We start from the raw sequence: 538,518 nt of genomic DNA, 5'->3' as shown, positions 1-538,518 counted from the left end.
GGGTTTCCTTATAGAGCATGGATGAGGAGTTACAGAGGGTGAACAACCTGAAACAGCTGCACCACCAGAAAGCCTAGCCTCAGCATGGACAGTGACATCCCGGAGCTGCATAGATGGAGTCCTCCCCTCCGTTAACCCTGCCCAGTCTATCATTCCCCCACCCCAACTCCGCACTTTGTGTCACCTCTCAACAACATAGACAGAGTAGAGTTACATACATATGGCCGGGCAGTGCAGTGGGAGGTGTGGGAATTTCAGATGAGGGCCCAGTGGCCTATCCAACCCTTTTCTTCTGAGGGAATATTAACAATCAATAAGCCTGATTTCAGGGGATCTCTTTCAAGTAGTCACAGCTGTTCTGATGCAGATACTGGCTTTTTGGCTTAGAGGACAGTATTCTACAACACACATTCTTTATCCATGTTTCACCTTTGTTAACATAGCTTCATGCTTTAGGTGTGAATTTAGCATAGCATTATCTTGAGAAAGTTGAGTCCCCTGTCACTTCTCCCCCACCCCACCCCCAGTCTTCTCACTGTTCCCATTTCTCTCCAGTATAAAAGCCCTACCAATGACAAGGGACTTACTTAAATGACAGAAGCAGGGTTGTTTCATGTGGCTAGCTGTGATCATAAATACAGAAATACATAATGTCAGAAGGTCAACAATAACCTGATGCTCTATCACAATGCCTGCGTCATCCCCCGACTCCATCTCATCAGATGGGCATTACAGCATCTCATGCCCTCTTAAGAAATCTGAAAGGCTATAGACATGTAAGTGCAGGAAAATACACTCATGCATACACACATGGCACTTTAGTAGCTTCGGGTAATTACTTGAATTATTGTCTTCCAAGGTAAAGGTACTCCAGTAGGTTAGGATTATTTTAAACCTCTCATGTATTTTTCCTTTACAATGCTGTAGACTAGACGCAGAGTGTGGTCCATGCTAGGCATTCATCCCATCACTGGGTTTCTGGTCTTCATGCTTCTTTTATGCAATTGGGAGGAAAAGCTGAATAAGGATGGCCTAAGAGAACAAATCTGACATGTCCTTTAAATCTTTTTAAACTGCCTCCAGGAAGCTTTCCTGCATCATCCCCTATGCATAATCATTCTCTCCTCTCACAACATTTAAAAATCCCTATAGCTGGATGTGTTCGTGACTGCTCAGAAGATTAGGAAATATTGTGTTTGGACTCAGGTGCTCTGCATGTGAATGTCAGTCAGAGTGAGACAGTTGTCCTACTGTAAGTGAATATCCTTTGACTCTGCTACTCCGTTACCCAAAAACAAGCGTTTCCAAAGAAGGAAAAATCAAACATAATATAATGTGTCCTTTTGTCAGTTAGTAAGATGCAGATATAGAAGGGAATTAGTAGCATTTACTCTTAGTTATATAGTTTCTTAAGTTTTATTTTATTGTTTTTGCTCTTTTTTTACTTATACTTTATTAATACAATTAGGAGAGGAAAAAAATCATTAAAAACAGTATTTGTGGACTTTTTATGAGTTTTTTTGGTTTTTTTTTTTTTTTTTTTTTTTTTTGCTGTTTGGGGGGACTCCAAAAACAACTCTAAAATCTGAGATACTTCATATTTTTTAAAATAGGAGTTTCATTTATTAAGTAAAAATTAAAGTTGTCATTTTCATTCAGAGTGGAGTCTTTCTTAACCAGTAAATATAACTTGTAATGGTAAAGCATGATTTTGTAAATATATACCTTTAAGACTTGGAACCAGGTTTGATGGCCCACACCTAAAATCCCAGCACTGGGGAGTCTGAAGCAGAAGGATTGCTATGAGTTTGAGGCCATCCGGGACTGTGTAGTGAGTTCTAGGCCAGCCTGGGCTACAAAGGAGACCTTGTTTAGGCCAAAAAAAAAAAAATTAGGACTTGAGTTCAGTTTTGTTAGGTTAGAAATAATAAATTTTGGAAAATTGTGTTTCCATGTATGTCAGAATCTCATTACTAAATTCTATAGATTTTAATGTTATGTCTGTTCATAGATCAAACTCCTCCTCATCACCCTGGTTTGACTAGATTTAAACTGGCACACGTGAGTAGCATAGAATATATTTCTTGCTCAGAGCACAAACAGCTAGCTAGGCTCTGAGTATATTATCAGGCCAGTTCTTTCAGAAACGTATTGCTAAAGAAGCTTAACATTAATTATTGTAACTTTGGGAAGATTACATCCACACTAGCCTTGTAAGAAGCAGCATACACTTCTTGACCTCCGATGCTAGAGCTTTAAGACACAAGAATGGCATTTTACCAACTTTAATGGGATAAACCAGTATAATCTTGCAGCAGTAAGGAAAGGGAAAGTGTTTAGAGTATAATACCTTCTGATTCTAGTAGAGGCTGCTGTTGTGTGTGTTGCAATCATAATTCATTTGCTCCTTTTGTTTTGGTTCTGTTTTAATTATTTAAGGGGAAAAGTGTCAATATAAAAAGCAAAAAACTAGCAGGTTGCATATTGACCTTTTATCTCAGCTGGTACTTCTGTTTGTAAGCCTGCGTGTATGTGAAATACCTAGCACTATTTTGAGAGCTCTGAAACATATGTGCAGAGATGTGGTGTAAATTTGGACATGCCTTTTTAGTGTGGTTTCTTATTTCCCAGTTATAAGCCCGTCAGTGCCGTGAGCAGTATGAGGGCCAGCAGCAGCAGCAGCAGCAGCATACGCCTCCAGCGTCTCCGTACTTTGTATTGTGCCTGTGAATACCAGTCATTTACCCAAATAAATATAAAGTGTATGTTATGTTTCCTCCATATGTTCTTAATTTAAAAGCATATTGATTTTTTTAGAACTATTCATTCTAAAATAGAGAAATTCAGCATGTCTCCATTGATTTAATTCAGTACATGAGATCGTTAGATTATGATTCATTTTAATAGCTACATTAAAAAATACATCTAACATTCTTAATTAGAATAATCTCCAAAGCCAGTTAAATGTTTTAGAAGACAAACAGTTTAATTAGCTATCCTCAAAGATTCCCTTCCCCCATATGTGCAGTGGTCATAAGCTTGGTGTGAGCCTTTCAAGCCTTCTTCAACAATTGGATGAAAAGGGATTTTAGGCAGATTAGAGGGGTGAGGCTTTATACGTTGTTCCTAATCATGAGATATGCAGCATCTACAAAGTTTCACAAAGAAATGAAAATTTAAATAAATTTTCCTTTGACAAAGTAGTTAGCTGAATTACAAACCAACGCATCTAGTGATAAGACGACTTAATAAATGTATTCTTTTTGTTGTGGACAGAAGCAAAACCAGTGTGTGCTGGGTGGAGGAGCAAGTGATATGGCAGATTAACATTCTAACTAGGGTCAGCTCTCTCTCCCAGAAATCACGTCTTTGTTGTGCTTGCCCATGGAGCCAGTAAATTTCTGGAAATTCAGAAAGTTGAAACAGAACTGTTGATTTCAGTCTTAACTTTTTTTTTTTTTTTTTTTTTTTTTTTGCTTTGTTTCTTGTTCTTATTTACTGTATTCCTTCTCAAAGCAAGAAATTCTAATGGTATGAATGTGAGTTTTTTTTCCTTTGACTTTTACACAGTATCTTCAGAATATGAGGCTTTGCTGTATAGAGGAGATACAATTTCACTGTTTAGCCAGGAAGGTCCCCCTCCCCTTGGTTGGCTTTCTGCTGTTTAGCTTTTAGTTTGCCCCCCCCCAAATAAATAGTATTAGTAGATTTATTATTTTTGATTTTAATTGCATGGCAGTTATTAAATAAACCAGAAACAAAATATAAAAGGTTAACTGGAAAGAGTAAGTTCACAACTACATGTTAGCTATAGTATTTAATAAGTTGTGTGAAATTCTGAGCACTATTACAATAGTAAACTCTTAAAACTAAAACATTAATTTTCACCAAGTGTATAAAATCCATGGTAAGGTAGTATTTGAAATTCAGAAGCTTAATTGAATTTGAAGGGGGAAAGGTCGTTTAATTGGTCTATTGAAATGTTAACAGAAACTGATATGCCATCAAGTAGACTTTAGGACAGCGGGGTTGCAGTAGTGTGCAGTAGTGTCTGTATTCACTTGCAAAATTGTTAATTAGGGCACTTTGGTAGTTCATTTGCCATGTATTGATATGCTTCATCCAATGAGGAAATCAATTTTATTCAGGACATTTACAAGATTTGCTCTGGGTCCCAAGATTATTTTTAATTCTCAAGTGAATGGTATGATACTGTAAACCCCACATACATTTTTCAGTTGGAAACCTTTCTGTTTCTCTTCTGGGTAGGGTGTCTTGTACCCCCCCCTTCTGGGATTATACTATGGCCTTGCACGTACTAGGCAAGTATTCTCTCATCCAGACGCACCCCCAGCTGACATCAGCTTTTCACTGCCCTGTTTCATAACATCTTGACAAAATTATCATGTCCCATCAAACATCTGCATTTTGAGTTGATATGAAACATCGCTTAGTTCAGTCTGCCTAAGACACCACTGTCGTTTCTAAGTAAAACAAACTAAAGGGGAAAGGGAAGTGTAAAGGCCTGCTGGGCGATGTGCTGCTCAGCTTAAACACTGCATCAACTGTGGACCACTGCTAGAGACTTTGAAGAAATTTCAAGATTATTCACTAAATCTTTTCAGATTCATATCAAAGTTCTAGCACTAAATTTTGGCACTATGAATTCTGTGTGTGTGTGTGTATGTGTGTGTGTGTGTGATGTGATTATACTAATTACTTCCTAGAGTAGTTTCTTGTGCAATAAGGAATCTTAAGTATCAACTTTTAAACACAGATTTCTATTACACATAGTTTTGTTCATATTACTACCATAAAATTTAAATGTTTACAAATACATAGAGTCTTACTGGTCATCTAGTCCAGGCCGTTTATGGGTAAAAACACTGCAGTTGGAGGAAGAAGTTTGCCCAGAGCTGTAGGGTGAGAGCTTAGTCTTCTATTCTAGAACACGGTTTTTAAAAAGAAAAGAAAATCTCGATCCCTAAATACTTCAGGGGGAAAAAAAAAAAAAAAAAAAAAACAGTCCAGAGTTTGAAATCTGTCTTAAAGTTGTCTAAAGATACACTGCAGCTGGATGTGTAGCTCTGGAAAATGCTTGCCCAGTCTGTCTGAGCGCTGAGCTTGTTTCTCAGTCAAGAGAGAAGTGTATATGTGTGTTGATGAGTATATGTTGAATTATCTGCTATCATGCATTACAACTAGATGAATTCCTAATTTGAATCTCCTAAATTCATATTCTAACTCACATAAAATAAACATTTTGCAGTTTACTCTAAATGTTCAAGAATGTAAAATATTGTATGCATGGAGATACATATTTACTACCATTTTATATATAATATGGTAGTAAATTTCTTAGGTTCCAGTGGTTTCTGCTTTTAAGTAGATATCCATGTATATCAACATTTATGGAAAGACATTGTGAGTTTTATACCATGAAAATCCTAAGCACATTGTAATATGCTTTTAAGTCTTCAGTAAGATTTTATGTATCTTCATTCTTTCCACATTTCAAGCCACATATGTACATGGTCCCTATTTAGCTTGCTAGAATAATCAAAATTCTAGAACATTTTATTGTGCTAGTATGCAAATGTATTTACATAGCAATAAGTCTAGGTTTGCTTAAAGAAGAAAACAAAACTGAAAACTGAGACTTAACAAATCAATGAAAGTTTCTCTAAATCCACTGAATAATAGAGGCAGTGTTAAGGCTAACCGTAGTGTTGAACTAAACAGAGGGATTACTCCTAGGTTTTGCATCCGTTGTTGTGCTGGGTGGCCTCACTTGTCAAAAAAAAGAAAAAAGAGGGAGACAGAGAAGTTTAACAGACAAACATTCACATGGCCACATGAAGAAAAGAAGTATTCTTAATTCCATCAAAGCTTAAAATAATCAATCATTAATTTATTCTCACTTCAGCTCTTGGTCATTTGTGAAAAACATCTGGTCTTTAAATTCTAAGAACCTAAATACCCATGTAGGAAGAGCTGCTGTGAAGAAACCTGGGTCTGATGTGATGTGAAAAGTTGTGTCCACATGTGTATCCTAACATGTACTACATGTATGAAGAAGTGCTGGGTCTGATGTGATAAGAAAAACTATGTCGTTGTGTGTATCCTAACATACACTACATGTATGAAGAAGTGCCGAGTATGATGTGACTGAAAAGCTATATCTGTGTGTGTATCCTGTCTAACATATATCACATGTGTTCACTTACAATGCTTTACCCACTTTCCATTTGTGCTTTTAAAACTAGAAGTTTTAAAGACTGCTTTTTAAAGTCGTAATTTTCATGTCTGACCAAAGTTGTTTAACAAAATAATACCTCATTATTAGAAGCCAAGGTGCTCTGTAGTAAAATCTAAATCAAGATTGAAAATACATTTTTACAATAGTTTCAGGAAAAGCATCCTATTTTCTACACAGCTAAGTACTTGTTAAAAATTTTTTCTTAAAGCTAGACTTGGAAAACAAAACAAAAAATACAGGGCTTAGCTATTCTGTTTTTAATTTGGTATAGCTAGTCTGAAGGATTTTACTTAAGAAACTTTGGTAGAGAAATGCATTTTTGAAGACAATTTTGTAGCAATAGTCACATTGCAAAGTACAGAACTGAGTCACTATGATAGTAATAATAACATCTTTAAAATTTAAAGCTAGCAGTAAAAGCTTAATGTTGGAATACATTTAAATGTACTGTTTAAGTTAGTAAATTTTAAGTACTAACCTCATACATGTAAGTTACATTGTAGCAAATCAAAAAATGGTACATTGCAGCTCTTTTGTGGTTTTGATATTCTAATACTAGCACTCGGGAGGCTGAGGAGAAGGATTGGTGAGGCTAGCCTGAACTACATAGTAAGTTCCAATTCAGCCCTGGGCTCCAGCCAGGAATACAAACATCTTGAGACACACCAAAATGAATGAACTTTCAAATTATAGAAGAAAACCTAACTCAAACTGTAAGTGATGTAGAGCTTAACTTAGTACCATTAAAAAAAAAAGAAAAAGAAAAGAAAAGGAAAAACAAAACTTAACTACATGTGCTAATATGCTATTTAATATATAAAAGTTATCCATCCATATGCCAACATATTGCCTACATAGACCAATTTAGGATTTTTATGTTATAACCCAATGCTGTCTGCCAAAAGCTTTGTATAGAAATGCTCCATTCTCTTCATTTTTCCCTGTGTGTGTTGCTTGTGGTGCTGAGGACCAAGCCCAGACCCTCCTCCGCCACTGCCCCCACCTGGCCCTCCTCAGCTGCTTAGCTCAGATTGCTCATCTACCGTGTTTTGTTTCCTCCTGCTCTGTCATCCTCTGGGCTTTTAATAATCACAAATAGTAAAGAGAGCCTAAAAATAAAGACTTGACTTGATTTTTAAGCTTTTACGTGAAGCACTTCTTTTTTACAATGATAAAAAGCTACTTCTTAGACATTTCACTTCTGCCATAAACACGTTATTGTAACAAGGCCGTGTTTCTAAAATATACATTGACAGTAAATCTAAAATGTATGTGCCATATGTAGAATTCACTTGTAAAACTTTGTTTAGCCCTCGTTTCAGAGGCACTGATGTCCAAAGAACTGTTAGGATGCTAGAGATGAAAGGAAAATCCCTTCAACAGCTTGTGAAATATAACGTTTGAAAATGGCTCTTTGAGAAAGTACAAAATATGGCTTGTATGGGGTCTCCTAACTCTGGGAAAATGAGCTGTTGACATTCTTTTGGGTCATCATCCAAGATAGAAGGGCAACCACAAGGATTTAGCAGATAAATTCATCCCTGAAGATCTTTATCCATCTCATTTCAATGTAGAAACATTAGTATTGAATAGTAGCACTAATGTAGCCCATTTAGCATTAAAATGAGCCTTACCTTTAAATTGGTAGAGGAGGAAAACCAGGTAGAGATGCCTTAGTTTTCTAAGAGTTTGTCATTATTTGCATACTTTAAGCACAAGACATTCTCCCCTCTATATTATTTTCAGAAATAGAATTGGGCTCTTAGATGCTGAGCAATCAGCTTTTGAATCTTAACTAAATAAACCAACCCTTGGTGGTACTTATTAATTGTGAATCACAAAATCCGAATGTTTGTTCTGAAAAATGACTGGCAACATTTTAGGTTCTTTCTTGCTTTAGACTAAATGACTCATGCAAAAGGGAAAGACAAGCTTTGATAAATTCATTAAGGGTATAACTAAGATTCACTCACATACCCTTTCTTATAAATGATGAAAAAACTTTTTGACTCACACTGGAATGATACTATCTAGGGCTGACTGTGCAGGAAAGGTTCCCACAATGCATTGTACAGACCTAAGCCTAACAAATACCCTGCTGCTTTGCCCCCCCCCCACCCCAAAGACAAAGGCACAATGAAATAGAAAGCTTACCACCGGTAGCTTTCATAGCTTTCAAAACGACAAACTAGGCAAACTCTACATCTCCACCACTCCAATTTTGTCAGAATGCTAATGAGGTTGCTCTGATCTTTACTCGGCTTCCCGTGTTTTCTACATCTTCAAGGACCACATGGTGCTAGCAAAATAAAGACAACTAAATGAGAATTTCGAATGCTTTTTGTGTTAGGACCTGGTGCTTTTCAGTGGACGCACTCGTTGAATATTCTCAACTTAAAAGAGTACAACAGGGGGTTGGGTATGAACTTTTTAGCAGGAGGAAATTTGAACAAAAGTAAATTAGTGAGATGAAGAAAATATGAGAAAAATTTCTGATTAATTTCCACTCCATAATATCAATGACACCTTTAGTCCCACTCATAGTCTTCTAACAAGAGATGCTGATAAAAGATGAATGATTGTGTGTTGTTCACAGTGAATGTTTAGTGGTTTTTAATAGCAGCATTCTACATAAAAGGCATCAGGAAGTACTCGGCATTAGCAGCTGAGATCACTAGTTAATAGGATGATGTCTTTCAGCTTTTGTCACAAGGTTATTAGAAAGGATGGGTTCTCTTCTCATCCTTGCCTAGTTCGGAGTGCCTGTTGAGCACAAGTGCTAAAATACAGGTTTCTTGGTATTGTTTCACATGTAAAGCAAAAAACCTTTTAAAGCAACACCTTTTTCCTTTTCTACCAGGTGATGTTGTTATTGATCTTTAATCTTCCCCTTTAGCTGTATTAAATGCTTCAAGTGCTCCACTTTTCATTGTAGCCTTGATGCTGGCTATTTGTGCTGATAAATTCATTAATATTAAACAGGATGTAGAGAGAGCAGGAGGGTCTGGGATTCAGAAAACAGCTACTTGGGCAGTTTTTGGATTTAAGGTATAGATAGCAGCATACAGTTGAGATTGATTGCTGAAGTAAATACTGTAGGCTTATGTCTAATTATATACCTGTTGTAAAGAACACACCTTTCAGGCTCCCTGTCCTCTGTAATCACTATACATTTACTAGGAGAATGAAGATAGTCTGCTCCCATCTCTCACTGCACCCATATTTAGAAAGGAAAAACAGAAAAACCAATACTGGCATCATTTTTACATGGTAAGATATCTGACCTTGGGGTTAAACTGATTCTGGACAACTAATAAGTACCTGAGAAAGGGCATTTGATGATTCTAAAACAGTTACAGATTTTGGTGGAGACTTTTTTTGTCTAGTGTTTTTCATATTTAACACATAAATTTGTTATTTCTATGTAGTGTTGTTTTGAATGTTCTTATATCCTATACATTATATTTGTTTGTTGTAGTTCTATTAACATTGCTTTAACTATTGCCTAAGATACTGTCATTTATTCCCACTTCTAACATAATGAAAGAAAAACAAATCCCACAATAATAGGAATAACGTGAGCAAGCATAGTTAACAGAGTCAGGAGAAACTAGAAACAATATTCAAGTGTTTCATAATTTGCAAATCCCATATTTACTATCATTTATTTTGACATTTCTGTCTATTAAATATGGGTGATAATTAAGATTCATTAAGATAAATGTCTTCATTTGGTTCTTTACAACAGACATGCAATCTATTCCCATACTAGTTGCAGTGAGGAAAGGTTTGTCTCTTAAGGTGTACATTAAATGAAGTCAGACTTGTTTGGTCATTTAGTTAACAAAGATAAAAAAAAAATTAAAACTATACATTTAACAAATAATCTTTTCTAATTGGCATGCTATAATGAAATAGTAAATGATACTTAAGAAGCATCATTTTTTATTTGATCTTGATATACACAGCATGTCAAATGGACAGGGAAGGTTATAATGTCTCTGCGAAGGACTTTTCTCAAGAAGGAACCACCCTCCCTGTGGAGTGGGGGGAATGAGATGGGAGGGGGTTAGGGTGCCTGGGAGGGAGGGAGAGAGAGGGAACTGGGATCATTATGTAAAATAAGAAAAAATAATTTAAAAATGTTTAATCATAAAAAAGAAAATAAGAGAATTTATTGTGAAGATGGTCTAAGGTTCTGATATTATACAGTTAGCTGTAATGAGTAATTACTGCATTGACTCTGTATAACAAAAAAACAATTTTTAAAGAAAATATTTTATATCTGAAATTTTTCTGCAAAGTAAGTTCTATCAGTTTCACGAGGCTGTGTGCTATACAGTTTGGCAGACTCTAAGAGTTGCTAGGATTGCCTTTTGGGGAGTAAAATTATAACACATTTTTTAGTAATTTGGTGTTAGATATCTTCTTTGTATATCTTTGTTTTTAATTGTGTAAAGATGTTAATTATTGTATCCATATACAATATTTCCTCATTATATTTTTGGTTGTGAGCTTAGCCTTTAATGGCTGAGCCATCTCTCCAGCCCTATTGTATCCAAATACAATATTTCCTCATTATTTCTCATAAGAGGCTATAATTTCGTGCAGTTAGTTCATTATGTAGAAATGTAAGAGAGAAGTATAATAGAACGTGTCAAATAGTTGAATTCTGTCAGTATCCTTGATTAGCTGACTCTGAGCCAGAGCCCAGCTTTCCAGTGCTTCCTTTTGTTTTTGTTTTTGAGTGTTGGGAATTGAACCTGGGTCTCCATATGCTTGACAAGCACTCTGCCATAGATTAATGCTCCTAAACCCTTCCAAGGCTTCTCTATGAGCTTCTCTTCGGAGTTCCTAAGTGTAAGGTTCCAAGACCCACCCAGCTTCCACTGATGCTAGGGTAACTTTAGGGGAGGCTTTTCTCCAGTATTTAACCAGATGGACACCTTCATCTAAGAACAGAGTCGGCTTTGCTGCTGGGACTTAGAACCCTAGCTGGGAAGGACCAGAGCCTGGATCCCTCTCTAGTGTTTTCTATTTTCATTCCTACTGTTACAAGCTCACCTTGTAGCTGTGGGCCTCAGTTTCCACAGTAACCGTGAACATCCATCTGAAGCTTGAGGGCAGAGGCCAGTGGCACAGCACTTACCAAGAGTTCTGGAGGCTCTGTGATCTCTGGCACTATGTAGTTGATAATCTGCGTCATCTGTCCTGTCCTCCTGTGTCACCCCAACCCTCACCAAATCCTTAAATTCTCTTCATTCTTCTTTGTTCTTTCTATTCTTTAATACACATGGAGGGGGGGAGACGAGAGAGAGAGAGAGAGAGAGAGAGAGAGAGAGAGAGAGAGAGAGAGAGAGAGAGAATATGCTTTCCAGTTTTCTTTGCTGGCCATTTGTTCAACATCTCTTTCTACCTGATCATCATTTGGGCTCTTTAAGGAGAAAAAACCTGTAAATTGTATCAGGGATCATCTCTATAGTTTGTAAATTATATCTGGATGGAACTCTCAGTAGTTAACTCATTCTAATTTATACACAAAGTATTGGAGCATGGGTTTCTATAAGAAATATAACCTCTGATTTAGAAACATAAGGAGATCCTGAAGGCAGGCTCTCAGGGAGGTTCTCAGGGCAGGCACGAGTCTCTGCTGTCCCTGGCTCTCATTATATAACCAGCATTTTCTCCAGTCTTAAGTGTGCTGACTCATGTTTATTCGTTTATCCAGAAAAACAAATGGTATTTTCCATGCCTAGAAACTTTGAATTGAAAATATAAAATGTAATTTTGAACCTAAGGCATGATTGTTTGAAACATGTTATTGCCTGATGTGGGATGCATACTTATTCAAGACTGCAATGAATTTTTTTAACATTTAAGAAACTAGGCATTCCAGGAAAATGTTTCTCTTTTTCTCAGCAACTATCTATGACATAAAATTCAGGCATTTGAACTGATTTGGCAGCAATATTTTTTTTCCTGAATGTGAAATTAGATTTGTATAATGCCATGCCAATGCTAAAACAACATGTCGTACATAGAATATCACCCTTTTTTCTTTTAGGAAGGATTAATCTCAGTGATTTCTTTGTGAAAAGACCAAGACAGTGGTTCTTAAACTTACATATCAATAAAAAACAAAGCAAACAAACAAAAACAACCTCAGTATGGTAGTGGTACAACCCTGCAATCAGCACTCAGTGGGCTGAGCCAGGAAAAGGGATGAGTTGGATTCCAGCCTGAACTGTAAAGTGAATTCCAAGCCAACCTGAGCTATATGGCAGGACCCCGAATCAAAAGCAAAAAAACAAGGAGACACCCCAAGTAGTTGTTAAATATACAGCTTCCTATGCCCTGCTTCAAAGAACACCATCCAGTGAGTCCCAGTGTCTCCTAGGCACTTTGAGTGGGGATTAGCCATATACTATGTTGGAGAGTCTTGACAAACACGCCATGTAGATTTAAGAGCATGGACTTTTAAATAATAAGATCCTCACTGAAATAGGAGGTGGTCTTGGGCAAGTGCTTTAACCTTTCTGAGTCTCTTTGTCCTCGGCTGTTTAAAAAAGGAAAAAGGAGCTGATAATACCTGCTTCAGGAGGGTATAGGAAAACCACAGAGACTTGGTAAAAGGCGAATGAGTACTCGATACAGAAACAGCTGCTGCCATCAATATTTCCATTGTCTATCATTGTTTTTACCTTTGCTTTAACTGTTACCTCCTCGATTTCTCGATTTCTAATGATTCCCTTGTCCCCGCACTCCTCCCCACCCCTCCCAACAGTGCCAGAGTGTGTTTGGGAATTTAGCCTAATACTGAAACCTGTTTTAATTATTGGTGGTTTTTAAACTCTGGGCTATATATAAAAGTAACTTTGAATATCTATATGGATATCACAATTTTTCCTATAAAATAAATAACTAGGAGAAAGAAGCCTTAGTATCATTTTATTTATTTGCTACTAATGGGGATTGAAAATAGGACCCTATGTGTTATGGCCAATACCACTGAGCTGTGTACCCCAGCGATTGGTTTTTTGTTGTTTGCTCGTTTATTTTGGGGTTTTTTTTTTCATACTTAGTAAATTTAGGAGTCATATATGAGAACAAACTGGCTTGTGTATTGTATTTTGAGAGATTTTCTGTAGTACTTCATATAGAAGTCAGGTTTTCATGTGTGCTTTCCCTCCTCTGTCTTCATCCTAGTGTGTTAGTAGAAGCTAAGCATGGTGGCACACATCTTTAATCCCAGCACTTCGGGAGCTGAAGCAGACAGATCTCTGAGTCCAGGGCAGCCAGAGTTAGGCGATGTATGTGTGAGTTGCTTGCTATCGGGACACAAAATCAAAGTATTTTATGGAAGGATGAAAGCTCTGCTCTGACCCCATTCCCCTAGTTACCCAAAATGGAATTAAATAAATAAATAAACCAGGTAAGTGCCAGCTGGTGGTAGCACTCCCCTTACTCCCCTTGAATAATAGCACTTGGGAGACAGAGGCATATGGAGCTCTACTTCAAGGTCAACCTGGCCTACAGAGCTAGTTCCAGGATAGCCAGGGCTATACAGAGAAACCCTGTCTTGGAAAACCATAAAAAACAAAACAAAAAACAGATAATGTGTAAAGACAGCAGGGTGACTACTGACTCTCAGTAGGGCCTTTTGCTTATAGGATTATCCAATTCTGGGTTTATGAATCGTTTTTGTTATCCAGGCCTCTAAGAGTTCTCCTTTTGTATCAAATCAGTCTTGTTCTCTTGTGGAGACTCTCTTCTTTTTCTAGTGGACATTAAATCATAATCTTTCTTTTAGTTGGTAGTTATGTTTTTTTAATAATTTTCATAGACCTCTAAGTTCCTGACACATGAAAATTATACATAGTCACTGTATCTTCTTCTTCTTCCCATGTATCATTTCCGAGCTGGAGTATTAAAGGCATTTATACACTGAAAGGAGCTACTACCTCAGGAAAATTTTGTAATAGAAGGGGGGGAGGAAGAGTGAAAGTTTAGTCTAGGGATGATTCCTCAGGAGCTATTCACTTGTTGAGGTAATGTCTCTCACTGAGTCCTGGAGCTTGTCAGCTATGCTAAACTATTTGGCCATTGAGATGTAGAGGTCTGTCTGTCTCCAGGTCTCCATCACTGGGATTATAAGTAGTACATGCCACCACACCTGGCTTTGTAAATGCTTGCTGAGATTTGAACTTAGCTCTTCACGTGTGTACATGCACATTACAAAGGGAGATATCTCCTCATGTCTAATAATTTATTAGATGGTTTAAGTGCTTCATGTAGCAAATTTTTAATGTGTGTGGATTTTTTGTTTTTGTTTTATTTTTAGTCTATAAAGATACTCAGTTTGGGGTTTAATAGTATAAAGGAATTTGTAGAAAAATAGATATTAATAGACTAAAGTCGATATATATACACACACACATATAGGTAACAGACATATATGTGTATATTTATCACTCAGTTATTTTCCCAACCAAGTCAGTCTCATATGCCTACAGGCCTATCTACTTGAGAGGTTGAGGCAGGAGGATCACTTGAACACATGAGACCAGAAGTTCAAGATCAAACTAAGGAAATATCAAGACCCTATGAAAAACAAAATGCAAAAAGAAAAGAAAGAAGAAAGGAATGTTGTTTCCTATGTGGTCAATGCCATCACTAAGAATATAAAAAGTTTCTCTTTTGTTTTTAAGATAGTAGCACTGGGTGGGAGATGCCATGTAAGTTCACAAGTATTGAGTTCCAGACACCTCACCTGTAGTGTCCGTTGTGTTCCGTCTTTCCAACCTTTGCCTCTCCAAAGTTACAAAGCCAACAGCCTCTATGTACTTTCACTCAGAATTCAGAATTACAAGTATCACTTGGGGACCAAAGATAAGAACTGCAACGCCACCCAGCATTTCCTGGGTGGAAATGGATAGAGATGGAATTGGATAGACCAACTTATGGTCTTAGTTATTGAAGGTTCTAGTTTTGTATGGAAGGTTAAAGATGTAAGACAAGAGAGACATTTAGGTTGATAAAACTTTGTTTAACGAATTTAATTTTTATGCCCCTAAAATTAAATTTTTGTGCAATGTGAATTTATATAGACTTATTTGCATTATTTTTGAAATTAAAAATTGTATTTCAAGCATAAATAATTTTCTAGAGAAATGAATTTTCTCTTTTTCTGCTCTCAGTACTGGGGAATCAAGCCCAGAGCCTCATGCATGCTAGGCAAGTGTTACACCAATGAACTCTATCTCCAGATGAGAAATGAATTATTATTAAAGTACTCATAAATAATTTAATTTTTCATGAGGATAAAATTAAAGGATGCCAACACTTAACATTATCATACCATTTGTTTTGAATTGAGTGCTTATTTTATGTTACTATTATTGTATGTTTGCAATAGCATCTTACTGTGTTGCTTAGGATGTCTTCAACTTCATGGACTCAAGCTTCCTCCAACTTTCACTTGTCAGAAACAAAAGACATACACCATTACACTTGGCCCATTCAAGTACTTATTTCAAATCAAAGCAAAAAAATTAAGTCATTGAAATGTTATCAACTATCCCATTTTGAGTAGAATTCTGTTCTAGAAAAAAAAAACAAAAAAAAAAAAGTTTGGTTTGAGATAGCAGAATTGTATTAAAATATTTTTTTCTCATAGAAGACACTTTTATGTTTTGTTTTGTGTGGTACTAGGCAGGAATCAAACCCAGAACTTGATACATGCTAAGTACATGTGTTATGGCTGGATTACATCTTGGTTCTCTCCAATGCTTTTAAATTATCCTGAAATTTATCAGTGTAAACTATCTTGCTAAATTTGATGGTAACGAGTGTGAGAAATAAGTAATAACTGGTGGGTTATGAAGAACCATCAGATTTGCAGTTGATGCTTAACTGTGGATAGGATTGTTTGCTCCTTTTTAAGGAGGCCACAGCCATGAAGAAACACAGCATGAGGCCACATGACTGAATGTTACCGATTACCTCGTGACATTTAGGATCTGAAGTGGACTTTTGGGATATCATGATATTCTTCAGATTAAGAGACATAAAGTTTTGGGACCCCATGAAAAAGTTTTGGGCTTAGAGGTTAGGAGCATTGACTGTTCCTCCAGAGGTCCTGAGTTCAATTCCCAGCAACCACGTGGCAGCTCACAACCATCTGTAATGAGATCTGGTGCCCTCTTCTAGTCTGCAGACAGGACACTGTATGCATAACAGAGAAATCATTTTTTATAAAAGATAAAGTTTTATGCCATGTTGAAGGTGCAAGTGTAGTATCTCCTGAGGGCCGGAAGAGGGTTAAAGATAACTATTGTTGGGAATTCTTGAGATTCTAGAAGTTAAATGTGTGAACTTCCATGAATTTCTGTCTGAAGAGACTGCTCGTAGCAAGAGGACCTTTGAACTATGCTGAATAGGATATGCACAACCTTGAAAAGAGGAATTTCCCACAGAAACTTGTATCCCAGTAGCTCTTGTAAGAAGAGAGGAAGCAGCATGCAGCCAGGTGTAGAGTGAGGACCTGTAATCTCAGAGTCCAAGTGGCTGAGTTAAGAGGATCACAGTCCCACATCTTTGGGTCTGCAGGACCTGCCCCTTCATGTGCTCCAGCAGATCACAGATGTGGGTGCTGGGCTAGGCCAACCCATAAACCTGAGCCTGGGCCTCGGTATTCCAGGGTTGGGCAGCCACCAGCTCTCCCCTGTCCTCACCACCAGGGTGAGCTCTACAGCATTGCTCCTGATAGGGCAACAATAGGGTATCCCAAGAAACCTCATCCCAGTATGGCCCAGTATAAATAGTGTAGCAGAAACCAGAGGCCTCAAACCAGACCAGTGACTCTGCAGTGAACACTTGCAAGTAGAGATGTATGGATAAAGGGTTCGTTTGGTGACTCACTGTATCACACTACAGCTTCTATGATGAGATTTTTCCTTAAATTTTATTTTATTTTATTGAGAGGGGAGGGTGTGCAAAGGCAGAGAGCAGATAGGAAGGGACTGGGAAATTAATGGGATGGAGTTACATGATGTGAAAGACAAAAAGAAAAAGTAAAAAGAAAGTTAAAAAAAAAATCAAAATTCAAGATCAGACTGGCTACCTATCAGGCCCCTCCCTGTCTAAAAAGGGAAAATGGGGTGGGAATTCAGCTCTTTGAAGAGTGCTTCCCTAGCATGCATGGAACCCTGGGTTCTCTTCCTAGCACCGTGTCAACCAAGCATGGGGCTCACTGCTGTGACCCCGTCACTTGGAAGGTAGGTAGAGGCAAGAGAACCCGGAGGCTCTACATCGTCCTAGGCTCACTTCAAGTTTGAAGCCGGTCTGAATTATATAAACCCTGTCTTGGGGGGAGGGGGAAAGAAAGAGGAATGGGACATGGCTGAGTGGGTAAAAGATTTTCTGCCAAGACTGAGAATCTGAGCGCAAAGTCCCATGACTGTTGTTACAGAGAAAAAGAAAGGGGCTTAGGGGGGCTGGGAGCCCAGGCCGTGGGTCTAAGTTTGGTCCTAAGAAGAAAGTCTTTGGGGTTTCAGCTATTATTGTCAGATAAGGGGCTCAGCTAAAAACGTAGTCACCTAAAAACTGCACTGAACAAAGCCCATAGTGGATACAGAGTCAAGGTGACTGGTTTAGCCAGCTACAGGAAACACACAGTATATGTAACAATACATTATACTTGGTGGGTAAGGAAGGGGGGGCCGGTTCCTAAGGGGAATTAGGGGAGGAGGAAAACATGACCAAAAATGGTATGAAAAAAATAGATTAAAAAGTAATTGAACTAGAAATTTATCTTTTTAAAAACAAACTATTATTTTTACATATTTGTTTGTGTACATGGGTAGATGTGAGCATGCTATAGCAAGCATGTGAATTGAAGATCAAAGGTTAAATTTCTACCTTGTGGGTTCCAGACATTGAATTCAGGTCTTTGGGCTTATCTGAAAGTACCTTTGAACACTGAGCCACCTCTCTGGCCCAGAATTTATAGTATTATGCATAAATTCTCAAAATTAATGCAAGTAATTGCTAATATAATATACTCTGTTTACAAGATGTCTTTAAAGCTATGAATAGTAGATTCCTGTAAAATACTATAAGTTACAGTTTGGTTCCAGTGCCATCCATGTTGACCCAAATGTTCTTTTTTTAAAAAATAGAGTTGGATGGGCAAGGATGTGGAGGACTCTAAGAGAAGTTGGGGAAGGAGAAAACATGATTAAAATTTGTATGAGAAAAATGGCTAAGCCAGTAAAGGCACTTGCCACCAAGCCTGAGGACCTGAGTTTGAGACCCAGGACCCACTTGGTAGAAGGAAAAAATAACCATTAAAGTTGTCCTCTGGTCTGCATACACATGCACCTGCATACACATACATACACACAAAAAATAAATGTAGTAATTTTTAAATGTGGGATCCTTATGAAAAGACACCTCCAGAAATTTTGACATACCTAAATACATTAAAGTTTATAAATTCCGATTGTAACATGTATGTATAATTTTGTTCAGCTCTTCCTGCTCATCTTGACATTAAAACCTCTGCTATGTCATTTTTATGTCAGGACTGTGAGAGAGATTTAAGACAGAGGAACTGTCCGGCCATGACCAGAAAAGAGGGGCAAGCTGGCAGGGTGCTCTCCATCTGTAGAGGCAGCTCATGACTCAAGTGTCCTTACTCTGAGCACCTAATTGATTTTCCGAGTAGACCACGATCTGCTCTGTGGAATGATGTCTAGAAGAGTAACTCACTGTGTTTCATCCCTTTGCAAATATATTCAGTGAACCTTAAAGTAAATGTACCTGTGATGTGAGCATTTTATCTTTAGCCAAATGCCTATCTGTCAGTAGTTAGGGCTGTTACATATGACCTGAAATATGAATGCCTTTAGGGGCTCTTAGCAATGTGGACTGAGGTGCGGGTCCATTATGGAGTGCCAGCTTATCATGCATGAGACCCACAGTTTGAATCCTATCACTGCAGTAGAAATAAAACAAATTCATATTTTGAACCTCACTCCTTTATTTTAAAACCTCGAAAACACTGCTTCTGAAGAGAATAAGGAAAACCACAAATTGTTGGGTGAGTGAATGAATTCTTGAAAGAAATCCTGTCTTAACTTTTAATCTTCTGTGAGTTGGAATATAAAAGTGGTTGCTATTCTTAACTACACGATTAAACATTTACAGTGTTCCTACTGCTGGGCTTCACGTGCAGCTGTCTGGGAAGTGACTTTTATTACCTTCTAGAGAGAGAATGATAGGAAGTCTCATTTACACACAATTATTTTTTCTGCTCTTGTCCCCAGTTATTTAGTGTTTTTTACAGCTCATACTCCAGCTACAGTAACTGATTTAAAAAAAAAAAAAAAAGTCACATTCCTACAGGAAGAATAATGCAGACCTCCTTAAGGAGATAATGCTTGGAAAGTGTGCACTTTACATGTCTGTTACTAGAGATTATAATAATTCTAAGGTGAAAACTACTATTTTGGAGGATGGTCTTATTGGTAATACTTAGTCATTTTAGTAAATGTTTACTTAACTTTTAATCCATATCTTTTTTAGTCATATCTTATTTCTGAGTGGCTGTCAGTAGTTTAAGTCATGAATTTTTCAGGTTATGAAACTAAAAAAGAATTTAGGATTTACGGAAGTATTTGTCTCTACAGTGATGAAAATGTAGTCATCATTACAAATTTAAAATAATTTTGAAAGAGGTAGTTAGAAGGTAAGGTTAAACAAGATTAAATGATTTATGGGCATTTTATAAAGCAGTCCTCACTTTAAGCCACAGTGTAAAGTGTGTTATTGTGAGATCAGGCACTGGGGGGCTAGAACTGCTTTTCTATGACAGTGGCAGAACACAACCTCTTTTTCTCTCTGCACTAACAACACTGCTTCGCCACCACAGCCCACTCTAAGTAATTAAATCAGGCCTTTGTACTCACCGTATTCTCCTCTAGTGACGGTACTAGATCTGATTATATGCTTCATGCATATTCAAAGTACCGCACTGACAGCTCTTTAATGAGCTCTTACTTAATCAGTATGAACAATGTTCATCTTGTTCTTTTTTTCCGCGTGCATTAGAGCTAGGAACAGTTGGGAAAAATGAAACATCCAGCATTCATTTGAAAAATATATTGTACTTTGAAAAGTGTCTAAGCTGAGGAAGTTGCATTCTGCCCTTTAAAAGTCTGATGGACAAATTGGATTACTAGTATTGGATTAAATAACAAATGGTTGGAGGAGAAATGAGTAAAGCTCACTGTGATCAGGGGCTTTAATATTTTTTGTTGCTTATAAAGCTAAAGGGGTCTTTAACCAGTTATTAAAGTCAGGATTAATTTGTAATGGTTCAACTTGCTGGCTTTTAAAAGCTTTTAAATTTAAAAATTTTAAATCCCTATAAACAATAGTGTAGGGATATGTTAAAAGAAACTTTAATTTTTTTATTATTGGGCTGACTATAGATTTCCATCACTATATACTACCTCAGATAAGGATTAGTGATATGGAATTGATTTATGTTTTTTTCAGTGAATAGAAATAAGCTGTGTTGCAATCTATAAGTGTGTCTTTAAATATTTGCTAGGCCTATCTCCTTTTGAAACATGAGGTTCTTTTATTAATTATTCACTAATAATTATGGGAATATCTTTGATTTTTACCTAGAAATACAGACATGAATTAAAGAGAAAATAACACAGCTCCACATTAATATTGTTAAACTCAGGAAGCGGTGTTCCATTGACAGAGATGATGCAAATGTAAGAGAAAGCTGCCTGCTTCTAATATTGCCTGAAAGCCTCAGTGATAAGTTAAGCTAGACTCAAAGCAAAGTTTTAATATGTCTGTCTCTATAGAAGCCACCTGAGTTATGAACACAAGAACTGGGTCTTTTATCAGAAAATGAGATATCATAAAATCTACACCTATTAATATTGCACACATGTGTTATTCGCTGATCAAAACGCTTTCACTGGGGTACAATTGGCCTTTTTCCAAACTGCGAGCTTTTTCTCAGCTTTTTCTTTTTACTCTTTCTTCTTTTGTTGCTACCCAGGGATTTGTGCCTATCGCAGCCTGTATCACATGACCAGTGTCAAGACATCACATGGCCCAAAGTGAATACAAAACCAGCTACCCTAAAGGAGAGATTAAAAATACTGTAAAACAATAAAGACTTTTGTTCAGACTCTGAAAGAATCTATCTTAAGTCGGCGTCACACATTGAGTTTTAACAACATGTAATGATGGTGTACCCCCTCACTGTCCTCCCTAATGACTGGCAGCGGGCTCTCAAGTTGATGCAGTCTTATGCACAGATCTATCTTTAGTATTTTAAAACATTCTTCAAATTTGTATTAATGTGGAATAGTCTAATTATGGCATTTCCAAGGTTTATAAAGTAAATATTTAGACATGATAAGAGACACAATGGGTTATTATATAATATCACTTCACTGAAGTAAAAGAAGTGTGTCTGTAGAAAAAGCGTGGATGTGTTTGATGGACTCGGCAGTGTGTGGTTCAGAAGAGCGTATGTCTGTGACAGTGCCTGCTCCTGGAGAAAAGGAATTCCAAAGTGAGGAGGGTGGAGTGCTTAAAGAAGACTTTTTAAATAGTTATTGTTGAGAATTCTAAAGTAGACGTGATGTCTTCCATTTTTTAAATTGTACTATTATACTTCAAAAGCAGATGCACAGAACAGTCTTCACAGGGATACTTAGTTCTTACTAGGTCTTTAAGTTTATCCTGTGAATGTTCTGCAGAAATTGAACTGCTAGTATTAAATAATGGGTTAGCAAAGTAATAAAACAACCATGGATGGAACTCTGGGGAGAAAAAAAAAAAAAAAAGGTTAAAGGATTACAAACTTGACTTGGTATTATTTAAAAGGAGAGAAAAAGGAAATATAGCAAAAAATAAAAAGTCTTTTTCTTCAGTACAGTTGGGACCTGCACATTGCTGTCTGTGTCAATGTCAAGGATGTGCCATAATGTATGACAGTACTGTGTGGGAGGGGCAGTGACAGAGATGACTGAGTGGTGTGCGTGAATGTAACATATCTCTGTGCTGGAGCTACTTCACAGTCCAAATGTTAGAGTGTGCCTTTAATTAAAGGGGTTGTTTTTCAAATATTCAATGTAACCGTTTTTTTTTTTTTTTTTCCCCTACAGAGAGCTCTAGGTCTTTCTTGTAGTCTTGTTATTTACAATGCACTTAATAACTTATAAGTAGTTCACCTTGTTAGAGTCAACAAATTCTACTTGGTATATACACATATATTTTACTTTGCATGAGGAAAATAAGAAAGTGAGTTAAAGGGAAGCTTCCACAGGATACCTGGTCTTCTCTGGTCTCCCTGGTAATCTTACGAGTCTCATAACAATTTTTTAGTCTTAAAAAAAAATCTTGAGCATGTGTCTGTCAGCATCCTAAGTTCCTCATTGAAATATAATAGCAAGTCAGCCTCTGGGGAGGATTTAAAAGGTGGAGCATTTTGTTGACGGTACTTAGTGTTAATATGATCTACAGGTGAGTTCAGGGAACTAAAATATACTATGAACAAGTAGCAGCCTCTTAGTTAGTAAATGCTAATACTGTGTTTATACCTTGGACTTGAGTCTTATAAGCTATGCACTATGCCGTATTGGAGCACCTAAAAGATTTTTCAAGCTAAAAAGTTGTGCTAATGTGTTATTTGGCTTTTGGGTGTCACATAACCTACTCTTTCTGGTCTGTAGGAAGGAACACAGAAGAAGAGGAGGCCATGATGCAGGAATGGTTCATGCTAGTTAATAAGAAAAATGCCCTAATAAGAAGGATGAACCAGCTCTCCCTGCTGTGAGTACTTGGCCATACACTGGCCATCTCGGGCTTTCTGTGAGTGAGTGCCTTCTTACTGAGCTTAATCTTTGTTTCCTTCCTTAAAAAGCTAGCATATAAAAGCATTAATCTGAACAGTAAGAATTTGCAAATGAACTGATAAGACACTGGGGGAAAACATGTTTTTTAAAGTCAAGGAATAACAATTTTGTTTATAAAGCATTTTAAAATTTTTATTCATTCTTGTGTGTGCATGTGTCTGTGTGTATATTTATGTGTATGTACATGAGTGTACAAACTATAGTGAGTGTGGAGTCAGTCTCTTCTTCCACTTTCTGTGGGTTAGGGTTGTCAACCTTGTTTACCTGCAGTGCTATTTTATCAGCCCCAATTACTGTGTTAAGAAATAAATCCTTAGCATAGGAGAGGATTAGCTTTCTCTTGGGGCTATAAGAGAAGCCTCCAGAAAAGCAAAAGCAAAGTTGTTTTTTTAAGTTCTAAGTTAAAAAAAAATTCTTTTTAAGGTAAAAAATACATTTATTATCTATAGGTGATGTTAATATAAACTTTGGGATAAGAAGTGAATTACCTAAAGTGACTACTGAAGTTCAATGGAGACTAGGCTAAATACAGACATCTGAGTCTTTAGCAGGCCCTTATAGAAATGCATTCCTTTCTGCTCATTAGCTAGCAGTGTTCCTAGAGTATGCCAATATTATGGGCTAGCTTAGGGTGTTTTTATTGGAATATACAACCCTAATTTTTGTAATTTCTGCCTTGCCTGAACCTGGAAAGTACGATGAAAACTTTGACATGTCTGTGTACTCTGCTCTGTCTGTATGCTTTGTCTCTTCTTTCCACACCAAGTTTTCAGTACCAGTATGTATTGTGCACTGTGAGTGTTTTGCAGTAGACCCTTATCAAGAAGCTGTGAGAGTGAGACTGCTCACCTTTAAAGTGTATCTCTGTGCCATTCAGAACTGAAGGGAGAAAAATCACACTAGGAAGCAGTCAACTGAGGAAGGTTTTGAGTCTGTATATCATTTGTCTAGAGAGGCTCACAGTTAAATAGAAAAGTCAGTTATGACTCCTAAAATCAATGTAAACTCAAGTTCTTTTAAGTGTTTAATGATTTAGTAATTAGCATATTGATGAACTTTTTGCAACTTGCCTAGGGAAAAAGAACATGACTTAGAACGAAGATATGAGCTGCTGAACCGGGAACTTCGGGCGATGCTAGCCATTGAAGGTAAGAGCTGAGGTGAGGGCTGTGAGGTGTCAGCTGTCATTGGAATGTCATGAGTGCTATTCACATCTGCTTTGAGTAGGGCAGTTCTAATAGTTACCCATGGGAATTGCACATGCGCCTTTGAAGACAGGAAACAGTATCAAAAAAAATAAATAAATAAAAACCACACACACACATAAAAATTAATTTAAAAGCTAATCATTATGTTTGCTCTTAACAGAATGTAACTTTTGAGTCAGTAAGAATAAATTTTTGTAAAACATAAAATGTATGAGCTAGGCCAGCTGTGGTGGCACACTCCCTTAATCCCAGCACTTGGGAGGCAAAGACAGGAGGATCTCTGTGAGTTCAAGGCCAGCCTGATCTATAAAGCAAGTTCCAGGACAGACTCCAAAGCTACAGAGAAACTCCCCATCTCAAAAAACAAACAAACAAAAAAGAGATAGTTGCTTTTAGCTACATTTTATTCATAATCATTTTAAAGTTGTTTCCATTGGGGGAGTTTTAGTGAAGAGTTGTTGTTTTGATGATTTGTCATTAGGGTACTCTTGTTCTAGTTTGTTTTCTTCTATTTGTTTTTAGACAGGGTCTCAGTCATTATCCTGGCTTGACCTGCAGCCTGCCATAGAATTCAGTGTGTAGCTCAGGTTGGTCTCCATCTCATGGACGTCCTCCTGCCTCAGCTTCCAAGTGCTGGGATTACATGTGTGAGCCACCACCTCCAGCCCTGTTCTGCTTCTTAACATTTCACTCCTGTTAAGTAAATATTTGGGCAATGCTTGGTGTAAGAGAAAATGAAGTCCTTACCCACTTTGTAAGCCACTGAGCTAGAAGGTACGGACATCTGTGCACAGGTCACGGTGTGGATGAGCCACAGCCAACTCAGGGTTAGCATTTACTACGTATTGTTTTAAGTTCTGAAGTGTTTTATAATGCTCTTCTTATATCTCTCAGTTAAGAACGCCTTATAGTTCAAAGATTTTTCCTTAAAAGCTAATCCTTTGGGCTCTGTAAAATAGATCTTTTGTCTAATCAATGCAAATTGATTTTCCTGTTCTATATTGACCTCTTAACCCATTGACTGTCCGTGGTAATTCCGTTTTCACCTGATAAGGTACCTGATCCATAAGTCAATTCTAATTAGTTCAGAAACTAGAAATTTAAGTTTGTAAGTGAAAGCCTAGTGAGGACTTATATTCTTAAAATATTTTAAAATATATTACTCTAAAATAAGGCCTATTTATCAGTGACCTTGTATGTTATAGAAGCTTTACTTTAATTACTTTTATATCTATAATCTCATTTGATAATATCACTGATAACATTTGTATGTATTCATTTAAAAACTCAATTTACTTTGCTTTTAAAAGCTTTTCATAGCTTCTCATTTCTTTCAAATGGCTAGATGCATCAAATACCATTGATAACTATTAAATATTTTAAGTTATTTTAGAATTTTTGTGAAATTTGACACTGCAATAAAATACCCAAATACACCAAATGGTATTTTTCCTTTAGACATAATTTTTCTAGTTATAGTATGGTTTTAAAAGAGATCAGAAAGTTAAATAGCTTAAAAGTACATGCAGCAGTTACTCTATAAGTAGGATACATGTATAATGTATCTGTATATAATACATAACTCATTATACAGTATATTCTTCATAGATTCATTATACATTACACTCAATGTAAAGTAGTCTTAATTTGTTTTTATACCCATCCTCTTCTGTATAGAAGATAAATTGTCCTTAAAATACAGCTTTATACAGTATAATTGGCTTTTAGGGCAGAGCTGAAATACTGTTTTTATTCCCCAAGCCAGTATTATTACTAAATATGCATCTTATAACACCCTTACAAATGGACAATATCCCAGTTTCGTTTGCCATCTGTATGTATAGGCTTAGAATCTACCGTTTTTTTCTGCCCAAGGTTCTCACACATACAGAGGAGCAGTAAAAGCTGTCTTTTAAAAAACTTTAAATGTAACTATTAGTCTTTTGATTCTCCAACCCTATCTCTCCTTCTTTCCTTCCTTTCTTCCTTTCCTCTCTAATACAGGAGCATTTTAAATTGTGCTTTCTTGTATGTGACTGTACCTCAAATCTCTGTGTCAGGGAGTGTGTTGAGGGAAAGACCAGCCTGTTGATTAATAATAGAGACACTCAGAGATGCCTATCTCAGTAGTCTGAGCAGGACATCAGCAGGGTAACCCTCAGCATGGACACTTGTGTGCTTCAGCAGCCTTTTCAGACCCCAGAGCAAGACATGGGAGTAGGCAGCAATAGTGTTGTGTTGATTTCCTTTATTAAAATTCTCTCCTTCTTCTAGCATCTTCTCCTTAGCCATACTTCTAAATTAAACACTGTCCAATTGACTTCTTGTGTTCAGGACATGCACCAGCAGAGAGTGGAGAATAGCCACAGTAATAGTGCGCTGAAAGATACATTCACCATATGGTTTGAGAGTAAAATATTTTAATAGTAATAGCAACACTCAATTCATCCATCCTTCTGAGAACCCATAGTCACTCTAACCCTGTTCTCCCTCTTTCCTGCGGGGTCATAGCCAGGAGTTTCCACTCCACTGAGCTCAATGGTAGGCTCCTTCAAGGTAACAAACGTCTTCCAGAGACTTCCATAGTTTTTGTAGCTGTTGTTTCAGATTCTTTAATGCCCCCTCGGGAAAGACAAATTCACTTCTGCACACATTGGGGTGGGCTTTTTAGAGAGGCCATGTTCATTTTCTGCACAAGAAATGGATTCTTCTCTAGGATTCGTACATCTTGATTTGTTCTTGGCGTAGAGTTTGAAGTGGGTGCTCTTCTAAAGGGATTTATGCATAGGTTCACTATTTTTGTAGTTATGGTTTATATGATAAGCTTTTTATATTTAAAATCAATATGTAATCCTGTGGAGGAGCTTATCCCCTAAAACCCCATTTGTAAATCTATTTTAGCTTTGTTACACAGCACAGCCACAGTCTCCCATGGATTGATTAGGCTCCCCAGTAGAATCCTGTCAATGGCCTGTTCTGATGATGAGGCAGACTCCTTTAGGATTGCTAGTTGACTGGAACTAAAGATAAGACTTGACTGCAATTCCCCCAATGTGCTCTTTACAAAACTAGTGTTAATTTTCATCAAAGTGCCAGGCTTACCTACAGTGGCAAGTCTGAAGTTTTACCAGAACTTTAAGGTGTTACAGTGTTTAGTTCTTTTGCCTTTTTCCCCCACAGTAATTATCAACTTCAGCAAATAAATGAAATCAGGGCCTGAATAATTGGCCCTATATATGATAAAGAATGTTTTTCAAATTAACAAACAGCTCAGTTGAGATGAGCATAACAGCATCTCTTTACTTCAACTCTTTGGCTCAAATGCAGCATCAAAACTTAATCCTGTTTGTTGAGAGTGGCTGTGGCTTCTGTGGCAAGAGCACACTGGAATCTTTAAATCGGTCAGAGCCCACATTGTAGTTTGTCCAAGCTGAAGTCCATGCAGCTAAACAGTTAACTGTTCAGAAACGACATGTGACATACCCAGGTGAAACTATTTAAAGGGTTTTTAAAACTCAAGCTTGCACGAACCTATTACTCTTGATCAGTTTTTAATGTAATGATTTTTAATGGTTAAAATAGCTTACTAATTTGTCAGTTAGCATTCTGATATATATGTTAGTATGTAAGTATATACATGCATATATAATATAATTCGTTCCTACTGTGGAAAAGAATATAATGTAAAGCTAATATAAAGCCTATTTATTGCACATATATTAAACACGGTAATAACAGTTATCAGCAAAAAAAAATCTTTGAATTTTATGTTTCAATATTTTAAATGTTGATACCAGTTAAATTCAACTCTCTAAATGTTAAAAAATTACCTAAAGATTTTCAGTTTTAAATGTTTTTTCAATAATGAAAAATGTTATTGAGATAGGAAAAAATTGAGATCAAACATTTCAATATTTCACAAATTATAGAACTTTCATATGTTTATATTTTTAAAATTTTATTTTTCATTGTTAATGAAATCCTGGCATTTAAAATAATTAAAGCATTTTTAAGTAGTCAAGTTCAGAGGAGTAATTTAATAAGAATTAGTATTTGTTGTTAAATCATTTTCTTGGTTTAAATTGAAATTTTTTATTACACATTTTTGTGTGTGGAAAAAAAATGTGCTTCCTAGTTATAAACATATCAAAATATTTTAAAGCCAAGAGTTATGAATCTTACATCTGAAATCAGAATTTCTTATCCAATTAAAACTACTAATTTAACAGATTTAACTTTAATAAATAAACTTTAGTCCTAATTTCAGGATCTTTTCCTGAGTTAATATTTCAAGAACTACAAGTATGTAAAATTAGACTAAAATTGTCTATCTTAAGGATCCTTCCAGTCAGAAAAGTCTGTTATTTCACTTGCTCTGGAGAGTAAGAGCGGCTTAAGAGCAAGAAGAGATTAGAAATATTTCCAACATTCCTGTGTCCTTCCTTGCATGGGTGCGGAGAGTAAGACTGTAATAGATGTGGCTTCTCTGCATTTCACTGATTGTTAAAATTCAGACGTAGATTTCCTTAAGTTTCAGCCTCTTTAAATGAGACCATAGTCAAAATCAGTCACTGAATGAGTTTCTATTTGTGATGTTTTATATGGAATGTGGATAATTAGCATGGTATATTTAATATATGTGTTTTATGTTTGAGTTTATGGAATGAACAGTGATAAAATTGAGTGAACTAGCTTTTCTCAGTTTTGCTAACCTTTATTGCACGGTGATGCATCTAATTTTTAATTTGCAAATACAAGACAGCATTCGCTGTGGCACCATTTGCTTTCATAGAGCTGCTGAGCAGTTTGCTGTCTTGAATAAATTTTGCTTTAGAGAGGGGGAGGGATTTGAACCAGCACATTCTTGTGTGGTTTGTGAAGATTCACATGGTAACCAGCGTAAGCATTGTTAGGTTTATCTGAATAAGCACCAACCATGTGAGTTTTAACATGATTGCCCAGGGCAATGGAGAGAGAAGAGAGAGCCCCTGAAGGATTGCACTTCTCTCATTTTTTGGAAAGTGTATTTGCTGGGGGAGGGGGCTGTAAGAGTCAGTGGCCAAGGGGTGCCTTTCTCCCCCTTAAAGCCGGTGTCCTGTTTCCCTCCAGGTCCTCATTTGTCCTGCTATCTCCTCATCATCTACTTCTTCTTTTCATTGTTTACCTTCCTAATGAGGGAGGCGGGGTAGACTGGGGCTTGATTGACAGCTACAAGCCCTTACAGTCTGGCCAAAGAGCAGTTGGCTTTGGTTTCAAAAGTGTTTTAAATGTTAGATTGTGGTCCTGTTTTTATCAAGTGAAACTGCTGCTCATCTTAAGGAAATTATCAAGGCTGAAAGGTTTAGGTTATGGTATACCACTGGGTACTAAACCTGGCATAAAAATGGCCACCCACCCATAGAAAAAGCACTGCCCAGCGCATTTTCCGACCTTTCACATGGAGTTTCAAAAAGAAATATGTGATTTTTTCCCCCCCCTTTACAAAAGTGCTTCGATTTGAAACCACCCAGCAAATGTCTCCAAAAGAAAACTGGCTGGGATGCGACCGAGAGCTGCAGTGTAATGCTGCAGAGCAAATTTATTTTTTTACTTCAAAGAAAAATGCTAATTAGCCGATTCACTACTTTTAAAGTTATTGTGAAGCATATGGCGCCCAGTGTGAGATACATCCAACTGCTAAAATAGAGCGGGGAGGAAATTAGCGAAGAATGGGCTGTTTGGGGTGAGAGGGGGGTGGGGAGGAGAGTAGGTTCTCAGGCAGATTCTCCAGCCCTTTCAGAAGGATTTTATCGCCCTTCTCGGCTTCCCCGCCTCCTCGTTTACCCACTCCCCCTGCCCCAAGCCCTGGGCCAACCTCCTCTGGACTCCAGCTCCCCTCCCCCACTTCGCCTGAATTCAGGTGCCTGTCTCCTGCCTGGCCACCGACTCACACCTGGTTTCTAGCGGGCTAATAACCTGCGGAACCAATCCTCAATTAAGTATTTACAAAGTAGGGTTTGGGGCGTGAAACCCTGACCACCTCGGCCCAATTCCCGCAGCAAACACTTACTAGTGGCCGGGTTAGCGAGGTTTGCTGAGATTTTAGGAAACTGAATTAGGCGGGAAGGGGAGGGCCCGAGCCCCTGCGGGTGGTAACTGGCCTCCCGCCCCCTCCCGCCCCCTGCAGACTGGCAGAAGACCGAGGCCCAGAAGCGACGGGAACAACTCCTGCTGGACGAGCTAGTGGCCCTGGTGGACAAACGCGACGCCCTCGTCAGGGACCTGGACGCCCAGGAGAAACAGTGAGTGGGACTGTGGGGTGTGGTCCAGGGGACCGGTAACAGGAAGTTTAAGAGAAGTTCATTTCAGGAGTCTGGGTGGACAGGTGCCTTTGTGCCCCCATTGCTGCCCGGGCTCCACGTAGCTCGAGTGCAGGGCATGCTGCTTTCCCCTTCAGGAGGAAATATAATGTGTCTTTCCTGTTTGTCTAACATCCAGGGCGGAAGAAGAAGATGAGCATTTGGAGCGAACTCTGGAACAAAACAAAGGCAAGATGGCCAAGAAGGAGGAGAAGTGCGCTCTTCAGTAGCCTGCAGACCAGACCCCTCCAGGCAGCTTAGCCTTAGGTCCCCAGCCCAGCAACAGACTGCTTGATTTAAAACTTTCTAACATTTTGTTTGACTGGATTGTACTTCTGGACCACCACCCCCTTTTCCTCCTCTCCAGATAATATACAGAACTCCAGATAGCTATAAGGTTCTTTGTGAGTTAATCATGAAATCATTTTTGCAATCATGTGAAGTAGATTTGCACAGACACCTTGTGAATGATCGGTGATGGAGATGCTCTCAAGAAACTGTCCAAAAGGGGGAGAGAGGCTTCCCTCCTTTCCCTTCTGTTTTGGATGGATGAAAATTTGAAACATGTTTGTTGTAGTGTTGTTGGTAATAGCATAATGACAGTGGGTGGGGGGCAAAGGGAAAAAAGAAACTGTCATGAATGATTTTTTTTCCAATTCTGCCGTATGCAACACTGTTACCAGAATCTCATAGTTAGATCATATTCTGTGTATTGACAAAACTGTGTCCCATTTGCCATTGGGGTTTTCTGCAGTTGTTTGCATTTCACATAAAAATAATAAAGTTCCTCTCTGCTCTCCTCGGAGGATGGCCCTTTAAGGTAGCCTGAGATAAACCCTGTGGTTTGAAGGTGAACTGTGAGAGGCTCTAATAGATGAGCAGCAGTTTACAAAGACAGTTGTATCATCTGATGATGTGCCATCCTTTTCTCTGAATAATTATTTATTACATCTTGCTTGGTTCCTACTTTTTGTTGGGGCTCAACATTGGCTCAAGAATGCTGTTAATATTTATTTCTGTTGTATTGATAAGTCTGTCTTGGCACTACAAGTAAATCTCCGATTGCATCTCTAGCATAGCACTGTGTTTTGTGAAAATGGTTGTGTTTATTTATTACAATACTGAGTCTCATATAAATTTTCAATAAAAGCAGAAACTTTCTTACCTTAACCTCTGCTGCCCTTTTTCCCCCCTTGCAATGAAAACTTAACATGAAATTTGTGTATCAATAAGATTCACCATGTGGAGTGCAGCACTGCCCTGTTTGGAACTGACCCAGGTCCAGAAGAACTCTCACACAGAATACAAATTGCCAAGCCAGTAGTCACATTCTTGGGGAGCTGAAACTATCCTGTCCTTTGGAAAGGGTCTTCTCTCTGAAACAGTGCAGGAAATTTATGGCTCTGCACCACTGGGGAGGGGGGATATGCATCGTGATGAATTCTCCAGTACTACTTTTAATTGCTATGGAGTCCTATGTGGAACTGTGTCATATCATAACCAGCAAGTCTGTACGTACTGAAATGAAAGGGAGAGGACTGTGCTTGGGGGGAGGGGTTACACAGATATGTGTGTTGGACATGGAAGAAAGAAGGTAACAATTTCTATTCGATGGGTAAAAGTGGGCTCTTCTACCCTGGGTGTGGGAACAAAGAAAGTCCCTTCAACAAGTCCGGAAGTTAGGGGAAACACTGGCCTGTTCTCTCTCTCTCTCTCTCTCTCTCTCTCTCTCTCTCTCTCTCTCTCTCTCTCTCTCTCTCTCTCTCTCTCTTTCCCCCCCCGTGTGGGGGGAGGGGTGTCTTCTATCTCTCTCGTTCTCACTTCACTGGAAAAGTATGCTGCCATTTCCAAAATACTGGTCTTTCAAAACGGTAAAAACTTGCCACAGAATCCCTTGATGGCAAAGAATTCTGTTTCTTTCTGGTGAAAAGATACAAGAACTAAGTGAAATTTGGTCTTTGTCCTCTTTGAGAGAGCAGAGCAGCAAGTTGTGCTCTGGGGTAAATTCAGAATCCTATCCAATTTAACCCAGGTAAACCGGCACTCAGAAACCCACTGCCCAGAGCATCCTAGGGCTCTGATTAGGGTGGATTCCAGAACCCTTCCCTTTTCCCGGGGCCTCTCAGGAAGGCACTTTGCCCTTCCCCCAAGCCGCCCCAGATCTGCGAGGTGACAAAACTACCCTAGTCCTAGATTTGCCAGTGAGAGGGGATGGGGGGAGCTTCTGCTTGGTTGCCAGTCTGGTGGGGTTTCCTTTCTCCGCAGCGCCCGAACGCCCCTCAGCGGCGGCGGAGCACGGACTGGAACCGCCGGGTCGGGCCGCAGCCCGGGAGGCGCTTTGGAGGAGCTCCACGCAGTGCCTGGTGGCAGGCTCCCTAAGGCAGGCAGGAACCCGGCCCGCCAAGGGACTGAGACCCTGAAAACCCCGCTCGGTGTGTAGAGACAATGGGAGTGGGGGTGGCGGGGGCTATGGAAGCGGTTGTGGCGAGCCAGTGCAGACCTGCCCCCCCCCCCGCCCCGTGCCTGGTCCACTCTACAGTGGGCACGAGGTCACTTGGAAGCTGCATGCAGGCTTGGGGCCCGCTCCTGGCTGGTGGGCCTTAAACTGAGACAGCTTCCCTCTTCCTCTAAGGATGTTCCTACTTTGCCCTGGCTGCACAGCTACCCTTTGAGGGAACCGTCGAAGCTTCTGGACCAGCGTCCCCTACCCAGACATTTGGCAATCTTCTGCACCGAATTAAAAACAAAAAACAAAAACTTTCATCTTGGTTTTACTCTCCCTCCTCTCCTCTCCTCTCCTCGACTGTTCTGTTTTGTTCTGTCCTGTTCTCTCTTCTTCTTTACCCTCCCCTCTCTCTCTCTCTCTCTCTCTCTCTCTCTCTCTCTCTCTCTCTCTCTCTCTCTCTCTCTCTCTCTCTCCTCCCCACCTCCCCCTCCTCCTCTCTTTTCTCCTTAATCCCAAGGTTTTACAGGATGAGCATTAAGGAAATTCGCCTGCAATTTGGGATTAGATAAATACTCTCATGGGGGAGGGGGTTCCTTGCCACCCAATACCTCCCACTTGCCCGAGAATGGAAGGGGACAGCATCAGAAACCAAGAGCGACCAGCTCCTGAGCGGTGGGCCTTGGGGACCGCGAAGGCACATTCCAATGCGCACAGCCGCCCCAATTCGGTCAATCTGACCTAGGCTAGGTTCTGCGGCTGCCATCGAACCCGGCCTGAGGAGGCCAGAGTCCCGGAGAGAACCAGCCAGAGCGTGAGCCCAGGGCCCCAGAAGGCCAACCCAGGCTCACAGCGGGGAGGCCCGGACAGGGGTGCCGCCAGCGTACACCCAGGACGTCGACATTCTCGCGCCCGCCAACTAGTGCGCCCCAGCTTGCGCCATTCCCCGGAGCCTGGCACGAGTGTATTTCGTTTCTTTCTTTAAACCTCAGCGCGGTCCCCGTGGCTCTCAGCCCGACCGCCCGCCTTTGGGGCTACTCCTGGTGGGGACCCGGAGCCTAAGGTGTGTGCTGGCTCTGCCGGCGCTGTGCTCTGCGCTGCGCTTTTCCGCCTGCAGGTTTTATCTCTCTCCCTCTCTCTTCCCCCCTTTCCTAGCGTTCTTTTATTCTGCTTTCTCTTTCTCTCGCTTTTGTGAATGGGCCGCGGTGTCTTTGTTCTGCGGAGAAGCGCCCGTGTCGCTGACTTTTGTGAACCAGAGAAGGATCTTGTAAAACCTCCTTTTCTCCTCCGTGGTCCCCCGCTCACACCCCTCCTTCCCTGCCCCTTTGATTAGATGTTCCCTCATCGTTCAAAAAAAAAAAAATGTAATTTCGTTAGTCTGGCGGCCACTTTCTTTGAACATTAGCTCGCTTTCAGCTCCAACTTCAATTAGAAGGAGTTGATTTTGAGAGATCAACAAAAGAACCGACCAAAGCCTTATTAAAGGTCCTAAGAAGATCTCTCGGTCCTTTGAGAAGCAGTTAAGGAAACAGTGTGCCCTCCATCATATTCTGTTACCGTATTTTATTCGGACTCCAAAGAAAAGTGTCGCTTGGGGGAGGGGAGAAGCACTTTGATGAGCGGCAGCCGCGGCCCCTTTTCACTCAGCGGGCTCCCCCTTCCTTTGGGTCGCCCCGCGCTCGTTCAGCGATCGGTGGGGACCGCGCGGCCTGGCCATCGCCGTGCTCCGGTCTACAGTGCTCTTGGCGAATCCCGAACTCACCCACGCACATACTCTGGCTCAAACTTTTTACCCGCCTGCTGGAGTGAGAATGGGAGATGGGGAGGAAAGACTAGCGAAGGGCGTAGACGTGGTCCCTTGTCTTCAGTAGGAGATGCCATTTAAAAGAATTGCCTTGCTCGGGGTTGGGCCGGGAAACATTTTTTTCTTTTTTTCCTCTCTCGCGTTGGAAAAGTCCACACAGGTAGACAGACGTCTTAGCAAGTTATTCGGCTGGGAACTGGGGTCTTCCAGTACGAACTATCCGGGGAAATTATTTCTAGGAGGCTCCTCCCGGAATATGTAGAAAACGAACTGAGGGGTCGGGGGTCTGTGGCCACATTTTCTACCAGACTGTCCCTGGTAGGTGGAGACGTCAAAGGACAGACCTAGTGTGAAAAAGAAAGTTTTCTATCAAAACCTCGCGCCTAAGAAAGTGTGTGTGTGTGTGTGTGTGTGTGTGTGTGTGTGTGTGTGTGTATGTGGTGGGGGGGTCTGAGTTCCGACGGTTCCGAAGAAGCTTTTAGAACTTGCGAACACCTTTGGTGGGGACCGGGAGCACCTGGAGACGCGGGCGCTGGTAAGTGGCGGCGCCTCCCCTGCGGGTGCTGCCCCAGTGCGCGGGAGTCCGGGGCGCCGCGGCGTGCCGGGCGCGCCTAGAATTGCTCCCGAGCTCGGATCGGGGGCCCGCGCCCGCAGGAGGCGCCCGCAGGTGGGGGGCGCGGAGGGAGGAGGCTCCGGGGCGCCCCAAGGCGAGCGAGCCAGGGGCCGGCGAGCCTTATCCGCCGCCGGGGAAGCCTCGCGCCCACACCCCGGCTGCGGAGCCCGGCGGCGCGCGCGCGACCAGAAACCGGTTACCCAGCACCTTTCTGCCACTCCTCCGCGGCGCAGCCGGGGCGAGAGGAGGGCGGGGGCCCCCAGGCGTGCCTCGGGACCCGGGGCCCCTCTGCTCCCGCGACTCCAGCGCTGCCTTCACCCTCCTAGACTTGCTCTGAGCGGAATTTGCCACCCGAGCCCCAGAGTTAGCGCGCGACCGGGGCGGGGCTGGCGCGCGGGGAGGGCGAGGGGTGGGGGCGGGGGAGGGCGGGGGCGCGCGGAGGTAACCCCGGCTCGCGCTGCCATTGCCCGGCTCCCTGTCACTCAGCCCGCTCTGGGCCCCCTATTGGCGGCCTTGCCCCGTTACGCACTTGCCTCGCGTTCACATACCCGGGGAGGGCAGTAGAAAGGTGATCAATCTTCATCAGGCTACATTTCCAATCACCTAAACAACCGAGCAAGACAAGCCACTCCGACAAGGTAAATTGCTTGATTTATTTAGTTCGCCAAGTGACTACGCAGGGTTTCTCCAGTCCCTACCGCCTCCATGTTGCACCGGGAGTGCAGCGGCCACCGCGAGCCACCTCCTAACTCTGTCCCTCGAACACCGCCCCCCCACCCGTCCCGGCTGAGGGCAGGTCTTGGGAGGAGAAGCATGTGCGACTTTGCAAAAAAAAAAAAAAGTATTTGTGCAATAAAGTGAAACCTGGAGGAAACACGCACGGAGCTCCTGGAAAAAGCAGGAGCCGGGAGAGGGGAGTTGGGGAAAGAAGGAATGCGGGGTCCTCCACCCGCCGCCGGGGTAAAACCAGTGCAGCTCTGTTTTGCAGGTTGGCTGCCCCGAGGGCCTTGCTGAGGGCACGAGGTAGATGGTGAACAGCCCAGGCGGCGGAGGGCAGGTAAGGAGGGAGCCGCGGGGTCGCGCCGCACGGGAGCCTCGGTGGCTCCCCTCGCCTCCCCTTCCTCGCGTCGACCCCCGCTCCCCAGATCGCGGGCAGGTGGGCGGGGCTGGGGTTGAGGGGCCTGGCACCCCCTTGACTGCGCCGGGGACCCTAGGCCTGTCCTGAGCCGGCCCCTCCCCCGCCTCCTCCGAAGCTGCGGAGCTGGGGTGCTAAGTTAGATCAAAGTACTCGAAAACTCACGCCGCACCTTCGCAGAGCCGCGGTGCCGGGCGGCCTGCGGCCCCACCGCTTCCCTCGCGGCCCCGTCCCCCTGCTGTGCCAGCTGGCCTCCCTCAGTCCGGGCCCCCGGACCCCAGGACCGAAGCGGGGGTTGGAGTTGGAATGGGAAAGCTCCTTAAGTCCTGCCTCCTTTCTCTCTGAGCTCCCTACCCAGGGCTCCTGGTAAAGCGGCTGTAGCTAGAGCCCCCCCCCCCCGCGAGTCCCAGCCCTACTCGCCCCAACCCCCTCTTCCTCTGGCGGAGGGCGCCAGGGGCTCGCGGTGTCTGCGGCCGAGCCTGGCGCTCCCAGCTCGGGTGTGCGGGAGCTTTCCCACTTGAGGCCTAGTTCTCTGCTCTCCACCGGGTTCAGGAGAGTTCGGCGAGGAGCCCAGGCGATCCGGGGTGCTCTGCTTCCTGAACTCCCCAGCACGCTCGGAGCCGCTGGGTTGGTCATCCTTTATCAGACCCTGGTGGGACTCGGTGTGCTCTCCCGGACTTGGTAGAAAGAAGGCCAGGCCTGCGTGGGCTTAGGAGAGCGGGTGACCGCCTCTGAGGCACCCCTGACCTTGGGCGGCTTCTAGAAACCGCCACATCTATGGTGGCGCCTTTGGCATCGTCTTGCCGCCTCACCCGGGCCTGGGCCACATCTGCCCTGGGGGTGCGGTGGGACTCTGGGTCACCCATCTCTTAGTGTCAGGGGCCCAGAGAGGTCAGCTAGAATGGTGGTTGCAGGCTCTGGGTGAGGGGGCGGCCCTGGAGCTCTCCGAAGGAATGGTGTGTCCAAAATGGCCAGTCGCCTGGGTGAACCAAGGTGTGCTAACCTTAGGCCTCTGTACTGCCGGCGGTTTTGTCCCTCTTTCAAAAACATTTGAAACTTAAAGGAAACAACCCCGTATGCTCTGCCGGCCTGCCATCCCGGCGCCAAGTGAACATTTGCTTGAGCAAATTGCTTCCGCCGCACTTAAAAAAAAATGACTACACTTGGGATTTTGCACCCTCCCTGGTCCCAGCTCTCACCTCCTCGGCCTGATCGCGCTTTTAAGTTTTCTTTCCTGTTGACACTCGAGGAGTGTCTTTGGCCCTTGTCAAGCCTTAAACGGGGAAGAACGATGTGGGGAAGTTCACTTTTCTAAGAAGCTTGCTGAGTTTGGAGGAGAAATGTCTTGGGTAGCCTGCCCTGTGAAGTTCCTGGCTCGCCCCCTCCCCATTCGAGGATTATAGGAACTGAAAGCCAAAGTGGCTGCAGCTGGGCTGACGGTTTCCCTGTGTCTCCTGTCTCCTTAGGCCAGGCCCCCAGAAGCAACAGCTTGAAGGACTTCGGAAGTGGGGGCCCTGAACTGCTCCTGGCCCCAGGCCCCCTGGATCCGTCGGGGCGCCTCCACCCGGCTGTTAGCATGATGTCTTACCTCAAACAACCCCCATACGGCATGAACGGGCTGGGCCTAGCTGGCCCTGCCATGGACCTCCTGCACCCCTCTGTGGGCTATCCTGGTGAGCAGTGGCCCTCTGTCCCCACCCCCAAGCCTCTGCAAATATTGGAGGACTCCAGCCTTTAACGTTTGAGCCCACACTGTCCCCAAACAGGCCTGGGGATATGGTCATCTCTGTGCCTGTTGCCTAGAGCTGCTCCAGGCTCACGGGGCTGAGTTTAGAAACTAAGACTTTGGAGCTTGAGGTGCCTGCCGCCCGGCTCCTGGTGTGGCCCCACATGCTAGAGGGAGCAAGTTTGTCCACCGATGTATTTGCCACCGGTTGCTTTTTTAAAAAATAAAAAAATAAAGCCTCGCCCACCCAAACATTTCACGAGGAATCTGGACTTACAGGCCCTAACAGAAACAGACAAATTTTCCTTATGTCTAGCTGCCTTGAGGAGCAGAGCTCTTTCTCCCTAGTCAGAGAGCCCTAGAGACCAGGGATCTGACCCAGCTCTTCTGTGGCGGTAGCCGACTCCATCTGAACCCCGGGTTTATTTTTTGGAGCCTACTTCTTTGCTTGAATTTATTCTCTTGGAAAGCTTTTCCAGGGCCTGTTTCTACCCACCTCTGTTCAACTTCGTATCTTTCAGCCAGAAGTGTGTGGGCTTAGGGAGAAGAGGAGGGGATGGCTTTGTTTTTAATCTGAGAGGCACGGAGGGCAGAGGCCCTTGTGTTTCTTTTCAGACGGGAGCCTCTAGCCCAACACATACACTGTCCCACCTGTGGGCAGGGAAGTTTGCTTTCGCTCGGAGTTCGGCCCTTTCTTTCCAAGGCGGGGTTCTGGACCTACCAGAGGACCTGAGCGTGGCCTTTAGTGCCAGTCCCCGTGGTCCACCGCTGACTCCAGGTGGCCTTGCATGTCCCCACAGCCACTCCGCGGAAGCAGCGACGGGAACGCACCACCTTCACGCGTTCACAGCTGGACGTGCTGGAGGCCCTTTTCGCAAAGACTCGCTACCCGGACATCTTCATGCGAGAGGAGGTAGCGCTCAAGATCAACTTGCCGGAGTCCAGAGTCCAGGTGCGCGGGCCTGAGGCTCTAGGGTTAGGGTAGGGGCGCTAGGACCGGTCGGGGAAGATCCGGCCTGGGCGGTCTGTGTTGGGGCCCATTTACTGACTGGACAGTCCCTCTCTAACTCCCCCTAGTGCTGAGCTTCAGTCAGCTAAAGGGGGTAACATTAAAAAGTAATGGCTTAGAGCCCAGTGTCTCTTTAGCCCTTGTCCCTGGGGCGCTTTCATTGTTGAAAGTCCGTTTTTGGATTTTTGGGAAGGCCAGCCGTGTCCCCGGGTTGTAACTGTGTCAGAAGGTTAGATAATGCCCCCCTGCTTTCTAACTACAACAGAATCTGGCTTTTTTCTATTGAGCCTTAGCTGTGCATCCGCTCTTGTCTTTCGTACCCTTCCCCTGCGTCCTGGGGATTCTAAAATGCAAGATGGAACTTGGCCTCAGCCTGGGCAATCTTCCTTGGAGTGTGCTCTGCGGGTGGAGTCGGCCTGGTTTGGAGTTTTCTCCAGCCAAGTGGAGGCCGAGTGCAAAATCCAAATGCTGGGTTTACCGTTTCTAAAATGAAACGGTCCAGAAAATAGAGTTCTGAGTTAGTCTAAAACTCTTCCTCGAGGGTCTTTTGTCTCAACTTCTCTCCCCGAAGGCTCGAGGAGGGACTGGGAATGCAATGCCTTGTGTCCGGTCTCCCTCCAAAAGGAGTGAGAACTTATGACTTATCGTTCCATTTGGTACCCCACCTGGAGCCCAAAGGCCCAAGGAAACCTCACCCAGGCTTCCTTCACGAGAGCCCCAGTCCTGGAGTACTACCGCTTCCATCAGCCTCCAGCCTTTGCTTCTGTTCCCACCCAAATATTTGCCCTGCCCAACTCCAGTCTCCAGGAGCCGACTCGCTGAAACCCCTCGGGCCCCAGACTTGGTGACTGCCCTACACTCCGATGTTCTGTGCCCTCCGCTGTTTCCTGAGCTCTGTTCATGGAAAACAGGGCCTCCAAACTAAAACGGGGCTGCGGGGAAGCAGCCAACTGCAACAGCTTAGAGATGGCTGAACTTCTGGCTGGACAGACGCAAACCTTCCGCCCTCGGGCAGAGTTGCGCTGGGCTTGGGGAGGTGCGCATCCCTCCTGCGGAGGCGGCTGACTGGGGGCTTTGCGCTGAAGGATGGGGGGAGGGAGCCAGAGCTGGGGACCTAGCACGTGCGGGGGAGGGGACAGGGTCTGGCAGGGCCAGAGACTGGGAGGGGTAGAGGCTGGGATTGAGAGGTCCCCGAGATCCTGGGCGGGGTGTGAGTCCGAGGGGCGGAGGAGCTGTGAGCTCCTCTAGCCAGCCCCCTGATCCCCTCTCCTTCACTCTGCTCACTGCAGGTTTGGTTCAAGAACCGCCGCGCCAAGTGCCGCCAGCAGCAGCAGAGCGGGAACGGAACGAAAAGCCGGCCGGTCAAGAAGAAGTCGTCCCCAGTGCGTGAGAGCTCGGGCTCGGAGAGTAGCGGCCAGTTCACGCCGCCTGCCGTGTCTAGCTCTGCCTCTTCGTCTAGCTCAGCGTCCAGTGCCTCCGCCAATCCCGCGGCTGCTGCGGCCGCGGGCCTGGGTGGGAACCCGGTGGCAGCCGCGTCCTCTCTGAGTACACCTACTGCTTCGTCCATCTGGAGCCCGGCCTCCATCTCGCCAGGCTCGGCAGCGCCATCCGTGTCCGTGCCAGAGCCACTGGGCGCGCCGAGCAACGCCTCCTGTATGCAGCGCTCGGTAGCCGCAGGTGCCGCCACTGCGGCGGCCTCCTACCCCATGTCTTATGGCCAGGGCGGAAGCTACGGCCAGGGCTACCCCGCGCACTCTTCCTCTTACTTTGGCGGTGTAGACTGCAGCTCCTACCTAGCGCCCATGCACTCTCATCACCACCCGCACCAGCTTAGCCCTATGGCACCCTCCTCCATGGCTGGCCATCACCACCACCACCCGCACGCACACCACCCACTGAGCCAATCTTCAGGCCACCACCACCACCATCACCACCACCACCACCACCAAGGTTATGGAGGCTCTGGGCTCGCCTTCAACTCCGCCGACTGCTTGGATTATAAGGAGCCTGCTGCCGCCGCTGCTTCCTCTGCCTGGAAACTCAACTTCAACTCTCCCGACTGTCTGGACTATAAGGACCAGGCCTCTTGGCGGTTCCAGGTCTTGTGAGCCCAGGAATGAGAGGAAGTGGAGGAGAAACGCAACTACCTGCGCCCGCCGTGGTCCCCATCCCGTTGCTGCTGCCGCACCGCTCGCCTTTGCCTTGGCTTTTCCAAAACTGAAGTTTCACTCCCCCAAGACGTCCATTGCCTGCACTGCCGCTCCCAGCTCCGTACCACTTGCTTGGGGGAGGGTAGACCCTCTCCCCTTTGGAGATGGGGCCCGGTGCTTCTGCTTGGCCCTCAGTCTCTTCACGGGATGGCAATGTGCTCTCCCTCTCAACTCGTGAGTCACCCCTCAAGTCTTTCTGGACAGCTTTCGTGCACCCGGAGCCTCCTGGGGCTCTTCGTTCGCTCTGACCCTCTGTTTTGAGCTCAACAGTTTTATTTATTCTTTCTGGACACTGAAGTCACTAGCTGGCATTAGCTACCGTTTGGAGTGCACCCATACACACTCCTCTGAATCAAACCCACGGTCTCTCCACGCAGACTGTCCCCCTTCAGCTGCCCTTGATCTAGCTCGCCATCCGCAGGCCAGAGCTTCCGGTTTGTCCACCTCCCCAGTGGTGAGCCCTGAGCCAGGCCTTCGGGAGGAGAGTGCCCCAGCCCCCGCGCCCTGCCCTCCCCTCCCCTGCCCTGCCCCGCCCTGCTCTGCTGGACTGATTCAAGCTTCCGCCTAGGCGGGAATGCTGTACATAGTCGGGTCCGTTCCAGGGACCACTTAAACTTTTTAGTTGCTGTTGGCTGAACTGAGCATCTCTCTTGTTTTAGTGTCCAGGAAACAGAACTTTAAAATATATACATCGCATATATATACATATATATATATACACACACATATATATATAACAAAAGCAAAAAGTATTTCCCCTTGTTCCCGTTCCTCTTTCTCAAACTATGGCGGTTCTTATTTTTCAGTTGTTACAAGCTGTCCTGCCCCTCTTCACATCTCCCTTTGTGTATTTATTAAAGAAACCCGCTTGGTTCCAGAAAGCTGGGAGCTGGAGGATCAGAAGTGAAGGAAACAGCTAAGTCGGGGTACAGGGTGGGGTAGACTGGGCCTGGCGCAGGACTGAGCCCACAATCGAACTTTCAGCTTAGAAACAAACAAAAGAGGTGAAATTACAACATTGTGAAAGGAAACAGAGTCCCAGGTCCAGGTCCTCTGTGGGTGTCTCACCCTTTCAAACACCCCCCCACACCCTGTCTGTTGAGTGAGTTTTTAGTGAGCCTTCACTCTCCGAATTCTGCGGAGAGCACCTGTGTGTCTACCAGTTTTGGTTTGGGCCGCTTGGTCCAGTAGGTGGGAAAGTAATTTGTAAATTTGATTTGTTCGATGTGAAGATCACAAATTACTTGTTGAGATGTAAGGCAGTCCGTCTCCTCTTCCTCTTTATCTACATTATTTCCCGAAAATAAAAGCAAATTAATGAATGGCTTGTCAGCGCTGCTCTTCTAATTCCAGTTCGGGCCTCGGTCTCAGGGGATTAAAAGGGAGACAAACTGTGTTAATAACCCGCGTGTTAATGACCTGCGCGAAGCTGGGGGCTGAAGAATAAGGCGGGAAGTCATGTCAAGAGGAGCGCCCCAAAACGTTCTTTTAGGGAGTGTTCTCCCCACCCTGGCCCCACTCCGCAGCAGCCCGGCCTCTCCCTCTCCAGGGTTTTGACCCCGCACCTCCTTGCCATCAAGGACAGACACAGGTGTCAGGACTCAATTCCAGAAACAGCTCCTTTCTCTTAAGAGGCAGAAGCCTGGCACTGATTTCTTCACCCTAATTGCCTGCACCAGAAAGAAGAGGGGGGAAGGGAAGAGAGTCGGGAGGCGGGAAAGGATACTGCTGAGCTGGGCCAAAAGGGAAAACAAAACGAAAAAAAAGAAAAGAAAAAAAAAATCTGTGTCCTGCACGTTGGCAGCAGGGGAATGTCCTTTCTCTGAGCTGTCCCGGGTGGCCTCGTGGTGGCTGTGGGAGACTAGATTGCAACCGCCTGCTAAGGAGTCTTTCTAAACAATTAGTTCGCACCACAAGTTGTCAAGTCACAAACTATCTTTCCTACAGGTCCTCTAAAACAGATACACACGAATTGACCTCCGAGGAGGAAGATGCCAGGCCTGCAGCCCTGAGGGCAGTTCGCCTTCGGTGTAGGGGAGACCGGGGCTTGTCAGTTACCCTTCCCAGCCCAGCCTCCTATATAAATAACGACGGGTGCTCAAGAAAACCCAGGGCCCACAAGTGTCCAGATTGTTCCACCTGATGGCTTCTGAGTGTAAGGCCAAAGAGCGGTGACCGCGGGCGCCAGGGAATACCGAGACAACGAAAAGTTGCAGGCGGAGTCAGCCGCATCCCCTATTCCTTCTCTTTCGCGAGACACGCGCGAGGCCCGGGGTCATGGCCGCGAGGTGGCAGGCCTTGGCGCCCCGGCTGTAGGGGAGCCTTCCCACCCACGGTGCGCTGCGGGGGTCCGGCCCAGTCCCCAGCTGCGCCTCTCAGGGCGGACGCGGAGCCTTCGGCTGGCTGCGCGGGACCCTGGGGGCGAGCGGCCACCGCGAAGGCCGCTCCGGACGCCGGCCCTGGGCGCCAGCCCCTCCCCGCCTCGTGCGCGCGGGCCCCTGGCGGGCCGGCCCGGGCCGTTCGCGGGAAGCGGGGCTGGAGGCCCAGGCTGAGGGCCGGGGAGGCCGGCCTGGCTGCCCCACAGGTCCCGCCGCAGGCGGCCAGGCACCGCGCAGCCGCGCAGCGGAGGCCCGGGGGGACCGAGGCGGGAGAGCGGGCCCGGCGAGGCCTCCGGAGCAAGGTGGGCGGGCCGCGGGCCTCGGGTCCGTCTGCCGTCCGTCTGCCGTCCGTCGGCCAGGCCGGCCCGGGCGGTTCGAGAAGCTCCCTGAGGGTCGACCTGGGTGGAGGCGCCGGGGCGACCGAGGCCCGGACTCCCCGGCGCCCCGGCTCGCGGCCCGGCCGCAGTTCCCGCCTGCAGCACAGCACGAGGCTTCGCGGAGCGGCGGCCACGTGCTTCTCCCTGGCCCGGGCGGGAGCCGGGGGAGGGCGTCCGCGGCGGCCGGGTGCGGGCCCGGGGCGGCCGGGCCACAGTCCCGGGCGTCCGGGCAGCGGCCACCTGTTCGCGCGCGCGGTCTGGGAAGCGTCCTGGGGCCACGGCTCTCGGGACTCCCGAGGTCTGCCTGGGGCCGCGACACCGGTAGAACCGAGCGGGCCTGGGCACCGGAGCCCTGGGCGCCGGGCGGCAGGAGCACGTCTGGGGAGCTCAACGAAATCTCCGGGCGCTCGCTCGGTTCGCAGCCGCGCTCTGACCTCTCGCTCTGCCCGGGAAGGCCTGCCCCGAGCCGGCCACGTGTGAGGGCCTGCGGGGCAGAGGCGGCCAGGCCCACAGCCATCTGCAGAGCATTGCCGGGATTTGTGGTCGAAGCTCGGAGATTCCGTGGAAAGGGGCACGCTGGCTGGTTGGGGCGCTTTTCGGCTCTGGTACTGGTCCCGAGGGTTTGTGAAGAACGTGGGCTTTCTAGATTGTGAGTGTGTGCGCGGGTGCGTGTTTGTTTGTCTGTTGTCTGTTTTTGTTCATTTTGAGAAAATCCTGTAAGCAAACCAGGGATGTCTGATTGAGAGAATAAAACAGGTGAAAATCCTTAATGAGTGTCAGGAGATTCACACCTGCTGCTATAGTCCAGAGACCAAAACTGCACCAAACCAAAACACCAAGTTTTTGTTTTAAAATAAAATTAATGCCCAACACACACACACACACACACACACACACACACCATGTAATTTGTGGAAAACATCAGCCTCCACGGCTATTATGATTTTTTTCAACTTTAAGAATAAAAGATAAATTCATTACTAACTGGAAGAATTAATTATAATGTTACTGACGTTAAGTGTGTCTGTTGACAAGGTTTGTGTTTAAAGGTGGGGAAATAAAAAGTATCTGATATATAACTATAGCTAATATATACATTATTGGTAAAAGAGAGTCTGCATGAATACTATTCAAGACCAGAAAATTACTTGCCTTTTGATGCAGAATTAATTTAAGAATGGCAATAAGATATCTTTCTAAACTTCTCTAATTAGCCAGGTGTGGTGATACAGACATATAATCCCAGCTCTCCAGACTAGGCAGGAGGACACAGGAAGATCAGGAGTTTAGGGTCACCCTCACCTACATAGTAAGTGAAAAATCTGCCCGGGCTACAGAAGATCCTACCTGGAAAAGCAAAAACAATCCCTCCAATTGCTCCCACAAAGAAAGAAAAAGCTTAGTAAAGTTACAAGCGGTTCTGTGATTTCCATGCTTTATCTCTCTCCAAAAGTTTCAGCATTTCATATGATGCTGACAAAGACTCAGTATCAACAACAATGAAAATCACCATCAACTAAAGTATAATTTGCATAACAGTGAGTTTCCTATTTGACAACAGGAAGTTCCTTCAGTTATTTTAAAGAAATAATGTGTTTAAATAAATGTTGGGGGTGCTAAATTATACTTTTTGAAAACTGGAGTTCCCCCACCTGTTTTTAGTAGATGGTTGTTGTGTTGAGAAAGCAATTCAATCGTTGTGTTGATATTTACAGGTATCTGAAAAGAAAGTGTGTGTGGGGTGTAGGAGAGGCACATTCCATTTTGATCCGGTGTTTTATTTAATTGTGTTTTTAAAAGGAGTTGGATTTTAGCTAAAACACATAGGGGCAGCCCTTCAGGAGCAGAACCCTGGCCAGCAGTCCAGTCATCTCGGTGAAATGGCAGTCATGCAGGACAGCCTGAATTCAGAATGCTTTTAAATACATCTACTTTGGAAACTGAGTGCTGTTGTAGTGTACGAAACTTCACAACTGTCTCTAGTCTTCTGCTTGAGTGACTGAACACCCTGAACATTGTGCTTCATCAAGATTTGCAGAAGTGAATTTGGGCTCCTCTATCAATGATGAAGCATCAGTATAGAGCTATTGAAAATCTATTGTTTCTAAAAAATCGTACCTCTCTTAGTGACAGATATTAAAGACACAAGATTGCATTACATTCCCAGGTCACAATACATTTTTAAAAAGGTTAATCTTTAGTGAGCTGCTTATGAAAACTATTTGGAATTTTTAGAAATTCTTTTAAAGTAGATTGTAAAATTATGATTTAAGGAACGTGAGTCCAAATTTTTGGAGGGATTGAAGTGGAATATAAATAAATCATAACTAATTTGATACTTGGGGGTAAGAACTAAAATGTAAGAGTGAACGGTCTCTGATTCCACAGCGTGGTGTCTAAAGAGCTTATAAAATATTTTTAGTGTACAAATATTCTTATGTATGTTTAAAGCTCTGAATGCTTCTAAGATATACCATCATCTGTCACAGCTACTTCAAATAGGAATCATATTTTCTTTTTAAAATTTATTTTAAATTTTTTTCCTGTGAAATATACATATGAAAGAAATTATAAAACAGATTTTTACACTTTAAAAAATAATGAAATATACATGGTGTTACAAGTTTTTTAACAAATGCTTTGAAAAGTAGATTTACAGTTGGTTACAATTCAGTATTTAAACTTGATGTTAAATAAAATACATCTATGTTTTAGATACTTGGTTAAATACATTAGCAACTGGATATCTTTTAAGCGCTATAATACTTTAAAGAGATAAAAAGTCTGCAGGCCTTTGTAAAAGCATAGGATTTCTTGGTGGCACTTCATGTGGATGTGTCCTTAATGAAAGGGCAGCAAGGGAAGATACTGTGTCCCCAGTGTTTATTTCAAAGGATAGCTTCGGATCTTAATTTCAGTGCTGGCAACCCCACATTTCTAGCTAAACCCTCCCTTTTTTGAGTATGTATTTATTCTGCATACTCGGAAGAGACCACGGGGCTTTAGAACTTAGGTGTCAATGCTACATTCTTCTCTTCTTCCTCCTGACTCTGTACCAAGGATTTTGCTTCAAAACAGTTGGGGAAACAGGGGAAGAAGTAAGGGGGCTAGGGGCAGCTAAAAGCTTGATTCTAGCACTCGAGAGGCTGAGACAGGAGTTTGAGGAGGAGTTGCTATGAGTTTGAGGCCAGCCTGGGCTACATAGCAAGACAGAGAATCTGAGTTGGGAGTGGGTATTGAGGACAAATAAATAAACAAGACCCTCATTTTAGTCTTTGTTGTTTGAGGCTGAGGGAGATTTCATATGATTCATTTTAGTTTTGTACATTTAAGGGATTTTTTTTTTTTTTTTTTTGATACTTCAAATAAAGGGCTAGGAATGAGTTTAGTGGTGAAGATTAAGTTCATCCTTGGCACGGGGGAGGGGGGTAAAGCTATTTAATTATTTGCAGGAAATATTTTCAGGGGGCTCTGGAATTTCCCATGCTTTGGCCTACACACTATTATTCACACATACTGTTTTTGTTAAATCTGCTTAAAGCTTGAGAGGCTGGTGATAGCTGAGACTCATGTGTCTTGGCTACTTATTCCAGGTTCTATAGTGGTATTATACTAAGCAGGGCTTGGCTCTCAGTGTCAGAGCCCATGTTATTTGCTCTAGGAGCTGCCATTTTACTTTGTAGTATTGCAGCAAACATTCATTCAAGGAAGGTACATCCTATAATTTGAGAATCAGTTACCAGATCAAGGCCAACTCTGTTTGTTTATTGCGCTTGTTTTATCAACTAGACACTAGACACTAACAAGGGACTCTGGGAAGAATCACCCTCATCTGAGGAATTGTCACCATCAGATTAGCCTGTGGGCAGGTCTGAGAGGCATTGTGTTAATTGCTAATTGATGTAGAAGGACTGAGCCCACTGTGGGCAAGTCCCATTCCTGGGCAGGTGGTCCTGGGCAGTGTGAAAGTGGGTGAACAAACTGGGACGTGGTGGTGCCCACCTTTAATCCCAGCACTTGGGAGGCAGAGGCAGGCAGATCTCTGTGAGTTCAAGACCAGCCTGGTTTACAAGAGCTAGTTCCAGGAGAGGCTCCATAGCCACAGAGAAACCCTGTCTCGAAAAAACAAAAAACAAAACAAAACAACAAAACAAACAAACAAACAAACGTGGGCGAACCAACCAGAATGAATAAACCAGTAAATAGCAGCCCTCCAAGGCTTCTGCTTCCCTTCCTATCTCTGGATTCCTGCACTGAGGTCCTGCTCCTGCTTCCCTTGATGATGGCCTGTGACATGTAGCCCTTTTCTTTCCCAAGTTCCCTTTGGTCAATAGAAAGCAAACTAGAAAGTTTGTTTATTCTTTTCTGTGCTGGAGGTTAAACCCAGGGCCTTAAGCATTCTGCGTAGGTGTCTTCCACTGAGCAAACAACTTCAGCCCAAAGCTGTAAAGTTTGAGTTTGGGCAACTGAAATTATTGTGTGAGAAGTTCTTAACTTTTTTTCTTTCTGGCTATCACTTACTTCTCATTTTAATGGTTTTCAGAGAGCTAGTAATAGAATATTAGTGAGCAGACTAGTATGACACTAGACGTCTTCCTATGTTTCCCTTTAATTCCTTACTAATTTTAATGTCTAAGTGATTTAAACATTCCTTACTGGTTGGTTCATGTTTATGAATAGTGTTTTCTGTTCTCGGCTGAGACCTTTCCACTCTTTATGACAGTGCTTTGCTGCAATTATGGAACTCCTGATCCAGGGAAGGCTTGTACACCGGATAGGAAACTGAGAGCAGCTTAACGGGCTCTGTGCAGGCTTAGTTTGCTGATAAAGAAACATTCAGGGTTTTGTTCTCACTGACCAACTTGGCAAGTTCTTTTTCATTTTGATGCTTGTGGTTTGTGTTGTTTGTTTGTTTGTATCTCAACCATGGCAAACTCTTGTCTTTTTAGATGAATTTCATTTTGCAAAATTAAGTCTGAAATGTTTAAGATGATTTAGCCAGTTGGTAAGAGAGACCAATTGCTTACAGAGTAGAGGTCTTGGTTTTTCCTTCTTAAGTTTTTAAAACCCTCAAGGGTCTATTTCTTCTACTGACTTCTTCAATCTTTCTTTTATGTGTAAGACAAATACACACACACACACACACACACACACACACACACACACACACTCTGTTTGGAGAATAAAACAGCCAAGATCTTGTTTTTCCTTGCACTTTCTCAATTGGGTCACACATTTCAGCATCTACTCAGTCATCACCTTATCATGTTTAAATCTTTTATTTGAACTTTTAAAATTAGAAACTAAATTTTTTTGCTTTTCTTTTCTTTTCTTTTTTGGATATGCTTGCCCAGCCTTCTTAGTAGTTTTCCCTCATCTCTAAAATCAAGACCTTTTGATCACTATCACATCTTCTTGCAAAATTTAAATAAGAGCTTTTCAAAATTTGGGCCATGAAAATGTTAGTTAGTATATGTGTTTTTAAAAGTTCATAAAGTTTATGTGCACATTAAATCATTGGTGATCAATGCCACCCAGGCTAAGGAATAGCATATTACCACTAAAGAATTTCCCTGAGTATCCCTTGGTGGTCACCTCTGCCTCCTCAGAGGGAACCATTACTTCATGCCCCTGGCCATGGCTTTCTTGTATTTCTTCTCTAATTCAACTACTTGTTCATGCATTCCTAAGCAATATAGCTTCTCTTTCCATGTTCAGAACTGTGTGTGAATAGAATTACATTGTTTTATTTTGTTAACTCCTTTGCATCCTGTTTATAATTACATATCCATAGATACATTGGTGGTGTTTTATAGTAATTCTCAGTGTGACTATGTTACAATTTATCTATTATTCTGTTGAGAAACTTTTGGGTTGTTTCCTCTTTGGTAGAGTTGAGACAATGTAACTCTAAACACCCTTCTGTGTATATAATGGTACATATAAAGACCCAAATTTGTAAGGTGTATTTTAGGAGTGAGATTTCTGAGCCCTAGGGGATTGTATGTTTTCACTTTAGCTAGATACTGTCATAATCATCAACATTTGCTGAGTCAATTTACATTTCTAAATAGTAAATAGGAATTCTAGTTTCTCTCTCTTTCTCTCCCTCCCCCCTCCCTCCCGCTCTCTTGCCTGAAGCTTAGTATTATCAGACATTTCAAACTTTGACACGTTAGGTGTATAGTACTGTTTCATTCTGGATTTATTACATTTTCTTGATTATTTAAAAGATTGAGCTCCTTGTTTTTCTTGTCTATTTGGTTTTCTTTTGGCATGGCACTTTTTGTTTGTTTTGTTTTAAGACAGGATTCCTCTGTGTAACAGCTCTGCTGTCCTGGAACTAACTCTGTTTGTGGACCAGGCTATTGCCTGGCTTTTTAATTTTCCCCATTAGATAGTCTCTCTGCCTCATCCCTGATTTGTGAGAGTTCCTTATAGATGCTACATGTCAGTTTTTCTTCAGTTGTATGTGTTGAACATACACTTTCTATTCTGTGAATTGTTTATAATTCTTTGAATTATGTTTTCTTTTACATGAGTACAGATGCTTCCAGAAGCCTGAAGAAAGCATCCCCTGCAGCTAGAGTTACAGGTGGTTATGAGCTAGCTGCCTGAAACTGAGCTCCAACCCCTGCAAGAACATCAAGTGCTTTTAACTGCTAAACCATCTCTCTAGCTCCCGTGTGTGTGTGTGTGTGTGTGTGTGTGTGTGTGTGTGTGTGTGTTCGCACATGGGCAAGAACATGGCACAGGTGTGGAGGTCAGAGGACAACTTTCAGGTATCATTTCTCTCCTACTACCTGAGTTCCAGAGATCAAAATCAGGCCTTTGGCTTAGTGGCAAGCCCCTACCAGCTGAGCCATCTCATCAGCCCCTTGGAGATGTTAAAGCAGCTGAATTAATAAAGCTTTTTCTTTTTGGTAACTTTTTATATCTCATGAAAACTGTTTCTTTTTGGTCATCGAGTTATCCTTTTACATTTTCTTATGAAAGATTGCTTACAAGTTTTTCTTTAAATATTTATCATTTGATCCCCTGCTGTGGGGCTTGCCCTTAAGGCTGAGCTGTCTCCTTTCTCCTGTCTTGTGTGGTGTATAGTACCTGACAGTCCTTCCCTTCCTCTTTGAGGCTTGCTCTGCTCACATCAATACAGATACCATCTTTAGGTGCTAAGTCCATGCCTTTAATTTGAGGTTGTCTGTAAGACTCTCATATTTAGTTGTCCTTTGAATCACCACAGCCACTCCAATGCTTTGAAAGTGTTTGCTACTCAGGAGTAATTGTTGTTGCTCTGTGAGTGTGCCTGTGTGTGTGTGTGTGTGTGTGTGTGTGTGTGTGTGTGTGTGTGTGGTGTTAGCTCACGGCACATGAGTTGATCAGAGGATAGTGTTTAGGAATTTTTTCTCTCCTTCCAGTGGGGAGTGAACTCAGGTTGTTAGGTTTGTATAGCTAGCCCTTGCACCTTCTCACCAGCACTGAAGTCATTTTTAGCCTGTTATTTGCTACATAGATTAAGTCATCGTCATCATGTAAGCCAAATGCCTGGTGGGATCTTTGCCTCTCTCAGTTAAGTAGTCTTGTGCAGGTGATTTCATGTCTGAAATGCATTGTACCCCATTCATCCCCATCTCTCTAGTCCACAATCACTACTCAGGCTCTGCCTGCCCTGGCACCCACCGGTAGCTTTCTAATTGATTTTCCTTCTATCCTGCCCCTGTCAGTCTTTCACACCACCACAGCCTTTCCTTTCTGAGACAGCAATTGTATCTCCTTCCTGCTTTTACAGCCTTTTATTGCTTCTGTTCTAACAAAAAGTGTAGGCCTTTCACGTGACTTCTGCCACCACTCTGCAGGAATCTCACTGTTCACCACACATACAACTTATTATTTCCCAAAGAGGCTGTGTAGCTTGTGCTTTTTCCTTGTTCTCTTTGCTTGGAGTAGCCCTGCTTCTCTCTGTACCAGTGGGGGAAAGCCCTTCTCCCCCTACCCTGTTTCCAGACAAAATTAACCCTTCCGTCTCTGAGCCGCTTCTTTCAGTCCTTTATCAAAGAGCGCTTGTGTGTGCAGCTATCCCCTACACTAGCAAGGAAGGCTTTACAGATGGAGCACTCAGCTCCCAGAGTACTCAAGTTTAAGAATTGTACTCGCTTTAATGGGGCAGAAAGGTTATATTTGCATTAATAAAAAACAAATCTTGTAATAAAAAAATGTAGTTGACAGAATACAACACATCGCAAATAAAGCCAACTGCACTTGAACAGGCTTAGACAAGGTTAAATTTGTTTAAAGAAATTCTCAGTGTTGCTGAAGACATTCTTTTTCAGAGACTCCACCAAGCATGTTCTACCCTGTTGTACTTTCTCTGTCACTGATCCGATAGAGCTTGTTAACTTACAGGGTGGTTCATCAGAACAGTGATGGGCCACCAGTTACTGCAGACTCCCGGAAGAGACAACACAGTGTGATCAAGGGCAGATCTTTTTCTGGAGCTCAAACAGCACACAGAAGCCACTACTGGGTTCTACTAGGTTACTGTTTGGAACATGCTGACGTTTCCCTTTATTGTGTTCTCATTACTGCTTTATTGTATATATAGAGGCATTCCAAATACGAAGGTTCTGGGAGAAAGTAATCTTCATTAAGATACATACAGACAGGGTTTTTCTTTTTCAGATGTTTAGGTCCACCTGGAACTTGTGATGTTACTGCAGCACCAACTTCCTGCATGATGAGGTTCAAGACAAACCAGCAAGTCCTTCTTAGCTGTTTCTGTGTGAAAGTCTTACTGAACTACCCCTAAAGAAGCTTGAGAAATATATTTGCTCCAGTATCTGTGGATGAATTACCATCGGTTATGTCTGCAGAGTTTAATAAACCAGCCTAGAATTCTAAAAGCAACTTCTAGAAAAACAGTTGATGAATATGTATGCTTATTTCTAACCCCATTTTGAAAATAAAATGAAAGTTAAAGAATGAAAAGGAAGAACTCTGAGAACAAAGGAACATGGTTTGGAAGCTGTAACGCTGATGAATAGCTGGTAACTTAGACAAGCTGAGTACCAGCCTGGAGAGGCCTTCAACCTGCCACAGCTAGCTAGCTGTGGCAGTGACTGTGTAAGCACTGCTGGTTCTCGGCAAACAACCAGCTTGCTTTCTGTAGGAAATGAAAACTCTGTCGTAGGTTGAAGTTATGCAGTCATGTGCTTTGACTTTATACTTTTGAGCCTGGACATACAACATACATCAAGTATGTTGTACCTTAGGGATGTCTAGGATTGTTCCCCCTTCTTCATCTTATAAAGCTTATTTAGAAAGTAGGAATTGAAGCCAGGCAGTGGTTGTGCAAGCCTTTAATCCCAGCCCTCAGGAGGCAGAGGTAGGTGGATCTGTGTGAGTTCAAGGCCAGCCTGGTCTACAAAGCAAGTTCCAAGTCAGTCAGAGCTACACAGAGAAACCCTGTCTCAAGAAACAAAACCAACCAAACAACAACAAAAAAGTAGAAATTCTAAATGGAGATGTCTGCCATACCCTGAAGGCCTTTAAGCTGTACCAAGTGTACCCAATATATACCTCTGGCAAACTACAACACTAATGCAGCAGAAGCCTTGCTAAAAATCGGTCATTTTCTACCACTAACCCTGTTTTGATAGGGTCTCACTATGTAATCCTGATTGGCTTGGGACTTGCTATGTAGACTAGGCTGGCTTTGAACTCACAGAGATCTACCTGCCTCTGCCACCAGAATGCTGGGAATAAAGGTGTGCACTACTTTGTCAAGCCATAAAGTTTGTAGTTTTCTTCTTCCCACATGCCCTTTGAGCACAAGGACCTGTAGGACTCTCTTCTCTACATAATGACTGATGAGGAAGAGGGAATAAAATACACAGCTAAGTTACTGAATACACCAGAGTCACAGTTACCAGCTTGACCTTAGGTTCACAAGCTTTCCAGCAATCTCTGTTTTTGTTTGTTTGTTTGGTTTTAGGGTGAGGAGATGATTTATTTAAACTTATACTTCCAGGGCATAGCCCACCATCGAGGGAAACAAGAACAGGGTCATGAGGGGGAGGAAGGGATCACCAAGACAGGCTGTTTACTGGCTTGTCACCTGACTTCTGCCCATCTGACCCATCTGCCTAGAAAAGGTGCTTCCACAGTGGGCTAGGTCTTCACATACAACCAAGACAGCTCCTACAGATGCCACCAGAGGCCAATCTTATCTGGGTAATGAGTCTGTAGAGGTTCCCTCTTCCCTTCTCTCATCTTTTTGAAGTCTTCATTGGGATTCTTCATGAGCCTCCAGGAATGGCTGCTCCTATGTCTTCCTCATCGCCTTTCTTATTTATTTGCTGCAGTGACTGCTATACTCCTGGCACTGCTTTTTCCAAGTCACTAATGATGTGCCTATCATCCCAAGGGACAAGTTCCAGGCTTAGTCATCTTTAATCTCTTTATAATGCTTGATTCAAGTAGCCTTGTGCGTGTGATGTTAATAACCCAGGGAAGCCCTCTTCTCACGGCACTGCTCTTTCTGGTCACTCATGAAGTTTGGGTGTGTGGCGCCTGTTGAGTACTTTTTTCCCTCATTGTCTATGCCCATTTCTTCCCATGCTTTCAGGTACTCTGAGTTCTCATCTTCCCTGAAGATGTGATCTGCCTGCTGTCAACACCACATCTCAGTGAACAACTGCATCCTTAACCCTACGAAGGAAACGAGAGTCATCTACAGTCCTCATTTCTCTTTCTGGATACCAGGTTCAGTTGAAATCTTTACTCAGTATCTTAACACTATCTGCCCCTTTGCATTTCAGGTATAATAAAGAATGTTACTACAGGCTCTGATCTCATCCATTCCTGTAACCTAACACCTCTTCCCAAGCCTTGCCTATGTGTGTATAAATCCCGTATAGCTAGTTTGCAAAGATGGTCTCCAATGGATGGCCTCTCTCAGGATTTACACCCTGCTGTAACCCCTCTCTTAGTGAACTGGAGTGACCCTGCACTCTAAGGATTGTGAAATGGGGCAGGGTGATGCTGTGCCGACTCCAGGCCTCCTCTACCAAATGTTGGGCTGCCTCACTCCTGCGCCTTGACAGTCACACCTGCTGGAGGACCATTGGAGAGAAAGACCCAGGCATCCCGAATCCAACAAACCATCTTTTACATTTCCATCAAGATGCCACCATCCCTGTGGTTGAGTGTAAGCATTGCATACCTGAGGCCCCCAAACCCCACAAAGCTACAAAAGCTCCTGCTGAACCTGATCAACTCAGACTAATTTGAGGTAACAAGAGCTGTTTTTCTGAAGCTGTTAAACGTTGTGGTGGTATATTTCACAACAGGCAGCCAAAACAAAGCCTCCCTCCCTCTGTCCCTTACTGCTCCAGGGTCTGGCAACTTGCTCCTTCACTAGCCTGCTTAAAGTCCCTGAAAGTTCTCTGCTGTTTATTTTCTCTTCTGTTGTTAAGAACACTTTAGTTTTTAAACTGTAACCACCATTACTACCATATTCCTACTCAACTTTTGTGTCTTTGCTTAGACATGACTAAACCTGGATAACTAGTTTAATGGTATCGATGTCCTTCAGTAATGGCAGACTCACTGGCAGAATACGGGTTGAGAACTTTCCATGAGCGGCAGTGTTAATAATATTACCAATTGTCTCATAAGTTTGTTGAGATCATGTAAGACCAATCAAAAGATATGATTATTAGTGTTAACAAACTTTATCATGAGTGATGTTTCATCACTGTATACTAGAATCCTAAAGTGCTAACAGGAAATGACTGATGAAATTCAGAGAAGTTGGGTTTGTATTGATTGAAATAAAGACACAATTTCAAACCTAATTTTTATTGAGAGATGCAACCTTCCCATCTTCACCATTTTTAACTGTAGAATTAGATGGCATTGGTTATTCCCACAATGCTGTGCAACTGTCACAACTATTTCCAATAATTTTCAACAGTCCAGGGCCTGTCTCTTTCAACAATGAGTTTTCATTTCCTCCTTTTTGTAGTCTTATAATCATTAAATTACATTCTGTGTAAATTTGCCTATTTTAGATCAACATTAAGTGGGATCATAAGGTGTTTATCTTTTTTGTATGACTTATTTTGCTTAGCCCCATTTTGTTGAAGTTGGTTCATGTAGCATTCATCAGCATCTCCCTCGTCAAGGCTAAATGTTAGTGACCTGCACACACAGTATATTAGTGACCGCCCACCCACAAGGAACACTTGAGTTGTTTTCATTTTTTGGCTCCTATGGTCGTTGATGTTATGACATGAATATTGGAACTTCCATGCTTGAGTTATTTTGGAGTCTAACAGAAGTGGGATGTTCTATCATATGGAAGTATGAATGTTTTAAGTAGCCACCATATTATTTCTCATAGAGGCTGTTGTCTTCCATTTCCTCCTGCAGAGCACAAGCATTGCCACTCTCTATGTTCTAACAAGATATCTTCCAGTGTTTTCCTTTTAAAATAGTGACCCTGAAGTATAGAAGCAGATTTACAGCTCCCAGACATCTTTTCACATACCTGTTGGTTCTTTGTATTTTCCTTTATTGAAATTTATGTTTAAATTCTGTGCCCACTTTAAAATCTGCTTTTTCCTTTTGTTTTGCTGTTGAATTTATGAATCCTTTATATATTTTAGATATTAGGTCTGTATCAGATACTTGATTTGTACACATTTTTTCAACTCCAGTGATTGTCTTTTCATCCCGGTGATACTGTTTTTTGGCATACTAAAGTTTTTAATTTCATAAAGTACAGTGTGTCTGTGTGTATGTGTTTGGTTCCCCCCCCCCCCCCGTGTGTCTGTGTGTGTCTGTGTGTGTGTGCCTGTGTGTGTGTGTGTGTGTTTGGTTGATTGTGCTTTTGTATCATATCCAATAAATCATTCCTAAGTTCAATACCATCATGGTTTCTCCTTTCCCCGTGAGTGCTTTGCAGTGTTGGTGTCTACACTTCCGCCTCTGGTGTTCCTGCACACGTGGTGATAAAGCAAGGGCGGGCTCCCTCGCTCTGCAGGTGTACATGCAACTTATCCACCAGTGTTAGGTATAAATCACCTTTTACAATGAGGTGTTTGGTCCCCTTGCTCAAAGTCACCTGACCAAACTGTTTGTGGGCTCCCTGTGGTCCCAGTCTGTGTCTGTTTTTATGCCAACACTATTGCCTTTTGTTTGTTTTGTTTTTTTACTTGCAGTTTTTACTTTTCTTTTAAAAATATTTTGTTTTGTTTTGTTTGGGTGGGCTAGGGAGATGGTTCAATTAGCAAAGCTCTTGCCTCCCAAGGATGAGGATACCCAGAACCCATGTGAAAATCCAGATGTGGTGGTGAAGTGGAAGGTAGTGGTGGGCAGATCTCTGGAAGGCTGCCTGTTCTCCTTAGCCAGGTTCCAGGCCATTCAGAGACCCTGTCTCAAACACAAGGCAGAAGGACCTGACACACACACACACACACACACACACACACACACACACATTCACTTGAGCATCTGCACACACATATGCACCATACATGAATGTGTAATCAATCATATACACACATTGACCTATGGATAATTGTATATTTTGTGTGTATGTATAGTTTGTTTACTTATTACCCCACATACCTTTTTTTGTGCTGATTTGTCTGGAATGCCTTGAAGGCTCATTTTCTATTGAGCTAAGTTTAGCATTTCTGAGTTTCTTTCACTAGTTCTCAAATAAAAATCTTTTATTTCTGGAAATTAAGCCAAAATACAGTGTTTTAGGTGATTGCTCTTATCATTTCCTTCTTGATTATTCTACTTTAGTATTCTCATGCTTTTTCAACCAGTCAATTTCTTTAAAGAATTTAAATTGATGCATGATTGTGCATATGAGGTGCAGTGTGATGATTTCCTAGATGTAGATAATATGCAAGGGTCTCATCATAACAGTTACTTTTCTTTCTCCAGCATTTATCATTTCTATCTATTGGGAACCTCCAGATTCCTGTTTTAGTCCTATGGCTTTTCTTTCTATGTATTTATATTTATGTATGTGATTTTCTTTGAGGCAGGATCTCTCTATGTAACTTAACACAGGTGAGGAACTTGCTGTATAGACCAGGATGACCTCAAACATATAGAGATCCACCTGCCTCTACCTCCCCAGTGCTGACATTAAAGACATGTTATGTCACCATGCCTGGCTCTTGTAGCTTCTTAAAAGATAAACTTTATTATGTACACTTAAGGTATATCTGTGACTTTCCTAGTAAATTCCCCCCCCCCATCTCTCTCTCTTTCTCTCTGGATCTTACTGTATAGCCCAGGCTGGCCTTGAACTCACCATTTTCTGGCCTCAGCTGGCTCTGTTCTGGACCACTCCTTGGTGTCTCTTGAAATTTCATGTGAGTTTTCTCTTCCTTCCTCCCTTTCCCCCTCTCCACCTATTTTCTTTTGAAACAAGATCTCAATCTATAACTCTGGCTGGCCTAGAACTTGCTATGTAATTAGTAGGATCAAAACATTCACTATGCTTGTTTCTTTCTTCCCTTTTTTTGAAATAGGATCTTACAATGTTACCTAGGCTGTCTTCAAATTCAGAGGTGTGACTGATGTCTCCTTCTCCTGTGTAGCATCATTCTGGGCTCCAGATCTTCCTATTTAAAAAAAAACTACCTGGGGCCAGGTGGTGGTGGCACACACCTTTAATCCCAGCATCCAGGAGGCAGAGGCAGCAAACAAACAACAACAACAACAACAACAACAAAACAAAAAACAAAACAAAGAAACAAGGAAACTCTCTTGGGCTGAGAAGCTGGAGAGCACTTCCTGGTCTTCCAGGGCATCCATGTTTGTGTCTCCGCAGTCAGGGTGGTGGCTCATACCTGTCCGTAACTCTAGTCCTGGGAGTCCACGTGCCCTCTTCTCGCCTCCACTGATGCTTTAACACACTTAGCATCGATCTCTCTCTCTCTCTAACACACACACACACAGGAAAAATGTGCTTGAAACATTGACTCTGTATATTACTTTGTGCAGTATTGTCATCTTAACTACATTAAATCTTGAAATCCCGGGATGTAAGATGCTATTCCCATTTTATTTTATTGCTTTCACAATGTATCATCATTTCCAATGTACAAACCTGATATTCAGCAGTACTTATTCTTTAATGTTTTATTCTTTTGAAACCACGACAAAATGCAAATAACTGTTACCATCTTATCCAGTTTTTAGTATTCAGTTAGTATCGCTAAGTGCATTCACACTGTGGTCTAGTCAATCTTTAGCACCTAAGCTAGCTGAAGCATGTTTCCATTTACTCCCTTCCCTGGGTCTGTGGGAACTACTCTCTCACTTTCTGTCTATATATGTGGCGCAGTGGGGCACTCACATGAACGGTAGCCTAGAATACTTTCTCTTTGTGGATGCCATATTTCATCTGGCATGTGTCTTAAGAATTCATTGATGTTTTAACATGTTAGAAGGTCATGTTCCATATTTTGTTTATCTTTTTACTGCAAATCAGATCTGCTGACTATTACGGTTAATCCTGCTCTAAACTTGAGTGTACAGCATATTAAGGTGCTAGGGCTGCTGTAACTAAACTTAGGACTGGTTGGATTAAATGATAGTAATTGATTTTCTCTTAGTTGTAGAGGCTAGATATTCAAGAAAGACCAAGATTTGGCAGAGCTGGTTTCTCCCTTTCTGTATAACTTGTAGATGGTTTAATTTTTTCTCTTTCTCTTCTTTTTATTTTTATTTCTCCCTTCTTCTCTCTTCTCCTCCCCTTCTCTCCCACATCTTCTTTCCAAGAAAGGATTTTGTAGGGTACCAAACTGGCTTGTTATATGGATTAGTATGACTTTAAATGTCTAGTTTTCTGTCTCTACCACCCAAGGGACAGAATTACCACCACACAGAAGTTTGGATGGTGGCTTTTTGAGACAAGGTCTCACTGTGTAGTATTGACTGGCTTAGAATTCACTGTGTGGATCAGGCTAGCCTTGAACTTACCATATCTACCTGCCTTTGCATTCCTAGTGCTAAGAGTAAATCAGTGTACAACCATGAATGGCCACATGGGTTTTATTTGGTGCAGGGGATCACTATCTGGGCTTCATGTGTGCTAGGTAAACACTCTACCAACTGAGCCACACCCCCGTCCTCTATTCCTTCTCCTCCTAAAAATATATCAGTCATATTAAACTAAGTTCTACCCATACCACCCCATTTAATGTATCATCTCAAAGAAACAGACTCTAAAAATAGGGGGAAGTGTGGGATGGAAAGAGGAGGATTTAGCAGGTAGGTAGGCATGGCAGAACATCACCACCGGCATTGATTAAAACTGTAGGGTAGAATTTCCACATTAGCAAACTGGGGATGAGCATGGCATGCTTCAGTCATAACAACAAATGTCTGTCTGCATTAACAACAAATGTCTGTCTGCAACCCTGATCCTAATTCTTTTGTGTTCATCTCCAGAATGGGGTCACTGGGTCATCTGGAAGTTAGATTTAAAACATCTTAAGGACCCACTATAGAAGTGCAATGTTTCTTTATTCTACTGTGAACAGTACTTAAGTATTCCAATTTCTCTATATTCTCCCCAATATATATTTTCTATTTGCATAAGTATGCATGTTCTTGTTTGTTATTGCTTATGTGCTTACATGATGCATGTGGAGGGCGTTTGTACCACAGTGCACATGTGGGAAGTTGCAGCCAGCTTTGTGGAGTTGGAGCTTTTCATTCACCTTCCTGAGGGTTCTTGGGATGGAACTAAGGGGCTTATTCCGCAGTGGGTTCACCTCATGAGCCACCTCACTGGTCTGAAACATGCATTTCTTGTTTTTCTTTAATAATGGCCACCCAAATAGATGTAATTTTTTTTCAAGACAGGGTTTCTCTGTGTAGCTCTGGCTGTCTTGAAACTTGATCTGTAGACCAGGCTGGCCTTCAACGATCTTGCTGCCTCTGCCTCCCAAGTGCTGGGATTAAAGGTGGGCACCACCACTGTCCAGCTTAATTTATTCTTTTTATGCTGTTGTAAATGAATTTTTAAAAATTTCTTTTTCAGATTGTTCACTGTCAATCTACAGAAATAAACATTGTGCACATGTATGCAGGTGTAGGCACGCCTGTGTCTGTGCACATGTATGCAGGTGTAGGCACGCCTGTGTCTGTGCACATGTATGCAGGTGTAGGCACGCCTGTGTCTGTGCACATGTATGCAGGTGTAGGCACGCCTGTGTCTGTGCACATGTAAGCAGGTGTAGGCACGCCTGTGTCTGTGCACATGTATGCAGGTGTAGGCATGCCGGTGTCTGCACAGAAGCCATAAAGGATGTCATGTGTTCTGCCCTATTGCTGACTTACTCCCTGAGATAGGGTCTTTTACTGAAGTTTAAGATCACCATTTTTCAGGGAGACTATATGGCTAGCAGTCTCCACCAAATCTTCTGCTTTTACCACCACACAAATGCTGAGGCACAGGCACACAAGACCGTGCCCAGCCCTTATATGGATGCCAGGAATCCATGTACACATTCTAATGCTTGCACTGCAAGCTCTCTTCCCTATGGTGCTAGCTCCCCACACAAAATATAACTTTGTAATACTGTCTTGTACCTGTAACCTCTGTTCTTTAGATGGAGTTGTGTAGCCATGGTTGCCTATGTGACTTCAGTGTTGCCCATGCTGAGCTTGTGTCTTTCTCCAGAGTCCTGACACCGTAGGCGTGCACTGGCTCCCATCTCTTCAGCTGTGCTGAATGGGCAAGCTTCTGTCACTAGAGATCATTTTACTTCTTTCATTCCATCTTGACTCCCTTTCATTTTGTCTCTGATTGCTCCTTCTACAGCCCCAGTGCAATGCTGACTAGATGGTGGAGCAGAAGTGGGCATGTTCAACTAAGTGGACGAGGAAAACCAGGCAGCTGTGGGTTTTGGTTTTGGTTTGACTGTAAAGCAAAGTATTCTTTAGATGGGGTGTATACTTACCTACGAGGACACACTTGGCACCAGTTTAGTTTGAATGCAAAACATGGGAGCTTGTTAAATTCGAGAAGGAATCATATGGGACGGAAAGGGAAGTGGAGTGTAGTAAGAGGGCATCTTCAGACAAGACTTTAAACAAAGGCGTGCTCAGGGGCAGCGGAGGCCACCCCACCACTAGGAGGCAGTCCCTAGCTGTTTCAGGGCTAGACTGAATGTGTAAGCAGGCTGCTACATATTACTAACAACTATAACAAATGTGACGGGAACTTTTGAACTTTAGGAATGGATGTGAAGGGGAACGGAATAGGGTAAGATGGGTGTTTCCTGTGGTGTTTGCCTTCACTGGTGTGTCCACGTGACTTTATCATTCATAGAAATGAAAAAGAAAGCCACTCATGGTCCTCCCTGAGGAGCAGACTGGGGCAAGGTCACCCTACTCCCACACCCCATTCATAAATGGCAAATGTATTTGCATTTAAAATTGAGAATATTTAGTCATTATGGCATTTTGGTTAATTTCTGCAGAGTTAAGTGCTAAAAAAAATCTATAGATGGGTTCTTAAGGTTGAAAACTCAATGTAAATAAACAGTGTTTGCATGAGCATAGCCGTAGTCTTCACTATTGCACACAACTAAATCTGTGCATTAGGTTAGACTGGCCTGTAGGCAGCTTATTAGGATGACTCAGAGTAATCTTAAAGTGAGGCAACATTCAGTGATGACTGATGAGCCCATAGTTCACTTCTGCTTCCTGCTATTTCTGACTTTCTAGCAGCAGCTGGGATCACTTGGCAGGTGAGCTCCTGTAACCATCATGTCCTCTGGTAGAGCCACCTCTCACACAGAAAGGTGTGGATGGTTCTGCTACAGGTCTATCCGCCCCGATGCTAACCGAAACTGCTGGGAAATTCTGTCATAACATGCTAATGAACTCTCATGACTCTGGCCCATACCCTTCTTAAACTTTAAGTAATTGGTTTATATTTTAGCATCTGCCACTCACCTGGCCAGAGAAAACTTCATAGTTTTACCATCTAAAGGTGAAGTAACATTCATACTCTTTGGCTGCTTTGCTAGCTCTTGGCCTTCTAACTTGTGGGTGTTGCCTAAGGCCTCAACTACCCCCTCTTATTCCCTCTATATTCATTTTCCCCATGACATCATTCCTTTTGGTGGTGAGAGATTCAGCAATTACTTTTATATTGACTTTCAAAGTTATCTATTCAGATTGTACTTTTATATTGACTTTCAAAAAAAAGTTATCTATTCAGATTGATCACCTCAATTAATCAAATCTGAAACTTAATTTCTATGTCAAACTAACGCCCCTAATCAAAAAGAAGTCATTTATATCTGTCTGTCTTCTCTGTAAGTCAGAAGTCATAGTGTGATTGCCAGTCTTTATTGTTACTACTTTCTCTGGGAGACTGTGGGCTCTGTTTTTCCCATTACTTTAAGTTCAAGCTCTTGTGCCCTTCAAGAATTGTCATCATTCCATTGTGCCTTCTCTTTCTGGCTTCCTCCAATATCTAACTCATACTTTCTTAGTCAGTCATCTTTGTCATGGTGAACACAGCTTGCTGATGCTATTCAACTATGACAAACACAACTGAAGGTGAACAATCTGGACCCTTGCCTTACCACCCAAGGATCCTAGGATTATTGCCTAATTATGAAGATTTTTCCCCCCACAAATGGTAAAAGATAACTGTTTTTGCATGGTTCTTTAGTTGTTTTTAACCATTGCTTTGTTTTCTTTGCTGAAAATTCCCTTGAAAACAGATAGATTATACCTCCTTCTGTTTTAGCATAATCAAATGCTAAGAACATCCTAAAATATAACTGAAAGTTATTTTTCTTTAAAACTTTTATTTAAAAAATATTATCTATGTATGTGTGTGTGTTGGTGTAAGTTTTTTATGTGCATGAAGGTACCCACAGGAGGCAGATGGCACTCGACCCCCTGGAACTTGAGTTAGTCAGTTGTGAGCCCTCTAGTGTAGGAGTTTTGGGACCCTAACCCAGGTCCTCTGCAAGAGCAGTAACCAATTTTTAGCTCTCAGAATCTCTCCAGCCCTGAGTTATTTTGCCTTAGTCATGGTGTGTTTTCAATATTTACTGTAATTACACTGTTCTTTAAGATACTAAAGATAAAATTTTTATTCGTGTGTGTGCGTGCGTGTACACGCGCAAGTGAAGGTATGTGCATATGAATGCATCACATCACCTTGGAGCTGGAGTCACAGATGTTTGTGAGCTACCTGACATGGGTGCTGGGAATTACATTTGTAACTTATGCAAGAGTAGCAAGCACTTAATCACTGAGCTACTACTCCAACCCAACAATGCTGGGTTTTTGTTTTTGATGTTTTCATTTAATTGCGGTTTTGGCCAATCATGTTACACTAAATGAAATACTTATTTTTAAGGAACCAAAGTTTGTAGGACAATAGTCCTTCATGTTATTGAACTGAACCCCTTACTTTCCTTTTAATTGAAATTAGATTTTTTTTCATATGAGATATTCTTTTTGTTTTTGGTTTTTCAAGACAGAATTACACTGTGTTGCCTTGGTTGTTCTGATATTTACTTTCTGGACCAGGCTGGCCTCTGCCTTCCAGTGCTGGGATTAAAGACGTGCCACCAATGCCTGGCTTATATGATGTATTCTGGTCATGGTTCCTCCTCTTTCATCTTCCAGATCCTCCTTACCTCCCCACCCTTCCAACTCTATCCCTTCTTTCTCTTTAGAAAATAAACAGGAAAAACAAAAACAGAACAGAATAAAACAAAGAAAAAACCAACAACAACAACAAAAAGCATGAGAAGCACATACACACAGAAAACCTATCAAAACACAAAATCAGAAACCATAATGTATAAGCAAAAAGTGGGATGTGAAAAAGGGCATGCCTTTAATCTTAGCACTCTGGAGGCAGAGACAGATGTATCTCTATGAATTCAAGGCCACCCTAGTCTTCATAGCAAATTTCAGGACAGCCACAGCTACATAGTAGAGAAACTCTGTGTCACAAACACTGAAAAGATTATATATGCAAGCTCTGAATATATATTATATATTATAAGTGTGTGTGTGTGTGTGTGTGTGTGTGTGTGTGTGTGTGTGTGTGTGTATTCTCACATGTTATGGAGTGGCCTTAAATCCAATCAGATAATCAGATAGTGGTTGGTGACTCCCACAACTTTTGTGCCGCTATTGCTCAACGTATCATGTAAGCAGGTCACCTTTGTAGATGGAAAGGTTTATACCTGGGTTGGTATTTACCTTTCTCCTCTGGTAACATGTGTAGTACCTTAGAAGGTTTCGTGAATACTTAATAGTCCATAGGGGTGAAGGCTCTAGGTAGACACCAGTTTGACTTCTCCATGTTCAATGAGATGTGTAGATATTGTCTTCATCAATAGGGCCTTACCATCAGTTTGTGAAGAGTCACCTAAATAACCTTGGCAATAACCTGAGTGTTTACATGGGGTCCCTTTGGCCAAGAATTCAATTAGATATGACCAATTCTCAGCCCTGGAGGTTTAATTTTATGACAAGAGATGTCTAGTTGGAACTTTATGTCCCCATTAGTTGGTGATCCCATCCATCCATCCATCCATCCATCCATCTTCATTTCAAGAAATGTCTACTGTAGTAGATTTGTATATGATCCCTCAGATGGCCCTTAGTTTTAGCTGTTCCTTCCCATATACCCTCCTTTTCCATCCCCTGTTTTGTTTACTTTTCCAGTTCCAGCCCCCTTCCCTCACCTATTTATAACTATCTATCCTATTTCCCCTTCCTAGGGAGATCCATCCCACTCATCCACAGTCCCTTATTCTGTATCTAACCTCTGTGGTTATATGGATTGTGACATGCCTATCAAAGGCTTAATAGCTAACTGATATCTATATATAAGCACATATATACCATATTTGTCTTTTTGGATCTGAGTTACTTTACTCAGGATGATTTTTTTCTAACCCCATCCATTTACCTTGAATTTCATTTTTTTAAATGTTGAGTAATATTCTACAGTGTAAATGTACCACATTTTCATTTTCCATTCATCTGTTGACAGACATCTAGGCTGTTTTCAATTTCTGATTATTGTGATAGAGCAGCAACGAACATGGATGAGCAGGGTCTCTATAGTAGAGTGTAGAGCCTTTGGGTATATGCCCAAGAGTGGTATAGCTGGATCCTGAGGTAGAACTATTCCCAGCTTCCTGGGGAACGGCCACAGTGATTTCCATAATGACTGTTCACACTCCCACCAGCATGGAGGAGTGTTCTCCTTACCCCACATCCTTGCCAGCATGAGCTATCACTTGCTTTATTGATCTTGGCCATTCTGACTGGTGTAGGATGAAATTTCAAAGGGGTTTTGATTTGCACTTCACTGATGAATAAGGATGTTGAACTTTTAAAATCGCTTCTCAGCTATTTGTGCCTCATATTTTGAGAAGTCTCTATTTAGATCTGTACCCCATTTTTAATTGGGTTATTTGTTTTCTTGGCTTTTCTTAGTTCTTTTTATATATTAGATATTAGTCGTCTGTCAGATGTGGGGTTGGTAAAGATCAAATGTTGGCGTGCTTCACTGTTCAGAAGCTTCTCGGCTCTGTACAGTCCCATCTATTAGTTATTGTTCTAAGTGCCTACTCTAGCGACAGTCCAGGAAGTTGTCTCCTGTGCCAGTGAGTTAAGACTATTTTCTCTTCTGTCAGGGATAGTGTATGTGGTTCTTTGTTGTAGTCTTTGGTCCATTTAGAGTTGAGTTTTGTGCAGGGTGATAAGTATAGCTATATTTGCATTTTCCCTCATGCCAACATCCAGTTTAATTAGTGCAATTTGATGAAGACACAGTCTTTTCCCCAATGTGTATTTCTGGCTTCATTGTCAAACTCATTTAAAAAAAAAGTACTTAAAATAAATAAATACTTTGTAGCATTTACTTTCAATTCTAAAAATATAACTTATTTATACATCTAATATAAAAATGGCATAATGCCTTTATCATGAGATTGTATTAGTTTCTTTTCATCTCTGTCACAAAAAATACCTGTCAAAAACAACTTCAAAGGAAGATTTTTGCTTTTTGTTTTCTGAGACAGGGTCTCACCAGGAGATCTGCCTGTCCCTGAGGTGCTGAGATCAAAAGTGTGCACCATCACACCCGGCTAAAGGAGGATTCGGTATATCAGGGTGTGAAGGCCATGGCAGAGCACAATCATTCACATTGTGATGACCAAGAAGCCAACACAGGGTACTGGTGCCGGTGCCGGTGATGGTGCCGGTGATGGTGCTGGGTAGTCTTCCTCTTTTTTATTCTGTTCAAGTTTCAGTTCGTGGGATGGCACTGTCTACAAGGCCGGTCTCTTGAAACATCCTCACAGAAAAGCTGAGAGCTGTGTCTCACCTAACCTAGATGCTTCTAAAGCCAACCAAGTGAAAAATAAGTGAGAAAAACAACTATCTTAGCAATTTATTCCTTTAGGAAACTGACTTAATAAACACATCATTGGATTTTTTTGCATGTACATATGGCTATAGTATACTTATGTGTATGTGTGTTTGCATGTGGCTACACTGTATATGTATTGCATGGAGGATGACAGCTGTTTTCAATTGCATATATATACATATACATACATACATACATACATACTTATTTCAACCCAGAGCTTGCCTAGTTGGCTAGACTCAGTAGCCAACTGGCTCCGGGGATCCTTCATCTCTATTTCCCAAGTACTAGGATTATAGGTGTCTGTCTGTCCATGCATGTGTGTGGGAATCTAAACTTCTGTCCTCATGATTGATAGCAACTATCTACCTGCTGAGCCATATGCCAGAACCAGCATCCAGTATTTCAAGAAGGAAGAGCTGAGTCAGGGCTATATGTGAAACTTTTAAAATAACCAGATGTGAACAGATCAGTAAGTAAAGAGCAGCAGGGGCACAAGGCACCAGAATATCCAAGCTGTAATAAAAAATGGGAAGTGCTATTTCTTTTTCAGTAGTACAATTTTCTGAAATGCTGAAAAATTCTTGGCAAAATTCCAAACTGTATTTCTCCAAAACTCAGCACAAATCACAGCTCTGCAAGATGATGCTGTCCTTAGATGTGATGTGGAGTTAGAATGTAGGCTTATGTAATTATGAACATGGTTTCCCCTCATGTGACTATACATGAGGGATTGAACATGACGGAGACAATTCTTCCTTCAATGTAATTGTCCCACTGCCTGTCTACTTGTTTCCTGTCCATCAACTATCTTGTAATTATCAATTCCCCCACCAAATTTCAAACACAATTAAAAATATCTAGGAGGTGGTGTACATACCACCTAGAACTCAGGATTAAGAGATGGATGGATCTCTGTGAGTCCAAGGCCACCTAGATCTACACAAGATTGATCCAGTCCTAAAGAGAAACTCACACTAAGATGATCCCAAGCCTTTAACCCCAGCATTAGGGAGGTGTGTAAGACAGGAGCAAGTCTCAGTATCAGGCATTCATTCTCCAGCCACACTGAGGACAGGAGGACATTCAGTCTCAGGATTCTCCAGCCATGCTGCTGAGGACATTCAGTCTCAGGATTCTCCAGCCACACTGAGGACATTCAGTCTCAGGATTCTCCAGCCACACTGAGGACATTCAGTGTCAGGATTCTCCAGCCACACTGAGGACGGGGGGGGGGGGGGGGGGACATTCAGTCTCAGGATTCTCCAGCTGTGCTGAGGGCATTCAGTCTCAGGATTCTCCAGCCATGCTGCTGAGGACTTTCAGTCTCAGGATTCTCCAGTTGTGCTGAGGACATTCAGTCTCAGGATTCTCCAGCTGTGCTGAGGGCATTCAGTCTCAGGATTCTCCAGCTGTGCTGAGGACATTCAGTCTCAGGATTCTCCAGCCATGCTGCTGAGGGCATTCAGTCTCAGGATTCTCCAGCCGCACTGAGGACAGGCAGCAGGGTCAGCCCATTCAGCCTGAGGTAGTGGTAAGAGCTAGTGGCCCCATACTTTGCGTTTTTGATCTTGAGCTTGAAGTTTGAACTCCAGTATCTGTCTCTGGGTATTTTATTTATCATGTTACATGGCTGGGTGAAGCGAGGAAGTGATAAGGTGTGAGGGGACAGGAGCTCAGCCTCTTTTCAGCTGTCAGGTTGAGTAGGTGAGGTGGCTGAGGTTTTGCTCCTTCATCTCTGATCTCTCAGCATTTCCCCTATATCTGGTTCTGGGCTTTTATTATTGAGACCAATTGGAACATTGAAAGTCATGTGGAAAAGTCAAAGAGTGTGAAATAAGCAAAGCACACAAATAAACCATACATGTTGAAGTGTTCAGCAGATGGGAAGTCCAGCACCCTCTGAAGGACCATGCAGAAGCACTAACAGAACAGCAAGTCTGGCTTCTCCTTGATAAATACCGTAGCTTTGTAAATTACATATTGCCCCCCACACACATTATGCAGAACTACTTTATTTCAAACTGCCTGTATAGGTTAGCTAGTAATTATGCTTAAAGATAGAAAATATGATAGAAGAAATGAAGAATTTGGGTTTTACTCAATAGCTGAAAACCCTTTCTTCATCAGTAATAGAAACACGATTGAACCAAAAGTAAATGGCACTTTCATCTAACCTACTCCTGTTTTAAAAAATACCAGTAGTTTGGCTGGCATATGGCTCAGTCAGTAAAGTACTTTCTTAGGTGCACAAAGCCATGGCTTCAATTCCTATCACACATAGGCATGGTGATGCATATCTTTAAACCCAGAGGTTGGGAGGGAGGCAGAGGGACTAGAAGTTCATTGTTAACCTCAGTTGCACAGTAAGTTTGGGGCTAGCCTGGGATTCATGAGACTCTATCTAAAAGTGTTCCTAGCTCTGTTACCAAGACAAAACAATTTCCTCCTCTCCTCTCCTCTCCTCTTCTCTTTTCTCTTCATTCTTCCTTTCCTTTCTTTCCTTTCATTTTCCCTCTTCCCTCCCTCCCTCTCTCCCTTCTCTCTCCCTCCCTCTCTCCCTCCCTCTCTCCCTCCTTCCCTCCTTCCCTCCATCTCTCCCTCCCTCCCTCTTTCCCTCCCTCTCTCCCTCCCTCCTCTCTCCCTCTCTCTCTCCCTTACTCCCTCCTTCCCTCCCTCCCTCCCTCCCTCCCTCCCTTTTTTTTTTGAAAGAGATCTTGCTCTATAGCCTGCCCTGGTCAGTCTCGGCAATCCAGGTATCTGGTATTATAGACATTTGCCATCATGATCAGCTGAATGATTGGTTGATACATTTTCAAGCATAAGAACAGCTCTATAAGGGTGAGAAAAGATAATGGGCAGATATTTTGAGTGACCCAACTAAGACTTGGTGTCCGTGGTAACTGGACTGAACCCGAGGAAGAAGACAGAAATGAGCCCATGGAAATGTCATGATCATAGTACTAATACCTAAAGGGAAATGTTGGCTGACTCTAACACCAGAGAAAATAGAGATTGCCTGGGAAGAAAGTGAAAAGCTCCCTGCTTGTCACCAGTGGGAAAACCAGCATGGGGCGTGTACCTGGGAAGAGCAAGGGCATGATTCTCCCTGAGGAATAGGGAACATTTGAGGGAAAGCAGATGCAGTTGAAATAAATATGCTTTGTCCAGATTAGGAGTCGCCCCTCAAGATATGTAGGTCTTGGCTAGAAACACAGCTTAGCAGTTAAGAACACTTGCTGTTTTTACAAAGGACCCAAGTTCAGTTCTTATCACCTATGTTAGGTGGCTGACAACTACCTATGACTACAGCTCCAAGGGATCTGAAATTCTCTTCTGGCCTCCAAGGTACCCACACTCCCATGCACAGACATACACATATACATAAAACAGTAAAAACCAAAAACTTTCCGGTTTCCTCTTCCTCCCATTTCCTCCTTCCCTTCTCTCTTTCTCCTCTTCCCATCTCTTCCTTTTTAATGACGTGGTGAGAAAAAGAGAGGGATGGGAGAGAACTTGAAGATCTAATGCAGGAAAAGTAATCCACTTGAGGCTTTTAGCAAGCTGGGACTGTGTAGCAAGACCCTATCTAAACCACCACCAACAAAAACAAACAGATAAAAGAACTCAACCCACTCACCTTTCGCCTTTCGCCTTTCATATAATTGGCCTTTTATAGAAAGTGAAAAAAAAAAGATTTGTTTCTAGGATAGTTGGACTCAGGGTACCACTTAATATTGTCCCCAAATTGGACTTTTGTTACTATTACTATTACCAGGTTGGACTCAAGGGAGCCTGTGAGTAGCTAGGGCACAGCATATGTCACTAAGCTCCTTTTCCAGTATGCTCATCTTACAGTACCTATTCTGCTCAGAAAATGTAGGTTTTAAGTGCTGACTAGGAAATTTGGAAACATATTATTTTTAAAAAGAGTTTTTTGACAGACAAACCAGCCTCTCTGCCAGTTTTGCATCATTATTTTTGGCAAGATAATTTGCTGTAATGCCAAGACTGAGATACATGGTAGCTGGAGTTAGAGATGATCCAAAAATCCCTTCTCAAATTGTGATAAAGCCCACACTCACAGGAAGTAGAGTGTATATCACAAGTAACTAGGTGTGTACATGGCATGAAAACTGCCCTAATAAATCTGAGAGCTTCTAATAAGGAGACAGAATAGACAGAATCTTTGGTGTTCTGTCAGGTTCCAGTGGTAGATAATAAACACAAGGAAAAGCAGATTGTGGACAGTTTCTCATAGCTACATGTTTTATCCCTAAAATGTATTAGAAGCTACAGGAAAAAAGGCAGGGGTGGTAAGGTTGCCAGAAAAACAACCTCATTTTTACTTTAAAATTTTTTTTTACTTAACTTCCTTTGTTCATTTTAGAAAGGATCTCTCCATGTAGCCTTGGCTGACCTGGAACTTGCTATGTTGACCAGCCTGGCCTCAAACTCACAGAGATCCATCTGTGTTGACCTTCCAAGTGCTGGATTAAAGGCATGCACCATCATGCCTGGCTGTTGGCAAGACCGTTTTAAACGATAGTATGTAAGGTGTTGGATGAGGAGCACTTGGAGATGTGCTAAGCTCAGGTCATATTGCAGAGACTGTGTTCCTATCTGAGATGCCTTTTCTTACACAGCACAGCTAGCTCAGAGAGTGGTTGGAGGCTCAGGTGAGTAGAGGTCAAAAGCGATGTTCGTTTTGTAGTGAAAATACCGAACCAGAGATGAAAATCTGAACAGTGACCCTTTCAAATACTTCTTCAGCACCTTATTCAGTATAGGAAAAATTCTTCAGAAAAATTGTATTCTTCTTTATGTTTATAATACAAGATTGACTGTAATCATGAATGTCACTTGCGTAGCATTTTAACATTATGCATTAGAAATCCATTGTTCTTTTGTCGCATAGAATTAAGTAGAGTTATTTACTTGCATTCATTAAGGACTGAGTTGGTGGCCCACATTTGATCTCTGCCTCTCCCTGTCTTTGGTTATTATATTTCAGCCACAGGCTGTTTGCTTGCTTTGTGATTTTTCTTTTTCTTTTCAAGTGCCAGGCTTGTTGCCTGAACTTCAAATGTTGCTAGTGTCTCTGCCATGCATCCCCATGATAGTCTGTATCTTGTGGAGCTTCCCTTCAGTCTCCTCTTGTAGTAACAGTCTTTCAAACCCCAATCTAGATCCTATCATGCTGTTCTTGCTTTTAGTCCTTGGTACTGTGTAAGTCAGTAGGTAAGTAGGTGGTACTCTCACTTATATGTTCAGTGTCTATCTCTCCCCCAAGAGCAAGTAGCTTTGTCACTGCATCTTTGGAAGAGAGAGGGTACAACATCATTGTCACTCAATAATATTAGAGTGAGAACGAGTTGCTCAAAACATACCCTAAAGTGTTTTTTTTTTTTTTTTTTTTATGTCAGCAGCACTCTGTTTTCCTTTTCTATACTGATTTTTAATCACTTTCTTTGTACTGTTTCCTGAATCAGACACTTTCCTGTGAGGCATATTAAAGGTTTGGAATCTAGATTTAAAATAAATAAATAAACAAATTACTCACCCAGTGAGTAGCACCATGCTGTTCATGCCTTATCATCAACTTTTCTTCAGACTGTGGCTGTCAGTTTCAAATTTCTATAATCATCTGGATCAGGCTTGTTTGTGTAACCCTCAGGGCACAGTGCAATCCAATAAATTGATGCTATTTGCAAAATGCTTTATTAAGATAAGTTGGTGCAGATGCATTTCAACTGTAGGGTTTCAGGGATCAATGCATATTGCCTTATTGTAGCAGTTTGAAAGAAAATGGCCCCCAAAGGGAGTGGCATTATTATGTGTGGCTTTGTTGAAGTAGGTGTGGCCTTGCTGGAGGAAGAGTGTCACTGTGGGGGTGGGCTTTGAGGTTTCTTTTGCTCAAGCTTCCCTCAGTGTAACTGGCAGTCAACTTCCTGTTGCCTTCTGCTCAAGATATAAGGACTTTCAGCTACTCCAGCTCCACATCTGCCTGCATGCTCCCATGCTCTCCACCATGATGATAATGGATAGAACCTCTGAAAGTGTGAGTGAGCCCCAGTTAAATGTTTTCTTTGTAAGAGTTGCTGTAGCCACTATGTTTCTTCACAGCAATAAAAGCCCTAACTAAGACACTTGTTATCAATAATTTTCTTATAGTGCCTTTTGAGTGGAACAGTCATTTGATCAGGTGATCCTTAATTCCTGTCCTGGGAAGTGGGTAGATGTGGGTACAAGTTGCTTTACGTGTGATAGCAAGGGGAGATAGCTCAGCTGGCAAAGTGCTCACCACACAAGCATGACCTGAGTTCAGAATTCCAGCACACACATGAAAGTTGAGCGTAGCAGTATGTGTGTATAACCTTAGTCCTGGTGGGAGGGAGCATGCAGAGAGACAGACAAGTCCCTATATCGGGTAGTCCAGGCATTCTAGCCGAATGGCTGAGCTCCAGATTCAATGAGACCCTGGCTCAAACTGGTGTGTAGAGCAACCAGGAAAAGCATGCAGTGTTGAACTCTGCTTCCATGCACGCATGTGCACAGTGATAGTAAGATTTACCAAATACACACTAGAGGTACTAGCCTGCTGATTGGTGTGAACAACTGGAATGGTAAGTGCTGAAATAAGTAGAGTTTCTTTTTTCTTTTTTCTTTTTTTTTTTTTTTTGGTTCTTTAGTGTTTGATGAACAGCAGTATCTTATCCTTGGGTTTTCAGTGTGTGTAGGTTTACTTTAAATAAACACTAACTACAGATAGAGGGAACATGAAAAGGACCTGTACATTAATGTTTCTGTATTTCACTTGAATTGTTACAGTAGACTTATAAGAAGAGTATAAAAAGATAAGTATATATTCTAACACCTAGATCAACAACTAAAAGAACACAAAAGATAACAGTATTAATCCAACAGACAAGTTAAGACACTAAGATAGTCAGACAATTAAAAATGTGGAAAATAAGAGTGAAAACTAACAGATAATACATTAATTCTAAATCTCTATATATTTTTATATCAAATGTAAATGCTTTAAATATGATCATTAAAATATAACCATCATAAAATTTAATAATAATGACCTCACTATATGTCAGAAATCCACTTCAAACATACTGGTATAAGCAAGTTAAAAGAAGCTAGGGAGAATATATTATGGAAACAGTAATTGTGGTGGTCTGAATGAAAACGGCCCACAGATGCTCGATAGTTGACTGCTTGCTGGAATTGTTTGGGAAGGGTTAGGAGGTGTGGCCTTGTTGGGGGAGGTGTGTCACAGTGGGCAGGCTTTGAGTTTTCAAAAGCCCATGCCAAGCCTGTCTCTCTCTCTCTCTCTCTCTCTCTCTCTCTCTCTCTCTCTCTCTCTCTCTCTCTCTCTCTCTCTCTGCTTCCTGATCATAGACCAGGATTGTAAGCTCTCAGCTACTGCTCCACAACCATGTCTGCCCATGTCTGCCTACCTGCAGGCCACAGACTCAGCCTCTGAAACTGTAAGGAAGCCCCCAGGGAAATGATCCCTTTTACTTGTGATGTGTCTCTTCACAATAATAGAACAGTAACTAAAATTCTAATAAAAATGTTTGGAAAAGAAAATTGCCAGGGGACACTATATTATAATAATAATAATTAGAGGTTCTATTCATGTAGAATGCTGATTTTACTTTTTACATTTTTATATAATGAGGACTAATGGAAAGCATTAAGATTAAAGTAAAGATGAAATATGAAATAAGGAATATCCTTAAATGTAAAATTTATGAAGTAAAAATATTTAAGATGATAAATAATATTTAAAGTGGTAAAATATCCAAAAGAAGAAAATAACAATCAGTGTAAACCAGAGGTAATCTTTACCAGAGGTAAAGATTAAATAACATATGCTTTAAGTAATAAAGATTAGACAATAAATTTTCCTCAAATGACACAGTGAATAAAATACCTGAAGATGATGAATTGTGAACTGAAAATGTTTTTAGCTGGAAAAAGAGATGAACTAGGTATTTAAATGTGAAAGTTAAGGTCCTGAATAAAACAGGAACATGAGGATTTTCTTGTGAGGGAGTTTCTATCTTGATAGCCTCGTTGAAGGCTCAAGGGGCAAAGGTGGAGTCTGTTTAAAAGGCATCATCTTCCTTCTGCTCATGTGGACTAAAACACAGCAGTTTTACATACTCGAGAATTTGATAGTCCCTAGTTGGTGTTTTTATTCTGTAATTTTTTTCATGATTTCCTGGTTTATTTTGTGAAACTATGAAATGTTTGATTGTAAAAGCAAAACCATTAAAAGATTCTGTGGTATGAAGGATGGCAGAGTAATGTTTTAAAAGGTATTCCATTATACTCAGTGGTTGATAGTCTTACAGAAACAACTTCTGGAACCAGCTGGTTTATTGACATTTTTTTCCAGGTTTGATTCTTTTCATTCATTCATTATAAAGTGAATTCCCTATATATACATGACCTTGTCCTTGGTCACCTTATCGTGATAGCCTGGGAGTAACCAGACTCTACGTGACTCTGCCTTTTGTACCCACAATTACATGTCCTTGCTCTTAATTCCTAATCTTCAGGAGACAATTTCTAATTGCTTCTGGGGGTGGGATATGTGTGAAGGGGATGGTTGATCAAATAGCACGATTCCAGGGCTATGAGCCAGGCATGCTCCCAAAGTAGAAACCCTGGTGCCAATGGTACACATGATAACTTTTATTTTTTGTGTATTTTCTGAGTAAAGCAGGGAATTTTTAGTCTTCTACTGTACTTGTGAATTATGTAAGCCCATCTCTCAAGCTGAGGACATACTGACATCCAGATAGAGTGCCTTTAAATGGACCTTTCATTGTAAGATTTCATTTTTATGTAAAATTGAATCAAATGATGACTTCAATTCTACCCCTTAAAATCAGATGAGTGTTGTATTTCGTCTTTTAAAGTAAGTTCATTCATACTGTGTAAATATTAAAACCCAATATTTTAGGAACGTCTCTCTTGTCCTATGCCCCTTCCTAGCATTGTATCCTGTTTAATTTTAAAATCTGATGTCCTCCCAGTGTGCAGAGTGAATTATAATATGCTGGGGAATTAAGCCTCACTGTTTTGTATCAGGCTAACCCTTCACTTATCCATCATCACTTGACCTGACAGAGAGATGGCTGTAATTCAGGAGGAAAAAAATCTTCTGTGGGTAAGTAGCAGTTCCATTATTTTATGTGGGATGAACCCTGTGCCTCTTGAGAGGTATCCATGCAGTTCCAATTCAAATTTAAAAGACTCCATGAACACATTTTCTTCAGGTTTTATGGGGAGCCATGAAAAGGCATCTCAGTTATGTGACAGAATGGGACAGTGGGCCATGTCTGCACAGACACTCACTTTATTGAAGAAACTCAAGTCCTTAGGAGTTGTGCTATTTTCTATTTTCATGAGAAAGTTTTAACATCAGTTTAAGCTTTAATTTTCTTATGTAACTTAGGGTGTTTCCGTTTAAACACAATTGTAAGAACGTTTCTTTACCTGCTCATATTTTCAAGTCAACCAGGTAAAATTACATGCTTGTAGGTGAATATTCAGATTGGTTGCAGGAATGGAGATGACTGCTGTAGTCTGGGGACTAATGTATATTTGAGTAACAGTCAAAGAAATTTAAATAAAGCATAGAGTTATTGTTTTTCTAACAGAAGGTTGTATGAAAGGACTTAATTATCATTTTAGAGAGAGTGTTCAGTGGCTGAGGAGAAATAGTGACTCTAAATATTTTAATAAAAAGAAATAAAAGAGTTTTGGGCAAGATGGCTGTGCCCAGCGGAGGTTTCCAACCTCGGCCTGAACAGTGGGGTTTTTGTTTTGGTTTTTAAGTTTTTTCCTCCCCTTTTTAAATTTAAATTTGAAACAAGCTTGTTTTACCTATCAATCCCAGTTCCCGCACCCTCCTGTCCTCTCCTGTTCCCCCCACCAAACCCCATCCCATCCCCTTTCTGCTCCGCAGAGAGGGAGAGGCCTTCCATGGGGAGTCTTCAAAGTCTGTCATATCATTTGGAGCAGGGCCCAGGCCCTCCCCGTGTGTCTAGGCTGAGGGAGTATCCCTGTATGTGGGATGGGCTCCCAAAGTCCATTCATATACTAGGGATAAATTCTGATCCACCATCAGAGGCCCCATAGACTGTTGCAGTGCAGGAGCAGGACTGGGATAATGCACCACCTAAGAGGCCCCGGCTCTTAGGAAGTAAGTAGGAAGTAAGAGCTGAGGTCCATAGGCTCACTGTGGTGCTGGAAGGGGCCAGTGTGGAGGCAGTCAAGGTAGGGAAGATTTTTGAACTACTCAACTGTGACAAGCACAAGTCCATGTTGATGAAGAATGGACAGGATCCAGGGGAAGTCAGACCAGACATCACCTACCAGCGCTTACTGACGCTGATGGACAGCCCTGAACCGAGCTGGCTTGCTACAGGTGTATATCCATACACAGAAGAAGGTGCTGATTGAAGTGAACCCCCAGACTCGAATTCCTACAACTTTTGTGGCCTCATGGTTCAGCTTTTACACAGACTCAGGGTCTGAGCAGCTGATGGCCCTTGGAAGCTTCTGAAGGTGATTAAGAATCCAGAGTACGGCCCCTTCCCAGTAGGCTGTGTGAAAATTGGCACTTCCTTTGCCATGGCAGATGTCAGTGTCGTGCGAGACCTGGTGCCCAGCAGTGACCCAATTGTTTTCGTGGTTGGAACCTTTGCCCAGCGCAAGTACAGTCTGAGCTCAGTTCTTAGGTTATTCATGGAGCTGAAGCTCAGCGCAGGGTACCATGAGCAGTTAGCATATTAAACACCCCTGTTCTCACAAATCAGGAAGTACAGGGTATGAACAGAAATAAATAAATAAATAAATAAATAAATAAATAAATAAATAAATAAATAAATAAAAGAGTTTTGTTGTTGCTCATTTGTTTTTGGAGCCAGGGTCCGATTCTCTAGCCTTTTCTGGATTGAACTCTGAGCAATCCTCTTGCGTCAGCTTTCTGAGCATTTGAATCAAAGGCACGAGCCACTGCGCTTGGTTTAAAAGTTCCTTTCTGTATTTAAGACAATGTATGTATTGTCTTTCATTATGTAGCTCAGACTATCCTTGAGTTCGAGTCCTTCCAGTCTCTCCCAGCAGATACAGAAATTTCCATACTTAAGTAATGCATGAAAAGTATTTTAAGTATCTAATATGTTATGTAATATAACATAATACAGTATAGTATAATAGATAATATATTATAATATATAAATACATATTTAGCATGCCCGTGTGGAGAATTTAGAGGAGATGGGCATGTTCATGGTGGTATAGCTGTAGACTAAAGGAGAGTTTAGAATTGCAATGTTGCAGTAGATTGTAGGCAGTGTAAACTTAAAATCTGGATTTTAAAAAATGGTTGCATTTCAGTCTCTGTTTTGTTTTTTAAAAGTCAGACTTTAAAGATTTGTTTGTGTTTATGTGTATGAAGAGACTGGAAACGGGCATCAGATGCCCTGGAGTTATAGGAAGTTGTGAGAGCTCCAGCTTGAGTGCTGGGAACCAAATGCTGGTTCTCTTAAGAAGTAGTACATGCTGTTAAACTCTGAGCCACTTTTCCAGCCCCAGGGATGTATTTTTGTTTTCTTTAGAGTGTGGTACAGAGATCCTCCTGTCTCTGCGGTCCATGTTTCCCAGCATCAAGGTCTGTTAACTACAGTTGATGGCCTTACATTGAAACATTACTACCTCAACGGCAAAGTTGATTGTAGGGTTCATGCTCAGTGTTTTGTGTCCAATGGGTTTTGACAATGTACAATGACACTAATCTATCACACCATTAGACAGAATGGCTTTTTAAATTTATTTTTATTATTTTTTACAAGCACAATCAGAGTTCTTCTTCTTCCTTCTGTTCCTCCCAGTCCCTCTTCCCCCATCCACTCCTCTGTTTCTCTTCAGAAAAGGGCAGGCCTCCCATGGATATTAGCCAACTATGGCATGGCATATCAAGTTGCAGTAAGACTAGGCATCTACAGGCAGAGTTTTCTGCCCCACCTGCCAGCTCCCAAATAACCACATGGAGACTTCTTAATAATTATAAAAGCTCAGCCAATAGCTTAGGCTTATTTCTAACTAGCTCTTACAACTTACATTAATCCATGTTCTACCATGTGGTTTTTACCTCTATCCCATTCTGTGTGTCTGACTTGTTCTGTGTCTGGCTGACTCCTCTGCCTTCTCCTCCCCACCATCCTGTGTGCCTGGAAATCCTGCTTAGCTATTGATGTCCAGCTTTTTATTAAACCAATTAGAATGACACATCTTCACAGTGTTCAAAATGATTATTATACAACAGGCATCTCTTCTCCTATAGAAGCTGGACAATGCAACCCAGTGGGAGGAAGAGTCCCAAAAGCAGGTAACAGAGTCAGGGACAGCCCCTGCTCCTACTGTTGAGAGTCCTACAAGAAGACCAAGCTATACAACTTTAATGTAAGTGCAGGGGGCCTGTGTCAGTCCTGTGTCAGCTCTCTGGTAGGCCGTTCAGTTCCTGTGAGTCCCTATAAGCCCAGGTCAGTTGACTGTGTGTTTTTCCATGGTGTCCTTAGCACCCGCTGGCTCTCACAATCCTTCCTCCCCCTTTTCCACAGATCCCCAGGGGTCTGCCTAAGGTGTGTCTATGAGTCTCTGCATCTGTTTCCATCTGTGGCCAAGTGAAGCCTCTTCTGATGGCAGTTGGGCTAGGCAACAATCTATGAGTATAGCAGAATGTCATTAAGAACTATTTCATTAACAGAATTAGAAAAGATCATCCTGTGAGAGATAACTCACTTGTAAGTGGATATTTGCTGTAAAGGAAAGGATAACCAAGCTACAATCCACAGACCCAGAGAAGCTAAGTAACCAGGAGGGCTCAGTGGGGACATATAACCTCACTGTGAAGGGGAGATAGAACAGTCCTCACAGGTGGATGGGGGAGGGGTTTGAATGAGGGGTGAGCAGGGGAACAGGAGGGATCAGGTTGGGGGGTGGAGAGAGTACTTAGAGAGACAACTGGAATCGGGGAGCACTGGGCAGCAGGTGATACAACATTTGGACCAGGCATTTCCTATAACCAGATAAGATTTTCAGTGGAGGGAATGGGACCCCAATCCAGTTAAAAAACCTTTGACCTACAATTTGCCCTGATTACAAGATATGCTGGAGTAAAGGTGCACAGAAATTATGGGAATGACTGTTCTAACTTGAGACCCATGCCATGAGAGGGAACCCACCCATGGAACTGTCTGGAGGGCCAGGGATCAGAGGCTGGCCACCCAGAGACCTAGGATAGAGCCAAACATGACGGCAAACAAACAACAAACAGACCAGTTTAACTGCCCAAAGAACCCTCTGTGTCCTGCCTGCTCCCCTCTTATTCCCATAGCCCCGGTGCCCCCATCTCCTTCTGCCTTTTCTGGGATAGCATATAGACGGAACTGTTTAGTAGTTGTTCACTTCTTCAGAGTAACTTGATGGTTCATTTAGTTTTAGTGCTGAATATCATTCCGTGAATTTTATGTAGCAGTTTGCCCACTCATCTACTGAAGGTCATCTAATTGCTTCCAGTTCTGGGCAGGTGTGCATAAAACTACTGGACTTTATGTGGATTTGTTTTCAGCTTCTTTTGGGCCAATAGCAAGGAGCTCAATTGCTGGATTATCCCTTCCAAATAGCTGCACAATACTGTGTGCAAGGAATGAGCACACAACTACACACACACACAAGCAACAACTACACACACACACACACACACACACACACACACACACACACGATTGCACAGGTGACTAGAATTCTTTGAGTATATTCTCCAGAGGAGTATAGCTGGCTGGGTCATGTGATGGTTCTTTTTTTTTAGTTTTTGGGAACACCAAACTGATTTCATTGTGGCTGGACCAATTTGCATTTTAACAGAGTATAAGAGTTTTATTTTTTTGAGACAGGATTTCACTATGTAACCCTGGCTGGTCTGGAACTTGATCTGTAGACCAATCTGCCCTAAACTCTCAGAGATTTGCCTGCCTCTGGTTTCTGAGTGCTACTATACCAGGCTCTAATAGATATCCAATTAATTATCATTATCTACCTCTAGCTCTTGAAATTTTCAGCCCTCTCTACCACGACCCCTTGGGAGCAGAGGGTATGATACAGATACTCCACTTAGGGGTTAGCATTCTGCAGCCTCTCATTCACTTTGCCTTGACTAACTGGGGGGTCTCTGCTAATTCAAACAAGCTTCTATGATGAAGGTTGAGAGACATACTTGTATATGGCTATAATGATAAGTGATTAGGAATCAGTTTGATACTGTGCCTATTTAGCAAAATAATAGTAGTAGGTTCTCCTCCAGGACCTATGACCTGTCTAGCCACAGGTTCTTGGCCCTGATAACAGGGCCAGATACCGGTCTCAACTTGTGGAACAGGCTTTGAATCCAATCAAAAGGTGGTTGGTTACACCCATGACATCCACCCCAGTATTGCATCAGTGGGCAGGTCTTGCCAGGCCAGTCGTAGCTTGCAGGGTTCATAGCTGGGTAAGATGATAATTACTTTTCTTCTCTAGTGCATGCATAGCACCTTCCAGCACTATGAAACCAGCCATTAATGACAAGGCTTCCAAGTGAGGACCAGCTTGGTTCCTGTGTTCTATGACTCATGTGTGTGGTGTCATCAGCGAAGCACCCAGTTCTGGAGGGTAACCAAGAACAGGGGCAATAGCCTGAAATGTTTAGGGGGCAACAAGTCTAAAAGAGATGCCGCTTTCCTAGCAAGGGGATTTCTATTGGTTAGTCCGCAGTGTCTCGGGTGCTGTTGCTCTAATGTAGGCAATTGCATCTAAACTGTTAAAAATATTTATATGTATATATTTTAAGAAATTGTTACATGATAGGTTTCCATATAACTTAAAAAAATGTCCTCAATGTTAGCTGTCCCTTCTGGGAAACTTTTATTTTTATTTGTTTGGATATTAGAATGTATTTGGATTAAACCCACCTACATTCTCTTCTTTGAGTGCCTCCCAACCCCATCCTATTTCTCCCTAAGTTCATGCATGTCAGTTCTATCTATCTATCTATCTATCTATCTATCTATCTATCTATCTATCTATCCATCGATCTATCTGTAGCCAACTGAATCCAGTTAGTCCTGCCTATGTGCTCATGGACACGGGAGGGCTAGCCGTGGCCAGCCTGTATCAGAAATGACTCTCCCTCCCTGAGCAGCCATCAACTAGGTAGGGGTGGAGCTGCTTAGGTAGGGGTGGAGCCCTGGGATCCCTTCTCAGTCTACACTGGAATAAAACAAAAAATATTTAATTTTTTAAGTTTACGTATGCATGTATATGCCCATGTGAATTTATATGTACCTCATGTTTGCAGGTGTTGGCAGAGTCCAAAGGGTGGATGCCCTGAAACTGGGCTTACAGGTGGTCATGAGTAGTCTGATGTAGATGCTGGGAACTGAACCCAAGAGAAGTAAGAGCTCTTAATCACAGAATCACCAGTCTCTACCCACACACTATAATTTAGACTTTTTAAAAACAATTATATACAGGAGTGTTTTGCCTGTATGTATATCTGGACCACATGTGCTAGTGCCAGGGTGTCAGGCATGGCAGCCTTCACCCACTGAGCCATCTTGCTGTCCCCAGGAGAGTGCACCATGTTCTTTCACAAGCTTCCTTAATCCATTTAGCCACTCCCTTCTGGAGTTTGGGATGTTTGGACCCTTTCACTACACAGCTGTCTCCGTAGTCTGCCCAGTTTGTGGTCTCTTGTTCCCATTTGGATCCTGTGCGCTGACTTTAGGGTCCCAATAGTGAAGGTGAGGGATGATATTCATTCCAGATGTCTCACATTCTGGGTCTCCTCCTCCTGCTCTGGATCTGTGTCTGTGGCCTGTCCTCTGACAGTGGGCTCAGGCAGGCTGGGCTCATTTTCTGTGGAGGTCTTGTGGTCCCACAGTCTAATTGCTTGCACTCCTAGGTAATGGTAGAGAAGGGAATTGAGGGCTTGGAAATGTCTTTATTTCAAACTTCCTTACCCTGTTTCTACTGTGATTCTGCCATTTGCTATGACTGTTGAATTCAGACTTCAGCTTGGGTTTCTGGTAGAGACAAACTGTCTCTCCTTGGTTCTTTTTTAAATTGTAAGTGTGTGTGTGTGTGTGTGTGTGTGTGTGTGTGTGTGTGTGTGTGTGTGTGTGTGATTTCTGTGGGTGCCCTCATAGCTAAGCTGCTATGGCTTCTGAAAACAAGCAAGAAGAGCAAATGCTCTCAGCTGCTCAGCCACCTTCCCAGCTCCCTGTCCATAGCTCCTGATCAGCCAGGTGCCGAGTCCCTCAGGGTACTTCCCTGGCGTAATTCAGGTCCTATCTCTCCACCAGTGAGGTAGTCTTTGTCTTTTGATTTGGGAATTAAAGTTGAATAAGTTAATTCAGATTGGTATTGAAAGGTGCATATTTATTCCTGTCATTTCATTTCTCTGTTGTTATTTGATACTTTTGTAATCCTCATTCACTCAATTGCTGTTTCACTAAGTTTTTCTCCCTTGCAGCTTCAATATGTTTATCTTTCTCTTCTGTGTACAGGATGCCATGGAGGGATGGCTTAATGGTCATGAATTCTTTAGTTTGAGTATTTACCATGGCAAGTTTCTCTTTCTCCCTTAATTGCAATGGGCGTCTTTCCTGGAAATAGTAATGTGGGTCAAATATTTGTCTTTTCAGACTTGAAATACATAGTTGTAGCTGCCTCCCAGTGCCCTGCTGGGTGAAGCACCCTGAGGACTGGGGACACCAGGAAATAATCAATTTGAGGGCTGAAATCAATAAAGTAAAAACTAGGGAAACAGTACAAAGAATCAATGTAACAAAGAGTTGGTTCTTCAAGAAAATCAACAAGATAGACAAACCTTTATTCAAACTAACCAAAAGACAGAGAGAGAACATGCAAATTAACGAAATCAGAAATGAAAAGGGGGACATAACAACAGACACTGAGGAAATCCAGAGAATCATCAGGTCATACCTTGAAAATCTGTACTCCACAAAATGCAAAATTTAATAGGAATGGACATCCACATTTCTGGATAGATATCACTTACTAAAATTAAATCAAGAACAGATAAGCAATTTAAATAGACCTATAACCCCTAATGAAATAGAAGCACTCATCAAAAGCCTCCCAACCAAAAAAAAAAAAAAAAAAAAATCCCAGATGGCTTCAGTGCAGAATTCTACCAGAAATTCAAAGAACAGCTAATACTAATACTCCTCAAATTGTTCCACACAATAGAAGCATAAGGGTCATTGCCAAACTCTTTTGGTATCCAACCCACACAAACACAAAACTAAGAAAGAGAACTATAGACCTACATCCATCATGAAAATTGATGCAAAAATACTCAGTAAAATACTGGCAAATCGAATCCAACAGCATATCAGAGAAATCATCCACCATGACCAGAAAGGTTTCATCCCAGGGATGCAGGGATGGTTTAACATACAAAAATCTATCAATGTGATCCACCATTATAAATAAACTGAAAGAGAAAAACCAGATGATCATCTTACTAGATGCTGAAAAAGCCTTTGACAAAATTCAACGCCACTTCATGATAAGGCCTTGGAGAGATCAGGGATGACAGGAATATACCTAAACATAATAAAAGCAATATACAGTAAACCAATAGCCAACATTAAACTGAATGGAGAGAAGCTTAAGGTGATTCCTCTAAAATCAGGAACAAGAAAAGGCTGCCCTCTCTCTATATATCTCTTCAATATTGTACTTGAAGTACTAGCTTGAGCATTAAGACAACAAAAGGAGATCAAGGGGATATAAGTTGGAAAAGAAGTCAAACTTTCTCTATTTGAAGATGATATGACAGTTTACATAAGCGACCCAAAAAACTCTACCAGAGAACTCCTACAGCTGATAAACACCTTCAGCAAAGTGGTAGAATACAAGATTAACTAAAAAAAAATCAGTGGCCCTACTATATACAGATGAAAAAGGGGCTAAGAAAGAAATCAGAAAAACATCACTCTTTACAATAGCCACAAACAACGTAAAGTATCTTGGGATAATATTAACTAAACAATGAAAGACCTATATGTAATAAGAAATTTGAGTCCTTAAAGAAAGAAATTAAAGAAGATATCAGAAAATGGAAAGATCTCCCATGCTCTTGGATAGGTAGGATAAACATAATAAAAATGGCAATCTTGCCAAAAGTAATCTAAAGATTCAATGCAATCCTCATCAAAATTCCAGCACAATTCTTCACTGACCTTGAAAGGATAATACTCAACTTTATATGAAAAAAAAAAGACCCAGGATAGCCAAAATAACCATGTACAACAAAGGAACTTCCATAGGCATCACCATCCCTGACTTCAAGCTCTATTACAGAACTATAGTCCTGAAAACAGCTTGGTATTGGCACAAAAATAAACAAGTAGACCAATGGAATCAAATAGAAGATCCTGATATTATCCCACCTGGTTATCCATTGATAAAATTATACAATGGAAAAAAGAAAGCATCTTCAACAAATGGTGCTGGCACAACTGGATGATCGTGTGTAGAAGACTGCAGATAGACCCATGTCTATTTCCATGTGTAATACTTAAGCCCAAATGGATCAAAGGCTCTCAACATAAATCCAGCCACACTGAATGTCTTATTAGAGAAAGTAGGAGTTACCCTTGAAAAAATTGGTACAGGAAACCTCTTTGGGAACATAACTCCAGTACAACAGACACTGAGATCAACAATTAATAAATGGGACCTCCTGAAGTTGAAAAGCTTCTGTAAGGCAAAGGACACAGTCAATAAAACAAAATGGCAACCCAAAGAATGAAAAAAGATCTTCACCAACCCCACGTCTGACAGAGGGCTGGTCTCCAAAATATACAAAGAACTCAAGAAGCTAGTCGCCAAAATACCAAATATTCCAATATAAAAAGTAGGGTACAAACTAAATAGAAAATTTTTCAATAGCAGAATCCAAAATGGATGAAAGACACTTTGGAAAGTGTTCAACATCCTTAGCCATCAGGGAAAAGCAAGTCAATACAACTCTGAGATACCATCTTACTCATCTTACTTTAGAATGGCTAAAATAAAAAACACCAAAGACAGTTTATGCTGGAGAGGATGTGGAGAAAGGGGAACACTCCTCCACAGCTGCTGGGAGTGAAAACTTGTACAGCTACTTTGGAAATCAGTATGGTGGTTCCTCAGGAAAATGGGAATCAGCCTACCTCAAGATCCAGTAATACCACACTTTTTAAAAAATTTTTATTTTACCTATCGATCCCAGTTCCCTCTCCCTCCCTTCTTCCTTCCCTCCCTCCCTCTTTCCCTCTCTCCCATCCTCCCATACCCCCCGACCACCCTACCTTCCCATCTCCCCCCACTCCACATGTAGGATGATGCCTTCCAGGAGCGTCATCTAAATCTGTCAAGTCATTTGGAGTAGGGACTAGGCCTTCTCTCCTGCATCTAGGTTAAGGGAGTATCCCTCCATGGGGAATGTGCTCCCAAAGTCCTTTTGTGCACCAGGGATACATCCTGGTTCCACTGTCAGAGGTCCCTTAGACTGTCCAGGCCTTCTAGCTGAGACCCACGTTCAGGGGGTCTGAGTCAGTCCCATGCTGGATTCCCAGCTATCAGTCTGGGGGCCCATTAGCTCCTCTTTGTTCAGGTCAGCTGTCTCTATGTGTTTCTGTAGCCTGGTCTTATCCTCCCTCTCTGCATCTGGATTCCAGTTCAGCTGTGGGTGTCTACTTCTGTTTCCATGAGCTACTAGATGAGGGCTCTATGATGGTAGGTAAGTTAGTCATCAATCTCATTATCAGGGAAGGGCATTTAAGGTTGCCTTTCCACTGTTGCTCAGATTGTTAGTTGGGGTCAGTCTTGTAGGTCTCTGGACATTATCTAGATTCAGTTTTCTCTTCAAACCTATAATTTCTCCCTCTTTTATGGTCTCTCTCCATTTCTCTCTCTCTCCAACTCTCTCTTTCTTTCTCTCTCTCTTCTCTTGTCTACTCCTCCCCTGACTCAATCTTCCTAGTCCCACATGCTTTGCTCTTCTCCCCTTCTCTTTCTCCTCCACTCACTACCCCCACACTCCCAATATGCACAGGAGATCTTGTCCCTTCCTCCTTCTGTAAGGAACTTTATATGAGTCTCTTAGAATCCTCCTTGTATTCTAGTTCCTGGCGGTGTGAATTATAGGCTGGTGATCCTTTGCTCTGTGTCTAAAATCTATATATTTGAGCAAGTACATACCATGTTCCTCATTTTGTGACTGTGTTACCTCACTCAGGATGGTTTCTTCAAGTTCCATCCATTTGCCTGTGAATTTCAAGATTCCATTGTTTTTTTTTTGTTCCCCACCCCCCACAGAGTAGTATTCGATTGTGTAAATGTGCCATATCTTCTTTATCTAATTCTTCAGTTGAGAAGCATCTAGGTTGCTTCCAGGTTCTTGCTATTACAAATAGTGCTGCTAAGAACATAGTTAAACACATGTCTTTGTTTGCATGGATGTGGATCATTTGAGTATATGCCTAAGAGGGGGATTGCTGGGTCCTGTGGTAGACTGATTCCTATTTTCCTGAAGAACCACCATACTGATCTCCAAAATGGCTGTACAAGTTTGCACAGCCCTTTCTCCACATCCTCTCCAGCATAAGTTGTCATTGGTGTTTCTAATTGTAGCCATTTTGGCAGGGGTAAGATGGTATCTCAGAGTTGTTTTGATTCGCATTTCCCTGATAGCTAAGGATGTTGGGCACTTTCTTAAGTGTCTTTCAGTCTTTGATTTCCTCTATTGAGAGTTCTCTATTCAGTTCTGTACCCCAGTTTTAAATAGGGTTATTTGGTGTTTTGTTGACTAGTTTCTTGAGTTCTTTGTATGTTTTGGAGATCAGCCCTCTGTAGGATTGGTGAAGATCTTTTCCCAGTCTATGGGCTGCCCATTGGTCTTGTCAACTATGTCCTTTGCCTTACAGAAGCTTCTCACTTTGAGGAAGTCCCATTCATTAATTGTGCATCTCAATGTCTGTGCTACTAGAGTTATGTTCAGGAAGTGGTCTCCTGCACCAATTTGTTCAAAGTTACCTCCTACTTTCTCTTCTAAGAGGTTCAGTGTGGCTGGATTTATGTTGAGGACTTTGGTACATTTGGACTTGAGTTTTGTGCATAGCAATAGACATGGGTCTTCTACATACCATCATTCAGTTGTGCCAGCACCATTTGTTGAAGATGCTTTCTTTTTTCTAGTGTATAATTTTTGCTGTTTAGTCAAAAATCAGATGTTCATAGGTGTGTGGGTTAATGTTAGGATTTTCAATTCTATTTCATTGGTCTACCTGTCTATTTTTGTGCCAATACTAAGCTGTTTTCAGGACTATAGCTCTGTTGTAGAGCTTAAAGTCAAGTGTGGTGATGCCTCCTGAAGTTCCTTTATTGTACAGGGTTATTTTGGCTATCCATATAAAGTTGAGTATTATCCTTTCAAGGTCAGTGAAGAATTGTGCTGGGATTTTAATGGGGACTGCATTGACTCTGTAGATTGCTTTCAACAAGATTACCATTTTTACTATGGTTATCCTACCTATCCCAGAACATGGGAGATCTTCCCATTTTCTGGTACCTTCTTTAATTTATTTCTTTAAAGACACAAAGTTCTTATTATATAGGTCTTTCACTTGTTTGGTAATCATTACATCAAGATACTTTATGTTGTTTGAGGCTATTGTAAAGGGTGATGTTTCTCTGATTTCTTTCTCAGCCCCTTTGTCGTCTGTATATAGTAGGGCTACTTTTTTTTTTGTTTTGTTAATCTTGTATCCTGCCACTTTGCTGAAGGTGTTTATCAGCTGTAGGAGTTCCCTAGTAGAGTTTTTTGGGTCGCTTATGTAAACTATCATATCATCTGCAAATAGAGATAGTTTGACTTCTTCCTTTCCAATTTGGATCCCCTTGATCTCCTTTTGTTGTCTTATAGCTTTAGCTAGAACTTCCAGTATGATATAGAAGAGATATGGAGAGAGAGGGCAGCCTTTTCTTGTTCCTGATTTTAGAGGAATTGGCTTAAGTTTCTCTCCATTCAGTTTGATGTTGGCTATTGGTTTACTGTATATTGCTTTTATTATGTTTAGGTATGTCCCTGATCTCTCCAAGACGGTTATCATGAAAGGGTGTTGAATTTTGTCAAAGGCTTTTTCAGCATCTAGTGAGATGATCATGTGGCTTTTCTTTTTCAGTTTATTTATATGGTGGATCACATTGATAGATTTTTCATATGTGAAACCATCTCTGCAACCCAGGGATGAAGCCTACTGGTCATGGTGGATGATTTCTCTGATATGCTGTTGGATTCGATTTGCCAGTATTTTATTGAGTATTTTTGCATCAATGTTCATGAGGTATATTGGTCTGTAGTTTTCTTTCTTAGTTGTGTCTTTGTGTGGCTTGGGTACCAAAGTGATTGTGGCTTCACAAAAAGAGCTTGGTAATGAACTTTCTGTTTCTACTGTGTGGAACAATTTGAGGAGTATCTCAATTTCTCAATTTCTCTGCACTGAAGCCATCTGGCCCTGGGCTCTTTTTCTTTTTTTCTTTTTCTTTTTTTTTTTTTTTTAACTTGGGAGGATTTTGATGAGTGCTTCTATTTCATTAGGGGTTATAGGTCTATTTAAGTTGTTTATCCGTTCTTGATTTAATTTTGGTAAGTGATAGGTATCCAGAAATTTGTTCATTTCCTTTGAATTTTCAAATTTTGTGGAGTATAGGTTTTCAAAGTATGACCTGAAAATTGTCTGGGTTTCCTCAGTGTTCATTGTTATATCCCCCTTTTCATTTCTGATTTTGTTAATTTGCATGTTCTCCCTCTGCTTTTTGGTTAGTTTGGACAGAGGCTTGTCTATCTTGTTGATTTTCTCAAAAAACCAATTCTTTGTTGCATTGATTTTTTTGTATTGCTTTCCTGGTTTCTACTTTATTGATTTCAGCCCTCAAATTGATTATTTCCTGGCATCTACTCCTCTGGGATAAGTTTGCTTCTTTTTGTTCTAAGACTTTCAGTTGTGCTGTTAATTCTCTAATGTGAATATCCTCTTATTCACATGGGCTCTTAGTGCAATGAACTTCCCTCATAAGCACTGCTTTCAAGGTGTCCCATAATTTTTGGGTATGTTATGTCTTCATTCTCGTTGAATTTTAGAAAGTCCTTAATTTCTTTCTTTATTTCTTGTTTGACCCAGGTATTGTGCAATTGCAAATTGTTCAGTTTCCATGAGTTTGTAGGGTTTCTGCAATTTGTGTTGTTGTTGAATTCCAACTTTAAAGCATGGTGGTCTGATAAGATACAGGCGACTATTCCAATTTTTTTTTTTTTTTTTTTTTTTTTTTTTTTTTTGTATCTGTTGAGGTTTGTTATGTTGCCGAGTATGTGGTCGATTTTAGAGAAGATTCCATGTGGAGCTGAGAAGAAGGTATATCCTTTTCTATTTGGATGGAATGTTCTATAGATGCCTTTTAAAACCAATTGAGACATAACTTCTGTTAGTTCTTTTGTTTCTTTGTTAAGTTTCTGTCTAGCTGTTTCTGTCTAGTGGTGAGAGTGGGGTGTTGAATTCTTCCACTATAAATGTGTGAGGTTTTATGTGAGCTTTGAGTTTTAGTAGCATTTCTTTTATGAATGTGGGTGCATTATGTATTTGGGGCATAGATGTTCAGAATTGAGACTTTGTGCTGATGGATTTATTTCCCCTGTGATGAATATGAAATGATCATCTTCATCTATTTTGATTGATTTTGGTTTGAAGTCTAACTTGTTAGATATTAGGATAGTCACACCTGCTTGCTTCTTGGGTCCATTTGATTGGAAGATCTTTTTCCAACCCTTAACTGTGAAGTAATGTCTGTCTTTGAAGCTTAGATGTGTTTCTTGTGTGTAGCAGGATGGATCCTGTCTTCCTATTCATCCTCTTAGCCTGTGTCTTTTTATAGGCGAGTTAAGATCATTAATGTTGAGGGAAAGTAAGGATCATTGATCGTTAATGCTTGTTTGTTTTAGATTTGTTGTTGTTGGTGGTATTTGAATATATTTACCCTGCCTTACTCTTGGGTTCTGGTGATGTGTGAGTATCTATTGCCTATGTCTTTGTGAGCGTGGTTAACTTCCTTGGGTTGGAGTTTTCCTTCCAGAACTTTCTGTAGGTCTGGATTTGTAGATAGGTATTGTAAAAATCTGGCTTTGTTCTTAAATACCTTGTTTTCTCCAACTATAGTGATTGAGAGTTTTGCTGGGTATAGTAGCCTGGGCTGGCATCCTTGGACTCTTAGTACTTGTATCCAGGACTTTCTGGACTTGAGAGTTTCCATGGAGAAGTCAGGTGTAATTTTGATAGGTTTGCCTTTATATATATACCTGGCCTTTTTCCTTCACTGCTCTTAACATTCTTTCTTTATTCTGTATGTTAGGTGTTTTGATTATTATGTGTCAAGGGGTCTTTTCTCTTTGGTCTAGTCTATTTGGTGTTCAGTATGATTCTTGTACTTTCATGGGCATGTCCTTCTTCAGATTGGGAACGTTTTCTTCAATTATTTTGTTGAATATGTTTTCTGCACTTTTGAGCTGGACTTCTTTACCTTCTTCTATGTCTATTATTCTTAGGTTTGGCCTTTTCACGGTGTCCCACATTTCCTGGATATTTTGTATTAAGGATTTGTTGGATTCTTTGGTTGATGAATCTATTTCCTCTTGTTTGTCTTCAGTGCCCAAGATTCTCTCTTCCATCTCTTGTATTCTGTTGGTTATGCTTGTGACTGTAGTTCCCAACTGTTTGCCCAGTTTCTCTATTTCCAGCATTCCTTCAGTTTGTGTTTTCTTTATTGTCTCTATTTCAGTTTTCAAGTCTTGAACTATTTCTTTCACCTGCTTAATTGTTTTTTCTTGGCTTTCCTTACTTTCCTTAAGAGTTTTGTTCATTTCTTCCAATTTTTTTGTTTGCTTTCTCCTATTTCTTTAAGGGATGTTCTCATATCATCCTTGAAGGCCTCTATCATTTTTATGAAGATATTTTTTAAGTCGTTCTCTTCTGCTTCATCTGCTTTGGGGTGTTCAGGTCTAGTTGGTGTAGAGTCCCTAGATTCTGGTGGTATTAGGCTTGTTTTTCTATTGTTAGGTGTTTTCTTGTATTGCCGTCTACCCATTGCTTCTTCCAGTTGGTGCAGTTGGAGTCTCTCTCTCTCTCTCTTTACTTTCCCGGTGGGCATAGGTGTGTTAGGAGTTCGATATCTGTAACTCTGGATGATCCAAGCTCTCTTGGAGGTCTCTCCTCTGGCAGAGTGCCGTTGGCATGGGGTCCAAAGATCTGGCTCCAGCAGAGGCCAGGCGATGGGGGTCAAAGATCCAGCAGGCTGGGACTCAGATTGGTCCCTCAGGGATAGGCAGATCTCTGGCTGGGGCCCAGAGCTATGGCAGAGGACCGGCGGTGGGGGTCAGAGATCAGGCAGGCAGGGACTCAGGGTGGTCCTGCGTGGATAGGCGGATCTCTGGCCAGGGCTGGAGCTTTGGCAGAGGACTGGCCCAGTAATTCCACTCTTAGGCATATTCCTCAAAGTTGCACATTCATACAACAAGGACATATGTTCAACTATGTTCATAACAGCATTTTTTTTGTAATAGCTAGAACCTGGAAGCAACCTAAATACCCTTCAACTGAAGAAGGGATGGAGAAAATGTGGCACTTTTACACAATGGAGTACTAAGCAGAAAACAAAACAAAACAAAAAACAAAATAAAAAAAATTGGATCTTGAAATTCACAGGCAAATGGATGAAACTAAAAGAAACCATCCTGAGTGAGGTAACCCAGTCACATAAAGACAAACATGGTATGTACTCACTCATATATGGATTTTAGACACAGAGCAAAGTATTTCCAGCCTACAGTCCACACTACTAGAAAAGCTAGGAAAAAAGGAGGACCCTAAGAGAGACATACATGGTCCTCCTGTGAAGGAGAAAGGGACAAGATCTCCTGAGCAAATTGGGAGCATGGGGGGATGGAGAGGGCGTTAGGAGGAAGAGAAGGGGAGAAGAGGAGGGGAGAGGTGGGCATGAGGGAGCAGGAAGATTGAGTCAGGGAAAAGAGATACCATAATAGAGGGAGCCATTATAGGTTGTAAGAGAAATCTGGCACTAGGGAAATGTCCAGAGATCTGCAAGGATGACCCCAGCTAACAATCTAAGCAATAGTGGAGAGGCTACCTTAAATGCCCTTCCCCGATAATGAGATTGATGACTACCTTATATGCTATCCTAGAGCTTGCATCTAGTAACGTATGGAAACAGAAGCAGACACCCACAGCTAAACAGTGAGCCGAACTCCTGGAACTCAGTTGCAGAGAGGGAGGAGTGATGAGCAAAGGGGTCAAGACCCGGCTGGAGAAACCCACAGAAACTGCTGACCTGAACAAGTAGGAGCTCATGGACTCCAGTCTGATAGCTGGGAAACCAGTATAGGACAGAACCAGGCCCCCTGAACATGGGTGTTAGTTAGGAGGACTGGGAAGTCTATGGGGCCTCTGGTAGTGGATCAGTATTTATCCCTAGTATACACATGAACTTTGGGAGCCCATCCCACATAGAGGGATACTCTCTTAGCCTAGACACATGGGGAAGGACCTAGGCCCTGCTCCAAATGATATGACAGACTTTGATGACTCCCCATGAAAGGCCTCACCCTCTCTCGGGAGCAGAAAGGGATGGGATAGGAGTTGCTGGGGTCACAGGGGAGGACAGGAGGGTACTGGAACTGGGATTGACAGGTAAAACAAGCTTGTTTCAAATTTAACTAAAAGAATTATCAAAAAAAAAAAAAAAAAAAAGGAGAAATACATAGTTCCACCCCCTCCTGAATTTTAGAGTTTTAGAGGTTTTTTTTTTTTTTTTTTTTTTTTTTTTTTTTTTTGTTTTGTTTTTGTTTTTAACAAATATGCTTCATTCTGATTGATTTGCCTTTATGCGTATTGTCTTAGGGTTTCTATTGCTAATGCATGACTAATGACTAATGCAACTTGGGAAGGATAAGGGTTTATTTAACTTATGCTCCCATATCACTGTTCATCATTGAAGGAAGCCAGGACAGGAACTTAAACAAGGCAGGAATCTGGAGGCAGGAGCTGATGCAGAGGCCATGGAGGGGAGCTTCTTACTGGCTTGCTTCTCATGGCTTGCTTGGCCTTTCTTATAGAGCCAGGATCAGCCCAGGGATGGTCCCAGCTATAATGGGCTGAGCCCTCCCACATCAGTCACTAGTTAAGAAAATGAACAACAGGCTTGCCTACAGCCTGAACTTATGGAAGAATTTTCTTAATTGATGTTCCCTCATCTCAGATGACTTTTGTCAAAATATGACATAAAACCATCCAGGACAGTATGTATCTATAAAGAGTTTTAGAACCCACAAATAAGAGACTGTTTCTGTGCTGGTACCATACTGTTTTTATTACTATAGTTCTGTAATATATCCTGAGGTTTGGAATGATAATCTATACAACAATATTCTTTTTCTTCAGGATTGCATTGTTTATTTGTTTCTTTTCTATTGTGCTAAAACACCATGACCAAGGCAGTTCATAGAAAAAAGAGAGTATATCTCAGCTTACAGTTCCAGAGGAATAAGATTTCATCTTCATCATATTGAGAGAAGGGTGGTAGCTGGCAGAGAAAGCAAATTGGGGATGGTGTGGGTCTCTAAACTCCCACAGCCTGCCTGTAGTGGCATACTTCCTCCAACAAGACCACATCTCTTGAACAGCTTCTGAGACTGGGGACATCTCATTCAAACCACCATAGTTTGGTTGTTCCATTAAAGTTTTAGGGTGTTTTTTGTTTGTTTGTTTTACATTTCTATGAGGAATATCATGTAAATTGTTCTTGGTAGAATGGTCATTTGCCAATCTATGGCAATGTGAGGTCTTCCTGGCTTCTAGTGCAGTGGTTCTTATCCTGTAGGTAGCAAACACCATGGGGTTCAAAGACCCTTTTACATGGATCTCCTAAGACCACCTAGCAAAAGAGGCATTTCACTTCCTTGGTTAGATTAATCCCTGGCTATTTTATGTACTTATTTATTATTTGAAGCTGTTTGAATCAGAATGTTCGATCTCTTTCTAAGCCTGTTGCTGAAAGGCTGCTGACTTGAGTTGATTGTGTTCCTTAGAGCTGAAATTAACCATTTCTTGATGTTGTCTGGTGGATTTTTTAGAATCTCTTATACATAATATCATCTGCAAGTTTGGATAATCTAACTTTTCCTATTTACCTTTTAATTTCTTTTATTGATTTAGCTAGTGTTTCAAGTGTTATATTGAAAAGAAATGGTGATAGTGCTTGTCTTGTTCCTAATTTAATGGGATTGCTTTGAGTGTTTCTCCACTCAGGGTAATATTGCCTGTGGGTTTGTCATGTATAGCCTTTATTATGTTGAAGTATGTTCCCTCTAGTCCTACTTGCTCCAGGACTCTTCTAATGGAGGAATGTTGGATTTTATCAAAGAACTTTTCTTGTGTGTTTTTTAAAAAGTACATTTATATTATAATAGTTATTAACTTATGTATGTGAAACCATTCCAAGATCTCTGAGATAAAGCCAACTTGATCATGGTAAAATGATTTTTAAATATTTTGTTTATATTTGGCTTGCAAATATTTTATTGAGGGCTTTTTATCTGTTCATCAGGGGTATTGATCTATTATTATCTTTTTGTTGTGTCTTTATCTGGTTTGGGTATTAGCTTAATGTTGTTGGCTTTGTAGATGGAGTTTGAGAGTGTTCCTTCTGTTTCTAATTTTTTGAATAATTTAAGAAATATTGGCTGCAGATCTTTGAAAATCTGGTAGAATTCTACTGTGAATCCATCTGGGTCTGAGCATTTTTTAGTTGGAAGGTTTTATCAGTTTCACTCCCCTTATTTGTTACTGGTCTGTTTAAGCTGTTGCTCTCTTCTTAACTTTGGTGGTTTGGATGAACCTAGAAATTAGGTTTGCTAACCAAATGGATTATGGTTTTTAAAAGTATTCCTTAACAATATTCTGAAATTTTTTGGTGTCTGTTGAAATATTTCCCTGTTAATTTCTGATTCTGTCAAATTTTGGTAATTTCTTCCTTTCTTTTGGTTGGCTGGGCCAAGGATCTGTCATGCTTGTTCATCGTCTCAAAGAGCCAGCTCTTAGATTCCTCTATCCTCGGGCTGTGTTCTTTATCCCATTTCATCAATTTAACCACTTGTTTTTATTATTTCTTGCTGTCTATTGGATTTGGTTTGTTATTGTTTTTCCAATCCAGTAGTTGTTCAGTCCACTAGGTTGGGTGCCTCAGCTGTCTTCAGTAGACACTGGAACCCTGAGGAAGTGGGCTCCAATGCCAGTGAAGGAGTGGACTTGCTAGTAAGGGCAAGAGCAAGCAGGCAGAGAGCAAGAGGGTTGGGAGGAGAGAGAGAGAGAGGGAGGAAGACAGAGAGAGAGATTGCTTGCTTCCTTCTTCTATGTCCTTATTTAGGCTTCAAGCAGAAGGCCTGGTCTAGCATAGATGTGGATTAAAGGTGTTCCCACCTCAGATAAGAAACAAGTAACTGGCCAAGAGTATAATATCAAATACAGAGTCTCTGTGCGTTAATTGGGGCTGGCGCGGTGGTGGGACAAAACCACCAGCGGTGGGAGGAAAAACCTTACTCCTTACATATGGCGCCCACGTGGCTAATAAGAACTTCCACTAAAAATTTAACAAAAGCTTATAAAAGGGTTTTTAGAAACAAAACAACAGAGACAAGCAAGGTTTCTTGGTAGCAGCATTTTTCTTGGTTGGATTCTGCTTTGAGAAAGACAAGCAGATAATTGCGCGGCTCCTTTAAGGGAGGATTCCTAACTCAGCATAAGTGGCAAAAACCCCACTAGGCTTTAAAAAAGCACTGCTAACAATTTATTGGTGTGTATGAGAGCTGGCAATGGCAGTGACCACGTCTCCAAGCCGGCAGCATGCTTGCTGGATGGCAGCGCAGACTAAGGCAGTGAGCACAGCTTTCAGTGCTGGCGGTAAAAGTACCCGCCGCCATCTTTGATAAACCGCGGCTGACACAGCTATGACTTTCGTTTTAACAATGTTGTTTTCCAGATAAAAGATTCGTGGCCAGAAAAAGATAAACATTTATAATAAAGACAGATTCATATAAAGAAAAACCTCTAAAGGTTTACAGTGTATTTTAAAATATACGTAGACATGGGAAGAAAAAAAAAGAATAAGATGATTTTAAAAAGACAAAGAGGAACTGGGTGTGGTGGCACACGCCTTTAATCCCAGCACTCTAGAGACAGAGGCAAGCAGATCTCTTGTGATTTCAAAGTAAACCTGGTATGCAGAGTGAATTCCAGGACGGATAGAAGTTACACAGAGAAACCCTGTCTCAAAAAACAAAAAAATAAAAAGTAAAAGAAAGAGAGTAATAATAAAGCCACGTAAAGATGGAAAACTCAGAGAGAATCTGGATACTGTACGGTATTATAATATTGTCTTTGTATTGTTTGACTGCTGAGGAAATAACAACTGTTAAAACAAATGCTGCTAGATCAATCCAATTTATATATTTTAAAAATGCTTTGACTCCAAAATTTAAGTCTAAGGACAAGTTACTGGGGAAAAGGATTTCTATTTTTGTTTCCACAGAAAATAAAAAGCTGTGGATTCCTTCCAGACTAATGTGGTTTGAGCAAACCAGACCCCCTGAAACAGAGTACAGGAGATCCTACATTCAAAACAGCTGAAGAAGCCAGCCTTGCAGACTACAGCCAGGATTTCTGCATCTTCTTAGGATCCCCATGACAGCGCCCCTTACCAGCAGGAAGTACTTTGGAAAGAACAATGCCCAAATTCCCAAATATTGTTTATAAATGTTTGTTTTCATTTAAATGGATTTGGTTATAAATGGTTAATGATCACAACCAATATGTTTTTAAAGGTAAAAAGGGAATTCTGGTATAGATATCAATACTTTGTGTTGGAATGGATTTTCATTTATTGATACATTTTAAGGTCAATTTTGTGATATGTATATTTCTCCTTTTGTTTAGGTAATGTGTTTATATCTCATTTAGAAATGTAATGTATAATTCAATACATAGATAGTACCTATGATAGTAAAATCTTATAGTTAAGTTAGTTAAGATTTTTAGATATACAGACATGTATTTGAGATAAATAGGCATTCTTCAAACCTTTCAAAGACCTACAGAATATGGTATTTAACATGGTTTAGGATTTTTCTTGACAGTGAGACATAAATGCTACTGGCAACACCACCTGCGTCAGAAAGGAAGATGGACACTGAAGAAACTTGTTATGGAGTTTACTTCCAATATGGCAAGACTAGCCATTTAGACAAGATATTGCTCTTGTCTGGACTGTTTGACTTTATGCTGTATAAACTGGACATGCAGGACCCACAGAAAAGTGACTGCTGATTCAAAATGGACATTGTTACAGAATTCCTGCTTCATGGAAGAGTCTACCAGACATTCTGCAGGACACAGAGAAAAATGACTGACAAACTGCCAATACAAGAAGACAGTTTAAAGTTTCCTCCTTTGCTGCAGAGTCTGCTAGACACACTATAGCCTATGAGCTGAAGATGGAAGATTACAGAAGAACTTCAGGTGACTGAGAAGGCAAGATGTCTCTGTCATTTCTAGAGTTTATATACTATCCTGTGGTCTTTCAAGGAGTTGAAGACAGATAGTTATGGTAATAGTTTTCCTTAGTTAAGCTTAAAGATAAGTTACATATAGGACTTTAAACTCACAAATATAGGATAGATGATAGCATAGTTTCTTTTAATCTTGATAAATGTTAATGGACTAAATATTGTTAACTGTAATTCTTATTTGATAACTGTTGTGTTATATATTTTGCTATGTTAAAGTTAAAACCCTTCTTTTTATTTAGACAGAAAAGAGGAGATGATGGGAAATGCCATTATGTATATATGTTTTTCATACTGGTTAATGAATAAAGCACTCCTGGCCAATAGGAAAGGAAGATAGGAGGGACTAGGAGACAAGGAGGAAAGAGGAAGTAGGAAGGAGGAGTCAAGATGGAGAGTCTGGAGAGAACAGAACCGCCATTCCTCCGCTCTCGGTAAGACCACGTGGAAATACATAGAAATGGGTTAATACTTAAGACAGAGCTAGCCGATAAGAAACAAGTAACTGGCCAACAGCATAATATCAAATACAGAGTCTCTGTGCATTATTTGGGGCTGGCGCGGCGGCGGGACAAGACTGGCGGGAGGAAAAACCTTACTCCTTACAAGATCCAGATTAGAAGTGGATAATCCTACTTCAAATTAAGCAAAAGTCCCTCACAGATGTGCTATATTTAGGGCTTTTAGTTAATTTCAGATGGATGTAGTCAAGTTGACAACCAAGAATAGCCATCACAAGTCCCTTGTCAACTTGACACACAATCATATTTTCTTATGCCATAATTATTTCCAAGTGAAAAAATAACCAGATCATAATAATACCCAAACACCCTAGCCCTCCATGCTGCTGCCACCTAATTGGTATTGCTATTGTGTTTTCAAAAGGCTATTCTATCTTTCTGGCAGGCCAGTTGCTTCAGGATAGTGAGTAACAATAAAACCAGTGAATTCCACGATCATGGTTCCACTGTAGGCACTTCTCTGCCTGTGAAGCAGACTGTTTGTAATACCTTGATGGTAGCTAAGGCATTCTGAAGTTCACTGATGGTGGTTTTGTCAAAAGCACTACAAATAAGAAAAGCAAATCCATGACCAGAGTGTCTACTCTAGTATGGACAAAGCATTGTCTTATCCATGGAAGATGTGGTCCAGTGTAGTTAATCTGCCACCAGGTTGCTAACTGGTTACCCCAGGTAATGGTGCCATATATAGGACTCAGTGTTGGTCTCTGCTGTTGGTATATCTGTTAATCAGCAGTATCTCTATCCAGGTCAGCCTTGGTGAGTGATGCTCATGTTGTCAAGCCCATGCATAACCCCAATTTCTGCCACCATGGACACCTTGGTCATGGGCCCATTGGGCAATAACAGGGATGGCTGGGAAAAGAGTCTGACTGTCCATGGAATGGGTAATTGTATACACTTGATTATTATTGAAAACTCCTTGGCTGAAGTCACCTTTTGATGAGCATTTATGTGGGAGACAGGTATTGACACCCTTCACCCATTTAGAGATATTTATTCACATGTTTCTTCCACAGATGTTTCTTTCACTAATTCTCTCAACTTCCAGCCAATTCATTGGCTACAGTACATCAATCAGTGAACAATTGAAATATGACCATTTCTCCTTCTAAACAAAATGTATGTCTACTGCCTAAAGTTCTGCCTTCTGTGAAGACACCTCACAGGTGTCTTTCAGGGTTGTCCCATAAAGGTGTTGTAATGCTGCAGCTGTCCACTTCTGGGTGGTGCCTGCATAACATGTAGAACCATCAGTAAAACAGGTCATAGGGCACTCCCCATGAGGCTATAAGCACATGCTTGGCAGCAGACAGCATTGTAACAGGAGTAGAGACCATAGGCATTTGAGCTACTTCCTTATGTAACTTGCTTGTGTCTTCAGGCTCAATCATGTATATACCACTCCCATTTGGTAATAGACTGCTGCTGTGAAAATCCTACTTAATGATTTGGTGGGTCAGATAACACCCAGCTCATGATGGGCAGTTCAGGTCACATGGTAACTTGGTGGCCCATTGCCAAATGTTCAGTTTCCACTAAGGCCCAACAGCAGGCCAAGACCTGTCATTCAAAGGAGGAATAGTTGTCTGCACATGATGGTAGAGCACTTGCTCCAAAATCACGAAGGTCTTTTCTGTGATTCACCTAAGCGGCCTGCCAAAGGCTCCAAGCAACATCCCTGTCTGTCTGCCACTGACACCTCAAGTTCCATCTGGTCTGCTGGATCACATGTTCTGAATGGTAGAGTGGCATGGACAACAGCCTGGGCCTGTTGCAGAGTCTTCTGTTCATGCCCACTCAAAGCTAGCAGCTTTCTGAGTCCCTTGGTATATTGGCTGGAGTAACACACCCAAGTGAGGAATATGCTGTCTCCAGAATCCAAATAGGCTCACTCAATACCCTGCTTCTTTCTGTGAGTTTATGATAGTGGGTGTTCCAGGTGGTAGGGTAAGTATGTGACAGTATATCATTCTGAGTGTGTATGTTCAGTATCATAATGTCTTCTTCATGGTCACGTCTCTTAATCAGTGTGAAGTGAATGTCTTCATCTTTTTTCATTGTTTTTAGTTTGAAGTCTATTTTGTCAGAACAATTAGGTTCCTTCCTCAGGGGAACCTAGCCACCCCTCCATTCAAGGAGTTCTGGGTCTGCAAACTGGTTCAAGTCTGGAAATTGGTTTACGAGCTGAGATTCCCTTTTGCCATGGTCCAACAGAGCCTTTCTTTCATTTGTATGAGTTTTTTTTTCCTCTGATGTGGCTGAATGGAGAGAGGAATGTAGGGCAGGAGGAGACAAGAGGAGAGAGACTGTCTGAAGAGCAGTGCAGTTTGAGGAGGCAATCTGAGGGTGCAGTCTGAGGACAGGATAGCTGCTTTGGTCTGGGCATTGGTAGAGGTGAGAACTCTCTAATGGCTGGCTGCTTTGCTTCTCTGATCTTCAGCATTAACCCCAATATCTGACTCTGGGTTTTTATTATTAAGAACAATTAGAATCTGTGCTATACCCACTTCAAAAGATATGTATTAAAGGTTGGCCTTCTTACTTCAAATGGTTTAATTAGGAAAAATCCCTCAAGGTGTGCCAGACACTTGGGTTTTTGTTAATTCCAGAAATAGTGTATTGAAAACCAAGAATAGCCATTGCATATGGCATATCACCTGGTATCTGAGTCCTCTCTTGTTTTCTATGGACCTGTATGTCTGTTTTGTGACAGTACCATATTTTTTGTTTGTTTATATATACATATATATGTATACTTATTTTTTTATTACTATGCCTGTAGAGTAACCTGAAATCAGCCACACTGATATCTCCAGCCATATTCTCTTTGCTCAAGATTGCTTTGCCTACCTGGGGTCTTTTGTGCTTCCATATGAATTTGAGGTTGTTTTTTTGGGGACTGGACAGATGTTTCAGCAGTTAAGAGCGATGGATGTTCTCCAGGTGACCCAGTCTCAATCTCCAGCACCCACGAGACCGCTCACAATCATCTATAACTCCAGGTCTGAGATATGATGCCCTGTTCTGGCTTCTGTGGACACCAGGCATGCATGTGGTACACAGACATACATGCAAGCAAAACGCTCATACAATAAGATGATAGGATTTTGACTGGAATTGCGTTTGGTAGGGTGGCCACATTCACAATATTGATTCTTCAATCCTTGAGCACGTTTATATCATTTAGATATAATTTCTTTACTCAGGGTTTAAAGTTTCAGCATAGAGATCTTTCACATTCACATTATCTGTACTCCAAGTATTTTTGAGACCATTGTGAATGGGGTTATTTCTTGATAATGTTCCTTTCTTCTATTATGAGTAGCTTGAGAAGCATTGGTATTAATTCTTATTTGCAATTCTGACAAAATTCAGTAATGAATTCTTCTGGACTGGGCTTTCTTCAGCTGGAAGATTTTAAATTATTGTTCCAACCTCACTGCTTTTTACCAATATGTTTAAATTGTCTCACCTTAGTTTAATTTTGGGACATCATATGCATCTAGGAATTCATTCAGTTTAGATCCTCTGATATAGAGGAATATATGTTTTTATGGTAAGACCTAATGATTTCCTTTTTTTGCATTTTACTGGTTATCCATGTGATGATCCCTTTTTACCTCTCATCTCTCCCTTTCTTTGTTTAGTTTGGTCTAGGGTTTGCCAGTCTTGTATGTGTTTTCTAAGAACCAATGCTTTGTTTAATTTATTATTTGTATTGTTTATTCCCATTCCATTAATTCTACCCTGATCTCTATGCTTTCTTTCATTCACTGGGTTTTGGTTTGGAGTTTTCTTTTTTCCAGATCCTTAAGGTGAATAATTAAGTTATTTGAGGTTGTTCAAGGTAGATACTTAGGGCTTTAAATCTTCCTCTTTGAGCAGCTTCCCTTGTATCTCATAGATTTTTGGTAAGTTGAACTTTCACTTTCATTTGGTTTTAGCAATTTTTTAATTGATTTCTTTAAGAACCCATTCATCAGTCAATAGTGGGTAGTTGTCAGATGTGATGACCCATTTCTTTAATGCTAGCACTTAGGAGGCAGAGATACAGGAATCTCTGAGTTTAAGGCCTTTGTGGTCTACATAGCAAATTCCAAGCCAACCAGAGATACATAATGAGATCTTATCTCAAATAAATTGGATTATCTAATATCCCTGAGTTTATGTATATTCTAAGTTTTTTGTTTGTTTGTTTGTTTTTACAGGGGTTTTTGTTTTGTTTTTGCTATTGATGTGCAATCTTATTCCATTGTGATCAGGTAGAATATAAGGTATTATTTAAAATTTCTTGTGTTTGTTGAGACTTGTTTTGTGTCCTAATAAATGATCTAGAGAAAGTTCTTGGGCTGATGAAAAAATGTGTATTCTGCTGTGTTTGGATGGAATGTTCTGTAGATGTTATGCCCATTTTATCTATAATGTCATTAACTCATGTGTTTATTTTTTGGCCAAGAAGATCTGTCAGTTTGTGAGAGTGGGGTGTTCCAGTGACCCGGTGCTATTGGTGCTAAGGTAAATATGTGACCTTACAGCATTCAGAATGTATATGTTCAGTATCATAATGTCCTCTGCATGGACAGGTCTCATAATCAATGTGAAGCGAACATCGCCATCTTTTTCATTATTTTTAGTTTGAAGTTTATTTTATCAGGCATTAGAACAATGATGCCTGCATATTTCCTAGGTCTGTTTGGTTGAAATACGCCCTGCCTCCATTCACCCTAAGATGAGTGTTTGTATTTTCCACTGGCATGCCTTTCTTGCAGATAACAGGAAGGTGGTTCCTATTTCTTAATACAATTGACTAGTCTGTGCCTTTTGATTAGGAAATTCAGACCACTAATATACAGTGTTATTAGTGAAAGGTGTGTGTTGATTCCTGTCATTTGTTAATTCTGTAGTATTTGGGTTTTACTCTCCTCCTTTCTTGGTTGTTACTCTAGTGTGGTTTATTCTTTCCCATGGCCCAGTGGATGGATTGTTTTTATCTTTTACTAACTCTGGGAAATTCTAGATTATACTTCTTGAAAAATGTTTCATATACCTTAAGAACAAGATTCTTCTCCTGTGAATATGGATCCATATGATTGTGGATTTAGTCTTTTCAGAGTGTTGTAGACATCTCAGAATTCCAACTGGTATCTTCTTATTTTATCTTTGTTATTATTGGATTGTCTTATTACTTTGTCTTGTCTACAAGCTTGGCTATTCTGTCCTCTCCTTGATCCATGCTATTGGTGAAACTGTTCACAGAGCTTTTGATTTGACAATGTTTTTATTTCTAACATTTCAGTATTTTTCTTCAGTATTTCTCTTTGTTGAATTATTCTTTCAGATATTCCATTCCCTTTCTTATTTTATTTAGCTGTTTATGTTCTTGATTGGATTGTTTTCCTCTTTGATTCCTTTGAACATATTTATAATAATTCATCTAACTTTCAGTAGGTACAATTATTGTAGAATTAGAAATTTTTTAGAGGAGTTATATGGACTGATTCATGCTTGTCATATTTACGCATCTGGATTTACTTTGTTAATTGGAATTTTAAAGAAATCAGCTACATTCTTTCAGTGAAAACATTTGTAATGTTCAACTGGGACTTTGATGTGGTGGAGTTGAGTGTGTAGGTCAAAATACAATTTCTTAGCCCAGGAAGTCAGGGTGATGGCATGAACTCTACATTTTGCCCCGAGTAGAATATTAATTTTAAGAACAACCACAGCCTCTGGGTGCAACTGTCAAATTATTTTTATTATTTTATATGTATGGGTGTTTTGCCTGTGTGTATGTCTGTGCATCTGGTGCATTCCTAGTGGCAGAGGCCAAAAGGAGGTGTCAGCTCCCCTGAGATAGGGATTTCAGAAGGTTTTGAGCCTCCATGTAGGTGTTGAGAATCACACTCTGTAAGGAGAGCCAGTGTTCTTAACCTCTGAACCATCTCTCAGTCTCCCACTGTGCAAATATTGTACTACACAACTAACAATAATGGACCCTTTGGCACTAATGACTGTTAGAGAATAAACAAGCAAGGATAATATGGAGCATACTCAGATTTTAGATAAGATTATGACTGGGAGGGAAGGAGGATGGGTGACGATAGGAATGAAAACAGGATGGAGTGGTGGCTAACCCTGGTTGGAACTTGGCTGCATCTGGAATCAACTGAAACATGAGTCTCTGGGCATTCCTGTGACAGATGTTTTTGACCAGATTGTTTGAAGTATGGACACCCACCCTAAGTCTTCTACTATCAGTGCAGATAAAAGGGTGTGAAAGAAGGAAACTGCTTTTGCCTGCTTGCCCTCACTCTCTCTCACAAGTTCATCTGTCACATTTCTGAAGCCTTCTTTTGCTGGAATTAAAACCTAATTCTTTGGGGTTTCACATAGAATGGAGATAAGCAGCTCCCAGAAATCCTCGAGGACTAGCACCAGACTGGGACTACTGGATTCTCAGAGGCTGTTATTGTTGTACTGCCCGAACCAGGTCCTGTAAGTCAATCCATTAACCTCCCTTTATATGTACATATTCATTCTATTGGTTCTGTTCCTTTACAGAGATGCTAACATACAATGAACACTGAAAATAATAAACTGGGGTGAGGCAAGTAGTTGGGACAGGAGAGTATTGATACCATTATAGTGCTCAGATGAGAGAGGTCACAAATCTTATAGAAGGTTATGAGTAAAAAGAGGACAAGAAAGGAAAGACCAGTTAGAACAAGAGGGGAGGTATAAAAGATGAATGAAATGTACAGTTAAGAGTGCCTTAGAGTACCCTGGGTGAAGAAATATACACAGCAATCACAACCTAACAGCAATCTATAGACAAAACAATCACTCCTGCAGAGAGATTGGTGTCCTTTATTGCTTGAATTAAGGAACATTCTGCTCCTGGGAAATGACAAAAAATTAACATGACACATCTATGCAAGAGTACAGAGTAAATAGTAAAATATAAGAAATGAGTATGGTTGGTCAGTGGTGGCGCACACCTTTGATCCCAGCACTTGGGAGACAGAGGCAGGTGGATCTCTGTGAATTTGAGGGTAGCCTGGTCTACAGAGTAAGTTCCATAACATCCAGGGCTGTTAACACAGAGAACCCCTGTCTCAAAAAAAAAAAAAAAAAAGGAAAGGGAAGGAAAGGAAAGGAAAAAGAATACTTACGGGTTACATGCTGGCCCAGCACCTTGAGCTGATAGGTGAGGGTCTTAGAGCCCATCTGGTTTAGCAGGCTGAACTTGGAGGCTGTCTTGGTCTTTGCAGCATCTTGTTCCGCGTATCATGGCATGTGAAGAAGTCCTTTTCTGGCAGCTCCCTTGGACTCCAGATTTCTCTCCTGGTTCTTCAGGTCCAGATCTGGTGTGTGTGAAGAGGGGTACTTTACTGGTTTTAAAAACTTTGACTTTTTTATTGTTTTATCTCATATTATCATAGCAGGGAAGTCACAGCAGAAGCCTGAAGCCATTGGTTATAGTCAGGAGAAAAGAGCAGTGACAGCCTGATGATTCTCAGTTCCCCTTCTCCACTTACACAGCTCAGGATCCCAGCCAGGGAATGGGCCACCCACAGTGGGTGGGTCTTTCTCCCTCAGTAATAAGATCAAGGTTAACCCTCATAGGTGTGCCCATTACTCAGAGACTGAACAACAAATGATAGAGATATCTCTCCAAAGACTTGAGAATTAACTCAAACTTTTCTTTTTGGGATCCCTTAAAAATATTGTCACCCCAAGACAGCAGGAATTAACTTTAAGAACATGCTACCCACATTCCCAAGAGGTGGGGTGGGTGGTTATTTTATTTTATTTTTTGTCTTTAATTGGGTTATGGATATTAGTCATTGTTTAGGGGAATTGGTTACAAGTTATTGTTAGTAATGATCAGGAAAAAAGATAAAGGAGATTAGATCCAGGGTTCTTGCTCAAAAAAAGGGGAGCTACAGATATGATATGATAAAAGGGTAAATTATTGAATCTACTCTGAAAAGAAAACAAGGAAGCTGTAGATATGATAAGATAAAAAGATAGATTACTGTATCTACTTTTAAAAAGCAAATACTAGTTTTAAATATTTTATATTAGATTGAATTTTTGTATATTTTATACAAATTTTGTATATTGATACAAATTTGAGATACATTTTGTCAAAAAGCACTGAACATACATTTCTAATCTTGTTTTAGGTATTATACCTATACAGCTCACTTAACAATGTAATGCAAATTTCTAGTTCTTGAGAGTTATTAATACCAACTATATAGAATAATTAGGAAATGCAGGTTAGTAATTAGTCACCTATTATAATTGAAAACAGTAGGTAATGTCTTTAAGATCAAACAGATATATTAGGAAGACAGGTCATGTTCAAACACTTCAGGAATCTACAGAATATGACATTTAAGGTGTTTTAAAAACATAGGTTCTTTTTTATGACAGTGAGATGTGTCTGCTCCTGGCAACACCAATCTACTTCAGAGAAGATGATGGACATTGAAGAAACTCCACAAGGAATTTACTTTCTTTGTGGCAAAAGTTAGCCACTGGGCAAGAAACTCCTCACCTCGACTGCTGACAGTTGCTGTCCAAATTGGACAATCAGGACACAAAAGAGAGTGACTGCAAACCTTGCCAAGACAAGGCAGGACAATCCTTCAAAAGTCCTTCCTCACAGTAAAGTCTGTTAGATATTCTAGACCTGGAGGCCAAAGATGGATGCCTTAATGTTTCAGAGGAACATTTGGTGACTGTCCAGGCAGCCAGCTTCTCATATCTCTTATCTTTTTGCCTTAGGTCTTGTACAGCTAGGATTTGATCACTGGTTGGGTTAAAAAATAATACATTTTTAGTGGAAGTATTTGTAATGATCAGATAAGGCTGAATTATAGTAGGTTGAGGTGCTTTTTCATTTGTCTAGGCTGAGGTGACAGCCTATGAGAGTAGCTTCCAGGGCTGCACCAGGGCTGTGGAAGGAAGCTTTCAGATCAGTGGGGACTGCGGGAAACTTCCTGCCTATCTGAGAGGAAAAGACTCACATCACCATCTGAGGACCATGTCCTTTTTATTTTCAGCTCTCGTTCTCCAGTTTCAATTCTCTCTTGCTTCTTTGTTCGCCTATCTTACCTATACACATTTAACAACAAAAGCTACTTCTTTGGGGGTAACCATGGAAATGCCCAGCTTCAAGGTTCCTGGTGTACAGGCTGTGACCCGAGGCTAGGGCCATAGTGCCTGTCCAGACAAGCTGCTGAGGAATTTGCGAAGGGAGTAGATCTTTATCAGCCAGACTAGGCAAGAGAAGCCTAGTATTTTAGGTTGCCTTGTGCTAATAACCTTGGTTAGACACCTGTAATTCTGTCCTTACACACATCTGTGAAGTTTTTAACTTATGATCTGATTACAGAGACACTCAGTCTAATTTCAAACTGTTCTGAGGTTTTTAAATCAGCTAAATGTATATCCTTATCTTAAACTAGGGAGAAATTGTTTTCTTATATTAGTTTGAGTAAAGGAACAAAATAGGCTTCTAAATGTCTTACAGTCCTTGTGAAACATTAGCTCTAGTTATGAAGCATATCCCAGTATATTTCTGTTCAGCAAAAATTATACAGATTAATGAGGCATCCTCTTCCTATTATCCACAAAAATATGTGCCCACAAGGTTGAGATGTAGTCATGAGATTACATGTACAGATTACATAAAAATACGTAGTGATGGGGGGAATCCCACAGCTATTTTTGTAGGCAGAAGTAGCCAGTGTCCATAGTGTGTGGTCTTGCTTGAATGTCAGAGAATTCTTCATCTGGTGGGTTGACATATGAATTATCAATTGCCATCTGCCTCATTTGTGTTATGGCCTGCAACAGCTTGTGACGTGACCCTCAGCTCACATGCACAGGGCATCATGTTCAATCCCTGTACGTCCAAGACTAGATACTAACTGCAGAAGCAACCATCGTTGACACTTTACTATGGAAACGCTGTTATACCCATTTTAAAATAATTGCCTTTCAACTCCAGTGTTCTTTGTGAAGTAAAGAAACATGTGTAGTACCGTGTACACTAAATAAAGTATGAATATGGATAAACAGCAATACTTGTGGTTAGGATTAGGGACGAGAAAAAAAAAAAAAAAAACCAGGAGGGAAAAGTAAATACAAGAGAACTGAAAGCAAGGAGATGTCATAAAGTGAACATATATTGCAAAGAAGAAGAGATAAAGAAATACAGTAGACTAACCTAAAACAATCCTTCCATCAGCAGCGGCAGGAAAAGGAAAGAAGAGAGTGAGCAGGGAGAGACAGGGAGAGAGAACAAGAGAGGAGAGAAGAGGGAAGGAAAGAAAGCAAGAGAAGAAAGAGAGGGAGGAAGGGAAGAGAGAAAGAGGGAGGGAGAGGGAGAGTGCCAAGCAGGACAAAGTTCCTCCAGTAAACCGACATTAGACGTTAATAAAGGTGGTACCAGTGTGAAGGGAAGAGCTGTAACAGGGCGCAGCATCAGTGCTGTCTCTGCCTGGTAAGTCACAGATGCACAGATTCTGCATGGTCCATTGAGGGGCTTTTATGTGTGTGTGTGTGGGGGGGGTGGGGGACTGGGTCGTGGGAACCGGTTCCATCTCTGGGTGCTGCTTTGGTGAGTGGTTCCGGATGTGGAGACTATGGCAATGGGTCCACTCTGTCTGGACCTCAGTTCACACAGGACTTGTACTTCGAACATTAAGTGTTTTGGTGGAAATCGTCCTGCTCCACCAGTCGGCAGGCTGTTTTAGACTAGAGTCCTGTGATTTCCAGAGCATGGACTCTGGCCTCTAGGCTTGACCATGGGCTCAACAGAGCTCTTTTAAAAACGGCTTCTTGCCACTATTCTGTTGGAATAGCAACTCTAGGGGAAGAGATTTTCCCAACCTTCCTCCTCCTCTCCTTTTGTTTCCTCCCACCTGTCCTGTTACTGAAATACAATGCACATTTGTCTGGTTCTTTGTTTTAAGCTGTGTTTCCAGCACTCTCCAGTCGAAGCGGACTCCTTTCCTGGGAGGAGAGCATCACCAAATGGGGCTAACTACTCTGAGGCTAACTACTCTTCCTCCTTCTGTTTTACACTAAGAACTTTCCTATTTTACTTTGCTACTAAAACTAGTATGTTCACCATCACCCACCTCTTAGGATAGCCATACTCCAGAAACCCCAGATTATCCCCACAGATTGTAGCAGTCTGTGGGTGGGTGTCGTCCACCATCTTCTGGAAGCTTGGCTTGTGTGTTAATGCTTTTTATAGTGTCTATTTCAGAATATACTAATTTAATTTTAATGAAATACAGCTTGTCAGTTCTTTCTTTCATGAATCTTGCCCTTGGTGTCATATTTAAAACATGACTATCAAACCCAAGGCCATTTACATTTTCTCCAACATTATCTTTTTAGGAACTTTTCCCTCTAAATGCTAGTCTTTATTATCTCATGATCTTTCCTTCTTTTTTAAAAATGTATTTTACTTACCAAACACAGTTTCCCCTCCCTCCTCTCTTCCTGCCTCCCCCCACCTCCCTCCTACCTCTCCCCACTAATCCACTCCTCCTCTGTCTCCATTCAGAGGGGGTAAGGCCTCCCATGGGAGTCAACAAAGCCTAGCATATCAAGTTGAGGCAGGACCAAACTCCTGCCTCTTGCATCAAGGCTGAATAAGGCATCCCACCATAGGGAATAGGTCCCGAAGAGCCAGCTTGTGCATCAGGGACAGGTTCTGGTTCACTGCTCGGGGCCTCACAAAAGACCAAGCTACACAACTGTTACCCACATTCAGAGGGCCTAGGTCTGTCCCACCCTGGCTCCTTAGCTGAAGGTCCAAAGTCCATGAGCTCTCACAAGCTCAGGTCAGCTCTCTCTGTGGTTTCCCCATCATGATATTCATCCCTCTTGCTCATATAATCCTTCCTCCCTCTCTTCAACTGAACTCCCAGAGCTCCGCCCAGTGCTTGGTGGTGGATCTCTGCATCTGCTTCCATCAGATACTGGATAAAGGCTCTATGATGACAATCAGGGTAGGCACCAATCTGATTACAGGGGAAGGTCAGTTCAGACACCCTCTCCACTACTGCTCAGAGTCTTAGCTGGGGTTATCCTTGTGGGTTTTTGGGAGTTTCCCTGGTACCAGGTTTCTCCCTAACCCTATAATTGCGACTTCTATTAAGATATCTCTTTTATTACTATCTCCCCAGTCTTGCCCCCAACTCAACCATCCTGAGTCCTCATGTTCCAATCCCCCATCTCCTCCCTCCTATCCCCACCAAGGGATTTTACTACAATTCCACAAGCACTCAGAACCCAGTGGTGAGTGTTGTCTCTTCCTCATCTGATCTCCACCTTTTGTCTTGAGACAGTGGAGAGAGTTCAATCTCTCAGAGAACCTGAAGCTAGTTGATTCATGTAGACTGGTTGGCTATTTCTCCATCTCAATTAAGCACAGGCTCTGGGATCTAAGGTCCTCGTACTTATGCAGCAAACATATTACCAACTGGCCCAGCTACTTCCATGTCTATTTGAGGAATTTTATAGCTTTGAATTTATGTGTATATCCGTTTGTTCCCAATCATCTTTGAAGTGTCTTTCATTTTGTTCACTGTATTACCTTTGACCCTTTGTCAAAGGAATATTGACTATATATAAAATAAGTATTTCTGTTTCATTGATCTATTTGCCTTTTCCTTCACCAGTACCAGGTTGTTTTCAATATGGGGGCTTTATGGTGGGTTTAAGTTTGAGTAGTGGTGGTCTCAGCTTCTTCTATTGAATACTGTGTTGACCAGGCCATTCCTTTTGCCTCTCCATAGAAACATTAGAATCAGTTGTTGATCTTTATAATTTGTGAGGTTTGGTTGGGATTGAATGAATCCACAGCTTAAGTTAGGAAGGACTGACCTCTGAAGAGTATTGGCTTGCTAATCACAAACACAAAATATTTTTATATGTATTTGGTTCTTTCATAAGAATCTTATACTTTTTATTGGAAAGATCTTACTGATTGCTAGAATTACACGTAAGTATTTTATTTTGGGAAGTTTTGGATTGTGTCCACATATGTGGGCATCATTGAGGATTGACTAAGGCCTTTTCATGCTGGACAAGCACTATTTAACCATATTCCTAACATTAAGGATTGTGTTCTTAAATTCAGACTCTATTTGTTTTGTGTTGGAATACAGGAAACTGAACGATTTTCACTAACTTTGCATTATGAAATCTCGATTAGTTGTTTATCTCAATGTAGTTGCTTATTAGTCACGGGTATTTTCTTGTTAATTCTTTCTGTAAGTCTTCCATGATTTTTTTTCTCAAGATAGGGTTTCTCTGTGTATCCCTGGCTGTGCTGGAACTCGCTCTGTAGACCAGGCTGACTTTGAACTCTGAGATCCATCTGCCTCTGCCTCCCAAGTGCTAGTGTTAAAGGGGTACACCACCACTGCCCAGTTCCATGAATTTTGAAAAGTGCAAATTGATAATTATAAAATGCAGGTTGTAATTCTAAGTTGTTAAAGTACAAAATTTTGCCTTAGCAAAATCTTGCTCTTCATGTTTTTGGAGTTACTTCAAGAGAAAGTAGATCTCAATGGATTTATTTCAGAGTCTTCAAAATCATCACCACAATTGCATATTTTAAAATTGTGGTAAATTAAATATAACATACAATTTACAATCTTGATGCTAAGTGTGTAGTTCAGTAGTTTAAGTATATTCAACTTGTTATGAAACCAATTTGTACAATGTTTCAGTCATGAAACACCAAATCTCTATATGCACTTAACAAATAGGTCCTGGTTCTCCTGTTCCTTCACTGATGCCAACAACAGACCTACTTGCCATGTTTATGAATCTGACTCCTCTTGGTACCTCCTATCAATGGAATGATATACTTGTCTTTTTGTGACTGGTGCATTTCCCTTAGCACCACGTCTTCAACGTCCATCCATCTGTGTTGTAGCATATGTCGGGACTGCTTTCCTTTTGAAGCTGAACATCCCAATGTGTATGTGTATACACCACATTTTATTTATCCATTCATCTGTTGGTGGACAGTTGGACATTCCTACCTTTTCACTGTTATGAATAATACTGCTTTTGACGTGGAAGTGTAAATAGTTCTTGGGCATGCACAGACAGTAGTAATGATGGATCATATAGTAACTCTGTTGGAAGTGTTTTTGAGGAGCTACCATTGTTTTCAAGTTTCCAGGAATAGTGTAAATGGTTAATCCATCATGACAATGTATTTTTTATTTTGTTTTGTTTTATTTGCTTGTTTATTTGCTTTTTTTTTTTAATGAAGCATGGTTTCTCTGTGTAGCTCTGGGTGTCCTGAAACTAGCACTGTAGACCTAGTTTTTGAAACAAGCTTGTTTCTTTTTTTTTTTTAATTAATTAATTATTTTTTTTTTAAAATTTTACATGTTGATCCCAGTTCCATCTTCCTCCCTTCCTCTTACCCTCTCTACCCCTTCACATTCACCCTGACCACCCTCCCACCCCACTCCACATATAGGGCTATGCCATCCAGGTGGGGTCATGTAAATCTGACAAGTCATTTGAAGTAGGGACTAGGACTTCTCTCCTGTCTCTAGGTTAAGGGACTATCCCTCCATGGGGGATGTGTCTGCAAGGTCCTTTTGTGCACCAGGGATACATCCTGGTTCCACTGTCTGAGGTCCCTTAGACTCCTCAGTCCTTTAGCTGAGACACATGTTCAGGGGGTTTGAGTCACTCCCATGCTGGATTCCCAGCTATCAGTCTGGGGGCCTGTTAGCTCCTCCTTGTTCAGGTCAGCTGTCTCTATGTGTTTCTGCAACCTGGTCTTGTCCTCTCCATCTGCATCTGGATTCTAGTTCAACTCAGTGTTTAGTTGTGGGTATTCGCTTCTGATTCCAACAGGTACTAGATGAGGGCTCCATGATGGTGGGTAAGTTAGTTGTTGATCTCATTATCAGGGAGGGGCATTTATGGTAGCCTTTCCACTGTTGCTCAAATTGTTAGTTGGAATCAGTCTTGTAGGTCTCTAGACTTTAGGTTCAGTTTTCTCTTCAAACCAATAATGGCTCAATGGCTCCTTCTTTTATGTTCTCTCTCTCTTTCTCTCTCTCTCTCTCTCTCTCTCTCTCTCTCTCTCTCTCTGTCTGTCTTTCTCTCTCTCTCTCTGTCTGTCTGTCTCTCCTGCCTTCTCTTCCTCCCCTGACTCAATCTTCCTAGTCCCTTGTGCTTTCCTCTCCTCCCCTTCTCTTTCTCCTAGTTCCCTCTCCACTCATTGCCCTCCCCCACTCCACATGTGCTCTGGAGAACTTGTCACTTCCACCTTCTGTGAAGGACCTTCTATGAATCTCTTAGAGTCCTCCTTGTATCCTAGTCCTCTGGTGGTGTGAATTATAGGCTGGTGATCCTTTGTTCTAGGTCTAAAATCCATATATGAGTGAGGAGTACATACCATGATCTTCTTTTTTGCGACTAGGCTACCTCATTCAGGATGGTTTCTTCAAGTTCCATCCACTTGCCTGTGATTTTCAAGATTCCATTATTTTTTTTTCTACAGAGTAGTATTCCATTGTGTAGATAGATGTGCCACATTTTCTTTATCCATTCTTCAGTTGAGGGGCATCTAGGTTGCTTCCAGGTTGTTCCATTTTCTTGCTATTACCAATAATGCTGCTACGAACATAGTTGAGCACATGTCTTTGTTGCATGGATGTGGATCATTTGGGTATATGCCTAAGAGGGGGATTGCTGGGTCCTGTGGTAAACTGATTCCAATTTTCCTGAGGAACTGCCATATTGATCTCCAAAATGGCTGTACGAGTTTGCATTCCCACCAGCAGTGGAGGAGTGTCCCCTTTCTCCACATCCTCTCCAACATAAGTTGTCATTGGTGTTTCTAATTTTATCCATTCTGACAGGAGTAAGATGGTATCTCAAAGTTATTTTGATTTGCATTTCCCTGATAGCTAAGGATGTTGAGCACTTTCTTAAGTGTCTTTCAGCCTTTTTGATTTCCTCTACTGAGAATTCTCTCTTCAGTTCTGTACCCAATTTTTAAATAGGGTTATTTGGTGTTTCAGTGACTAGTTTCTTGAGTTCTTTGTATATTTTGGAGATCAGCCCTTTGTCGGATGTAGGATTGGTGAAAATCTGTTCCCAGTCTGTGGGCTGCCGTTTGGTCTTGTCCACTGTGTCCTTTGCCTTAGAGAAGCTTCTAAGTTTGAGGAGGTCCCATTTATTAATTGTCCATCTCAGCATCTGTGCTATTGGAGTTATGTTTAGGAAGTGGTCTTCTGTACCAATTTGTTCAAGGGTACCTCCTACTTTCTCTTCTAAGAGGTTCAGTGTGGCTGGATTTATGTTGAGGTCTTTGAACCATTTGGACTTGAGTTTTGTGTGCGGCTATAGACATGGGTCTACCTGCAGTCTTCTACACACCATCATCCAATTGTGCCAGCACCATTTTGTAAGGAGTAAGGTTTTTCCTCCTGCTGCTGGTCTTGTCCCGCTGCCGTACCAGCCCCAATTAACACACCAAGACTCTGTTTTTGATATAATGCTGTTGGCCAGGTACTAGTTTTTTATCAGCTAGCTCTGTCTTAAGTATTAACCCATCTCTGTTAATCTATGTATTTCCACGTGGTCTCTTCTTACCGGAGAGCTGGCTGGTGTGCTGCTCTCTCCAGACTCTCCATCTTGACTCCTCCTTACTACTTCCTCTTTCCTCCTTGTCTTGTAGTCCCACCTATCTTGCTTTCCTATTGGCCAACAGTGCTTTATTCATTAACCAGTATGAGCAACATATTTACAGAATGACATCTCCCATCACCATTTTTTGAAGATGCTTTCCTCTCCCCATTGTATACTTTTATCTGTTTTGTCAAAAATCAGGTGTTCGTAGGTGTGTGGGTTAATATCAGGGTTTTCGATCCGATTCCATTGGTCTACCTGTCTATAGCTCTGTAGTAGAGCTCAAAGTTGGGGATGGTGATGCCCCTGAAGTTCTTTTATTGTACAGGGTTGTTTTGGCTATCCTGGGTCTTTTGTTTTCCCATATAAAGTTCATTATTATCCTTTCAAGGTCAGTGAAGAATTGTGCTGGGATTTTAATGGGACTGCATTGAATCTGTAGATTGTTGTCAGCAAGATTGCCATTTTTACTATGTTTATCCTACTTATCCAAGAGTATGGGAGATCTTTCCATTTTCTGGTATCTTCTTTAATTTCTTTCTTTAAAGACACAAAGTTCTTATTATATAGGTCTTTCACTTGTTTGGTAATCATTACCCCAAGATACTTTATGTTGTTCGTGGCTATTATAAAGGGTGATCTTTATCTGATTTCTTTCTCAGCCCCTTTGTCGTCTGAATAAAGTAGGGTTACTGATTTTTTTGAGTTTATCTTGTATTCTGCTATTTTGCTGAAGGTGTTTATCATCTGTAGGAGTTCCCTGGTAGAGTTTTTTTTGGGTTGCTTATGTAAACTATCATATCATCTGCAAATAGAGACAGTTTGACTTCTTCCTTTCCAATTTGGATCCCCTTGATCTCCTTTTGCTGTCTTATAGCTTTAGCTAGAACTTCCAGTATGATATTGAAGAGATATGGAGAGAGAGGGCAACATTTTCTTGTTCCTGATTTTAGAGGAATTGGCTTAAGTTTCTCTCCATTCAGTTTGATGTCGGCTATTGGTTTACTGTATATTGCTTTTATTATGTTTAAGTATGTTCCTGTTATCCCTGATCTCTCCAAGACGGTTATCATGAAGTGGTGTTGAATTTTGTCAAAGGCTTTTTCAGCATCTAGGGAGATAATCATGTGGCTTTTCTTGTTCAGTTTGTTAATATGGTGAATCACGTTGATAGATTTTCGTATGTGAAACCATCTCTGCAACCCAGGGATGAAGCCTACTGGTCATGGTGGATGATTTCTCTGATATGCTGTTGGATTTGATTTGCCAGTATTTTATTGAGTATTTTTGCATCAATGTCCATGAGGTATATTGGTCTGTAGTTTTCTTTCTTAGTTGTGTCTTTGTGTGGCTTGGGTACCAAGCTGATGAAACAAGCTTGTTTTACATGTTAACCCCAGTTCTCTCACCCTGTTCCTCCTAGCAATCCCCATCCCATCCCCTTTCTGCTCCCCAGGACAATGATGCCTTCCATGGGGAGTCTTCAAAGTCTGCCATATTATTTGGAGCCGGGCCCAGGCCCTCCTCTAGGGTAAAATACTAATCCATTACTAGAGGCCCCATAGACTGTCTCATCCTCCTAACTAACACCCATATTCAGGGGGTCTGGGTCATCCTATGCTGGTTTCCCAGCTGTCAGACTGCAGTCCATCAAGTCCCCTTTGTTCAGGTCAGTTGATTCTGTGGGTTTCTCCAGCCTGGTCTTGACCTCTTTGCTCATCACTCCTCCCTACTCTTCCCTCTCTGTAACTGGTTTCCAGGAGTTCAGCTAATGTTTAGCAGTGTTTGTAGCATTTTAAAAACAATTTTATTCAGCTATAAAGACATGAAATTTACAAAATGGGATCTGTAAAATATTTTTCCTTTGATTGAAAATAGATTATTTTCTCACACAATATATCCTGACTCTAGTTTCCTTTCCCTAGACTCCTGCCATTTCCTCCCACTTCCTTCCCCTTCAGATTCACTTCCTATTGTTTTTTTTGGTTTTTTTTTTTTTTTTTTTTGTTTCTTTTTTTGTCTCTCATTAGGAAAAAACAATAGGCTTCTAGGAGACAATAACCAACCATGACAAAATATAATAAGATGAGACAAAAACTATCATATCAAATTTAAACATGGCATTCTAACAGGAGGAAAAGAGTCCCAAGAGCAGTCACCAGAGTCAGAGACTCACAATGAAAAAAAGTTCCATAAAAAATATTAAGCTAATAGCTATTATATAATACATACATACATACATGCATACATACATACATGGGGAGGAGCTGGTGCAGACCCTTGTAGGCCCTTTGCTTCCTGCTTTAGTCTCTGTGAATTCTCTTGCTTAGTTGACTCATAGGACCTTGTTCTTCTAGTGTCCTCCACCCTCTCTGTCTGTTATATTCTTTTTTTTTATGCATATAGAGTATTTTTTATTTAATTTTATATAACAAAGTCCAATTAAATGAAAACAAACATTTATACACAATATTTGGGAATTTGGGCGTCGTTCTTTCCAAACTACTTCCTGCTGGTAAGGGGCGCTGTCTTGGGGGATTCGAAGAAGATTCAGATATCCTAGCTGTAGTCTGTAGGGCTGTTTTGTCCAGCTGTTTGGAATGTAGGATCAGCTTGTACTCTGTTTCAGGCGGTCTGGTGTGATCAAACCACATTAGAAGAAAAAAAAAAAAAAAAATTTTTTAATTTAAAAAAAAAAAAAAATTAAAATTTTTTTAAAAAAAAAAAATTAAATATATTTAAATAAAAATTTAAGAGTTAAATTTTTTTTTTTTTTTTTTTTTTTTTTTTTTTTTTTGCCCCCCCCCCCCCCCCCCCCCCCCTCCCTCCCTCCCCCAAGCCCTCCCTCCCTCCTTCCCTCCCTTTTGCCCTCTCTACCCTCTCCCATGCACTCTAAACACCCTCCCCTCCCAACCCCCCACCACAATACAATATGTAGGGGAATGCCATCCAGTTGGGGTCATGTAGATCTGACAGGTCCTGTGAAGTAGGGACTAGGGCTTCTCTCCTATCTCTAGAATAAGGCAGTTATCCCTCCATGGGGGATATGTTTGCAAAGTCCTTTTGTGCACCAGGGATACATCCTGGCTCCACTGTCTGAGGTCTCTTAGACTGCTCAGACCTTCTGTCTGAGACCCATATTCAGGGGGGTCCGAGTCAGACCCCTGTTGGCTTCCCAGCTATCAGTCTAGTGGCCCTTAGCTCCTCCTTGTTCAGGTAAGCTGTCTCTATGTACTTCTACCGCATGGTCTTGTCCTCTCCATCTGCTTCTGGGTTCTAGTTTGACTCAGTGTTTATGTATGGGTGTTTGCTCCTGTTTTCAACAGGCATTAGTTGAGGACTCCATGGAGAAGTTAGTTGTTGATCTCACTCTCCGGGAAGGGCATTTATGATAGCCTTTCCACGGAAGCTGAGATTGTTAGTTGGGAGCAGTCTTGTAGTTCCCTCGACCTTTCTTTGTGTTCAACTTTATCTTCAAACCAATATTGGCTCCCTCTTTTATGTTCTCTCTCTCTGTCTCTGTCTCTCTCTTTCCTATTTTCCATTCCTAACCAGGCTCAATCCTCCTGGTCGCACATGCCTTCCTCTCCTCCCTCTCATTTTCTCCTACTTCTCTCTCCATTAGCTGTCCTCCCCCACTATACCTGAGGTCTGGGGGACTTGTCCCTTCCCAGTTCTGTGAGGGACTTTATATGAATCTCTTAGAATACAACTTGTATCCTAGTTCCTCTGGTGCTGTGAATTATAGACTGGTGATCATTTGATCTAGGTCTAAAATCCATATATGAGTGAGTACATACTGTGTTCCTCTTTTTGTGACTGGGTTACCTCATTCAGGATGGTTTCTTCAAGTGCCATCCACTTGCCTGCGAATTTCAAGATACCATTATTTTTTTCTGCAGAGTAGTATTCCATTGTGTAGATGTGCCACATCTTCATTAACCATTCTTCAATTGAAGGGCATCTAGGTTGCTTCCAGGTTCTTGCTATTACAAATAGTGCTGCTATGAACATAGTTGAACAGATGTCTTTGTTGCATTGATGTGAATCCTTTGGGTATATGCCTAAGAGGGGGATTGCCGGGTCCTGTGGTAAACTAATTCCCATTTTCCTGAGGAACCGCCATACTGATCTCCAAAGTGGCTGTATGAGTTTGCACTCCCACCAGCAGTGGAGGAGTGTTCCACTTTCTCCACATCCTCTCCAACATAAGTCATCACTGGTGTTTCTAATTTTAGCCATTCTGGCAGGGGTAAGATGGTATCTCAAAGTTGTTTTGATTTGCATTTCCCTGATAGCTAAGGATGTGGAGCATTTTCTTAAGTGTCTTTCAGCCTTTTTGATTTCCTCCATTGAGAATTCTTTCATCAGCTCTGTACCCCATTTTTTTAATAGGGTTATTTGGTGTTTTGTTGACTAGTTTCTTGAGTTCTTTGTATATTTTGGAGATCAGCCCTTTGTCGGATATAGGATTAGTGAAAATCTTTTCCCAGTCAGTGGGCTGCCGTTTGGTCTTGTCAACTGTGTCCTTTGCCTTACAGAAGCTTCTAAGTTTGAAGAGGTCCCATTTATTAATTGTTTCTTTCAGTGTCTGTGCCCCTGGAGTTATGTTCAAGAAGCGGTCTCCTATACCAATTTGTTCAAGGGTACCTCCTACTTTCTCTTCTAAGAGGTTCAATGTGGCTGGATTGATGTTGAGGTCTTTGATCCATTTGGACTTGAGTTTTGTGCATGGCGACAGACATGGGTCTATCTGCAGTCTTCTACACACCCTCATCCAATTGTGCCAGCACCATTGTTTGAAGATGCTGTCTTTGCCCCATTGTATAATTTTAGCTGTTTTGTCGAAAATCAGGTGTTCATAGGTGCGTGGATTAATATCAGGATTTTCAATTCGATTCCATTGGTCTACCTGTCTATTTTTATGCCAATACCAGGCTGTTTTCAGAACTATAGCTCTGTAGTAGAGCTTAAAGTCAGGAATGGTGATGCCTCCTGATGTTCTTTTATTGTATAGGGTTGTTTTGGCTATCCTGGGTCTTTTGTTTTTCCATATAAAGTTGATTATTATCCTTTCAAGGTCGGTGAAGAATTGTGGTGGGATTTTAATGGGGATTGCATTGAATCTGTAGATTGCTTTTGGTAAGATTGCCATTTTTACTATGTTTATCCTACCTATCCAAGAGCATGGGAGGTCTTTCCATTTTCTGGTATCTTCTTTAATTTCTTTCTTTAGAGTCACAAAGTTCTTATTATATAGATCTTTTACTTGTTTGGTAAGCGTTACACCAAGATACTTTATGTTGCTTGTGGCTATTGTAAAGGGTGATGTTTCTCTGATTTCTTTCTCTGCCTCTTTGTCGTCTGGAAAAAAATAGGGCTACTGATTTTTTTGAGTTTATCTTGTATCCTGCTAGTTTGCTGAAGGTGTTTATCAGCTGTAGGAGTTCCCTGGTAGAGTTTATTGGGTCGCTTATATAAACTATCATATCATCTGCAAATAGAGACAGTTTGACTTCTTCCTTTCCAATTTGGATGCCCTTGATCTCCTTTTGTTGTCTTATAGCATTAGCTAGAACTTCTAGTACGATATTGAAGAGATATGGAGAGAGAGGACAGCCTTGTCTTGTTCCTGATTTTAGAGGAATTGGCTTAAGTTTCTCTCCATTCAGTTTGATGTTGGCAGTTGGTTTGCTGTATATTGCTCTTATTATGTTTAGGTATGTTCCTGTTATCCCTGACCTCTCTAATACCTTTATCATGAAAGGGTGTTGAATTTTATCGAAGGCTTTTTCTGCATCTAGGGAGATAATCATATGGTTTTTCTTTTTCAGTTTGTTTATATGGTGGATCACGTTGATAGATTTTCATATGTTAAACCATCCCTGCAATCCAGGTATGAAGCCTACTTGATCATGGTGGATGATTTCTCTGATGTATTTTTGAATTCGGTTTGCCATTATTTTATTGAGTATTTTTGCATCGATGTTCATCAGGGATATTGGTCTGTAGTTTTTTTTCTTAGTTGTGTCTTTGTGAGGTTTGGGTACCAAAGTTATTGTGGCCTCATAAAAAGAGATTGGCAATAAACCTTCTGTTTCTATCTTGTGGAACAGTTTGAGGAGTAGTGGTATTAGTTCTTCCTTGAATGTCTGGTAGAATTCTGCACTGAATCCATCTGGCCCTGGACTTTTTTTTGTTGGAAGGCTTTCGATGACTGCTTCTATTTCATTTCGGGTTATAGGTCTATTTAAGTTGTTTGTCTGTTCTTGATTTAATTTTGGTAAGTGATAGTTATCCAGAAACTTGTCCATTTCCTTTGAATTTTCAATTTTTGTGGAATACAGATTTTCGAAGTATGACCTGAAAATTGTCTGGATTTCCTCTGTGTCTGTTGTTATGTTCCCCTTTTCGTTTCTGATTTTGTTAATTTGCATGTTCTGTCTCTGCTTTTTCGTTAATTTGGATAAAGGTTTATCAATCTTGTTGATTTTCTCAAAAAACCAACTCTTTGTTGCATTGATTTTTTGTATTGTTTTCCTGGTTTCTATTTTGTTGATTTCAGCCCTCAAGTTGATTATTTCCTGGCGTCTGCTCCTGCGGGTGAATTCGCTTCTCTCTGTTCTAAGGTTTTCAGTTGCGCTGTTAATTCATTTATGTGACTATCCTCTGTTTTCTTCATATGGGCACTTAGTGCAATGAACTTCCCTCGTAGCACTGCTTTCAAGGTGTCCCATAAGTTCGGGTATGTTGTATCCTCATTCTCGTTGAATATTAGAAAGTCTTTAATTTCTTTCTTTATTTCTTCTTTGACCCAGGAGTGGTGCAATTGCACATTGTTAAGTTTCCATGAGTTTGCAGGTTTTCTGCGATTTGTATTGTTGTTGAATTCCAATTTTAAAGCATGGTGGTCCGATAAGATACAGGGGACTATTTCTATTCTCTTGTATCTGTTGAGGTTTGTTATGTCTCCTAGTATGTGGTCGATTTTAGAGAAGGTTCCATGTGGAGCAGAGAAGAAGGTATATTCTTTTGTCTTTGGATGGAATGTTCTATAGATGTCTGTTAAACCCATTTGAGACATAACTTCTGTTAATTCTTTTGTTTCTTTGTTGAGTTTCTGATTTGTGGTCCTGTCTAGTGTTGAGAGTGGTGTATTGAAGTCTCCCACTATAAGTGTGTGAGGTTTTATATGAGCTTTGAGTTTTAGTAGTGTTTCTTTTACGAATGTGGGTGGCTTTGTATTAGTGGCATAGATGTTCAGAATTGAGACTTTGTGTTGATGGATTTCTCCTGAGATGAATATGAAATGACCGTCTTCATCTCTTTTGACTAGTTTTGGTTTGAAGTCTAGCTTGTTAGATATTAGGATAGCTACGCCTGCTTGCTTCTTATTTCCATTTGATTGGAAAATCTTTTCCCAACCCTTTACCCTGAGGTAATGTCTATCTTTGGAGCTAAGATGTGTTTCTTGTATGCAGCAGAAGGATGAATTCTGTCTTCGTATCCATTCTGTTAATCTGTGTCTTTTTATAGGTGAGTTAAGACCATTAATGTTGAGGGTGAGTAAGGACCATTGATTGTTGATGGTTGTTTGATTTAGGTTTGTTGTTGGCAGTGGTATTGTGAATATATTTGTTCTGCTTCACCCTAGGTTTCTGGTGTAGTTGGATTATCTGTTGCCTACATTTTTGTGCGCGTAGTTACCTTCCTTGGGTTGGAATTTTCCTTCCAATACTTTCTGTAGGGCTGGATTTGTAGATACATATTGGGAAAATCTGGTTTTGTCATTGAATATCTTGTTCTCTCCATCTATATTGACTGAGAGTTTTGCTGGATATAGTAGCCTAGGCTGGCATCGTGTTCTCTTAATACTTTTAGAACATCTATCCAGGACCTTCTGGCCTTGAGGGTTTCCATGGAGAAGTCAGGTGTAATTTTGATAGGTCTGCCTTTATATGTTACCTGTCCTTTTTCCTTCGCTGCTCTTAATATTTTTTCTTTATTCTGTATGCTAGGTGTTTTGATTATTATATGTCGAGGGGTCTTTTTTCTTTGGTCCAGCCTATTTGGGGTTCGGTATGCTTCTTGTACTTTCATGGGCATGTCCTTCTTCAGATTTGGAAAGTTTTCCTCGATGATTTTGTTGAATATGTTTTCAGCACCTTTGAGCTGGGCTTCCTCACCTTCCTCTATGCCTATTATTCTTAGGTTTGGCCTTTTCATGGTGTCCCACATTTCCTGGATATTGTGTGTTAAGGATTTGTTGGATTTATGGTTTTCTTTGGTCGATGAATCTATTTCTTCTAGTTTATCTTCTGCGCCTGAGATTCTCTCTTCCATCTCTTGAATTCTATTGGTTATGCTTGTGTCCGTGGTTTCCGATTTTTTGCCCAGCTCTTTTTTTTTTTTTTTTTTTTTTTTTTTTTTTTTTTTTTTTTTTTTTTTTTTTTTTTTTAATTTTTTTTTTTTTTTTTTTTTTTTTTTTTTTTTTTTTTTTTTCCTTAAAGTATTTTTTTTTTTTTTTTTTTTTTTTTTTTTTTTTTTTTTTTTTTTTTTGGGGTTTTTTTTTTTTTTTTTTTGGGGGCCTCTGGGGGGGGGTGTCATTCTGTATTTTTTTCTCAAACTGGTTAATAATAAAGCACTGTTGGCCAATAGGAAAGGAAGATAGGAGGGACTAGGAGACAAGGAGGAAATAGGAAGTAGTAAGGAGGAGTCAAGATGGAGAGTCTGGAGAGAGCTGGACGCCAGCCGCCTCCCCGGTAAGAGAAGGCCATGTGAAGATACATAGAAATGGGTTAATAATTAAAGGCAGAGCTAGCCGATAAGTAACAAGTAACCGGGCCAACAGTATTGTATCAAATACAGAGTCTCTGTGTATTATTTGGGGCTGGCGCAGCGGCAGGACAAGACCAGAGGCAGCAGGTGGCGGGCAGAAAAACCGTACTGGTTACAAATGGCGCCCAACGTGGCTAGTAAGAACTGACACTTAAAATTTAACAAAAGGCTAAAAAAAGGGTTGTAGAAACAAAAGAACAGAGACAATCAAGGTTTCTTGGTAATAGCATTTTTCTCGGTTGGACTCTGACTTGCTAGAGACAAGCAGATATTCGCGCGGCTCCTTTAAGGGAAGGTTCCTGACTCAGCATAAACAGCAAAAAACCGCACAGCTTTTAAATAACTCTGCTAACAATTTATTGGTGTGTATGAGAGATGGCAATGGTAGTGACCACATCTCCAAGCCGGCAGCATGCTTTCTGGGTGGCAGCGCAGACCAAGGCAGTGAGCACAGCTTTCCGTGCTGGCGGTAAAAGTACCTGCCACCCTCTTTGGTAAACCGCGGCTGACACAGCTATGACTTTCATTTTAGCAATGTTGTTGTTTACCAGATAAAAGACTTGTGGCCAGACGAAGATAAAGATTTACAGTAAAGACAGACTCATATTTAAAAAAACCTCTAAAGGTTTACAGTATGTTTTAAAATATACGTAGACATGAAAAAAAAAAATGGTTTTAAAGAGACAAAGAGGAACTGGGTGTGGTGGCACACGCCTTTAATCCCAGCACTCAGGAGACAGAGGCAAGCAGATCTCTGTGATTTGCAAAGTAAACCTGGTATGCAGAGTGAATTCCAGGACAGATAAGAGTTACACAGAGAAACCCTGTCTCAAAAAATAAAAAGTAATATAAACAGAGTAATAATAAAGCCACGTAAAGATGAAAAGCTCAGAGAGAATCTGGTTACTGTATGGCATTACATTGTCTTTATATCATTTGACTGCTGAGGAAACAACAACTGTTGAAGGAAATACTGCTGGATTAATTCAATTTATATATTTTAAAAATGCTTTGACTCCAACATTTAAGTTCAAGGACAAGTTACTGGGGAAAAGGATTTCTATTTTTGTTTCTACAGAAAATGAAAAGCTGTGGATTCCTTCCAGACTAATGTGGTTTGATCAAGCCAGGCCCCCTGAAACAGAGTCGCTGGTGATTCAACATTCAAAACAGCTTGGACATAGCAGCCTCACAGACTACAGCCAAGATTTCTACAACTTCTTAGGATCCCCATGACAGCGCCCCCTATCAGCAGGAAGTAGTTTGGAAAGAACGACGCCCAAATTCCCAAATATTGTTTATAAATGTTTGGTTTCATTTAAATGGACTTGGTTATAAATGGGTAATGATCACAACCAATATTCTTTATAAAGGTAAAAAGGGAATTATGGTATAGATATGAATACTTTGTTTTGGAATGGATTTTCATTTATTGATACAATTTAAGGTCAATTTTGTGATGTGTATATTTCTCCTTTTGTTTAGGCATTGTGTTTATATAGTTCATTCAGAAACATATTGTATAATTTAGTACAGATTTTAGATAGTTACCTATAATAGTCAAAACATAGCTAGGTGAGTTAGGTTTTCTAGATATGCAGATGTATTTGAGATAGATAGATATTCTTCAAATCTTTCAAAGACCTACAGAATATGGCATTTAAAATGGTTTAGGGTTTTTCTTGACAATGAGACATAATTGTTCCTGGCAACACCACCTGCGTCAAAAAGAAAGATGAAGATGGACATTGAAGAAACTCATTATGGAGTTTACTTCCAATATGACAAGACTAGCCATTTGGACAAGATACTGCTCTTGTCTGGACTGTTTGACTTTATGCTGTATATACTGGACATGCAGGACCCACAGAAAAGTGACTGCTGATTCAAGATGGACATTGCTACAGAGATCCTGCTTCATGGAAGAGTCTTCGAGACAGTATACAGGACACAGAGAAAAGTGACTGACAAACTGCCAATACAAGAAGACAGTTTAAAGTTTCCTGTGTTGCTAAAGAGTCTGCCAGACACACTATGGCCTATGGGCTAAAGATGGAAGATTACAAAAAAACTTCGGGTGACCAGACAGTGAGTTGTCCCTGTCATTTCTAGAGTTTATACTATCCTTCTGTGGTCTTTGAGGGACTTAAAGACAGAGAGTTATGGTTACAGTTTTCCTTAGTATTAAAGATAAGTTACTTAGACTTTAGACACACAAAGATATGATAGATGATGGAATATTTTCTTCAAATCTTACTAAATGTTAATGGACTAAATAGTGTTAACTGTGATTCTTATTTGATAACTGTTATGTGATATATTTTGCTATGTTAAGGTTAAAACCCTTCTTTTTATTTAGACAGAAAAGAGGAGATGATGGGAGATGTCATTCTGTATATGTTTCTCATACTGGTTAATAATAAAGCACTGTTGGCCAATAGGAAAGGAAGATAGGAGGGACTAGGAGACAAGGAGGAAATAGGAAGTAGTAAGGAGGAGTCAAGATGGAGAGTCTGGAGAGAGCTGGACGCCAGCCGCCTCCCGGTAAGAGAAGGCCATGTGAAGATACATAGAAATGGGTTAATAATTAAAGGCAGAGCTAGCCGATAAGTAACAAGTAACCGGGCCAACAGTATTGTATCAAATACAGAGTCTCTGTGTGTTATTTGGGGCTGGCGCGGCAGCGGGACAATACCAGGCGGTGGGCAGAAAAACCGAACTCCTTACAGGCCTCTATCATTTTTATGATGGTGATTTTTAAGTCGTACCCTTCTGCTTCCTCTGCTTTGTTGTTGTGTTCCATTCTAGTTGGTGTAGATTCCCTAGATTCTGGTGGTGTCATGTTTGTCTTTCTGTTGTTAGGTGTTCTCTTGTATTGCCTTCTTCCCATAGTTTCTTCCTGTAGGTGTTGGTGGTGTCTCTTCCCTCTCTCTATGGTCCTTCCCAGATGGGCTTATGTGGATCAAAGATTCAATGTCTGTATCTCTGTGTGGTCCAAGCTCTCTAGGAGGCTTCTCTCTGGCCAATAGCCGGCAGAAGAGGACGAGGGCTGGACTGGAACTTGAGAAGGTTTTGCAGGGTAGTGGGATCTCACTGGAAACTGGCGCTCTCCAGCTGAGACCTCGTTCTTTGGCAGGGGCCCGGATTTGTGGGTCAAGGATCTTGCCTGCAGGAACTCCAAGTGGACCCGCAGAGATAGGCGGATCTCTGGGAGGGGCCTGGGACTCCAGCAGAGGACTGGAGGCGGGGTCAGGGACCAAGCCGGTGGAAATTACAGGTGGTCCCACGTGGATAGTCAGGTCTCCTTTGTTCGGAGTTGCTCGGAGAGGTCTCCGAGTAGGGTGGACTGTTGGCTCCACCCTCTGTCCCAGTGCTCAACCAGAGCGGCAGGACCGTAGGTGGGGTAGGGCACAGGGTAGGGGGGGGTAGGCTGGAGGTTGGGATGGGTGGGGGTGTATCAGAGCTCCAAGGGTGCTCTCAGAGGGGACCGGAGACAGGAGCAGCAGGATCAGGGGCCAATCCAGGGAGTTCAGGCGGGGGAGGGGGGAAAAGAGGTTGAAGGGGACAGGCAGCCCCGATTGGGCCCAGACTCACCTCTGGCCAATAGCCGGCAGAAGAGGACGAGGGCTGGGCTGGAACTTGAGAAGGTTTTGCAGGGTAGTGGGATCTCACTGGAAACTGGTGCTCTCCAGCTGAGACCTCATTCTTTGGCAGGGGCCCGGATTTGGGGGTCAAGGATCTTGCCTGCAGGAACTCCCCTGTTATATTCTTTCTGTCTCCTCCTCTGCAAGATTTCTTGAGCTCTGAGAGGAGATCTTTGATGGAGACCACCAACTTAGACTCTCTCCTCATGATGTCTTTCTGTAGGTCTTTGAATCCATTTCCATCTGCTGCAGGAGGCAGCCTCCTGATGATGACTGGAAAAGGCACTGATTGGTGAGTAGAGTACAATAATTTTAGGTATCATTTTATTGATACTTTTGTTGTAGACCAGTAGTGTTTGGTTTTACCCTAGGTCTCTGGGACATCTGATCTCTGGATGTGGGTTCTGTGATAGTTTAAATAATCTCATAGGGAATGACACTATTAGGAGGTATGGTTTTGTTGGAGTTGGTATGGTCTTGTTGGAGGAAGTGTAGTCACTGTAGGGGCAGCTTTGAGGTTTCCTACACTTGGAATACAACCCAGTGCCTCAGTTGACTTCCTGTTGCCTGCAAGATGTAGGACTCTCAGCTACTCCTCCAGCACCCTGTCTGCCTGCATGTGCTATGTTCCCCATCATGATGATAATGGACTGAACCTCTGAAACTGTAAGTGACCCTAATTTAATGTTTTCTTTATAAGAGTTGCTTTGGTCATGGTGTCTTCACAGCAAGACAAACCCAACCTAAGAAGTTTGGGCTAGCTGTGAGAGCCAAAGTTACATTTTAAGTTTTAATTACTATGCCTTAAAGATTAATGAAACAAGAAATGCCTCTGTTCTGCAAGCTCCTTGCCCAGAGACAGCTATTTCCTGAAATGCTGGGACTATTGTTTATGGGAGATAACAAGTCACATGTTTTAACTCCCCAAACAAGTTTCTTTGATCTAGTTGCACCAGATGTGCTTGGTCAAATGTGGGCAGGAGATATGTAGGCTGTAAATTCATTAGGATATATGCTTGCCCCTAATTGGACCTAATGGGAAAATGCCCTTGCAAAACTTGATTCTAGGCCATTTCCTATGAACCTGGGTATGAACCTGGCCAGGGCACATCTACCTGGCCATTATTTAATTAAAACTTGCTTCAAAATTGGCTTTAAAATGTGGTAGTGGTCTTGTTCTCAACCACAGGGATCATCTGGGGACTGGAGCATTGCTGTAATAGGCCTGACCATGTTTTCATTTGGTAATGTGGATTTTAGGAGATTGGGTTAGAAAAATAGTGGAATGCTTTAAGCACTGCTTATTGGGGGTATTAGTAGGAGCATGAATCGGCTGAATGTGTTTAGATGAACTGTGGGAATCAAGGTGGTTTCAGAGGAGAAGAATGTTAATGTGCGGCCTAGAGATTGTTCTTGTGTTATTTTGGTGAAGAAAGTGACTTATTTTTGCCCTTGTCCAAAGAGTCTGCCTGAGGCTAAAGTGAAGTGATTTGGATTAATTCCATTGGCGGAAGAAATGTTGAAACAGCCCAGTATAGACTCTATCATGTGGATATTAGTGGTAACTGTATTTAAGGTTTATAATGAAAAGAAGCAAGCTGAGCAGAGTAAATTACAAGATGTAAATTTTGAGGAGGAAAAGGGCATTAGGAAGTGGAATGGAACTAAGTCCAGTGTTCAAGGAGAAAAACAGATTAAGAAATGGAACAAAGGGAGTGATGACCTCAGGGAAAGATCCCACCCACCTGGCTAAATTTCCAACTAATGGAAAGAAACTAAAGGAATATTAGAGCTGGGTGTGGTGGGGCACACCTTTAATCCCAGCACTAGGTTGTCAGAGGCTGACAGAATTCTGAGTTTGAGGCCAGCCTGGTCTAGAGATCCTTTTTTAGGATGGCCAAGCTTAGGCAGTGAAGGACAGAAAGATGCTGAAGATATAATTGAACAAGGGACTATTTTCTAGTCCTAGTAAGCAGAAGAACTTGGCAGCCACATGGTTCTGGAGTTAAGGATAGAAGAAAGGGGCTATGGAATTTGCCCCTAGAGTAAGCCACTGAGGTCAGGCATGTGTCAGGGGTGTCCCTATGTGGAGGCCTATGGAGGCCATTGTGTGAAGTTGTGAAGGAGAAGCCTGGATTGCCTTGTAGACTCCAAGATGTTAGTGATGCCAGAGTCGTGTGATACCTCCCAAAGTAAGCTGCTAACAGGGAATGGAACCAGTTCAAGAGAAAGAAGTATGTTGGAGATCTGGAGTGTTTTGACATCAGATATGAAGATACAGAGTTTGGACTTTACCCAGCTGGTTTTTGGTCTTGCTTTGGTCTAGTATTTCCTCACTATGCTCCCTTCCCTACATTTTGGAATGGCAATTTATATCCTGTGTCATTATATTTTGGAAGTATATGAGCTGGTTTTATTATTTTTGATTTTATAGGTGATTATAATTAAGCAATTGCATGACTCTTTGAAGACTTTGAACTTCAAAACATTGTTAAAACAGTGATAGACTCTGGGGACTTTTGAAGTTGAACTAAATGAATTTTGCATTATGGTATTGCTACAGCTTATGGGGCCAGGGAGTGAGATGTGGTGGTTTGAATGCAATTGGCTCCCATAATCTCATAGGGCATGGCTTTGTTGGAGTGTGTATATTCTTGTTGGAGAAAGTGTGTCACTGTGGGGGCAGCTTTGAGGTTTTCTACACTTGGGATACAACCCAGTGCCTCAGTTGACTTCCTGTTGCCTGCAATACGTAGGACCGTGTCTGCCTACATGCCACCATGCTCCCAGCCATGATGATAATGGACTGAACCTCTGAAACTAAGTGATCCACCCTAATTTAATGTTTTCTTTATGAGTTGCTTTGGCCATGGTGTCTCTTCACAGCAAGAGAAACCCAAACCCAAAGGTTCCTTCTTTGGAGGGGGCTATTCCCACATGTTCTGTGTCACCATTGCACAGCAGATTATAGGTCAAAGTTTTTGTGCCTGGGTTGGTTTTCACATTTCTCTTTTGATAGCCTGCAGAGGACCTTCCTTCACTAAAGAGACTAGAACATAGGGGTAAAGGCTCCATGTAGGCACCAGCTCGACTTCTCCATGTTCAGCGAGTTCTGTAGGTGTTGTCCTCAACAATGACGACCCCACTGCCAGTTTGCAGACAGCAACTTAGCAATAGCTTGAGTTGCTTGGGGATTTCCAAAGGGCCCCTTTGCCAACAACACAATTGAATGCAACCCAGTCCTGCAACTGGAAGCCTCATCTGGTGACAAGAAATGGCTTGTTGAGACTCCATATCCCCCATTACTAAGAGTCCTCATTCAGATCACCTTCATAGATTCAAGGAAATTTCCACTGCACTAGGTTTCTACTCCGTCTCCCAAAGCCCCCCCCCAATCCAGCTGTCTTCCCCCCACATTATTTTCCACCCATCCCCCTCATCTGACTCTCCACTCTCATTCCCACCACCTCCAGTCTGTCCCCAAATTCTCTTCTATTTGCCCCATCCAGGAAGATGCATGTGCCCACCCCTAACTCCTCCTCTTTAGCTAATCTCTCTGAGTCTATGCATTGTAGCTTGGTTATTATTTACTCAATTGCTAATATCCACTTATAAGTGAACACGTGCCATATTTATCTAAATTTGTGTTACCTCATTCAGGATGATTTTTTTTCTAGTTCCATCCATTTTCCTGCAATTTTTTCCTCTTTTTAATTAAAAAAATATTTTTTCATTTTACATGGCAATGCCAGTTCCTCCTCCCACCTCTTCTTCCACTCTTCCATCCTCTATTCACTCCTCAAAGGGGTAAGGCCTTCCTTGGGGAGTCAACTTGACTGCAAATTTCATGATGTCAAGTTTTTAAACAGCTGAATAATAGTCTCTTATGTATATATGCAACACTTTATCCATTCTTCTGTCGATGAACACCTAGTTTGTTTCTGGTTTCTGGCTATTATGAATAAAGCTGCAATGAACATGCTTGAGCAAGTGTCCTTGTGGTAGTATGGAGTCCTTTGGGTATATATCCTAAGAATAGTATAGTTGGATCTTGAGGTAGATTAATTCCCAACTGTCTGAGAAGCCATAATATTGATTACCATTGTGTCTGTACAAGTTTGCACTCCAACCAGCAATGGAGGAGTGTTCCCCTTGCTCTACTTCCTCACCAGCATGAGCTGTTACTTGTGTTTTTGATTTTAGTCATTCAGACAAGTGTAAGATAGGATCTCAAAGTAGTTTTGAATTGTATTTCCCTGATGGCTAAGGCTGTTAAACATTCTTTAAGTGTTTCTCAGCTATTTGAGTTTTTTTTTTTCCTCCTGTTGAGAATTCTGTTTAGATCAGTACTCCATTTTTTAATTGGATTATTTTTTTGATATCTAGTTCCTTGAGTTCTTTATATATTTTGAATATTAGTCTTCTATTGGATGTGGAGTTGCTAAAATTATGGAGTGAGTGGAAAACCTTGTTTTATTCCTGATTTTAGTGGAATTGTTTTGAGTTTCTCTCCATTTAATTTGATGTTGGTTATAGGCTTGATGTAAATTGCCTTTACTATGTTGAGGTATGTCTTTTGTATCCCTGATCTCTTTAGAACTTTTATCATGAAGGGGTATTAGACTTTGTCTAAGATATTTTCTGTGTCCATTGAGATAGTAATGTGGTTTTTTTTCTTTGTTTATGTGGTGGGTAACATTTACTGATTTTCATAAAATAAACCATCCATGCATCTCTGGGATGAAGCCTAATTGATTGTGGTGGATGATCTTTTTGATGTGTCCTTGAATTCAGTTTTCAAGTATTTTATTTACTAGTTTTACATCTATGTTCATGAGGGAAATTATTCTATAATTCTTTCTTGGATCTTTATGTGGTTTGTGTATTTGAGTAACTGTGGCCTAAAACTAATATGGTAATGTTCCTTTTGTTTCTATTTTGTGGAGTAATGTGAGGAGTATTTGTATGAACTCTTCTTTGAAAGTCCAATAGAATTCTGTGCTAAAACCATCTGGCCCTGGGGAGTTGTTTTTGGTTGGGAGAGTTTAATGACTGCTACTATTTCACTAGGGTCTTTGGTCTATTTAAATTGTTTATCTGACCTTGATTTAACTTTGGTAAGTGGCATCTATGGAGAAAATTATCCATTTCTCTTAGATTTTTCAATTTGGTGGAATACAGGTTTTTAAACTATATTGTCATGATTCTCTGGATTTTTTCAGTGTCTGTTGTTATGTCCCCTTTTCATTTCAGATTATGTTAATTTGGGTATTCTCTCTCAAGTTAGTCTGTCTAAAGTTTTGTCTATTTTGGTGATTTCCTCAAAGAACCAACTCTTTGTTGTATTGATTCTTTGTATTTTCTCTTTGTTTCTGTTTTACTGATTCCAGCCCTGTTTATTTCTTACTCTCTACTCCTCTTGGGTATGATTACTTCTTTAAGTTCTCATCCTTCCTAATGCTGTGATCCTTTAATACTGTTCCTCATGTTGTGGGGACCACAGCCATACATTATTTTTGTTGCTACTTCATAATTCTAATTTTTCTATGCCCCCCCAAATACCTTTAACTCACTCCATATGCCAGCCTGGTCTAATTCTAACTTCTTTACTAACATTTAAAATCACAATAAAAGAAAGTTTTGGCTACTTGGTTTTTCAATAAACAACAAAAAACATTTGGAATTTGTTATTCCCAACTCAGTTTATTTATGTGTGCTAGGAATTCAACTCAGGTTGTCTACAGGAGCCACAGGATCTTTCAACCACGGAGTCACCTCTCCAGCCCTCACACTAGATTCTTGTAAATTTAGTTGTATGTTTGAGTTAATTGTCCCAGAGACATGGGAAGTTGGTGTCCTGATTGGCTTTTTGTTTTCTTTCAACTTAACACAAGCTAGAGTTATTTGAGAAGAGGAACTCCAATTGAGGAACACATCCCTCAGATGGCCTTTAGGCAGGTCAGTGGGGCATTTTCTTGATTAATGACTGGTGTGGAATGGTATGTCACCCCTGGGCAGGTGGTCCTGAGTTGTATAAGAGAAGACTGAGAAGCACTCCTCCAGGGCCTCTGCTTATTTCCAGTCTCCAGGCTCTTGCCTTGAGTTCCTGCCTTTACAGGATAATGAGTGATAGAGTGGGACCTGAGAACTGTAAGAGGAAATAAACCCTTTCCTTCGCAAGTTACTTTTGGTCATGGTGTTTATCACAGCAATAGAAAAAACCTAATATAGTTGGAAAGATGGGAAAGTTTTGTTTGATTTTCATGTAGGTAACTGGCAGACTGTCCCATTGCTAATAATCTTCATGGACCTTAAAGCATACAATATTTTAGCAGAGTTTGGGCTGTCTATCAGGGAAGCTAGAGCAGGTACTAAACTCTACCATTTTCTCACATAGCTGCAGAAGGCAGGGCTTAGATAAGCAGAAGGATATGTGGCTTGAAGCTGTGGGAATGACAGCTAGAATATTATCAGGGAATGACTCCATCCTAACAAAATCATATATACAACTTCTCTTCTTTAAAAATTAGTAAACTTGAGGGCTGGAGAGATGGCTCAGTGGTTAAGATCACTGCCTGATCTTCCAGAGGATCCAGGTTCAATTCCAAGCACCCACATGGCAGCTCAAGACTGTTTGCAACTCCATTTCCAGGGAATCTAACACCCTCACACAGACATACATGCAGGCTAAACACCAATGCACATAAAAAATACATAAATGAACTTTAAAAAATTAACCTAACATGTTTTTAGGACGGCACAAACATTATAAACTCAAAACTTTTCAGGCCATTAGCAAACTGAAAACTGTGAGTTCCATCTCCTTTCTACCATTATCTTCTGGCAAAGCTGAATAGGAGGTACAAGACTCAGCTTGACAGTTTAACTCATGTTATCATAGACATCTATAAAATACGTATCAACTGATGATGATGGTATCACAGCTTACGGAGCTGTCACTTTATAGTCGCTGAGAGAAGACAGGTGGGACTTGGGGGTCAGTGACAAAGGACAGCACGTTGCAGCCACAGCAAACATCATCAGTATGCCCTCTCCACTGTGTTCACTGAGTCACATTTCCATATCCCACATGGCACTGTGGGAAGAAAGGGCCAGGTGCCATCTGCACTCTCTTTGTGATGTTTGAGAGGAAGCCTGACCTCACGGAGACCAAATCTGCACCAAGCAGCAGCCTCCATGGGAGACATTGGGCTGTGGCAAGGGTACCCCCAGTTTGTCATTGCACGAATCAGCAATGAAGATGTCTGGACAGAAACTTTTGCTTAATAAACATTTTATTAGTAATGTAAATAAGACCAGGAGAAGACATTTTTTTGTAAAGATTTATTTTAATATACATGTATGGGTGTTTTACTCATACCACATGTGTGTGCTTGGTGTCCGAGGAGGTCAGAAGAAGGCACTGGATTCCCTGAAGCTGGACTTATGGAAGGCCATAAGCCACCATGTGGGTGCTGGGAACTGAATCTGGATCTTCTGCAAGAATGAGTGCTCTGACTTGTTGAGCCATCTCTCTAGCCTCCAAAGGAGGGAAAATTTAAAGATGAGGGAGAACAAGATGTAGGTGTTCTACCTCTGATGCTGATGCATGAGAAATATACACACTATGAACATTAGTGGTTAAGGACTTTTATTTGGGGTCACATTGCTATTGTTATGTTTGCTGCATGCACCTTCTTTCCTTCTATTAAATCCATACATGGAGATTTGTATTGAATCAGGGCAATATAAAAGATATGAAAGGACAGATTTCTTTTTGGAGTTTCTAATAATTTATACCAAGCCAAAATGAATCATTTTGAGAGAACCAACATCTCCAATGCCCTGTAAGTAAACAAATAAAAACAATTAAACCATGTTCAAACAGAGTAAAACATAAACTTAACATTTATATCTTGATGGGGATGAATAAAACACTGATTGGGCAGTAGCCAGGCAGGAATTATAGGCAAGGCTATGAGATCAGGAGAGTTCTGGGGAGAGGATACAGAGAGAGGCCACGAGGAGATGCCATGTAGCATTCTGGAGCATTCTCTGGTAAGTTAAGACCATGTGGAAATACTTAGATTAATAAAACTACTTAGATTAATAATAATTAAGAGAGAGCTAGCCAGTAAGAAGCCTGAGCTATTGGCCAGTTTATAATTATTATACGTCTTTTGTGTGTTTATTTGGGGCAAAGTGGCTGTGGGACCAGGTGGGACAGAAACCCTGTCTATAAGATCATTATTATTTTTAAATATTTCAAAACAGTGAAATGAAATAAAAATGTGTTATGCTTATGTAAATGGACCTTCATATTTATCTTACTCAGTGACTACAATTTTCATAGCTATGTATAAAAATCAATCCAGAACTAATGCATGAGACAGTAAAGGGTGGCGGCGAAGGATCAGGGTGAGACTGCAGAGCATCCATCCGCAGCCTCCAGCAGCAGACATCATCTGTACCCTGCTTCAGTGTGCTTGCAAGGGTCCTAGAACATGTACTTCTTATTCTCTTCAGTGTATGTGTGTGCGGTGTGTGTACATGGTGTGCACACACGTGTGCATGTGCATGAGGAGGTCTGAGTTGACAGCAGATGCTTTTCCCTAATGCTGCCCACTTCCACTTTCACTGACCTCACAGCTTGCCAAATCTGGCTGATGTAGTTGTCCATCTTGCCCTGGAATCATCTCATTGCCTCCCAAGTGGTGGGATTGTACGTGAGCATCACCCCTGCCTGACTTATGTGTGTCTCTGGGGATCTGAACTCAGGTCATTGTGTCTGCTGGTCAAGTGCTTTGTCCACTGAGCCATCTCCCCAGGCCTGACATGTCCTTACAAAGCTTGCCTTTATTTTAACTGTACATTTAATTGTGACTTTTAAAGTAATAGGCCACAAAACAGTTAAGGCCATATGCCTTTTAGTTTTATGAAGAAATACCATGAGAATCTCATCTTTCTCCCATTTGTTTTCTTTCCTGACTCCCCTCCAACCTTGTTAACCACAGAGCAACAAGATCTTGGGACAGAATTCTGAAATCAAAGGTTCTTGGAGGTAAGACAAGGATGGGTAATTGTACTTGAAAATAAACAGTGGGAGTATTTTTTGAAAAACATAAGCTACTTGATATTAAAATGACAAAGACATTATCTTAAAATCCAGGTGAAACAGTTTATTTTAAAATAGCATGGTAGTAGAATGCTGGCTTAGCATGTGCTAGGAGCACCACGGGTGGGAAGCAGTCACATTCAGTGTTACAGTCTTCTCACTAGAAGCTTTTCATAGACTTCACATTTACACTTGGTTCCTGGGAGGCCAGGCTGCTTCCCTAAGAAGTTCTGTGTGCTCTAGCTGTTTCTGTCATCCTCCCCTTTCCTTTCTTTGTCTCTATTTCCTTCCTTCCTCTCTCTGATCCCCTGGCTCCCCTCCTCCACCCCCTTCTCTTTCCCTCCACTGATGCCAGGGCTTCCTTAAAAAAAATTTTTCCCCCTCTTTCTGAAATTCTTAATTTAGATCCATCTGGTTCTTAAAAGCTTTGCTCTGGGACAGTGGATCCCAGCCTTCCTCCTGCAGTGACCCTTTAATACAGTTCCTGGCTACTCCATAACTATAATTTTGCTACTGTTATGAACTGTAATGTAAATATCTGTTTTTCAGTGGTCTTAAATGATGCCTGTGAAAGGGTTGTCCAAGTCCCAAGGGGTTGAAACCCACAGGTTGAGAACCACTGCCTTATGACATTAATTGGTACCTGATTTACCTTAGGTAGATGTATTGAAGATTAAAAAAAATAAGATATTTTATATTTGATAATTTAAAATTATTAAAAGTAAATAATACTCATTAAATACAATTTGATTTTAATGTTTGAGTTTTATTCTATTACATACTATTGCTTAACCACCTCCCTTTCTTTCTTTATTTATTTTGGTTTTTCGAGACAGGGTTTCTCTGTATTGCTTTGGAGCTGGTGTGGAATTAGCTCTGTAGACCAGGCTGGCCTTGAACTCACAGAGATCCACCTGCCTCTGCCTCCCAAATGTTGGAACTAAAGGCATGTGCTACCACTGCCCAGCTTAATCATTCCTTTTAAGTTAAACTTATGTGGTTTCTGATTTCTCCTTTTTATAAATAACCCTGTGATGGATGTTCTTGGGCAATGGAAGCTTCCTGTGTTTACTTTTACTTCTTACTCTGGAAACCCCCAGTGGAAGGAGGACTACTGGCTTATAACAACTGGAGACTGGGTGGTTTTGCTTGCTGTCTTCCTTTTCTGGTTCTAGAATTGCAGTCACAGCAGGGCTGGCCCCCACTTTATTGTGTGCTGCACCTACTGATCCTTGACTGAATGAAAGTGCATGCTAATTCTTGTAGTAATTTACGGAAACAAAGGGGTGTACCGGGTTCCTCAGCTGACCGACATGTGATCGAGCACCCGCCAAGCACTATGGCTGTCTCCCAGTGTGGGAGACCAGTCACTTTCCCTTCCAGACTTCGCTAAGTAGATTCAACAGCAAGTTAAGGGCGCATTGCTACAGCTGGGTTTGGGCCTTCTGTCACTTGGTGCCGTGGTTCTCCTCCAATGATACTGTCATTTTATGTAGGTTTCCTCTGTGTTGACAATGGTGTTTCATCACCCTTCTCATTTAACAAGCCCCACTTTGCAGGAGGAGCAAGTTTGCAGCCCAAGGATGAAATGAGAAGCGTGGTTTGGACACGTGTTACATCCAGGATATTATCTAGTCAGAGTTATGCATTCTCCTTATTGCACCTACATTAGCTGGTTGGGAAACACTAAGTGATTTCGTGCCTGTTACAGCTTTGTATGCAGGAACCCTCCTATAGTCCACACTGGGCTTAAACTCACTCACTATACAGCCAAGGCTGGTCTTGAACTTCTGCACCTTACCTCTAACTCCCAAGTGCTAGGATTACAGGTGTTCACTACCACACCAGGCAGTTAGACATTACAACAAGAAATGCATTTTTGAGCTAAGAGGACAACCTGAAGGGTCAGCTCTCTCTGCTTTCACTATGTGGGTCCCAGGGACTGAACTCTGGCTTGGTGACAAGTGTCTTAACCCACTGAGCCATCTTGCCAGCCAAGCTACAAGCTCTTAAAGATTCACTTTATTTTGAGACCTGTGCTATTATGTAGCCCAGGTTGGCTTTAAACTCATGGCAATCCTCCTGCTTCACTTTTCTGAACCTGGGTTTGGCAAATTTATGGCTAATGATGCACATCTAATCTACCTTCCATAATTGCAAGGCCTGTAAGTTAAAAAGATAAGATATCCAAGTCCCCTCACAACAGAATTTTTGTACTTCAAAATGGTTTACAAAAATATCAAAGTATATTTTATAACAACTGTGTGAAATTTATGTTTTTATGATAATTAAATTCTATTGGAACATAAGGACCCTCAAGAATAGACAGGCTGTTTTTTGGTGTGACATCAGAGGCAGCTATAACACTGTAGTCCACAAAGCCTAAATATTTTCTACCTGGCCCTTCATGGGAAGTGTTTGATGATTAGTTTAAACACCAATAAATAACCATTTTCCTTCTTTTTATAAGATTCCGGTCAGAGAAACCAATTTGCTGAGGAGGGAAGCCATTCACAATTCTTGTCATTTGAAAGAGTATAATTAGTAATACATATTAATTACATAAACTAATGGGACTTGCGGTAGGATATGCATGCCTGAATACTGAGTTCATCATGTCCGCCCACCTTCCTTCTGCTCGCATACCCTTCCTGGTACCCAGCTATCCTCCTATTTCCAGGTCATCTTTTTATTTATTTTTATTAACCAATGGAGAGTGGTTTGGCTCAAAATGACATAAGTGCCAAGGTTGAGGAACCCCAGGCTAGAGCTGCAGCATTGTGTTCAGCTTTATTCTTTACGAGCTAGGCAAGGATGGGAATTGCTTAATCCCGGTTATTTCCATGGCACTAAAAAACAGCCTTCCCCACAGAGCACCTGTGGGAGCTAGATCTTCACCCAAAGCACTAAGACTAGAGATAGCCATGAAAAGCACCTGAAAAATGTAATGATTACTATGATTTTATTTTTTGTTAGATACATCCAATTGAAGTTGGAAAGAGGGGATGTAAATGTGGAAAAATTGCTATTCCTATGGTTTGGAGGTTGATTTACTGAAAGCCTTAGCAGGCTATAGGACCTTTAAGTTTAAGGCTCAGTGAAGGTGATAAGCCATCGGAGCTGCTCTCCACAGGCCCTCATGCTGGACTTACAGAGTGGACTGTTGTGAAGGAGCCAGCCTGACCCCAACCTCTCTTGTCTGTCTGTCTGTCTGTCTGTGTCCTGCCATTGAGATGCTTGTTCCATGAAGCCCTTGCAAGAGCTGAACTGATGGGGCTATCCAATCATATTTTCAGCTTCCATACTGTAGCTTAAAGTATAAAGTACACAGCCTTAAGCATTTTGCTACAGTGAAAGAATATAGTCTGTTATGTTACAAGAAAATATGCATGTTTATTGAAGTACTATTTAGAATAGCCAAGTTAGGCAATCAGCTGGGTGCTCATTCAGAGAGAGACAGATAAGTAAGTGTGGTATAGACACATAATGGGGTTTTAGTAAGCCATAAAAAGAATGAAATTATGTAATTAATAGAGAAATGGATGGAACAGAAGATCATCAGCACATAACCATGTTCTCTCAAGAGTGGACTCTAGGTCATATATAGATGTATATGTGTAAACATGTATATTTGTGGTTGTATGTTACATATGATATGGAAGTAGAGGACTAGTTGGAGGGGAGGAGAGAAGAGGGAATAAATATGGCCAAAATATACCAAACAGCAAGTGAAAATACCTTTACAAAACAACAAGTAAACTCTAGTCAAATACACACACACACACACACACACACACACACACACACACACACACACACTAAATCAAGCTAGACGGTTCAGTGCATAAAGGTACGTGCTGTCAAGTTTGATGACCTGAGTTTGATCCCTAGAATCTGCACAATGTAATGAGAGAGCAATCTCACAAACTACCCTCTGATGTCCACATGCACACTGAGGCAATGCATGCCAATGTCTATACCCTCCCCATCCCGCCCCCACAAAAACAAAAATATAAAGCTCCATTTTGAAAAGAAATTGCGAAGGAATATCTAAAATTCATTTATAAACAAAATTGATCAGCTTCTCTAAATTTTAGTAAACTTAATGTAGATTATTCATACACATTCATTGTACTATAGACTGCTTTCCTCCTAATTAAAATCCAGATTAGAAAATAATGTCAATAAAGGTATGACTATAAAGAGGTTGGTTGAGCCAAGTCCTTGTAATTGAAGCACTTGGGAAGATGAGGAAGGAGAATTGCCCAGAGTTTGAGGCTGGTCTGGACTACCAAGTGATCTCCACTGATCCTGGGCTACAGAATGACTTTAAAAATTAAAAAACAAATTATAACAAAAAAATGCAAAAACATAGACTGAAGTAATGGTGTTGATAATTGCTAATATTAGGACAGTTATATACAATTAACAAACTTTACCACACTCATTCAGAAAATAACTTTATGACAATCCTATGCAGCATGTTTTACAAATGAATTTTAGACTTAAAGAGATGATAATGACTTGTTTAAAATGATGCCATTACTGTAGCTGTCATTCATACTGATGCCTTACAATGAATCCGTTCACATGGCCATTTGCATACTACTCATAATACTATGAGGTATGTTTACTTTTGACAATTTTTGGAGTTTATGAACTTAGATAGGATGTCAGAGATAGAATACAGAGAGGGACTTAGGACCACTTGTCAGAAATGACACTTTATAAGCATTTCTTATAAAATTATATGGAATAAAAAGTAGTAGATACATTTGCTCAGCTAAGTCTTTTTAAGTCTTCAGAATAATTTCAACCATGTGACATGCAAAGACACACATAGAAACACAGGTACAGACTGCCCCAAGCCTATTTAATTTCCGACTATTGATGACTTTAGAGGAAGTTTTACTAAAAATCAAAAGTTAAATAGTTGTCTAGGAGCTGTTAATGTGGTCTGGTAATGTAGGCCAACAGACAGCATGCAGCAGACAGCATGCAGCAGACAGCATGCAGCAGACAGCATGCAGCAGACAGCATGCAGCAGACAGCATGCAGCAGACAGCATGCAGGGTTAAGTGGCTTCTCACAGACTTTACCTGTCCTCTGCACTCTTCTTTCAGCTCCCCTAAAATGAGATCACAATAGGAATGACTGAAAATCTAATGAATAATCACAAATAAGTTAAAATGTTTCAAACATTAGAGAAAACAATAGCCAGATCTTAGCTAGCCTAAAAGTGCCAATGACAAGAGAATGCTTAGCTTTCTGGACTTGGAAGACTTTCAATGTCCAGTCTCGATTAACTGGAGGATGCCCACATGGTTCCTTTCTAAAAATATGTTTTTGAGACAGGGTCTCACTGTGTGGCCCTGGCTGTCCTGGAGCTCATTATGTAGATAGGCTGGCCTTGAAGTCGCAGAGATCCGTCTGCCCAGCTTATTCATTTCTTACAGGGTATCTTCACAGTAAGGCAGGTGAGTTTCAGTGACACGCGCAGGCTCTGGTTGGGCAGTGAATGTCTCTGCACACCTATGCACACAGGCTTCTTTCTGTATAGACACAGTGCTGCTCCTGAAGCCCCCAGATCTTATACTCTCCTCTCGACCTGTGATCTCAGTAGACTCCCTTTCCTTGTAAGGCACAGTTGTGCACATCTTCCTCTTGTAGTGCAGTGGAGCGAGAGACAGAGTAGATGGTCAAGGTGGAGTCATCTTCACGGGACGAGGTGAGAGAGCACACAGAGCACATGCGCACCACAGTCTTCCTCCCCCATGGTGTCTGCAGCATTGTGCTGCATGTTGAAATGCTGCTGCTTTCCAAGAGCTGCTCAGCTGACCATGCTGGCTGCCAGGGATTGATCGCTGTCACTTTGTCACTTTTTGTTTTGTTTTGTTTTGTTTTGTTTTTGAGACAGGTTTTTTCTGTGTAACAGCCCTGGCTGTCCTGAAACTCACTCTGTAAATCAGGCTGGCCTCAAACTCACAGACATCTGCCTGCCTCTGCCTCTGCCTCCTGAGTGCTGGGATCAAAGGTGAGCGCCACCACCACTCTTTTAGAGAGCCTCATATGGTTGTTCTTGTTACCTGTTTACTATGTGCATATGTTTACTGCTGTCCTGCTAAACTGGACAAGAGCCAAAGCTCTTTCCCAGAGATCCAGAGAGTGAGACAATTTGAGTGTAAGCTCCAGGCTCTCCACGTATGTGTCACATGAGTTTGCTAGCAATATGGGTCCTACCCTAGACCTGCTGAATTAGAGTCAACATTTTAACAGGTCTTCAAATGTACCTGTATCTATTCATATCATCTTTGATGTCTACCTTTGTTTTTTATCAGATATTCATCATTTTCTATTCTATCAGCCATAAGCAGTCTTTCCCTCTCTAGAAATGCCTAGGGTTTCTCATCACTAGTCTACAGGAACTCCTGATATGAGCACACCACTCCCATCGTCCTCTGTGGGACCTGAGTTCCATTACCTTCCGCACCTGAGGTGGTGGTCACTGAAGAGTCAGTGCAGGCCTTCCCCTCCTGCTCACTCCTTTCAATTGTCTGTCTGTCAGTGGAAGGAAAAAAAAAGGGATTAAGAAAAAAATTATATGGATAGGTATGTTACAGAAGAAACTCTATACTCTAATGTTTAGTATAGTGAGCATGTAAAATATTTTCAAGGTTCTGAATATTTGAAAAACATACATTTACAAAATTTCCTTGAAACATTTCAACAATTATCATTATGTTATAAAATATTATCATTATTTTTTAACAAGATCTCACTGTGTGGTCCTGACTAGCCTACAACCCACTCCATAGACCAGGCTGGCCTTGAACACAATGAGCTCCACTTGCCTCTGTTGGCATTAAAGGCATGAGCCACCATACCCAGCCAAAATCTTATTTTTAATGAGCTACCTTTGCAACTCCAGGAATCAAGGCCAGCATGCAGTGCTCACAGGTGATGTCCTAACTCCTAGGTACCCCTCACTATTTTTTTATTCTTGGATATTGGCAACATTCAATCCCCAGTTGCATTCTCTTGTTCCTCCTCCCTCTTACAGACCTTTCCTCTTTACAAATAGCCCCCATCTACTTTCATATTTTGCTTTTGTTTTTTTAAAAAATATTTTAATTACATTTATTTATTTATTTATTTATTTATTTATTTATTTATTTATTTGGGATGGCATGTAGAGATCAGAGGACAACTTGGAGAAATCGTTTCTTTTCTTCACTATTGTTCCTAGGGATGGTATCCAGGATGCCATGGCTTTGTGGACACTGTCCTTACACAGGGCCATCACAGTATGCTTTCTCCTGTTGTCAATAACGCTCTTTTTTTCTTTGATCATTTCTTTCTTTTTTTGTGTGTTTCTCAGTTTTCTTTTATTGAAAATTCATGCAATATATTCTGATCACAGTTTACCTTCCCACATTTCTCCCAGATCCTCTATACCTCTCCACCCATCCAACTCTAGGCCTCCTTGCTCTTTCTTTAGAAAACAAGCAAAAAGAAATAATTAAAAGAACAATGAAAAAGCACAACACACATATACAGACAAAACCCCTCCCCTCCTCTGTCTCTCTCTGTTCCTCTTTTTTTCTTGTTCCCTCCCCACTATCTCAATAGCATGAAGCATATAGAGATAAAACTTGGAAAAATACTGAATAAACCAGAGTAAAAAATTAAAAAAGTATTTACATGTAAAATTTTAATGTTTTTCCTGTGCAAAGATTAAACTGACTATCTTGAATTGTGTGCTTCTTAGAGCTAAATGCTGATGGCGTGAATATTAATAACACATTATTAAATGATGAACACTCAACAAAATGCATAGTGCAGACAGAAAAACACGTGAGCATTAGCACATCATAGCAAGTGCTATTAGAGAAACCTTTTTACACTGCATTGGAGCTTGAAGACAATAGGTAGTGTTTTTTTTCCTTTATTCTGTATGTTAGGTGTTTTGATTATTCCTGGTGCACAAAAGGACCTTGCGGACACATCCCCCATGGAGGGATAACTACCTTAACTTAGAGACAGAAGAGAAGTCCTAGTCCCTACTTCAAATGACTTGACAGATCTACATGATCCCACCTGGATAGCAGAGCCCTACATGTGGAATGGGGGTGAGGGGATGGGAGGGGAGGGTGGTCAGGGTGTATGTGAGGGGTGAGAGAGTAAGAAGGAGGGAGGAAGGGAGGGAGGGAGGGAGAGGGAACTGGGATCGACATGTAAAATAAAAAAATAATTAAATAAATTAAAAAAAAATGATAGAGGCCCTCAAAGATGATGTGAGAAAAATCCCTTAAAGAAATGGAAGAGAAAACAAACAAAAAATTGGAAGAAATGAACAAATCTCTTAAAGAAAGTAAGGAAAGCCAAGAAAAAAACAAACAGGTGAAGGAAACAGTTCAAGACTTGAAAACTGAAATAAAGACAATAAAGAAAACACAAACCTAAGGAATGCTGGAAATAGAAAAACTGGGCAAATGATCGGGAACTACAGACACAAGCATAACCAACAAAAGACTCAGAGATGGAAGAGAGGATATCAGGCCCGGAAGATAAACTAGAGGAAATAGATTCATCAACCAAAGAAAATCGTAAATCCAACAAATCCTTAACACAGAACATCCAGGAAATGTGGGACACCGTGAAAAGGCCAAACCTAAGAATAATAGGCATAGAGGAAGGCGAAGAAGCCCAGCTCAAAGGTGCAGAAAACGTATTCAACAAAATCATTGAGGAAAACTTTCCCAATTTGAATAATGACATGCCCATGAAAGTACAAGAAGCACACCGAACACCAAATAGACCAGTCCAAAGAAAAAAAGACCCCTCAACACATAATAATCAAAACACCTAACATACAGAATAAAGAAAAACAAAAACAAAACAAACAATAACAACAACAACAACAAAAAAAAAAAACCCACTACCTATTGTCTTCAAACTTTTTTTTTTTAAAATCTAGGTTTCACATGAAATATTTGCTTTTCTAAGCCTGGCATTTATCAGTAAAGATTATGATGTGCCATTTTCTTGTAAATGACATGATTTCATCCTTTATGATGAAGCCATTTTGAATTATTCTGCAATTAAATATTGATATCACTTGTATCCTGCTATTCCTGAACCCACCACAGTTCTTTACTTCCTGGTTTCTGCTATCTACTCTGGGTTATACTTGAATCTGAAAACATGGAGCTAGGAACCACAGATGAGAGAGAATGTGTAGTAGCATTTGTCTTTCGGAGTTTGGATTATGTCACTCAACATGATTTTATCTGGTTGTGTCCATTTGCCTTCATGTTTCATGCTTTCACTGTCCATTTGATAGCTGAAGGACACTTAGGTTGTTTGCATTCGATAGGTATTGTGAACAGAGCCAACAGTGAGGATGGCTGAGCGAGTGTCTCTGGAGCAGGGGGTCAAGTCCTTTAGGTATTTGTCAAGGAGTATTAGAGCTGGGTCATATGGTGACTTATTTTTAGTCCATATTGATTTCCAGAGTGGCATTTCCACTAACAGTGAATGAAGGTTCCCTTTCCTCTGCCTGTTCCTCCAGCATTTGTTGTCAGTTGTTTTGTTGATCTTAGCTGTTCTGACTGGAGTAAGATGAGGTCTGTTATTTAGATTTGCCTTTCCCTAATTGCTAAGGATGATGAACAGCATTTGAACATTTTTGTGTCTTTATCTGAGAGCTCTCTTTTCAGATCTATAGCCTCCTGTTTGAATTTTTTTTTTTTTTTTGCCTCTTGAGTTCTTTATATATCCTGGGTACTAATCCTCTATCAGATGAATAACCAGAAAAGATTCTCTCCCATTCTCCTCAATGATTATTTTCATAGCTGTAAAAGAAGCCTTTTAGTTTTAGGAGGCCCTATTTGTCAATTGTTGGCCTTGATTTCTGGACAAATAGAGTCCTATTCAGAAAGTCCTTTCCTATCACTATATCATATAGGGCACTGCCTGTTTTCTTCTAGCAATCTCAGTGTTTCAGGTTTCACATTGAGGTCTTCATCTTGTTGCAGTGAGTTTTGTGCAAGGTGACTAATGGCAGGTCCAACTTCATTCTTCTGAAAGTGGATCCCTAGCACCTTTTGTTGAAGATGCTGCCTCTTCTCTAGTAAATGTTTTGGCATCTCTGTCACATATCAGATACCTGGAGTCATGTGTAGTCATGCCTGAGTATTTGTATTTTGTTTCAGTGGTTGACATGTCTTCTGTGCCAGTACCATATTTTTATTACTATGGCTCTGTAATATATCTTGAAATCTGGAATGGTAATCCCTCCTCTATTTTTCTGCTTTGGCTACATTGGGTCCTTTCTGGTTCCAAGTAAATTTTAGGATTTGTTTTTCTTTCTATTTTTGTGGGAATGAGAGAGACATTTTGACTATGCTTACATTGCATCTGCAAATGACTTCTGGTAGAATGGCCATTTTTACAATATTAATTCTACCAACCTATGATTACAGGTCTTTCCATCTTCTAGTGTCTTCCTCAATATCTTTCTTCAGAGATTTAAGATTTTTCATTGTAGAGGTCTTTTACCTCCTTGGTTGGGTTTATTCCTACTTTATTTATTTATTTATTTATTTATTTATTTATTTATTGAGGCTATTGTGAATAATAGTGTATCCATGATCTCTTTCTTAGCATGTTTGTTGTTGGTGTATAGAAAAGCTACTGCTTCTTCTAAGTTGAGTCTGTACACTGCTACATTGCTGAAAATTGTTCATTGTTTCTAGAAGTGTTCTGGTGGGGTGTACGGATCTCTTAGGGATAACAGCATATCATCTGCAAATGGATAGTTTGACTTATTTTCCCACTTGTATATCTTTAATTTCCTTGTGCTATTGCAATAGCTTGTGCTTCAAGCACTGTCTTGAAAAGAAATGGGACACTGAACAGACCAGTCTCATTCCTGACTTTAGTGGGATCACTTTGTGTTTTTTTTTTTTTCCCACTTAGGATAATGTTGGCCATGTATGTCCAGACTTTTCTGTTGGAGCATATTTCCTCCAGTCTTACTTTCTTTAGAGCTTTTATTGTAAAGCTTTGTTGCATTTTGCCAAATGCTTTTTCTGTATCCATTAAGTCTATTTGAATGACTTTTCACATTTATTGACTTATTTTGAACCTGAATTTTTGGGATAAAGTCAACTTGGGATAAAGTCCCATCAGGTCCTACTGCTTCAGCCTCAAATGAACACTAAGACACTTATATTAGTAAACTGTTGGCCAATGGCTAGGGGTTCTTACTAGCTAGCTCTGTCTTAATTATTAACTCATTTCTATTTATCTAAGTATTTCTATATGGTATTATTTTACCAGAGAAGGGTCCAGACCTGTTACTCCTTCCTCCATTACATGGTGTCTCTCGCAGTCGCTCTCTGCCTACCTTTTCCAGAATTCTCCTCATCACCTAGTCCTACCTATCTTCCTGCCTCCATTGGCCAAACTGTTTTATTCATCAACCAATAAGAGAAACATATATACAGAATGGCATCCCCCATCAGATCATGGTAGATGATCTTTTTGATATGTGCCTGTATATGGTTTGCAAGTATTTCATTGAGGATTTCTGCATCTGTGTCTTATTGTCGTGATAAAACACCATGACCAAACACCCCTTTCTTCTACCTTCCATGACCATGGGCCAAGGGAGGGTCCTGCCCACAGTAAGCTGGGCCCTCCTATATCACTCATCAATCAAGAAAATGCATCAGAGGCTTTGCCCACAGGCCAATCTGGTGGTGGGTACTTTCTCAACGGAGGTTCTTTCTTTCCAAATGACTTTGGCCTTGTGTCAATTGACATACAAACTAGCTATTACATATATTCATCAGGGATAGTCACTTTCTTTTGGTTCATTGGGCCAAGGATCTGTCATTCTTGTTTATATTCTTAAGAGTCAGCGTTTATATTTGTTGATTATTTGAATTGTTTCTATTTCATTATCTTTTCCTCTTATTTTTATTATCTTTTGCTAGTTACTGGGTTTGGATTTGGTTTGTTCTTGTTTTTCCAAATTCTCGAGTTACATCAAAAATCATTTATTTGTGCTCTTTTTGATTTTTTTTTAATGAAGGCCCTTAAGAGTTATAAATTTACCACACAGGACTTCTTTTATTATATCACAAAGTTTTTGTTGTGTGGCATGTAAATTTCTTTTATTTCCAGGATTAAAAAAAAAATCTCTCTGGATTTCTTCTTTGAGACATTCATTATTCAATAATGAGCTATTCAGTCCCCATCAGTTTGTGACTTATTAGAGATGTGCTTCCTTTTGATTTTAAGTTTTATTGCATATGGTCAAATAGGATACATAAAGTTATTTCTATTTTTCTGTTAAGATTTTTGTGTCCTAGGATCTGATCTGTTAATATGTTTCTCTTTTTGGTTAAATGAATAAAGCACCTTTGGCCAATAGGAAAGCAAGATAGGCGGGGCTAGGAGACAAAGAGAAGAGAGGAAGTAGTAGGGAGGAGTTCCAAGATGGAAGACGGAGAGAGCAGAACACCAGCCTCTCTCTCCAGTAAGATAAGACCACGTGGAAGTACTTAGATGAATAGAAACGGGTTAATATTTAAGACAGAGCTAGCCATTAAAAAACTAGTAACTGAGCAACAGAATTGTATCTAATACAGAGTCTCTGTGTATTATTTGGGGCTGGTGCAGCTGTGGGTCCAGGCAGGCTGGCGGAAAAACAACTTCTAACATGATGGCGTCCAACGTGGACCAAAGAACTTCCACTTAAAACTTAACAAAAGCTTAAAAAAACGGTCATTAGAAATAAAGAACAGAGACAAGCAAGGCTTTTTGGTTAACAGCATGTTTCTCAGTTAGATTCTGTTTTGCTAGAAACAAGCAGAGATTTGTGCAGCTCCTTTAAGGGAGGTTTCCTGACTCCGCATAAGCGGCAAAAAAACGAAAGGTTTTTAAAGAACCCTGCTAACATCTGAATGGTGTGTACGAGAACTGGCAATGGCAGTGACCACATCTCCAAGCCGGCAGCATGATGCTGGATGGCAGCGCAGACCAAGACAGTGAACACAGCTCTCAGTTCTGGAGGTAAAAGTACCTGCCACCATCTTGGATAGACTGTGGCTAATATAGCTATGGCTTTCATTTTAGCAATGTTGCTGTTTACTGGATAAAAGACTGGTGGCCAGAAAAAGATAAAAATTTACAATAAAGACAGATTCACATTAAGGAAAACTGCTAAAGGTTTACAGTGTGTTTTAAAATATACGTAGGCTTGGGAGAGAAAAAAAAATAAAATGGTTTAAAAAAGACAGAGAGTAACTGGGTGTGGTGGCACATGCCTTTAATTCCAGCACTCGGAGACAGAGGCAAGCAGATCTCTGTGATTTCAAAGTAAATCTGGTATACAGAGTTAATTCCAGGGCAGATACAAGTTACACAGAGAAATCCTGTCTCAAAAAGTGAAAAAATAGAAGTAGAAGAAATAGAGTAATTAAAAAAAAAAAAAAAGCTGTGTAAAGATGGAAAGCACAGAGAAACTTTGGATACTATATGCTAGTTTGTTATCTTTAAATTGTTTTACTGCTGAGGAAATAGCAACAATGAAAAGAAATGCTGCTGGATTAATTCAATTTATATATTTTAAAAATGCTTTGACTTAAGTCCCAGGACAGGTTACTGGGGAAAGGATTTCTATTTTTGTTTCTACAGAAAATGAAAAGCTGTGGATTCCTTCCAGACTAACATGGTTTGATCAAGCCAGACCCCCTGAAACAGCGTCCCAGGTGATCCAACATTTAAAACAGTTAGGACAAGGCAGACTTGCAGACCACTGCAGCCAGGATTTCTGCATCTTCTTAGGATTCCCCCATGCTAGCGCCCCCTACCAGCAGGAAGCAATTTGGAAAGAATGACACCCAAATTCCCAAATACTGTTTATAAATGTTTATTCTTATTTAAATGGGGTAGTTATAAATGGTTAATGACCACAACCAATCTTTTTAAAGGTAAAAAGGGAATTATGGTATAGATATGAATACTTTGTGTTGGAATGGATTTTCATTTATTGATACAAATTTAAGGTCAATTTTGTGATATGTATATTTCTCCTCTTGTTTATGTATTGTGTTTATAAAGCTCATTTAGAAATGTAATGTATAAATAAGTACAGGTTATAGATAGTTACCTATGATAGTCAAAACTTAGAGTTAAGTTACTTAGGTTTTCAAGATGTATTTGAGATGGATAGGCATTCTTCAAACCTTTCAAAGACCTACAGAATATGGCATTTAAAATGGTTTAGGGTTTTTCTTAATATGATGCACAACTGCTCCTGGCAACACCACCTATGTCAGAAAGAAGGATGAACATTAAAGAAACACATTATAGAGTTTGCCTCTAATATGGCAAGACTAGCCATTTGGGCAAGAACTGCTCTTGTCTGGACTGTTTGACTTTATGCTGTGTAAACTGGACATTCAGGACCCACAGAAAAGTGACTGCTGATTCAAGATGGACATTGCTACAGAGTTCCTGCTTCATGGAAGAGCCTGCCAGACAGTCTGCAGGACACAGAGAAAAATGACTGACAAATTGCCAATACAAGAAGACCGTTTAAAGTTTCCTCCTTTGGTGAAGAGTCCGCTAGACACACTATGGCCTATGGGCTGAAGATTGAAGATTACAGAAGAACTTCAGGTGACTGACCAGTCAGTGAGTTGTCTCTGTCATTTCTAGAGTTTATATATTATCCTTCAGTGGTCTTTGATGGAGTTGAAGACAGATAGTTATGGTTATAATTTTCCTTAGTTAGGATTAAAGATAAGTTACATATGAGAATTTAGACTCACAAAGATAGGATAGATGATGGAATATTTTCTTTAAATCTTGCTAAATGTTAATGGACTATGTTAACTGTGGTTCTTATTTGATAACTATTTTGTTATATATTTTACTATGTTAAAGTTAAAACCCTTCTTTTTTATTTTAGACAGAAAAGAGATGATGGGAGATGTCATTCTGTAAATATGTTTCTCTTTTTGGTTAATATCTAAAGCACTGTTGGCCAATAGGAAAGCAAGATAGGTGGGGCTAGGAGACTAGGAGGAGAGAGGAAGTAGTAGGGAGGAGTTCCAAGATGGAAGATGGAGAGAGCAGAACACCAGCCCCTCTCTCCAGTAAGATAAGACCACGTGGAAGTACCTAGATGAATAGAAATGGGTTAATATTTAAGACAGAGCTAGCCATTAAGAAACTAGTAACTGTGCAACAGAATCTAATACAGAGTCTCTGTGTATTATTTGGGGCTGGCATGGCAGTGGGTTCAGACCGGCGGAGAAAAAAACTACTCGTAACAGTTCTTTGGTCTCCTGTTCGTACATATAATCTTTGTTGTTTGGGTGGAATACTCTGTGGGTATTTATTAAGTCCTTTTGATGTGTGATGTCAGTTAATTCTGATACTTCTGCTTTATGTATTTACTTTTTTTTCTAGATGACCTATTAGAGGAAATAGTATACTGAAGTCACCTACTACCATTAAGTTTGTGTTAATCTATGACTTTAATGCCAGTCGTACCCTTAGAGTAGAGTTGGGTGTAGCAGTTTGGTGCATACATGCATAAGACAAGGTCTTCCTGATTCCTCATTTCCTGAGGATGGAATATCCTTTATCTCTTTTGATTAGTTTTTGTTTGAAGCTTATTTTTGTCAGATTATTAGGACAGTAATGCCTGTTTGCTTTCTATCCTTTCACACACACACACACATACACACACACACACACACACACACACACAAACACACACACACTGCAGTTTCCCCTCCTTCCTCTCCTCCCAGTCTCTTTCATACCCCAATCCATTCCTCCTCCTGTGTTTCTCTTCACAAAAGGGCAGGTCTTGCATGGATATCAGCCAGTCATGGCATATAAAGTTGCAGTGAGACTAGGTACCTCCTTTCCTATTAAGGCTGGAAGAAGCAATCCAGTAGAAGGAAAGGGTCCCAGAAACAGGTAGCATTGTTAGGAGTTTCACAAACTACATGACTGTAACATGTATTTTAGAGGTTCCCGGTTATCCCATATGTTAGAAACAGAAAGATGGATTTCATTTCTTAATCCATTGTGTTAGCCTATGTCTTTTGATGGAAGAGTTGAAACCATTAATATGTAAAATCATTATTGAGAAGTGTGTGTTGATTGTAGTTATTTTATTGTTCGTTTTGCTGTTGTATTCCAGTAATTATAGCCTTATTTGTTTTCTTTCTAGGGTTTTTGGCTATGTCCATTTCCAATCTTCAGTTTTAAGTTCCAGTATTCTCTGTAAGGGCTGATCTTGTGGAAAGGAATATTTTTAGCCTATCTGTGTCATAGAAAGTTTTTCTCTGTCAACTATGGCATCTTTTTGTGGGGAACAATAGTCAACAATAGGTTGGCAGTTGTGGACTTGTGTAACCTGCCCCACCTTCTGTTTTCCAAAGTTTCTACTGAGAAATCGGTAGTTACTGATGGGTTTTCCATTATATGTGACCTGTAGTTTTTCTCTTGTAGCTTCCAATAGACTTTCTTTGTTCAGCAATTTTAGTGTTATGTCCTGTGGGGAGTTTCTTTTCTTGTTTTGTTTATTTGGTGTTCTGTGTGCCTTTATCTGTATGGGCGTGCCTTGCCTTAGTTTTGGGAAACCTTCTGCTATGGTCCTACTGAAGATCTCATCCATGTCTTTGATCTGGGATTCTTCTCCTTCACTTATGTCTATAGTCCAAAGTTTCCATCTGTCCCCACATTCCTGCATGCTCTTTTTGTCTTTTAAAATTTTCATATTCTTTGCATGTGTGTTCTAATCCTCTGCTTTATCTTCAAGTCCAGATACTGCCTTCTACTTGATTCAGTCTATTTGAAAGGCTTCTCCTGAGTTTTTAAAAATTGCATCACCATGATTTTCTGTTCCATGTTAACTTCATCCAGTAAGTTTATATCCCTTTGTTGAATCTGGTTTTAAAATCTTTGATTTTGAGGGGGGCACTAACAGAATAAAATTCAGCTGTATATGTGTTTTCCTGGGCACCACTCAGGAAAAAGAACACTACTATTCTTTTTAAGTTAATGGAATCATTTGGTTTTATCTCCTTTACATTTCCTGAATTCTTTGATGAAATTTATAATTGTTTTTGGAGTTCTGTGGTCTGGGAGTCATCTAGGCAGTTCTGACAGAAGAGAATTTATACAGAGCTGGTGGATTTGGAGGGTTAGAGTATACCGTCTTCATACTATTTGTGTTTTTATGATGAGCTCTAAGCATGTGGACTTCTTGTTTGGCTATTTGTCTAACGTAAGAACCTACATTGCCTCAGGCTAGACCAAGTTGGGAGAAGGTTGAAAAAATGGGAATGGGCTGGGAGGAGGTGCTTAGGCTTCCTCAGAACTTGGGAGAGCTTGGGTCCCTGCATTATGTGATGGCCAGAGGGGGCCCTGGAAGAGAACACATCTGTGTGGGTGCTTGTGTTTTTATCTGTCATCTGTGAAATCTGCTAATTTTGACACTAAAAATTTTGGGATCTGGGAATATTTTAGAGTTTGAGTTTTGAGTTAGTAATGTTTTACCTAACTGTTAATCTGCTATTGCTGATTTTTGCCTAAACAGTTATGAGAGACTATCCTGTAGTGTTACATTTCCATACTCTTTGTTTTGGCAATGGAACCCCAGCAGGTAAGTTAGGACAGGTTTCTTTGTTTTGTAGTTTCTGAAAGAGATTGTATATAATGAGTTTTGTTTTTGTTTTTCCTGAATGCTAGGTAGAATTGACAAATGATACTGTCTGTTTCTGGACATACCTTTTTTAAAGTTTTTATTTTGTTTTTAGTTTTACTTTGTTTCTGAATAGATTCTTATACTCACAGCTTGAACTGGCTATCCTTCTGTCTCAGACTCCCTTAATGCTGGGATTTCAGATGGGCATTAACAATTTAGCTTGATGCATGCTCTTATTATCATCATTTCCTTACTTATATTTGCCTCCAGTTTAATTTTCTTTTCTTTCTGTGTTTTTCATTTAGAAAATTCAGTTTGTTGATGAAGACTTTTTAAATAGGCATTTAATAGAATAAAGTTTTTTTTTAATGCAGTATTTAAGGCATATCACCTACAAGTTTGTATAGTGTGCCTCTGACTTATAGATTATCTAGAAGTATGTCTTTAAATTTGTAAAGGTTTGGAGACTTTGTCTATTTCTTTCTCTTATTTATCCCCATTTTAATTCTATTACAATCAGGGAACATACTGTGTCTTTTTTTTTCAGTTTGCCTGTGACATTGGATGTGGGCTGTCTTATTGAATGCTTATGTGAATTTAAAAGCAAATAATTAGTTTTGGTGGATGGGACACCTTTTTTATGTAAACTCACACAGGTTTAGAAATATTTAAATTCTAATTTATTTTTATAAATCCACTGGCCATTATTCATATTTTGGGGTTCTCATACAAGTGTTACAATGTATCCTGTTTGAAATTTTCATATGTTTTCAAGGAGAGGAGGCATGGAATGTGCTTACTCCATTTCACCTAGAACCATGAGCTAAAGACCATGATTTTAAGTGGCTATATGGTATCTAGTATTTGGATACATCATAATTTATTCTGAGATTCACTAAAAATACTTTTCAATTTTATGCTAACAATGTGATGGGCATTTCTACTTAGACATTACAAAAATGAAATTTAAAGCTATCACATTTTCAGGCTACCCTGATTTTCAAACATTGAGCATAGAACTAAAGGACAGAAGTGAACTCCTCCCCATCTATTCTCCCCAGTAGTGGTCATGCTGGAGAGGTGACCCCTTGAAACTGAGGAACCACAGAGCACTGACCCTCTTGGGTGACTGTCATTGGATAAGGAAACTTGTTCTTCATGCAGTCTAGCTTTCAGATATAAGAAGGATGACAATTACAAAGTCACCATCTTACAATCTCTGACAAAATACTATCTAAGAAAGGTTGACCAATGTTGTCAAAACATGAGGTTAAAAGAAGCAGACAGGGTACTTTCTAATGGAAAAAGCCAGGGGTCAGTCTTAGCCCAGACACAGACCACCAGCTGCTGTGAACTTTCATGGATAGGAAGCATTCTCTACTTGTCCTGTGTGCACAGTGTGTCTGCTAAGAAACACACAAGGCCTGTCTACACAGACCAGTAGATAACATGTAAGGCCCCTGAGAAAAGGTATCACATGACAGTGACAGGCTATCTCTGGCTCCATTTAGGGAGGTTACAGTATACATACTTACATATGTACAAAATATATATAGCACATGCACGCATGTGATATTTTAGTACTCTTCTTCAGTTGTTAGCTGTACATGAAAAAGCAAAACCACAAACTCTGAACTTTTATGCATGTATATGAGCAGAGCTATCTGAAGTTGTTTTCAAATTTCTATAGTCTCTCTCCAGAAGTCTAATTTCTTAAGCTATGGTGGAAAGAAAAAAAAGCTGATTTATTTAGTGATTCTTGACAATCATTACAGCCACAAAGGGTAACTCCCTTTCATAATAGATTTTAGTGGGTCAGAAAAAGAATGAAGAAAATATTCCAGATCAGGCTGGGTGGAAAAACAGAAATATTCATTTCCACGATCTTGCTTACATTGTTCTTTACTTTTAAATGATAATAACATTTATTATTTGAGTGTGTGTGCACGTGAGCTTGAGCATGCGTGCCAAGGTATGTATGGGGAAGTCAGGAACAACTTTGTGTTCCCTCATTGCAGCCTGTGGATCTGAGCGACTGAATTAGGCTTGGTGGCGGCGCCTTACTCTCTGAGCCACCTTCCTGGCCTCAGGCTTGACTCCTTGTGCCTCTGCCTCTCAGATGTTGGACTGCCCATTACCATACTGGGCTTTCCACAATCTCTTGTGCAGCTTTAAAAACTGCTGCCTTAGATTAGTCAAAATCTGTAAATATCTTTTGGTTGCAATAAATTGATGACATATTTTCACATTTCTGTTTTAAAGGGGCTTATGATTGACTATATTTTTGGGAACATGTTTAAAATTGGCTAGATTTAGTCATAAACCAAAGTTAGAAAAATATATTTCCTAAGAATTTCTAGTTTTATAGGCAGCACCTATAAAGTACCTAGAGGGCAGACTATGAATGTAACCAGGTCTGCCTGATATACTTATGAGCTCAGTTACAGGAAATCTCAACATGTTCTACATTTATTTTGGTTTAAGATGCAAAAATGGACTTTGTAGACATATGCCATATGTTCATCTTTCATGCCAAGTAAGCAAGAATGAAGACTGAGATGAGCAAACAAGGTCACCTTAGGCCGAGCCAGATTAGACAACGGAATAGCTGTCAGGTTTGCTGTTGGCAGGGACAGATTGTTGAGAGCCAATCTTCATGAATTATAGGCTGTAATTTTTTTTCCTGGTAAGTCCATTGGCAGACGTTCTGCTGACAATTTCTTTGTTTTGTAAACACTGACATTTCCCTCAGTTATATTGTTTCCAGGCACACAGCAGATTCTGAATAAATGGGTATTTTTGTTTGTTCCAACTTTAAGGAAACTTGCATAGATATGAATCAATAAACATCAGTGGGGCCAAATTTAACTTTTAATTAGGTAGCATTTCATTTGAAATTTCTCAGGCTTCAGATATAATAAATAGAAATAAACTAACCAGCAGTAAACTGAATTTATGACTATAAATATCAGGGTGGACAAATTTTCTGAGGCAATTAGAGAAATTGACTTAGTTCAATTCTAACAAGTCTAGATAGCACCAGAGCGAAGACAATTATTTTCATTAGCCTGCCTTCTCACCCTGCAGTGTTTCCTTCTAAATTGAGCTTCAAGTTACGTATTTTAGTGGCCAAGTCATAACTATGAAAGAGAAACTGAATAATGACATGTAATGGCTAAAGTCCCAGCCAGATCAGAAAAAATAACTATTTGAATATCATTATTATGAGTATAAAAGTTGACCCGTGGTCCTACTTGGCCCACTGCTCTGTTCTGGGTGAGTATTGGGCCATAGTGCGGATCCGACAACCCCTCAGCCTCCATGGAACTTCCTGGGCCTGCTCTGAGCATACTGGGCCTGCCAATCTATGTGGGACCACCCTGAGGCCGCACTTGCCTGATCTTTGAACCCCCTCACTGGCCCACTGCCTGAGGTGAGTCTGGGACCAGTTCAGGCTAAATCACCCCCACATCCATCCCTGGGAACACCCTGGGTTAGTTCCCCATCCCGCTCCCGCTCTGTATCCTGGCCTTGGATAGTACAGTCCTGGAACTCTGCTCAATACACCACCCAGAGCCTGCCTTCCCCCAATCCTTTGTCCTGCTGGCCTGCTGGTCTGGGTGAGCATTGGGCCAGAGTGCAGGTCCAACAACCCCTCCACCTCAGTGGAACTTCCTGGGTCTACTCTGAGCACACTGGATCCACCTATCCACTGGGTCTACTCTGAGCACACTGGATCCGCCTATCCATCCGGGACCACCTTGAGGCTGCACTCTCCTCATCTTTGGACCCCATCACTGACGGCCCTCTGTCAGAGGAGAGATCCCCCAAGAGAGCTTGCATCACCCAGAGTTACAGACATTGAACTCCTGACACACCTACACCCACTGGGGAAGTAGATAGAGATAGATAGAGAGAGACTCCACCTGCACCCACTGGAAGAAGCGACGGGGAGACAGCATTACAAGAAAATACCCAAAATAGAAAGACACCACCAGAATCTAGGGACTCTACACCAACTAGACCGAACACATCAAAGCAGACGAAGCAGAAGAGAACAACTTAAAAAATATCTTCATAAAAATGATAGAGGCCTTCAAAGATGATGTGAGAAAATCCTGTAATGAAATGGCAGATAAAACAAACAAAAAATTGGAAGAAATGAACAAATCTCTTAAAGAAAGTACAGAAAGACAAGAAAAAACAATTAAGCAGGTGAAGGAAACAGTTCAAGACTTGAAAACTGAAATAAAGACAATAAAGAAAACACAAACTGAAGGAATGATGGAAATAGAAAAACTGGGCAAACGATCCGGAACTACAGTCACAAGCATAACCAACAGAATACAAGAGATGGAAGAGAGAATCTATCAATGTGATCCCCCATATAAACAAACTAAAAAAGAAAAACCACATGATCACCTCACTAGATGCTGAAAAAGCTTTTGACAAAATCCAACACCCCTTCATGATAAAGGTCTTGGAGAGATCAGGGATAACAGGAACATACTTAAACATAATAAAAACAATATATGGTAAACCAACAGCCAACATCAAATGAATGAAAGCTTAAGGCAATTCCTCTCAAATAAGGATCAAGACAAGGCTGCCCACTCTCTTCATATCTCTTCAATATTGTACTTGAAGTTCTAGCTAAAGCAATAAGACAACAAAAGGAGATTAAGGGGATACAAATTGGAAAGGAAGAAGTCAAATTGTCACTATTTGCAGATGATATGACAGTTTATATAAGTGACCCAAAAAACTCTACCAGGGAACTCCTACAGCTAATAACCACATTCAGCAAATTAGCAGGATACAAGATTAACACACACACACACACACACACACACACACACACACACACACACACACACACAAAATCAGTAGCCCTACTATATACAAACGATAAAGGGGCTGAGAAAGTAATCAGAGAAACATTACCCCTTATAATAACCACAAAGTTATCTTGGGGTAATGCTTACCAAACAAGTGAAAGATCTATGTAGCATGAACTTTTTATCTTTAAAGAAAGAAATTAAAGAAGATAACAGAAAATGGAAAGATCTCCCATGCTCTGGGATAGGTAGGATAAACATAGTAAAAATGGCAATCTTGTTGAAAGCAATCTGTAGATTAAATGCAATCCCCATCAAAATCCCAGCACAATTCTTCACAGAACTTGAAAGGATAATAAAATACTCAACTTTATATGGGAAAACAAAAGACCCAGGATAGCCAAAACAACCCTGTACAATAAAGGAACTTCAGAAGGCATCTTCATCCCTGACTTTAAGCTCTACTATAGAGATACAGTCCTGAAAACAGCTTGGTATTGGCACAAAAATAACACATAGACCAATGGAATTGAACAGAAAATCCTGATATTAACCCACACAACTACGAACACTTGATTTTTGACAAAACAGCTAAAATTATACAATGGAAGGAGGGAAGCCATCTCCAACAAATGCTGCTGACACAAATGTATGATGGTGTGCAGAAGACGGCAAATCGTGGACCCATGTCCATCACCATGCACAAAAAACCAAGTCCAAATGAATCAAAGACCTCAACATAAATCCAGCCACACTGAACCTCTTAGAAGAGAAAGTGGGAGGTACCCTTGAACAAATTGGTGCAAGAGACCACTTCCTGAACCAGTAGCACAGACACTGAGATCGACAATAAATGGGACCTCCTCAAACTGAGAAGCTTCTGTAAGGCTGAGATCACAGTAGAGAAGACCAAATGGCAGCCCACAGACTGGGAAAAGATCTTAACTACCCCACATCTGACAACATCTGACAGAGGGCTGATCTCCAAAATATACAAAGAACTCAAGAAACTAGTCAACAAAACACCAAATAACGCTATTAAAAAATGGGACACAGAACTGAATAGAGAATTCTCAATAGAGGAATCCAAAATGGCTCAAAGACAGATAAGAAAATGCTCAACATCCTTAGTCATCAGGGAAATGTAAATCAAACAATTCTGAGATACCATTTCACTCCTGTCAGAATGGCTAAAATTAGAAACACCAATGACAGCTTATGCTGGAGAGGATGTGAGGAAATGGGAACACTTCTCCACTGTGGTGGGAGTGCAAACTCATACAGCCATTTTGGAGATCAGTATGGTGGTTCCTCAGGAAAATGGGAATCAGTCTACCACAGGACCTGGCAATTCCATTCTTAGGAGGGGGGTGGGAGGGCATGGGAAGGAGGGAGAGGGAACTGGGATAGATATGTAAATAAGAAAAAATAAATATATATAAAATAAAAAGAAAAAAAAATAAGTATAAAAGTTTTCAGGCTGGAGAGATGGCTCCGCAGCACCAGCTGCTATCCAGAGGACCTGGGTTTGATTCCTAGCACACACATGGCAGCTTATCTTCTAAAAACATCTATAGCTCCAGTCTCAGTGAACCAATGACATCTTCAGGCTTCTGCAGGCACTACACACATGATACACAGACATACATTCAAGTAAAACATCCATACACATAAACAAAAATAAAAACTAGCTGGGCTCAGTTGGTACACACCTGTCTGTAATCCCAGAGACTGGTGGGCCTCTGAGTTTGAGGCCAACCCTGGCCTAGACAGTGAGTTCAGGGGCAGCCAGGGGCCATGTCACCAAAAAGAAAGGTATAAAAGTCTCCCCAAAAGTGCAATCAACTCCCACAATGCCAATTTACAGGGGAAACTCATTTATAAGTGGTTGCTTTCACCTGGGAGCTTCTCATTAAGTTGTCTGGCTAATGCTTACTGAAAGGCATGTTGGGGCTCCTAGATAAAGCCTGTTGTGCTGGCTAGTTTTAACAGCCAACTTGACCCCTATAATACCTGGGGACAGAGTCTCAAATGATGGATTTCTAGATGAGGCTGACCTATGGGCAGACCTGTGGGGGGACTGTGTGGATTATGCTGACTGATGTGGGTGGCACCGGCAGAGATTACAAGCTGGTCAGTAAGCATTCGCGCCTTCTCTTTGCTTGTGACTGGATTTGAACAGCGGCTTCACGTCCTTGCGTCTACTTCCCCACATTGACAGACTGTGGTCAGGAACTGTAAAGCAAAGAAACCTTTTCTTAAGTTGCCTTTATGTTGTTGCTGATGTCAGTGGGAATGCTTTTGGTTTCTCCCATCACGTGTAATGTTGGCCATCTTTGTGGTCTGTAACCTGTATGCTAAGATCTGTCTCTTTTATTCTTGGTTGCTTCAGCAAGTCTTTCATGAAGGGCTTTTGAATTCTGTTGAATCTTTCCTGTCTCTTTTGAGAAATATGATTTCTTTTTGCCCTTGAGTCTGTTTGTGTGATGTAGTATGTTGAACCATCACTGAATACTAGAATGAAGCTCATTTATTTATGTATTGTGTATCTATGTGTGATCATGCCACAGTGTGCATGAGGAAGTCACAGGACAACCTGGGGTAGTTGATTCTCTTCTTCTACCATGTGGGCCCTGTGGATCAAACTTAGACCATTAAGTGATCCAATGAGAAAAGTGTCTTTTCTCATCCAGCCATCAATCTCTCTGGCACTCTCCTCTCTATTCTAAAGATTCTCATTTCCAGACAAGATTTCACAGAGACCAAACTCACTGTACAGCTGAGGGTGACCTTGACCTTCTGACCCTCTTGCTTGGGCCTCCCAAGCGCTTGCCTCCCACAATTGGTACACGCAGCTCTGGGGATCAAGCCTAGGTTTTCATGCATGCCAAGCATAGACTATTAACCAAGCTGCATCCCCAGCCCTGAATTATCATTCTGGTATATTCTTTTTAATGTCCTTATTTATTTTTATGCATACAAGGGTTTTACACACATTTATCTAAGTGCACTGGTGGAGGCCAGAAAAGGGTGTGGGAATTGCTGGAGCTAGAGTCACAAATGGTTGTGAGCTGCCATGCTGGTGATGGGAATTGCACCTGGGCCCAACTAAGCAGCAACCACTCTACCGCTGAGCTGCCCCGCCAGCTCCTTGATGCCTGGGCGCTTATGAGGGAGCTTGGCCTGTAGTTTCCTTTGTCTTATTGTATCTTTTTCTGCTTTTGTTATCACCATAATGGTGTGTAAAGAGTCTGAGCATATTCCCTCCTACTGTATTTTCCAGAATCCTTTGGGGGATTACTGGTGCTCTTTCCTCAGTGATCTGCTGGAATCCAGCAGTGAACCTGTCTGGGCCTGAACATTTTCAATGGGAGATTTTGTATTAACTCCTTCAACATCATTGCTTACAGTAAATCTGCTTAATATATTTATTTCAGATTTCTTTTCTTGATAAGTCCTAAGTCTCTAGAAATTCATCCTTTATAACTGTCCTCTTTATTTTCTGATTTTTGTTGGTATCTTTTGTAATCTCTCTATTTTCATCTCTAATTTTCTTAATTTGGATTGTAGCTATCTTAGTTACTTTAGCTACAAATTTATTAATTTTTTTTCAAAGAATCAACTGTTTTATTGATTTTTCTCATGGTTTTTTGGTTTTGTGTCCATTTCTATCTAGATGTTATTTCTTTCCATCGCCTAACTTGTTCTTGATTTCCCAAGACCCTAAGATTGATCATTTGGTTATTTACTTAAGATTGCTTTGATTTTTCCCCCCTCTCAAGACAGTTTCACTGTGTAGCCCTGGCTATCCTGGAAGTTACTCTGTAGATCAGGCTGGCCTTGAACTCACAGAGATCCACCTGCCTCTGCCTCCTCAGCAAGGACTAAAGGCCTGTGTCACCCCCTGGCCTGAGTTTACATGGAAATATGTAAATATAGCTATACATTTCTCAGGTGTCTTCTCATTGTATCTACAGGCTTTTGTATATGTTTTCACTTTCATTAGAGTCTAGAAATATTTTAATGTTTTCAGTGTTTCTCAATCTCCATGAATTTGTGTGTATACTCCATAATTTTTCCTTTTTACTTCTATTTTCATTTCACTGTGGTCATATAGAATAGAAGAAAATATTTTCTTTAGGACTTGTTTTGTATCCTGTTACATGATCTATTTTATGTAATATCCCATGGGCTGTTGAGAAGACTGTGCCTTCTGTAGTATTGGGATTTATGTAGAGGTCTAAACCCATTTAATCTATGATGTCATTAGCTCAGATATTTTTCTTTATTGTTAGGTCAACCTGTGTATTGATGAGAATACAGTACTGGAGCCGCCCATTCTTACTGTGTTGGAGTTAACTTATGTTGTTATACCTAATAGTTTAATGGAACTGGGTATACTATGCATGTCTATTTGGAGTCATAATGTTCTCTTAATGGATTATGCCCTTATTCAGTTTGAAGTGACAATTTAATCTGACTTATTTTGGTTCAAAGTTTTGTTTTTTAGTTATTGTGACACCTATTTGTTTTCTCATTCCACTCACTTGGAATTCCTCTTTCTGTGATCTCTCCTAAGATTCTGTTTGGGGGCACTGGAGAGATGGCTCAGAGGCTAAGAGCATTGGCTGCTCTTCCAGAGGTCCTGAGTTCAATTCCCAGCACCCACATGGAAGCTCAAAACTGTCTGTAACTCCAAGATCTGACACACTCACACAGGCATACATACAGGCAAAATACCAATGCAGATAAAATAAAAGTTAATAAATTAAACAAGCAAAAAAAAAAAAAAATCCTGCTTGAATGTCTTTCTATCTTAAGACTGAGTCTGTCTTTAGTGATGAGGTACAAATAGAATAAAAATCAAAACAACAGAATCTATGCCTCACTTTTCCAGGCAGGGTCTCACTGTGTAGTCCTGGCTAGCCTGGAACTCACTCTGTAGATCAGGCTGCCTCAAACTCCCAGAGATCTACATCCCTTTGCTGGGATTAAGGGTATGTATTACCATAGCTGGATGATTCTGCTTTTTGATCTGAACTCCTAGCTTGTGCCTTTTCACTGGAGAAATCTATACCTGTAATATTCAAAGAGTGGCTTAGTATGAAAATGTAATAGTGAAATACAAAAAGACCAGCCTTTGCTTTCCAGTCACTTAAAGTAATAGAATACTGATAATACAGTATTCACATACTAGTTATTCTGGGAGTCAATATGTGTAAGGGAGAGGGCAAGAGCTAAGAATACCGACTAGTATCACACTGATAGAGGCAAACAATAGAGACAAGGAGAGGGAGGCAAAGCAGCTCTGCATAAAGTAAAATGAGAGAGGAAAAGGAATGGAATCTGATAACCTAAAGCCACCACAGCTCTTAGCAGGCTTAGATTCACAGCCCCTACCCCAGACCAGGTCAGAGAATATACTTTGGGGAAGTCTATCGAACAGAAAGAGTAAAAGGAAATAATAGAGAAAGAACGGGAATGGCATGAGGCACACGGACAGAGCAGAGCAGAACAGACCTGGCTTGAAATAGACATTGGGTAAAGTGAAGGAAAATGATACATGGAGAGAGCTGAAAGGCAGCCGAATGGCTGTCGCCTGGTGCTACGTCCAGCTTTGACCCTCGGTTCCCTCCCAGGCTCCCAGACACCAGGACAACGCTGGGACACCCTGTCACTGGGCACGTCTTCTTGGGTCTCAGTACAGATGCTGATTTTGTTCTCAAGGTGTGGTTGAAAAGCTGGCCCTCCACACTCCCTATGTCCAGTGCACACTCTTGGAAACTATCCACATTCCACATAGACTCTGGCTGCAACCATGTTTCCCCTCTCAGACCGCTTCATGCAGTTCTGCTGCTAGAGGAAGTCGGTCAGTAAGTCCCATGACAATTGCTCTGGTTTGCCAGAGTGTGGCTCACAGAAGGTCTGGGGCCACGGGCTGCCAATCCAGCAGGAATATGTTTTTAAATGGCCTCCAGGATATCTAAAGAGATGGCTCAGCTCTTGAGAGCACAAGCTGCTCTTGCCTCACCATTTGGTTCCTAGCACCCACATGGTGGCTCACAACCTTCTGTAACCTCAGTTCCAATAGACCCAACGTCCTCTTCTGGCCTCTGTGGTTACCAGGCACACACACGGTACACTTATATACACACAGGCAAAACACGTACACATCAAGTAAGTAAAAAGTAAATGGCTGCCTGAATTGGGAATATAGCTTAGTTGCTAATGTTCCTAGTTTAACCCTAGTCTTCCTGGGTTCAATTCCAGCCTCTAACTCCAGCACTCAGGGAGGCTGGGCAGGATAAGAATCAGGAAGTGTTCCCATCAGCTCTTCTCCCTCTGCCACTAAAGTGCAATGCCTGTCTCCTTTGTCCCTCTCGGAATAACCACCATTTAAATTATCTACTGAGGGTACAGGGTACAATGTGGACTTTCCAAGGCTCTTTGTCTTACAACCTGGCTCTGGTGTTCCTCTAATAGGGAGGGGAACACTCCCAGTCCCTCTGGACTAGATTCTCAATTCTTCCTGTTCTCCTTTGTATAAACTCACATTTTATTTTGCTATTAAATCGAGATTTTCAGCTTCTGGTAGCTATTATTTAACTTTTCCCAGTTTATTCCCAGGAAATTTTTGCAGGCCTGCTCAGTGTATCATATACCATCTTTCAAGAAACTTCAGAACTAAAACAACAGTAATTTTTGAGAGAAAGAGGAAATCCACTATGGAATTTCTAAAAGCAATTATAATGAAACATTGCATATTCAAATAGATGGATTGTTTAAAAAAGAATTCATTAATAATTTTATCAATAAAAGAATACATGGAGCATCCCTAATTCACAAATTCTAAAAGATGAGTAAACAAAATATGAAATAAAACTAAATTAAATCACAGGGAAGAATGAAGGTTAAAGCAATTAAATTAACAGGACAGCCAGTGCCAGCAAGCTTTCTCCAAAAGGGTACATGTATACATTTAGATTTGTGGAGCATGTGTTCAACATTTTAACTACTCAGCTCTGTGTGTTGTAGCACAAACTCTGTCACTACAATGGATGTATGTGGCTTTGGTCCAATAAAACTTTATTTACAAAGGAAGATGGTGGCTGCCACCCAAGTAGTCCCCCAGGCTTCTGAGAGTAATCCAGAGAAAATTGATTAAATGATAGCAGAGGTGGATGATTTCTACCTGCAGTAACAATAGAAACAAAATTTCACAGACCTGGCTCAGTTTTGGGAGTGCTGGAGACTCAGGACATCTGCATGGTCCCTTTGTAACAGGCACTTTAAAGAGCAGAGAAAAGGGATCCAGATAAGGGGAAGAGAGCAGCATTAGCTAGTGAAGACTATTTTCACTGGGCCTGCAATAGTGTGGGCCATCATTTAAAAAAGGCCTGCTAAGTGGTAGCACTATATACAGCCTATGAAAACAGCTCTGTGAACTGTAAGACGAAACTCAAGGAAAGGGATATGGGAATGAGTATGTGTGGACCTGACCAGCACAATTCTGACAGACTGTATGACAAAGCTTTGTGTCTGCACTGATGGAGGTAGCAACTGGGTCTGAGCCAAAAGCTCAGGGACTCTGAAACACCCTCGAGGCAGCGCACTAGACAACACAAGGATTGCACAGGGGCAGGGCCAGAGTAGCAACTGGATAACTTCATACCTCAAGGACCAACCAGAGGTGTGACCAGCATCTGAGGAAAAGTTCATCTTAGCAGTACTGCCTACTGCCCAGGTCCTGTGTAACCCATTCTAGCAAAGGAAGGCCTGCAGGTAAGAACAGTTGGTCCTGGGCATAACTAGACCTCTGAGAGCCAGAGATGGATCTCTCAGACACTAAGAAGACTCCAGCAAGGTGACAGACTGGATTACTGTCATACTCTGTACCAGCTCTCTGTACCAGCCACATAACAGTGTTTTATTCATCAGCCAATAACAGAAACATATATACAGAAGAACATCCTTCTGTGGTCTTTGAAGGAGTTAAAGACAGATAGTTGTGGTTATAGTTTTCCTTAGGATAAGATAAGGTGCATATAGGACTTTAGACTCAATAAGATAGAATAGATGATAGAGTATGTTCTTAAATCTTACTAAATGTTAATGGACTATATAGTGTTAACTATGATTCTTATTTGGTAACTGTTATGTGATATATTTTGCTATGTTAAGGTTAAAACCCTTCTTTTTCTTTAGACAGAAAAGAGGAGATGATGGGAGATGTCATTCTGTATATGTTTCTGAATAAAGCACTGTTGGCCAATAGGAAAGGAAGATAGGAGGGACTAAGAGACAAGGAGGAAAGAGGAAGTAGTAAGGAGGGGCCAAGATGGAGAGTCGGGAGAAAGCAGTATGCTGCTGGCTCCCCGGTAAGAGAAATACATAGATCAGCAGAAATGGGTTAATAATTAAGGCAGAGCTAGCCGATAAGAAACAAGTAACCGGGCCAACAAAATTATATCTAATACAGAGTCTCAGTGTGTTAATTGGGGCTGGCGCGGCGGCGGGACAAGACCAGGCGGCAGGTGGAAAAACTGTACGCATTACATAAAAGAAATAGAGTAATAAAAAAGCCACGTAAAGATGGAAAATACACAGTCTGGATACTGTTTGTTATTGTGTTGTCTTTGAATTGTTTGATTGCTGAGGAAGGAGCAACAGCTGCTAAAAGACATTATAAAAGCTAGATTAATCCATTTATATATTTTGAAAATGCCTTAAATCCCAAATTTAAGTCTAAGGACATGTTGTTTTGGAAAAGAGATTTTTTGTTTCCACAGATGATGAAAAGCTGTGGGTTCCTTTGAGCCTAATATGGTTTGAACAACCTACATGCTCTGGAGCAATGTCCCAGGATGCTATTGATAGCAGCATCCAAAACAGCTGCGACAATGTAGCCTCAGACTACTATAGCTGGGATTTGGCCAGGTTTCTGGATTTTCTGAGGATTCCCATGGATTGACAGTGCCCCCAAAGAGTAGGAAGCAATTTGGAGAAAATGACACCCAAATTCCCAAATATTGTTTATAATTTTTTTCATTTAAACTGGGTTGATTATAAATGGTGAATGATCTATAAAAGAGGGGGGATATGATATAGAAATAAATACATTGGTGTGGATTTTGATTATTGATACAAATTTAGGGTCAATTTTTGTTGTATTATATTTCTTCTCTTGTTTGAGTATTGTGTTTATATAGCTCATTTAAAATGTAATGTATAATTAAATACAGGTTATAAATAGTCACCTATGATAGACAAAATGTAAAGTTGTATTAGTTAGATTTTTCTAGATATACAGAGATATATTACAAATGGATATTCTTTAAATCTTTCAAAGACCTACAGAATATAGCATTTAAAATGGTTTAGGGTTTTCATGACAGTGAGACTCAACTGTTCCTGGCAAAACCAATTATGTCAGAAAGTAAGATGGGCACTGAAGAAACCCAATATGGAGTTGCTTTCAATATGATGACAAGACTCGCCATTTGGGCAAGAAACTGCTCTTGCCTGGACTGTTTGATTGTATGCTGTATAAACTGGACATGCAGAACCCACAGGAAAGTGACTGGGAACAGTCCCTTCAGGGTTTCTGCTTCATGGAAGAGTCTGCCAGACATTCTGCAGGACACAGGGAAAAAAAGATTGACAAACTGCCAATACAGGTGGGACAGTTCACTGAGAAGTCTGCCAGACACATTATGGTCAATGGGCTGAAGATGGATGCTCCAATGTTACAGAGGAACTTTGAGTTACTGTCCTGGCAGTGATTTGTCTCTGTCAATTCTAGAGTTTATATATAATTATGGATATGGTTTTCCTTAGTTATGATAAAAGGTAAGTTACATATAAGACTTTAGACTCACAAAGATAGAAGATAGAATATTTTCTATAAATTTTGCCAAATGTTAATGGACTAAATATTGTTAATTGTAGTTATTGCTTGATAGCTGTTTTGTTATATATAATTTTACTATGTTAAAGTTAAAATCCCTCTTTTTATTTAGACAGAAAAGAGATGATGGGGGATGTCCTTCTGTATATATGTTTGTTTCTCCTATTGGTTGATGAATAAAACACTGTTTGGCCAGTAGAGGCAGGAATCTAGGTGGGACTAGGAGATGAGGAGAATTCTGGGAAAGGTAGGCACTACAAAGAGACGCCATGCAAACAGCAGGATGATAGGACGCACCAGGTGCTTTTGGGTAAGATAAGGCCATGTAGGAATACATAGATTAGTAGTTATGGTTTAATAATTAAGAGAGAGCTAGCCATTAAGAAGCCCTAGCCATTGGCCAAAGTTTAATAATTAATGTAATTCTTTGTGTGCTTATCTGGGGCTGAACTGTTGGTTGGTGGGACCTGGCAGGAGAGGAAAAGTCAATCAGCATTCATGTAGCCATTATTTAATATTCATGCCAAATTAGCAGGCCAGCTCTGTTGCCCTGTCCACTCTTCCCCTGTCTGCCCTTTCCTTTTCCATTTGTTTCCATCAGAGAACACAGTCTGGCCAGGACTGCAGGATCTCTAGCTCAGTTCCCTAAAAGCTGGGTTATATAATGTCACAATTACCTTACCTCCCAGCCCTTTGTCTCTACCATTCCATCTTCTACATACATCTTCCTATTATTCTCCTGATACTAACTGTTGTGTAATACTTTGTTTGTGTTCTGACTTATACTGTAGGCCTACCCATTGATAGTGTTGGGACAATTCCACTTAAAAGGGGCTAATGGGAGGGGGGCAGAGCATGGCCCCTCACTCACTACCAGTCTAGCAGAAAAAAACCAATACAGTAGCCCTTTATCAATCTAGTCTCTCTTGAGCAGTGCAAATGTCTCTTCTGACAGAATAAGTCTCATTTCAAAGGAACAAGTGAAAACATATTTAAAAAAAATTAAAACACAAGTAACATAAAACCCGAAGCAACAAAACAACTCCAAAATTACTAACCCACAGTGATGACCTCCAGTGTGAGCACATCAAATCTCAGACAAACAAACCACCCTACCTCAAAAGAATAGGCATAAATAAGTTCAAAACAGTCAAAGAAGACACAACAGCTGAATGAAAGATGCCAGTCTCAACACATGATATGAGCGAGAAATTCAGTAAAGGGATGAAAGGACATGGATGCTGAAACAAGCAAAAAACCAAACTAAAATACAAGGAAACTAAAATAATTCTTCCCAATGGGAGGGGCCAGGGAAGGGACTGAATATCAAGCTTGGAGACAGATGAAAGAATTTATTCAAACAAGGAAGAAAGAATGATGGCTAATTCCAAGATGCATGGGGCACAATGAAAACACCAACTCTAAGATTCTTGGACATAAGGAAAAATTTCATTCTGAAGGCACAGTAAACGTTAAGAAAATCATAGCAGAAACTTTTCCTAGACTTATGGAGATTCTGGTCCATATTCAGGAAGCATTTAGAATGCAAACAGCTGAGATCAGAAAAGAACCTCACTATGTCATATTATATTTAAAATACATTAATTCAGAACAAAGTAAGTAGAAAAAAGCACCAAGTCACATTTAAGAGCAAATTTCTCAATAGGAACTAAAAACTCCAGGAGGGTCTGGATAATAAACACTTTCAACAAAGAAACAAGATAAAAAAGTAACATAGAAAATTAAATAGACTTCCTATACATCATAATAAACACAATGATGAAGAAATCAGGCAAACAATCCAATTTATAGTCTCTCTCTCCTCTCTCTCCTCTCTTTCTCTCTCTCCTCTTTGGAATAACCTTAGCCAAGGGAATGAAAGACCCCTGTAATGAAAATGTTAAGCCACTTGAGAGAAACTGAAGAACACCCAACAGATGCAAAGATCTCTCATGTTAATAGATTGGAAGAATTAATATTGTAAAAATGGCTATCTTATAAAAAGCAAACAAATCAAAGTTCTAACACCATTCTTCACAGAAATAGAAAAAAGTCTGAAAATTCATTTGGAAGTACAAAAGTCCTTAGATATAGTCAAAACAACCCTGAGTTAAATACACACACACACACACACACACACACACACACACACACATTCAAGTTATGTTACAAAATCAGTCTGGGAGCTGGGAATAGAGCTTCATTGGTAGAGTTCTTTGCAGGCAAGCATAAGGTCCTGAGTTCAGACCAGAACCATGAAGAAAGCCAGGTTTGGTGGTACATGCTTGCAATTCCAGCTCTGGAGAGGTGGAGACAAGCTGAGCTATGAAGACTGCTGGATGGCCAGCATAGCCTAATCAATTACCCATACTGAGAGATACCATCCCAACAAAACAAGGTGGTGGCTTGCAAGGAATGACATTTGAGACTGACCACAGCCTCCACAAACACATCCACATACCCACACACATGTGCAAGCCACCCATGTGCATACAAACAAAAGACCAAACATCATGGTAAGATGGCACTGAGACATGGAATAGAAATGATGACCCAGATAAGGCTCACATAACCATGTGATTTTTGATAGATGCCAGAAATATTCACTGGAAAAAAACCATCTCATCAAAAAATGGTGTTAAGACAACTGGATATCTATATATAAAAGAATGAAACTGGATCCATGCACAAAACAACTATAAATGTATGAAGCTGGAAAAAGGTGACCAAGACACAAAAAGGAAACTATGTTGTCTTTCACATGTGAATCTGAAGCTTTGAATATTTAGCTGTGTGTGTTTAGCATGAGGTACTGGTGGAAGCTAGGAAATGAGAATGAGGCAATGGACAGAGGGTGGAATCTGCTAAGGGAGGGGTAATGTAGTACAATGAAAGTAGAGGAGAGCAGGGAGGAGAGAGAAGGGAAGGGCTCATCCTCATATCTGGTATAAGAAAAGACATATGTAAGTCTAATGTTTTTCAAGACAGGGTTTCTCTGTGTAGCTTTGGAGGCTGTCCTAGAACTTGCTCAATAGACCTCGCTGGCCTTGAACTCACAGAGATCTGCCTGCCTCTGCCTCCAAAGGGCTGGAATTAAAGGCGTGCACCACCACCACCCAGTAACATGTAACACAACTAAGTAATTTGTATGGAGAGAGGAGGCCTGACAGAGGTGGGGAATTAAAAAAGAACTATCACATGAGACAGATATACCTGGGTGTATATGCAGAATATGTCATGCTGTATCACACAGATACATTTTTGTTTATTGCTGCTCTGTTCACAATAGCAAGGAAAGCAAGCATAAATGGCCATCAGGTGATGAACTAATAATGAAACACTTTATGTGAAAGTGAGTGTACATAGAACCAGGAAATTAGAAAGGGGCCAACAAGAATAGGGAAGAGGCTTTAAGAGAACAGGGAGTTGATTACTTCCAGATGACAGTAGAAGGGTAAACACTGGACATAGAATGCTTCAGCAGGGATGGGGGAAAGAAACATGGAGGATGGAAAGCATATCAGACAAGCTAGAAGAAAAGCTACTGTTTTGTAGGCTAATTAAAGAATAAAAGTTTGGAAAGAAGTACCATGTGCAAGGAGATAAGCCTACTCCCAGGAAGCATAAAGTCATTAACTAAAAACCTTGGCATCAGGGATTGGCTCCCAAGTCCCCAAAACAATAAAGGCTATGGAGGTTGATGGTGGCCAACAGCAGAAGACTGTAAGACTCTTGCTGAAGACGCCATATGTTTTGGTCTTAAGATACGGTGAAATAAATCTGAAACCAAGCAGGAGGGTCCCTCTCACAGTGCCCTTAAAGTGCCAGAAGGGACCGTATAGGCTGGCATGAGAAAGCTGTCACCGATCCTACTTGGTTGTGGACCAACTACCCTGAGTGCTAATCTAATGGCCTGCTAGGTAAGCTGTGTCTACAGGTGCAAAGGTGGCATATGTTTGTGCAGGTAACCAGTGGCTGTTTGATGAGATTTCAGGGTTCTTCACATGAAGTCTATACACCTTGCCAATGACTGACTGTAGTGAGGGAGATCCTAATGTTGTTTTGATAACTGACAGGACATGCCTGTTGAATTGCTTTCTAAATACTGATATTTATGCTCACAGAGTAGTCCTGCTGTCAACTTTGGTCGGTCAGAGAAGCTTCGCTTTGCAGTGGGCTGAGGTTACCGCAGAGACTCAAAGTGGATGTCCACGTGCTGAAAGTGCAGTTGTGACATTCTCAGCCATAGGTGGGACATCTCTAGCACTTCCTTCCAGGCTCAGGGAGCATCATGCAAGCGCGCAGTGGGATAAATGTAGAGTGGGAGGAAAGGGTACCGTGTTGTGGAGTACTGGTTCCTGGATGCTGCTCCACGTGAACTCCAGCTATGGTTACCTGCACAAGACTTCTGTAAGACTGAGTCTGGAAGCATTCTGTCATAGAAGAGGGAATCATGAGGAGGTCATGCCCCTTCTTGAGGACTTACATATTTATTACATGAGTTAAAAATAAAATGTTTTTAGATTTTTAAGTTTACACATATGTGTATGTGCCTGCATGAGTGTGTGTGCATTGCATGCATGCAGGTACTGGAGGAAACCAGACACAGGCAATTAAACAATTGCTGGGAAGGGAGAGAAGAGACACTTTCTTCTGTGCTTTAGCCACTTTGATAAGTTACCCACACTCCTATAAATAACCTCTTACCCATATTCTTGTAAGTAAACCTAATTAAATTCATTTGTTCATGCACACACAAAAAACTCTTCCAAATTAAATTCAATAAACACATTAAGATTATACATCATGATTAAGTTGTTTTCATCCCAAGAATGCAAGGCTGATTCAATATATGCTAACCAAGAAATGTAATACATATTACATAAAACACCAATGCAAATTACATAATCATCCCTGTATGTTCAGGATAGACAGCTGACAGTTCAATATGCCTGTATGAAGGTCCTGAAGAAACTAGGTATAGAGGAAACACATCTCATATAATGAAGTCTGTATAATGTTAAATCTATAAACAAAATGATACTCATTAAAAAATACTTTAGGCCATTTACTCTACAATCTAGAATGTGACAAGGGTTCTCCCTCTCTCTCCTCTTATTCAATATTAAGACTGGAGTCTTCAACATAGCAACAAGACAACAGAAATAAATTAAAGCGATATAAGTAAGAAAGCATGACAAATTATCCCTGCTTGCAGAAGACATGTTACAAAATGATCCAATGGAGTCCACTAGGAGACTCTTGGATGTGATAAAAATCTTTTCAGCAAAGTGGCAGGATACAAAGTCAACATACAGAAATCGGTTGCATGGTTGCATTTTAAGTGTTGAATGTCAACTATTTCCTTATATAGTAAACTCTCAATTTAATATAGTTTACCTGTTAGAAGGGCCATTTGGTACTTTCTGTTGAATAGCATGCCTGTGCTTGGAGCCAACGGAAGGAAGAAGATCTGGAAATGTGTCTTCTTCTTCAGGTGTTAAAGCTGGGCCAGCAAAAGCTTCATTTAGCATGTCTCTTCTGTCCAAGGGGCCCAGGAGTTCTGTTTTATAAACAATGAATAAGATGTGAGAAAAATGCAAATACAGTCTCTGCTGACTAGTTTGTGACTAAGAATCGTGTGCCCAGTGCAGCTCTGTCCTTTGTTATCTGCTATGTGGAATGTTGCAGGTGGGCTGGGGGGTTCAGGGGGTGGGGCTGACAGTTCCTGTCTCTTATGAGTACTGTCATTCTACTTATTTCAGCTAGGGCCACCAACATGATTCTTCTCGAGATCAAATTTAAAAATTCTTTTATATTTTGCCTCTTCATAGTGCTTTTGTTAACATAATTAATCATCTAACCTTTTCTTAATGTTCCTCAATTGTCATGCTGTTTTATTATTTTGGACAACTATAAGGAGTTTGTCAAATATACAGTACATATCTTTAAAAGAAAAGTCATTTTTAGATATTTTATATGTGTATATGTGCTTACATGATTTTATGTGCACCACATGCATGCAGGTGTCAGAGAAGGCAAGACAGTGTCAGATTCCCTAGACCTGGATTTACAGGCAGTTGTCAGGCCCAAGTGCTCTGCGAGAACAAGGACATACTCTTAACTGCTGAACCATCTCCCCAGGCCTCTAGGACATTTAAATTTTTTTCTCTAGATAAGTATTATTTTAAAATTTTAAGGTAATTAAAACCCATGTGCATGTGCACATATGTGTGTGTGAACAAGTGTGGCATGCATGTGAAGGGAGGTCAACATCTGGGAATGGACTCTCTCCTTCTAACAGGCCCCAAGGATCAAACTCAGGTCCTCAGGCTCAGTGGTAAGCATTTTGCTCTCCAAGCTATTTTGAGAGCCTCTGTTTTTGTATTTTTGTTTATTTATTTTTGGTGGTGAGGGGAATCAAAACCAGGACCTCACACATGCTACCAAAGTGCTCTACTACTCCTCAGCCTCCAGTTTGAATTTTAAAAGTCTCAGGAAGACACATGTCTCCATGTCACAGGCATGTAAAGAGGTACAGACAAATCTCTGCGCCTCCCAGGACATTGTTTAGCAAGCTGAAATATAATGAGGGTATGAGAAGTGGGTTAGTAATGAGAAACACAAGCCTTGTGAGAAAATAGAGCCAGTGTCACAGTGTCACTCTGTCACAGCGTCATAGTGTCACTCTGTCACAGTGTCACAGTGTCTGTCACAGTGTCACAGTGTCACAGTGTCTGTCACAGTGTCACAGTGTCTGTCACAGTGTCTGTCACAGTGTCACAGTGTCACAGCGTCACAGTGTCTGTCAGTGTCACAGTGTCTGTCACAGTGTCACAGCGTCACAGTGTCTGTCACAGCGTCACAGTGTCCGTCACAGTGTGTCACAGTGTCACAGTGTCTGTCACAGTGTCACAGTGTCTGTCACAGTGTCACAGTGTCCGTCACAGTGTGTCACAGTGTCACAGTGTCTGTCACAGCGTCACAGTGTCCGTCACAGTGTGTCACAGTGTCACAGTGTCTGTCACAGTGTCTGTCACAGCATCACAGTGTCACAGCATCACAGTGTCTGTCACAGTGTCACAGCGTCACTCTGTCACAGTGTCACAGTGTCTGTCACAGTGTCACAGTGTCACAGTGTCTGTCACAGTGTCACAGTGTCTGTCAGTGTCACAGTGTCTGTCACAGTGTCACAGTGTCAGTGTCTGTCACAGTGTCACAGTGTCTGTCATAGTGTCACAGTGTCTGTCAGTGTCACAGTGTCTGTCACAGTGTCACAGCGTCACAGTGTCTGTCACAGCGTCACAGTGTCTGTCACAGTGTCTGTCACAGTGTCTGTCACAGTGTCACAGTGTCTGTCACAGTGTCACAGTGTCTGTCAGTGTCACAGTGTCTGCCACAGCGTCACAGTGTCTGTCACAGTGTCACAGTGTCTGTCACAGCGTCACAGTGTCACAGCATCACAGTGTCTGTCACAGCGTCACAGTGTCTGTCACAGTGTCTGTCACAGTGTCACAGTGTCTGTCACAGTGTCACAGTGTCTGTCACAGTGTCTGTCACAGTGTCACAGTGTCTGTCACAGTGTCACAGCATCACAGTGTCTGTCACAGTGTCACAGCGTCACAGTGTCTGTCACAGTGTCTGTCACAGTGTCACAGTGTCTGTCACAGCGTCACAGTGTCACAGTGTCACAGCATCACAGTGTCTGTCACAGTGTCACAGCGTCACAGTGTCTGTCACAGTGTCACAGCGTCACAGTGTCTGTCACAGTGTCACAGTGTATGTCAGTGTCACAGTGTCTGTCACAGCGTCACAGTGTCACAGTGTCACAGCGTCACAGTGTCTGTCACAGTGTCACAGTGTCTGTCACAGCATCACAGCGTCATCACAGTGTCATAGTGTCTGTCACAGTGTCTGTCACAGCATCACAGTGTCACAGTGAGGCCAATCTCCTTGTTTTCCTCTAGCAGTTTTGTAGTTCTTGGGCTTACATTTAATCTTTCATTATTCTGAGTTACTTTTTGTACAAGATATAAGGTAATGGCATAGTTCACGGTTTTGCAAATGAATATGGTTTTCTGGGTACAACTAACAACTTATTGAAAAGACACTGCCTTTTCCATTAGTAGTCCCAACATTCTTGTTGAAAACAGTTTGACCATGTATCCAAAAGTTTATGTTTGGGGTTTCCTTTCCATTTGGGGTTCATCAGTCTATATTAAGTATCACAGTTTTGATTACTCTACGGTTGAGAGCCAGAAGTGTAACACTGTCCTTCAGGTTTCCTTCACTATTCAGCATCTTTTGAACTTTCGTACGAACTTTTAATGGAGGGCAGTCAAGACGGCACAGTAGGTGAAGGTGCTCAGTTCTGAGACTGAAGGCCTGTGTCTGATCCCCCAAGCCCACAGGATGGAGGCAGAAAACTGACTCCTGGAGGCTGTCCTGACTTCCACATGCACACTATGCCTCATGCACACAGATGTAAAAGGATAAATATGAACAAAAATTAAGATCCATCTTTGTAGTTTAAAAAAAAAATCATCACTGCACTTGGATAGGACTGGCACTGACTAGCCAATCGCCTTTGTGGTATTGCTATTTGTCAACGTTTGTCTTCTAGTTCATGAATATGAGATGTCTTTCAGTATCTATCTGGTTTTTTTTCTTTGAGAAATGAGTCTATACCTGTTGTTTAGGCTGGATTTGAACCACTGGAGTCAAGGGGCTTCCCATTCCAGTCTCCAGCTTTTGGGACTACAGGCGTGTGCTACCACACCTGCTCTGCTCTCCACTCCCTTTCAGCGACGTTCCACCCCACCAAGGTACATGTCTTTCGCCTCCCTGGTAAGGCCCTTTTCTTCTTTTAGCAACTAGTGTGGATATAACCGCGTTCATCATCATTTCTAAGGTCACTCCCTTGGAGCATGATGACATGTTGATTTGTCTCCTGTCACTTTATTGGACTTGCTTATCTATTTTTTCAGTAGAATTTAAAATTTTAGAGTTTTTATTTTTATATAATAAGAACATGTAATTAGCAAACTGGTCATTTATTTGTTTCTTTAAGATTTTGATTGTTTTTGTTTTTTCTTTTAAATCTCTTTGGCATACTTAACCTGGCTAAGGAATTCTAGCACCTTATTAAATATAAATGTAAAGAACAGAAATCTTGGTTTATTTTCTTTGTCCTTCAGAAACAGCTTTCAGCCCTTCAAAACTGCATGTATTTATGTGGGCTCTGCGGCCAGAAGCCAGGTTGACAGGCTTGGTGACACAGCTTTTATTTGCTGGCCACCTTGTGAGCTCAGACTGTCAGTTTTCACCAATAAGTCTGTTATAAGCTGCAAGTGTGTCATATGTAGCCATTCTTGTGTTAAGGTAATTTCCCCTTTCTCTGCTTTGCTGAGTGTTGTCTATCATGCAAAGGGTTGAATTTGCCACATGCCAAACTAGTATTGAGAAGATCCTTAAGCTTTCGTCCCTCGTTCTGTTAATGTGACAGAACACCGTGACTTTCATTTGTTGAACCATTCTAGCTTTACAGACATTAAGTCCTGCTTGGTCACTGTGTCTAAATCTTGCTTTGTATAGCTGAATTTGTTTTGCTGGCATTTTGTCAAGGACTTTTCCATCAGTACTAATCAGATACATTGGTCAACAGTTTTCCTTGCTTTTGTATGACGTTAGCATTAGAATAATACTACCTTTTTAAAAAATGGTTCTGGTAAGGTCCCTCCTCATTTTTTTGGGAAGAGCTTGAAGAAGATGTTAGGAATGTCTCTTTAATTGTTTGGTAGAATTCTCCAGGGACGCCAGCAAGTCCTGGGCTTTTCTTTGTTGGGAGGTTTGGTTACTAATCCAGTTCTCTTACTACTTGTATGCCTGTCCTATTTATGATCTAGTTTTGGTAGGTCGGCATGAACTCACGTAATGCTGGATAAACTCCCTCATCTGATGATGTACTGGGTGTGACTCCCCAGAGGCATTTCTGATCCTCGCAGAGCTGCTCTTTGTTGTGGTCTGTCAAGTTTGTTGTTGAGTTTTTGAAAGCTGCATCTTAAGTGTCATTAATTTTTTTCTTTTGTTAGTTCCTATTTATTATTTTCTGTTTTAATCTTAGTTCCTTCTGCTTCCTTTGGTTTTCTCAAGAAGTTTTAGAATTTTCTTTGTGATTCCCTTTTTGTCTCATTGTATGTGTACTGCTTTATTTTTAAATATGGATTTTCCAGTTTTACTTCTGTTGCTAAGTTTTTGTTTAATTCTACTATGGCCAGAAGATGCTTTATATGATACATATTTTATTAAAACCTTACTTAAGGATTAGAGGTTATCTCAGTGGAGGAGCACTTGCCTACTATGCCCGAAACCCTGGTTTTGATACTCAGCACAACAAAGTTAAAAAAAAAAAAAAGACTTATTTTATGGCCTTAATTTGACTAGTCTTGGAGAATGTTCCAGGGCATTTGATAAGAATGTATATTCTAGTTGTATGAATAGTCTGTATATATCTGTTAAGCCTACATTTTTTGGCATTACTGAATTCTTTATCCCCTATTAAAATACAAAAGAAACTAAGAATTACTTAGAATTTTGTTTTAGTTTTTTTTCCCCCGAGAACAAATATTTAAGTTTATAGTTCATATAAACCAGATTCAGTTTAAAGATGTTTACTCCATAGTATTTAAAAGTTATTTTCAGTTAATTGTCAACAATGGAAATTGGTAGATTTTTTTTCTTTAAAATTTCAAATTAATAGAAAGATGATATATTTTTAGATGTGAAGAGTCTATAAAATTCAAATTTCAGTGTCTAAATGAAGTCTTACTGGGGCATAGCCACCTTTGTTTATAATACAAAATGTTAACAGTGTTCACTTGAATAGTGTAATTGAGTCTAACATACTTTCTGATTCTTGTTGAAGTCCTTGAACTCTGCTGTGGCTCAAAATATTTTAATTCTTTCTGCTTCCTCTTTTGTCTTTTGCACTGTTTTTACTCTCTCATATCTTACACATGCACCAAGGATAGAAGGATGGCGGTAGAAATTCAGGAGACCAGGGCATGATCCCTGCTCTTAGCAGCCACCTTACTCATCTCTCAGCTACCCTTTCCTCAATGTTTGCCAGAAGTGCTAAATTAGCCTTGAGTTGCGGCACACATCTGTCATGTCATCACTGGGAGGCAGAGACAGGAGGATTGGGAGTTCATGTCTAGCTTGGGCCACATAGACTCTCTCCAGGACTAACAGTTCCTGAAATGTTGGTATAAAGCGTGTGCTTTCAACAACTGTTTGACTCAAGAGACCCGGGTGCGAGTGCACATTTGTTCCCTGACTGGATCTCATATACCAGTCTTAAATCTTTCCATTCTGTTGGCTCTGGCTCTTCAAAGGGGATACCTTCCCAGTCCCCAGCATCCAGACGACTTTCAGGGTAAAATGCATTTCAACACATGGAAGAATGAAAATCTTTTATAACCCTGCCTGTTAAACTGACAGCTCTACCCAACAGAAGCCATTAAAGTATTTACAAAGTAGCAGCTGCTCTGGCTAGAAACACAGCTTCAGGGGAGAAGAATAAACAAGCTGCTAAGTGCAAGGTAAGCCACCAGTTCTGTGCATACATGGAAAAACATTTAGAAAACTCTCATGTTTGCAGAGCAATCACACTGTATATTCTCAAGTTAAAAGGACACAGACCCAGTATGAGCTGAACTGTTCACAAGAATTCTTCGTAGTGATCTTTTAAACAATTTAGGAAATCCCCAAACATAATCTTTTAAGAAGTGTTAGCTTCTTGGTATGTGCTATTTTGTACTTAGAAGGTAGTTGTAAGTGAATGAGGAGATCAGTTGAGTCCTGTGCTGTCATTTTATACATTAATCTACTGATTTTATATTTTATATATGTGGCAAAGATTTGTATTTTCCAAAACTTTCATGGGATTCAATATTGTTCACTGTAAATTACTGAAGAATGAAGATTAGGGTGGTATGTACCTTTACCATACACATTATGAAGAGAAAAAATCTTGACATTACATAAAACATAGGTACTTGTTAATAACAAACCTGCTCATTTTATTGAAAAACTTTTACTTATTGGTAAGAACATTATACTGGAAGGCAAAGCTTCTGGTAGTTATTTTTAAGTATTATATACTAAGAAAGAGCTTGGAAAAAACCCACACAATTTCATTAATGGATTTTTGTGGAAAGGCTAGAATTATCCCAAGCCTTTAAACATTTTGGCATCATTATTACTCTTATCTACTTACAGGCTCATCCTCGAATTAGTTTCTTTACTGCTCTGTGATTAAATATCCCACAATAGCACCTTAAGGAAGGAAAGCTTTGCTCTGGCTCACACTTCAAGTTCCCATCCATCATGGCAGGGATCAAAGTGGCAGGAGCCTGAAGCAGCTGCTCATGTGACATCACAGTCCACAGACTACCACAATGAATGCCAGCACTTAGTTAGCATTCTCCCTATAAAATCCAGGGAAGGTTCTGAGCACCTGCAGGGTGTGACTCCCCACCTCACCTAGGCTAAACAAGATAGGCATGGCCAGAAGCTGACCAACTGCAGAGTATCCTCACATTCTCAGGGCGATTCCAGATCTGTGAAGAATCAGGATCAACCATCACAAACCCTCTCACTGTATTCTGAGTCTGGGGTCTCGCTATGTTTCTCAAGCATTGATTAAAGATGTATACCACTGTGCTTCATCTACTTCTAATATTTCTCAAATATAGTTGTTTCTATGCTACTGATAAGATATATTTAGAACTGGGAAAAGTCAGACTAAGGATGATGATGGTGATGAAGTAAGTATGAGGATGTTCAGAGAGTAAGAAAGGAAAATGGTAGCGTAATGTCTTCCTAAGAGGTGTGCATGGCAACTGTCTCTTAGGGTAACCTTGTAAGGTTGTGTAGTGCTGGCCTCAGCTACTTCATAGTGGTCTATATGAAAGCCACACCATCCAATACAAAAATAACATCATACATTCAACTGATAGCTTCATTTAGATATGTTTAACAAACTATGCATATAATATTTCTTTGGGGGCAGAGTTTTTAAAAAAGTGAGGCAGTATGTAGCCAAGGCCAACTATAAACTGTTTCTTCTACTTCAATCTCCCCAGAATTTTGATTCATAGGCATGTTTTACCATGCCTTTTGTGTAATAACAGATTTTAATGAACAAAAGTTTGTCTTCAACATTGAGCTTCCCCTATCATCTCAGAAATCTGACAAGTTGATAAGCCTAAATGGAAAGGAAATGGGGGGTATAAATATATTAATATCTAAGTCTGTCTATCTGCCTGTCTGTTTTACATAGATAGTGACATACTACACAGCCCAGGCTGGGCTTGAACTCATAATCCTCCTCTTAAGGGCCAGGGTTATTTACTAACACTCCTGGATGGAGGGTAAAGTACATTATAAGAATTTTATTTTCTGTTATCATGGCTATGCTTTAATTGATCTGTTAATATTTTGGTTTCATATGCCAAGGAAGGACAAGAGAGAGGGAGGAGAGAGGAAAGGAAGAAAGAAAGGTAGGCAGGCAAGCAGCAGCAGCAGCCAGCAAGTGTTTGGGCCAGTCTATTCCAACAGTAACCAGGTAAGAAAAGAAATTCAATAAGCAATCAGCTGTTATTTCTTAATATCTGTCCTGGTCAGAAAATATAATGCAAGTCCAGAATTGCAAAATCTATTTATTTGTTTCCAGTGGTGTCACTGGGGAAGTTCTTGGGGGACAGAGGTAGGTGGACCTCTGTGAGTTTGAGGCCAGGCTATTGTAGTGAGTACCAGGAAAGAAGCCTATTCAGAAACAAAACAATAAACAAAATAGTTGTAAGTTATCATAATTTCACTTCTGTATTTTATATAAAATATATGGTAATTTTATAAGTAGCAAATGAAAGGATTAGGAATATAAAGATGAAGGTTTGTTTCAATGACTTCATAATAGTCTTTTAATTTCAAGATTTTCTTTTTCTGGGGATTGAACCCAAAGTCTTGAACATGCGAGGCACTGGAGCTGCCTACCCAACCATTTGAGGATTTCTTAAGACTCTTATTGTTGAGTTAATATCAACAGAAAGTTCATTTAGGGGATTTACATTCATTATTTAACCTCAGTGCATAACTCAGGAGAGTTTACCTCTTCACTTGAGTACACTGTGCTTAGTCACGGGTAACCCAGTGAGGGCCATTCTAGGTTCTGCTTATGATTTCAAAGCAGGCCATTCAACTTCTCAGATGGCTGATAAGGGTATTGAGAAATTTATTATTGACTACCAACATTTTAAAAAGGGCATTTATTTCACTATCCATAAAAATAAAATATTTATGCTCTAGTTTGCAAAGTCTACATCTTAAATTTTACTCTGTAAAACATTAATATAATAGGTATGGTGGTTTAAATAAAAATGGTCTCTAATGGCTCATAAGGAGTGAGTGGTACTATTAGGAGGTGTGGCCTTGTTGGAGGAAGTGTGTCTTGGTCTCTGCCTGCTGCCTGTGGACCCAGATGTAGAACTCACAGCTCCTTTTCCAGCACCATGTCTGCAAGCCGTCATGCTCCTCGACATGATGACAATGGACTAAACCTCTCACCTGTAAGCAATTCCCAATTAAATGTTTTCCTTTATAAGAGTTGCCTCTCCCTAGCTAAGACAACATGGAAAAGTTATTTATGCAGATTTGTGAATATACATACACAAACATACTCATTACAATTCCATATCTGAAACTCTGAGAATGACAGCATCTAGCTGCCTGTCATCTGCCTTCAAGCTGGCAATTTATGTCCAGTCTTGCTTCTGCTCAGCCAACCTGCTCAACATCCTGGAACATCTGGATTATTGGGGACTGAGAAAGATCATTACTTGAAATATTTTGTTGTTGTTTTGTTTTCCGAGACAGGGTTTCTCCGTAGCTTTGGAGCATATCCTGGGACTGACTCTGTTCATCTCTTTAAAAACTTAGGGCTTCAAAAATGAGGCCCCTTTCCTTTGCTAGCTGTCACCAGAGGTGTTTTTGCCTCCCAGTCAGTTGTATTCCCTTTCATACTTCTATGTGGACATCTGTAGCAACAACAGGTCAAGTCTCTCTCAACTTCATTTCCTATACATAGCCATGTCTGGCTCTGGTTCAATGGTTATTTTAGGTCCACTTGGATAATGCAGGTGATTTCCTGTAATCTTAATTAAATTTGAAAGGTTTACTTTGCCATGTAACTACACATTCACAGGTTCCAGAGATAGGATATAGCCATATGGTGGAATTTGCCTCCTACTCATTTTTAGAGAAGTTCCCTCCACTTCAAGGTTCTACTAGATTTCACCTAATTTTATTTCTGTGCATATACTGTAAGTTTTAAAGTGTAATGTCTTCATTGTAACTTGTAGCTTTTAACATAATTGGAACTTTTGTCTCTCTCATTGTCTGAAACATTCTCTTTTCTATTTTTAATATTTCTGAATCCTTTCTTTCTGAGTTTCTTCATAGCCATTTGTCTATCTGCATCCCTTATATTCATCACACATTTGGACTCTGCTTTGTCACCTTTTCTTTAATGAAAGTCTGTGGTCTTTTTCTTGCAGTTCCTATAGTCACTTAGGTACTTGTCATTGCTATGACTGCACTGTCTGTTGGTTTTCAAATATGAGCAGTATGGGAACTAGCTAGCAAATATTTTTGGCTCTATTGTTCTTTTTGTCAATGTTAGATATTAAATAATAGTAGAGTTTTATACTTCCTACTAGATCCTGTAAGGCAAGAAGTATTTATTCTTGTCATTTTAATTGTCTTACTGTGTTTTGCTTGTCTTATACCTGTTAGGCGAAACATATCCTCAGGGCTTTTTTTTCCCCACAATACTAACTCTACTAATGAAACTTTGCTTCCCTCTCTATCCTTCCTGTAAATCCTTGATAACAAACTCTTTATCTTCTTTTTCTGTGATTCTGGCCTACTTAAACCATTTTATGAATGAAATCATGCAGTGTTTTGTCACTAGCTTCATTTGTTTACATTGTATTAATGTATATATTACAAACTAAAGGCTCCATGCTTGTATTTTAAGGAAGTATAAATACTATGATCATCTGACCCTCACTGCACTCTTGCTCTGCCTTTTCAGTATTCCTCTTAATATTCTTTCTCATTTCATTTCTTTCTGTTTTTATAGCTGTATATGAGAGAAAACAGGCAATAATCGCCTCTCTGAGTTTGAATTATCTTCCTTATAATGATTATTTTTCCAACCATTTTCCCTATAAAATGATAAGAATTTTGATAGCTATATTTATTAATCCAGCACACATTTTAATTCCTGTTGTGTAAAATAAATTTACAAAAATTTAAAAGGGGCTAGGAAAGTGCTTGGTGGTCAGCCTTGAGCACCTAGGTTCAGTCCCCAGGACACAGGCACAGCAGAATGTGTCTCTAATTCTGTCCTAGGGAGGCAAAGATGGAAGAGTCCTTGGAACTCACAGGTCAGCCAGCCTAGCCATTCAGCAAGTTCTGGGTCCAGTGAGAGAACATCTCAAAAAGTAAAGTGGAGAGGAGACGGAGGAAGACACCCAGCATTGACCTATAGCTTTCATACACACATAGTGGCTTAAGCAGTTTCATACACACACACACACACACACACACACACACACACACACACCCAACAAAATTATACCCAGGGTATGGCTCATGAGTATAGGGAGTCCCACAGCTCAGAACTACCTAGTTCCATACCTAGTTCCGTAACAGCAGAAACTGTGGACTAGAGTGGAGACTAGAGCTGACCTAGGTGTCAGGCACACAGGGACACAGAATTCAGGGCAGGTCAGAGAGGCTACAGAAGTAGCAATCAGGCCAGAGCTATTCGTACAGATGAAGGTGGGGATGAGGCATGGGTGTACTGTAGAATAATGTTTTTGTACACTGTGAAAATGTGTCACACAACTGGTTTATCAAAGCTGAACAGCCAATAGCTAGACAGATTTATAGGCAGAGAGTATTCTGGGAAGAAGGTGGAGATGCCAGAAGACACAGAGCAAGCAGGATGGGCACTACGGAGATGAGGCCATGAGACAGAAAGTAAATTAGTATAAATGGGTTAATTTAAGTTATAAGAGCCAGTTAGAAACAAGCCTAAGCCGTTGGCCAAGCTTTCATATTTATAAGCCTCCACGTCATTTTTTTTGTGAGCTGGTGGCCTAAAGGAAAGACCAATTACAAATGGTTCCCCTTGGATAGTGACTGTTATTTCAGACACTAGTTGACCCTCAGAGAAAGACAGGCAGAGCCTGAAGCCCTGAGTACCAATCATTGAGGAAAATTAAACTTCATCCCTATTATAACCTATTTGTCTCAATTACATTGCAAATGTCTCCACTGAAAGAAAAGTGACTTGAACTAAAAAGAAAAAAAAAAAAAAAAAAGCTCAACTAGCAAACTACAGAGGTATACATTCAAGCACAGAAACAACAACAACAACAACACACACACACACACACACACACACACACACACACCAAGACAACATGTCGGCTCCAAAATTACAAATTCCATACTAATGGCTCCCAATGAGAACAACTTGGGAGAACTTTCCAGAAAAGAATATAAAATAATAGTTATGATTATATTCAAACAACATAAGGAAGGCATGAATACATTCCAAAAGAACAAAAGCACAGAGCCAAATTGTTAGTATTCAGGCATCTGTACTGGCTTGCCCTTGGGATTCAGACAGGATATGCCCTCAGCACATTCACTATATTCCCTCCCATCTCTCTCTCTCTTCCACCACTCTTGTCCCCAGAGAGTCTCTGCTCCACTCTTGTCCCTTTTCTCCCATTTTCCAATAAGCCTCTTAGGTGAGTCCTGATGTATGTCATGGCGTTTTTTAAAATTACAACACAAATGCAATAAGGAAGTTAATTCAAGATATTGAAATAAAGCAATAATTACTTAAGGAAAACAAAAGTGAAATGATGCTGGAAATGAAAAACTCAAAAGCCAAACAACAACTGCAGTGAAGGGGATGAAGAGGTGGCTCAATGCTGGTTGCCCTCCAGAGGATCCAGGGTTGGTTTCTCAGCATACAAATATGGAGGCTCACAGCCATAATTCCAATTCCAGGGGATCCAAGGCTCTCTTTTCTCTGAAGGTACTAGGTATGCACATGGTACACAGACATATATGCAGGTATATATGAAGGGGAAAAAGCCCACAAACAGAATGGAGCATGTGGAAAACAAAACATCACTTCTTGAAAAACAAGGAGAAGGGATTATATTATTCAGGAAAGGTCAAAAATAAAATTAAATTAATAGGATAATGAAGACAACTGGACACCATGCAAAGAGCAAATCTTCAAAGTTTAGCATTGAATAAGGAAAAACACACTAAAATCATAGAAAATATTTTCAACAAAATCATAGAAGAAAGTTTTTCAAACAAAGCGAAAGAGGTATCCATCAAGGTACAAATGACCTACAGAATATCAAGTCTTAGTTAGGTTTTGAATTGCTGTGAAGACATACCATGACCATGGCAACTCCTATAAAGGAAAATCTTAATTGGGTGGTATACAGTTTAGAGGTTCGGTCCACTTTCATCATGGTGGGTCATGGCAGTGTGCTGCCAGGCATGGTGCTGGAGTGGTAGTTGAGAGTTTTACACCTTGCACAGGCAACAGGAAGTGGCCTGAGTCACTGGATAGTATCTTAATATGAGACCTCAAAGCCCACCTCCACAGTTGCCCTCTTCCAACAAGGCCACACCTCCTAATGGTGCCACTCCTTTGGGGGGCTATTTTCTTTCAAACCCCCACAAACCAGAAGAAATATTCATGACATAATTAAAACACCAAAAATAGAAACTAAGAAGGGCGAAGTCACTCATAAAGGCAAGCCTATAAGAATAACAACTGATTATTTGATTAAAGTCTTTTAAAACCTGAAGTATTGGGAGCCCTGTTGATTAGTTTTGAACCAAAATATGAGTGTTTGTTCAGATGAGGCAAAAGCCCATGAGGACAGTATCACTCAGCAAGGACCGGTGGACTTCAGGGCAGTGCAGAACACTGCTGGGACCGGGTAGCTTATGATCTCCCTTCTCTCCAGTAATATTGATTCTCTTGGAGGTTTCAGTGTCATTTTGTCAATCATGCATGGGACAAATGTGATCATTCCCAGAAACTCAAATTTTTCCTTGAATATTTTACCTTAAAATTTTCCTGATTCTCCTCAGGTTTCTTGTCTGGTGATGCCAGCTGTCACTTCAGATCCCAGGATCTGTTCTGATTCAGGCTGACAGGACTGGAGGCAGATCACCCTCTTTCTTTCTTTCTTTCTTTCTTTCTTTCTTTCTTTCTTTCTTTCTTCCTTCCTTCCTTTCTTTCTTTTTTAAATTCACCTTTTTAAAATTTATTTTACATGCCAACCACAGTTTCCCCTCCTTCCTCTCCTCCTGTGTCTTCCACCCACCTCTTTTCTACCCACCTCCCATTCACTCCTCCTCCATCTCCATTCAGATGGAGTAAGGCCTCCCATGAGAATCAACAAAGCAAAGCACATCAGGCTAAGGCAGGAACCAAGCCTGCATCAAGGCTGAACAAGGCATCCCACCATAGAGAATAGTTTCCAAAGACCCAGGGACCTGTCATGGTCCCACTGCTAGGGCCCCACAAAAGACCAAGCTACACACTGTCACTCAGATGTAGAGGGCCTAGGTTGGTCCCATGCAGCTCACTAGCTATCTATCCAGAGTCCGTGAGCTCCCACAAGCTCAGGTCCACTGTCTCTGTGGTTTCCCCATCATGATCTTGACCCCCCACCCCAACCCCTTGTTCATATGATCCTCCCATTCTCTCTTCAATTGGACTCTAAGAGCTCAGCCCAGTTCTTCGCTGAGATCTCTGCATCTGCTTCCATCAGATACTGGATAAAGGCTCTATGATGACAATTATGGTAGGCACTAATCTGATTACAGGGGAAGGTCAGTTCAGACACCCTCTCCAGTATTGCTAAGAATCTTAGCTGGGTACCTCTATTTCTGTAAGTAAGTTTTGAATGGGATTTTTATCCTTGAAAATGTGTGCCTATGTCAATTACCTTTCAGTTTTGTAAAGACAGGATGTACCTGGCTCAGTATTTGGCCAAGCTAGCAAAATGATAAGAGTTGATTTTGGTTTAAAGATGTTTTGATGTAAATGTTGGGAAAAATATATTTAACAAACTTTGTTTTTGCTGGAGGTTATCATTGGAAGATGGGAAAAATGTGTTTGTTAGTAGGGAAAAGCATGCTTGTTTTTGATGTATAAATAAAGTTGGCTGGAATGATCCAGGGTCAGCTACTTGTGTGAAATTCATCTGCCTGTTGGACAGTTAATTTCTTTGAGCTGACCCTCCTGGCTCCGTCTCAGGACCCAAACCCAGGCTGTGGTGGGACCATAGCACAGAAGGGCCTGAAAAGATATATTTGAAGCTCTGAAAGACAACAACAGCCAAACCACACTATTATACCCAACAAAACTATGTATTATAATTGTAGATTAAAAACAGACTAAAGGAAGACCACTAAGTGAGATCAATAGAGGAGAGTAGAAGGAATACTTTTAGACTGGAGAGATATATAATACAACCACAAGGCCATAGGGTATGAAAAAAACAATACCAGGACAATTAATCAAAAAGAAAACACCACAAAATCAATAAAGTGAAAGAAATTAATGGACATTTTAATAGTAACTGAATATGAATGGTTCCAATTCTGAAATCCAAAGAAACAGACCAGCTGGTTGGATTAAATAATCTTTTTTTTTTTTTTTTTTTTTTTTTTGCTGCCTCCATCAAAGACAGAAATCACCTTCAAGTAAAACGTTGGAAAAAGTATTCCAAGTAAATGGAACTAAGATATAAAGAGGTGCAGCTATTCTAATACTTGACAAAATAAACTTCAGACAGAAACTAATCAGAAGAGACAAAAGTCACTCCATACTCACTACAGCAATAAGTCATCAAGAAGGTATTAGAATTTTTAAAACACATGTGCACCAAACACAGGTACACCCAACTCATAAAACAAATTCAAGTCACAGATAGGTCATCCAAACAAAGTATGGAAAAACAATAGAGTTAAATGACACCATAACCAAATGGAACTAATAGAATACACTAAAGAATACACATTCTTCCTAGCAGCCCATGGGACTTTCTCTAAAACTGATCACAAAATACGATACAAAGTAAGTCTTTAAAAATGTAAGAAAATTGAAATAATACATCCAGTATTCTGACCATTATAGAATAAAGCTGGTTGTCAACAGCAATAAAAAATACAGTATTGAATGATGAATGGACATTGAAGAAATCAGGAAGGAAAATCATTGTAGAGTTGAATAAAAATGTCAAAATCTAGGGGACACAACAAAGGCAATCCTATTATAGTGTTAAGTGCTTACATTAAAAAAAAAAAATCATAGGTGTTCCACCCTATAACAACCTGGCTTCATCCCTCTTTTGTCAATCCAACTAGGCACAAGCTGTCTCCATGAGTCTTGTACTGAGTTCAAGACTGGTGAGTCTGCCTGGTCCTACCCTCTACACACACTCAACCTATCCTGATTCCTGGCCCCAGTTCCACATCTAATGAATGCCCTGGTCTAGTCTTGTCAGACCAACCTGCACTACCCACAATCTCCTGGCTTTGAACAGAATGGATCCCCTTCTACCATCTGATTTCATCTCTTCTAAGCCACATCCAAACTCCAGGACCAGCTGGGCCCAAACATCTTGCTCCTTGGGGTCTGGCTTGGTGAGTCTGCCTGCTCCTAACATCTGGTCACCCTTTCCACTTCCCAGATATAGCTTGGGTTCCGCATCAATTGTACCAGCCCAGTCTGGCCAGCAGAACCCTTGCCATGCTTGGACCAGGATGCATATCCTGTTGTGGTCACCAGATTTCATTCCATCCAAGGCATACCCAACTTTCAGGCCCATCTTGTGCCCTGTCCTAGCCCTCTATATCCACATCAAACTCACAACCAATACAAAAGCCCACTTGTTCAGTCTCATCATAAAACCACAACCAACATGAAATGTCAAAGCAGTACCCGCCTCACTCACAGATTCAACAATACTACAGAAATGTTCTCAACCAGGAATCCTCTAGATGAACTCTTGGACACAGACCTAAAAGAACAGCCTTGCACTTTATCAAAGAATTCAAGGAGATTAAAGAAGATGCAAAGAGATAAATAAAGGGAATGACCTTAAAGACAGTAAACATGCAAGTTGTACTTACAAAAACACAAATAAAATGAAGGAAATCCAGGGTTTGAAAGCTGAATCTGATAAAGAGAAACTCTGAATTCTTTGAAGTCAAGATAGAATTGAATAACTCAACAACCCAATTATAAAACTCAGGGGAAAGTTGTTCAAGTTGAATTGTAGATTAAGTAGAAAACTGGATATCAGGTCTAGAAGACAAAGTAGAGGAATTGGACTGCACAAGCAAAGAATATTGAAAAATAAATAAATAAAAACACAGAGAAGGTACGTGCAGAAACTTCAGGAAAACATGAAAAGATAAAGTCTTTGGATTCTAAGTATAGCTGAAGGAGAAGAATCCCAGTCAGTGGCAGATTTTCAACAGGATTATTGAAGAAAAATTCTTCAAACTAAGAAAACATACAACTATACATATTCAAGAAGCACACAGAACAACAAATAGACAAGAAAAGAAACTCCCTACAGCATATCAGTTAAATCACTAAATATACAAAACAGAGCACTGAAAACTCAATAGAAAAGAAAGAAAAAGTCACATATAATCACAGCTGATTTCTCAATGGAAGCTTAGAAAGCCAGAAGTTATACTGTATGAATGCTCAAAGAATATTTTCTCAAAAATTAAGTCATGCAAATTAACTTAATATAAAATTAAAAGTCATTTACAATGGGTAAGTTAGAAAATGGACAAATGTAGTGAGAGGGTGAAACTAGAAAATCAAAAGGTCCAGATTAGCCTGGGCTGCAAATGAGAGCCTGCGGCAATACATTTCTTCTGAAAATGTATGTGAAAAGCTAAAGCATGGGAAGTAGTTTTTTAAAGATTTTTTTTTTTTCTTGCAATGGAGTCTAATGAGCACACTTTGGCCTTGACCTCCCTTTGTCCCTAAGGATAACTTTGAGTGGAACCTGCTGACACCTCTCAGGTGCTAGGATTACGGTACAACTGCCCGGTCCACGTGCGAAGAAAAGTTTATATGGGGTAGATGGAATCAAAGATTCTACACCGAGTACAAATATTTTCCATGAGGACTGCAATAAAATTATTGTGGGACAAAGGCCAGGGTTATGTAAGCAGTATTTTATTGGCATAATTTCCTCTTATTCCCAGCAATGGATAGCATTTTTGAACCTACAAAATGCTTTAAACAAAATTAAAAAAAAAATAAAAACAGTATCTTAGTAACATTTTCCCTATGAAGCACAGATCCATAACACAGAAAAAGCAAAATAACATAGGAGAACAGGGATTGTTGAAATGAGCTCAGGACAGATACAGCTTTTACTGGCTGTTTCTCCATGACTTGTGAGTGAAGAACAAATTATTTGTTTTTAATGATTGGAAAACAGCAAAGGAAGTGTATAGTGATATGTCAACATTATATGAAGTTGATGCTAATATTTATGTCCATAGAGTTTTGATGAAACTCATCCTTGGTGTTTCCATTTACATTGTGCAGTTGAGCACAAGAACAAAAGCAAAGATAAGGCAGAAAATGTTTGACCTGCAAACTGAAGGTATTAACCAGTTTTTACAGAAATTGCCATATTTTACAGTACTTCCTTAACCCAGAATAGGTTGGTCAATGGCAATCATACCTTCTAAATCTTCCCCAATTTTATTTTAGTTCTAATAAAGAAATTATCAGTTTGTTCCTCAATTAGTCAACTTTTTTATTTTCATTTAAAGCAGGTAAATTCTTGAGACTAACAATAAAATATTTGAAATAGCTTTCTTTCTCTTGAACTAAATCTCACAGCTGTCACCTTGGAGTAAAAAGGAAGACTAACATATCATTTTGTGCTGGACCACATAATTAATGGACCAGTGCACACATTGATGGGTTTAGATGTAAAGTGATTGAAATTTGAACCACTAGCTTTCCCTTTCTTGTTACTTCAAAACTAGCTTGAGCTTTAAACATCAACTTACAGGTGTTTGTCTTTTCTTATTTGTCAGAAAAGACTTTTCTCAAGACATAGTTTTGTGGTTTAGCCCACCTCAAAAATAAGCTCCCAGAACCTCATGATTAAACCTACAAAAAAAGCAAGGCTATGCTGTGTTCCTTAGGAATCTCAGTGAACATTTCCTTCCAAAATAAAAATGAGAAGTGGCTCTGAGAACAAATCTAAGACTGAAGTCCATGCAGGATGCTCTACTGAAAGTGAGGGCTGAGCAATTCGTTCACATATGGTAAAAGGGCTAAAACCTTTAATATCTAAAAGCTGACACCTAAACTACCACCTTATGAAACCTAGAAAATATTCTTCTGCAAGTATGTTTTATGTTCATGGAAAGAGAAGGGGGTGATGTAATATTTTGATTGACTATATTATATCTCTGTGCAGTTTGAATTTTATGATCAAATATATTTTTAAATGGAGTTGCAATATATGCTAAAAGGGGTTTTAAAAGAATAAAGATCAAATTAAGGAAGAAGTTGTATAGTTGCTGTCAAAAGTATGACAGGAATATATATTTGTTTCTATATTCAATAAGATAATTGGTTATTTCTCATTGCCTGCTTTAAAAGACAAATTGTTCTATAATTATCTATAAAATAATAAAGATCTCTGTGAAGCTTTTTGTTATTAATACCAGTTTTAATTATGTTTTAAAACAATGATGTAAAATCTGCCACAAAAGTTAGAGAACTATCTTCTTTATTTTCATCTGAATAGTTGTTGAATATCTGGTCTGAATCTTATTGGAGGCTGAGTTACCTACTATGACACTCAACTCAGCAATATACATGGACATAGGTACATAATATGAGTGTCTCACAACCCTCTCTGCATCGCTCTGTCCTACAAGGGCTTGCTGCTTTTCTGTCTTCCAGATGGGTGTTTTTATGAGTCAAAACATTAAGAACATTTTCTGAATTTACCTCTAGGCATGCAGTCAAAAGAGGTATAGGTATTATACCCTGACTTGTTTTAAACATCACTATGCTGCTCTGAATGACAGCTTATAATTTACAAGTAGGGTGTGGCTAATAAAGTCACTGAAGCAGACACAAGCATAGGTTTTCTCCTTATATACACTCCTGGCCTGTCAATCACACTTCCCAAATGCTTTGTTGCACAGACATGCCAATAACTAAAACCACATTTTACCTGTTTTTTTTTTTTTTTTTTTTTTTTTTTTGTGCCCAAAGGCTTTTAAAAGGCTATACAACCTGGGATTTGGAAATCCCAGGTAAAAGCTCATAGCTTCAAGCACAGACTTTTATTTTATCGAAAATAATAAAATGTCCTTGGAGTCTCTTGAAGTAATTGATACACTGTATCAAGAATGACAAAATTATAACAAAACTCTAACAAATTGTTAGAGTTTGCTTTTTAGGTATTCTTATTTCCAATATTTTCTATACTTCTAAACAATATGGATATGAATGACTTAAAGAGTTCAGTGGCTTAGGGATATTTATGCATATTATGCACAGGGAAATCAAACAACAAAAAGTTAGGCTGTGCTGAGAACATTTCTTCAGCATGCAGTTCCAAATAGCATCCTTACTCCTTTTTTCTTGTAATCTACTTGTTTTCTCTGTATGCTGTAGGTTGTGTGGTAATTCTGCACAAAGTTTTAGCTTTAAAGTATAGATTTGGGTGGTGGAAGCAGGCTTGCAGACACTAAAAGTTTATGTATTTCTAGCAAGCATTTTTCAGGTTTTGGAAAAGTGATTTCCATTGTACTAGATTTCAAAGAAGAAATGAGACCATGGGGCTGTTGAGATTTCACTTCTTGTACACATTTTGGTACTGGAGTATGGGATGAGACGGAAAGCATAGAAACAGGAACACAGAAGGCAGGGACTCTGACTAAACACAACTCTAGGCTGGATGTGAGTGGCAGCTGCATCTGTAACCTTGAGAGGCTGAAGGGAGTCTTGAGTTAAAATGAATAGTGTGTTGTATCCTGGAAAATGGAGTCTCTAGCTCCATGTTTTCTAATGACTGCTGTCTCCTGGTTGGAACATTAAAAGTTTTTCTTTGTAGTGTTTCATAATAGTAGTGGTCTTGAATATCTATTCCTTACTTTGTAGGTATTGAAGATATGTATGCTAGTGCTGAATGTAGCTTATTTTCTATACATAGTATGTGTAGAAATAAAATTTTGTATATTGGCCTTGGATGCAGTGACACAGGAAAAAGGAGAATAAAACTATAAGACAGAAATACCATGTGATAGAAATAAAGGCGGACTCACAAAGAGCAGCTAGGCACAGAGGTAAGCAAGTCTTGTGACACCAGGAACCACAGTCTTCAAGCCAGACTTACTTCTGTGCTGAATACAGGAGATTCCTGGACCTTGGTGCCAGAGTTCTATGGCCATGAGAGGACCTCTCCCTGGATCTCTATGGTAATTATGGGTAATCAGTCTTCTGGGCACTGGAGCTGCAGGACCTAATTCAGAAAAGATCAGGTGATGTCAAGGGCTGTGTGCACCAAAGCAGCTGTTGTCCAGTGCTGTGGTGTGGAGACCTTCCCCAGGTCCCACAGGATGAGCAAGAGTATACTGAGTCTTCTAGCAATTCAACCGTAGGTCTAGAGAGGCAGGACACAGGCCCTTCCCCTTGTTCCATGGGACAGCTTTGGCAGTGCTTGGCTTTCCATTTCATGTCAATAGCCTTATCTGAAGGCAGTGGGCTAGGGACGAAGCAAAGTAAAGAGTAGTGTCAGGGTCTGGAGCACTGGTTACTTTTGTTCTTGGAGTTGCATGACTTGGCTGGGATCTTCCACAGCTCTAGTAGAGGCATATGTAATGGCAGACCTTTCTGGACCAGAAACCCCTAGGCTGTGATTATGCTTGCTACAGCACAGATGCAGGTAAGGTGCAGGCTTGTGGCTCTGGAGGCTAGTGGTCCTAGACCTGCAGAAAAATTAGGAGCTGTCCTCTGCCCTGTTTTGTTGTCAGGCCCAAGACTTCCGGTGGCATCCAAGGGCCAGATGCCGGGCCACAAAGGCAGGATGGTACCTGTCAGGGGCTGTTGAAGCAGCTTGTAGAACACCATGTGTGTTCTCTCATTAGAACAGAGTGGCTGCACTTAAAGTGAGCACTATGGAATTCTCTTGCCTTCAGGCATGCCAGTCAACTGCTTAAGCTGGAGCTACTTGGATAACACTCCTGTCTCTCTTCCTCTGTGTAGACTTACCAACTCCATCCAGAGAGCTTGGGTTAACAAACTGCCTTCTTCTTTTCTCTGGATTGCCTTTCTAGCTTCTGTGCTGTTTAGGCTTCATGTTACCTCCTTGCTGGCAGACTTGTCTTTGGTTGCTGCTCCTAAATGGTTTTTCTTTCCTAGTTCAGCTCGTTTCTGTACAGTCATTCACAGGGAACCTCTATTTGAACATTTTGGCCTTGATCTTTCAGTGATTTAAAAAGTACTTGTGCACATTGAGTTTATGTTAACCAAAATACTTGGAATACAGATGTGTTTTGAATTTCTTGGATGCTTTGGGATTTTGGAATAGTCACATATACAAGAGATATCTGGAAGATGAGACTAAAATCTAAACAAAGTTTCACTTTCATATTTTATATATACCTTACACATACAGGCATGAGAGCAAGTTTTTTTCAGGTCTCTCTATCTCTCTATGTATCCCTGGCTGTCTTGGAACTTACTATAAAAACAAGGTTGGCCTTGAACTCAAGAGATCCACCTGCCTCTGTGCTGGGATTAAAGGTGTGCACTACCACACTCATCTTATTATTATTATTATTATTATTATTATTTTGCTAGGTTGCATACGCTGAGCTGGGGTTTGTGACCACCTCAGCTTCACCTGGAAGTGGCATTACTGAATGGAACAGCCAGCTGAGCTTAGACACCATTCTTAGTGCACTAGCCATGCAAGGGTGGATGTGGCATTTCATGATTACATTTTAGAGCATTTCAAATTCCTGGGTTAGGGGAACATATCCTGTTCAAAACAGGGTCAGTGACCTTTTTGTAGTGATAAAATTCATATAATATAAAATTGTTTCAAGCCATTAAGAAATGAATAATTTTACCCCTGACTTCAAGCTCTACTATTGAGCTATAATAGTAATGAAAACGGCTTGGTATTGGTGGCACAAAAACAGACAGGGGGACCAATGGAATCGAATCGAAGGTCCTGCTGTCAATCTGCACATCTAGGAATATCTAATTTTTGACAAAGAAGCTACAATATAAAATGGAAAAAAGAATCATATTCAACAAACGATGCTGGTATAACTGGCTGTCAACATGTAAAAGAATGCAAATAGATCCATTATCTATCGCTATGCACAAAACTCAAGTCAAATGGATCAAAGGCCTCAATATAAATTCAACCACACTGAACCTCACAGAAGAAAAAGTGGGAAATACATTTGAACACATAGGCACAGGAGACCACTCCCTAAATAGAACACCAGTAGCATGGGCTTTGAGAACAACAATTAATAAATGGGACCTCATGAAACTGAGAAGCTTCTGTAAAGCAAAGAACATGGTCAACAAGACAGAACAGTTCCTACAGAATGGGAAAAGATCTTTACCAACTCCACATCTGACAGATGCCTGATTTCCAAAATATACAAAGAACTCAAAAAACTAGACATCAAACTACCAAATAATCCAATTAAAAAATTAAAAAGATCTAAACCGAGAATTCTCAACAGAATAATCTCAAATGGCACAACATCCTTAGTCATCAGGGAAATGCAAATCATAACTACTCTGAGATACCATCTTACAATGATCAGAATGGCTAATATAAAAAACACCAATGATGACAGCTTATGCTGGAGAGGATGTGGAGAAAGGGAGACACTCTCCCATTGCTGGTGGGAGTATAAACTTGTACAGACACTGTGGAAATCAGTATTTTCTCAGAAAATTCGGGATCAACCTACCTCAAGACCCTGCAATACCACTGTTGGGCGTATACCCAAAGGAGGTACAATCACACCACAAGAACATTTGCTCAACTGTGTTCATAGCCATTATTTGTAATAGCCAGATCTTGGATGCCACTCAGCTCAAGAAATGATGAAGAGAACGTGGTACATTTACAGAACGGAGTGCTATTCAGCTGTAAGAAAGCCAGAAGAAGCTTTCTGCTTCTTCTGAAGAATGGTTTATTGAGTTCAATACAAGGGAGCAGTGGTTTGGGCAGGGTGGTGGTTTCTACTTGACTGTCTACTGTCAGTGGCAGAAGGGATCTGTGGAGACAAATTTTTGGGTGAGTCTGTGAGGGATTTTCTAGATGAGATGAATGAGGTAGGAAGACTGACCCTAACTGCCAGAATAAAAGAAAAGGAGAAAGTGAGCCAAAGTCTCACCACTGTCTCCTCCCTGCACATGCACTGTGACCGCTGCCTCAAGTTCCCACCACCACTAGAGACTATACCCTCAAACCGTGAGCTGAAATAAATTCTCTCCCAAGACACTTTGCTCAAGGCATTTTGTCACTACATAGGAAAAAGAACTAAGCCAGTAAGTAGATTACTGTCTGGTGCTGTTGCAATTTTATAGGCAGCAAGTACCATCTAGAAATGAAACAATGTGAGCATAGAATGCAGCCGTGGACTGACCACTTACACATACTTTGTTTAAAAAAAAAAAAAAAAAGAATTCCAAGTAGCCAAGAAGAACAGACACCATGAGCGACTGCAGCAGAATAGGTGTGTGGTAATTGTAACAGTGGGTACAGTCTTCTGTGAGAATAGAAGGCAAATGAAAATAACACAACTCAATACAGTAAACCCCGACAACAAAATCAGAACCATTCCCTCAAACTCATCACAGTGAAGCAACCCCAAAGAAGAGCCTAAGTGGGGTGCATTCATGAATGTGTGTATGTTCTTATAAGTGAAAGAATATACAATGGAGAAGAGTCTTCCTATTTGGACTCCTAATATTATGCAGTTTTATAATGCACTAATTTTGAAAATTATCCATTGAATTACTCAGCACAAGATACCTTATGCTTTTTTTTTAAATAGCCACACAAATCATTTAAAGGGACCCCAAATAAGTTTATTTCTCTCTTAGGATATAGCCATCTTAAGTTAATTGAGGAAGACAGAAGTTGTCCTGTATCATTAGCTGAGCAAGATACTAAGGACCTGCCATTTTATGTATCTCCTTTGACCCTATCTGCACATAGGGAAGACCATGTTGAGTTTTGCTTCTGATATCTCAATGTAGCTCCAACATTATTTACTATAGACTCTCACATGTCCAGAAAAGATATTTGTCAAGTGTAGTATTGACTTTAATACCCACTTAACAAGGTTTATCTTAAGTAAAAATACAAACAAAATCATGAATGTGGAGAGATGCTAGAGGTCAGCTCCTGAAGCAGAGCAATATGTGGGTGTCTGGTGTGAACATCCTCCAGGCTCCTGACTGCTGACTATCAGATGGGAGGATAAGGCATCATGCTTAATTCTGCCCACTTATAAATGCCTTTCAATCTGAACACCAAAACAGTCTTAAGATAATGCATGCACTGTAATTCTTTGTTTCATGTTTACTGTTGTAGTTACCCTATATTAATTATAGAAAATGATGGGCATCATTATGACTTTAATTTTTGAATTTGAGTTGTGTGTCCTTCTAGCACGGGTTCCAGAGATTGAACTGAAGTTGTCAGTAATCACCTGCTGATGTCACAGCAGTCCCTCGGGATGATGCTTTGTGCATGTATACTTTGTACTCTGCTGACATACACTGCCTCCATTACTGTCTATTCTTTCCACCTTCTGCTAGACCCCTTCCTCCCCATAAACTGCACCCATTTTCATGTGGTTTTTTTTTTAAACTAGTGTCTACATGAGATAAAATGAAGATTTTGTTTTCCCAAGTTCAGCTTATTTCACTGAATGATGGACCATCTATTATGCTGCAAATGGCAGAATGGTGTACTTTCCGTCAGAATAAGATTCCATTGTATACAGGTATAGTATGTTTGCGTTACTTCTCATCTGCTGATGGCCATCTAGGCTGATTCCTCAACCTGACTGCTGTGAACAGTGGCATTATGAACATGTGTGTGAGCAGCCCCTCTACTGTATGGTGAATACAACTCCTCCTCTATATCCAGGAGTGGTATATATAACTAGATCAGTGTGGTGGTTTAGTTTTCTTTTCTTTTTTTAATAACCTCCATATTGCTTTCCATACCAGCTGAACTAAGGTACATTGGCATTAAGATTGTGCAGGGGTGCTGTCCCCTGGAACCCTCACTACCATCTGTCACTGGTTATTTGGGAGTAGTCACTGCTCCAAGGGGATTCAGCACAAAGTCAACATTTCCCTGCTGACTAAGGACATGGAATTTCTTTTCATGTATCTTCATGCAATCGATGTTTTTCTGTTTCTTCTTCTGAGAACTGTCTGTTCAATACATTTTCCCATTTGTTCATTAGATAATTTAGAACTTGGGTGCTTAGATTTTTTTTTATTTGTTAGAGAGTCTAGGGTTTACAGATAGATGTATAGATGGAAGATATTTTCTACCATTTTCTAGGCAGTCTCTTCATCTGTTTCCTTTATTGTCCAGTCTTTTTATTTCACACTACTCTATTGTTCCTGCATAGAACTTTCCATTAGGTTTATACCCAATGACTCTTCTGGCCTTCTCCTTACCCATACAAGGTGGCAGGGTGTTCTTGGACATTTGATGTTCCCCAGCATAGCTTAGCCTCAAATAGTAGGTTGCCCCCTCAAGCAAGATGGTGCTTGGCTATACTAGAAGTGACAAAATGTATGTGTGTGTTGTTGTTGTTGTTTTCCTAATGCTGGTCTACTACAAAGTGTGTCACTATCAAGGCTTGTGAAAACCAGGGACTTTTCTTAAGGCTAGGACTGCTTATCTCCTGGATGAAGCCTAGGCTTACCACTCACCAGGGAGCTGGAGCCAGAGCCATGGACCTTTCCTATGTTTTGCTACATAGCCTTTCTGCTTCTCTACGCCTTCCAGCTGTCTGATTTTCTTTTGTGATTCTTATTGTTTTTCCTCTTTCCCCCCTTTTTTTCCTTTCTTGAGATAAATTCTACTCTACTTTGTTACCCTGATTTTTTTTTTTTTTTTTTTTTAGCATCTACAGAGTCGCATGGAGGCAGCTTTTCACCTACCCATTTTACCCAAAAACCCTTTATTATTATTATTATTATTATTATCATCATCATCATCATCATCATCATCATCATCATCATCATCACCATCTCACCTGCATTTTAATCTCCAATTCTTGCAATCTTGACGTAGGAAGTAAAAGATGGAAGTAAGAGATGGAAGTCTTAAGATTTGCTGAGCAGCTCACTGTTGAAAGCTGAGTCCCAAACAGGACACACATATCCAAAGCTCAGGGAATATCATAGAAGAGGGCACAAAAAGAATGTAAGAGCTGAAGGAAGGGTAGAATGTTCCAGAATGCTTCCATCCAGGCATGGCTTTATTATTATATCCTTGAACTCTCAGGAGCTGTGATTAACAGTAAGTGATCTGTATAAGATTGGCACCCCAACATCCTACCACAGACTGAGGACTGCATCATGATGACCCATTCCTTCTTGGGAATATAAACACAGTTGGTTAATGATCACTAGGGAGGCATTTTCTTCAGTGGTAACCACTGTTAAAGTACCCATGCTCCTGTAAACACCGCCTTAAATAGGAGGGACAGCACTTAGCAGTGTATAGTTTGGCGAGGCATGTCACATCACCTACCCACACTCTTTGTTGAAAGCCTAAGCTTGGAGGAAGGAGTTTCTGATGACAGAATATGCAGAAGTTTTAGGATATTGGTGTCAGGGGAGAGATCAGTGAATAAAGAGATCGATGTGCAGACAGGAGTTTGCATTTCAGTATATAAAAGCAGGGTACAGCAACCTGTCTGTGATCCTGTGCTGGGAACCCTGACAGACAGAGCTTCCACATTTATCCCAGCTGCCGAATATTTCCTTCTTTTGTGAGTAAATCTTATATGACTAAAGATCTTGTAGCCAGCTGTGGTGGTACAGCCAGCTGTGGCGGTGCACTAAGGAGGTACGCAAGGCAGGCTGTCTAAGGGTCTAGGGGCAGCCTGGTCTACACAGTGAGATGCAGGCCAGTTAGTGAGACACCATCACAATGACAACATAAAACCCTTTAAAGGTATTGTTTTCAAGATTTCTTGATGTCTTTGATGTGAATCTTGATGTAATGTTCTGTCCATCATATCAAGTCATCTTACTTTGAATAAACAGAAAAAAGGTTATAAAAACTTAGGTGAATATCACCCAGCATGAGAACATCTGCGAGCCATTTCTTCCGCTTGAATGAATCCATTTCAAATATCTAGATTGCCATCTTGAAAAGAAACTAAATTTTACAAAATAACGAAACAAGTGTCTCTACATCTCATTGCAGTAACATGTTCATGAATAAGTCTAATTCTGACAAAGATGGCATTTTTAACAGAAAGAGTATTTCTCCTTCACATTTGATCTTGTCTTCTGCCTTTGAATATGAGTACTTGAGCACAAACCTGTCTTACTTCTTCCTTAGAAGCAGCTCACAGGGAACATGGCAACTAGCTGCTACAAATAATAGAGAATAAAAAATCAAAATGAAAATTCATAGAAAATTTACCCAGTATTTGAGGCATGTACTCATTAAGCAAATTCACCATGAAAATGTAAATAATCTAGACTACCTCTAAACATTTTCATTGGTGATTACAGAGGCAAATGAGTGAGAAGTCACAATATTTAGCAATGTAGGAGAAATAATTTCTCTGACCGAGGACAAGTAATACACATGCCTCCATTAAAGTAGACTGCTTGATTAAATGGCATTTAATTGTCTATTATAGATATAGCTGTAAGTCGAAATACCCACCAAATTAACAATTCAATCCCCTTTAAATTGCTTCCCATTCACAAGGGAGGAGATGTTCAAGTCTACAGAGAAGCATCCTCTTAGTGTAATTTGTCCGCATGACACACAATGGTTCTGCAGAAACTGAGATGGGGTCTCAGAGCCACCTTCCTGCAGCGTGCTGCCTATGTGGAAAACAGAGAGGACAAAAAACCTTTCTTACTCGTGTGTGTGTGTGTGTGTGTGTGTGTGTGTGTGTGTGTACATGCGTGTGCGCACCAAAATTCTTAAATCAGAGTAGTAAATTGGTGTCAGTTAATGCCATGGCAGCAGTGAACTTCTAAACAACGCAGAGTGTTCGGTGACTCTGAGTGCACAAGCAATTAAATGCCCATGGCCTTCAACTAGGTTCTGGAATTGAGTCTGTGTTCTCATTTTTAAAGTGGAAAACTAATACTTAACTCCGATGGTTATTGCACTTGAAAAACATGACTGTAACTGTGCCTAGTGAATAACATGTGCTAACATATAGTAATTATTTTCCAGGAAAACTGATTGGTTGCTTTATACTAACAGTTCTCAACCTGAGGGTCACAGCTGTAGGGCAAAAAGGGCCAAGGAAAGAACACATAGCCTCTGACTTAACCCCAGCCAGGACCAGGGCTTGAAATCCCACTAATCCCTACACTTGCTTCCAGAGTCAGACTGCAGAATCCCACCAATCCCTGAGCTTACCTAGAATCAGGCCACAAAACCACACCAATCCCAAGCCACCCTGGGAAGCTTCACTCCCCCACCTCCAAGAAGCCCTACATAAACTCTGTACCCTGTTCAGTTTTCTGCTGTTTTTTACCCTAGAGGGAGCCTCCCTCCTGGATTCCTCTTTCAACAGACAGCAGGCTACTGTAACAAATTTCACCGGAGCAGGAATGGAGTAGGGCTGCTAATGCTTTTGCTGGGAAACTTTCCCCTAGCTGAGCAGAGTTGTTACACTCCAAGTGACCTGAGCAGAGCTGTAACACTTCCCTGAAGCAGAGCAGAGATGTAAGCAGTTACACTTAGAGAGCCTTTGTGGTATTCCTTGGCTGGCAGACTCCATCTGAGCTGCAATGCTTACAGCGACTCTCTTGAGAAAAAGCAATGCCTGGGAATTTTGTTTTGTTTTGTTTTTTGTTTTTTTTTTTTTTTTGAAATATGTTCTGTGGTTGACTTACCACTAATACAGATGGAGGGAGGAAGAGAGGGAGGGAAAAAGAGAAGAAACAAAGGTTTGAAAATAATTGCATTTTAGGAGTTTTGCAAAGAGCTCTGAAGCAAACCATGCAGTTAGTAGTTCTTGATCTGCTTATAATAATGTGTAAGGTTTAGAATTATACAAAAATCCCCAGAACAAACTTGACATGCCATAATAAAGGAAGATGTGGGACACAGTTTACTTCCTGTTGCCTGCAGACCAAGATGTAAGACTCAGCTCCTTCTCCAGGACCACATCTGCCTGCTTCCTGCCATGAAGATGATGGACTAAACCTCAGAAACTGTAAGTCAGCCCCAATTAAATGTTTTCTTTATAAGAGTTGCTTCAGTCATGGTGTCTCCTCACAGCAATAGAAACCCTAACTAAGGCAGAAGAGAAAGGTGAAGTTGAGTCAAAAGCAGGCTGGCATGAACATATGTCCTAGGTGAAAGAGGCGATATCACATAGCCTGTCAAGCATAGTGTAATAAAGTTAGGCAGTCAGCCACAAGTGAAATTACTTATGGAATTAAAAGTTTGTTTTTGAAATGTAATTTCAGAACAAGACACTGTTTTTAAATATTTAAAAATTTTCACACAAGTACATCTTGTGAATGAGTGCACCCCACCTCTATATGAGCTCACGCCACCTCCATATCCTTCCTTTGCCCTTCTCTGGCTGTCTTCTTCCCTCCCTAGACAATTTAACCTCCACTTCCTTGTCAAATATGCATGCATGATTTTATGTATTTATATAACATCTAGGAACCACAAACGAGAACACATACAATATTGTGTTCATGAGACTGGCTTAATTGGCTTAATTTGAAAATCTACAGTTGCATCCAATTTCCTGCAAATGGCATTACTTCATTCTTCAGAGCTGACAAGTCCGTTGCATACACCCACATTTCTTTATCTATTATCTTGTGTTGGACACTAGGTTGCTTCCTGACTTAACCACTGTGACTGGAGCTGCAGCGAACCTGCCGTGTAAAGCTCTCTGTGCTGTGCAGCCTCAGAGTCCTTCGGGGAAATACCCAGGAGTGCGGGAGCTGGGTCATATAGTAGCTCTAGTTTTAGTTTTATTGAGAGTTCCATAATGGCTGGCCTAATTTGCATTCCTATCACCAGTGTGTAAGTTTTCCCTTTTGTCTGTATCCTTAAAAGCATTTGTTCTTTCTTCCTTTTCTTTTTCTTTCTTTTTCTTTTTCATAGTAACTGTCATTCTTACTGGAATAAGATGGAATGCCAATTTTGATTAGTGTTTCTCTGATAGCTAGAGTAAGGTTGAAGATTTTTTTTTCTTGTGTTTATTGGCCAGTTGCATTTCATACCTTAAGAACTGTCACTTGCTTAGCCCATTTATTTATTTAATTTCTTGATGCTTTAAGAACAAGATAGTTTATGAATTATCTTCTGCTTTTATCCTGGTGGGAATTACTGGATGTTACTTCTATATACCTTTACCACAACTCTAGAAAAACCAAACAGCCATTAGGAAGAAGAGAACTTGCTAAAACCCAAGCTTTGAATAATTTTTCAGTGATGTGGGGCTGTACTGATAACATGTTGGTAAACAAAAGGCAAGATGAGGATGCAGCCTAGTGGTGGTGAGGCCAGTCTTAGCTCAGCCGGTCCTGGAGTGTGGCTCAGGCTTGTGAAGACAGAGCAAGGCACTTTCTCTTTTAAGTCACTGTGATTTGTGCTCTTATGTTCAATGGTGTCCTAGGAGTATTGCAGAGGAATACCTTCTCTAATACCTAACAGGAATATTCTAGAATCAAAGAAGAGCACATGTGAAGAGCAGAGTCACCATATGGGTTGTACTATACTGCAGACTGATATCAATCTGCCTGCTCAGCATTATAACCCAAACGACAGTCACAGTCTTCCTTGAAGGGAAATTTTACAGGATGCCCACACTTCTCATGCAATACAAACAACATATTCCATATTTAATAAATAATGGGAAACCCTAATGAAGTAGAAATTGATGTATAATAAAAAAAATTAGTAACACCTGTATTTTATTGGTGTTGTAGCTTATCACTCAAGAATTTTTCTTACAACAAATATACACCATGTTTTAATTTGAAAGGCACTATTAATAGCTAACCATTACTAAACTTATTCTTTTCCAGCCACTGTCCAAAGCATGAATTAATTAAATCCTAATCTGGTCTATAATATGACCACATAGTTATATATATGTGTATGTATGTATATGTATACATATAACTATATAACTGTAGTTATATAAACTATAACTGTAATCCAGTACCTGTTAAGAATGTGTTGTAAACAGGAAAACTGGGCACAGAATAGGTCAATTCCTTACCTGTGGTCTTGCTAGCAACCAGTTAAGTGTCAAAGTCCAAATTCAGCTCAGTCACCATGCTGTGCTACAAACCAAACCAGCCATTCTCACAAACCTTCCAGGTTTATTCTTGTATTTAACAAAACCTGACACATTAATTATTTAAACAATAGATGACTACAGATTGAGGATGCCTGAAATAATCAAGCAGCATAAAAATGAACAAATCCTCTAAAGGTCAACAAAATAGACACTGTCTCAATTTACATTATGACTTTATTATAAAAGAGCTATTAAGTTTTGGCTTATAGGATTTGTTTAAATACAGAATATCATCCTTTGTATTTCATTTATTTTAGCTCCTCTTGTAATACTAATAATCAATATAAATTTTAGCTTATGTACTGAGAAGCAAGAAGAAATGCAAGACACAAAATATTTTATTCTTTACTGCTACCATCTAATTCTTATTGAGGTTAATTTTCTGTTTCATATGCATTAACCACATGGCTGTGTTAGATCAAGTTAAAACTGACTCTTTCTCCCCTACTTAAACTCTACAAAGTCAGAATCTCTAAATGGTTTGTCCTGGTACTGAGGCTTTGTCCCCTTCAGTATTACACCCTGAGGATTAGAATTGATGGTGGTTGGGTTTAAGAGAAGCTGAGATGTGGTGCCTTATATGACTCACTGCAGAAGACTTTCACGCACTTCCAAAGTGGGAATCTTCTAAAACTTTAGGAATTACAGACATGTGAAACCAAGTTTCCTATAGTCCTGGGGGCCTTTTCCGTAGTTTATATGAATAGAGCAACTAAGAGGAATAAGAATTTTGATGTCCAAATGTCAATACTGGCACTTTCAGCAGCATTAGACAAGCTGGGTTTAGAAGCAAAGTACATGCAGACATATTTTCATTTTGTTTTGCAAAATATAAACCCTTTCATTTTGTTACAATATAAAGTTTGAATGGACTTTAAGAACTTTGGGTCTAAACAATGACATTAGCAGCTATGAAAAAAAGCACACACATGAACCCTGAAATACCCTGTTAAGAGAGAATTATTTTAATATATGACACATCTCATGAGATGAGCAATGGGAAGCAGTACGATGGTGCAATGGGTAAAGAAAGGTGCCAGCTGCCAAAACTGACCATGTGAGTCTAAGCACTGTGGTCCACACACAGCAGAAGAAGAGAAATGACTCTCACAAGCTGTCTTCTATCCTCCATACATGTGTTTTTGTGTACACATGCATGTACACATGTATGCACATTAATAATGACAATAATAAATAAAAGAAATGCAAATAAAAAAGAGGAACATGGTTTTACATTCTGCTAAACAATGACCTTGGCTATTGCTACTTATTAATTTATTTTAAAATTGCATCTTGTTTCAGAATATTCTACTATTTCTCAAGGCTTAAAAACTCTTACTTTTAAATATACTGTGTTCTACAAAGAGTAATTAAAATAAATCAATTATGCCATTTAAACACAATAGAAATGACATTAAGAATCCCCTAAACCAAAGCACTTTTAAGAACATTTTATTTTTCTTCATGTGTGTCTCTTCATGTTTTGCCTGCATGTCTGTATGAGGCCGTCAGATTTGGAGTTACTTACTGACAGTTATGAACTGTCTTCTGGAAGAGCAGTCAGTGCTCTTAATCACTGAGCCATCTCTGCAGCCCCCAAACCAAAGCTCTTTAACAAAATGCATTAGCCCTTACCGATTCCAGAGGACACCGACGTGACATCAATGTCACATGCTCTTCTTCTTGCCACTTCAGCCAGGGCCAGTTCACCCATATCCAGGGCAAGGTAATGAATATCCTTTGGAAATAAAGAAGACAAAGGATTGATTAAAAAGTAATCTCGACAAAGTTACAAAGTGGAGTCTAAGAGGAAGAAAGTTCAGAAGACAAAATAGATATGGCTAATGAGTATTCTTCTTTTCTGTTTTAAATTTATCAGGCAGAGGCTGATTTTTCTTAGAGAACAGAGTTGTAACTATTTTAAGCCATAAGGCAAAGGAGCGTATTTATAATAATCAACAATCAGTTTTATTAAAAATAAAAACCTTAGAAAAAAATTTAAAAAATAAAAATCTTAGTGCCTTTATGTGTGTGTGTATTTGAGGATTTAGTGGCTAAGGGAGTCCCTCTTCTCTCTCTCTCTCTCTTTCTCTCTCTCTCTCTCTCTCTCTCTCTCTCTCTCATTCCCTCCTCCCTCTCTCTCCTCCCTCTCTCTCTCTCTCTCTCTCTCTCTCTCTCTCTCTCTCTCTCTCTCCTCTCTCTGTGGTCCAGGCTGGTTTCAAACTCTCAAACTCAAATGATCTATTCTGCCTTTCAAATATCTGGTCCTACCAATTCATGTCTTTGCACTGTCTCAAAGAGAGCTTGACAATAATATTAATACTACAATTTTTTAAACTCAGTTTACAAATAATATAGATGAGTTACAATTCCAGTCTCAATTTTTTTAATGTAGTAAAGAGACAGATAGGCCAACTGTTAATTATTAAAAACTGTGATGTATGTTAATGGAAGGTATTTGCACACACTGGAGCTGAGGGAAGGAGATGGTCTTCATCTGAATGCTGGAGGGTTTCTGAGACTTGCACTGGGAGAAGAGGCAGCATAGGAATGATGTCTGTGCATATGTATGCGAAGCTTGAAGCACTCTGAGGGGAAGGCGGGTCTGTCCAGTGCGAGAAGTGCTGGGTAAAGGAGCGGAAATTACAGAGTAAGCACAGCAAACACAGCAATGAAGAGTTCTGTGCAGAATGGTCCCCGGAAGAAAAACTCTACAGCCATAAAAATGGAAAAAGAATATAAACTGGTGATCTATAATGAATAAATATAAATGTCCTATAATTATGTAAAGATATTTCATACTATTCAAATAAATGTAAATTGGAAACACTAATTTCTGATTTTTTGAATTATATGAATTTACAGGAAATAAAATGTCATGCTTTGATATATGCACAATATGCAATGAATCATCACATCAGGGAATTAACATGTTGCCTAAGTTTCTAAAAGTTAATAATTGGTTGCTCAGCTCTGGCACACAGGCACATACACTAAGAACACAGTTCATGAAGACTTTAGGTCAGGGGTCAGAAACTATGTTCAACATGCCAGACTAACTTGTGCTGGTACATTCCTCAACTTAAGAACAGCTTCTGCCTTTTTAAATGGTTGAAAGATCTGTGTTCAACTACTGTTCATCAACTTTGAAGGGCTGTGGAATTAGCTCTAGCTGCAGACTTGAAAATGTTTTAACCTAAAATTATAAGGGAGAATTGCTTCTGTGAAGCATACTGTGATAAAATCGCTCTGATGAGAACTAAAAGTGTTTGAACTGCAAGTCATGTCAGGCCTGCACTGTCAAAAGATGTGTTTTTCAAAGTGATAGCTTCATTCCTACACAAATTCCCACAAATATATTCTAATTTCAAACCAGAGCAATGTTTGTCAGGCCTATATGCATGTGCAGAGAAAATTTCCATATTCCAAAATCCATTTGGTGTGCAATTGAGGAGCTTCTACTGGAAATGATTTGCAATGTAATGACATGCTAAAGACATTCTAGCCTTTCAGTTAATAGAATTCTAAAACTGCCTCCCAACCTGTGAATGCACTCAGTGAAAGCCATGTCTCATGGATGTATACTGGCATTTGGCACTACTAGCACATACAGGTGGAGAGCTATTTACAAAGGTTTACAAAGTATGCAAAGTCTCACCATAGATCAGCACCAACAAATCAACCTTTATGATAAATTTGGAGGTTAGGCAACACACTGTTATATCTCCCAGAAAGCTCCATTCTTTTCATATTTGTAAACCTGGATTACAAAAAAATGTACTTATGGAAAGTTTGGGGATAGCTATGTGAGTAGCTTAAGGAGAAAGGGTACTCAGAAACCACTTCAGGCTCCCTTTAAGAAGCATTCCTTATTATCAAAGATGACACTAGCTCAGAGTACAAAGATGGGAAAAGTACCCCAGCAAGTGGGACCAGGAAACAAGTAGGCACAGCTAATTCTACCTGGGAAAAATAGACCTGGAATCAAAACAAGCCAGAAGTTACCAAAAAAGTCACTTCTTATTAAGGGAAAATCCACAAGAAGACATTTCAACTCTAAAAATATATGTACTAAATACAGGAAAATCCAACTTCATAAAACAAATATAACTAGATATCAGGTTACATATGAATGGCAAAACAGCATCAATGGCTGACTTCAATATTCCACTTTCAAAGACAGGTCATCTGGATAAAAATGAGAGAAACACCACAAATCAATTGGACCTAACAGATACCTACAGAACTGTAGTGAGATATTCACTTTGTCTGTACCTGTGGCACTGATCATGCCCATTGGGGTAGGGACAGGGGCAGATGTGACCTGGGGGAACGAGGTCAGGGGAAGGGGCCCCAGAGTGCTCTCTTGCTTGCAGCACGGGGAAAGAAGAGCATCCAGGGCATCCTTGGGGCCAGGAACCTGCTGGTGTTCATCTGTCTCTGTTGTAAGTTATTTCTCCCTGAATAAACATCTATTCAACTTATCTGCTTTTACTGATCCTTATTAAACCACAATACAGAACATTGTACCCAAACAAAAGAATATACTTCTCAGCAGCCCATTGAGTTTTGTGTAAAATAGTTCATATGTTAGGACACATAGCAAGTTTCAATAGTTCCAGTATTCTATTTTACCACAATGGAATGGTAGAAATAAAAAGCAAGAGAAACTACAGAAACTCACTGAGATTATACAATGAACTGCTGAACAATGAATGGGCCATTGAAGAAATCAAGAATGAAATATAAAGTTCCTAGATTTGAATGAAAATAAAACATATCAAAATCTTTGGCATATAATAAAACTAGTCCTAAGAGGAAAGTTTATAGATGTAAGTATCAAAAAAAATCAGAAAATCCAAATAAATAACGTAATGTTATACTTTAATTCATTTGGGAAAACCAGAAGCCAGAACAAACATAAAAGCTATAGATAGGGAGACATAATTAAAGACAAATGTTAATTACATAGAAACAATACAACAGAATAAAAAACACAATATAAAGAACCAATTAAAGAAGAATTGATTTTTTGAAAATAAAAACATAATTAACAATCCTCAATGATAAAATATGAGATGAAAAGGGGAAATATTATAAGAGATACTAAATAACTGTAGATTACTCAACTCTAAATGGGTCATCAATATTAGCCCTTCCAAGGCTCAAGGAATATGAAGGAGAAAGGGGAAAAAGAATGCACAAGCCATGTGATGTGGGGAGGGAAAACACTACCATCTGGGCATGACATGGCCTCGCACCGGACCTGTGTCAGAGATGGGGAGAGTTCATGGCGCCTGTGCATCCTCAGAGAATGACAGGCTTTTAACAGATGCTGGGGGCAAGGGGGGCATTTCTTCAGTAGTGTTAATCCTCTATGTTCTAGTGGTTAGCTCCACACCAGTGCCCACACTGGGACAGGTGGTTCATGGTTAAATTCAATGGGTCATAAAAGTGAAACAAAAAGGAGGGTGAATATGTTCAAAATTCACTGTATGAACTTCTCAAAGAATTAACAAAACATTGTTTAACAAATGAAACAGGCATGAAAGCAAGAGTGGCACTTATATACAGGAGGGGCTGGGCTTGGCAGGGGAGGAAGAGGATGGGGGGGTTAGTGTGGTGAGAATGTACTGTAAGTATACATGTAGGAAATTGCCAAGAATGCTTACTATGTGTCAAATGCTGAGGTGCATTGGCCACAAACCTAATCAAGTTTAACCTCTGTCCCTTCTTACTTACCTAAGCCTTTCCTGTACATAAGCTTCTGTCAGAAAACATATTTCCTTTTCTTAAGAACTATCGCTAGGGAATTCCTACAGCAACACCTTCAGCAAAATGGCAGGATACAAGATTAACTAAATAAAAATTAGTAGTCCATATATAGGTTGCTATCAGATTCTGGCTATTACAAATAATGCTGCTATGAACATATATATATATATATATATATATATATATATATATATATATACGATAAATGGGCTGAGAAAGATATCAGAGAAACATTACCCTTCACAATAGCCACAAACAACATAAAATATCTATCTTGGGGTAACTCTAACCAAACAAGTGAAAGACCTCGTTGTATGACAAGAACTTTGAGTCTTTAAAGAAAGAAATTAAAGAAGATACCAGAAAATGGAAACATCTCCCATGCTCTTGGATAGGTAAGATAAACATAGTAAAAATGGCAATCTTGCCAAAAGAAATCTACAGTTTCAATGCAATCCTCATCAAAATTCCAGCCCAATTCTTCACAGAACTTGAAAGACAATATTCAATTTTATATGGAAAAACAAAAAAACCTATGATAGCCAAAACAACCCTGTATAACAAAGGATCATCTGGGGACAACACAATCCATGACTTCAAGCTCTACTATAGAGCTACAATATTAAAAACAGCTTGGTATTGGCACCAAAGCAGACAGGTAGACCAATGGAACTGAACTGAGGACCCTGATATTAATCCACACACCTATGAACACCTGATTTTTGACAAAGAAGTTAAATTATGCAATGGAAAAAAGAAAGCATCTTCAACAAATGGTGCTGGCACAACTGGATGATGGTGTGCAGAAGACTGCAGATAGACCCATATCTATCAGCATGCACAAAACTCAAATCAAAATGGATCAAAGACTTCAACATAATCCAGCCACACTGAACCTCTTAGAAGAGAAAGTGGGAAGTACCCTTGAATGAATTGGTACAGGAGGCTGCTTCCTGAACATAACACACGTAGCACAGACACTGAGCTCAATAATTAATAAAAGGGATCTCCTCAAACTGAGAAGCTTCTGTAAGGCAAAGGAAACAGTCAACAAGAAAAATGACACCCTACAGACTGGGAAAAGATCTTCACCAACCCCACATCTGACAGAGGGATGATTTCCAAAATATACAAAGACCTCAAGAAGCTAGTCACCAAACCACCAAATAATCCAATTAAAAAGTGGGGCACAGAACTAAACAGAGAATTCTCAATAGAGGAATCTAAAATGGCTGAAAGGCTCTTAAGAAAATGCTCAACATCCTTAGTCATCAGGGAAATGCAAATCAAAACAACTCTGAGATACCACCTTACACCTATCAGAATGGCTAAAATTAGAAACACCAGTGACAGCTTATACTGGAGAGGATGTGGATAGAAAATAACACTCCTCCATTACTGGTGGGAGTGCAAACTCGTACAGCCACTATGGAAATCAGTATGGTGGTTTCTCAGGAAAATGGGAATCGGTCTACGTCAAGATCCAGCAATTCCACTCTTATGCATATACCCAAAAGATATGCATTCATACCACAAGGACATTTGTTCAACTATGTTCATAGCAGCATTATTTGTAATAGCCAGAATCTGATAGCAACCTAGATGCTCTTCAACTGAAAAATGCATAAAGAAAATGTGGTACATTTACACAATGGAGTACTATTCAGCAGAACAAACAATGGAATCTTGAAATTTGCAGGCAAATGGATAGAACTAGAAGAAATCATCCTGAGTGAGGTAACCCAGACACAGAAAGACAAGCATGGTATGTACTCACTCATAAGTACATATTAGACATAGAGCAAAGGATTACCAGCCAACAATCCACAACTCCAGAGAAGCTAGAAAACAAAGAAGACCATACGAGAGACATACATGGTCCCTTGGAGAAGGGGAAAGGGACAAGATCTCCTGAGCAAATTGGGAGCACATGGGTTTGGGGGGAGGCAGGAGGCAGAAGTAGGAGGAAGGGAGGAAGGGAGGGGGGAGTAGTGCAGGAGGGATCAGGAAGACTGAGTCTGGGGAAGAATAGAGAAGGAGAACAAGAAAAGAGATACCATAATAGAAGGAGCCATTATAGGTTTAAAGAGAAATCTGGCACTAGGGAAATGTTGAGGGATCCACAAGGATGAACCCAACTAAGAATCTAAGCAGTAGTGGAGAGGCTTCCTTAAATGCCCTTCCCCTATAATAAGATTGATGACTACCTTAAATGCCATCCTAGAGCCTCCACCTAGTAGCTGATGGAAGCAGAAGCAGATATCCACAGCTAAGCACTGGGCCGAATTCATAGAATCCAGTTGTAGGGAGGGAGGAGTGATGAGCAAAGGAGTCAAGACCAGGCTGGAGAAACTCACAGAAACAGCTGACCTGAGCAAGTGGGAGCTCATGAACCCCAGTCTGACAGCATAGAAACAAACGAACCTGGCCCCCTGATCATAGGTGTCAGTTAGGTTAGGCGGCCTCTGGTAGTGGAACCAGTATTTACCCCTAGTGCATGAATGGGCTTGGGAGCCTGTTCCCTATGGAGGGATACTCTCTCAAACTAGATACAAGGGAGAGAGCCTAGGCCCTGCCCCAAATGAGGTATCAGAGTTTGATGATTCCCCATGGAAGGCCTCACCCTCCCTAGGGAGTAGATGGGGAGTGGGACGGGGGGGGGGGGAGGGATTGGTGGGAGGCATGGGAGGATGGGAGAGAGAGGGAACTGGAATTGGTGTGTAAAATAAGATTGTTTCTAATTTAAATAAAAATTGCTAATAATAATAATAATAATGATAATGATAATAACAAAAGAACTATCCCCAAGTTAGGAACAGTGGCACATGCCTATAATCCCAACACCCATTAGAACCTAGCAAAAGAACAACTTAGATCCAAATTTAAGAGAAGGTAGTTACAAATACAAGAGCAGAAATAAGTTAAACACAGGAGGAATATAAGAACAATAGGTCAGAATAACAAGCTGAAAGTTGGTTATTCTGAAAAGACAAAAATTAACAAACCTATTGCTAGAATAAGAAGAGAGAAGATTTGAAATAAATAAATAAATAAATAAATAAATTATAGCTGATAGTACAGAAACAAAAAGGTTTATATGATAGTATGAGCAACTCCACACCACAATTTTAATAATTGTGAATTTAAGAATTCCTAGAAACACACCTTGGATTCCTGCCCTGACTCCTTTGCGCAATAACTACACGTTAAGATGAAATAAATCTTTTCCTCCTGAAATTGCTTTTGATCATGGTATTCATCACAAGAATAGAAAACAAATTAGGAGAATGTTCATTAGGGACATGGGATTAAATTTTTGTTTGTTTGTTTTGTTGTACCTTTATCCAGTTTGGACATCAGCATAACTTGGCTAGCATGAGTCTGTTAATGTGCCAGTATATTTTCTCGAACAGTTTGAAGAACACTGATGTTAGCAACACCTTAAAGTGAATTTGACAGATCATGGAACTTTGTTGGGAAATGTTTTTTGAGATAGGGTGATGGTTTTAATGAGAATGACCACCATAGGTTCATAAATTTAAATGCTTATTTTGCCCAGGACGTGGGAAGGATTAGGAGCTATGACATTGTTGGAAGACATGTATCACTGGGAGTGGGCTTTGAGGTTTCAAAAGCACACACATTGTCCTGTGTCTCTCCCTCCTTCCCCCCCCCCCCCACACACACATCTACTTCCCCAGCATCATACCTGTCTGCCTGCTGCCATGCTCCCCATCACAATGATAACATGACTGTTGGGACATGTTGGGCTGTAACATGTGGCTGTCAGGAATTGAACCTGGGTCTTCTGAAAGAGGAGCCAGTGCTCTTAACCACAGAGGAATCTCTTTTCTTTTTCTAATAGAAGTTGTCAAAGTACTCTCTAATTACCCTCTGGATTCCAATGGAATCTGTTGTAATGTTTTATTTTTCCATTTCTAGTTTCATTAGTTTGGGTTTATCTCTTTGTTTTGGTCACACTGAATAAAAATTCTTCAAACTTGTTTATTTTTTTTTCTCAATGAACTCTTTAATTCTGTGTATTGTTCTTTCAGTTTGCATTTCATTAACTTATACCCTGTTGCTATTTCTCGCAGACTAATGCTTTTGGGTTTAGCTGCTTCTCAGTATATCATCAGGTTATTTTAAATCTCTCTTGAATTTTGAGTGTAAAAACATTGCTAGCTATAAATTTTCACAGTATAACTATTTTGCTTTATCCCAAAGGCTCTGGTAAGATATACTTTAAATTTCCCTTGATTCAATGAGTATTTTAATTTCTTCCTTCATTTTTTTTTTTTTTTTAACAAATCAGTAACGTGCTGTGAGGGGCTGGAAATCTGCCTATGTGGTTAGGAGAACTTGCTGCTCTAATAGAGGATGTGAGTTTCCTTCCTAGCACCACACACTAGCTCAACAATATCTGCAATTCCAGTTTCAGATGTCTAACCCCCTCTTGTTCGGTGGGTACAGCATGCAATACATACATGTACGCTAAAGACTCATACATGAAACAAAATAAATGTTCTATGAGTCTCCATTTTCAGAAGATTTTATAGTTTTTCTTTCTATTAACTTGTAGTTTTCTTCCACCATTATGAAACACAGGAGGCTGTTTGATGTTGTGTACTTGATAAGGTTTGCCCTTGGCCTAGAAGGTTCTGTCTTTGGAGAAGGCCCCATGGGCGTTGCTGATGCGTATTCTCTACATGCTGCATGGGATAAATGTATATTCTCTATGTACTGCAGGAGATGAGTGTATATTTTCTATAATATGCATTTGGTTGAATGTATATTCTATGTATGGTGTGTGGGATGAATGCATATTCTATATGCGCTGCATGGGATATACCTTTTATCTAAAGACGTAGTTTAAGTAAAGTTTTTATTTTTAGTTTGAATGTCTTACCTACATGTCAAATAATCCACTATTATTATACGAAGACTTATGTGACATTTTATATCTATTAGTGTTGTTTAGAAAATGGTGAGCACCAACATTTGGTATGTATATATTTAGAACTGTTGCATCTTTTTGCTGTTTTTTTTTTTTCTCCTTATTGTATTGGACATTTTTATCTTTTCTAACTTGGTTTGAAGTCTACTATGGGCCAAATAACCCCATGTTTGTTTTTAGCTACTGTTTGTTGATAAATTTACTTCCAGTTTTTTACTTTCAGTCTGTGAGTGTCTTTACCAGTGAATTGAGCTTCTTGATGACACAAAAATAATTAAATCTAGTTATATTTTAATTGGTAAGATGGTATCACTTATATTTATTAAAAATTGCTAATTCTTTTATTCTATTGCTTGTTTTTTTTGGGGGGGGAGTTGGGTTAATGTTCAGTTTTTCTTTCTTCCCTATAATTATTATGTACAGAAATATGATTACATAACAATATAGAATATAGGAGGAATGAATACAAGCTGTTATCACATTACATTAAATATAAGAAATAGAAAACATTTGGAAGAAGATGGTCATAACTTACAGACATGTACCATAGACCTAAGAACACAAATGTGTACACAGAGACACACAAAATGGGACTGTGTAATTGATAAGATAGAAGATAAACTGGAATATCCAAAAGAATCCTTAACTCAAAAGATGAATGAAAGGGGGATGGGTATGAAAAAGACAAAGATGTGATAAAAGTAGCAACTAAATATAATTATATTAATATTTACATTAAAACAGTCAAAAGAGTCTAATAAAGCTGAGGTTGCCCCACTGAAAAGTAAGACTCAGACACACTTTAAGACAGAGAGTAGTTTGGAAAGAACGACGCCCAAATTCCCAAATATTGTCTATAAATGTTTGTTTTCATTTAAATGGACTTGGTTATAAAAAAAAAAAGACAGAGAGTAGATATAAAAGAACAGAAAAAGATAAATTCAAACACTAACCAAAAAACAGCAGAATTGTCAATATTCAAAAGACAAGTGTTATTTTATGATAGTCACTGGTTTCAAAACATTGATGTAAAATCTGAACAATGAATTCAGAAGTGCAGAAATCTAGAATGAAATCTTGAAGTAGTTACTAGAAAAAGTAATGTGAAAACAGGCAATATTATCAAGCAGATGTAGTTACAGACTACTATCCAGTGACAACCCTGTTCACATTTTCTTCAAGCACACATGGAGGGTAGCAAGGCAGACTATATGCTGAACCATAAAACAACCAAAAAATACAAATAGACCTGAAAATATGTTTTGAACAAAGGAATTAAGAAAGATATCAAGTTGTAAAGGCACCTGAAAAACCAGCTACTACTTAGTATTGGACAGCTCACTTTTAAATATCTTATGGATTAAACAGCACACTTTAAAATAGCCTGTGTATAAAACATTAGAAAATGTTTTGAGATAAATGAAAATAAAAATAAGACACTCCAAAGCAAGACATGCTATAGAATACAGTATAGATATAGCCATATCATATAGTGTAGATATAGACACAACAGTATCTATAAGGAAATTTCTCGATTTAAATACCATAGTAGCTTGAATGTAATTCCCCTCCCCACCCATAATCTCATAGGGAGTGGCACTATTAGGATGTGTGGCTTTGTAGGTGTGGGTGTGGCCTTGTTAGAGAAAGTGTGTCACTGCTGGGTGGGTTTTGAGATTTCCTATGCTCAGGATACTGCCCAGTGTCTCAGTTGACTTCCTGTTGCCTGTAAGATGTAGGATTCTCAACTACTCCTTCAACATCATGTCTGCCTGCCTGCCACCATATAAATTAAAAGCCATAACTGGATCAGTAGGCAGCAGGAAGAGATACACTGTGCATGAATTGAGCATCTGAAACTTTAAAGTCCAATCCTGAGTAATACACTTACTCTAATAAGGCCACAGCCATGCCAACAAAGCCACACCCCTCACAGTGCCCTCTTCCAGGTGACTCGGGGTTGAGTCAAGTTAACAATAAAACTACAGCTATTAAGAAGGAAACTTTTAAGGGCTGAAGATATGAATTAGTGCAGAGAGCATGCCTGACAAACAAGAGGTCCTAGGTTCTATTCCCAGTACTTTAAACCAAAGCAGAAAGTATGTTTTTAAAAGTTCAGGGACATTTTATCATATTTTTAAGAGGATTATTAGATGAAATCTAGGATACAGAATTTAAAAGAATAACTTTAAACTACAAATAATTCAAGGAGTTTGAAGAAGACAAAAAAAGCTCAATGAACTTAAAGTGAATAAATGCTTGAGTGATGCCCGGCAAAACACAAAGATAAGGCTAAATGAAATGATGAGGACAACCCAGGATTTGACACCCAATTCAATAAAGAAGTAGAAATGTTTAAAAAAGCTCAAGATGAAGGGAAGACAGAATTAAAAGACTACACAAACCTACAAGATTACTGAAGGGAAAGCCTTCCAGGAAAAATAGATCAAGTAGAAGATAGAACATGAGGACTCAAAGATAAAGCAGAAGATTTAGACTATATGAGCAATGAATATGAAAAAATGAAAAAGCATAGGAAAGGAATATGTAGGAACTGTGGGATACTATGAAAAGACCAAACATTCAAATTTTATGCAGAGCCGAGAAAAGAATCCCAAGTCAATGACACAGACTAGATCTTCAATAAGATCATAGGAGAAAATTTCTCTAAAGTAAGAAGATACATCCATTCAGATACAAAATCACGGAAAGCACCAAATAGACAAGAACATAAAAAGAAATTCCCCGTGGCCTATCAGTTAAAGCAGTAACGATACAAAACAAAGTGCAGGAGAAAAAACACAAGTCATATATAAAAGAAAACTCACTCAAATGATCATTGAAAGCCAAAATAGCCCCAAGCAATGCACTCCAATTTCTAATAGACCATGGGTGCCAAACTAGACTACTGTACCCAGCAAAGCTATCTGCCATAGTTGATGATACAAACAGGCTAAAATAATTCACATCCAGGAGACTAACCCTAATGAGAACACTGGAAACAGTACTTCAGACTTAAAAGAGGAATAAGCACAGCCAGGGAACTGTAGAAAGAAAACAAAGGAAGCTGTAATTACTAAAACATAAAGTAAATCAAGAAGAGAAAAAAACCACCTGTCATCAACACATACCTTTTAATAATATTGTCAATTGCCTCAATTCCCAATCAAAACAAACACATTGGCTGAATGCATTAAGAAAAATCTATCTTTCCTTTGTGTATGAAACCTCATTTTAGCTTTAAAGACACACGCCACCTTAAAGTGAAAGGCCAAAAGAAGTACTGCAATGAACTAGGATGGAGAAGCAAGCAGGCATTAGTATCCAAAAATAGACTTAAAACTAAACTAATCAGAAGAGATAAGGGAACCATTAACCAGGAAGACATAAATATCCTAAACATGTGCAGCTAATTCTTTTGTACTCAATTTCTTAAGAAGTTTCCTGCTGGAATTAAAGACAGATTTAATATTAAACAATTAGTGGTATGTGATTTCAATACCTCACTTTCTCGAATCGACAGGGTCATCTTAAAAATCAAACACAGAAAAAAAAATCAAAATTAAATGTCCCACATCAAACATAAAATTATGTTCATTGCTACTTCATAATTGTAATTTTCCTACTGGTATAAATAGTAATGTATATATCCTGTGTTTTCTGATGGTCTTAGTTGACTTCTATGAAAGGGTAATTTGACCCCAAAGAGGTTATGACCCCACAGGTTTAGAACCAGTCTGCTAAAGGAACATAGCAATAAAATGATCCTAATGACATTCTGCTATAGTCATAGATCAATGTTTTAATCAGCCACCATAAAAGAAGCTTCCTATGCTGTAGACAGGAACAGATACTGAGACCCACAGCTATGCAATGTGCCGTGAGTGAAAGACCTTGGGACACTCAGTCCTCAAGGAGATGTCTCCATCAAATCCCTCCCCTCACAGGTCAGTAGATTTTGCAGCAGCAAAGGAAAGATTGTAAGCGCCAGTGCAGATGTAAAGCACCAGGGAAACAAGGCCTTTTAGACACAACAGGGCAGTCTAAGAGAGTCACCAAACAATATATGCTATTGCTCTTGCCCTCGGTTGCCTCCCAGAGTTTGAAAGTAAGTCACTATTGCTAAAGACTCCATAGACTTTGGACACAGGATTCTATGATCTCATGGCCAGCCTGGTCTACATAGCAAGTTCTAGACCAGCCAGTATCAGAGTCTCTGTCTCTCTCTCTGCCTCTCAGATCCTAGCACCCTATTTGGCAGCCCCCAGCCACCTACAAATCCATCTCCAAGAGATTTGATTCCCTCTTCTGGCCTCTGGGACACACACACACACACACACACACACACACACACACACACACACTAAATCTTTAAAATATTAAGTCATGAGGGCCCACCCTCATGAATGGATTAGTATTCTCCTAAAAGACTGTCCCTTTGGACATTATAACCACTGATGTATAAGCATCCTTGTCATCTTCCTTTGTATTTTGCATATATCCTACTTCTAATTATTTCATTTGATTACTTATTTGATTTTTTTAAAAAATTAGCACTTTGTTATGCTTACTATTTATTGTTCTAAAGGAACAACATTCAGATTATTCAGGTAAAGTTGCTCAAATTCAAGACTACAGATAAGGTGCTTTAACAGAAAATGATTATTTTCACAGCTGGAAGATGGGAACCAAGCTAGCAGCAGGCATGGCTTGGCCAGAGGCCTCTCGGACCTGTAAGTTGGCTACAGTCTTGATGTATCCGTTATGACTTTTTCTCTGCACTCATCTCTCTGATGCTTGTTCTCCTGACAACAACAGCCAAAGACAGCATATTGGATGATAACCTAGCCCATTGGCCTTGTACCTTAATTTCCCACCTTGGTGGTTAGAAATTACACACATGAATTTTGTAGAAGAAAAAGATACAGTTCAGTCCATAGCATATGCATTTCTATTTTTCTGCTGAATATCCTTAAATTCTTAATATTCACAACCCAATTTTCTTTAACATAACTGTGGCTGACCCAGTTTCTACTTATGATTTTTCTCCGCCTTCTCACCCTCCTGTTCATATTGAAGCATCCCGATCCTTGCTTGCCCACAGCTACTTTTCCATTCAAAGTATCCTCTCCCCAGGGCATGAAGTTCTGGATGTTCCTCCAACCCTGGTAGCAGTCTTCTTGGTACTTATTTTCCTAATCTCACTTTGTCAGTCTTATAGTTCTCAGTGGATTCTCACCACTCTGGGTCCATCAAGTATTCTTATTTTGATTCCAGTTATAACATTTAACACACACACACACACACACACAATTTTTTTTCCCATAGATTTGGCACAAGAGGAGATATTTACTCTGTGTACTCAACTGACTATCTTAAAGAAAGTGCACATCATGTATTAGCTAACTGTTCTGAGTGGAGACTTCCAATTAGAACTTCAACTTGAAAGTCTACGATAGGTTTGAGTCATTAAAGGCCAAAAAGTCACATATATTCATAACATTGAAAATTGCAATTCTACTTGATTAAATGCCGAGGCTTATTTCAGAAGTTAGCAGGTATAAAACTCCTCTCTGTAAAAACAGTGCCAAGGAAGCAATTCTATGTCAACTTGATCACCAAGCAAGTGCCTAGGAACAGCAGATGTAAGCCGCCCTACAAAAACTATGCCAATGGAAGACAAACTACCCAATAGTATTATGCCAAGGGAAGGCACAGATGGCTGGAGAGCAGCAGTTATAGGTCTTTTTATAGCATTATCAGATGGTACATTTGACATTCCAACTGGCCTTGTGCCAATGGCCAAGGTAGCTAGAGATGCCAACATGAGAATGCTCAGAAGGCAAACTCATCTTCATGCCATCCAAGATGGGGCCAGAGAAGCAGTCTTGGGTGGCTTTTATGCCACAATGAGTATAGCAAAACAATTATCTTTTCTGTCACAGTAATAATTGCTTTGGAGAGGCTACCTGAATTTTCAAACCCAGAATAATACTCTAAAGACACGAAGTCAGAAGCAGCATTTTGTGACCAGAGTAACAGGCTTTCAACCCACCCAGATTCTACCTAGAGAAAGCTTGGGCAGTGAAGAATCCAGAGCTGTGGCAGTAAGTGAAGGTGTATATTTTAAAAGCAACCTCAAGCTTCCACTAAGTTTCAAGTACAGGTCAAAGTTTACCTGTTTCTGAACTATTTGAGAAAAGTTGCTGATCTACTTGAGAGGACTTTACATTTCGTACAAAACAATGGAACCAGCACTGTTCATTTGCACCCACATAAAAGCAAAGAGTCAACTATTCTTGGCTGTTTTTTAACGCCCAACAGACCAAGTTTTGATGCTTTTAGTGATGATCTTTAATCTTATTTGGTCTTCTCTCTTATGTGAGCACCACATTTTGTAAGAGTACAGGCTACTTGTAGGAATGACCCACAATTTGAGATTCAGGTTTTACCTTTTTAGCAGGAAAGTCACAGTCAGGATGTTGAGTCCTTGCTTATTATGGCAGGTAGCAAACTATTTTCATTGGCTCCATTTTTGTTTTATTATTATTCTTATTATAGTATTAATTTGGCATTCATAGGTCAGACTGGTCTCAAACTTGCTATGTTGCTAAGGATGACCTGATTCTCTTGCCTCTACTTCCCAAGCTCTGGGATAAAATGAACACACCACTACACCAAACTATTTGTTCTGCTATTGATGAGTTATGATTGTTAGATTTACATAGTATTTGCCAATTTTCATGACAGTTACTCTTGTTCCCTCTGTAAAGGATATACAATTTTTGTAATATTATGAAAAATACTCTTAGAACCCTTAAGTAGCTTGTTTCTGCAGAACATTTCCCTAGTCATAGAACCTATTAGTAACTTTTACCTTATTCAGTGATACACAATGTTTGCCAAACTGTGACTCTGTAATTCAGGTGTTATTTTTACAGTTGAATTTATTTACTTACACATGTACCACTATGGATTAATAGCTACCCCATACATTCTGATACATTGTGGTTTTTGTCAAATTCATTTGAGATATTTCCTAATTTCTTCTGAGATTTCTTCTGAAGATCAGATTTAAAAAAAAAACAACTGTTATTTAATTTGTAAATACATGTGAACTTTAGAGGTACAAAATATTGCTGATTTATAACTCAGTTCCTTTGGATTCGTCTATCTTTTTTTTTTTTTTTAGATTTATGTGTCTCATCTATCATATGGCCCAATGTGGAGTTATTGAATAAATGACATATGTTTGCAAATAATGTAAATTCTGAAGTTGTTAGAAAATAATGTTGGATTCTGTAGCTTCTAAAACATCAGGAAAGTTGATTCACAAATATTCATAAATTTCTGCCTACTTTCTCTGTGGATTTCTACACCTATCTTTTACAGTTTCTCAACTTTTATTTCAAGTATTTAAAGTTCAGTTATCTTATACACAACTGTTTATTGTGTCGTTTTTTTAAAACTAAACTTTCATATATATATATATATATATATATATGGAAATGTTTTTATAATTTTTTTGAAATTATAGGCTTCTGAGCTCAAACTTTAAGATTTTTTTCTAAATGTTTGATATTCTAAATGTGTATTTCTATTTCTGATGAGAATACCTATCTGGACATTTTGTTAATCTTTTCTTTAAAACTTTGTGACTGCCATGAAATCATTATCTCTAGTGATTACTACCTTGATTCCACAATTACTTTGTAGAAGTCTTTTTCTATTAGTGTTTTTATATACTTTTTATTTATTTGTGTTACAACAATGAATTATATCCTGAATATATTTGAAACTACAACTTGCCTTGGGTCCAGTCTGATAACCTCTGACCTTTAAAAAGAATTAATTTTTACTTTTTAACTGGAAGGTATAATCTAGTTGTATCCAACTTAATGCATATGTTTGAACTTAAAATTAAAATCTTGCTACTTACTTTATCCTTTTCTGTTTTTAGACAGAATATTTTAATTTTTAAAATTTTCTGTATTGACTTTTGAAAGTTACATACCTACTGAGTTTTTCTTAGAAGAAAACCCTCTATTTGCAATAATATGCAATTTTTAAAATAAATTTTATTTAAGTTAGAAACAATCCCATTTTACATATCAATCCCAGTTCCCTCTCCCTCCTTTCCCATACTAGGGATACATCCTGGTTCCACTGCCAGAGGCCCCATAGACTGCCCAGTCCTCCTAGATGACACCCAGTTCAGGGGGCCTGGTTTGGTCCTAGGTTGGTTCCCCGGCTGTCAGACTGGGGTCCATGAGCTCCCACTTGCTCGGGTCAGCTGTTTCTGTGGGTTTTCCCAGCATGGTCCTGACCCCTTCGTTCATCACTCCTCCCCCTCTGACACTGGCTTCCAGGAGTTTGGCTCAGTGCTTAGCTGTGGGTGTCTGCTTCTGCTTCCATCAGCAACAGGGAGAAGGCTCTAGGATGGCATTTAAGGTAGTCATCATTCTCCATATAAGGGAAGGGCATTTAAGGTAGCCTCTCCACTTACAATATGCAATTTTAACTCGTCACACTATACCTAGGACTGTACCATTTCAGCAAAGAGGTACTAACCATATACCAGTATAATTCCATCTGCCATTTCTTTGTTAACATCATTAATTTTTACATTTAATAGACACAATGTTAATGACATAAATTTTACTTTAAATATCTTCTTTTTAAAAGAATGTGGATCCTTAAAAGCTAGCTTCACACAAATAGACACATAAAAATATACATATTTGTTGGGTACCATGTTGATATACTAATAGGTGCATATGTGCTTTATAATGTTTAAATGAGGACAAACATATATATCTCGAACATGTCAGTTAGGTTTCAAAAAACGGTAGGATGAAAAGACTGCTAATTCACATGCTTCTCATTTCCAAGACTTTGGTGTCTATCCAACTTCTGGTTTAAGCTTTTTACTCAGACCTTCATTTTTTTTTTTTTTTTCTCTCATAGTGTAGACATGTTGGTGATGCACTCTGTTACCTTTGATTTATTTAAAATTATTTTTATTTTATTCTCACCAATAGATATTATCACTGGATATATTTTGTGTTAAAAGATACCATATTATCTCTGGTAATTGTAGTTTCCACTGAGGGCAACTATAATTCACAACAGTTATTGGTATTTTTAATTTCTGTGTAAAGGCTTTTCTGTGCGCTGTCCTGTGTTGATAGGACAACTGCATTCTTGTATCTGAGTTCACTAGGACCTTTGAATCTACAGGCCATGCTTTCATGAAACTTCTACTATGGACATGACTAATTCTGCAAGCCATCCAGACTGTTCATTCTTTTGTTTGTTTTACTTTGTTGTTTTTGACATCGAATGGTTTCTATTCATCTATTTTTAAGTTAATTTACCTTTTCTAAAGCAATTCAATTTTCTCCTAAGCCTAATGGAAATTTTCCTATATTTTTTCAAAATTTTGACTTTTGAATTCAGACTTTTTCAACTTTCCAAAGTTGAAAGATTTTTAAATTATAGCTCCTGTCTATTCCATCATCAAACATAGATTCTTTTTTTCATACAATGTAATATGAATACAGTTTTCCATCCTGCTACTCTTCCCAGTCCTTCCTCCACATCCTCTCCCATGTGCATTTACTCCCTTTCTGTCTTTCATTAGAGAAGGACAGGCTTCTAAGAGATAACAACAAAACAAAACAAAATACAATAGGATAAAACAATCATCATAGCTAATTGGACAAGACAAGAGAAAAATAAAAGAGCCCCAAGGGCAGGCACAAGAATCATAGACACACTCCTTCACATGTTCAAAAGCCCCATAAAAGTACTGAGCTGAAAGCCACAGTGCATATGCACATGAGCTGGTGCAGACCCCTGCAGGCCCTGTGACCACTGCCTTGGTCTCTGTGAGTTCACATGATCTCCAATGGTTGTTTTAGAGGAACTTTTTCTCCCTCCCGGTGTCCTCTGTCTCCAGCACTCCTTCTGTTACCTCCTCAACAGATAGTTCTTGTTTCTAGTAAAAATCCCAACACATCAATTTGTTCATCATTGCTTTAAAACCTCAAGGCTGCTGTGAAGACACTGTAGTTATGACAGTGTTACTGCAGTTGGCTTTCCTTGTGATTATAAATCCAAGCAAAGACAACCCATCAGGATTCATGTGAAATAAAACAAAAAATTGTGAGAAACAGAGTATGCATGTGTGGGAAGGGGTCACTATAAACTGGAGGACACATACATTGCAACAGACACGCAAAACCCAATGAAGGGATAGAAAACCATGAGCTGGCTTTCCTCTGAGACCCCTCCTAAGCTGACAACTTCTCAATAATGGAGATCAAAGTGATTAGACAGCTGAAATGCCAGGCAAAAAGTCTAGAGTCCTACACCCTGACCACAGAGAAGACTCCAACGAACAAGCTGGGAACCAATTTGAAACCTTAAGAAAAGTTATGAAATTAACTGAAAACCTAGACAGGAAAATTACCAATGAAGATGAAAGAATAGGTAGCTTGGTAGAAAAATTTCAAAACATCAAGGAAAAATCCTGTAAAGAAATTCAGACCCTGAAAAAGAACCAGACAGAAATTCTGGAAATGAATAAACCAATCAATCAAACAAAAACAACAACAAAAACCCATAACATATCAGACAGCATCATCAACCTTCAAGATCATGCAGAAATAAATCATATTATTTATAGGAAAACAGGTATGTCAACTAAATTATGCCAATTTTAGAAAGACAAATTATGTTTTCTCTCATTTGTGGTTCCTACATTTTATAGAGATACCTAAAGTCTTGTATGTGTATATGATGCCAACGTAAATAAAATTATGGAGAAAAAAGAGGTGGGGAAGGGAATGAGAAAAAGCCTCAATAAACAGCATACATATGTAGGGAAACTTAAAAAACAACCCTATAAAAAGATGTCAGTTGTACCTAAAGTGATCAGTTAAATTCTATCAAAGCTTCAGTGTTAGTACAAAACCAGAAAAAGTCATCCTAAAATTCACAGGCGATCCCAAAGGATCTCAGATATATAAAGCAACCCAATTCCAAAACTAATTATGTCTTTTTCAAAGAAAGCCACAATTATCCTGACACAAAGACAGAACTAAGGACCAATGCAGGACAAAAGAAAGTCCATAAAAAATATTTGTCTATGTATAGTGAAACATTATTTTTTGACAAGAATCTCAAGAAAAGCTTACTGATGCTTGCTCCCTGAACTGCTTCAAGAGCCCTAGCCCATAGTTACATGACCAATGACCTTGAACATTTTTTTGTGCTTATGGATTATTTACAATTTTGATATTTTGAAATGCCTTGTGGTTTGTGCTGGTTTTTAGTTCTGGTATTTTACTATTTACTGGTTATCAATTCATATATCAGTATATTCACTCTTTCTTAGAATGCTGGGGCATTAACACTACTCACTGAAACTTTTTTGCAGTGGTTTCAAATGCTACCATTACTGTAGAGTAATTCAAGTACACAAATCAATCTATTTTCAAAGATATTGTGCCTAAGAGAACAGACTATAAAACAAGGCTGTCTTGATTCTAAGTTATCACGTATAGACATTTTAAAAACATACAAATTTCAACGTTGTCTGAAGCACAAAATCACACACACACACACACACACACACACACACCTCTTACAAAGATTTGAAAGGTGAGTGATAGGAAAAACTCTGGTTAGAAAGAAGTTTTGGTTACCAAGTCATTACAGTATGTCAGGCACTTCAAATATGTTAACTTATTCATACTTTGACAATTTATACATTGTTACCATTTTACAAACAATAAAATGGAGGCAAATGGTGTTAGATAAACTATACAAAAGCCACAGAGCCAATAGCTGAGTTTGGAACTGAATCAGCAGGCTCTGAGTATTGTTTTTAAAAGTTAATATGAGGGCACTGGTGTAAGGGGATGGACCTTACTCTAACCCTTTATCTGAGAGCTGGCTTTTTCCCTCTTATTCTCCACACTGCAGCCTCAGGCCTCCCTCTAAACGAGGTATAGGAAAACTATGGAATGGAATGCAGCCAAATGTTACTAAAGATTTTTTTTTTCCTAGTTTAAAGCACCGAGGGAAAAAATAACCACGGTATTTTTGTTTGTTTGTTTCTTGGTGTGTGTGCGACACTTGACATTTTTATTATATTCAAATTGCTGTAAATAAAGCTTTACTGGGACATGCCACACTTACTGTTTGTGCACTGTGGCAGCTGCCGTCATTCTATGATGGTAGTGTTGACTAGCTCTATAGTATCTGTAAGTCTTGCAAAATGAAATATTTACTACCTAGTCCTTTCCAGAAAAGGCTTGCAGACTCCTGATCAAAATTATGATCATATCACTCTTCTGATTCCAACCCTTTGTCAGGTTCCAGCAGCTTTAAAGATAAAGTCTAACTCCTTAATTCATATTTATGTGGTGATATTTTGTTTGTGCTCTAACAAATAAAGCTTAAGATCAGAGTACAAGCTAGCCACTAGCTAACCATATAGGTTTGTACAGAGACAGAATGTGATATGGCTGGGTGGAGAGAGAAATATAAGCAGAAGGAGGCAGGAGCTCAGTCTCTTTTCCCGCTGTGAAGTTGAGGAGGTGAGGTGTGGCTGTGGTTTATTATTCATCTCTCAGAACTTTAAGCATTTCCCCTATATCTGACTCCTGGCTTTTATTATTGAGACCTATTAGAACTCATGTTACACACTTAGGCCCCTCTAGTCTCAGCTGTCTCTGCCAGCCACATCACCTTTCTTGTCATGTTGTATACCTTGGCCTGTTTACACCACCAAATGCTAAAGTGGAAAGCACTGTTTGCAGGTTAACTGATCCTTTTTTGTTGGTGGAGTTTTGTTTGTTTAGGGTTTGGAGGTGGTGGTTTGAGACAGTCTCATGTAGCTCATACGGGCCTCAAAATTGCCGTGTTACCAAGGATGACCTTAACTTCTGGTCCTCTTGCCTCCACCTCACAAGTGGTGACATCACACCTGGTTTATGCATTGTGGGGATCAAACCCCGGACCTTGCTCATGCTTGACAAATACTTTGCCAACTGTGCTATGTCCCCAGACAGAGATACTTCTTTTTTTGTGGTCTCTTTGGTATTATTTTTAATCTCTAAGGAAGAGATGGCTTAAAGATAATAAATCCTTTGCAAGTAGAGATAATCCTGCTTATTTTATAAACTTTCATTTTTCAAAAGAGGTTGTATTTCTTAGAATATAGGCTATGAACCTCTGGCCGGATGAAATTTAAACAGTAAGAATCAATCTATATGAAAACATGATAAATTCTTTTAGATAATTTCAACATCAAGTCTCAAATGTACACAGTACTTTCATAAACTTAAACAGAGCTCCGAGGCCTCAACACTGTATTTTGAGATCGCTTAAAATAGACCTTGGCTAAAGGCAGTGTCTTAGATGAGGAGTGAAGATGTGCACTCCGAATACGTCTGTACTTTTCCAACTGAGCGTCTACTCATCCTCTCCTCTATTTTAACCCATCAGTAGAAAATCTCTTGGATTAAGGAGATTTGAAGGAACACAAAGACTTTCTCTAAATTGGTACTGGGTTAAACAGATTAAAATGCTGAAACAAATACAAAAATAGTTTAGGTGGTTTTGATGATTATATTTATTTATTAAAATAGAGGAATAAATTATAGAGTATAATATTCTGAGAGAAATTTTGCCCAGCCTCCCAAAACAATTGCAGTTCTAATCATTGTTCTTATCTGCCCTCTGCCCCCCAAATGAGACTCTCAACATAAAACAAGAAATATGGGCCAGGCCTGGTAGCTGAATCCCAGCACTCAGAGAGTCTAGAGTGAGTTGCAGAATAGCCAGGGCTACATACCAAGAATCTGTTGGAGGAGGAAGTCAAGGAGTAGGAAGCTGTGGGGGGGGGGGGAGATGGGAGAAGGGGAGTGAGGAGGACGATAAACCTCTATAGGAATAATACACAGCAGAGGTGAGAAGACAGGCAGGAAGGAAAGGTCAGTCAATCAGAAATGAAAGCTGTGACATTGTGCTGTCTGTAGCCCAGATTGTGATGAAAATAGTAAACCTTTGTCAATATACTGCCATGCCTGCCCAAGTGGAGAGTAAAACAAAGATGGAAAATGTAATGTTCATCTTTTTCAAAGCAATTACATTTTATGATTAATGGATGTGTAATTGATTTGAGAATATGAAATTTAAATTTTGTCATTTGTAATTTAGAATTTTAATACCAAAGTCAATGGAAACACAAATGACCTAAGGTGATGAACTCCATACATAGGAAATGGCAACACTTGCACAGTATCTTCACAGTGCAAAAGAACAGTAAAACCTTTGTCTTTGTTTCTTTGACAAGAGAATTCCCACTTTGTTCATCTGACCTCACTGGGGTGAAAGTTCTCATAAGACAGGAACGAGGGTGCGCAGGGTTATGGGTTTGGAGGAAGAAAAGAAAGAGAAGTGTAATTAAGTTACAATCTTAAAAACAAATAAACAGCCAGGAACCTTACAGTAGGCACAGGGTCAGTAAGAACCTGGGCAATGTCACCACTGGGCAGGTGACAAATAGCAGAGCAAGAGGGCGGTGGACTCAACACCTGTAGACTCGCTTTTCTCTCTAGTTATGCCAAAGCACAAGTGAGCATAAATTCTAAATTCTCGATGAAACCTGAGGGTTCAACAATACAGTATGGTCAGATCCCTGGGACACATTTCCTCCTGTGTCTTGGCTACTGCAGCTGCAAGTGTGCTCAAAGCAAGGATTAGAAAGACATTTAAACTTAATAGATGGAAAGGTGTCATTCCTGCACATCAAGGTTCATCGGGAGAAAAATTCAAGAATTATAAATGCCTTGAAAACATAAAAGATCCTTTAGCTCTGGCAAAGAAAATGTCAACAAGTCAAAAGATACTAGATAGCTATTGACCAGCGTCATGAAGGCAATGCTGCAAGCCATGGTAGAATAATGCCTCCCCTCCATGTGTCTAAGGCTACAAATGACACTAATCCCTTTTAATGGTCACAAAAGCTGACAACTTACTCAGCCATAGAACTGAAGGCACAAAAATCATCTCTGGGAATGACTTACCATAAACAGGTCACGAGCACCAATGTCAACAGCTAAGAGAAAGGCCTTTTCAAATCTCCGGTACCTGTGGTAAAGGTAGAAATGTGTTATTGTGAACAAAGCTATATAAAAGGGAAAAGTGGTTTGCTTTTTGTAATTATTTTGGTATTATATGCATTTTTCTGATGGGGAAAATACTTTCCAAAAGAAGGGTGTAGTCCACTGGGCTTTTCTGGAATATGACATGTTCTGACACTGGGGAGGAGCTCAGCATACGGGCCTGGGAGGCCCAGAGTGTGACTTCTGGGCAAGTTCAACTCAAAGCAGACTTTGCTGAATGTGAGGAGATGAAAACTTAGACATGAATCCCTCATAATTTTCACTTTATTGGGTTTTTAAAGAGAAAAATGGGGCTATAAAGAATATAGAAGGGTAAGAGTAATCAACGTATTATGTAACCACACCTGTTTCTTAGATAAAAGTTAAATACAATCTCAGCTAACTTGAAAAAACACAACAAATTATTTCTAATTTTTAAAAAGAAACCACTTTGTGCTCTTTTCAATGATCATATTTCTTTTTAGAATTTTCTTTTTTGTTGTTGTTTTTGCTTTTATTTTTCAAGACAGAGCTTCTCTGTGTGGCCATGAGAATCCTGAAACTTGCTCTGTAGATCAGGCTAGCCTTGAACTCAGCCCACCTCTGCCTCCCCAGTGCTGGGATGTAAAAGCATGTAACACCACCATCCAGCTAAAATTTTCTTTACAGAAGTTTTATCGTTTGCTAAAATGTGTAATAACAAACAAGTTTAAGTTAAGTGTCTCTACATAAAGCACATTGCAAACACTTCAAACAGGGTTTGGCCACACACACTTGTCTTTGTTTTGTCTGAATGCAGAGACTCATATTGATAGAACTCATCTGTTTTACTGATCCTCAAAACAGTTTGTAGACTGCTCACTATTGTGTTTTGTGTTGTACATTGCAGTGGTAGAAAAGTCAGTGATATTTTAAATTAGAAAATAAGTGCTAAAGATTGACAGTATACATTCTATATACAAGGTAAATAACTTATTATTAGATAGGAACTGTTAGGTTCTGGAACAAGTTCCATATTAGGCTTGACATCTTATGTCCATTTCTCCCTGTTCTTACTAGTAACCCAAGTATTTGCCCAAATGTTTCCTAGCTACAGGTCCTTGGAATTTTGTTTTGAGGGAAAAGGAATTTATTGCAGCATGCTGCCTCATTATGTACGCAAGGAGAATAGAAAACATTGGTGTGGGAGGGTGTCACATAAGAAGCAAGTAGCAAGTCCAAGTGCTTGTTCATGCCCTTGCCATTTTGCAGACCACTGTCCACTCTGCTGCAGTCCTGATGACAACCCCCCCCCCGCCCCGTGACATTCCAGCAGCAGTAGCCATCCACTTCAAATGATTTCAAATCTGACTGCATGAGCCACATCCAACCCTATAAAGTGCCCCTCCTGAAATCAAATGCCTTGGTTCTTCCCTCTCCTTCACGCCTTGTCTGTCTCTGATAGAAGCTGGTATTCTATAGTCTTTAATTTCTCTACTTACTCCGGTCTCAAGAATCACTTACCATTGACAATTCCCTATACCTGGTTCGTGTGTGTGTGTGTGTGTGTGTGTGTGTGTGTGTGTGTGTGTGTGTGTGTGTGTTGGAGTGATGGAAGGAAAAGAGTAAATTATATAAATACAGAACTCATGAAATTCTCAAAAAAAAAAAAAATCCCCATGATTTTAGCTGTAATAGTGGGTATGTGATAGTCTTGTGTTATGGTTTCATTTGCATTTCCCCAAAGATTAGTGGTGCTGAGCATTTTGTATCTTTATTTGCTAACTGGGTATCTTTATTGCTATGTAGCATCACACTGAATGTTGAATCCATGAGTCTTTATTTGTAATTCTGTTCTTACACATACACACATTTATTTGTTCCTAACCAATTGCCCCGTTACCAGTATAGAATGTGCTTTTCAAATCTCTAATAAGAAATTCTATCTTAATGACCATTTCTATTACATTTTAAAAGCATTATAATATTCCATTAAGTATCTTCCTTTTTAGTTTTCTATTTCCTAAATGCCCTTGGTGTCTTTCCTTCTTTCCCTATTAGAAAGCCTTTAGCTGAGGCAGCAGTGGGTGTTGTATGTGTTTGTTATGTTTCATATGTGTGTGTATGTAGAATGTGTGTGTATGTAGAATTCAGGTGGGTGTGTGCATAAGACATGTGTAGACACAGCAGGCACTTTCCTAACTGAGCTATCTAACTCTCTAGTCCTGTCTTCATATGCCTCTACAGATACTCTCAGAAATGATGTTCCAGCCTGAGCCTGGCGAAACAATCTAAGTGTCTGTATCGGGCCCTATAGAAACCACTAGAATGGTTAAAATACACAACCATGGTTTTGAAAGCAAGGTCTGTCATGGCCTTCTAGCACCAGCTAGCCGTTTAGGGATTGCAGACCTCTGACTGCCCCCATTGACACTATCATACTGAGGAATGAGGAACAGCAGAGAAGGAAACAATAAATATCACAGTGCCTTCTTAGCAAAGTTTAGCAGTCTCAATCTCATTAAGCACTGCCTTGACTGCTGTATTTCTAAAGGTTATTCAATCAGTTTTTCCCATTTAATGGATACTTCAATTCTGGGAGCAATTCCTGGAGCTCCTTCCTATTTTTCATGACAGCACCACTCTTATTTCTATCCTGGCATCTATTAGAATATGCTTCTCAGGTTTATTACCACTGTAGGGGTGTTACTGCCTAACAGTCCCAGCTTCTTCATTCTGCAATTTATTGTCCTGTTTTCCTGGTATAGCCTCCTTTTCTATGAGTGGCTCCCAGGCAATGACTGATTATTCCTGAGTAGACAGATATTAAAGCTGTCCTGTTTCTAGGTGACTTAAGAATGACAATAGATTCTTCTGATGGGCAACTTTGGCTTGATGATTTCCAGTGTCCTTCCCTTAGCAATATTCTACATTGGGTTAGTGGGGTGGGGACAGCACAGGGGAGTGATGTCTACCAAGACAGTGATCTAACTGATTGCTGCTGGGTAGTGCTTATCCTCAGGAAGGTGAATGAGTGATTGAGTGCTATACAGTTAATGGCTCTATGGGAGCCTCTCTGGTAGCTTACAAAGGTCATCCTTCACTCGAATGGCAGGGATAGTTAAAGTGGAACAGCTAAAAGAGTCATCACAGTGTTTAAAAGCACTACCAAGGCAGTTCTGCTCTGTGAAAGTCAAGGATACCTGGGATCCTGAAATAAGGAAAGGATACATCTGCCTGGTACATCACTCCTAAGGATGCCCAAACTGCACAGCTCTTGAATCTAGAAGACGCTGCAGAGACCTTTACCCACACACAGTACAACATACACTTCCCCTGGCCCCCTCGGAATATGCCTTTAGTACTTTCCTGGCTGTGAGGCTGATAACTGGGGGTATATATCAGTACAATGAGGTAGGGACATCCTGACCAGAAGGTAAAAGACTATATACTCACAGAGTTGTATTAAGACAGTCTCTGTCACAGGAGCATACCTTGGAATAACTTCTGAGCATGTTTGAACATGGGACCGTGAACAGAAAATTGGCGAATAATGCAGTGACATTGAAAGGGCTATTTAACAGGATACAGCATGTATTCTGTCAATGACCCAAGCGATGGAATGACTATCCTAGATGGCTGGGAAAAACAAGGACCAGTACTCAGTGAGGTGGAAGTGTCTGAGTTGTCACAGAAAAGGGAGACAGTACATTAAGGAGAGGATGGGCACGTTGTTGCCATAAGATGAGTTGTAGTGGTAGTGAACACAGTTGATGACCACGGACTTCTGGCTTTGCTCCATTCTTCATTGACATGAAGTAGCTATACTCTACACCTGTGTGGAAAACTAGATTTTTAGCTGCTAACAGGTGCCCTGGATAGTTGTGTTGGGATCCAAAATCCACCTACACTGAGAATATCCTTGTCACAGGCTGCTCCTAGCCAATGGATGATGGACCAACGCTGCTAAATTTGGTCCATTCCTGGAGACAAGGAACCTATTACCATTATTCAACCAAGCTCCTAGAATCTCAATCGATGCAAACATAGCTTTAGATTTCATCCAAAGACTTGGGTGACTCTTGTGAAAACTTCTGGGGCTGTTTCTTTATGTAGCATCCACATGGCACGTATAAAAATCCACAAGTTCGAGCTACCCCAAAGCAACCAACTCAAAAAAAATGGCATACTGTCTGACTTCCTGTTCTCCGATCTAAAAGGCATGTCTAGTTAGAAATCGTGTTATTATAATCCATGGTTCTTAAAAATTATCAATTTCACTTTTTCTGTAGAACAAATTACAGGTGCCAAGTGTTTTCTAGTAATCATCATTAGATATAACACCCTGTAAAGATAGTAGAAGTAAGCCATCTGATTTCTCCATATACAATTAAGGAGTGTGCACAGGCCTCAGTCTTTGGAAGAACCGGAATTAGAATAATATCCCTCTATTGCAGTGCTTTGGAACAAGGTCTCTGTAGCCCAGGTTTTTGCCCTTGCACTCAATCCTCCTTCCACAGCCTCACATGTGCTGAGATTATGGGTCTACACTAGCACAAGCAGTTCCAATGCTCTTTAAACTCCAACACTAATGACTTAAACGTAATTTAAAAGAGGTCAGTTTCTTCACTTAACAAGTGACAACTCATCTAAGACATCTACACTTTCTCCTGAACACACAGACCCAACACTCACTAGTGCTGGAGCTGTGTTACAGATCTCAACAAAAACCTTTGCTTACAGGGCATTCTCAGACTTGGGGAATTTTCCTCCATAAGTCCATGTATCTCTTATCTCCTGGCCTTGTTTCATTCTGTGGCCATGATAAAACTTTTTGACAAAAAGCACCTTGAGGAGGAAAGGGTTTACTTGGTTCACACTTCCAATTCACAGTCCATCACAGAGGACAATGAGGACAGAAACTCAAGAAGGAACCTAGTGGTCGGAACCATGGAGGAATGATGCTGGCTGGCTTCTTCTGGTTAGGGTTTTTGTTTGTTGGTTTGTTTGTTTAATATATGTGTCTGAGACCACCTGCCTGAAGAATGATGCTACCCAAAGTAGGCTAGGCCCTCTCAAATCAGTTAGTAGGAGAATCCTCCACAGACAGGACTTAGACTAAGCTGACCTAGGCAATTCCTCAATAGAGGCTTCTCTCAGGCTGTGTCAACATGATTATTAAATCTAATCAAGACCTCCCTTTTTATTCCACCTACTTTTTCCATCCCCACCTCTTCCTCTTTGCCCTTAAATCACTTCTTTTCTTTCACTTTCTCCTCCCTCATTCCCTCCCTTTTATTTTCATCATCTCAATACAGCTTCCACAATGTTTGAATCTTAGTAAAATCCAAACACATCATTCTGGCTCCTCTATCTACATTTAATCTTTTACAATGTCAACAAACAGCCTTCTGAATTTCTCTTGCTTATGAAGTAAGTGGTCTCTTTTGCTTACCTGCATTTGCAATGAAACTCCACAAACATTTAAAAAGTAATGTTCAAACAATCCAATTAGAAAATAAGCAAAAATCATCCAGAGGGTATATAGATGGAAAGAAACACATGAAAATAGGCTCACTCAGTGTCATTTAGTCATAAGGAAAATGCAAACAAAAGCCTCAATAAGCTATTGCCCCATATCTATTACTACAACTAAAATGAAAAGCAATTATGAGAAACCCATTCTGCTTGTGGGAATACAAAGCACACAGCTTGGGCACAGTGGAAACAACAAACATGGCAGCCAGCGACCTAGCAAAGGAACAGTCTTCACAAAACCCTGAAGCTTTGTTTTTTAAGGGTCCCAAACAGGACACAAACAAAATGGCCATTGGTGGGAAATTCCCTGACCAGCGAAATTATACATTTAAAAACATGTTAGAAAGTTTTGTGCATAGGAAAAAAAACAGCAATATTCATTTAAACATTTATGAATGAAAGTCTTTCTCCAACATCGCAAATGAAAACAAACCTGGGCTCTGACTTAGACCTGCAGCAACCTTACTCACTGGGGAAGCATGGTCAAAGTCTAGAAGGTTAGGTGCAACAGCCAATGTTTTTGTGTTCAGCAAAAGCTAATCAAGAAAATTATTTTTATCCCTTCCACAAACTCTGCTGACTTTTTTTTCTAATTTTCAGAATTCTTTCAATTTTTCCAACTGAAATGAAAAATACTTAACTAGCCACTATACTTTATTCTGAATGATTTTTACAGAGGATCCCCTCAGATACCACGAAAGAGTGCCTTCATCCTTCCTACTGCTCTGCTCTCAATACCCAGTGTCCACCTTTGCACACACAGACAGCCTGCGCTCAGCAAAGGCTTCAGGCACACATACACGTCTATTTTAACAAGCTGGCAACAGCTCATGGCACCTGTTGTTTCTCACTTCTCTTGCTCAAACCCCACTGTGCTATAGCCCATCTCTTTTCCACTAATTCTCTGAAGCTTTCCTTCCATTCCATTGGTAGGTCTTTCACGATGGCAACACTTACGTAACATGAAAGCCATGTTCTACAGAGCAGAGCCTACAAGCATGACTAATCAGTGCAGTTGGCTCACACATGGCTCTTACTAAACTATCCGAACTACATTCAAATGATAAAAATCAATCATCCAACATTTTGGAACATAGCAAGTCAAATATATACCTATCCTATAGATCTTAATAAAGTGTTTTCATGACAGAAAGGGTGGAAGAAATTCAAAATAATTTTAGTCACCTACGCATGTGGCCATAAAGTATCAAAGTTTTAAAGAGTAACCACAGGCGAGTTGCAAAAAATAAAATAAAATGCATATAGTCGGTAGATGGGAAAATAGATGTATACACAGTGGACTAAGAAGCATTAATGCTGCAGACATCATTAATAAATAATTCATGCATATCCTTGAATATTTATGATGTTGATGGGTCACTTAATTTGTCCTGAGCATGTGTTACAGCCTCAGTAGCCATCAGCAAGCTCTGTGACTGAGCTCCATTCTCCACTCCTAGTGTGTGCCACATAATAAATATCTGTGGAATAAATTAATGATGCTTATTGTTATTTACATTTGAAGCAGGGGGTCACTATATAGCCCAGCTGTCCTGGAACTCTTTATGAAGACCAGGCTGGCCTCAAACTCACAGAGATCCATTTGTTTCTGTCTCCCTAGTGCTGAGGTTAAAGGCATGCATCACTGTTGGGTATGGATAATACTTACAAAGAAATAAAAAAGTGAAGAAATACTTAATTTTACTGTAAAATATTTTCTAGGAATTTACAACCTTTAATACATGCCATGTTCTAATAGCAACTTGAATGCCGTTTTCTAAAAGTCTCTTCTGAAGAAATTATAAAGAATATTGTTTTTAACTAATGGCATTACTTTTTAAGAGATGGGGTCTTGCTGTATAACTAGCGGTGAAATCATGGCAATCCCCATTCAGCCTCCTGAATCCTGGGGTTATAGGTACAAGGCAGCGCACCCAGCTTTCACTCCATCACTCTTCAGCGGCACCTGATGGGCCCTGTTTTGAAGCGGTGGCTTCTAGAATGAACTTCTAGAATGAACATCCTTTCTCTTTGTTTTATTTCTTGGGTATTACAATGTAAGGGTGATAGATTACTTCTATGTTTGTGGTTCTGAATTGTTTGACTTTTATTTTATGAACATAAATAGCATTTATAAAAATAAGAGTTGATTGTGTCAAAAGCCAAAAGTCATCTAACTAGACATATTAACATCTAGCTGTTGACAGCAATTAGTTTCACTTATTGATATATTTTTAATTTAAAAATTTTAAAGTTTTAAAAATTAAAAACATACTAAAATTGAAAGCAAAACAAAAACTTAGGAGTGTACATGCAATTGTGAAACCAAACTGGAAAATACACATAAAGAAAGTCTGGTTTTGAAGACACAAGACCTCATCTGTTAACAAAAATGTTTTAATGTGTGGTCATGGAAGCAAAACTTGGGTTCTCATGGCTACTCATCAACAGATTGTTCACCATGTTTCTGTGGTTCTTGACTCAAGTGCTCCATTTCCAAGAAGTCTTTTACTAATTACTTTTTTTAGTGCTATGACAAAATGCCTGACAATACTGAGGGTAGAGGGCTCTTTCTGACCAGTTCCAAAGGGACATAGATCATTCATTACAATGGGAAGACATGGCAGCTGGAGGGTGAAGTGGACGGCCACACTGCAGTGGGAGAGACATGCCAGCAACCAGCATGGAACAGTGCTGCCCACATCCAAGGCAGGTTCCCCCCCCCCCAGTTAAGCCCCCCTGGAAAAGGCCAGCACACCATGCCCAGAGGCACGTTTCCTAGGTGACTCTAAATCCAGTCAACTTGACAATGAAGATTAACCACCACAGCAGTACTTTCCAAGAATGTAGAAGACGGCTTATTATTAGAAAACCTGTGGATGAAATAGCTATCCTTATAGAACAGGGCAGTGCAAGGTTAAAATTTATAGATTTAAAGACTTAGAAAATGTTCAGTGAGACAGGAATTATGATTGGCATTGAAGGGGGACAGAAATGCATAAAAACATAACAGTGCATAGGACAACAACAGCGTCGTATCAAGCTATGAATGAATAGCATCTTTCCACTGAATAAGACAAAGGAACCTTAACATAATTATTCAGGACATAAGAATTAGAGTTTAAATGTATGACGCACGGGGGCATGATGATTATCTGTAGACAATTTTATACCCACCTCAGAAGCCAAATCAATTGCAAAATTACTAGAAATGAATTTTAAGGTTCCAAAAGAGTTATACACTATTTCTCACATACCAAGAATCACCAAGTTATGAATTTAATTAGAAGATAAAAACAGCAGTATTAGCAGAAAATAAAAAATATAGTACTAAACAGGAGATATGTCTGCAAAAGAAAACTGTGGAGGAGAAACTGAATAAATGAAGAGAACTTATTTTCCTAAACAGAAGAATGAAGCATAGAAACCTATCAGTTCTTCAGTAAATTAACACACATATTCATGATATTTATGGCATGCTAATCAAAATCCCCAGAGACTTGTTTAAGACACTAGGGCCCATCTGAGAAACTGAAACGTATGACACAGGAACACTATGAAGAGCTAGCTCTCCATATCATATCTAAACTGAGGCACACACCTGTAGTTCAGACCCCTTGGTCCTATGGCTAGTCTGGGCAACATGGCAAGCCCCCATCTGCCCTAGGTCAAGTCTCTGTTGCTGTGATAAAACAGCAACCAGAAACTTGTAACAGGGAGGGGAGCTTACACTTTGCAGTCCTTTATTGAGGGAAGCCAGGGTGTTTTACAAGAACCTGGTGACAGGTACTGAAGCAGAGACCATGGAGAAATGTTGCTCACTGGCTTCTTTCCCATGGCTTGCTCAGTTTGTTTTCTTATACAAGCCAGGACCACTGTCCCAGGCCTGGCCCCACCTACAGTGGGCTGAGCTTCCCTCCTCTGTAGCACAAATAATAAAAAACCCAGAGACAGATATTGGGTTTCAAGCTTCAAGCTGAAGATCAGAAAAGCAAAACAGCCAAGCCACTAGCTCTTATCTCTGCCTTGGGCTGGAAGGGTTAATCCTGCCTTTAAGAGCTCTACCAAGCCTCAGACTGCTGCCTTTCCTCAGTGTGGCTGGAAACTAATCTCAGAATGCAGCCTGAGTCACTGGGCTCCTATCTTTTATAGACCTCTCTAGTGCTGGGATTAAAGGTGTGAACTCTGTTAATCTTTCAGACTGATTCACTCTCCTGTAGCCTTCGTGGCCTTGAACTCAGAGATCCATCCTCAGTCCTGAGATTAAACGTGTGTGGCACCATTGCCTAGCTTCTATGGCTTTGCATTCTAATATTTCAGGAGATCTTTATTAAATCATAAATAATATATCACCACACTCCTCAGTCATATCAGGAGAATACTCCATGGACATTCCTCCAGGACAATTTGATTTTGGGGGGGATCAAGTCTTCATATGACAGTCCCTCTTCCCAGGTGTGTTCATTGTGTTAAGTTGGCAAGAACTAACCAGGACACCACCTTTAAAAAAAGTTCTAACAAATGAAAGAGCTAACTGTGTTGGCAAAGGAACATTACTGTCAGAAGGAACAAGAAGTTAAAGCAAGTGTAATTTAACACATAAGAGAGGACGGAGAAATGACTTGTAATACCCTGTGTTTCCATGCCCAGAATCCATATAAAAGCCAGGTAGGCTTGGTGGCCTGCTCTCAACCCAGCTTCCATGACACAAGAGATCCCTAGAGCAAGGAAGCTCGACAAACTATATATTACACACAAACCCAGTCTCAATAACAGCAAATGACCTAGGATTTGCTATTGTTTTGTTAAGAAGACTAGTAATTAAGATTACCTGTGATATGTCAAGTTAGTGGTCATGCATGCACATGAGCGCACAGATCTACCAGATGAGTTCAACTTTGTGACTGCTGTCAAAAGCTGTCTCATAATTTTAGTGTGGCATAAACGTGGGCTCAGCTGTCATGAGAACATTATGAATGTGGTATTAGATAACTGCCTAGAGCTGGGAGAAAATGAAGCTGGATCTGTACATTATTTATTATGCTAAATTATTTTCAGAGCACTGGAGGAATAAAATGTGAACATAAAGTCAGAGATGACTGAAATAAATAGGTTACTGATTTTTAAAAGTTTTCTATAATCTCGTAAAGATGTAAGATGGCAAGCAAGAAATCACAAAACATAGTAATATTATTAGTCATTTAAAATGTGTATTGAGAGAACAATCACAAAATATGCAATGATTGAAAAATATGTAGCAAATGGGTTTTAAAAATATTTGCAATGTATGATACCAAAAGCAAGAAGAAAAACAAAGATTCCATAGCAGGAGTGGGGATGAGGAGAGGACCCTGAGGTGAAGAAGTGAGGGGAAGATTTGATCATTCCCTTTTCTAAAACATAAGGCTTAAATCAAAATTTAAAAACAAACAAAACAGGTAAATATTCCAATAGAGTAAACAGAGAAGTCACAAAAATAAGCAAAAGTAGATCAATGAATTTGGCAAGGATCTACACATTTGCACTAAAAACACTAACAAGGATGTTCGTAGCAATCTTATAAATAAAGCCCAAAGCAAGGCATGAGGAATGAGTGAGTAAATGGCATATCCCTGCATGCCTGTCTAAATATCCACAAATGAGCTCAGCCTGAACTACAAGAGGTTTTCCAGGGGCCAGATCAAAGTTAGCATTCCACAGGAACGTATGAAGCTGATTCCCCTTCACCAAAAGGAGCCATTTCCCTAACTTCTGGCAAAAGAGTATTAAAGTGCACACTGGCATTCAGGCTCCCTCAGGGTCTCAAGTATCTGTTACAGAGTCCCTGCTGTCACCTGAGTCCTTCTCACCTCCAGCTCACTGGCTTCCCTGCCTGCAGCACTCATTCTCCTTACGGCCCTGGCATTGCTGCTATGATTTCTCTATGTGCTTGTCATGCTTAAAAAATGGAGTGAATGAATGAATGAATACCTAGCTACCAGGATAAAGGTTAACAACTGAACTGTCATGGGAAAATGAGTTTTCTTCAATACAGTGGCACTGGGTACATCAACCACTCCAGGACAGGCCTCACGTTGAGGAACAGAGAAGTTGACCAACACATAATGAACTCCACAGTTTTTTTGTGTGCTTTTATTTGGTTACAGTTTGGTGGCTTGTTTGTTTTTGGCTTTGTTTTAACTTTGGGTTTTTTTTTTAATGGGGGGGTTGTTGTATTGGGTTTCTGTTTCTTGACAAAGAACTTAAAGTTGAGTGGGTAGTTAGGGGGAGAGGTTCTGGAAGGACTTGGGGGGAGGGGAAGAATATGATCAAAATATATTTAAATTTAAAATCATTTTAAATAATTAAAATATATCATATAAATTTCTAAACATTTACCCTATCAGCTCACTCACTGATGCTTTTATAATATTAGAATATACATTTCACAGGCATATATGCTGTGTTGTGGAATGAAGCATTACATGGGTATGAACGGAAGGCTGTCTTTCTTGTTAGATGTAGCATTTGTCATTTGATGATTACAAGTGTTTAGTTATTTATCAAAGACCTTTCTGCTAAATGAAAACAAATTTCATGGACTGGTTTGTGGTGATATATATTTTTAATAAATACTTAAGGTTTTGAGGAAATTGTTTAAATTTAAGTATAGCACTAGCATCTGTCCAGGGATTCTGATACCCTCTTTGGGCATCTACAGGCACAAGAGACACAAATGGTGCACAGTTATACACATGGGCAAAGTCTCATACATGTAAAACTAAAACATATCTTTAAAAAATAATTATCTTCTCATTCCTATACAGTGGCTCCCAAACTCTCAGTGCTAGGATCACCACAAATGAATTTTACTTCCAAAATGATTAAGTCCATATGACAAAGAACACTTGTCTCATCTTCCTTTGGCACTCAAGAAACATGCTTCCCAAACTGTAGGTTTCTGCTGCTGTTTGTTTACAACAGGGGTTTGCAAACTTTCTCTGTAGAGGACCAGATAGTAAATGCACTTTGAGGGGTACGCAACCCTATCACTACTATAGCTTTCAAGCAGCCATAGATGTTATGGAAACAAATGGGCTTGGCTTCATTCCAATGGAATTATATTTACAAAACTGGGAGGCAAGGTATAGTTAGCTGACTCCTGCTTTATATAATCAGCCCTGGCACCTGTGGTCAAGGACACGCAGTGACTTGAAATGGGGAAATACCTATTTAAATTGGGCTGTAGGAAGATTAACAAATATCCAACTAGCACAAATTTGAATTTGGTACCTCATGTTACTGTGGGAGGAAGGATTCCTGGGGGAATGTGTGGACCTAGTGAGTCCTCCCTGGCATGGGCAGTGTCAAATACTACTAACTCGATCTCAGAAACACAGAGTCTGAGGGGAAGACACAGAGAAGAGAAGATGTTCATCAAAGGCATAGCACTTCTGCTAGACTGGTGGTACCAGTTTCCACAATCTGTTGTTCTGTGTGGCAACCACAGTCGATAACAGTGCATTGTATGTTTCTAATTTGCTAAAATATAAACTCCTCTTTACAGAAAGTGATGAATTGATGATATGTCAGATATGCTAATTAACTTGATTCAATTCACACTATTCCCTATAAATACACAGAAGGACTCTTTGTTAATTAAAATAAATGTCAAGTTTCAAACAACGAAGAAAACCTTACTACTGTAACCCATGAGTACTACTTTAGGGCCTCAAATCATAATCTCCATAATCTCATCACTTCTTAGGATTGCCTTCCTTTGGGAAACAATTATTTCTTCCTAAAGGAAAGACTAAACACAGATCAACATCTTTATGTCTTTAAGAAGTTCTGACTACAGGTTTGTTAAGAGAAAATGGCCTCAGGCTAACATTAGGCAACATCTGCTTAGCAATGGCTTAATTCAGAGAAGTACCCTTGGACGACCTAAGGTCCCAGTTGCCTAACACTGCCAAAAGTGCATTTCCTCATAACCAGGTTGCATTCAGCGTGCAGGCAATGGTGGTTATGAGTGAGGGTCAGCACACACTGCTGCTGTGAATGTGTCTCACGATACCCCACCTTCTCCATTTACTATGACATTCCCATAACTGTGCACATGGATGGACTTGGGAAACCTAGAACTCACTAAGCAGGCAAAGCTTAGCTCAGAGAACTTACGTCTGATATTACAAATTCAAAGGAACCTGAAGTAAAAAGAGTGTGGCTTCTCAGAGACCAGAGGAGCCTCAAAAATAAAAAGAAATTTTACTTCCAACTGTCTCTCCATTAATAGTTAAATAGCTTAAGGGGTTTTAAAACCTGAATTAGATGAATACATTTTCTGTGTGTTTTGCCTTTATGCATGTCTATGCACCACATGCATGCTGATTTCTCCACAGGTTTAGAAATTGGCATTCCCAGGGGGTACTGGGAACTGGATCCAGGCCCTATACAAGAGAAACAAGTACTCTTAAACACCAAGTCATCTCTCCAGCCCCTAATTATTTTTTTAAGTTATGTACAGGCTTTCATTTTAATGCTGCAGTTTTCAGACATTAAAATGGAGCAGATGAACAACACAGGCAGACATCTCAGGCTTTCCTTTAGTAGCATGTGCTAAAGTTTTTTGTTTTTGTTTTTTTCATTTTTAAAGGATTATCTTATTATGCACACACGCGAATGTTTCTGTCTGTATGCGTGCATGTACCCACAGATTCAGAAGAAGGCATCAGATCCCCAGGCATTAAAGGTAGATGTGAGCCACCTCATGTGCGTGCTGAGAACTGAACTCAAGTCCTCTAGACGACCAGTTGGTTTTTGCTGCTGTTATAAATATCAAAACAGAAACAAAATAAGATTGGGGGGCGGTGCTCAAAATTTCAGGTTTCAGTCCATGCGTGGCTTTCCCTTCTTCCTGAATTATTAGTATGGCTATTAACTCCAACTCAATATATACTACTCACATTCTATTACAAAAATTTCCAAATACACAAAGTTGACAAAACATGCATGACTCATCTATGCTCTAACACCACTTTATGAATATTATCACACATCTAGCCCCTTATTTATTCCTATCTACATCAATTCATTTTAATTTTGTGTGGAATTGTAAGGGAAAACATGCATATTCTTACATTCCTCTATAAAACTTAATATTTTTTTATTTCTAGGCAATGAAGTCCTCTTCTTCAAATAGCTTACTATTTTATAAGCATTTCAAAAGCACCTGCCTTTATGTTACAATCATATTAGCATCACTGTTATCAGAAAACAGTAGCCTTAGATTTGAAGAGAAAATTAATTAAACTAAACCATTAACTCTAGACATTATCCAACTTCTACATTAATGAAGTAAGTGCTTGCTGTGGAGCACATTCATGTAAAATGTTTGCATTTTCATTAAATCAGTATTTACTTGTTCCTATGACAGTTTCTATTTGTTTATGATGAAAAGCTCTTACTTGGTAATGGTTCCCACTAAGTGCTCTGAAGACTATTCAATCTCATAGAGGTGGAAAGGCCAGTCACCATTCTTTAAGCATATTTCAGGCAAAGCTGCGTTTATTTTTTGTAGGTGTCCTGTGGCTTAACAATTTTTACAAATAGAATATTATTTCTTTAATTTTATTAAAGCAAACGCTTTATTGAATGATCTATGCCACCTGGGAACATTATGCTCAGCAATTCTGAGCATAAACAAAGAGTTCTCAAGAAAAGATATAAGTATTGCAGTTTAAGTATGTTTGAACTTGGATCAAAGCCAAGAGACACAGAAAGATGTTTGGAGAATTGCTCTCCAACAAGAACAAAACCTAAATTGTATACAAACATTTGTTTTAACAACCACACATACCCTTGTCTATTAGTGCAAAGTCAGACTGTGACCCCAGCCTTTGTCTGCTGGATCAAAGTTAAAAAAAAAAAAAAAAAAAGCAGCATTTCACTCTCACCAGGAATCCCACCATCCCACCTGAGTCCCACTCAGTAACTTCAGCTGCTTTCCTAGTCTCCCTGGGGCTCCTTTCCTCTGCCTCAATGTAAAATGCCCCTAGATGACCTTAATTCTTTAATAAGTTTTTAGGGAGTATTAAAGTAATGACTAGCCAAACCAGAGAGACTCATGCAATCTTAGCACGTCCCACTTTTTGTTGAAGGCATTTGACCTGTTTCATCTCCCCTAGATAAAACTTCTCAGCAGCAGATTAAACAAAAGGGTGTTTCCAACTTAGGCTATCTCATTCAGTTTCTACTGACATACATTCCTCTTTTCTTAAAGCCCTGTGTACCCTGTTACTGAAAGAGAAACTAGGGAATTTCATTGGAACTGAAAGCATCCAAAAACAGAAACATGAAAAAGTTAGCATTTCCCAAGAGAAACATCTCACAGGACTAAACAGAAAAGTTTGAATATGATACTGATGACAGCAACAAAAGTCACCCAGTTTAAAACAACACAGAGGAAGAAATGTTCACATCCACAGAAGGTGAGATTCCTAGGGCAGAGGTTAAAAAAAATTACAATAACTGCTTTAAAGTTAAAGAGGCCAAAACCACAGTGAGGCTGCTATGCATACACTTTCAAAACTTCTTATTCATATTTACTGTTTTGAGCTCCTAGGCAAGAAGTTAGCTCATCAATTTTCCCTAAAAACAAGAAAAACAAAATAGCAAAGAGAGCAAAGAGCAAAGCACTAAGTTCAAGTACATGTGACTTTGACCCCAATATTTTTAGGATATGCTCATGCATGAAGACTGCTACATTTAAGATGAAGACCCTCTTGAAATGTGCTAACACCATTCAGATAAAAAGGCAAGATTCAATTACAGATAATAACTCTTGCAAAATATTAACATTTCCTAGCTTCCAAAAATACGATTTTCTAAAGGCCTCACTGCTGTGCAGAGTTCAAAGTACTACTTTATATAGAGATAAAATTAATTATGGAGCACAAATGTCTGTATAACAGTAGACCTCCTCAAGCTTGAACAATCTGAGTCCCCTGGAATTTGAGACATTTGACCATCTGTCAGTCAGCCTATTCCTGCACAGACAACAACTCACAGTTATTCAGGAAGCTAGTATCTGAAAACTTAACAACCAGGGATGGTAAGTGTCTTTAGGAGAGAGTAAAGAGCAGCAGAACCAGCTCTAGATCTATGGCCACTTGTTATTCATCTAAATAAGCTGATTTTCTAAGCCTGAGGCTATTACTTCATGACATGATAGCACTTTATAAAGTTGTTCTGGTAAAAATAAATAAATAAAAAGATATTATCAAAGTCCTTGAAAGTACTACACAGCACTTTAGCAAGTACATTCTTAGTAAAATCAATTTCATACACTCCTTCCTTTTTGTAAAGAGAATTCAAATTTGTTCTATAGAAAATATATACAGAATATAGTAAGTATACATATACAACTAAAAGAGAGAATTTTAACAGATCTGGTATATACCATTCATCCTAAGAAATGGAATATGATTATGTATTTGAGTATCCCAGTTACCTGTTTTCATTCCAGAATTTAATTTTCATGCTATTTACCTGATTTTAACAGTAGTTATCATAGCATTTATGAGTCTGTAATCTTTCTATCCAAATTTTCATCTTCCTGCCATCCTTCTCTGTGAATATATGTCTGTCCTCCAACTTCTAGAATATCTTTCTCAGAGCAGTATTTGACATTTTTATCAAACTGTCAAATAATCCCTAAGGTTGAAAGAACATTTATGTACGTAAAGGAGAAAAATGAACTACAGTGAAGTTGGCAACTGCCACATCATATACAAGGACAATGGATAAGTCTTTCTGTGTAACAATGAAAGGAAAGCAAGCCAAAAGCTGCCTCCCAGCCACATAGCGCATGCTACCTTCAGTTTAAACCAAAGGATTTGTTTGGGCTAGGAACAAAATTCAGTTACCATTTTTCATGCTAACTTTTCTACATAGATTTTACTATCATATTAAAGGACAGATGTATTACTGATGATGTAAAGGCCCTAGATTAATAATCACTATTTTCTAAAAAGGAAAATAATAACAAATTAAATGAAGACTAATAAAATTTCTTTTTCATTTAAAGAGAAAAGCTGTCAGAAAATGGCCATATTCTGAAGGTGTCTCGTGGAAGACAGCTCTTTATATGTGGTGTGACTTGCCCAGGCAGCTCATGACATCACGCACCTGAGCAAGAGGTGGAAGAATCTCCTGGCATACTTGCTGACCTGGTCCCTGTACTCCAAGACAGTGGCATCCAGGAGTGGTCTTGTTGGAGCATAGAAGGTTCCAAGGCTTGCCTCAAGTTGTGCTGTGGAATTCAAACATAGAAGCATTAAAAGAGAGACTTTCAATTACAATAGAATATTCATGTTTGCAGTTGGTCAGGTCCTGCAAACTTGGATGAAATGTGAGCTTGTTGCAGGAAAGATGAAATTAAAATATGACAGCTGATACAAAAACAAACCTGTGTATAAACTGTCACTTGAGACAAAGCTGACAATGACTCTGAGCAACAAAAAGCTGCCACAGCTGAAGAAATCCATAATGAACCGACTCTCACCACAAATGGGTAATTACAACAGTGACTCATCAAAGTAATGCGGTTTGAACTAGTATTTCCAGTAAAATCAATTTGCAGTGTGCTCAACATTATGTGTTCCCCTTAGTGGAAAGGAAAAAGCTAACTTTTTGAACAGGGAAATGAAATTAGCACAGTAGAAATGTTTTCTTAAAAAATACCAATAAGGGGCTAGTAAGACAGCTCAGCAGGTAAAGACATTTGCTGCCAAGCCTGATGACTTGAGTTCAATCCCCAGGACCCATATGGTAGAGGAGAGAAATAAGTCCTATAAGTTATCTGACCTCCAAACATACACCATGGCTAATGTGTGTGTGTGCACGCATGCGCACATGCACACACACACACACACACACACAGGAAACAAATATGTACACTTACATGTATGTATGTATGTGTGTACATATATATATATATATATATATATATATATATACTTTTTAAAGTTAAATAATACAAATAAAAACTTGCATATTGAAGTAAGATATGTCTGTGATGCAATTTTAGGAGAACAATAAAAATCTGTATCTAGTGCCTAAATTGGCCATATACAGGTTTTGTGTTTCATCCTTTCACGAAAGCAAACACCCTGAGATAGGAGAAGACTGGAAAGATGTTTTTGGTAAATGGGAGAAGCTCGAGCATAAGAGACTAGGGGATAAGGAGCGGCCTGTCTACTTCAGTTTTACCACAATATGCCAGTGGGACTGTACTGCCCAGAAATACCTGTAAGTAATTAGCATATGGGGAGAACATGAGTATGTATGAGTATACTACAGTTCACAGTTAGATTCCTCTGATATTTATGCTTCCAACACCAGATTGAATAAACAACTCATTATTTAGCAAAACTCTTTTAGCCTATTTAGATTTCCAAGTAATAAATACCCTGTCAGAGTAATTGCTATGGCTTGACTAAGCCTCAGTAATGTCTTTATTTTTTTCAGCCTCAAATCTAGACAGTAAAATAGGATGCATTTTGGAGGTATTTTCTTTCAAAGCAGCAGTCAATTTAGATTAAAATTGAACATAGCACTGTTGCTGTGAAAACAAGCCAGACTGTCTTGCCATTGCTTGTTTTCCTGACAGCATGTTCCATACATCTGAAATGTTCAAGCCTTCATGGAATATGAGTAACTCCCAGCACAGCTACGGATTCATTAGGCCACCCAGCTTGATGTTTAAGGAAGAAATGAAGATCTCAAAGACAGACACAACACGGATAGAAATAACAGCACACTAGGTTTCACTAATAAAAGGACAATGAATTACCATGTCAAATTTGTTAGATTCAGATAAAATAAATCTCAACAGGGAATTCTGAATGTTTTAGAAATGTGTTTTGTAGTTACCTGAGAGGAAATGTTCATATCTACTTAGCATATACATACTCAGATAAACCAGGATATGTATAGATTTTGTTTTAATAGCCCAATATCATGAAAGCTTTTTATTTCTCTATCTCTCCAATATGATTCTGTGGGGGGGGGTTATCCCTTATTAGGATAGGAATCTGACAATGCCCATTTGTGTATTTCTTTATAATCTTTCTTACAACCTGGCAATTTAATAACATAAAGTCACTAAGGTGTTAGCAACTTCTCAGTGTCTTGAGTGAAACTCAATATTTTATCACTCATTATTTCTTCTTTAGCATACACCTAAAGAATAACTCAGGATTTATTGCACAGAGCATGGATATCACTCAAGATTTGGGAGACTCTGCTCTTTTGTTTTTGTGTTACTTTTAAGTACATACTCAATCTTGAGAAGGTGTTGATATTAGAATAATAATTACTTGAGATAACTCTGTAAACAAAATTATAGTAACTCTTTATCCCCTAAAATCTTTGGGTATACTTTTAATTTTTAACATATATTTCTTGAATACCAACAGTGAGTCATGCACTGTGGTAGGCATTTTTTTAAATATACACATTGACCTTTCCATAGATGAGTTTTGACTACTTTCAAAAAGTTCAGCTGATTCTTAAGCACATATTATTAGGATATTCTGGGATTTAGATCAAGGTCCTAGAGATTCACGAGGTTACTGGTCAACTACAAAATTTTATTGGAAAACTTATTATTTACTTTGGGTTGGAAAACTTATTATTTATTTTGGGAATGTAATAAAAATGAAGAAAATCTATTAAAACACAATGAAAATACTAAGAAAGAAAATCTTCTCCAATAATAGACCTTCCCTAATTTACTTACTCTGTATTATTTAGTAATACTATTTAGATATAATTTTTTGATATTAATATTAGTAATACAAAGATATGAAATAAATTCTTTGATTTATTTTATATCATATAAGGGAATAACAAGTCATAGATACATGCTAGAGAACTAGGAGATTTTAAAAAAATCTGTTTTCATATCTTATGTGTTATTTGTTCCCTCAGTGTTTTCTACCTCAACAATAAACATCTTGGATTTCTGTGGACTAATTACTAAAAGAAGATGAGGAAATCCAGAGGATGGAAACAAGGAAGAGTAGCCTAGGCTACAGATAACTCTGACACACACAAAGGAAAGTGTAAGCAACCACTGTCTAGACAGAGAACTATAAATGAGAAAAAAAATATTGGTGTTTTATATGAGAGAGGAATAAGACCTTGGTTGGATGTCCATCATCAGCAGAAAAAAAAATAAATATAAATGAAATTTCTGATCAAATCTTGAAATCTGAGCATATTCCACACATGAACTTGTCTGTACTGTCTAACAATGACACTGTAAGTTTCAACTTAAGCAGTGGCAAAAAGGTGTCCTCTATGTTGACAAATACCACACAGAAAGTACCATTTGGGAATAATTCTTCAATACTCTTTAAGTTTTCATACAGCACTAATACTTTTATCCTTCAGTCTCCAATAACATAACTAACAAACATCCTAAAACTGACTCAAAATGAATTCCAATGTACACTCAAAACCGCTGATGTGATATACTCAGGTCTGACCTTCTCTCTCTGGAGTGAGCCTTTGCCTAAGGAGATGGTTCACAATGGCGCTCATGCAGACAAAGCACTGCTGGCCCAGCGTGTCCCAGTTCATGCTGCTCAGGGCGCTTATTGCCTCATTCACCTCATCACAGTGGATGTACTGGAAGATGAGGTCCACCAGGCCCAGCTGTCCTCCAGTCAGGACACCTGTCACAAGACAAGCAACACCAGGTGAATCTTTAAGATACAAAGCAAAGTAACAAAACCAAACACACTTTTTACACAAAGGGAAAAATACACTGGGAAGTCAGAGGCACATTGGTTTGCCAGTTCCAAAGGAAATAAATCCACTTCCAATCTTGACAGAGCAGGTACAGTAAAAAAACAAAAAAAAAGTTCAGGCAGACACCTAGTTTTACAATGGCATTTGAAACTGACATTTTTACATGTTAAATGGAAAACATTGTGGCTTTTAGCACTATTCAGCTTTGTTTGATTGTTTGTTTTTTTGTTTTTCGTCTTTTAAAAATGGGACTGGGAAGATGGCCCAGCTGATGAACTGCTTAGGACCCAAGTTCAAGCCTCCAGAAGCCAATGTAAAAAAATTAGGCACAGCAGTGAATGCCTGTGATCCCAATGCTGAGGAAATGAAGGCAGGGCATCCTGAGGCCTTGCTGGCCAGACTAGTGCAATGGGAGAGATTCGAGTTCAGAGAGACCAGGAAGATGAAAAGCAAGTGAGAAAGACTTCAGAATTGACCTTTAGCCTCCACAAGCACACACACATGTAATCATACACACAAACATGTAGGTATCTATAAAACCAAAGGAAAAAATTAAATGCTAACTATCATTTTTTTCTTCAGTTTTATTGATTTAGGTTAAGTCTATAAAAACTCAATACAAATAATCATAAAACTAAATGAGAAAATGTCTGTGAAATTATTTTATAAGCTATAAAATAGTATAAAACATTGCTGTAATTCTTTTTATTACTGTCATCAGAATTTAACTGGAATATTTATAGGTTTTATTATTCTCAAAATATATTAGTTCATGAGAAAGATGCTGAAAGCCTTCATTCTAACTCCAAGTCATACAAAAAGAAACAAACAAACTTACTTGTGCTGTATCTAACAAGACTCAACTTGATAGGGAATCTGGGGAATTGCCCTGAGTATCCTAAGCAGTAAAACTTTTACTATTGCTTTTGAGTTGGTAGAATCAACAGATGTAACTACCCAAAGCCTCAAGAGCCTGACTATGTCAAGCACTGGAAGTCCTAGTCATAAATCAAGCAGCTCTTGGCAGTAGATGTCGACATGTAACAACTTTGCAGTAACTGAAAATAGTCTTTTTCCCCAACCTCTATCAGAAGCATCAATTCTACTAGTAATAGAGAGGGAAGGAAGCTGCACTGAACAAATGCTACAGATGATCACAGTCAAATAGTTCAAAAGGAAAGACAATGTTTTTTTTACTGGTGGTGGTGGAGACACAGGATATACAAAGAAGCAAGAAATGAATTATAATAGGCTTTGCATCTGAAATTATGCAAACTAGAAAACAACAGGAAGACATTTTTAAAAAGCTTAAGATAAAAATAAAAATAACCTAGAATTCCAAATGCTTACAATAGAGGCTTCAAACTTCATGAAGAAATAGAAGTCTTGAAATATATCTAATAATAGAGTTTAGAATACTGCAACAAGAATGGACAGAAGTGAATGAGGTGGGAGATCTTGCCTAAGTAGATAACTGGGTTCCAGTGTCTTCCTGACTAAGGGACTATAAACAGAGACTCTGCAAACATACCTGAAAACACTATCAGCAAAATATTATCCTTGCCTGCCTGCCTGCCTGCCCGCCTGCCTTTCTCTTTCTTAAATACAGGTCATATGTAGTTCAGGCTGGCTTCAGACTATATAGCAGAGGATGATCTTGAACTTCTGGCCCTCTGGCTTCTACCTCCCCTATAGTAAGATTACAGATATGCACAACCATGCCTATTCCAAACAAGCTACAACACTAACCCGATATTCGTAAGACATTTTACCCAACAACAGTGGAACATATATTCTGTTTTAGAACACATAGAACATGAACCAAGCTAAAGCATGTTCAGAGGAATAAAACATCTTACAGTACATTTCAAAGGTTTGAAATCATATGACTAGATCAGATTCTCTAACATCAAAGGAATTAGATATAAAAACAGAGAAATACCTAGTAAATCTCCAAATATTGAATAAAAAAGTCACCAATATGAGATTTATCACTTGAGATTTAGCCCTGAGGAACAGGAGAGATGGCTCAGTGGTTAAGAGCTCATACTGACTGTTCTTGCAGAGAACCTGAGTTCAGTTTCTAGTACCTACAACACAATAACCTGTAACTTCAACTACAGGGGATCAAATACCCTCTTCTGGACTCTATGTTCCATACCCACATGGCCACATACCCATACACATACACAATTAAAAATAAAGCAAATCTTCAAACTCCACTAGAAGCAGTTGTTAAATTTTTTAAAAAGTAAAATATAAATAAAAAGAACATAATAAAAAATAATAATAATAAAGAAAATATAAGATGCTCAACTGCAAAAGTCATCAGGGAAATGATATTAACAATACTATCCATGCACTATATTGCCATCGAGTCCTAGTAGAGGCATAAAGCAGCTGCTACTGTCAACGCACTAACCCGGCACATCTTTCTTTTAAGTAGCATATGGCCCTGCCAATGTCCATTTATACGTTTTTCCCTGCAGCAGTGAAGATGTAACCCTATAAAGACTTGTTCATAGAAGGATGGGGCATGTGTAGTGCTTCTGCTTGAACCTTGAAATAAACCAAATGTCCATCAACATGTGAAAGAATGGTAAGTGTCATGGTGTAGCTATATAATGGACTCTAGGGTAACACGAAGGGAAACTGACTCATTCATACACACCAATATGGAAGATTCTTACAGGTTAATACTGACTGTAGAAACATCTAGACACAGAGTATTTACCATATAGACACATTTCTATGCAGTTCTATAAAAAGCAAATCTAATTGGCAATGAGAGAAATCAAAGCAGTGTTGATCAGCTTTGATGAAGGTAGATCGACAACAAAGGACTTTAGGAGAATGTTTTGGAGTGATGGAAATATTCTCTATCTTGTTTGTAGTGGCAACCATGGGAATGTATATATTAAACTCACTGACAAGCATTTTGAATAGGCATATTTTATTTATGCAGATTATACTTCAATAAATTTGATAATAAAACCATCACATTTCTAAAGTGAAAGAAGCAGATCCTGTATAGAATAAAAGTTCATTTCAAATAAACTTGGAAATGAGAAGAGCCATTAAAGCTGAGGAGACATCCAATATAATGCCTTTTCTCTCCTTTTCAGAATTAATGGATTTCCTTACATGTATATCACTGGGCTATATTTGTCTTTGCAACTCCATTGCCCTCCCTTACCTCCAGCCTTGCTGATCCCCTCCCTCCTAGCTGATCCCCCTTCTGCTTTCATATCATGTATGTGAAAGAAAATGCACATACTCTCTCTTCTTCTCCACTGTCCTCTCTCACCCCCCTTATTCTTGACACTTTCCTTTCTACTTGTATCCCTACTTCCATGTTTTTCCTCCCCTCTCCTCAAAATATTCTATGTAATATATAGAAAAAATATACTATTTGATATATCTTATATAGCAATTAACTACCATCATGTGTTGAGTACGTTATAATATTAAGATAACTCAGTGTTACTCAGTTATTAAATTATTAAACTCAATTTTTTAAAATAATAGTTAACGAAAAGATTACAAAGTTTCTAAAGAACACACATACTTCTTGCTTTTTAGAAAGACAGACACAGACATACACACACACACACACACACACACACACACACACACAGAATCTGGAATTTTTAAAATTCAATTAGAAAAAATATATTAGCTTTAATTTAGGTTACTGGGTACTGTAGGGCCATTCATATAGCTAGACCATCATTACCACCACCATCACCACCATGAACATCATAGCAAATGAGTCAGAGAGCATATGCCTCAGTTGAGAAGCTACACTGGTATGGTGTGGTTGGGGAGCAGAGCCTGAGAAGCTGACAGTATTAATCCACTACTGAGTATTACAAGATGGATAATCTATGACCAAATCTGTTCTTTTATAATGATCCCTCTTGAGTATTTTGGGAGCTAATGGGGTAATTAATGGAAAGCAGACGAGGACAGATGGAAGGGCTCTATTTGATGAGGAGAACATAGAGGAGGCTTGATGGAATACTGTTTTGATGGTATATACAGGGTACAATTGATTGGATTTTGGAATACTGCTTTGATAGCATTTACAGGGTACAATTGATTGGATTTGCTCACTATCACCAGGTGTGAAAGAACTCTCAAGAAGGATGAGAACCTTTTGATTTGGAGGTTCCATCTAATAATTATAATATCTACTAAGATGGAGAATATAAGAAGAAAAGTGGGCTTGGGTGAAAGGATAATGGCTGTATACCTTCCCAGCAGATCAGGGAAATGTGTAGATGTGGAATCAGGAGCAGTCGTGGATAGAGTCAGAGATAGGAATAGTGGCTGAGTCCATTTTATGCCACTATAACTGACTATAACAGTACGGGCTTATTTAGCTTATAGCATGGTAGAAGGACAAGTGGAGATTGCACATACAGTGAATATACTGCGTTTATGAGAGCAGATTCCTTGTGAACTAATCAGTTCTTGAAAACTCTTTACACTGTTACAGTAGCATTTAAATATCACTGTGACTTTCAGAGATGAAATTCAAACCATAGTGCACAGATGAATTACAAAGAAACTTCCAACCTGAACAAAATGAGGTTAGAACTAAAAGCATACTCCTGAAGAATTTCATTTCATGAGTAGGCAGAACACAAGTGGAAAAAAAACAAACAGACAAAAACCCCTGTGTTCAGTGTCATAAAAAAAAAAATGTTCTTTGATCATGGATGCAGTCAGCCAACATCAACAAAGGAAATACATTTATCGCAAAGGAAATCAGCGAGACCTTTCCATGAGTAGTTCTAAAAAGTGCTGCAGACACAAACCATAGTCATGGTGCTGAGGAGGCAGCGAGAAGCAAAGATGTCAGGGAAGTCAGGGTTCACTGCCACATTCGTGACACTGGCAATGGAAGAAGGTGGAGCACTTGTTCAGAGGCAAAACGAAGACTCTTGTCAATGAAGATCTGTTTCCTATGAGGTGGCCCGGCCCGTTTATGGACTTAGGACTAAGATTCATGGCATGTAGGAATGATAGTGAAGTAAAGGTGTCACAGTGACAGTGGTGGCAAGGCCAGCCTCGGGCTAGCACTGGCAGCCTGGTCCTACATGGCACATACATAATTAGTGGCATGGAGGCAAGGGAAAGCAGGTAAATGCAAAGAAGTGCTAATTACCAGGAGAGAGCCTGTGTTAGGAGAAAGGCTGATGGTGTGAAAGCACTCAAAGAGCACAGAGGGCTGGACAGGCTGTGGGGAGACTGGACAAGCTTTCCAATCTCAGTATAATGACCAGGGCGCCTCTCAAAACTGACCCCGGTCTACACACATGGAGACATGGGATGAGCATAATGCCAGAAGGCTTTCTGAATAGCCCACTTACTGTTTACAGAATGTAATGCTGGGAGTATGACACGTCTGTTTCTCAAAGAAAACACTCATCTGGAAATCCTCTTGTAGCAGAGATGTCTTTTACATACCTAACATTCTTGTGTAACCATTGTAAAGAATAAGAATGGGACATCCATCCTTAAGCATTTTCCTACAGCAGTATACTAACTGACCTGTTCTACAGTGAAACCTCAAAAATGTTAGCATATTGGCATCTGCCAATGCCATGTTTGCATGTGACAGCATTCTATTTTAAACCATGATCAATGATTTGTCTTTACAATTTAAAATTGTAAGCTACACCTCTCATGTCAAGTTTTCCTGCGGCTTGCATGAGAAACGTCTGAAAAAGAGTTTCATAAAGCTCTCTCTCGGGAGAGCTGCACATGCAACTACCTGTTTACATATGCAGTAACTTGAATTATACATGAAAATGCCACATGGATGCCCAGAATCAGCTCTGTGTTGATTCAAGAAGTATATTAATTTTTGGATGTATTTAGTAGCAGATCATAAGAAAAATCTGTTCTTTAAAACTAGGTTTTCTTTTTTAAAAATGCTGGTTGGAATCTACTATTTCAAGTAATCTACTCCTCCCAGGGAAAAATGATATAAATATTAATTTCATAATACATTAAAAATGGGACAGAAAACTTAGAAAAAATTCCTTAGATATTCTACATTTAGCTCTTTCAAAGAGCTAAACTGGAAGCCTGCAGTTTCCTTGTCCTGTAGACTTAAATGAAAATACAATTTAAAAGATAAATGTCAGTTGCAAAAGTTATCACCTTTCTATCTGAACACTTGACTTCTATTGGATAATTCTATTCCGAGAGACCTTCTTGGGAAAGAGGTGACAGCCAACTCATTGCCTAATTGATTTAGGAACAGTGCCCAGGGAGACAGTCCAATTAAGTTTACAAGCTGGCAATTAGCAGGAAGCCCTCTAAATCCCTACACTGAGAGCCTGTTTACTTTAGTAAGAAGGCAAATGTGCTAGAGACAGGAAGACAAAACTGTGCTTTTTGCAAAGCTGTTGTGAGGAGGCTCACAAGGAAGAGTGGAAGCACAGACAGACAGCATTCTGTTGACAGGTAGCTGAGTAATTTAAAGGGGAAGAAGAGAAAGAAAAGGTAGGGGAGGGAGGGAGGGAGGGAGATGGAGGGAGGAAAGAAGGGAGGGAGGGAGAGAGAGGACTGTGTATGTTTTAACAGATATGGAAAATATCAAACATCCACTTTAATTTGTGTTGTATGTGGAGACATACAACTGTTAAAATGCAGCTGGACAAAGTCTAACTTGATTATAAGAGAGATTCCAAACATTTTCGAACAATTTCAACATTATGAACAGTCAATCACATTTCTACTATTAGAAGGAACACAGTCATCATTACATTCTATAATTCAGGGTTTTCACAACGAATTCAATTAATTTCTTAAACTTTTATCTACCTATTATGGAAATTATTTCAGAAAAATTAGAAGTGAAAGTTCAGATTTTAAAAAATATTTATTTTGTGTGTGGTATGTGTGTGCATGTGTGTTTATGTGTGCTTACATGAGTTTATGTGTACCATGTGTGTGCAGTGCTTGGGAAGGCCAGAAGATAGCATCAGATCCCCTGTAACTGGAGTTACAAGAAGTTGTGAGCCACCATGGAGGTGCTGGGAACTAGACCCAGGTCCTTTAAAAGAAAACACTCTTAAGCCTTGAGCTATCTCTCCAGCTCAGGAAATCCATCCTTTTTAACCATCATTATTTACAATTAGCCCAATTTCTAAAGTCTCTAATATTTAATATTCCTTTGCTAGACAGAAAAGCCACCTACAAGTGTTTTCAAGGACCTATAGGCAATCATTGAAATGTGGACATAATTATGGGAAGACAAACAGAAAACCTATATTTGAAGAATAGTTTAATGCCTTGGTTATTTCATCAACATAAACAAGGTACTTACGAGTCTACTTGGCTTACCAAGTTTAAACAACAGGACACCCACAGGTCCTCTGTTGAACCTGAGGAAGAGGAGATCATAGATTTCTCCTCTTTCAGGCTTCTGGGCAACAACAGGAGGAGCTATCCACTGCATTTGTACAAGACTGCTTGAAACATCAAAGAATTTATTGAATTGCAGAGTCTCACTGGGTAAGCGATCTTCAGCCAAGAGCTGGATGTTAATAGGGGATAGAGCAATGTCAAAAATTTGCAGTTCCCCTTGGTTGCTGCCAACTAGCAGAATGGCACCACTTGGGTGGCAGCTTATTAATGAGGGCAGAAGTTCAGCCTGGGCCAAGAGAGTCACTCCACGGTGAGCTTCATAGAGAATTACTGAAGAATCTTCACAGCCCACAATCAGTTTGTCTTCAGTGGGATTCCTGCAACAGCTGATGGCCTTCGCTCTTAGTGGTATTCTGGTAACGGACATGCAATGGAGTTTGTTCCGGACGCATTCATAGACACAGCTGTCAGCCATGGGCTCCTGGTCCACACTGATGGAGCACTCCACTGTGCACACCTGGTAAGGCTGCGAGGTGCCAAAGTGAACATCCAGAGGGTTCCCTTCTGTGCGAACAGAGCTCAAAACCTGCAAGAAATGTGCTAAGTGTATTAAGTCAGACCTCGGTGTGCTTCTGCTGTCCTGCACAGGACAGCTTTCTAATCCAGAGTGCACTGAAGATCACCAACTGCACCTTAGGTACCAGCAACAGCAGTAAACAGTAGTACACAGAGCGTGCAAACATTTCAGCCTGACTGCAGGAACTGAACTGGGGGATTCAAACTTAGCACAGTTTTAAATGACCCAGAAAATCACTTAAAGCTGCGTATGCCTCATATAAAAACTAGCAAAGTGAATTTTATTAAAATAATCAGGCTAGCAGAATATATTTACAAGTTAGAAAATTTTAGGGGACTTTAAAGGATTAAGTAATAATCTCCTTTCCACCTACCACCATTGCCAATTTTGAAATTATTAATAAACGATTGCCTGGGAAGATGAAGGGAAAAAAGCTTTCATGTTCTTATAGAATTATTTTGCCATCACAAAAACAAAAATATGACAGATTGCTGTATAAACAAATTCTCAATAGGAAGAAATATGTAATATGCTAGCTTTAAATGAGATAAGAAACTAAAAATTAATAAATGATACATGTTAAAACTTGTGAAAAACAATTTTAAAGCATCTTTAGTGTACAAAAGAAAAAAAAATGTCTTTTACCTGCCCACAGAAACACCAAAGCAAAAAAAAAAAAAAACAGGCTATTTGCTTATTAGGTCACAAAGAATGGCGTTAAACACTTTGCCCAAAAAGTAAACCACTAAATGATGTAGAAGCATTAAATAACATTTTTGACAAAAATTTTCAACTGTGCACCTGCAATGTGCATGCTGTTTGACCTTACTGAGATGCAGGTGTAGGAAATGGAGTTGCACACTTGTTTTTAGAATCACAAGCAGTGGGTGGTCTCTAGGTATCCTCCAAGGTCCCTTGTCTGGGGAGAGGCTATCCTCTCCAAGTCAACAGGAAGGGAACAGCGAGAACAGCTAGAGGGTGACCATTTCCAACAGAGCCACTGTTGTTCACCCATGGTATGACAAGGAAGCTCTACCACAGCCAGATCAGACATGGAGACAAACTCACTGCTTCCTGGTGGATATTCTGAGGACTCTGATGGTTTCATGATGTTTGACTCTCTCTTGCTATTTATTGCTTTACTTTAGTTTAGTATGTACTTAATAAGGTCACTCATTCAAAACTGAACCTATTGTTATCATAAATCACGCTCCACCACCACCACCCCCAAAAAGGAAAAAAAAAAGAATATATAGAATCTAATTATATTTGACTGAGATCTGTCCCTGGATTAAAGTATGACACCAAAGTAATCTTCTTATATGTGAAACTGAAGTAATGGAGGGTATTATTAGTGCAGCTCATTTAACTACTTTAACAGTTCTTTGGGAGTCAAACTATTCCAAAAGGCACATTTGGCAGTGGCCAGAAAGGGAAATGAGCACCGTGGGCATACATGCTGAAGACCGTGGTGAGTGCTGGATGCTGGGTATCCTCATTCATTCTCTACTCTATGTTTGGAAATAGGATCTCTCACTGAATCTGGAACACTCGAATTCACCATGAGTAGCCGGCCAGAAACCCAGGGAGCCTCCTGCCTCTGCTTCCCCAACGCTGGGATTGCAAGTGCACACCACATACAGCTTTTGATCTGAGCACTGGGACCTGACCTCAGGCTCAGTACTTGTGTGCCAGGCACTTACCATCTGAGCTAGCTCTTCAGCTCTTGGAAGCGTTTCAAGAATTAATCTAACACCTCAGTACCAATTCAATCTTTAAACTACATGGTTTTGCTCTCACTTTCTTGTTCAACTCTTTCAATGGCAACAAACTGACTAAACTTTATCCCTTGCCTAGAACACAAAATACCATAATAGGTCACACCAAATCCTTCCTTGCCTTGTACTCTTCATGCTCTAGTTTTCATTCATTTAGTAAATATTTTAGTATAACTATGTACTAGATACTTGTCCTAGGCAAACAACAGGAAAAAAAGTCCTGTCCCAGCTGGGTGGTGGCATACACCTTTAATCCCAGCACTCAGGAGGCAGAGGCAGGCGAATCTCTGGGTGTTCCAGGCCAACCTGATCTACAGAGTGAGTTCCAGGACAACTTGAGCTGTTACATAGAGAAACTGTCTCAAAAAAACAAAATGAGCCCTCTCTGAGAGGCTCATGTTTTGAGGAATCAGTGTCTAACTTGTGGGGCTATCTTGTAGGCAGCAGAGACTTTCCAGGTAGGACCTGGCTGGCAGAAGTGACAGGTGTAGGCCCTTGAAGATACTTGTTGGTTTGTTTGTTTTATTTTGTTTTTCAAGACAGGGTTTCTTTGTATTGCTTTGAAGGCTGTCCTAGAACTCTCTCTGTAGACCAGGCTGGCCTCAAACTCACAGAGATCCTCCTGCCTCTGCCTCCTGAGTGCTGGGATTAAAGGTGTATGCCACACCAATGCCCCGCAGGCCCCTGAAGATTCTGCTAGGCCTTCTCTCCTTCCTGCCTGCCACTGCTGGCCCCCAGCCAGGGCTGCTCCACTACTGTGCTGTCCATTCTAGGGTAGGCTAAACTCTCTAAATGGGTGAATTCAAATAAGACTTGGATCTAGTAAGCTGTTCTGTCCAGTATTCTGGTATGGCAACAGGAAAAGTCACACAGGAAGCTGGTTCCAGAGAAGCAGGGTTGTTGTGATGACGCGATCATGTCATGTTTTAAGTCGTTGGAACTCTCTCCTAGAAAGAACTGAGTTTGAGAATGCCATCAGAGCAAATCAGAAAGTCAGACTGTCAAAGGAAATGAAGGCACTGCAGACTGTACTTACTTGGGAGCGTCGGATAAGAACAAGGACCCCATTAGGAATCAGACTAAAAGTCACTTCAGAAAACAATTTATCATGTTCTGAAAATCTGAATGAGGAAAAATGCAAAAGCAATGGACTCATTTATTGGCAGAGGAAATTTCAAGGCAGCATGATTTTAGGATGTAGCATGGTTTGTTGCTGGCTATTGTCATGCACGTTTACACTAAGAACTGCAGAGAGCAAATAGCAACACTGTTCAGAAATGTACAAGTTGTTGGGGGGGGGCAAGAGCAGAGACACAGTCTCAAGAAAGATAATGGAAGAGAGAAGAAGCAACTGAGTCTGTTTAAAGATTGATGCCATCAAAGAAAAGTTACAGACTGTTCACGGGGTAAATAGGAAAGATGCTTCGAGGGAAAGACCCCTCCCATCATACACATACCCTGAAAACCCACATGAAAGAAGAGCACCTAAAAGACAGGCTCTGGAGCCTGCTGGAAAGCACACACTCAGAGTATCTTTCTTTCTTTGGCCATACAGGTACTTGGAGGCTGCTACAGCCATGGGCAAGGAGGGTCAGCTACTGTTCATACCAGTAAGAGAAGCTGGCATTGTCTATACGCTGGTGGTTTTGCACATAGGCAGAAAGCAAGAGCTGCAGGGCCATGAAGGCTTCCATTAAGATTTCTTTTAGAAATTCCTATGAGGCATCAAATTTGTTATCAGGGTCTAACTCTTTGTAGGAAGGCAATGACAAGATGATACATAACACTTGATGCAAACACTGGGTATGAAGAGACCAGGAAAACAGAATATAAGCCTCAGTGGAGGAAAGCAGCAGAGAAAAGCTGTAGCCAGGAGAGTAACTAGTACAATGTGTGGTGTGCTTGTAGGTATAGGTGTGCATGTGTGGAAGCCCAATGTCGATGTTGGTGTTTTCGTCAATCTCTCTGAACCTGGAGCTTTCCAATCACTAGACTGACAAGCTAGAAACTCCAGGACATCTTGGTCTCTGTCTCCAAGGTGTTGTTTGCCCAGGTGGATGCCACCATGTCCAGCTTTGTACATGGGTTCCAAAGATATCTCCTCATGCTTGTGAGCCAGCATTCTGCTAAGCTGCCTCCACAGCCCTCGGCTACTGGTTTTAGTGTTTGTCTCAAACTGGCACAACTTTAATGCTGCGGAGTTTTTCAGAGGTGGGGCCTGATTGGTGTATATGGTGATGAGGGGTGGGCATCTGAAGTCTGTGCCCGCCCACTTTCAGCATGCTGTCTCTACTTCTTGTCTACTGCCATGTGAGGAGTCTGCCACACACCCCCACTGCCATAAAGTCCTCAATCTCTTCCCTGCCATAAAAGACGGAAACTCCCCTGAAACAATGAACCAAGATAAACTTTTTCGTGTAAGTCGTACATGTCAGTTACTTAATCATAGCAATGCAAAGTAACCCAGCCTATTTGTTCCTATTTCCCTTTGTTCTTGTGTCTGCAGAATACCTAGCATAGGAGGGTACTTTAGGTGAGATAGGTCGGGAGATTCTTTTACTGACCTCAGAGGAGAAAGGCAGAATAAAGAGGGATGACAAAGGCTAGAGCGATCCCCCTGCTTTGGCTGTTTTCTCAACTCCTTGAGCTTAAAATACTCATCACAATGAAGTGTTAGATCTGTGATGGCATTTCCCATATCCAATCACAATTCTATAGTGAAATAAATAAAAGGCAAGATTCAACAAGGAAACCTATAGATATCCTAAATTTGTACTTCCAAAGTAGTGTGCGGTACTGGGGAGCAGCACAAGTGGGGAAGGACCATGACAGAGAAACAAAGACAGGCCTGTCTGATGGAGACAGCCTGAAGGAAGGGATGAACCCTAAAGCCACCTAGGAGAAAAGAGCTCCTTGCTGAGGAAATGGGTCCCACATTACAAGTTCTATGGCTCCAGAAAAAAAGGACCAAGTTAAGAGAATACTAGACATTGGCAGTTGAAGGGCTGACTAAATAATGGGACTGAATAATATGGACTTTTAATATTTTAGTTGAAATAAAGTGAGAATTATAGGCGAGTTTTTGAGCAAAGGAAAAACATACTCTGACTTGAAGTTCTGGTGTTATCATTGTGTGATCCACGGAGTCCACACTGAAACCTGTCCTATGTTTTCCCAGCTGTGCCTTTCACTCGTGTCCTGTATGGGATCCAGTCTTTACTTGGAGACTAGGTTTCTAGTTATGATATGATAATTAATACTATCAACTGGAGACAGCCTGGAAATACAACAGAGATGAGCCCGTAGGCATGTGTGATGGTCAGTGTCAATTGTCAGCTTGACAGAATTTGGAATCGTCTTTGAGGGACTGTCTTGGCGGCACTGGTCAGCATAGGAGGACATGCCCACTGTGGGCAACACCATTTCCCCGGTGTGTGAGCAGATGCTCTGAGCTCCTGCCCTGACTGCCCACCGTGATCGACTTTGCCTAGAACTCTAAGCTAAAGTCAACACCTTCTCCCTTAGGATGCTATGGCCAGGGTATGTTTATCACAACAAGAAGAAAGGGAACTAAGTTGCCTGATAATGACTAGCTAGATTAGATTAATTGGGAAGACCCACCTTAACTATAGTGGTGCTATTCTTTGGGCTGGGGTCCTGAGATAAGGAAAAAGGAAAAGCAGCCTGGGACTCAGCATCCATTGCTCTCTGCTGCCTGAAAGTGCAATGTGACCAGCTGACTCCTTCTCTACGATGGGCGCACCCCATCGTAGCCAGAATAACTTCTTCCTTGAGTTGCCTTTGTCAGATACTCTATCACAGCAACAGGAGAGGTAATGCATATAGAGGTAGACCAGAATCACCTGGTTTCCTGAATGCCAACTGGGTTACATTCTAATCCCAGCTCCAGAGGTGCTTATATTGTGATATGCAGTCTTCTGTTTCAGGTATTTAGTCACATGCCCTCATTTCACTATAAGATTAAAGGAAGCTATCTTGTGTATTTCACACTGTTCTATACCTGTAAAAGCAACAAGCAAAAACTGTGCTAGAGGAAAGCACGGCATATTTAAAAACAAAAACAAAACAAACAAAACTATACATTTAAAAAGACTAAAGCGAGCAAAACACTACAATGGCAGTTGAAATATACTTCTAGAAAACTTAAAATTCTACAATGGAACCCTTTGGGCATACTGAATATTTTAAACTGAAGGAAATTTGACACTGAGAGCTTGGGATATTGGGGGAAATCTGAACTCACACCAAGACAGTCTGAATAGAAGCAGTAAGATGGCAGCACAGTCTACAAGTTACAAGGCATAGGCTCGGGGCTCGGGGCTCGGGGCTCGGGGCTCGGGGTCCTGGGCCTTTTTGTCCATAAAGGTTTGTGAGACCCCCTCTAACAGGTCTCAGTTCATGCTCTGCTATATTGTTGATAGACATTTAAGGGAAGATGCTTTACATAGTATAACTAAAAACGACACTGGCTTGAGTATAGCTTGATAGTGAAGCAGTTGCCTGGAATGAATGAGGGCTTGGGTGTGATCCACAGGCCTACAAAACCAAAACTACAACAAAAAAATGAAAATGAAACAAAAATCACTCAACAGTTTAAAGATAAAACAAAAACACTTGGGCTACATTTTGGTTTAAAAGTATAATGTTGTGCTACTTTTAAGATTTATTTTGTTTCTAAATGTTGTCTGTTGGGTGGGTGGGGGGTATGTACATGTGTGGAACTAAAGTGACAGGCCAACCTGCGAGCCGCCCAACACAGATGTTGGGACCTGAATTCCAGTCTTCTGTAAGAGCAGTACCAGCTTTAACAACTGAGCTGGATCTCCAGGCCTGCACCATGCTGCCCCTCCATACACATCTTAATCACTTCACTGCTCCAAAAATAGATACCATGAATCTATACTCTAGAGATAAGAACGATGATGGCCAAAGGGATAAGATTTTGATGACCTAGAGTCTCAAGACACCCTGCCTAGTGAGCACAGGTAATTTACAAGTTTATCAGTTTTCCTTCCCTGTGATCAGAGGGAATGAGCTAGACTTGCAGGCATTGATAACCTTACTACATGGAGAGGAGTGCCCAGAAAGGGAAGAAGAAAGAGGGTGAAGGAGGATTCATGTGCCGAGCTGTTCTGTGGACCCCACATTTTAAGGACCACTGTGCATAGTATGACTACAAAATGTGAAGGATGGAATCTTGTTAGATGATTTTCCTTAAAGATGCTTTATTCTTAGATCCACTAAATTGTTCTGAAAAGAGGATATTCATGAAATGTAAATGATTAATTACCTTAAAAATGAAGCAAATAAAACTGCCTCTTCAAAACAAAAATTACATAAACAAAAACTAGTACTGTCCACTCGCCATTAGTTTCTTCTATGGTATTCTAAAGTCCTTTGACAGGACTATGTAAAGATAGAGCTGTGTTTATAACTATCAGAATGATCTGTTAATGTAAGTAGCCAAAATACCTGTGTTTATCCTAATGGAACCTGGCTCAGTCTAACAATCATGGTCAACACTGCAGAGGGGATGTGACAGTTGGCCACCAGCTCCTCAGGGAGTCCCGAGTTCCTGGGCAAGCTCACCGCTTAGAACTCTAATATTCTCTTCCGAAAAGGGAGGATTTATTCACATACATTGTGGGCTTGTGGTAAGAATTAAAAATAACAACTAATATTCAAGGAACTGAGGCACCCTCAATAAATAGACACTTTTATTGCTGGCCCTGAAAGGAAAGTCCCAAATCCTTTAGCAAGGTCTATAGCTAATACAAAGAATGAGAAACATCAGTTACTAAATAAAATCTGTATTTCTTATTTAGGACTTATGGTTGATACTTAGCTAAGTGCCAAGTGTAACACATGGAGGAAAAGTTTAAATACAGACAAGATGCAGTTGGGAAGGTAATATCAAATGGATTTTAGCTTTTTATGAGACTTATCACTGTACTTGGTCAATAAACATTATGACTGTATAAATTTTAAATGAGGCAAAATTATTGAGGGATGAAAAAGAAAAGATTCAAAATTTGAGAAGTCAGTCAAAGCAATTCAGAGTCCCCGATAACACAGAGACAAAGAGGAGCTCAACAGGGAGGAAACGGGAAGGAACCTGAGCAAAGTGTCAGCCCACCCAAGGCTATCTGACATAGGAGGCAGCCAAGGAAGGGAAATCTTCATTCCAAAGGATGGGTGATCATGGGTGCTCATGTGTGTGTGTGTGCGTGGGTGGGTGGGTGCATGTATGTGTTTGTGCATGTGTGCAGGCATGCCTGTGTTAATATAAAGCTGTGTAGTTAAAAAAAAAAAGTAAATGTTAAAAATGTAAAATTTCAGGCTAAGAAACAGCAGAACAAACAATCAGGTGAGGGTCTAAAACTTCCTAAAGAGAATTGTTCTAGCAAGTTTAAACCAGTCAGCTTTCAGGTTAAATTGGTTGAAGGCTGCATCATAGTGAACCTTCATTTTCATTCTTTTAAAAGAAAAAAAAAAGCTAAATTTGCCAGGGAATGGTGGCACACGCCTACAATCTTGGACTTTGGATGGTAAAGGCAGAAAGGTCAATTCACGGTCACTCCTTAGCTACATGACAATTTCCTAGGCTCTGAAGCCACCTACTCAAAAAATACATAGGAGCAGTACAAGAAAAGAAAGCCCTATTAGACAATATGACTGGTGGCCATTTCTGGAAGATATTTTCAAATTCAAAAGGAACAAAAAACAGAAAAGAAACCATAGTGAGTTAAAGACTGGCTCAAATCTTCAAGTTTTATTTTTCAGCTAGAGAGGGTATCTCTCATGAATCTTTTAAAAGTCACCCAATATGCAAATCAGGAAAATTATTTAAAGAGAGGCCTTTTCTGGCACCAAAACCTTCACCAGTAGGTAAACAGGTTACTTAAAAGATTATGCAGCAGCCAGAGTTCTTAGCTTATCACTAGGATTTATTCTGAAATCTACACTCTCTATATCACTTAGCAGAATTTTTAGGAACAGAAGATAAAAAGTACATTTTATTTTTACTTCTTTTTATGAAACATTCAACACACACATAAAAGTGTAGAGAAAAATATGTGAAAAACAGCTTTAGGAAATACTAGCTTTTTGCCTCAATTTTAAAAATAAAATATCACATATAAGTTGAAGCCTGCCAGGCCCCATTTCCTTCTATCCCACCCCAGAGGAAACAGTATTTTGAATTTTGTATTTATCCTTATGTATATTATTATAATCAATCTAGAACAGCCCTATAGAACATGTAGAATTATTCTGTCTTATAAGTTTGTGTAAATGTTATTAAACTATCTCATACTGTAATTTCACTTTTGCTCAATTTATTCTTCTAGAATTTAAGAAAGCCACAGATATAGTATAGTCTTCCATATAGTATTCCACCTCAGAATATACCACAAAATATGTTTTTATTTGACTGTTCCTAGACATTTAAACTGGTGTGTGTGTGTGTGTGTGTGTGTGCACGCACACGTGCGCATGTTTATCTTTTATCAGGGAAGGAACACAGGGTATCCCATTTGCTTAGCAAGCAGTTTACCACTGAGTTATATTTATAACCTGTTATTTAAAAGTATAACACCTTACTATATAACAAAATACAACACAGTCTGTTTATTAGTGAGAGTTTCAATTGCTGTGATAAAAACCATAACCAAAGCAGCTTCAGGAGGAAAAGGTTTATTTCATCTTAATGCTTATGATTCTAACATCCAAGAAAATCAGCGCAGATACCTGGAGGCAGGAACTGATACAGAGGCCATGGAAGGGTGCCGCTTACTGGTTTGCTCAGTCTGCTTTTTCATACACCTAAGGCCACATGTCCACAATAAGCTGGACCCTCCTGTATCAGTCACTAGCTAAGAAAATGCCAGACAGACTTGCAGGCTAATTTTATGAAGCACGGACTTATGGAGAAACATGTCCATTGTTCATTGGCTATTGGCTATAATACTGAGGCAACCAATTGACATTATTCAGGGAAAAATACCTCAAACATGATAAAAAAAAAAAAAAAAAAAAAAAACCATCAACTAGTTTTAACATGTAACACGTTTAGTGCATGTTAAATTCCATTAATATTTCTCCTGTGCTTCCTTATTGCTGAGCATCAAAGATCACCACACACGTAACTTGGTTCTAGTTCTTCATTACTGTTGAAAGCAATGCTGCTATGAGCACTCTCTGTATGTTGTTCCTTGTAAACACAGACTGTTGTTCTTCATGCCAGAGACGCGCCTTTGTCTTAGCTATTGCTATGTTGTTCTCTATCACAGTCTACTAACTTCCTCTTCAGTAAGTAGTGAATGAGAGTTCCCTATTGCTCCACACACTCAATCAAATATAGCAACTGAAAGCAAAGAAAAGTAACATCTGGGCAGGAAAGACAGCTCAGTGGGTAAAAACACTTGCCAGCAAGCCTGATGACCTGAGTGGGATCCCTTGAAGCCACATGGTGAAAGGGAGAATTGACCCAATTTTTCCTCTGAACTTCACACAATACTGTAGCACATACATAAACACACGCACATGTTCAAGTATGCATGCATGCACACACACACACACACACACACACACACACACACACACGCACACACACACACCCCTCCAATAAATAAACTAAAAGAGAACTTAAAAATAAATAGTAGCATTTGGCTTTAAATAGACACATTCCCTATTGTTAACATTTATAATTAATTCTGACATATGTATAGAGGATAAATATATAAATACCATAAGAACTGTTTGGAAAGATAAACATGTCTACTAGGAAGCATGAACCCACACTTTCAGCATGGTAAGTTACAACCTTACTTGTTTGCATTAATATAGTTTTCCAGTCTAAAGAGCTACTTCTTATAATAGTCAACACAATGTTCCAACGTCTTACTTTATGAAAGAACAGACAGTTAATGGAACAGAATAGAGAACCAACAATCTTGGACAAAGTGCAAAGGCAAGCCAATGAAGACATCCATCTTTTCCATGAACAGTTCCCAATAGCTACACACAAAAAACAAAACAAAACAAACAAAAAAACCCACAAGTCTAAACACAGACACTTAGCACAAAATTCAGATTCTAATTAGAAGTTTTATTATGACCATAAAACTACTATCCCTAATTTTCAGAGTATCAGCAGTGGCACCTTAATTTTTTAGTTTCTTTAAATCTCCACATACAATAGACAAACTTTTATATGGTAATGCCAAATACCTATGAACAACTAGATGAGGATATTAAAGAGAGAATTATATGCAACAAATACATCATATAACAATTTAGAGTATTTTAAAATGAGAAGAGAGAAATGAGCAAAACAGAGGGAAAAAAACTGAATGCCCTCAATAATTAAAATACTAGTGGTAATATTAGGATGATATCCCAACAGGGTAGGCATATGGGTGATATGGGACATAGTAAATAAGAAATTACATGATCTAATGCATTCCTTGAATCCATGTAAACTAAGAGCTTAGGTACTGAAAACGGGAAATATAGAGTACTATAGAAGAATTAAAATTAGAAACTCTTTAACACGGATCTAGAAGTATCAATATGGACATACTATGAATATGTAGACAAATACAAATACTGATACTGAAGAAATCTAGAAACAATAACCAACCCCCAAACAACAAGCCAATGTCCCTAATATATACTGACTGAGACTCAAAATTATCATTTTCCTTTAAAACAAAACAAAACAAAACAGTGTTATCAGGAGGTGGTGGCACACGTCTTTAATCTCAGCACAAGGGAGGCAGGGGCAGGCAGATCTCTGAGTTCAAGGCCAACCTAATCTACAGAGTGAGTTCCAGGACAGCCAAGTCTACACAGAAAAACCCTGTGTCAAAACAAAGCAAAATGAACCAACCAAACAATGACAATAACAACAAAAACAATGCCTTGGAGAAATGCCTAATTCCAGCCCAGGATAGGACATGAACCACTGACACATCAGACAGCTGGAGATCTACCATGGTCGCTGAGATCATAACAAGAAAGAACAATCTGAAGAAGCATTTACTGGCCAAAAATGGAGTGAGCTAAGCTTCTGAAGGGTACAGTCACAGTTTATGAATACATAAAATAGTGTTTGACTCTATGAATTAATAATACTATTTTAAAAATTTAATCAACTACCTTCATTAAAGATCAGTTTATTATCTTAAACGATAAGGAGACATTTTTATTCAGCTTATTATATAAGGCTGACAGAGGTGTCATACTACAAAAAAAAAGTCCAAATAATAAATGAAAATGAAATAATCTAATTAGAAAATTACCATTTGTAACATTAATGAATCAATGCATCTTGGAACTGAACATCAATAGTTGTTATCATCATCAAAAACCAGGAGCAACTAAGAAAGCAAATGAACATGTGGCTGCTGATAAAAGGACAACTTCTCCTGAGAGTCTCACCAAAACTACTAACCTGTGGAACGGTCAGAAGACAGATAAACATGTTAAAGGTTGCCATGCAGATACAAATAGGTCCAGTTCATGGACACTGTGGTTGCAATAGATTCATTTTAAGGAAAGAATGGGACTAATGGGAACTTGTAGACTAAGATACTCACTGAAGTACTTTAAATGGGCATTATGTTCCATTTTTCCGTTTTCTGGGAATGTACACACAGGGAGTAAAAGCTGAGTAAGTAGTAAGAAAGTGGTTGAAGTGAACAGCCGTGGTTACCTTGGGGTACGGTGTAGCAGTTAAAACAGAGCGCAGAGAGGTGCTGCACAGTTCTATTTCTCCACCTGGCCACTGATTCCAACGGTGGTTTGCTTATAATAGTACATTAAGCTATGCATTTACTTTGTGCAGTTTGCTTTATGTGCATTATATTTTGTAATAAATATATACTAAGCCAGCATTAAAAAATATAAACCTCACATTCTCTAAAAGAGAATATATAAATCAATGGTGTTCATAAATATTTTGGCTTTTCAGTTTAAAATATCTGTAAATTTTCTGGATTCCTTTACCAAATTGTACTATATTGATAGCTGGACACAAATGTTTTCCCATAAGTTATTGCTCTTGAAATTTGCTGTGAAAACATTGCTTCATTTGGTGGTGATGCATGCCTGTGTCCCAGCGTCGAAGGCAGAGGCAAGACGACCGGAAGCTCAAGGATAGTCCTTGTTTCAGATACACACAAACAACAAAACCTCTCATAAGAAAAACATGTATCTGTGAGATTAGTCTCCCTAGGTCTGAAACATTCTGCAATTGTGACTTGACTACTTTGGTAAGCAAGTTCAGTTGGTCTCTCAGTAGATACTGTGATGTTAGCACCACAGACAGAAAGAAGTATCAGATTCACACGTCTAAAAAGCTAAAACGGCTGTGCAAATATAAAAGGGAAGAATAAGTTGTCATGACATTCTTGTCAAAGTGAATGTATACAACAGAAGAAAATGGTAAAATCTTTTCAAAATAAAGTATAAGGAGTAAAATATGTAAGTGATGACGTTACCATATAATACATGACAACCCACACACAAACTGCGAAAGTATGTTTACATACATATGTACAGGCTTGTGTGGGTGTGTGTGTGTGCGCGCGTGTGCAGGTGCACATGTGTGGGTGTGTCCAGGGAGGTGGGGATCTGTGCTGTGTGTCATTCCTCAGGAGTCATCCACCTTGCTCCACTGAGACAGGCTCTCTAACTAGGACGTGGTGCTTGACAAAGGATGGGCTGGCAGGTCAGACAGAGAGCCTCTGAGATCCTGTCATCTCCAGCTCCCCAGTGCTAGGATCACATCTGGCTTTTTACTTGGCCCTGCAGATCAAACTCAAGTCTATAGGCTGAACAGCAACTGAATCATCTCCCAAGCCCCTAAAATAGGGTCTTAATAAATTCACTGATAAAAGTCCCTTTTTCTACACTACTTATCACCCATTTTTCTCAGACTACATAACTCCTTTTGCTCCACACTTCTAATTAAGATACACACTATTTGTTTAGAACTCTGTGGTGTGAAATTGGACCAGGCATTTTCTAATATCCATAAAATAAATTTTAAAATGTTTTCCCTCAGAAAGACAGATAATTTGGTCACAGAGAATTTCTTTTGTTTTCTTTTCTTTTTTTTTTTTTTTTTTTTTAAGCAGCTTGGTAAGCCAATTTTCTACTTAGACTCTACTGTTAAAACTCCTATTTGCTTCAGTATGTGGGCTTTATCCTTTCCACGGTCTGTTATGCAAACAACGATGGCTTCAGTTTCTATTTTTTTAAGTTTTCTGTAAAGCCGTGGGTCTCAACTTGGATGCACATGAGATCACCTAGGGAACCTGAGACAGATTACTGATGCCCCCTCCTGACCACAGACTCAGATGGAAGGCTTGAGGCGGCCCAGTCTCAGAAGCTCTGCAGGTGACTGCAGTGTATTACTGGGGTAGGAACACTGTTCTAGGATTGTGCCACTGTCCAAATCAAAGTTATTATCTTTTCTGCTGGGGCCTAAATGGGAAATGCTTTTTTAAAATTCTATAGTCTAACAGATTCAAAGATTATTCAACTTCTTCTCTATGAAGATTTTTCCCTTTTTGGTTATAATTTCAGTGCTTAAAAGCATATTGTCTTATGATTCTGCTGATCTGTTTTAAAAGTCTAAAAAGAAACTAAAGGAACAGTCTTGACCACTACTTTCAGCCACTGGTGGCTTTAGTTCATGACATGCTAAAAAAATGTTCCAGTTAAAGATTAAATCTTCATACAAAAAAGTAAAACAAGTATTTTACCCTAAAGACATTTATTTACCTTTTACATAGTGAAATTCAAAAAAGCTTCTGGCAAAAAAAAAAAAAATTTATAATTTTTTAAACAGTTGAATTTTGATAGTGCGGCGACTGAAAGGGCCAAATGCTAAAGCAAAAGCCCTTGCCAAGAAAGTGAGTTGTATATAATAAAGTACCAGAAGTGAAAGAGAACATAAAAGTAGTGAGTGGCTCAAAATCATGTGTGGGCTCAGGGTGTGGCTCAGTGGGAGAATTCTTGCTTACCTACAATGGCAGAGGCTCTGGGTTAGATTTCCAGTAGCACACAAAAGTGACATTCCCATGTCATACACAAATGTATAAGAATGGATTCAAATGCTTCCATAAAGTGGATATTTTCATAAAAACTATGGAAAACAAGTTGGCAAAAGAATTACCCCACAAAAACTTACACAGCTCTTTTAAAATGGAATTAATAACTTACCAAAACCTAGCTTATATAGTTCCCTTTGTTTCAGAGGGGAGAAAAAGGCTAGCAAAATCACTCCAGTGTTAATAAAGGCTTGAAATGAAATCTGGAACAGATGATAAAAGCAAGTAAAGTGGGTACCAACCTTGTCTCTGAGCACACTGGAAAGCCTTTTAGTCTTCCCACTATCTGAGGAGAATCAATCACTGCCTGTTGGCTCCTACTAGAGCTTACATACACTCTACCCACAGCAAACCGACACTCCTATTTGGTTTCCTATTTGTCTCTCACTGGTTAAAAGCCAAAAAAACTAACGTCCTTGAAGGCAAGATAGTGTCCTATTCCTACCATCTGGGATGGAACATTGTGCTATGCAAGGTCATGCTCAAATCTTCAGGTTACTTCAGGTAGAAACAACATTCATACAGGAAACAGGAATAATGAGTCAGACCATTTGGCCAGAGGGTATATTTATACAAGAAAACAACGATGAAGGTAAATCAAGATCAGTTTGGGTCAGGCTGAGTTTGGGTTCAACATATACTAAAGACTTAAGTGGAAAAGACCAAACAGATCTGTGCTTTAGTCCCCATACCTGCTAACCTGGGTTAAATTTACTATCTTAAAAATAAGAAAACTAAGGCCAGTTAGACTAGGCGATCTACCCAAGTCAGACACAGAACTGGGAAAGCTTATTGCAGAAGAACTGGAAAAGTCCAGTTCCTAAGGAAGACATGCATACATATCAAATATAAAGTACTAGGACCCTTCAATATTAAAAGGCAGCCTAAAGCATACTCCTTCAGACTCAAAACGCAAGAGGCTGAGGCAGGAGCATCAGGAGTTTTAGGATACATAACAAAACCCAGTCTCCAAAATAAACAAAACTCAAAAGACTGAGAGTTTATGTAGGTGGAAAAAAGAGAACACACAGAAGTATCCATTTCATCCCAGAACACTAGTTTGAGAAATACTTCAAGTCTGAAGGTTTAGAAGAAAACATTAAAACAGACTTACTTCATCCAGTTAAAACTAAAGCTTTAAAAAGGAGAGAACTCATTTTAACTATAAAAAGAGATATAGGAATGAAGTGAAAGCACATACAGGTTCACGCATGTGGATAAGTAAATGACCACAGCCCTGTTGGGAAGAGACAGAATGAGGATGCTGATGTAACCAAAGGAGCTACGCTTTCCAGGGCTCCATCAGCAATCAGGTCCTAGATGAGAGAGCCGTGCTGAAGCCTTCCTTGCAGCTCCTTGCCCAACTGATGGTATGCCATCACAGCGGCTTTCACAGAGCAGGCCTTTGACTGGTGTTTTTTAAGGGTAACTGGTAGCATGGCTTTTCCAGGCATGAAATCCTCAACAGTGATTATAAGTGTATTGCTATAATGTATAGACTATTTTCACTAGTTTAACTCTGCTTTTCAAATAATGAAGCTACAACACCTAGACGCCCGTAACTTACTCAAGCAGAGAGGGAGGTAGTGGCAGAATCGACATTTGAACCCGTAAGTCTGTGGTTTCAATCATTATACTATTTCAGCCAGCCTGGAAGTGTCTACTTATGCTCTAGCTACATTAAATTTTAGGATCTTATTTTACATTCAATTTCCTTTTTAATATTTGAAAATATAAATTATAGATTTAAAATATATTCACACATATTTCAGAATAGAAAAACCAGGAATGTTATTTTATTTGCACTTCATTAAAATATTTTAGATTTACCTGCAGTCCTCCTTGAGTAAAACCCAGGAGCAGGAGATTGGCTCTGTTCTTCTCAGAAGAGATTGGAGTCCAAGGCCAAGCGCCATCACTGACCAGCGGCCACCAGCAAACAACTACATCCTGAATGGAATTGATAGCTAAGTGACGCTCTAGTGTCCTGTTTGCTGGACCAGGTATGTCATAATAGGAAATCTAATAGTTAACAAACAAACAAACAAACAAAAAGCATGAAAATGTTTCTTTTAAAGGATGTAAAATCATCTGAATATTTCCAAAAACATCAAAGCATCTGTAAATGTAATACCCATGAGTAAACATGCATCTTCAACATGTGCCTAAGAGGGTGTCAGAATTTACCAAATTCTTTTGACACATATATAAAAAAGACATATGTTCAAAATTCTCCCAATTTTTAGCAGAGGAAAGGAAAAAAAGAAATGTGAATTAGGGAGGAACTTGATGTAGAGATTCCAATCAATACTGAAATGTACAGTCATGGTTGCCTGACAGCAGCGACCTACACCTAGAGTTTAGGATCAGCTCTATTAAATGACAAGTTCAGTACTGCTGACCAAGAGTGTCTCACTACTGTTTAAGACATACCATGGTAACAATGACTGACAATAATAAAAAGAAAAAAACAACTGAGGCAAATATCTCTTAAAAAAATATATGAGACGTATACACACATATTTGCATAAGGGGATAAGCCATGGCATCGTACGTGAAAGTTTATGCAGCTTCTGAGAATTACACTTCTCTTTCTTAGGAAGGATTTGTCGAATTTATTATTCAAACTATGTTATTTTGGAACATGGTTATTTGAAAACATAAGCACGGCACCATCTGGGTGACACATGCCAAGGAAATATAGATTGCACCGTATTTCTGCTTAAGGAATTAATGGAAGGTTGATAGCTTGGAAGGAAAAAAAACTATCTTGCCATTGCTGGTCAGCAATAATCGAACCACTTTCTGGGGATTAAGCGCATGGCTAAGCCTACTGGACCAGACACTAGCAAAGGGCAGGGGGTCTTCTTATCAGAGAAATGCTTCTGGAGCCAGTCTCACTACATGACAGATTGCTTTCATATTCCTGTCTGCAAGGCAACAAAGGATGGCAGTAATGCGATAATGCCAGAGTGCAATGGGTGTTAAGAACCCGTTGCATTTATGTATTGTATTTAGTAAATAATCAGGCTCATCCAAATTGTGATCTCACCACTCAACCAAGGCCATTAAAATCAAGGTTAATGCTTTAATAATCCTCTGCTATTTTTTTTCCAACATGGTCAAAAGGAACTCTTTTCTATTTGCATGGCCATAATATTATTGACCTCTTCATCCTCTGAATACACATCAAAAGGAACTCAAATCAAAGTAATTACTGGTGTTGTTCTCTCCTAGTAAACATTTAACTCCTTGCACTGTCCCTCAACTGTTAAACTGAATTGGATTTTTAAAATGTGGACAGGAAAGCTTGTTAAAGGTCAACACTTCCAGGATATTTACCCTGAAATTCTTCTTGTCAAAATTATTTCGGTGTGAAATAATTAAATCATGGTATAACTGAAAAGAAAATTCAAGTGGACAATGATAAAACACAGATGCACTTTATGTTTTTAAGTATAAATACCTATAGCTAAGTTTTTGATGTAATTATTACAACTTCCTTCTTATTTGAGAGAAATACTATAATCACTAAATATTTAAAGACACATGCACATTTATTTTGGTGTCCAGCTTGCCATGAAGGAATGTTACACATTTCTAAATGATAAAGGCAAGTTAAAAATGAGTGATTGGCATATTCAGTTTTCAAACAATGCAGATCAGTCGTTTGAAATTTCTGTTTACTGTGGTGTTCTGTGCTCAAGAGAGCAGAGAAAATGGTTAAGTTTCTTAAACTCTCCTTCCAGGTGGTAAAGGGTGGCATTCACTAATTGTATGTTTCAAACATTGCAATAAGAAACGAAATCCATGGTCTTTCCAGAAAGAAACATAGTCCTCTAAGTATGTAACAATGATGTGGAGTGACAATAATTTCCCAAGTCTAATGGCAGAAATAATGTGTTAATTCCTCTATTTAAGCATATAGATATAAAGACTAGGCCTATTTTTTATACATTTTTTAAAGAAAACCTGACACTTTCACAGTTTTCCTTAGCTCTCATTAGCGACCATCTTTCACTCAGTTACCCATCATAGATGAAACAAAGGAACTAGTCATACAGGATTTTACATAATCTGGTTAATAACACTTTAAACCGGCATTAGGAGAAGTCAACATTTTAGAATCAATCTAGGTAAACCATTTGGGGAAACACGACTGTAATAATGTTAAAGGGAACCTTTTATTTTTGACTAACTAAATAGAACACATGAACATCATAAATTGCCAAGTAAAGAAAATCATTATCCTGCAAATCCTATAGGCGCTTCACAGATCTGACATACAAGCCAGATTGTATGTTATTATCACAATGACAAACATACTTCAGGTAACTTTTTCCATGTTAAACTCTTTCTTATAAAATAGATGTTCCTATTAAACAAATTATGTATTTCCTGTGTCATTATCACTCCCAAATCATCATAAATATCAATTCCAAAGTGCAGAAGTTAGGTACAAAAAACAGCACACACACCAATTGCAAGCCACAGGGCTGGTTTTGCCTCTGCTATAGACATTCAAGGATGGCATACATGTATGTGCATTATTTTTAAGAAAGCTGTATATCAGCTCTGTTCTCACTGAACAGTGAACTGTCTCAAATCCACATCACAGAGGCTGGATCAATCTTGCAAACACAAGTCATTGTTGAAAAGATGCCTTGAACTGAAACAGCCTGGAAAATGTATTAGATGCTCACCCTTGCAGAGAGTATGCCTTTCCAGCAGTTAAAATGTAATGTGGAAAATTTTAAGTATATCATTTTAAAATAAAAATCCTGCCTTAACAGATGTAAAATTCATGCTACAAGGAAACAAATTACCTGGAGTTAGCAGAGGAAGAAAGACTAACACACTTGAAAGAAATTTCTTTTTGTATTTCCTCCGATGTGGGATGTAAGGGTTTTCCCATTACTTCCTATATTTTCTATTAATCTTTGAAAGACCCTTCTTCTTTTTTCCTTTTTTAGAGTAAAAACCAGAGTAGCTATATAGATACTTAGTATAATAGGAAAATGAAGTATATACTAACATTAACATGAACACTAACTTTGCCCTCCATAAGCTCAAATACACCAGCATTAGGCCTCCACCACAGGAAAGGTACAAAGGCAGATTCCGGTTTCCTGAAACTCACCAATATTCAAAAGTAAAAACCATAACATTAACTCTTGCAATGCTCTAGTGTGCCTTAATCAGTAGTAATATGACTATATACATTGAAATTTCTACCTTGTAATCCAAGGCTGAGAGTTTTTCCAATCTCTTATTTGCATCAAGAGAATCCATCTTCTTTGTAAACTGAATAAAACATAGTTTGTTTTGTGCCAAAAATGATAAGATGATGAAACTGTCTGTAAGAAGAGCTAAAATAGGGATTTAATGATCCCAAGTTAGAACAAAGTTATAACAAGTCAATACATTTCAACTGAAATATTATTAAAAGATACTGTCAGAAAACAAATATTAATCAAATTTACTAACATATATCTAATGATATTAGAAATAGTAGAAATACACAGTAACCATCAACAAAATAATATGGATTTGTTATTTTCCCCTCTTTTTCAGTGACTATTCCCATATAAAGTAATGTGAAAAACACCCACCAAAGGAAGTATTTGGAAACCAGAGCTCAAAACACATAAAGAGGCTGGGCATGGTGGCACATCCCTTTAATCCCATCACTTGGAAGGCAGAGACAGGGAAAGTCTGAGACGAGCCAGGGACACATAGTAAGAGCTTGTCTCAAAAAACAAGGTATAAAAGTGACTTTTATTTGTGTTTATGTACTATTTCTACATTCAAACATTCATATAAGCTATTTGAGAATAAAGTGGGTTGGTACTGATCATTTTTTTCTACCAACTTCATTTTTTTATTTAAAATTCTTCTATAGCCAGGAGGTGGTGGCACACACCCTTAATCCCAGCACTGGAGAGGTAGAGGCAGATGCATCTGTGAGTTTGAGGCCAGCATGGTTTACAGAATGAGTCCCAGGACAGCCAGGGCTATACTGTGAAACCCTGTCTTAAAAAAAACCACACACACACACACACACACACACACACACAAAATCTGTAATCCCTCTTTTGAGAACTTACAAACTGGATGAAATAAAGTATGCTACACTCAAATGTATATATTATGTAAATTAATATTTAATAATGAAGATCAGCAAAAATATTTCTATAGTTTTATTTCTAAAGAATATAAATAGGCAAAGAACATCACAGGTTATATAAAGTATCATTACCATGTTAAATTGCTAGTAGGCCAAAAAAAAAAAAAAAAGTAAAAAGAAATTACTGAACATTGTCTACCCTTTTCTCCATGCACCTCTGGATGCACATGCAGTGACCTATGGAGGGTATGCACAATCACTTGGAGAACTGCCAAGAAACCACATTGCTATGGAGTCCCATGATAGTGTGAAATAAGGCACCTCAGACAGAAGAGTGTTCCCTGCTCAGTCTAAGAGAAGAACATGAATATGAGGAACCATCATAGTCAATGCTAGTTGCAAAGTCAATGAAGGGTGTAATGAGAGCAGGAACAGAGACCACCTCCACAGAGAAGCTCCCTTGGCATCACACCAATACATGATGGAGGAAGTGGCAGGCCCACAATCCTACCTCCACCTGTTGGTGTTGCTAATTGTAGCCATCCTGCAGAGTACTTTCTTTAAGGTTTGCAGATATGCCAGACTGCCCTCAAAAGCACGGAGTGGTGCAATAGCAGAAAGGGCTCTCTGCTAGAACACATCTTCCTTTGTTATTCAATTTTGGATACTGCTTTTAATCTTTCATGGTAATGTGGCCTGTTTTTAGATTGTTTTTTACTCCAAATAAAGGAACAGAATCTTAAAATCCAGAGTCAGCATAGTACAGCAGAAAGAAAATAGGTCAGAACTTGTGTTCAGATGTCAGCTCAGCCACTTCCTGACTACAGAACCCTTACCATTACCATGAGTAGCTCAGCTTCACTTTCCTTATCTACTAGAATGAAAATAACCATATCTTCTATAGTCCCTTTCTTGAATTAAATACGATGGAACCTTTATGGCTCAATAAATATTAGTAACCTACCTACTCAATAAATGGCTTAAAATCTTTTGAATGTACTTTATACCAACCATACACAGTACTGTCATTTAATAGATCTGGCCTTCCCCAGTGTATGTGCATTGGCTTTTGCTATTTATAAAGTATAACCCCACATTATTCAGAATCTAGTATTCATTAACAAGTAACAACTCGGCTTCACATAGGAAGCAAAGCACTTGGGGTATTTCACTAGTGCCTGTCTTGGCATATTTGTATTATTTATGCATAATTCATTTGGAAATTTTTGAATTATCAATAAAAGAGAAATTATTTTTATGAATGATAAAAGCTTACTTTAAAATTATATTTAAAAATGTAAAGGAAAGATTGGAAAGTACTTAGACTCTGAACCTGACACTTAAAAAGAAAAGTACATGGACATTAAATATTAGTTGAAGCCTGTTATTGGTCCCAGGGGTTGTAAGTATGCTATTACAAGCAATTACTTGTTGTGTTTGCAAGTCCCCAGTGGTAATAATTAGTCTACCTGTTGACAAAGTATTTTTCCTGCCCCTCTGTTAATGTAGGCAGTTGATTTGCACACAGGTGTAATTACCATCACTGATGGTGTCTGAGATGAGCTTCCCCACCAGGCTTCTGTCAATCACCACTTTCTCCAGCTGAGGCCCGGAAAGGCTTAGGGACACCAGCACACCTGAACCAAAGAGGAGCTGAAACCAGATAAGGGGGAGAGAAGAAGAAAAGATGAAAATTAGAATCTTTGAAAAATCTCTTTCCAAGCGTAGAACTCACATGATACTCTCACATGCATTCAAACCATGAAATTACAGTTGTTCTACTGTGAAAAAGCCATCAGCATTCTGAGAATGAGACCAGCAGGTAATGCTGCAATGCACCAAGTGCACTATTGAAAACAGTCGGCAGAAACTTAATGTGACCCATGCTTACCAGACACCTAAATGCTTAGCAGGTGCCTATGCACAAAGAACGGTTTTGTTGTGTACTAAGAAAATGTAAAGTGTTTTATTCAACAGCTAGGATATCTGAATCTTCTTCGAATCCCCCAAGACAGCGCCCCTTACCAACAGGAAGTAGTTTGGAAAGAACGACGCCCAAATTCCCAAATATTGTGTATAAATGTTTGTTTTCATTTAATTGGACTTTGTTATATAAAATTAAATAATATATATATATATATATATTAAAAAAAGTGTTGTATTCAAACACTAAAAGGTTAAACTTCATATCAGAAACTTAAAGACTATGTCGTCTTAATGTTTAGATCATCGTTGCTGTTCACTGGATCCACAAAGAAGCAATGATTACAATATAAATAGCTAATCTGAAACTTAAGCCCTATTCACTTCCAGAAATAAAGATCTGTATCTATCTATATCTATCTATCTATCTATCTATCTATCTATCTATCTATCTATCTATCTTTCAAGACAGGGTTTCTCTGTGTACTGGAACTGGATCTGTATATCAGCTGGCCTTGAACTCACAGATATCTGCCTGCCTCCCGAGTGCTGGGATCAAAGGCGTGCACCACCACTGCCTCACCCAAATAAAGATTTTATAACCAAAATCATTAAAAGAAATATATAGCAAGGCAATTAGGTAAACTGTTAAAAATTTTAAAGTCATATGTAATCAATGATTTCACAAGGAAAAACAGGGTCAGTGTCCAGCAGCTGTTCACAGAAGATGGCTGGTTAGAATTGTTAGAATTTTACAGCACTCCTTCCCATTTGTAGCAGGCGTAATTCATTCATCTCCAAATGTTTCAAACTTCTGAAAGGACTCTGCATATGTGTGTGCTTGTTATCTATGAGATTTTGAAATATCAACATTGGAAGAAATTGTTTCACCTTCAAGGCAACAGACTCAAAGCTGATGAATCATGGAATAGCATATGGCATAAGAAGAAAAAAAACCAATTGTTAGTAAACTAATCATGAACATGCCAGCCAAACTCAAAGACAACTATGACTGAAACAACACGGGGAATCCCCCGCCCACCTAGGCATCATGTCCCAGCTAGTGACGATGATTCTGTTAAGACAAATTTGGACATGTGTGAAAGATGAACCGAATGAGGGACCAGAGTCTTTCGTGGGGGGGGGGGGCATTGCTCTACTGCTAGGATCTCTGTCCCAGGCAACAGAAACCTTGCTTGTATCTGACTTACAGACTGCTCTATTCCATACCCTTGCCTCTGCACAGCCACAGTGGGAGATAGGAAGATTAATCCTCTTTAGGAGTTTGGGAAATAAAAGAAAGCACAGTTGTTCCAAGAGTTACAAAATACTTCAGAAATTAATTAAACTCTACTGAATTAATCCAGCCTTACTACATATCTTGATAGCAAATGATTCACTATTTCTATGGAAATTTCATAGCACGTGGTCTTCGCTCTGCAAATTTTCCATTCTCAGATATTCAGAAAGACATGATATGAGGCTCAATTTGTCTATCTGCTTCTTCCCTTTCAAGTTTGCTCAAAACATCACTAAAATATGACCTTTTCAATTTATTTTTCTTTAAAAAAAATTATACCTGTTTTCCTTCTCTTAGTCACTAACGGCTGATTTCTTTTTTAATTTTTCTTTATTTATTTTACTTATTTTACATATCAATCCCAGTTCCCTCTCTGCAACCTGGTTCCACTGTCAGATGTCCCATATTCAAGGGGTCTGAGTCAGTCCCATGCTGGATTCCCAGCTATCAGTCTGCGGGGGGGGGGGGAGGGCCCTTGGCTCCTCCTTGTTCAGGTCAGCTGTCTCTATGTGTTTCTGTAGTCTGGTCTTGTCCTTCCTCTCTGCATCTGGATTCCAATTCAGCTCAGTGTTTAGTTGTGGATGTCTGCTTCTGTTTCCATCAGCTACTAGATGAGGGCTGCATGATGGTGGATAAGTTAGTCATTGATCTCATTATCAGGGAAGGGCAGAGATGGTAGCCTTTCCACTGTTGCTCACATTGTTAGGTGGGGTCAATTTTGTAGGTCTCTGGCCATTTCTCTAGAGTCAGGTTTTACTTCAAACCTATAATGGCTCCCTCTTTTATTCTCCCCTCCCCCCGCATCTATTCCTCTCCTGACTCAATCTTCCCAGTCCCACTGCTTTCCACTCCTCCCCTTCTCTTTCTCCTAGCTCCTGGTCCACTCACTGTCCCCCCTCAACTCCCAATATGCTCAATATGCTCAGGAGATCTTGTCCTTTTCCCCTTCTGTGAGGAACCTTGTATGAATCTCTTAGAATCCTGCTTGATTCCTAGTTTCTCTGGTGGTATGAATTATAGGCTGATGGTCCTTTGCTCTATGTCTAAAATGCATATATGAGTGAGTACATACCATGTTCCTCTTTTTGTGACTGGGTTACCTCATTCAGGATGGTTTCTTCAAGTTCCATCCATTTGCCTGGAAATTTCAAGATTCCACTGTTGTAGGTTTTTTTGTTTGTTTGTTTGTTTGTTTTTGGTTTTCTGCCAAGTATTCCATTGTGTAAATGTACCACATCTTCTTTATCCATTCTTTAGTTGAGGGGCATCTAGGTTGCTTCCAGGTCCTTGCTATTACAAATAATGCTACTACAAGCACAGTTGAACATATGTCTGTGTTGCATGGATGTGGATCATTTGGGTACATGCCTAAGAGGGGGATCACTGGGTCCTATGGTAGACTGATTCCTATTTTCCTGAGGAACCACTGTATTGATCTCCAAAATAGCTGTACAAGTTTGCACTCCCACCAGCAGTGGAGGAGTGTTCCCCTTTCTCCACATCCTCTCCAGCATAAGTTGTCATTGGTGTTTCTAATTTTAGCCATTCTGACAGGAGTAAGATGGTATCTCAGAGTTGTTTTGATTTGCATTTCCCCAACAGCTAAGGATATTGAGCATTTTCTTAAGTGTCTTTCAGCTTTTTTGATTTCCTCTATTGAGAATTCTCTCTTCAGTTCTGTACCCCATTTTTAATAGGGCTATTTGGTGTTTTAGTGACTAGTTTCTTGGGTTCTTTGTATATTTAGGCAATCAGCCCTCTGTCAGATGTAGGATTGGTGAAGATCTTTTCCCAGTCTGTGGGCTGCCATTTGGTCATGTAAACTGTGTCCTTTGCCTTACAGAAGCTTCTCAGTTTGAGGAGGTCCCATTTATTAATTGTTGATCTCAGTATCTGTGCTCCTGGAGTTATGTTCAGGAAGCAGTCTCCTGTACCAATTTGTTCAAGGTTAACTCCCACTTTCTCTTCTAAGAGGTTCAGTGTAGCTGGATTTATGTTGAGGTCTTTGATCCATTTGAACTTAAGTTTTATGCAAGACAACAGACATGGGTCTATCTGCAGTCTTCTACACACCATCATCCAGTTGTACCAGCAGCATTTGTTGAAGATGCTTTCCCCCTCCAATTGTATACTTTTAGCTATTTTGTCAAAAATAGGTGTTCATAGGTGGGTTAATGTCAGGAATTTTTATTCGATTCCAATGGTCTACCTGTCTGTTTTCGTGCCAATACCAGGCTGTTTTAAAGACTATAGCTCTGTAGTAGAGCTTAAAGTCGGGGATGGTGATGCCTCCTGACGTTCCTTTATTGTATAGGGTTGTTTTGGCTATCCTGGGTCTTTTGTTTTTCCATATAAAGTTGATTATTATCCTTTCAAGGTCAGTGAAAAATTGTTCTGGGATTTTAAAGGGGATTGCATTGAATCTGTAGATTGCTTTTGGCCAGATTGCCATTTTTACTCTGTTTATCCTACCTATCCAAGAGCATGGGAGATCTTTCCATTTTCTGGTGTCTTCTTTAATTTCTTCCTTTAAAAACACAAAGTTCTTGCTATATAGGTCTTTCACTTGTTTTGTAAGTGTTACTCCAAAATACTTTATGTTGTTTGTGGCTATTATAAAGGGTGATGTTTCTCTGATTTCTTTCTCAGCCCCTTTGTCATCTGTTTATAGTATATAGAGTTTATCTTGTATCCTGCTAGTTTGCTGAAGGTGTTTGTCAGATGTAGGAGTTTCCTGGTGGAGTTTTTTGGGTCGCTCATGTAAACTATCATATTATCTGCAAATAGTGACAGTTTGACTTCTTCCTTTCCAATTTGTATCCCCTTCATCTCCTTTTGTTGTCTTATTGTTTTAGCTAGAACTTCAAGTACAATATTGAAGAGATATGGAGAGAGAGGGCAGCCTTGTCTTGTTCCTGATTTAAGATGAATCGCCTTAAGCTTCTCTCCATTTAGTTTTATATTGGCTGTTTGTTTACTGTATATTGCTTTTTTTTTTATGTTTAGGTATGTTCCTGTTGTCGCTGATCTCTCCAAGACCTTTATCATGAAATGGTACTGAATTTTGTCAAAGGCTTTTTCAGCATCTAGTGAGATGATCATGTGGTTTTCTTTTTCAGTTTGTTTATATGGTGGATCATGCTGATAGATTTCATATATTGAACCATCCCTGAAACCCATGTATGAAGCCTACTTAGTCATGGTGGATGATTTCTCTGATGTGTTCTTGGATTCCATTTGCCAGTATTTTATTGAGTATTTTTACATTAATGTTCATGAGGGATATTGGTCTGTAGTTTTCTTTCTTAGTTGTGTCTTATGTGGCTTGGGTACTAAGGTAATTGTGGCCTCCTAAAAAGAGTTTGGTAATGAACCTTCTGCTTCTATTGTGTGAAATAATTTTAGGAGTATTGGTAGGTATTAGCTCTGATTTCTTTTCTTTTCTTTCTTTTTTTTTTTTTTTTTTTTTTTTTTTTTTCTGGAGCCTGTCCTGGAATTCACTCTGTAGACCAGGCTGGCCTCAAACTCACAGAAATCTGCTTGCTTCTGCCTCCCTAGTGCTGGGACTAAAGGCATGCGCCACCACTACCCAGCTTAATGGCTGGTTTCTTATTACTCTGGCTTGACCACATTTACCTTTGTAACTTCAATGCTAGGCACATAGCAAGCACTCAGGAAATATGTGAAGAAAACCCAAAACTAACTCATTAACATATCAAATAATCACACTCAGAGGCAAGTTAACCCAACTTTCCATTTTCACATGATGTGGATACTCCTGCAATTGTCAATCATTGCCTTGGCTGAGGAGGGAGCTCAGTTGGTAGTATACTTGCCTAGCATGCAGGAAGATCTGTGTTCTTTAAATTTTTTAAACTAATTTTATTTTGGTATGCATATGTATATTCCCATGCTAGTTGGAAGGGACCCTGAGTTGTGACCTTCCTCCATCATATGGGCCACAGAAACCAAAGACAGATTACAGACTTTAGGAGAAACCTTACTAGCTGAGCTGTCTCGCCAGCCCAAAGTTCTGAGTTCTGTATCCACTACTGAATAAACTGGGCATGGTGGTGCATGCTTGCAATTGTAGCATGTGCAAGGTAGAAACAGGAGAATCAGAAGTTCAAAGACATCCTTGGCTATGTAGTTAGTTGAAGACAGGTTGGACTACTTGCTACCTGACCCTATCTCTAAAAAACCAAACCAAACCAAACCAAACATATGCAACATAGACCTGAGTACCTCTAGTCACACATCACCTGACAGCTACCCTGACTGGGACAGGCCCAAACAATTTAAACATATAGGGTAGGACATCCTTTGGTTTATTTAACAAGCCCTGAATGTTGATTATATGACATGCCCACAACTAAATTTAATGGATCAAAAATGAGTCAAATACAATCCTTAAAGGTAAACAGGCTAATAGAAGAGACACGAGTAAGTGTAATAAAATAGTGGCACCAAACCTATTATGCAGTTTGGATAAATGTGGGAAACTAAGGGGGGGATATAGAAGTTGAGGTTAAAACTAAAAACTGCCTTCTTGGAACTTCAGTTTCAGCCTTAGTTTTCTTCCGTTGCATCTCTGCATATATTCAAAGACAACAGCAAAGTGGTGAGAGCATGACTTGAAATCAGCAGTGGCTAGTTATGTGACACTACGTTACTTAACATCTCTGTGTCTTCATTTTCTCATATGAAAGAAGGCATGATACTATCTTCCTCACAGGATGAGAGTTAAGTAACTTTATTGACAGAATCTGCAATAATGCCTGGCACAATGTCTGCAATGATTACTGCTATCCAATCATTCCTATGGGTTTTCATTATACTGTTTGCCATCTTTGAAGTCATTTTCTTTTCCTTAAATAAAAACCCAACACCCATAGTGGACTCAGAATTTTATATGAAACACTGGCCTCCAGATGATTACATTTTAACATTTATTAATGTTGTATGAATACTATGTGAGCATATGGACATGTTCTATGACACACATTTCAGGATCAGGCTTGGACGTTAGAGGACAACTCTTAGGAGGTAGTTCTCTTTTCTGCCCAGGGTTCCAAGAATCAAACTAGAGCCAACAAGTTTTTGTGGCAAGTGCTTTTACCCACTGAGCCATGGCATCAGCACTCAAGGTGCATTCTAATCAGAAAAGGGACAATCTTTTGACACTTTTCCAATTTGCAATGGTTTCATAAGGGCATTTACCTTCAAGCTTCAAAACTTTGGAACTCAATTTGTCCAACGTTCTTGTTTCTTTCTCTATTTTTTTGCTATCACTATCATTACCATGAAAGAATCCTCCTCTCCTAACACAAGCTGCTCTACAATAGATGAACCCATGCTAAGTTACAAAATTCATTCCAAAAAGCAGTTTTTGTGGAGATGAAGAAGAAACATAACCCTGGAGGAGTAGGAGTAAGAGGCAATTGATACTGGGAAAGATTAAAAACTCAGAGTGTCACAGAGCAGGAGGAAGAGCGCACATAGCACACGATCTACACTAGGGGATGGTAGCAGTGTCTTGCACTTGAATATTCCATTAGACCTTTCACGTACTTATTCATGCAGTCATTCAGCATGCACACACACACACACACACACACACACACATACACACATGCTCTCCTGTCTGAGTCACGCCAACAAGAGAGCTTTTTCCGGCTCTCTCCCCGACCTCCTTCCACAGGTCACTTCCGCCCATCGCTCCACCCCCAATGGGCGTGGTCAGTGCCACAGAAGGACTATCTCACTACAATTCCCCTTTTAGTCTAAAGAAAAGATTTAGGCTTAATACAAAACTATATACAAAACAGTGAATAACAAGTGTGCTCTAAGAAAAGGAAAATCGAGAACAAAATGACCTACATATCTAGTCCTAGGGTGAAGGCATAATGCAGTTTTAAAGTTTCCTGCTTTGCTAAAGAGTCTGCCAGACACACTATGGCCTATGGGCTAAAGATGAAAGATTACAAAAGAACTTCAGGTGACCAGGCAGTGAGTTGTCTCTGTCATTTCTAGTGCTTATATATTATCCTTCTGTGGTCTTTGAAGGAGTTGAAGACAGATAGTTATGGTTATAGTTTTCATTAGTTATGATTAAAAATAAGTTACTTAGACTTTAGACACACAAAGATGAAATATTTTCTTCAAATCTTGCTAAATGTTAATAGACTAAATATTGTTAACTGTGATTCTTACTTGATAACTGTTGTATAATATATTTTGCTATGTTAAGGTTAAAACCCTTCTTTTTATTTAGACAGAAAAGAGGAGATGATGGGAGATGCCATTATGTATATATGCTTCTCATACTGGTTAATGAATAAAGCACTGTTGGCCAATAGGAAAGCAAGATAGGAGGGACTAGGAGACAAGGAGGAAAGAGGAAGTAGTAAGGAGGAGCCAAGATGGAGAGCCGGGAGAAAGCAGTATGCCGGCCGGCTCCCCGCGGTAAGAGAAATACATAGATCAGCAGAAATGGGTTAATAATTAAGGCAGAGCTAGTCGATAAGAAACAAGTAACCGGGCCAACATAATTATATCTAATACAGAGCCTCAGTGTGTTATTTGGGGCTGGCGTGGCGGCGGGACAAGACCAGCGGCGTCAGGCAGAAAAAACGGTACACCTTACAGTCCAGCCTTACAGCAAGTTCTGGGAGGAAAACTCCAACCCAAGGAAGTTAACTACACTCACAAAGACTTAGGCAGTAGATAATCCTACTTCACCAGAACCCAAAAGAAAAAGCGGGGCAAATATACTCACAATACCACCGCCAAAAACAAATCTAAAACAAACAAGCATTAACAATCAATGGTTCTTACTTTTCCTCAACATTAATGGTCTTAACTCACCTATAAAAAGACACAGGCTAACAGAATGGATACGAAGACAGAATCCATTCTTCTGCTGCATTCAAGAAACACATCTAAGCTTCAAAGACAGACATTACCTCAGGGTAAAACGGTTGGAAAAGATCTTCAAATCAAGTGAACCCAAGAAGCAAGCAGGTGTGGCTATCCTAATATCTAACAAGTTAGATTTCAAACTAAAATCAATCAAAAGAGATGAAGATGGTCATTCCATATTCGTCAAAGGAGAAATCCATCAGTATAAAGTCTCAATTCTGAACATCTATGCCCCAAATACAAAGGCACCCAAATTAGTAAACTCAAAGCTCACATAAAACCTCACGCACTCTTAGTGGGAGACTTCAATACCCCACTCTCACCACTAGACAGGACCACCAGACAAAATCTTAACAAAGAAACAAAAGAACTAACAGAAGTTATGTCCCAATTGGGTTTAACAGACATCTATAGTACATTCCATCCAAACACAAAAGAATATAACTTCTTCTCTGCTCCACATGGAACCTTCTCTAAAATCGAACACATACTCAGCAACATAACAAACCTCAACAGATACAAAAAAATTGGAATAGCCCCCTGTATCTTATCAGACCAACATGCTTTAAAGTTGGAATTCAAAACACAAATCGCAGAAACCCTACAAACTCATGGAAACTGAACAATGCACAACTGCACCATTCCTGGGTCAAGGGAGAAATAAAGAAAGAAATTAAAGATTTCCTAGAATTCAACAAGAATGAGGACACAACATACCCGAAATTATGGGACACCTTGAAAGCAGTACTACGAGGGAAGTTCATTGCACTAAGTGCCCATATGAAGAACACAGAGGATAGTCACATTAGAGAATTAACAGCACAACTGAAAGCCTTAGAACAAAAAGAAGCAAACTCACTCCGGAGGAGTAGACACCAGGAAATAATCAGTTTGAGGGCTGAAATCAATAAAGTATAAACTAGGAAAACAATACAAACAATTAATGTAACAAAGAGTTGGTTTTTCAAGAAAATCAACAAGATAGACAAACCTTTATCCAAACTAACCAAAAAGCAGAGAGAGGAAATGCAAATTAACAAAATCAGAAATGAAAAGGGGGACATAACAACAGACACTGAGGAAATCCAGACAATTTTCAGGTCATACTTTGAAAACCTATACTCCACAAAATTCGAAACTTCAAAGGAAATGGACAAATTTCTGGGTAACTATCACTTACCAAAATTAAATCAAGAACAGATAAGCAACTGAAATAGACCTATAACCCCTAATGAAATAGAAGCAGTCATCAAAAATAGAAGCCTCCAAGAAAAAAAAAGAAAGAAAGAAAGAAAGAAAGAAAGAAAGAAAGAAAGAAAAAGAAAAACCAGGGCCAGATGGCTTCAATGCAGAATTCTATCAGAAATTCAAAGAAGAGCTAATACCAATACTCCTCAAATTGTTCCACACAATAGAAGCAGAAGGTTCATTACCAAACTCTTTTTATGAGGCTACAATTACCTTGGTACTCAAGCCACACAAAAACATAACTAAGAAAGAAAACTACAGACCAATATTCCTCATGAACATTGATGCGAAATTACTCAATAAAATACTGGCAAACCAAATCCAAGAAAACATCAGCAAAATCATCCATCATGACTAAGTAGGCATCATCCCATCTATCAATGTGATACACCATATAAACAAACTGAAAAAGAAAAAACACATGATCATCCCACTAGATGCTGAAAAGGCCTTTGACAAAATTGTACAATGGGAAAAAGAAGCATCTTTCTTTAGCAAATGGTGCTGGCATAACTGGATGTTGAAATGTAGAAGAATACAAATAGATCCATATCTATCATCATGCAGAAAATTCAAGTCCAGGTGGATCAAAGACCTCAAAATAAATCCAGTTACACTGAACCTGATAAAAGAGAAAGTGGGAGGTACCCTTAATCATATCTGCACAGAAGACTACTTCCTAAGTATAACTCCAGTAGCACAGACTCTGAAAGCAACAAATTAATAAATGGGACCTCCTGAGAAGCTTCTGTAAGGCAAAGGACACAGTCAACAAGACAAAACGGCAGTCCATTTTGGGAATGGGAAAAGATCCTCACCAACCCCACATCTGACAGAGGGCTGATCTCCAAAATATATAAATGACTCAAGAAACTAGATGCCAAAATACCAAATAATCCAATTTTTAAAAATGGGGTACAGATCTAAATAGAGAATTCTCAACAGAAGAAACTCAAATAGCCTAGAGACATTTAAGGAATTTCTCAACATTGTTAGCCATCAAGGAAATGCAAATCAAAACGACTCTGAGATACCTATCAGAGTGGCTAAGATCAAAAACAATGATGACAGCTTATGCTGGAGAGGATGCGGGGTAAGGTGGGAGTGCACATGTCTACTGCCACGTTGGAAATCATTATGGCAGTTTCCCAGAAAATTGGTAGTCAATCTACCTCAAGACCCTGCTCTTTAAAATTTAATGGAATGAGAGAAAGGTCTAAAGTCTAAACTCAGGGGTGCCCAGTGTTCAATGGGCTAGGTCTGTGACACCCAGGGAGTTTCTTTCCTGCAGCTTCATTTCAACGGGTAGAAAAAGAGACAATACTATACATTCCTTAGGAGGAGGTCTGAACAATCTATTTTTGCTCTTGGAGATTGAGCTAAGCCTCTTATCAAAAGGAAGTTTGGGTGCCTATTAAAATCAAGGTGTGCCCACCATTTTTGATCTCTAAGTGTCCTGTGACTACAGTCATTCCTAATATCAGCTTTTGGAAATATGAAGATACAAATTAATAAGCTAATTAGTGCATTTTATAAGAGCTTGTTAGGGGGCATCGATTTTACAAATACTAGTGCCAACAAAAATCCTGAATGTGGTACTGGAGATAACTAGAGGTAGGTTAAAAAAAAAATGTCTGAAACTCAGGGAAAAGATATTCTATCCCAAAACTCAGGGAAAAGATATTCTATCCCAAACAAAAGTGTCACTCACCTCTTTGTCTGTCTCACCAAAATGGCCACATTTTGTCCTCCAAGATGGAGAAAGCCCTGGTGTGATTTACTAGAAGAAGAAAAAAGCATTCTAGGGTTCTGTTCCATGTCAAGGTATAAGAATGTTCTGGAAGCTCAAAAAATGAGAAAGAGCAGTTCACTTATCAAAGGAGGCTTTTGAAAGCAGCTGAGGGGTGACAAGGCGTGTTTCCAGCTCTTTTCCAATGTGAACATCTCCATGCAGCTGAAGACACTAAGGCAGTGCCTAGGTCTTTCTCCTTTAGACAGGACATATCTTCTCTACGTGCTCTGCAACTAGCTCTGGTACCTTTATCATTTTCTCTTGGTTATCTTCAATGGGCTCAGGGCTTTTGATTCTAAAGTTGTTCTGGTGTCTCTTCAGACTAGTTTCATTTAACCATGGCATTCTAGACTGAATACCTAGTTGAAGGTAGAGTATCACTTAAGGAAAAAACATTATATCTGATGATAGCTTTAACTAAAACAAAATACAAATAACAAAACACTGAATTTAATTTTTTTCAACAGGTCAAAACCCATGTGAGTGCCTCCTGTATTCAGAAGTACCCAGAGGTATACAGATACAGACAGAGCGGTTGACAAGACATAAATTGATTATATATGTACAGAATACAGAATATCTTAGAGGAAAGTGGAGGTAACTGACTACAAGAGGTGGATTTCAACTCATAAGGAAAGCAAATACCTGGCTGCAGAGATGGTTAAGGGGGTAAATGTTCTCACTGTTTGAGCATGAAGGGCTGGGTTCAGATCCCCAGGACCCACATAGAAACTAGGTACGGCAGTGCACCTGGACTCAAGTATTACTAACTGGTTCAAGTAATTATTGCAAGAGCTACATCACACCATCCACCCCAAACAATTCCACTGAACTCAATATTCTTACTGGGTAAGGGCACTGCCCTAAATTTATGTGATTACTATAACATCTGAGTAAATATGAAAATGGAAGGAAGTCAGGGTCAATATGAAAAATTATCAATTTTTGATAAGTCTTCCATGATGGTCAGGCATCCAAAACAGATTGCATGAGCATAGAGACGTATAGAGGCAACTGTGCAAAACACTACTACCCTCAGGGCAACACTCAGAGTAAATTCTAGGAAAAAGAGTCACAATGATATCTAACACAGCCCACTCAGAGGAGCTCTACAATGAAGACTTATCAGACAGCCTGTAGAAAGTGTTTTCTAAAATCTGTTCCTTCATTCAGCAAACATTGAAAATGCAGAGAAATGATGCCTGATTGATCCACTGAAGTGCAAAGGTGAGTTGGCTAAGATAGTGCTTCTCTCAACCTTCCTAAAGCTGCGGCCCTTTAATACAACCTCCTCATGTTGTCATGACCCCCCCCCCACCTCACAACTGTAATTTTACTACTGTTATGAATTGCAATGCAAATATCTGACATTCAGGATATCTGATGTGTGACCTCAGAGGGGTCACGGCCCACAGGTTGAGAACCACTGGGCTAAGGTGAGGGTAAAAAGTTGAGTCATTATACAGAATTACTTCAGGAGAACAAACAGTAGGAAATAAGGTATCTTCTTGATAAGAAAGTGTTAACATTAAGTTTTCTCAAAGACCTGTGTCCAACATATGGAACAAATTCATGTCAAGAGATGTATCTTTTTTTTAAAATCTTTTATCTACTTAAATTTAAAAATTTAAATAAAAAAATCTCATTTTATTTATTCTTACTATAAAACAGAAGTTACCACATTTTAACCCTATGTATCTGCAAAAATGGGAAATCTGATCACTCCTAGAACATATTTAGGTGGTCAAATTCAAAAAAAAGAATAAAATAAGGTAGTTTTTATATTGCCAGTTTTTTTTTAAATCTAAAGAGATAGAAAATGCATAGTAAAACATATATAGCACTTTGTCATATTTTATCACTTACAGAACCCTTTGTACAAATAAAGATTGATGAATGCAAGTGTATCTCCTGTTCAGAACAAGCATGCAACTTAAGGAGAATACAATATGGCTCATTCACTAACTCTCAACCAGATGAATAAAGCCACTAACTAAAGAGCTTATAAGTAAGGGGAAAGCAGAGACGAGACAGGTCCACTGTTAACAGTTCTATACCCCTGTGCTACCAAAGAAAGATACTCAGTCATATCCTCAATTCCTACTTTTCAGTTAATCTCTATGCAATACCTCATGTGTTTTGGTTTTCTTCAGTCTAAGTGAATGGTTTTCAACTAGGGGTGACTTGGGACACTAATCAGCAATGCCTGGTGACACTGTGGTGATCACCTGTCTTAGGTAGTGTTATTATTGCTGTGGGTTTATTCTGCTGATGCTTTCGCATCACAGTTGGTCATCAAAAAAGTCAGGACTGGTACTCAAGCAGGCAAGGGACCTAGAGGCAGAAGTGGAGGCAGGAGCTATAGAGAAATGATGCAGTCTGGCTTTGCTTCCCCTGGCTTGCTCATCCTGCTTTCTTATAGAAATCAGGACCAACAGTATAGGGATGGCCCCACCCATAATGGCCTTCCCCCATCGATCACTAATTAAGAAGATGCCTCACTGTCCACAGCTGGATCTTACGGAGGATTTTCTCCCCTGAGGCTTCCTCCTCTCTGAGGGTTTCAGCTTGTGTCAAGTTGACATAAGACGAGCCAATACATTGCTTCTCTATAGATTAGTCACAGCCTTACCTGCACACAGTGCCTGTAAATGAGCTGCTGTGGAGGTCAAGGTTGTTCTATGTCACCATCACAAAAATTTGGTAGCTCTTTAAATACTAGTCAACATTTTTCTCACATAAAGAAAGATGGTAGCTGCCCTCTGCCATGAACAATGACCTGATCAGATGTGCCAAATGGAGTTTTGGGCAGTGCACAGTGCAGACCTAGGAAATCTGCTTCACATTTCCCTCACAAGGTTCTTCAGTGCTAATGATGACTAACGCCAGCTGTTAAGACAGAAAGAGCCCTGGGGCAAAGCATAGAGTTACTGCAGAATGTGGTAGAAATATCCTGTTAGGACACCTCTGCTTTCAGTCTAACTCTTTGCACAACAATCAGTCGCCTTATCTATAATTTAGCCTCTTGAGTAATTCATCTATCAGGTGGGAATGCCCCAAGCAAATAAGCAATGTCTATGATGCCAGATATATCTCAGACTCTAAAGTGATAAACTGCCATTGCAGTTAATAATAAATCAGTTGCTTCTGAGTTTGGCTATTGTGAATGTTGTTAGTACACGAAAATAAATACAGATAACATAAGAGATAGATAAGTTTAATTAATCAGAATATTTCTGCCCACATCCAGGATGCCTTATAGAATTGGGAATAAAATGCCTGTCTTTCCCATTTTACTCTGGGGAAAACTAATGGAATAGGTGTGCATATAGCACACTCAAGTGGCACAAACACCAAAGCTTGTCAGAAGAACACCCAAAACCACTGTCAGTAGATGGCACCGAGATGAAGCTGGGTGCAGGACCCCAAGAAATAACTTGAAGCTCTTGCTTTAGAGATTTTAAAAATATCTTTAAAATACTTTGTGGCATTATTATTTTTCTATAAAATCTTCCTAAGATAAACAAGAAGCTCCTAAAGTATATTCTCATAAATATGTTTCCTGAGTTGTGGTCATAAAGAGATAGCAGATTGTGTTTTTGAAGAATCAGAATACTGAAAATCCTAGGATTCATGCTTCACTAAAAGGATCAAATAGAGAATGAGTTGTTCTCTGTGATCTATTTTAATAGATTTTAACACAATCTATTTTCCATGAGAGGACTATTACTATCCATCTATATCCAATTGCCTTATTACTGAAAAGACCACCACTTACAAAAGTATAACCAAGCAATGGATTACTAAGCACCTATAACAAATAAGGAGGCACTTGACACACCTTGGAAATGGAGGTTTCACTGTTTAATCTAGAATTCTCTTGAAAGCAAGAGACTCCTAAGTGTCCTCTACTTCTTGACTATGGAGAGTCACTGTGAATATCTTATATTCAATAATATCTTATGAAAAACACAATTATAGAAGTATGGAGATATGGCTCAGTGCAGAAAGTGCTTGCTGAACAAGCATGAGGACCAATGTTCAGCTCTCCAGCACCCTCGTTAAAGCTGGGCAGGCTTATCAGCCTATCTACAATCCCAAGAGAAAGAGAAAGGAATCCCCAGGACAAGATGGTTGGTATTCTAGCAGAATCTACAAGCTCAGGGAGAGCTCCTACCCCAGTGAGTAAAGAGTACACAAAAAAGTCATCAACATCAATCTCTGATCTCTACATGCACACATACATGGAACACACTCACACATGTACAATGCATACGTATACATGCAAGTCAAGTAAAGAAGTACAATTGCAACTGCTTTTCACACAGGTTATCTGCTAGCTTAATCGTTATCTTTATTTTTAAAGCTATAAAACTAAGAAGCATAAATCAGAATACAGAAAAGGTACTAAACATATTTCTCTATTAGTTATATTGTCATATAAAATTGCTGAGTTCCAGGGCTGGAGTAATGGGAAAGCACTTAAGAGTACTTAAGGCTCTTACAGAGGATCTGGGTTCAGTTCCCAGCACCTACACAGTGGCTTACAGTTGCCTGTAATTCCAGTTCCAGAAGTTCCAAATGCTCTCTTCTGGCCTCTGAGGGAACCAGGCAAACAAATAGTACATATGCATGCAATCAGAAAAACACTCATACACATAAAATAAAAAGATTCTTTTTAAAAAACTTGTTGAGGACTAGAGTGACAGCCCTGTGGTTAAGGACACTGATTTCTCTTGCAGAGGACATGAATTTGGTTCCCAGCACCTACACGTGGCTCATAACCATCTGTAGCTCCAATTCCAGGGGATCTGATGAGCTCTTGTGGCCTCTGTGGGTTCCTACATGCACATGTTACACAAAAACTCACATAAGTACACACATACACATAACAAATAATTAAAATTATATTGCTGAGCTCCTAACCTCAACCTTAAATAGCTCACACATGATTTTCTGTCTCATGCAATTCAACCTGAGTATTAGTGCAAAAAAGTGTACAAGTAGCATGTTTTACACACACACACACACACACACACACACACGCACACACAAACCTGAAAGAAATCAAGCCAAAATGACAAGAACAAAAAAAAGTACAAACATCCAAATATAAAGGATTGAAAGTCTTCTGATCACAGAAGTACAACTTTAATACTTTAATCAAGCTTTATTTATTAGATTATAAACCACAATACTTCCTCCCTAAAAATATGGGAAATGCTTTTTGTTTATTTTACTTTTTCAACAGCACATAAACTATTCTGTGCCTTATACATGGACTTAGTTATACATACTTGCTACTAATTGTAACAATTTATAAGAAAAATCATAATCTTGAACCAGTTTATTGTGTAGGAATTCCCAAATCTTCTGAGTCATCATTAAACATGAATGCCAAGAAGGAGACAGAGATGGTAAGTGTCTATGAAAACAATTTAAACTGAGAACAATTAATAAAAGAGGGAATTGTTCATAGAGAAAGAAGAAAATGTCACCTGATAGTATAAAGATACATTATTATAAAGAATGAAAATTTTGTACCATAATCACATTCCAAAAAATAGATTCATATTTTACTATATTCCCAAGTTTAAGTAATTAATATATCAGTTGATTATCACAGCCCATCAAATATTGGGCTGAAAATGTCAATTACATTATAATTTTTTTTTATGAGAATGAATGACATTTTTTTTTCCCTCAAGGAATACTAGTTAGCTACATAAAAGCCGGCCTAGCAAAATACTCCTCAGGCAAAATGCTCCACATGGGAAACACACACACACACACACACACACACTTGTTTTGTATATGTATGAATATATTTGTGGGGTATGTATGTGTACCTGTATATGCATGTGCACATGGAGGCCAGAAGCCAATAATGTCGGCTTCCTTAATTATGTTCTATCTTATTTTTTTAATTATATTTATTTATTTATTTACAGAAAAGGCGGAGAAAATATGAATATATTTGTGTCATGTGTAGGTTAGGTCAGAAAACAACTTGAAGGAATTATTTTTTTCCTTCTAATATGTGGGACTCAGGAATTGAACTGAAGTCATTAGGCTTGGCAGCAAGCCCCCTCATTCCCTGAGCTCTCACATGAATCCTCCACCTTATTTTGTGAGACAGGGTCTCACTGAACCTGGAGTCCACCAATTTGGCTAGACTGGCTAACTAGATAATCCTAAGGGTCTTCCTGTGTCCATTTCCCCAGTAGTGGAACTACAGGCAACTATGACAACACCCAGTTTTTTCACATGGTGATGAAACTTGGGTTTTGTGTTTATACAAGCATTCACTGGGTAAACCATTTCCTCAGCGCCTACATTTCATTTTAATGTAAATTTTTGTAAGTATATCACACACATTATGCCATCCTATGATTGCTCTCAAACATGCTATTAGCACTCTCTAGCACAGTGATGTGCGACTTTACTCTTGAAACCTGGCTTCCAGGGCACAGGCGCCCTTGTTCTAAGCCATCGCTTTGGCTACTTCATGTCAGTGTCCCTTCTTCACTGCCCCCCCCTTCTACTCAATCTTTAAGTTCTGGTAAGTCCTGAGGCTCTGAATATAGTCACTCCTCTGTAATCACCAGTTTCTTTGCTTTACTACCATCTGTGCAGTGCATTAAACCTACAAGTTCCCTCAAACTGCAACACACATGTAGTTCTATTTGACTTCCACACGTGGTTATCTGATGGACAACTCAAAGAGAGCATGTCCAAAATCATTCCTGATAGTTCGTGCAAAAATTCTGCTCCTAATATTTTACACCCTGGAGTATGATGATGGGCTAGAAGTGGAGGCTGAGCTGCTTCCCACCTCACTCCCCTATATCTGTTCCCATCACTAGAGCTAGAGTGACCCATCTAAGAAATAAACCAGATCACATCCCTCTTCTGCTCAAAACCTTTCAAGACTTTGCCTTCTGAGAATAAGGGCCAAGGTCATTCAGCGTCCAAGAAGTCTGATATAATACTGTCTCATTTCCTCTTTCTTTAGCCCTTGCCCAGTTCATTCCTTTTACTCCTTGGTATTTTCTTGCTGTTTTGGTCATTTTTCAAACAGGGTCTCACTATGCAGCCTGGTTGTCCTGAACCTCTGTAGATCAGGACAGCCAAGAACCCATAAAAATATGCCTGCCGCTGCCTTGCAAGAGCTGGGATCAAAGGTGTGTGACACCATGACACTATCTTTAGAATCTTGTACACATGCCAACTGTAATCCCACCTCAAGATCTTAGTATCACTACCTTGTGTCTAGAACCTTCTTCCTTTTCTGTAGCGTGCTCCCTTGCTCCATTTGCAGCATTCTCCTAGCACATCCTGGCCATCAATCAAATACAAGGACATTGTGCCCCTACCAGTCACACCTTCTTTCTTGCTTTACTTTTCTCCAACAATTTTAACTCCTGACATAAAGTATATTTTATTTGTCCACTTCTTCCTCAAATGCCTTCCTTGTTATACTTAAGCAGAACAAGAACATACTGATTGCCTCTGTCCCTTTTGTTCACTGTTATCTTCAGCAGCTCACAGAGTGGCCACTGCCTCTTCCGGCATTATGTCTCAGATTCAGTCTAGAAGACGCAAAGAGAAGAAGGTGAAATGTTACATTTTCTTGGAAAACATACCAAGTTTCTTTCAGCTTACCAAAGCTGAGGGTTTATCATTTGCTTCTATGACTACACTAACAGGATCTGTTAATAAAGAGTAACATTGTAGCAGAAGCAACCAGCAATGTCTTTAATGTCTTACTTCTTGATTTAGCTCCACTATTATGAATAGAACTTAGTTCTTTTATGTCTTTGGGTTATACTTATTAATTCTCTTACATAAAGTTCCAAGGAGACAGTGGGTGCCTCCCTTAATTTCTCCCCACCTTATTGCAGCCTATCTTTCATGGCAGGGAAATTATTTTGAAAGGTAAGAAGTTTGAAAGTGTTGTTTAAGTGACAATTTAGAATTCTACTTACGGAATAGGAAAGTGTTTGGACTTCAAGATACCGAGCACAATAAAGAACTGAAATGAGGTAGCTACCTGAGAAGTGGCATTGTAGTCACTTGTGTGGTGATATCTTGCTTGTCATATGCTAGTGGACTAGACATTGTTAATGTACTTATTGCCATGAATACATTGTACATAGCTATTGTACTTATTGCATATGGTTTTTCTTATATTAGTTTTAACCTTTGTTTTTATTTTAGACAAAAAAGGGGTTGATATGTGGTGATATCTTGCTTGTACAAATAAAGCCCGTCTGAGAGTCAGAGACAGCCAGGAACTTGCCACTAGCTAACCATAGAAATCTGGAGGTCTGTACAGACAGACAGGAAGTGAGATAGCTGGGTAGAAACAGGATGAAAGCAGGGAGAAACAGGAACTCCCTCTCTTGTCTGCTGAGATGCTAAGGTGGTAAGTAAGGTGTGCCATGGCTTGCTCCTTCTCTAAGATCTCTCAGACAGGCTTTATTTGTACAAGCAAGATATCACCACACACTTCATCACTATGTACTTTCAAACTGGCAGTTCTGAGAAGATGACAGATAAGAAATAGCCTCTGTGAAACCAAGACTTTGGGTAAAAGAGAGTCAAGGTTTAAAAAAAAAAAAAAAACCAATAGAACTACAGAAACAAGGCAAAGTGGGTTTTTGTTTTGTTTGTTTGTTTGTTTCATGAAGAAGCCAGGTTTGTACAGACACCACAACGGGTAAGCACACAGTTGAATCTACCAGCAAAATACTCTGACTTGCTCCAAACACCAGGTACATCCGAAGAACCCAGGAGAGATAATTCACCCTGCTGCTGGAAACCTCAATCAGCAGCTGAACTCAAGAGCCACAACAGTAGACACACACTAAAAAAGTAATGGGAAATCTGAAACCAAAAGATCTCACAACCTGCCCACCCCCTTTCCTGGGGGAGGAAGGCATAGAACCACAAAAAAAGCAAGTAAAGCTCAGCAAAGGACAGCACTCAGCAACTCATGGGGTTAAAGAGATTATAGATACAAGGTGGGAAACATCATACACCTACCCATGCTATTGCCCTGTGGAGCAGCAAACCATCAAAACCCCTGGAAGAACATGGCAGGACGTAGAGGGTGGTGTGGTACCCTGATGGGATCGTCAGACTTCAAGAAAGCATAGTGTGCTGATGGTGCAATGCTGAGACTCTCAACACACCACTCAGGCTATTCAGGAAGTTGGTGATAAAATTCAACAAGTTATCCTGACACACAGAACTGTTCATGTTAAAGTGAGTGTGGGCAGAGGACAGGAAACTAGAAAGCATGAGATGGTTTTTGTTTTTGCTTCTAGAGGGGCCTTAAAGGAGAGGGTGCAGAAGGTAACAGAGCACCCATGCTATCAAGTGGAATGGAATACCAAGAATGTGAGTGCAGTGTTGGCAGGCACTAAGTATTTTTGAAAACACCATGAGGGAACCTGCTTCCTTATATGTTAATTTAAAAATAAAGATGTAAAGAACGGGTTTACACAGGCACAATCCTCAGGTCTGCAGAATCTGTGGCCGCTAACCCCCTTAACCTTCACATACATGTGTGTTGACAAGGATTGGGTTGGGTGAGCCTGTCTCAGCCTCTGCAGCTGATGTGCAATGTATAATAAAATGCAAATTCCCATTAAAAGTTAGAAATGTGTATCTACCAGTTCTTGGAAATTTTCTTTTTTACCCAGTTCCAATTATTAGTCAGGTAGTAGACCTTTTTTAGTTAATTTTCATACCTGTTGTCAGCTATGGTTCAAAATTAAAGGCTTCTTTCATTCTGTCCTACAGCATGATGCTATCCAACTTTACTTTCCATACATCTATTAATTTCTCTATTTATGCCATCATACTTTTTTAAGTGGTTGATGCCACGTTTTATTTGCATATCTATTGGGAATTGAGCCTAGGATCCTGTATGCGCAAGGCAAGCATGCTCCCACAAAGCTATGCTCCCAGCCATATATCTAGAAGAATTGTTTCTTCTCCAGATTATTTTTTAGATTTATTTTTACTTTTATTTATGTGGAATTGTGTATTTGTGTATCTATGTGTGTCTCTCACATGCATTCAGACATGAAAGTCAGAAAAAGGTAATGGATCCCTTGGAGCTGGAGTTACAAGCAGTTGTGAGCCACCTGACATGGGTTCTAGGAACCAAACCCAGGTCCTCTGAAAGAGCAGCAAGTGCTCTTAATCACTGAGCCATCTCCCCAAATCCTAACTATCCTTTGTTTTTAAAAAGCAAAATCCTATTATTATTCCAAGGACGAAATAACTTCTCTTTTCTCTGTGGGTATTAATTTTATTTAGTTTTATACATTTTACTTCTATTAATTGCATGCCACCAATTCTTTCTGTTTTCTGTGTTGTATGTTTTAGTCTCAGACTTATAGTCTTCATATTTACAGAGAGACTTTTTTTCAGTTGCATGGTGATCTCTATCAGGCTATATTTACAAGTATGAAAAGGGTGGTTCGCATGGATAGACTTACTCAGTTGAATACTTAGCACATCTCCTTTTCGGAGAAAACTACCAAATATCAGTATTGATACATTTAGCTTTGGGAAGTGCAATCCATTTTTGCCCCTAGACAAGGGCCAATAAACAAATTAAATGCAAGCACAACCTCAGTGGCAAGACAGGAGTTAAGGCAAGCCTCACCATTCTAGATGCATTCACAAACCTCTCATTTTCAGTCTAGACCCTTTGGTGTTTTGAAGGAAACTGCTCCCCATAGGCAGTTTGAATGCCCCCACTGGAAGAAGTTTGGGGGGAAAAATAAGAGGTGTGGCCTTGTTGGGGGAGGTGTGTCACTGAGGGTGGGCTTTTAGGTTTCAAAAGCCTGTGCCGTCCTCAGCTAGCTTCTCTGCCTGTGGTTGCTGACTCAGCACTGACGCGCTCAGTTACTGCACCAGGGCGCTGCCTGCAGACCCGCGGCCACGCTCCCTCCACAGTGCTCATGGGTTCTCCTACCCCCACCCCCCGAACCATGAACCCCCAGTTCATCGTTATCTTCACTGCTGTCTCCTCCTCTCTCACTGCTGGGGTTTTCTCCCTTATCCACTAAATAAATGTTTCTTGGGTCTTAGATTTTCTCATGTGGTATCAACCATCCACAATGAAAGTACAAATTGGAGAGTTCTAACTCGGGCCTTTCATTGTCTCCTCAAAAGAAAACTCAAATCCAACTCTCCACTCCAGCTCCACATATCCAATGACACCATGATTTGATGGCCTCTGGTCATTTCATATAACACATGGGCAAACTATATTTTTTACATGTCATTCTAAATTTCCCTACTGGCTGTCAAAACTCACTGAATCCTCACCTTATTGTACACGTCCTTTAAAATCATTTCACTCCTTCTGGTTTACTTTTTATCTTATATCCCACTGCCAGGCTAATCCTTCTGTATGACTAAATTTAATATGGCATCTCTCTGACACAAAAGTGTTCACAGTGTTACAGGACATGGTATCAATATCTCATTGTAATATTCAAGCTGCCTTTCAAATCATTTACTCTATTCTTCAAACCACTTTTCCTCAAATGGACACACTTCCTGCTATGCAGATACCACACTTAGCCCCCTTTCTGTCTCTTCAGGGTTACCAAATTTTATATTCCCACCTAGGTCTGCTAAAATGTTAACTTCTCTGTAATCAGTTAACCATTTCAAAGTATACTCATGCTTGTACCATTCCCTGGCATCTACTGATGTTTACAATGTAGTACTCATTAGTCTTGGTGACTTAATGGGTCTTCTTCCTTTCCACCTAAACTATAGTACGTCCTACCAGGTGGCAGGCAATGAATATGGTATGATGGGTTGTGCATAAATAAAATGCTATTGTTGATACTGACTACACCATGTCTTTATTTTACCACTTTATGAAGAAATCAAGTTGTTTTACATACAATAAAAAGGAAAATTAAGCTTACACACAGGTAAGTGTAGTTAGTAACCTTCATCAAAGATGCCTCTCTTACAGCAAATGGAGAGCATCACAGAAAACTCACAACTGCACACAAGGCAGAAATCAACAGCCTGAAGGAGCCCAGCCCAAACAGACATATCTACATCACAGCTCCTGCATCTGTGACTCAGGGAACATTGCAGAGAAGAAGGTAGAAAGATCCTAAGAGCCACCCGGAACTTGGCTTGTAAAACAGTATCTCCAAGAAATGACTGCATAAAAACAACACTGAAATGACAGTAATATCAAAGGACATGTTAGCATGGAAAGGGGAAAAGTCCATGGGGTCAAAGTGTGTGTGTGTGTGTGTGTGTGTGTGTGTGTGTGTGTGATTTTAACCCAAAGATCAGTGTGTATCTATGCTTAATGAAAATATTTTTAAACTAATTACAAAGTAATTTGTAGATACGACCATGACTGAAGGCACAATACCTTATGGGCTTTAACATTCCACCAGAGCAAGGAACTATTTAATGGTATTTAACTGAAACTATTTTTCCCTTTTAAAAAGTTTGTATAAATGGTTTAATAAAGTCAAAGTAGGAAATTATTAAATACATTGTTGACTATTTAAGAAAATAAAAACAAGAGTATATTTACTAGGTGCTGAAATCAAAACTCTAAACTGTATCTTCAGTTTTTAATAATCTCATACTAGGAACAGGGATGGTTTGGGGGGGGGGAACCCTCCTAAAACAATTTTAGTCCCAAATATATATATAGGTAAGTCTTGATTTGTAAATTGTTCTGAATTTACAAGTGGGGAAATTACTTTTTATAGTTTACAATTTATAGATCATGGGATCAATAATATAAACTAAGCTTTGGTAATGACAACCTGTAAATCCTTCTTATTTGACATGAAGATCCAAGCTCAGATTCCATCCTCTTTAATCCTTTATTCAGCAGTAACCTTTTCAAAGATTTCTAAACAAATGGACCCTTCAAAGATTCCTTAAAGAGATTTCAACTAAATTGAATTTCATAAATCCAATTTTATCATTTCTTTATAAAAAAAAATTCATAGTAGAGAAGTGGCCTCATTCAAAGACTGAGAATCCAAATGATAGCATCAAGATGTCCAGGAACGGGATGGGGATATAGCTCACTGGTTAGGAGTACTTGACTGAATGCAAGAGGACCAGACTTCAGATCTCTAATATCCATGTGAAGCCAAGCATGGCTAAGTATGCTTAGAAGCTCGACATGTGTGCGTATGGAATGGAGGTAAGGGAAGAAGGTGGCAGGCAGATCTTTGGAGTTCAAGGTCAACTGCTGCCCTATCGGGACTGAATGCCCAGGGAAAGCACTAATAGAGCTCAAGCATGTGCATGTCCCAGTGCCACAGTGGATGGTGCCTAAGAGGAGACTGGTGACCATGATCAAATATAACTGAACAAAGCCTAATAAAAGATCCTTTCCTTAAACTGAAATTCTAGCTTGCACACCAAATTATTTTTAACTTACTATGACATTAGAGATCTTTAGGAATGGAACTCCTGACAGATAATGTCAGAAAGGCTCCCAAAGGCCCTAAAGATGTAAAGGAGTAACTTGGAACTGCGGGCACTGAAGAAGTTACCTATCGAAAATATATATCTGTGCTGAGAGTAAAAGGTTGATTTTAGAAGAGTCTTTTTTCTCATAGAAATAAAACATAACATAAAATTGGGTAAGCCCTTAGAACTGCCCCCAGTAGAATCACTGGTGTACCATCCAAAGCCACCATGGTTGTCCACTGTAAGTTACAAAAGAAATTTGTACTTCAACTCTTTTCTGAGTTGAATTAATTCAGTAATGAATGATATCCTTTCTGTAACATGAACCACCTACAAAAACTTTGTCATTAAATGATAAGCAATGAAATCTATCTAAAAATGATCATCTAGCTGGGATGCTCCACTGCATTTTTTAAAATGCCTGACATGCTTCAACTTACCCCAGGTGATGGAAAGGGTGGAGGCCATGAGACACACCTCTCAATGGAGGTGGCAGGCTTGCCCTCCAGTCAAATAATTTTGAACCTGTTTTTGCAGTGAGTAACAGCATTAGGAACTTCAAGTTTAAACTGAACTAAATCTGAAACTTACTGAAGCACATCTGATATTCAAGCTGGAAGGTCTCATTATATATTTCTATGCAAATAAGTTACGATTTTAAACAATGCCATCTTTTTAAAAAGTATCCTCAGGAGAATTTTAGAAGTGTTACAGTTCTGAAAATATTCATTCAGCCTTGTAAACAGTCTAGAAAGTAGAAATCCATCCACAATGACAAGGTTACAGTTACCCTCCATCACTAAGGGAGAACAGTTTAGACAAAACAAATAATGGAATCTCCTAAGAGGAAAATTAGAATTAACTAAAATAGTCCATGTTGAAGAGTTAAGATATGTTTGTAATTACTATGAATTTTATGTCAGGAGGTTTATGGATAAAAAAATGGACCTAACCTTTAATCAAGAATGTCACACTTTAAAAAAAATTGTAATGGAAAGCACAAGAAATAAAATTGAAACAGTATATTTGATTCAAAAAATAAATTTTTGGAAGTGGTGATACAATATAAGGATACATATGACTATAATTATCTTTTTATCAAAAACAAGTAAAATCTTTTCAAAGAAATTGTATTTTTAAGTGTATCAGCAAGGCTAAAGATATTTATCTGTCCCTTATATTGTGGTCAATGTGTGTTAATTATGAAGTCCTGATTATATTCTAAATCTAGGCCTGTTGAGCACAGAGCTGTCCAATAGAACTTGTTGCCGTGGAAATGGCTTATATCTGCATCTTTGACTGCCAGGAACTTAAACTGGGAGAGCTGTAGCTGAGGAATTGAAATTTAACTTAATTTAAAAATAGCCACATATGACTAGTGTCTACCACATTAAAACATACAGCCTAGAGGGTCAACTTGCAAGCCTAACTCTCAGGTTAAATTAGGTTTCACTATTATTTGCTTGTTCATTTTCATAAACATAGTATTCATAAATGTTTATAAGAATACTATACTGAAAATGTTTTTGTCCTGTGGCATTATTGTCATTTTAAAAATATGCCAGTGAATATCTACTCCTAAACCAAGATAAACCCAAGTAGAAAATACTGCCTGCGAGGAGGATTCCTATTGGTGTTTGCAGTATGTCAGTACAACCACACTGGTTAATGAGGCGGCGTGGTGGCCTATGTCAATCTGTCTAATGGTCACTCTAGAATGACTAAAATTCAAACTATGAAATAAACACTCCTGAAAAGTTTTTTCCCCCATTATCTATCAAAACACAAGAATACCAATTATTACACAGCTTTCAGCTCCACCGGTTAAACACTGCGAAAGCTTGTCAAACCATTTTACCTGACAGACGTATTTGTTCTTCCATTTGCTCAGTACACACTGACTGGTTTGCATCAGTTCCTGGAGGACAACAGAAAGAGAGAGTGCAGTTGGCTTCACACTCGGTCATTATCAGTTAAAGTGCTGCTGATTTGCAAAGAGAGAGAAAAAAAAAAAAAAAAGGAAGGCGAACAACAAGCCACACAAAGAGGCAATTGTGTGAGAAGCTCTCACTCCATAGAGGCAAAGCCATCATCACAAGGAGAGCTGGTCCTTTATGAAAATTAAATCTGTTGAAAGATGTTCTAAAGCAGATCTGTTTGTTCCCATTTTTGAAACCTTTTGAAAGTTACCTCCAACTCTTTCAGTGAATCTCGAAGTTTTTCTGGGCGTCTATTTTTGAGTGTCCAAGGATAATCTCGTGCTGGCAAATAAAACATGTACAACAGTTAGTTAAACATGGTTTAAATAAGGAACCTCTTCTTAGCGGTGTGCCTTAGAGGATTAGACTAAGACACCCCATAACTGAGAGGAAGTGGACTTCATCTCTACCACTAAAAGGCTTTGTTCCAGAAACAGATATTTTACCACAAACTAATCTCCCTGATTATAATTTTGTGATGATAACCAACAAGACTCAGAAAACCCTTGAGAAGTTTTGGTAGGCCAAGGGATCTAGCAGTATTTAGTAGTAAATGGCCTGCTTTTTATAATTTAAGTAACTTTTTCATAAAAATAGTCAAGATTCAACCCAAAAGAAATTCCAACTTCTCTAAGTAGTCAACTTAGACCTGAAATAAGTTAAATGTGGTAAAGGAAAGAAACAGAATATAAAAGTAATTTGAAGAAAATTAATTTAAACATGACCAAAGCACTATATACCTTAACTCTAAGGGGAAAATTTTTTTTTAACAAACAGGTATTAAGAATGTTCTTTGAAATAATTCTCTCTAACATAAACACAAACGAAGCCACAAGTCCTTTAATGGTGTCCTACCCAAAAGACATGTTTATGCAATGGTAACACAATGCTTGTGGGAGTAACCAACCAATATCTGATCTGACTTAAGGCCCATCCCATGAGATGGAACCCATTCCTGACACTGCTTGCATGACCAAGAACCTGAGACTACATACATAGCCCAGGGAAAGAACAAATCACTCCCAATGACATTCTCCTATACTCATAAGTGTCTTGTTTAGCTATCATCAGAGAAGCTTCCCCATGCAGCAAACAGGAACACATGCAGAGATCCACAGCCAGACAGTATGCCGAGACTGAGAGACCTTGGAACACTCTGTCCTAAAGGGGAGAGCCCCATCAAATCCCTCCTCAGGGTTCAGGGAACCCCACAGAAGAGGAGGCAGAAAAAGTCTAAGAGCCAAGGGGGATGGAGGACACCAGGAGAACAAGGCCCAAAAATCAATATTACAAAGCGCATATGAGCTCACAGTGACTGAAAATGCACACACTGGGCCTCCCCAGTCTGTAGCAGGTCCTTAAGGTATACATTATGGCTCCTAGTTTAGTGTTTCTATAGGATTCCTGAGTGTGTGAATATGTGAGTCTCTGATTTTTGGGCCTTCTCTTGGGCATTTTTTCCTTCTGTTATTTGTTTTGTCCAATTCCAATATGTTAGTTTTGTTTTATCTTATTATATATTATCTTACTGTGTTTTATTTTATTCCCTTAGAAGCCTGTTTGTTTTCTAGTGAGAGACAGAAAGGGAATAGATCCAGAGAGGAAGACAGGTGGAGAGAAACTAGGAGTAGAGAGAGGAAAAACTATAATCATGATATATTATGTGAGAAAAAAACTATTTTTAATAAAAGGAAAATATAAAATAATTTTAAAATCTATGCCACAATTCAATAATGATATGCCTTTAATTTATTTTAAATAATTTCAATTAAAAGGTTATTTAGTAGAGGTACAAAGGTAGCCTAAAACTGAATCTGTTTTAAAATTAATGAAATTGGGGCATGGGTCTAACTCAGTGATGAGGCACATGCCTAGCATGTGTGAAGCCCTGAGTTTCGCCTACAGCCCCCACCACATACACATGAATACACAAATAATACAAATAATATGTTAAACTCACTGGAAAAATGAACTAATCTTTAGAGACTCACAATTAATAATTCTAAAAAAGAAATGTGTATATGAATGTATATGTCATGTGTGCATATACATATATTATATGACATATATAGGCATTTAAATTTAAAAGTAGAAATTGCTATGTATCCTACTTCAGCAAGTTAATTTGGCTCTACAAACATAATTTTGATGTGTAGAACATATGTACAAATTTTAAGATATGTGTTGCAGATACTAATGCAATATTCTAAAAATTAAGTATCAGTTCAATTACTTAAATAAGGTAAAAAGGAAGTCTTTTCCGCTCTAGCTATAGCCCAAATAAAACTTTAAATTATATTAGCTTTAATTCATGAAAACCATATTACCCTGTAGTTATATTATACATACAACATATCTGTATCTTTCAACCTAACTAGATAAAACACCATCATAATAAATCTCACTGTATTAAAATAGGCACATGAGAGCCAGACAGCTGGCCAAGAGGGTGCAAGCGCCCACTGCAAAGACTGACTGACAGCCTGAGCTCAATTCTTGGGACCAACATGGTGGAGAGAGAACCAATTCACCCTGACTTCCACACACACAAGCATGCGTGTAAATGCACACGCACACGAGCAGGCACACCACCCACACACGCACATGCACACGCACACGCACACACACACAAACAAAATAAAAATGTCAAAACAAGTAAAACACGTTAACAATTTAGGCAAAGCATGGAAAATTAAATTTATCATGATTTATAATCATTTTCTCACGCAAAAATGAGGTGACAAATTTTACTACAGAACTTGCATGATTGAATACCATTTATGTTTCTGTTAGGAAATTAAACATTTTAAATAAAAATAATTTATTTAAATATATTAAAAACAAATACACTTCATTTTAGGTTTTTGTTTATATAAGAACATATCTCACCAAAATTGTACACAGTAAATATTTTAATGTTTTAAATTAGAAAACCCTAACAAATACAATTATCATTTGTTAGGAATTAGTAATTATAAGAAATGTGGACAGAATAACATTTATAATTTGTGTAGGAAACAGTTAATTTGGAACGTAGTACTTTCTTAATAATTTAAACTATATATGGTAGACTTACATTCTGCCAGCCTTTGTTTTTCCTCTAAGTTACCATACTCTGTTGTTGACACTGTGACAAAGGAGAGATGAAAAGAAAAAAGTGGAATTTGCTAAAAGTATCTTATATTTTTAGTGGGTACATACAATAGATTGCTGCAGACACTGAGATTAATACATGCTAAGCTATAAAAAAGACAGCAGAGGGAGAATGTCACAAAGTATGTTTGCGTGTCATAGAAGCCATTTCCTTAATGCACACTGAAAGGGCTTACACAACACAACAGGTGGGCCAATATTCTGAGCTTCCGATCTCATCAGACAGGAAAGGAAACTGCAACCGTGCCCAGAAGAGAAGCTGCTGCAGTCTGTCATCAGAGCTCTGGAGTAAGGCTATTAACCGCCATGCTAAGCACAGGATGCTCACTCAGCCCCCACTTCAACGAAGAACAGAACAGGAAGTAACTCTAGCTAGGGAGACCTTTCGGCCCATCATAAAACTTCTGGGATTAACAGGATTAATCAGATAAAGAAAATTGATCATTCACTCAGAAATGTCTATTTCAGATATCAGGTGAGGATCCAGGAGACCAGCATCACGGGGACCAGTGCATTAACAATGCCCTCTGCTGGGACACCAATAAATAAATGTGACTAGACTGTCCTGTTATCAGCCTAATCGGCAAAAGAATGAACATTTTCACATCATTCTACAACATTTTCTCAGTATTGCTTTATTTTTGATAGATCGGATAGATACCAACCTTAGTATTTTTCTCTTTAAAAAACCTGAAGTGACTGCTCTTAAAAGTTTAGAATGTATCTAAAGCCATTAAACACAGAGCTTTTAATGTTGCTACTTCAATCCTCGGAATATTTCATTTATAAAGGCAGTAAAATAGAATGGGTGAGTACTTTACCTGGTGGATCTTTCTTGTCATAGTACTGGTAGACGCCGATGTCTCTATCTATAGAAAGAAAGAAATAACATTAAATTATGGTAAAAAGTTCTGAGACTAAGAAGCCAAATCATACTATATCAGAGGGAATTGTGGGGAGGGGAGCAGAAACAGTCTCCTTATGTTACTAGAAATAAAATAGCTCAAAAGCATCTGGACATGGGTTCATCTATTCTAGGGATATGCAGAAACTGGAAAGTTTATCGATCTAATGAGAAAATCAGAATGGCATACGGAAACACACAGAACTAGAATGGCATGGGGGAAAGATTCGTAAAGAACTGAATCAAGGAAGACCAAGTTTTCTCTTTCACACTTCCTCTGATATTTTTCACAGGGCGCTACCAAAAGGAACTGCCACTAAGCAATGCCAAATGAAGTCAGTGGATGGAAGAAAATGCCCTAGCTGTTGGATTCCGAGCTGTGGCTTGCTTTTCTCCAATTTAGCTCAGAAGTCTAGTTCCCATCCTATAGCATTTGGGAGGAAATCTGCAAGAAGAAAGGGGGGATTACCGGGAGCTGTGGATAAATTATTATCTGAAACTTGTTTAGAGTCAAAAGGCTTCCAAACCTATTCAAATTCAGATGCTCTGCTAGGCTAGGTAAGAGACAAGTGAGGCTGCGCAGATGTTGGGATTGATTTAACCAAGGGATTCTGTTCTTGCAATTTAAACAAGAGAACAGAATAATTTTCCCATGTCTATGAATAATGAAATATCTCTTTTATTGAAGTAACACTTGTTTTCTTCCATGCAAAAATAATTCTCAGTTACTAACATAAGGAGGCTACAACTGTCTCTCATGAGGTGGAAGCAGTACAGGCTGCCCCCTAGTGGCTGACCGCTTCCAAGCTTCATCAAACTGATTGACAAAACCAAAAGAAAAACAAGTAAAACTGCTATAACTGGGTCATGTATACTTGGTATACTCATATAATATATACAAGTATACTCAATACTCATATATTTATATACTAAATACTCATATATCCAGTACTCATAATAAAGCTATATTTTATTCATCATGAAGTTAAGACATGATTTTAAAGAACGCAATTGGATGTCTGTCATTTAAATGAAAAATATCTACTAAAGACTGACTGGGAGACTGTAGCCCCTTGAGCACTTACAATATTTTGTTAAGCTGAGTAGTCATTTCACAAATGTGTTCATTTTTTGATAGTTCACAACATATTCTTACAATCTGTACACTTTCCAGTACATATGTTACACTTCAGTTTTTAAAGTTTCTTGTTATTTAAAGCTATGAGCGAAGAACTGTGGGCATTATATATGAAAGCAATATCTCCTATTAAAACATTCCAGTTTATAATTACAACATCATTCCATATACCAATACACTTACAACTCTACAATAGAGCTAGGAAGATCATAAGGGACCCTGAATTCTGTGCACAGGTCTGACCTTTCTGTACCTGGTTGAAGGGGACTGAATATAAGCAAGACAAGGGCATCTACAAAGGAGACCTGTCCCGGAAGTGTCTGGGCTAGGTGGAGAAGGTGTCCACTCAGCTAATAATACAGTATTCAGATAATACAGTACCTTAGAACCCCTGCGTGCACAAAGTATATCACAGAGCAAAATGGCTTGCTGTGGAGTATTAGGAAACCACAAGAAAAGCAACACATGTGGGTCCTCTAACTTGTGCCCAGGACCACATGGGGTAAAAGAAGGGTATCCACACAGCAGAATGGGAAAACAGAAATGCTAGACTCATATCTAGGAGTGATTGAATGGCATTCTGTCTGAGAGGAAACACAGATATGAGGAGAAGAAAATTACTTTCTGAGGTAATTTTCTCACTTTTCACTACTTTTTTCTTGTGATATACTTTCAATTTTCAAGATCAGTTTAACATCATTGTTTTCTAAAGCTTCTGCATCTTTTTTTTTTTTTTTTTTTTTTTTTTTTTGCTTCATGTATTCAGCTCTTTGCTCAGGTTTGTGGTTTTCTCTTCCCTTCCTACATAATCTTAGTGTCTCCAGTGTTACTTTTCCTACTGGCTTTTTATTGCTTGTCTTCTCCTGTAGAATATACTCACATGGCTAATGGTTCCTGAGCTCTCTGACAAGAAAGGCTCCAGAATTTTACTGAATAGGGTTTCACTGACCAGCCAGGGAAGGCCCCTAAACATCAGGGTGGGTGTTTTCTCTTTGGGTCCCTGCAGTTACCCAAGAAAAGGATTCTATTGTCAAGCCCCTTCTTTCTTAGCAAACACACAACAGTGAGAAGACATTCTCAGATGCAAATGGGTTAAGAGAATCTTATCCATCAGCATGCAGCTTCAATTTCCTCCATTTGCAGTTTAGCTGGTCTTCTTCCTGAGCTCTGGTGTCCTAGAGTTTAGACCCTCTTTAATTGAATATTCCCACATCATGGAGGTGTCTCATTATTTCATGCGTGTAGACACGCATTCCCTTTGTTGTCACCCTGGGGCCACATCCCCATCTTCCGCAGTACATGCTCCTCAAGTTTCTGCCCTTCTGAGGGTTAACAAACAATGGGCTGTCAGTAGGATTCTTTTCTCTAGGCAAATAATACTCAGATTTTTAGTTCTTTTAATTCCTTCATGTCTTCTATTTCCAAAAAAAAAAAAAAAAAACTGTTCCACTGAAAGTGTCCTTTACCTAATCTCATATTTTGTGTGTTTATGTAACTTTATTTTAAATCAGTTCATCTTTTCTTAAGAGTTTTGGGGAAAAAAACAAATATGAGTCAAATCTTAAATTAGAAATTCCATCTCAATATACTTCAAGGAAAAATAAACAACAATATGGCAATCATTTGTTATTGTATGTTCAATATTCAATATTAAGAAACAGTATTTTGCTGGGTAAACCATTTTCTTGATAAATATATAAAAGTAATGTAAGTAAAACTGCATTAATCTGGATAATTAAGGTAGAAAAACAGTTTATAAGCTGTTTCCTAATGAAACATTTTATCCTATAATATTAATAAACATTGTTAAAGCATAGTTATATTATTTCCATTCAAGAAATACAAAGCACAAAGAACACAAATAATTGTACATCTCAACTACATGTTTGAAATGTTTTTAATATCAAACAGAAATGTCTTTTCATGAGCTAGTCTGCAAAAATGTATGACAATATAGCAGTTGAGCAAGCTTAATAAAAAATTGAAGATGTATCTTTAGAAGGAAGAGCTGTTAGACTAGTAAAACAAATTTCCTAACTCAATGCAAAAGTAAGTTAATATGAGTATTTAAAAGAATTTTTTTTCACCACCCAGTTTTCATTAAGGCTGAAGAAAACAAGAGAGACTGCAATTCTATCTGCCAAATCCAGGCCTAACTTTGTCAGTGCATGAGAGACTGAAGCCCTGACAGCGATCCAGAGTTCACTCACCCGCAATGTGCAAGGTACTCTTCAGGGACCACAGGTGTAGTTCAGTCAAGCAGAAAGACATCTGATGGCAGAGGAATCTCCGTCCTGTGTAAGTAAATAGGAAAACACAGTGGTACTGATCAATTATTTCCCATTGCCATTCACAATCTAACCCCCCCCCCAAAAAAACTAATAGCTGAGACATGGTCCATTAGATTAAACACACTTTCATATTTGGTTAACCATCCAGAAGTAAGCTCTAGAAAAAGAAAACTAGACTTCTTTTCCTGAATTTACTATGTTACCACATTGAGAAATGTGGTAAGGAGACTATCTATATTTGGGTGTTCAATAACATATGTTTGGTTACAGCTTTAAGTATACTAAGAATTACTTAGTGTGTGAACATCTTTTAAGTCATAATTTTAGGAAAAGTGAGTCTGCTAGGTACTTATTAAGTACAAACTCATTTTTGTGGTACATTTCAATATATAAGCAAATATTTTAGACACCTCACATATAAACAGGCTACAGAGGAATGTACAGGGCAAATGGCATATAGTTAATAGCATATGAGGTGCAGTTACTTAACAGTAAAACTGTGTAAGACTCCATTACTATTCAGATGATGTGCTAATCTGCACATTAGGGTAGACAAACTAAACACATTTTAAAAATCAAGACAGTTAAAATGTACATCCTGGATTCCCTCCTATTTTAACAGCCAGAACTACTAATACTAGCATAGACCATTGATGCTTAAAAGAAAATCATATAGAACCTCATTAATTTGGACTGATTGGGAGAAAACCAGTCAAGCTCTAAAGAAAAATTCACATTTTACAAATATTTAACATTAAGTTTATATAACCTTCAAATGTTTGTACAGAAATTCATACAGCATACTAAACATGTACTGTTACATATTAGAAACACATCTAATGATTTAAACTAAGCATAGTACAGAAACTGTAAAAGAAATAAATGTTCTTTTCAATGAACTTCTGGAAAACAAAATGAGCTTGAAAAGTATTTTAAGGCAGATTTCAATAGAGGAAAAGACCCTTCTGCTTCTTTAACATTAGGAGTGGCGAAAATATTTCCCACATTATTCATGGGTAATAATCCAAAGTAATTTCAGACATAATAAAAATTTCCCTTACCTTTGCCTCACTTTTACAGAATTGGAATATAATTACAATCATAAAGAAACATATATTTCTGCTAAGGAGACAAGCTGTGCCATGGTTGAAGAGGAAAAGTGGGAAATGTGGTAATTTTAAAGACGGACCCAATTCTTCCTGAACAAGAGAACTCTGAGAAAGCATCAGAGAAGTTGTGAAATGTCCCATGAGGCTTCAAAGAAACACAGGATTTCAATAGTTTAATGATGATGGAGGTGGTAGTAGTGCATATGGTAATTTGGTGAAAAGGATGACTTTCTCCAAAAAACAGTGCAAAGGTTAAAAAAAAAAAGAAAAGAAAGAAAAAGACAGATAAAGTGAGCTAGGAAGGTTGCTCAGTAGGTAGGTAAGAATGCTTGTGCTACAAGAATGAAAACTTACATATGGATCCACAGCACCCATACAAAAAGCCAAGAACACAGACCCATACACCCACAAACTCACATGTATGCACCATACACAATACACACAGGAAGAGAGGGAAGGAGGGAGGGTGGGAAAGAGAAAGAGGGAGGGAAGGATGTAGGAAGAAAGTCAAGTAAGCAAAGAAGGGGTAAGAAGGAATCAGGCTATAATGATAATTTTTGGACTGATTCTAAATGTATTTTCTTCTTGCATCAAAATGTCTTCAAATGCAGTAGATGAAACAAAGGACACCTCATCCTCTATCTCTACCTTGCTATAACTAGATGATCATCTCTCCTGAACATTAATGAGTTAATACTAAGTAGAGTAGGTGGCTTATGAAGAAAAAGCATCCTTATATGAAGAAGGACACATGCAAAAGAAGACATTTGAAATAGGATACACAAATGTGTTGACATTTGATTGTGTTAAACAAGGATGAAGCAGGTGACACTGGGTATTTGAAGTCACCAACTCTAGACTACACTGCAAAATAAAAAATCCTATTCCTCAACTTAGAGTTTATTCAGATGCCAATAGAAATAAATTGTGGCAATGTAGGCAGAGTCAAGTTTGGTTAAGCTGCTTATAGTTACATAAAGACTATGAGTTACTACAGATAAAAGCCCACAGATTAAGGAGTACACTTTTAAATACATACTAAAAGGAGACAACACTTGAAATCCTGTTTTTAGTCAACTCGATGGAAATATACTTGCCAAACTTTGTCCTGATAACAAAAAGGAGAGTAAAACACATTCTTAGTAGGATACATGTGTTGCCTATGTATCTATTTTAATATGGAAGCCCTAGAACACTGGGATGTTGTGATATTGGGAGAAAGGGTGAAACAAGCTTGGTGGAGAGTGTAAGATGTCAATAACATATAAGCTCGTCCTCTGCATCTCCCACAGGACAGCCTATGGCCACAGACAGGTCTTCCAGTTCAGCACTCCAGGATTCATATCCGGAAGTAATGAGAGTGAAGGACTGAGGAAATGTGCTGCTGCAGGGACTGAAATAAGCAGCACAGCAGCCCCTGTATTGACGGACTCAGAGAAAGTATGGCATCCAAGACACACCAGGACCTGTGCCTGGCGAAAGGAGATGTGAGGGTCAAGGAGGGGACGACAGCATTTGAAAAAGCATGTAGTAAGAAGCTGAAGCATACGTGAGTGAAGCAGATGAAAAGGAAATGGCCAGTGAGGTCACGACTGGACTTGCTCATAGACACACAACACAACCCTGTGAATTACCCAGCCTAAGGAATCAAAGAGAGCGCTTTGCATTAATGGGGAGAAACATTCAAATGTTATTCACCCTTTCCTCTTGAACTTCAACTATCTGTGAGGAAAACTATAAAAATTTGAAGAATAAATAACAGAATAAATATAATGACCAGTAAAATCTACAATGATAATTAGACAGGGAAGAAAGAGACCAAACCAGTACCTCTTTTTAACCTCCCAGATGCCTTGCCATCTTTAAAACTGTACAGGTTTTTTAAACACTTTGGAAACATTTTGCATCTTACTCAAGAATGTCACCAGTGGAAAGGAATGCTGGTAATTTCCTGGTATGAAAAATCTGCCTGGAGGAAGTAATCAAGACTGAGCATGTTCCATCCAAATATTGTATTAGTGCAGAAATAGCTGTTTTGAAGCAGGAAAGAAAAGAATTTCAGAAACACTCTGGATGCTGTACTTGGGGAAGGAGGTGTGGGCAGGGACTGAAAGACAAGTCAAACAGAGGTTCCTGAGCTGGGAAACACCAGCCCATTAGTGCCCTTGTCCCTGTCTCTGGGCGACCCAGGGCTAGAACAAAGGTTGCTATGCAGAGCAAAACTACAGGGCCTGGAAAACAATAACTCAAGGAGTAAAACAATAAATAAAATGACAACCATTAATTTAAAATCTCACTCATTTTTAAGTTTATGTCAGTTTCAGTTGCCTCATAAGACCATTTTGTAATTCAAACATCCAGTCTTCATGACTAGATAAACAGTACGATTTAATTAAACCTGACATAATTTAAGATGGCATTCTGTACAAGGAAAATCTGTGAGAGTGCAGATTTTGAAGAAAGAGAGGTAAGAAAACCCTTTTGTTTCCTATTTGATTCTCAAAAGGTTCTGAGTTTAAAGACAGGCTTCCCATCACTTTCTTCCATTTCAGTTACATGACTTTTTTCTGCAGTAGCATGCAAAGTAGAAATCATTCCAGTAGCATACTGCTGATAATGTTCTTTTGGAAAACAAATATATGTTGGAGAAGAAAAGATTGATTATCACTTAATAAATTACAAAATGCTTGTCTTCTGCAAAGTAGCGAGGTCTGTAGTTGCTTGTCTTCTGAAGCCAGCTATTTTGACTGCTATGGGAGGAAAGGAAGCTTGAGGGCAAATAAAACTCTAATGTAAAACATGCTAGCAGAAAACTAATGAAGCAAGAAAAGACAGTGCTAGGACACCATGGCGCCCACAAGACATTTAAAATGGATGTATGTTAGCAGAAAACTGCACAGAGCCTGAGGGAATCTTTCTTGGGCATAAGTGTGTAACATACACTTGCTACTTATTGTCATATATTTCCTTGAGGAGTCTAATTGAAAATGTTTAAAAACAAAAGGTAACTAAATAGTATAAATTTATGTAAATCACTGGTGCAATGCATAGTTACAATCATAATTACTTTTCAATTACATAAAATTCAGTGTATTATCGTACAATTACTTTCTAATATCACTAACACATGGTACCATGAAGCACCTGTTAGGTATATTCATGAACACATTCAATCAAAGACATTGCCACAAATAAAGACTTTTTTAACAGAAACTTTCAACAATGGACCAAACAAGCAAAATTTTATGCAAAAGGACAGGGGAATCTCAAAGTAATGAAACCTAAAACTTAGGCTAAATTTACTGCACTGGACTACTAGGGACAACATTTCATTTGTGATCACTGAGGCTTATTGCATCTAAATATAATTGACTATAACAAGCACTTAAAGTATCTTATGTGTATATTGTTTTACTCAGATACAAAAATTTATAGCAGGTTCTCAACTATCAAATAGTATAGCATAGCAGACAAAATAACCATGGAATATGAAATCTGCAATGCAAGCTATTTTAGAAAAATAAACAAAGGCCTCCAGGTGCCCAGTACGATGTACAGTTTGGTAAAGAAAGTATTACTGTTGTTATTATTATTTTGCAGGCAGGGTCATACTATGTAGCTATGCAGCCATGATCCTGAAACTCTCTATGCAGACCAGATTGGACTTGAACTCACAGAAGTCTACCTGCTTCTGCCTCCTGAGTGCTAGGATCAAAGCAGTTCACCACCATACTTAACTAAAGAAATGACCAAATAAAATATTTGAGGATTGGTAGATTTTCCATGAGAAAGACAAAAACTAAAATATATTAAAGGAAAAAAAAAACACATAAAGAAATAGAAAAATATGGGGGGTTGGAGAGATGGCCTTCAAAGGTTAGGAGCACCCACATGACAGCTCACAGCTTCTGTGGCTCCAGTTCCAGGGGACCTGACACTCATGGCAAAACACCAAGGCACATAATATAAAATAAAAATAATTAGTAAATATAAGCTTGTTTAATTTTATTCTTATACTATTTTAGTAAGCAGGTAGCAGAGAGAAGTGAAGGCCAAAGGATGTCTTTGAATGTCAAATTTCAGAATTTGGAGTTATGTTTACTAAACAATGGCTAAATAGTAAAATAATGAAAATGTTTCAGGTTATAATTACTGCAAGATTACCCAGAGAGATAGCAAACGCGAAAAATGGAGGGAGTTTTGATAGGAAGAGCTCATTAGAAAGGTAACTGAAGTTGCAGATAGCAAGTACTTGAATTGGGAATGTGGTAGTTGCAATGTAAGAGAGGTGAGTAGGAGGAAGGAAGGGAAGGAGGGGAGTGGGTGAGGAGGGAGAGAAATGACTCAGTGATCTTTCAAGAAAGACAATAGCAAGTGGGCGCTGATGGCTTGCCTCCTCATCCCAAGCCCAACAAGGGGGCCCAAAACCACTCAACCCACACACTTGAATTTTCCTAATCACTGACCTCACTAGTTGGCGGCTGTTATCCTTTAGCCATTCCCATCAGCATGTAACTTTGGTTATTTTACCATAGCAAAGGACTAGTGCATACTATTCTTAGCTGCACTTGTTCCCAGAAACCCTCTACCCAGACTATTTCCCATTGGCTTATCCTCATAAGCAGGAGTTGGATCAAACACCACAGCAAGGTGTAGCTTAAGAGGAGTAAAATTTGTCAATTAAAAAAAAAAAAAACAAAACAGTGGAACAGTGGGATTCTAGACACAATGGGAGATTGAGGCAAAGGAGAGTCATTTGGGTACACCTATGTCTGTCCAGCTAAGAAAAAATAAAGAATTATAAAAACTACTTGAAATTTTCAAAAGGGAAAGTGAAAGTCACTGAATAAAATCGCCAAGAAAAACAGAGATAGACATTTGAAAACTGATCTTACAAGATGATCATTGAAAAATTAGTTTAATTAATATTGGGTCAAGAATGCTATGGAAGAGAAAATGGTGCAAGGCATGTAGGGGTTACATAGTTATCAAACTTGCTAGTTTTGGATTTGAATGCAGTAATGACTTCAATATTATTTAATGAGAAATCATGTTTTATCAAGGATAGAGAAATTACGCCTGCTACAAAAATGTGTGGCTCCACTGTTCTGACTTCTGGGCTCTGAGCCAAAAATTCCTTTATTCTAATCCTGCTGTGACAAATTTACCCATATCATTTAACCTCTCTGCCTCGATTTCCCCACATGCAAAAACAGGGATAATGATATTGACCTACATTTGCAACGATGTTGTAAGCATTAATTAATGTCATATAATGCTTTGAAGATGAAAAGGGCTGAGCATTATAAGTGAGTATTGCATAACTAACTGCCTGTAATATGAGAATTTTATCCTTTAATTTTATTCAAGCAGCAGTTATCAAATAAATGAGCTAGGGGCCTTAGTGATATTTGCCTTCTAATGTTTCAAATTATTATTTAAGGTGTATCTAGATACTTCCTATATTAAAGTGTTGCCTTATAGTACACACTGAATGCAAAATGTCTCTCCCAGACTCATGTGTTGTAAAATAAGAGGTCCCCAGCAATTTGTAATTTTTTAGGAAGTTAGGAAGCTTTGAGGTTTAGCTGGTGGGCAGGTCACATTAGTAAAACTTGAAGTTGTACCTGCCTCCAATTCTTGTCAAGAAAACTTTACTTCCTAACTCCACCAAAATGTGAACAAGCCATACTCCAAGCTCAGAACCATAGCTGGAGTTGCCCTGGCTACCATACCTTTCCTGGCACAATGGACTGATTATCTCCAGAGCTGCAAGCCAAAATAAATCCTTCCTCACTCAAGCCAGTTCTGTCTAATGTTCTATCAAAGTTACATAAAACTGCTATGGCATATAAAATTCTAGATCATTTTGGAAAACTAAAATATCTCTACATAAATATTAAGGGCATATTTGTTTAATAATGAGCTCCTATTCCAAGTATCCCATAAGGGTCAAAAGGGGCTGAGGAGACAGCTCAGTTAGTGAAATGTTTATCCTATAAGCATAATGACCTAAATTCAATTTCTAGCACCCAGTAAAACTTCTGGCATGCTGACACATCATTATAATCCCAGAACTGGGGAGGGGAACACAAGCAGACCTCTGAGGCTTGCCAACCAATTGCCCTATTACAATTGCAGCACCCCGGGTCCCAGTGAGACCCTGCTCATAAAACAAGATTGATGGCTCTTAAGGAATGATACCCAAGGTTGGCTTCTGGCCTCCACATGATGTAAAACTCACCAAAGTTTTAGCTATGAAAGTTTAGATTTAACATACAACACTAAGCAGTGGAATGGCAGAAGCACTACAAAAAAAAAAAAAAAATGTAGAAAGCACTGTGTTAGAAACACTCCTCCAGAGAACATGTGGGACCAGGAAGATTGAGTCAGGGTATGAATAAACAAGAGTGGAAAAAAGAGATACCATAATAGAGGGAGCCATTATAGGTTTGAAGAGAAGACAGACTCTAGAGAAATGTCCAGAGACCTACAAGGATGACCCCAACTAACTATCTGAGCAACAGTGGATAGGCTACCTTATATGTCCTGATAATGAGATTGATAACCACCTTCCTATATATGCCATCATAGAGCCCTCATCTAGTAGCTGATGGAAACAGAAGCAGACACCCACAGCTAAACAATGAGTAGAACTCATGAAATCCAGTTGCAGAGAGGGAGGAATGATAAGAAAAGGTGTCAAGACCAGGCTACAGAAACCCACAGAGACAGCTGACCTGAACAAGGGGGAGCTCATGAACCCCCAGACTGATAGCTGGGAAACCAGCATTATACCAACTCAGACCCCCTGAACATGGGTCTCAGTTAGAAGGCCTGGGCAGGCAGTCGAAGGGACCTCAGACAGTGGAACCAGGATGTATCCCTGGTGCAGGAAAGGACTTTGGGAGCACATTCCCCATGGAGGGATACTCCCTTAGCCTAGAGACAGGAGAGAGAACCTAGACCCCACTCAAAATGACTTGACAGATTTTGATGATCCTTCCTAAGAAGGCATCACTCTCCCTGTAGAGTGGGGGAGGGGTGGGAGGGGAAGGGGTCTGGGGGCATGGGAGGGAGAGGGAACTGAGATTGATATGTAAAATAAGAAAAAATAACACTCCTCTATAGACACTGAAAAAGGACCCAAGCCATGTACAGACCATAATTGTGAAACTTCCAAAAGATTATCTAAGTGAGTGTATATGTCATGCTCCATCAAAAGAAATGTTCCTCAATTAATTAGCTTCAGCTGTCAACTTGACACAACCAGTTATCTGAGTGAATCTCACTTGGAGATTGCATCAATCAGATGGGCCTCTGAGGAGCTGGAAAGATGGCTCAGTGATCAAGTAGCTGCTCTTCCAGAGGACCCAGGTTCAATTCCCAACACCCACATGGCAGCTCACAACTGTCTACAAGTCCAATACCCTCCCTGGCCTATTCAGGCATCAGGCATGCATGTGGTGCATAGACACACATACAGGAAAAACATGCATACACATACAAATACTTTTAAAAGGATTGGCCCGTGAGGATGTCTTTAGGTAAGGAGGTGATGTAGGAGGATGCAGCCCACTGTGGGCAGTGCCATCATCCCCAGGAGTAGAGCAAGTCAATGAACAGTATTCTTCACAGTCTTTACTTCAGGGTCCCGCCTGGAGTTCCTGTCTTGGCTTCCTCCAGTGATGAACTGAACATATAAGAAGAAATAAGCCCCCTTTCCCCCCCTCCAAGTTCCTTTTGGTCATGCTTACCACAGCAGCTGAAAGCAGTAAACAACTTTATGTCATGTTCTTATTTTAAATAAATTTAACAGCATTCAAGTGTAGAGAAGGTGGAGAAAAACTTCTTATCCCATTAGACCCTCTATCTGGTCTTTTGTTTCTTTGGGGTTTCTAAGTTTCCATGGTAGCACATGCTCATTGTGTCTTAAAAGCAAAAAAAAGTAGAAGCATTTGATGTAAAATTGAATCCCCTTCCCACTCTAAGAGGAGCCAGTGCATAGCATGCCATGTATCCTTTTGGAATTCCTTGGCATACTCACATGTCCACACGCATACCTGACTTGTATCTTTGTAAAGACAGGGTTTCATTATGCATAAACTTTGCTGTTTTTCCCTGAACAGGCCAGAAAGGATACTAATGTTCCATTGAATGTGATCATAGCTTACTTAACTACTCCTTTACTAAAGAGCAATGTCTGTCTTTCCAACATTTACCTTGCAAATAATAGTACCACAAAAAAAAGACATACTAACACTTTACACATTGCTAGCATCCACAATGGCTGTGTCATATAAAACTGCTGCTCAACACAAGACTTTCTCTCTTCTACATCCTTAACCTTGAATAATTGTCAAAACTTCACACTGTAACAAATATGATAAGTGAAAAATATATTCTTTTAATTGTGTGTTTTATTTTCCTATTCATTAATAAAAATCAAGCATCTTTTCATGTATTTCAAATAATTCTGTTTCCTTAGAAAATTACTTATCCTTCTTTATACCCACCTTTCTTTATCCCATACAAATGGCATTAACCCATCATTATATACATTGGAGATACTTGCCACTTAAATTTTATCAACTTTATATATGAAGAAAATGAAAGAATACAGTTTTTTTTGTTTGTTTTTGTTTTTGTTTTTTTTACCCCCAGTAGGGGACTGGGCATGACCAAGGTCTCTAAACTCCCACTCAGATAATAGACTGCAAAGTGCCAAGAAGACAAGTCCCACAGGCTGGGATGACCAAGCCCACAGGCAGGGATGAGCAAGCCCACAGGCAGGGATGACCAAGCCCACAGGCAGGGATGACCAAGCCCACAGGCAGGGATGACCAGGCCCATAGGCAGGGATGACCAGGCTCACAGGCAGGGATGATCAGGCCCATGGGTAGGATGTCCAGGCCTATAGGCAGGTAAGACCAAGTGTAAATGGAGTTCTTAATTGGTCTAGATAATAAAAAGCCATAGTCAGATACAGAGGGAAATGCTGAGCATTTCAGCAGACAAGAGAGTAAGTTCCTGTTTCTCCTACTTATATGCTGTTACTGCCCAGCTACCTCACTTCCTGTCTGTTTGCACAAATCTCCAAACCTTTATGGTTAGCTAGTGGCAAGCTCCATCCTCTGACCCCCGACAAGCTTTATTTGTATACACAAGATATTACCACATATCCCCCTTTTTGTCTAAAATTTTAAAAAGAAAAGTTATAACTTGATGGGGGATGTCCTTCTGTTTCTCTTATTGGTTGATTAATAAAACACTGATTGGCCAATAGCCAGGCAGAAGCAGAGACAGGACAATGAGAGGAAGGAGTGAGGAGAGAGACAGAAGCCTTGGAGGAGACACCATGTAGAGACTAGGAAATAGAATGCTCCAGGCGTTCTCTGGTAAAATAAGGCCATGTAGAAAAACACAGATTAGTAGCTATGGGTTTATAATTAAGAGAAAGCTAGCCAGTAAGAAGCCCTAGCCATCAGCCAACAGTTTAATAGTTAATATGTCTCTGTGTGCTTATTTGGAGCTGAAGGGCTGCAGGACCTGACAGGACATAAGCTTCCAGCTTCAATAACTAATATAATAAAAACTATATACAATAAGTACAATAACTATATACAATATATACATGGCAATAAGTACATTAACAATGTCTAGTCCATAAGCATATGATAAATTGTGAGAACATATTCCATTATCTATTCTTTCTTGATGACTTCAAAGTCTTGTACCTAATTTAATTTCTATTCTAATTTGTATTATCAAATTATCTTTTAATGTCTTTTAAACCTATTACACTTAATATCTCTAGTGAGTTTCTTTACTGATTCTGGTAAACAGGGAAAACTATAACTAGACTATTTAGTCTTCAACTTCCTCAGAGACCCAAGAAGGAAATACTATTAACTGAGTAAACAGAAAATGCGAGCTTCCAAAAAAAAAAAAAAAAAATGTGAGAAATAACAGAAACAGATGGCTGCCTGGACAGTCACCCAGGTTGCTCTGCAACATCGGGGCATCCATCTTCCGCCTATAGGCCTAGCACATCTGACAGACTTTCCTGTGAAGCAGGATAATCTGAAGGACTGGACCGCCTTGTCTTGGCAAGATTTGCAGTCACTCTTTCTGGTGTCCTGTTGTTCAATTTGGACAGCATACTGTCAGCAGTTGAGGCAGGGCACTTTCTTGCCCAGTGGTTTACCTTTACCAGAAAGAACTTAAACTCCATATGGAGTTTCTTCAATGCTCATCATCTTCTCTGATGTAGATTGGTGCTGCCAGGAGCAGACATGTCTCATCATTAAAAAAAGAACCTATATTATTAAAACATGTTAAATGCTATAGTCTGTAAATCTCTGGTGTTTGAAGATGACCTGTCTTTCTAATATAACAGTTTGATCTTGTAAACATATCTAAAGTGACTACAAGTTCGATTTTTATACTTGAATAATTACTAAACTACATTTCCTTATTGTCCTATATAGTTGATAATAACTTGCATTGTTAAATGAGCTATACTTATGCAATATCTTGAATATTAGAAACATATGTGCAGTATGTTTTAGCAAAATTAATCTCAAATTGGTACCAATATACATTTGTATACAACATACAGAAGTCTAATCCAATGTAAAATATTTAAAACTAGTAGTTGCTTTTTAAGAGTATATTCAATAATCTACCTTTTCATCTCAACATATCTATATCTTCCCTTTATTCTTTTCAGAGTAGATTCAGTAATCTACTTTTTATCCCATCAAGCAAGCCCACAGGCATGAAGACCAGGCCCATAGGCAGGATGACCAGGCCCATAGGCAGGATGACCAGGCCCATAGGCAGGATGGCCAGGCCCATAGGCAGAAAGACCAGGCCCATAGGCAGGATGACCAGGCCCATAGGCAGGATGACCAGGCCCATAGGCAGGAAGACCAGGCCCATAGACAGGATGACCAGGCCCATAGGCAGGATGGCCAGGCCCATAGGCAGGATGACCAGGCCCATAGGCAGGATGGCCAGGCCCATAGGCAGGATGGCCAGGCCCATAGGCAGGATGACCAGGCCCATAGGCAGGGACAGTCCTCCACAGCCGCAACAGCAGGTCAGCTGCTGTTTCTGGATAAAGGGAAAATGTGATCTGCTTCTAAGTGCTCTGAGAATCTGTGTGTCATTCTTACTAAAAGAAATCCTATTCCTTGAAAGAAAGAATCCATTCACTTCCCACTTCATGAAATAAATTACGAAAAAAAAAAAAAAAACTTTCTAAGTCTCCTGTCATACTTAAATTTGGAAATATTTCTCTAGGGCATTTTTCAAACTGTTTAATTCACTTAGTTAAATAGATCTTGTCAATTTAACATTTTCCACATGGTAAGCAGTTTTGACATTTAGACAATTTATCAATGGCTTCTTCACTGAAGCCTGCCTCCCCTTCTTTCTACTCATTACACGCAACAAATTAAATTTCACTAATATTTAAAGATCAGTGCTGACCTTTGCACAGCCATTTTCTAGGTTCCTATTAATACAAACATCTTGTTTGCTGGTGCTCATTTTGAATATTTTTGCTATATACAGTTTTCCATTATTCTAGCTGAAGTGCTTTTTTTTCCATGACCTTGCAAAATTATTGGTAGCGCTTACATTATGTACCTTAGGAAGACAAAAGGTATGCTTGCATAAGCAAATAACAGCAATAGGAAGAGCCATCATCTCCCACCAGCAGTCCAACTCAGGTCCCACCTTTCTGAGCTTCAACAATATGGACTTACTAATGGTTTTCAAGGACTTACCTTAATCACAACAATAAAAAGACAAATAGAAATATTAGCTATATGATAATGGTAATAATTTTAAATTATAACTATAAATATAATTTTATGTTATACTTGAATACATAGAAAAATGCAGCTTTGAAGAGAAAATAAATTAAATTTCAGGAATTATGTTTAAGGTTTGGTTAAAGACAAGTGAACAATGAAAGGCTCTTATCTAAACCAATGCTTAAATACTGAAGTAATTTGTCAATTCAGAATTGCCATTTTTAAAAGAATATAAATCAAAGTGAGAAAAAAATGAAAGAACTACAGAAGCCCTTTCTCTACAACTAGGAGAGAGGCTGGAAAGTACTGACGTGCCCTGCAGCTATACCAACTCAACCTTGTCGTTTCACTTGTCAACACTTCGATGACAGATTGCCACCCCCTCCTCTAAAAAACAAACCCTAGTAGCTGTTGAAAGAAGTGCATTTTTTTTCTGAAAGAAGTGCTTCTTATAAAAAGTGGAATATCTCATGCAATTTGATAGTTGTATACTTCAAAAATCTTTCTTTTCACACACACACACAAAAAAAAAATCTTAAAACGTTTTTCTCGTGGCTTCTGTCAAACTTAGAAGGTGAACCTTGCTAATGTGGTGAAACAAAGAGTACATAGCATCTTCAGATACTACAGAAAGCTTTATGCCATTATTTCATTTAGTCCTCACAGGAACCCTCTGAAGTTACTTGGTCTGTGTGTGTGTGTGCGTGTGCGTGTGTGCGTGCGTGCGTGCGTGCGTGCGTGCGTGCGTGCGTGCGTGTGTGTGTGTGTGTGCGTGTGTGTGTGTGTGAAAGCGTCTTTTCTGGAATGGGACTTTTTCCAAAGAATCCTCTTCTATATGCAATTATACCCTAAACCCCTTAATGTACAAACAGGAGGAGGGAAGCAAAGAGCCATCAGCTTGTGAGGCATTCTTAGACCAGAGATCCTCTAGATCCTCTATGTGAGCTCCCCATGGGATATTCTCTCAACTCCACCTCTCTCTAACTAAAGGCTGTGCACTAATAAACTTTGGGTAGCACTAATAAAAAGAGACCATGAAGTTGGGAGGGGAATGTGAGAGTGATCGGAGAGTGTTTACATGTAGTATTGGGGGGAGAGTTATGGGCAAAATGCCTTGTATACCTGTATGAAATTCTCAAAGAATAAAAATTTAAATATATAGAAAATTAAAAGAAAAAGGATTGTCTTCCACAAACTTTAATTTCATTTAGAAAGATCTTAGAGAAATAACTTAGAAGTCCATTCAAAGACTATTTTAGTTTAATTATAAATTAATATAATTGAATTATCTGATTACAGTTGGTGTTTCTTAGGCACTAAGAATCTTTCCAGTTATTTACATAGCAAACATTACAGGTGATACAAAAATGAGCTCCAGTCAGCGTACAGCAGAGGCTGAAAGAGGAAGGGTCAGTTTTCTTTAAGAGCATGACACTCTACAGGACAGGCCCCACACTTAAGATTATCTGCACAACACTAACTGGACTCTGTGTTGAGAGAAAGGGTGGAGATGAATCTGAGAGAAGTTGAGGGGAGGTGAATATGATCAAAATACATGGTATGAAATTCTCAAAGTATCAATAAAATATTTTTAAAAGCTCCATGTGAATTATTATTATTTTATAGCTAACTTATAAATTAAATTATTAAATCAAAAACGCTTTCTTACTTATTTCAACTACCCTAATTTGGTAACAGCTCTCACTAAGTTGCTGGCCCATCAGTTTCTATAAGAAATTTTTAGTGAAATGCAAACAAACCCCAAATTCTTTTAAGAATTCTACAGTGAATCTTTCAATACTATAATTGGAGCTTTCTTTCTACTGTTTCTTCCCTGATTGGCTGTTTTTCGTTTTTACTAATGGTTTGTCACAGTATTCTTTCCTAAATAAAACTTTTAGTATTTTGTTTCATGAGTTGAATAGGGGACCAAATTAGATAACTTGGAAGAGAACAGTCTTTTCTTACTGAAATGGATGCCTATGAATGACCACAATGTCCCCTGAGAAGAGATCAATTTCACCTTAACAGATTTAACACAGGCATACATCATCAGGGCTTACAAATGCTAAGAATTTTCTAATGAAGTAGGAAATTATTACGATTATGTTTTGGCCTAAAGCCACAACAATGATCAATAAAATGCATCCTATGCTTTAAAACCCATACCCTACACCACTTCCAAGGAGCAAATGGCAAAACATCTTTTGAAGTCTATGGCAGAAGATAAACACACAATACATGTCAATTTTCCTCTGAGTACTCAATAGCCATAAAACTGAGAGTATGATTTCAGTAGCAAGTAAGGAAAAATAAGTAACCACCAGTTTTATGAATATCATTTCAACTTTTAATTATTTTTGTTTGGTTCAACATATAGTTGCATAATCTATTAAATGCAAACACTTAAGTGAGGCACAGTGATAGGCACTCAAGATATGCAGAAAAACCTCAACAATTTGCCATTGAAGAAGACATAACTTAGGGAGAGAGGGGTGTAAGGAGAACAAATACACAATTCCATCAGTGCAACCAACAAACAAAGCCATGTCCAAGAGGGAAATAAGAAGAAAATTACTCCTGGACTTTAACATAATCTTAGCCACAATAAAAACAGAAGTCATTACCCATTTTCAGAACCTATTTCTTACAAAAAGGCTACATGATGTATATAAAGCTCTTATGACTACTGTTTTTTAAAATATAGATATATTACAATAGTGTTTATTACAGTGTAGGTTTTCATCAGAACTTGTTATTAATTCAACAATACCTTACTGCCAATGATAAATCAGAATTAAGGAAATGTCACATGTTGATGTTTGACTTCCTTTGATAGAAAAACTAGCTACACATGACTTGGTAACATATCCTGGATAAAGATGGAGAGAGGACGTGGACATCAAGATATTTATCAAAATATCTTGCCTTCCAAATTTATGTGAAAATGACAGTTAAGGGGGAAACTCTCATTGGACAAAGATACTGAAGACAAAATAAGAAATGGGCAAGAGATAACTGATGGCAGATTTGAAAAACCATAAATACCTCTTGAGGAGAGAGAGCTCAGAGTAGGTGCTCTAGAACCTTGGAAAGGCATGGAGACGGAAATACAAAGAACGTCTGAAGAAATGGCTGTACCCAGAGCACCTGAGAGCTAGAGAGCTGTCTAAAGTCCATGCCTCAGACTCTAAGGTTGTCTTCCCTACTAAACCTCCTAACACTGCCAGGCAATGATCTTGTCCAACACAGAAGAAAACTGGAACACAGCCTTTGGAAAGCACTCTCCTTCCCCATACAGACATGTGAACTTGCACATATTCCCCCTAACTCATTGTTTCCTTCCCCCTAACTCACTGTTTCATCCCTACCCCCAACTTGAGCATGCATTCCCTGTGAACCTGCAGGCCACTGCAGTCAGCAAAGTGGAGAGGCTGACTGCAGATCTTCACCTCTCCCTCCATTCCTCCAAGTCCAATGCCCCAATATCATCTCCAGCCAACTGCTTGTCTCCTCCTCATTCTATGCCCCCATTCCCAAAGGACTAAGTAGATCCTGCGGGAATACCCTACTTGCCACCTTCCTATGGACCCCACAGCACCCTGACCCTAACCTATCCCCAATCCTAGGGTCCCTATATCTACAGACACATTTTCCCTGGAACCCCAATGACCACATCTATCAGAATCCCAGAAGAATGTCCTACCAGATAACACACAGTCACAACCCTCTCTTAAGAACCAGAGATGGCAATGGAAACCAAGGAACAAATCATCTACCCAATAAAGACAAGACCAGAAATCAGCACCTAGGATTACAATCTTCCCAAATCCTGATGCCTAGATGTCAGCATAAAAGCACAATCAATAACATCCAGAACTATATGTCTCCACTAGATCACAGCAGCCCTACCACAGCAGGCCCTGAATATTGCAACATAGCTAAAGCACAAGAAAAAGACCTTAAAATAGCCTTTATGAAAATGATAGAGGTCCTCAAAGAGAAAAATGGATGAATCCCTTAAAGAAATCTATGAAAACACCAAGTTAAGAATGAATACGACAGTTCAAGAACTCAAAGAATAAAGAAACCCCAAACTAATGCAAGTTTCATTAGCAAAGGGTAAGAAAATAGTTATAAAAGGGGTGTGAGGTGTGGAAGGGATCAAATGGTAGCGGGGGTCGGGGACTAGAGGGAAGTAATACAAAGAGACACAGCTAAAATTAAGGGACATTTGAGGGGTAATACAGAAATCTATTCCAGTAGAAGATTCCTAATATGTATACATATATGAACGCAACCTAATAAAATGGCCAAATAATGGGATAGACAGAATCCCAACTGGCCATCTCATGTCACCAAAGCTTCCAGTCCTGGGAATTACTTACACCCAATTAGTTGTTGACCCAAGGGTTAGTTGAGAACCCCAAACAACCCAGGCTTTGCTAAGACTATAGGTTGCTCTCCACAAACTGACATTAGCCCCCATTGCTGAAGACAACACCTACACAATTCATTGAATATGAAGAAGTCTAGCTGATTCTTCACTATTACATTCTAGAGTCTTTTAGCAGGAAGACACTCTGTTGACTACCAAAACAGAAAGATAAACACCAATCCAGCCACAGATTCTTCGATCTACAATGGTGTCCTGCCTGAAAGAAATGCTAGAGCAACGGTGGCACAAAGCTTGTGGGAGTAACCAACTGATAAGTGATCTGACTTAAGGCCCGCTCCATGAGATGGCACCCATTCCTGACACTGCTTGGATGACCAAGAACCTGAGACTAGATAGCCCAGGGACCTAGAATAAAACCAAATACTACTGTTCTAAAAATAAAAAAATTTGCTTCTTCTACTTCGGGAAAACACCAAATGGCGGATGACGCCGGTGCAGCGGGAGGGCCCGGAGGACCCAGAGGCCCAGGATTAGGAGGCCACAGCGGCTTCCGGGGAGGCTTCGGCAGCGGTCTCAGGGGCCGTCGTGGTCAAGGCCATGGCTGTGGTCGAGGCCGTGGGGCTCGTGGAGGTAAAGCCGAAGAGAAGGAGTGGGTCCTCGTCACCAAGCTGGGCCACCTGGTTAAGGACATGAAGATCTAGTCCCTGGAGGAAATCTACCTTTTCTCTCTGCCCAATAAGGAATCCAAGATTATTGACTTTTTCTTGGGGGCATCTCTTAAGGATGAGACCATGCCAGTACAGAAGCAAACAAGGGCTGGCCAGTGGACTGGGTTCAAGGCTTTTGAACTATTGGGGACTACAACGGTCATGTTGGTCTTGGTGTTAAGTGCTCCAAGGAGGTAGCCACATCTATCCGAAGGGCCATCATCTTGGCCAAGCTTTCCATTGTCCCTGTGAGGAGAGGCTACTGGGGGAACAAGATTGGCAAGCCCCACACTGTTCCATGCAAAGTGACAGGCCGCTGTGGCTTTGTGTTGGTGCGTCTCATCCCTGCCCCCAGAGGCACTGGCACTGTCTCTGCTCCTGTGCCCAAGAAGCTACTGATGATGGCCGGTATTGATGACTGCTACACATCAGCCAAAGGCTGCACTGCCACCCTGGGCAACTTTGCCAAGACCGCCTTTGATGCCATCTCTAAGACCTACAGCTACCTGACCTCTGACCTCTGACCTCTGGAAAGAGACTGTGTTCACCAAGTCTCCTTATCAGGAATTTACTGACCATCTTGTGAAAGCCCATACCAGAGTCTCTGTGTTCAGAGGACCCAAGGCTCCAGCTGTTGCCACCACATAAGGAGTTTTATACAAGAAAAATAAAGTGAATTAAGTCTGTTTAAAAATAAATAAAAAAATTTAAGTAACAATAAAATAACTCCTAATGATATTCTGCTATACTCATAGATCATGGTCTTGCTCGGCCATTACCAGAGAAACTTCCTCCCATAGCAGATGGAAATAAATATAGAGACCCACAGACAGACATTATGCAGATAGAGACCTTAGTACACTCAACCCTAAATGGGAAGTCTTCATCAAATCCCTCCCCTCAGGGCTCAGAGAACCCTGCAGAAGTCAGAAAGAAAGCCAGAGAAGATAGAAGACACCAAGAACACAAAGCCCTCTAAAATAACATGATCAAAGTTCATATGAACTCACAGACTGAGGCAGTATACACAGGGCTTGCATACCCCAGGTCCTTGGTATATTTTATGGCTTCCAGATTAGTGTTTTTATGGGATTCCTGAGTGTGTAAATGGGGAGGGGGGTCTGATTCTGTGCCTTCTCCTGGGCTCTTTCCTCCTGCTTGTTTTGTCCAATTCCAATGTGTTCTTGTTTTATCTCATCCCATAGAAACTTGTTTGTTTTCTAATGAGAGACAGAAAGGGAGTGGATCTGGATCAGAAGGGAGGTAGGATGGGACAGGAGGAGTAGAAAAAGGAGAAACTAATTAGGATACCTTATGTGAGAAAAAAAAATCTACTTTCAACTAAGATTTTTTAAAGAAACTAAGACAAAAAAAAACAACAGCATCAAAGAGAAAATAAATGGGGATTTGGTTTAAGCAGCAAGTTGTTGCCTACCATGTGCAAATATCTCATTCGTGTGTGTGTATGTATGTATGTATGTATGTATGTATATCTCATTTATAAGATACTGTTCAGAAAGTCTTGCCCAAACAAGAAGTATCACCTAAGTGCATAAGCATAAGGAGGAAGAAATTTGGAGATTAGACTAATTCTGAAAAAGAATGAAGAACACAGAAACAACAAAACTATTAAGTCATAACACAGAACTGAAGGGTGTGTCTTTTCAGGCTTAAAGAAACCACTAAGCATATACTGGACATAAAGAATTATATGGTCCTTAACACAGGTAGATCATTTTCCCCCTCTGGAGTTTCAGAAACATGGCCCTTCTTTTCATTCCCCTAAATGCCAGGTACATGAGTGATTCAGATCCTTGGCAATTTCTGCTGTTTTATGTAGAAGCCTCTCCTCTGTGATCTCTATGTGGCTACCAGGGTTTACTCTCTAACAAAGGCATTATTCCTAAGTCTTCTCTGGTGAACTCATATGAGCCAGCTGTACCCCACTCTTTACCACATCATTCTTTGGTGCTTATTTAATATTTCTTTTATTATTTTTTATTAAAATGTCTTAGCAAGAGTGATAATTCAACATATATATATTCATTATGTAATGTTCAAATTGGGGTAGTGGAAGGTGTCATTTTGTAAGTATGTTTTTCTTATTGGTTAATGAATAAAGCACTATTGGCAAATAGAAAGGCAAGACAGGTGGGACTAGGAGACAAGGAGAATTCTGGGAGATGTAGTGGAGAGTCAAGATGTAGGGACTTGAGAGAAGAAGTCCGGACCCTCTGGTAAGATAAGACCACTTGGAAACCCTTAGATTAATAGAAATGGGCTAATATTTAAGACAGAGCTAGCCAATAAGAAATTATAGTAACTGGCCAACAGCTTTTTATCTAATACATCCTCTCTGTGTGTTATTTGGGGCTGGCACAGCTCTGGAACCAGGCTGGAGGGAAAACTGCTCGTAACAGTAGTGATCTTTCTTTCTGTCTCCTTAAATATATTCAAAAGATTTTATTCTAACATCTGTTCATTTGTTTATAGCAGAGTCTCATGTAGCCCATGCTGTCCTCAAAGTCGCTACATAGCATAGAATGGCCTTGAACTCTTGATTTTCCTGCCTCCACTTTCTGGGTGTTGTGATTATAAACACTGTAAGAGCTAAAGTTATGTTTTAAGCTTAAATCACTATGCTTAAGAGAGCTATAAAACAAAAATGTCTCTAACCTGTAAGCCTCACTTGCCCAAGGACAGATAAATTCCTGGAATGCTGGGGGCTGCTGTTCATGTAAGATAACAAGTCACATGTCTTCACTTCTGTAAAAAAGCTTAGTTGCCCCAGCTGCACAGGATGTGTTTGATCATAGTAGGCAGGAGGAACATAGGCAGGAAGTACATCAGGATGTAATTTTGCCCCTGATTGGACAAAGGCTGGAAAAGCATAGCCTTGTAGGTTTTGCCTCTTTATAAGACTCTGACTAATGTAACTCAGCTCCATATTCTGGGTTATCTTAGGTATGGGTCTGGCCACTGTCCATTGTCCTGGCCAGTATTTAATAAAACTTGCTTCAAAATTGACTCAAAAATTGTGGTAGTGTTTTTACTCTTGCCTGGTAGGATTAAAATTTTCTGGGGGCCCCACCCAAATGCAGCCTGGGGCTGCGGTCCACCTCTGCTTTCTGTTTTGTGGACTATCAGAGTGAACTGCCACAATGAGAAAAGCAGCCAGCACCTATGGCAACATTCTCTTTAGGGGTCATGACCTCGTCGGAAGCCAAACGATGCTTTCACAGGGGTTGCTTGAAACCATCAGAAAACAAGTATTTCTTATGGTCTTAGGAACTGAGGCACTGATCACATGAGATATGCCCACACACTGGTACCTGGAATGATGAGGTGATCATGCAAACCCCACCACAGATACCCTGAACAAATACAGTTGTATGTGATAGGGCTGCCCCATGATGTACTTATTCAGACAAATCACACAAGTATAGAGAACAGCTACTGTGTTGAAAGCAGCAGTATTGGAAATAAAATGACACTTCATGAATTATAACTACTGAGTAAATGTAAAGCCATGTACTATAAAATCATCAACTACTGAGGAAAAAAAAAACCTGTACATGGGATCTTAATCTGGATGTTTATAAAGTCTTTCTATATTAAGCTATGGTTGATGTGAATACTGCCCATTACAATAGTATCTGGTATATATATTTGAAAAAATATATTGACTGAACTATGCCATGTATCATCTTTTGTATTATTAAAGCTACTGTTACATATTATGTTCATTAGATAACCATCCCATGATAATGGATCATATAGAGAAAAATGTTAAGAAAAGAAAATATAGTGGGATTTTTTAAACCTCAATTATCACAGCAGAATTGGGAAACTGCAATGTATTATTGTTGTGAAGTTCTATCAGCAGAATCTATGAAATTGAACAAACTAAAATGCCATTTTGGTAGCAAGCATTCAAGCTTTGCTGCCAAGGAAACTATTTGAGAAGCAAAGTTAATGGATTCAGGAAAGCCAGACTTGACACTGGTGGCTAACCACACACAAGATGTAGCAGCCATGGAAGCTTTGTATTTGGATGCACTCAGAATCACCAGGGCTATGAATCCTCAGACCACTGCTGGGAATTCACTGCTGCCAGTATCCAAAGACAGTACTGGAGCTTTGATAGACAAACTGAGTGCATGTGCTGACACCGTGCTTGCCTGAAGATCAGAGGGCGGAGTTAGCCACTAGCTAACCTCGAGGTCTAGAGGTCTGGAGGTCTGTACAGACATGAATACAGGTGGGATGAGACACCATCTCTTTTCAGTCTGAGTATTTCATAGAGGTAAGGGCTCTAGTGGCTGGCTGCTTCTCTGATCTTTCAGCTTTCATCCCTAATATCTGATTCCAAAATTTTATCATTAAGACCAATTAGAACTAATGCCACATATTGACAGCCAACTTAAAGGCATGAATTCATGAAAAAGCCACTTGCCTGTGACTCTACAGCCACCAGCACAGGCCCAACCTGCACACAGGGCTCCCGCCAGAGTCGCTGCCCCACCTAGCTAGGTTTTCTTTGCTTTTTTCCCCAAGCCTCTGAGTGAGTTTAGGATTTTCCTCTTGTAGTCTCTCTAAAACAGTCTCCAGCTGCCACCCAGATCCAGAAGCTCCTGGGCTCCAAACAACACAGCACTTACCCACCCTAGACAGGGTGGCTCTGCCTTCAGGCCACTTCTGCCACACATGCTTCTTCCGAGCAATCCCGTGTGCATTTCTCAGACTGCTGGCTCCCCCACCCCCACACCTCCATGGGTTTCGGGCTTTCCCTAGACCCCCTCTTCTTAAGCTGCCACTATCAGCTCAAGGCTACACGCTAGCAGCTGCAGCTGTCCTCAGCCAGGAATGCACCTCGTGTGCTCTCCACTCAGATGCACTGCGCAGCAGCAGTCTCATGCTCCATCAGCAGATTGGTGAAACAACTGGGAATTCTTAAAGGGAGGAATTAGTTAAAAAAAAGTTTTCCCCACATTATTAAAAATGGGAAACACTATTACAAAGGGGGGATTTAGGACTCTGTATGATAATTCGCTGCATGGTTTAAAAATGGAAAAATTAAATGAAAGGATAACTAATTTATATGGGTCTTATGTAATGTCAATTATTAACATCCATTTTATCATTTTTGTTTTATCACTAAAAAGTTGGTTAATTTGAGTGCTAAGATACAAATTTTAGAAAAATTTAATAAAACAGATCATAGAGATATTCAGGACCGACAGAGGAATTTAATGGAGAACCAATTTTAGCATTGTATTATATCAGGTTAGAGAGGAACAGCCTAAGGTTTTCAAACAACCAAACTTAATTTATCCAGTCACCTTACAGGAACAGATATTCCCAAGGTTGTGCAAGAGTTAAATGAACTCCTGGGGAAATGTTTGATTTAAGGAGATTCAAGGAAGCAATAGTCTCATATGGCATGCAGTCACCTTTTTTGAAGCAGATGTTAAACTTTAGTCAACTTGTAATAGAATTATCCCTAAAGACTGGAGAGACTTGGTTAAAGTTGTCTTGGAGCCTGGTCCTCAGTCACAATGGAGGACCTGGTAGAAAGGTGGGGCTGTGACCATTGAACAATAAAGTAGGGATAGAAGTTTTGAAATCTCCCAAGATCAACTTCTTGGAGAAGGAGATTGTGCTGATGTACAAAGTCAATTGCTATATGATGACCACGCCCTGCATTTATGCTGCTCAACAGCTTTGAATGCTTGGGACAGAATTGAAAAAGTAGGAAAGGAAATTGGGTCATTTACTAAAATTATACAGGACACAAAGAAAGCTTTCACAGATTTCTTACAAAGACTGACTTCAGCAGTAAATATAATAATAGCAGATTCAGAAACTAGACAAATAATAATTAAATCTCTGGCTTTTGAAAATTCTAATTCTCAATGCAACAGGATAATTAGGGTGCTAAAGGCAAGATAGCACCTTTTGAGGAATGGATCCGAGATACAATCAATATTGAATCTCATGACTATGATGATGCTTGGATAGTAGGGGTGATTTCCAGAAATTTGTTCATTTCCTTTGAATTTTCAATTTTTGTGGAATACAGGTTTTCAAAGTATGACCTGAAAATTATCTGGATTTCCTCTGTGACCGTTGTTACATCCCCCTTTTCGTTTCTGATTTTGTTAATTTGCATGTTCTCTATCTGCTTTTTCATAAGTTTGGATAAAAGTTTGTCTATCTTGTTGATTTTCTCAAAAAACCAACTTTTTTTTTTGCATTGATTTTTTTGTATTGTTTTCCTGGTTTCTATTTTGTTGATTTCAGCCCTCAAGTTGATTATTTCCTGGCGTCTACTCCTTGGGGGTGAGTTTGCTTCTTTTTGTTCTAAGGCTTTCAGTTGTGTTGTTAATTCTCTTATGAGACTATCCTCTGTTTTCTTCATATGGGCACTTAGTGCAATGAACTTCCCTCATAGCACTGCTTTCAAGGTGTCCCAAAATTTCGGGTATGTTGTGTCCTCATTCTCATTGAATAGTACAAAGTCCTTAATTTCTTTCTTTATTTCTTCTTTGACCCAGGTGTAGTGTTAAAAGGTGGATTATTGAATCTTCTTTTCAACCAAAAAGCAACTACTAGTTTTAAATGTTTTACATTAGCATGAATTTTTTGTATAGTGATTGAAAATTGAGATTATTTTTGTTATAACATACCATACATTTCTAATCTTGTTCAAGATATTGTACCTATGGAACTCATTTAATAATGTAGTGTAAATTTTTAGCCCTTAAAAGTTATTATTTCCAACTATATGGGATAATAAGGAAATGCCCATTAGTAATTAGTCACCTATTACAATCAAACTTCTGGTCATATTAGGTATGTCTTCAAGGTCAAACAGAGATATATTTTAGATAGACAGGTCATCTTCAAACACTTTAGAGCTCTGTATCTATGGCAGATCTCCTAATATGGCATTTAGGATGTTTTAATAACATAGGTTCTTTTTTATCATTTTTAAAGACGAGACATGTTTGCTCCTGGCAGTACTAGTCTACTTCAGAAAAGATGATGGGCATCTTAGAAACTCCATGTGGAATTCATTTTCTTTATGGCAAAAGTTAGCCACTGGATATGAAAGTGTTCTTTCCTCAACTGCTAACAGTATGTTGTCCAAATTGGACAAGCATGACACAAAAAAAAAAAAAGGCAAACTGCCAAGACAAGGTAGGACAGCCCTTCAGAATATCCTGCTTCACAAAAAAGTCTGTCATATATGCTAGGCCTATAGGCCAAAGATGGATGCCCCAATGTTGTAGAAGAACCTTGGGTGACTGTCCAGGCAACCATCTGTTCCCGTCATTTCTCACATTCTTTTTTAGAAGTTGCTTGTTTGTACTTCCTGCTTTCTCAGATAATAGTTCCTTCTCTGGTCTCTGATTGACTTGAAGACTTCATAGTTATAGTTTTCCTTGATACCAGATTCAGAAAAGAAATACACTAAATGTAGAGTGTATAATGTTGAGAAACATTAAAAAGCTAGAAAGTGAACTAGATACATTTTGGACTCATCATAATAGAATAGTATGGAGTATTTTCTCTGAATTTGTCAATTGTTAATGGACTAGACATTGTTAATGTATTATTGCCTGTATATATTTGTATATAGTTATTGTACTTATTGTATATAGTTTTTCTTATATTACTTATAACCTTTTTTATTTTTAGACAAAAAGGGGGAAATGTTGTTTTATCTTGTTTATATCCTACCAAATAAAGCTTTCCTGAAGATCAGAGGGCAGAGCTAGCCACTAGGCAACCATAGAGGTCTGGAGGTCTGTACAGGCAGATAGGAAGTGAAATGGCTGGGACGAGGGAGGAATATAGGCAGGATGAGACAGGAACTTGGCCTCTTTTCAGTCTGAGGATTCATTGTGGTAAGAGGTCTAGTCGCTGGCTACTCTGCTTCTCTGATCTTTCTGCTTTAACCCCTAATATCTGACTCTAGGCTTTTATTATTAAGACCTATTAGAATTCATGTTAAAAGTACAGTTTCCTTATCTAATAACATTATCTATAGAATAAAAGGCATGTCTGCTGATATTCTTGATCAGGTAATCTAGGAAATTAAATCTGCTCCACTTCCAACACTTAGTATTGAGCTTAATAAACCTATAAACTTTCAAACTGTTCAATTACTGGTTTATATGAGATATCAATGACTGTGACTTTAAAGGTGAGTTTCTTTTAATTAACTTCTTGAAACAATAGCCATTGCACATGATGTATTTGACACAACTGTTCATTTCTGAAAGAGCACAAGATCTCTTGGAGTAAGGTTTATGGTGTTTGCACAGATGGTGCTCCAACTCTGCTGGGATGTGAACCTGGATTTCAACATTTGGTACTGAACAAGTCACCAAAAGTCAATGGAATTCACTGTATGATTCACTGGCAAATACTAACAATGACAACAGTGCCACATGAGTTACAAGAAGCAATGAAAAGCATCATAAATTCTGTCGATTGTTTAAAGGCAAGCACTTTAAACAGTCAGCTGTTTTCACAACTGTACATTCAAATGCACTGAACAAAGTTCTGCTATTCAAAATTGAAGTGAGATGGTATCCAGAGGAAGTTTTAAAGGTGATTTTGAAGTTTGTGATGAACCCAAAACACTTTTTAATCCAAAAGCAAGACCACAGTTCAAAGCACTTCTCAGCGATAAACATGAATTGCAGAAAACATCTTATTTTGTGGACATCTTTACCATCTTGAATGAATTAAATTTATACTGCTAGGACCATATGAAACATGCCTTTATTTGTCTGAAAAGATATAATCATTCCAAATGAAATTTCAGCTTTGAAAAAAAAGGGGGGGGAGGAAGGAAGAAAGGAAGGGAGGAAGGAATAAAGAAAGGAAGGGAGACTATGAAAATACAATTTACATGCTGCCTACATTATCTGCTTTCTTTGAGGAATATGACAGTGAACCAGACAGAAGGATCGTTATGATAATTTCTGTGAAAGAACACTTGCATGCTTACACATGAAATATCATTGCATTTTACAAATCTACCTGACACTCCATTTGCACTTGCCAGAAGCCCATTCACAGCTGAAGCTGAAGGTGTTCCTGAGTTGGCACAAGAGGAGTTCACTGAACTTAATAATGGCAATGGCGTGAGAACTGATTTTCCTACAAAGCTATTACAAAATTCTGGATCAAGTGTCTGGATCAAGTCATCTCCCACACTGTCTGAGACTGTGTTGCACCTTCTTCTTCCATTTCCAAGAACATATCTTAGTGAAACAAGGTTTTCCAGTTGTTGGTTATCAAGTCTAAATACAGAAGTAGACTTGTTGTGGAAGACTCTTCGTTATGCTCTTGCAAAGATTGCCCCAATAATTTCTGATCTGGAGAGAAAGAAACAATCCCAACCTTCACACTGAGTTTGGCTTTTTATGCATACTGCCAAAAAATATAGCAAAGAAATTTATTGTTGTTATATTAAGGCTGTTTTTTGTGCTAAACTATGCTTCAAGACAAAATTTCATTTATTTGTAATTATAAATAAATATTTCACAATATTATCTTAGTTAGGAATTCTATTGCTGTGCAAAGACACCGTGACCATAGCAATTCTTATAAAGGAAAACATTTAATTGGGGCTGGCTTACAGTTTCAGAGATTTAGTTCATTATCATCATAGTAAGATGCATGACAGGAAGCAGGCAGACATAACACTGGAGAAGAAGCTGAGAGTTCTATATCTTGATCCTCCACAGGCAACAGGAAGTGAACTGTACCTCACACTGGGGGTAGCTTGAGCATATGAGATCACACCTCCTCCAACAAGGCCACATCTACTTCAACTAGGCCATACCTCCAAATAGTGCCACTCTCTATAGGTCAAGCATTCAAATGCTTGAGTCTAAGGGAGCCATACCTATTCAAACCACCACAAATATGTAATTACATATTGTTTTGTGATTAATCACTATGCTTTAATTATGTTCAATTTGTAACAATGAAAATATATTCTGCATATCAGATATTTATATTACAATTCATAACACTAGCAAAGTTACAGTTATGAAGTAGCAATAAAAATAATTTTATGGTTGGGTTCACCACAACATGAGGAACTGTATTAAAGGGTTATAGCATTAAGATGATTGAGAACCACTGATCTACAGAGTTTCCCCCTGACAAATCATAGTAATTTCCTATGGCATCGGTTCTATTCCTGATCTGGGATGTGGAGGGGTTCAATGGGAACCAGCAAAAAAAACCCAACAACAACAACAACAACAGCAACATGATAGCACCCTCCCACCCACCTGGTTCTGGTTGTTTGGAAAGTTTTGTCTGTCTGGGGTTTGTGTGGCAGGGGTCGGGAAGGGGGGGGTTCTCCTGTTTCTGGCATGTTCAAATGATGGTTGCCATCACATATTTTGTTTCTGATTGGTCTCCTTTGAATGTGGGAATTTTCTGTGTTTTGTGTTTATTGGTTTTGTTTTTACTATCTCTGCCACTGCCTTCCAGCAGCCACTAGAGCTAACACCACTTGGCACAGGTTCTTTGTCAGGGCTCAGAACTTATCTGGATTCAGGTTATCAGGGATTCAAATGTCTTTTGGGTGTGGATAAAATAAAAGTTAGTTTATGCTGTTCTATTTTATTGAAAATCTGACTTTAGAATTTATGGTTCTCCTCCTCTAGACCCAAGCATACTTGTCTAACCTCCAACTATCCTGTGTCAGGTGACCCATCCAAAAAAAAAAAAAAAAAAAAAAAATTAGACCTTTGGTTTCATTAAACTACCTAAAACCTTTGCTAAGATATAAACCTTATCTCAAGATTTATAAGGCTATTACAAGATTTGTTAGTTTATTGAGCATGATTAAAAAAAATCTGTAGAATTTGTAACAAAAAATGTTAATTTAAAACTTGTAATATGGGGATTGATAGTTAAAAATCTATACACAGATAATCTTAAAGGAACCATGTGGCATGATGTCATCTTAGCTGCTGTCCCTACCTTTGGTTGGAGAGGGTAGATGCCATGTGACTTCAACACCATCTTGATTAAAAGGACCACATGGCATAAACCAACCAATGAGGTAGCAAGAGGTCTCCAAAATATTTTGGATTAGGATGGACTTTCATATGACAATGCTTGTCCTGAAAACAGTTATAAGAACAAGGTTCATAAAAGATTAAAAGCAATACTTGTATAATGAGGTATTAAAGCTGCACCTGCATGTGTTTATATGAAAGAATGTACCTTGTGCTGGCAGACGAACTTTGTAATGTGAGAGTCACCCAGGTGGCATTGTTTTTTAAAGACATGAAGGAGTCATGGAGAGCAGCGTGGCAGGGCTGGAGTCCTAAAGAGATCCTAGGTGAGGGACCCCAGCAGTTAGGGAGATGCTAAAGCCATATGACAGCCACCAGGAACAACAGCCTCAATGAAATGCAGCCAGCTGGAGCCAAAAGACAGGTTGTATCTGCCAAGGGCAGGGCCAAAAAGGCGCTCTGAGACCCATGGGGAAGCCCAGAGGATTGTGAACAATTCCCAAATATTGAATATTAAGTTCCTTACACTGTTGTAGTTTGGTTTTGCATTGTCTAGATATAGTTGTGCCCCATTTATTCCCTCTTGAAGTTAAAAAAAAAAAAAGGTACTTAATTTACTTTTTGATATTGTAGGAAACCAATATTAAGAGATTTGAAACATTTTTTAAAAAAGGGAAATTCTGGAGGGATAACTGACTTATTCTAGAGACAGGAGAGAAGCCCTAGTCCCTACTTCACAGGACCTCTCACACCTACATGACCCCAACTGGATGGCATTCCCCTACATATGGAATTGGGGTGGGGGTATGGGAGGGGAGGGTGGTTAGAGTGCATGTGAGAGGGCAGAGAGGGTAAAAGGGAGGGAAGGAGGGAGGGAGGGCTGGAAGGGAGGGAGGGAGGGAGGGAGGGAGAGGGAACTGGGATCGACATGTAAAATAATAAATTTAAAAAAATAATGCTTTGACTCCAAAATTTAACTTGAAGAACAAGTTACTGGAGAAAAAGATTTCTATTTTTGTTTCCACAGAAAATGAAAAGCTGTGGATTCCTTCCAGACTAATGTGGTTTGATCACGCCAGACTGCCTGAAACAGAGTACAAGCTGATCCTACATTCAAAAACAGCTGGACAAAACAGCCCTACAGACTACAGCTAGGATATCTGAATCTTCTTCGAATCCCCCAAGACAGCGCCCCTTACCAGCAGGAAGTAGTTTGGAAAGAACGACGCCCAAATTCCCAAGTATTGTGTATAAATGTTTGTTTTCATTTAATTGGACTTTGTTATATAAAATTAAATTTAAAAAAGGAAATTCTGGAGTTTTACAAGAAAATTAAATTTAAAAATCTGGATTTTTAAATTTTTATTTATTTATTGGTTTTTCAAGACAGGGTTTCCCTGTGTAGCTTTGTAGCCTGTCTTGGAACTAGCTCTTGTGGACCAGACTGGTCTTGAACTCACAGAGATCCACCAGCCTCTGCCTCCCAAGTGCTGAGACTAAAGGCATGCGCCACCACCACCCGGCAAAAAATCTGGATTTTTTGCCATGAGCCTCAACCACCTTGCAAAAAAAAAAAAAAAAAAAATCTGGATTTTTTTTTTTTTAAAGAAACAGCTTTAAAATATTTTAATTTATAAGGCTATGGAACATTTTAAGTTTATAAAATGTTTCATGTTATGATGTACTTATTAATATTTAAGAAATATTAAAAGGCTAAAAAGTTTGGGAAACAGTAATGAGCACCAAACACTAAACACCAGAAAATTTGATATTCCTGTCTTATGATGCAGCAAGATAATGACCTGAGCATTCTGGCAAAGAGCCTATAGAATATCTCTCCTTACCTAAGGTATTACTCAGGCTAACAGAGCCTGACTTAAGAATGTATGTCTAACCTCCTTGTCTTTGCTAACTTTGTTAAGATTTAGCTGTTTTGATAAGCTGAATCATACATGAAACTGTGATATTCTTAATGATGAACTATGTAATGACCAGGAAAGTAAAGTTGCCAGTCTCCCTGTGGACCATATTTATGATTTAAAGTTTTATTTTGATACTAAAAGAGCTTCAATTCAAAAATTGGTATTTTTTTTAATCTAAACAAATCCTAATCTTATAAAAGGTACTAATGTGTTGTTAACTATTAAGGATGACTAAAACATGTAAGTTAATGGTCATCTAATAAAGGATCAAATTCTTTAATGTTCTCAGGACTATGCTCGGAGCCTTGCTAAGTTCAAATATAATTCATTTACAATGACAAGCTTTATTTAGCCTCTGTATGAGCTTTCAAAGTTAAGCCTAAATCAGGTATACTTAATAAATAATGGTCCTCAAACTCTTCAGAGACCTGCTGAATATGGCATTTAAATGTTTAATGGGAAAAGCTTCAGCTGTGATAGACAGAAATGCCAACTTATAGAGGTGGCCCTAAGGTCTCCAGAGAAGACAGATGGGGCATGGATCTGGATTGTGGTAAGGCTAACCACTAGGAAAAACTGCCCCAATGCCTTGCCTGCTTCCAAGATCCTGCCCAAACTGGGTATAAGCAGGGCTCTGGAGAGTTGATTTCCCTGCTTTGTCTAGATAAGGCAGGCCAGTCCCCCAAGGCTGCAGCTACCTTGTTAGTTCATTTCATATGTAAAATTAACCCTTGCCTTTTCTAGAACTCCTAAGTCTCCTTCTGAGAAAGGAAGACAGGTTTGCTTTGCTTCATATTAAAGGATAAACAAGTTTCAAATGTAACTTTTTACTATTCCTTTATTTAAAAGAACTTGCTTTGCATTGACTGCTCTCTGTAATCAACTAAAGTTTATATAAGTTCTAAGCATCTAAGAACATGTTCTAAGGTATGTAAAGATCTGAGGATGTGAAAGCTTAAGTATGTTCTGAGGGCCTAATAAAGCATTTTAAAATATATAATTTAAAGTTATAAAGGTACAAGGAAATGACTTATGGTAATAAAGTTTCAGATTTCTTTCCCCTCCTATGCTATTGTTAAACACGGATTTCAAAAGTTCAGAGTTTTAACACTGATCAATGTAGCTCTGATAAGCTAAGAAAGCACTGACAAGCTCAAGATTTTAAATTCCCTTTGGTTGTCATCTAAGTATAGACTTAAAGGTGCTTCTCATCAGGCTAAAAACATCTCTGCCCAATATTTATATCCAGCCCTCTGGACAGAGAAAAAAAATGTTCATGCTTTTTAATCCAAAGCCTTAGCTTTTGCTAGGACTCAACAGCATAAATCTACTCCAGCTGTTTTACAGATACCTGTTACCTGCTTTTTATACAATGTGGATTTCAGTACAATTTGCAATAGATTTCATTATAAGCAATGATAAATACTAACATTTCTAAAACTTTTATCCCTTTTTGTAAACTAAGAAATTCATGTGAGCTGAAGCTCACATAAGAGTTGAGGGAGTAGTCATAAGACTCAGACCCACTTCACAGGTCAAATGGACTCCACATAAGTGCAGCCTAAGTTTCCCCATCTGCCTAGTCCTGAGGATGGATGCTCTCTCTCTCTCTCTATATATATATATATATATATATATATATATGTATGTATGTATGTATGTATGTATGTATGTATGTTTGTCCTAGCAGACTTGCACTTGGCTGACAGACACCATCCAGGAATCAGCTTCCCACTACAAACTGCTCCAAACATCTGTGAGCCCTGGACTTGACTGTTCCCTGTCACTTCAGCTGGCTTGGCTAACCAGATCCTTCTGATGAATGTCCCATTGCCTGAATCCCCTTCCAGCCTTTAACTAACATTCCAGTCCTCCCAAACCCTGATAACAAGTAGTTAAAGAAGAGAGTACATCATCCCTTTACCCTCTGCAAAAGGCTGCACCCACTGTCAGTTTGAAAAGAAACTACATGGCAAAAGGGACAGAATGGCTACCTATAGTACCTACTGGCTTACTAGGAAAGGGACATGTTAAAACCAAATAAATCAAGATCTATCAACAGGTAGATTTAGCTGAAGTAGTTCTACAATATGATAGGGCACTTAATTGCTCTATGTAGAACAAAGAGGTTATTGTGTGGCTTCAAGAGAAAAGTATTGTTTCTACACAAACTACTCAGGAATCATTAGAAATAATCTGGTTGTACTCAGAAAAAAATGCAGAAAAGGGAACCTGAAATGAAATAAATGACTAGTCCTCATTCTCATTTTTGGGCTCCTCCTAGAGAGCAACTCTGATGTCAGCCATCATAGGGCCTTGGGCCCTTCTGTCTCTACTAACTACTACCGATTAATGATTTAACTAGATACATAAATTCTCATCTCAGTGCCATTAAGCTGATGTTATTAGATCCCAATATAAACAGATACCCACCACAGGGTCAAAGATTTGGTTCAGAATATAACTCAAGAGGGGAATGAGAGGGCTGAAGTTATATTTTATGTTTAAGTTTATGTTTATGTCACTATGGTTAAGACAGCTATAAAATAAAAATGCCTCCAACCTGTAAGCCCCACTTGCCCAAGGATAACTTCCTGGAATCTCTGGGGGCTGTTGTTAATATGAGATAACAAGCCACATGTCTTCACTTCTGTAAACAAGCTTGGTCGCCCCAGCGGCACAGGATGTGTTTGATCACACAAAGGCAGGGGGTACATAGGCAGGAAGTACATCAGGATGTAATATTGCCCCTGACTGGACAAAGGCAGGAAATACATAGCCTTGTGGGTTTTGCTTTTATAAGACTCTGACTAATGTAATTCATCTCCATATTCTGGGAATCTCAGGTATGGGCCTGGCCAATATTTAATAACACTTGGTTCAAATTTGGCTGAAAAACTGTGGTAATAGTCTTATTCTCACCCCGTGGAATTAACAGCATGAGCCACTGCACCTCGCCCAAGTTTTATGTTCTAATATCATGTTTTCATTTTTTTTTTGTTAATTTATCTTAAATATTTAAATTTTAGCAGGGATGTCAAATGAACCCACTATGTAATACTAACCAGTATTCCATGACAGATGTGGGGATTGAAGACAGCCAATGATCCAAGATTGCAAGAAAGCAAGAAAGGGTAACAAACATAAAGCTGGAGTATCAGACACAAAAAGAAATAACTTCGACTTGAGCCTGATGGAAGCAAAGGAAAGATGAAGATTATGTTTTGAGGTGTTGGGGGAGGGTCCCTAACAATCTCCACTTTGCTGCAAGCAAGGCACTGCTTTTTCCTCTTTTCAATTAGTTTTGTAATACAGATAGTACCTCTTTCAGAACAAACAGCAAGCACACATTGTCCAATATCACCTGTTCATTTGAGCTTCCTCCCTAGTAAAGTAAACCACTGCACGTGCTGTCTAGGCCTCTTCCTTGTCACTCAGAAATTGAAGTGCAGAGAATCAATGCAAACATGCTGATATGTCAGCTCCTCCATTAATGGAACAATGTGCCCTTCATCTCTGATCAGGACCTCTCATGATTCATACCAACCTCCATGAAATAGGCAGGCTAACCTCTTAGTTTAAAAAGCAAGTTAAAATCTCAGACACCTCATGCTTTTAATGTGAAATTGAGAAGAAAATAAGACAACACTATTAATTTGCTTTCTTTCTAATGAAGAGATGTCTTCGGCTGAGTTGAGTAGGAGAATAAAGGCAAGCACAATGAATACAAGATCCAGTACTTAGTTATCTAAACCAAAATGCTACTGTTACTTTCAGTACTAGCTTTTCTACAAACCTCCATACGCAATGGACAACTTTGTTTGTAACACGAATAAATAAAAGACCCAGAGACTGAAATTGGAGTTCATACTTCAAGCTGAATATCAGAAAAGCAAAGCAGCTGACCACTAGCTTCTTACCTGTCCCTTAGGCTAAATGGGCTGGTCCTGTCTACAGGACTTCTCACCAAGCCTCAAACTGTAACCTCTCCTCAGCATGGCTGGAGAATGGATGCCTCTCTGGGACCTTGCTTTTATCTTATATACTTCCCTCAAGTTGGATTAAAGGTGTGAGCTATAATACTCTTTTAGACTGATTCACTCTTATGTAGATCACAGAAATCTGTCTATCTCTTAATCCTGAGTTCTAGGATTAAAGGTGTGTACCACCACCTCCTAGCTTCAGGCTGCTGGGATTAAAGGTGTGTGCCTGGTGTCTATGGCTTGTGGCTGACTTTGCTTTCTGAATCCTCAGTCAAGTTTTAATAAATCATAAATAATATATCACTACATTTGTTGTGGTTGTTGGTTATTTTCCAGGCTCATCTAGTTTTCTCTACCCTTACTATTGCCACTGTAGTTTATGACCCAGCACCTCTCAACCAATCACTTACAAAGTCTTCACTTGGTACCTCTATCTCTAATCAAACTCTTTACAGTTCAGTTTCCACATTTTTTGAGAGCTTTTTATCTTTTCTTACAAATAACAGGGATGATTATGTCACTATTCAGAAATGCCTTAATATGACTACTGATTGCACCAGAATGGAACCCTAATGATACACAAGTTATGCATGCAATTGGTCCTTATACAACATTCCATGCCTATCTATGAACAATGAAATCTTCAAGCCCCAAGAATTCTCTAATATCTTTGCTTTGTAGCATATCATTTCATCTGAAGTACACATATCTATCTCCTTCCTTCTCCCTTTCAACTCTTTATCTTGTTAACTTTAAGCCTCAAGTTTGGCTTTCCTCAGAGAAGTTTCCCAACACCAAGATTTGGTTAAAAGATTAGCCCCAATTCTACTACAGATAATTTAGAAGTAAGTACTTTGTGATTTCTTCAAACACAGAACTCATCAGCTTACACACAAGATGTTAATGACCATTTACTAGTCTCTTCTATAAGGCTGTAAACAACTTAGACCATGGTAAATATTGTGCTTTTCTTTACTGAGGTTCTTGAGCATAGTAAATATTTTATAGTATTTGTTATCAAATAAATGAATGAATGAATGTCTTATCTCTGCCAACAAAAACAAGCACCAGTGGCTAAAGATGATAAATTAAGAATGATCATATACTACACTCAGAACAAATAAACAAAAAAGATGGACTTTGTGTCTCATTTTTCATAAGTCAAAATAAGGCTTAATTTTTCAAAAGACATAATCAGCAGACTAAAAGTGCTCCTCATAAACTAGGAAAGGAACCTCAAGAATCATAGGCCATGCCTTAGCAACAAATGAAGTATAATCATCCATTCTAAGTATATATAGCCAAGTATTTCTAAATTACTGATATTAATATTAAAATAGCATATACCACTAAAAATTTTAATGCACACACATCATCTCAAATAAAATATTAAAATAAGCTAGAGAGATAGCTCATTGGGTAAGGTGTTTTCTGGGCCACTATTTAAGAACCAAAGCTATCCTGTCTCAAAAACAAAACAAAAAACAAAACAAAAAAAAAAAAAAAAACACAGAACTTGCACTTGGCTTCACACAGTTTGCTCAAAAGCTGGGCATAGACATGCATGCCTATAGTCACGGTGCTAGAGGATGAGAACAGAGGGGTCCACAGAAGTGTGTGGTCTGCCAGTCTAGCAAAAACAGCAAGCTTTGGCTTCATTTTCTCAACAAAAGAAGGTAGAGAGGCAGTCTAGGAATGACCCCAAAGTCGGCCTCTGGCCTCCAGACACACCTGCATGAGTGAGAGGCAAGTGCACCTGCACACACATGTGCATGCAGACCACATACAAGATGTCACACATGTGCATGCAGACCACGCCCAAGATGTTACAACAAAAACATGATTCGATAGGAGCTTATTAACATGCCCTTACCTATTTAAAAAAATTGAGAAATGTGATGTGATATCCTATAGAAACAAATTCTACAGCCTGAGACAGAACTTTCATAACTTAAAACTATTTTAAGCTATAAGGCAATTTTTAAATGGTTTTTAACAAAATGCTTTGGGAATTCTAAGGGGAAAAATCATATATGCAAAATAATCCAGTTGTGAAGACCACTTACATGCTAAACATTTTTAGCATATATTACCAACATAAATACACTTTAAGTCTGCTGCACTTTATATTTTCTTTATAGCTTAATATGGCCATCAGATGTTAACACCTTCCTAAAAAAGACTCGTTCATATCATTGAAAAAGAACACTTTAAAGCATATATTAAGTTGACATGTATTTTCAAACTGACAAGAACTCGCCAGTCTTGAGTTTACATTTTCTAAAGTAATGCAGTATCCACCTAGACTGACACAGTTCCACTCTCTGCTAGTTATGATAGTCAGGATCCCAACAATTTCAATAAATGACCCTTTGAAAAAGCTATTTCCATTTGGGCAGTGTTGGCACATGCCTTTAATCCCAGCACCCAGGAGGAAGAGGCAGGCAGATAGATCTCTGTGAGTCTGAGGCCAGCCAGTCTACAAAGTGAGTTCCAGAACAGCCAGTGCTGTTACACAGAGAAACCAAAAAAAGAAGTTATTCCTGTAAATCAATCCTTTTTATTTTACCATTAAAATCACATATGCAGAGTTTTGTATAACTCTATGGTTAGCAAAAATATTCTCAAAACATTACAATGCCAATCACCAGAATTCATGCAATTTCTCAGAATTCTCAAATTCTGTTTTTGTAGTTCTTGAATCCTAATCTCCCAGAACTTTAATGCACTATTAAAAAGTACTGATTAAATGTCTGTAGCTAAAATATTTATAGGAAATATTTTATTAAAATTAGCTCTTGATGGAAAGTGAATTCCCAAATGTTATATATTTAAGTTTTTTATTTGACAAATTGTTTGGTTTTTTTAATTAATTTGCATTTCTGCTAAGAAAATCTACAACTTTAACTAACCTAGAAATCACTGTAATTTTATCACTGCATTCTAGGCCCCTGATCTAAAACCTCTACTATAACATGAAGTACCAGTTGTAGAGAGCACCACATTGATGCCTTACTCCCAACACTTGGGAGCTAAGGCAAGAGAACCAAGAGTTTGAGACCAAATGGACTACCTAAAAGATTATCTTTTTTTCTTTTCTTTTCTTTTCTTTCTTTCTTTCTTCCTTTCTTTCTTTCTTTCTTCCTTTCTTTGAACAAGAAAAAGAAAGCTGTACAGCTATTAGAAGGTAGTAGGAAAGAGAATTCTGTTGCATTGCCAAAGCTTCCATAAACTGAGTGAACTAAGTGAAGTCTGCCTCACAAATGATAGCTAAAGAACAAACAACAACAAAAAGTCAGGCAAAAATCTTAATTATTACAAAGTTATACTCTTGTCAAATGAATTATCTAGCAATGTGTTCCTTCTTAGTAGTTAAGCTATCTATTGTCTACAGCCAAGCAAAGAACATGAATAATAAGCATTATCATTTATTTACAGATACATGAATGAATGCATTAGTCCTATCTTGAGCTATTCAGGTCTATATTTTATTAGTAAATACTATCTCTATTTTTTATGACATTCAAAAACAGATATCCTACACTTAAGGGTTATATTCTAAGAACTACATCATGAATTTTAAGAAATAAATTAAAAAGTTTTCATTTTTATTTTATTTTAAATTATGTGCTTATGTATGTGATTTATATGTGAGTGCACTGCCTGAAGAAGTCAGAGAGAGCAACGAAACTGGAATTACAGGCAATTGTGAGTCACACCACATGGGTGCTGGGAACTAAAACTCAGGTCATCTGCAAGAGTAGTGTGCACTCTAAATGGCAGAGCCACCTCTCCAGCCTTTATGATTAGATTTTATAAATCACAAAGAAACCACTTTCTGTAGAATTATTTGAGTGGCTTAATGATGGTCTGTGAAAGTATGTATAAGACAACAGAAATAAAACAGAAACATTCTTTTGTATATTAAATGGCATTTAATTTACTAACTATGCTTATAAATATACCAATATTTGTTCTCTTGGTTTTTAAAATATTTCTGTTTTTCTTTTATACTAGATTTTTTTAACTCCTATAAAGTCAGACTATTGACCATCAGTACAAATAAAATTATTCAAATGAATTTTAGAAAAAGATGAAAATCAGAAAGTTCATTACACAAAACGTTCACCTTCAGAACAAATAATTACATGTACTGTACAAAGAAAGCAGCTTACTGGTGTAGAAGCCCCCTCTAATGGTTGGCTAAGGAATAGAGTTGCTGCTGGCAAGACATATTTCAAACCCTCACACATAAAGAAATGCTAATGGCTGGCCAGAAAACATAGTGGATATTTTATATTCTGTATGCTAATAATCAGGTATCTTTATGTGAACACATATTACATACAAAATACAAAAAGGAAGCTAGCTAGAACTACATATATTAAATAGCTTTCCTAAAATATACATGATTAAATTCTGTATTTGTTTTTCATTGGCTCCACTAAGACTTAAGCATTTTAATCCAATGAGGGTTGTTACATTTTCTTATGAACAAGACTTATACACAGTACAACATGGTATGTAATGAAGTTATGTGATTTTCAAAACTACATAAAATAAATATGTATAACACAATATAACAATAATGAAATTACAGTCACATGGACTTTCATTCGACTTTATCCTTAGTTATGTACTGTTAAAAAAAAGTTACTGATAACTTTCATACATATCAATTCCCACCATAACAGAATTTATTGCTTATAAAAATCATTGATCTTTATTACAAATAGAATAGCAAAATATTAAACTTCAAAATTAATACCTGTAGTTCACCTCAGCTTCAAATTCTGGGTTTCTATACTTTATTTTTAATTTTTCTCTGATCAACAACCATTATTAAATGTTAAAGAATATAAGGTTCATGTAAAAGCCTAAGAAATACAGACTAGTTAAAAACTTCAAGCTAATGAGACTACAAACCAACTTGCTTTTTAAATGATTCTCAAATCTCTTGATTTAACTTCGTGGGATCAGCTGTAACAATCTATTACCTTAATCTATTACCTTGGACAGCAAACATAAGACTTACTGAGTTTCTACATGCAGTTTGCAAAGATTATCTTCTACATAGCAAAAAAAAAAAAAAAGCCTTGTACATATAGAATACAAACCCAACTTCTTTACAATGCCCAACCAAACTTGAATAATGCATACATATATACATCTACACACACTCCTACATATCTCTCTCTCTCTCTCTCTCTCACACACACACACACACACACACACACACGAACACAGAACACACATACAGTCCTCCACACTATTAGGCCTCTACATAGCTAAGAAGCTGAGTTATAGTCATTAAAAGGATTATCCAAAATAAGTGCCTGCATAGCAGTATCTGGGATGGGGTTGGAATGAGCTATATATTTAACAGAGCGTGTCAAATGTGAGCATTCCCATTCTTGAGACTATATGTGTTACCTAAATGAAACTATTTGAAGCCTGAATACTGCATTCAATAATACAGCCCTGGAAGGAAGCTCCCCCCACCCCACCCTGCTTCCTCAAGTGAATTTGATGCTCTGAAAGACTGACAGCTTTGGAGGCAAAAGTATAACGCTAAACTAAATTAAGCATTCACAGAACAAACACTGCAGCTGTGAGAGCAATTCAAATTTCCTATTGCCATGTTTCAATCCTCTTTTAAAAGAATGATTTCTGAGGTGAGAGGTTACTCCCATTTTCATGGCTATTCAGCCACCAGCTAATGTAGCTAACATGGGTGCTATTAAATGGTAGCAATTTTGATAATGGCTATATCTTCCAGAACATCCAGCCATTTTATAAAGACTGCCAACTACTATAAAAGTAGTGATTTTTCAATTCCACAATTGTTTCTGTAACATTCTATCTAAATTTGGTATGCATGGCTCAAACACCAAACCAATATTGTTAAAATATTACATGAAATTATAAATACATTATATCCCAAAAATTTCAAAAAAAATGATATGTCAAATAGAAATATACAACATCAAATCAGCCATGAGCAATGGCCCATTGCTTGGCCTTAAAAGAGCTTCCCAACAGTTTCTGATGGGTGTGTCTATTTCACAGACTGAAGGGGATAGCATTTTCCTTTACTTCCTCCAATAGTTACTGGGAATAATATACTAATATATGATAATTCAAAGAAGTTAGAACATAGTCTGGAATGCATTTGAATTCAGATTTTTAATATGTATTACATTTATGTATCTCTCTGCATGCCATATAGCACACATGTGAAAGTCAGAGGATGACATGCAGGGATCATTTCTTCCTTCTTCTACGTGGGTTCTGGGAAGGGAATTACATGTTGTTTGACCTAATTAGTGAAATGCATGCCTATCATTATGTGAGACCCTAACTTTGATGTCCAGCACCCCAATTCCTCAGTAAAGAGTAAGTCAAATCAGTTTGGGATCTGTCTGATAATCTAATTCAAAGGAGACAACATGGAAATAGACACAATTCACGTACTGTCAGTTATGACAGCCGACTGAAACACTTACACTGGCTCTGATTTATTTGTGATTACCATTGGGTCCTTAAAATAGCAAAAGAGTTGTTTAAGATGGTGCATGCCTCTAATTCCAGCATTCAGGAGACTGCAAAGCATTTCAAGCTCAAAGCCAGCATTGACTACAGAGTAAAACTGGGTCCAAAAAAATGGACAAATATAACAGCTCAACAACGGGAATAATAGGCGACAAGATGGCCTCATTTTGTGCTTTCAAAATATTGAAAAACATCTCAATGTAACCAGTACAACATCATTCATGAGGTCAATAGAAGACATACATGACTTTTTAATTTACAAATATGACTGTATTTGAAGATAGAAAGGAACTAAAACAAAACCATCCAGAATTAAGGCTGAGGCTTTCAATTATCTAAGCAGAAATATGTTCTTTACTTCATTTCCACACATAAATAAACCAAATAGTTACTTTACATTTAAAATCTGCCTCTTTTAGAGATGGCCTTCCCCCTCCCCCACATACCACCTGAAGCAGACAGGAGAGCTCAGCCCTGGGTCACAAGAGGGGTAGAAGCAGCCCTGCTCCTCACCAGCTGCGGCACACAGGAGAGAAGGCCTGTACCTTGCATGGGCAGCACACTAGAGATGACCCTGTTGGTGGGAATGCCGGTGGGCCGGCCCTGAGACTGCATAAGAACATAACTGACAACCTCCCCCACCCCACCAAATGCCCCCTACAGCAATAAGAGGAGCAGGGACCCTACACCCAACTGGGCAAAACAGTAGAGCTGGCCCTGGTGGGTGAGTGCTGGTGACCCAGACCCTAGGGCTTGAGAGCAGGAGAACCGGCCCTGCTCCTTGCTACCTGCTACATTGGGTGAGCTAGCCAGGGAGGTGCTGGAGAGCTTCCCTGGGTGGTGATGAGGAAGGAAAGCTGGTGGTGGGCTAACCAGCCCAGCTATCACCCAGGACCGGAACCAGGTTTTATAAGTTGATCCACCCCAACATCCACCTCATCAATGAACTAAAGGAGCACGTGAAGGGGCCGGTCTGCAGACGCAAAGCTGCAGGATCTCCATGACACAGAACAAGGTATCCAAGAGTGTTCTGGTGATGGATAGTGTCCACAGTGCAGCAGAAGCCGAGGACTGGAACCAGACCAATGACTCCCAGCAATGAATACTACTTACAAGGAAGGATGTGTGGACTCACTGGGCCCCATACAGCTTCTACAGTTAGAATTTTTGTTTGGTTGGTTGATTGTTTTGTTTTGGGGTAGTACGCTGTAAGGGAAGAGGGCAGATGCAAGGGGATGGAGAGATGAGTGGGATCGGGATGAATGATGTGAAAGCCACAGAGAATCAATAAAGTTGAAGGAAGGAAGGAAGGAAGGAAGGAAGGAAGGAAGGAAGGAAGGAAGGAAGGAAGGAAGGAAGGAAGGGCTTCTTCAACTTAATAACTAATGTCCTGGACTTATATAGGAATTGGAGTTTTGTTTGTTTGTTTGATTGTTTATTTGTTTTTGAGACAGGGTCTCTCTATTATGTAGGTCTGGCTGCCCTGGAACTCACTCTGTAGACCAGGCTGGCCTGTAACTCACAGAGATCCACCTGACTTTGCCTTCTGGGATGCTAGGATGAAAAGATGTGTGCCACCATGCCTGGCCAGCAAGGTTATTTTTTTTAATGTATGAAAGATGAAAAAAATATATCAAGAGGAAAGTTATTTTTCAATTCTGATCTGATGAAGACCTACTTGACAAAATAATACATAATGATATAAATAATTACTCAAATAGGATATATTATAATTACTTGGAGTAGTAGCAAGTAACTTTATAGAATTATAGACAAAGCACACAATAATTATTCATAGAGAATCAAATGAAGCCAGTCGTTTAGAGGATGTAGTTAGATTGTTAAGTGTGATAAGCAACACACACAGATACCTTGGGATTTTTATGGTCTAAATCAAAAGTCCCTGCCTGAATTTCTGACCAACCAATAGAAGGAAAAAAATTCTTTAATTCTGATTCAGTATTTTGAGAATTCTTATTTCCAAACTTTCCTCAAACTATAATCCTGGTGCCAAATAAATAAATAACTAGAAACCCACTTCATTCTATGGTCCTTGCACAATTGCACCACCTAGTGTCTCCCAGGCAATAATCATACAAACCAAATACAAGTTTCTCTATTAAAATCTCTTCATCACCTGATGCCACCACAACATATTAACCGTCCAAAGTTCAATTTGTTAATGCTATTTAAATAATAAATGTAATTGTCTTGGATTTATTAATACTTAAATGTTTTAATATTTAGATTTCTAGATCTGTGTTGAAGTACACATTTCCAATATGTCTAAGCTGATTACATATTACTTCAAAAAGACAAATTTTCTGAGTATATGTATGTAGGTGCATGTTTGTGGACAAATGTGTGTCTGAAAGTCACAGGCCCACCTTGGATACTATTCCTTAGGACCTGTCTACCTTGTGAAGACAGGACCTCTCACTAGGATCTATGGCTCACCAATTAAGCTAGGCTGACAGGTATCTGCTGGTCTCTGTCCCCAAATACTAGGATCCTAAGTGTAACTCCAGCATCTGGTCTTTTCACTTGGGTACTAGGATCTATTTCAGGACTTCATACTTGAACTTTGCCCACTGACCTATGTCCTCAGCCCAATGGTCACTTTTTAAAATCTAGAATTTCTCAACGTCAAAACAAACAGAAAAAAATAAGAAATTGTAGGTCTTCATGGGTGCCTCCTCTTCTCTTTACTCAGGGTTTTGAGGGAATAAAGAATGCTCTCATTTTTGTTCTCTACACACAATCTTATTTCCAAAGAGAGCTATTCAGCTCTGTACAAGGAAAGACATGCTACCATAGTTTACTCAATAAGTAATTGCTAGATTTTTAAAAAATTAGTATTTGTGTTACAGTAATAAGCAACAACTTCTTCAAAGGTTTATCCATAACTCATAGATAAATGATCATAATTATAATAAATTTACAACATTAACCTGACATTCACTTAAAAATGTACACAATGATTATAAGTTATTATGGGTATAAGTGATAAATTGTTCATATGAATTACTATAATCAACACTACCATTATATAGCTAAAACTAAACACTCATTAAAAAAAAGTTGAAGGAGAGAAAGAGAACCCAGTTAGGAGAGAAAGGTATTCTAAGGTCCTTCCAAAGACTTTATATGCTATCATCAACATTTAGAGAGTCAATCTTATCCCTTCTCACAGCAGTATGTCATGGCTGTGGTTATGCAGAACTCTGTCTAGTAAATACACCAGTTCTCCAACTTGCCAGCCACATCTGGTGTTGAAAGCCAAGAGAGAGCAATTTGGCTTAGAGTAGTAGTCCCACGCATCAATGATAGGTTAGGGTGGAGGTGGAGAAAGAGAAGGGGGAAAGAGGCAGAGAGACAGAGTCTGGAAATGGAGTGCTTGAATTCTAATTGACAGCTATCTAGCCTCCCATTTCAAAGGCAGACACATGACGGGCCTATCAGATCTTCTTTGGACAGGGTCTACTTCCCTTCATTATTAGACCTCTACCAGCAGATATCTCCTTATCTCTCAAATCTGCTATGATAAATCTAACCAGTCTTTTGTGTTTGGACACTTTATTTTCTATCTGCCCTCTAGTTAAGATATGACTTATGTGATCTGCTTATTTGTCTAAAGATGAACATAAGTAAGAACTCAAGTGACCCTTGGTACAAGGATGGCAAGTACAGACTAGATCCACCTAGAAATATGCACAGGTTCCTGAGGGCTCACTGTCTTCCCTAGTAGCTTAAAGTACACAGAAACAACACCTTGCCCTCTAACCACCTCTGCCAAAAGAAGGTAATGATCTACAAGGGCCTGACCTTCCAATCCCTCTACTCCCTTTTCACAAGTTGTGATACATCTTAAGTAATCCAAGGAGCTCAGATAGAAAAGTATTATGAACTATGACTGTGGTTTGAAAATTCAAACTTTTGAAAAACAATCTTTCTGCAGACTAGTCTAGTCTGTTGTTCCCAGACAACAGTCTAGAGACCAACTATGATGACACAGTATCCTCAAATCTAAAAGCCATGTCTCTCAGAATCCTAAGCCTAACACAGAATCCCGAAGGACCATGATTACAAAATGCATTAAGAGTTTATGCTCATAGAAGTGTCAAGATGAAGATGATACTTGTAGGAGCTTTCGCCTATAATTAGCTTCTCAAATTGACAACATCAAGAAATAAGGGTGTCATTCTCATCTCTCCTAAAGGATAAAATGAAAATGGAAAGTGCTAATGGAACTTTTTTAATGCATAAACTAGAGGGCAACAGACAACCCAGAATCATAAACATGAACTAAGAGCAAATGGTGATAATAGCTTTAAATTCAAGAGGAAGAAGACAAAGTATAGACCTGGCCCACACAGGAAATCTGACAACCCACCTCCTACACGAAGCTGAAATCCTTAGCATATGGAGACATGAGAATAAACAAGCCATTGCTTTATCTCAGCAACCTAACAAGTTACATCCCACGAAACTGTAGCCTAACACCAGCCATCTCTTAGCCCCAAAGTTGCCCCAGATGAATAAATGGTTTAATGCACAGCAAAAGCAAATGTTTTTTTCTCTGATGAATAAATGCTTTCATTCTGGAGGCAAAAGACTTCCTGATAAAAATGTTTCTAATAAATCTTATTAAAAACAAAGTATCAAGAGAGCAAGGTAAAGAACAGAAAGCAGCAAGCTCAGACTTAATGTTAGAATCATCAGGAATGGGGTATAAAATAGCTCAACTTTTATTTTCAAAAAATAAAGACCAAGCTTGAAAACACCACTTTGGACAGCAAACAATAATTGTGCACTGCATAATTATGTCCTGGTCAATGATGGACCACATACACACCTATGATTCCAGACATTATTCTATAGCCTACTTGCATTTTAGCTGTCTTCATGTAAGCACACTGTATGATGTTCACACAAGGACAGAATCACTTCACATTTCTGAGTATATTCCCATTATTCAGTGACATAAGACTGTGCTGAGCAAAACACATAATAAATATTAGAGAGACTACAGCTTAAAATTTAGAAATCAAATGAAAGAACTACAAATCAAAAGGCTAGAAAATTTGAAAATGTAAGCCAGATTAAAAGACAATCCAAGACACTTTAAAGTAACCCAAGACTAAATGAGAAGGTCCATGGTGTGTCTGATTACTGTTCAATGCTTTTTAAAAGGAGAGGTTGAGAAATAGAGTCAAAATTCAAAATGATACTAAGAATTTTCCACATTACTGAAAAATAATATAGATTCAAGAAGCTCAAAAAATCCAAAGCAGAATTTAAAAAGAAAAATGAATTGTCCCTAGACATGTCTCAATGAAATTGCAGAAGGACAAACACAAAAGGGCTTCAAAGAAGGGACAGAAATACAAACAGCTGGTCAACAGTATAAGAGGAATCATGCACTGAGAGAAACTAATTGTGTTCCTGGAGATCTCTACCCTGTGGTACAGCTTAGACCTGTGGCCCCAATGGCTGAAGGCTTGCTCTGTGGATGGTACTGCTGGAAGGTGGTAGAACCTTAAGAGGTAGTCTAGGAGGAGGTCTTCAGGAGGTGACCAGCTATCTCTGCCTCAGGCTTCTGCTACGACATACTCAACACTAGAAGGCCAAGGGCAACAGGGTCAATCATGGACTAAAACAGTCGAAACCTCCTTCCTGTAAAACAATGTTTAATATTCTATAGTCTATTAAAATGGCAAGTGTTTTATTATATGACCTTAGCTTCCTTTCCAGTTTCAGGGGAAAATAATAATAAGAGCACCTTGGAGCGAAAGGTTACAATCAGTCCCAGTTCCAAGTTACAAGCCATCATTGCAGGGAAGTCAAAGTGGCAGTAACTTGAAGCAGCTAGTCACATTCACAGTCAAAAGCAAAGAGAAGATGAATGCATACATGCTTAGTACTCAGCTAGCTTTCTCCTTTTTAATCTGTTCTAGGACTTCAAGCCCAGGGAATGGTGCCACCCACGGTAGAGTGGGTCTTCTCAACTTGATTAATGCAATCAAGATAATTCCCTGAAGAAATGGCTACAGGACAACCTATCTAGACAGGGAGGGCATTAAGACTCTCTACCCATTCAATTCCAGATTACGTCAAGTTAACAACCAAAACTATCAAACTACCCAAAGAATGTTGTGAAAAGTTGTTTCACTAGCATCAATATTTAATTTGGGAATTCATTTTTATTAGCATGTAGTAATTGCATAAATTAATGGGATCCTTTATATAATTTTCAAACATATATGAGTGTACCATGATCATAGTCATTCCCTACTTTCTCCATTACCCTCTCCTGTCTGGCCCCCAACTTCCTCTTCGAACAGATTTCTCTTTATCATTGAGTTCTTGAGATAGGGTCTTACTATGTAGTCCAACCAGAGTTCCAACTCACAATCTTCCTGTGTCAACCCAAGAACACTCAGGCTGCAGGTCTACTAATCATGCCTTTTATTTGTTGTGTGTTGGTTTGATTTTTGTGGTGGTAGAACCTGAACCCAGGGATGTGGAACTACTAGGAAAATACTATTTCACTGAGGTACGTGTCCAGCTCCATTGGGAACATTCTCCCCCCCACCCCATCCCCAGCCACAGGATTTCTCTGTGTAGCTTTGTAGACCAGGCTGGCCTTGATCTCACAGAGATCCGCCTGCCTCTGCCTCCCAAGTGCTGGGACTAAAGGCACGTGCCACCACTGCCCAGCTTAGGGACAATCTTAAATTGAGCAAAATTCTGAACTTACAATTTCCTTTCTTAAAGATACATTTTTTTTCTTGTTACACAAGCATAAGGACCTGAGTTCAGACTCCCAGCACACATGTAAAAGCTGGACGCACCAGTAAATCTCTGCAATCCCAGGGCCAGTCAACATAGACAATAAGCTCCAGTTTCAGTGACAGATCTTGCCTTAAAATAGAAGGTGAAGAAGACAGCCATCATTAACCTCTGACCTCTTCATACAGACATGCACATACCCATATAAACACATGTATATCACATACACACAGCAAAAAAAAAGTATTTTCTATTTAGTCTCTCTATATCTTGTCTAAGAACAATTTTTCCTAGAAAAAGAAATACACCCATACCAATGTGCTAAAAATTATTTATTAATTTTAATTTTCACTAAGTTTTAGAAAGTAATTACATGCAAATTCAATTTAAATAGATAAGACTCTGACAAACACAGTAACTCATCTTTTAGAGTTGATGTATTGTGAGGAAGACAGCACATGTAGAAACAGTTAAACAAAAATGCAGACTGTTTAAGAGGAAGTGTATTTTTAAACAGCAAGCAAAAGGTACTAATAAGAAACTATTAAATTACTTAGTACAGAGAAATCACCATGAGCCATAGTTGATTAAAAATACCTTCCTAAAATACCAAGCTATGAAGGAAAATAAAATCATAAAATCCACAGATGGATGGATAGGAAAACAATCATACTACTGTACAAGGTTGCACATGCCTAGGAAGACAAATGCCATATGTTTTCTCTCATATATGGATGCTAGCTTCAAATCTTTTGTTTTGTGTATTTAACTTGGAGTACATATGGAAATCAGTAAACTTGAAAAGGACCATTTGGAACAGACCGTGGTAAAATATTGGTAAAATGAAAGTAAAAATAGAGAATCCTGGGGAAGGAAGGGTTCAAATATTGGGGTGGGGGGGTAGCATGAGGGAACAGGAGAGAGTTTAACCAAAGTAAAGCTATTTAGAAACTTATAATTTTGCAACTTGTACAAAAAAAATATAATTAGATGATTTAGTAAAACACAAGTGACATAAAGCAAGATGGAGGGCATATTGGGCTGAAAGTTTAAGCAGGGATGGGGGCAAGGGGATGGCAGAGAGGAGGGGGGAGGAGTGGGGTTAACCAAAACTAAGGATGCATGAAGAAGCTTGTGGAGACACAGTAGTTTATAAACTAATATACTTGTACAGGGGGTATCTTGGGGGCTGGAGAAATGACTCAGCAGTTTAGAGTACTTACTGCTCATCCAGAGGACCCAAGTTTAGTTTACAACACCCTTGTAGGGCAGCTCACAACAAGCTCTAAGAGATCTGAAGCCCTCTTCACAAGCACCTACATCCAAGTGGTAGATAAACAGAGACATACACATGCATGAAAATAAAAATTAAAATAAACTTTTTCAAAAACGAGTTTTAACAGAGGAGCCTGTACAGTGAAGGCAATGTTGCCCTCCGAATACATGGGTTATCAAATGAAAATCTCCATACAACACACAGGATCATTCACTATGAGTTATTGGTCAGAGAAGCAATAAGAACCACCAAAATAGCACAGGTCATTGCCATTGTTCTTGGTTGCCAACAAGAACTAGATAGTAAGACTTTATTGTTGAAGATACTGCACATTATCAGTTACAGGCATCTCCAACTGATCTGGAAACTATTTCACTGCTGGCTAGCTTTCATGGTGCCAGAAGGTGCTATGCAGGCTGCTGAGGAAGAAAAGACATCAATGATCTTACCCAGTGTTGGACCCTACTGCTAAAATACTTATCTTCCAGGACCTGCCAGGTGACATGGACCCACTGGTAAATTAGTGGCATGGCCGTTATGGGTCAATCAACTGTTTTCTGATTGGATTTGAGGCCTGCTTCACAGGAGGGATTTCATTCTCAGTTTTGTAAACCTACTCAAACGCCCATGACCGGAAAGGTCAGATGCCTACAGGAAACCTATTATTGTTGTTTTCCTAAATGGTAATGCTAAACAATCGATTGTCTATACTCTCAATCTTAATCAGAGAAGCTTTTTACAATGGGTAGGAGTTAACAAAGAGATTTATAACTGAGTGCTTGGTGCTAAAAGTACGCCCCAACCCAAGACTCAGGAGACATTGTGGAGAGAGAACAGAAGTATGTAAGAACTGCAGGATGGAGGAGATACACGTGAAATACTGTCAAGGCAGTTCGTTCCACACATGAACTCACTACAACTATGAACTGTACAAAAGCAAATGAGAATTGGAACTTCTAAGGCCTAAGACCTCAACTTCAAACTGAGGAACTGCTAGCAGATGACAGCCACTGAGGGAGGAAAAGTCATTTTTTGTTTCTGGGGTGGGGTGGCCTATCATAATACTAATTGCATTCAGTGGGTTACACTAAACTTTAAAGACGTTAAGTTGGGGGTTCCAAAAGAGCTGGAGGGAGATAGTAAGAGTAGATATGGTCAAAATACATCCTATACACTTATGAGATTTTCACAGAATTTTTAAATTAAATTAAGTCTATTATTTTAAAAAAAATTTAAAAAAATAGCTTCCTGGGGCTCAACCAGTAAAGACATTTACCTCCACACCTGAGGACCTGAGATTCATGGCTGAGATTTACATGGCAGAAAGAGAACCAACTCCAACAGTTACTGCCTGAGCTACACATGCACACCAGAGTACATAAGCATGGTATATAAAAATGCACAGGTGCACACACACACACACACACAGAGAGAGAGAGAGAGAGAGAGAGAGAGAGAGAGAGAGAGAGAGAGAGAGAGAGAGAGAGATTAGCAAGTAGAAAATAGAGGTAACTTCATGTGATTATAACCAAAGTTTTCTTCAATATAACATAAACAGAAGTGTGTCTAAAGATGATTTCTACAAAGTAATAAAGAAAATATGTTACCTCAAACTATTCAAACTATACAAAACCCTTGAATGCCAAACTAAAGACTGTGAAATGAAATTTAACCTGTCTGGGCATAATAGCTCGGAAAGAAAGCCTCTTGAGACTTTTGTTGCCACCTGTAGAAAACCTTAATATTTTAAAAAAGTTTTGTTCTACCCACACTACTAAGGAGGTGAGGGAAGGGAAGAATGAATATAAAAATAAGCCTGATTATTTTCACAAGTAGCAAGAAAGTCATAAGTAAATAAAGTGAACTCTTCAACTGTTAAATCCACTTATGAAATATGATAGTGCCTTTCTTTTGTTCTCTTTAAGGACGAAGCACGTATTTCAAGCTTGTGGGAAATATTTCCCCCATCTTGGTACATGTCAGGGCCAGTTGCTTTTGCAGCTTTGAAGTTGCTTCAAGGTCTGTCATTTGGTTAGGGAAGGGGGTGAGTGCCTGGGGTGCTTGTCCTCCACGGGGGCTATTTTTCCTAATTCTGCTCTGTTAAGAAATGATTTATGCACTTTGGACTGTAGGGTATTTTTCCAAAGATTAAAAAAAAGAAAGAAAGAAAAAAGCCAGCAAGTCCCATGTTGACATTGTCATAGTTAAGGCTTAATTTTCCATTTATTTTGTGTAAATATTTAAACTCACTCTTACATCATTCTGTTCCTTAAAAAAAGAAACTCACACACAACTTTTTTCTTGGTAAGCAGAGCTTTGGGTGTGAAATGATTCATAGGTATCCTCAGAATTTGAGGGAAAGAGGGCATTTAGTTCCAAGCTTATTATGAAATCATTTGAAATGAATGAAAAAGCTACACTAATGATACAAAGAACTCCTGTAGTCTCTTGTTCTAGTTTCGCCCATTGTTAACATTTTATGTCACTAAACTGAGCACTATCTATCTCATCATACAATCACACACTAGTATTCTCCAAACCAATGGAGATTAAGTTGTCACCTAATGTCACATTATCCTTTAATACTTGTATGTGTTTCCTAAAACTAAGGGTACTATCCTAATACCCATACTCCAACCATCAAAATCAACAAAACAGCACAGGCATTACAGAAGGCAAGCTAACTTCAGTCCTACTCTAGTAACATTCAGAACCTGGTTCGGAGCCATGGCTTACATTGCACTATATTTGGTCCCCTTCAGTGTGGAATACTTCTGTTCCCTACAGACTTAACCATCAGTCAAGCTGATCACATATGCAAGATTCCTGAATTTGAATTTTTCTCAAATTTCCTTGATAGTAGACATGGCTTGCATACTTTTAGCAAGAATATGACAGAACTAATCCTAATCCCCACTTCTTTCTTCACAGAAAGAGAAAACTCCAAAATTTCATATGGAACCTCAAACACTCCTAGATAACCAAAACAATCCTGAGCAAAAAGAACAATACTGTAGGGATTATTCTTCCAGACCTCAGCTGTATCACAGAGTCACAGAAAACAAAAAACAAAAACAAACAAACAAAAAGCAGTATTAGCGTAAAAACAAACAGACATGGAGAACAGTGGACCAAAAGCAAAAACCCAAACATAAGTACACGTAACTACAGCCATCTAATATTCAACAGATGTCATAATGTACATTGGAGAAAAGAAGACATCTTTAACAAATAGTGCTGGGGAAACCGGATGTCCACTTGCAGAAGAATGAAATTAGACCTGTGTCTATCACCCTGCACAAAAGCTGCCTCCAAATAGATTAAGGACCTAAATGTGAAATCAGAAACACTGAAACTGTTAGCTTCTGCACAACTAAAACAAAAACAAAATAAAACCAAAAGAAAAACAAAAACAAAAACAAAAAAGTCAAGTAAGAAGAAGCCCATGGAATGGTATTAATATTTAAAGAACTCATAAAACAGTCAAAAATAAAGACCATTCAAAAGATCCGCTCAGGGGCTAAACAAAGTTCTCAAAATAAAAATGGCTAAGAATTGTTCTTTGCCCTAGAGATCAGGGAAATGAAATTAAAACAACTCTGAGAATTCATCTTAACCCAATCAGGATGGAAAAAAAAAATCAACAAAAGAGCCAACAACAAATGCTAGAAATGATGTGAGGTAAAGGAAATCCTCTTTCACTGTTTGTGGTATTGGAAACAAAAGAAATGGAAACCTAACTCTTCTTCAACCAACAAATGAACAAAAGAAAGTATGTCACATATACACTATGGGATACTACTCACAGGAATAGTATTCCTGTGAAGACAAATGAAATCATGAAATTTGCAAGTAAATAGGTGGAACTAGGAAACATTCTACTGAATGAGGTAACACAAACCCAGAAATACAAACATTGCATGCTCTCTCTCATTGGAGGCTCCTAACTCCAAATCTTCAGATGTGAGTATATAAGCCAGAGTTACAATAGAAACCAGAAAAGTAGAAGGGACCCTTCAGGAGCTGGGTAGGAAGCAATGCACAAGGGATTATCAAGGTACAAATAATCTGGAGGGGGAATTTGGAAAGATATGGGTGAGGTGGGACTTAGTCACGGAGAAGGAAGGAGGGTAAAATGACAGTAAGGGTGTCTGAAAAAGTCATAAGGAACCCTACTATTAACTGTCTACCTAACAGCACTTACAATACATACACATATGTAGCTTCAGTGAAATTTTCCTGACAGGACTGACAATGTCCCCCACAAAAGCCACAGACTAACAAAAATCTCAACAGTAGAAATGAAAAGATCTTTTTTGAGTTGTTAGTTGTCCAAGAGATTTCCAAAACATCATAGGCTATTACTACTGTCTTCCAAAGGCAGAGGGTAAGTCCCTATACTGAAGACACCATACACTCTGGACAGAGGACCCAGAGGACCTGAGCTGGATCTGGCATGAAAGCTGGATCGTCCCTGAAGACTAGCTTTCAAGGTACCAGATGGCACCATATCAGTTTCCAAAGGAGGGATGGAACCAACAGTCCTTCTGAAGTATGAAGCCTACAAACCATAACAATGCCAGACATGGCACGATAACCGTAAGGATACAGTAGTAGAACACACACCTTGGTGGTAACCAACAGCTCTCTAATTGGACTTAAGATTCACTCAACAAGAGGCAAATCATGCCTGGTATTGGAAGCCTGGCTAACTATCTGGGCCTAGTGAAGTAATGAATCCTGAAGAAAAATCTACAACTACTTTACTAAACCAGCATCATTCATAACTACATTCTAAATATTTATCCTCATACCCCCAGATCAATGTAGTTATCATCCTTCAGGGAAATTGCTCTTTGTAGTAGATGAAGACATTACAGAAACCCACAACTTATCAAAATGCAGAGTCCAGAGCCCAGTCACAACTGATACATCTACAATACAAATCCTGTGCCTCGGGCTCAGGGATCAATGGGAAAGAAAGGGTGGGAAGATTTTAGAAGTCAGAGGAACAAAGATTTGCTGTGAGATTGTGTCTCTTAGAAATATCAGCGAGGCTACACCAATATGGTTGCCTAAACATGACCTGAACAAGACAGACCATCAATAGGCATGCTAACATGGAAGAGGGAAAGTTCCATTCTAGACAAAGAACCAAAGGCAACTATATTATAAGAAGGTAGATAGGTAGGTAGGTAGGCAGACAGAGAGATGATAGATAATACTAAATAGAACATACTCACACAAAAGAGACCATGAATTTGAAAGACAGCAAAGAGAGCACATGGGAGGGGTTGGAAGGCAAAAAGGGAAGGGGGAAAATGATGAAATTGTACTATAATCCTAAAAAATCATAAAGAGAAAAAAAAATAACAGAATAGATGGGCTATGAGTTCATGATCCTAAGAAACAAAATATCACCTGATGGTGTCTAGCATAATTTTGCTCACCTTTATTAATTTATTAAAGAATAAATAGTATGTGTTTTGTGGTAAATATTCTGATGATTTTGCTCAAGTTCAGTATTTTTACCTTTATTAGTTGGGAAGGTAGTGTTTTCTGTCCAGCTCTCTTTATTTATTCTTGTGCTTATGTCTATATCTGTATGTACTCATGAATTTCAATTTATTTAATGAGCTACATTTATTACTTATTTTGGCATTAAAAATTCCCAAGATTTGGCCAGCAGGATTCCGTGAAGCATGCTCTCATGGGATTTGAACCACAGTTTTTTCATTCTTTCAACACTTTTTGCTTTTGGCACAGCACACTATTTCTCTAAGGAGAGCGCTATTCCTCTTGGTGGCCAATCATATTAGAAACAGATCTTGGCACTAGTACAGTCATTGCTGCTGGACTGTCGTGTCACCGTGGCCAAGTCTCAGAGTATCAGAGATGGGCACATGTTTAGGTATAGAGATACATACATAGACACACACCTACAGCCTACTGCCACTTAGAACAATTCTTAGGCATATATATATATATAATCTTGTCTATCTGTCTGCCTTCCAAAAGCTGGGATTAAAGGCAGCAATCTGCCCACTAGTGAGACAAACATGCTTCTTTGTTTTCATGTAAAGAATTAATGATGGCTGAATATGTGGTACTATAGGACACAAAGCATCTTAAATGCTTTCCAACATGGACTGGTACTTTCACTGCCAAGAACACTCATCATATATAGGATAAAATGACATAAGTATACTTAGGATCATTTCAAAATTAGTTGAAAATGCTTTCCTAATCCAAAGCCAAAGTTCATTTCATGTTCTTTTGTGTGTGTGTGTGTGTTTAAATGAGTCAGTCGTTCAAACAGTGAATTTTAAAATAAAACATTCTAACATGGTACAAACCAGCTACATGCTAAAAAAAAAAAAATGATGCTAAGAAAATCACTGAAGTTCATACTAGTCTAGAACCTATGCCATGGTGTTTCAGGCAGCATTTGATGATGCTGTGCAGCAGGATGGCACGTACAGGGCAAAGTGTACGTGCTGTGTGTTCAGAACCAACACTTCAGTGACACTGTGCGACGTACATCAGAGATTCATTGTGAATTTGACATTGAATTAAATTTTTATTACTATGTGCTCAGTTTTGCCAAGTTTCTGCAACACTCACATTGTTATAAGACCCCATGTGGGTTGTAATCAAGAAGCTATACTCTTGCTGGTGGGAGGTGTCGCATGCCTTTAGTCCCAGTACTCAGGAGGTAGAGGTAGGTGGGTCTCTGGGGGTTTGAGGTCACCCTGGTCTACAGAGTCCCAAGATAGCCAAGGCTACACAAGAAACCAAGTCTCAAAAAAACTAAACAGAAAAACAAAGAAACTGTACCCCACCCCACCCCCGTATGACAGTGCTATCTAGAAACTACCACAAATATAATGTGTAATAACAACTATTCTATCTTGTAGAAAAATTGTATCATTTAACAGAATAAGAACCATTGTGTAGAAACGAAAAAATCCTGAAACAATGTTCTAAGAGTCGCTGTTGACTAATTCTAAAAGAAAAGCCCAATGTACAAAATATTATAAAATTCTATATATATGAATGTGTAAACTGGTCAAATCCACACAGAAAAAGTGGTCACCAGGTGAAAGGAAGAAGACAGCAAATAATTGCCAAGATATTAGTTGAAGTTTTACTGAATTAGAGTGGCAAACCTTGGTGTGAGGTTTTGTTGTTATTTGTTGTAAGGGTTTTTTTTTTTTTTTTTTTTTTTTTTTTTTTTGGTTTGGTTGTTGATTTGTGCAAGGGAGGGAGTCCTGAACTTCCAATGTCAACAAAGCTGGCCTTGACCTTGTGTCACCCCTTCTTCCTTACCTCTCAAGTGCTGGGATTACAGGTATGTGACACCGTGTTCAGCCAAACTTTTAAATATACTAAAACTACTAAACAGTGCACTTTAAAGGGCTAAGTTTTCACTATAGAAATTATATCTCAATAAAAAGGGAAGGACTGAATGAAAATCCCCTGATGGCACATCAAACATTAACTTTTGGGGCTTCTTATGGTGAAAAAGTCTCCAGTTTTTCTGGCCAAATACAGCAATTTCAACAGACAACACACTGCTGTGTAGGTAGAAAGGTGGTCCATTAGAAAAGCTTACAAACATGCAGATGTACATGGGGGCTTCACTATTAGAATTCTGTAACTTGTGGCTTTGGATATTTGATTGAGCAAATATGAAGTGTATGTTTGGTGTTCTTTAAGCTCACATCTCCAGTTCATCCACAGTTTGCAAACTTGCTGCCATCTCCCATTTGTATACTTGTGAAGCCAAGTGTCCTTGCATTTTTTGTACATTTGTTAATTATTTGAAACATTTTAATAATAAAAAGCTAATTTTTATTATTATAATCAACTGAACATTGTGTATTATAAGCTTTTCTTCAAACAAAAGAGCTAAAATGAAAAGATTAAAATTCTGTTATTAAAAAGGCATAAAATGAGTATAAATTTAAATAAAATTTAAAACAAGATTTTTGAAACTCTGTGGCATTTTGTGAAATTATTGAAGTTTAAAACTACAGTCAAACTTTTGTACATTCTCTACTCTTTTTTTTTGTTTGTTTTTGTTTTTTGAGACAAGGTTTCTCTTTGAGACAAGGCTGGCCTTGAACTCACAGAGATCCACCTGCTGCTGCCTCCCCAGTTCTGGAATTAAAGGTGTGCATTGCTGGCCTGGCTTATATTCTCTACTCTTGTATACAATCTCAAACTTATTCAGTTATTTTAAAAAAAAATAGAACATAACAATTTATAACCCTTACTGATAGACATTTTTCCAAGAAAACAAGGAGTACAATTACTGTTCAGTATAGAACAAAATCAAGTACAAATTAGAGACCTCGTTAAAGATGACTTAATTGACCATTTTTAGAAAAACAGAAAAAAGAGGTTATGGAGATAGTTGGTAAAGTGCTTGTCGTGTGTTTGATATTATATTGAGTGAGGTAACTCAGACCCAGAAGGACAGACATTACATGTCCTCTCTAATCTGAGGCTCCTAGTTCCAAATATTCAGGTATGAGTATATAACTGGAGTAACCTGAAACCAGGAAATGAGGGGGTATATAGTGGGCATTTGCTCTGCCTGTGACCTTGGTCATGAAGCAGCATATGATCGGTTCCCAGCTTTCCAAGGACTCTACAACTGCATTTGTGAGTATATGTCCCCTTTTCGTATCTTAATAAATTCTTGATACCCTTAAATGGATGCATGTGGATTTCTCACTATAGGGTGGGCCACAGAGAGAGAAATAGTGGGATACACGTGATCTGAAGTGAAAAATGGGAAAGTGGAGGAGGGGGCTTTGTCTGGGAAGGAGGAAGGAAAGGAGAGGGATGAAACATTTATCCTTCCGCCCACAGCTAAGTGTAACTCTGACTCCCATCAAGGAGCCTCCTCTCTGCAGCAGGTAAAGATCATTACAGAAAATCACAGCCTACCAAAGGAAGGAGAAAAAGTGGATCATGTGGTGTCCAGCAACAAATGATACATCTATCACCCCTGCATTGAAATCTCAGGAAACATGGCAGAGCCAGAGGAGCAAGTGTGTCTTCTAGAAATGTCATGGAAGCTGCACCTGTGACACCTTTTCCTGAGCATGTAAGTGGGCAGTCCTTAGCACAGTCATGTGTCCAGGCCTCCATACATGACTGCACAAAGAGCAGTTTCTAAAAAGGGAAGTGCGTGTCTTATGGAAGAGGTAATTACTCCTCCCATCTCTTTAGCATAGCTTAGCATTAATTCTCCTTTCTGAGACAGAGTCTCTTGTGTTCATACTGCTAGCACTTACTGGATGAGCTCTTACTTTTCTGTGTAGCTTGGAATCTTGGGTTTTGTGTGTGTGTGTGTGTGTGTGTGTGTGTGTGTGTGTGTGTGTGTACGCGTGCGTGCATGCGTGTGTGTCTGTCTGTCTGTCTTGGTCTCAACCCACAGCCAGAAACAGAACTTACAGTCCATTTTATTGGCCAGGAGGAAGTAGCATTGCCTTAAGGGACCTCAACAAAAATCACTGTAACATTACCCCCTCTGAAGTGATAACTCTAGCATCATTTGAGAGCTGGGCTGAAATCGGGGAGTAGATGCCATCAAAATCTAGAGATCCAGTTCTAAATTGGCTCATCAGCAGGGGAGTGTCTGGACTGGAGCTTCAGTCACAACCTCCCACATGAACTCTAAAAAAGGGTGCTTCTTTCAGAGGAAATAAACCAGAATTCCCTGTGGTACCTGTTAGAAAAACATAACATCATGAAATTTACAGACAAATGGATGGAGCTAGAAAAAAAAATCATCCCAAGCAAGGAGACCCAGACTCAGGACAAGCATGATATGTACTCACTTATAAGTAGACATTAGCTGTTCAGTAAAGGGTAATCATGCTATAATCCACAGACCCAGAAAAGCTAAGTAACAGGGAGGGCTCTAGTAGAATGCATGGATCTCCCTTGGAAGGGGAAATAGATTTTGCTGGTGGAGATGGAAACAGAAGAGATCAGGTTAGGGAAGAAGGGATGAGGGAGAGAATACAGGGAGAAAAACTGAATAATGAGACATTTAAGGGGCAATATGGTGCAATAATTTCCTGGAACCTATGAGTATGACCCTAGTGAGGACTCCTGGTACTGAAGGACACAAACCTGAATTGGCTGACTTCAATATCCTGGCAAGGCTCCCAGTGGTGGGACCACCAACCCAGTCACAAAACCTTCAACCCACGCTGGCCTGCCCGTAAGATGTGCTGGGGCAATGGTGGCTCAGAGCTTGTGAAAGCAGCTAACCAAATGACTGGTCTAACGAGGCCCATATCACAAGAGGAGGCCATGAACTGGAAGCTGGATGGCTCAAAGGCCTAGGGTAGAACCAAACAGAACAAAAAGAAAAAGTTACATGGGACAGGCAAACGAGCTGACCCTGACCCTCACCAGCTGCAGCCCTCAAAAGTGGGCCCTGCCCCTTGCCTGGGCAGCACTGTTAGGGAGGGAGGATGGGTGAGCCTGCACAAGCATCTGCTATAAGGTGGCATGGGCCAGGGAGAGGAGCCCCACCCCTACCTGTGGCAGCTGGGAGATGTCATGAGAACAAGAAAACTATGCCTCTCACTGTCTGCGGCACTCAGGAAATTGGCTCCCGCACCTCACTTGGGCACCACAGTAGAGCTGGCCCTGGTGGTATAGGTGCTAGTGAGCCAGCGGGAGGCTGTGAGGGAGGAGAACTAGCCTTGCCCCTTGCTGCTTGCTCCATAGGGTGAGCTAACCTGGGTGGTCTGGGAGAGCTCATCCTGGTATTGAGGATATGGGAGAGCTGGTGGGCTGATCGACCCAGCAACCACACAGACACAAAATCAGGGCTATGAGTTAGCCATTAGCCCACCCCAACATCCATCCCATCTAGGATCTGCTGGAGCACGGGAAGGGATTGGTCCTGCAAACTCAAAGCTGAAGCATCTCCACAACACAGGACAACAACAGGACATCCAAGAGGAGTCCCAGTGAGGACAAGTGTCAAGAGAGTAGCTGAAACCAGACTGAAGACTAGGTGCAATGAACAACTGCGAGTAAAGATGTACGGAGCAAAGGGTGCACTGTGTGAGTCACTGAGTCACACTACAGCCTCCTCCTCCTTTTAAATTTGGTTTTGTTTTTTCTTCAAGTAGGGGTTAAAAGGGCAGAGGGAGATGCAAAGGGGTGGGGAAATGAGTGGAATCAAGATGCATGATGTAAAGTCCACAAAGAACCAATGAAAAGTTGGTTCATATATATATGAATCTAATAAAGTCAATGAAATGATTTCTAATGACATTCTACTATATTAATTGATGGGTATCTAGCCCAATCACCATCAGAGAGGCTTTTTCTGGAAGCTGATGGGAGCAGATGCAGAGATCCACACCCAAATATTAGGTGAAGCTCGGGGAACCCCATAGAAGCGGGGGGGGGGGTGACAATTGGACGAGGACAGCAGGAGAACAAGGAGCACAGACTCAACTAAGCAGGGCTCACAGGAGCTCACAGAGACTGAAGTAGCAACCATGGAGCCCACATGGGCCTGCACTAGGTCTTCTGCAAACATGCTGTGGTTGTGTAGCTTGGGGGTTTTATGGAATTTCTAACAGTGGGAGTGGGGTTGTCTTTGACTCTTTTACCTACTCTTGGGACCCTTGTCCTCCTACTGGGTTGCCTTGTTCAGTCGTGATATGGGAGTTTTTCTTACTGTATTTGGCTGATGTCACTGGGAAGCCTCTTTTCTGACAGGAAACAAAGGATGAGTAGATCTGGGGGAGAGAGTAAGAATGGAGGGAGGGGAAACTTCAGTTGGGATGTATTATATAAGAAGAATAAAAACAAACAAACCAGAACTTCCTTCTGGCTTTCCCAGTCAAAGAACAAAGGACATTCCTGGAACTGCTGCCTTCAGATCTGGACCCTAAGCTGCCTGTCCAGTTTCTACTTCCTGTTCCCATTATAACCTTACTTTAGCTCTGGTTTACTACATTGTTTTTCTTTTGTCACTGTTAATACTTACTCAACGGCTACAATGTCACACTATCTCCCCTTTCAAGCTATTTCATCACATGATTCCTCCTTAAAACTTTATTTGTATCTTGCCACCTCTTACAGAATTATCAGTTTGGGTGTCTTGTGGTTCCTCTTAGTGACTATGTCTCTGATCAGCACGGGAGTTACATTCTGTTCCCAAAGATATCTGGGATCACATCTCTCAGAAATGTGGAGAGACAGACAGACTGAAAAACATTTATTGACAAAAATTAATACATGAGGCTGGGCGGTAGTGGTGCATGCCTTTGATCCCAACATTCAAGAGACAGAGGCAGGTGGATCTCTGTGAGTTTCAGTCTGGTCTAGAGAGAGACTTCCAGGACAGCCAAGGCTAAACATAGAAACCCTGTCTCAAAAAACAAAACAAAAAAATTAATATATGAAAAAAGCCAGTTGCATGAAAGGACCAGAAACCCTTCCCACCTAGGCAACAAACAAGAGGCAGCACACGTTCAAGAAAAGCAGGGTTACATAAATGACCTATAAAGGGCCCTGTGCCTCACAACCTAGCACTTCTGAGTTCATGTTTCTTGAAGGCAGGGTTAAGATAATCCACAAATGCCCAGGTAAGGACTTAGCAGGTATTTATTTGGGAAGCACTCACACAATGATGGCAAATAACTACCACAGTCTTCCTCTGCCCTTCAGGATGCTCTAACCACAACCCAAGAAAGCACGAGCCAGCCCCTTCTCTTCCTTCAGTGTGAACACACACTGAAGCCATGCCCTAAGGTGTGGCCACCATCCCAAAACCACTGGCAAAACAAGATGCCACTACAGTTTCGTCCTCGGCTTACTGTCTACTCCCATTCTTGGAAGTGCTTTCTCTTTCTTAGTAAGCTAGATTTCTATTTCTAATCATGTACATCTAGTCCAATCTCTTGTCCTGGGTCACAAGAGCCTAAAACCTAGGGTGAATGCTCTGAAACTCAGATTCAAGTTTCCAACATCATGTATTATTTTGTATATATTTAACTAGAGCCCTACTATGTCAACAATACAAAAAGGAAACTCTAATGGGACACAGAAAGCCCCAGGAATCGATATGTCAGAATAGATGGGGAGATCCAAACGTTGTAAGTGCTGCTCTAACTGATCCTGAAGTTTAATTTTCCCGGACCCAGTTCCTGACTGCAAACATTTAACTTACATGGGCAAGGAATAAGTGGATCAGAACAGAATAAGCAAAATGCTAATTTAAAAAAAAAAACTGACAACATACATTTGACTACTATCCTCCAAACTCCGTTATTATGACCTCTGGTAGATGGAACTAACAAACATATTTTCAATTTACTTAGAAGTTCTTCAGAGATGATCATCACTATAACAACACAAATACTTCTAATGGGTAATTCTAAAGACATCTCCACCCAAAGAGAAGGAAAGACTTAGCCAATCAGTGCCAGCTTAGAATGCAGTAGGTCCTGGCTTCACCCACCAACGCCAGAATGAATAAACGAACAAACAAGCCTTCTAGGACTTGTCCCTCAAGCCTTAAGTGTTCCCATCATGAGAAATATATCAAGAAAAGCAGTGGACATGTAATGGAATAAGTAACTCCCTCACCCTCAAATAGTAAAGCAGTTTTTACTATTCTCAATGCTGAGTGAGTAAAACAAAACAGATACTGAGGCTGAGATCATAACTATCATCTACAACATTCGTTTTCAATATTGCTTTAATCAAAGCAAATATTCTACGTGTACACATATAAAACATTGCTTTTTTGCTCTGCTTCCTGTGTATAGATCAAAATTTAGTCAGCCAAATTCTTGCACCATTCATCATGCCTTCTTTGTCTGTTATCTTGCCTTCCTCCTCTGCTCTCTTCCAAAGAGAGACTCACAGGGAGCCAAACCAGCCAAGAGAGATGTGTGCTGTATACAGCAAAGATGGAGGGCCAGACCAGCTGTGCCCACTAAAACTGAAAGTTCAGATACTGGACATGGCCAACAAGATTTGCTGATTGCCAGACTCCATTTCAACCGTGTTTTGGGCAAATCTTCCCTTCCTAAACATCTCTATTCTTCCCTTCTGGAATGGGAATGAATATTCTGTGCCTTTCTTTATATGCTGAAAGAATATAAATTTTTTTTTAATTTTTAGAGAGGGTTACAGTTAACAGATTGCCTTGAGTCTCAAAGAGACTTTGGACTTTTGAACAGTGTCAAGACTGTTAAAGAGACTATGATGACTTTTGAAAACTAAATGCATTTTGCTTCATGAAACTGTCATGAGCCTAGGGGAGCCAGAGGTAGAATGTTGTACCTTGAATAGGAAATCTACCTCCTACAAAACCAAATAACCCAATTAGAAATGGGATACAGTTCTAAACTGAGAATTCTCAATAGAGGAAAATCAAATGGCTAAGAGACACTTGAAATATTCAACATCCTTAGCCATCAGAGGAATGCAAATGAAAACAACTTTGAGATTTCATTTTATGACTGTCAGAATGACAAAAATTAATAATACAAGAGTCATTTAATGCTGGCAAAGATGTGAAACAAGGGGAACACTCCACCACTGCTGTTGGGACTGCAAGCTTGCACTGCCACTGTAGAAATCATTACAAAGTTGGGAATCAATCTACCTTAAGATCCAGTTATAACACCCAAAGGATGCTTCATTCTACCAAAGAAACACTTGCTCAGCCATGTTCATTGCTGCTCTATTCATAATAGTCAGAAATGAGAAACAAACTAGATATCCCTCAACAGAGATAAATACAATCTGGTATATTTAAACACTGGAGTATTATTCAGCTTGTTTAAAAAAAAAAGACATAATGAAATTTGTAAGCAAAAGGAAGGAACTAGGAAAAAAATCATCTTGAATGAGGTAAGGTAACCTAGACACAGAAAGATAAATATGGTGTGCATTCATTTATATCTAGATATTAACCATATATAACCAAGCTACAGTATGTAGACCCAGTGTGGTGGTTTGAATAAGAATGGCCCCCATAGGCTCATAGATTTGAATGTTTGGTCATTAGGGAGTAGCACTAGGAGGTGTCACCTTGTTGGAGGGAGAGTGGCTTTGGGGTTTCAAATGTTCAAGCCAGATTCAGTGTCTCTCTCTTCCTGTTGACTCTGGATCCAGCTACAGAACTCTCAGCTACCTATCTAGTACCATGTCTGCCTGTATGCTCCCATGCTTCCTGCCATGCTGATAATAGACTAAACCTCTAAACTATAAGCATACCCCAATTAAGTGCTTTCCTTTATAAGAATTGCCGTGGATGAGGTTTTCTTCACAGCAATAAAAACACTATGATACCCACACAGGTTAGGCATAGAGGCAGTGACTGGGGGGGGACACATGTATCTCCCTGGGAGAGGGAAATAGAATAGATTCTGTAGGTAGACTGGGGGTAGGGGAGGGACAAGAATGGGAGGATGAAGTGGGAAGGGGAAGAGAGATGGGACTGAAGGAGAGAACAAGGGGAGACAGCTAGAACTGAAGGACATGGGGGATGGTTTGGAAACAATGCAGTGGAAACTTCCTATAATATATGAAGGTGATCCTAAAGTAATATACAAATAATGAGATGGAAACTCCAAATGACCATCTTTTATCACCAAATGAAGCGTCCTGTACTGGGACTGGGTTTCATCCAATTGAATTGTTGGACCCATGGAAATTCCCAAACAACTCAGGGTGCTGCCAAGACAATAGATTGTCCTATACAAACTGACAGTAAAACCTCATTGCTAAAGACCACACCTGTGTCAACTCATTGAATATGGAGAGATCAAGCTGGTGCCTACATAGATCCTTCACTCCATGTTCTAGAGTCTTTGACAAGGAAGGATACTCTGCAGTCTACCAAAAGAGAAAAGTAAACACCAACCCAAACACAAACCCTTGATCTACAATCTGTCCAGCCTGCAAAATGCTCGGGCAATGGTGGCACAGCTTGTGGAGTAACCAACCAACATAGACATAAGGTATACTGCACTCCATGAAATGGAGCCAGAGCTGAGACCAAGACCAAGAACCAGAGACCAGAGAGTCCAGAAACCTAGGGTAAAACCAAACACTACAGGCCTTAAAAAAAAAAAAAAAAAAAGACTCCTAATGACATTCTGCTATACTCATACATAGATCGGTGCCTTATTCGGTCATCATCAGAAAGGCTTCCTCCTGCAGCAAATGGGAACACATGCAGAGACCCACAGCCAAACAGTATGCATAAAGAGAGCCACATGGAAGAGTAGGTAGAGAAAGTGATGGAGAGATGGTAGAAGACACCATGGGGGAAAAAGACCCTCTAAAACAACTGAGTTACAGAGACTCTGAATCACAGGGAAGCAGCAATCACAGGACCGACATGGGACTCTTGTTTTTCTGTTAGCTTGGCTTGTCCAACTTTGATGTGATGGTTTTTGTTTGGGCTAACTATATTTTATTTTGTCATGTTCTTTTCTAATGAGAGACAGAAAGAAAGGGAACGGATCTGGATCTGAGAGGAGGTGGGAAAGAACTGGAATGAGTAGAGGGAAGGGAAACTTCATTCAGATTACATTGAGAAAAAAAAAATGTTTAAAAGTGGGTGGGGGAGAAAAAGAAAGAAATGTCTTCAATAAGCTCATGTATTCCAACATTTAGGTTCCCCCGCTGCTGAATTAAGTAGCTTGTGTAGGTTACAGATCCTTTAGCAGGGAAAGTCGTGTTAGAGAAGTATGTCACCCGGGTGGGGGGGGGGGGTGAGGGACAAGCTTTGAGGGTTTATAGCCTTGCCCCGCTTCCTGTTCTCTTTCTGTCTCCTTGTGTGTGGATGAAAATAAGATCAGCCAGCTCCCTGCTCCGGTTACCATACCTTCCATGACTGTTGCCAAGCCTCAACACTATGGTAGATTCTATTCCTCTGCAACTATAAACCAAAATAAACTCCCTTTCTCCTCCATAAACAAAGCAAACAAAATCAACGCTACTTTTATCTGTATTATATATTGCAATAAAATGAAATTCTTGACTTGGGAGGGGAAAAAAAGGTTCTCTGCTATTTAAAAAAACATCTGAAAACCTAACAATGTTATGTGTCTTCACAGCACTTGCAGGAGGCAAACTGTGGGAATTGTTTCATAAACCTGAGAATACAATCAGTCTGTCATAAATAAAGTATGCTAAAGAGACCCTTCTGTGCCTCCTATGGACTATCAGACTATTAAAACAATAGACCCCCAAATTGTAATTTCCCCAGGAATCTCACATCAACAGAAAGAAAACACAAAAGCCCAGTGCCAGTCAAAGGCGGAGCTTGTCTCCAGTGATCCCACACTGTTTGGACACTGTCAGAACACCTGGCAGGAAAGACTAGAGTCAGAGACAATGGTGAGTTAATGATATAGGGACCACAGCTAGACCAGAACTACTTAGTTATGTATACCTCTTGCCTATTTAAAACTAAACCTATGTCAGGACTCTGAAGACAGATTGGGATAAGGGGGTTCTACTAGATAGACTTTTGTGTTCCTCCTCTTGAGGTAGCCACATTAAATAAGCCCTCTTGTCTTTCATTGTTTGTATCTATAGCTCATGGAGGACAGGTTACTTAGACTACCTTGTCAGGATAGCTAGGGCCCAGGCTCTGACCCTAAAAACCCTGGTAGCAATAAGGTTAATGTTCTCCACAAAACAGCAGCCTACTTTTTCTTCTACTCTCCTTCTACTATCGACTTAAGAATGCAGTGCCTTGATTTCCAATTTGATATAGTAAAAAAGGAATGTGACTGTTAGGTTTAAATGTCAACTTCCCAAAACTTACACAATGATCCTGCATGGTAGGCCAGCATTGGAGAACAAATCAATTTATCATTCCCTGTATCTCAGAATGGCACAGCCAAGCACTATCTTGAATGTAGCCCATTGCTTGCGATAGTTGCTTTAGGGATTGGGAAGCAAGGAACATTCACAACTCAGGGAGTTGGAGGAGTTGGTGTCTAGATGAGATAAAACCAGAAAGGCAACTGTGAGAGCCAGTGCTTGACACAGACCCACTGAAGTTTAAGCAGCAGGAAGGTCAAACCGTGAAGGTGGCTCTGGTTTTTTGCTCTTCCCTCTGTGAAAAGAGAGTCCCTTCATCTAAGGATTAATGTGGCCAATGGGTTGCTTAAACTACAGAGTTGCCTTACTGATGTATATAATTGTCGGCTGGATAGATCAATCATTCAGACAAAAAAAAAAAAAAAATGGGAAAAAACTTGAGTTAAATTATACGATAGATCGGGATCCACTCTGAGTTCCTGCCGGCAAGATCCTTGACCCCCAAAGCAGGGCTGCTGCTAAAGAAAGAGGACTCAGCTGGAGAGTGCCAGTTTCCAGTGAGATCCGAATATCGTGCTCAGCCTTTGTCCTCTTCCGCCAGCTAGAGGCATCTTCTACTGGATCCTCATCCCTGATCCCATCCCTGGGTCCCTGTCTGAGGAGAGACCTCCTATAGAGCTTGGACCACCCAGAGCTACAGATAATCTCTGACCCACATAAGCCCACCAGGGAAGTACCATAGAGAGAGGGGGAGACCCCACTAACACCTACTGGAAGAAGCTATAGGAAGACAACAATACAAGAAAACTCCTAACAACAGAAAGACAAGCATGACACCACCAGAATCTAGGGAATCTACACCAACTAGAACGGAACACAACAACAAAGCAGAGGAAGCAGAAGGGAAAAACTTAAAAATTACCATCATAAAAATGATAGAGGCCCTCAAAGAAAATATGAGAAAATCCCTAAAAGAAATGGAGGAAAAAACAAGCAAAAAAGTGGAAGAAATGAACAAATTCCTTAAGGAAATTAAAGAAAGTACAGAAAACCAAGAAAAAACAATTAAGCAGGGGAAGGAAACAGTTCAAGACTTGAAAATAGAGAAAATAAAGGCAACACAAACCGAAGGAATGCTGGAAATAGAAAAACTGGGCAAAAAATCAGAAACCACAGACGCAAGCATAACAAACAGAATTCAAGAGATGGAAGAGAGTATCTCAGGCGCAGAAGATAAACTAGAAGAAATAGATTCATTGACCAAAGAAAATCATAAATCCAACAAATCCTTAACACAAAACATCCAGGAAATGTGGGACACCGTGAAAAAGCCAAACCTAAGAATAATAGGCATAGAGGAAGGTGAGAAAGCCCAGCTCAAAGGTGCCGAAAACATATTCAACAAAATCATCAAGGAAAACTTTCCAAATCTGAAGAAGGACATGCCCATGAAAGTGCAAGAAGTACACTGAACCCCAAATAGGCTGGACCAAAGAAAAAAGATCCCTCAACATATAATAATCAAAACACCTAGCATACAGAATAAAGAAAGAATATTAAGAGCAGCAAAAGAAAAAGGACAGGTAACATATAAAGGCAGACCTATCAAAACTACACCTGACTTCTCCATGGAAACCCTCAAGGCCAGAAGGTCCTGGATAGATGTTCTACAAGTATTAAGAGAACACGGATGCCAGCCTAGGCTACTATATCCAGCAAAACTCTCAATCACTATAGATGGAGAAAACAAGATATTTAATGACAAAACTAGATTTTCCCAATACGTATCTACAAATCAGACCTACAGAAAGTATTGGAAGGAAAACTTCAACACAAGGAAGGTAACTATGCCCACAAAAATGTAGGCAAAAGATAATCCAACTACACCAGAAATCAAGGGTGAAGCAGAACAAATATATTCAAAATACCACTGCCAACAACAAACCTAAATCAAACAAGTGTCAACAATCAATGGTCCTTACTCACCCTCAACATTAATGGTCTTAACTCACCTATAAAAAGACACAGGCTAAAAGAATGGATATGAAGACAGAATCCATCCTTCTGCTGCATACAAGAAATACATCTAAGATCCAAAGATAGACATTACCTCAGGGTAAAGGTTTGGGAAAAGATTTTCCAATCAAATGGAACCAAGAAGCAAGCAGGTGTGGTTATCCTAATATCTAACAACTTAGAGTTCAAACCAAAATTAATCAAAAGAGATGAAGACGGTCATTTCGTATTCATCGCAGGAGAAATCTATCAACACAAAGTCTCAGTTCTGAACATCTATGCCCCTAATACAAAGTCACCCACATTCTTAAAAGAAACACTACTAAAACTCAAAGCTCATATAAAACCTCACACACTTATAGTGGGAGACTTCAATACACCACTCTCAACACTAGACAGGACCACAAATCAGACACTCAACAAAGAAACAAAAGAACTAACAGAAGTTATGTCTCAACTGGGGTTAACAGACATCTATAGAACATTCCATCCAAACACAAAAGAATATACCTTCTTCTCTGCTCCACATGGAACCTTCTCTAAAATCGACCACATACTAGGTGGCATAACAAACCTCAACAGATACAAGAGAATAGGAATAGTCCCCTGTTTGTTATCAGACCACCGTGTTTTAAAATTGGAATTCAACAGCAACACAAATAGCAGAAAACCTGCAAAATCATGGAAACTGAACAATATGCAATTGCACCTCACCTGGGTCAAAGAAGAAATAAAGAAAGAAATTAAGGACTTTCTAATATTCAAAGAGAATGAGGACACAACATACCCGAACTTATGGGAAACCTTGAAAGCAGTGCTATGAGGGACTTTCATTGCACTAAGTGCCCAAATGAAGAAAACAGAGGATAGTCACATAAGAGAATTAACAGCGCAACTGAAAGCCTGAGAACAGAAAGAAGCGAACTCACCCCGTAGGAGTAGACGCCAGGAAATAATCAACTTGAGGGCTGAAATCAACAAAATAAAAACCAGGAAAACAATACAAAAAAAAATCAATGCAATGAAGAGTTGGTTTTTTGAGAAAATCAAGATAGACAAACCTTTATCCAAATTAACGAAAAAGCAGAGAGAGAACATGTAAATTAACAAAATCAGAAACGAAAAGGGGAACATAACAACAGACACGGAGGAAATCCAGACAATTTACAGGCCATACTTTGAAAATCTGCATTCCACAAAAATTGAAAATTCAAAGGAAATGGACAAATTTCTGGATAACTATCACTTACCAAAATTAAATCAAGAACAGACTAACAACTTAAATAGACCTATAACCCACAATGAAATAGAAGCAGTCATCGAAAGCCTTCCAACCAAAAATTGTTCAGGGACAGATGGATTCAGTGCAGAATTCTACCAGACATTGAAGGAAGAACTAATACACTACTCCTCAAACTGTTCCACAAAATAGAAACAGAAGGTTCATTGCCAAACTCTTTTTATGAGGCCACAATAACCTTGGTACCCAAGCCTCACAAAGACACAACTAAGAAAGAAAACTACAGAACAATATCCCTGATGAACATCGATGCAAAAATACTCTATAAAATACTGGCAAACTGAATTCAAGAATACATCAGAGAAATCATCCACCATGACCAAGTAGACTTCATCCCTGGATTGCAGGGATGGTTTAACATATGAAAATCTATCAACGTGATCCACCATATAAACAAACTGAAAAAGAAAAACCACATGATCATCTCCCTAGATGCTGAAAAAGCCTTCAACAAAATTCAACACCACTTCATTATAAAGGTCTTGGAGAGATCAGGGATAACAGGAACATACCTAAACATAATAAGAGCAATATACAGCAAACCAACTGCCAACATCAAACTGAATGCAGAGAAACTTAAGCCAATTCCTCTAAAATCAGGAACAAGACAAGGCTGCCCTCCCTCTCCATATCTCTTCAATATCGTACTGGAAGTTCTAGCTAATGCTATAAGACAACAAAAGGAGAACAAGGGGATCCAAATTGGAAAGGAAGAAGTCAAACTGTCTCTATTTGCAGATAATATGATAGTTTACATAAGCGACACAATAAACTCTACCAGGAAACTCCGACAACTGATAAACACCTTCGGCAAACTAGCAGGATACAAGATAAACTAAAAAAAAATCAGTAGCCCTACTTTTTTTTAGACGACAAAGAAACAGAGAAAGAAATCAGAGAAACATCACCCTTTACAATAGCCACAAGCAACATAAAGTATCTTGGTGTAATGCTTACCAAACAAGTAAAAGACCTATATAATAAGAACTTTGTGGCTTTAAAGAAAGAAATTAAAGAAGATACCAGAAAATGGAAAGATCTTCAATACTCTTGGATAAGTAGGATAAACATAGTAAAAATGGCAATCTTGCCAAAAGCAATCTACAGATTCAATGCAATCACCATTAAAATCCCACCACAATTCTTCACTGACCTTGAAAGGATAATAATCAGCTTTATATGGAAAAACAAAAGACCCAGGATAGCCAAAACAATCCTATACAATAAAAGAACTTCAGGAGGCATCAACATTCCTGACTTTAAGCTCTACTACAGAGCAATAGTTCTGAAAACAGCCTGGTATTGGCACAAAAATAGACAGGTAGACCAATGGAATCGAATTGCAAATCCTGATATTAACCCACACACCTATGAACACCTGATTTTCGACAAAACAGCTAAAATTATACAATGGGGCAAGGACAGCATCTTCAACAAATGGTGCTGGCACAATTGGATGAGGATGTGTAGAAGACTGCAGATAGACTCATGTCTGTTGCCATGTACAAAACTCAAGTCCAAATGGATCAAAGACCTCAACATCAATCCAGACACATTGAACCTCTTAGAAGAGAAAGTAGGAGATACCCTTGAACAAATTGGTATAGGAGACTGCTTCCTGAACATAACTCCAGGGGCACAGACATGAGAAAAACAATTAATAAATGGGACCATTTCAAACTTAGAAGCTTCTGTAAGGCAAAGGACACAGTCGACAAGACCAAATGGCAGCCCACAGACTGGGAAAAGATTTTCACTAATCCTATACCCGACAAAGGGCTAATCTCCAAAATATACAAAGAACTCAAGAAACTAGCCAACAAAACACCAAACAACCCTATTAATAAATGGGGTACAGAACTGAAGAAAGAATTCTCAATAGAGGAAATCAAAAAGGCTGACAGACACTTAAGAAAGTGCTCCACATCCTTAGCTATCGGGGAAATAAAAATCAAAACAACTTTGAGATACCATCTTACTCCTGCCAGAATGGCTAAAATTAGAAACACCAATGATGACTCATGTTGGAGAGGATGTGGAGAAAGGGGAACACTCCTCCACTGCTGGTGGGAGTGCAAAATCATACAGCCATTTTGGAGATCAATATAGCGTTTCCTCAGGAAAATGGGAATTAATTTACCACAGAACCCAGCAATTCCCCTCTTAGGCATATACCCAAATGATCCACATCCATGCAACAAGACATCTGTTCAACTATGGTCATAGCAGCACTATTTGTAATAGCAAGAACCTGGAAGCAACCTAGATGCCCCTCAATTGAAGAATGGTTAATGAAGATGTGGCACATCTACACAATGGAATACTACTCTGCAGAAAAAAATAATGGTATCTTGAAATTCGCAGGCAAGTGGATGGCACTTGAAGAAACCATCCTGAATAAGGTAACCCAGTCACAAAAAGAGGAACACAGTATGTACTCACTCATATATGGATTTTAGACATAGAGCAAAGGATCACCAGCCTATAATTCACACCACCAAAGCAACTAGGATCTAAGAGATTCATATAAAGTCCCTCACAGAACTGGGAAGGGACAAGTCCCCCAGAGCACAGAGGAAGTGGGGGGGGGGGGAAGCGAATGGAGAGAGAAGTAGGAGAAAATGAGGAGGAGGAAAGGAAAACACATGCCACCAGGAAGATTGAGCCCGGTTAGGAATAGAAGATAGGAGAGAGAGAGAGAGAGAGAGAGAGAGAGAGAGAGAGAGAGAGAGAGAGATAGCATAAAAGAGGGAGCTAATATTGGTTTGAAGATAAAATTGAACACAAAGAAAGGTCTAGAGAACTACAAGACTGTTGCCAACTAACAATTTGAGCTTCCATGGAAAGGCTACCATAAATTCCCTTCCCGGATAGTGAGATCAACAACTAACTTATCCATGGAGCCCTCAACTAGTGCCTGTTGAAAACAGGATCAAACACCCATACATAAACACTGAGACGAACTAGAACCCAGATGCAGATGGAGAGGACAAGGCCAAGTGGCAGAAACACATAGAGACAGCTTACCTGAACAAGGAGGAGCTAACGGGCCACCAGACTGATAGCTGGGAAGCCAGCATGGGACTGACTCAGGCCCCGCTGAATATGGGTCTCAGTCAGAAGGACTGAGCATTCTAAGGGACCTCAGACAATGGAGCCAGGATGCATCCCTGGTGTACAAAAGGACCTTGCGAGCACATCCCCCATGGAGGGATAACTGCCTTAATCTAAGACAGGAGAGAAGCCCTAGTCCCTACTTCACAGGACCTGTCACATCTACATGACCCCAACTGGATGGCATTCCCCTACATATGGAATTAGGGTGGGGGGATGGGAGGGGAGGGTGGTTAGGGTGCATGTGAGAGGGCAGAGAGGGTAAAAGGGAGTGATGGAGGGTAGGAGGGATGGAGGAAAGGAGGGAGGGAGGGAGGGAGGGAGGGGGAATTGGGATCGACATGTAAAATAATAAATTAAATTTAAAAAAAAAAAAATGCTTTGACTCCAAAATTTAAGTTCAAGGACAAGTTACTGGGGAAAAGGATTTCTATTTTTGTTTCCACAGAAAATGAAAAGCTGTGGATTCCTTCCAGACTAATGTGGTTTGATCAAGCCAGACCACCTGAAACAGAGTACGAGGTGATCCTACATTCAAAACAGCTGGACAAAGCAGCCTTACAGACTACAGCCAGGATTTCTGCATCTTCTTAGAATCCCCCATGACAGCGCCCCTTACCAGCAGGAAGTAGTTTGGAAAGAACGACACCCAAATTCCCAAATATTGTCTATAAATGTTTGTTTTCATTAAATGGACTTGGTTATATAAAATAAATAAATAAATAAAAAGAAATATTTCTATGAAAACGTTAGAAATTAAAAAAAAAACAAAAAATAAAAAAAAATTATACGATAGATCAAATGGATTTAACAGACATTTGCAGTTCATGTAACAACTAACACACATATTTTTAGTAGCTCTTTTTTTTTTTTTTTTTTTAATTTTCTCCAAAGTAGATCACATTTTAGGCCATAAAGATGCCTCCATAAGTATGAGAGAATCTAAGTAAGTGCTGGGACCTCATCAGTACATACTGGAATGAAATTAACAATCAACAACAAGAGAGACTCTACAAACACACAGAGATTTAATACACTCTTAATTATTTTTGAGTTAAAATAAAAATTAATAGATTTCATTATAATATGCTAATAGATTTCATAGGATATTTTCATATACACTTTGTTCTTCCACAACACACTTTTGAACAATCAGTGGATCACTATAGAAATTCAGAGAGGAATTTTAAAAAATGCTAGACTCAAGTGAAAATGAAAACACCTTCAGAAATATTTGTCAGTTCTGAAAGATCTATAATAATCATGAATGCTTACATTTAAAAATCAGAGTGATTTCAAATACATAACCTAAATAAATACATGCTGCAAAGTCTTAGGAAACAAGAAATAAATTAAACACAAAGTTAATAGATGGAAAGTGGAGGGTATAAAATAATGAAGCAGAAGCTGAAAGAACATTAGAAAGAACCAAAGAAGTGAGAAGTTGGTATTTTAGGATAAGCAATATTGACAACAATGGTCCAATTAACCAAAAGAAAGAATGATGGGGACATGGGGGGAGGGGAGAGGGAGTTAGGGAAAAAAGAAGAAGAGGAGGGGAGATAAGGACATGAAGGGAGCAGGAAGATTGAGTCAGGGAGAGCAAGTAAAGAGATACCATAATAGAGGGAGCCATATAGGTTTAAAGAGAAATCTGACACTAGGGAAATGTCCAGAAATCTACAAGGATGACCCTCACTAAGAATCTAAGCAATAGTGGAGAGGCCACCTTAAATGCCCTTCCCTGATAATGAGATTGATGATTACCTTAAATAAATGCTATCCTGGAGCCTTCATCCAGTAGCTGATGGAAGCAGAAGCATACATCCACATAAGTATATTTAAAGACATAAGTCATTTGACAAAGTTAAACATCTCTTCATGATAAAAGCTCTAAAGAAACCAGGAGTAGGAAGAACATACTTCCACATAACAAGGCTATATATATACTATAAGCCTTTATCAAACATGCTAAATGGGAAGCCTGCAAGCGTTTCCTTTAATACCTGAAGACATGTTCTTTCAAACCTGAAAAAAAGACTCTTAGTTAATATAGTACTTGAAGTGTTAGCTATACCGGTATTTATTAAACCAAGAGAATTAAATAAAGGGGATACAAACAGTAAAGGAAGAATGATGTCAAAGTATCACTATTTGCACAAGATATTGTCATCTATTTGAAAGGCCCTAAAGATTCCACCAGGAAACTCTTAGATCTAATATTTCATAAAAATACCATGTGAATAGCAGGAAACTCTTAGATTTAACATTTCATAAAAAATACCATGTGAATAGCAAAGGATTAAAAAAGGATTTTTCCATCACTTGGCAACAAGCTAAAGAAATAAAGAAATTGTGGAGGGAAAAATCCTATTGGTTTCTTCTATAACCAAACTCCTTTACCTTCAGGAAGTAACCCTAATGGTATACCTAGAAATGAAATTTGGCAAACAGATATGTTTCATTTTGCAGAATTTAGAAAATTAAAATATGTACACCATACAATAGACACATTTTCAGGATTTCAATGGGCAATTGTTTAAGCTCTGAAAGGCTAATTCTGTAATTATACACCTACTAGAAGAAATGGCTGTTATGGGTATACCTGCACAAATTAAAAACTGACAAATGCTCTAACATATGTCTCTAGTAAGATGAAATAGTTTTTAAATATTATAACATAAAGCATATTACAGGTACACCCATAATCATACAGGACAAGCAGTGGTTGAGCTAATTGCACCTTAAAAGAAATGCTCTTTAAACAAGCAGGGGAACCAAGACCCCAAAAAACAGATTGCATAATGCCTTACTAACCCTGAAATTTCTTAATGCTAATGAGAAAGGAACAACAGCTGCGGGGGACATTGGACAATAGAAAAAACTTCTGAGCTAAATCAGCCAGTGTACTTCAAGGATGTGTTGACCTCAGAATGGAAACCAGGATAAGTTCTATGCTAGGGAAAGCGTTTCACTTTTGTTTCTACCAGAAAAGAAAAGCTATGGATACCATCAAAGCTAATCAAGATTCTATCTGAACAGGAGAAATCTCTTGATGAGGAGAAATGGTAGGTCATCCACCAAGGTAAATCCCACAAGTTATAAGGAAACTTCACAAAGGTTAGGACAGTTCTTTGCAGGAAAACAGAAAATATCCATCTTCAAGAGCCAAAAGACATTGGACATCTAGATGCCCAAAAAAAGAAAGGATAGCCATCCAGAAAGAATCACCAAGTAAAGAAGAATCTGACCTATGGTACCAATATCTATACAGGGTAAAATCTCTCTACCTAAACAGCTATATCTCCTCACTTCCCAGTATAACGATAGTCCCAACTCATTTAAAAAACAAAGCTGGCTGTGGAGTTGGACTGTTGCTCTCTCCTTCTCTAAATCCAAGCATGTTGTTAAAAGAAAAATTTAGAGTTTCTGCCTTATATCAGAATAACCACCTGGTATGAGACAAAAGAAAACCAAAATCTAAGGACTGTTATTGTCAAAACTCTATTATCTCTCCAAAATCCTATTTTTCCCCATACTTATTTTCATCTTTATTGGTACCTTTCCTTGTATGCATACCCATAAAAATTTAAACTTTCCATTTTAATATTAATGTTTATTCCACAGTGAACAATAAAATTCCCTAACAACAATCTCTAAAGTCTGCAGAAACAAAATGGGGCCCCATAACATTGATTTCACTTGGTTCAAGATACTGTCTTGGAACTGGTAACACCACTCAGGGATCGGCTTTAGACTAAAACTGTTCTAGACAATTCCAGATTAGCTAGCTGAAACAGTCTACCTCCTTACAACACACTGGACAGAGCTTCAGATAAGAACTTCAGATAAGCCTCAACTGCTACTCACAGACCAACTACAAATGTTACAGCTAGTATTCTTGAGACTTAACCAGGATCCCATAGAGACATCTTGGCCCCCATGATAGCTAGAAATAACTCTAGGAAAATGATGCCCCCTTTCCTTACAGTTGGCTTAGATGGATTTTTGGTTTTGCTCAAGGATATGAATAATTGTCACCTGTTTAGGGTTGGTTATAAGTCGTGTAGGGTTGTGGGTAGCATATGAAGTTCAGGCTCAGGAATCTCTTTCAGAAAAGAATAAAGGGGAAAGGATGGGGTGGAATATAGTATATCTTCTTATGAACTATTTTAGCAACTATTAGCTATAGGACAACTTACATTGTTATAGATTCTTGTATACTGATACTTAATGTAAAATTAATGCTTTGACTCCAAAATTTAAGTTCAAGGACAAGTTACTGGGGAAAAGGATTTCTATTTTTGTTTCCACAGAAAATGAAAAACTGTGGATTCCTTCCAGACTAATGTGGTTTGATCAAGCCAGACCACCTGAAACAGAGTACGAGGTGATCCTACATTCAAAACAGCTGGACAAAGCAGCCTTACAGACTACAGCCAGGATTTCTGCATCTTCTTAGAATCCCCCATGACAGCGCCCCTTACCAGCAGGAAGTAGTTTGGAAAGAACGACGCCCAAATTCCCAAATATTGTCTATAAATGTTTGTTTTCATTAAATGGACTTGGTTATATAAAATAAATAAATAAATAAAAAGAAATATTTCTATGAAAACGTTAGAAATTAAAAAAATCAAAAAATAAAAAAAACAAAAAATAAAAAAAATATACGATAGATCAAATGGATTTAACAGACATTTGCAGTTCATGTAACAACTAACACACATATTTTAGTAGCTTTAAGAAAAATAAGTAAACTCATATACTCTGTAACTTACTTTTTCAACTATGATTTTTTTTTAAATTAATTAGTTCTTAACCCTTGTTATAAATTGCATTCTTTGGCACTATAACTTATGCCCCAGAAACATACAATATATCATATGCAAAGATACTGTCCCACCTGAGTTTCTATTGCTGTGATAAAACACCATGATCGAAGGCAACCATAGGAGGAAACTTGATTTACAAGTTAAGATCCATCATGAAGGGAAATAAAGGCAGGAACTGACACAGAGGCTTACTGGCTTGCTACCCATGGCTTGCTCAACCTGCTTTCTTATACAACTCAGGACCACCTGCATGGGATAACACCACCATTAATGGGCTGGGCCCTCCCTAATCAGTCATTAATCAAGAAAATGCCCTATCAGACTTGCCAGGCCAATCTAATGGAGGCATTTTTCTCAATTGAGGCTCCTTGTTTCCAAATGACTGTAGCTTGTTCAAGCTGACAAAAAAAAAAAAAAAAAAAAAAAAAAAAAAAACTAAAACAGACACCTAATGACAATTCTCTCTAGAGAAACTACTCTCATATCTTGTATCTTCTCTTTTCTCCTTCTTGTCTTCCTCCTCCTTCTTTCTTCGCATGTAAATCTAAAGTATGTACTATTTCTTATCTCCTTGATTAACTTGCTAAGTTTGCTTCACTCAACACATCTTGAAGTTATTTTCTGCAGCACAGTTAAGAATTCAGCTTTGACTGGGTGTAGTCCCATAGGAAGATACTCTTGAGGTACTTGACAGCAGTGCTGGGCGTGTCTCCCTGTCATAAATGGGATATATAAGAAGGTGTCTTTTTGTCTTGTTTGAAGATAGGATTAAGTCTCTTGGCATGTTCTTGCAACTGTGAGATCCACAAGAGATGGGTTTTATTTTAGAGATATAGATTAGTTACCATTGCCTCTGCCCAATCAGCTATAAAGTGAGGCTGCCACACCCTTTTCCTTTTTAGTTATCTGCAAAGAATTTTACAATGGACATTGATGAATAATCGAGTGAAAAAGATGCCTAGTGTAAGACATGTAGAAAGAGATGAGGAGCATTCATGCTCTCTCTGCATAAGCTACTTTCCAGCAACCTTCACATGTTCAGCTATGCAAAGCTCTCTATGTTCTTTTGTTTCCGACCTAGTTGACTATATCACTGGTCATGAGAAATCAACTCAACTTTTAGACCCTCTTGCCTCACTATAGTAGGGTCAAATGTGGTTCAAAGTCTAACTCTCAAGAAAGCTGATTTACCTGGCAACCAATACCTCTCCACGACCCACCCCATATTCTCATAAGTATGCAAAAAAAAAAAAAGGATCATTTTGGAGATTTTAAGAATTTTTACAATCTATGTAACCCCTGAACACATAGATTAAATATCTACTAGTTAATAACTTTCTCATAGCCAACTCATGATGATTAAAATCAAATTTCACAGCCAAAAAAAAAAAAAAAAAAAAAAAAAGACCACATTCTTTCAGTATCCGAAATTATCCCCACAATTTTAACCGTCCTTATTTTCAAATAATGATAACAAAATATTTTAAGAAAATCCTTTAGCAATTAACTGTAGTTAGCTGGGTAACTTAAATCATTTTAGATGCGTGTTTAGAATTTTTATATTTAATCCTACCTAGAGAGTAATTTCCACAGTGGTATTTCCTGAAGCTAAAACCCAGACTTTATGTCTCTAGCATAATCTTCCCTGACAGTGGCTTTAACTTCAGTGAACTTGCATCATCTTTCCAGTAGTGTGGCTGGCCTGGGCTTGTTGTAAACAGTTGGTTCAGCCAAGCAGCATTTTACATGTCAACACTCCAAACCATTCACATAGGACATGCAAGGGTGTACTGTGCTTTAACATAAATATGCACTTCCTCCTGTGAAAGCTCTCCCTCCCCTCATCTGGTAAGTGAGCTTGAGGAAACAAGATAGTTTCATGTTCTCCACAGCAGAACAGCCAAGACAGCCCATCTCACTCTTTTATTCCTTCATCTCTTCTCTACACAACTTGGAGATTAAATGTTTTATGTATGACAGAAAAAGTAACCTATCATTAAAGGAGGCAAATATGCAAAACCTAATAGTCATATAACCACAAAGACTCCCCCAAACTGTTCTCACTTTTAATATCTGAAAATAAATAATTTTAAGTTAAATAAAAAATTTCTAAGACTCTAGTCTATATCCTCTAAAAGTTTGAACAAATATATTTGATATGAAAACAGCATTTTATCCAAATATCAAATATTACAGTGAGTATTTGAACAGCAAACACAAACACTCCTAATCCCAATCACAGACTATGTTGTGAAATGTTAATGTATTTAAATTTTTTAATTATACATGGAATTAACTGGAATACTGTACTTTAAACAATTCATTATTAATATTTATTTCATTCATATTAATATAGTAAGAACACAAATAAATGATCTCCAAAGCAGGAAATTTTCAAAGGCAAATAATATGTTATAGGAAGTCTGACTGTGGCTTCTAAAAAACATTAACAGTAAATACTCTACAGTTCACACAGATATTCATGCAAGTGATTAATATCTCTTTTAAGAAAAACAGTAAATAACAATGGTGAACTAACATAAAAATAAAAAGAAAATACTAAAATATATTTATGCATCTTAATCAGACTAATCTAATAAGGCAGATTTAATTAATATTCATAGTCTCACAATAATTTTAGTGAATAAGATATTAAATTCCTAAAAATCTTTGTCCCAACATAATCATTATTTAAAATAAAGTTAAATAAATATCATAATGTTAATTTCTGAAATTACCTAGGAAATGAGTCATTCATCCTATATTGCCTACACAGTAGGATACGGTTCTGTTAGGAAGAGGAACAAGATGCAAGCATATTGCCAACTTTACCCATAGTAACCATTTGGAGAAATTTCTCCCCACCTATTCCAAAGCCAAAAGATATTCCACAAAAAAAAAAAAAAAAAAAAAAAAAAAAAAATATGTGTTTATTCTTGTTTGTTTGGTTTTTTTGTTTTGCTGTTTTTGGGATACGGGGCTCATTGTGTATCCAGGGCTGGAATGGAACTTGCTATGTAGACTTGGCAGGCCTTGAACAGAGATCTGCCTGCTTCAACCTCCTGAGTATTTCCAATGTCATAATTCTCTCCACTTGTGCCCTACACACACATTTGAGAAGGCTGGAAAGGAGCAACTGAAACACAACAAAATACAAGAGATCAGGAAGGGGAGGCTTTGCTTAGACATCAGCATTGCTAACTTGCCAGGTCTTTCTAACTCTGCCTCCCTAAGCAGCACTGGTTATGCCCATAGAGTAAAACCAGAAAAAGGAGAAACGTTTTCAAGGAAGCTGAGTTCTTTACAGATGGAGCCTAAAATAAGGTCTGTGAACTTCTAAAGGTAGTTCAGTTAGGGAACCCAGACCCATACATAATTTTCTGAAATTCAAGAACAGCTATCATTCTATCTCATGAGGTTCAGGAAACTGCCAAATTTTCCATTTAGCAGTTGGCTTCCCTGGCTCACCTGAGACATGATGGTGGTTGAGATTTGTCTTCCTCACTGCAATCACACCCTGCAGCTCAGCTTCCCACAGCACAGCATGTCAGGACTCTGTTCTCAAAAGCCAAGAATGCTAAATAAAAGCCTTTCTATTGTTATTGTTAGATCACTTCCTCTAAGCTCATGTCAAATCAGAAAGAAATTATTGAACTCTCACTTAAAGAAAGACAAATCTGCATAGGTGAGCCCTTTCTTAGCTCATATAAGGCCCTAAGTTTAATTCCCAGCCAAAAAAGAAAGTAACACAATCCTTAAATTCACTAAATAAGAAACTATTAGATCCTATGAATTACCTAGTGAAAATTACATAGATAGATAGATAGATAGATAGATAGATAGATAGATAGATAGATGGCCTTGTATGGTAAAAAACTTCAAACCTTTGAAGAAAGGAATTGAAGAAGATATCAGAACATGGAAAGACCTTCCACACTCATGGATCAGTAGGATTAACATAGTAAAAAGGGCTATCCTACCAAAAGCAATTTACAGATTCAATGCAATCACCAACAAAATTCCAATACAATTCTTTATAGACCTTGAAAGGACAATTCTCAACTTTATATGGAAAAAAAAAAATCAAGAATAGCTCAAACAACTGCTGGAGGTATCACCATTCCTGGTTTCAAATTGTACAGAGCTATAATAATAAAAAACCACATGGTATAGGCAAAGAAATGGACACATTGATCAATGGAATCAAATTGAAGACCCAGACATAAATCCAAACACATATCTATACCTGATTCTTCATAAGGAAACCAGAAGTAGACACTGGAAAAAAATGACATCTTCAGCAAATAGTGCTGATCAAACTGGATGGATACAGGTAGAATAGTGCAAATACATCCATATTTATCACCCTGAATAAGATCACAGTTTCTATGAAGAATAATGAACACTCTCTGCTCCTTCTACATTTTACCCTTAATATCAATGCTTGATCCCCCAAATTACTGGTCAATAAATTTGCTTTATAAATTGGAATCACTTACAGCAACCATATTATGTACCACACTACTACCATGCCAGCATTATTTCAATCGTCTGTTATACTATGTCGATCATCTTTGCATAAATTCCAACAGTCCAAATACAAAATGGTTGAAACCCTTTTTAAAAGAGTTCTAACTCATCCAATGCATGTTTGCATATTTGGTTACATGAAAGACTGCAAGATTTGTGTGTGTGCATGAATGTTGAAATGTCTCAAATAAATGAAGCAACATCTCCTTCATGTGTCTGCATCGTGAAAGGTAAATTCGTGAAGGTATTGGTTCTTTAGTGGCTGCTGATGTGGTGAGGAGGTGTTCTGGGATTCTTCTTCTTTTTTTAAATAAGAAAGAAGAGAGCTCTGTGTGTATGAAATATTAATACACACATGGAAGTCAGAAGACTACTTTTCAGAGTCAGCTCTCTCCTTCCACAGGGATCAAACTCAGGTCATGAGGTCCATACAGCTAGTGTCTAACCACTGAAGATCTCAATAGCCCATTGTGGTTTTCTCATTGATTTTATCAAACTCATTAGGTTTCAGATGACTGCATTGCAAAACAGGATAGCATTACCCACACAGTGATGTAAATTTACGTATTTCAGCGTTCAGCCTATTTATAAATGTAACTTCTATGCTTATCAGTGTCATATTCACATGACCATCTGTAGAATACCTGGTTGTTTATACTTGTAAAAATATGTGGGCTTGGGCTAGAGAGATGGCTCAGGCGTTAAAGGCTAGGCTCACAACCAAAAATATAAGAAAATATGTGGGCTATCATTGTGGAACATGGCCTAGGAGAGTTTTGTTATTTTTTTAATGTTTCTCAAACAATTCTCCTAGAAATGTAAAAGTCTTAGAGTGACTACTATTGTGTGTGTGTGTGTGTGTGTGTGTGTGTGTGTGTGTGCGTGCGTGTGTGTGTGTATTTTTTTTTTCAGAACTATGCTCAAGATTTTAGAGCCTACAGAGTTTGATCTTTTAGGACATCCAAGATGGTAACATTTAGGGTTGTCTCTTTAGGGATTATAGCACAAACTCATGCACTACATGTAAGGATTCAGGCATTACGCTGGCCAGACCCTGTCACCTGGCAGAATGCACTCAGGCAGGACTCTGGTCAGCCCAGGCAGGTGGAAAGGACCCCTTTAAAAGAAAGACCCTGCCCGCTTATGCTGTCTTTCTGCTCTTTTCCAGTTCTCTTTCCCACTGTTCCCCTGGGGCAGACAGAACTTCTCCTGTCTCTTCTCTTCTGTCCTCTCTCTGTCTCTGTGTCTCTTTACCTCTTTTCTCTTTCTACCCTCCTCCCTTCCCGTTTCTAACAATACTTCTCACTTAAGCTCTGTCTGACTGGTGTGTTTGTCCCTCCACCTCAGTCACTCTTTCCCGCTGTGGAATCTGTCATGGTCCCCACGAAAAGGTCCCTTTGAGATTTATCGTAACACTGGAAGCCAACTGTGGTAGGTCTTCTGTCCAACTCAGCAATCACAGTGACTAGTCTAAGAGACTGACTTGCCCCTGAGAGATGGAAGTTAATCTCTTCTGAAGGCAATGGCCTTATGACCTAAGCACCTACCAACATCCCCACTTTTTTTGGGGGGGGGGGTTTTGGGGGAGTACCAGCTGTCCTGGTACTCGCTCTGTAGACTAGGCTGGCCCCGAACTCATAGAGATCTGCCTGATTCTACCTCCTGAGTACTGGGATTAAAGGCATGCATCATCATGCCTGGCTGGTCCCCACCTCTTAAAAGAGTCCTCATCACCTCATTTTCACTGGCAACCAATCTCCAACATATTGATTTTTGATGGCCCAAACCACAGCATTTATATAATTATTTTTATAAAAATAACATCATATATATATATATAGCAATTTTTCATTCAATGTCACATTCTTAATATTTATCCATATGAATGTATATTCTGCAGTCCATTCGCTTCCTACATATTTTTGTTTTAATTCATTTGAGACAGGGTATCACTATATGCTCCTAGTTGGCTTCCAACTTTGTCAGCCTTCTAAGAGCTGGGATTAAAGGTGGCCAGCCTTCTGTATTAATTCTGGATATATGAGTTATTTTCAGAGTTCTACTCTTAGAAGCAGGACTTAGAAACCATCACTTGATTTAAGTGGGTATCTTATGGAAGAATACGCTCCATTTTGTTTCCAGACTTAATGGTCATCCTGTGCCTGTGTTATCTATCATACCAATGCAAACTACTGCTTACAGAGACCAAGAAGTACATTCCAAGTCCCATGGTTAAGTAGAATAAAAACTAATTAATTTTCCCTTCTTCCAATTGAAAGGAAAAAATTTCAAGATTAAATAGCTGATAATTCCAGGGGAAAGAAATACAATTATCAAAAAAAAAAAAAAAAAAAAGAGCCCTGGTAGACTGTTTTCTCCTATTTCACCTGAATTTAAAAAGGAAGGCGGGAAACTGACTGCCCAGTGGGTAAAAGCACTTTCCCCGAAACCTGACAACTGGAGTTGAATCCCTGAGACCCACATCATAGAAGGAGTAAAACCAACTCCCACACAATGTCCTCTGACCTACTTGTGCATGCTGTGACACACCTACTTAATGTACATTCACATGCACACACATGCACATACACACACTCGCACACACGCACACATACATACACATGCTCACACACATACACATACGCTCACACACACTTCATGAAATACATACAAATGCAGGAAACGTTTTTAATAAAAAGAATGGCCTAGCTACTAACTCCACTCAGTTCTTCCTTTTGTCCACTAACAGCAACTTGATTACACGAAGATCCCATGACTAAAATATTGGTCCTGTTAGAACATTCTGTACTTGAGCATTCCTGAAAATGCTGGTCAAATCTCTGCAGTTAAGCTACTTCAACAACAGATTCATCAAAGCTGGAAGGACAGAGAATACAGCACAGTCTACACAGCAGAACATGAATATATGCCATGTTTCCTTGTATGAGGATGTGGGTGTGTGCCTCTGTACACGTGTGTTATGGGATGTATATAAACTGTCTATATATATGAAACAGTAATAAAGCAGTTCTCAATGTGGTTATAATTTTAAATTCAATTATAAGGGTTTGATTTTTTTTGCATTGACTAAGTTTGATTTGAGTTTTAACTATGCTTGAGATAAATATGGTAATAGTTTTTAAAATTCTACATATCCATTTTAGAAAGACTTCCTATTTTTAAAAATGTTCTGCATGTCATCTAAACCAAAGAATTTCCAAGATTAATCACATCATTCTTATGTTTAAAAAATGACATGTCAAACTTTCTTTTAGCTAAATCATTATTTAGGCTTAGATACTCTTTCATCTAAAAATATTTATAATAATCAGCTTCTGATTTATCTCACAAATCTTAACCTCTCTTTTTAAATGATTCTATCTTTATGCATACTCTATTACACAGCTATTGTGGCTGTGTTATCATGCCTGTGTTGTACATGGCTGCAGTAGCAAAGTACAGATTTGTAAAAATGCAGCTAATAGGCCAACATCAAGGGTTTCTTTCTCTTACTGCCTATCACTCAGCTACTCTCAGTATGAGGAAATCGGATTATTACAAAATAGCTATATAAAATCTCAAAAGTTCCAGCCGGGGGCAGTGTCTCATACCTGTAACCTAGCACTAGGGAGGCTATGGAGACAGGGCCATCCTGAACTACATAGTGAATTCTAATCCAACCTGGACTAATTTTAGATCTTGTCTCAAACAACAACAAACAAACAAACAAAAAAAACCAAAAGATTTAAATTCCATATATGCTACAAATAAAATCAGTATAAGAATAAATAACTTTATACTATAAAAGATCTTGTGAGTCCTAGGATGCCTTGCCTTGTGGGTAAAATGTGCTAGTATTTACTCTTATACATGTGGATATATTTTGAGGTTATAAAATGTCACATCAACTATTAATAATAAATCAGTCCATACTTTCCCTTTCCACCTACTAACATAAAATACTGTAAAAAAAAAAAAAAACTTGTTTTGCACCACTCTTAATTGATTTTGTAAAAATACTGATATATAAACATAAACTTATCTATCATTTTCATATATATATATATATATATACATACATATATGCATATATATATACATATATATGTACATATATGAAATCAGATATAGTCATGCTCATTGTTTTAAAACATTTACACCAGGGCTGGAACATAGCTCAGTGGTTAAAGCACTTGCTGTAGACACATACAGACAGGAATATGGCTCAGTGGTTAAAGCACTTGCTGTAGACACATACAGACAGGAATATGGCTCAGTGGTTAAAGCACTTGTAAACGCATACTGACAGGAATTTAGATCCACATAAACACCAGGTGGGTGTGGTGGCCCACCTAGAATTCCAGCAGTAGAAGGCAGCCACAGGAGACCCCAGAAGCAAGCTGGCTATCTGGACTAGTCACATAAGTGAGTGAGAGTTCAGTGGGAGAACCTGATGGAATGAATAAGGTGGAGAGAGATCAAAGAAGACTCCTAAAATCAACTTTGGACATCTAACCGCATGCACATCCATACACACACATACGAGTGTTTGCAGACACACATGCACTACTCACCCGTATGCAAATATGCATACATACCACACACACACATACACATGAGGAACAAATAAGAAAAAGACTTAAGACAGAAAAGAATCTGAAATGGGGAACTGTGAAAAGAACTGGATGTTAAGTAGTAAGAAGCCCGGGCTCAGGCAAGGAAAGGAGGCAAGGGGAGAAATGTACCATATGAACAACGAACACAATGGTGTAAAGGTTAAAGATGTCAGCCAAAATTACAGCAATTTACTGACGGGCTATATTGGGTTTTATTTGTAATTCAAGAATCTGGGCAGAATCTATTCTACAAAACGGAATGAGATTTCCCACTGAGCAAAGACAGAATAATAGGCTTTCCAAGGAAAGAACGAGAAGGCAGAAGAGAAAATACGAGCAAGCAAGGAGGGGGTATATGGGAGGGTTTGAAGGGAGGAAAGGAGAAAGGGAAATAATGTTATTATAATCCAAAAAAATAAAAGAAATAATTTTTTAAAGCTGACTAGGAGGAAATTTTTCTGATGCTTGCTATTTGTTTAGGAAGGCTGACAGAATTTAAATGGGACTACTTCATTATCCACTCCGCTCTGAGGTAAAATAAAATCTCTTTTCAGAAAAAAAAAAAAATCTTCCAGGTGGAAATTTATTGGCTTCCTTGAAGTTTCAGTTAGATTATTAAATTCTGCATAATTGCCTCAGTTTCAGTCTTATTAATTAGGGCCTAGCCTAGGAGCCAATTCCAGTAACACTTTCCCCCCTCCTTCCACAGGAATGAGAATTGCTATGACGTTTAACTTACAGAGAATGTTTAATACTAAGAACTTAGGAAAGAGAGGCGCTCATACAAAGTATCTCAAGATAAGACAGTGCCGTGGACTGGAGGCCTCTTCCATAAAGGCGCACATATGAAAAAGGTAAAGAAAACGCATCTGCCTGTGAACAAAGAGCCAAGTTTGCTGATGCTGTGATCTTGCACTTTCCAGGCCCCCAAAAAATATGAGAAAAAAATGTTTGTTGCTTAACCCATTCATTGTGTTATAGCAATACCAACATAGACAAAGTTATTATGAGTCATAAAAATCATATATGAATGCAGACCTTGTATTAGTTACTATCCTAGCTGTACTAAAACACAATCGAGACAACCTATTTAAAAAAGTCTTTAATTGGGCTTACAGTTCCAGAGGGTCAGAGTCCATCGTGACAGAGTGAAGGCAGCAGAACAGCTGAGAGCTCCCATCTCAAACCTCAGGCAGGAGGCAGAGTGTGCGCTGGGGATGGCTGAAGGCTTTGGAAACTTTAAAGCCCTACCCTATGACACAACTCCTCCAACAAGCCCACCCGCCCCAAATCCTTCCCAAATAGTTCCACCAACTTGGAACCATGATTCAAACATATGAGCGTATGGGAGCCGTTTTCCTTCAACCCAGAAGCACATAAAAATACACACACACACACACACACACACACACAAGCACATAAAAATACACACACACACACACACACACACACATATCTTAGTAGGCTCCTCTTTCTCCAACCTCCATTACTGACCTGAACAGTCTTATTAAAAAAAAACACACATACATTAGGATCATAAACATGGATCCTTTCAGGATAGAAAGCCAATGGTTGAGGCAAAAATTGGGCTTTTTTTTTTCTTGGTTTTGCAAGGTCCATTCCTGGTCAGTCAGCATTTCATAAGTCATGCATGCTATAGGAAACCCAATGGTGAAAGAATCGGTTCCTTGAAGATATGCTACTCCTGCTTCTGCTCTGGGTGATAACTTTCTTCCACCAAATACTATATAAAATACTGAGCAAAAGCAACTTGGGGGAGGAAGGGCTTTATTTCAACTTACACTTCCACATCATAGTCTAGCATTAATGGAAGCCAAGGCAGACACTAAAGCAAAGGCCATAGAAGAACACTTGCTGGTACACTCAGCTAGACCTATCACCCAGGAATGGCACCAGCCATATCAATCAGTGTGCTGGATAATTTATGCCCACTTGATGCAAGTTAGAATCATTAGAGAGGAGGAACCTCAACTGAGAAAATGCCTCTACCAGACCACGCTGTAGGCAAACCTGAAGGGCATTTTCTTATTTAGCGATTGTTGGGGAGGGCCCCCAGGCCACTCACAGTAGGTGGGGCCATCCCTGGGAGGGTGGCCCTGGGCTCTATAAGAAAGCAGGCTGAGCAAGCCATGCTCGAAGTAAGCCAGCAAGCAGCATCTCTCCATGGCCTCTGCATCAGCTCAGTCCTCCAGGTTCCTGCCAAGTTTGAGTTTCCGCCTGGATCAGTGATGGACTGCAATGTAAAGTGTAAGCCAAATAAGTCTTTTCCTTCTCCACTTGCTTTTGGTCATGGTGCTTCATCACAGAAATAGACCCCTAACTAAGACAGACCCTACGGCATTATAATTTCTTTCTCCAAATAGTAAATCTTCCAAAAACAAAACCGAAGTCGCTCAGCATTCATTTGCTAGTGACAGAAAATCCTGAAGTTAGGCCAATAGCATATCCATTGGTCTGTTCCAAAGCACCACGTCTTTTCGAATATCCACACAAAACAAATGGAGTATACAGCAGTCTCCTTAGTAACTTTCATTTCAAACGAAAGCCTCTTCCGTTATTTTAGTCGCTAACATTCTGCCTGAAACAACCAGTGTCTCCCAACTCCCTTGGAAATAAGAGTCTGGCATAACTCTATCAAGATGTTTCAAAGCAAACCAGTTTCCAAAACGAGAACGAGTCTAAAGTGTCATAGTTTACGGAAGGCAGAGAAAGTTACATCCATGTACCACAAGCTCCTACAAGGAAGGGGCTCACTCCACAAATAAATCTTTCTGACTTTACATTAGAAAAGTCGCACTGGCTGGCTCAAAGTGCAGGACAGTCCTCTCTCCTGAACACTGGGGCATCCGCACGCTCCTGACCCTAACAAGGGACCCGGGAGATCGTCCACAGCCGCCCGCTAGGTCCGACCCAGGTCCAGGCAACATGAGAAAGAGCCGCACCCCGTTCTGGACCCAAGATGAAGAGAAAAGCTCTCGGGGCCGAGCTCACCTGCCTCTGGCGTGGCTTCGCAGCTCCACTGGGTCTTGGTCCCCAGAGCGCTCAGGTGCGCCTGCCTTGTCGCCTAGCAACGGTGAAGCTGTCCGCTCTTCCGGATGCGTCGATTTCTCCCGCCCCTGAGAGAATGGGTTTTAAAAGGTTTGTTTCCGGGTCGAGCGAGCTTTACGCAACGTAAGGTTTCAACCTCCCTTGTTTAGCCTTGGGGGAGGATGGAGTCTCGGTGGAGCTACGGGTGCTGTAGCTCAGGGGTTTCTCCTCCCTCGAGTTAACGCCTCCCCTCCCGCCAATTGCTGAGCGCCATCAGTCAGGCGTTTCAACCTCAGCACAAACCCTCCGCTCACGGACGTCCTCCAATCCCAGAGGCTCAACCCCCGGGACTACTTTGCAGTCCGCGAAGCGAACAGAAAGAAGGGGCTTTCGGGAATTGTAGTTTCTCCCTGGAGGAATGCACGGGGATGGGCGCCACAGCCCCGCCTGATGAACTACATTTCCCAGAAAGTGCGGGGCTATGCAGCCAAACCTTTCCAGGCGAGCGTAGCGCTCACTGCCAGAGTCGGTTCCGCTGTAGAGGTGACCTGACTCCAGAAGACAGCCTTTGCAGGTGCAGAAGTCGCCCTCGCAGTTCTCAATAATGGTGAGTGTGGGCTCCTGGATCCTGCAGCTGCTCGGGCCTGTCGGCCTCTTCCTGCGCTTGACGCGCTTTAGAGAAGCAGTAATGCCGAGCGCTGTCCTTCGCGCGGTTTGCAAAACCCGACTCATCCCCGCGGACTGTCGCAGTAATCCAGTAATTGGAAAGGGGTTCGCTTCCATCTGGGGGCTCTTAAAGCTCTAGAGAAGTCGTTGTCCTGGGAGAGGCTCGTCTCAATCCTGACGCATGGCTGAGGGACAATTTTGTCATCCGACGGGGATGAGAGTTGATGGGAGGGAATGAATTGGGTCCTAACCTGTATTTTGCCCCTTAAGCTCCTGGAAGGTTAGTAGGCCTGTAGTGTTGAGTTAGGTAATGCTCTAGGTTATGACCCCAGTTTTCATGTTTCCTCCAAATCTAATTTCAAAGAAAAAAAAATGTTACTGAAAAACCTATTCTTGATCTTCTTTTGTAATGCCAGGACTCGTTAGCATCGCTAACCAATTAGCGCGGATATTCTTTGCTATTCTGCCATGTATTGCGGAATACCTACTTGGAGATCTAACGCAACCATCTTGCTGAAGCTCTAGGTCGCTGGATCTTCCTATCTTGTCCCAGCCGAAGGGGGGGGGGAGGTTGAAGGAACTCTGACGTAGGAATAATCTGCGTGCTGTTTGAAGGTGACATTAACCACCTGACTGGAATTTGCAGCCGTGCTTTGGAATTTATATTTTGAAAATAGTTTTTCTCCTTTAATCTCGAGTGTGAGAAAGTAATTTGGACGAATTGGAAATTTCGCAGAGACTGAAAAGACTTGTTTCAAAGCAAGGACAAAAACTCCCTCGACATCTATAAGAGACCCCAAGAGGACAACTACTAATTCTCGGTCATTGTTTTCTAGTTATATTGGCACATGAGTAGTTATTTAAATTATGGCTTAGGCGGTTTCTGCTGTAATGATTTTAGTCATAAAATGGGGGTAATTATCAAAGAACTTCAGACTTTAACATTTTAGATCTAAATGAAAACCTTTTTTAAATCATCTTAACCAAAACCGCGCTTAAAATACTGAAAGTTAGATTTTGAGACCCAGAATGTGAGTCTCTCAAGGTCACAGGATGTGCTTCTGGGAGCACTTACTCTTCCCATTTTACCTTGACTACATTGTACATTTAGCAAGTCACTCTGTAATGTCAGTAGCAGAAGTTACCGGAGAAGATACAAACCCATAATTGTAATATCAGATAGCTTTATTCCTCGTCGTTCAGAATATTGGAATTCTGAAGTTTAAAGGGAATTTGGAGATTATTTTATCTAATCTCAAAGCAGCCTAGCAAGGTCATCAATTTCCCAAGGTCATGTTGATCCAGAGCCCCTGTACAGTTCCAGATGATATAAGATGGTCCAGGTAGAAGAGTTCTATCGTGTTGCAGTGTGATTCAGATCTTCTTTTGTAACGCCAGGAGTCGTTAGTATAACAGGCTTTCTTGGGAAGAGTATGTGAGCAAATTGCTGACTTAGAAAAAAGCTGTTGTTCCACTCAGGGTGGTGGTGCATTCCTTAAATCACAGCTCTTAGAAGACAGATACAGGGGGAAGTCTGTGATTTCAAAACCAGCCTGCTCTACATACCGAGTTCCAGAGAGACCAATCCTGACTCATAAATAAAAGGTCTTGTTTTATAAGTCAATCAAAAGCATTTTTTATCTTTGCCACTAACCATAAGAGAATGACCTAAGAATATCTGGAGGAATCTGAATAACACTGCTTCTCTTCTGTATTACAGTAATACATGTAAACTAGAAAGTCAAAAAAGGAATGTTATTCTGTGGAATAACAGGGGAAACAAAAATTGAAGCTTTTCAACTGAATAATAGTACATTTTTAAGGCAGCCTGTATCTTCAGGAAGGTCGTTAATGCCCTGCCAAAAAAGCCGTTCCTTTTTGGATTTTGGCAGAAAGCCCAGATATCTGAGCAAAGAATAGAAACCTGCATTGGGACTGTTGCATTGTGGGAAGTCAGTGGGACTCTCCTACCCTCCTGCTTTCCAACTAAAGTCTCAGGAGAGCAATAAGAATCAAACTGGTGTTTCCTTTGCCTATTTCATCATCAGATACAAAGGTAATATGGAATTGCCCAGACAGAAGAACCCGCTAAGTAGAATCAACTGTTGATTAGTTGGGCATCATCTCTTCACTGCAGACTGATCACTGGGAACACATCTGTTCTAACCATCAACTAGACTTTCTGGAAGTTTAAACTATATAGATGTGATCAGCACTTTCTCCCTCATTTCTTTTCTTTTTTTCTCCCCAAGTCAGGTTTTCTCTTTGTAGCCTTGGCTATTCTAGAACTCTCCGTAGACTAAGCTGACCTCCCTGATGTGCACCACCACCTCCCAGCTCCCCCTTATCTCTTACCCCTGCTTGCTTTACACTGTTAAACTCAAATGGAGAGGGGGTGGTAATGGCCTTTTGCTGTTTGGTTTTGAGGCAGGGTCTCATGTAGCCCACGCTGGCCTCACTCTTGGAACTCATGACTTTCATGTACACCCCCCAGCCTAGGGTTGCAGGCATGTGCTACCATGCCTAGAAACCAGTGTAGCTTTGTTTTTGTTTTATCTCTACCCATTAGCTTTACCCTTAACATTATTCATTCAGTAAATATATGTTGAGACCTGTATGAAGAGTACAAATTTTAATCAAAGGCAAACTGCTCTCAGGGGAACAGTCTAGCTAAGTGACAGACATGTAAATATGTTACTGCAGGCTGTAGGACTCTCAGAGGAAATGTCCATGGTGTTGCTCCACCCATACACTGAAGTAAGTTTAATAAAAGATTTAGAATTTTTGACATAGCTTTGCTTATTACAGCTGAAATAAGGCCCCTCAGTTTCCAGCCTTCTCAATAAACATATATATGAATAAAGTATCTTTACTTTTTTAACGTATATTCAATTTGCTTCCAATTGTGTACATTTCAGTCTTTATGGTAGCAATATTTACATGACCCAGCTATTTCTTAAGCAAGTACCAGAGTTCTAGCTGTGCACCTATTTTTATCTATCACTTGAGATGTAGCAATGAATCAAATTCAGATTGTAGCAAGATGAAATAGACAAAGTCCCCAAAAGAGGGAACTAGGTTCTCCCTTCTCATTTCTCAATTTCAAGGAGAAAGGAAAGATGACAAGGTGAAATATAAATATATGTGCATATATATATATATATGTGTGTGTGTGTGTGTGTGTGTGTGTGTGTGTGTGCATGTGTGTGTATATACAGGTCTATAATAGTAATGGTTCCCAATAATGGCATTTCAGAACACAAGTATCGTAGAGATGTGCATAGCAGAAAGTAGCCATTTAGAATAATGTGTACTATTACTTTGGACATAAATCATGTTTTATTAAGTACATAATAATATAAATACATATTTTTTATTAAAATTGGCTTATGTAGACATTAGGTTTAATATATCTAAAGATGTGGAAAAATAGGGGAGAAATCTAGGAATCAAGGAGAATTTTCTCCATAGCTTTCTGAGGTTTTTTTCTTTGATTATATTTTTCTACTCCTATCCTGAGCATGTTTTTAAGGAAGAAATGCAAGTAAAATCTACCATGATCAAATTTATTTCTTGTAACAATTAATACTTATTTCCTGAATTTCCTTTTTGGACATTGGTGGGGACCATGTCCCTGAGTGCTGTTGGTTGCAGGCCATGCATCTTTCCACCTCAGACAGATGACTCACCTAGAGGATGCTGTTCTAAAAATAGAAAGAAACCAAATGTTTCTATGCCCAGTCAATTCAGTGGGTCAGGGGGGACCAGGGAGACACAAAGTACAAGTACAGTGCTCAGTGTTGTCAAGGAAGAGAACAGTTTATCTTGATTCTATTCTATAAATTCTCTGAGCTTAATTTAAACTTTCCATTACTCAGCCCTCATTTTGAATACAGTTGTTATTTTAGTCTGCATATCTTATTTTATTCAAAGTCTCTTAGCCTGTAGAGCTGCTCTTTTTTTTTTTTTTTTTCTATTATATAACCATTGTACTTTTTCCATGGTTTCTCTTCATTCTTTTAAAACATAATTTTCCCTTGGAATCAGATTGCCAGCTATTGCTGTTATGATTTAGTGCAATATTTAATACTAAAATTTATTATATTCCAGATACTAATAATTATCTCCTTTAAAAAAAATGTTTTAAAGGCTTGGATCAGCAAGATGGCTCAGTGGGTAAAGGGCACTTGCTGAGTTCAATCCCCAGGACCCATATAACAGAAGGAAAAAACGACCCCCACAAGTTGTAGCATGCTGTGTCAGGTATACGCCACCCAATATACTTTAAATAAATACAGTTTTTAAAATAAAGGCTTAACATTGGGAATAGTAGTGCACACCTTTAATGTCAGCACTGGGGATGTAGGGTAGAGGTAGGTGTATTTCTGTGAGTTTAAGACCAGCCTGATCTACATGAGGAGACCCTGCCTCTAAATTAAGTACAATGTTGCTTTTGCTCTTTGGGTAGTTAAGTCAAAGCAGTATTGTTTTATTAAACCTAGGTTTAACGGGAGAGTTTTAATCAGTGTTTTCCTAGTGTGCAAGATTCTAATGAGGTGGAGTCGGGATCTGTGGGGCTCCTCTGACCTGCCAGGGCTTATAATTACCTCATAATATGGATATGACATTGTGGGCCTAGTTTTTGGCAAAATGTCCCCATAGATGTGATTACATAAGTAAATCTAGTTCTGTGCTCTTTGCTCCCATTTAGTAAAAGTTAAAGAACTCTTCCCAAGTGTGCCAGTGAAAGGCACACTTGGTAAGTTGCTTGGTTCATTTGTACATGCTGCCTTTACTGAAAATAAGCCTATAAGTTAGCTTCTACGCTAGTCAGGAAGAGACTTGAAGGTCTCATGCTTGCTTTTTTAAAGCACACATTGCCTTATTAAACCTATACTTTAATAAGCTATGCTTTCGTCTTTTTCATTACAGTCGGAACCAATCAGAGTCCTTGTGACTGGAGCAGCTGGCCAGATTGCATATTCACTGTTGTACGGTATTGGAAATGGATCTGTCTTCGGTAAAGACCAGGTAGGGGCATGTCTATAAACCTTGGCATTGTAGTAAAAGAATGTTCTTAATCAAGTTCTGTATCTAGTTGCAAATGGTGACTGAGTAGGCAGTCCTAATAACTGTAATAAGACCTTTTTTGTATGTAGAAGCTAGTAAGATGTTTATAGGCTACCCTGCGGGCACTGAAAATAACTTGAAATCAAAGTTCTAACACCTGATGTGTTTACTCAGCTTAGTACAAGCAGCAGGTAATAGTCAGTGTGTCACTGATGAGAGTAACTGTAAGGGAGGGAGAGTCCTGTGAAAAACTTGTTGAATCTGGCCTTCCTCTCCACTGATGGTGTTTTGAACCAAAAATAATCAGATGAAAAATGTACCTCACAGGAAATAGGCACCCCCAAGTATGATTTCTGTACAATAAAATCCTTTTCTAAAGTATTCTTTCTCTTGGACTGCAAATAGTTGAATTTTCCCTTCATGTCAGATATTTTAGCTATCTAAAATGAAATCAATACTATAACCACTAATAAAAGCAAGCTATGGCATCTCCGTTCCAAATTATGGCTAATTAGTGGACACTAAATACATGCAAACAGCTGGGGCGGGACATTGTGTGAGCGTGAATGCCATACCCTACATGGACACTGCCGTCCCTGCTTTTGGTGCCATGCCCTACACCGATGCTGCTGTCCTTGCTCTCTGACAGCCTATCATTCTTGTGCTGCTGGATATCACCCCCATGATGAGTGTTCTGGACGGCGTCCTGATGGAACTGCAAGATTGTGCCCTGCCTCTTCTGAAAGGTGAGTAGAGGAGTAGTAGAGGAGTCAGAGAAAACAGATTATTTGGTACTTTGTATCTTACTGAAGGCTATTTTTTTTTTTTTGATCCTTATTAAAGAATGTCAATTAGAAATTGTTTCACAATTTTTTTTAACTATACTGCTTTTTTTTAATTTTAAAAACTTTAATAATTTATGTTACAGAAATATACAATGTGCTGGGTATGGTGGTGTACGCCTGTAACTGCAGCACTTGAGAGGCTGGGGCTAGCCTGGGCTACAGTGTGAGGTCTTGTCACACTCCACCCCTCTAAAACCCTCCACATAAAAACAAATTCCAAAAACGTGGCCCCGTCCGTTAGTTTCCACTAATTTCTCCTAATTCTCTTTGATTTTTTTTCCTCTGGTCTTCTGACCCTGTCTCTGCAGGTCGTTTCCTCAACCCCTTCATTTTCCTGGTCTGTAGTTTGCTTAGGTCTTGCTTCTGCATATGAATCCTTCCAAAAGTTGTACCAAAAGTATCCTGGGAGATATTCTTTCTCCTCTTTGGCTTGAGAGCTTTGGGCGTTTTCATGGACAATTTATAAAGGTCATCTGATGCTAAGTGTGTCCTCCTCAGAACCAGATCCATCGATGGTCCCATCTCTTCCAGTTCAATTCATGGTGTTCTGCAACCAGATTTCTTCAACAGCAGCTTATAGCTTTGAAAGTAAACCTTCCCGTTCAGGGCAGTAAAATGCAGAACATACCAGTCCAGCCAGTCGGACGTTGGACACTGTGGGGCCTCTGAAGAAATCACTAAGATTTTTTAATCTTCTGTAGTCTTCTGTTACATCAAAATCATCACCAGTGAATATCAACATGGGTTTTGTTCCCTCGGGGGACTTACTAGTCTTAATATCTTTTAGAGACACAAATTTCTCAATACCTAGTTCAATCATATCCAACACATGGTAGTCATACATACGACCTATTACTAGATTATTTGGCCTCTTCTTTTTATGGGAGCCAAACATGAATAAAGAACAGTCTGACTTCTTTGAAAAGAATTCCAGTGATGTCTGATCCTCAAACGGTCTTGTAATATTTTTCTTTTTATACAGAACTCCGAATGGTTTCTTCAGTGCATACACGTCTCTGAGCACTTGTGTCACGGTTGCATTGGCATTTCCCCCTTTAATCAACATGGCATTCTTGGTGTTTTCACTGACTTTTGGTTCCCTCTTCTCAAGGAATCTCTTAGCCCTTTTTGTTTTAGGTTTTACGACTTTATCCAAGGCGTCCATCGCCACGGGACCGCTTCCCCAGCCAGCACACGTGCGCCGCTCCAACTACACTACTTTTTAACATGAATACCAAGAATAAATAAGGGCAAAAGCAAGAAGCAGTCAAGCAGTCATTGGCAAGGGCTTGTTTTCTCTCACATCTACAGATAATTAGATTTAATATGTTCAAGGATTATTCCTCCAAGTTGTTTGCACTGTGCTGTTATTTGAAATCTATTTAGAAGTGATAGTCACATCCTGTAACAGAACATTTTCCTTCCCAAAGGATGTTCTCCAGGGCTGTGTGCTGCTCTAGGCATTAATTGGTCCCTCATATATGTCCCCTTTCATTTGCCAAGCACTGGGTTGAGATAGGTAAACCATTCTTGGTATTGTGTACCTTGAAAGAAAACAGGAATCTATGTCTAGTCAGGCATTTCCTAGAAGAGAGACTCTCCTGTCCAGATCATTTGGTCGTGTGGCTCTAAACTGTAGATTCTAAAGGAATACCTGGTTGTGTCAGGTTTTTTCTGCTGGCTCCTTTTCCTTAATCACAGCCCTTTCCTGTTGATTCCTTCTGCTCTCACTAATGGACCAGTGTTTCCTTGGGCTGCTATAAATGTGGCAGGGAAGGGCAGGCTTGACAAAGGATGTATGGCTGGAAAAAGAAGGCAGGTACCCTTTATTCTTCTCATGTTCCTGCCTTTGGGGACGCGGCAAACTGACTGACATGTGTTTACTGGCCTAAGACTTTACATGTAGAAATGCTGACTCTTGCCATGGTCTTTTTAATACACTCAAAGGAAAGCAGCATTGCATGCTCCTTGATTTAAAAAAAAAAAAAAAAAAAAAAAAAAGTTATATGTGTTTGTCAGATTTACAATGTGGCATTCTAGTTGAACCCTGGACCGACCTCCCTATCTTATCATAGTGGCACTAATTTCCTTATACCTTAGTTCTTCATCTGTGAAATGTGAAGATTATGTTTGGTAGAATACAATCCTTAGCATTATTCCTGGTACAATATGCCCCAGTAAACATTTTTTAATCTTAAACCTTGTAGTTGGTATCTTAAACCTTGAAGTGATTACAATCTGAAGGTAGGTGAATTGGTTTCTCTTTTGTGTTATCTGTGGTACTAAATGAAAAAAACAAATGCTGTTTCCAAAGGCTCTTTATCCTACATAATTATGTAACTGATAAAAGCTATAGAGCTATTTTAATTGAGGTAATTATTGATGTAAGAAATACAAAATAATTGCTGAATTTCTCCTGTGTTCTTACAGGGGCTAAATGGTATGTATGTATGTATGTATGTATGTATGTATGTATGTATGTGTATACACACATATCTCCTCTGAAAAGTCTAGCAATGTGAACTATAAAAACAAACATTTACCACAGTTTATAAAAGAATAAGTATATCCAATATGAAAAGGAAAATTTGGGCATTTAAATAACTCTGTATGTTTTTTGCCATGTCCACAGATATCATTGCAACAGACAAAGAAGAGGTTGCCTTCAAAGACCTGGATGTGGCTGTCCTTGTGGGCTCCATGCCAAGAAGGGAAGGCATGGAGAGGAAAGACCTACTGAAAGCAAATGTCAAAATCTTTAAAGCCCAGGGTGCTGCCTTGGACAAATATGCCAAGAAATCAGTTAAGGTAACTAGCAGCATATTTTACTGGGCATCTTTCTGTCTGTCTGTCTTTCTGTTTTGTTTTGTTTTTATTGTGGATGGATGGATTTTTTTATTGTTGTTGTTTTTCCAGACAGGGTTTCTCTGTGAAACAGTCCTGGCTGTTCTGGAACTTACTCTGTAGACCAGGCTGGCCTTGAACTCACAGAGAGTCTCAGGGCAGTTTTTCTTATTTGCATTTTCAAACTTGTCTTTTTGATGTTTAAATGCCAGAAGACTGTTGTGTTTGTTTCCAGTTTATACAAAGGTTGCTGAGAAGACACTTTCCTTGTGCCTGTGCTGTGGGAACTTACTGAGAACTTTAGATGCATGTGTGTGTTTTGGAAGATGGCAGCTAAATGCCTTTTGTTCTCAGTCACAGGAAATGCAGCTTCTGAGTGTTCATATCTCCCAGATAGAATTGTCACAGTTCGTCTCTTGAACTGGCTTGGCATGACTCCCTCTTCTATCTCCGTAGGTATTTGTATTCATTATAAATTTGGGTTAATTTTCCAAAACCACTCTTGGGTCTTTGTTGTTTTTCTGAGATGGTCTCTGGTTGTCCTTGAACTCACATTGTAGGCCAGACTAGAATCGAACTCACAGAGATCCACCTGCCTGTGCCTCCTGAGTGCTGGGATCATTGGCATGTGCAACCACCACCCAGCTCCAAAACCGTTTTTTAGGAGTTACCTACTTTTTATTTATTTATTTTTTTTATTTTACATGTCAATCCCAGTTCCCTCTTCCTTCCTCCCTCTTACCCTCTCTGCCCCCTCACATGCACCCTGACCATCCTCCCCTCCCATCCTCCCTCCCCAATTCCACATGTAGGGCAATGCCATCCAGGTGGGGTCATGTAGATCTGTCAAGTCATTTGAAGTAGGGACTAGGACTTCTCTCCTGTCTCTAGGTTAAGGCAGTATCCCTCCATGGGGAATGTGTCCGCAAGGTCCTTTTGTGCACCAGGAATACATCCTTGTTCTACTGTCTGAGGTCCCTTAGACTGCTCAGTCCTTCTGGCTGAGACCCATATTCAGGGGATCTGAGTCAGTCCCATGCTGGATTCCCAGCTATCAGTCTGGGGGCCGTTAACTCCTCCTTGTTCAGGTCAGCTGTCTCTATGTGTTTCTGAAACCTGGTCTTGTCCTCTCCCTCTGCATCTGGATTCTAGTTCGACTAGTGTTTATGTATGGGTGTTTGCCTCTGTTTCCAACAGGTACTAGATGAGGGCTCCATGGTGGTGGATAAGTTAGTTGTTGATCTCACTATCCGGGAAGGGCATTTATGGTAGCCTTTCCACGGTTGTTCAAATTGTTAGTTGGCAGCAGTCTTGTAGGTCTCTAGACCTTTCTTTAGGTTCAGTTTTCTCTTCAAACCAATAATGGCTCTCTCTTTTATGTTCTCTCTCTCTCCTATAATATGTCATAGTTACCTACAGTTTTGCTTTCTGGAAATTTCTTTTTAAATATTTATCTTTTCTCTGTAATCATTAACAAAAAATAAAAAATATTAGGAACACACAGATCTCTTGGTAAGAGTACAGAGGTATTCAGACTGCAAAATCTGGCCTATTTGGGATTTACATTTCTGTTTACATGGTAATTTCACCTCTGCAAACAAAGAAGTCTTTGTTGTGGGAAATATTCACATACTCAGAGGCAATTAGTGCTCACAGGAGCCAAAAAAAGATGTATGTGTATCTTTGATTTATTAGATTTAGAGGTTTGAAGACATTCCATATTTTGACAAATAGTCCAGGTAATTCTGATGAAACCAGTTTAAGAGACACTTAATTCACAAAGAAAATTTGATTTCCTAAAAAACACTTTAAAAATTTTTTTATGGTCGGCAATGGTGGTATACACCTTTAGTCCCATCACTCAAGAGTCAGAGGCAGGTGGATATCTGTGAGTTTGAGGCCAGCCTGATCTACACAGAGGGTTCCTAGACAACCAGGGCTACATAGAGAAATCCTGTCTAAAAAAAAAAAAAAAAAATGATTCAAACTATGAGATGACACTTTAGATTTCTTGCTTTTAATGGTAAATAGATGAATGACCTGTCTCCATAGTAAAACATAGAGATGTGTCCCTTAGGTTGTAGATTTTGCCAGCTGGGAACTGACATGTATGTATGTCATAGAAATCTGATTTATAGGTGCCTGTTAGACATGTTTAGTCCAGTTCTAAGACAGGTGTGTGGACCGTGTGTCTTTGTGCCCCCCCACCCACCCAGGTCATTGTTGTGGGGAACCCAGCCAACACAAACTGCCTGACCGCCTCCAAGTCAGCCCCGTCGATCCCCAAGGAGAACTTCAGTTGCCTGACTCGCTTGGACCACAACCGAGCAAAATCTCAGGTAAGAAAAATGGCTTTTAAAACTTGGCTTTGAAGCCTTTTTCTTGTTTTAAATTTTAAAATAATTAAATTTTGGTTTGTGTGTTTGTTGCTTTTGTTGAGCAGAAAAGCTATTACTCTGTTTAAGTTAAAAGTTGGAGAATCTTTGAATTTTATTCTCTAAAGACCATAGGCTGGCCTTCCTCCTTACTTTATCTTAATCGTTTCACCAATTGTGAACTAATTTTGTGTGTGTGTGTGTGTGTGTGTGTGTGTATCAGCTATAACTGACGTGTGTGTATACCAGTTATAATTCAATACAGTTGCTAATGTTGCCTTGTTATAATTAGTTGCAAGGCAGGCCATACCAGTGAGAACCAGTTGGTGCCTAGCCCAGCTGTAATCAGAGAGGCTTCACCCAGCAGCTGGTGGAAACAAATGCAGGCCCACAGCCAAACGTTGGGCAGAGCTCTGGGAAGGAGAGGGGAGTGTAGGGTCCTGTGGAGTTAAGAGCACCACAAGAAATCCCATAGAACCAACAACCAGGGAGCCTGCATGGGACAGGCCTAGGCCCTCTGCAGATGTGACAGCTGTGTAATTTGATCTTCACATGAGACTCCACAGTGAGAGCAGGTGTTCTCTGACTCCATTGCCTGCTTTGGGGACTCTTTCCTCCTACCAGATTGCCTCCTCCAGCCTTAACAGAAGAGGAAGGCCTAGTCTCACTGCAACTTGATAAACCATGACTGGCTGGTATCCGTGAAGAAGGAGTGGGTGGGGGGAAGAGGGGAGAACTGGGACTACAGGAGGGAGGGACTTTGGTTGGGTTGTTAAAACAAAACAAAACACAAAGTTACAAATGAAATAACACATGGCACATAATTTAGTTTAATCATGTCCTATGTGAACCTTATGAAACAAAAGATTTTAGTGATGTTTATGCTCCATTTTTTCTCTGCAGCAGTCAAAATTAGATTTTAATTTTAGATTTAATATTCAATATTAATCTTTTAAAATATTGTAATGCAATTATTAAAATTATCAAGTTATTCCCTCTTGGAGACTTAGATAAGATGTCAAAGGGTCAGTTACTAGGATATCAATAACAGCTTTTTAAAACATTGGGAGCTAAGTTGCTTATTCAGGCTAGCTTCTGCAGCTTTCTCTGTTCCTAAGTTATGATGAAGTTGGAGTTCCTTTTCTATAGCACTGCTGTGTCCAACCTTCTTCAGCCACCTGTCTCTGCTTCGGTATAGTTCTGTGGGAGTTGTGCTATTTATTATGTTAGTTTTTAGAGAATTATTTTTTAAATAGAAAATGATATGAGTTTAAAGTGGAAAAAAACATTTACACTAAGAGTTGACTCCTTCAAAAGCTCTGAAATATCCAATAAAGTAATTTACATTTGTTAGCTTTACTACAAGATTGATGCTTTGTATGTCGCTTTTAACTGTGGTGGTAACTGTGAGAGGCTTTTATTGTACTTGTTTCACAGCTAAGAAACTTGAGACCCAGAGAGATCAGGGAGACTGCCCAGTTACAGAACTAACAAATGATGGAGCCTTCTATATTTACCTAGATATAAACAAAACCCTTGCATGTATTATATACAGCGGTATTAAGTAAACTAAATACATTTTACTAGTCCTTGCCATGATAGTATTACATAATAAAACACAGTAAAGATTTGCTGCTATTATTGTTTTTATTATGAAGAGTTAAAAAGCCTAAAGTTCAAAGGCTCATACCATAAATATCTTCTCCAACTTCGCAGTTAACTTAGACAGTTATTAAATATTTGATGAGATGCTTTGGGCTGTAGGCAGTGTGGTGACTGGGGAGGGGTAGGATCCAGATGGAGGACAATTTGACATGAAGGACAGTTATAAGGGAAGAGAGATTTGCTGCACTTGTAGAAGTGGGCTGACCTTACTTAGTTCCAAAGGGAAATGGGTGAAATGATGCTGACAAGCCACCTCCATCATCTGATTTAGTAGAAGCAGAAGTTGGACTGTTTTGCTTCCCCAAGTATCACAGAATGGCACTTTGTCCCAGTCCATGAAACAGTTTCTCTTGTTGGGGCAAAAGTCATGAATGAACTAAGAGTGAAATTTTCATGGTGCATCATGTTTGTCACACAGTCTGTTACTCACAAGCCCTTGGCTAGGTGGTTTCAGTCTGGCACACTGAGAAAGAGCCATCAGAAACTTCTGAAGTATTTTCTTCCTGTTAGAGACGATGCTATTCCAAATAAGAAGTAATTAAGTCCAACAATTCATGAATTGTGACAAGCCCTCCATGATTTGTTCAAAACCTCAAAGCTTTAGTTACCTACTGACTGATTTGTCACCTGTAAACTCTCTGTGTATGTGAATCACTGCACTAGATGTATGTACACACAAGATGATTTGACAGTGCATTGCTGTCAGGGAGAAGAAAATCACAAGGACTGGAGAATTAGTCAACAATTTAACAGATCTGTATGACAGACTTGAAAGTTTGCCTAAGGAAGCAAAAAGTATTATCCGTTGTTTGTATTAATTTCACTAGTTCTGACATGACTGACATTCAAAAGCAACATCTGCTGGGCACAGAACTTCTGTCCTTTGTTGCCCAGAGGACTATTAGCTCAAGAGATCAGAGGAGTAAGAGACCAAAGGTACATAACAAACAAAGTAAGGGCCCTAAGGGGCCTGCAGTGAAGAGAAGCCTGCAGGCAGATGACCTTGTTTTTGAATAGTTAAAGCTGATGTTAAAGGGTCAAGAGCTCTTAAGTTCTTAGTATAGTCAGGGTTTTTACCCAAAGTATAAATATTAGTGCAACTATTCATAAATTTATTAATATTTTGTTATAAAAAGAGTACACAAACAGATTTTGTTTAGCTATAGGATAGTGCAAATGCTGTGTATTTAAAGTATGCTAAGCTGTATTCATTGTGTTCTGTGTCTTAAATGCATCTCAGCTTAGAATATTTCCCACTTCTGATAAATTTATTAGAATGTGACCATTCTGTCATAAGTCCCAACTGAAGCCTCCTCATTTTGGTCCTCAAATCTATAACATAGGGACAGTCACAGTTTGGTAGTATGAGCCCCTTCTTATACCAGTATCTCTAATTGAGATTAATTGAAAATTAATTTGTATATTGTGTGTAACAAACATTTCACCAAAATAGGATGAATATACTAAAAGTATCTGACCCCAATTGATAAGCTGGCCTCCCAGACATGCAATAATGGAACAAAGTTCATATTCATGTGTTAAGGAGCTGTTGATCAATGTTTTTTAACTTGCTATGCTGATGATCTAATCACAAATTACAGGGTGCTCTCTACTCTGAGCTGTTCTACACTGTAATGCTTCAAAAGAGTTCATAGTTGTTGACACCAAATTTGCCTTTTTTCAAATCCATGTAGGTTGTATTTTCTAACGTTTCAGAAACTTTTTTCCTTTACTTAGGAGCATCTGTCAAACAAGTCACAATTTTCAATAAAAATCAATTATCTAACTGGTGTGTTTGTTTTAAATTGGACTAGATTGCTCTTAAACTCGGTGTAACTGCTGATGATGTAAAGAATGTCATTATCTGGGGAAATCACTCATCCACTCAGTATCCAGATGTCAATCATGCTAAGGTGAAATTGCAAGGAAAGGAAGTTGGTGTGTATGAAGCCCTAAAAGATGACAGCTGGCTCAAGGGAGAGTTCATCACGGTAAGAAGAGCCTGAGCCCTCTGAGCAGTCAGTCAGGGACAGACAAACCACACTGCCGAGCTGAGTGTCTGGCCAGGGGCCTTGAGTGACCCTTGAGGACAGCTGGTGTGTCACAGCTGCTCTTCAGACTGTATGTGTTCTTTTGGGTCATGCAAAAAAGGCAGTTATCATCTAGTTTTGTTTACACCAAGATCTGTTCTCTGGGTTTGTCACGTATTCTATAGAATGTCTACTTTTTTTTTTTTTTTTTTTTTTTTTTTTTTTTTTAACCAAAAAGGGCTGGTGCTTATAACTGAATTAGAATAGTAAGATTAACACTAGAGGAAACTCAGTAAGCTATGGTTACAGTGACCTTTCACTGAAGGGCAAATGTGGGACTGATGAGAATGTTGCTGTCATTCTGGGATAACACTGTCTCTCTGTGCCCTCACCCAGACTGTGCAGCAGCGTGGTGCTGCTGTCATCAAGGCTCGGAAACTGTCCAGTGCAATGTCTGCAGCAAAAGCCATCTCTGACCACATCAGAGACATCTGGTTTGGAACCCCAGAGGTGAGGCTTCCAGTTTTGTCCTAGAATATAAAAAGAGCATTTGTGCCACTTCACATCATTTCCTTGATGTTACTTAACCTTCCTAAGCAGTTAGGAGTGCTTGCTTCTCTTATAATAGAGGACCCAAGTTCGTCCCCAGAACCCATGTCAGGAAGCTCACGACCACCTGTAACTCCAGCTCCAAGGAACCTGTGCACACACGTGCATGCACAGATACATACATACACATAAAATAAAAAATGTTTAATCTTAGAAAAAGAAAATAAGAGTGATGAAGCTATGACCTACTTGGCACATGATCTGGAAGAGTGGATAAGGTGTGTCAGAGCCAGCCTTGCTGTGGCTCCTCGAACAGTAGTAGACACGCAGTCAAGGAAGTCACCTGATTTCGTTGTAGTTTGTTATTGGTTGTGTAACCCAATCTGTGTGAGCCATGATAGTGTAAATCTTTTTCAGGGAGAGTTCGTGTCAATGGGCGTTATCTCTGATGGCAACTCGTATGGTGTTCCCGATGACCTTCTCTACTCGTTCCCTGTCGTGATCAAGGTGAGATGACATGAAAGAGGAGGGCCCGAGCACATACACACACATATATGTGTGTGTGTGTGTGTGTATTAATGTAATATATATGTATGTGTTTATGTATACATATGTATATATCCCTAAAGTAGATATTCCTTTCTATTGCCAAGTCACTAATTAAATGCTAAAATTAATCTGGAAGCATGATTCAACTCTTGCTACTAAACACTTTGGTATTACAATAACTATGGTGTCCATAAAGAGAATCTTATTTTCTCATAAACTCACAGAGTACTAGAACATTGTTCTTTATTATAATCATGGTGTACTTCATTATAAACTCAATGAGTCTTAAACCCAAGTGTTGTGATATTCATAGCTTTGGGATTGACCTGAGGGAATGAGGAAATCACAGACATATTCAGAAAGCTGGGATTGCAAGGGTCAGGCACCCTGATGAAATCATGCCTGCAGTATCCCAGAAACTCAGACCCTTTATTATATACAGCTGAACAAGAGGCAGATTGCTAATGTAAGAGGTCTCTGTAGGGGAGCATTCATGCAGAAGGAGGAAGCTGTGTTTGAGGTGGCTGATACTTTTTGCATACGCTGTCAATATTGCTGCTAGGACCAGAGGACGGTCTATAACTATGAGTTGGGTTCTATGCCATGTGTTCTGGAACAGCTCTAGCCTAGTATGTAGGAGACTGGCTGGGTTTTTAAAAGTGGACTCTGTTTTTTGACTAGCTCATTAGAGTTAAGACTTTAAATTGATTGTGCTTTGAGATGTCACTTGAAGCTAGGCTGTCCCTTGCTGAAAGGTCACTTTGACTAACTGAATCTCTTGCAATTGTTCTCTGACAGAATAAGTCCTGGAAGTTCGTTGAAGGCCTCCCTATTAATGACTTCTCACGCGAGAAAATGGACCTTACTGCAAAGGAACTGGCAGAAGAAAAAGAAACTGCTTTTGAATTTCTCTCCTCTGCATGACTAGACAACCATGTTGATGTCAGTAAATACTCCAAAGCTGAGGAATCCAAATGTCGTCTTTGAGCCTAGTCCCCAACAGTAATAATGCTATACTCAAATTGTGAACAGCTGCGTATTTTAAATATCATGTGCATTGTGGTAGAGATCTGTGAAAGTCTATCATGCTTTTAGTGCTGATCCAAATAAAAGTATGTTCAAGTGGAAGGGTCTCAGCCTCTTTCTAGCTGATACTTAGTAACTTCAGAAAACCAGTTTGCCCCAATACTCTTGTGTTTCAGAGATGTCATTACTTAAAATGAGTCATTTATTTTTAAATCTTTAAAGGTTGGTTTGGTTTTGCTGATAATTGGTTTTAAAATTAGGCGTAAGAAGATTGCAGATAATATTCTATCTTATATTCTTTATAGCAGAATACAGGATTATTACTATTTCATGGTCAATAAATGCCACAATATTAATGTTTGTGATCTAAAATTATTGGAGATAAAATACTAAGAGAGTTGGTTTTGAGGCAGTGAGGCATGAGAACATAATATGTTACCTTTTCATCATTGTGCTTATTACCAGTGAAGGTGTGGGAAGTACACTATGTCAGAAACAAATGAACACTCCTGGTCTTTCCTCAGTGTTAAATTTATTGAATAACAACTGACAAGGCATGACAGTTTCATTGACAGCAGTTTGCCCCAATACCCCAGCTATTGTGGATCCACCCACCTCCAGCCAAGGAGAACATGAGTTTTTTATTGTCATCTTAATAACCTAGCTGGGTTAGGTTACAGCTTACTCCTTAAAGACAGTGATCACTCTAGGAAATGAGATCATCCCGCCCTTACCCCCAACCCTCTCCCTGGTACAGGGTTAAGATAGCTGTCTATGCTGGGCTAACAGCTCTTTAACTTATGGTCCCCATGCACTTTGTCGTGTATGCTATCCCCTATTAAATCACAGTGTAGAGCTCCCCCTGTGTGTATGCTATCCCACATTAAATCACAGTATAGAGCTCCCCCTGCGTGTATGCTATCCCACATTAAATCACAGTGTAGAGCTCCCCCTGCGTGTATGCTATCCCACATTAAATCACAGTATAGAGCTCCCCCTGCGTGTATGCTATCCCACATTAAATCACAGTGTAGAGCTCCCCCTGCGTGTATGCTATCCCCTATTAAATCACAGTATAGAGCTCCCCCTGCGTGTATGCTATCCCACATTAAATCACAGTGTAGAACTCCCCCTGCGTGTATGCTATCCCACATTAAATCACAGTATAGAGCTCCCCCTGCGTGTATGCTATCCCATATTAAATCACAGTATAGAGCTCCCCCTGCGTGTATGCTATCCCCTATTAAATCACAGTGTAGAGCTCCCCCTGCGTGTATGCTATCCCCTATTAAATCACAGTGTAGAGCTCCCCCTGCGTGTATGCTATCCCACATTAAATCACAGTATAGAGCTCCCCCTGCGTGTATGCTATCCCACATTAAATCACAGTATAGAGCTCCCCCTGCGTGTATGCTATCCCACATTAAATCACAGTGTAGAGCTCCCCCTGCGTGTATGCTATCCCCTATTAAATCACAGTATAGAGCTCCCCCTGCGTGTATGCTATCCCCTATTAAATCACAGTATAGAGCTCCCCCTGCGTGTATGCTATCCCACATTAAATCACAGTGTAGAGCTCCCCTTGCGTGTATGCTATCCCACATTAAATCACAGTGTAGAGCTCCCCCTGCGTGTATGCTATCCCCTATTAAATCACAGTGTAGAGCTCCCCCTGCGTGTATGCTATCCCACATTAAATCACAGTATAGAGCTCCCCCTGCGCGTATGCTATCCCACATTAAATCACAGTGTAGAACTCCCCCTGCGTGTATGCTATCCCCTATTAAATCACAGTGTAGAGCTCCCCCTGCATGTATGCTATCCCACATTAAATCACAGTATAGAGCTCCCCCTGTGTGTATGCTATCCCACATTAAATCACAGTATAGAGCTCCCCCTGCGTGTATGCTATCCCACATTAAATCACAGTATAGAGCTCCCCCTGCGTGTATGCTATCCCACATTAAATCACAGTATAGAGCTCCCCCTGCGTGTATGCTATCCCCTATTAAATCACAGTGTAGAGCTCCCCCTGCATGTATGCTATCCCACATTAAATCACAGTGTAGAGCTCCCCCTGCGTGTATGCTATCCCATATTAAATCACAGTGTAGAGCTCCCCCTGTGTGTATGCTATCCCATATTAAATCACAGTGTAGAACTCCCCCTGCGTGTATGCTATCCCATATTAAATCACAGTATAGAGCTCCCCCTGCGTGTATGCTATCCCACATTAAATCACAGTGTAGAACTCCCCCTGCGTGTATGCTATCCCATATTAAATCACAGTATAGAGCTCCCCCTGCGTGTATGCTATCCCATATTAAATCACAGTGTAGAACTCCCCCTGCCCCTGAAAACTGACAGACATCAGATTTGTTCATGGGGTTTCTCTGCAGACTGGCCTCCCCACCTCCCTTGCCATCCGTTCATGGCAGCTGTCTGTATCGCCACGTTTACAGGGGAGCCTCTCTTCCTTTAAGGCCCCATTACCCTGTTCTTGACATTCTGTTTCTGATTGCTCTCCTAGCTGAAGGTCAGTGGAAGGTCTTCAAGCCCTGTCTCCTAATACACCTCACTGCCAAGGGTAATCATATGTATCCACTCTCTTCAGGAACAAACCACTTAGCACTCTCAGATCCCACATTACACATCACACAGGGAGTGTATCTATACATTGTAAAGAGAATTTGCAGAACGGCTTTAAATATAAAGGCAAGACATTTTGAAGACTTCAAATAGGTCTGGGAAGCCAACATTAAGACAATGAACAAAATGGAGCTTGAGAAAGGCTACAATGGCAGTCACCACAGGAGGTCACTGGTGTGAAAGCAAAGCTCGGAGTCCAACTGCAGAGGCAAAGGAGCAGGAGTGGGTCCTGATGAAGGGGTGGACCAACAGATGGACAGCGGTCCACATAAGCAAGCAGGACAGCAGTGGGCAATGAAGTGTGCTGTTTCAGTAGCAGATATGGAGCCAAGCTGAAGCCTCCAGGGTTAACTACAGGTGTCAGGTGACAGGCTAGTGAGAGCCATCTTCATTGCAGTGCTGCAGGTGTCCACTTGCTTATGTGGTTCAGGTGAGAGTTACTCCAGTCCCTTGGTCTGGTCTGCTTGATAAGTTTCTGGGCATGGATTCCCTGACACAGTTGTAACACACCCATGTGCCTCTAAGCCTCCATTCACCCCAATAAATGGCTGGTCCCCTTTCCTCTCCCAGGAATATCATTCATCAGTCTGCCATGTGTTCAGTTCTGGCTAGATGGTGCCATTCATGTGTCCACCGATTGCAAAGTTATCCTTCATCCTCGGAACAGTGTCAAAGGCACTTGTGAAATGGAGTCTGGAAGGCAATGCACAGCTTGCAAAATCACCACTTGAAACAATATGGAGTGGCTTACGGTAGGGCATAGCCTGATCTCAACAAAAGATTACTTAGGCACTGGAGAAATGGCTCATCAGTTAAGAGTACTTGTGCTCTTGCAGAGGACCTCGGTTCAATTCACAGTACCCACATAGTGGCTCACAACTATCCATAACCCCAGTTCCAAGGGCTCTAATAATATTAGAATGATACACATACGAGCATGCAGGCAAAATATCCATAAAGGAAAATAATCCTAAAACGATTGATTATACACAGTTTCCATATTGCATGGTTCCATTCTCTATAAATTAGGAACTTCTGTCCTGAAACAAGGAGCCTAGGTGCTCATCCCCCCAAACCCCTCAATTGTTGGACAGGACACAGAGAATGTAATTCCCCACCACCTCAACTTTGTTCCCAGCGAAGGGTACTAGCAATCATGGATAGTCCCCAGAAAGAAACACAAGTATCATCTGTTAAGAGTACAAGAAAGCCAAAACAGTAACGATACCTACTCACGAAATCATCTAGCCATAATGAGGTCTAGATAAACTGTAATTTTATGCTCGGATCAAATCAGTGTTGTTGGGGTTATTTATGTAAGACACAGCTCTTACCTCAAAGGGAATGAGAACATTTATTCTAGAACCAAGTAAGAGTAACCATGGCAAAGGAACATAGATTTAGGTTACCCCAAATTCCATTTTCCAATATGGCAACAGTTTCATGAAATTTTTATAGAAACAGAACAAAGAAAAGTCATAAATCTATGAAAGATTTTAGTTTTCAGAGCAAGGATGTAGGAAAGGGACAGGAGAATAATTCTTGCAAGCGGAATATAGAAAATCACAAAGAACGTTGGCATGGGAGGAAAAGACAGAAATTATGAGAACAAGAAAGGTTACTATGGTGATAGGGCTAATGGTTATATGCTAGGCTGATCTTGTTAAACAGAGCTAGTAACTGGACCACCAAACCTTTATGGAATAACTGAAGGCTCTAAATGTACAGCCAAGAGAAATCCAGAGTATGAAAAAAGTTTCTCACAGGTCTTGGCCCACAACCCTGGAACAAATGATTCCAGATGAGCAGACCTGTCTAGGTCATACCTGGCCAATGGACAGTCTGGGGACTTCCCAAGTCATTCTATGGTTTATCCTTTGAATAAGAACAGGTCACACCTGGGTGATCTCTCAAACATGAGATCATACTTTGTAATCAATCACCTTGTGCCCCATGCATGTATGCTGATTTGTGGCTCGTCTCTATAAAAAGGAACCTAAACCCTTTGGGGTTAGGTGCAGCTTTTCCCGAGATTGCTGACACCCCAGTTCACTTGTTCAATAAACACCTCCTGCTTGTTGTATCTCCTGGTTTTGGTGTTTGTGTCGCAGGGCTCTCCCATCGGCCCATCAGGACCCCAGAATTAGGGTCTTACATCTAAACACTTTAAATATATCAGAAACACCAAGTAGGCAGGTTTCAAGGAAGTAAGGAAACCTTTGCTATAGGCCTCAGATGTTACCTAATAACATTCTAGGTTTGTGTTGGAAGCGAGTGATCACCTAAGTTAATACTTCCCAAAAGGTTTTATCTGATGTTAGGTCAGAAGCAGGTAGACCTGCAATTGCTATTAAGGAGGCTATCAATAGCCTAAGATAATTTAGACTCTGTCGGGTAAAAGGGCAGGCAATAGAAACACCCTGATCCTGAGACCAGAGCCAAAGAAACACACCCTGACCCTGAAACCAGAGCTAAAGGATTAAAAACAGCCAGTGAAAGAAACACCCTGGCCCTGAAACAAGAGCAAAAAGGTTAAAAGGGGCCAGTAAAAGAAACATACTTTGGCCCTGAAAACAGAGTCAAAGAAACAAACTCTGTCCCCTGACCAACTCAGCACCAAAAAACAAAACAAAAACACCCCATCCTTGAGCATAAAATCCAGCCAATCTGTGAGCTTGTCAAAACTCAGGGATTAAAATCTGACCAATTTCCACCCTAAAAATCTTCACCTGGAAAAACTTCTCCTAAGAAGCCCTGTATAAGCCCTATACCTGTTCAGTTGGGAGCTGCCTTTTTCCACCCTGGCAGAGGCAGCCACTCTCCTGGATTCCTCCCCTCCCAATAAATCTCTTGAATGAGGTTTGGAGTACCACCTTCTTTCATAGAATGGAGCCAGCCATACAAGTAACAGCTTTCCTCAGAGCTGGAGTTCAGCAGAGAGGAATAGAACTGTAACACTTTCCCTGGGGCAACTTTCCCCTAGCAGAGCAGAGTTGCTGTGATGCAGCAGAGCTGTAAAATTTGTCTGGGGAAACGGTGGGGCACATTTGTTACATTGGGGAAACTTCCTGGAGCAGACCTGTAAGCTGTGGCCCTTACAGTGACTGCGATATTTCTTGGCTACCGACTGCCAGGATATTTTTCCATCCAAGCTATAATGCTTACACACTGGGCCTACAACATTCCAACCTCTCTACAATCACTGAAATTCTAATAATTTAATCAGTCTTGCAGAAGGTCCAATGTAAAGCATGGCTTCTCCCTGAGACCTGTCCTTCACTGGGCTCAGGGTCTGACACCGCTCAGGGAGGCACTTTGGCTTACTTGGACACAAGGAGATAGGAAGAACCTATGATGTGATGTCCAGGCCTCTAATACTATCACCACCCCTTTCTTCTTCCTACAGAATCTAGAGTTTTCATTTTTAAATTAAATTTTAATTCCTCTTACAGAACCTAGAATTCCTCTCCCCCAAAGAAAGTCATAAAAGCTAACAAGGTCACTCTTCTCCCTGGCAGATGCCTCCAGAAGGTTCCTGTCCACAAGTGTGGGTTTGTGTGTGATGCTTAAGCTGAGAAGAACCTGGATAGACTGTGTTGGGCTCCCTCCTCCGTTAATGACTGAGGTCACACATTTTGTTGAGTAATATGCCCACTCTCCAATCTTCAGAAGCATAAAAACAGTGAAACTGTGCTTTGGGGTCTTTAGTCACTTAAAATTTCATATATTTGTATGCTTTTCTTCTTAGCCACTCTCTGTACAACAGTGTTGGGTGTAAGCCTTACTGCGGTATGTTGGAGGCTGTATTTAAGGGGCTACAGTCAGAACCAGCCTACTCACCCCTGGTTCATACCTGAGAGGGGAGTGTGGATTAAGAAAGGCTAGCTAACGGCATTAAAGGAAAAGACAGAGACACAGGATAAAATCAAGAGGGCAAATTCAGTAAATACTGAACACCCTGAGTTTATTCTTCACCATTCTTAAATACCTTAACCAAAAAAGCAGAACATGGTATCATGTATACTGAACAGACAGACTTTATCCCACAATTCTCCAAGGATTCAATAACCACACCTTAGATTCGATTTCTCATAATCTGGACTTGAGGGTCAAGGGTAACCATACCTCATACCAAATCTGTTGTTATTTAGATAAGACACCCAAGGCCAAGATCAAACATCCTGCAGTAGCCATGCCTTAGCCCTTTAGGTCTTATGACTTACTAAGGACGGTTTTGAACTCTCTGACCTTGAACCAGGACGAAGCAGGGCCATCTTTATGACCCCGACACCTTATGACGGGTTAAGTGGGGGGGGGGAGGTTCACAGTCTTCTATCCACCAGCTTACAGCTAGGTTCTGCACAACTTAGGGTTTTCTACTCAGACTCATCACTTTACTCCATGTTCACTTTTAACCAAATGCCCTCCAAACCATTTTATTCTGGCTGACAACTACTTTGATAATCATATTTCAGACTTGAGCTGGAAAGTTTCCAGAATAAAGTCTGTACTTAATCTACTTAAACATGTTCAACAGAGAGACGCATCTATGTGAGCCTACTACCAGGGACATTGGTGACTTCTGTATCAAACATACACAAACCACAATAAAGTCATAATTTTTTCAAGAAAGTGATGGGGGTGAGGACCCATTTAGATAACAATAGCCTCTCTCTCTCTCTCTCTCTGTCTCTCTCTCTCTCTCTCTCTCTTTCTCTCTCTCTCTCTCTCTCTCTCTCTTTGTCTCTCTCTCTCTCTCCTGCGGAGAGAACTGGTTAGCTAAGGCCAAACCTGAAGAATTAGAAAGAGGCGTTCCTCACTTTGAGGGCAGTGATTAATGGGGAAACTTGTCTATGGGTGTAGCTCAGGGATAAGCACTTGCTTGCACACAGGAAAGCCTGGGTTTCAGGCCCTAGCACCTCAAGTGTTTTTAGAAAGAAAGGAAGGGGGAAAGAAGAGGAATGAAAGGAAAGAAAACCAGAAGGAAGGTCGGAACTGGGTCCGTTGCAGGAACAACAGGTGTAGGTCCAGATGGATGAACAGGAGGATGTCAGGGGACAGCTGGGGAGGCTGAGTCAACACAGGGGGATTGTGCTTAAGTACTAGGGTCAGCTTGGAATTCTCTGTCTGTTGGTCCTACACACACACACACACACACACACCAGGTACCAGAGGTCAGTGTGGAGTCATTGCCATCACGGTGCTAGATGTCTACCACTGTTGAGGGTACAAATAAGGGAGTTACACCCTTTCCTTGGTCTGACAAGTTATTGGGCCTGATTTTCCTGATATGATTTTAATGCATTCATGTATCTCTGCTGTCTCAGCTTACCCCAATACAGTCATAATATGGCTCCCTTTCTACTCCCAGGAATAGATTTCTCAGTCTGTGCTGCTTGGGTGAGTCCAGACAGAAGGGGGTGTTTGCAGGCCCACCCTAGAGCACCATGGTCCTTTACCTTCAGAATGGAGTCAAAAGCTGCTTATAAAAGGCAGACTCTCAAAACAAAGCACAGCTTAGGGGAAAAGTCACTGTTTTACACAAATACATAGCAACTTAGAGCAGGACACCACCTGCTCTCAGCTGGGAAAAGGAACAACCATGATTCTGGGGTTGGGGATGTGGAGTCCATCCTGTTGCATGGCGAAAAGACCAATAGGCCTGGACCAAACTGGGCGACATCAAGGGGCTTGCTAGTGCACACATATAGCTCCCACTGTGGTTCTCTGGAGACGCTTTCTTTTGAGAAAAAATAATTTATTCTGGAGCCAAGGAACATAGACTCGGTTTATCCCAAGCACTACATTCCTACGTTCAGGTTCATGAACTCTTTATACTTAGAGAATGAAAGGCAGTCATAAATCAGGGCACTTTCAACATAGTGATGGAAATACTGCATGCTGCAGCAGGGCCAGCAAAGTCTTTGCTATAGCTTTCAGATGCTATCTGATGACATATTTAGCTTCTGGGATGATGGAAGATATAGTCTACTAAGTTACTAGATCCTACATGATAGTCATATGAATGTGAGGTTAGACCCATATAAGTCATAAATGGTGATGAAGATAGCCTTGGATTATTTGGTTCTAAGTCTATAACATTCCAACCCTCTATAATCAGGAAGTGCTTATTAGCCAGTCCAGTCTTACAAAATCTATGACATGGCTATATCTTTGTTTCTGGGAACTTCAGTTCAAAGGCTTAAGATGGAATTGGAGCAGTAGGAAGGTACTAGACCATGCTAGGCCCTTATAGTAGTCTGATACAGGTTGAATTTCTTTTTGAAATGCAAACGGAAGTCTAATGTTCACATCTGAGTCCTTCATATATTCTTCAGTCCATAGCTTATAATAATGAACATCAAAGGAAAACAGGGATTATTTTAGAATTGTATTGGTTTTGATATTGTCAGTAATGTTGATTGTAGTGCCGGGCTACAATCTTCCACTAATAGGGTGATGGCCTAGAGATTTAAATACGAGACAAGACATACGGTCATTCATGCAACAGGAATGCCGTTTATTGAGGGGGAGGGGCCGGCTTTTATACTGACTCACAGCACAGTGGAAATCAATCCGGGGTCAAGAGTGCAAGCTCTCAGGCTTAGCTCCTCCCCAGCAGATGTGTGTTAGCATATCAGGAAGAGTACCCATAACAACTCGGGGGCAAGATGTTCCAGCTAAGACTGCGGAATGTTCCAGCCAACAGCTCAGGCTTGCTCAAGGTGCTTTGGGTTCCATGCAGGACCCTACAGTGGATAATGAACAATTCTGATATGCTGAATAGGAAGACAGTTGCAGTGGGTAGAATGCAGATGTGGAAGAGCTAGAGAGATAACAGCCTCTTGTATAGAGGAACGCACAGCTGAAGCCCTCGCCTGGGAGGGTGGGGCAGAAGAGCAGAGGTTAAAGGTCACCCTCAGCTACACAGCAAATTCAAGGTCATCCTGAGCTAGAGAACTATCCAAAAAAAGTAAGTATCAGTCATAATGTAAAAGTAACTACATAAACTTACAACCCATAGTAAGACTTTCAAAGCTGAAAGTAACCTTTGAAATTACCTAGTATTTTTGCACTTTCTTTTTTAAGTTCTACACCTAATGACAATGAATTTTTATGTCCACTTCTTGTCTGTTCTGTAAAGATGAAATGCTTTTCTCCGATATACCCAAAAGTAAAACTGGGGCTGGCATAAGTAGAAAAACAAGTTGCAAATGGATGTGAAGAGAGATTTTTGCCTTTTCTGCTTTTTACAGCAAAATCGTGTGCAACAGAACAGAATTCCAACAGCTAACACTTCACTAGATGGAAATCTATGACAACTCTCAACTGCCCTAATCAGGACACAGAATAAATTCTTGCACATTAGGGAGAAAAGATTGTATTAGCCACAGGCTTGTATCCAGACTTGTGGGCACAGGCTGACTTTGTAGGTCAACTGTTAACCAGCCTTAGCTGCTTTGTCCCAACTGACCAAATGATAACAGGTAATGGAGAAGAAGCAAATGAGGTTGTCCATCATAAGCATCTGCCGTGGCCATAAAGGGGAGGAACTAGGGGCCAGCATCCTAAGCCCTGACTTTGGGTTGACAAAACCTTCTGGATTACATACAGAAGAAGCAAGAGGCAAGAAGCATACATTGGCAAGCAGTCTGGGTGAAACTGTAGTCTGGTTGCTCACTGTCTCACAATTAGCCATGAGGAGCCTTGTCAGTAAACTGGCTGCTGCCATCCTGGCGTGTAGGGTGGGAGAGAGGGTAGTTGTGACTGTTGGAACAGTTTTATTGATTAGACCTGTAGGCAATAGAATCCAAGGTGATCACAACAATAACTCAAAGAATATAACATAAAAGTAGGCTGGATTAGAGGCAGCCTCCTTCAAGCTTATGGCAAAGGCTGGAGACTTCTAGGAGCCATTCTGGTGGTTTGGGACAGGATATGGTCAAAGCAGGTGATTGACAATCTTCTGATGTTTTCCTTACAAATCTTGAAAACATTGTAATTATGGTTACATTGGTGTCTTTAGCTGTGGTAGTTTGAAAGAAAATGGCCCTGGAAGGGAGGGGCACTGTTAGGAGATGTGGCTTTGTTAGAGTAGGTGTGGCCTTACTAGAGGTAGTGTGTCACTGTGGGAGTGGGCTTTGAAGTCTCCTCTGCTCAGGCCACACCCAGTGACACAGTTCATTTCCACCTGTGGTTCCAGATGTAGCTCTTGATCCTTCTCCAGCACCATGTCTGCCTGAATGCTGCCGTGCCCTGCCATAACAATAATAGCTAACCCTCTTAATTGTAAGCTACCCCCAATTAAATGTTTTCTTCATAAGAGTTGCTGTAGGGCTGGAGAAATGGCTCAGTGATTAAGAGCACTGATTGCTCTTCCAGAGGTCCTGAGTTTAATTCTCAGCAGCCATGTGGTGGCTCACAACGATCTATATGAGATCTGATGCCATCTTTGCTTATCCAGACCTACACGAAGACAGAGCATTCATATACATGAGTAAATATCTTAAAAAAAAAAAAAAAAGACATGTTGTGGTCATGGTGTCTCTTTACAACAATAGAAACCCTAAGACATCAGCCTTGAAGGGAGAAGTATTGACAATTTTAAATGAATACTACTTAAATGATCAACATGTCCACATACAGAGTTGAGCAGGATTGTGACCTAAAATCTGGGGCAGCAAAAGACACAGATGTGAAATAAAGGCACAGAAGTTGCCCCTAGCACATCAATAGGCCAGAGAGACCGAGCAAAAGCAGCCTCTCAGTCCCTGTAACGCTCCTGCAATCCCAAGAGCTGATACTTCCCCACCTGTGTTTTATTTTATTTTTAATTTCTTAATTTTATATTTTTTCCTATTTTACATATTGATCCCAGTTCCTTCTCCCTCCCATTCTCCCGTGACCCCCGACTCCCCATCCCATTCCCCACCCACTCCACAGGGAGGGTGATGTCTTCCAGGAGGGATCATCATAATCTGTCATTTGGAGTAGGGACTAGGCCTCTAGGCTAAGGGAGTATCCCTCCATGGGGAATGTGCTCCCAAAGTTCTTTTATGCACCAGGGATACACCCTGGTTCCACTGTCTGAGGTTCCTCAGACTGCCCAGGCCTTCTAACTGAGACCCATGTTCAGGGGGTCTGAGTCAGTCCATTGCTGGATTCCCAGCTATCAGTCCCTGGAGCAGTGTAGCAGAGCAGCTGCCTGTCATCGAAGCCATCACAGGCAAAGGGGGGAGGGGGGGGAGAAGGTAGGCAGTAGGATTAAACTGATTACATTGTACTTTAAGATGAACTTATGATCCCAGTCCTCCCTTATGCTTCTCTGTGTAAGAGATGAGAATGTAGGTCCTGTTCTGGGTTCAAGCCTTAGCATAAACAGGAGAAAAATAATCTTACTTAGAAGCATACATATCAGAGTTCCATCAAAATAGGTGTCTGAAGGAAGTGGCTAGATGACTGGCACCTATCAACCTGTGTTACAGAAAAGGTGATGGGCTTGGAAAACTGTCCACTGAGGCACATTGCCCAGTCCTGACCAAAAAAAGCTGACTCCAGAAGCAGCTCCTTCTGTCAGGGACATCTTTACTGGTGGAATTGTCTTTTAGAAACACACCTTTACCAAAGGGGAAAGTGAACACCATATTTGAAGCACTTGAGATCATGAACTGGCTCTCAACTTCTTCTTAACCCCAAGTTACCAATATGCCAAAGCAGCATATTTTGAGACTAGCCTGTGAACCCAGTTATATATGTATGCATACACATACGCAAATGCATATACATTTTCATTTGGATATTTTATCCTGGAAAGAACAAATATCACATGAAATCATATAGTGTTCAAAGAAGACAACATTTTTTTTTTTTTTTGAAGAAAAGTGATTTGTTAAAATTCTCCAAGTGAGGTTTGCTTTACCTGACTTTTTATTTATTAAAAATGCACTTTGCATTTCAACTGTTAAATCCTTGAGGATTAAGACAGATTTAAATGAAAGAGAAGCTTATGTAAATGTACCACCTTTAGGTTGGAAATGGGGACAATTTTCTGTTCTGCTCAGATATCAATGTCCTGTTGAGAGGAAGATTCCTCAAAATCCTGCAGCAAGCATTCAGAATAAAAAGCCAGCCAGCATGGAGTGGAGGGAGAAACAGGAAGGCTGTGTGTGAAGGCTGTGTTTCCTGGGGGAGCTGCATGTATGAAGGTGGGGGATGCAATCTACACCTCATGGAAATGGCTTTCACTCTGTCTTCCACATACAGACAAATCAGTTGAGCACTGTCACAAGTCATTAAGAATTTAATTGCCCAGATGTTGAGCCTTTCCCCTTCTATCCAAATCTATTTACCGCCATTGTCAAAAGGTGGTTGTCTTTTATCTCTGTCTCTTGGATGGCGATCACAAGACACTGGGACATTCTTTCATTCAGTACCGATGTGGTCTAGTTGGCACCATTCCACATTCCCTTGGCTCACTTTGAAGCATGGGTACTATAGCCCTTTCTAAAAGTGTTACTCTTGAACTTTTTAAAATAGGGCCATTTTTTTTTAATTGACTGTAAATGTAATGGTGTATGGGCTCATTTTATCCTGATCCATGTTAAAAGGTAAAGTTAAGTACGACTACTATTCAGTTGCCCAGAATACATTGCTTTATTCTCTGAACCTTTTGTTTTGTGTTATTGCTCCCTTCCCCCAACTCATGTCTGTCAGTGGCAGTTTTAGGGGAAAAACACCCCCCACAGTAATGGCTAGAAAGACTTTTAAGCTTGTATCAGTATGCTGGATCATGGGTAACACAGACGATACAAGAAAATTACTCAAACAGCATCCTTTTAACAGATCCTAATAGAGGGAATTTCAAGGCTTGGTCTCCTCCTCCCCCCTCCTTCTCAACTCCACACAATACCCCTATCCTTCCCAAATCAACTGTCATGGTCTTTACAAAGCTCAATCCTGCTCTATGGGAGCACAACTCCCATGGAACCTTCCGGGACACATAATTTACCTACCCCTGCTCACTTGCTGCTGTGTGGCAACACCCACACTTTGATGCTAAACTGATGGTGTTGTTTCTCTCCCGTGGTCTATGTCATCCTTTACTAAACTGTCATCAGCACAGGAGCCAGGACCACACAGCTCACAGGCTCTCGGTACCTGGCACCATGCTTTATGTCTGGTGAGGTTGCAGAACTTATTGGTTTTATTTGAAAAGCACTATGAAAAGTCCAGGGATAGTCAAACAGGACATTCTCTGACCATTTCCAAAAAGGCAAACTTCCTGTGTTGGGTCACTGAGCTGACTTTGTGTTCTAAGCTGCAAAGTTGGAAATGTTTCCTCGGGCTTTCAGAAATGTCCCAGGCAGTCCCCTTCACTTCAAAGTACCAAGCTTGTTTACCCTCCAAACTTTTCTCAAGACAGTCATGATCTGGAGTTATAATAGTCAATATTTAACTATATTTAACTGACAACCTTTACTTTCTGGTGACTGATTTGACTAGAAAGATACAAATTTTTTAAAAATACTGAAAATTACGACTGAGGCTGTATGTACACTATGATAATTGCTTCTCGGCCCATGAGGAGGACAGAGTATCTACTTAGTCATTTCATAACAAAGAGCATTGACATTTACTCCCTCCCAGGAGTAAAAAATAAATGTGATTTTCACTTTTTAACTTTCAAAATAAAATAACATATAAGTATACTTGGTAAGAGATAATAATGATATTGAAAATTGTATCATAATCTTATATGATGTTAGCTTTCTGTTGCTGTAATAAATACCTGAAATGATAAACTATAAAGTTTATTTTGGCTTGCAGGCTAAGGTTTTTCTAGCCCATGAGTGGTTAGCTCCATTGCTTTGGTCTATCATATACAAATGCATAGACACACATAAACATATACACATATATAAGCAATAAATCTTTTAAAAAAATTACGGGTGTTGTTCTTTTGCTGCAGTTATTGCCTATGAAACACAAACACCAGACTAAGTGCCCACGTGGAGTTTATTGAGAGAGGGGAGAAAAAGAGGAGTAGCTGGTGGCCAACCAAAAGCAGAGAGAGAGAGCAGAGAGAGAAGGCCAGAGAGAAAGAGCAAGAGAGAGGTGCACTTGGGGTGCTTGCTTTAAAAGGGAAACTTGCACATGCATAACTGAGTCCCCCAGCAGCCAGGTAAAACTTGAGCAGCCAGGTAAGCCTGACATAGTGATGACATGGCCATGAGCATCCTGCCCATCATCGTGGGTGCTGTCAGCAGATTGCTGGTCCCCAACAACCGGCCTAGAGATATGGCTTAGGGGTTAAGAGCACATGTTCTTGTAGAGGACTCTGGTTCAATTCCCAGCACCCACAAAGTTGCTCACAACTGTCTGTAACTCCAGTTCCAGGGAATCTGATGCCCTCTTCTGACCTTCACAGGCACCAAGTATGCACGTGATACGCAAACATACATGTAGGCAAACACCCAAACACATAAAGTGAAATAAATAAATCTTTTAAATCTTTAACCAAAAAAAAAAAAAAAAAAAAAGAAAGAAATACCCACATCAGTTCAGGGCCACAGGAAGTGAGCAAACATGATATTACCAAAGGAACAAGGTAATGTTTATAGTAAGTAACTGCAAATGAAAACAGAGGATTGTGAATTGCTGGGTGAAAGTGAAAAAATAATTGTTTCAACAGAGAGACAGAAATGATAATGAATACAATAGAAATTCTATAGCAAACCAACACAACTGATAAAATTGGAAACACAGTAAGTGTTCATTACCATACATCATCAGGGTCTGTGCTCAGAGCAAGTCTCTAAAACTGAGAACAGGACAACGGCCCAACCATTGGTCATACTTTTTCTATGTACATACTGGATGCATGGGAGTCTCCCCCAAACCCCACAGCTCTCTTTTTCTCACCACCCTGCCATTAGTCTTCTTTGTCCCCCTAGAGAGTTTTAATTGTAGGATCATAGCATATATACATACTCAGTTCTATGTATCTCAGTAAAATACAGAAACCACAAATGAGAGAAAATGTGTATTTGTTTTTCTGAGATGGTTTAGAATCATTCAATATGATGACCTTCTGCAGCATACATTTCCCTGCTAATGGCAAGACTTCATGCCTCTTCTCAGGATGAAAGGTCCCACTGTGTGTATGACCGCATTTTCCTTATCCATTTCTCTGTGGCTGGAAACCTAGGTTAGTTCCGTAGTTCAGTTACATAAGTAGTGCTGTAATAAGCACTAATGTCTCTTTGAAAAACTAACTTGGAGTCATTTGGATCAGTACCCAAAAGTGGTACAGCTGGGTCACAGTTTGTGTAGAAGGCAATTGTAGTTTTTGTTTGGTTTGGTTTTGAAACTTCTACATTTACTTACACAATGGCTGGACAAATGGTTTCTATTCCCATCAGCAATATATCTTTCTGTCCACATCTGCTATTATTTATTTCTTAGTGACTGACATTCTGCCTGGGGCAGGATGGAATGTCAGTGTAGCTTCACTTTGCCTTTCTAGGCTGGCCAGGAAAAATTTGTTGGAAAACAAAAATGTGTATTTTAAATCTTTGTCAAAAATTATGTGGCTGTAATTATGTGAGCTTATAACTGGGTCCTTAATTCTATTTCATATATCTATCTGTATGTGTTGGTGGTACCACACTGTTTTGTGATTATAAGACCATAGCATATTCTGAAGGCAAATATGGTGATGCCTCTGACATTCTTTTTCCTTAAGATCCTTTTGTGATTCCAGTGAATTTTAAGATCTTTTTCCTCTGTGAAAATGGTATTTGGATTTTGATTGAGATTGCATTTCATCTGTCGGTTGCTTTTGGTAAAATAGGCAGTTTTCAGGGATGATTCTTCCAATCCATGAGTATGAGGAGACTTTCTATTTCTAGTGTTTTCTTGAAATTTTTTTCATTGTAGCAATATTTACTTCCTTGGTTAGGATTATTCCACGTTTTACTTGTTTATTTATCCATTTGTTTTTGAGATAATTTTGAAGGGACTTTTCCCAATTTATCTCCTAGCATCTTTGTCTTTGCATATAGGAAGACTATTGATTTTTGTATGTTAATTTTGTATCCTGCCACTTAGCTGAACATGCTTATCAGCTGTAAGAGTTTTCAAGTAGTCTTCATAATCTCTTTTAACTTACAAATTATCTCCTTTATTTTAATCTTTCCATCTAATAAGTTGACAAAAAGTGCCACTAGCAATCACACATATAGGAAGTCCCAGTTTTGCATGTTTCTGAATGGCTGTTTAAGGACAATTCTGAATTACTAGTCTTAGATGATAAAGAATTCAAAAGTAAGGTCTAAGTGGCTGGTTTCTAAAAGCATTTTAACTTATAGATCAACTATACAGGAATGCTAAATACTCTTTATTTGATATTATATAGAGACCATAAATGACTTCCTGTAGTAAAAGGCAGTATCTTTTGACTTAGGAAATTCTAATTAAAACTATATCATCAAGAGTAGACAGTTGCTTCCTGACATTTACGTACTGCCTGTAACAGGCCAGTGAACACAGATCAAAACAACGGTGAGTTTTCTTATTTCTGAGATAGTGACAGCACTTTCCCTATGTTTGAACATATTTATATGCCCAATTACATAAATTTAAGTATAAACCATTCCATAGGTTTGAGGTGATACCCCCATCTTTGTGAAAAGTAGAACTTCACTAATTAAGTCCAGTCCTATCTTGAGAAAGAGAGAGCAACATTTATGTAACTGGAATTGCTATTTCAAAAAGATCATATTCACTTCACTACAAGTCAATTTTACTTAAAACAGGACTGTGCAACAAAAACATTGTTTGCCATCCACAATCTGAACTTTGGTGTATGAATTAAATTACGGTACATATTAAAAGCCAGGGGACATCTGTTTTGTAATAAGGCAGTAGGAATGCTCATTAGCATCCTTTTAAGATAAGCTATTAGATCTGCCTTCCTCCCTTCTTCTCAGCTCCAGGGATCATTTTGTTCCAGGGATGTACTTCTGGGTTCTCCACCAGGTATCCTCTCCCAGGTGGTGCCAAATCCAGCAGCCTGACCTGTCTTCCTCCCAAACAGACAATGGAGATTTGGTCCAGTCTTATGCTTGCCCCCTAATCCACAGTGTGGCACCGGGTACACTTCCGAATAAAATTCTTCTTGCCTTCTCAACATCACACATTTTTAATTCACTCCCAGAGGGTCAACACAACAATTGCTACAACCTGAAGATGGATGTTCTGCTCCCTCCTTCATGATCTTAGGTGTAGAACCATATCTGAAAATAAGGATACTTGAAATTCTCCCTTCCCTATTGCATCCTTTGGGCTTCTTTCTTGTCTCACTGTTCCAGCTGAGACTTTAAACCTATACCGAACAAAAATGGACACCCCTGTCTTTTTTCTGATTTTAGTGGAAATGCTTACAGTATTTCTCAATTTGGTGTAATGTTGAATGTAGATTTGTCATGTATAACCTTTATAATAATATTCAGATGATGGGAGATGTCATTCTGTAAATATGTTTTCTTGTATTGGTTAATGAATAAAGCACTGTTGGCCAATAGGAAAGCAAGATAGGTGAGACTGGGAGACAAGGAGGATTCAGGATAAGTAGTAGGAGAGTCAAAATATAGGACCAAGAGAGCATAACTCCGGAACCTCTCTCCAGTAAGCCAAGACCACATGGATTAATAGAAATGGGTTCATATTTAAGACAGAGCTAGCCAATAAGTAATGCTAGTAACAGGCCAACAGCTTTATATCTAATACAGAGTCTCTGTGTGTTATTTGGGGCTAGCACGGCTGTGGACCAGTTGGCAGGAAAATAACTCGTAATATTCAGATATGCTCCCTTCATTTCTAGTTCCTTTTAAGACTTTTATCATGTATGGATGTTGAATTCTGTCAAAAGCCTTTTCTTTACTGAAGAGGATCATATGATTTATGTCCTTGAGTTCATTTGTGTCAAGTTTTATATTCATTTATTTATTTGTGTGGGTTTTTAACCATGTATATTCCTGGAATTAAACCAAATTGATAATGATAAATGTTCTTTTTTATAGTATTCTGAATTTGGTTTATGAATATTTTATCGGTCAAATTTACATCTATTTTCATCAAGGAGCTTGGCATATATTTCAGTGGGTTGATAAACATTCTGTTATATGGCTACCACCACAATCACAATACATTGTCTCATGACCTTTTTCAGTCACTCTCATCAGCCACCAATATAATTTCTGTCCCTATAGTTTGTTTTTTCCAGAGTTTTGTATGAATGGCATTACAAATGTTGCCTTTCCTAATCTGGCTCCTTTCATCAGCAAAATGTTCTATTGCATTGTAAATATTTCATTCCCCTCTAATTGTTGGATGTTGTCCTAAGTTCCCATAAATAAACCTAAGACCATAGAAATGGAAAGTTTTGATGAACAGCAGCAGGAAGGCCCATTCCCTCCTTGAATTAGGATACTGTCGATTGCAACTAAAGAGTACATGCTGTGGAATATTGTTTAACTAGACAATGCTGCATTTGTTTTACAATGTAAAGATGTGTGTTTAATTATGTAAAGATATGTTTCATTTGTTTAACCTTGCCTGCCTAAGGCACCTGATTAGTCAAATAAAAAGTTGAACAGCTGTTGCTAGGCAGGAGAGGGACAGGCAAGGCTGGCGGGCAGAGAGAATAAATAGGAGGAAGAATTTAGGCTTGAAGAAAAAAAAGAGAAGAGAGGAGAGAATGAAGGAGACACCTAGGGCCAGAAGCCAGTCACCTGCCAGACAGACAGACATGAGAAGTAGTGAAATTAAAATATGCAGAAGGAAAGAAAAGTTAAAAATCCCATAGCAAAAGGCAGATAAAGAGAAACAAATTAATTTAAGTTAGAAGAGCTAGCCAGACAAGAGCCTAAACTAGGCTGAGCATTCATAACTACTCAAGTCTCCATGCCATGATTTGGGAGCTGGTTGATGGCCCAAAGCGTAAAGGCTGGTACAAGTACATCTCTTTTCTCAGCAGTGAGATCATAAGACTCACAGTCTTCTGTCAACTAAAACACCCATGTAACTTCACATAGATGCATAGACTGCTGCTTGGTAGTTGCAAGAGCCCAGTTGATGTTTGGGATTCAAGTACAGTGCTCAGCCCTTAACCTACACATTATAAAACATGAAGTTCATTATTTTACGGCATTTGCGTTAGTATATTAATGATGCTGTGCAATTATGGCCATTATCTAATTCTAGAACATTCTAATTACCTCCGAAACAAACTCTATACCTATTCAGCAGTTTGCCTCTCCTTTTCTCTGTCTTTTGGCAGTTTTAATTTTCTTTATCTCTGATTTCGCTTATTCTGAATTTTGCATTTCAATATAAATATTCAGTGTGTGACCTATGTGTCTACTTTCTTTTGCTTACCACATTTTTTCAAGGTTAACACATGTTATAACACATGACAGTTTTTCTCCATTTGTTATGGCTAAATAATGTTCTAGTGTATGCATATTTCATTTCTGTTCTTGACTTGGGTCTTTTCCATATTTTATATATTGTGAATAGTGTAGTCATGAGCATCTACTATACTTTATAAAGTATATGCTTTCAACTATATTAGTCACACACACACACACACATCACACATCACACATACGTGTAGGAGTAGAATTGTTGGGTCATGAAACAATTCAATTTTCTGAGGGACTGCTAAAAATGTCCCACAGATATGCTTACCATAAACCCTTTGTACATCTTGTTGTTCATCAAGTTCTATTTGCCTGATCAGCCAGCCCAGTGAGTTCACTTTTAAGAAGGGAAGCAGCTTCTAACTCTTACCACGAAGTATAAGGTATAGTTGATTAAGTTGATGCATAGCTGTGGGGGGAGGGGTGGGAAGAAGGGAGGGGGTGATTAACTCTTCCTAGGAAATTGAGGTGTGAGGTATAGCTAAGCTGATCCATAGGGTGTAGGGAAAGGTTGGTTTAAAAATCAAAGAAAAAAAATCCCAGCACAATTCTTCATAGACCCTGAAAGAACAATACTCAGCTTCATACTGAAAAACAAAACAAAACAAAAAACCCAGGAAAAAAGGAAGCTAAAAATATAAAATGGAAAAAAAGAAAACATATTCAACAAATGGTGCTGGTATAACTAACTCTCAACATGTAGAATAATGCAAATAGATCCATATCTATCATCATGCACAAAACTCAAGTCCAAATGGATCAAAGACATCAACATAAATCCAGACACACTGAACCTCTCAGAAGAGGTTCATAGCAACATTATTTGTAATAGCCAGATCTTAGAAACAGCCTAGATGCTTCTCAACTGAAGAATGGATAAAGAAAATGTGACATATTTACACAATGGAGTACTTATCAGCAGTAAGAAATAATGACATCCTAAAATTCACAGGCAAATGGACAAAACTAGTAAAAAAAAAAAAAAAATCCTGAGTGAGGTAACCCAAAACCAGAAGTACAAATATAGTATGTCCTCACTCATAAGTGGAAACTGACATAAAGCCTACAACCTACAACCCCCAGAGAGGCTAGGACCCTCTTCCAGAAATAGATGGAAGCAGATGCAGAAATCCACAACTAACCAATGGGTCAAGCTCCTTGAATACAATCAAAGTGAGGGAGGAGTGATAATGTGAACAAAGGTGTCAAGACCTTGATGGGGAAATCTCCAGAATCAGCTGACCAGAACTAGTGAGAGATCACTGGCTCAGGTCTGACAAATGGGGTCTTGCTTAAGACTGAACTGGACTCCCTTAATATAGGTGACAATGGTGTGACTGGGACAATATATGAGGCCACTGACAGTGGGTCCAAGATCTAACACCAATACATAAACTGACTTAGTAGAGTGCATTCGATATGGAGAGATATCTTGCCCAGCCTAGACACAGGGGGTGGAGAGGTGCTTTGATCCTGCCTCAACAAGATGATGGGACAGATTTAATAGACTTCCTAAGGGAGGTCTTACCCTCTCGGAGGAGCAGATGGGAGGTGGGGGGTGGTGGAGTTGGGGGTATCAAGAGGAAAGGAGGGAGGGAGAACTGTTATTAGAATGTAAAAAAAAATTAATAAAAAAAAAAAAAAGGAAAAGAAAAAACCAAAGAAACAGAACAGACAAAACAATAAATAACTGAAGATCTTGGGTTAGGAGTCCCAAGCCAAGTCTGAGACAAAGGGGCTCTGACTGGGGTCAAAGAAGAGAGCCAAAGGAAATGAGGAAGGAAAAAAGGAGATGTGATCCAGAGAGATTACCTTAGACACTGGCGTGGATGGCCAAGACTCTACCAGAGGCTGTGGCTTCTTCTATGGGTCTGGAATGACATAGCACAGCAACTGGTTGGCATGTTATCTTCCAGATGTTTGTATATATGGAGGTGAAGTTTCCACCGTTTGCCCGGGGCCATAACTCCCAGTCTTCAGCTTAAGTTAGTTTCCTGGAAAGGCTTGCCCAAACACAAATCCTGGGCCCCCATATACTGAGTTTATGATTCAGTAGGTCTACACTGGTGCCCTTGCATAAGGGGGTTTCAGTCCTGCCCATCTCAGTACATTTAATACTGAAGTTGGTCACTGTCAATGCTTTATCTCAGTGGCCAGCAGGTCTCCTCTTTCTTACAGGGAGGAGACCAGGGTATGGGAGATGAGTTCTCAATGCCCAGTGTTCTGACTGAAATAGGAAGGAGAATGAAGGGGAAACTGTCTGAATTGATGCTTTCACTTCTTGATGAGTCTGAGGACTTCCTGGAAGCCTCTCTTGCAACTGACCAGCTGCCATGAAGCTGGAGAGTGACAGAGAATAGGCGGCAGAGCTCACACGCATGAAAAGGTGGCAAAGTCCATAGCGGAAAGATAAACAGTGGCTGCATTGTTGCTAGGGACTGAAGCAACATCACTGCTTTTAATCAGCTCTCCAGTCAAGTCACCACATGAGCTGAAAGACAAGTATGGGGACCTGGCAGGAGCCCAGTGATGTGGACATACAGGACTTTAGGATTTGCCTCGAACATCTAGAGACAAAACCTGAAGCCATTGTCAAACATAAACCACACTCGTGGGGGTGACAGGACAGCTAATATGGACTCTGGCTCACTTTCTGACCATCTGGAGCAAAGATCCTGTCTTTCTGGACTGCTCATCCTCTTGACTGCTCACACAGACAAATTCAATTCTTATTTTTAAATCTCTTAATTACAGAAACTTAGTCTGTCCTTAACAAGCATGTGTATCTGTATGTCTGTGTGTGTGTGTGCCTATGTGTGTGTACATGTATGTGTGTGTCTCTGTGTGCATCTGTGTCTCTGTATGTGTGTCTGTATGTTTTTGTGTCTCTGTGTTTCTGTGTGTGTGTGTGTGCCTGTGTGTTCATGTGCATAGGTTTATTTTAAGAAATTGGCTTGTGTAGTGTGGAGGCTGACAAGTCTGAAGTTGGGCAAGAAGGCTGGAAACTCCAGCAGGAGTTAATGCTTCAGGTCTGTGGCAAAATTTCACCACCAACTCCAGTTTTGCTCTGAATTTAATGAGGTTTCCTGGCATTATCAAGGGTGAATTTAAAGTCTTCAGAGGTTAGCCACAGCTACAGACTAACGGCAGCAACATCTGGGTTAGTGTTTGACTTAAAAGTCCAGTAGCATAGCTTAACGTGCTGATGTAAGGAACTGATAATCACAGCTTCCACAGGATGAGACATTTAATTCAGCTTGATGAGTAGATAGGATAGCAGTAAGCACGTGGCTTCTATCAGGCTGATTTTCACACACTTGTTATTAGGCCATGTGTTCTTGAAGCTATAACTTTCCTGATAGATATAAACTGCCTAATTTAAGCTGTGGTTAAATTCCATATGGAGGAAAAGAGATAATTCAAACCCACAGTATGGTTCAGTCAGTGGAATAAATACTGCAATGGAGAAGCTATTTGTTCAGATTGTAAAATACTGCCTGGTGCTTCAACCAGTCTCACACTGACACTTAGCAGGGTTTTCCCAGTCACTTCTGTCACAGTCTGGAAATAGCAGAATATTGACCCAATAGAAGAGTGCTCTCTGTCTCTCTGCCTCCCTCTCTGTCTCTCTTTCTCTCTGTGTCTGTCTCTGTCTCTCTCTGTCTTCTCCTCCCCCACCTCTGTCTCGTGCATGCACACACTGTTCCAGTTATGTCTAGAGCTTTGTGCATAGCTTTCAGTAACTTGAATGGCACAGTCTCTGGATGCAGATAAGTCACAAGACTGCACAATTGCAAATGCTTATGAAGTTAATGTACATGAAACTGATCTAAGGCAAGCAGAGGTATGCTCTTATCTGACAAGAGAAGGGAGGAATTAATCTGTTTGAAACTGGTGCTGTCTCGGTGTCTATACATCGGCAACTACATGGAAAGACCTACCAGATGGTTCTCCTGTCTGCCTCAGAGTCACCACCATCTGCTAAATCTATCAGCACCGGAGACACATTCCCTTCCTGTAAGCCTGGTAATTAAAACACATATATTTTAGACTTTCTGAGGAAAAAGAGTTTTGATAGAAGAGAGATGATGGGAACCTGAGGATAGGATTTGGAATACAGTTGTCTCTAAAGATAGTCTCTGTTCTGTTTACTACAAGCTCAACTGTTATTAGTTCCTGGCTACCAATCTCAGGTGTAGTGCACTATGGGATACCTTCGTACCATTTTATTTTTCTAAGCTAAAATGTAGATTATGCAATGGTCTGGTCTCTGGAGAAGAATTTGTAAGGGCTGCTGAAATGACTCAAGTGGTGAAGCAGATGCTGAGGCGCCTAACAGCCTGAGGTGGATCCCCACAGGGTGAAAAGAGCCCATGACCAAGTTATTTTCTGACTACCACACACATGTGCCAGGATCTATGTGCACACACACACAATCTAAATGCAATAATTTTTCTGGAAAAGTAATACCTTGTTGTAAGATCGTAGCCCTTAAAAGAGTTATTATGCTTTGCCATCTCTCTTATAACCCCACCCTGTAGTTAGACAAAATGAAACAACCATGTTTCTGCCATTAAAAAAGAGGCAGTGTGGCATATTGATGTCCAACATAAAAGTCTAATGCTAGATAGACCGTACATACAGTTCCTCTTGTTTTCTTCCTTGAAGCAATTTTCTGGAAGTGGTAGGAAAAGAAAGCCCAGAGAGAGCCTACTGGTCTCCTGGTGAAGGTGGAGGTCATAGTCATAGCTAAGATGGAGTTTTCGAGAGAAAGATCCAGAGGTCTGCACAGACGTGTTTGGCTGACAACCTATTTGAGGCTGAACAATTAGCTATGGAAAGACAACTGTGTAAGCAGTGTAATCTGATAGTGTCCACAGCTGACACAGGGCTGAAACCCAACCAAGTCTCCATCATTCTTCTGTAGAGAAGCCTTGTTCCATGCATGAGGGATTTAGGAGATCTCAGGTATGTCAGGCCTTAGTGGCAAGGTTAAATTAGTCTACTCTATATATGTCTTTGAAAAACTAAAAGAAAGCCTAGAACAGATTAAGATAACCTGCAAGTAAATGTTTGACAGAACAAAGTAAAACGATTTAAAAAATAATATAACGTGCTAGGCAGTGGTGGCGTACGCCTTTAGTTCTAGAACTTGGGAAGCAGAGGCAGGCAGATCTCTGTGAGCTTGAGACCAGACTGGTTCTACAAAGCTACACAGAGAAACCCTGTCTCTAAAAAGCAACAATAATAATACATTTTGCCCTTGGTGTAATTTAAGTCCAATATATATATATATATATATATATATATATATATATATATTCACTATTCCAATCTTGCATAAATAAACTCTGTGTGTGTGTGTGTGTGTGTGTGTGTGTGTGTGTTTGTGTGTGCTGAGCATGACTGTGAGGAACTTTTTTTAAAATTGGAGTATAGTGGGAAGATTCACTTGGATGGTGGGTGGCACCACTCTACGGACTGAGCTCTGGACTGATAAAGAGAGCTTCTTGCTATCTATTTGTTTATTTATTTTCGGTTTTTCAAGACAGGGTTTCTCTGTGTAGCTCTGACCATCCTGGAACTCTCTTTATAGACCAGGCTGGCCTTGAACTCAGAGATCCTCCTGCTTCTTCCTTCCAAGTGCTGGGATTAGAGGTGTGCTGCTGTCTGTTTATTGACCATGGGTGCAATGTGTCCAGCTGTCTCAGCCTCCTGCCTCTGTGACTTTGCAAACATGACAAATTGTAACCTGAACGGTGAGCTGAAATTGCCTTTCTCCTTTTGTCAGGGTATTTTATCACAGCCACAGAGATTGAGAAGAGGGACATTGTAATAACCCCAGACGTGTGGTTTTGACACCTCTAGAACTGTTCTGTAGGAAGAATGTGGAAGAACACCTTGGGCTAGGAATGCCATTGACTACTATACACAGAGACTAGTAAGTCACCTTAGAGGGAGCACGGGAGGGAACAGAGCAGGCCCAGCACGTGAGGCCTTCGAGGTCAGCAGGGATGCATTCAGGAACTGTGTTAGGGGCTTCATCCTGCCTGCACCTTGGGAACTTGAGAGAGTTGAATGTAAAGATAATGGTTCAGTTTATTTGACAAAGGCAAAGTGTCTGGGCAAGCTTAAGGATTAGTCAAAGACAGCACAAACAACAAAGAGCTGTAATTACTACAGGGATTGTGTCATTAAAGAAACCTGGTGTTCTTCACTGGGACAACAGAAAAGTGTTCCCTCGTGGTGAGCACACAGGAGCCAGCACAGCTGTGATCCAAGAAGGCCGGCAACATCCTGAGCTGGCAGCAGAATTGGCAATGCCATTCACGTGTACTGGTTTCCAGGTCATGGAAACACTGAGGTGTAACACTGAGGTGTAACACTGAGGGACAAAGCAGGCGAGGCCAGTGTGTGGCAGGTAGGAATCCCAGGAGGCCTTTGTGTAAAGCTGTGATAGTGAATCCTTAGTTGCCACAGTGAGTCCAGGGTATTGGAGATGCAGGACCATGGGATATGTGCCAAGGGGAGCAAAAAGCATTGAATTAAGACAGCTCAGGAGAGAATCTGTGGGCGGGGCTAGTCAAGCTTCAGGAATGCAGTTGATTTCCATGCCAATGCAGGCATGGAACTTCAATATCAGTGTTTGCCCTACTGGGACTTGGTTTTGCTTTGGTGTGACTGGTCCTTGTTATGCCTGGCTCTTCTATTTTAGAACGTGGGTTTTAAATCTATGTTTTAAATATCAAGGATTCACAGTTAACCTCATGGCTTGCTCAACCTGCTTTCTTATAGAACCCACCAGCCCAGTGGTGTCTGCACCCACAATGGGCTGGGCCCTCCCTCACTAATCACTAATTAATTCACTACAGGCTTTTCTGCTTAAAGCCCATTTTTCTGGAGAAATTTTCTCCACTGAGGATCCCTCCTCTCAGATGACCATTGCTTGTGTCAAGTTGAAGCAAATCCAGCCAGCACAAGTGACCTTGTCTACTTGGCACAGAAACACATCACTGGTGAGTCACAGCCTTTCCTTTCTTGTTCTTCCCCAAGTTCACACATTAATACAAACACCACAATATAAAACATTTTACAAACTTAAGTTCCACAGCCTTACAAATTCAAACACTTAAAACATTGTCTCTTTAAAAATATCCAGTCTTACCCACAGCTAAACACTCAGCCAAACTCCTGGAATCCAGTAGCAGAGATGGAGGAGAAGTGATGAGCAAAGGGGTCAAGACCAGGCTGGAGAAACCCACAAAAAATGCTGACCTGAACAAGGGGGAGCTCATGGACGCCAGTCTAATAGCTGGGAAACCAGCATAGAACCAACCCAGACCCCTTGAACATGGGTGTCAGTTAGGAGGTCTTGGCAGTCTATGGGGCCTCTGGTAGTGGATCAGTATTTATCCCTAGTATACAAATGGACTTTGGGAGCCCATTCCACATACAGGGATACTCTCTCAGCCTAGACACATGGGGGAGGGTCTAGGCTTCTCCAAATGATATGACAGACTTTAAAGATCCCCCATGGAAGACCTCACCCTCCCTGGGGAGCAGAAAGGGGATGGGGGTTGGTGGGGGACAGGGATGGAGGGGAGGGTGAGGGAAATGGGACTGACATGTAAACAAACTTGTTTCAAATTTAAATAAAAAAAAATTAAAAAAATTATTCAGTCTCTTTTAAAAATCCCAAGTCTCTGCCAGGCGTTGATGGCACACACCTTTAATCCCAGCACTCAGGAGGCAGAGGCAGGTGGAGCTCTGTGAGTTGGATGACAGCCTGGTCTACAGAGCGAGTTCTAAGACAGGCTCCGAAGCAATACAGAGAAACCCTGTCTTGAAAAACAAACAAACAAAAACCCAAGTCTCTAAAGAAACCCAAAATCTCTTATTTTAAAGTTTGATATCTATTAATTGGGCTATGTGTGATGTGTTGTTGTTTCTTTTTTTAAAGAAGAGGAAAAGATGTAAAAGTGGAAAGGAACAAAGGAAAGAGAATGTGTTTAGGAAAGGCGCATGGAAGTGGGAACAGAGGGTGGACAGGATCAAGTACATTGTACATACGTATAAAGTTGTCAGGAACAAAAGCTCTTTAAAAAATATTTTAAAAAATTTTAAGCATATTTAAAAAAAAACTCAACTGTGGCATCCTGTCAAATCAAACATAAAGACTTTCCTGCTTCAAGAGGGAAGACTCAGGGCACAGTTACAATAAAAACAAAGCAAACAGCATAAAACATTCAATGTAAGTCTGGGATTCACTCAACATCTTCCTGGCTCGTCCATGGGGCTTGGGCTACTTATCTATCCGCCCTCTGCGGCACACACAGCTGTCCTCTAGGCTCTGGCTGGCTCCACTCCACTGCTATTGATGTTCTTGGTGGTCATCCATGCTACTGATGATGGATATTAAAGTGACCTATGAAAGAAGGCCAGTGGATGTGCAGGTAGTGAGTGCTGTGAGGACAGATGTCACCAAGGCTTGCTTTGTGAATCCTGTCCCTTGATATATGAACAGGTCACTAGTGAGTGGAAATCAGAACGGCGAACTTCCAGGTGGAAAATACCATCTGAACAGAAACAAGGTATGTTAGGTGAGTGCAGGGTACCTGATAGAATGCTTGGAAAGAGAAGAGGGACTCTCCAGGGAGAATCTGAAAAGAGGGTAGGAAAGGAAGAACATAATCTTAAAATGATGGAATAGAACTTCCTGGCTAAGAACAAGGTATTGGGGAAAAGGATTTCTATTTTTGTTTGTTTCCACAGAAAGTGAAAAGCTGTGGATTCCTTCCAGACTAATGTGGTTTGATCAAGCCAGACCGCCTGAAACAGAGTACCAGGTGATCCTACATTCAAAACAGCTGAACAAAGCAGCCTTGCAGACTACAGCCAGGATTTCTGCATCTTCTTAGAATCCCCCATGACAGCGCCCCTTACCAGGGAAAGAACGACACCCAAATTCCCAAAGATTGTCTACTATAAATGTTTGTTTTCATTTAAATGGACTTGGTTATATAAAATAAATAAATAAAAAAAAAACTAAAAAAAAAAAAGAACTTCCTGGCTATTGGAATTTAATAATTTTGTTTAAATAAGGGAAACAGGCATATAGAGGTTAAGTGGGTTGCCTTATGGTTCCACAAGTCTGTTGCAAGATAGTATTAGATACAAACAGTGCACAGTTCAGTATTAAATACTTTAAGAAGGGAGAAATTGTGGAACATACTAGAAGATATAGAGAACACACATGCTCATGGATTGGAATAATTAATATTGTGAACATGGTCATCCTATCAAAGGCAGACTACATATTCAGTGCACTCCAATAAAAATTCCAATGCTATTTTTCGCAGAAATAGAAAAAAAAAACCTTAAAATTAATATGGAAGAACAAAACTCTGCTGGTAGCTAAAACAATCCTGAGCAAATATAAAAATGCTGGGAGTATTGTAATGTCTGATTTTAAGAAAAATGGTGATTAAAAACAGTAGCATTGGTACAAAAAAGACAAAAAAAGAACATGGAGACTGATGGCATAGAATGAAGACCCATGTATAAGTCCACACAACTGCAAATACTGGATTTTGACCAAAGCATTAAAACTAAACATTGAAGAAAAAGGCAGTATTTTCAACAGTGTTAGAAAAACTTGACATCTATACATAGAAGAATGCACTAGAGCCTTCTCTCTCTGTATAAACATCAACTCCAAACAGATCACAGACCTACAAACAACCTGAAACTGAAAGGAAAAGGTAGGAGTGGTGTCTATCATAGGTAAGGACTTTCTGAGAAGGACTGAGGTTACTCAGGAAATAAGGCCAGTTATAGACAAATGAGACCTCATGCATTACCAAGCTGCTGTACAAAAACTGTTTCCTCTCACAAGTGGGAGAGGACTTTCCTTTGCTAGCTATACATTTGATAGAGGATTAGTGTCTAGATTACACAAGTGTGTGTGTGTGTGTGTGTGTGTGTATACTCCTTGCGACCTGCCTGAGGATGTGTGCCCCACACCTACGTTCCTTCTAGCCCCTCCTCTTCAGATCAATACATTTCTCAACCCTTACCTGAAAAGTTTATATTTGTAGCATATGGTAATTAACACAGAGACCTACAACTAGTCAAAGTGCAGAAAATAAGAGAGCGCAGAATTCTCAGCCCTAAACTAAATGTATATGCAACACCCTAAGGCTCAGGGTTCATTGTGGAAGAGGAGACAGAAAGAGTCTAAGAGGCAAAAGTAGACTCTCCAAGGAAACCATGTCTTCTGGACACAGCAGGACAGCTGCAAATATGAATCCACAGAAGTTGTGACAGCATGCACAATACCACGCAAGCCCAAGGCAGACCACATCTCAGCATGGAGATGAGAGCTGGGCACAAAAATCTCAATCCTAGCAATGGAGCTATTGGCTATTAGCTACAGGGAGAGGGAGGGTCAGTTTTCTCTGAGAAGGCAATATCTGATAAGTCAACCACTCTCCAACGGAGAACCACACATCCCAGAACATTTGGGAATCACAAATTGGTCTTGATGTTTTGTGAGTGGGTAGTGGAAATGGGAGTGGATCTGAAAATAATTGAGAGAGGGTAAGAGACTATGATCAAAACATGTTATTGTAGGAAATGTTTAAAGAACCAAGATAGCCATAAAAAGTTAAATATCAAGAAAGCAATACAACTGACTAGCAAGCATTTTTAAAGTGCTCAATATCCGTGGCCATTAGGGAAATGGAGATTAAAACTACTTTGGGATTCCTTTTCCCCCATGTCAGAAGGGATGGGAAAAGGAAGCCCTTATTCATTTTTTTAGTGTGTGTGTTAAATTACAAATCCATTATGGGAATAAGTCTTGACATGCCTTAAAAAAAAAAAAAAAAAAAAACCCTAAAACTAAAGCTACCATATGAGCCAGCTATACCACACTCCTGGGCATATACCCAAAGGCATCTACACCATCCTACAGAGATTCTTACACATCCATGTTCTTTGCTGCTCCTTTCATGATGGACAGGAAATGGAAGCAGCCTAGACATCCGTCAACTGATGAATGGAAAATGAAAATGTGGCACATGTACACAAATGAACATTTGTTAAAAATAATAATTATAATAATAATTTCAGAAAAACATATGGAATAGGAAAATATATTGGCATAACCCGGGCCCAGAAAGACAAGCACTACATGTTCTCTCTCATGTGTGGATCAAAGCACTGGAATTCTAACTTCATGTGTTTAACTTGGAATGTCCACAGAGGCTGGGAAGCTATAAAGAGGCCATGAGGAAGGAGGAAAAGACCTGAATTTAAAATCCAGCTCTGCCACGTATCCAATTGGCCTTAGGCAAACCTCTCTTTAGCTTGTTTATTTTAAAAATAGTTATGAAAGTTTATACTATATGAGGCTTTTAAAAAAGATTGAATTCTTTATTGTGTGTATGTATGTAAAACTAGGTGTTTGTTTGTTTAAGGGCTTCTGGAATAATCGCTTATCCTCCCAGCAAGAGAGAGACAGACAGAGAGAGAGAGAGGGAGAGAGAAAGAGAGAGAGAGAGAGAGAGAAAGAGAGAGAGAGAGAGAACACTAGAGTATAAACAAATGACTCAGAAGTGAGAGGTAGTAACTCCAGCAAAGGTATTGAGAGCCCTCCAGAGCAGGACTACTACTATGTGTCTGCTGTCATTCAAACACCCTTTAACCCAGATTGCTCAAACTTTTTGTTCAGAGAGCCCAGACAACACAGAGATGTGAAGACATCCTTGTGGGGGGGGCAGAGGAATTAAGGGGAGGGCATAAAGCCAACAGATAGTCCTTTATGTATGTCTGATATGACAGTAAAGGTGTCTTCTCCCCACACAGGAACAAAAGCCTTTACCAAGATACACAATGGTACAATGTTATGGTCTTGGCAGTGTTATTTCCCACGTGTGAACCAAAGACATTAGAAATTGTGATTTAAACTCAACAGCTGGTTTGGGGCTGGCATCTGCACCACATGCGGTGGGGTTGCCATTAATGGTCGTTACCCTAGGAAATTCAGGGTTGAGATATTTACCCTGAAGCTTCTCAGTTCCAGAACAGAGGCCATAATTTCAGGCCCTGACAGCCTCCACACACATCCCTCTTGGATATTAATGCAATTCAAATGAATGCTAGAATGTTTCAGACATGCTTCAGACATCCTTAAAAATGAAATGGCGCTTGAAAACAAAATCTCTCCTCTGCCTGGAGATAGCCTTCTAATAACTGCGAATTCAAACACTCGGAACTGTAGCAGGAAGGGAGTCAGGCTTCAGTAGGCTGATTTCTGTGTCTGCTGTGGTTTTCAGTGCTCTTTGCTAGAGACAGTTGCTGTATTTGTGAAATAGAGATATTCTGATGGAAACAGGTTCTTCTTTGGGTTTTTAAACTCCAGTTTGAAAGACAGGCTTTCTTCTCAAATTTCCTTACTGTCTTGGTGAATTCACTTCCCATGTGATCCCACAGGAACAAACGTTGTACTCCAGCCTTCCGCTGTACACAGATTAGTCATGTGTACCACTTCTCCAGAGTCTAATCACCTTTCTGCCTGCTCTTTTTCATGAGCTGCAGCCAAAGCTTACTCATGCCAGGCATCTTTCTTCATCTTCTGTTCTACCCTAGAGCTTTCATCTGCTTAACACTATGAGGGCCACACTGAGCGCACTGGAGCCACAGCACTAATCCTACCCCAAATATTAATATGACCACCCATTCTCAGTCCCAGAGGCATTCATCGCTGGGGAATTAAGGAAGTCAACACTGCAATGTTCTTAACTCTCCTACCCAGAGAGTCCACTAAATCCACAAAAAGAGGCATAGATAGGCCAGTGTAAACACTGCTAATTTTTAGAAAGTTCATCTTATGTGATGAGATGCTGCCACACTGGAAGCATTCATTAATATTTATTAAAATTTTGGGGCTCTCAAATGTAAATTAGAAGTGCACAAATACATTAAAACATAATGAACTATATACTCTAAATAAGTGTAGGTTCTGTAGTGTGATGTCAAGAAAGTTATGGAGAAAATGCATGGGTTCCCTCCAGCCAAGCCTGTCAAGTTAAGCTAGTTTCAGATCTTCATTCTCCCTCCTCTTCTCCAAATCAATCTCCCAGTCTCATCCCCACCTCTCTAGCAAGCTACCTGTTGTGGTCTCTGTCCAAAGAAAATGTTAAATCTAAAGAAATCCAGGCACAAAACATCCAGGAAATAAGGAACAGTATGAAAAGAAACAATCTGCGAATAACAGGAAGAGAGCAGGGAGAAGAAACCCAGGTCAAAGGCACATAAAATATTTTCAACAAAATCATAGAAGAAAAAAACTCCCCTAACCTAAAGAAGGAGATGCCTATCAAGGTATAAGAAGCATACAGAACACCAAAAAGACCAGACCAGGAAAGAAATTACCCTCAGCACAGACATCCAAACACTAAATGTACAGAACAAAGAAAGAATATTAAAAGCTGCAAGGGAAAAAGACCAAGTAATATATAAAGGCAGACCTATTATAATTATACCTGACTTCTCAGTGGAGACTCTAAAAGCCGGAAGGGGCAGAACAGATGTTCTACAGATGCCAGTTCACAGATGTCAGCCCAGACTACTATACCCAACAAAACGTTTAGTCACAATAGATGGGAAAATAAGACATTACACAATAAAAACAAAACTGAAGCAGTATCTATCTAGAAACTCAGCCCTACATAAGGTGCTAGAAGGGAAAACTTCAACCTCTAGAGGTTAACTACATTCAAGAAAACACAATAATAAATAAAATTAGACCAGCAAATGAAAAAGGAGGTGAAAAACCCACACCACAACAAACTAACAGGACAATCAACAAACACTGCTCATTGATAACTCTCAATACCAATGGTCTCAGTGTCTCAATAAAAAGACACAGACCTACAGAATAGATGGGAAAACAGGACCCATCCTTCTGCTGCATCCAAGAAACACACCTTAACATCAAAGGTAGATATCACCTCAGGGTAAAAGAACAGAAATGCATATTTCAAGCAAATGGACCTAAGAAACAAGCTGTTGTAGCCATTTTAATATCTGATAAAATAGACTTCAAATCAAATCTAATCAGAAGAGATATGGAAGGACACTACATACTCATCAAAGGAAAAGTTCACCAAACCTAAGGGCATCCAAGTTCACAAAAAAAAAAAAAAAAACCACTACTACAGCTTAAATCACATATTGACCCTCAGACACTCACAGCAGGAGACTTCAATTCCCCAAGCTCACCAATAGACGGCTCTTCTAGACATAAACTAAACAGATAAATAATGGAGTTAACAGACATTATGAACCAAATGGAACTAACAGATGTTCTACAGAACATTTCACTTATACACAAAAGAATATACCTTTGTCTCTGCATCTCACGGAACTTTCTCCAAAATTAATCATATGCTCAGACACAAAGAAAGTCTCAACAGCACATACAAGAAAACTGAAATCCATTCCATCTGATCACCATGAATAAAAAGCGAATATCAACAATACTAGAAAGCTTGCAAACCCATGGAAATTGGACAACTCATTTCTTAATTTAAAATGGGTCAAGAGAGAAATTAAAGACTTTCTAGAATTGAATTAAAATGAACACACAACATACTCAAACTTATGGAACACAATGAAAGCAGTTCTAACAGGAAAGTTGATACCACTTAGTACCTACATTAAAAAAAAAAATTGGAGAGATCTAATACCAGTAACTTAACAGTACATCTGAAAGCTCTAGAACAAAAAGAAGAAATTACATGCAAAAATAGTAAGTGGTAAGAAATAATCAAACTCAGGGTTGAAATCAATAAAATAGAAATAAAAACAATACAAAGAATCAATGAAACAGAGTTGGTTCTTTGAGGGAATTGGTAAGATTGTCCAACCCTTCTCCAATCTGACTGAAGGTGGACAGAGAAGTATTGGATTTACAGAATTAGAGATGAAAGGGGGACATAACAACAGACACTGAGGAGATCCAGAGAATCATTAAGGACAGATGTTAAAAACTTAACACTCTACCAAATTGGAAAATCTTAAAGGAATGGATAATATTCTTGATAACATACCACCTACCAAAGTTAAATGAAGATTAGATAAGCAATTTAAATAGACCTATAACCCCTAGTGAAATAGAATCAGTCATTTGGTATACAAACTACATAAAGACCCAACAAAGAGAATTATAGGACAATTTTCCTTATAAACCCAAAATTTATCAATAAAATACTTGCTGAATTCAAGAACACACCAAAAAGATTATCCATCGTGAACAAATAGGCTTCATCCCAGAGATGCAGGGTTGGTTCGAAAGAAAATGGCCAAAGAGAGTGTCACTATTAGGAGGTATGGTCTTGTTGGAGGAAGTATGTCACTGTGGGGTAAGTTTTGAGGTTTCCTATATGGTCAAGCCATGCCCAGTGAGACAGACCACTTCCTTTTGCATGTGAATCAAGATACAAGAACTCTCAGTTACTTCTCCAGCACCATGTCTGCCTGCACACTGCCATGCTCCCTGCCATGATGATAATGGACTAAGCCACCACACTGATTAAATGTTTTCCCTTTATAATAAAAGAACTGCACTAAAGAACTATAATAATAAAAATAGCATGGTACTGGCACAAAAACAGGCACGCTGATCAATGGAATTGAATTAAAGATCCAGACTTACATATCACACCTATAGACACCTGATTTTTAATAAAGGCAAGAAAAAACAATCTGGATAAAAGACAGCATCTTCAACAAATAGTGCTGGTCAAACTGGATATCTACAGGTAGGAGAATGCAAATAGATCTATATTTATTATCCTGCACAAAACTCAGCTCCAAATGGTTCAAAGAGCTCAACATCAAATCAGATACACTGAACCTGAGAGAAAAGAAAGTAGGGCATAGCCCTGAACTCAATGGCACAGGGAAAGACTTCCTGAACAAAGCACCAATAGCACAGGCACTAAGATCAACAATTCATAAGTGGAACCTCATGAAAGTGAAAAGCTTCTGTAGGAAAAAGCAGCAACCTACAGAATGGGAAAAGATTTTTTACCAACTTCACATCCAACGGAGGGCTGATCTCAAATATATATATATATATATATATATATATATATATATATATATATGGAAACTAGATATAAAAAAAACCCCAAATAATCCAATTTAAAAGTGGGGCACAGCCAGCCTACAATCCACACCTTCAGAGAAGCTAGGAAACAAGGAGGACCCTAAGAGAGACATATACGGTCCCCCGGGAGAAGGGGAAAGGGACAAGATCTCCTGAGAAAATTGGGAGAATGGGGGTGGGGAGCAGAAGCAGGAGAAAGAGGAGGTAAGAAGAGGAGGGGGTAGGAAAACATGAGAAATCAGGAAGACTGAGTCAGGGGAAGAATAGAGGAGAGCAAGAAAAGAGATACCATAATAGAGGGAGCCATTATAGGTCTAAAGAGAAATCTGGCACTAGGGAAATGTCCAGAGATCTTCAAGGATGACCCCAACTAACAATCTAAGCAATAGTGGAGAGGCTGCTTTAAATGCCCTTCCCCTATAATGAGAATGATGACTACCTTAAATGCTATCCTAGAGCCTTCATCCAGTAGCTGATGGAAGCAGAAGCAGGCACTCACAGCTAAACTCCTGGAATCCAGTTGTAGAGAAGGAGGATTGATGACCATGCTGGGGAAACCCACAGAGACAGGTGACCTGAGCAAGTGGGAGCTTACTGACCCCAGTCTGACATCTGGGGAACCAGCATAGGACCAAACCAGACCCCCAAACATGGGCATCAGTCGGGAGGCCTGGGCAGCCTATGGGAGCTCTGGCAGTGGAACCAGTATTTGTTCCTAGTGCATGAATGGACTTTGGGAACCCATTCCCTATGGAGGGGTACTCTCTCCTAGATACATGGGGGAGGGCTTAGATCCTGCCCCAAATGATGTGACAGACTTGGATGATTTCACATAGAAAGCCCTCCCTGGGGAGTGGATGGGGGGTTGGGGGGAGGCATGAGAGTATGGGAGGGAGAGGGAAGTGGGATTGATATGTAAAATAAGATTGTTTCTAATTTAAATAAAAATTTATAATAAAACATGGGGTATAGATCTAAACAGGATTCTCAATAGAGGAATCTCAAATGGCTGAGAAATACTTAAATGTTCCACATCCTCAGCCATTAGGGAAATAAATGCAAATCAAAACTACTTTGAGATTCCATCTTATACCTGTCAAAATTGCTAAGATCAAAAACACAAATGACAACTCACAGTGGTGAGGAACACTTATCCATTGCTGGTGGGAGTGTACATCCACTATAGAAATCAGTATGGCCACTCCTCAGAAAGCTGGGAATTGATCTACCTCAATATCCAACTACACTACCCTTGGGAATATATCCAATCATCCTACCACAATGACACTTGGTCAACCATGTTTGTTACTGTTCTATTCATAATAGCCAGAAACCAGAAACAGCCTAGGTATCCCTCAAAAGAAGAATGAATTAAGAAAATGTGATATACTCAGCTGTTAAAAAGATGACATGAAACTTTCAGGCAAATGGATGAAACTACAAAAAAAAAAAAAAAATCATCCCAAGTGAGGTAACCCAGACCCAGAAAGACAAATGTGGTGTGTATTCATTTATATATGGATATTAGCCATTAAATAAATAACTAACCTACAATTCATAGCACCATAGAGGAAGGAACTAGAGTGGGCCAGAAATAGGATAGATTTTATGGGTGGATTGGGAGTGGGGGAGAGGGGGAGCTTAGGTAGAATTGAGGGAGGGAATGAGGAGAGACACGTCTGAAATTAAGGGGTATCTGAGAGATGGTATGGAAACCCAGTGCAGGGGAAACTTTCTAAAATAAATGAAAGTGATCCTAATGAGGTCTCCTAATAATGGGGGAGACAAAGTCCCAACTGGCCAACTCTTATCACCAAACAAGGCTTCTAGTACCAGGACTGAATTGCATTCAATAGATCAAGGGGGTCCTGAGGAAACCCTCAAACAGCCCAGGCTGCTGCCAAGACAATGGATTGCTCTCCACAAACTGACTGGCCCCATTACCCAGGACAACACCCACATTACTCATTGGACATGCAGAAGCTGAGCAGTTGCCTACACAGTGCCTTAACCCTTTGTTCTGGTGTCTTTGGTGCAGCAAAGTACTCTGTGGGCTACCAAAAAGAGAGCCATAAACACCAACCCAGCCACAAGACCTTTGATCTGTCCGGCCTGCAAGATAGAAGGCAATGGTGGCAAAGAACTTGTGGGAATAGCCAACCAATGTCTGATTTGACTTAGGCGCCCTCTATGAGATGGAACCTATAACTGACACTGCTTGCATGACCAAAACCAGAGACTAGATAGCCCAGAACCTATGGTAAAACCAAACATTCCTGGAAAAAAAATCAATAAAACGATTCCTAATTGATAGGCAGTGGTGATGTATACCTTTAATTCCAGCACTCAGGAGGCAGAGGCAGGTGGATCTCTGTGAGTTGGAGGTCAGCCTGGTCTACAAAGTGAGTTCCTGAACAGCCACAGAGCTGTTACACAGAGAAACCCTGTCATCAAAAACAAAACAAAAACCAAAAAAAAAAACCTCCTAATGACATTCTGCTATAGTCAAAGCCAGTGCCTTATTCAGTCATCATCAGAGAAACTTCCTCCGGCAAAAGATGGGAACAAATATAGAGACACAAAGCCATATAATATGCAGAGAGACAGGCAGGCAGGCAGGCAGGCAGGCAGGCAGGCAGACAGACAGACAGACAGACAGACAGACAGACAGACAGACAGACAGACAGACAGAGACACCTTAGAACACTCAGCCCTCAACAGGATGTCTCCATCAAACCCCTCCTCTCAGGCCTCAGGGAAGCCTGTGGAAGAGGAAGTAGCTAATGTGAGAGCCAAGGGATGCAAGACACTAAGGAAACAAGGCCCTCTCAACAGGATTGGTGCATTTTGGCAGGCTATGCTAAAAACAAGTAGATAACTACAGGGTAATAACTATGGATGTAGGCAAAATTTACCTATAATGGTTCCACTGCAGAGCTGTAAAAAGCAAAGTAAATTGCATAAAGATATGCCACAATGATGGGCGTGTGTGTGTGAATCCATATAATTCAATAAAACAATATGGGACATGCACTGCTTCTTGCTATCTACTGGCATGTTCTTGAAAATACTAAAATTTGTGAGTATTATTTCTAAAAGTGGTATGGCCTTTGTGTATATCGCAGGCACAGACAGCCCTCTTTATATGTAATAATCTGTAGACTGTTTACCACTCAGGTTGGCAGTAGGACCTGGGAGGATGGAACGTGGTGAACTAACGCCTCATGCAATAACCAAGTTTTTTCAGGGCATCAGAGAATTTGCACTCTGAGCATTACGAAGAGTCACACGAATAAAGTGTATACTCACAAGGGAAAGCCACACATGGCAGGCAAGCCACATGAAGCAAAAACATGTTTTTCCATAGAGGAATATAAACAAAAGCAATAGCTAGTTGCAATAAATAATCTGAAGTAAACTCAGTCCTATCTGCCACACCTAGAAGGCATGAAATCATAATCCAAGAACAACTCTGTATTTTGGAGAAGCTGAGGACATAAGACTCTTGTCTTGTTTCTTAGAGTTTTCTCACAAGCACTCAGCACCCTCCTCACATGACTCCACTCTTGACCGTGTTCCGACAGTAAACCACTGGCAACACTCCACATGCCATACATGCTCTTGACAGTTTCTATGCTGTATTATTTAGAGAACAATAGCACAAACACAGAATACATGTTTAACACAGACACAAGCATTTTCCATTCAAGGTTATCTTAATGCATGGCTGCAGAACCTGTGTATATGGAAGACTATGTAACACTATGTCCCCTTGGGAAAAATCAACATTCATGCATAACCTAATAATTAAATATGAGGGTGTTGGGAATGAAGCTTGCGTCCTCTGGAAGAGCAGCCAGTGCTCTCAACTGCTGAGCCATTTCTCCCAAAGATAGAAATCCGAAAGGAAGAAGGACACCATACATTCAGGTTGTTCCCGAACAGGCTGTGGTCTGTGAGCACCCAAGCAGAAGAGGAAATGACAATGATAACAATGAAGACAGGGTGACAGTATTAAGCCAGAGTTCACCTTGATCTGAAAGAGCAATGCTAATGTAGAGATAATAATGTAGCTGTCACAGAAAAAAAAAAAAAAAGAACAGATACAAATTTTTCTTTGTAGTTAATTTTTTTTAGACTCCATATTATATTTTTTATTACTGGACAAATCATTCCCAATTTAAACATGACCAAATCTGCAGGTTAATAATCTTGATCTCCATCTATCTGGCAGATAGATCATGTTGACCATGATTCAGTATAAACTCTCAGTCTAGCCATTGTGTGAATCCTTCCTTACAGGCCCAGCGTGGTTCTCCTCCAGTGTCTTCTCTTGGAGTTGTACCTGATTTTGTTACCTGTTTTCATCCGAATCCACTGAGGAATAGGATGATTTTGCTATTGCTTCTTGGCCAGGAATCACTTGATTCTGAAAGTCTTGTGAGAAGACATGGCAAGAATCTTGAGTTAGGCGTGTGCTGCCCGATGGCAGAGGAACTGTAGTTAATTTTTAAAAGTAGAAAGGTATTGATCTATATATACCTTTAAGTTTGTACTGCACGCTATAAAATGTGTGTGCATATGCTTATGTGTATATTTTTCCATCCTATTAGCAGGAACAAGTATAAAAAAAAAAAAGGTGTTAGATGGTTAAAACAATTCTGCAGCATATAGTACATACTCATATCCAGTCAGGATTCTTTCCTTCACTGTTTTAAGTGACCCTGATAGTTTGCTTCTAGCATGAGCTGTTCCTCTGGTATTATTTGGGTTACAGATTTTTAGCTATGTCCTTTCAGGGAGTATATGATCTTCACAGAGTCTAAGTACAAATTCATGGGAAATGTTATATTATCTGTAATACACCACTGACCAGAAGATGGCTCCACAGAGCAACAAAACCTCATTTGCAATGATTAAAGGGTAACGTATATGTAAGTCATTTGTGCTGGAAACCTTTTTGTCACTGTGTTAATAATCACTTTCATACTCATATTAACATGATTTAAATGAAAAAATTGATTTGTTAAATTATGTAAGATAAATACCCTTATAAAATTTAAGAAGCAAACACTCTTTAAGAAATTCAGTATGAAGTTTTTCTTTACGTCTACTGTCTATCCATCTAGCTATCTACCTACTGTCTCACCAGTTTAACACAGATAGCAAGAATAAACCATGCTGAATTAATTGCAACCGTTAAGTACCATCTTGCTAACAATATAAACAAAGATTGGGAATAGTTAGCATGTAAAAGAAATATGAAATGTAAAAAAAAAAGATGAAATGTACAAAAATCTCTTCTAGATTGGTCTTATTTGGTTTTTAAAATATAAAATATTAAAAAATATAAAATGGTATAGGTATAAATTCATTTGGAATAATATCTAAGAAAAATATATACATAATGTCTTATGGCTAAGAAGAACACTAATTTCCCTAACATTTTACATATGTGTTATTTTATAATAACAGTTCTAGGAATGACAAATACAGCTAGATTTCTTTCTAATTTTGCATAAAATCCATTATTTCTTAATCACTCTAGTAACTAACATTGGTGAATGCTTGCTATGTTCTATAGACACTGCTTGGGTACTTATATATGTATGGATTAATTTAATTTCCAACACTATTCAGTAAAATATATGTCTAATTGTTCAGATAAGAAACAAGAGGTATAGAGTAATTCATTCGAAATTAGACAGATAATAAGGAACAAGTACAGTAGTAGATTAATTCTAATTCCAGTGATTGATCATCCATTCACTTACCTGTAAACAGCTATTGCTTTCCATGATGTCACACAAAAACACAAGTTCAGTCTCCATTTGAGGTGTGATGACATTAAATTAATAAAGACAATAATACATAGTTGTTTCTCTATACTTAGGGTAGGTTCTAAGTCCTCATAGAGACAGAAATCTGCCCATGGTCAAGTTTATTTTATGATAGGATATTGTATTTGGAGATAATCTACATCTATTCTGCATACTTGAAATTATACCTAAGTGCTAATTCTTAACACAGTGTAAGTGCTACATAGCCTTTGAGCTGAATTTTAGGCAATAATGTCTTGGTTTGGGTTTCTACTGCTGTGAAAAGACATGATCACAGCAACTCTTATAAAGAAAATATTTAATTGAGGAGGCTTGCTTATGGTTTTAGAGGTTCAGTCAATTACTATCATGGCAGGGAGCATGGCAGTGTGAGGGCGGACGTGGTGCTGGAGCTGAGACTGCTGTATCTTTCAGGCAACAGGAAGTCAACTGCACAGTAAACTCAAAGCCTGCCCCCACAGTGACATACCTCCTCCAACAAGGCCACATCCACTCCAACAAAACCACACTTCCGAATAGTGCCATTCCCTATGAGAAAATGGGATTATGGGTTTATGGGGGTCACTTACATTCATACTACCACAAATGAGAAGAAAAGAATCTGTACATGTTCAGTAAAGATAGTTACTTTTCAATGTTTTCCATTGCGACAAGTCTCAGTGGAGTATACTATTTAGACATTGGAGAAGTACAACATAGAAAAATATATTGCAATCTGTATCAAGAAGTTTGACTGTACCTGGCATGATATTGTGGGGCAGAACTTCAGTAATTATGTGGAACATGAATGTGGTGATATATTATTTATGATTTATTAACGCTTGCCTCAGGATTCAGAAAACAAAGTCAGACACAAGCTGTAGAAGTCAGGCTGTGATGATACTTACCTTTAATGCCAACAGCCAGAAGCTAGAAGGTGGTGGTACACACCTTTAATTCTAGGATTCAGGTTTAAGAGGTAGATGGATCTCTGTGAGTCCAAGGCCACCCAGATCTACAGATTGATCCAGTCCTAAAGAGAAACAGCTCACACAAAGATGATCTCAGCACCTGGGATCACACGCTTTTAATCCCAGCATTAGGGAGGTATATAAGACAGGAGCAAGGTCTCAGTATCAGACATTCATTCTCCAGCCACACTGAGGATAAGAAGACACTGAAGTCTCGGGATTCTCCAGCCATGCTGAGGAGAGCTTACAGCCCGAGGTTTGGTGGAGCCAGGATGGCCTTTCAGTTTGAGGTAGAGTGAGGGCTAGTGCCCAGGTGCTTTGCTTTTCTGATCTTCAGCTTAACTCCAATATCAGTCTCTAGGCCTTTTATTTTTTTGTGTTACACATGAAACCAAACACTTATTTATCTACTTCTACATGGGTCATGGAGCCATTTTTCTGTTCAGATCTGGTTAAAAGCATGAACTATGCCAAACACCCAGTGGTCCATCAAAAAACAAAGACTGCCTGCATCCCTTTGATTATGAGCCTAGCCTTTACCAGCTATGCCATCTCTCCAGCCCAGGATTGCATCCTAAATTCCATATATCAGAGACTGAATCTCCAGCCCTGCTAAGGGAACAGCTTGTTTTGAATCTGTTGTGTCTTGTACAGGGTAACATTCTCTGTATGATTATAAAATAATTAGTAAAATAGCGTACATTTGTACATATTTTCTAGTTCACACTTCTGTGCCTTGCCTGCCACCCCAGGCCATTCCTTTAAAAAAATGAATCTATTGGAGAAGGAAGAAAGGATGAGGGATGGAGGGATGGAGGGAGGGAGGGATGGAGGGAGGGAGGGAACGGCGACAACGGCACAAGTCAGCAGTAATAAAATGCCATGTTGAGGGAAATGCAAATCAAAACCACCCTGAGATTCCATCTTACACCAATCAGAATGACTAAGATCAAAAACACCAATGACAGCTTATCCTGGAGAGGATGTGGAGAAAAGGGAACACTCCTCCATTGCTGGCGGGAGTACAAACTTGTATAGCCACTGTGGAAATCAGTGTGGTGATTTCTCAGAAAATTAGGGATCAACCTATTTCAAGACCCTGCAATACCACTGTTTGGCATATACCCAAAGGAGGCACATTCACGCCACAAGGACATTTGCTCAACTGTGTTCATAGAAACATTATTTGTAATAGCAAGATCTTGGAAACAGCCTAGATGCCCCTCAACTGAAGAATGGATAAGTTAAATGTAGTATATTTACACAATGGAGTACTACTCATCGGTAAGTAACAATGACATCCTAAAATTCACAGACAAATGGACAGGACTAGGAAAAAACACCCCGAGTGAGGTAATCCAAAACTAGAAGGACAAATATAGTATGTCCTCACTCATAAGTGGAAACTGACATAAAGCCTACAACCCACAACCCCAGAGAGGCTAGGACCCTCTTCCAGAAATAGGTGGAAGCAGATGCAGAAATTCACAATTAACCAATGGGCCAAGCTCCTGAATACAATCAAAGTGAGGGAGGAGCGATAATATGAACAAAGGAGTCAAGACCATGATGGGGAAACCCACAGAATCAGCTGACCTGAGCTAGTAGGAGATCAGACTCTGGTCTGACAAATGGGGAACCTGCTTAAGACTGAGCTAGACTCCCTTAATGTAGGTGACAATGGTGTGACAGGAACAAGACATGAGGCCACTGGCAGTGGATCCAAGATCTAACACTAATGCACAAACTGAATAGTGGAGCCCATTTTATATGGAGAGATATCTTGCCTAGCCTAGACACAGGGGTGTGGGGCTGGAGAGGTGCCTTGGTCCTGCCTCAATGAGATGATGAGACAGACTTAGTAGACTTTCTAGGAGAGGCCTTACCCTCTCTGAGGGGCAGATGGGAAGTGGGGGATCAGGAGGAGAGGAGGGAGGGGGAACTGGGATTAGAATGTATAAAATAAATTAATATAAATTTTAAAAATAGAAAATAAAGTTAGAGTTAAAAAAGTGTTGATATTGAATAGTAATTTTGACCACAGCCTCAAAACTAAGTGTCCTTAAAAGAACAGGAAGGTTTGAGATTGTGTGCTTAGCTAGGAATACAATGTACATTTTATGTTTTAAAAAATGCCATGTTAATGGCACGTACAGTAATTTAATAGTCCAGCTAGGCAAAAATAAATGCTGAGTCTAGACAAGACTAGGTAGATAAAATTTAACAGTAATGACAATGAGTTCAGCACAGGAAGGCCTGAACAGTGAAGAGGAATTAGCCAGGAAGTAGGAAAGTGGTGTTTTGACGGAGTTCCAGGGGTACAGTGCCTTATCTGGGAAATAAAGAGACCAGGCCAGAGCAGTTTTAAGAACAGGGCATGAGAAACAGGTTTGGAAAATTATGTGGGAACAATATTTGGAGACTTTTGAATGGCTTAGAAGTGTTTGGAGTGACCAAGCATGGTGGCCCACCCCTTTATTCCCTTTGGAGGCAGAGGCTGACAGATCTCTAAGTCTGAAGCCAGCTGATCTACGTAGTGAGTTCCAGGGCAGCCAGGCCTACATAGAGAAACTAAAAAACAAATAAACAAAATAAAGAAACATTAGGAACTCTAAGAACAAGTGACTAACAAGACTTGCAAATGGCCTCAAACATTATTGGAAGCTTCTGTATCTGCTCAAAATGACTACTGCAAGTGCAGAGAAATGTTAAGAGTTGAAAATAGTATTACAATGTTAATGTTTTTACACTTGCATAAGTCATTTATAGATTAATGGAGCTTTATGACAAGCCTGATGCTTATGGAGTGTTCTGAAAACCCAGAGTCACTTGATTTATGCCTCTATTCTAATACTACTTCATAAAAATTGATACAGGTTTTCTGCTTCATTTACGGTGCTTCATACTAATTTATTTTAGTGTATCTTTAATTCTTCTCTACATGTATTAGTGTAAGACAATTCCCAACCCCTGAAAAATCATTCTTGACTTCGAAGTCCACCCTGAACAAGGATTGTGACACTCTTGATTCCAAAAGCATGCCGTCTCTGGGTCCTGAAAATGAGCCAAAGCATCCGAGTGCCCATGATGTTCATATTCTATCATAGTGGGAAGACAAGGAAAGGAAGCAGAAAAGAACTTGATCAATTAAGCAGGAACCAGGGTGAACTGTACCAGGTGCATATTAGTTAACATTAGTGGAGAGAAAAGGGAGAACACGACCTTTCTGACACCAATACAAACTGACTTTCAAAGTTTAACCCATGAAAGTTAAAGATAAGAAAGGTCAGAAAAAACACTGGCTCTCCAGAACAGAGTTCAACTGCCATCTGATTAAGTTACAAGCTAAGTTCAGAAAAACAGAAAACAGTTCAACAGAAGATAAAACGCAAGAACGCAGACGAATGCAGGAGTAGTGTTCTCACAAGTGTCAGTCAATAGCAGCGGATTCGAGCTTGCTAAACAAAAGCCCATAGCTGTTTGCTGCTTAAGGTTTTTCCATGCCGTCACATCATCAACCAAGTCTCTCCACTCACAGGAAGGGTAGCAGAAAGTCTCACAACCATTCTTTTAAGCGCAGACACGTGAGTAATCAGGACCCAAGGTACCTCTACTTCTCTCCAGATGAACAGGAGGGCCCTCAGAGAAAAGGTGTGTCTCCGTGTATAGTAAGATACACACACACACACACACACACACACACACACACACACACACACACCTGCAGTGTTGACCACACCTGTTTGGATTGAATTGGGGCTGGGAAGCCCCTTCTTCGGTTCTCGGAGACCATCTGGGTGACAGGGTCTGCATGCTTGGAGCGGGAGCCCGTGACTGTCATTCATTTCCTGTGTAAGTTATTTTCTCCTAATAAAGTCCATTTCATCTTACTGGTCAAGCATCCTTATTTCCACGTGCAATACAAGTGAACATTCATCCTTCCCACTCTAGAACAGACAGTGGCTCCAGGACTCATAAAGTATCTATTTCCCTCAGGCAAAGCCAACAGGGCAGGGTCACTCAGTGGCTGACCGGTACTGGAGAAGAACCACAAGATACATCTGTGACCAGAATCTGCAGACAGGCTCACTAGTGACCCCATTTAGAAAGAAGCAGAGGCTGTTTGGTTACATGAGCAGCCTTCCAGGCAATACCTCCTCTCTGCTGCTCTCATCACGCTCAAAGCCACTAAAGTAAAACATCTCCTTCATCTCCCATGGCTGTCTTCCTCTGCTACACACTGTAGTCCATTTTCTTACAGCTGCAATGGCAAAAGCGCAGATGTGAATCAGTACTTCTATTTTCACAGCAGCATTATTAACCACAGCCAGGACATAGAACACAACCTAGGTGCCCATAAATAAAAAATGGGCAAAGAGCTGTGATCACTTTATACAATGGACTATTACTCAGTCTACAAAAGAAGATTCTGCTAGCTGCCACTGAAAGGATGGAAAATACAGCCTAACTCTCCAATGACCCCAGGAAGCTAGAAGTTTAAAAAATACTATCTAAGAAGCCCTAAAATCCTCAAATTCCAGACCTTGTCCTCTGCCAGTAAATAGGCAAGGTCACACTCCTTGCTGTTTATGGCAGACTAGGCCCTGGCCTAGTAAGATGACAGAAAATGAGTTAACAATCACTTATCTGACTTCGTAAACTGCTTGTGAAACCCCCACCCCAGTGACCTATGTGTGGGCTTTGTTGTAAACCCCATAAAAACTGTCTCAATTCTGCCCTCGAGGTCCTCAGTGCTATGACTGTGGACCCTCGTGCACTTGGAATAAAAATTCCTCATGCTATTTGCATTGAGACTGACCGCTTCTTGCGAGTAATTTGGGGTGTCGACTTTCCTGCGTGGGAGTGTGAAGGTCCACGCTCTGCAGATCTTTCACCACAATGTGGATGAATCTGGAGGACATTATGCAAAATGAAATAAGCCAAGTACAGAAAGAAAAGCATTATCATATTTCACTAATATGTGCATTCTAAAGCAAAATGCCAAGCATGTAGAGGTCTAGAATGATAGTGTCTACCCGGATGGAGAGGAGAGGAAGAGATGACGAGACAGATGTCCAGAGTACAAAATAGCAAATGTCTGGAATTATAAGATGAACAGTAGAAGGATGGAGAACAATAATTAATAACAGTATTGTATTCAGAGATTTTTTTTCTAAATGGAAAACGTTTCTCTTAGCATGAAGAGGGAAAAAGAATAACTGTCAGGTGATGACTATGCTAAATTCATTTCATTGTAATATCTGTTTTGTTACATATGTGTGTGTATTTTGTAGCACATTGCATATGTTAAATATACACAAGAAAGTGTACTTTAAAAGGATGTTTGTTTCACTGTTGCTTATAGGGCAAAAAGAAGCTTCTCATATCTTGCCAACCCTACCCAACAATGTTTAGACTGTGCTCCATCCAAACAATGGAACCCGATCCAGTCTTGACAAGACAGAGAAGGAAATAGTTACAGTTGTGGTTACTAACCTTCAAAAATCCTTGCTAACAGCCAAACACTGCTGTTAGTACTTGACAAATGTTCACTTGTAAAGTCACAATTGTATGCAGTAGGAACCAATTTTACAGATGAGGATTCTGTAAGGTAATTATTTCAGTTAAAGGATATACCCAAGAGTCAAATAATAACAGCCAAGATTCAAAGGCAGATGAGCTAGTGTCAGAGTCCACTCTGTGAGCTGTTACATAACAAAAGCAAATGTTAATTATTTATTAATCCTGGTGGAAAAAAAGGCTTTAAAAACAGGTTGAACACAAGACACATGCACATGAAGCTATACACACATGCAAGCACATACCCACACATGCCACACACGTATTAAAAACTAAGTTAAATAGCTTGAAAAGTCTAATTCCCATTCTATAGCAAACATTTAAAAATGATGACTATACAAAGACAGAAGGCTACATAAATATACTGTAATGTTAATGATACTACCTCTAAGCAGTTATAATTAAATAATTGTTTCTTTATAATAATGAGGATAATGTTTTTAAGATAAAATTAATTATGTAAGAAGAATAAGCTCAACAGTTGTGATCTTTGTATGGGGCTTTCTGTTGTGAAATGTGAAGACATCACACTGTAAAAAAGCTTTCAAAGGACATGTCCAGATCACCTGGTGAGGGCCATTTTGCCTCAGACGAAAAAGAGCTTCAAATCCATTAGTGCATGGATACGGAGACTAGGAGGCGAGGTCTGAGTACCAGACAGACATTAAGAGTGCTGGCCCAGGCAGGAACCTCAAATCTAACCCTTGGGTGCTGGTAGAGACTGGTGCGGAGACATTATGCATGGAAATTAAAGTTTAGTAACTGGGCAGCCCTTACAGAAAATATCCTCGGTGACTGCAACAAATTTACAAATCACTTAAAGTTTAGTCTCAAATGTCCTGGCATAGCAAGAAGACACTTGAATAGTTTTATTTCCTGTGGACACGCAACTTTCCTAAGAAAGAAGTGGGGAGGGGTGCTGAGAGATTTCTGTATGACTTGTGGGGTGTTCCTCATTCACCATGATGACGAGTCTGCTACAGGCAATGTTGTGCATGTGTGGATCTCTTTTTCCAGACTATGCCCACCAAAAGGGCTGGGTCACATTTAGTGCCTCCATATAAATGCCTGTGGAGTCCTGTTTTAGACTTCCAGCTTAGTCTGGAGTGTTCTTTTGGTCCCACTGTCTCAAGACCTCAGTGATTCATGTCTAGCGGAGAGGGATGGCCATCTAAATAACTCGCTCCTCTTGACCTTTCCCAGGCTGCTCCCAGAGCCCAGGAAAGCCTCCATGGGCAGCCACTCCCTTCAGCCCCCACCCTCATTCCCAAAGGACCATCCTCAGGCATCTCTCCAGCCCACTGCCTTCCTTTGCCTCATTGCCGAGACGCTAGCTACCTCCAGGGGGCAGCTCAGAGCAGGATTCTTCTCGCACTAAGGAAAAGTGGTTAGATTTAAAAGCAAGCCAGCCAGCAAACAAAGAACCTGTTCAAGAAATCTTCAGTTTGGGTTGAGAAACAAATACGTTTTTTCATCGACTTTCACAATTTCAGTTGCACCCTCAAGCAATTTTCAGGACTCTGAAGAGGGCAGGCTGAACATGTACTCAAGTATTTAAACTAAAAGGAAGTATAAGTAAGCTGCCGGCTGCCAGAGCCCTCAGAGGCTGGCTGCTCAGAGGGCCTGCTTCAAAACTTTCTTTCTTTGAAGCAGGCCCTCTGGGCTAACCCTTAAAGATGGGCTGGATTTCACAGACCAAGTTAGGAGGGGAGGCAGGGAAAATGGGATGGATAGAGAGGAGTTGGGAGGGAGGGAGGGAGAGAGAGGGGGAAAAGTTTGGAGTTGTGAAAGAATGAGTCTTTGAGCAGGAGAAAAATCCTGTTTCCATAATAGAGGGATCCTGTAGCCACAGTGAACTAAGATTCACTGAACCTAAGATGCCATGAATTTTTTTGCAGAAATTTTTCAAATGTCTTTTTATATAAAAAAAATATGTACTTCAGAGTTGATTAAATCACCTAGGGGGGCATTATATAGTAGAAGCTTTCAAAAACCAGGGGGGAAAGGGTACATAGTAAACACACACACACACACACACACACACACACACACACACACACACTCACACGAAAGCCTCCAAAGGTTTCTAATTAGGAGTGTGATGGTCTGCCTTACAAGCGTTCTAGTTGCTTTAGATAAGGCTGGTGTGGGATATCTTGTGTTAGAACCAGCATATTAGTATAGATGGCAGGAACTGGGGAGGGTATGGAAAGGCAAGAGTCAGATACCAGACAACATCACAGGCAAAGTAACTAAATGAGAAACCAAAGGCAGAATGAAGGATCTTGTTTTCTTGTAGTATACGTTCTTCTCCTGACCAAACTTCCTCTCTTTTTGCCATGGTCTTGCTATGAAATCCAGGCCAGCCCTAAACTTCAATCCTTCTGCTTCTGCCTCCTGAATGCTGAGGTAAAAGGCATGTGCTTGCCACACCCTGTTCATCTCCTGATTTTTACTACATAGTGCTATTTTTAAAAATTAATTTATTCCTCTATGTAGTTTTAAAAGGTCCGAGTCATCAAAGCAAGCAAGCAAGCAAGCAAGCAAAAAGTCAAACACTGTAAGAAATCTTACGAAGACACAACCCCAGCTGTGCTTACCTTCAGTTCATGGTCATGCTAATTTCTAATGACCTAAATTAAAATTGCTTCAGATTTTAAATCTACTGTACATAATACTTCCCTAAACTTCATTTTGAGTTTGTTGCTCTTAAATTCTCATGATTGAATTAGCATATTTCTAGTATTACCTTAGGATATATGGTTCTAGGATAAAATGCTCCATTCCCATTCCTGAGAGGAAATTCATAAGGAGCCTTAGCTCCTAAGAAATGCTTTGAAGAGAAAGGGCTGCTGCTGAGTACAGAGTAGCAAGAGTTAATGGGGCTCCTGAGTTTGGGAAAACCAATGGCCTAGGGGGCAGATACATGGTTAAAGCTAAAACCAAGAGGAAAGATGAGGTGAATCCTTTTATGAAATAAAGTTAGAAGAAAAACTAAAACTGGAGGATTTCACAACAGCTTTGTTAGGCACCTTTTGTGCCTCCAGACTGACCTATTACCCTTCTCCACTCTGGTCACCCCAAGAGATACTTAGGCTCAGCATCAACATCCCTGCTTTCTACCTTAGTATTGGTTCACTGAGTGGGTGGAGATGAGGGATGCTATGGAAAGTTGGGGTGAGGGAGCCCTGAATCTTTATTATCCAGCTGACTAGCTATTACAGTGCTTGGTGATGGGTGAGTTCATCTTCCAAAGGTCAACAATCTTATCAGAAACTTTCTTCATACAGTTTCTGGGTTCTGGTAAAATCTGCCATACCCATGACAAGTTTATGGGCTAGTAGCTGCTTCTTATTGTTGGTAAACATGGACACTACATGAACTCTTCCTAATTTCCATAGGCAATGCCCATGGCTTATAAACAATAAATTGTTAACTACTCTCAACTGCCCATATGGCATACTTCGATGCTTTGCAGACTGATACTGAACCCCAAGGACACTACCACACATAGAGACCCTGAAACTAGAATGGTGAAGGCAGAAAAAAATGCAAAAAGACATGGACAAAAGAGAGCAACACTAGCTCTTGGAATAGGCCAATTTCAGACTGTTAGGAACTAGCAGCCAGCTGACCCCCTGCCCCAACGATGGGCAGGACGCTTATGGCCGTGTCATCCCTACGTCAGCTTTACCTGGGGGCCAGAGGACTCAGTTACGCATGTGCAAGCCTCTTTTAAAGCAAGTGCCCCACACCCCTCTCTCTCTGCTCTCTCTCTGCCTCTCTCTGCTCTCTCTCTGCCTCTCTCTGGGCTCTCTCTCTGGTCCCTCTCTGTTTCCTCTCTCTCCTGCTTTCGGTTGGCCAGCAGCTACCCCCTCTTTCTCTCCCCTCTCTCAATAAACTCCACGTCGGCGCTGAGTCTCGTGTTTGTGTTTTATAGGCATTAGTTGCATCAAAAGAACAACACAGACCATTTTTGAAGTTGTATTTGGGGAACTAAAAGGAACCTATTGGGCTAAATGATTGAGGGGAAGTAGGCCTTTTCTAGTTAAAAGTGGACATTTCCCTTGCATGTGGGGAATAAACTGAAAACATGACCCAAGGGGTGGGGATTTTTGTCTCCCTTTGACTTAAGAGCCCATTTAGTGCTATACTTTGAAGAATAAAGCAGTCTGAATGAGGCTCAGACTGGGGCTGAGCTGCCCAACCTTCTGGTTTTCTCACCAATAGTAACAGAGAAAACAGCAGTCCAGAGGAGAAACAAGCATATTTTGATAAGGAACTCTAGGTAAAGAACCCACAGGTCCAAAAGGCATTGTGTCTGCAATCTTTTCTTTCTTTCTCTTTCTTTTCCTCCCTCCTTCTTTCCTTTTCCCTTCTTCTTCCCTCCTTCCTCTTCCTTTTGTAAGACCCTCAGAATGAGGAGTCTTCCAGGTTCGGTCGATACCCCAAGAACTCAATGTCCAGTCCAGTTGCTGCAAAACGCAAGAGGCTTTAATGAACAGGAAACGTTTGCGCAAACGGGCTCCTCCAGCATGCAGGCTAGAGAGAAGCCCCCTCCCCTGGGCCCAGGTGTTTTTAAGGCAACCCCACAAGCTTAGGGAGGGGGTGGGACCCTCTGTCCATTGAGTACGTGACCCTTGGAGGCCGGATGGTCTGCTATTAGGGTCAGCAGACCTTAGGGCCTCAGGTGTGCTAATTAATCTTGTCTGGGCAAACCAGAGTTACAGCTATCTCTTGACCCTATTTACCACCTGTTGACTCACAGGAAAGGAGGGGCGGTGTGAATTCTTCTTATCTCAGGGCCCTGTGAGAGGAAGCTAGCAAATTCCAAGGAACAGATATTGGTTTCTAGGTTAGTCCATCATTAACATTACTTTTTAGGTCTTTCACTTTTTGGTTTTTGGAGACAAAGGCTGCCCTGAACTCGCTCTGTAGACCAGGCTGGCCTTGAATTCAGAGATCCACTTATCTCTGCCTCCTGAGTGCATGCACCACCACCAACTTTGTGTCTGCATTCTAGCTCCACCCAAAAGCATATGTATTGTCAAGATGCTCTCTCTGAACCACAGGGGGAAAAATGTTCATTTTTCTGAAATGAAGTAAGGGTAACATAACAGTGAGCACCCATGCAGAGAAATGAGTCTTTGACTGAATGAATTCCCTAAATGTCTAAGGCCAAGAAAAGGAAAGTGTGGGAGAGCTCTGATTTGGCATGAGGTCATACTAGTAATACTTCAGACATAGTTGGCAGCATGCTGAGAGAGGTAATTTTCACTTGAAAAAGGGCTAATAGGAGAGAATGTGTGATGTGTTGTTGTTGTTTTCCATTTTGATTTTAATTCTTTAACTTTTTGGGTGCCAGCTACCCAGCTCCCAAATAAATACAAGAAGACTTATTTTTACTTCTGAATGTTTGGCCTTAGCCTTGCTTGTTTCTGCTTTTCTTAACTGATTATCCCATCTATCTTTGCCTCTGGGCTTTTTTGCCTTTTTTATTCTACATTCCTTTCTTTCCTTCTTACTCTGTGACTGGTTGGCTGCGCCTGGTATCCTCCTCCTCTTCTCTTGATCCTCCTTCTCTTGCTAGATTTCTCCTATTTATTCTTTCTGCCTGGCAGCCCTGCCTATCCCTCTCTCCTGCCTAGCTATAGGCCGTTCAGTTCCTTATGAGACCAATCAGGTAACAGACAAAATAACGCAGCTTCACAGAGTTAAACAAATGCAACATAAAAGAATGCAACACATCTTTACATCATTAAACAAATGTTCCCCAGCATAAACAAATGTAACACATCTTAAACTAATATTCCACAACAGTGATGTTTTTTATATAAACTGAAGGATGTTTTGCCAATGCAAAAGCTGAAAAGCTGGGATTATATAAGGAATATAGAAATCAGTTCCAAAAGGTTAGATAAAATGTGTCTGGCAAATTAGAAGGAATTTATCAGTAGAATCTGAAACACATTCCTGATCTTTTGAGACCAATACTTAAAAAAACCAGGCCTTCCTTCCACAAAACTCCTGAAACTGCTGGTGGGATCAGAAGGCATGATTCAGTGGGAATCTGCAGATGTTGGTTTCAGTTAGACCCTGCCAATCATTTCCCCTGTATTAGAGAAAAGAATAACTCAGGGATGCTTCACAAAGTTAATGTGATATCAAGGTTCCTATTTTGGAATCCTTTTTTTTTTTTTTTTCCTATTTGGAATCTTAATAAGGAGCCAAATCAACTCTTATTAGTCATATGAGCTGCAAAGGTTTACTAAGAGCTTGCCCTCTACATCAGTAAGAGAAGAGCCCCATGTACCTAAGGAAAGAACATCACCTGACATCTCTAACGCAATGTGGAACCTTGGTTTGGTTTATATGAGCAGTAACTTCAGGCATCATCCAAAAATATTGCTGCAAGTTATTAATTTGAACCAGATACGTTCTTGTAAATGTTTTACAACAGCTCAAGGAGATAAATTACTGAGCAATAAATGCTGGCTCTCACACAAAGATAAATTCTCCTGTCCTTGGAAAGTGTTAATTAAAATTTAGGGGTCAGACTAGCCTGGAATCTTAAACGTTATAGCCTGGGAGTTGAAGTCATAGGGTCTTTGGACAGAAAAGAGCTCAGTGGGTAAGAGAACTACTTCTCAAGCATGAGGACCTGAATTCAAATCACCAGCATGGGGGGACAAGGGAGGGAGAGAGCAAGAGAGGGGGAGGAGAGAGGGAGGGAGGGAGAGAGAGAATGAGAATCTAGGCAGGCTGGTGTGCAACTGTAACTCCTCCACTGCCATGAAGGGCAGAGACAGGATGATCTTTAGGACTTGTAGGTCAACAGTGAGGCTCCAGGTTTAACGAGAAACCAGGTCTCAAGGGAAGAAGGTGGAGAGAGTAGAACACCTGACATCCTTCTCTGGCTTCTGCACACAGGTATGCATGCCTGCACATGTGAGCATGCATCACAGCATACACCCCTAAGGACCTAGAGTCTGAATGTAAACTATTCTGTGTATGTTTGAAGCCTGCTGTGTTGGCTTTCTATTGTGTACTACAATCAATATTGTACAATTGAGTTTTCAAAACAGATTCTACTTCAGAGACATTTTGTATTTCTGCAGACACAATACTCTCTTAGCCAGATCCCTGAACTGTTTCCAATGGGAAGAAAATAAGACCCCACAAAGTTAGTTCTGCCTCATCCCCGTACCATCTAATCCAAGATCGCATCTACCTAGCTTCACTCTGCCTCACCTCCCTGTCCCCCTTTGAACTTTCTAATTAAACCTGTAGTCATCTTTTCCCAAAGCATGTGACTCAGGCAGCATAATGTCAGAGATCAGGGATGAACTATTCTAGACACAGTGTGTTAGCAGCCAAGGGGTGACTCCTTGGACTGGGCTATTTAGGGTTCCCTGAGGACTTGCTCCGTGGCAACCATGCCACTTGGACTGCAACAGCTTTGTACATCTGAGTTACAACATGACAAGATTTATGATGGTGAGCTCATTTGCTGGGTGTGCTATTTGGACACATCATCTTAATTATACTACCCTGGACAAAGCCTCCAGGAAAGGGAAAGGATCTAGACTCTGATTCACTTGGCTCTAACTTGGCTATGGTTGTAATTCCATGACATATAACAGCCAGCCAGCATGACTTGATCAAGCAGATAATTATAGGACATGGTATTTGTCCCTACAGTCTTTTACTGGCACTGTATGATGGGTGTTTGCTGTGTATCACTCAGGCCTCATACAAGTCAAAAATAATGCCCTACGTGACAAGGCCAATGAGAACAGCAAGAAAATCAAACATTAAGCACAAATTTTTGAAAGACTACTATGATAGCTAAATTAGAGCAGTCTTTAAGCCAAATTGCTCAGGAATAGAGTAATAGTTTCTGGGGAAATAGACAGATGTTTTCCTACATGGCAATTAAAGTATGCATTTGATAAAGTTAGTGTCTTAGGGTTTCTATTGCTGTGAAGAGACACCATGACCATAGCAACTCTCACAAAGGAAAAACATTTAATTGGGGTGGCAGCTTACAGTTTCAGAGGTTCAGTCCACTATCATCACGGCAGGACATGGCAGCATGCAGGCAGACATGGTGCTGGAGAAGGAGTTGAGAGTCCTACATCTTGCAGACAACAGGAAATGGTATCAAGCATCAGGTAGTATCTTGAAAATGTATGAGACCTGAAAGTCCACCTCCACAGTGACACACTTCCTCCAACAAGGCCACACCTTCTCATAGTGCCACTCCCTATAGATTATGGGGCCAATTACATTCAAATTACCACAGTTAGTCAAATATTCAACATGTAGATCCTTAGGACAACAGGACAATGTGATGCTGGGCATAAGCCTGACTTCTGACACCTTAGACTTCCCTTCAGGTCTCCCCAGAATAAAGCTCAGCAGATTTGAGTTTTTTACTTGAAGGGATTATCTTAACTGGGTTTGAAATCAATTTACAGCCATGTGGCAAAAGGCAGTAATTCTGTGCTACTGAACAAACATCTAAAAGAAACACCCAGGGCTGGAGCTATGGCTCGTGGTAAAGAGCACTTGTTACTCTCGCAGAGGCTCGAGGCTGTAGATTCAGTTCTCAGCATCCACATGGCAGCTCACAACTGTGTGTTACTCGGGGTGTCCCACACGCTCTCTGGCCTCCGTGGTAAAAAGAAAGGAAAGGAGGAACACAGTACAGCCAGGGAGCTGGCTTGGTGGAACGCACCTGTAACTCCAGCATGCAGAGGATGGAGAAGATGGAGGCAGGAGGATCAGGAGTTCAAAGTCATCCCAGGCTATGTAGCTAAAGGCCAGCTTGGGCTTCACGAGACTCTGTCCAAAAGGACAAAGAAAGAGGAGGGGGAGGAAGGGGAGGAGGGGGAGGAGGGGGAGGAGGAAGATAAATGAAAAAAAGAAACAGAAAGACAAACTAAGTGGACTTAGCTTTAGAACTGGTATTTCATGGCCACGGTGTGTTGTTCGGATGTATTTGGTCCTGTTGGTCCTGGAGCAGAAGTCAGTGCAATGAAACATTTTTTCTGTTAACAACTATGTGACTTTGACTCTTGAGAAATGTCTCTGCATGGGCAGAGACCTCTGCTTCCTTTGCTAAGATAAGTTCATTTCATTAATGCTATGGTTGCCCTTTTCTAGAGCAAATGGAGGCAACTAGCTTGACAGTTACTGAAAGGTCAAACATAACATTCCCACATAACCAAGCAGTCCTATTCTACAAAAAAAAAAAAAAAAAAAAAAAAAAAAAAAAAAAAGCAGGCATTTAAACAAATACTACCACACAAATGTTCAGATTGACACCATTTGCAACAGCCAAAAGGTAGAAAAAAATCTAAATACTTGCTAGTGGCTGGATGGGTAAGCAATGTGTGGGTAAAATATATAATACAATAATATTCAGTAAAAACAAATAAATGTGGAATGCTGATACCTGTTGTGTGATGTTTTGGCTCTCTTGGGGGTCCCACCACCCAGCTCCCAAATAAATCACACACAGAAGCTTATCCTTAGTCACGAGTGCCCCTCTTGGCTTGGCTTGTTTCTAGCCAGCTCGTCTAACCCTTTCCGTCTAGACTTTTATCTTCTTCATCCTTACTCCGTGGCTGGGTGGCAGGCCCTGGACTGTCCTCCCCTCTTCATTCTTCCACTCCTCCTCCTCATTTCTCCTTCTATTTATTCTCTCTGCCTGCCAGCCCCGGCTGCCCTGGCTCCTGCCTCGCTATTGGCTGTTCAGCTCCTTATTAGAAAAATCAGGTGTCTTAGACAGGCAAAGAATCACAGCTTCACAGAGTTAAACAAATGCAGCATAAGCAAAAGTCACACACCTTAAAACAATATCCTACCACAGAGACCATGTGGGCAAACTTGAAACTGTTCTATATGAAGACCAGACACAAAGGGTCACATATTGTGTGATTCCATTTATATCCAAAATAGGTGAATACAGAGCCAGGGACAAGACTGATATGCAAGGGCACTGTGGCTACCACAGAATTCTTCATGGCACAGCACCATGAATGCACTGAACACCACGGTTCACGTTAAAATGGCTGACTTACATGAAATGAAACCGACTGTAGGGAAGCACATTAGAATTCTCTCTCCATGAAGCACTGTGCACTCAGAGCCTTTGCAGCCAGGAGCCTTGGAGCCTTGGGTACAGAAAACCACAGTCTGCACCAGATCCTGAAGGGAGACTACTCCAGTTGCCCATGACACAGCAGGCTCACAAACCAGAGCCAGACAGGAGGAGAATTACATGCAGTCCGCTATTTGCTGGGTGCTATTTCAAAACAGAAGAGCCATTCATTTCTCTGACAGCTACAGAGCTCGGGAGTAATTTTTTTCATGCTTTAGACACAAACGTGTACTTTCCATAGAAAATGGATATGTTGAGATCTCCTGAGTAAATTGGGAGCATGGGGGTGGGAGGGTGGGGGGGAGAGGAAGGTTGCCGAACTCCTACAATCCAGTTTTCAAGAGGGAGGAGTGATGAGCAAAGGGGTCAAGATCATACTGGGGAAACCCACAGAAACAGCTGACCTGAACAAGGGGGAGCTCATGGCCCCCAGTCTGACAGCTGGGGAACCAGCATAGGACAGAACCAGGGCCCCTGAACATGAGTGTCAGTTATGAGGCCTGGGCAGCCTATGGGGCCTCTGCCAGTGGAACCAGTATTTATCCCTAGTGCATGAACAGGCTTTGCCAGCCCATTCCCTATGGAGGGATTCCTTGCTCAGCCTAGATACAGGGGGGAGGGCCTAGGCCCTGCCCCAAATGATATGACAGAGTTAGATGACCCCTCCATGGGAGGCCTCACCCTCCCTGAGGAGTGAATGGGGGAATGGGAAGTCTGGAGAAAGAGGAAACTGGGATTGGTATGTAAAATACGATTGTTTTTAATTTAAATAAAAATTAATTTTAAAAAAACAGTTCTGTATAAAAACATAAAAAAGAAAATTGATATTCTGCTTTTTATGAAAAGGAATGCAGAACAAAAATGATCCATTTTTATTCATGTTTGTCTGAATTTAAAAAATTACATTGATGTCTGTGTGTGTGTATGTGTGCGCGCGCGTGTGCACACATGTGTGCATACACTCATGTGCACGTGCGCATGCCATAGCATGCATGTGGAGGTCAAAGGACAGTTTGTGAGAGCCAGCCTCTCTTTCCAACATGTGGGTTCCTGGGGATTGAACTCAGGTCATCAAGCCTGGCAGAAAATGTTCTTTGCCCATCGAGCTATCTTGCCTGCCCTGCATTTACTTTCTTAATGTAGAATGAAAACTAAGGATTTTCTACTTCTCAGGGTGAGTGACACGATTTTCACTCATCAGAAAATCAGAATGGCAAGAATAATAATTAAGGCATTGGGAAGTAAGGCCAGTGAGTGCTGGGGGTCAGGGGAGAAACGAGAGGCAGAGGTTTGAATTTAGTACCTGTATTTGAGGAACTGCGTGTGCCATGGAGTGACCCTCCACCTTCCCTTCCCTGAGGAGAGACAGAGACTTAATATATAACGGAGATATATATGTGTTTGGCTGCACAAATTAAAACGGGCACTAAAATAAGACACTAAGCAAGATGACAATGCTTCTTCAGGAGATGTTTAAGACCCCGGCGATAGGTACTGACAGGAAGATCGGGACTTCTAGGTCATGCACAGCTACAGAGTAAGTCTGAGGTGAGCCTGGGATACAGGATAGACACCTTGTCTCAAAACACCAAAAGGGGAGGAGAGGCAAGAAGAGGAAGAGGAGGAGGAAGCTTTTCTCTGAAGTGACAGTCTGTTTCTGAGTTTGGGGTGGGAAGAGAGGATGAGGACACAGAGAGGGCAAGGGCTCTCTAGTGTCCCCCAGAACCGAGCCTCACATAATCCCTTCATGAGAGATGCCTCCAGGCCACCGCGGTTGCTCAGCTTCCTGGGAGCACTCTCCTGTCCTACCCATGGGGCTTTGCCCACTGTTTGCCACAGAAGTTGGCAGAGCCATAAAGCTGGCACTGGGGTTGGTCCAGTAGAACAACACACTGGCTGCCTTTTCAATAGACAGTGCTAAGGGCCATTTTGCCTAGAGCAAGGATGTGAATGATGATGAATCTAGAGAAGAGTTACCCCTTCTCATCATTAATGCTGAGAATCAGAACTTTGCAGCCTGTTAGGCATATTAGACCCAGCAGAGAACCACAAATGGGCCATGCCTGTCTGTGTGTCCGTGTGGTGTCCCTTTGAGGCTTTAATAAGAAAGAAGAAACTGAAACTTTTATCCATTTACTGCTGGGAAGTTTTTTTGTTTTGTTTTTTTGAACTTGCAGAGTAAATGTCTCTCTGGCTGACAAGGGGAGAGAGAACTAATGCCCTGGCTGCTTAGAAGAATAGAGATAATCCAATGGTCCTTCTAATGACCCCCGAAGAGGAAGTGAAAAATCCTTTTCCTAAAACAGTCTTTGCTAAAAAAAAAAAAAAAAAAAAAAAAAAAAAAAAAAAAAAAAAAACCAACTCCTGTTTGTCAAGAAAGACCAGCCTCAGACCTGCACAGAAGATAAAGTTGTAAGTGCTTGGTCAGCATCCTGAACCCACGGATGTCAGCTGCCAATTACATTTTCCTGCAGCAGATACATAGAAACATCCTGACATGATCACCACTGAGGTCAGTAGGTTGTTATACTGCTGGTTTGTTATGTGGAAATGGTACCCAGACTTTCTGTACCTTCATCAGCATCTTATTCTGCTGTATACCTCAGCACTTCATTGACTGGCACGCTTTGAAATATATTCTGTTATTCTGTATTTAAGATGAGACTCTTGGCTCTCAACAGGGTTGTGACCAACAAGCTCAGCTGCTAAAACAAGTAACTCTTCCATTACCTGTTTTTAGAGAACAATAGAACTTCAGACTCAACTTCTGTAAATATCTAAGTATATAACCCCAACCCTATACTCTTTAAAAATTCTTATTGGACAACTGAACTGGCACTCTGAATGAAATGAATGAATGCTCAAAATTCTTTAAATAATATTTTGTCATATATTCTTTAATAGTATCTGCTTTTAGTCACAGTTAGGTAGACTCTTTCAATTTTGTAATTTTAAAGGAATAACTGAGGTGGTAGTAGCAAGAGGAGAAGTCCTTAAATATTTTGCTGTTAAAAACTACAACACAGCTGGGCCATGGTGGCAAATGCCCTTAGAGGCAGGGGGATCTCTGTGAGTTCAAGGATAGCCTGGTCTACAGAGTGAGTTCCAGGGCAGCTAGGGCTGTTACACAGAGAAACCTTGTCTCAGAAAAACAGCAAAAACAAACAAACAAACAAAGAAACCTACAAAATGAGGCCACATGGTACACACCTGTAGGCCCAGGCCATCCAGGACTGCTTGATGAGAACCTGCCTCAGAAAGAAAAAAAATGGGCAAAAATTTGCAATAAATTTCTATCAAAGAAGTAGGCTACAAACAGGCTTCCTCTGCTTGCCAAGAGGGAAGTACACCCAGTGTGTGAGCCAGATGCCTGGTGCCAGGTGTCTTTCACAGAGTTTTCAGTCTGTCAATCTTTCTGATGATAGATGCAGGTAAAGTCACATTTTGTACAAAAATGGAAGTTGATCAAGAATGCTTTATTTTTTAACTTTTCTTGCAGTAGGCTGCTATTTTCTAATTTTTGCTTTGGGGGTATCAACCAGAAAAAAATCTTGGCTGAAACTGAAAAAAAAAATCTGCAAAAAAATGTACTTGAATTCTGCACACATTTGGTTCTAAGGACAGTTGCTACTATGTGGTAGATAAACCCATGTTTGGAAAGGGGCTGGGATATGAAGAGAGTAGCAAAAGGAAGAGCAGGGAGTGCAGAGGAGATATTGTTTTTTGAGATAGTGTCTCATATATCCCAGGCTGTCCTTGAACTTGACATGTTCAAAGATGGCACTGAACTTTCCATCCTCCTGGATCCACCTCCTAACTGGTAGTGTTAGAGGCCTGTACCACACACACACACACACACACACACACGCATGTATGGTGAAAATTTAAACTTACATCATTGTGGATGCTAGATGAGCCCTCCATCTGGGCTATAACTTGAACCCCAAAGGAGATACTATTGAGGTGCTGCCTTGTGAGTACTTTATTATAAAATAAACATGGCCGTGGAATTAAAGTTGCTGTTATGAACTCATTTATTCTTTTATATTACATTTATTCTCTTATATTTTTCAAGTCCAGAGGGTTAGGCAAGGTGAGGACAACATACTACATAAACCAATTAGCAGCAGAATGAAGTTTGAATTTAGGAGCACCTTGTTAGTTACCAAGCAGACACTAACAAAATAAGCTGCCACATCTGGAAGCCTAGTTAATAAAAAGCAAATGTACAGTGTTGATATTAATGCAAGCACTCTGTGAAATAAAAACAAACCAAAAAAACCTTTTCATTTCATTCTAGTAGTAATTTGATGTGTTCATCAAACTGATAATTTCATGCTTCCTTAGTTATGAGATGTCATTTTAAATAAAGCAAGATTGTAAACTTCAATACTCAGGTAACAACATTTATGACATTTGTCTTCATAGCTGTTCTGTGTCTTTAAGGAACAAAGGGCTGCAGTTATTGACATGTGAACTCTGTGGCTACTTCTGGTGAGGAAAAGGTCAGGACTTGGGTCAGTCAAAATCACATGACACAGTCAGTGTTCAGGATTCTAGTGTTAAGGTTCAGCCAGATGCTGGGCTTGTTTCTATATTTACTTTTCACCCTCACAGAAAATGATAGTACCATGCCCTGGAGTTGCCAACCAAGTTCTTACCAAATGATCTATAAAACGAACAACAAGTCATGAATTGTATTAACAAATGAAAAACTGGAAATTATAATTAGTTCATTCTCTATGGAGAAAAAAAAAGACTATCGTCCAGAGAGCAAAAGATAAACAAACAAACAAAAAATTTAAATACTGAATTTAGACAAGAAACAACAAGCCAGACGGTGGTGGCCCATGCCTTTAATCCCAGCACTTGGGAGGCAGAGGCAGAGGCAGATGGATCTCTGTGAGTTCAAGACCAGCCTGGTCTATAAGAGCTGGTTCAAGGACAGGCTCTAAAGCTACACAGAGAAACCCTGTTTAGAAAAACCAAAAACCAAAACCAACAAAAAAGAAACAACTGAATCTTTCTGAAGCCATAACTGAAATACAAGTTTATAAAGGCTGTCACAAATCCCTAGCATTCAAAATCAATCCTTAGTGTGAAAAGAACCCTAGAAACAAGAAAGCCGTGCTTAAAAACTCACCCTGAGAAAGGCTTGTAGCTACACTGGCATCTGGAACACCCAGTGTAGTCATTGGTTGGCTAATTTAGACTTTCTGTTAGCTTAAACCCATGTCTGAGCAATCTTCTCTGGTAAACACCCCACAACATTTCTGCAGGCCCCAGTGAGATCCCAGAGACCAAATCTTAAGACACTGGGCTCTCAGAGCTCCCTTGGGATGAGGAAGAGTGTGGTGGTCAAGGGACTCCTAGGGATGTACAACCTGAAATGTTCCAGGTTCCCAGGGCTTCCTTTGATCCATCACTGCCCAGTGCTACTAAAGGGTCTAACATCGTGTGATGCCCCGTGTGATGCCTACTCTTGGTTGTCACCTTGACTATATCTGGAATGAACTATAATCCAGAAGTGGAGGGTACACTTGTGATCCAGATCTTGAGGCAGGAAGACAACATGCCTTTGATCCAGATCTTGAAGCTGGATGATATATGTCTTTAATCCAGACCTTGAGGGTGAAGGCACATCTTTAATCTGAGCCTCACCTCCTGTTTGAATGCTACGTAAGGACAATGGCATAAGGAAGGTGTTCTTTACCTGCTTGCCCTCGCCCCTGTCAGCCCATCCATTCCTTCTTCGAGATCCCAGCAGACCAGCTGAGACACTCAGTCTCATGGGGCTGAACAGCTACCAGATTCTTGGACTTTCCATTCATAAGTAGTCATTGTTGGACTGTAGCAATAAATTCCTGTATTTGGAGAGAGAGAGAGAGAGAGAGAGAGAGAGAGAGAGAGAGAGAGAGAGAGAGAGAGAGAGAGAGATTCATTCCATAAATTCTGTGACCCCCTGGCTAACACACATCTCCACACCAAAAAGAAAGAAATTAGGAAGTTATCTGGTCTGTTGCCTCCAGAAGTTAAGTCTGGGATTTCTAGGTTCTCATGAGCCTGATTCTTCTAGAGAAATATACGCAGTCTTGGCATGAAAGATGAATTCTTCAGCCTCCCATTGGCAGAAGTAAGCCAACCTATCTTTGCTTTCATATGGACAGAGCCAATGAGAGGTTACAGCAGGCAACATACCTGAGCCAGGTTGCCCCAGAATTTAAAGACACTAAATGCAGACTTCCTGTCCTTCCATCAGAGGGTTTCTGGGAAAACAGATTATAAAAGAGCCACTGGGGGACTACTTCAAGAGTTACAGGACTAAGACTAGACAAAATGCACTTGGGTCTTTAAAAATCAGCTCCAGCCCTAGAATTTCCATACAAAAAATGCTTTGTATGTTTGTTTGTTGGCTGGCTGGTCCACTGGTTTTAACCCAAATTTTGGGACCATGGAAATGCCCTGTTATGATTGGACCTTAGAAGACCTTATAGGATGTCTAGGAGCTATGGCAGCTACTGTTAGTTTAATGAAAAAAAAAAAAAAAAGTAAACAAGTTAACTCTGGGTCAAGATTTTATACTCACAGCACCCCACAGCATGGTTGAGGCCCACCTCCAAGGAACACCAGAACACTGTTGTCTAATGCCTGTGTGATCCAGTACCAGGCCCCACTCCTGGCTCACCTCTAAATCTCGTTTGGGAAACTCACTACCATCAATTCCGCTGCCCTCTTACCTGATGACACAGGTGTTCATCCATGACTGCCAGGAGATGAAAGACAAAACCACGTACATGGCAGCTGCAGTAACTAACCAAAATGATTTGGGCCCAAGCCAGGTGCCTCAGCCTAGAGAGCAGAACTGATTGATCTGACCCAGGCTCTCAGAAGGGAAGTCCATCAATATATACATGGGCCATCAGTTGGTATGCTTTTCACTACCAGACATGTCCACAGTATGATCTACAGAAAAAGAGGGCTGCTCACTACTGGGGAGAAGGACATTAAGAAACTGTGCCCTCCTAGAGACTATTTGGCTTTCCCTACAAATCACTGTTCTCCACTGCTGACGTGGCTGCCCAACAAATGCCCCTAAGAGCAGGAGAGTCTATTGATATTCTGATGACACACCATGACCAGAGACTCCCTGGTAAAGAAGAAATGGACAGCTCAAAGCCACAGGTTTATGGAGGACACCATAAGGAAAGATCTCTTCCCCAGACACTGTGGGAAATCTGACTTCACCAAGATCCGGCCTGCTTGGGGAGGAGAAAAGTACTTGCTAGTTTTTGTAGGTAGCTTTTCTTGGTGGGTAGAAGCATTCTCCACCTGGACTGAAACTTGTCAAACAGCAGCTAAAAAGATTCTCCTGGAACTAGTCCCTGATTTACCTGCCCCCTAGCAATGGGGTCAGTTTTTCAAGACAGGGTTTCTCTGTAGCTTTGGAGTCTGTCCTAGAACTTGCTCTGTAGACCAGGCTGGCCTGGAACTCACAGAGATCCACCTGCCTCTGCCTCCAGAGCACTGGGACTGAAGGTGTGTGCCACCAAAGTCCAGCTGAGAAAATCCATTATTAAGTAGGATTTGTTTAAAGCATTTCCTCCCCAAACACAGGGGATGACATTCAAATGAGTTTTTGATAAGAATAATTAAAACCACAAAAATGACTAATTTGCTTTCTTGTAAATCTCTGGGGTAGTGACTGGCTCTCCCAAATATAGGTTCATATTGTTCCAAAGAAGGTCATTCTATATGTTGGGACTATTTGCAAGCATTCCCCCCCTCAGCTGGATGAATTACTTGATTGAACTTTTGAGAATGAAAATTGTCTCATAATTTGGAAGTGTAAGTGCGAGGAGCTACTTCTAATTGAGATCTTTGAAGTGGGAAGATCCACCTTTAATGTGTCCCATGCCTTCTGTGTAGGGACATGGAAGCTTGCTCTCTGCTTGCTTGTTCTCACCTCACTGCAAGTCCGTTCCTTCACGGGCACAAGGGCCTACTTCTCCATGATTCCAGCATAAACTGGAGACCTGGGGAGAAGTCCAACCTTGTGGACTGAACAACTACTTGATTCTTAGACTTCCTGTTCACAGCCAGCCACTGTTGGATTAGCTGGATTGCAGCCTATAAGTCATTCTAATAAATCCCCTTTTTATACATATGGAGAGACATTCTATAAGCTCTGCCACTCTAGAGAACCCTGGCTAACACAGGTTCTTTGTTTTGTTCACTGATGTGAGCACTGAGACAAGTACCTAGCATATAATAAGTTTTCAGTATTTGCTGAATGATTTAAAATATACTCAAAACCTCATTCAAAGAAAATCAAAATACAGGGTATGTCCCCACACATGCTTTATTTAAGAATCACAGTTTAAAAACACCTATGTTACTAGAACTCATCATACATGTTTCTGTATTATGAACATGTTCTAATTCTCAATTAATGAATGATATTTGCAGCCTTTTTTCCCCTCTGCTTCCACTTAAAAGCTGTCACCATTCACAGTTCACATCTTTTCATTAAAACTGACAGCTCTCACTACTAAGGAATGCTGTTGGGGTGAAGTCAGCATGATACGGGCTTTTTATATCACTGGAAAGACTCAAATAAACCCTTATCCAGGAATACACTGTCATCTGTTTTATTTTATTATTTTTATTATTATTTATTTTTTTTCTCAAAAGCAGCTGACAGCGATGGAACTAAAATGATGGCTCTTCAGATTTCCTAATGGGGATCATTTTGTAGATGCTCCTACTCATTTCAGCTTCTTGCTGTTGTCACTGATTCTATATAGGTGACTAGACTTGTCCACATTTTCTAACAGACTTCTGCTGGCTACAAGGAAGCAGAATAGGAACAAAGTGTATTTAATAGTGGGTGTGCTGCTCAGGTTCCCCTAAAAAAAGATGTGTGCTCAACTAGGCTATGTGCAGTGAGAGTCTCTGCACTCATTGTAAATGGGAAGTCCTCATCAAAGCCTTCCCCTCAAGGCTCAGGGATCCATGTGGGAAAAAGGGGAGACTGAGTGTGAGACCCAGGGGTGATGGCTGACTCTAAGAAAAGTGTTTTCCAGACACACTAGGGCTGATGCACCTATGAACTCACAGAAACTGGCAGCAACATGCACAAGGGCTGTACAGGCTCAAGTCAGATGGGGCCCAGCTCTGAAAGTGGGAAGTGCACATGGGGTCTCACTCCTAACCAAGAAACGATCTGCAATTGATACCTTCTGGCAAAGGAAACATAAGTTTCCCCCAATGGAGTCTCATTGCGTATATGGCAGGGTCCATGCCCAAGAGTAGCTGGTCAACACAAAACAAACCCTATGTTATTTCCGTAAATCTTTCGTATAGGCAGAAGTTTCTGTCCCACCGGCCAGCTCCCAAATAACCACAAAGACGTATTATTAATTACAAATGCTTGGCTGATAGCTTAGCCTTACTAACTAGCTCTTGCAACTTAAACTAACCCATATTTCTTGTCTATGTACCTTTTTTCAACACAGCATGTTCATCTTGCTTCTTCCTGTATCTCCTCCTGACTCTGCCCTTCTTCATTCCTGTGTTCTCTCGCTGTCTGCAAGTCCCATCTAACCTCTTCCTGCCTAGCTCTTGGCCACTTAGCTCTATATTAAACAAACGAGAGCAACACATCTTCACAGAGTACCAAAGGTTATTTTACAACATTTTGCCAAATTCTGCTTTGTTTGGGAATTTTTTTTTTGTCTTACTGGTCTTTTGCTTGTTTATTTTGATTTCCATTTTCGTGTTTTTGGGGAGGATTTTCAATGCATGTATTTCTTGTTTGTGTTTTTGTAAAGAGAGAGCGAAAGAATAAAATGTTGGCTGCATAGCAAGGTGAGGAGATTGTGGGAGGAATTGGGGAAGGGGAAAAACATGATCAAAATATATTGCATGAAAAATGTTTCAACCATAAAGATAGAAAGAAGAAGATGGTGTCCATTGAGCTTCCCTGGTGTCCAGCCCGTCCCAAAAACAACACAGTGCTGATGAGCACATGAAACCTAGGGTCAAATTGTCAAACCATGGCTCTGATACTCATTAGCTGTATGTGTATGGTTTAGGTAACCTTTCTGTGCTACTCATAGCAACTCTGTTAGTGTTGAAATGGAAAGCAGAAAAGAAAGTTACATGAAGGGAAACACTGGTATAAAGAAAGGACAAAAAAGAAAAAAAAAATAACCAAAGCAGGCATGCTCCTCAGTTCCTTCAAGGGTTTATAGACAAAGAGAGCCATTAATCATAATCCAGAATATTCACTTTTTAAAAATGCCACCAGAAGACAAAGTTACAATCAGGAAAAAAAAAACAATAAAACAAAAAAACATATGGTAACTTCCAGTTGGTTGAGGTCTGGGTCCAACATTAACTAATATCAACCCCTCTATCCACAGCTCAAATCTTCATCGTGCTGTTTGTTTTTATAAATAGTTAATAAAATTAGCAGTGTAGATAACCCTCACTTGAAACATCTCCAGGAAGCAATTCATTGAACAAAAAGTCAAGGTTAAAAGAAAATGAGTTGTGTTTCTTAAGAGTATTTATTCAGATATTCTCTAGAGCTCCTTGAAGAGGACCCGCTACAGCACAGATCTTGAGAGATGTTTGTCCACACAGGCAGTATATGCAGCAACCTGGTGTTAAAATACACAATTGTCTTCCTGTTTCTCTTCCACTCAAGTAAAGTGAGGGCAAGACTAGCCATCCCAGTAACTATGGTCCTTGTGTCCTCCTTTCTTGTTTCTCATTCTGGAAATTATCCTATGTTTAACCCTTGAATATTATAGCGTCTTGTGATTTTAATCTGTGCTTTAACAACTTGTGGCAACATCAAGCAAACTGAAGAAAGAGAATGCTTCTGTTTATCAATAAAAGTAATCCATGGCCTCAAAGAAAGTACAATCAAAGAGGTGAATGCAATTTAGCCCTGGAGTAGAAAGTCAGAAGGGCTCTCATGCAACTACAAGTACATCTGTCATATGACCCAGCTATGCTACTTCTAAGTGTACACCTGCCCCGACCCGTGGGGCAGCCAGCAACGAACCGGGAAACACCTAGAAGAGAAAGGGAGCAAGGGACACGGAGAATGGACAGCATGGCAATATTCTGATCAAGTTGACAGATTTTATTTTCTCAGGGGAGGCTCATATAAGACCGTGGGCAGGATGTGAGAGGGGTTTGCACGTAGCCAAGGCGTGGGCACTGGCATGTAGGCAGAATGAGAAGGTCAGTAGAAGGAATGCCCTAAGTTGTTTAGCTAACCTGTAATTGGCTGTAAATTGCAGCAGGAGAGATAGCCCTGAGCTATACTTTAGCTGGCTGTGAAACTGCAAGCCGGTACCTTGAAATGTTCCGGTGAACATCCTGTTTATTTCCTTAAGAGGCAGTAACTTTCTATCTCAGAGACCTGAGGTTGTGAGGATGGTGATGGTCCCCAACATATACCCAAAGGCCTCTCTGTCTGAAGTTCCACCACAGAGAGAACTCCATATCCACATGTTCATTCTCAGCAGCTAAGAAATGGAACCCTAGATGCCTAGAAACAGATGAGCAAATAAGGAAAATGTGGTATAAATACACATGCAATTTTATTCAACCATAAATATAAATGGAATTATAATGCTTGCAGGAAAATCGGTACAAGAGGAGCTGATGAGACCAGTGATGAGAACTTGGCTTCCAAGACATGGAAAATAAGCAAAAGGGACAGTTGATGAGAACTGGAGCTGTGGAAGGGATGCCCCCACCTCAGACACACACACACACACACACACACACACACATGTGCACACGTGCACACACAGACACACAGACACACAGACACAGACACACACACAGACACACACGCGCACACATACACACACACAGACACACACACAGACACACACGTGCACACATACACACACAGACACACACACAGACACACACACACACATTGCGCGCGCACACACATACACACACGTGTGCACACGCACACATACACACACAGACACACACGTGCACACATACATACACACACAGACACACATACACACACACATACAGACATGCACACACATACACACACACATGCACACATACACACACAGACACAGGCACACAGACACACACACAGACATACACATGCGCACACATACACACACAGACACAGATACACATACACACACACATACAGGCACACAACACATACACACAAACACACACAGACACATACGCACGAGCACACACACACACAGACACAGACATACACACACATATACACACACAGACACACGTACACACACACAGACACACACACACACAAAGATTAAAAAAAGCACTAGACAATCAAGAAATGCAGCAAGTGATTTTTTAAAGAATGGATTCATAGGGTTACAACAATGCCTTCTTTCTAGTCAGCACTAGCGGTTGCCTCTTTACAAACTTCCCTCTCTTGATGAGGAATGTATGCTGGGGTGTGGATTTAAGTTCTCTGAGAAGAAAACTCATCTTAAGAAAAGAGTGAGGGGCAAACTGGCTTGAAATAAAGTATGCAGTGTTCCATGATAAGTAAACACTGGAAACTACTTAGCTAAGGAGAAATTCTGCACTGGATTAAGGCAGCCATTCAGCAAATCCTATAGTACCAGTAAGCGTCAGGAACTTGTTACACACAGAGGATATGATGGATGATGTATACTTCTCACCCACCTCCACCCCAATGTTACAGTTTAAAGACAAATACTGAAAATGATCGCAGGGTCTGAAGAGGAAGGGGGGGGGGTCAGTAAAGTACTTGCCCTGCAAGTATGAGGACTCAAGTTTTATCCCCAACATTTACATAAAAATCTGGGTGTGGTAGAGACAAGGGGATTCCTGGGGCTTAGTAAGTGACTGTTACAAAACCCAAGGGGGGTGGCTCCTGAGAAAAGTCACCCAAAGTTGACTTCATGTCTGTGTGCACTCCCACATACACATACCCAAATATGCACATATAACCACACAAACAAAAAACGAGTAAAATAGAATTGTATATCCAGTCTTTATTTAAAAAAAAAAATAATAAGACTAGTGATGATTGGTTCAGTATCAATGTATGTCAGGGAAATCCAGCCTGGCCTAGAAGAACAGTGAAGGCTTCCAACGGGTCAATATTTCAGCTGATAGCTGAAGAATAAGGTATTGGGAAGGCAAAAGGGTGGGGTAACAGTCACAGCATGAATTAATGCTGTTTGGGGGTAGGAGGAAATTGAGAAGGAGACTAGAGGACACAGCATAAGAATTAGAGAAAACTTTCACGGCCCAGCTTACAAAGGAGTGTCCTACCAGCAAATTCAAAGGCTGCTGAGATGTAAAATGAAATGTGGTCTTGTAGCACTCTGGAAAGTTGGTTAGGCAGGTATCTGACTTTCTTACTAGATAAATGCACAAGGCCATCTATGTAGCCAGTTCAATTGTCTCAGATCCATGCAACATCGGTCCAAATGTGTGGACTGAAAGGCTTCCAGAAACTCCAGAACTATTCTGGAATCTCCACTAAGTGTCATACCAGAAATGAAAACTAAAGGAGTGTTGTCAGAGCTGGCTGACAGTCTTGGCTCAGTTCATGCCTGCAAGTGTTCACACATCTGCACAGGAAGCCCCGCACAACTCCGAGTCCTCTGGAGCAGGAAGGGTGCGATCAAATGTTTCTTTAGCAGAAAAGCTTCAGCCAGCATGTTCTTGAACTAGGGTAAAGAGTCTAAATCCCAGGATCTAGTTTTCTATTAGATATTTGAGCAGAATTACCATAGGTGGAAATAGCATCTTTAGCCATCTTTAGCTGTAAGAATGCTACTATTCCCCCCACCCCCCCAATTGTTTAATTTGTTTGAAGCAATATTCTGGCATTTGTTTCAGTGCATAGTTCATGATAGGAAACTCATACTGTCATGTGTGACATTGGGAGGCTGAGGACAGAAGCAAGCAATTCTGCCAAAGCAGTTTCCAAAGAGTAAGCATTCTGTGCTTGTAGGGTTATAAAAATACAAAAGCATAATCAGTAATTAGTTGACCATACAATAATCTTTATTCTAGTAATACTATAAATTACATTGATTGACTTTAATTATTCTGCCAACATATCATTCATGTAATAAATCCAATCTAGTTAAATATAATGCCCTTGAATTAATTTGTATATGTGCATATATATACATATATATGTATATAATATATATTATAATATATATAAAACAAAGATATATATATGTATATATATATATATATCTTTGCTTTATTTTGAGACAGGGAAACAATGTGTAGTTCAGCCCAGGCTGGCCTTGAATTCAAGGAGATCCTTTTGCCTGGGCCTCCCAAGTGTTAGGATGAAAATTATGTACCATCACACTCTGGTAAGCTTGTGGATAATTTACTGAGGACTTTTGCATCTATTGTGGAAGATATAGACTATCTGTTTGGCATTTCTTGTATTTGTGAGTTTCATTAATCTGATTAGCAAGTATCTTCTTTCAATCAATTCTCTTAAACTAACTCAGTGTAAGATAGATGCTTAATTGATAGAATTCACCAAGGTTTTGTACAAGCCTCCAAAGGAAGGTTTTAAACTATAGCTTAGATGACATAGAGATACAGAATGACATAGAGCTACATTCCTATCTACTTTTGTGCTCATTTTGTCAAGTAAATTAGGATAAAGGAGATATATATATATATATATATATATATATATACATATATATATATATATATATATATATTTTTTTTTTTTTTTGAGACAGGGTTTCTCTGTAGCTTTGGAGCCTGTCCTGGAACTCGCTTTGTAGACCTCAAACTCAAGGAGATTTGCTTGCCTCTGCCTCCCGAGTGCTGGGACTAAAGGCATATACCACCAATGCCTGGCTAATGTCTTATATTTTAATGCCCATGTAATATACAATAACATCTCTTTATTACTGATATTTATGAGAGTCATGCTATAAGTCCCAAAAGTTAACCTTTAAGCCCCACCCATTACACATTAGCCCCCTATAACACATTAGCTCTGCCCACAGGTCACCTCTCCTTGACTTGAATTTCTGCCCATCTTTCAAGAGCCAGCTGAACCCTCTTCATCTTCAGGATTACCCACTCTGCTCTCCGTCCCCAAGCCTCATCTGTAGTCATGATCCATGACATTCTCTTGATCCATGAGTTTACATTCTCTTTACCTAGTAGGATCCATGACTCACCTGAGTGGAATCTCTCAGTCTTAAAAATCTGTATCTCTCTTAATAGAAAAGGTTTATTCCCTTCAGCACTACCTTTGGTACTCAGAACCTCTGTGTGTTCATCACTACCCGTTTCAACTCTTTAAGCTTAACTCCTTGGTTATATTAGAAAAGCTATTCTCCTGTTTCAAATAGAATATAATACTACATATGCTTTTCCAGTGACTGTGCCTCCTCCCCCAGCCCTGCTTGCAACCCTTTGTTCATCTGCCCACAGCACTCCCACATCTTTTTTTCCAGGCTCCTCACCCTTGTCTTTGATTCCTACCTAAAGCCCTGGGTCCTTCCCCTCGGGTTTTACCTATGCAGAGCTATTTGTTTCTTTCCTGCTCAAGTCCTAAACGTGTGTTGCCAAAGGGTGATTTCCAGGCCTGTGTATAGGGCTTGGCCCAGAAGAGGACTGGAACAGTGATGCATCGTGCTTACTAAATGAGACAAACTTCTAAACGCCAGAGAAGCAAGTCGAAAAGGTTCATGTGCAGGTCACAGGAAACTGTAGCCAGAATATGATTTGGAAGAAACAGATAGAAGGGTTATTTTGTTCTTCACCAGATATTTTTCCTGTTACATAATTTCTTTCTCAGCACAGTATTCCCAAGGACATACTTGTCCTGAGCAGAAGTAGGAGCTGCCATGTATCAAACAGAAGGCAGTGACCTCACTGGGGGGGTGGAGGGGGTTGGGGGCACAGTGTTTTAATCATCCTCAGGGCCCGATTCAACACACCTGCCACTCTGTTTAACAACAGCTATCTTCTCAGGACACACTTCTGGGCCCTCAACAACTGATGGGTAATACATGCAGGCCCAGAGAATAACATTTATTATGGTAACTAACCTCAGGCAGAGTGGACACAATGTGGAAAATCATCAGGTGGGTAGATGTGGTGTAATGGAGTTCTTTCAGATTTGAAAAGAGAATGTAACAACACATGGGACCTGAAAACTAGGCTTGCAAAGCTGAAACCCTGAGGACACTATAGTCCATAGTTTACTTTTCTATACTCGCCATATTTTACTACCATCCAAAGGCTCCAAAGTGTGATGTACACATCTACTGACATGGTAATATGTTGCAGGTACCAGATATCTTTCTGCTTGGTTAACTGGGGAAGGAGAAGCAGAAAGATCAGGTGGGGTGTTATATTTAAATACCTAAATAAGTCACAACCTACAAACTTTCTTATACACACCAACCGAAGTTTGGCTGTTTCCTCTCCCCTCCCATTTTTATGGTATAACTATGAAATATCCTCTGAAAATTCATATGCTGAGCTCGTAGTTCTGAGGCAGTGGAGTTATTTTTGGAGGTTCTGAAAACTTTAGGAGATAAGGCCCTTAGGAGGGAGTAGGTCACGGGGATGTGACTCTGCCCTGTGTTTTTATCATTGTTCTCTGCCTCCTGTTCACCACTAAGTAAGGAACTCCTCACTCACTGGGCGTTGGTGGCACACATCTTTAGGCAGAGACAGGTGGATCTCTGTGAGTCCCAGGCCAGCCTGGTCTACAGAGCGAGTTCCAGGACAAGCTCCAAAGCAATACAGAGAAACCCTGTTTCCGAAAAAGCCAAAAACCAAACAAACAAAAACAAAACCAGCAACAACAACAACAAAACCTCCTCACACACCCTTCTATCACTGTTACATGCCACGTAGGACATGGGTCAAGTCACCCTGAGCTAACCCTTATGAATCTATGAGAAATTTTTCTTTCTTTTTTTCAGCTCTTCTATTAATTTTGTTCACAGCTACACAAAGGTAATAAAGGAATCTGGTATGGGAAAGGAGAGTTGTTGCTGTGCCTACACTTGATAGTGTGGTTTGTAAACCTTTGCTGTTGGTTTATAGGGAGAGTTTGATAGAGAAAGCAGACCTAAATGGTTGATTCTGGCAGGTGCTTAGATGATCACAGTGCTGACAGAAATGTAAAGAGTAGAAGCAGAACTCAGGGAGCTGTGGGTACAATGTTTGCTGTGTAAATACCAGACCTGAGACCTGAATTCAGATTCCTAGAGCTCAAATGAAAGGCCGGGCATGGCAGTGTGTACCTGTTACCTCAGTTCTGGGGGAGGGGGCAGAGGCAGGCACATCCTAGGGACTCACTAGCCAGTCAGTCCAGACAAAGTAGTGAGCAAGAAGCTCAGTAAGGGACCCTGTTTGAAAGACAAGGTGGAGAGTGACAGAGGAGAGATGCCCAGTTTTATCCTCCATTTGTCTCCTTGCCACACCCACCCTCCCATCTCCTCAGGCTTCAGAAGAGAACAGGATGCCACTGGGAATCCGATAAAAGCCATGCTTCTAATATTCTGGTCAAACATTTGTCTACTTTTTGTCTGGGTCCTGAAGCTTTGAGTGAGGCTGAACGTAAACTTAACAGTATAACTCATTTGGTGAAGGAAATTTCAAGGCAACATAGCATTTGGGCCACAGCATGGGTATTGGTAACTGCTTTTTGCCAAGTTTATAATGAGAACAGGGTTGGGAGGGTGCAGAGAAGAGAAAGTTTTTGGGGAAAAAAAAAAAAAAAAAAGAACAATTGGCTAGAAAAAGAATCATGTTTGAAGTTGTAGACAAGGTGAGTGTGACTGCTAAGAACATCAGAGAACTGTAAACAAATCAAGTTGTTTGCACTGGGACAACAGGAAACATGCCTGAGGGCAGGGCATGTTAGCAGTGTGCTAGGCTCACACATTCCAGGATGGTATATCTAAGGATTTAAACTCATCTGAAAGACTGCTTGGAATTGAAAGTTCCAGGCATCCTGTTTTCCCTTGTTCAGCTATCCAGTCACATCAGGGGCTGCTAGAGCCATGTGAACCACATTGCTGGAACTGAAGGCACACAATGCAAGGTCTGTCACACAAATGTGACAAGAAGGAAGAGGAGGCCAGGGAATGTGGATAAGGATAAGAATCCCTGTAGGTGCCTGAGAGAGCAATGTGTGAATCTGTGAGGGCATATCTTAGTTAAATGCCAGGACATTAGAGATGCCAAGACGTAGACCTAATCCTTTGGTGATCACATGAAACCTCAAGCCCTCTTGTTCCACACTTAGAATAATGTCCCAAGTTCCAAGCACTCCTTCCCTAGCAATATGCTTTAAGGGCTAAGAATGTAGTTCAGTGTGGAAAAGTTGTTTAACATGCTCAAGACCCCAGGTTCAATCTCCAGTATGGAAAACAGCAAGGTATTTTAAGTTATATACATATGGTGAGGATTTTATATGTGTGTGTATAATTATATTCATATAATAGGAATAGGACTTCTTTTATGTATTCCTGTCCCCTTTTATTCTCCCTGTAGTGTGTTCCCATATAACTCTAAACTTGAGACCCTCCTCCTGTCTGAGTCTGGGATCAGAAGCATACTTCATCATACTCAGATGTCACTTTCTTAAATGGAAATCATCATATATGTTCACATAGGTTAGTGATAACAGAAGGTACTCTGATATACATTTGCTTGACTAGATATAATGGAACAAAAGTTTTCAATGAGATCATATACATGCCATGAAAGCTCTCTCTGCCACTAAATGATAGCTCCAGCCTCAGTCATTACATTTATTGCTTAAATTTATAAGTGTGTGTGTGTGTGTGTGTTATATGTCCTAGTGTTGGCTTTGTTGCTGTGACAAAAATCAACTCCTTGGAGGAAGGGTTTGATTGTCTTAAAGTTTCAGGTTGCAGGTCATCATTGTAGGTAAGTCAGGGCAAGAGCTTCAACCTTAGGTCACATCCACAGTCAATGGCAGAGAGAAGTTAATGCATGTACACTCACTTCTTATTTGCTCTGTTTCATTTCTCCACTCTCATGTAGTTAAGGATGCCCTGCCTAGGGAATAGTACGAGCCACAGGGCACACTCAATTTTAATGTTTAGTTTTAGAAATGCAGGAAATATTAGTGACGATATTATGCCTCTACATTGTTTTACATTGGTTTTCCCATTTTCAATTCCCACATTTGAACTATCACTAGAGAACTACATGTGACAGTGTGAAAATAAAACGACATTGAGTTAGCTGCCTTTGTGGGGAGTTTTCTTTCAAAAAGGCTTTCTTCAATAATATGTCTCTTGCTTTTGGGATTATGACATGAAATTCTGACTAGCTAATTCTTCTCTTGAATCCAGGACAGTGCTTACACCATACTTTTCCAAGCACATTAAGGAAAAGTATTACTTTTAGTTCATATTTCAGGCTTTGGGAGCATAAAAATGACCTGGAAAAGTAGCCAGATGCTCTCCTATCCTAACTCCATTTATATTTTCTTCTCCTCCTTGATGCAGGGCAGCTCAACCCATCTTCACAAACCACTGTGGCGAGCAGCTAACACACTGGAGCATTCTCGAAAGCTGTGGTGGAAAGTTTGTCTTCCCCCACCTCCTGTCAGATGAACAAGTCATGCCAGGGATAAGGAGCAAAAGACAGCCTGCCCATGTCCCATCAAAGGCACACAGCCTTAATTGTCCTCACAGAAAGCCAACAGCAGAGCTTAAACCAAGAAGCAGACACACTGTTTACAAGAATATTGCTTTTTATTGGGGACTCATGTACTCAGCGAATACATCTAATTGCACTTAAGACCCCTGCTTTTCAGAGCTGCAGGAGATCCTTGTTACTCTAGCTGGCACTGGGAATTAGAGGTAGAAATTCTACTTTAGCATTGGCAAAGCTGCTTGTGGAATGACAGAGAGGGTTGAGAATAAACTGAAACTTTCTACTTTCTGCTATCCTCTGCCTTCCTCACTCCTGACTCTGCCCCTAATCAGTCCCTGGGACAGAACTTGAAATGGACTGTTTGATTCATGGTTGGAAAAACACATGTTTACAGTCACTCCACAGATAAGCCTCACCCAGTTATGATCCGTGGAGTCACAGCTCCTGGCTACCAACCAAGTAGGGAAAGGGAACAGGGAACTTTGGGGAAGTCCCTTTATATTGTAACAAAAATAATAATACAGAGCATCCAATGTTTTCAAGAGGCAGTGCTGTAAGAATTCAAGTGAATAAAATCTTCTGTTTCATTTTTAAGTACTTTGAGAGCAGTTTAGCCGGAACATATCGCACTGTAAAGGAGCTCCATACCTTAGCACAGCTAACTCCATGATGGAAGTGCCATTCTGGCTGTGACTCACCACATAGACAACACACCTGCCAAAATGAAAACAAAGGCCTAATCTATCAAAGTCCATATAGTTCTGGGAAAGTCTCTAAATGTACTAACCTTGTCTTTTGGCTTCTGTAGTTCTGCTTCTGGCTAACTGTTCTTATTAACTGAAGTATGACAACCCTGGACATGGTTTTTGTGTTTAAACACTCACCCTGAGCAAAGCTTGGTGTTACACTGGTGTCCTGAATACCCGGGGCAGTCACTGGCTGACTAATAAAGACTTTCTATTGGCTTAAACCTGTGTTCCGAGCAGTCTTCTCTGAGGAATACCCCACAGAAATACATTATTAACACAGTCCTCAAGTCTATTCTGAATAATATATAAAAGACCTTAGTATTATTTCAGAAACATTTTAATAAAAGATAGTAAACTAAAACCACAGGAAGCATGGTTCCCTTTCTGGGACTGCTATCACAACATATTAAATTGTGCACAATTTTAACAACAAAATTTATGTTCAAGGAAAGAATACTGAAACAAGAATTATTCTGTGTTAAAGAACTTTGAATAAAAATGAAAATGAGTTTTGCTTATAATTTAATTCTAAATTACAGTATTTTAAATAAAAAACTAATCTCAAGAAACTAGGGTACACAAGATTCATAGAACTCACAGGTCCTTTATGGAAATCATTTGTCAGAAAACAGTCCAACCAGTGAGGACAGTAGTGGGATTCAATGACTTGGTCAGATGATTATCAAGAATAGTTCCACAAGCCTGAAGCAGTTGAAGTTTTATTGCTGACTGTTGTGGCCTTTGGTTTGCTCAGGAATCATCACTTGATAAAGTGTCTGAGATGACAAGATGGAGAGATTCTACAGTATGGTCCAAATACCACAGAAGTTTTATGTCAGACAGGCATTTAGTAGAGTTAGGTTATAAAGATGCTAAAAATTATTCAAATTGCTCAAGATATAAAGAAGAGCATTTTATTTAAGGCTTATTTGATTCAATTCTGTTCTTGGAAATATTTTTCAATTAAATAAAAAATTCATATGCAGTTTATCTTTAGATTGTAATGAGAGTCTAAACCAATCTATAACATGAGTAGATGTGTGTATGTTCTGCAAAGATGAGCAGAGGACAAAGCAAACTACAGAGCTATTAATCCAGAATCCTGTCATTAAAATTCCTCAGTGCCAGCAAGCACTATCTTTTGATAGTTTTGACAAAGAAACACTCTTGCCTAAGAATTGGTGGTCTGCTACTCTGTTACTTATTTCTAAAAATATAAACTAATAGAAAAAGTTTAAGAAAAAAAGGCTAATAATACAATTTGGTAAATACTACTTATAGATTGACTTACAAAATGCACATATCATTTTGTTTTTTTAAAGTAGCCTTTTTATGTCTTAATTGTGTGTGTGTGTGAGAGAGAGAGACAGAGACAGAGAGAGACAGAGTTTAGCTTGTGAGTGTTGACAAAGCCTTTACTGTCTTTTCTGTTAAACCTCATCCTGTGGAGAATTGTGCTCAAAATGAAGAAACTATGGTTGCAAAAGAGTGTTTGTCAACTCTAATTTCAGAGACAGGTTTATTAAAATGAAAACTAAAGAACAGATTAAAGTATAAAATTAGCATGAGCAAAAATTCCAAACGTGTTAACTTTCAAGCTTCAGACTGACTGAATTCCAAGAGTTGTACCTGCATTCTTTCAAGTAGTGAAGTGTTTGACTTATAGACATTTCGAAAGCCTACAGTAGTGATGGCAAAGTGTATTGCACAATTCTGTGCTTGTTTTAAAAAAATAAACCTTGACACCATGATTTAAACTCTGTTTGGGAAGCGCAGCAAGAACTTCATGCTTTTCTCTTTTTCTCTTGCCAAGTGTCAACATCCTGACTTTCATAAATAAATTTGTGCCTAATTTGTTCCTAGAATTTTTGAGTAAAAGAAGCAAATATTCAACAAAAACCACCAGTGTAACTAATAATCATCCTATGAGTTCCCAATAAATAAAAAAAATGCAATTTCTAAGAAATGGTATTGGAACTGCTTATATTCTCTTCCTTCCCACCCCACCCCCCATGCATACACACAGGCACTATTTAGTGAGGAAATATTTGCTAAGGTTGAGAAAGCACTGAGCTGTGCCCAGAGTTAAAGTGTACCTATCCCTTAAGAAGCTTCCTTATAGAATTCTGGACTGGCATCCAGACACACAAGTGTAAATATAGGCAGAAGGTTTTAATCCATATGTAGTAGCTCTGCTAAAGATGGACCTGACTTATCAGGACAGATTGGTGGTAGGGAAGCCAGGGATGGTTTTATTCGTTTGTTTTGTTTTTAATTGGGGAATGATATTTAACTTCTGTGCAGTGAATTATCAGTATTGGCTATTCCTATATAAGACAAATATATCAAGCCGGGTGATGGTGGTGCATGCCTTTAATCCCAGCACTCGGGAGGCAGAGGCAGGCAGATCTACAGAGCTAGTTCCAGGCTCCAAAGCAATACGGAGAAACCCTGTTTTGAAAGACAAAAACATAAAATAAAATAAAAAAGACAAATATATCACACATAGCATAAATAATGGTTTCAAGTACTAATAAAGTTTCAGAACAAAAGCAATGATAGAATGTAGTCATGCTCTCTGTTGTCTGTTTGGTGATTTGGTGTTGGGGGGCTGAACCCAGGGCCTCTCAGGTTGGTTAACTATTCTTCTAGCATGAAGATACTTCCTCAGCCCACTTAGTACTTAATGTCTGGGGAAACAAAAATGAAGATATTTTAATTTCTTCAAAAAGAAGAAAGATTTTAAATCTTGTCTCAGTATTATGATCTTTTAAACTTATATAAAATGTTTTTGATACCTGTGTATAGATTGATCAACATTTACAGGAATTTCTACTAAAATTAAAAAATCTTATTATGGGTAGTTATAGAAATTAGCTATATTTCATATTAAGGCAATCAGAACTGGGACATTCATAGACTGTAAGGCAAACAATATAGGTATAAAAGCTGTAACTACATATGAATAGTTAGAGAAGCTTCATTAATAGTAGCCCCCCCAAACAGTTCAGATGTCTATTAACAGGTAACTTAATCAACTTAGGTTCTACAGTAAGTTGAATAGTGTTCTTCTAAAAGATGTGTTCATTTGGAATCTATGGATATGACCTTATTTGGAAAAAGAATTTTTGTAGATATAGTTAAGTATCTTGGAACAATATTCTTGATTAGGGTAAGCAATAAGTTCAATGACACTGTCCACACACACACACACACACACACACACACACACACACACACACACACGACAAAGATACAAGGAAGTAGCCATGTAAGATGCAGGCAGAGATTGAGGATATACTGTCACAGTCAAGAAATACCTGGGCCACTAGAAACTAGAAGAAATTAGTCATCATCATCAATGAAGGTGTTAAGCCTTGTAGGAAAAGGCCTTCCAGGGCAGGTGAGCCACTGACTTCATAAAAGCAGGATGGGAGGTTGCAGGGTTGCCGAGCATAGGCACTGCAGGCAGAACGCTCAAAGCCAGGGATCATCTAGAACCAGTTTTCATAGTCCCCATATCGAGGCCTCTCCAGATCCCACCCTATTACAGGGCTTCTGTCTTCCTTCTTTGATTATCCAAGCTCTCATTTCTGAACCCTGCAGAGTGTAGCACATGAGAGATGGGACGCAGCTCCCAGACCTAGGAAGGTCCCTAAAATGGAGGTAGCTCAGATTACTGCAGGATGTTTGCAGAGGAGCCATGTCCTCCTCTCAAGGACAGTAAGGGCTTGCCTTGCTAATAGTCATCCATCCCTACCATTGCAGGCTTTTCCCTGTGGATAAGAACAAGGTCAATGAATTTGGGGAGTCTTATGAGAAGCAGCCCAAGCGGAAGCCCCACCCAGACTGAGCATCTTGGCCCAGGCCCACAGGCAGCAGGCACAGCACAGCACAGTTGGGCATGAGTATACCTGGAGGCTTTACGGGAATTCCTAGACACCACATCTTCTGCATTGCCAAATCCCTCTGAGCATTTCTCAGTATCCCTGAGCACCCTCTCTTCTTGTGTTTGGAAGGAACTGTAGCACTTAACCACACACCCCACAATGAACTTGGGTCTTGGTGATGGTGCCAGGAGGCAGTCACCCAAGGGTAACTCTCAGTGCATGAGTGTCCCATGGCAAACAGTGGACACTGAGCATGCTCGGGTAGGGAGAATGATGGATTTCCACATCAGCTTGTCCAAGTGCTCCTTATGTGGATTTCACACACGTTCAAAGTCGTTCTGTACGGACTCTTGGATCAAATGGCTCTTTTCCCATTTTGTTTAAAATTTGATTGTTTAAAGCTTAATGTATGCATGTTTCTATTTTAAAATAAATTTCTTTGTGGAAAAAAGGAAGAAATTAGCACTGGTTAATGCAATGTCTTTCTTCAAATAAAGAAAGCAAGAGACTTTCCATTTTGGGAAAACCACTCAGCATATGTAGAGGTGGGCACATACCTGAGCATGATCACATCAATATCATCCTTCTTCATTTATTGTATGTTCAAAATTGGCAAATCTCCTAAGAGGAGCATTAAACAATACATGAGATTGCAATGAGCAAGGCTCACTCCATATCATCTAGAAGACAGAGTCAGAATGAGTAGGCAGTTTTGTAGAATGTGATCCCATGGGTTGAAGGTTGGACACACCTGACAGTGTGAGCCTTGCTGATTATAATCCCATATAAGTGGATACTGCTTTCATTTGCCAGTTTTGAACATGTGATATGTGAAACATGCTGTTCAGGAATGTGTCTACCTCCACATGTGATGGTCACTCTTTCTTCCCAAAATGACGATGGATGATTTCTCTAGTGGAAGCCCTTACTGTCTTTATTTGGAAAGAGGCATTGTTTTAGGATTTACCCCCGGTGCTCTCATTGCTTGTACAGCAAGCAATAAAAACCTCTCTTCTCTCCTTTACATTTTGACTGCCTATCAGTGTTATGCTAACCAAGAGGTGAACCCACTGTGCCTGCTTAATCCCAAGGGACTGTACATCGGATCATAATGCAGGCCTGGAAAACTGGGTTGTATTTTTGCAGGTCTAATCATCAAAGGGTCTAAATGGATAATTTGGGGACCCTGGGGACAGAGTTTCTGAAACTAGAAAACAACGACTATCAGTCAGATTGGGCCTTTCATTGTCTTTATAATAAAATCCACAGTCCTCAAAGGAGTCCCAGTGCCCGAGTAGTGTGGTGACTGATAGTCTCTCAGCCCTCTTGTCCCAGAGCTTCCTTTAACAGGAGGGATATGATCCATGTTTATTTTTAGAGTCTTGTGGCTGCAGTCTGGCAGCCTGGAGAAAAGGGAATAGTTAGGGGCTGCCAGGATAATTTAGGTAATAAATCTTTCACCAAATTCATGAACTTGGAGAGGGACAGAATGAAGGGATCAACCCAGGAAAAATGTATATCAGAACTGAGTGATACACATACAGCAATGAAAACGAATGATGGCATACAACAGTAATGAACGTTACAAACACAATGCCGAGCATGAGCAGGGCACAATAGAACACGCACAGTATGATTTCCTCCTTATAAAGGTCGAAGCAGGAAAAGAAAGCAACAAGCTATGTGATTTGAGAATATTATCAAACCAAGGACAAATAAACAAACATCATGGGAGTCCAGTTTAAGGTCACCTTCAAGGAGAAAAGAGGCATTTGCGGGTTTCTGGGTGCTGCTCTGTGAGGCAGTAATTATGTAAGTGTTAGCTGGGCAATGAAATCTATATAAATATATAGTGATCTCCCCCTTTCTCTCCCCTGCCTCTCTCTCTCTCTCTCTTCACACACACACACACACACACACACACACACCATATATATATATGTATCATATAAATGTAGACAAATGCACTTTCCTTATGTAATCTCTGTAATGTTACATCACAATTTAAAACAAAGCCAGATCTACAACAATATTTTACAGAAACAGCTGAGGAATACTTAAGACTAAATTAGAATTTGGAGTGCAAGACAAAAGGCTTGGAATTAAATAATTCAGAGTTCAAATTCTGATTCTATTAGGATTTTGAACAAATTATAAAACTTTTTTATAATTTATAATTTTATAATTTATAATTGTTTTAGTAAAGAAGCTAATAGAGCTATTACTGGGATTAAAGTTATTATCCATCTCTATTTTCTCCCCCTCCCTTCTTGATTGGTCAGCTGGTGAATCTTCCTGAAACTGCTAAACTCATCATGCATTTTAACTTTCTGTACTTTTACAATTGGCTATGAGGGTTACAACATTTTGACAGGCCAGGTGGCTTATTCCTCTAACCCTGATAAATCATCCAAGCAGAGGATATTAAGTTGTCTTTCCTACCCAAGGGGTTCTCAGTCTTGTTTATCACAGTCTTGGCGGCTTCATTAAAATATAGCATGCTGGGTCCCATTTTCAGAGGTCTGACTCATAGGCTTGCAGCTATGGCTTGAAAATTGCTTTTCTAACAAGTGCTAACAAGTTCCCAGGTGATGTCATTGCTTTTGGTCTGGGACAACATTTCAAGAATTGCTATTTCACAGCAAAATTGAACAAATTGGAAAATCAGGTCCCCCTCCTTGAGAGAGGCAGAAGCTTCTTTTTCTTGGGCTCTCCATGCACAAGAGAGAGACTGTTTCCTCAGGCATAGGGAAAACTGCATTGCCTTACCCTTACAATGGACTGCCTGTTCTCACACCTGCCCCCTCCTGTAGACAACGCTCATCTGTCCTCTGAAGCACCGGTTATATCAAGGGTCCTCTAGTGGCTGCTTTTAGACCCTGAATTGTTCCATTGAGGGACTGGGGTGGGGGTAGGGGTGGGGGTTCAGGAATATGTTTTCAAGTCATTTTCTTCTCAGAAATGCCCATGAGAGTTAAGAGATATTCAGAGCATTTAGTGCACATTTGGCTGTTCTTGTTATGACTAAAACTTTCTTTGGGAAGGTGTTTGTGAAGATAGACTGCTACCTCACAACAGAACATGTGGCGTTCATGGGATAAAGCACATCTGTCAGGAACATTAATAACTTAGCAAAGATGGAACATTTGAATGTTTATACATATTAAACTGATTTTCATATTTATAAATTTTAAAATCCTGACCTAAAGTCAAAATTAAGTAGTTTTATAGAACAGAACCACTAATCCTAGAAATGGAGAAAACAGCATATAAGTTTCTGGAGACCTTTGGGGAAATGGAGTTGTGACACAGTTTGAGATCTAGCTAGACAGTGTTCTGACTGTCAGCAGCTAGCTGGCTTGTGGAGACAGCTCCTGGGAGCAGGCAGTAAGCACATGTTAAGCTTGTGACGTGCTTGGCAGCAAGTCGTGGCAGACCGCTCTCATTCTTTAACACATGGTTCCAAAGTTTCTAAACAAAGTGTCTGAACCTTGACTCTGCCTCCCTTGTGACAGGGTGGAGAGACTTATTTTGCAATGCCTCATTAAATATCTTAGGCATTAGCTTTACACACACACATACACACACACGTACATGTGTCGTTTCAAGCAAGTTTTTTTTGTTTTGTTTTGTTTTGTTTTTTTTCTGTTTGTTTGTATTGTTTTGGTACAACCTTATTTTTTAATATTTATATCCCAGCTATTCATTCAAATATTACTTCTATGATTTCTCCAGACAGTTACAGAAGTTTGACAAACTATATAGACTTTAAAGTATAAACAGCCGGGTGCTGGTGGCACACACCTTTAATCCCAACACTCGAGAGACAGAGGCAGGCAGATCTCTGTGAGTTCAAGGCCAGCCTGGTCTACAGAGTGAGTTCCCGGACAGGCTCCAAAACAATACAGAGAAACATATACCTCAGCCCTTCAGAGGCAGAGGCAGAAGATTGTTGAAAGCTTGAGGTCAACCTTATCTAGTGAGTTCTTGGCCAGCCAGAGTGACACAATGATACCATGTCTCCAAAAAATTTTAACTATGTATGCCAGAGAGATGGCCCAATCTGACAACCCAAGCTCAGTCCCTGAACACCATGGAAAGAAGTAACTGATTCCCAAACACAGTCCTCTAATCTCTATAAATAACTATGGCACACATGCTCCCAGCACACAGACACACACACACACACAGACACACAGAGACACATACACACACACACCACAATAATAAATGAATAAGTAAACATTTTTTAAAGTTGAGGATGTGTGTGAATCAGTAGTAACAGTGCTTGTCTGGCCTGTGTGAGGCTCTGGATTCAACCACCAGCACTTCAGAACATATAAAAATACATAATAGATTTAGCTGTACTTATTTAAAATTACAGGACATATATATTTTTATAGCTTGAAAATCATTTCAATTATGTGCATCCGTGCACGGGTACATGCACGTGAATGCAGGTTCTTGCGGAGGCCAGAGGCACTGTGTGGCCCGGGGGCCGGAGATATAGGTGGTTGTGAGTAGCCTGATGTGCGTGCTGGAAGACAGGCAGGCCCTCTGTAAGAGCAGCCAGTGCTCCCAACAGCTGAACCACACTCCTCAGGACATATATTTATTGGATATGTATTTATTGATATGTATTTGCAGGATATATATTTATTGATAAAGCTTTAGAGACTCCTTATGTTTTTTTTTTTTTATTTTATAACAGGGTTTCCTTTATTTCAAACTTCTTTGTAAGTAAATTTTGTTTCAAGTTTTAAAAGTTTATTAAAATTCTTTCACTGTACTAAAGAGTCCCGAACCCTCCAAACCCACACAAAAGTTGAAAGACTAGTATAGTGAACACTGAATTTGCTGTATTACATGTACTTGCTTTCCTCTCTTTTACAGCATACTTAAGAAAATCATCTAGGAGAGGGACAATGTATTTGCTCATAGTTTCACAGACTTCTGCACCTTGTCACTTGGCCTACTGCTGCAGGCTTGTGTCAAGGTGAGACGTGCTAAGCATGCATGGCTGAGTAAACTCGCTCACCTCTTAAAAACTGGAAGGCAAAGAAAAGAAAAAGCAAGAGGCAGAGAGAAAATATTCCCTTCAAAGGTGTTCCCAGTGGTCTGCTTCCTCTCCACTTGAGTCCCTCCATTCATCTATGAGTTTACCAATAATTGACATATTGATGAAGCTAGAGTCTATCTGAGCAAAGGCTACGAGCTAGCAATCAAAACGATAACACAAGAGACTCCAGGACATTCTTGTTTTCAAATGTAACACCACATGACAGTGAACCACAGACCTCACTGATAGTAATACCTTTCCCTAAACACATCAGCAATACCAAAACACCAAAAGTGGTATTTGAGTAAATAGGTTTTGAATCCAATTCAGCATTTCAAAAGATATACTAGCACAAAAACCAAAAACAAACAAATAATCATAAAATATAAAGTGGGTACATTGAAATAAAAACATATTTGGTCAAAAAACTTAATGAGCAGAGAAACTCTGTCTTGAAAAAAACAAAAACAAGACAAAACAAAAAACTTAATGAGTAAGAAATAAAAGATGGCTCAATAATAAAATGGCAGGATAATTGGCTAGACATCTTGAAAATAATCATTTAAATTGGTATCTTTTACCACATAACAGTAAGTTTAAGAAAATCTAAACACATTGAGTTGTGGCTTTAAAACATTACTATTAACGAGAATTAAAAAAATGTTCATTTTTAATTTGCTTTTCATTTATATTCTGACTCAATTAATATGAATACTTTTTTATAATATAAAGAAAGTCAAGCATGAGAAAAAGAGTCGGGAAACATTCAAAGTGAATGAACAACAATCTCTGGCTGGATAAAACATTTAGGCTTGGATATGTGGATGGACTAGGAGTAAAAAACCATGTTTTATGGCATAGCATTTATTAATGGGCACAAGCCATTGTGTCAGTTTCCCAGTGATGTGACAAAATACCTGAGTTAGGCAACTTCAAAAGAGAAAAGGTTTATTTGGGGCCTGGTTTCAGAGGTTTGCCTCTACAGTTGCCTAGCCGCATGGCTGTGGACCTGGTAAGGCAGGAAGTCAAGGAGGAAGTGTGGTAAAGCAAAGCTGTTTATAGAATGGTGGTTGGGAACAAGGTTGGAAGGAAAGGAGCTGGGCTCCAGGGACTGTACTTTCTCCCACGAGGCCCACCCATTCCAGTCTCCACCATTACCATCACCGCAGACTGGCATCACCGCAGACTGGCACCAGAGCCTTCACATCATGGCCTATGGGGTCCAACGCAACTGGAAGTGGTAGTGCACATGTGAATCCCAACTCTAGGGAGGGAGAGGAAGGATCCAGAGTTCACGGCCACCCTCCTCTGCGTAGCTCCCTAGCACTGTCACGGTCAGCCTGTGCTACATTAGACTCAGTCTTAAAACAAAACAAAACAAAAAACTAGAAATGGGTAATTTTCTTTTTCTCTTTTTTAATGTTGTGGTGACCAAACAATTGACGGAAGCAACCTAAGGGAGGAAAGGTTGTGCTGGCTTAGCTTTAGAAGAGACACTCGTGGTAGCACAAGTCACTTCCATACAAGGGCAGGGACATGCAGTGGTGGCTTATCCACATGGAGCAGACCATGACGAGGCAAGCACAGGCTGGAATCACAAAACTCCTAGTGGTCCACTCCTGCTGAGAAGCCCCACATCTGGATGAAAATGGCACCCACAGCCAGGGACAAGCTTTCCAAACACCCAAGTCTTCATGGGTCATTACAGATTCAAACTGTTCATATTGCTTACCTCAACAGATTTTCAATATTCATTTCAGCAACATTTTACTAAGTGCTTTGTTTAAAGCACTGATATTTAAAGATGGAGAGATGGAGTCCTACCCTACTCTCTGGGATTGCACAGGAGTAAGTCCTAGAACCTGTGAGGCCCAGAAGCCCTCTAACGGAGAGTGAGTCCAGATTGGCTGCTCTCATCTTCCTCAGCACATACCTCCCCTTCTTCTCTCCGTTAACTACATTCTTCCACTGACACATGGTGTTAGCATATATATATATATATATATATATATATATATATATATATATATATATATATATATATGTCTAGAACAAGTGAACAGGAATTCTCCTCATCATTCAGAATAGAGGTTGGTGGAGACTCCATTTCAACAACCTGTTCTTTAATTGTGGTTGGGGAAGGAAACAGAATGGACACTGATACTTGCCCTTAAAATATCTGCCCCACCGTAATACTTATTACTGCTGCTCATGTTTTTTCTGTCAAAAACAAGGCACATGGATGCTGCTAACTTCAGAGTGGGCAGGGAAGAGCTTATTTTGTTCAGTGTTCAGGAAGAAAACTGGGACATTTGTGAACAGTTCTTACAATTTCCTCATTTCATCTCTGTGTTTGCTTGAACTTCAAATAAATATGTATTAAATTAAAAGTTACGGCCCAATAGGACCCCCATTTTAAAAGAAAGATCAGCAAATACTGACATGAAATAATACAAATAAGCAAGGCCACCAAACACATGCATTTTCCTCAATTAAATGCCAGCTGAGAATATCAGATGCATCAGTCTGACAAATTTTCTGTTGAGGCAAAATAGCCATTCAAAGTAACAAAACTAACACACACTGAATAATAGATACATTGCCACAATATGGTATTATAGAGACACTCAATGAGTCTTGTAACTGTGGTTCTTTTTAGCTTTTCTAATACTTGTACTAAGACATATCTAGTGGTTAAATCTTGAAAGAATACTAGTTTTTAAGTATTTTACTCTTGTATCAGACTTTTTCTCAGTTACTTGAAAAGTCTCCTATAATTACTGTTTAAAAGTGTCCATCTTACTCCATCAAAATAAAATATAGAGAAATGTATTATTAGTATTATTATTATTACTACTTTAGTGTCTTTTTCAAGGGGTAGAGTCATGCAGGAGTTCTGACTTGCCTCAAACTTAATAGGTAATCTGAGTTGAACTTTAACTCTCAGTGATTCTCCTGTCTCAGCCTTCTAAGTGCTGAGATTTTATGTATACATAAAATACATATTATACATACATATATACATATATATACATATATATACATACACAAAGGTAGAGACTCCATTTTATTTGTTGTGACATTCCTAGTATCTACAATGGTACTTAATACCCAAATATTTGATAATATAATGAATAAAAGGTTTCTACTTTCTTCTTTCCCTTTTTGGACAGGCACGTGTGTTCCTTTTTGTCTGTCTACACTAAAAATATACTTCCTGTAAAGTGAGAAGATATTCCATAGAATCAATGTTTAAAAAAAAAAAGTAGAGAAACTACTGAGAAGCCAGGCATGTTGGCCCATGCCTTTAATCCCACCACTTGGGAGGCAGAGGTAAACAAGTATCTGTGAGTTCTAAGTCAGTGAGTCAGCAGCTACACAGTGAGACCTTGTCTCAAAAATAAACAAGAACCTATTAGTTCAGCTTATTCTTAGAACTGATTTCCTTTGTGACAATGATATTTAAACTTTTCTTCCTACCACATCTATTGCCTGGACCTAATATCTTAAATTCTTGCCCTTGTTTTCATTAGCCTTATTCCATGAAGTCTTGAGTAATCTCTACACATTATTATTTTGAACTAGGGAGATAGCTAAGTGGGTAATAGTGCTACCTGGGTTTGCTCTCCAGTGCCCACACATATAAAGTTGGATGTGGCTTTGCAGGCACCTATCATCTAGAGGTGGGGACAGCAAGACTGCTTGGACTAAATGACTGCCACTCCAGATTCAGTAATGTACTCTGTCTTAAGGAAATAAAGTGGGGAGTAATGAAGATGGGTACCTGACCACCATCCTGCTCCAGCCTACACACACACACACACACACACACACACACACACACACACACACACTACCACACACCACACACACACAATACCACATACACACACCACACATACACACACAATACCACACACACACACCACATAAACAGACCACACACACATACTACACACCACACACATACCACACACACACACATACACATGCACACACACACACACACACACTTCTTAAACTTTTCCTTCTTGGCTATAGTTTATCATTTTCCTTCTCAAGAATATTGCCCAATATTCACTTATTAGGAACACACTACCTGCATTATAGAAACTTACAAATTTGAGATTTCTATATTTAAAATGTTTTAAAATATCATAATAAAATTTTAAGCTTTAAAAACTCAAATAACAGAGATGAGTAGAAAAATTGAAGACATTAAGCAGCCTGAAAAATACAACCTAATAATTGTCTCATAACCAATTCTACTTCCATTTATTGGTCGAGATCAAATAGAACACATTTTCTACATAAAAAGGTGATAGACATTTCACAATTTTCAGTCTGATATTTCTGTTTTCTTCTCCTTTGAAAACCCATAGGTTACATCCCACAAAATCAATTTCACTCCCACAGTTTGAAAATTACTTCACTAAAAATAGATATATCAAACCATTTTCTGCTACTCTGGTCTCATGGTTTAGAATAATACAAACACATCACTTTTGGTTACACTCCTCACTTAAAAAAAAGTTCACACATTTGTAAATGAACAATGAGATTTTAGCTTAATTACAATACCTCAGTTTTCTCCTTCCAGTCTCTTCTTTACAACTCTTACTATATGCATTAAGTTCTATTTGAAAGTTTGGAAGAATATAGCTTATCCTATACCTCTCGGCCCACTGATGCTAGAATCAAACTCCTCCTTATACAAGATCAGCAAATTCTCAGTCTTTCATTTCTTCCATGTTTCAACAATCATTAGCAATACCATGTTTTTATCTTACATGTTCATTACTTATTTATTTTTGAGACAGGGTTTACTGTACAACCCTCACTGGCCTCAAACTCACTATTAGACCAGGTCAGCCTCAAAATCACAGAGATCCTCCTGTCTCAGCCTCCCAAGTGATCAAATTATATTTGCTATTAGAATAATTATACCTTCAGATTTGTCTTAAAAATTTAATATCTTTTTCAATATCAAATTTTGTTAATCTTAATGGCTATCAGATTAAATGGTATGAAACAATGTATGGAAAGGGAAATGTAAATCATTTTATTAAACTTACCCTTATTGAAAGAGGATTTCCTAGACATCATCATCAGATAGATCTTCCTATATGTTCATTGCTTACTCTTTTTTTAAAACATTCATTTATTTATTTGTTTAATGTGCACTGGTGTTTTGCCTGTATATACTCTGTGTGAGGATGTCAGATCCCCTGGAAAAGGGGATACAAACAGTTATGCACTGCCGTGTGGGTCCTGGGAATTGATCCAGGGTTCTCTGGAAGAGCAGCCAGTGTTCTAACCACTGAGCCATCTCTCCAGCCCCTCATTGCTTACATTTTTTAAATTTAATTTAATTTTTTATTTTATATATCAATCCCAGTTCCCTCTCCCTCCCTCACATACACCCCTCCCAACCTCCCCTCCCACCCCCTCTCCCTCTCCACATGTAGAGTGATGCCCTCCAGGAGGGGTCATCTAAATCTGTCAAGTAATTTAAAGTAGGAACTAGGACTTCTCTCTTGACTCTAGGTTAAGGGAGCATCTCTCCATGGAGGATGTGCCCACAAGGTCTTTTTGTGCACCAGGGATACATCCTGGTTCCATTGTCTGAGGTCCCTTAGACTGCCCAGGCCTTCTAACTGAGACCCATGTTCAGGGGGTCTGAGTGAGTCCCATGCTGGATTCCCAGCTATCAGTCTGGGGGCCTGTTAGCTCCTCCTTGTTCAGGTCTGCTGTCTCTGTGTTTCTGCATCATGGTCTTGTCCTTCCTCTCTGCATCTGGATTCTAGTTTGACTCAGTGTTAAGTTGTGTGTGTTTGTTTCTGTTTCCAACAGGTACTAGATGAGTGCTCCATGATGGTGGATAGGTTAGTTGTTGATCTCATTATCAGGGAAGGGCATTTATGGTAGCCTTTCCACTGTTGCTCAAATTGTTAGTTGGAGTCAGTCTTGTAGGTCTCTAGACCTTTCTTTAGGTTCAGTTTTCTCTTCAATCCTATAATGGCTCCCTCTTTTATGTTCTCTCTTTCTTTCTCTCTCTCTCTCTCTCTCTCTCTCTCTCTCTCTCTCTCTCTCTCTCTCTTGTCTTCTATTCCTCCCCTGACTCAATCTTCCTAGTCCCACATGCTTTCATCTCCTCTCTCCTAGTTCCCTCTCTACTCACTGCCCGCCCCCCCCCCCCCGCCCTCCATGTGCTCTGGAGAACTTGTCCCTTCCCCCTTCTGTGAGGGACTTTATAAGAATCTCTTAGAATCCACCTTGTATCCTAGTTCCTCTGGTGGTGTGAATTATAGGCTGGTGATCCTTTGCTCTAGGTCTAAAATCCATATATGAGCGATTATATACCATGTTCCTCTTTTTGTGACTGGATGGTTTCTTCAAGTTTCATCTACTTGCCTGCAAATTCAAGATTCCATTGTTTTTTCCACAGAGTAGTATTCCATTGTGTAAATGTGTCACATCTTTTTTATCCATTCTTCAGTTGGGGGGCATCTAGGTTGCTTCCAGGTTCTTGCTATTACAAATAATGCTGCTATGAATATAGTTGAGCACATGTCTTTGTTGCATGGATGTGGATCATTTAGGTATATGCCTAAGAGGGGGATAGCCAGGTCCTGTGGTAAACTAATTTCCATTTTCCTGAGGAACCGCCATACTGATCTCCAAAATGGCTATACGAGTTGGCACTCCCACCAGCAGTGGAGGAGTGTTCCCCTTTCTCCACATCCTCTCCAGCATGAATTGTCATTGGTGTTTCTAATTTTAGCCATTCTGGCAGGAGTAAGATGCTATCTCAAAGTTGTTTTGATTTGCATTTCCCTGTTAGCTAAGGATGTGGAGCACTTAAGTGTCTTTCAGCCTTTTTGATTTTCTCTATTGAGAATTCTCTCTTCAGTTCAGTACCCCATTTTTTAGTAGGATTATTTGGTGTTCTGTTGACTAGTTTCTTGAGTTCTTTGTATATTTTGGAGATCAGCCCTTTGTCAGATGTAGGATTTGTGAAAATCTTTTTCCCAGTCTGTGGGCTGCCGTTTGGTCTTGTCAACTGTGTCCTTTGCCTTACAGAAGCTTCTAAGTTTGAGGAGGTCCCATTTATTAATTGTCAATCTCAGTGTCTGTGCTACTAGAGTTATGTTCAGGAAGCGGTCTCATATACCAATTTGTTCAAGAGTATCTCCCACTTTCTCTTCTATGAGGTTCAGTGCGGCTGGATTTATGTTCAGGTCTTTGATCCATTTGGACTTGAGTTTTGTTCGTGGCTATAGACATGGGTCTATCTGCAGTCTTCTATACACCATCATCCAATTGTGCCAGCACCATTTGTTGAAGATGCTTTCCTCCCCCCACTGTATACTTTTAGCTGTTTTGTCAAAAATCAGGTGTTCATAGGTGTGTGGATTAATATCAGGATTTTCGATTCGATTGCATTGGTCTACTTGTCTATTTTTGTGCCAATACCAGGCTGTTTTCAGAACTATAGCTCTGCAGTAGAGCTTAAAGTCAGGGATGGTGATGCCTCCTGAAGTTCTTTTATTGTACAGGGTTGTTTTGGCTATCCTAGGTCTTTTGTTTCTCCATTTAAAGTTGATTATTATCCTTCTAAGGTCAGTGAAAAATTGTACTGGGATTTTAATGGGGATTGCATTGAATCTGTAGATTGCTTTTGGCAAGATTGCCATGTTTACTATGTTTATCCTACCTATCCAAGAGCATGGGAGATCTTTCCATTTTCTGGTATCTTCTTTAATTTCTTTCTTTAGAGCCACAAAGTTCTTATTATATAGGTCTTTTACTTGTTTGGTAAGCATTACACCAAGATACTTTATGTTGCTTGTGGCTATTGTAAAGGGTGATGTTTCTCTGATTTCTTTCTCTGTCTCTTTGTCGTCTAAAAAAAGTAGGGCTATTGATTTTTTTGAGTTTATCTTGTATCCTGCTAGTTTGCTGAAGGTGTTTATCAGCTGTAGGAGTTCTCTAGTAGAGTTTTTTTGGGTCACTTATGTAAACTATCATATCATGTGCAAATAGTGAAAGTTTGACTTCTTCCTTTCCAATTTGGATCCCTTTGATTTCCTTTTGTTGTCTTATTGCTTTAGCTAGAACTTCAATACAATATTGAAGAGATATGGAGAGAGGGGGCAGCCTGGTCTTGTTCCTGATTTTAGGGGTATCTCCTTAAGCGTCTCTCCATTCAGTTTGATGTTGGATGTTGGTTTACTGTATACTCTTAATTACTAGTATTATAACTTTTATCTTGTTTCATAATTGGACCAAGGCTTCTAGATTTTTGCCTTTACTAAAGATTTCAATTGCCTATGGTCTTGATGATGATAGGAAAACACTTGCCTCTCTAGAGTATGCATCAAAGATTTGTTTTTAATGGTGCTGGAGACTGATCCCAGAGTTTATACTTGCTAAGAAAAATGCCACTTGTCTACATCCCTTTAGTATTTTATTTTTAACCAAGATTTTTGTAAAGTAAATCTATTTTTTTAAAGACATTCTTTGAATATCCTGTAACTTCCTGTTTTGTTGCTATTGATAACTCTGAAGGCCTCACCTAGTATTGCTTATGAAATATCTTTCATCAGCATGCTTAGGGTAGATCCTCATGAGGTCTCACTACTGAAATTTGATTACTGGGTCTCTCATTTCTTTGATTTATCTTTTACTTACACAGCAAGTAATTTCTTCCTAAAAAGGTGCATGGGGGTAGAGTGAAAAAACTGTTCTCATTCCAAGTATTTTGTTTGTTTACAGAATTCTAGATTCCAAACAGTTTTTCTTCAGGAAGCTTTAACTTTGAAAATACTACCCTAATAACAATCTAATAAGTCATCTGGCAATCAGCATGGCAGATAAATAACACTGGTCTATCTCAGTTTCCTTATGATCTGCTGATCTTGAAATGGTAACTGAGCTCTTATAACTGCCCATTTTGGAGACCCATTTTCTGTGCTCTGTATCACATACCACTAGTCTAGATTTCTCTTAAGATTTAATTTTTTTGAAGTTGCAATATAATTACATTTCCCCCTTCCCTTTGTTCCCACCAACCTCTCCCCCCAAACACCTAGCCTCTGCTTACATTACTCTTTCTCTCAAAGTCATGGTTTTTGGCCTCCTCCTCAATTTTTGTTAACCCTGAATCACCTGTATAAAGTTACATGCATGTACATGATTTCAGGGCATTGAATGACCAATAGGGAGACTCTTTCTTAGTCATCTCAGTTCTTTGTCTAGGGTTAGTATCTCATGAGACTTCTTTTTCACATTAGCAGGTCTGTTGGTCAAGTCTTGTTTAGGTGTTTCAATTCTTTGTCTAGGGTTAGTATCTCATGAGTCTGTTGGTATCATCCTTGCTTAAGTCTTGTTTAGGCAGCCATGTTGTTTAGATTCCACACGTGCAGCTTCCCTGGATTTTCCACAAGGTACAATTTCACAGCAGATGCCCTGTTCCTCTGGCTCTAGTCTCTTCCTCTTTCTCCATGTGTGTGTCTTCTCTACGTGACCTCTACGTCAGAGTTTCTGTACTCGTTTCTGCTTGCTCTGTCTTCTTCCTCTATGATCTTATTCGTTCTCATACTTTAAAACCATCTGTTGGCAATTCCTAAATTGTATCAGTAAGCTAGATTCTCTTTCTGAGTTCCAAACTTGCATCTTTAAATATCTCCTGACATCCCCTTGAATGTTGCCCAGGCATTTCAAACTCAAACTAACCAAAACAGATGCCATTCTAAATCTGGATCTCCCTAGCCTTTACCACTTCAATAGAAGGCTTCCTAGTAGTTCTTCCCTCTCTTCTTCTGTATCTCATCACTCTTGTCATCCAACCCTTCATTGGTTCCCATTATTTCCACCTTCAAAATCTTCCTAGTCTCTTATTTAAATGATGGCTGCTCTCCACTGCATTTAGAATAAAATTCCCCTAACAGCCAGCCCTGTTGACGTCTTCCTACAGTTTCAAGTTCATCTCTTACCTTTTGCCATTCTCCACTTATACATTCCTTAATTCACTTCTATCATCTCTCATATACACTGCTCTTTCTATCCCCAAACCTCTGTATTTACTATTCTGTGTGGTGTACTTTCTCCTTAACTCTTTATGACACATGGATACATAGCTTCCTTCGCTCTTCGTTGTATAGGAAATGCTCAGGACACTCACGTTAACTCGCACAGGGCTACTACGTGAATCAGGAAGTTACATTCTGAGAGCACACACAGGCTGGACTTCATCCCCAGGCAGTAGTGATCTAATACCACCTCCAGACAGACTGCCTCTGGTGCTGGGGTTGAACTCTAAACTCTACCACTGAGCTGTATTTCCAGTCTTTGAAGAAGCTTTTATTTATTTAATTTTGAGATGGGGGTCTCATGAAACTCAGGATGGCCTTCAACTCATTCCTGGTTTTATAAGGAGCTAGGGGATCAAACCTAGGGCATCCTGCAGTCTGTCAACCAAGCTTCATCCTAGGCCTGACTGGCTATTCTAGTATCCTTCATAGGCTTTCATCCAGTCTTTAACTACTGAGCTAATTCTTATTTTGTTTATTTGTTTGTAGACTGTCACTCTCACTTGGGTAAATGACTTCTGTGTCCTGTTCAGTATTATAATCAATCACTGTTACAGGTCTTGGTATGGTTCATGGAACACAGTAGGTTTCAACAATTTTGTTTTTCAGTGAGTGGGTGAAATTGTGCTCTGAAATTTTATAGGAACATGAAAGGAAAACAGTTTTATTTTTCCAGTTTAGATTTTCACAAGATGTTTTATCTGAAAATATATTTTCTTGTACCATTAAGTTCTGCTTCTTGAAATGTTCTGTTCTCTACTTCTTGGACATCCATCTAACAAATCAGATTTAATCCCTACCCCCATTACTCCAGAACTGGTGGAAAGACAAACTAATACAAAAAGGGACTAAGAATTTCTCATTTTAAAGACCGTGGAAGTCCAACAATTTGGAACCAGTACTCCAGTTCCCATCGTTAGAACACTAAGGAAAAGTAGTGAAAAAAGAAACTGTTAGAATTATTAAAAATCACATTCATCATGCTCCCTGCTCTCCAATACAGGAGAGATGTGAAGATTGAACATTATCCTTACAAGAAGGGAATGCCAGCCTTGCCTGCCCACTACTGATTTACTGGGTGCTACTTTAAATACAGACAGAGATGGCAGGGACGACAGTCAGAATATTAAGACAATTTGGTATAGCAAGAAGTAGTAATGAACATAGCTTAGCTGTGTAGTTCTTCTACTGGAATTACCTGGATCGCCTGACTTATCAGGCAGTTTGACTGAAATAGATAGCAATGTATGTTTAGAAATTTATATTGTTTGGTCTAAGACAGCAGTTTTCAATCTGTGGGTTTCAACCCCTGGAGTCACATATCATATATTTACATTATGATTCATAACAGTAGCAAATTACAGTTATGAAATAACAATGAAATAATTTTATGGCTGGGGTCATCACTACAATATGAAGGACTGCATGTATTAAAGGGTTGCAGCCTTAGGAAGGTTGAGAACCACTGGTGTAAGGAGTAGCAGCTGGAAAAACCATATTTCTTCATATGGCCCATCATTTTTCCTTAGGTCAAAATAACTTTCTTCATATAGTCTAAAGCAGTGATCAATCAAAGGCTGAAAGCTGAAAAGTTTTTTGGGTTTTTTTTGTTTGTTTGTTTGTTTTGTTTTGTTTTTAAAGCTTCTTAAGGCCAATGCTTAGGATTCATTAAATGTCATTTCTGTTGCATATAATTAGTTAAAAAAAAAAAAAGACCAATCTTGTGTTTCACACCCCAAAGTCATATTGCAAAGAAGTAGAGTGTCACCTGTCAGCTGTCAGAGGGTTCTTTTGCTCCACTTGGATGGAAATTATAGGCAGGGGAAGCAGCAGCAAATAGTCCCCATTATGCTACAGTCCTTGAGCACAAACACACACCTCTCTTGATAACTCACTGAGAAAATTTCTTTTGGGTGCCTCTTGCATGCCAAGCATTATTATTTACTTTGAGGAGATAAAGATAGATATAGTCTACTAACTAAAACAAGAAATTTTACCTACTTCCTAAATTTCTGAAACCAGAAACTGGACTATCACACATGCATTCACTACATAAAAAAAAAAAAAAAGTCATTTAAAAAAATAACAGGTACCAGGCATTGGTGGCACACACATTTAATTCCAGCACTTAGAAGGCAGAGGCAGGTGGATCTCTGAGTTTGAGGCCAGCCTGGTATACAGACTGAGTTCCAGGACAGGCTCCAAATCTACACAGAGAAACCCTGTCTTGAAAAATCAAAACAAAAATTAAATAAATAAAAAATAACAGGGATCATTAACATGATTACCTAAAGACAACAAAAAGGTTTAGATGACAATGCCTCAATAGAACAATAGAATTTCCATGCAGGAAAAACTGCACCATACCTTTATTAAGCAATGAATTTAACTAGTGATATTTCTACTTTGGCCTCATTCTTTTTAGAGTAAGAAAGGATAGATTTTAATTTTTACACTCACATGTAAATGTAATTTTGTTTCGATTCTTTTTTCTTTCATTATCCTATTATTGCACTCACAGATTTGTCTGATCACCCATGCAGATCTGTTAAAAAGGTTTACAAATCGCACAGCTGGAAACTCTGCATCCTTGGCGTTTTTATTGTTTGAATAACCTGTTTTAAGTGTGTGCTGTACAAATCTGTGCAAAGCTGGAGCTTCAACAGCTTGTTGATGTCTAGTGTGGCTTTTGTTTTCGAACCCTCTAAGTATAGGGAATTGCGAAAGGCTGACCCCCAGCACTGCTCTTGCTGCTGACTCACTCTTGTTAATCTTTTCTTCCGCCTAGCTGTACAGCCGTGGTGAAAGGTAAGATTAGGATCTCCTCACTGTCTTTTAAAAACGGCTTCAGCTATGGACCACAAGAATGCTTCTTTTTAGAGACTGGAGCAGTTAGGAACACCTGGACTAGCCATCAGTGGCTAGCAACCTACCAGAGGTTTCTGGGTGGTTGAAGAGAAATCGGCACAAGTGGAGTAGATAATGAAAAGATCCCATAGGTCCACAGGCCTTTTCCTCAGGTGAACAGCAATATGCTCAGGAGCTGGTTTTTGAATTAGCTGTCCAGATGACAGAACAGTTCTTTGGCTGTGCTCTGAACACCAGTGCCAGTTTGGTACAGCCCTAGATGGCTCAGAACTTCTGACTTTACAAGCAGTAGGTAATTATCAGTATTGACAGCTGATATGCCATTTCAATAGTATCCAACATAGGTTTGGTCTGATTGATACAAAGCACATGCACATTTAACAAATTAAAAGAAGCTTTCTAGAAAACAGCTCAACTAGAAGTCAATTTGCCTTATTACACTGATTACACTGTTGCTTTTATATTTATTTTTTGAGGTGGTGGAAATCGAATCCAGAGCTTTATGCATAAAAGGGAAGCAACTGTTCACTAAGGTACAGCCACAACCCCTCAACAACATATTTGTTAACAACAACAAAAAGCTGTTAGACTCTGAATATATTTTCAATCTTTATACATATTTAAATAGCTTCAAAAGAAATTACTTTTACAATTTTATTTTTGCCTATTTTCTAAAGTTTCTTATGAATGGTACCCATACCCATTTCCTATACACACATTATCACGAAGTGGCAGTTTAGAACAACATACATCAATTCTCTCACCAGTCCAGAATGAGTTTCTCTACGTGTGATTCAGAAATGCTGCCTACTTTGGGAGGCTGTGGGAAAGGACCCAGACTGTAAGGGACAGGGTCATAGGGAATTACTTCAAGCTTCCAGAAAGGTAATGTGTAGCAGTATCAGATTCTCTTCACTGTTTCCAAATGGACAGTGCATGAAGCTATTAAGCTGAAACTTAAGTTTCAATAGAGATTCCAGGATATTAGAAAGCCAGAAACCTGGGGAACTCTTCAGGCACTGGAATGAGCTGGCCCAGTGGAGAAACCACATGTGAGGTAGGCAGCAGGTCTGCAGGATGGGGTTAACTAAGCCATTGGAGCACAGACAATGCAGTCAAAAGCTGCAGATGCTCAGCATAGAGCTACCAGGTTGGATGTTTTCCCTGATTTTATTTATTTACTTATTTGTCCAATATTTTCTTGCCATTATCCCAATTTCTCCTTTTTTGGAATGGGAATGGGTACTTTGTAAGAATGTAACTCTTTAAAAAAAAAAGCTCAGAGTTTGCCTTGAGTCTCACAAGACTAATATATAATATAGACTTTTCAGAAGGGTTGGGACTGCACTACTTTCAAAGGGTCCTTTGAAGTTAGACTGAACTCATTTTGCAATGTGACATGGCCATAAGCATATTGTGATTTAGGTATGAAATGCCCTTCACAGGCTCATGTTGGAACACCTGGTCCCCAGCTGATGGTTGTTGTGATCATCTTTTTGTAAGACCTTCTGATTGGGAGAGAAAGGACCTGGGAAGAGAAGAATCTGAGATGTGGAAGATTCAACACCAGAAGTGGAGGAAGTTGGACATGTGATACTGAGGAGAGATAATGAGCCATGTGGCAGGACACAGAAGAATATAAACAGGTTAATTTAAGTTTTAAGAGTAAGTTGGGACTGAGCCTAACTCCTGGAATCCAGTTGCAGAGAGGGAGGAGTGACAAGCAGGCTGGAGAAACCCACAGAAACTGCTTACCTGAACAAGTGGGAGCTCATGGACTCCAGTCCGATAGCTAGGAAACCAGCACAGGACTGACCCAGATTCCCTGGATGTGGGTGTTTTAGTTAGGAGAACTGGGAAGTCTATGGGGCCTCTGGTAGTGGATCAGTATTTATCCCTAGTATATGAATGGACTTTGGGAGCCCATTCCACATAGAGGGATAATTTTTCAGCCTAGACATATGGGGAAGGGCCTGGGCCCTGCTCCAAATGATATGACAGACTTTGAAGATCCCCCATAGAAGGCCTCACCCTCCCTGAGGAGCAGAAAGGGGATGGGGGGGCAGACTGGAGATGATGGGAGGGTAAGGGAACTGGGATTGACATGTAAAACAAGCATGTTTCAAATTTAAATAAAACATATTATCTTTTTTTTAAAGAGTAAGTTGGGAACACACCTAAGCTAAGGTCAAGCTTTCATAATTAATCAAAAGTCTCAGTGTCATTATTTGGGAGCTGACAGTCCAAAGAGAGACCTGCTATAGTTGGTGCTGTTGCGGGAGGGTGTGGAGTCATTGGTGAGTGGAACCTAGCAAAGGAAGTGAGCCAATGGGGAGTGGGCCCAGTATTTATAGGCTGACCTGCTTTCAGACCCATCCTTGCTTCCTAATCTACTAAAATATGCAAGCAAGTAGCCTTACTTTTCCAGTATCATGCCCTCTATACTGTGATGGACTCTACCCTCAGATTGTTACCCAAAAGAAGCATTCCTCTCTCTCAAGATGTTTCTTGTCTGGTATTTAGTTGTAACAATGAGAAAAGCAATGGATTCAGGAGGTTATTTTTATTTATTTATTTATTGTCTTGTGGACCAGTATGACATTGCTTTCTTCTTTTGTCTTCAGTATCCCTTTATTTTTATGAGGAACAACTTGTGGCTATATTCAGGATCCACTCAGACAATCCAAGGTTCCTTCTCCATCTGAAATACTTAAATCACATTTGCAAAATTCCCTTTGCTATAAGTTGTAATATCCACAAATTCCAGAGATTAGAAGAAACTGGATATCTTTAGGGATCACAATGACTATCAAGAATGTGAAAGGATTGCCATTTGAAAATCTTGAGCATAAACTAAATGTAGCCTCTGAAACAAAATAAGATTCAGGGTCTGAAAAAATGGATCAGTAGTTAAAGGCACCCGATACTAACACCTTTATCCTTGGAACTCATGTAGTGGAAGGAGAGATCAACTTCTTGGTCTTCTAACTGTCACACACACACACACACACAAATAAATGTTTAAAAATATCATTAAGAAAGGTTACATTCAGGTAGACAAGTTCAAATTTCACATTTAACTATTTTAGAATACTTATCTGTTACTATATGGATTAAATATTTAACATTTCCTCTATTACTTTTCATTCATTGTTATTTTAATAATTTTATATATTTACAAGGCAAATAATTCTTTGCCAAGTCTAAAATACATGTTCAGATTTCCTCTGGGCTATCCCAGCACTCCATATAAGCACTATTTTGTCTTTGTGCTACAATGAGGTCAATGTTGGGGAGTATAATTCTATAAATTTAGAGAATTTATTTTTAAAAAATGGAAAGAAGACAAGTTGGGGATATGAGCTAAGTTCCTTTCTATTATGTTGGGAACTCTAACATAATGTCTAAAATCTAGAATTCAGAAATATAACTTATGAAAGAAATATGATATAAGCACTAAGAGACACAGAGACAATGATCTCCAGGGGAAAATGACTTCTTCAGTGGTTCAAGGCTAGAGTAACACAGCACAGGAGGCACTGTGCTGCTGCTCCAGTGAGCATTCTGGATTGGTTTTTGAAAAGATGTTTATCCTTATATTGAAATAAAATTCAATTTAAAATAGCAGCAGAACTTAACATTTTTTTTCTATTATTTTTCATCTAAATTTGACAATTCTCTTCCATTCATTTTAGAGAGTGATGTTACTTTTTATTTTCTAATAATATAATTCATTTATGACATAATTGTTCAATTATTTAAGCCTCATCCAAAGATGATCTCTTTAATAACTAGTTAGTGAGATGGGTATAAAATTCTTAAATTCTCTAAGTCAGAAACAGATGTTCGTTACTTTGTGCTTCCCACTGGGGCACTTATAGGACATTTAATGAGTTGGACAAGAAGAGGTGGAAACTGTTGAAAACCATCAAGTCACACACGTTGTTGGATGCACAACAGGGAATCTTTAATGTGGCTGAAAGAGAAAAAAATAGCATTAAACCACAGGTTTGTCTATTTCATGACGTTTCTTTTTTGTGGATTTCAAAGTCAGTAAGAAAAATATATTCATATCACTTTGGTAAACAAGAATAATATTTATTCTTTCTTAGTTTAGTAGAAAATGTGCTATTTCTTAGTGAGCTTTAAAAAAATATTTCTAAACTATGCTCACATAACAATCTGTGTTTAATGAAAATATATGGTATTTCTTTATGTTTATCCCCTGGCCTGAGCACTAAAGGGAATGAGTCTTCTGCCTCTAAAATCAAAAGGGGTCTAGAGATACAGGTTGGTGGTACACATGACAGAGATACAATTTCATGGGCATCACAATTTCTCACCAACATGTGCCTCTGGGGAATATGCACAATGGAAGAAGTATCTGATGCTGTCACTGTAAGAACCTGCCCTTGGCAACTCTCAAAGGAGAGCTAGGAGAAAGTTGTTCATAAATGTCAACAAGCAACAGTTGTGGTTAGATTCTTAGGAGCCTAATGCCTTAAAACCAATGGCAAGACTGGCTTATCAACTCTTTAGATAATTCTCTGTAAAGTGAGATGTTTTATTTTTTAACATCTCTGTTATTAAAATAAATGTTGGTGTTATGCTATAAAGTTATAGAACTATTAGATATGGTTTAAAAAGCAACTGTGAAAAATGAAAGCCTATGTCACAATTTAAATTCTCAACTTGTTTCTGCAAACTTCCTGATTCATTAATAACAGTGTTTGGCAACAGGAAAGAAGGAAGTCTTTCTCTCCCTCAAGAACTTGGAAACTATTCACTTTTTAGACCACTAATATATTAGTAGTTCATCTCATAGATATAATTTAGTATATTTTCCATTTAACCCTGTTTAATTATAGTTTGATAAAAAATACTTTATTGTTAAACCTAGTCAGTAAGTAGCAACTGCTAACAGTAATCCCCTTTCCTCTTTCCTGGGGGTGGCCTAACATTGAGTTGGATAGATGGGAGCTAATACTGAATGTGGGCAGTAGTCCAGTGGCTAATTGTTGCCTAGACTCTTGGCTCAACTCTTCAGGCATGACAGAATTTTTCTTTGTATCATGTTTCTTCAAACCTACTGCATCTTTCCTTTCTTTCTTTTTTCTTTTCTTTTCTTTTTTTTGAGTAGATTATGAGGAAGGAATGACAAAAGTAAATAAAAATGACCACAAACTGCCTCCAATCTTATACTTGTTTATAACAATTTGTAAAATACCCCGTGGGCTGAGAATACAGCTCCATGGTGGAGCACTTGCCTATCGTGTGCCAGGCAGTGGGTTCAATCCCCATTACCCACCTAAATCATCTCTTATTAGATAACCTCAGGGTGAGCAGTTAATACAACTTATTAAGTTACCAAGACACATTTCCTGCTCTTATTCTTATACTTTGTCCCATATTCATATTCCAGTTGGAAACCACAAAAACGTAGGAATTATTACTTCTAAATTGATCATTCAATATACACATAAGAATTTTTGTCAAGTAGTAGACACTGACAAACACTAAATCTAAAGAGATACCAAAAACTATGCTCAAGAATAAAGGAGCAGGCATTATTAATTGTTGCTGTTGTTTATTAGGATATCTGTGCAGGAGCTACAGCTGACGGCAGGGTTCTTATGTGTGAGGCCCTGGGTTTCCTCATGACACAGTAGATCAGTCAAACCAAAATGAGTTTTCCTCATTTGTCTGTGGGGAAGTAAGTAGTAGGAAGTTGAACTGAAAAACATTAGAGGCAGAATTTATGTGCTCCTCAGATGACAGCGTAGCCCACCAGAGAAAAACTGGCTTTCAGGCTTCAATTTTATCTCACTTTACCTTTGTCTGTGCCTACACATTACTTCCCATCTTCACCTTCCTTTAAATTCACCCTCCTGCCAAGGTTCTAAAAAGGTTTACTCTGCAAAACTACCATGTGACAGGTTCTAACAATATATCAACATTATGCCACCTTAAGTACAGGAATCTATCATAGAAGAAAACGGGTCAGGGTCTAGAGAGATGGGTAGAGTGTCTGGGTTGGATTCATAGTCTTGTATAACTCCAGTTCTAAGAGATCCCAAGCCCTCTTCTGACCTCCACAGTCACCAAGCATATACATGGTGCATGTAATACACTTTAAAAGAAATCATTCATATATATATGATCAACACAGACACCCCACCCACCCACCCAAGAACCAGCCCCTGACTAGCTATAAATTTAGCCACCAAAGATGGGTCACTGTTTACTTTCTGGGTATTTTTGAGTAGTAAAATACACAGCCTTCTTTGTGTTGTATTTCAACATTTAATACCTTGTAAGTCAAGACACCATTCTTAGGAATTACCAAGTGTTCTGCTGGACTTAAAGCCCATTTTTTTCTCTCTCTCTCTCTCACCTTCTGTTGAAGTAAAAAATAACTGGCAATTCTTTTTTATAGCCTGGTAAAATTAATTTTTTGTTGCACTTAATTTCTTTTTGCAGGCTAACTTACACTAGGAGGGAGGCTCAGGTCTTCAGTGCTATTTTCGTGCTAATGCTGACTGATAAACACAGATCATTTAGTGCTGGAACAATTTCTCTACTGTTCAGAGAGGATGTGAAGTCTAAGCAAAATCAAGACATTGGATATTTAGAAACTTTTATTTGGAGAAAAATATTTTCTCAGCTGAAATAGTTGCGGGATTAAGGTTTTTGGATTCTACATAAGCAATATGGCACTATCCTTTTCTGTGTTAATGACATTTCCATGTGAACCCTAGATCTAAATAATGAATGCTCCTTTGTTCAGAGAATAATTTAGAAGTTCTCATTTACCTTGGTTGAACAACGTTGCTCAACGGTCTCAAACCTTTCTGGAAGTGATTGCTTGGTTTGAGGAACTTGAAAGGGAACTGACGATCTTTGGTCTGGCAGGGTAAAGTGTGAAGTATGAATGCTAAGTGTGAGATACACCCACCGACAAGCAGTCTTACAGGCTTGTGGGATTGGCAAGACTAGCCATGATTGGACCCACCTGGGGGAGTTCCCTGGCTGGTGCCAACGTTCCAGCTTTTAACATCATCTTTCTTTCGAGGACTTCAAGATCTATCATCAGGAGAGCATCTCTAGGAGGCAGGGTTATAAGTCATTGTCACATTGGCTAGAAAATAAACGCCCCATCACAGCACACATGTGCCCACGAATGGGATCTCCGGCAAGGCAAAAATGGTTCTTTATGGTGAGGGGAGCCTTCTAAGTTCCCCTTCCCGCTGGTAGGCCACACACATCGCGTAGCTTGATTCCCGACGCCCAGCTCTCTTCAAACCCTAGCTGGTGAGGGCCGTTAGGTCCCATTGAGAAGGGCCTGGGGTTCCTGAGGAAGCAGCTGAGGGGGAGCTAGCTCAGAATCCGGGGGTCAAGGTTTCCTCAACGGGTAAATTCTGGGGGCATGCAAACACAGCCACACGCTGCGGCTCTTCACACGCGCTCGTGGCATCTGCAGAAAGCTGCCAT

The 538,518-nt window shown here is 39.8% G+C and overlaps 4 protein-coding genes and 2 pseudogenes across 12 annotated transcripts in view; 4 read left to right on the top strand and 2 right to left on the bottom strand.

Annotated features, from left to right (window-relative positions):
* Ehbp1 (EH domain binding protein 1) overlaps nucleotides 1-31,930 on the top strand; it is a 272,080-nt gene extending 240,150 nt beyond the window's left edge. For 8 of the 9 annotated variants that reach the window (XM_051200631.1, XM_051200632.1, XM_051200629.1 and 5 more), the window contains 4 exons: nucleotides 23,032-23,131; nucleotides 24,289-24,362; nucleotides 30,589-30,703; nucleotides 30,900-31,930. In XM_051200631.1, the coding sequence (XP_051056588.1) occupies nucleotides 23,032-23,131; nucleotides 24,289-24,362; nucleotides 30,589-30,703; nucleotides 30,900-30,990 (380 nt within the window). In that variant the 3' untranslated portion in view covers nucleotides 30,991-31,930. Of the gene's footprint in view, nucleotides 1-23,031; nucleotides 23,133-24,288; nucleotides 24,363-30,588; nucleotides 30,704-30,899 lie in introns of those variants that run through there. The other variant, XR_007835535.1, reaches the window with a different exon arrangement.
* A 4,180-nt stretch (nucleotides 31,931-36,110) lies between these two features.
* On the top strand, nucleotides 36,111-42,073 carry Otx1 (orthodenticle homeobox 1). Its single transcript, XM_051200602.1, has 5 exons — nucleotides 36,111-36,258; nucleotides 36,609-36,677; nucleotides 38,222-38,428; nucleotides 39,282-39,433; nucleotides 40,780-42,073. Exons 3-5 carry the CDS (start codon nucleotides 38,332-38,334, stop codon nucleotides 41,596-41,598), a joined length of 1,068 nt encoding a protein of 355 aa, XP_051056559.1. The 5' UTR covers nucleotides 36,111-36,258; nucleotides 36,609-36,677; nucleotides 38,222-38,331; the 3' UTR covers nucleotides 41,599-42,073.
* A 35,649-nt stretch (nucleotides 42,074-77,722) lies between these two features.
* LOC127233899 (ribosomal RNA small subunit methyltransferase NEP1-like) lies at nucleotides 77,723-78,749 on the top strand (annotated as a pseudogene).
* A 66,248-nt stretch (nucleotides 78,750-144,997) lies between these two features.
* Nucleotides 144,998-413,382, bottom strand: Wdpcp (WD repeat containing planar cell polarity effector). The gene is made up of 16 exons (XM_051200567.1): nucleotides 413,340-413,382; nucleotides 321,177-321,260; nucleotides 317,746-317,793; nucleotides 316,848-316,898; nucleotides 313,983-314,053; nucleotides 313,651-313,710; nucleotides 286,647-286,761; nucleotides 284,217-284,350; nucleotides 280,812-281,003; nucleotides 263,461-264,070; nucleotides 255,834-256,022; nucleotides 252,469-252,592; nucleotides 234,706-234,769; nucleotides 210,508-210,610; nucleotides 176,470-176,632; nucleotides 144,998-145,139 (listed from the first exon to the last, which is right to left on the bottom strand). Exons 2-16 carry the CDS (start codon nucleotides 321,235-321,237, stop codon nucleotides 144,998-145,000), a joined length of 2,127 nt encoding a protein of 708 aa, XP_051056524.1. The 5' UTR covers nucleotides 321,238-321,260; nucleotides 413,340-413,382.
* Nucleotides 412,724-429,900, top strand: Mdh1 (malate dehydrogenase 1). The gene is made up of 9 exons (XM_051200644.1): nucleotides 412,724-412,792; nucleotides 417,784-417,882; nucleotides 418,571-418,667; nucleotides 421,399-421,574; nucleotides 423,827-423,949; nucleotides 427,465-427,641; nucleotides 428,077-428,190; nucleotides 428,647-428,736; nucleotides 429,577-429,900. Exons 1-9 carry the CDS (start codon nucleotides 412,790-412,792, stop codon nucleotides 429,700-429,702), a joined length of 1,005 nt encoding a protein of 334 aa, XP_051056601.1. The 5' UTR covers nucleotides 412,724-412,789; the 3' UTR covers nucleotides 429,703-429,900.
* Nucleotides 419,014-419,937, bottom strand: LOC127233969 (ribosome production factor 2 homolog; annotated as a pseudogene).
* Nucleotides 429,901-538,518: the final 108,618 nt, after the last annotated feature.

Source organism: Phodopus roborovskii, unplaced genomic scaffold (assembly GCF_943737965.1).
Source record: "Phodopus roborovskii unplaced genomic scaffold, PHOROB, whole genome shotgun sequence".
NCBI classification, from domain to species: Eukaryota; Metazoa; Chordata; class Mammalia; order Rodentia; family Cricetidae; genus Phodopus; species Phodopus roborovskii.
Note: the sequence above shows the minus strand (reverse complement) of the source record. Positions and strands in the feature narration are given on the sequence as shown.

Bases quoted from the DNA above. Each gene is read 5' to 3' on its own strand.
- Mdh1 (XM_051200644.1), top strand. The intron at 421,575-423,826 runs GTAACTAGCAGC...CCACCCACCCAG, and splicing joins ATGCCAAGAAATCAGTTAAG to GTCATTGTTGTGGGGAACCC. The intron at 423,950-427,464 runs GTAAGAAAAATG...AAATTGGACTAG, and splicing joins ACAACCGAGCAAAATCTCAG to ATTGCTCTTAAACTCGGTGT.
- Otx1 (XM_051200602.1), top strand. From the start codon at position 38,332: ATGATGTCTTACCTCAAACAACCCCCATACGGCATGAACGGGCTGGGC. The intron at 38,429-39,281 runs GTGAGCAGTGGC...ATGTCCCCACAG, and splicing joins CCCCTCTGTGGGCTATCCTG to CCACTCCGCGGAAGCAGCGA. The intron at 39,434-40,779 runs GTGCGCGGGCCT...TGCTCACTGCAG, and splicing joins TGCCGGAGTCCAGAGTCCAG to GTTTGGTTCAAGAACCGCCG.
- Wdpcp (XM_051200567.1), bottom strand. From the start codon at position 321,237: ATGTCTTTCTGCTTGACTGAACTACACCTGTGGTCCCTGAAGAGTACC. The intron at 284,351-286,646 runs GTAATTACACCT...TCCCTATTTTAG, and splicing joins CTCAGACACCATCAGTGATG to CTCTTCTTACAGACAGTTTC. The intron at 256,023-263,460 runs GTAAGCCAAGTA...GTCTTGTGACAG, and splicing joins TGTCCTGTTGTTTAAACTTG to GTGTCCTGACTGGAGGACAG.